This window comes from Anas platyrhynchos, chromosome 2, assembly GCF_047663525.1.
Source record: "Anas platyrhynchos isolate ZD024472 breed Pekin duck chromosome 2, IASCAAS_PekinDuck_T2T, whole genome shotgun sequence".
Classification (NCBI taxonomy): Eukaryota; Metazoa; Chordata; class Aves; order Anseriformes; family Anatidae; genus Anas; species Anas platyrhynchos.
The window spans coordinates 28,203,320-28,780,035 of record NC_092588.1 but is presented as its reverse complement, the minus strand read 5'-3'; the positions used below and the strand labels follow the sequence as shown (position 1 = coordinate 28,780,035).

The following is a 576,716-nucleotide window of genomic DNA, read 5'->3' as shown; positions in this document are numbered from 1 at the left end:
AAACAGTTTCTAATTTGTGTGAGTAAAAATTGCTTTTTTCTTCAATAACTTTACATGCTATTATGGGATATGCACTTATACATGGATAGAAATATGTACCTCCTCCTTCTCTCTTTCTTTCGACATTTGGAAACTGGAGATTGCACTAGTAGAAAATTGAACAAATTCTACAAATTAATTCAATAATGATCTTTTTTTTTTTTTTTTTTTTTTTTTTTTTACAATGGGGCAGTTAGGATTTTCAGTTTGATTTATAATGTAGGCCAGTGATTCTACTCCAGAAATCTCAAATCAAGTATGTAGCTTCTGTATGTTTCAGCACATTTTTTTTCAATAATAGAAAGTGGATGTCATTCCTAGGTAAATTCTTCTATTAATTTATTAACTCTATTTTCTATTTATGAGCTTCAGTTTTAATTAAGTTATCCTTGGATATTTTCATTAAGGATTGTCAGAAGTAAATTACTATAAAGGAATTCCTATCAATGGTCAAGTTACCATTTCTCTTTCCTTGACAACTAAACTTTCAGAACTGTGCCCTCTCCCTTCAGGATTAAAACACAGGTGCTAAAAATCTTTCCTCTTTCCACACTTGCTGAGCACAAATGGAGCACTAAGTAGTAATAATATCAATTTTATATCACAGATAATAACTGTGGATAAACATGGAAAGTCTATCTCCTTGGAATTTTACAGAGGTGGAGGCCATTATTACCCCTTCATTTTGTGATGATTCTGCTTCATCTGCTAGAATCCACCCCATCCTGCCACTCTTGCTTTGATTCTGGTACACGTCAGCAGACTAAGTATGACGACATAACTTTTTCTATGGTTATATCATGAAACAGATCCAAGCATAAATTTGGCTAAAAATATATCCTGGACACACAGTGCTGCACCATGGCTCCTGCAAAACGTCAGAAGGCTTCAGAAATGCACATTACAATGTTAATCCTAAATTCTCGTTTTATAAGGTATAGAAAGGCTATACTTATAAAGTATAAAAAATATAGAAAGGCTTCACTTCCTTAGTGTGTTACTGCAGTGTCACTTCACATAAATGTTTGTACATTGTGGCTAACTTCAGCAAATGGTGGTAATGGTAGAATCTGAGGTGGTGTTGTAGACTGTTGTGCTGTGTTTCCTGCTGTATATTGTATAGTGGATGCTGATGGTAACTGCAGAGGTGGCTGTATTTCCCACACAGCTTGGTGTGACAGAGCCTGCTGATCCATCACAGCCTGTCAGTGCTCTCACAGCATGCCTAATGAGGGGGTCTGTGATAATGTGGAAGATAAGCTATTCCCTTCCCATCAATTGATCCTTGCACTTCTAGGTGATTTGTCTTTGATGCTTCTTGCAACATTTTACAAAGCTGCAGGCTAAAAAGACAACAAATTTTTCTTCCTTAACTTATAGGATGCCTGGAGTCAAATACAAAGACAAATATAACAGATGATATGTACTCAGAAATCATATATTGGACACTAAGCAAAGGAAATAAAGCTTAATGCATTTCTGCTGACTTTTCCCTTTCTTTTGTTTTCCAATAACAAAAGATTTTAGGAGAAATATTTATGAAATGTAAATAAAGTAATTACTTTCCAGATGCCAAAATCATGAGCCAAAAAATGTCAATATTTGAAAGAGATTCACTTTCTATCAGTTTCATGCTGAAGAAGACAGCTAGATTCAGCTAAAATTCACCAGAGGACATAATTTGAACAGTGTCTCTGTCAGACTTTGCATACATCTGTGAATTCCACCTTTTACATACCTGTGCTTGGAAATGTTACTGTACATTCCAAGTAAATAATAATAATAATAATAATAATAATAATCTTGGCTTTTTGCTGCTTCTCAAAATCCATCCATTCTCAGGCATTAGCAACCTTCAGCTGAATTGTGGTGTCATCATTCATATATCTTCCTTCCTCCTTTAAAACTCTTAAATATTTAAATAATAAACTAAACTGGGAAAACCTAAAGAGTGGTAAATATGAGTAGCTAGTTTCCATTGTCTGTTTTGCTCAGAACTTATTCAAAACTCCCTCTAGCCCTTAAATTGCTTTACCAATGTAGTCAAGGGGTACTTGACTCCTCAAATGCCTGTTCAGTCTTCTACCTTATATTCTAAAGCTGATGAGCCTTTCTAAAGCCATGAAGAGATGCCATCACTGTTTCCACAGTCGTCATCTGCATCTTGGTTGCTGCCGGTCCTGGCTGACCAAAATTGTTTCTGCCAAAGATTTTCCCATCAGTCTAAATTCTACAAAACCACTGTTACAAAACCTAAGCCTGTTCCACTGATATCAGACCCCACTTCTCAGAGTCTATTTTGTGATCATAAATGCTGCTAAATTCACTTTTGGAGTAGTATACTTGGAGGTCAGATTTCTCATCATGAAAATCAGAACAGAGGAAAGAATCTTGATACAGACTTTATTGTTTCCTAACAAAAATCTTTGTTGGTTTAAGAAATGGGCAATACTCATTGGCAATTCAATAGCTGTTAGCTCTAGACGATCTGTTCTAATAAGCTATAAAAGGTTAAGATTTTAATTGCTAAATAGCAATAAACATTGATTGTTTATTTGTTTGTTTGTTTGTTTGTTTGTTTATTTATTTATTACCATGCTGCTCTCTATGAGAAGTACCACAATGGCTCTTAAGTCTGGACAGTCAAATTTTAATTTCTAGTTGTTTCAGATGTTATCTCCTTACTCTTTTGTTGTTGTTTGTATTTTTTTTTTTGGTCGTCCAACTCTTGTTACAACTTCCAGTTATAAACTAGAAAACATCAAAATATATATGTAGAGAAATATCTGCAATGGGAACAGAAAGAATGTAAAAGCAAGAAGCTGAAAGTAAAGACTGATGAAAGATGCAATCAAAACTGAATCTTGATTTTAATCATGATTTTTCAACAAAAATATGCATTTAACTTTAATATAGTATATATTCATTCAAACTTTCAGAAATATACTACAAACATTATATATAATTTCATCACATTCCTTTCTAAAAAGGAAACAAACATTGTATAAGTCTTTTCTACTATAAAATGATAATTTAGTTATAACTAGATTTATAAGATCTAGTTTTTAACCAGTACTTTTAATGAAATTAGGACTCATATTTCTTATCTTTTTTTGGACAGGCAGCCATTATTACACTATCTGAGCAACATCACATAAAACTGTGAAGTCACAAGTGTATCTTCCAGCAATTAGAGGCTATGCACTGTACTATACTATACTACATACATACTGTAAATAGCTGATTACAGACCAGTAATTGATTCTGTATAAAGGAAGATATGAGATCTAGAAAAAAATGATTAGCCAATTAAGCTAAGAAATGCATAGTGATATGACAGATGCAAAAATTCCTTTTGTCCAGCAATTACAGAGGAATTATTAGATAGAAGTAGTATGGCTGTTTGATTTAAATGGTTTCTATCAGTGCAGTTTCTGAAATTTAGGTGCCTATAGCCTCTAAATTGTCTCTAGTATGTATGTATGTGCATATATATATTCACATATATGTATATGTATGTGCAATCAAACAGGGAAAAGAAAATAGAGAGTCAAGAATGACTTTGTTATTTATTTTTGTTTTAGCTACAGTATCTTAAATATCTTAAACATGCTTGTCCCGGAACTTCACTAAATGCTGACTTTTATGACTGATAGCAATACACTGGGGACTTACAGTGAAACATTACAGTTAAAGTGCTTTATTAACTAACTAAAAAAAAAAATAATAAAAAAAATATTTCTGTAACTTTTAAAATCACATTAGTTTCAACTAAGGACAGCATGACATAAGATTTTTGGCACAAATGAAGCTCTTTTAAAATATTTCCTTCTGCAGCACTTGTCTTTTTAATTTTTTAATAAAACCAAAATAATGTAACATTTTACTACTATTACATATTACAGTGTAACTTCACAGAGTATTTTAAAGTTATAAGCACAACCTAAAGAACAGTCTGAAAATAGAAGCAGTTTTATAATAAAGGCAGACTTTAAACAAATTACAATTAAAATAATACAATTTAAACAGTAGAATTTGAAACTTGTTTAAAATTATATTTTAACAACACATGGAAGATTTAAGTCAATTCTATATTTTTTATGATGTTTTTATTCTGTTTTCAGAAACCAAATTAGGATTTAGTTCCAATCTGAAAATAAAACATGTTTCAACATTTCCTGCAAAATGAAAATATTGACTTTCAACCCACTCTAGCAGCTTCTCCTGCATTCTGTTTGAGGAGCCATCTCTCATCTCACTCCCTGATCTTGGGCAAATCACTTTGAGTCTCTCTGATTCCCCTTTTATAAAGCAAGTCAAATATTTACTTACTGTTCTGACCTCTTAAGGGGCTCCTGTGGGTTAATTAGTTAATGTTTGTATAGCACTTTGAAAATGTAAAGTGTTATATTAGTGCCAAGCATTATTATTATGAAACCTATTAAAAACACAATGCATGATCAATTAGCGCAGATCAAAGGACATGTAGCTGCAAAGGATCTAATTAAAAGTTGATAAATAGAATTATTGAAAGCAGATGAACTTTTGTACTACCTCATACTTAAAGTGCACACAGACCTATTAGTCATCACCATGCCCTATATTCCTCATGTCACAGACTGAGCAGCTAGAGGTTTGAAAAAAGCCAATATTTTCCTTATTTGTTTAAGAGCTCATTAAGGAGACTGAAAAGTCCTGTTCTACAATATCTAAAGGCCTTTATTTAAAGTGGTGTGTGAATATGGATAAACAACAAGGATATATGCCTTTGAAACACATTTACATGAGATAAAACTGATAATTTAGCTGATCAGGAGACCGGGCCATTTTCTCTAAGACTGAAGCCTACATTTCCTGAGTTGTAAACTTAGTGACAGAGATTTTAGCAACAATAGAAGCTCATGTGATAACATAGATTTTAGAACAATACAGTCAGTAAATTTTCAACATTTAAATCTGGCCTTTCTTTTGCTTCAAAGATAATAACATGGCATATTTGGCTAATGTTTTGAAGTTTAGAAGAGATTTCACTATTTTTTTAGCATTTTTTGTCACAAGTTTTTGATAGAGAAGGAAGGAAGGAAGGAAGGAAAGAAGAAAATTTATCATAAATATTCTTCGTATTTTGAACCGTATCTTCTCTTGGCAGTTTCTTCATTAGCTAGGAAAGTCATTGTGAGTCCTAGTAAAATATAGTTAAATAGTCAAAAGATATAGCAAAATATGTTACTGAGGTTCCTATTTTTCTCTTTCACTTGTCTTGTTCGTTCTTCTACTCATGCCTTTCTTTATTCTCTTTGATTGTTAATTTATCTACCTTATTTTCTTTTCTTTATGGATATACCTTTGAGTGCTGGACCTCTGAGTACTGCATAATATTGTTTTTAAAAAATAATTTCTATGAAGAAAATTTATTTTACACTTTTGAGTCTACTTTCTCACCGCCTTTTTGATAACACAATATTTAAAATGTTTCACAAGCTTCAATCAGCATGTGTCTTATAATTTACAATATTCATAATATATATATGTATATCTACACCCATTTGTATGCCTATACCTTTTTGTATACTTTGTGTTTTAGCTCTGCAGTCACCTTTAATAAATAAAAATAAATAAAGAAACAATTTAATAAAGCTTAGTGATATGGTTTAGTGGAGGACTTGTTAGTGTTAGGTCAGAGGTTGGACTCAATGATTTTGAGGTCTCTTCCAACCTAGAAATTCTGTGATTCTGTGAAATCCAACACTCTTACAAATTTGGAATTTCTCTTCCAGTTCAAAGGAATCTTAGAAAAGCTAGTTGGAAGGAAATTTGGAGGTAACCTAGTCCAACCTCTTGCATAAAGTGGCACTTTTGTCACTATCAGGACAGCAGTAATTTATCTAGGCAACAGAGAAAGCTACTTAAAAAACAGGCATATGTAATTCTTTGTTAAATACATTACAGGGAGATGCAATCTTTCAAAAATTAACCACCTCAAACTAGTGAAACAAAAGGTTTACGAAGTGATAATCTACCTGCCAATATTTACAAGATATTCAAGCAGCTTTGCTCTAACAATGACACAGCAGAGTTCCAGTATTTAAAAGGTGGCCTACAGAAAAGATGTCATAGAATATCCGAGGTTGGAAGGGACCCACGAGGACCATCGAGTCCAACTTCTGGTTACCCAAAAATTCAGACCATATGACTGAGAGCATAGTCCAAACATTTCTTAAACTCTGACAGGCTTGGTGCTGTGATTACATCCCTGAGGAGCCTATTGCAGCGTGACAACCCTCTCAGTGAAAAACCTTTTTCTGATATCCAACCTGAAACTCCCCTGTCGCAGCTTGACTCCATTTCCTTGGGTCCTATCGCTGGTCACCAGAGAGAAGAGATTGGCACCTGCCCCTCCACTCCCCCTTATGAGGAAGCTATAGAACATGATGAGGTCTCCCTTCAGCCTCATCTTTTCCAGGCTGAACAAATGAACAGACTTCAGGAGTTCCTTGTATGTCTTTACCTCTAGGCCTTTCACCATCTTTGTAGCCCTTGTGGGCTACAAATTATAGGGACTCTTTCTGAGGGACTGTAGTGATAGGACAAAGGGGAATAGCTTTATACTAAAAGAGGTGAGATTTAGAATAGCTATTAAAAATAAATTTTTAACTCTGAGGGTGGTGAGGCACTGGAACAGGTTGGCCAGAAAAGCCGTGGATGCCCCATCCCTAGAAATTTTCAAAGCCAGGTTGGATGGGGCTTTGGGCAACCTGGTCTACTGGGAGGTGTCCCTGGGGTTTGAACTAAAGGTCTTTAAGGTCCTATCCAATCCAAACCATTCTATGATCCTAAAACAAAATTAAGTCAGACCCTGTGTATGGACCCATACTAGAGCAGTTCTAGAACAGCTTCTGCCTGTGGGAAGCCCATGCAGGATTGGTTTGGGAAGGACAGCATCCCATGGGAGGGACTCCAAAGTGTTAAGGCAAAGTGTTAAGGACTGATCATAGCCCCCATTCCCTGTTCTCCTGAGCTGCTTGAAAGGAGGAGGCAGAAGAGGACAGTTGGGGGGAAGGTGTTTTTAGTGTTTTTTTTTTTTTTTTTGTATGTTTCTTTTGTTTTGTTTTGTTTTGTTTTGTTTTAATTTTCTAACTGCTCTAGCTTGTTAGTAATAGGTAACAAATTACATTAATAATCCTATGATAAGTCTGTTTTGCCCCTGATGATAACTGTTGAGTGATCTCCATATCCTTATTTCAAACCTTGAGCTCTTCATCATATTTTCTCCCCCTCTCTACCTTTGTGGAGGGGGAGAAAAAGAGTTGTGGTGGAGCTCAGCTGTGAAGCTGACTAAAACTACCACACTAGTATATATAAAGTCATTGCAAAGTCTGCACCATCATTTTTCTCAGCACTTTTCCATTTGTTACATCCTTGAAACTCAATACCCCTTAAGCTACTGCACACTGCACTTTCTTTATTTTCAGTGTAAGCACTTTGAACTATGTTTTACATGGTATTTGACATAATATATAAGCAGTGGGTTACTATCCCTTTTTTTTGATTTATACAGCATTATTTTTGCAGTAAAATTTAACATCCCATTTGCCCACTACATTGCAGCAACATATTAAGTTGAGCGCTTTATGGTTGTTTGTTAAATAATAACTCCCTAATCTCTTGCCTGGTAAGCACACTGAAGTACCTCACAACTTAACAGGCAAATTTCCTCATTGTACTTCTAGTTTTTCTATTGCATTTATATCTTACCTGAATAATGCTTATCATTCATTACTTAAGGCATTTGAGTTGTCCAATAAGCACATGTAATTTTTGTTTTTTAATTCTGATGTCTATATTGAACAAACATATTGTATTTGGTACCAAAACAAACAAATAAACAAACAAACAAAACACAAAAACACAGAATCAAAGTTTCTTTATTTTTTATGAGGAATATTACCCTAAAACGCTGTGATAATTTTGTACTAAAAATTCTATAACACCCTTGGCTGTTATTCTTATACAATATTTTGGTAGCTTTTTTTTTTTTTTTTTTTTTTTTTTTTTAATAAGCTTGCCCTTAATATTCAAAATCACAGAGCTTCTGGAAAGGCCTGGGTGATTATTGAGCTACTTCTAACTGTTCTCATTTTTTTCTTCTTTGTACCAATCTGCTTTTTCTTTGAAAACATCAGGTTACAGGATAATTGCTGTCTTAATCACTTAATAAAGCAATCTTTGAATGATTTCGGTGTTAGACCTTGAGAGATCTGAAATATATGTTGTTGGTGGACTGGTCTTTGGTTTGTTTGGAGGACTACAGTATATCACTGCTAAACAGTGAGGAAGATAGCAGAGGTCATCCTGGTGGCCTGTGCTCTTCATTTTACCTACAAGATACATGTATTTTGCTCTTAATGTCATTTATGTTGTTTAGAACAAGAAAAGGCAACCAGATGAATGAAAGCTCTTTTTTTTTTATTTTTTTTTTTTAATGTCCAGTCAGATTAAAACTTTGAGCAATAGTTATACTGCACAGAATGCAGTATACACACATAGTCTTTGTGATGCTGAAGAATTTTTAACATACTGACTTTTCACAGCTCCACAGGAAGTCATCTATTATATTAAAACTATTTAAAATTATTACCAAGAATATCCATAATTATCTAAGATTGGTGGCATGTCATGATCTATATTTCTTGTGTCATTTATCAGAATGCAGATAAGCTTATTTATTCTAAATTACTAGAATCTCAGAATCAAGAAAGCACCGTCAAAAGTCCAGCATGTGTTCAGAGAAAGACTCAATCACAGGATTACAGATTGGAATAACCCTGTTTAAACCACCTCATATGCTATGCTACCAGGTCAGATTTATTTATTTATTTATTTGTTTTTTGTTTGTTTGTTTGTTTGTTTTCTCTTTAGTCAAATTTTAAATAGCTCGGGTAAATGTTCTGCAATTAATCTATTTGTAAGTTTGTTGAGATATAATTCTTGTAAATATTTTTTTTCCTACTTCTCTACCCCAATATTTACAAATAATATTTGTTATTTTCTTCTGTAAGAAGCTTTATATTGCTCTTTGGTAGCAAATGTTTCTTAACACTGCTGAAACTTGTAGCTTTTTTTCCCTTGTTAATAAAGACGTAGATTTCTTCAGGTCAAATATGTGTTTCCATGTGTTGAATTTCTCTGTTGGGTGATTTCAAAGTTAAAAAAAATAATAATAATAAAAAAAATTTTGAGAATTCTCAAAAAGAAACAATAAAACTATATTGGCTTCCAGCAACAACAATGTACCAACCTAGGATGACTTGATTCATCACCAACTGAAAGTTCTGCAAACTTTAGTCAGACATTTAGGAAAAGGAAAAAAATTACATGAAACAAAACTTAAGGTTTCTAAGTCCGTTCCCTTTCCCTTTCCCTTTCCCTTTCCCTTTCCCTTTCCCTTTCCCTTTCCCTTTCCCTTTCCCTTTCCCTTTCCCTTTCCCTTTCCCTTTCCCTTTCCCTTTCCCTTTCCCCTTCCCTCTCCTTCTCCCTTCCCCTTCCCCCTCTCCTTCCCTTTCCCCTTCCCCTTCCCCTTTTATTCCTTTCCCTTTTCCATTTTTTTTCCACAATAACCTTTATATCTTAAGCTATCATATGTTTTCATGCTCATGTATATGCAACCAGCTGCTGACTGAAGAAGAAAATGTACAAAATTTCAGCTGGTAGATAATGTTTATTTGAAGCATTGAATATTAATTTTGTGGAAGTTTTCACAATACATTTATTGTCTGTTTTTGTTTGCATCCCCCTATTTCCAAGATTAAATCACTTTATTTTTACACAACTAAACAAAATGAGTATTGTTTGAGTGGAGAGACAAAATCTGCATAGATGCCTAGCTAATTAATCACAGTCATACAGAACTACCAAGGAAATTCATTCAAGGACATTTGCCATTCCCTTTAAACTATAACCCAAGAAAGCCAGGATATTAAAAGGTATTCAGACAGCCAGATTGTCATATGATCAGTACCGTAACTAAGATCAAAGTTCAAAAAAAGCTTCTTTCTTAATCAAATGTAAGATAAAGGGACATATTGGTAGATATTTGCTGTTTAGATTTAGATTTGTGCTAAATCATGTACATCTGCATTCTTTTAACTTTAAAAATGTCAAGCTATTGACTAACTTTCAAAATCTGGCTCTTAGCTTTAAATATTATAAAAGATAACTGAACTCTTGAATATCTATTTGTGTTAATTGTGGATGAAGGCCTCTTTCATAAAATGTGGTCTAAAGACTTACAATAATAAATTCAGATTGTTTTCAGAAACACTATAAATCACTCTTGCAACTTGAAAGCATTTTCCTTTCTTTTTATTAAAAAGTTATGACAGCTGACAAAAAAAAAAAAAAGAGCATGAAAAACAACAACAAAAACAAAAATAAATTCAGACATATGTACACTCTAACTTAGACGTGAGAATGAATAATTTGCAACAGCAGATGGAGTATTCTTTGACTATAAAGGAAAATATTAATTCTTTGATATTTGCTTTAATTATGACACCTCATTTCTTTACATCACTTTGCTATGGTTGTGTTTTTTATTTATTCCTTAAAAAAATATGGCAAAAATGCTGGAAAAATATCTTAAGCCTCTGTTTGAATTCTCTACATCTCTTCATTAATTTATGTCCAAATTTCAGGTTATGGACAATTTTTTCCAAAAATAGAGCAAAATATCAGTATGTCCAAAATGAAATAGTTCATCTGCCCAGTGTAAAAAAATATGAGTACCAAAATACAACTTAAATTGCTATACAGGGATCAGAGCAAATTTTAAGACCTGTCCAAATGAAGGACACTGAAAATCCCCACTTAGCTACTACAGAACTATGTTAGTACCCCAGTATAAGGTCTTCATCTTTGCTGAGGTCCTTCCTCATATCCCTGTCTCCTTGGTGACAAGTATGTTTCCATTCAGTTTGAGAAACTCAACATGATATATGTTTCCAGTCTCATCTAACTAATACCAATCTGTCCTGGTTTCAGTTAGGACAGAGTTAATTTTCCTCCTAGTAGCTGGTAGGGTGCTATGTTTTGGCTTAGGATGAGAAGAGTGCTGATAACACCCCGATGTTTTAATTGTTGCAGAGCAGTGCTTACACCAAGCCAAGGACGTTTCAGCTTCTCGCTCTGTCCTGCCAGCGGGCAGACTGAGGGTGCAGCAGGAGCTGGGAGAGGTCAGGACTGCTGACCCAAACTGGCCAAAGGGATATTCCATACCATCTGACATCATGCTAAACAATATATAGGGGTAGCTAGCCGGGATGGGGGGGCTGGCTGCTCGGGGTTAGGCTGGGCATCAGTCAGCAGGTGGTGAGCAATTGCATTGTGCATCACTTGTTTCGTACACATTATTACTGGTAGTACTATTCTCATCATTATTGTTATTGTTATTATTATTTTCCTGTCTTAATAAATCGTCTTGATCTCAACTCACAGGCTTCACTTTCCCGTTTCTCTCTCCCATCCCAGAGAGTGAGGGGGGAAGGTGAGCGAATGACTGTGTGGTGTTTACCTGCCAGCCCGGTTAAACCACAACATGATCGAATAGGGATTGTCACAAAAGTCCATTTTCTTTCAATTATTGCTAGAAACAAATGGAATGTGACGTGTCAGGTTGTAAATTAAACACTCATACCAGGACGGGAAAAAAAAAAAAAAGCTATTTGTTTGTACATAAGAGGCATTGAGCTCCCTACAGCCACACTTACCACAAGCGAAGTAAGCCAGGGGACTGTATGCTGGAAAGCGGGGATGAAAAAAAGAAATCACCTGCCCCTTTAGTCTCTTGTTGAAGCTATGCTCCTGAAAAGTCCATGGAGCATGACTGAAGCCTGGTGAGGGCACAGACCGTCAAGTTCTCTTGCCCAAGACAGATGTATATTTTACTCAGAAATTGATGTATAATGAATGCATCAAACTAGTATTTTTTCTTGCTGTATAACTGGCTGATTATTTTCTATCTGCTCTGCTTGTTTTTTGAATGCTTCTGGTTTTTAATCATTCACTTAACTCTTGCAGCCAGGAAAGCCCAAACCCTACATCTACTATGCCGAGGCTCATACACTGAATTAAGCAGCAAGCTAAACCCAATGATTCTGAACTGCATCTGTTACTCTAAAAGAATTCATGAAACACTAGGATTCTCAGCCAGACATATCACAAAGTATGAATGAGCTAAAAGGAAAAAAAAAAGTTAAATATGCTGGAGTTAAGTACTGTGCCTTAATTACTATTTCATATGGAAAACTGAATACTGTACACATACATTGTAACATAAAGTGTAACACAGATTTGATCAGCATTGGGAAAGATTAAAGGAGATGGGAAAATTCCCAAAGAAATTTTGAGAAATTTTGAGAAATGTTGAGATTTCTGAATATGCATTAATATTCTATAGTCAGAATCCCCACTTAGTTTTATCTTAAATAGCAGCAGTTCTAGAGGAAATACTCTTTTAAGCAGTGCTAAATTATTTCATACATACAGCTAGTCAGAAGTCTAGTGAAACCATTCAACAATACACATCATGATCTCCATTAAGTTGCAGAATCAGGGCTTTAGGCAAATTGCTATCACTTCTCTGCTGTCTCTGTTCCAGATTAATGGAATATTCTGACAGACTATGAGCAACAGATAAAAATGACTCAGATAATTTATTATTCTATAAATTTAATATCTATAAAAAATGTTTAAACTATCTATTTTTCTTAATATAGTTTGATATTCTAATTGAAAGCTAGTCTGTATTTCTGTATTTTGTCATGTTTAAAGTACAAATTATCACTTTTGGGGATATTGTAGATAAAAACGGAAAAAAAAATCTATTTTTTTACCCCACTTTATTGTAAGTTTCATCATAAATAACATAACATTAGACTTCAAGCTAATTTAGGTAACATCAGCTCTACATTTAAAATTGTTTTCTATTTTAGTATTTCCTTAGGTGTCAAATCAGAAAATTATCTGTATTGAGTTGGGTCTAAAGAAAAACTATAGTGAGTTTGATAAAGAACCATTGTCCAAAACCTTACATGCTGTTTAGTCTCACTGTAGAAAAAGTGAGGGAGCTATATTTTAGTAACATTTATTGTGCCATTTAGGTTTAAAACCAAAATGTACTTTTTTTTTTTTTTTTTCCATATTCTAGTGTACTTTATATTTATGCACCCTAATTTGGTTCTTCTCTTCTACATTCTACTGTTCAGGAAAAGTTCATCTTAGGAAAGTTTATATTTGCTATTTCTTGTGTTCTAGCCCCTTTTATAAGTGTACTGTTGATTTTTTTTCATAATACACCTCCGTCATGGTTTCTGTTCTGAAGAATTCTATGCACAGTTCTTCACAATTAAGTTATTCAATGTCTTGAAGCAATCTCTGTAAATTCATGCTCCCAAGTATATTAGCAACATGGTCCACACCTATGGAAACCTATAGTTATGGTCCCAAGTTTATAGTTTTGAAACATCCTTAGGCAGCCCTGTTGCTTTGAGCATCCAGTGGTGTTTCTTTGAATATTCATTGGCTGAAGTTATTAATAAAATCACAACATTCTACCAGAAAAACTGTTTTCCAGATTTAGACATCTAAATTTCATAGAATCACAGATCCATACAATTATTTAAGTTGTATAACAACTTCAAGATTGTAAACTCCAAACAATACTGGGTTTATATGACAAGGTTTTGGTAGTAGGTGGGCTCTTGGCTGTGGAATCCAGAGAAGAGTCCAGACGCTGCAGCATGTCAGATAAGAGCCGGCTCCAGATACCTGCAAAAGGGACCCACAGCTGTCCAGAGTTGCATTACTGACTGATGCTATTTGCACCCCTATGAAAGCATACTTAAGAAAAGGAAAAAACAATCAATCAATCAAACAAACAAACAAAAAATTGCTGCACAACAGCAGGTAGTAGAGAGGAATGAGAAAATTTAGGGAGAAACAACTTTGTAGACACCGAGGGCAGTGAAAAAGGAGGGTAGGAGGTCCTTCAGTCACACCAGAAGTTCACTAGCGGCCCATGGAGAGGCCCCTGGTGGAGCAGACTGTCCCCCTGAAGCCCATGGTGTATCAAAGCAGAACAGATCTTCACACTGAAGCCCATGGAGCAGGTAGCTGTGGCCTGCAGGAGGCTGCGGCCCATGGAGAGCCCCTGCAGGAGCAGGCCCCAAGCCGGAACTGCAGTCTATGGAGAGGAGCCCATGCAAGAGCAGGGGGTCTGGGGGGAGCTGCCACCCGTGGGAGACCCCTACTGGAGCAGTTTGCTCCTGATGGATGGACCCCATGGGACTGAGCCATGTTGGAGCAGTTCTTGAAGAGCTGCTGCCTGTGGGAAGCCCACAGAGGATCAGTTCAGGAAGGATGGTATCCCATGGGAGGGCAGGGAAAGTGCAAAGAAGGAGCAGCAAAGACAAAGAATTAAGGACTGACTTCAGCCCCCATTTCCTTTTCCCCTGCACCACCTCAGGAGAGGAGTTGAAGAACATGTGAGGAAGGTAGTTTGAGTTTGCTTTTAGCTCTTACTGCTCTAGTATGTCAGCAATAGGTAATAAAGTACATTAACCTTCCTATTCTGAGTCTATTTTACCTCTGACAGTAAGTGGTGTTAAACCACCTCTCAACTATCAATCTTGAGTCTCATCACTAAAACAAATAACTTAGTGTTACATCTTCACACATCTTAAATAACTCCAGGGATGGGAATTTAACCACTACACCCTGGGCAGCCTGCTCCAATTCTTAATCAGTTCTTCTCCATGAAGAAATTCTTCTTAATGTGCAATCTAAACCTCCCTCACAACCTGAGACTGTTCCCTCATGTCTTGTCATTTGAGAAAAGAGACCAACACCCTCCACACTGCACTTTCCTTTGAGGTAGTTATAGAGATCAATGAGGTCTTCCCTCAGCCTCCTCTTCTCCAGACTAAACAACCCCCTTTCCCTCAATCACTCCTCATAACACTTGTTTTCAAGTCCCTTCACCATTGTTCATTGCTCTTCTCTGTACACACTTGATCAGCTCTTGTAGTGAGCAGCCCCAAACTGAACACAGTATTTGAGGTGCAGTCTGACCAGTGTCACGTACAAGGAGACAATCATTTTTTTAGTCCTGCTGGCTGCACTAATGCAGGCCAGGATTCCATTGGACTTCTTAGCCACCTGAGCATACTTCTGGCTCACATTCAGCTGGCTGTCGACCAACACACCCAGGTCCTTTTCTGCCAGGCAACTCTCCAGCCTCTCTTATCATAGAATCATAGAATATCCCAAGTTGGAAGGGACCCATAAGGATCACAGAATCACAGAATTTCTAGGTTGGAAGAGACCTCAAGATCATCGAGTCCAACCTCTAACCTAACACTAACAGTCCCCACTAAACCATATCCCTAAGCACTACATCTAAATGTCTTTTGAAGACTTCCAGGGATGGTGACTCCACCACCTCCCTGGGCAGCCTGTTCCAATGCCTCACAACCCTTTCGGTAAAGAAGCTCTTCCTAACATCTAACCTAAAACTCCCCTGGTGCAACTTTAGCCCATTCCCCCTCGTCCTGTCACCAGGCACGTGGGAGAACAGGCCAACCCCCACCTCGCTACAGCCTCCTTTAAGGTATCTGTAGAGAGCAATAAGGTCGCCCCTGAGCCTCCTTTTCTCCAGGCTGAACAAGCCCAGCTCCTTCAGCCGCTCCTCATAGGACTTGTTCTCCAGGCCCCTCACCAGCTTCGTCGCCCTTCTTTGGACCCGCTCAAGCACCTCGATGTCCTTCTTGTAGCGAGGGGCCCAAAACTGAACACAGTACTCGAGGTGCGGCCTCACCAGAGCTGAGTACAGGGGGACGATCACCTCCCTAGCCCTGCTGGTCACGCTGTTTCTGATACAAGCCAGGATGCCGTTGGCCTTCTTGGCCACCTGAGCACACTGCTGGCTCACATTCAGCCGACTGTCCACCATCACTCCCAGGTCCTTCTCTGCCTGGCAGCTCTCCAACCACTCATCTCCCAGCCTGTAGCTCTGCTTGGGGTTATTGCGCCCCAGGTGCAGGACCCGGCACTTGGCCTTGTTAAACTTCATGCAGTTGACCTCAGCCCATCAGTGCAGCCTATCCAGATCCTCCTGCAGAGCCTTCATACCCTCGAGCAGATCAACACACGCACCTAACTTGGTGTCATCTGCAAACTTACTGAGGGTGCACTCAATGCCCTCGTCCAGATCATTGATGAAGATGTTAAAGAGGACCGGGCCCAACACCGAGCCCTGGGGGACGCCACTAGTGACTGGCCTCCAACTGGACTTGACTCCATTTACCACAACTCTTTGGGCCCGGCTATCCAGCCAGTTTCTAACACAACGAAGCGTGCGCCAGTCCAAGTCAAGAGCAGCCAGTTTCTTGAGGAGAATGCTGTGGGAGACGGTGTCAAAAGCCTTGCTGAAGTCAAGGTAGACCACATCCACAGCCTTTCCCTCGTCCACCCAGCGCGTCACTTTGTCATAGAAGGAGATCAGGTTCGTCAAGCAGGACCTGCCTTCCATAAACCCATGCTGACTGGGCCTGATCGCCTGCTTGCCCTTCAAGTGCCGCATGATGACTCCCAAGAGGATCTGCTCCATGAGCTTCCCTGGTACTGAGGTCAAACTGACAGGCCTGTAGTTCCCCGGGTCAGCCCTCCGGCCCTTCTTGTAGATGGGCGTCACATTCGCTAGCCGCCAGTCAGCTGGGACCTCCCCCGATAGCCAGGACTGCTGATAAATGATGGATAGGAGCTTGGCCAGCTCCTCTGCCAGTTCTCTCAGTACCCTTGGGTGGATCCCATCCGGCCCCATTGACTTGTGCATATCCAAGTGCCGTAGCAGGTCACCAACCAGTTCTTCGTGGATGGTGAGGGCCACATTCTGCTCCCCATCCCCTTCCACCAGCTCAGGGTACTGGGTATCCAGAGAACAACCGGTATTGCCGCTAAAGACTGAGGCAAAGAAGGCATTGAGCACCTCCGCCTTTTCCTCATCTCTTGTAACTAAGTTTCCCCCCGCATCCAGTAAAGGATGGAGATTCTCCTTTGTCCTCCTTTTTGTGTTGATGTATTTATAAAAGCGTTTTTTGTTATCTTTAATGGCAGTAGCCAGATTGAGCTCCAGATGAGCTTTGGCCTTCCTAATTTTGTCCCTGCACAGCCTCGCTACATCCTTATAGTCCTCCCTAATCAAGTCCATCACTCCTGGATCATCAAGTCCAACTCCTGGCACTGCACAGGTCTACCCAAAAGTTTAGACCATGTGACTAAGCGACCATGTGTCCAATTGCTTTTTAAATTCAGACAGGCTTGGTGAAGTGACTGCTTCACTGGGGAACCTGTTCCAGTGTGCAAACACCCTCTCGGTGAAGAACCTCTTCCCCAAGCCTATAGCACTGCATCAAGTTATGATCCAAAATGTAGGTGTTAGCTTCTGCTGTATATATCTACATTTCTAATGTCAGTGGAAAGTGATTCAGTGTCATTTGTAAAACATTTACCTACTAACTGGCTGGCTAGCTGGGCAAGCAAAACTGACTACCAAATTAAGAGTTTTGTTTGTTTTTTTGTTTGTTTCAGTTATAATAACAGATGGCTCACAATTAGTCTTTGGAATTCACTTCATGAGACTGAATCACTTTTAGTATATTCACCTTGGAGGTTTACAAGCATTGTTTTCCATTGGAATTGTTTTGATTATTTTTTTTTTCCTTTAAATAATAATCTTAATTCTCTAATCCTTGGCTCTAGAAGAAAGCAAATAAAACACAGTTTAATAAATGATCCTGGCTTTTTCTTGCTTGGATTCAATTTTACTCAGGTTTGTCTGTGTGGTAAAAGTTCATTCACATCTCTATTTGCTTCATGTACAGAACACTTTCCCCAGAGACAGAAGGAAAGCTCAGGATCACATCCATGATACGTGTCAGTTCTGAAATAGAAGATATAGAAAACACACACCACAAAAAGTGCTGGTAAAACCTGCCATAGATATTTGCTTTGTTGGGCAACACAAAATGAAAGTCAAAGGTCAATATTTAGCTGCCAAGGTCTGCACTAGTTTCTCCACAACAGCCACACAGGTGTTAGATTCTTGCTGAGAGAGCATTGCACTTGGGACTGGACACTTCTAGTTCTTGCAGTACTTTCATGAGCATGTGCTCAAGAGGATCTAACCTTAGAAGTGAGTGAGACTGTTTTCCAAGAAACAAGGCTAACACACAAAGCCACATCTGTGTGTCAGAAACACATCCTGCTTCCCTGCCTATTCATTTGACATTTGAAACTACAAATATTGAAGGCATTTGTTCCTACCTAGTCCCTGGCGGATATAGCTAAGATTCAGCAGACCCCTTGTATTCCTTCTTTCAGACCTCCATGTGAATCTCCATCTCAATGATGCTGTTTTTAACTAGTTCTACCAGTTATCTTTTCTGAGAAAATTAAAAAGTTTTAAAAATTACTTCTAAAATTTAGTTCCAAACCTCATCATTATAGAATCCCCTCAGCTTTCTAAAACAATGCCAGAACCTAAGACATTATTTTGCTTTGAAAAAAAAAAAAAAAAAGTAGGGTAATATTTTTTCTGGATTTCCTCTCTAATCAAAAGTTTGTACAGATTGCTTCGGACAACAGTGCTAAAATGTAGCAGCTAAAAAAAAGCTGCTATAATAGCTTTTTTTTTATTTATTTATTTTATTTATTTATTTATTTTCCTGCCAGATCTTGGTACCAGTTCCTTTTTGTTTCATGGTGTTACCTTCCTACCTGGGCCATATTTTGAACTGGACTAAAGCAATGCAATTTAGTGGTTCATACAGGCATTAGCCTACAGAAAAATGCAGTGAATAAAGAGAGTAGCAGCAACATACGCTTCTCTGAGCATATCAAGCATTTTCTTTCATTTTTTTTTCACTGATTTCGTAGGATTTTGCCAATTACCATCTTGAAAGTTGGGGTAAAATAGTATGACCCTCTGACTATAAGAACCCCGTGCTCTTTAAGGGGTCAAAGGTATTCCGGGTGCTTATCCAAGACTCACAAGAAGTATCACAATGATCATACACGGTCACAAACCTTGTCCCTTCTATGTTACTGAAAAATTCCTTTTTGAGGTTGATATCCTTAAAATACATGTACAACCACATTTGTTTAAGAGAGATTGAAATGAAGATGTAAAAAAACAATCCTTCATACACAACTCTGGGGAAAGAACGGGGAACAAACACCACATTGTACTTATTGATCATACTACTTAAAGCATTACTGGAAGATGGTCAAAGAATCAAATAACAGAGTGATGCTTATGGCTTAAGAGCTGCAATAGAACAGAACAAGATTTCAGTAAGATGTATTTACTGTGGTTGCTGGAAATCCTGAATGTGTATAGATTTAGGGATCTCAGATTGTCTTGATACACTGTAGTCACAGTATTGTTTTCTTCTGATACAGTATGTAAAAGTTAACTGTATGTGCTCTGCGTGTAAAATATATATAGAACTAAAATCAGCCTGTAGTAATTCATATTGTCAATAAAGTTTCTTATTTTAACTGTGCAACACTTGTAACTTAAGGCCAATCATGTTAAAATAAGAAAGTACCTTCCCACATAATTCTTTAATAAAAGCAGTATTTCCTGAAACTGTCAAATCCTGATATTCAAATGATCACAGTAAATTCCTTGAGGGTCCCAGAAGAGTCTAATTTACACAGAATACTTTAAGAAATATATTTCTGAGTGTTTTGCAGCACAATCTAATACATGGTTGACTTTGCAGAGACTTTTATATAATAGAATGTCATCATTGAAAAAATAGACAAAAATTACAACTACTCTGGATTTTTTTCCTTTGTTTTCTCTTCATAAGTGGTCAAGAGATAACATGTTATTAATGAAAGAGAACTTAAGGTATTTGTGTCATTTAAGAGATCTCCAAGCCCCAGGTTAGTAGTTTCATCTAAAACCTTGACTATGCGGTATTCTTCACTTTAAATGAAATCCAGATGTATTGGTAGTTTTATACTATGTAAATAAACCCTTTGTATTAGAATTATTTAACTGAGTCCCACTATATCACTCTAGCAGACTATTATTCTCTCAAATAACGAATTTTCTTTCAGATATTGAATTCTATGTCAAGAATTTTTGCATCCTTTATATGTATATAGTATATATACATACACTGGTGTGTGTGTTTTAACTCAGAAAAAAAAAAAAAAATCAAGCCTGCTATATAATAAGCAATTATTCCATCAACAAATCAATTTCCATATAATTTGTACGATGTGGTAATATAAATAGTACAAGCAAGATCAATAATTGGCAATAAAATGTCAAGTTATAATTCTCCAACCTCCCTGGCCAAAATATACATAGGTATGTAAAAATGGAACTTATTTTTTTAGTTTATTATCTGTAGAAGCTAATTTACTACATAAGAAAAGATAAAATAAAACAATAATCATAGGTCAGAATATTAGTACAATCTAAAAATAGTCAAAAAAAAAAAAAAAGTCAACAATTTGTAAGGAAACAGTTGAATCAGTTTAGTGTTCATAAGTCCACAGAGCCTGACAAGATTCACTCTAGAATGAATTGTATCTGGACCTCTTAACAATTTACCAAAGGTCATGGGAGTCTGTGGAGGGTATCCAGACAAGGATAACAAAGGCAGTACAAGGGCTGTAAGACATTTTTTATGAGGAGAGGCTGGTGAAACCTGGATTGTCTCGTCTGGAGAAGAGAAGGCTAAGTGACCACATTGCTCTCTACAACTTTGAGGATGGAAATTTCAGAGAGATGGTCTCTTCTCCCTGGTAACTGATACATAACATAAGGGAACATAAGGGAACGACACAAAGTTGCTCCAAGGGATGTTCAGAGAGACATTAGGAAAAAATTTATTAACCATGAGGGTGGTCAAACACTGGAACAGGCTTCCTAGAGAGGCAGTTGATGCCCCAAGCCTCAGTGTTCAAGAGGCATTTGGATAATACCCTCAGTAACATGCTTTAACTTTTGGTTAGCCCTAAATTGGTCAGACAGTTAGACGTGATGAACTTTGTAGGTTCCTAGGTCCCTTACAATTGAACTGAACTACTCTATTTGATTCTATTCTAAAATTAACAAACAAACAAACAAACAAACAAAAACTCTCTTCTTTGTGGGATGCAGATAAGCATTTAGTGTAATTTCAGAAACCCGAGGATAAGTATCAACCACAATGTGGCACTGAAAATGATAGTAGATATCTTTATTCCAGCAGTCATATACTGTTCCATTACACTGATTCTGCATATCTTCAAAAGTTTTCCAGTGGAGCACAGATTTTTAAGTGAGGAACAGTTAGAAAAGCATAATTACAGAGTGAGATAAACTGATCTTCATCCTGAATTCCTGTAAGGTGGAAAATCTGTTATGAATTGACATTGTATTTTCTTTTTTCTACATACTTGCATTACTTTAAATGAGTTTAATGAGCTACCTTTCTCAGTATGTGTGTAGAAGATGGAAAGAATTTCAGGGAGACAAGGGATAGTCCAGAACCACTTAGCTTACCTTTGAATGCCAGTGTTTTTGGAAAGGAAGTAGAGGGAAGAATGCTAAATGTAACATAAATGTTTGCAGTTAGAGATTATGAGTTTCAAGGTAATTCTTTAGATTTGGCAAGAGTTTTCTCTGTATGGATGAGTTGTTCCTTTAATTTCTTAAAAACAAGATATTCCTGTTAAATGTAATAAATTTTGCATTTCAAGTTCTTACTTTCTTTAAGATACATGTATTTTCTGTTGTTTTAAAAAGGGCAGTAGTTCAAGGTTAGTTGATTTGTTGACATTACTTGGTTGATTAAACGTAGTCAAATTTCATCATTCATCATTGAGTAGTGAATTTCTATAGCATGGCATTACAAGAAAAGAAAGTGTAAAAGAAAGGAAAATAAGCAGACAGAATTCCTATTCTTGTCAATATGGATAAACAGAATACCAATTTCTAATCACAGTCCAAGGTTGGTATATAGTAATAAAAATGTATATAGTAATAAAAAGAGAAATATTTTTCCCATAAATTATCCTTAAAAGTTTATAATTTTTTTTTGCTAGTATCACTTTTTGCATTTGATCAATTCCTTTAATCAATAAATACTGATAAGAAAACTCCTTTCATTCCTACAAATTGCTGTTGATCATCATGCTGTTGCTACAAAATAGCTTATTTTTCTGGCTTCCCAGAATAGACAGTAACAAATTAAGCACATAATATATCATGACTATTAAAAAAAATAATAGTAAAGAATACATGTAGATTGCAGACTCTCAAAGAAGGGAAAGTCTGCCTAAAACTGTACTGCCAAATATAAAGACTCCAAATATGTATGTATGGCTAATATGTATGAAATTTCCACAAGTATGTCTACTTTTCCATTTGTAAAATTTGTTAAAGTAAAATTTAAAGTTGTTGTTGTTGCTGTTTTTTTTGTTGTTGTTGTTTCAGCTGTCAGAGGATACCAGATGCTTGTGTCAGTAATTACTTATACTTATTAAATAAGTAATTACAATTACTTATCAAAGTAATTCTTACTAAGCTGTCATACTTTTGGAAACTGTGAAAGTACATAGTGCTGAACACCAGGGTACAAGTGCAACAATTTTGACACTTTCTGAAAACATCTGTGTTTGTTTTTTTTTTTTTGTTTTTGTTTTTGTTTTTTTTTTTTTTCTCTCTCTCCTGTGTTCATTTATGCATACAGAATAAATAGAACTTTTTTTTTTTTTTTTTTAGGAAATATCAAACTTGGCAAATTCATCACAATTACTCATATTTCTTTCTAGCAAATAATAATAATAACAACAACAGCTCTGGCATCCTATACAAGTAGGCAGGGATTATGTGAGACAGGGAACAGGCAAACAGGCTAAGATACAAATCCACACCTGTCTACATAGTAAAGAGAGTTCTGTCCTGAAAGAAGGTTACTCTGTACTTCTCAGATACAGGCAACTTTGTGGTCTGGCTTCTTTGTTCTTAGCTAGGATTGTTTTTCTTTCTTGCAGTAGCACAGCAAGGACACAAAGCATATCTACTGGTATGGGGATGCCTGAAGATTGAAGATCTCAGCATTGAACGTTCTACAACATTGACTGGCGTAAACATCTGTGGAACCTCTCTCCAGGACTGAAGCAAGCACAAAGGCTAGTGCCTTTCCCAGGTCCGGGAGGCAGGGAAATTATTGCTGTTGACAACTACCTGAGTTGAAAATAGAGAGAAGATGGAGCCAGACTCTTGAAGTAATATGGTGGTACGATGGGAGGTAATGAGCACAAGCTGGAACAAGCTGCAAGTCCACCAGTAAGTTCTTGGTGGTGTCCAAGACTACTGGACACAGCCCTGAACAACATGATCTAATCAGACCTCCTTGGAGAAGTGGGTTCTAATTAGATGACCTTCAGCAGTCCTTTTTAGCTGGAATTATTCAATTACTTTGTGACAATATTACGATATTTTTCTGAAGTCATTCTAGAGGAAAAAAATGGAGAAGAATGGGGAAAGATATGCTGCAAATGGAAAATTCTACAGAAACTATAAACTATTGAAACAAACTCCGGACAAAATTATCTTGCAGCTTGTTAAATGATAAAAATTTCCTTTATGAATAAAGAGAAAATTTAAGCTCATCCAGCTTTAGGCTGAATTGTATTAGAAATATAGAAAAAAAGAAATATTGCTTTTACTAAGAGAAATAAAGATGGCTCTGGGAAGTTCAAGTCCATTCTACCTTGACTCTTTCACCTGACGTTCTTTCAATGGCTAGAAAACTCTGAATAAAACCACTTATAGAGTGTTTAACGAAAGAAAAATAAATAAATAAAAGACAATGCAACAACTTTTTTTTGGATATCCTTTTACTTCACATTCATGTTACAACTTGATGATGGAGATACTCTACTAGAGAAAGCCAAAGGAACACTTAATGTTGGTTATGTACATATGTAGTGTATGGCCTTTACAATGAGACCATAGAAATAGTTACAGAAGAAAATAACTACAGAAAGAAGGGTAGATTTGTTCTTTGATTATCAATTCACATCTGCAATCATAGATAGAAAATGTACGTTAAAACTTCTACATTACAGTAATTCAATATCCAGTTTTAAAAACATTGTAATGAAGTTTATATGACAAATTTGCAATTGTAGAATCTTATTGGCAGTTAATAATAAACAAGTAATAAAGGTAGTAAGTGTAAAGATGTTTCCAGTAGGTATCAAATGTGCAGAGAATTGATAACAACCCAAGTATCATTTATTAGGCTGAGTTACATATGAAAGTGGACTACATGTGATGAATGGAAGTCTGATACATGCAAGAACAATATTTGCTTGAAAGATCAATGTATATATGTTAAACATTATGCATGGGGAAATATAAAACAAAACAAGGTTAGTTTGTGGTTTCACCATTATTATCCAAATAGAATAGGTGTTTTGTTGTTTGTTTTTGTTTGAAATACCATTAGCAGTAATTTAACGATATGACATCAATACCAATTACTTCAAAGAACATATTTCTAAGGTGAACATCTAACACTAATGAAGCCAATGGCACAATTTCTGCTACTTTTCAGGGGGCTCAGATTTCCTTTCCTCTGGTTATTTGGAGTCTTACCTTCCTGGTAGTTGTCAAATAGATACAAGTACTAGCTCCCGTTGTCATTCTAGACAGCAAAGCCAAAGGCATAGCACAAGAAAAAGCTCGTGTTTCAATGTGATTTTTGCAAACTATGCAATGTTTGCACAGTGACTTCCAAGTTGTAGACTAAGACTGCCCACTGGAAGATTTGAAAATAAATAAATAAATACACATGTACATAAATGAATAAGCCTTTATGTGGTCTTAATAGATCTGATGTGATAACCACTAAAGAAACAACATACACAGAGCACGAAATAAGTGTAAGTAAGTACTGGGTATAGTCCATGCAAAACCTTGTCCCAGAAGAAACACTTTTAAAATAAATAAATTTACTGGAAAACTGTGAGCAGTCCTGAGTAGATTCTCACATACTTGCCTATATTAAATATTTACAGCTGTTATAAATTGTTTAGACTATGACCTTGATAGTGAAAACACTTCCTCTGCAGTATGCCATCAGACTAACATTTTAATAATTATATTTATAGAACTTTTTGTTAAAGGTATTAAAGCTCCCAGCAGCAAAGTGTGGAGAATGTACATAAATAATAATAATAATAATAATAATAATAATAATAATAATAATAATAATGCTAGACAGGATTGCAAATATATAGTGGAAAACCATTAAAAAGGGAAACTGGGTATCTGTTTAAGCTAACCATTTCTCTTTCACTGTTGGTGGCAAAGGTTTATATCCAACACTAACAAGAACAGCTAAACTATTGGCCTCAACAGTTGCTTGAGTAAGCTGTTGTAAGATGAATTTCATGACCCCACTGGCTAGCTGTTGGCAAAACATATCTTTACAGCAATGTAATCCCTAGTCCTCATGCTATCAATACAATTATTGATTTTAACATAAACTTTGGTCTAAGCAATACAGAACTCAGTGATAACAAGCTATATGAAATAACACATGAACCCATGAAGGTGTGTTTATCATTACACCTGCAATACTAACTTATTAAAAACTGAGAACAGGTGATTTGTAAGCAGAGTTTAAGCCTGAAACTGATCCTGCAATATATTCTGGAGTACAAAATTTTATACTGCTTCAGAATTTATTTGCATGGTTAGGATTGTATGAAAATATACTGTTTTAAAGCATATATTCTGAAATATACTAGAAGATTTCCCATGGCAATAGCAAATGCCTAAAAATAAGGCACTGCACACAGAGTATTGCAACAGCTAACACTCTTTCTCTCCCTAGTTCATAAACTGTTACTAAAAGTTCTGGCTGGTTATCAATTTGTGGCCTATTTCCTACTATACCACTCTGCAAAGAACATGACACTCTTTAACATCTTTCATGTATCCCAAGCATCCATCATGCCTGTCCGTGGTATCTTCCTAGGAATAGAATGAAAACAGCGAGTGCCTGATTTCCTGAAATGTTAGCCATACACCTATGTAACTGCATTCAAAGGTAGCCACAGATGCTGTTCAGAAGATGTAGGTTCTACTTCAGTTCAAACTTATTAGCTAAAAATAAAGTACTTAATAAAGAAAGTTCTTAGTAAAGGAAAAGAAAGTTTGTAATAAAAAAATGAAAGTTTGAGTGCTTTTTTCATTCAGTTAATTAATACTAACCTGAAGGATAGTCATGATTATAGTGTTCTGAGTATCATGAGCAAATCATCTCTACTATAGTATCTTGGATAACAGCCCATAAGGATTCACCATCACAACAAACAGACATTATTGTTTTCCTTCTTGTCCTTCTCAATAAATCTGTCCACACCCCTGCAAACCTGTCTTGGCAGCAATCCAATCATGTGAGTCACTAATGAGATGGTACACCTGAGGTCAACCAAATCACTCCTTAATATAATAATTGCATCTCAGCTTGGCAGTCAATCACCTATCATTCTCCCCAAATGAACAACCAAAACTGCAGGAGAAAATACTCCTGGGCATCAGCTTGCACTAAAATGGTGGCAACAGCTGGTCCAGCAGATGCTCCTCATGTGACTCCACACCTGTGCATTTGCATTTCTGTAGTAGGCCATGTTAATAAATATTTCTTTCCTTTTTGCAAAATCCTGTAATACTCATAGCTAAAAGAAATACTCTTAGGGATTTAGCGGAACACTACTGCAGTTGCCTGAAGAAAACCATCCAGTTGTAAAAAGGAGACTGAAAGAGCCTTAAAAGTCTCTATTAGTATAACCTCTGTATTTTATAATTTATGTGTGATAAATGCAAGATACTTCAGTCCCCCTGATATCCTGTAGGACTGAAACACATATGACACAGAAATGCAATTAACCGGTCAGTTAGACTGTGATAAATACCTGTACATACATGCATTTTTTTGTTATTAAAACTGTTAAGAGCTCTTGAATTGGTAAATGTACACCTCAGTGTTCATATAAGTAAATTCTTACTTCCTCAACAGAACAGTGTTTCTGTAGTTATCTTGTACACATGTAAAAATTTAGGACAGTGACCCAGTTTTCTATTAGATGCTTATTAGACCTGTCTGTCTAGGTAAGTACAAAAAGTATGTACTATGTCAATCCTATGTACTTGCATAGTTTTGTAAATCTTAGTAGTGCATGAAAACAATCATGACTAACATATCTACGCATATGGAAAACTAATTATTTTGAAATGTACATTCCATGTACTCAAACCTGTCTAAAATATGAAAAGCAGTTAAATCATGCTCTTCTGTTCATCAGAACTACCTTCCATTTGGGGATTCTAGAAGACAAGAAGAATGTCGTATTAAGTCTAATCATCCATGCTGGGACTGCCCCTTTGCCTACTGCCATTTCCATTCCAGCACTCTTTTCCCTATTTCTAACAAACCCTTTAAAATTTATGTTTCATCACTATTCCAGAAAACACCCACTGTGGGATTTTTTAAAATGGAGATCAGCCTTGGAAGAAAAGATCAAGAAGAGACAGTCTCTGGAATTCTTAATTTCCCAGAATTAATTTCCTATGTTTCCAGTTTATTACTCTTTATTTATTTATTACTATAAAATTCTCACATCTCATGAAAATACGTAAGCTGTGTGTTAGCAAAGCATGGCAGTTATTTTCTATGCATATAAATAATGTCTGAACTCTGTTGCTCTCTAAAGTGCTTGATCAGCATTGCAGTAAGCAGTGACCTGGTAGCCAAAAGGATTTAGGACTCCCATGGCATTTTCAGTGCTTATAGTAAAACATGAGTGTTTCTGAGTGAAAATAGAAGTGTGAAACTATGCTTTGAAATCTGATTTCCTATCACTTTATCTAATTTCTGGATAAACTCCAAATTGTTTAAATTAATGAATAGAATTCAAAGAAATATATAAAAGAAGCCTGTATTATTATAGGTTTTCTTTATGTATTTATTTTATTATATTTTTTTAATAATCCTTGCACTTACCGGTAATAATAACAATACTTACTTTTCAAAAATATTATAATTTGTAAAGAACTCTGTTAACTATTTCCAGTATTACTCAGACAATAGTCTGAAAAACTATCTCAGACAGTAATAGTCTAATAAAGAAGCTATCTCAGACAGATTATATTTTTGAAAAAGAGGGAAAAGTGTATTGAAAATTAAAAGGAAACAAAATGTGATGTTTACAAGACAGAATTATCTTAATTTAAGAGTGAAATCAAATGTCTTTCTGAAGTTCTTGGTGTTAACTTCTACCTTACTATGAGGATGCAAGACATCACAGATGAAAAATAGAATTAAAGTTTCTGGAAACTTGCAGAGCACTTCTAAAAGTGATGAGCCCCTTAACCCCTTTGAAATTGTCCATTAATCATTTAAGGACTTGTGCTTTGAAAATGCATGAACTCAATTTGTGACAGAAGTTCTGTCTCAAACATTTCCTTCCTAACTGTTCATTGACAGAGACACAGTGATTGTTAGCCACTATCTAGACTTTTTGATGACCTCTCTGTTCATGAAAAAACAGTGTCTTGTTAGTTCTCACATTTCTTGCTGATATTGTTGAAATAAGTAATGAAACAATTGAAACAGCCCTGAAAAGATAAGTATGTCAAAGGAGACAAAGCTAGCTCAGTGACATTGCTAAAACATATTCTAGCATTTAAAATAAGCAAGAACAACAGAGTCAAGCAAGGAAAAACAAAACAAACAAACAAACAAACTACAAAGCATTTAGTGTGAAATACTTCTTGGTGAAAATCATACATTTATACAGGAGATTATATCTTTAAAAGCCAATCACATTCTCTCAGAAAATGTCTTTTCTTATAAATAGCAGTGTCCACTTCTTTAATAGCAGTACTATGTGTTATTCACATTGACTAAGTCAACTTAGTAGTTAACTAATTAAAGAAGTTGCAATATCAACAATTTCCAATATAACACTAGTGGAAAAATCTAAATCAAGAAATGCTTATCTTTTTACGTTTGCTCATTGAATATGCCTAAAATATAGTAAACTTATATAATGAAAACCTCTTCCCTATGTACATTTTTTTTTTTTTTTGAGAGCAGAAAGTAAAATTTTTAAAAACACTGAAAGGAACTCTGTTCCTTAACCCCAATTATAACTTTATTCAATTATCAAAAGATTCATTAGCTTTCAGGATTAATTTTAAAAGTGCTTAAGGAGGTGCCAGATGCTTAATATATTTTATTTATATCACTTCATACCTATATCTAGGTCTTTAAAAAAATACTTTTATTTAGTCTGACTAAGATTCAGAATATTGGGACACTTAAGCATCTATACAAATGGAATTTCTCTCATTAATTGTTAATACCGGAATGTCGATTTAGATAACTTGTAAAAAGACTGAATTTTAAACTTTACCAAGAATGAAAGCAAGAATTGTCTGCAAAGTCAGACAGATAGAACCACTAGGGGGTCTTAGAAAACTAGCCTTTTTTTTGTTTATTTTTTTGTTCTTTTTTTTCTTTCTTTCCAAGAATTAATATTAAAAGCAGATTATCAGAGTGTATACTAGAGTTAAAATTTTCTAGTTTTATTTCCTACACACTAAATGAAAATACGAATCTGGAACAACTTGTTCAATTCTTTGTCATATTGTGCCTATTAGTAACAAATAGCCAAAAAACTGTTTAAATTATTTGTCATGGGTATAGAATTTTTGCTTCATTTTAAGTCAACAAGGAGCAACTATTCCTTCACGTTCATATAGTAAAGTAGGAAATAATATTATTGCTTCCTCAAAATGGAGTGAAACTCATTCCAACTCGGAAAACAAGAAAAATCCCTATGAACTATATAAAATCTCAAATTAGATTACAGCTGCTGTAAGATATGCTTTGTTGACATCATCTGTAGCAGCAAACAATAGCCAATGGAGTTGTCTATGGAGGAGTAAGAGTTGAACATCTAGTTGTTATCACCTTGGGATGAAAAGTATAGATGAAAGGTAGCCAGAACCCTGGCTATCCAATGTCAGGACTCTTCTGAAGAGTTTCGCCGACACGTCTGAACTGGTCATACTGGGATAGACCATTGTGCTTCGAGAGATTGTGAGAATACATTAAGATATGCAGCCAGACTGGTAGTGTGTTTTATTTTGACAGCATTTCACGGCATTGGAAATAAAATACAACTTTCCTTATTTAATTGCTTATCTTATTGAGAGACTGCACTCTCATACTCTAAAAAATTATTCAAGTGATCCTACATGAATACAATTTATTTTTTCCTATTTGATTCCTGTTATAATTAAATTAAAACTTCTTAAGTGTATCAAGAATGAAAGTATCAAGAATTAAAATTATCCTTTTTTTTTTTTTTCCGATTTTATCATATTTTAGGTATACATGTATTATGTGATTGTAAAACAATTAAAAAAATGCTTCCAAATAGATATGCCATAATTAGAATATAGAAAATTAGAATTGATGACTATAGCATAGGATGGCATTAGTTGGAGAAGATGACTTTGGATTCACTGGTTCAGTAATAATTAGAAACATACAAACAAACAAAATACAAAAAAATAAACAAAGAAAAAAATATGGAAATAGTCTCTTTATCCAAGTATCAGCCTTGTGCCAAAGTAATTGTAGCAGAACCATATCTACCCATTAGCAGAGTGATCTAGTGCTGTATCTCACTGGTTTATGCATGTCTTTAGTGTAGATTTCAACCTGTTAAATAGCAGGTGAATAGTAGGGTGTATCTACACAACAAGCACATTTTGAAATAGTTATATGGTGCCCAAATTCTGTCTCTCACTAAGCATGACCAATTAACTCTCTGAAAATCTCTGTACTATTTTGCTCCTGAATGCAGATATCAAACATCATACTTAGATCTACAAAGGTTAATGATGCAAAAATACTTCCCAAACAGGAAAACTATCAAATATCACATGCCATTGAGGGAGAGTTTAGACAAGAGCAATGACAATGATTAGAGGTTTAGAAAACATTGCCTAAGAGGACCACATAAAAAGGGTAGAGACAGAACTGCAAGAGGAATATGATTGCAGTCTACAAACACATTGCTGGCTGTAAGAGTTCAGTTTCATTTTCCATATCCATATTGTATAGAATAAGAGAAGATCAGGTTTGACCATCTAAGGAACTTGAAGGTGCACAAGTCAACTGGACCTGATGAGATGCATCTGTGGGTCCTGAGAGAGCTAAAAGATGAACTTGCTATAAGCCACTATCTATCATATTTGAAAAGCTGTGGCAGTCCAGTGAAGTTCACACTGACTGTAAGAAGGGAAACATAACTCTCATTTCTAAAAAAGGAATAAAGTAAGACCCAAGAAACTACAAGTCAGTCAGTCTCCCCTCTGTGCCTGGTGAGATCATGAAACAGAACCTCCTGGAAACTGTACTAAGGCACATGGAAAATGAGAAGGTAACTGGTGATAGACAAAAAATGCCTGAAAAATCTGGTGGCCTTCTGTGATGGGATTACTGCACTGGTAGATAAAGGAAGAGCAACTGACACCATCTACCTGGACTTGTGCAAAGCATTTGACGCTGGCCCACATGACACCCTTGTCTCTAATTTGGAGATAGATTTGACAGAAGGACCACTCAGTAGATAAGGATTTGGCTGGATGTTGGCACTCAGAGTTGCAATCAATGGTTTGATGTCCAGGTGGAGATCAATGATGAGTGGTGTCCTCAGGGGTCAGTATTGGGACTGGCACCATTAAACATCTTTGTCGACGACATGAACAGTAGGATTGAGTACACCCTCAACAAATTTGCTGATGACACCAAGCCGTGTGGTGCAGCCAACATGCTGGGGGGATGGGATAACATCCAGAGGGACCTGGAAAGGCTTGAGAAGTGGGCTTGTGTAAACCTCATGAACTTCAATAAGGCCAAGTTCAAGGCCCTGTATCTGGGCCAGAGCAATCCCAATCACAAATACAGGCTGGGCAGAGAATGGATTGACAGCAGGCCTAATGAGAGGGACCTGGGGGTGTTGGTTGATGAAGAGCTCAACGTCAGTCAGCAATGTGAACTTGCAGCCCAGCAAGCCAACCTTGTATCCTGGGCTGCATCATAAAAAGCATGACCAGCAGTTTGAGGGAGGTCATTCTCCCCCTCTACTCTGCTCTTGTGAGACCCCACCTGGAGTACTGCTTTCATCTCTCAGGGCCCATTATAAGAAGGACATGGACCTATTACAATGATTCCAGATGAGGGCCATGAAGATTACCAGAGGGCTGGAGCACCTCTCCTATGAAGACAGGCTGAGGGAGTTGGGGTTGTTCAGCATCATGAAGAGAAGTCTCTGGGGAGACTTTATAGCAGCCTGCCAGTACCTGAATGGGGCCTACAATAAATCTGGATATGGATGTTTGACAAGGGCATGTAGTGATAAGACAAAGGATAATGGCTTTAAACTGAAAGTGTAGGTTTAGATTAGATATCTCACATGCACAGAACATGTAAATCAGAACATGTAAACACATGGGTGTTTCCACTTTCTTGTTTTTTTTTTTTTTTTGTTGTTTGTTTGTTTTTTTGTTTTTTTGTTTTTTTTTTCCCACTTAGATTTGATCTTCAGATAGCTCCACTAAAAATGCATTCACCAACATTTGGGTAAATTCATGTGACTGAGTTCTTGTAAGAATTTCCTTTTTTCCTTTTACAACCATAGGTTTGTCTGTTCATCTTTCCTATACTTTTGTTACAGGTGCCACATTTTCATTAGCCAGTTTTATTCATAGCACTATGTACCCCATTCTGTTACTCTACCTCTCCTACTGGTTTAATCTGTCATGTTCAGAGCTGAGATCAAACTGGTGAGTACCTGTACCTTGGAAAAGCTGCTAACTCTTGCATGGTTTCACAGAAAAAGACAGTAGGCAAAATTGACTAAGCTACTTCAAAACTGAAATGCTATGTACAATAACAACCAAATCTTGGAACCTGGTCAATTAATAGACCTGTGCTAAGCATCTGAATTCTTTCTAGCTGGGTGAGTGAGGCTGAGCAGCCTCAGAATGGGATGAGCAGCTGGCTGAATAGGGGGCATCAGCTCATTAACTGGAAATACTGTCCTACTTATCAGCTCATTCACAGAAAACTCAAATATTTCTAGCAAAAATCTCCATTGCATAGTATAACAATGCCTTCAGTTTACAATAGGGCAATATTCCAGATAGTTTTTCTTCAGCTTAGAGAAATTCTCATACAGCTGGCCTGTCTGACCCATCTGTAGGCCTTTACTACTTCTATTAGCTTTTACGAACACAAACATACATCAGTTTAGTGAAAAGATTATTGCACTTGATAATCATTAAATTAGAGGTGGACACTGATTTAATTTCTATTGCAGTTGTGGGAGGGATGGGGAGGGAGAGACAGAGAGAGAGACAGAGACAGACAGAGACAGAGACAGATCTTCCTGTTCACTGCTCTCTGTCATTAACCTTTCCTTCTCCTGTACCTCTGGTGTACCCTGACCTAGGTTTTGTGTAGGTACACAGTGCTCTATGAGAAAAGTCCTGTGTTTTCAAAATGTTGTATTCAAGGCATGGGTCTAAGCCAGAAGATTAACAGCAAAAAAAAACTTGCAACCCTGATCTCTCCAGTGTCTGTCTGCTAGGACTCTGGAAACTTATTTCTGTCTGTGAACTTCCACAGTACAGCCCCTCTCTGCCGTTGAGAAAGGAAGATGTATTTCCCTACTACCTTCAATTTTTAATGAAGCTACCCACTTTTCTATCATGAATCTCTTGGTGAAAATTTTTATTGAATTATTTTAAAGCAAGGGGATTATTTATTTGTTTAAACAAAACTTTCATGAAAAGGTTGCAGTAAGACCTTCAGGTCAAAGATATGATTAAGGACTTTGCAAGAGTTTCAACACTATTCATTGTTTTGTTGTGAAATTTAAACAAGAAAAAGCTGTTGTGTTTTTTTTTGTTTGTTTTCTTTTTGGTTTTGTTTTTGTTTTTTTTTGTTCACTCATAAAGTGAATAAAAATAGGCACTGAAGTGCACTGAAGACAGGCAAAAAGTATCTCTAAACAGAAAATATCTGTGCAAAATACATGTATATCATGTCTAGAATAAACTTAAATTACTGTTTTAGATTCCTCTGTTTTAGGATATTATCTCTAGAGTGGAATCTAGCTTCTGTCTCAGGTACTTTTCTGAGATAGAAAAATCATAGATTTTAAGATTTCCAGGCCAAAAAGAGAAGAGAAGTCTCAATTCCAGGCCAAAACATTTCATCTCTAAGGCTAATAGACAACTTCTTTTTATTCTCCAAGAGCAGCCTTGTGGAAGGAACCTAGGTCTATCAATGCTTGTTAGATATACTGTTAATGTGACACCTAGACCAGCAAATGAAACATCAAATCTGAGCCTTCTCATCAAATCTACAAGCCTTCTCACAGGACTATAGCCATTGTAGAGTACTGATAATACCAAACTTACAGTGCTTGGGTGCTTTCAGATCCAGTTGCATGAACACAGACCTTAGAATAACAACTTCAGATTACCTTGCCTGCTCATTACTCTTGACAAAGCCATTGCTTTTTTTATTTCCAGCACAATGATAACAAATTTATATTTATTACAACAAAATGACAATGTCTTGCCTAAATAACAATGTGATTTATTTTTGTTGTTCACAGCATGAATTGCCAGACTGATACGTAATTAAAATGTGCAGCTTTCTGTAAAGCAGAGTGCTGTCAGTCTAGATGAAAAACTATCAGTTGTTACCATTACCAGACAATGAATTTTGTATCAAATAAAAACCAAAGTAAATGCACTTAGAATTATAAAATGGCATAGGGTAAGGTTTGTTGTTTGTCTGTTTTGTTTATTTGTTTTAATCAATGAACCTACCGCCTAAAGGAAAAATATATATATATTAGACAATCAGAATATAGAGGAAAGTGCAGATTATCTTTCTTCAGTAAATTTACATTAAAATATGTACACCAATGTCAAGCAAATCAACATGGTGGTTGTCACTATACAGTAATGCTGTATACTGTAACATAGAACTTTCATGCAGAACTGCACACTTATGTCTACATACAAAGCTAATATTTGGCTGAGCCATGTGCATATTTGCACGGTTCACTTTGTGGAAATTTAGCATCGCTCAACAATTACCACTCAGTTGAATTTTGTTGAGCAAATTACAGCTTATTTCTTTTGCTTAGGGTTTCCCTTTCTGTTTCATAGCGTACCATCTTTGTGACTCCTCCATTGCTCAGGAAGTTATTTTTCTTGAATCATATAACTGTATTGGACATACAGAAATATATTTTCCATGAGGACAACTGCACATTTTTTTAAAAACAGCATTAAGACAAATAATGAAGCACTACTTCATGATATTGCTTTAAAATCTTGAGAACTGGAATTATGATCATAGCGTCATACAGGTTGGAAAAGACCCTTGAGATCATCAGGTACAACCATCAACTTCCCCTCAGCCTCCTCTGCTTCAGACTAAACAACCCCCATTCCCTCAATCACTCCTCATAACACTTGTTTTCAAGTCCCTTCACCATTGTTCATTGCTCTTCTCTGCACACACTTGATCAGCTCTTGTAGTGAGCAGCCCCAAACTGAACACAGTGTTTGAGGTGCAGTCTGATCAGTGTCACGTAGAAGGAGACAATCATTTTTTTAGTCCTGCTGGCTGCACTAATGCAGGCCAGGGTTCCATTGGACTTCTTAGCCACCTGAGCACACTGCTGGCTCACATTCAGCTGGCTGTCAACCAGGTCTCCTTCTGCCAGGCAATATTCCATCTACTCTTCCCCAGGCCTACATCAATGCATTGGGTTGTTATGACCCAAGTGCAACACCTGGCATTTAGCCGTGTTGAATGCCATAAACTGGACTCAGACCATTTAGCTAGCCTATCCAGATCCCTCTGCAAAGCCTTTCTACATGCAAACAAGTCACCAGTCCAGACTAACTTGGTGCTGTATGCAAACTTGCTGAGTGCGAACTCAACACCCAGATCATTGATAAAAATGTTAAACAAAACTTGCCCCAATATTGAGCCCTGGGTAACAGCACTGGTGACTGGCTGCCAACTCAGTTGAACTCTATTCACTATGACTCTTTGAGCCCAGCCATGATGGAATGATACAATGATACACTTCACTTCCAGAAACATATTAGAATATGAAAAGCATTGGCATTCACCCTGCTAATCATTGTTAATTTTCTCAAGGAAAAAAAAAGGCAGTTCTATGAAAAGATTCTGAAGTAAGGTAATTGACTCTAAAGACAGAACCACTCAAGTATGATGAAAGTGAAAGCCTGAGATTAAAGCCAAATGGAGGAGCTAAATACTAAAATGATTAAGAATGAAAAATCTTGCATTCTACTGGAGTATGGAGCAGTTTACATAAATTAAATGAACAAACAAGACAAATATATGAGAGTTATAAATATGTCTGTGACCACAAAGATTGGAGTATGAGCTGGAGATGGAAACCTCCCAAGAGCAGCAAAGATTTGTGGTAACATTGTAACATTGTATCCCCACAAACTTTATAGATAAGGAAGTTTATGGTAATTATGAAATGCATTGTACTTATAGCCACACTGTGCTATAAGTATTTTTAATAAGTTTACAAAAGCTAAAAACAGCATCAATGATAACAAGTGTTTGTTTCTCACATTAGATAAATGCAACCTATAACTTGTGGTATAGCTCAGCTATTTTATTTAATAAGCTCTATAATTCTTCGAGTAATTAACCTTTAAGAAGCTGCAAATGTCTTGAGTCTTGAGACTGTATTTTACTCAAGTAAACACATGAGTCTAAACCGTACTTTTCAGATGACACCAGGAAAAATGTTAGATCCTTTAATACATCATTGCACTTAAGTCCTGTGGAAATCATTTGGATTACTCTTCATTATTTGTTTTCTCCCAGGATTTACAGAAAGATGACAGCTGAATTTAGAGATTAAGCCATTAGATTGTACATGCTTCCATTTCAAAGTTTGTTAATTTTCTTTCTCCTTTGTCAGTTTTAATTTGTCACTAAAACCAAAATGAAATAATTGTACCAGTGTCTAAGTTCTGTTGCACAGTCAAGGTTTTACCATAGGTATAAAATTGGTTTTTGGATTCAGCTGACACCAGTTAAACGATTACACAGTAACAAAAGCTGAAATAGGGCTCCCGACATGTCAAATTAAATCAAAATCAAAATTAGTTCAACCAGAGTTTAGTGTTTATGCATGCTGGTAACATCTCTTGTAAAAGAGATAATAAGACTGCCATTTGCAAAATTCTACGATGGAATGTAATCACTGCCTTTGGAAACCAATGGCAAGGAATTATAAGCACTGTAATTATTTAAACTCAAAATTTGAAATACTTTTTTTCTTCTAGTAAGTCACTGCCTCTTTTTAAAAGAGACTTTCCAAAGTACCAGTCTTTCACATTAACATTCTATGCCATGATTAGGCAACAAAACTATCAAAGTCATTCTAACCTTTCACAACTCTCTTTGGCTGGATTCCCACATTAGTCATAAAAACAGTACAAAGCCTACTCTCATTCAGCCTTTTAGAGCTATTAAAACAAATTAGGACATTTAATTCACACACTGACATCCTTAGAGAAGAGACTGCAGGCAGAGACATTCTCAAGGCTTGCATAAAGGGTCATCAGATTGAATTCCAAGGCTAGTCCATACAGATAATGAAAATAACATCTTCCTTTCTGAAAATAGCTATGAAAACAAAAGGATCATATATAAATATGAGTATCTGAAAATAAATGACAGAACTCTAATACTGAATTGTTTTGCTGCAAGTCTTACTGCTGCAGACAGAGACAGGTTTTGAAACACATTTGAAATTAGAGATAATGACATGAAACCCTAATTAGACCTTCTTTTGAGATATCTAGCCTTGACAGAAAACAGTGGGAATTCATTTTTAACGTGTTTCAAACACTTTATTATGTTACCTGGAGCTCTTAGTTATGTAATGGTCACACTGGAATTAACATGTTTGCCTTCATGAGTATGAATTATTCATAAAATTAAGAGCAGTTGAAATTTGCTTTCTAACATGATTTTAAAATATACTAATTAAAGTTTGACCATAAAGATTGACCATTAAGTTTGTGATAAAATTAATGAAATCAAAGAAGCCAATGAAACCAAAGTTGAGTCTGTAAGAGAAAATTGAATGTTTGCTCTAAACCAGGCAACTGATATTTTCATGATTAAAAATGTTTGCCTTACATATAAGGTGTCCAAATCAAGTTAAACATATCGCTTCTCTTGACAGGCTCTCTGGGTCCTCTTCAATTCATGTATCTGTGTATGCTGTGTGATAATGTTGTTTAGTGAGAAAATTCTGTCACAGAGCATCACATTTCAGCATGTGATGCACTCCATAGTGGCTAAACTGTTCTTTAGCTCTTTTTCTGTTGGTGTTTAACCAACCAGGAGCCAAGAGAATTAAGATAAAATAAGTGTTTTCTTTAACTTCACCCTCAGATTTTCTCACTGCTATGGGATAATAGAGCATTTTCTATCTGAATGCAACAGAAAGAATTATTAATCTCTGTCTGTGAGGCTCTCTCACTTTATCTAATGTAACAAACCCATTCCAAAAAGTAGGGATACCATGGAACAGATGTGAAAGTTATACTTTTGTGGGCAGCTGAACTCCACCACAACCGCTCTCTCACTCTCCCTTCTCAGAAGAAGAGGGGGAGAAAATAGTATGCTGGAAAGTAAAAGCAAAACAAACAAACAAACAAAAAGCAAACAAAAAACCTCGTCGGTTGAGATAAAAATCATATAATTAAAAGGAAAAGGAAGAAGGGGAAAAAAAAAAAGAGAAAAAAAAATCGTTCTCTACTTCCTATCAACAAGCAATGTTTGGCCATGTCCTGAGAAGCAGGGGACCCATACATGTAGCGGTTGTTTGGGAAGACAGACATCTTTATAAGAAGAATCTCATCTTTATAAGAAGAATCTCTCCAATCATTCCTTTCCCACATTTCATTTCTGAGTATGATACCATATGGTATGGAATATCCCTTTGGCCAGTTTAGGTCAGCTGCCTTGGTGATGTGTCTCCTTCCCCCCCCCCCCTCTCCCCCCAACTTCTGCCCACCCCCAGCCTGCTGGATGGGTTTTGGAGGGAGTCCTGATGCTGTGCCAGTATTGTACAGCATGTACAGCAATAGTCAAAGCATTAGTGTGATACAATTCCCCATCATCCTGTCACCAGGCACATGCACATGGGAAAATAGACCAACCCTCACCTTGCTACAGCCTTCTTTAAGGTACCTGTAGAGTGTGATAAGGTCACCCCTGAACCTCCTCTTCTCCAGGCTGAACAATCCCAGCTCCCTCAGCCTCTACTCATAAGATTTGTTCTCCAGACCCCTAACCAGCTTCATTGCCCTTCTCTGGACTCACTGGAGCACCTCGATGTCCACAGGCAGAGGGCCCCTACATTCCTGGTCTGACTCCATTTCCTGGCTCCCAGTTCACTCATACCAGTCCCCCAGTATCTGGCACTCTGGGTACAAAGTCAGAGAGCTGTGTCTGACTGTGGAATAAACATTCACATATTCTCACATGCCCTCATCAATTAGCATGACTGATCAGACTTTGCTCCCATCACTGCCTCCCTTTCTTATTATCCCTTGTTGCATTGGAAAAGGTCCTTGACCTTGATCCTTAGAGGAGCAGAAACTTTCCTACATACCCTTACACATAGAATGGCTCAGGTTGGAAGGGACCTCAAAGATCATCTAGTTCCAACACCACCTGCCGTAGACAAGAACACCACCTACAAGATGCAGTTGGTCAGGGCATCATCTAACCTGGTCTTGAACACCTCCAGGGATGGGGCATCCATAACCTCTCTGCGCAACCTGTGCCTTTGCTTCACCACCCTCTGAGTGAAGAAAAATATCTCACAGATTTCTTTCAGAAATCTTTCCACATGCACATACTTAATATAATTAAGCATTATATATTATATAAATAATACTTAATATAATTAAGCATTATATTATATAAATAATATCATAATTATTTGTTAATTATACGTTCTCTTTAATGAGAACAGTTTGTTTTGAGTATTTTATTCTCTTTAGTATGTATTGTTTTCCAGTGTCTGGTAGGAGAGGATTTTTTTCCACCTATTTTAGTATATTCATTATACATAAATCAATATGTTCACAGAAATCACAGAATCTCTAGGTTGGAAGAGACCTCAAGATCATCGTGTCCAACCTCTAACCTAACACTAACAGTACCCACTAAACCATATCCCTAAGTTCTACATCTAAATGTCTTTTGAAGACTTCCAGGGATGGTGACTCCACCACCTCCCTGGGCAGCCCGTTCCAGTGCCTAACAACCCTTTCGGTAAAGAAATTCTTCCTAACGTCTAACCTAAAACTCCCCTGGCGTAACTTAACCCCTTTCCCCCTCGTCCTGTCACCAGGCACATGGGAGAACAGGCCAACCCCCACCTCGCTACAGCCTCCTTTAATGTACTTATACAGAGCAATAAGGTCACCCCTGTTACATTTCCCAGATATGGATGATAATTGCAGATAGGTTAAATGACTACAATGAACCTCAGTAAAAATCAAAATGACAATGGACCCTTAAAAAAAATGGTGATCATAGGTTCCTAGTTATGTACATTTTAAGACTCATCAAATTCACTTTTCTAATCAACAGACATTACATTAATCACATTGTATGATTTTGTGATTTGAGAGAAGTTTTATCTTCCTCCTTCACATACATGCTGCCTCTTCAGTACATCCAGATGGCGTACAATGTCCTGAACTTGGCTAGCTACATCTCAAGTCACAAGGCAAAGTGTAAAATTTAGATACATAACAAATAAAAATACATAATTAAGGGCTATTATTCTGAAATAATATCTGCTCTTCAACATACTGTACATATTTTGACAGTGATGTGATAGACCAAGAAGATTGCTCTCTACAACACCATCCTTTATAAAAAAACACTAATTTAGAAGTGAATAAGAACAGTACCAAATTAAATAAATAAATAAATAAATAAATAAATAAATAAATAAATAAAACACAGGGGAAAGAAAAGATACCATGGATATTTATGTCACAGTTCCAAATACAACAGTATTTAATTTCCAGGAATTAAACCCAAAAGTTGTAGAACTTCCATGATTCATGTTTGGAAGCAATGAGTATTTCCTGTACCAGGGTTACCACAGCATGTTGTGGTTTTTCTACTTCTTGAACCTCCACCTATCTTTGAAACTTTGTCCAAGCAGGTTAAAACTGACATGGCTTGTGTATGGCAGGTCATACCAGCATGCACCAGTTGAGAACTTGACTGTTGTAGAAGATTCTCAGCAGCTGAAGTAGGTAATTTAAATCTGCTTTATCCAACTCCATCAGTGCAACAAGGTCTTAAAAGGATCTTTTGAGAATGTTATGTTTTAGTCATTCTGATGAGCTCAATGTACTCATATAGGGATTCTTGAGAGTGAAGAGCTTTACAAAAATCACAAAACTCTTTTCTGTTGTGTGTATTTTACCAATCATAATTTAAAACTGGTAAGTCTATCAACTTTATTTCTAGTATAAAAGTAATACACCAACTTCAACATGGTGAGAAAGAAAATAAGCCAAATGCAAGTGTATGCATTCAAGGATGAAAAATCTAATTTCACATTCACTGAATTGAAATATCTTTAAATAGTAGAAGTTTAAGTGGGACAGGTGAGTCAGACTTTGAGACAGAGTATCTGGCCTTTATAGAATCATATAAGTTGCCTAGGACAAGGTAACTTCAAACATCCACTTCTCAGACAAAAGTAAAAGCCCCTCCACAAACAATCACTGTGAAAACAAAATGGCTTCATTTGTATAGGAAAAGGGTCCTTTTTTTCTAGCTTCTCTTGAAGTACGTAATTAGATGTAGATATTCATTAGAATCGAGGACCTCCACAACCCTCAAAAGAAAAAATATATATAGAAATATATATATTTCTAAAAAGAAATATATATATAGTAAAGAAAAGAAAAAAGAAAAAAAATATATATATATATGCTGAACACAGTATTGTAATACTGAGACTTTTTCTAGCCAGACTGGATTAATAATGAAGGTCTTTAGCTTTCCTCCACTATGTTTTACTTCTCTGGACAGAAGCCCAGATTTTCTGAGGTTAATCAGTGAGATATGTGCCAATGTAGCCTTAGACTATGTGTCTCAGATCTACAGACTCCATTCTCTGTGTCCTAGGAGGCCTGTCTCTTTTCTTTTGTGAGTACTGATGCTCAGGATGGAGATCTATGCATTTCAGCGTGAAATTACTTTTAATTTTTATTTACAGCAGTATTAGATTTCTTCTTTACTTATGTCTGAACATTTCACCAGGAAAAAAAAAATCAGCAGTAGCAAATTGAAGTTATTGTTTGATAATTAACCACAGACAATGCTGCCCAATACTATGAATGTGAATTCAATTATATTGCATTTTAATACTGGGTTTAATACTCTGACCAGGTGCTTGTTAAGAAGGAATACAACCCTATGAGACTGCAAAGTCAGCACTCTTAAGATGTAGCAACACACACTGCCTGACACCTGTGCAGGGTCAGAGCACAGATGCCAGTCCTCTTCCCTTGAAGAACCTTCATTTACATTCCTGAGGAGGCACTGGGTACACATGTGAGAACCCATCATTAGTATGAGGGACATTGTGACAGTCTTCTCATTTTCATCATCCTTCCACAATAATCATCAACAACATTTTAAATTAAGTTCCTGATCCACAAGTTTTATCCTAATTTGCATATATGGTGTGTTGGGCATATTAAAGGTTGTTATTTATTACAGAATTTTCTTTTGATCTTCTGTGGTGACTTGGTGAATATACAACTGAAGGAATTTATCCTATGCTGGTCAGAATTAAAACTTTTTCTGTTATCGGTCTTTATACTAATCTCCTTTAATTACATATATAACTGATATGTAGATATGGTAGATAATGATATATTTATCTACACATATAATTGTGTAATTATATATAATAGTCTATTATAGGTATAACTGGGTGAACTCAGTCTGAAAAAACAAACTGAAGAATATCTTATCTAGTATCATAATGTGTAAGAACTGTCCAGCTTCTCATATTCTGAGCAAATAGACCCTCTCTAGAAGTGTCTTTTAAAATAAGTCTGCAAGTACAGAAGTGAATATAACAGGTTCAAGAGAAGTGTTCCATTTTTATTGTGGTTTGTTTTGGTTGCTATCCAAATAAATGCTCTCAGAGTTCAGCCCAAATGAATTATTAAACTCTGACAACACTAGCTTCAACCAGGGTTTCTGGCTCTTCTTACAGCATTGGGAAGCTGATTTCCAACCAGAGATGCAATTCCTTGGGTTTTTAGCCTCTGGTTCAGCATTCCAGGGTGATAGGGGCTGATGTGCTCAGCTGATCTTCCTGTTCAGCATGCCATAAGAAAACCCTGGGGAGTCTGCTTGGGAGCCTCAGGCTCAGGGACCACAGAGCTGGAGTCTGCCTCAGAGCTAGGGGCTATGATTCCATGCCAGATCTCAGGTTTGAAGAAATCTGCCAGGACCCCTTCTGAAGCCTGAGAGAATGCGTATAAAATATTTTGCAGTCAATAAACTGTAATTTTCTCACAAAATAAAATAATATATATATTATCCAAAATACATCATATTACTTCTACTTATCAAAATAAAACAAAATTAAAGCATATTAAAACATTCTGCAACTTCCCTCATTCATAATTAGTGACCTTTCTTCTCTGTAGCTTAAGAAGGATTAAGATAAAGTGACCCAAGTCCACTCTACATCTGAATTAGAGCCTCTATACAAAGCTTTAATGCTCTTTAGCTAGTGTGAGATGGTTAATTTATTTTAAGTTCTCATGAATGCCCTGTGCCTTTTTGATGTTAATAGGCTTGTTCTCCCAATACAAGTCTTTTAATAAACTGCCGTGATTTACCAAGGTACTTAAATATGTGGTTAATTTAAAGCACGAGTCCATTCATTCCGTTGATACTTCATCACCTCTTAAGTTAAACATATGCTTTCTGAACTGTAGCCTGAAAGTGAGTCTGTTCACAAATAAAGATTTTAGGATATCATTGTTCCCAATACTGCAAGGTGTTGGGTGCAAGGTATCTGCACTCCTAATCATCACAAGAGTGATAGTGGATGCTCAATATTTCTTTAAAGTTGCCAGCACCCTGGAGGAACAAATCCACCCTCTATCAGTCAGCAAAATCAAGGCTTGATTTACATGTGTCTGCTTGCTTTCACAGTTTGAGGCAATTTAATGTTCAGAAATCGTTGACCTGAATTCATGTGCCTAAAGTGAATGTGAGCTCAAATATTAGCAGTTATCTAATCACCCAAAGAATGTTTGCACCTGTTATGAATTATGCATGCAGAAATTTAAGCTCAATTATTTGTGTATGCAAAGTTAAATACACAAAAAGACCATTTCTTAAAATCTAGGACAGGATGTTAAACTCGCTATATTTTATACAACAAGTACTGACTTGTCAGAATATTGAATATTTTATGTCTGGGTAAGAGCATGTGCTTAAAAGTGGTAAAATATGGATTAATACAAGGTTCCTCACATGAGAACAGAATAATGTTTCTTGCCTGAATTCTGAACATTTTGAACTTATTGGGTAAACTTATTCAAAGAAGACAATAGAGTCTTTGTCATTACAAAGGATAAATTCTTGTTTTTCTATATGCAAATTACTATGTTTAAGAATAATATCTTTAAAATGTCAGCCCAATCTCAGCATAAGAAAAAGAGTCAGAAATCTTTAAGGAAGTAAAATGATGAAAAGCTGCATAAAAAGTCACAGAAGTAACAAAAATTTCCGTAAGAAAGAAAATCTACTAACACAAGATGTGGTCTTCTGTCTTGCTTCCATTGGTTTACCTGCTATCACAAATGGCCAGCTGGAACAATATGAAACTAGTAAACATTTTTTTTCCCCCTTTTTATTTTTTTTTGCTAAAGATATCTGCCAAGGAGGTAGGTCAGAGTGAGACTAAGGACTTCAGAAAAGCACTCATGTTTTGACAGTTCATCAAGAGAGAAAGAATTCAGTAAGTAGGAGAGTTCCCAGAAATTCTACACAGACCCTAAGAAAGTTCTGCTAAGGATAAAAACTTTGCAAACAGGGATTCCACAACATTTCTTGAGCTGCATAGTTGAATCCCTGATGTCTTGCCTTTGCATCCTGTTTGACTCCTTGCTTACAGCAAAAGTACTATAAATGATGTGATGTTATTTTAGTAGTGAGAATGAATCTGTCCATTCATTTTCGGTTAACTAGGAAGTGAAGAAGTGAAGAACAGTCTCAAGATTTAACAACTCACTTCTTTATATACATTCTGAAAGTACAGTTTTGACTTTAGACATGTGAAAAGCATAGCTGAGCAAACACGGCACAGATTCACACTGTTCTGTGCTATGAATTTTCTTCTCCTTGATGCACAGTGAGCAATCTAAACTATGCTAAAAGAATTACTTACAGTGACTCAAAAGTTAAAAATATTTCAATATTTTTGTCTTAAAGATGACCATCAGAAAAAGCAGCCATTGTTTTAAATTTTAAACCAACAAAGATTTTAAAGCAAAAATATGAAAACAAATGTATTTTGTTGTATTCTCAGAAAATGTTTTCCATTTACTGTAAGAAATAACTAAGTACTTCAAGTTTAAATGGGAGAGGAAGAATTTAGCCTGTTCTATTTTAGGCTCAGAGAAATCTTCAGGGAAAGCAAAACACCCTAGTAATCACCACAGATGAAACAGAAGTACTTCAAAGAAGTAATTTTGCAATTTTCAGTCTATTTTTCATTTAAGAATATGTCCTGAAAGTCCTTGAATTTTGACAGTCTTGTATCAGCTAGCTGCCTGCAGCATTCCCTTGGGGCTACTTTTCAGATGCTCTCAGGTTGGGATCTATAGGAACACTACTTTATATCACAAGCACAAACAGCTTTTCTTGAATATTTATGTCATTGCTATCATGGAAACTGTATGCACAGCTCAATATCTTTTCAAATTTTGAGGGAATTTTCAACTGTTGTGTTATCTCCTTTTTAACAGTCCTTCAAAAATCAGTACAAACATTTTCAGCCTTTGCTTAATGTCATATACACTGATTTTTTACTTTTCACTGTATATATTCAAATAACAGCTGAGCTAAAAATAAGTGACCAAGATGAAAGTTTTAAAACCATCTAAAAGGTATAGGCCAAAAATTCAAAGGCAAGTGACTGTATTACTGAATATATTATTATGACCACATGCAGATTTACCAGTATGGACTCCATAGGAAATTCACTCCCTGAATCACATGGCTGGTACATTATGTCTCTTCACAATACAACAGTTGCATGATTATGCAGCATTTTCCTTCACATTCACTTGATCTAGACATACTTGATCTAGACTCTTGAGCATGGCTTATGTATGTGTAGCATAGAGTACAGTATTTGATAAAGACACCCTTTTTAGTTTCTGTGTCAATCAAGAGTTTAATTGAGATGCCCAGTCAGAGGCATCTATTGCCATTTGAGATACTAGGACAGTAGCTCCTATCAATGTTGACATTTAATGACTGCTCTTAAAGAGCATGGACATGAGCCTCAAAAAGTTTGAGGCTATCACCTCTACATTGAAGTGTATGTCACAGAATAACTTAAATGATACATGTTGCCTATGTTTGGGCAACTGAATGAAGCTCTTAATGCCTAATTTCCCCTTATAATCAATGAATATCTACTCAATATAGTAAAAAGAGTGTGCAACACAATTCATTTTGTTCTACAGTAGATGCATATTTTTGATCAGCTAAATAGCTCTATAGAATGTATCTACACAAATGCATTGATTGCACCAAATATAAATGAAGTTTAGACATTTGGCTCACATGAAGATACTGACACTGCACTAGATAATTTAAATGTTTTGTTTCATAAGGTGAAATACCACCCTCAGTTTCTATAAACAAGGAATTAGAGTCTTGCTGTGACCTGGAGTTCTAGGTTCTTCCATACAAAGTATGCAGGTATGTACAGTGGGATTCATGCCTGTTAAAGAGGATAATCTACAAATTCATTCATAGTTGATGCCAAGATTTTACCAATGCACTTTTAGCTTACATTTCTAGTTCTGTTTTTCTGTTTATTTGAAACTGCTGCAGTCTTGGACACATTTCAGGGCTAACCTTGGTTTATTAAATATTAACATACACAAAACTTTGAGAAATTGGTTTCTCTGCTACAGAATCATAGTTCTCATTATTGGGCAGCAGCCTGTGTTTTTGCAAAACACATTTTATCAAGTCAGCTAAATCACTGTCTTGGTAAGGTAAGAAGTATAAAATAGAACCTTAAAATGCCATATGCCATTAATCTCCCGTTAATCTCTCATAGTTATCTTATGTGGGGTGAATGGATAACTTAATTTTTAGTTATCTGAGGCTGGGTTAGCTGGTTTAGCCCCAGCTGGCAGCCAAACGCACCCAGATGCTTGCTCATTCCCCACCAAGTGGGACAGGGGAGAAAATAAGCAGAACAGGAACTAGAAAGTTGAAATAAGGACAGAAAAATCATGCAGAAATTACTATTGTGGGCAAAAGAGACACAATATAAGGAATTTAACTTAATTTTAAACACTTAATTGCTGATTTGGGTATCAGGAAACAGATGACAAACATTTAAACACTTAGAGAAAACACATTTCCTAATGCTTTCACAGGCTTGCTTCATTCCAAACCTCTTTTCCCATCTTATTATTGCTGCAGGTTATCCTCAGTCCCTTTGGTGATGTGATAGGTGGTGCAGGTTGGGGTTAGGGTGTACTGATTTCTCCTGATGTTCCTTGCTTAGTGCCCTGCTGCTGTTCCTTCTTCCTGTTTCCTTTACTACAGCATGGGTTCTCTATCGTCCACAGCCCCTCTAGGGATATTACCAGCTCCATCATGGAGCACCTCATATGCTCTCATCTTATTCCTTTACTCTTTACTCAGTATTTTCTTCCCTATCTTATACTGCCAGGCTCAGCTGTGTCCAGTGGAGCCGTTGGAATCTGGTAAGTCCAGCACAGCCAGCACAGCCATGGCCTCTTCACAGAGGCCATGTAGTCTCCAAGCTGCCATATCTGGCCATTTATTCATTGAGAATTATCCTATTTAATTGAAATAAATCACCCATTAGAGGGTAAAAGGGACAAAGGGACAATGGCATTTTGTTCCCTGATGACTTTGATACTCTGATCCAGCCTGTATTGTAAGGCTGCTGCTTCTCTGCTTCTTGAGAAAATAGATGATGCAAATGGTGGCACTACTAACTACTAGTTTTGCTAGTAAACTACTAGCAAAATATCTACAACTTTTTTTTTTTTTTTTTTTTTTTTTTTTTTTTTCCAGGCGTTCAACTTCTTTATGTCCTTGTTTATATGTCTGGATTCAAATTTAGCACGAATACATTGTTTAACAGAATTCTGCTGAAATGGTTTCACTGAAAAGCTGTGACAGAGATCACCTGCTGTGTCACCTTGTCCATTTTGGTGGTAATCACTACAAAGGACATCAGTAAACTAGTCAAGCATGATCCTCATCCTTGCCTGGACCACACTGACAACCCTTAATTAGACTTTTTCTCATGCATCTCTTCCTCTTTGATCTCAAATTTAAAAACTCTCTGAGTTGATGCTAAACTACGTACATCATAATTTCTTTGTCTTTCTCAGCATGTCTATGTCTACTAACCATTTTAAAAATAGGAAAATATTAATCAATATTAATCTGGAACTGTTGTGCTAAAACATATTATATCATAGGTACAGTCCACAGTCAAACATTTCCTGTTGTGTTGCTTTACCTCGAGTCCTGGGATTTTGGTCTTCCTCTGGAGGTAATCATATGGAGCTACAGAGCTGCAATGACCAGAAAAAAAGAATTTCACAATTAGAAACAACCCCAAGAGATGTTAATCACCTCTGTAAATTTGACGTAAATACAGAAAGCAAAGTTATAGGATATTATCTTTCCCAATCCTCGATGCATTCATTACAGGCAAGGATGCTCCCCACACACTCCTGCATAGCATTTACTGTTTCCTAATTAATATAGCAGTACAGAACTGTGGATGTTTGCTTCTGTTTTTCTGACAGCTTGGCAAAAATACATGAGAGACAACTGGCTACCATCAATCACCTATGAAATTTCTTCTTTTAGAAATTATATATAAGGCATAAATAAGATTTATCTACTACATCTTCTGGCAATTTGCCCTGACACCTTCTTGAATTATTATTATTATTATTTTTAAGTAGTAAATAAAAACTGGAAATTGATTGAATGTGTTGAGTTTGTTTAAAAGTCATTAACATACCGATACTGTTTTAAATTTTGTGAGGTAGAAATTTAGAGTGAACTCCAAGAGGTGGAAAGTTGGCAGAGATGAGGTTACTGGAAATGCAAATGCAAACATAATGTCAACAGTCTATGGTCTTCATTTAAAATTATTCTTTTAATAATTATTTTAATGAAATGTAATGAAATTGGAGAAAATGTCTTACTATGAGAAGAAAATATTGTGTAATATTCCAAGCTATAAACTGGTGTAAACGCAGAATAATCCAGCAGTCACTGTTTATTCATTTGATACTTTGCATTGTAAGATTTATTACATTGTTCACTTACCATGCACATGTAGCTACAGCATAAATTCATGAGGCTACTTAGCCAACCATGAATTTACTAAAGAGTATAGGTATATTCTATTCTCATGAACATATGTAATTGTGATTACTCAGCATATCAAGAATGAATTGAATCAACAGTGTTACTAGGATTGTTTCAGGCTTTCATATTCTTCTGTTGTTACTTTGAGTCCAATGGTTGCAGAGCTAAGAAGGCAAAAACATGCTGAACAGTGAAGCATTTTTTTTCTTTTTGTCATTAAAACCAAACCATACTAAAAGATAATGATTTTTTTTTCTTTTTAGTGTAATTTGTTTGTTTGATTGTTTGTTTTTTGTTTTTTACACAGTTGTTCACAGGCTACTTTTAATTTAGTAGGATTTTGCAGAAACATAATAGTTATATACAATTGTTAAAAGCATAGAGAATTTATATGTTCACTGATTCTCCACTAGAGCTTGTACAAAGAGTAGGGATTGTCAATTTTTCTTTGATAATAACTGGACTTATTATACTATTATTTTCTTTGTAGAGAAACTGCTCCATTTCTTCTGAAAACTCAAAAGTTTTGACTTGCATTATATTGTCTTCTCTCTAGGTTTAGTATTTCAGCAGAGCTGTAAATATTTTCTGAATTTGTTCAGTCAAATTATTTTCTGTTCAAAAAGTGATGTTTCAGTTCTCCCTCAGAACTGCTGAAATATTTATAAAATGAGAACAAAGCATCCATTAAATAAAAACAAAAAACAAACAAACAAAAAAAAGAACCTAGCTGCTCACTTGCTTTCAGAATGTAAAAGTTAGCCATAACTACTGACATTTGTTGTTTAAGAAACCTAGTTCAGAGCAAGATAGGAATAAAAAATAAAAAATAAATTTAAAAACAAACAAACAAAAACCCCAAACAGACAAAAAAAAAAAAAAAAAAAAAAAAAAAACTTTTTTTTAGCAAGATTTGGTATTTCTTTCTGTAGCTACAGACATGCAATTTGAGTAAATAAACAACAGCATAGAAATTACAGATGTATAATAGCTCTGTCTCATTGCCACTTCTGATCTTTATTGTATGTTTCTATGTCTAACAGCTTGTGGGTGCTCAAAAAAAGGCCAGGATAACAGCAGCCAGCAAGACAGGAATTTGCTTGTAACAGTGTGAGCGAGTGGGATGCCCAAAATGTAGGCATTTGCCCCAAACTGATTTCAGTGAAGAGCAAGGCAAACATCAACTGAAATAAACAGCAATTAGGAAATTAATGAGACTTTTGGTTAACAAACAAACAAACAAACAAAAAACAAACAAACAAAAACAATCAAATAGCAATAAAAGCAAAACACAAGGATCTGTAGTGGTCAGGAGAAGAGGGGAGAAGGGTAGCACTGGTGTGACCCTGTGAGGCTGGACCCATGGCATTGGGGACTTTGCCTGGGTCTCACCTTGCACACTACCAAGCACTTCCTCCACAGCCAGCATGGGGGCACCCTGGGACTCCACACCCTGGGGGTGTGGAGTAACATCCTGGGGGATTCTCTCACCTCTGGGACAAGGTGGGGTGGCCAGGGCACCCACATCTCCCAGAACAGTGGTGTGTAGTCAGGGGGTCCAACATGCCCTGACAAGGGAGGCCTGTATCCCCCATAGCCTAAGGAGGGTTACATGTGCACATAACACTGTGCTGGGGAGAAGAGGCAAGATTAAAATTTATTGGAACTATAGAAAGTATTTGGAAGGTGTTGTTTTGCTTATTAACATTTGCATTTGTATTGTGGTTTATCTTTTGTATTGCTAATACTGATCCTCAATGTATAATTTTTGATCCTGAATGTACAGTTAATTATACTTTGTTATTAAATAAGTAAAACCAGTTCAATCCTGATTTGGTTTAAACTAAGTGGGCTAAGCAAATTTTCCACGTGACAGATGAACTTCCTTTAATCTGTGATTAAATAGTTTGGAAACATGAATGCTTATCTAACCACATCCACCACTTGCCACTCCAGGAGCTAGTATTAGGCCAGTCTTCACTTGCACCATATTTTAAATACAGTTCTATGAAGTGGAAAGTATTTTACTGACAATGGTGTTCATTTCAATTCAGTAGTCTGGAATACGATAAAGTGCTGAAATACCATTTTTGTTTGTTTGTTTTTCAGGTGCTATTTGTTTATTTTGTTTATTAGTTTTGTTTGTTTGTTTCAGTGTCTTTTTCAGTTTTTCAGGGTTTTTTTTTCAGCTTTTTTTTTTTTTTCCCCACCACATACACAGAATGACTCTTGATAGAAGCATTCAGCTCACACTCTCTCCACCTCCTTTGTCTTCTGTTCTTCTCTCGTTAATTTTCTGGTTGCAACAGGAGAAGTTGATAGCTTATGTATGGTACCAAACAGATGGTCTTCTATGTGTTGTCTGGTAAAGATACTTTGTCTTTCATTCTGTGAGCTATAGCTGAATAAAACTACCTGTGACCGGTTTTGACATTACTTCAAGCATATTCGATCACAGGTCTTTGGCTTGAAAGTCCAACATAGTAATCATTGTTGACTGTTTTCACTGAAGACACATAAGTAACTGGAGGTAATATCTAAATCACTTCACTGTATGTTGAAGTTTACAAAAAGCAATGTGTGCCTTAACTTTACAACTCCATTCCTAGCCAGAGGCAGATCATGATCAATAATCATAATTTATAATATGATTCTCTGTGTTTGGTGAATTCTGAAAGAGATATAAGAGAAGATTTCTACTACTTCAAAGTTTCAGGTGAGTCCTTTGATAACTTCATTTTAAAAACAGAGAGTATTAAATTTCTACTAATATACTTAATAGGTTAAATAAGTTGGCAAAACCTCTTTAATTTGATTTACCTAATGTACACTAAATGTGTAGCTGGAATATTTTTTCTACCTTTTACCTTCAACACTACCAAACTGACAACTTATATCAGAAAATCTCCTTTGATATTTGAACTGGTCTCATTCTTTCTGTACAATTTGCATCCCTATTGTGTTTAGCTTTTACGAATACACATTCACTTGTAAAAATGCCAATGAATGTTTTCCTGTAGACTATTATATGTTCTCCTGCCTCTTTAGCTTTCACTTGTTATTCGTTCTTTGAAAAATACTCAACCTTTTAATGTTAAATAAATGAGTAACACAATTCTTTGTCTTCTACTTTATACCATCTTTAATATAATTCTTGTCTTGATTTTTATATCTCACAAGTTATGTCAATCCAAGTTCCATTAAATTATATGTAATCATTTTCCAGAATTTATCATTTTATAATTTTCAATGCATTGACTATTTGAGATGAAATATTACTCTTGGTGTGGTATTAAACGGAAGTTACCGAAGAAGTTACTGCCTCAGAGAAGGTTAATATTCCATACTTATTTTGAATGGCACGTTGCCCAGCAATGGTGAATTGTTATATAATTTAACTATTACCCATATTGGAGTCAGTTGTATCTATTAAGTTTTCAGTGATGACATTAAAACATAGCCAGAAGTCCCCAAACTATTCCCCATACTATTGTCAGCTTTCCAGACAAGGGGATCAGATCTTTAAGTCCTTGGTGTATGAATCTGGAGAAGTAAAGGTGGAGAACTGAGGTTGTCTGGTACAAGTGCATGATGGGAGTGACACAACTCCCTTCCTTAGGATAGTCTACATCTTTTTTTGAGCCTTGTGATTATTATGGCAAAAATGCTAGGCAAGAAAAAGAAAGGTCAATACCAGGTGTTTCAAAAACAGGAAAAAAATAAAATCACTACTTGACACTTATGACCTTCTGACTTTTTTTTCTTTTTTTTTTCTTTTTTTTTTTTTTTTTCCTGGAACCTGATTGATTTTCTTTATTAATTTTGGTGACACAAGGGACATTACACTCCACCCTACCTACTGTAGTTGTAAGTATTCATGGGTTTCATTTTTATTAACCCTATTTATCTCAGGATTAGATAAGATTTCAGCAATTAGCTAAATATGCTAATTATGTATTCTGTAAATTAGTTCTTCAGGTTCAAGATTACTTCATAATTAAATTGATTGTCCTATCTTTTCTTTTTAAAAATAAGAATAATATCTCTGTCTTTTAAAGTACTTTCTGTAAAGTGTTTGTTTGTAGATGTATATTTTCCCAGTTGTTATTTTTTTTTATCCTTGAATGTTGCTAATCCTTAGAATATGTTGAAGTTCTTCTATGGGTCAAATCCTTCAGGACCTGATTTGGATGCCACAACAGTGAACAATACTCATGAGAATTTTGCTATTCTACTGCTTTTTATCAGAAGAGTAACCATGCTAAAGAGTTTCAAGGTATACTTTCTAAGCTGAAGATCAGAATACATTTTTAACATATTCTTATCGATAACTCTCTCACATGTACTTAAATATCACAGAATCACGGAAGGGTTGAGTTTAGATGGCACCTCTAATCCAGCCCCACTCAAAGGAAGCTCAGCTATTGCAGTCAATGTCCATTTGGATTTCAAATATTTCAATGAATGGACACTCCACACATTCTGTGGGTAATCTTCAACCAGCATTCAACCACCTTCATGGGAAAAAGAAAATTCTTATATTTGAATAGATTTTCCTGTATTTGGTTTGTGCCCACTACCTGTTGCCTGGTCACTGGGTAAGAACCTGGTTCCTTACCTACTCAAGTCTTTATACACACTGGTAAGATACCCTTGAGCACAGTCTTCTCTAGGCTGAACATTCCCACATCTCTCAGCTTCTTCTCACACATTAGGCACTACAAGCCCCCAGTGACCTTCATGGCCCTTCACGGGACTCACTCCAGTATATTCATATCACTCTTCTGATGGGGAGCCCAGATATGGACACAGTGCTCCAGATGTGTCTTACCAGTGCTGAGCAGAGGGTAAGGATCTGTTGGTGGTGCCCTGCCTAAAACAGCCCAGAATACTGTTGGCCTTCTTTGCAACAAAGGCACATTGCTGGCTCATTTTCAACCTAGTATCCACCAAGAACCTGATCGTTCCACCAGAACACTAAAGGCCTTTTTTTTTTTTCTTTTCTATATTTTTTCTTTTTTTCCTAGCTAGTCGGCACCCACCATATGCTGGTGCATGGGGGCTTCCCCCCCCCAGGTACAAGGCTTTGTTGAACTTCATGAAGTTCCTGTTAGCCCTCTTTCACAGACTGTAAAGGTCCCAAACTGGAGACACCTAATGTGTAGGTCATTCCAACACATTTTTTCTTGTCTGCTGATGCACATCAGTCAAGAATAAGCTTGTCTGTCTTTGTATCTGTCCAAAGTAACCAGTTAACCCAAAACAGAATTTCATCTCTGATATTTTACTCATACAGTTTCATAGGTCTTCATCTCCTAAGCGGCTTATATTTTGTGGAAACTCAGTGTGAAGAGCAGTTTGTTATTTTCAACTAGAATCATTCTCATTTCATTTGTAATCAATGATTATATAAACCAGAAAAGATACAGAAAGGAGACAGAGAGAGAGTTGTGCTCATGTCAAAAGGTAGTGGGTTCAAATGTGTTCAGATCCTTGTTCCCCACAACCCAGGTGAGCAACATGATCTTCATTTTTTCTAGGACACTGAGTTTCTCTCTTGACTTGAAACACAGAAACCCTACAGTTGTTTCTGTACGAGGGAAATATTCTGGAAGGGAGAGTTCTGGACTGTCTTCAAAATAGTTTACCAAAGTTATGAATTCTCAAAGAAAGGCTGGAATCCAACTCTTATGCAGTTCATGGTCTTCATAGTATATGACAAAATCCTTGTCACTTTGTGTATCATCGTAGCTGCTGTTACAGTTCAACCTAGCCCTATTATTTGACATCAGTCTCAAATATGATTTCACAATTACCTTGCAGGCCATTGTTTTTAACAATACTGAAGAAATCTGTTATTGAGCATATTGAACATTGGTGATTTATGTATTAAATACACATGAAGTAATCTCTGACCTTGCCATATTCTCAGAGAATTATGTTGTAAGATTGTTATGTGCTATCTGAAGAAATATGAAAACCTTATTTTATGGTTAGTGGTGGGATCTTGAAAGTGCTCAGTATTGGCTTAGATCTGTTTCCTCTTAATTTTGTGGGAGTCTTATTATTGTTTTCCAAGACAATAAAGACTGCATGTAGACTGCTTTTGAAAATCCCACCTCGTAGCAAATACTATTTATATTTGTCCTTATTTTGTCTGTTTCATAAGCCTCTTTATTTGTTAATTCACTAATGTTCTTTAATATTCCCTGTACTGCAGGTTTACGTTTTTTTTTCCACTTTTTAAATCTGTTTATTCCTTTCATTTGAACTTAAGCTGAGTATTTAATTTATCTGTTATTTAGATTACTATTTTCTCATTTAATTTGACATATTTTGAAAGACATGCATGGACAAGAAAAATTGAATTGCAAACTTTTGCTGAATTAAGAAAACCTAAAATTTTGATCACAAGCTTATTTAATTTTCCAACGAGACTCTTCTTAGAAGTATTTTATGAATGGGTCACATATTTCTGTACTTCCATACTCATTCAGCTTTATAGACAAGTCTGGAGAATATTTAAAATAGAATTCTTTCAGTGGAATAAAGAAACTGAACTCTTTTGGGTATACCTACAAGAGCCTAAGACTGCTTCCATCACCACTAATGTTCTAAACAATTCCTATATGGAAAGCACCTTTAAATTAAATCTAGCGACTTACACTGTTTATATTTTCAGGAGCTACAGACATAATTTCAGTTTAAACAAATAGGTTGCAATATAACTGAACCTGTCATTTTTGCCCAATAACACTTGGAGTCAATGTCTTCACTGACTTTTCCTAACTTTCTACAATAATCTTTACAATTCTCTCTTGGCTTCTGTATCTACAATTAACAAAGGATTTTTCTCAAAAATAATTTTCCCTAAGTTTTCATTCATCTATCTATTTGCATTTTTAAGGTTATTTTACATTAAATAATAATAATAATAATAATTTATCTACTACCTATGACTTTTCTTTTTTTCCTGTTGTTTTTGTTGTTGTTGTTGTTTGTTTTGTTTTATGATAACACTTGTAATAATAAATTAAGTTAGAAGTGTTTATAGCTAGACAAGGAAAATGGAGAAATTAGTTTATTATGTTCAACTTGACTGTGGAGAACCAGAAAAGAGATTTTTTTTAGTGGTTTCTCAGTATGATCTATGAGAAAATGAAGGCACAAAATTAATTTGTTCTAGTATGTTTCAAGATGAAAGGAAGTCCTTGTCAAATCATAGGTGAGGAAGATGGTAGACTACATGATTAACAGTCATAAAGTTCAAATAGCTTTGTTACAAACTAAGGAAAGAAAAATGTGTTTGAACCCTGCATTGATCAAATAGCTGCATGTAACTTTAGTGACTTCATTGTATGTATTTTTATTCAAGTTTCTATTTATTCATTTATTTATTCTTTTAACTCTTTCAGATTTTCCACTCAGAAATAATCTTCACTTTTACTTACTGCTCTCCTTGTTTTATTGTTGCAAATACACAGCAGTTATCTACAAAAAATGTTTTGTTATATATCTGAAAATACAAAAGTGAAGTATGCTGATTATGCCTCTAAGTCATTCTTCTGAGGCTCCCATAAAGGTCACAGAAACTAGTGTGTGGGAAGACAGACTCTTCAGCAGAAAGGTCGCACTGCCACTACGAGAAGAGGAATGACAGGTCCAACAGAGAGGTCAGTCCTGATAAAGCAAGTTAGAACCACAAGACAATAGCACAGGCTGTCTGATTTTTGGATTGTAAAAACTCATACAAAATACAGTGCCCTTTTCCTTCTTTTCAGCTTTAGTAAGGAACATTTCACCTTACAGAAAGACTATTCTGGTCAATGGGCAGAAAGAAATTAGACTTTTCCAACAGAGTGCACAAGTACAGGAACAGTATTAATAAACATCAAAATGGCAGTTAGATATTTAAGCTGAACTTTGTTCTCAACTGACTAGCACAGTACTGTGATTTTCTTAACTGTAAAACAGTAGAATCAGCTGTCCCTTTTTTCTGTGTCCTGTCCCAAGTCAGGGAAGAGCCAATTCAAGACTCCAAGAGCCAATTCAATTCAATCCAAGCAAGACTATGGCAATTCAAATCAGGAGTTACCTCTCTCCCCCATCTGCAGCTGTAGGCATTATGCTTTTACTGATTTCTTTGTTTGCAGAACAGATGCATGAAAAAAGCAAGTAAATAGTTCAGCAAGACATGTCATACTTTAAATTGTTGGTGCAGGCAGAAAATCATATTTGCATAAGCTACTGGTTCCAAAGAGATTCTCCTAAGAAATATTAAGAGAACATCTTAGGCGATTTTAAGTCAAGTGTTCAGACCAGCTCCCTGAATTCTTCACCTCATACTTGAGGTATTGCCTGCAGTTCTGGAGGACACAAAATCATGTCACATCAGAGGGAAAAGTGGAGAGAAGGCAAAGTGGGTTCATGATATATGAATTCAAATCACTATAACTGTTGTCAAATACATTGTTGTCCTGGTTTCAGTTAGCACAGAATTAATTTTCTTCCTAGTAGCTGGTGGAATGCTGTGTTTTGGCTTAGGATGAGAAGAGTGCTGATAACACCCCGATGCTTTAATTGTTGCAGAGCAGTGCTTATACTAAGCCAAGGACATCTCAGCCTTTTGCTCTGTCCTGCCAACGGGCAGGCTGGGGGTGCAGTAAGAGCTGGGAGGGGACAGACCCCGGACAGGTGACCCAAACTAGCCAAAGGGGTATTCCATACCATCTGACGTCATGCTAAACAATATATAGGGGTGGCTAGCCGGGGGAAGGGGGCCGGACTGCTCGGGGTTAGGCTGGGCATCGGTCAGCGAGTGGTGAGCAATTGCATTGTGCATCACTTGTTTGTACATATTATTATTATTTCCCTATTATCACCATATTATTATTATTGTTATTATTGTTATTATTATTTTGTTATTATTATTTTCCTGTCTTATTAAACTGTCTTTATCTCAACTCACGGGCTTCACTTTCCATTTCTCTCCCCCGTCCCAGAGAGGGAGGGGGGAGGGTGAGCGAACGGCTGCGTGGTGTTTAGCTGCCGGCCGGGTTAAACCACGACAATTGTCCACACTTTGGTTATCTGGGAGAATAAATTGATGGGGAAACAAAACAAATATGACCTTGTTGAAAATCTTGCTTGTACAAAGAGACCTGGAAAATGTACAGCTCAGTGTTGGTAGAGAAGGGCTGGCATACTGTTCTGTGCTTTATCCAACACAGTCTCATGATCTATCAGCCAACCTTCCAACTGTCCCAATGGTGGCAGGAAAGCTCTCAAGGACTTTTTTTTTTTTTTTTGGCAGGGAGGAGGGCAGAGGTGGGGGGAAGCAGGACTGATGATGTAGACACATGAAATATATTGCATAAGAAAATTGGGAGAAGAAGTTGTTACTAGGAAAATTGAGCCTTCTTGCTCTTTTTTTTTTTTTTTTTTTTTTTTTTTTTTAACTGTTACTGCGTTTCTTAGTTTAACTGTACTTATGAGGAATTCTTGATTACGATTTTTCAAATTAAGTTGTTTTTTTACCTTTAGTTTCTTTGTTATGTATACCTGCAAAGTTTTAGGACAACCTGGATCATCGAGATTCCTTAGATAGGCAGCTATCTAAAAGTGAGTTTATTCATATGTATTTTCATTTTTATTTTACTCTCTTAGGCAACTGAAATACAATGTGTTCAGCTAATGACTTATTTGGGAAAGCATTCTAGCTACAGTGCTAATCTCCCGTTTCAGTTTAAAACTGAAAAGCACTTTATTTGTATGGGGGGAGGTGCTCTGGTTTTGTGTTTGGAAAATATAACTAAATCCTTTTACAACAGCATTCTTTAATATCTATTTCATTTTCATTAGACTCTCTTACATCATTTTGCATGACAGTCTCATTTAATATAAGGACTGAGTGTACTGCAGAGGGGCCTCTAGCTAGTGAGAACAGAAGATACTAGAATGTGATGTGACTGGTAACAAAGTCCGTCTGTCAACTGTTATGTTACTCTTGGTTTAATTTATACTGACTATTTGCTGAACATATTGGTTTCCTGTCTAGAAGATTTTAAACTAGGATTTTTGTTTTCAGAAACCAGGATTATAGCTTTCAAATACACTGAGAAGTTTAAAATCTTACTATTCTTATCTTACCTTTGGCAGAAACATTGTTTGACAATGCTGATTTAAATGCTGAACAATTCAAGACTTATGAAGTATGGTGTTTCTGTGGGACAGAGGTGATGTAACAAGAACAAAGCACCTGTGACCCATCAGAAGCAGAAGTTATTTACAGGGTCAGGCAGGTTCAGATGTAGATTCATTGTGATGCTCCATGGGCATTACTATTTTCACCAATATTACCTATTCCTGGCTGTGTATTGTGAGTACATCAGCAGTAGAATTCTGGATGCTTTTGCTAATAAAACAGGTATGAGCATTGTCTCCTTTTCAAATGCTTGCTACAATTGTCCTCATGACTATACACATGCAAAGCAGATAATGTCTTATTCCTACTCTGTCTTTAGCAGGAGTAACTGAACTGTATGCTGAGAAAGCTGAAACAACTTCCTCTTCTAAAATATAGAAATAGTCATCCTGATTCAATGAAAGGTTTCAGCTGTGTCAGTGTGGCCAGTAGCTGATTTATAAGCAGGTGATCCATAAATTAAAGAGTAGTGAATATTTTTCTGAAAGTCAGTAAAATTTGTTCTTTTTGTACATTTTATCTTTTATGCTGAAGTTATATTTTGTGTTCTAAAATAACTATTAGAAATTCTGGAAGAATTTATCAATAGTATTTTTCTATTTCTTAATTCAATTCATTAAATTATTTTTCTTTTGTCTAGAGTGTTCCTGGAGTGCATGGAAGACAGCTTCTTAAATTAGCTGGTCAGTGAGCCTACCTGTTGTGGTTTAACCTGGCCAGCAGCTAAACACCACATAGTCGTTCACTCACCTTCTCCCCTGCCTCTCTGGGATGGGGGAGAGAAATGGGAAAGTGAAGCCTGTGAGCTGAGATCGAGACAATTTATTTAGACAGGAAAATAATAACAATAATGATAATAATAGTACTGCTATTAATAATATGTACGAAACAAGTGATGCGCAATGCAACCTGCTCACCACCCGCTGACCAATGCCCAGCCTAACCTCGAGCAGCCAGCCCCCCCATCCCAGCTAGCCACTCCTATATATTCTTTAGCATGACATCAGATGGTATGGAATACCCCTCTGGCCAGTTTGGGTCAGCTGTCCTGGGTCTGTCCCCTCCCAGCTATTGCTGCACCCTCAGTCTGCCCGCTGGCAGGACAGAGTGAGAAGCTGAAATGTCCTTAGCTTGGTGTAAGCACTGCTCTGCAACAATTAAAACATTGTGGTGTTATCAGCACTCTTCTCATTCTAATCCAAAATTTAGCACCCTACCAGCTACTAGGAGGAAAATAAACCCTGTCCGAACTGAAACCAGGACACTGCCATAGACCTGAAACACCTGTTTTTCATGATCAGAGGACTAGTGGGATATGTGGTGTTAGGGGGCTGTCTTGGGCAGAGTGACCATGACATGGTAGAGTTCTCTATTCTTGGTGAAGTCAGGACGGGGGGTCAGTAAAACTGCTGCCTTGGACTTGTGGAGGGCTGACTTTGAATTGTTCAGGGCACTGATAGAGAAGGTCCCTTGGGAGAAAGTCCTGAAGGGTAGAGGGGTCCAGGAAGGCTGGATGCTCCTGAAAAAAGAAGTGTTAAAGGCACAGGAGCAGGCTGTCCCTGAGTGCTGTAAGGGGAAGAAAACAGGCATGGCGGAACAGAGAATTTGTGCTGAGTCTCCAGGAGAAAAAAGAGAGTTTATGTCCAGAGGAAGAAGGGGCAGACAACTTGGGGACATGCCAGCACATGAAGAGAATAAATCAGGAAGGCCAAAGCCCAGTACAAGCTCAACCTGGCCACTATGGTAAATGATAACAAAAATGTTTTTATAAATATATTAATGGCAAGAGAAAGGACAAGAAGAATCTCTATTATTTACTAGACACAGGTTGGAACATGACACAAATTGGAACATGAATTAGAACATAAACAGATTGGAACATGAATTAGAACATGAATTGGAACATGAACTAGACACATGTTGGAACATGGTCTCTTCCAACCTAGAAATTCTGTGATTCTGTGATTCTGTTACTACTGAGAATAAGGAAAAGGCTTAATGCCTTCTTTGCATTTGCATTTACTAGCTAGACCACTTATCCTTGTGGTACTCAGCCTCACAACCTGGAAGTCTGGGACAGGGAGAAGAAGAAACCCCCCACAGTTCACATGGAAACAGTTAGAGACCTGCTGCTCCACCTGGACTGTCATAATTTCATGGGACCAGATGGGATCTACCTGAGGGTGCTGAGGGAGTTGGCAGATGTGATTGCTGGGCCACTTTCCATCATCTATCAGCAGTCATGGTCATCCAGAGAGGTCCCGGATGACTGGAAACTTGCTAATGTGACAACAATTGACTAGAAGGGTCATAAGGAGGACCCAGGGGACTACAGGTCTGTCAGTGCCAGCAAAGGTGATGGAACAGTTCATGTTGAATGAAATCACACAGTATGTGCTGGACAACCAGGGCATCATGCCCAGTCAGCATGGGTTCATGACAGGCGAGTCCTGCCTGACCAACCTCATCTCCTTCTATGACCCGGTGACTCATCTGGTCAATGAGGGAAAGGCAGTTGATGTAGTCTACCTAGGCTACAACGACACCTTTGACAAAGTTCCCCTTAGTATTCTCCTGGAGAAGCTGACAGCCCATGGCTTGGACAGGTACATGCTTTGATGGGTTAAAAACTGGCTGGTTGCCTGGAACCAGAGAGTTGTGGTGAAGAGAGTGAAATCCAGCTTGTGTTCCCCAGGATTTGGTGTTGGGGCCCATCCTCTTTAATATCTTTATTGATGATTTGGATGAGGGAATTGGGTGTTTGTTTGCAGCAACAAACTTGCCTCAGTAAGTCTGCAAACACCAAGTGGGGGGAAATGTCAACCTGCTAGAGGGTAGGTAAAAAGTTGTGGGGAGCTGGGGGTAGGCCTCTTCTCACAGATAACCAGTGATAGAACTTGAGGGAATAGCCTCAAGCTGCACCAGAGGAGGTTTAGGTTAGAAATTAGGAGACATTTCTTAGAAAGAGTAGTCAGGCATTGTAACAGGTTGCCCAGAGAGGTGGTGGAGTCACCATACTTGGGGGTCTTTTAGGAGAGGTTGGATATGGTGCACAGGGTTTAGTTGGTGACAGGTTTAGTGGGTGATACTGGCGATAGGGGGATGATTGGACCAGATGATCTTGAATGTCTTTTCCAACCTTAATGATTCTATGATTGAGATGTATTTGTAGGATTTTTTAAATTTCAAATAATGATTGGGATGCTTGTCCACAAAACAAAAGCTATACTTTCTAGTCCATAAATGTATAACGCATAGGGAAGGGATTTAGCAGACGTTTTGTATATGGTGTGATTTCATCAATATAGCTCATCCATTTAAACTATCAGAAACACATTTTTCTGTATGTAAAAGCATTTTATGAAATATTGATTCCAGTCTGCCCAGTACTTTTCTGTAAGATTCTCTCTTTATATCTTGTCTTGATGTGTTTTGAGGTTGGCCACAGTATAGAGGAAAACTATGTCATGTAACTGTCTTGTGGAAATGTACATGAAAACAGCATTTACAAAACATTGTCCTTTCACCACACTAAGCAATGTTTTACTCATGCAAGTCAAAAACTCTCAAAACTCAGGAGATTTGACTATGTCAGTATGAATGGCAGGCAGGTAGGCCACTCAGATATTAATTTTAGCAGTATTACAGGTTTCCGTAACTTTTTTTTATTTCTTTTCTGAGACTGTTTTTTCTATTTCTTAATATGCTGTGTTTCTGTATTTCTCATATTGCCTGTCCTTTATACTGAGTTAAAGATGGCTTCCGCACCTCATACAGTCATGACTGCATATTAAAACTTTCAATTTCTGATAATTTTGTATGAAAATCATAAAGTCTAGCCCTAGATCTTCATCCTTGACTGCTTCCATAATTACAACCTCAGAACTCTTTTAGTTTACTTAAGGGTCTTTTCTGCACTTTATCAGGTCATTTTCTGTAGAATAATAATAATAATAATTAATAAATATATATAATGAAACTAGATTTTAATTAAAAATGAAAGGCAAATACAAGAGGATGGAAGGTGTGGAGATTAGTATAGTTAAAAAGAAAAAAAAAAAAAGCTTATATGAACACAGAGACTGACTCCATTAAAAAGATACCAAAATCATTGACTCTCACGGGAACATATCTAAGTCTCGCTCTTCATAGTAAGTCCAGCAGTAAGGTTAACATAAACATGAACATACATGATTACAGGAAAGGTATTTGAATTTTGAAGTAAACATGATTTGGGAACCAGAAAAAAAAAAAAAAAAAAAAAAAAAAAAGAAAGAAAAGAAACAAAAAAAAAAAAAAAGAGAAATGGAAATGAGACAAACCTAAGTATAGCAGTTATTTCCATGTTATTTGTTATGACGATTCTCTCTTTACTGAGGCACCTTCTTGCTGATAAGTACATCACACAGGCACAGTACATAGTGAAATGAGGATGACTACTGTAGAGAGCACAAAGCGCTAAACTGATGGACAAACAAATTTAAAATGTATTTGCATAAATGTCATCCTGGTTATATTGAGCTAATATTTATATTTTCTTATAAAGGAAAAAAATACATGTATCAATGTATTACAAGCTCAGAATATGATTCTGCTGTGGTCCATCTCCAAATCCCTTCTTCCGTCCTTATGTCAACACCAGCAGACACCTAACCCTTTGAGAAAGCTCAGCTCACAGAACCAGCAGGAAACTACTCACTTGTCTTGTTGCTGAATTAGTTTTCTCCTGGCTCAGATGACTCACCAGTTTCACAAAGCAGTCAAATATACCACTTAGGACCACAAAATTACAGTTGTAACTCCAAATGCAGAAAGAAAACTGATTTCTACAATAGTCTCAAACAAATGTGAAGCTCAGAGTGCACAGGCCTGGGAAATCAGACTAGATAGGGGGCACCTACACTGAGTGCTCAGAATGGTACTTACCTCCCAGTCAGTTGCATTTATGTTGATACATTGAAGGTAATTTCATGAATGAGTGCATATTCAGTGTCTTCTGAACAAAGGATCTGACCTGTAATTGATGTAAATTAGCATACCTGTTCTGTCTTTAATAAACGCATATTACTCTAGGTCAGATGCAGTCCTCTTCTATGTGATTAACACAGGAGTCTGACTCAACAGACTGAAATATGGAGTGAACCAAACAATTGAAAAAGGTAGGCTAGGACAGATTCAAAATGAAGATTAACTAAACATCTGAAAGAAAAGGTTTAATAATAATAATTAAAAAAAAAAAAAAAAAAAAGTAGAATCATAGAATATCCTGTGTTGTAAGGGACCCATAAGGATCGTCGAGTCCAACTCCTGGCTCCACATAGGTCTACCCAGAAATTCAGACCATATGACTAAGTGTACAGTCCAAACACTTCAACTCTGACAGGCTTGATGCTGTGACTATGTCCCTGGGGAGCCTGTTCCAGTGTGAAAGAACATATGTTTTCAATGTAAATTATCTGTGATTCTGTATTATAATATGAAGAACAATTGTTAATAGGTTCAACATCCCAACTTAAGTACATTTTTAATTAGAAGTATCATTTGGTCTCTTAGGACTATATCAAGAATTTAAAAACTCTGCAGACACAGGATACTGATGAAATTTCTTTGTTTTCTATAAACATCTGATATACCATATGGGAATCAAATTCATTAATGCCTAAAGTAAACATAGACCTGAGAATTTATAATATATAATTTATAATATAGACACAGTTGATTTATTTTGTGCTGTTCGGTTGCCTCTTCCTTTCACCAGTCAGCTTCAGTCTTTTCCCACTTCACAATTGATGGCTCATACAGGTGAAGTCTTCAAAATGAGCAGAACATGGTCAGTGGTCATGGGTGAAATTGTTGGCATCCAAGTAAATGTGTCCATCTGTACTCTGGAATTTTCAGATTATTAAATAACTTGTTCATTTATTTGTATTTCATACCAAATAATAAATAAATAAATGAATAAATAAATAAATAAGATGATAAAAAGTCTTACTGAGACTGTTTTCAAAGGAAAGCAGGATTAGTGAGGACGCTAACAGGACACTTCCTAACAGCATCTCCCTGATGGGTCTCTAACAGCTGGCACTTCTTCAAGACGCAATGAGCACAATGAGGGGAAATACACTTAAGGCAGATGATGACAGCTACCTGGCAAGAGATCTGTTGTGGTAGTTTGTGTGTGGTAGTCCCCTGCTAGACCACATGAACATGTGAGAGCCTACCACAGGAAAAGTTTTGCAAAACTTGAGTCTAAAAACTGACACCATGATTTGAGAATTCATAGTTTTGTGTGTGTGTGTGTATACATATAAATATATATGTATGTTTGTTTTTTTTTGTGTGTGTGTTTGTTTGTTTGTTTTTAATTCATGAACATGTATTTCACATAACAGATTGCACTACAAAATAACTCTAAAAGGAATACAGAACTGATGAGAATTCATTAGACAGCAGAGTGACAAGCCAAAAGTTATTTTTAAAATGAGTAGTATAACGGCAGGTGAATGAAGCTCATAGAAACTAATCTATATGAATCACTTAAAATTAGATTAGATTAAATGTTAAGCATCCATTGTGCTATTGACACACTGCATAGCTCATTTTTTATTCACCATTAAGTTCACAGAGTACTGTAAATTAACATTTATTTATTTATTTATTTTTATTATTATTTTTTCCCCTGGAGAGGGGTAGATCTAGTACCATGCACTGACAAACATGTTAATACCTTTTCTCTATTTAGATTTTGGATCCACTGCAAAAGGCTAACGTGTTTGAATAAAACAAATATTTGATAATAATAATAATAATAATAATGATGATGATGATGATGTACATCTCTAATAAGAGATGCAGGTACTAGTACAATCAGTAGATTCAGTTTGTAGGTTTTTGTATGAGTCTTCTTGCCTGAATAGCAGAGTGGGATTGTTTTGTCTAAAGATTTTCATGACTCTTGCACCATAGCTCTATGTTCTAATATACATTAGATGCTTCTGTGCTATAATGACACTAGTCAAAGCAGATCTGTATCTGGAAAAACATGCTATTGAAACTCTACAGGGACATGCTATTAGGAAAGCAGACAGTGAAGCAGGAATCTGGTGGCCCTGCTCAAGGAATTGGACAAGATGACCTGCAGTGGTGCTGTTAAACCTCAACTCTTCTGTGATTTTGTGACTGTGTGACAGAAAAAGCAGTGTGCGTACATAAAGATTAATGTATGCATGTGTAGGTATGTACGACTGTGTATAAGAAATGCTACATGAAGATTTTCTGACAGATGTCAATCAGATATTGTTATACCACTCTTCAACAAAACTATGCCATAGAAATATGTTACATAGATTTGGCTTCATATCCACATTTTTTCTTCATATTTGCCATGAAGAAGTTTATATTCATAAACTATTTATAATGGAAAAGTTTAGGGTTTAGTTTCTCATGACTTCTTGGAAGTAGATACTTTATGGTCAAACGTTTCAGGTCTGTGAAATCACTTGTCCAATTGGACATTGCAGCTAAAGGAAACTTAATCATTTGAGCAGTTAAGACCTGGCATTTAGTATACTTGGTTAGTTTTCAGAGTTCTCACTCTGAAGGGAGTGAGGGTAACTTACACCTCTCAGTCTTGTAATTTTACCACACACAGTACTTCTTTTACACTGTTTCTGACAATTCTTCTGTCCAAAAAAACATAATCTTAACTTTAAAAATTTGCTACTGAGACAGTAGCCTGTTGAAAGAGGTGGATCCTACAATAATTTTCACAGCAAAGGGATCCTGATTGTTCACTATGAATTATTTATTCATCAAACAGAGTGAGGTCAGATATTGTTTTCTCTTTGTTCTTTGTCTCTCCAGGTATTATTATCATTAATCAATGTTTCTGCTTCTTGCAGAATATTCTCTTATTTCTTCATTTACTTAAAGAGAAAAACAAACTGAAATAGCTATTTAGAAACTCAGTCATTAGAGATTTTTATTTTCTTCTTACCTATTGCATTTTCATAGAGTTTTTGTCTTTTCACAATACACTGAATATGTGTAGATAATATTTTCTTATTTCATTTCGTTTCATTATCTGGCATATTTTAATCCTGCTTTATTACATGTCTTACCTTATTCATGTACACTGTGATAGCTGCCTTCTATCTGTTCCTTCCAATCTCCATTTTCTTCTTCTGTTCCTTCTAATCTCCATTTTCTTCTATTTTATGAACCATTCATTCTGCAATACAAGTCTATTGCTAAAACTTCTTTTAGTGATGTCTTAGAGTTAATTGTGATTTGATTTGTTTTAATATCATGTTTTGGTGATGATGAAAAGTTTGGTTTTATGTTTAACATTTTTTTTTCTTTCTTTTCAAGCAGTCTACTTGTCTATTTGGTGCTTTGTTCCTTTCAAATAGCAAAGCTTGTGTATCCTGATATGACTAATACACTGCACAACTGTTCTTTTTACAGTTTCAACTCTCACTAAAGTCATCTAAATATTTCTTTGACAAATCTCACTAATTGTTTTTCAATAAATCTCTTAACAAGCACCCAATGGCACAGCTTCTTTATGATAAAAACCATACCCTGTCCATGTAGCTCATTACTGAGAAGATGAGTATCACAGAATCACAGAATGGTCGAAGATGGAAGGGACTTCGGGAGGTCATCTGGTTCAGCTTCCCTCTCATAGGAGAGTTGCTCCAACACCTTCACTGTCTTTGTGTCCATTCACTGGAATCTCTGCAGTATCTCTATAGCTTTCTTGTACTGGAGAACCCATAACTAGACATAGTACTATACCAGTGCCTAATAGAGGGAAAGGATTACCTCCCTAGACCTGCTGGCAATACTTTACCTAATGAAGCCCAGGATACAGTTGATCTTTGAAACAAAAGTGCACTGCTGGCTCATGTTGAACTTGGTTTCCACCAGGATCCTCAGGTCCTTTTCTTCAAAGCTGTTTTCCATCAGGTTGACCTCCAGAATATACTGGTGCATAGAGATTTTCCTCCTCAGGTGCAGGAATTTGCACTTCATGTTGAACATCATGAGGTTCGTGTCAGCTCATTTCTTCAGTTTTTCCAGGTACCTTTGAATATCAGTACAAATCTCTGGTGTATTAACGACTCCTCTCAGTTTTGTATCATTAGCAAACTTGCTGTGGATACACTCAACCGCATCTTCCAGATCTTTAATGAAGATATTCAAAGCGATTGGACCAAGTATTGATCAATTATTGACTAGTGGTGTACACCACTAGTTGCTGGCCTCCAGCTAGACTTTGTACACACTCTAGGCCCAGAAAATCAAGACAGTTTTTGATCTAGCTCACTGTCTGCCCATCCAGCCCATAGTTCCAACAGCTTCTGTAAGGGACTGTGTCAAAGGCCTTACTGAAGTCTAAGAAGACAAACACTGCTTGCCCCTCATCAACCTGGACAGTTATTTCATCATAGAAGGCTATCAGACTGGTCAAGTATGACTTCACCTTGTTGAATCCATGCTGTCTACTCCTGATGATTTTCTTATCTTTCATATGCTTGGAAATGGTTTCAAGGATTAGATGCTCCATCATCTTCCCAGTAAACTCTCTGTCCACTCCTTATTCATCCCTAGGCAGAGCTCTAGGCACTCTAGCTGGTCTTTCCCATTGAGGACAACCCCCCCTCTTCATCTTCCCAGTCTGTATTTTATTTTATTTTATTTTATTTTATTTTATTTTATTTTATTTTATTTTGTATTTTATTTTATTTTGTATTTTATTTTATTTTGTTTTGTTTTTCATAAAAAGTCTGCATTCCTCCATTGTAACACTCTAGTCATGGGAGCCACTTCAACACATCTTTGTGATCCCAACTAGCCTTACAACTGCACAATTATTTCCAGCTCATCATGTTTATTCCCAGACTGTATACATCAGTGTACAAATACTTTATAGAGGCACTGTATCATGTTGAGGTACTAGAAAATGTTAGAATGATTTGTCCATAATGGTGTCTTGTAGGCTCTTCCTTAGCACATGCAAGTGCTAGAGGTGACCCCACTTAAGTCCCATTTTGTTGTCTTTGTGATCCCTTCCTGTCTCATCACCCCTAGCACTTTGCTCAGTGGCCCTGTCTGTCAGTCTTTCACAGGATTACTCTGTGCGTCTCCCATCATTCCCACCTCTGTGAAGGTATGCATGACATCAGCAGTAATCTGTTATTACTCTCCAGGAATTTGTGTAGAGGGAAGATGAGTCAGTCTATACGTATCTGAATGTCTAAAATACATACCTCATAACTAGGATTCTTAGAAACTTCAGATTCCTCTTTGTAACCTTTGTTTGATCGGTCATGCTGGATATTTTATTCAATGAAATAGACCTCTTGGTTTTCTTAAGGAATTTAAAATTTGACTGTGAATGGAAATTAAATGTAGTAGAATGTTCTTGGAAATTAAGTTAAACCTTTCTGTACACAAGCACACCATGCTCAGAGGAAAGTAATTAAGATACAGTGGTCTTATATGACCTTATTTCTAACTTAAAGCACTTATTTGGTAGGAGTGATACATTTAACCTAACTAATTTACAGACTATATCATCGTGCCTTCCATGGCTTCACAGTAATGTTTCATATCATCTTTGGGCATTTTAGCCTTTTTTCAATTACATGAAAACACAAAGACACAAAATCAAATGTAATAAGGCCTGTTCTCTTTAATTTAACTCTTTAGCGAATTTGTCTAAAGAACAAGAAATCTGGTATAATTATTTTAGAGGTATTTTAGGGCATCAGATTCAGAATGTTTGATAAATTGAAGTTGATCTCATACAATGTCAGCACATCAGAGGGACAAAATGTCACTTAGTCAAGAAGCAGTCTTTTCTGAACACCAAAAGATTTTTTTGTGGTTTAATAATCTTTTCAGGTTATTGACAGTCAGGTCTTTGAACATACTGGCTTCAGATTCCTGTAGGCAGCTTTAACCATATATATATGTATATATATATATATTTGATATATTTATTTTTTTTAAATTTAATATAAATGGAAGGTATTTAAAGTGCCTTTTCCAAAATCTAAATGAAAGTTATGTGATTTTTTTCTTTTGTCCTCAGACAACACTGTAGCAGTTTTTGAACATTTAAAGTTAAGAAGTTTAGTATTTTATGATAAATGTGAATTTAACGAAAATAACTTCTTGAAACTCTAAAATGCATACTATTTACATTGAAAAAAATATTAGTGTTACAGAGTATTTAATTTTAAGAAACTAACATTTCTACAGAATTTCAAAGGTTTATAGAAAAATTGTAATACCCTTAAATTAAAAAGTCCAAAAATAAATTAATGTGAGTATAAAAGTAGAAACAAAATAATCGGTGGAATGAACGAGGATGACACAATGATCTGTCATTCCATATTACAATTTTTAGATATTTATTTCACATAGCAATACTGCAAGGAAAATAACAGAAGATAATTAGGCATGGAAAATTCTAATTCATATATTCATGTTTTCACACTGTTACCAAATTTATCAATATATGATATGTATTAGTTAAATCTTACTATCTATTTTTGAGCTTATTAAAAGTGTAAAAATGACCATTTTGAGTTATGTTTTACCTCACTGCACTACCCTGTATTAAATTGCAAGTAAATGAATTACAGATCTGAAACCTTTCATGCTTTTTCCAAAAAAAAAAAAAAAAAAAAAAAAAAAAAACACACAAAACAAAACAAAGCAAAGCACATCATTACTGTTGTGGTCATAACTATCCGACAAGGAAAATATTCTGAACATATTTCTCTCAAATAATGAAGGTTATTTCAACTTTTCTTGCAAGCTTATTATTTTATTGCAAGCTCATTATTTTAATCACACCTAGCCAGCTAAGCTCTCTGAAGCTTGCAAGGCTCTATGTAATGGTTAATTTAGCTACAGGATAAATTTGTCCTCACAGGGACCTGTGCTACAGTTCTACATATTCTCATATGCCTTTGAATAAAGTTCTGTTCTAGATCAAAAACTCTACTTGTACATAACAAATGTTCTGTGAGTCAAGATTTCATCCTTCATCTTCAGATGTCTCTTGAATGGTGAACATGAGTCAGCAATGTGCCCTTACCACTAAGAAGGCTAATGATATCATGGGCTGCATTAGGCTGGCAAAAAGTGCCACCATCTGCTGAGCACTGGTGAGGTGACACCTGGAGTAGTGTGTCCAGTTCTGGGCTCACCAGTACAAGAGAAATGTGGACATAATGAGGAGTCTAATGAAGGGCCACTAAGGTGATAAAGGGACCGAAACATCTTTCCTGTGAGGGTAGTGACTGTTCAGCCTGGAGAAGGGAAGAAGGGAAGGGTCGGGAGGATCTCATCAAAGTCCTGAAGGAAGCCAGGTTCTTTTCAGTTTCACAGTGACAGGACAATGGACATAAACAAGGGGTTCCTTCTAAACATCCAGAAGCACTTCTTTACTTTGAAGATGACTGGACGCTGGCACAGATTCCAAAGAAAGGCTGCGGAATCTCCCTTAGAGATCTTCAAGAGCTGCCTGGACATGGTCCTTGGCAACCTGCTCTAGGTGTCTCTGCTTGAGCAGGGGATTGGAGCAGATGACCTCCAGAGGTTACTTCCTACCTCACCCATTCTGTGATCTTGTTATTCTGTGAAATGGGGGAACACAACTATCTTGCATAGCAACCCTTTTGCTAAAAGGTCTGTCTGTGTACTTGTCCACAAGCAGGATCTATTTCTGAATAAACATAGTTTCATCTTATCCATATTCTAATCTAGGCCATCTGAATGTTCCAATTCCCAAAGATAGAAAAATATATTTCTAATTGTGAAATTATGTTCTAAATATGTCGAAGTCCTAAAGAAGGTAAAGTTTCACATACACAGTTTGCATATTTCACAAAATTTCACATATCTTGATAACATTTTTCCATTTACAATTCAGAGTTGTCTATGGTGTTGCAAGTGAAAGTATTCTATACATTTGAACCTTTATTTGACCTTTTTCTCAATTGCTTTCTCTTGTCCATAGTTTATTATTTTCAAATTTTCCATAGGCATGAGAATACCATTTACACCACCCTATACCTATAGCCATTTGAGCACCAATAATGGACAGCAACTTCTATTTTTTGAACATGTGCAAACTGTGGTGATTAAAAGCTTGGCTGTTAAAACAATTAAATCCTTTTCTCTTTTCCACATGTCAAAATTAACACAGTATATATCTAGTTCTGAAAAAAAAGCTAAAGAAATGCATTATAATCCATTTATTTTCAAATGAAACTGCAAATAGCTTTTTTTTTTTTTCTTTTAGCTTTTGGACATTTTTCTTTGAATCCCGTTTAATTATGGATACCAAAGATTTCTCCAAGCTCCTCGTAGAAAACTTTGTGAGATTTCTCTCCTCACTTTGTGATATGCTCTTCAGTGCTTTCCATGCCCCATTTCTGATTGACTGAAGTGCTTCTGGAATTTTTTTTTTTTTGGAGTGATACTTTTTCAACTGAATCTTTTTTTTTTATTATTATTATTTATTAAATCTGTATTTTTTTTCCTTAAGTTTTATTTTACTTGCAGATATCCCATAACCTTAGTTACTTTGTTTACCCTCTTAGTACTATAAGCAATATTTCTTTCCAGTTGGTGATTGTAGCTTCCAAAAATTTGTGTTTTAGTTCTTCTATCGTGTCATTATCTCACCAAAGTAGACATATATAGCTCTATTCATTGGAAATGAGGAAACCCCTTAATCATGGTTTCTTTCCTTTGACGTTCTACCAGTGTCTTCAAAATTTTCTTGTATTGAAATGCCAAGAACTGAATGCAGCATTTTTTTTTTGAGCCAAGCAAAAGAATTTATTTTCTCAATATAGAATCATAGAATGGTTTGGGTTGTAGGAGACCTTAAAGATCATTTAACTCCAATACCCCTGATACTTCCCACTAGACCAAGTTACTCAAAGCCCCATCCAACCTGGCCTTGAACACTTCCAGGGATGGGGCATTCACAGTTTCCCTGGGCAGCCTGTTCCAGTACATCACCACCCTCACTGTAAAAAAAATTCTTCCTAATACCTTATCTAAATCTACATAGACACTCTCAGATTACTAGGAAAGCAGGAATGCAATCTCAAATGCAAGCACAGACACTAAAGGTCAATGAGACTATATAGCATGAAGGATCATGGTGTTAGCCCATTTACTGTCCCAGGAAAGATCTAGAGGTTCTATTTAGATGCTTACGAAGAAAGCAGGAATGCTCAGGCATTCCTGATGAATAAAGTGAATAAAGATGGCTGTCACCACTGGACAACTTTAAGCAGATGGTGAATATTTGATTGCTGATTAGAACATACCAGCGAGGCAGTGAATGGTCTTTACAGTTAAATATCTTATATTTGGTCCTGCAATGAAAAGAGTCATTTGAAGCAAAAGAACTAGAAAAATACATCAATATGATAACCAAAACCAAAGTTTTATATGAAATTACTGAAGTTTTTAAATTAATTAGTGGTGTGGAAAGAAAAACTATATCATCTTTCATACTACTTATAATCAATTTTCTAAATCTTTTTCTAAAAAATATTTTCTATTAATGTCCATAGCTTCTTTTGAGGTTAATCAGAATCATACAAATACATTTTTTTGTCACCACTTAATGTAAAATGGACTTCTCCATTATAATAAAAATAGCTATGGAATAGGAAATACTAAAACCCAAGTTTATTAGGTCTTCAAAGCTTACAGAATTTATTACAACGGAGTTTTAGTTTCTTGTTATTACCACAAGTAAAACAACAAATAACTAAAAATAAATTACATGTTATATATTTTTTATTTACACTGCAACAATTACGTGCTATGACAAACTCCTTGAGTAGTTCATATATGCACTGTTTTTACACATAGCTTGTAGAAAAGCTATGGTTCAAGCTTGAGACACACAGGATGTTGTGTCCTCACAATACAACTCCATAATCTAGGTGGAATTCTCCCATAACATCTCTCTCTGCAGCTTTATTTACTGATCAAAAGGTCCTCCAATTCTGCAGGGTAATCATTTATCTAGATGACCTCTATTAACTTCCTTCAGAAAAATCAGGATGAAGAGGATAAAAGCAGTCATCAGATTTATAAGAGCTGAAAGCTCTTTTGTTTGCAAAGGACTGTAAATATAAGAAATGGCTTTTCATGAAAAAAAAAAAAAAAATCACAGAAATGAAAGTGAAGTTACATTTGCTAAGGAAAAGATACAGACAAAGAATTAATTTCAGTGGATGTTACCCTTGACAGAAACCGATGTTCCTTTTCCTTCAAAATTCAAAGTTTACATTTTGTACCTAGTGGGGGAAAAAAAAAAAAAAAAAAAAAGGCAGATTCATATGGGTATGTTTATTTCCTGTTCTGTCTGGTAATGAAAAACAAAATAAAAATATCATAAAACAGTATTTTATATTAACTGCCTCTTTTCATTTGCAAAGCAATATCTACTTCACCCACTCTAGTCTTGATAAAGAGAAGTTAATTCTTAAGGCTTCTTATGTTTGTGCTTCAATACCTTTTCCTGTGTTCCAGCTGGAACTTGTCAGTCATTATGAACAGCCTGTTAAGTCTCACGCCTGCAGCAAGTTTTAGCCAGCATTTCTGAATAAGAAGAGGAGAGTGACATATCACTGAATTATAACAGGAACTTAACTCCTGAAATATGAGAGCACCATATATATCAGTGTGTTTTTTATAAGCGGATTCTCTTCTTTAGAGAAACCTGAAAAAAATGTTTTGCCATAAAACATATTTTCTGTGTTTGAACTTATGTGCTTAAAATACATTTTTCTGTTTGCTGTTTCACCATGAATGCGCAATATTTCAGATACTGCATTGCGTGGTTTTTGTTTCTGCATCTATGCTTGATGTCAGCTGATTATCAGTGTATATCACCCAAAACCAAGTTTGGTAACCACCAGAAGTTATCTAGACTAGTGTAATTATAGACACTATTCTGTTTACCTCTTAATCTAAATACTTGTTTTATTAAAACACAGCAAGCTCTTATGTGTTATAAAGCAAAATTAAGTTAGAAAATAATATTATAAAATCAAACTAATCTTGGCTCACAGTTTGATCAGTTTTTGTGACAATTTTGTTTGTTTATTTTTAATAGAATTTCAAGAAAATATTCCTTGGGCTCAGATAAGAAAATACAATTGTGGCACATGAGAAAATAATAGGTGTGGTATTTTGATTTTAAATTGAAATAGAACATGCAACTTTCATAGGTTGGCCTCAGTCTTCATTGCCAGATAGACTTATCTTACTTTCCCTTGGATATGCATGACTGACTTTCTATACTACCATAGAAAAGCAAACAGACTAAAATTGGAATAGAAAGAGAAGACATTTCTCTTCTTCTCTTTGTTTCTCTTCATTTCTCTTCTGTGGAGAAGATGGGCATGCAGTTGGACATGTGTGGAAACGTAAAGGATGTCAACTACAGTTCCCTGGAGGACCCACTTATCCCCTCCTTGCCTAAATGGCATTCGCCATTGTACTGTATATTGTGCATTTTTATTTCCCTGACAAAGAAAATATCAAAAGGTGGGATTATTTTTAACTCTTAGCATGACACACTAGGCAGCTAGCTCCATCTCCATAAACATAAGAACTTGCATTGCTGTTTCTTTTTCTGTTTGTTTTTGTTTTTGTGGTGTTTTTTATTTTTTTAAACTGAATTGAAGAATTATTATATATATTATTATATATATATATATTTTTAATTTTATTTGAAGGAGTAGCTGATTTAAAATCATCATCTTGTCTATGGGGTTATAGACTTCTCATGAACCCACACGTAAACACCTTAGTAAATCTCTTCAGAAGCTGACTCACCTTCCAATTAAGTACTTCCAATATAGTACATTTCTATCCAACAAAACAAATGAATACTGGGATCAACATGAGCTTTTGTAGCTTAGATGGCTTTTTTGCCATCTTAGAGGCCTGTACTGTGGAGCTGGGTTCATTCATATCTCTAATTTATAGCTCCTTCCCTCACTTGTCTCTTAATTGACTCTGACGTGCCATGGTGACATTTGACCTAGTATCTCCAACATCTAACAGCTCTCCAAACTGCTACTTCTCCTCCACCTCTGGTACCTCTACTCCTTAATGAGAGGAATCATTTAGTCAGTTTTCTGCAGAACTATAGAGGTGAATCTTAGATTTTAATCTACACATCACCTGCATCTATAAAGTTTGCTTTGAAAAAGGCAATGAATTCAATCATCCCAGGTGAGCACATAGAACTTAGATCAGAAAATAAACATTATGACTACTCATAGCTGCGTAAAATATATTTAATAATAACAGATTGGTATAAAATTAAATGAATAAACCAAGAGTCATATAGAAATTATATTTGTCTTGTTTGTCTTTTTATTTGTAACTGTTTTGGCTGCACGGGAAAAAGCTGTCGGATGCAGAAAGAACACATCTTTCTGTGGGGCTTTCCACATCTTTCTGTGGGGGTTTCATGTGGGGCTTCCCCAGACCCACATTATGTTTGCTTAAGGGTTGCACAGGAATCAGAAGGCCGGAGTTAGCAGAGGGAGATATATACTTGATGGTGAGACATCTATGCCCATGGAAAAATACTATGGTCTTTAGAAAACCTTGGCAATTTAGAATGTAGCAAGTTAGTCTGGATCTGTCTGCCTACCCTCTCTCAGAATGAATTCTTTGTGTGAGGCTTTCAAAGCAGCACTGAAGAATATCTAGAAATGTTTTTATATTCTTTCAGAGAAGTAAGACAGGAAGGTTAGGGGAGATATTATTAATCTTGCTTGTGGGTGTCTATGTGGGCTGTTTAGTTAGTTCACTATACAGCATTCAGATAATTTTGTGCAATGAAAGCCAACGTGTGAATTCATCCAAAGGATAGAATGGTATACAGTAAATCTTGTTTTAATGATAAATGAAACATTTTAACTCTTCATCTTGATCTCATTCTCTGTATTATATCTTTCATCTGTCTAGAAAGAAATGAATAGCCAAATCAAACTTACCATTGCTATGAGGAACACTATAGTCCCATTTAGAGACACCCTAGACACAAATAAACAATAGAGCTTTCAACAATGTTTATAAAAGTGTTCAATTTGTACTGGAAAATGAAGGAAAAAGAAGTCAGTTTCATTAATTAAAAATGACTATGCTCAATGAATTTAAGACAGTTATTGTCATTTTTATGTTTTTAAGGAAAATATAAGTAAAATCTAGTGTTTTGTGTGTGTGTGTGTGCAAGTTATTTCACTTTTTTTTAATGCAAGTTATTGCATTATTTTTGTAAATTTTAGGAGAAATGGATGGGAAAACTGAAGGTAGGAAAGTCACACTCTAAAAATCTTGTCTTACATGCTGTATATATGTGCTTGCAATAGGGTGATTATTAAGAACACTATGTTGATCTTTTCGAAAACATTTTGGGTGTACTTGCTCATGTTATCCAATCAAGTGTGCAGTGGATCCTGGCAGAAAAGGTAGGTATGCCCAAATTTGCTTCAAAGAGAAGGTTAAAACAGGAGGCCTGTGCTATATTGATGCCAAGCACAAGCACAACAACATGACAGTTGTAATAATTTCTCTGTTTGGTTTTATTCCTCAAGAATAATATTCATGGCTTTTCTAAGAAATTGCTTATCTAAGCCTCTTTCCTTTTACTGTGTTAATCTGATCACAGCAGTTACAAGAAGGTGAAAAGAACAATGGACACCTTGAAAAGTATTATTTTTGCTGTTCTGTTTTTTAACAGTATGGTGATGACGTACACCATGAGCTGACCTTTGCCTAGATGAAGACAGCTGTCATATTTCTTGCCATGTTTCTGCTACATTAGAGCTACCCATGACTCACTCAACCTTTGATACATGCAAGATCTGTAAATACTTGTCATAATGATTAAGAATTGGCAAGGCTCTTATAAGCTAGATAGACCAAAATATAAAGTTATGTAAGTTATTTTCTAATTCATCAGAGAAGAGGCAGAGGATGCAAACCAACTGAAGAGGTTGTTCCAAGAGATCAGTTTCATGTCATGCCTTTTTTTTTTTTTTCTTTTTTTCTTTTTTTCTTTTTTCTTTCCCATGTGCTGGAGAGGGTGCTTTATCATAGTAAGCTTTAAACAATCCAACCTACTTACTTTATACAAAAGAGTGGCATGTAACTTGATCACCCTGAGTAAGTACTGATGGGGAAGAAAATCAGTGGGTTCTAATTAATTAGTCTAGTAAAGAAAAGGTAATTAAATAAACAGTCGGGTGTCTAGGGGCAAAGCTAAAAAATAAAAAATCCAACTAGAAATAGCACAGAATTTTATAACCATTTTTTCTATTTTTGTATTGAGTGAGAACAGCGAGAATGGTTACTGCTTGAAAAAAAAAAAAAAAAAAAAAAAGAAGAAAATAATAATAAACACAGTACTGTGAAACAGAAGATTCTCTGTACCAAGATATATTCCATTTGTACTGGGGACCATCTGAGGGTTTTTATTCAACTGAACAGTTTTTATTCAACAGAAGATATTAGACTCTCTGCAGCCACAACTGGGTGAAACTAGTTTGCCTGTTGTCTACAAGGGGTCAAGTCAAATATATTGGTTCTTCCTGAAATCCAGTTGCTTTGGAACATGTATTCGTTGGTGCTTAATTTTAAAGTATATAGCATTGAAGATCTGTTGTTCCAGTTACTCTGCCTACAAATCTATATTTAGTAGGTAAGTATATTTTCCCTCAGCTCATCAAGCTATCTTTTTTTCTGATTCATGTCACAGTGTAAGTCTATCTTTCCCATCCTGGCAAAAACATGCTCTGATTTGTGTTGCCCCCAAGACATAGTAATATGCCACTTGAGGACATAAGGCAATGGATCAACATCAGTGATTTCTACTATGTTCTAAAGTGACATTAGTTCACAAGGACATTGTTGATTTTATATATGAGATGTGAATGAACAAAAATGATGAAACTCAACAGCTTCATATTTTGGTAATAAAGTGTTTGTTTTTTTTTTTATATACAATGTGCTCTTCTGTTTATAACAAGAAGGAACAAAACTTGCAATATGAGTTTTCCAAAACTGGTGAGATGCAGGTCTAGATCTGGAAGTGAATTTTCCAACTTAAAACAATTTGTAATGTTAATTGTTGATATGATAAATGAGATATGTTGAAAACCTCATTGTTCTTTGCTAGACAGTGTTTCTCTCAGGAAACATATTGCCAAATAGTAACCCAGATGGGTCAGCTTCCCAATCTCAAATGCATATTGACCTGCATATTGACTTTTCGTGAAGTGTAATTCATTTTTAAAATAGTACCAAGTCATTTAACAATATATGTTCAACAGTATTAACTTACCTATTTTGCTAATAATTCTGAATGTTTTTCTAATAGTTCTGAATTCTGAAAATGCAGGTATAAGACATTCTTGCAACCCCAAAGTGATATTCTCTGATTACTTGTTCAGTCATACAACTTTTTTCGCTTTTGAAATGCATAAGAAAAACTAAAATACTGGGTTACAGAGAGTGTGTGCATTAATGTGCTTTTTTCCTGAGATCATAGATTATTGTCAGAAGAAAAAAGAGCAATGATTCCATTTCAAGATTATTTGCTTCAAGCAAAATTGTTTCAGTCATGGGATCAATATGTTTATAGTGTGGAGCTTCACTCAGTCAGAAATGGATCCTATGTTTGAAATTTAATCAATCAATTAATTGGAGAATTAATGAATATCTCATATACATTTGTTAAATGATGGATATTCTATAAGCAACAGAAACCCTGCCATGATATGCTGTTAAAATTTACGTTCAGTAATTTTCTATTTAAGAGGTTGTCACATCTAAGCTATTATATGTATACAATAAAAATTTAAATTACCAGGGCTTGTAATACATATAGAAGCAGTATCATGATGCTGTGTATCAGAAACTAAACAGTGTTATTAAGTCATTAAGAAAATAACATTTTTAGAAGGATTATCTTTCCTTATAACTGAGCAATCCTATTAAAGTCATTAAGAAAAAAAGACCAAATACAGGAATGTATTTATGTAAAAATTGCATTTTCGTTCTTATTTTAAATATTTCAGACTTTTGTTTTTGTTGTTGTTGTTTTCATTTGGAAATAATGGGATTTATAAGATTTTTTCTAATCTCAGAGGTGCATAACTGCCTGGCAGTTATGCACACAGTTACTCAGCAAACCCTGGAAGTAAAATAATTTTTACTCTGGACCAAGCTCCAGGTTCAGCTGTTACAGTATCCTGTTTCCACCAGACCTCAGCACCAGATGCTTACTAGGATTATGGAATAAATTCTGGAAAGAAAAAAAAAAATATATAAGAAAGCTATTTTAGTTTAGCTTATTTTATATTTTATTTAGTTAGTTAGTTATTTGGGAATACAAAACAGAGCAAGTGGGAAACTGTAGTCTTGTAAGACTATCAAATCATCTTGATTAAAACAAGTAACAAATCATTGTTCTTTATTTCATATGACTTAATAGGAAACTTTACATTTCATAGAAAGAGTGCAGAAGTTTAACAAAACATTGCATTGGACAAAATGCATTAAACAAGTCTGGAATATTGACTTCTTCAGTTTTCAATACACTGGAAAACAGATGACACATAACAGATGACCCTTGTGAGGTCCCATCTGGAGTACTGCATCCAGGTTTGGGGCCCCCAGCACAAGGAGGATATGGATCTGTTAGAGCAGTCCAGTGGAAGGCCACAAAGATGATCAAGGAGCTGGAGCACCTCTCCTACCTGGAAAGGCTGAGAGAGATGGGGCTGTTCAGCCTAAAGAAGAGAAGGCACCGGGGGACCTCATTGCAACCTTTCAGTAAGGTTTTTATAAGGGGATTTATAAAAAAGATGGGATGCAACACTTTGCTCAATCAGATAATGACAGGATGAGAGGGAATGGTTATAAACTAAAGAGAAGGGGAGATTTAAATTAGAGGTTAGGAGGAAATTCTTCACTTGGTGGTGAGGCAGGTTGAAGGAACAGGTTTCCCAGAGTGGCTGTGGATGCCCCATCCCTGGAGGTATTCAAGACCAGGTTAGATGAGGTCCTGAGCAACCTGGTCTAGCGGCTGGTGTCCCTGCATATGGTAGGGAGGTTGAAACTAGATTATCTTTGAGGCCTCTTCTAACCCAAGCCATTCTATGATTCTATACCTTGCTATATAAAGGATATAAAACAAGCCGATAAAGATGACTGCATCTGGAAAATATGCTGTCATCAATTTACATGTGCTTAATCCTGGGAGCTCAAGTAGCAGCACTGAGGATGGTGGTCTCTCCCAAATCACATGCACAAACACTTAACATCGTGTTTTGAAAATGTTATTCTATATTAAATTTACAGCTGCACTAGTTTCTTCTTATTCAGGTTCAGTGTTCAGCAGGTAACTCACAGTGGATCTAGATTTTCACCATACTTCACATTGTTCTAACGAAAGAATTTGAAACCATATTATGATGGTTATTCATTCACTGACTATTTAAACTCCAACATTCCAATAAATAAATAAATAAATTAATTAATTAATTAATTAATTAATACATAAATAAAACCCAACACTTTAATCCTTGGTGTGCTTCTACATTATCACTATTATTAACTGTGAAGAAATGTATGTTTATTTTCTTCCCCCATACAATTTCAGCCTTCAGGAACTGCTTCTATTCCTGTTTTAATTGAATTCCATTTGGGGTAACGCAGTGTTTATGTGTCCAATACAGAAATGCACTCTAACAATATCCATGCTAGTTGAACTAGGAATAGAGGTCCTTTGGTCTGAACTCCAGTATACTTTGATAGTCAAGATCCCTAGATGGCTGGGCTTCTAGCCAGATGGGTATTGTTACACTACATTGCAGCAATCACAAAATGGTCATGGATTATGATAGAAAATTGTATAGTACTTGTGTCATTTCATAATTTTCTATATGTATTGTAAAAGTAGTTAAAAAAAAACGTCAGTTAAAATCAGTTCTCATAACTGATTTTTTATTTTTTTTTCCTTTGGCCAGCTCATTCACTTTAACAAGCCTGTGGAGTCAAATGCAAAAGACTTTCCACCATTCCTTGCATGGATTTCTTAATAAAATATGAATGCTCTGTATTTCTTCATTATTTTCTCTAAATAGTTAACTGATGCAGAAAGGTATAGCAAAGCATAAAACTACTCAAAGGCTTAATTGAATTATTTCAGAAAGAAAAATATAATTATTTTTAATAATCCCCATCTAATAAAGATTTATTTTTTTATTGACAGTGGAAAAACTATAACTGGAAAAAAAATAGTCCAAAGTCTGTAATGATTCTTTATTATTATGCTGTCATAAAAGATATTTTTTTACTATTGGTTGTTCAGTTCACAGTATGAGTTCAGACAGCAGTCACGCTACACTGTACTTTGAATTATTATTATTCACCTGTGGTGTCTCTTTCATATGCCAAGTGATCACAGAAGCTTCAAAAACTTAATACAAAAATTATTTTTTCATAAAATGTTAGATTTTATTCATCAAAGTGGTACCATAGACATCCTGAATAAAGCTTATGAAAAATATACTTAAACTCTTTTTAATAATCAAAATACTCTGAAACATGGCAAAATACTTCTGCAGCAACAAAAAGTATTCACTAATTTTTTAATTACAAGGAAAAAAAAATGTCTTATGGATGTCAAATAACAATCTAAATAATAACTCCCTGTGTGTGTTAGCTGTTCAGGTACAGTCACTTTTTGTTGTTATTGTTTTTTTTTTTTTTTTTTTTTTTTTTGTTTGTTTTGTTTTGTTTTGTTTTGTTTTCTTTTTCTGCAGGACAAAACCAGTAGAATGCACCCTTCCCAGGCTTTCCTTTATGAGAAGTGTCTGTGGTAGTTTTGCCCGGCAGGGCAGCTGAACTCGACCACAACCATTCTCTCCATCTCCCTCCTTAAAGGGAGAGGGGGAGAAAATATGGTGGAAAGGGCTCAGGGACTGAGATAAAGACAAGGAGATCACTCAGCAATTATCATCATGGGCAAAACAGACTCAGCAGAGGGAGATTGTTATAATTCATTGACTTTCACTAGTGGACTAGTACAGTGAGAAACTGAAAGTAAAATAACCCCACCCCACCCCACCTCCCTACCTCCTTCTTCCACCTCCTCCCCCCAGGAAGTGCAAGGGAAACAGGAATGGGGGCTGTGGTCTGTCCCTAACGCTTTGCCTCCGCTGCTCCTTCACAGTCATTCTCTGCCCCTGCTCCACATGGGGTCCTTCCCACAGAATGCCATCCTTCTTGAACTGAGCCTGTGGGGGCTGCCCACAGGCAGCAGCTCTTCAAGAACTGCTCCATTATGGCTCCGTACCACAGGGCCCATCCATCAGGAGCAAACTGCTCCAGCAGCTCCCCCCAGCCCCCCTGATCCTGCATGGGCTCCTCTCCATGGACTACAGCTCCGGCCCAAGGCCTGCTCCTGTGGGGGCTCTCCATGGGCTGCAGCCTCCTCCAGGCCACATCCACCTGCTCCACTGGGGGCTCTTCCATGGGCTGCAGTGTAGAGATCTGCTCCATGTGGGACCCATGGGCTGCAGGGGAAATGCCTGCTCCACCAGGGGTCTATTGACAGGCTGCATGCCTGGAACACCTCCTGCCCTCTTTCTGTACTGACCTGGGGGTCTGCAGGGATGGTTCTCACTCCTCTTGCCCAGCTGCTGGCTGGGCCCCTACATCCCCCATTTCTTAAATCTGATCTCACAGAGACCTATCCAATGTCACTCACTAGCTCAGTTCTGGCGAGCAGTGGGTCCCTTTTGGAACTGGCTGGAGCTGGCTGTAATCTGCTGGGCTCTGCTCACAGAGGCCACCCCTGCAGCCCTCCTGCTACCAAGCCATTACCACATAAACCCAGTACAATGGCTAAGGCACTTTCTTCTTCAGAAAATTGAATTAAACACAGGCTTCTGTGTTCTGGGTAAATAGCCATGTCCATAGGTTTCTTTTGTTGAAATCAAACAAATGGACCAACCAACACAGGAACCAATACTGTATTCTTTTGCCTGCACTTCAGAATGAAAGTGGCTGTGACTGCTGGTCATGCTGAATACAAACTAAGTACCCCAACCAGACTGGCCCCTGTGAGAACCTAGATGTCTCTGCTAAATGTCAGTTTTTAGAGGTGCTTCCACGTATGTACAAAAGTTTAATGTCTAGGGTATGACCATGTATTAAATGAATTTCAGCTTTATTAGTATCTCTCAGGTACCACCATTTTTCATCTTGCATGACATATGAAGAATTCATCTTAATGTTTCGTTGACATGAGCTTTCTTTTATCTTCAGTCATAATAAGCTGGAGGTTGATGTAAAAGCACTTATTTTACTTTTCACATATAGTCATAGCTTGCTGTGTCATTAATGAGAACTATATGTGAAAGCATTGAAAAAGAAAAAGGTCCTGAATAATTTATAAAGGTGATCTACAAATAAGTGACTAAAATACCAGAATAATAAAATAAGCACATGGGGAGTAAATTGCTCAAGAGCTGGTAATGAAACATGAAGCCCTTTATCTATGATGTCTTCCCATCTATCTTACCTGGTTAATATATTTCTGTAATCCCTCTGAAATGTACTATCCAAATTCATTATCAGTAATTTCTGTAAAAGGCTATAAAAAAAAATAAATAAATCCCTTCTACCTGCTATAAAATAATAATAATAATAACAATAATAATAATAATAATAATAACAACAACAATAATAATAATAATAATAATAATAATAATAATAATAATAATAATAATAATAATAATCAGAAAGCATAAATTGTCAGAATACTTGTTTAACAGCCTTGTTTCATGTCTTAGTTAACTTCAGGAATGAAAGACTAAGATTCTCCTACAAACACAAAATGTCTATAATCCACCAGGGTATAATGAAGCAAATGATTATTTCTGAAACACCTACCCTGCTTGTCAGCCCCCTAAGCACTTCAACAAAGCACTCTGAGTCATTCTTATAAAGAGGTGGTGTGACAGAAGAAATGAGCCACAGGTTGGAGATCCTCAGGCAAATGCAACCCAGTGCATATGGTACATCATTACCAGTCTGATTTTAATGAAGTTTTAGAGCCTTAAATCTCACATCACAGTTGGTGCTGATATGCATTTTACTGTTATTGCCTTTCATTTGCCAAGTAAAGATAATTGATGATCTTTACTTAGAGAATTTGTAGATTTTGGAGCTGTCTATTTTTAACAGTGATTTCTATTTTTTTCTATGTATGTGTGTGCATTCTTTCATTTTTGCAGATTTTTTATTGCATCTAATGATTTTTTTTTAATGTTTTTAAAATAAAATGAGAAAGAGATGGACTTCTTTATGTAACAGAGCAAAATTTCATTTACAACTCTGCTAATATCAGTAAAAATATGTGTGAGGAAAGATTACACTAACTTCGAGTAAGAAATGAAGACTATGGTCCTTACTAAGTATTTCTTCTACAAACTAACTCTGAGTCTTACCTATCATGTTATCACTTAGTTAAAAGACTATTACAAGAAATAGAGTTTTTTGTTTGTTTGTTTGTTTGTTTGTTTGTTTTATAAAGAAAAACTTTAAAAATATGGACAGATTTTAAAAGAAGCAAGAGATAAACAGTAAAAGTTGAACAGAAAAAAAAATGAAAGGGTGAAAATATATTTTTTTCTTTAGGAGGAATAATTAGGAGAGTAAAGCTTCACCCATCCAAAATCAATCTAGAGAAAGGCATATTAAAATGACTGCTTATGTAGTGCATTTCATTGCATCCATCTTTTACTTTCCTTGTTTTTCTGAATGATCTTCTGCATAGGTCCTGGGTACTTCCCAGGTTCAAGATCACAGGCACTGCTGATCTAGAGTTCTTTGCCAAAATAAGATTTTAGATTGTTACTATCACATCTAAAATAACATAATTTCTGGGAATATAGCTAACTGCTAAATATTCAGAATTACTATGATCATTCTACCTGCTTTGAGCCTACTATGTCCAAGATCAATTGATTTTATGCTCTGTGCAACCAGAATATAGTTTATGAGAAATAAACATTTTAAAATCCTGTTTAAATAATAAAAGCCTGAACACAGAAGGTAGCCCTCACTGCTCTCACTGCTGTTCTTTGGAATATGATGGATATTCAGACATACATTTTAAAACCATCTTTTTGTACATTAATAATAGATTAAGTTTAAAGAAAATAAAAATATTTTTGATTTAAAGACCCTATTAACATTCAAGAGATTGTATTTTAAGATCAGATGTACAGGACTTCATTGTAAATGATAAGGATTTGGGGGAATATGAAGAACCTGTCAGCAAAGATAGATTAGATGGATTTAGTAATTCAAAGAGTACAATCTTATAATGTGTATAAATGACAGACTTTTAAAAATATTTTCCATATCACCTGTCTCCTTCATTACTCACCAACTACTTGTCTGTTGTATTTTTTTGTTTGTTTGTTTGTTTGTTTGTTTTTCCGCATAGTTTTGAAGCTCTTCTTCAACACCTTTCTGATATTATAGAATGAAACACTTTAGAGACTTGAGTCTTCCTTTACCTAAATCTGGCTACTAAATCTGGGTTAATATTTCCATGGTATATTTTCGTTTCCATTAATATTTTCTTGTAAAGCTTCTAACTTGAAAAAAAAAGAATACAAAAAAATGTGCCGTGACAGTTCTGCCATTTCAAAGCTGAAAAAGATGTCCAATAGTCATTGAAAATTTGTAGTGTAGTATACAGTTCCTGTACAGGGGAATCATCTTGTACTTATGTTGCTGTAAATATCACACAGATTTTCTTATACGTAATTTCATTATTGAAATTGAAAAGGTAGAAATACTTTACTTTAACATGCAGTCCCATGTCATAACCATTAACTTTATCTCAATTGTGCAACGTAGTGCAGGCTTGGGTTAACTTTTTTTTTTACTTTTTTTTTTTTTTTTCTCCACTGTTAGGTAACATTTTCTAAAAGATTAAGTTTATTTAGGCTGAATTCTATGCTGAATATGGGGTTTAATAAGGGGGTTTAAGCTCCTTTGCTTAACATCCTTCTGGAAAATATATCATTTCAACTTTTAATCAATCAAGAATGTTGGTCACCTGAAGGGTCAAAAAGAAAAAGAAAAAAGAAAAAGGTAAAAAGAAAAAAGAAAAAAGAAAAAAAGAAAAGGAAAAAAAAAATAAGAAAAAAAAAATGAGAAGAAAAAAATGTATTTTCCCTTTCAAAAGGGAAAAAGGAAGGAAATTATCCCAGTTATGGGAGCTTTTGTTGTTTTTGTTGAGGCTCGTAGATCCTAAACTGATAAAGCTGAATGCTCTGACCACCCCAAGGCTCACATATTTACATATTTTGCATTAAGATTCTGAGATGATTTATACCATATCAAAGAAATACAGTGGAAAAAAAAGATGGATCAAAACATCACAAAAATGTTGGGACAGATAAATTTTTAATCAAACCATACTATGAGAAAAGAAACCAGTTTGTACTGGGATGATGAACCACCCTTGCTAGAGAAAGATGTGATAAAGTCCTTCACAGAGAGATTACTGCAAAGTTTGTGTCTGCAAGAGATGCATAAGACATTAGAAGCTGCTGTTAAATCATCTGCAGGGGAAAAAGTATGCAGCCCAGTGAGGACTATGGTTGCTGATATGGATACCTTCAAGAGACCATAAATTAGGGGGACTAGAAGACAGGAGATGCTGAAAGAAATATCTTACAGTGGTCAGAGACACAATCTAGTTTCCTAACAAACATCAGTAATGTTAATACAAGTCTGTTCTATAAATAATAATAATAATAATAGTGGTAATATTAAACAGGCTGGAAAAGACAGTTAGCTACCTTTCATACAGTGAAGCAGCTGTTAGTGGTTTTGCTTGTAAAAATGGTACATATCTTGTTCCTTAATAACAAATTAATGCATATTTTACAGAACAAGAGTAGAAGGGAACAAAAATGACTAATGCAGCAGAGAGAGGAAAAGGATAAAAAGGGATAGACCCTAATTTCTTTCTTCAGCTACGTCATGGATGGAAGAGATGCATTTCTCCAGAGGTGCTTATTAAAAGGACAGGAGGCAGCAGATACAAATTACAGCAATGGTTATTCTAATGAGATAAAATGAATAGATTATTTGTGATAAGGATGGGCAAAGACTGAAGAGGTTATCAGGAGAAGCTTTGGAGATTCCACCCTTGGATGTTCAGAGTGCATCTAGACAGGTTCACGAGCCACCTAACCTGACTCTTAAATTAGTAACATAAATATCTCTCCTGTTTTCAACTAACTCAGCTGACCTGCAGAGGAGACTCTAACTACATATATCTTATTAAAGACTTATACTATTTTATTAATATTTTATATTATCATCCAAGGAAGACTCTCCTTCCTTGTGCATATTCAAAAGCCATCTGGACATTGTCCTGGGCAACCTGCTCTAAATGGTTCTGCTTAAGCAGTGGGGTTGGAATAAATGACCTCCAGAGGTTCCTTCGAACCTCAACCGTTCTGTGATTCTGTGATCTTATCTTAGACAAACACTGAGGCTTCCATATTAAAATGAAAACAATATCTTTAAGATTTTAATAGAATTATTATTTCAGCTTTGTTCTCGTAATTCAGTGCTATGAATCTGTCAGTTAGCTGAAGCCACTGTTCAAGCAGGCACTTATCAAAATCTGAATAATCTCTCAAGAAACTGATTTTCCTTGAAGAAGGCATTGCACCAACGGTGGTAGCAGCTCAGGAGGGCGAATAGGGGGTAACAGATTGAGCCCACTAGGCTTGTGATCCAAGTGAAGATTTTAACTCTGGTCCCCAGAGTGAAAAAGCTAGTGCACTGACCCACTTCCCAATTATCCCTGTCTCTGACTGTGACTTACTACTAGGATGACTCATGGACCTGCAGAGAAAATATTTACTGAGCAGCCTGCTAGCAGAGGATGATGTGGGTAGAAAGGAGAGAGATTGGTGTAATTGAATTTCATTTGCTTGGTGATCCTGCATCTGATCTATGCATATATATATATATATATATATATATATATATATATAATTTATATCATCTTTAAAAGATATATATATATATATCCTTTAAAGATAATATAAACTGCAGAAAACCCCAAAGAAAAAATGGCAGTGTTTAAAAGCATTAAAACATGCTTTAAATAGCATAAACATGGTAAAAATATATTTCAAAATAATTAAAAACAGTGGGCAGATAGTCACCCAACATTGTAGCCTGTAGCTATTAGTTAATGGATAGCTAGCCAGAGGCTATCTGCAAGCCTAATGGTGAAAACAGGCTGGCAACTACCAGCCATTTTGTTAGTGGTTAAATATTTGCCTCACAGACTTACTCCTCAGGTATGGTGTGGTGTCAACAAACAAGACTTGAGGTTCTTACAGATTAACTAATCTAATTGATAGAACAACTGACAAAGTAGAAAGATCACTTTTTACCTCATACTCTTGGACAATAAATTAACCCTATATTATTAGTGTGACCACAGAATTTCACAATATTTACAAGAGGAAAGTGAAGGGAAGTGGTGTCCCACATAAAATTTCCCTTATATAGTCCTTAAAGTGTGTATTTGTGCAGCAAAGTCTGGTGCTAAAAGAAAATATTTTCTTACATCCTGGAAGAGGTATTAACTTCATTAATTTGACTCTGTTTTCAGGTTAATTTACCCTTATCTCTCAGCGGAGATATCTAGGGCATGATACTAACATTGCTGTTTTGCTTCCAATTTCTGAGCTAGATGTTGCTGAGCTGTTACAGGAATTTTTCTACAGTTTTCATCTGGGACCTTAATTCTGAGAAAGCCAATACAGTATGCCATTTATCTGACATGTTCAGTCCTATGTATAGCTTAGTTTGTTAACTTCTGTTGGCCTATCTGCATTGTGGAAAATTGCCATACCACCTTATTTTGGGGTTTCAGATTTTCTTGTAACCTTTCTACATGGATAATAAAACTTGGGGGTAATACAAATGAAAAGGCAGCATCTGTCCATACAGACTTACTTACTTACAGACTGTAAGTGAGGGGTTAATGAAAGGTAAAAACTGTACATAGCTTTGCATTTTGTAATTTTCTCAGTTCTAACCATTCCATACTAGTGATTGTGAAATCTGAGTCTGATACATCAGGAATTGGCATTAAGCTGTTCTTTGCTTAAGACAATCACAGAAGTTACCAAAACATTCATTACGGAATTCTCCACAATACAGTTGTTCAGTTGGAGACTTTGGGATTTATTCTGGATCCAAGATCTGTTTGATGCCAAAGTTAAGATTAAAAATCCAGGAATTCCTGACCGGCACTCTCCTGTGTTGTCAAGCCAGTGAATCATACCTCAATTTCCATGATTAGGTGTGAAGATACAGAATTAGTTTTCCTAGCTCCCTAGGTGAATTTGAAATACTAATAAATCAGGACTAGTATAGTGAAGGGGAAAACATTTGGCATTGACACACGTGAACAGTTATTTGCTACGGTTAACAACGAACCTGTACAATGAGTCTCTAGTACAATATAGTTTCCAAACATCACAAGTGCCATTTCAAACTTATGGTTATGGTCACCAAAAAATACTTCTGCCTTTACAGTGAAATTTGGCTATGCACATAAACACGATACATTGGACAATGGGTCTTGACACTGAGTAATGACAGATAGTTCTTTAATTATGGTAACTATCTCCCTCTTGTAGTATAGGGCATTTTCTGTTGATCAGTTGAACATTCAGTTCCCTGTCAGCATCAGATCACTCTTTTCTTATGACAACTATCCAGACTACCAATAAAATGTAAATTCTTTATGTCCTTGTAAGAGTGTTGGGCCCCAAACACAGATTTCTGGAAAGTCACCTGGTGCTGGGACAAGCAACATACCAACACACCTGTATAGATCCTCAGTCCAATATTAAGAATCTGCAGCACAGGACTTTTGGAATTCATTTTTAGAAAGCTCATTAAAACTAAGGAAGATCTGAGGCACCTAGTTACCAAATTCCTGCTGCATTTAATTCAATTTCTTGCAGCACAGTATACCACAGCAAGAGAACCAGATATATAAGCAACTATCTGATGAGATTCTCTGTCACAGTATTACTAAAAGTAGAAAATGGGTCAGGAAAAAAATCTTTGAAAGTATTATTTCTTAAAAAATCATAAAGATACTGTCAAACATATTTCAGTAAGCAGTAAATGAACCCTGCTTGCACCATAAATCATTAATGTTTAATCACCAGCCAATGCCTCAATAAGCTCACTGGCATGGAAACTCTAAGATACTCAAAGGATAGTTGTAGCAAATCTGGCATGCATGGTTGGCTTGTGTGCTTAATTACTGTTTATGCATTGGCAGTATCCAAGCAGTTGTATGTAATAAATAGAACACTGTCACACTGTCCAGATGGTTTTAGATTCAAGGCCTAGGGAGTATGTTTGAAGATTACAGGCCTGATTTACTAACAATTCACACCAGCTCAATTGCTGAAAATCATGCTAATAGCATACGTTTCAGCAATTGCATCAATGAAGAAATGAATACACTATTAATGACTATTTAAAAACACATTTTGTCCTCTATTTAGGCACTCTTCAGAGGAGGTATAATAATTTTATGGTTTGAGGCATGAAGCAGTTTTATTTCTGCAGTGTCCAGTTGGTTTGAGAGAAATATGTTCTTTCACACAAAACAAAGGACTGCCACGCAGAAATAATCCAAGCTATTTAAAATGATAGTTTATTTATTAGAATCAGTATAGCTGATTTAGTGTGGTGTTATGCCTTAATTAATTTACACTATCAAGAATTAGGTTCAGAATTGCTTGTCAGCAAATTAAGAATGAAATAAATTCATTTCTTAACCCCACATATAATATGAGGCAAAATTATGCTATAATTTTTAAAGTAGGCAAAATAATGTTGGTAAATAATAAGTTTATTAAGAACTGCTGTCTTTGTCACCCCTAAACTGAATTTGTCCCCAGTATGTGAAATTACATTAAGTAGATATTTGGGGAAGAAGAGAGAAGAGAGGCAAGGACAGAAGTTGGGAGGAAACGTTTAGAGGGGAGATGCACTTTTGTTTCATAAATTAATGCTTAAATCTCCTTCAATGGACCAAAGATATGGAAAACATGAAATCAAGATTTTATCTGTTTGAAAAAATATGAAGTTCTCTCTCATTTTTCACATGAATGCCCTATCTGGAAGATTATAGGACGATCAGGATGAAAGTAAGAATGGAGATGTACTTTATTCTCCCTACAAGAACAGGAAATGAAGTATGATTTTCTTCTTTGCAGAGTATGGGTAAAAAAGAAAAACAGTATCCCAGCAGCAGGTAATTGAACACATAGATCTTGCAACAATAAGAAGGTTGAAGCCAAAAAGACTGATGAAAGGGGTACAGTCATAATTTTCCCATTTATGTTGGCAAAAAAATATTACTGCCAATCTGGTGAATTATTTTAGTAACTGGATTATTATTGGAAGTTTGTTTTTGATTGAAAAGAAAGGACTCTGAAAAACAAATCAGTGACCATACTTGGGAGCCATTGGTCATATTTCAGTTTTATGATCTGTCATGAAGATCATGTTCTGCAGCTTCTTTTTCACCATAAAACAACTACGCAAAATATTTCAGAACTGTATGCAAAATAGGACTTATGATCATAAGAACATAGGTCTTAACTGAGAAATTCAACTCATTCTGTAATGTTCACTAATCCTCAGTTATTATTAATCCTCACCTGCTTATCCACTCCAACTACTCCCAGGATACAGTTAATTTCATGTTAAAACAGATATCTGAAATAAAATGGTAACTACATCTCCACTGGCTACAAAAAGGACTCCAGAAAACTAGTTCAGCTGTTGACATCCACAAGGTAAACAAATATCTTTAAGTGAGAATTACCTGTCCATTGTCTACACCAAAATATAGCCCAAAGAAATAATTGTCCCACAAACCTAAGAGCCACTTTTAATTTTATTTAAGCTATTGCTGCACTGCTTCTGCCTATGGGGAACTGGAGTACAAAATGAAGTAGTGCCTTCACTTTTTAGAAACTTGATACAGTAATGGTGTTAAAAGACTTCCTAACTCATAAATATATATATATACATATATATATAAATAAATATCATTATATATATATAGATTTATACAGTTACTGTTAAAAAATGAAGGAAAAAAAAATACCTGTGTTTGGTGCTCCATCTTGGTTAGCTGTAGATAACTAGCTCACTGTAGGAGTTTTCCAGGTGACCACAGAAGATCGTATATCTTTTCCTAGACTGTGGAAGACACATCTACCAATCTAGAAATGTCTAGCTCTGCAGATTGAACTCTACAGCATGGTCAGACAAATTATGTTAGTGATCAAAATCTAGGTACTTTAGTCATTTCATGATTGTGTGAGTCAGCACAGGCAGGCAGCAGGAACAACCACAGACCCACAGCTGAAATTCAAAGACTAAATTTATTTTCATTACCTTGCCAACCAGGGGATCCCCAAAGGAACACGTACACAGAGGCACACAAGCAGGGATGAAGGCACCACTAAGCTCAGTCCATGCTAGAGGATCACTGACCTGCTGTTTACACCTGTTTCTCAAGGGCTCACAGAGGTGTTGTTTACTACCATGCTTTGATCTTCACTGTGCTTTTTGATCTTCTCTGTACCAAGGCCAGAAACTCAAGCTTGTCTGATAGGGCACTTCCAAGTCTACCGAACACCTACATTAACTATACACAGGTGTGCCACTTGTCAAACACAGAGGATAAACAGCAGCATGTACAATTTATGTGTTTTCCTGCATTACTACTCTCCAGACTTCATGCATTCCTAGTGGCAAGGTCACTTGAGTATATTTATAGTCTTCCTCACCAGTTTTCCATTCTCCTCCCATCTTTCTCACCAATCTTCCACTTTTATTCCTTCCTCCCAACAATGATTCTGTGTTGTACTAAACAATTAGCTTACATTATTGTAGGCCATAGCAAGATCTATAAATAAGCCCAACTGGAAGCCTTCAAAGCTTATTAGTATTAAAATCCTCTTTAAAAGGGTTTTTAAGGTACTGTCTGTAATGGGAGGATTAGCCATGGGTATTATCAAAACTATATTTTATATGGATCTGGAAATGGTCTGTAGATTTAAAATGCAGTGAACATCTTACACATTTTCAATGCAATTTAAGCACAGCATTTCTGTAATGGCAATATGGGATGTTTCCAAAATCTGAAGAGCAGAAAACAGATATCTAACTTCTAATACATTAAACATTTTTTTTTTCCAGTTCCTAATTCTTCTGGATTCTAACTCATGTATGAAATCCATCAGCCTCTCATCAAATTTGAGTAAATATTTTATAGTAGAATGGCTCTAGTGAAGTCTTAGGTTACTAAGACTGTACAAGCAAAGTTTGGGTCAGGGCAATAGTTGATACATCCTGTTGATGTATACAGGACCATGAACATCATCAGGCTTTAACTGCCCATACTATATGTGGCGTATTCTTCATTTATAACTTGAGATGTATTAATATTCAGAACTAAGTCAAACCTGTTGAATATAAAAAGTGATATCCCTCCACTTGTTTTTTATACGCCAATTGTCAGGATTTTAGCAATGATGATTTATCTATTTCAGAGACAGTAGAGATTCCCCATGTTGATCACAGATATCATTACTTATCCTAATTGTCATTACAGATTTTGCAGTTTCTTTGTCTGTTTTGATATACATATACATTTCAACTAACCATATATTGTACATTAAACTTTTGCCTTCCCTGCTCAACCAATGACTAAATGCTTTTATCTGGTAATATACTTTAAGTTCCTAGTTCTGGAATATGAAACATTCAGGTATGTTAACTTTAAAGATCTGCTCTTTTCTTATGTTTAAAATTCAAGAAATGCCTCCCTGTTCTTTCTAAGGTTTTCACTATTTAGTCATTCAATTAAGAGACAGAATTGTACTGAGTCTTTCTCTTCTGTGGAGAGTAACATTATGTACAGTAAATATGTGATCATTTGTTTATTCAAAATCTAACGACCTGAATAGAAGTAAAGTTTCCTGCAATCTGCTCGTAAAAATCTGTAAGGGACAAATTTCATGTGAAATAAGAATGATTGTCTTCCAGTATTTGAAAGCAAATATAACACAGATTGTCACAACTTACATTGGTAATAGCATGTCTATTCTTCTAGAAAATTTGCATTCTCAAGGAATATATTCATCTTACTTTTGTCAGGAATGAGAAGGCTCTGTGGTTTTCACTTACAAAATAGTGGTGCAGCAACGCCAAAATTGAAGTGGTCCATCAAGATTTACAGACAGAAAAAAGAAAACAACATTTCCCTGTTGACATATTTTAATAACAATAGACAAAATTCTCTAACAGGTTTTTCATTTTTTCCCCAGGCATAGTTTTGTTTTGTGAATGAATTACACCCCAAAGTTATTCTTGAATTATTTCTACATTTTTCTACAATTTCTACAACTATTTCTATATTATTTCTGTTATTTCTTATTTTTCACGGTTGTTCAGAAATAATTTTTATTTACCTGAATGTTTGAATAGAAGATTTTATTTGTACAAAATGATGATTTTTTTGTGATAATGAAAAGCACTTTATATTATAAATGCTTCTGCAATGTCTTAGTTGGAAATATTATTATTGACAATAATTATTATTGCTTTATTTTTGCATGATAAATATTGCTTTTACTTCTAGTTTTTCCAAATTTAAATATTTGAATAATATTTTTCATGCAAATTTTCTATATAATAATATTTGGAAAGTGTCACTTATAATGTCATTTATTTTCCTTGAAGGATTAGCTGTAGTACTTTAAAAGACAAATTTATGTGCTTGGTTATTTTCTTTATGTAACTTTATCCTTTTATTGCTATTGCCTCCTGATGATGTGAAACATTATTAAAATTTATTACAAGATAACCATGTCTCAAATTTTTGTCATTTGTTTTCTCTAGGAAAATATAATTTAATTTGATTAATTCAGTTCTGGTTGGGGGAAAATATATGTGTATATTGTATATATTGTATATATAGTGTATATTTAACATGTTGGTACATGTTAAAATCCTGAAGCTAATGCTTTTGAAGATTCTTGCTCAAGTAAGATTATTCCATTATACTATAGTTTCAGGCTCATAAGTTTCCCACCACAAATCCTACACAATTCATATCAGCCCATTCACCAGAATTAAGAATCTACCAATGCTTTCACTTCCTATCCCTAATAGAGAAAAACATTTGGTCTAAATGTTGGGAGAGCTTGTAGAGGAAAAAGAACTTAGGAGGCAGAAGAGAAGTGGGCAGGAAAATTAGGAAGAAAGTAAACAGGGTCATGAGGTACAAAGTCTAAATGAACCATGGGACTGAAAGGTGGGTGGTTGGTGACTACCTGGCAGAAAGAATTCAGAAATAGAACAAACATGGATAAATACTCGATGACATAGTTATTTAGAACCATCATGAGCTCAAATAAAGGGATTGAACTAGAGGAGTATAAGCAACATAGAGTATCAAAACACAAGTTAGGTAAGGTGATGTTGCATGTTGCATGTTGGCACTGAACTGAAAAACAATCACGTTACCATTGGCTCACAAATTACAGCCATGAAAGAAGCATAACACAGGGGCAAGACCACTCTGTGGATTTTTATTTCTGTACTGCATTTTTTATTTCTGTACTGGAGATAGCCTGTTCTCCATGGTCCATTGTAGGTCTCTGTCTTGCTTTCTTTGGAGTGTGGTTGGGTGTGCTAAAATGATATTATTTTTTTTAAATACCAACTATATTGAAAAATCATCATTAAATTTATCACATAACCAGTGAAAAAGTTAGCAGAGGGAAAGGATACAAGCCTTTAAAGTGAATTGACTGCAGCAGTTCAGCTAGCTCTCACTTTAGCTGAAAGGGCATCTCCTCCGTTGGCTGTTTTTTCAAAGGGCAGTCATGTATACAGATCTTTAAACTATGGTACCATTCATTTTCTAAGGCACGAAGTACTAAATAACAGTACTTAAAGATGGTACTGAAATGTATTTACTTAAAGGATCTGTCTAGAGGTTGTCATTTCTTTACATTCTTATCTTACATTTTGATAAGGTGTATCACAAGTCCAATGTATTCTTGTTTCCTTGTGACTCTGTGCTTTTATAGCCAAAAGAGTCTGATGAGATAGCTGTATAAATTTTGTCAAGAGGATGTAATAGAAAAATATCTTTCTAGCTCTACTTCTGAATTTACTGAATAGTTGAAAAATAAAGATTTGAAACTGTTTTGCTATAAAAAAGTATGATCTTTTTATAGTTAATCGTGGTATAGTAATATGTTCAATAATAAAAGTAGATCGTACAGCATTCTCCAACTAGTAGAGTTATTAAGTAATGACCTAGAAATATTGACATTTGTAACACAGAAAAGGACATTCTCATACCACAGACTAAAGTTGTGCATTTATCTCCTTTCACTCTTTCCTTCAGATGCAGTTATACGGTGATAGTATCCAAATGGCTATCTATTGCTAAGGCTATAAATGCTGCAATAACAAAGTTAATAGGATAATTCTAAGTTGTCATTCTGAAATACTGATTAAAGCAATTGTTAAACTGAAATGATTGTGCCTGTTTATAGGGCATAAATTTAAAGACAATTCTACATAAACACATTAAGAACTGTATTTCAGTGGCATTATAGCCATTATAGCCTTCCAAGGAACTAAAAACTGATAACTAGTAACTGATAGATAAATTTAGCATTGTTCAGACTCATAGAAACAAATTGAAATGAAATAAAAATATAAAATCTAATTTCCTATAAAACTTAAATTTTCACATATGTATTGTTTTCAAAGAACCAGAGCTGATTCATAAACCTTGTGCAGAAACATTTTTTCAACACTATGGAAAGTGAGTTTGGCACGATTCTATGATTCTATGATAAGCACATAAGATGTGAGACAGGGAAAAATGAACTGATTTATCAAACAATCAAAAGTAGTATGAATCAAAAAGAAGTTTTAGAGCTTGAATTCCTGACTCTCATAAGAAGATATGATAACCTAGACATTTTGACTTTCAGTATTTAAATATTATGCAGCTATAATCAATGAGAGAGAGACCTAGACTGAATATAGGAATAGCATTAGTGGCTGTGAAAATTAAATTTATTTTGTTCTTTAACTAGAAAGAGATTCAGGGACAGCAAGCTGTACATCCTACAGTTCACTGGAACAATGGCGTCATCTTTTTTTTTTTTTTTTTTCGTTCTAGCACATTATCTCCCCCCAAAAGACTCTATCAGACAAATGGAAATTCAGTGATACACAGATCATAATTCACAGTCTGCTTCCTTAGGTGCTGAATACTGATGTTCCAGGGCTGCTTCTCCTCTCCTGCCATTGCAGCCTGCAAACACGGGGAATAATTCCCATATCATGGGCTGCAGCTGTCACAATGGAACTATCATGGAGGCAAAAGCAATCTTCATGAGCTTTAGGACTTCCCTTCTTCCTGAAAAAAAAAAAAAAAAAAAAAAAAAAACACATCAAACTGTGATTGCCTGAGTCACAATTTGGTTACTGTTGTGCTATTTAGGTCATTTGGCCAACTACACACTGTCTTTACTTAAAGGCATAGTAAATGTAATTTACCCTTGCACAAAATCTCTACTATTCACTGTGCATGCTGTAACAATCCCCGCTTTAAAATCTGCTTATAGAAGTATATGTTAATTTCAAACTCTATCATAATATAATGGTGCAGAAAGACTATAAGCCTGACTGCTACACTGAAAACAGGTAAGCATGCTGTGCATGCTGCATAAGCTTCAAGAACAAAGATGTCATCCAGGATTACAGTTAAGTTTTGTGCCCATGAAGCTGTCCTTTGCTGATGTGAGAGGGTTACAAATAGAACAAAAGGCTCAATTCTTATTAGTCAGTATAAGTGAGAAGTTCCAAATTTATTTATGCCCACAAATATCACATTTAAATCAGATCTGAAAATACTGTAAGCAGTTGTTTCATATTTTTCCACAAATCATCATTAAACTCAAAGAATAATTCAGGCCAATACTAGGCATTTGTATCATGCTACATCTGTGCAAGGTAGTTTTCCCATCTCTAATCATTCTATGATCCATGTGTTGTTTATTATGTGTTGTTGTTTATTCATTTAATGTTAAGAACATTGCTATTTTCAATGAAGATACTATACAAACTTCCATTAAATGCACTTATCAACTAGAAAAATAATTTCATTGGAAAAAAAAAAAGGAAAAAAAAAAGAAAAAAAGTGAAAAAAAAAAAAGTATTGAGTTTGTTACTTGCCTGATGGCCATAAAAGTACATTGTTTAGTGTCAGTTTGGCTATGTTCCTTTAATTCAGCACTTACTGCATCCTATTCCAGTTTAAGCATTTTTTAGATGTTGGTAACTAGTCTGAAGTTAATTACATCATCCAGATCAATATTTTTGTTCAAATAGTGATATCATTGTTTTAATTTTTACACTAGACCTTAGAAAACTAACTAGCTTGTGACTTGATGAAGATATGTATTACTCATAGTTTCAGAGAGCTCATCAGACTCACTGACAAAGATTTCAGTTCTTTTCACTTCTAGTAATCATTGACTTGATGTTATATTTAGCAATTGCTCCTCAATGAATCCCTTGACAACAGTTGCACATATTCTTTTTTCCAAATACTAAGTGGGAATATATTTTGACTTCTCAAGACTGTTATGAATTATTTTAAATTATCAACTTTATGATAAAATTGATAACATTGTTAGAACTTTATATGTCTGTACTACATCCATGTCCTTAAAAAAAGGAAATAGGTCCTCACCATAAATTGGCTTTCAAGGACACTTCCTTATACTCCCAAATATTTTCCCTTTCTTTTATTGAGAGGCAACAGACCTGATTCTTCTCAGTGTCCAGTCGTAGGACAAGAGTCAACAAGCACAGAATACAAGGAAATTCTGTCTGAACATGAGGGAAAATTTCTTTACTGTGAGGGTGACACAAGTTTTCTGGAAAGTTGAGGAGTTTTCTTCATTGGATATATTCAAAAGCCAGCTAGATACAATTATCATAGAATTACAGAATGGCTTGGGTTGGAAGGGGCCTCAAAAATCACCTAGTTCCACCCTCCCCTCCCCCACCCCCACCATAGGCGGGCCATAGACACTACCCACTAGACCAGGTTGCTCAGGGCCTCATCTAACCTGGTCTCGAATACCTTCAGGGATGGGGCATCTACAACCTCTCTGGGCAACCTTTTCCAACGCCTCACCACCTTCTGAGTAAAGAATTCCCTCCTAACCTCTAATCTAAACCTCCCTACTTTTAGTTTAAAACCATTCCCTTTCATCCTGTCATTATTTGATTGAACAAAGAGTTTCTCCTCATCTTTTTTTTATAAGTCCCTTTCAAGTACTGAAAGGTTGCAATGAGGTCCCCCCAGCACCTCCTCTTCCTTAGGCTGAACAGCTCCATCTCTCAGCCTTTCTAGGTAGGAGAGGTGCTCCAGCCCCTTGATCATTGTTGTATCCCTCCCCCGGACCCATTCTAACAGATCAATATCCTTCTTGTGCTGGAGGCTCCATACCTGGATGCAGTACTCCAGATAGGGCCTCATGACGGCAGAGTCGAGGAGGACAGTCACCTCCCTTGACCTGCTGGTCACTTCTCTCTCAATGCAGCCCAGGATGCAGTTGGCCTTCTAGGCTGCAAGCACACTGTGCTGGCTCATGTCAAGCTCTTGATCTCTCAGAACCTCAAAGTCCTTCTAAACAGGGCTGCTCTCAATAAGTTCTTCACCCAGTCTGTACTCATGTCTGGGATTGCTCCGGCCAAGGTGCAACATCTTGCACTTGGATTTGTTGAACCTCATGCAGTTCATGTGGGCCCACTTCTCAAGCCTGTTCAAGTCTCTTTGGATGGCATCTCTTCCTTCTGTTGTATCAACTGCACTACTCAGCTTGGTGTCATCTGCCAATTTGCTGAGGGTGCACTCTATCCCACTGTCTATGTCATTGATAAAAATATTAAACAGTACCTATCCTAGGACAGACCCCTGAGGTACACCACTTGTCACCAGCTTCCACTTGGACATATAGATATTGACTGCAACTCCATGGGTGTGACCTGCAAGCCAGTTCCTTATCCATTGAATGGTCCACCTATCAAATCAATCTCTCTCCAGTTTGGAGACCAGGATGTCATGTGGGACCATGTCAAAGGCCTTCCAGAAGTCCAGGTAGATGACATCAGTCAGTCTTCCTCTACTAACAGGTGCAGTCACTGCATCATATAAAGCCACCAGATTGGTCAGGCACGATTTACCCTTGGTGAAGCCATGCTGACTGTCTCGGATCACCTCATTGTCTTGCATGTGTCTCAATATTGGTTCCAGGAGGATATTTCCATGATCTTGCCAGGCACAGAGGTGAGGATCACTATTCTGTAGTTCCTCAGGTCCTCCTTTCTACGCTTTTTAAAAAGAGGCTTGATGTTTCCTTTTTTCCAGTCACCAGGGACTGTGCCTGACCACCAGAACTTTTCAGATATGATGAAGAGAGGCTGGGCAGCTACATCAGCCAGTTCCCTCAGGACCCTGGGATGAATGTCATCAGGTCCCATAGACTTGTACCCATTTCATCAGGTGGTCTTGAGCTTCCTCTTCAATTACAGTGAGTGGCACTTTGCTTCCCCAGCCTCCATATATGGGTGCAGAGAAATGAAAGACTTTGGAAACCTGTCTGTCAGTGAAGACGGAGGCAAAGAAGTTGTTGAGTACATCAGCTTGTCTTTACCAGTTCACCCTTATCATCCTTAAAAGGAGAACATTCTCCTTGGCCTTTCTTTTCTGCACAATGTGCCTATAGAATCCCTTCCCGTTATTCTTTGCATCCCTTACCAAGTTCAGTTCCATCTGTGCCTTGGCTTTTCTTATGTCCTCCCTGCACATCTGGACAGTATCTCTGTACTCTTCCCAGGCCACATCTCTCTGCTTTCACTGCCTGTGCATTTCCTTCTTGCACCACAGTTTGACCAACAGGTCCTTGCTCAGCCATCCCAGTTGTTTGCCCTCCTTGCCTGCTTTTTTACGAAGGGGGATGGAGAGTTCTTTCACTCTAATACAAACATCCTTAAAGAATCTCCAACTCTGATCAGCTCCTTTCTCCCTAAGGACGGTAATCCGGAGGATCTCATCTACTAGGTCTATAAATAGCTTGAAGTTTGCTCTTCTGGAAGAGGGTGTGAAAGCGTGACACTTGTAGTTGAAGTAAACATTCTTCATCCACAGGCTCCTCTTGATCAAGCAGCCTGTAATAGATGCCAACCACAAGCTGTCCTTTATTGGTATGGTCTTTAACTCTCACCCACAAGCTCTCAGTCTCTCCATGGCTGTTTCTCAGAGGCAACTCTTCACAATAAATCCCTTCCCTAACGTAGAGGACAACATTCCCTCCCTTCCTTCTCTCTCTATCCCTTCTGAAGAGTTTGTAGCCCTCTATTCCAATGTTCCAGTTTGGTGATTCATCCCACCATGTTTCAGTCATAGCAATCAGGCCATATCTGTCTAATTGCACAATGGTTTCCAATTCCTCTTACTTGTTTCCTGTGCTGCATGTGTTAGTGTACAGCCACTTCAAATGGGCAATCAGTCATACCATGTTTCCAGAACCCTTCCTTATTGCATTGGGACAGTTCACAGGTATTTCCCTGCCATTACTTAGAGTGATAGCGCATAACCACACTGATTCTTCAACCTAATGTTATCTGCATTTTATGTGTGTAGAAAAAGTTTGCTACTCTAGCTACCACTCCTGTTGAGAAAGAGAGCTGAGAACTTTAAGAGGGCATCTCATCTCATTCCAAAGTACCTGCCTAGTTCAGACTAGTTGCCCAGTTTCTAGACAGCTTAAAATATGAGTTGAATACCAGAAAATGTGATTACATGGATTAAGTGAATTCCACCATTTCACGGGCAGTGCAACCAGGGCTGCCCTTGAGCTTCACTTTCCCAGCAAGCCACTCCTTGTTGATGAAAACTCAGTCCAGCATAGCACATTTCCTCATTGGTTTCTCTGGCACTTGGAGAAGGAATTTATTACCAACACACTCCAGGAACCTCTTTGATTGCTTATGCCCTGCTGTGTTGTCCATCCAAAGATACTGGGGTGGTTGAAGACACCCATGAGGACTAGGACTTGTGAAGGCTGTTGCTACCTCTAGCTGGTACTTCTGTCAGGATAAGTATGAAAAGCTGGAACAATATCAGTACCATTTGAGCTCATTTTAAAACACTGGTTTAGAGCACTTAATCTTATAAAAAATAAGAAAACAAACAAACAAACTATGAACTAATCTCTCGTGAATTGAACTGAGGACAGTGTGAAAAATAGATAGATCCCCACAGACAAATAAGTAAAACAAAAAATCCAAAACAATTCATAGTGCACATAACACTCCAGATAATATTGTCAGCCTTTTTTAAAATGAAAATATGCATCCTCTATTTTGGTAAGCAACATCAGGTTTTTTTGTTGTTGTTGTTGGTTTTTTTTTTCTTGTGTTTAATTCCACTTGCTAAAGCAATTATTTAATGTTCATTCTTCCACGTTGGTCTTAGGAGGAGCACAGCAAGGTAGCCATGGGCAGTAGACAAAACATACATAAATGATGAACTGAAAAGCCGATAACTCAAAAAAAAAGAGAAATCAAAGGCAAAACAACATTTGCTGCCATCATCTGTTTTGTTTGTTTTTTTGTTTGTTTGTTTCCAGATGTATCTGTGTTCTTTGCATTTACTCATTTATTTGTTTATTGTCTATTAGAGAATGTTTAATTTTATTGTCTGGTTTGGTCTTTTTCCTTAAAACACCAAGATTTATGGGTCATAATTTGATGTTCATGGTAACTGATTTGCATGAATGTTCAAGATTCATTGGGCATCTGCAGTTAGTCAACTTTGTCGAAACCACCTTTGCCAACTGATACAGCTGAGCTCTGGGAAAAAAATGATAGTTTGTTTTCATAAGCTCCAGATCTAGACTAGTCTTTGAGATTTCTACTTGGTGATGTAACATCTACCACCACAGACAGAAACCAAAACATTACTGGAGCCACTATTAGACAAGTACAAAAGAAAACAGCACTTACAGCACAAAGGCAACAATAGACTGCTGAGGAAATCAAAAGTAACCACAAGACAGTTTGGGGGCAGAAAAACAAGCACAGATGTCCTTACACCAGTGCTGATTAGGTTAGATCTATTGCTGCTGCATCATACATTTCATGACAAAAATTAAAAGGAGGGCTGTAACAGTATTACAACCTCCCTTCCACCAACAGTCTCTTACTTATGAACCAGTATCCAGTTATAAATAGGCTTCTGTAAATGACAGTCTTGAATTCCAACAGAGCAACCAACCGTCTTTACTGTCTTAAAAAGTGTCAGATTATAAATTGTAGTAGTGCTGTATACATTACTGTATCTACATAAAGCATAACGTCAGGATTCTGTTGCATATAGATTGTTTTAGCGTCCATATCTTTGGACATATCCATGACCATTTAGTCATAGTTAGTCATAGTTAGTTTTTGATGTTGAGAGGCTGTACGATGTTGCGAGGCTGTGCAGGAAAAAAATTAGAAAGGCCAAAGCTCATCTGGAGCTCAATCTGGCTACTGCCGTCAAAGACAACAAAAAATCTTTTTACAAATACATCAACGCAAAACGGAGGACTAAGTTGTATCTCCATCCTTTACTGGATGTGGGGGGAAACCTAGTTACAAAAGATGAGGAAAAGGAGGAGGTGCTTAGTGCCTTCTTTGTCTCAGTCTTTAGTGGCAATACCGGTTGTTCTCTGGATACCCAGTACCCTGAGCTGATGGAAGGGGATGGGGAACAGAATGTGGCCCTCACTATCCATGAAGAAATGGTTGGCAACCTGCTACGGCACTTGGATGTGCGCAAGTCGATGGGGCCAGATGGGATCCACCCGAGGATACTGAGAGAACTGGCAGAGGAGCTGGCCAAACTGCTTTCCATCATTTATCAACCATCCTGGCTATTGGGGGAGGTCCCAGTCGACTGGTGGCTAGCAAATGTGACGCCCATCTACAAGAAGGGCCAGAGGGCAGACCCAGGGAACTACAGGCCTATCAGTTTGACCTCAGTGCCAGGGATGCTCATGGAGAAGATTATCTTGAGTGTAACCACGTGGCACTTACAGGGCAACCAGGTGATCAGGCCCAGTCAGCATGGGTTTATGAAAGGCAGGTCCTGCTTGACGAACCTCATCTCCTTCTATGACAAAGTGACATGCTTGGTGGACGAGGGAAAGGCTGTGGATGTGGTCTACCTTGAAATCAGCAAGGCTTTAGACACCATTTCCCACAGCATTCTCCTCAAGAAACTGGCTGCTCGTGGCATGGACTGGCGTACGCTTTGTTGGGTTAGAAACTGGCTGGATAGCCAGGCCCAGAGAGTTCTGGTGAATGGAATCAAATCCAGTTGGAGGCCGGTCACTAGTGGCGTTCCCCAGGGCTCGGTGCTGGGGACAGTCCTCTTTAATATCTTCATCAATGATCTGGATGAGGGCATTGATTGCACCCTCAGTAAGTTTGCAGATGACACCAAGTTAGGTGCATGTGTCAATCTGCTCGAGGTTAGGAAGGCTCTGCAGGAGGATCTGGATAGCTTGGACTGATGGGCTGAGCCCAGCTGTATGAAGTTTAACAAGGCCAAGTGCCGGGTCCTGCACCTGGGGTGCAACAACCCCAAGCAGTGCTACAGGCTGGGAGATGAGTGGTTGGAAAGCTGCCTGGTGGAGAAGGACCTGGGAGTGATGGTGGATAGTCAGCTGAATGTGAGCCAGCAGTGTGCTCAGGTGGCCAAGAAGGCCAACAGCATCCTGGCTTGTATCAGAAACAGTATGACCAGCAGGTCTAGGGAAGTGATTGTCCCCTTGTACTCGGCTCTGGTGAGGCCGCACCTCGAGTACTGTGTTCAGTTTTGGGCCCCTCAATGCAAGAAGAACATCGAGGTGCTTGAGCGAGTCCAGAGAAGGGCAACCAAGCTGGTGAGGGGTCTCGAGAAAAAGTCCTATGAGGAGCGGCTGAGGGAGCTGGGCTTGTTCAGCCTGGAGAAAAGGAGGCTCAGGGGCGACCTTATCGCTCTCTACCTTAAAGGAGGCTGTAGCGAGGTGGGGGTTGGTCTATTCTCTCATGTGCCTGGTGACAGGACAAGGGGGAATGGGCTTAAGTTGTGCCAGGGGCATTTTAGGTTGGATGTTAGGAAGAACTTCTTTACCGAAAGGGTTGTTAGACATTGGAACAGGCTGCCCAGGGAAGTGGTGGAGTCACCATCCCTGGAGGTCTTTAAAAGACGTTTAGATGAGGGATATGGAATATGGTTTAGTGAAGGACTTGTTAGTGTTAGGTCAGAGGTTGGACTCGATGATCTTGAGGTCTCTTCCAACCTAGAAATTCTGTGATTCTGTGATATCTTTGGACATATCCATGACCATTTAGTCATAGTCAAGATATGGTGTACATAACCTTTGAAGTCGAAAAGTAACAAAATAAATAAAAAGAGGGTCTTATAAAAAATATGAGAGAAACTTTTTTTTTTTTTTTTACTAGGGCAATGACGGGACAAGGGGGAATGGCTTTAAACTAAAAGAGATTTAGATTATGGGTTAGGGTAAATTCTTCACTGTGAGGGTGGTAAGGCACTGGCACAGGTTGCCCAGAGAAGTTGTGGATACCCCTTACCTGGAGGTGTTCAAAACCAAGTTTGGCAAGGCCCTGGGCAAACTGATCTAGTGGGTGGCATCTCTGCCCATGGCAGGGTGATTGGAATTAAATGATCTTTAAGGTCATTTCCAACCCAAGCCATTTTGTTATTCTATGAAACATTTATTTTTAAACAGGTATAGCTTTACAGATATAAAAGTAAATCTATACAATAATGAAGAACTCATATTTAGAGAAAACTATAATGAAAAAGCATCAGGTTTTATACCATTTGCTTTTGCTAAATATTTAGGATTTCAATATATTTAATATTATTACCTTTCAGAGCCTTTTGGTGTTTAGTACAAAATTTTCTCAATCGTTAAAAGGCAAAAAATCTATGCAGTGATTTTGTACATCACAGAAATGAAGAATGTTCAAGTATAAAATTGAGTATAATTAATCAGCCCCATTTTTATTGTCCATTCATGTACTGCAGTCTATTCTACCAACATTGTTTTAAATTTCTCATTAAAACTGATAAATCCAAACGCAGAATTGTACAGTTTAAGAATGCACATCAGCACCTCTAAGAATAAAAAGGAATATGGAAAGGATGTGAGGAAAATTCATCTGAGACAAAAAAGTAAGCAAAATGAAGAGCTTGTTGCCTCATCCGGGTATATGAAATACATAATAATAAGTCTTTTCTGAAAACTAATGAATCATTCACTGCCTAATATATTTCCGTATCTCCATTAAGATAATAAATTTTAATATTGTGAAAGATATCTGAGTCTTGGAAGTGATCAGAAACAAAGTATGAGCTGAAGATATGATAATATGCATTCTAAAATGCACAGGGAGCGTGAAAACCTTAGGGTGAACACTTAAAAAAAATGAAAGAGCATTAGGAAATAGGGTCATTCAAATAACTACAGATTATGCTAAACATGTTGAACGCTATTATACTGTATCAAAAATAAAAAATCACAGCTTGTATTAAAGTAAATACTTTTTTCATATGTAGTGCTTATGAAAAATTGCAGTGACATCCAGGCACATACAAATTGCAAAGTCAAGGCCTAAAATGACTTGATTCATTCACTCTGAGTAGCTACAGGTGAATCAGAATATAACAATAAAAAGAAACAGTGGATTTGCTCTTGTCTCTACCCTCTTCTCCATGAAAACAAAAGAAAACAACAACAAAGGATTACCTGTAAGATTTCACTTCTTGTCAAAACCTTCAGTATGATTGCCTGAAACTGTCTTAGGACTTACCCCTCCTTAGCATCCCATAGCAACCCCCTTCCATAACATCCCATTGCTGCTTCACTAGAAGAGACAGGCTGCACAGCAGTGCACAGCACAGAAATGTTCAGCAGTCTCAGGAATGGCTTTGAGCAATATGATTGTGAACAGTGGTAGCACAAAGCAGTAGGGAAAGCATATTCCTTCAGACAGGCTTCCCAGAATAGTATCAACGAGACAGAAGAGGTTCAGTCCCACTGCAGCAGAGGTAGAAAACACAAGATGAAAATTATCTGCCTGCCCAATTTGAATAAAATATTGAAGTATTTTAAGACTGTGTCACATGTGGTAAATAGCATATAACATTCTAACTTGACACACATATTGGTACTGGGGGCACCAGCCACAAGGCTCACATCTCAGTCCACCTCTTTACAATTGGTAGGAGATCATGTCTAGAATACTTATTTCTGTTTCTCTGTAGTTAAAAACAGTGTAAGAATTGCAATATTTCATTCATACACAAAGTTCTAAGAACATGACACACACAGAGAAGAAGCCATCTTATTCATGTTTTTCTTTACCTTATTTATTTCTGACTGACTGTGTAGTAGCTTTGTAGCTAACCATTAAGCCAGCCAGCCAATTTTTAACAATTATGTCTTGACTAACATTCAATTTTAATAACTTTCCAACTTTAACGTAGTAGGATTTATGGGCTTCATTCCATCTAGGAAACACATCACATGCATTCAGTAGATACTCATAAAAGTACTATGGCCCTGCTTTTTGATGTTTAAAGTTTTGAAACAATCAAGTTAAAAATCACTCTTGTATACAGGGTACAAAATCTCAAGCAAAAAAAAAAAAAAAAAGGAAGATTTTTAGTATGGCTCAAGATGACAATTTTTTCAGTTGTTGCTATTTCTAATTTATTATGACATATCAGCTCCTCTTTCCCCCCCCCCCCCCCCCTTTTCCTTTTTTAATTTTATAACTATCTAAAATTTATAACCCATTTACTTATTATTTTATTAGATAAACTTTTTCATAAATTGCTCTAGTTTTGGTAAACTGATGCCCTCTGTGAAAAGAAAACAAATAAAATATATTATCTTACAATTAGCTGAAATACTTAGTTATATTTTCAAACTGTAGTTATATTTTCAAATATTTAATTTCAAGTATGGGAGTTTAAACATGGGTTCCGAAGGTTTTCTTTTCCTTTTATTGTTGTTGCTGTTGTTGTTTTTGTTTTCTCCTCCTTCTCCTTCTCCTTCTCCTTCTCCTTCTCCTTCTCCTTCTCCTTCTCCTTCTCCTTCTCCTTCTCCTTCTCCTTCTCCTTCTCCTTCTCCTTCTCCTTCTCCTTCTCCTTCTCCTTCTCCTTCTCCTTCTCCTTCTCCTTCTCCTTCTCCTTCTCCTTCTCCTTCTCCTTCTCCTTCTCCTTCTCCTTCTCCTTCTCCTTCTCCTTCTCCTTCTCCTTCTTCTCCTTCTCCTTCTCCTTCTCCTTCTCCTTCTCCTTCTCCTTCTCCTTCTCCTTCTCCTTCTCCTTCTCCTTCCCTTTTTCTTTGTTTTCTTTTTCCAATAAGAAAAAAAGATTTTCTAAAGTTGTGCTAGAGGTAATGCAATATTATTATATTCTTAGACAACAGGTAGAGGCCAGTGTACCCAAACACTAAACATGTTCATTACACAATGAACATTAAACATTCACAAGAAACTTGAGTTCTGTAAAACTTAGGATGTTTCAATTTCAACTGTCTTGTGCCATAATCTACCATAAGTAACAGGACTTGAAATCCTAGTAAAAGGCACAATGACAAATAGTCATCAAAAAGTGCTCTTTCTTTCATTAAAAAATAATAAATAAATAAATAAATAATAATAATAAAATATAGATTCCATAATAAAAAATGTGAAGCTCTTCAAATGGACCAAAATTGTTTATTTAATCTTACAAAATATGTTTTTCTTTAATATATATTTGATATAATGATAACTTTATTCAACATCTTTGAATAAAGTATTTGAACAAACCATTTGGAAAAAGATAAAAAAGATAAAAATGAATGATAAAAACAATAAGATATTTCAATGACAATGAAACACCTAACTTTCTGCAAAATATATGAATTTCAACTCTTCTCAATTTAGCAAGTTAATAAGAAAGACTACATAAAATTAAATACATAAATCATATATTTTTCCAAAACAGAAAAATTACTAGAAAGTGACTAAATAATGCATTTTTCTCTCTATTTTCAAATTTCTTTCTATAAAGTTGAGAAACGGTGAACATTTTTGCTGATACAGGTACCAGCTCTCCTTATTATCTGTCATAGGAGAAACTGTGAGGTTTTCATGGTAATTTTTTTACATAGATATCTAGACAATAGTAGAAGTGGCAATGTGTGTAAACATAATAACATTACAATGGATTTTTTTTATTTTTTTATTTTTATTTTTTAATTCAGAAGTGCTTTGGTTTTAATAGAAATGAAGTCTAAGTTTGAATTCTGTATTGTTAGTTTCAAGTCATAGATGACATGTCAATCTTTCATTTATGTGGCAATGATATATGTAAGTTATACTATAGTTGTTAATACTAAACAAATGGAAGCCAGCCATAGGCCGTTCATTCATAACATGAGGGGCAATTCATATCTGCCACAAATCCGGAGGTGACTGACCTTAATTTTATGCTTACAACTGTCTGTGAATGGCATAAACCAAAGAAATCTTAGAATAAATGTCAACTGTTTAGTTTATTCACTGGAAGTTAATACATTTTATTAAATGTTATAAAATAAATAGATAAATAAATAAGTTCTTTATCGTGTTTTCCCAAAAATCTTCTTAATAATAGCATTTGCTACCCAGATCTCAGGCATCAAAATTTTCACCAACCCTATTTAGACTTGGTACTTCCAAGAAAGAGATGGATAATACTTAAACAAAAGCAGGGTGCAACAAAGGCAGTCAGTACCTCAACTGTTGGATTTAGTTTTGGTTTAAGATTAGGGAATCAGTTTTTCAACCTGAAACTCTTCAACCCAAAACTCTCTGAAATGTACTGAATATAGTTAGACCAAAAATGTTTTTTTTCCTGATGATGTTGTCTTCATATATGTCAGACAACACTATTTTTCTTTGTAATCTTATATCGAAAGGAAGTGTCCATATATTTACATTATATTAATGTATTTGCAGTTAGAAACAGATATTCATTTTCCATTTCCTAATAGAAATTCCAGCTCTTAGGAGCGAGATAAAATGTCACACACACACACGCACACGAAAAATATAAACCTAAACATTTACTGAATTATCTGTATTTATTTATCCTTTTTTGATGGAGATCAATTCCACACTCCACAGACGTACTGTACATTGTCAATTGATTTGTAACGATTTCTCAGAGTTGCTGTTCTATTATAAACATTAAGTAATGCAATAAATGAACTTATGTCCTGAAGAAAGGTTGGAAACATTTTCTCTTGTCACATAGAAGAATATCCTAATGGTTCTAACTACACAGATAAATTTTAATGGTAAAGTGAGAAGCTTATATGAAACTGTATGAGAAAATCAAAGGAGCAGAAGTCTGTGAGTAATCACGATTCTCAAAGGAAAGTAATAGATATTTATAAGAACATTTTACTTTGTGTAAGGAATGCTTTCTTTGTTGGATAAAAGTAAATAACTGAATATATTCTAAGAATTTTTAAATTAAGCTATGAGATAAGAAGCAGTTTAACAGTTCAAAGATTCTTAATGAGTAATACATACTTCTAGAATAATGACAACTCCAAAGTTACTAAAAGCTGTTAACAACAGATATGGCAAATCTATTGCTGAGAATGTGCAGATACTGTATAAAATTCATGCTAGTGTAGGAGTTCCATCTGCATAAAACTGAACAAAATTCAAATAGGATTTCAAGATTTCCTTCTTGCAATGTTATTTCTTCAACAATTCATTTCAATCTCTGCAAGCATTATTGAGCTGACACTAATAAGTGACTAGTTAGGAACGATAACAACAAAAAAGACAATACATTTAAAATTGTTAATCAGTGGATAATTCTTTTTACTTGGGCTGCTATCTTACACTTTTACATACATTCCTGTATGGGGATCCACAAAGTCCTGTATGCTTAAAAGGACAACTCACATTCTAAAAAAGGACCTAATATTCCTAAACTTTCTGCAGCAAAAGCCTTCAGCTAAATATTAGTGAAAATTGTAGTTAAGCCCTAAGAGTCCCCTAACCTGGAATATCATAAAACAAAGGGTTTCTTTGTTGGTAAAGGGTTTCTTTTTTGGTAAAACAAAGAACCCCATAGAGACATTTTATCCCCCACTCTCCTACACTCATGCCATAAAGTCTGCCCCCTTTTCCAGTTCTGTCAGAGGAAGTAATATTAATGTTCGTTTCCTATGTAAATTACCATCCAAAATTCTCCATATTTAGAGAATGGACTACTCTGGAGAGTAATCTATTTTGGGAATAACAGCTGTTTTGTTTAATTGCTCAACCAAGAATCAAGGGAAGAGGAGGTGTGTGACCACAAACATCAAAACAAAGCACAACTAATTAAATTATGTGTGATCTGAAATCTACAATGTTATTGTAAATTTTAGTATGTGATACTCTCTTTATTTCTTGTTGGAATCAAGAATATAAATTGCTGAGTTATATTGCTTTATTTTTCATAATATAAAATATTTTTCCATGTATTTCTGAATTCTACCCAATCTTGTGAACAGTTTGAATAATCTAAATCTGCATATTTCTGTTGAGTTTAGTACTTGTTAAAACACCTTTTCCACATCTAATATCTTTAGTCCTATCTTATAGCTAGGGAAACATGAGATACCCAGAGAAGTAGCTTGCCCTGAGTGAGTCAGTATGCAGACCTCGGAAAACAAGAAAATCTCTAGAGCTTTCCTTAAGAGCCCTACCAGTGCCCTTCCTGCAGATTTCCTCTCTGTTGCAACGTGTTGCAAACAATCAGAGCAACGTGGTTTACCGACACTAAGCAGCTAAACAAATTAAATCCATTCAGGTATTCCAAGGTAATTTCCCCGGGGTCTCTGGCAGAAATCTTGAAAATATCCCAAAGTTAAAATATGAGGTTTGCTTTGGTTCCTGGCTTTTGACTCGTATTGGTAACCCTTAGGTTTCATATTTAAAAGAATGAAAAATGAATTTTTACATAAGCCAGAAGGTTTGTTGTTGTTGTTGTTGTTGTTGTTTATTTGTTTGTTTTTATTTCCAATCCTGTTCAAGGGCTTGATTTCCTTGTTTTTGTTGAATTTGAATAGTTTGTTTGCTTTTGTTTTGCACATAATCAAATGTTTTTTTATCTCAAATTCTAGGCAGCCCTTCCATATAGTTAACATGCAATCCTATATTAATTATAAAACTAGCAATTTAATTTTAACTCCAACAACAAAAGATAATCAAACCAGAAAATTAATCTTAATATCCCATTCTATGAGGGTAATTTCTTTTCACATACTTTCCAAAGATCCAGAGAAGAAAAGTTCTTTCTGGAATCAAGAATGTCTTAATGTCCAACAGATTGTTTTCATCAGTCTTTGGAGTAGGTTCAGAACAGATCAGGGGACTTCACAAAGACTGACAATCTTTATTAAATTAAGACAGATCTACTCAAAGGCATCTTATGATCACGTCATCATCTTGAAAAGTAGTCAGAAAAGTGACACTATGCCAGTCCAGAAAAGTGCTATGAATACTCACTAAAGAAATATGTTGTCACTTACATCTTCCAGGACTAATGCCAAAATGAAACAGATATAAGACATAAAACAGAAGGATAGATGAATGTCTTTCAGAGAACACGAGAAAAGACCTAGTGAATTCACCAGTGAAGTAGCCTAGTGTATCCAGCTTTTTATGAGGGAAGGAAGAAGTAACAATAAATGTACAGTTAATAATGCCAGAAAATCTGACATCTGCACACATCTACTGCTGGATTTCTTGGAATTTTCTCAGGTACTTCTTGTAATAAGAATAATGACTACCAAGCCTTTCTGTATAACAATTTATAAGACCCAAGTATTCTGTAAACTTCCATGGTGGTTACCGAAACTACAGGCAACCCCAGTTTCAACTGAAGTGTAAGTTTTTTAGACAATTCTTGATGAAAAGCCCTGGCACAATCTGACATACCAAGACTGTACTAAGAGCGATATTGGATGACTCTAGCAGGATGTTAAGCAAAATCAAAACAAACATTTTGATGCATTTCTGCATTGAAAAGGTATCTGAACTATGAAACATTTTGTGAAAGGATGTTGCATATTTTTAATATATGCAAAAAAATATATAAAAATATGTTTACAAAAGCTCAAAGTGATGTCTGACTCATTCATGGGGATCTATTGAGGGCTACTAATAGACAGAATATACATTAAGCTGGGGAAATTCTTGAAATTTCCCCAGCTTAAAAAAGTCTTTGGAGGGTGGAGTGTTATAGGAGAAGTTACCATACATTGTCCAAGTCTTATGTTCTTATACTCTTACCTTTATATGTGCTTTTGACCACTTTTAGATATACTATGAAGCTAGGCAGATCTTTGATCTGGTGCAGCATGGTCAAATTAATTTTTTGTACTTAAAGTCTAAAGTAAACATTAAAAGAAACAGAAAACTTTCAGAAAAATAAACTAACTGAGCAGGAAAAAAAAATCTGTCGAATGAATAAAATGTGAAATAATCACAACAAAGAGTGTGTTTTTGAAATTATATTCTCCATCTGAAAATATTACAATAAGCATTTAGCATTTTGATGTTCTAGATTTTCTTTTTCATCAAAGTTAATCCAGAATTATATACTTGAATTGCACACATAAAGACTGATGCAAAAGTTGTAGAATCTCACTCTAATGAGATTTATTTATTTATTTTTCAGTATCACATACAACTCATCCACAAAAAGGTAGCAAAGACTCTTACTGAAATTCATATAAAGAAATGTGTTTAACCTATGACTTTTCTGAAGTTTATACCATACTAATGAAATTAATGAAACTAGTAATTCATTTCCTAAGTCCTGAAGAGATAAGAAATGTGAATTTAAAACTATGACAACTCCTAAATGTCCAGATTTCAAAAAGAATGCACCTGCTTTGTACTTTAGCCTTCTAGCAGTACTTCTGCAAGAGAAGTGACACATTTTCCAATTTTGATTGCAGACAGTGTAACTGAACTGAAGGAAGTTTCACTGTCCTTTGCTCCAAAAGTGAATTTTCAGCATTGTGATGTTTATTCATGCTCTCTTCTAAAGACACTGAGCAAGTACTCTGAAATGTCTAGAATTGCTAATCTGAGAATTTATTTTTTATTTGTTATGAAATTTTCCATCTATTCAAAGAGAATAGAATTGGTGTCTGCCACGGGATATTCAGCAAGACAAAATGAGTTATAGAAGAAAATCCTGCCATTGGAGTCCTACTGACTTCAGGCAAGAGATTTCTTGAAAAAACTTCCTAAATTTAGAATTTTTAGTTAAACGATGCCCAAAGTGTTGTGTGTTGTTTGTTTTTGTTTTTGTTTTTTTGTTTTGTTTTGTTTTTGTTTGTTTGTTTGTTTTTTGTTTGTTTGTTTAATTTTGTTTTGCAAAACAAGACCTCTTGGTAAAATGGTAAAATTTCAAAATCTCCAAATACTCCACCCAAACACTCAAACACTACAGAAGGATACTTTTCCAGTCATATGGTCATGCTGTTAATTGCCATCCCAGAGCTCAAAAAGGGAATCACAAAAATAAATATATTAGGAAATGGCAAAAAAGGAATATAAGTGGAGACATTATTCTGGCTTTATACACAAATAAATATTTTACCAAATGCAATAAAATCTGTCAGAACTTTAGAAAAATACATTTGTTAATCTTTGATTTGTAAAACAAACAAACAAAAAATAACAAAAGGACAAAACACAACTGATGTACCTGGAAAAAAAAAAAACAATTGTTTTCTTTGTTCTTTGTGAGTGAAGGGGGGGGGAGAATTTTGTCTAAGCTTTTTCGGTTCATTAGGCATGTTGGAATTAATTTTCAGCATTTTTCCCTCTTGTATTTCCTGCTTATAAAACAACATCTGTTTAACATACACTTTTTATGTCAAATTAGCTTCAATATTTATTTTGCATTTCCAATCACCATTTGTCAAAAATGCATCCTTGCACTTAAGGTCCAACTCTGATCTTCAGTTTTTCTGCAGTTACTCTCATTGACTTGATTTTTTATCAAATGAAATTAACAGCTATGTGTCAAGTTTTCTTGGGGAAAAAAATATAAGATAGGTAAAGATAGATTCTTTAATCTCACTTAAATTCACATTACACTCTTTATCCTATATTCTGTATTTTATTTATGGATCTGAAAAAAAAAAAAAAAAAAAGAAAAAAAAAAGATATAATCTAATTTGTAGCTGAACTAAACAAGTTGCTCTTTGGAGGTCACTGAGTACCCACTTCCACAATGAGCAAGTTGAAAAGACATAGCCAGTCTCTGAGATGCTTTTGCTTTTGTGAAGCAATGCCATAAATGTTCCTGCATAGTTTGTTATCAAGGCCAAAGGAAGAACTAAAGGGATTCATAAGCATTTTTATTACTAGCAGTTCTGTTTGACTCTTTCATGACATTGATACCCAAATGTACAATATCATCTAATATCATGATATTATATCAATATTTCTCTGAACTGTGAGGGCTCAGTGAAGCTTTGGGAGCTGTGAGTGAGTATGCAGATCTTTTTATCATTCTTCAGTGCTAGCCCTGTGTCTCTAGAACTTTCAGCACCTAGTGAAAATTGCACCACATGACAGATTTGTGTCTCTCCTTCTCTCTTCTACCTTCCACTGGATATTAAAATATTTAATCTTTCCACCTCTTCCATTCATTCTCTAGAAGGGAATTAGACCATCATTGTTGGCATTGGGCAGACACAGGGCTGAGGAGATTGTGTTGAATGAGGAGTCTGAATAATGGATTGCTGAAGGGAAGGATTGTGAGATGATGTGTAGCATAGAGCAGAAGAAATGGAGATGGGTAAACCCATTTTGGGTAAACTATTTTGCCTTGTTGCCAAAATGCACAGGAAGCCTCCCAAAAGCTAGCAGACCAGAGCAGTATCTACAGCAAAACAAAAGCTACCTGATATCTGTATCTAATTCTCTGTGGTTTCAAGAACCCCCCAGGACACACAGGTGAAATTCAGAAATAGATAACATAAATTGAATAAGTGTTAAAATAATGCTATTACATGAGGGACAGTATCTTGATTTGAGACTGAGTTGAGAATCTTTGATTTGCCTAGGCCGTTCAGTTTTAATCCAATGGCTATTTCTTGGCTTCACATAACACAATGGTAGTCATTCTATAAATGCAACGTATTCATGATGAAATAAAATGAGACTCTGAAAGTAGAACAGAAGTGATAGGAGTTCCTTAGAAAACATGTTTTTGATCACTCTGATGTTCTTAATAATTCAGAAGAGTTTCACCTTCTCCCTTCAAAATGAATGTTCATCAGAAACTATTTTGCCTTGTTGCGTTACTGCTGTATGCTCTGTTATGATCAGGAATCCATATGGAATAAAATAATAATAATTACTAATATAAACCAAAAAGGCATCTAATCTTTCAGTGAAACCCATCACGGAACCATAAAAAGATGGTTTCTACTGATGGTTTCTGCTGTATCAATTAAGCATCTTAAAAACATACAAATAAACAAAACTTATTTTCTGTTCTACTCATCACCTATCAATTGAGAAGACAAAGGGAAAATATGTTAAAGTTGGGCAAAAATTTGGAAGTCAAGGCTTTTTTTAGAAAAACTTGAACACTACTGTTCCTCTCAACAGGGAGACAGACTAGTTGAATGAACAGGGACTGACAAGCTAGAAAGTAAGGAGTATGGATTTTTTTTTTCCCAACAGAATGCAGTAGTGCAAAAGACAAAAACTTTTTCAAGTGCTATTAAATAATGTGTTGTCTTTATTTTATTTTATTTTTTTTCCACAATAGGATTTCCATGTTAACTTCAGTCTTTTTTATGGTAGGTTTCTCCGTTCTAGATGTAATGCTGATGTTGTGGAAACACTGTCAAACTCAGGACAAATTAACAGCACTGTGTTCCTTCAGTTCTCTTCTTTTAAACACCAACTGTCAGTAAGTGTTCATTTACCTCATCCATAAATTTTGTTTGAAAATGTAAAAATAATAATAATCTTTTAAAAAATCTCAATTATGTTCTTTTTAGTCTCTTCTAAGTCATTGTCTAAAAAACACTTCTAAATCACTTGGTGTTAAGAAAGGTTTCACTCAGAAATTACATGTAATAAGCAATGATTTTTAATCACAATTATTCAAGGACATGTTCTAAGAAAATACTTCTTAAGAAAGCCATATATAATCCTGTCTTGCCCTCAGCAATATAACCACTTGTGTTTTAATTTCCAGCTAAAAAGAAACAAGCAAACAAACAAACAAAACTGAAAACTCCTCCCCAATGAGAATACTATAATTAATACTTTTTCTCTGCATAAACAGTATAGTTTCAATATGATAACATTTGCACTGTAACATCTTTCCACAAACAACGAAACTTTGGACAGAAATACAGAATTTTAATAGATTGAGTCCTGTTTCCACTAGAAAAAGTTAAATTGAAGCCTATTATATAAAAGATCTTATTTTAAAGGAACACAGAGTAGCTAAAAAAAAAAAGGTCCTTAAAAGTTCTTTACAATGGAAATCACCTTCTCTCCTAATATTTTCCTTTCTCAAATCCAGTAACGTCACCATGAATGCCAAGATCTAAGAATTAGTAGTGTGTTAGAAACTAATAGTCTGTGAAAGTGAACTCAGTGTAAAAGACAGTAAATACTTTACATAGGTTTAATAGATCATGTATAACACTGGAAAGCCAGACATTTTCTTTAATGAAACAACCCAGATTCTGCTTTCATTTACACCAAATCAAATATAATTTCAGTTATGGTGGAAAGCTTCTTCTGTACTGTTTATCAAAATGCAATATAGCCAAATATGCAACATCAATTTTTGCAGAAAGAGCAATAAAACTGAAGACAAAGTTTACACACATGGCTTTTCATAGATCAGCAGCTATCTCATACTGAAAGCTAAAATAAAGGGAAAAAAAAGTGGGAAAGTGGGTATAAGCAAAGAAGTTAGGTACAGAACAGAAGAAATCTTTTTTCCTTGTACATAAGAGATGACAGTGGTTGCAAAGTTTGTTTTTCAAAAACAGTTCAAATGTTTTATTTACATGGTCTAGTGTTTTTATGAAATATTATTTTACAAAACATCAAATTTCAGCTGTTTGAGTACATATGCCTACTGTCACTGATTCAGAAATTCACAACAAAATTTCATCAACAAAATTCCATCAATCCAAAACCATTACACCAGAAGCGGAGGTTTACTGATGCTTTCAAACATTTTGGCTTTATTTCCACTCTACAAGATGTTTATAAGAAAGTATCTATAAAGACCCAATAAACACATTAAAGAAATTATTATCCAATTTTAACATCACAATTTAAAAAGTATGACAACCAAGGGGCACAAGCAGTTACTTCTTTTCCAAAAAGCAAAATTAATGCAATAAATTTTAAAGAATGGAATCCCAAAAAACCCATATTTCATTAAGTCTTTCTGAAAACTTAAATGTGCATAAATAAGCCTGAACTCATTTGTTTTCCTGCACAGTGCTCAGTTTCTCGGAGACTGTTCACTACAGTCAGGAACTTCAAGCATTGATCTGTGCATATCTGAGCTGTCTTTGATCATTCCTTCTTGTCACAAGTATATCCTGCACACAGAGGCTAGTCAGTTAACTCATGAATAACAGTATTCACAAGTTTTATATACCACACTAATGCACTTAACTGATTTCTCAGTTCTTATCATTAGGAAAATATACCCATTCTTTCAGTAACTGTAAAAAATATATATGCAAATACATGCTATTATGTATTTATAGGAATAATAAACCAACATTATTAAAAGCTGCACTGAGAGGAAGTCTGAGCTTTTTGGTTTTGACCATTGAGCTTTCAAATAATTACATAGCTTGACTTTTACAAAGCCTAAATCCTGACTCCAGAGCTCTGAGTTTTGAAGCAACAATCTCAAAGATTAAATTCCAGATTTTGACAACACCTTTGGACAAATAAAGTATTGGGTGTGACACCTTTTCTGCCCTTCTGTAGAAGCTGTCATTGTGTTGGATCAGCTGACTGAGTTCACATGAAAGAGCACTCTAATGTTAGCACATACAGGGAAGGGTCCCAAAGGCAGTCAGCAACTCTCTGCCACTGATCAAAAGTAAAGAAGACATTGCTGTAGTGCTATACACAATTTATGATCTAACTACGCAAGCCTACAGAAAATACTAGCAAGATTTCTCTAAAAACTGTAGGTCTGGTTGAAGAGTCTATTCACCCCTACAAAGGTGCAATGTTTACCAGGATGAGTTTTCCACCTGATAAGACAAACTCAAAGACATCTGCCTTTAAAGGCATTGACTCACACACCTCACATGCCATTTTACCTTTGTTAGCTCCCAGTATCAAGGTGGGTTTTCTCACACAGTAAAGAACTAATCGTCTTTTATTTCCTCATCTCCTTAAGGAAAGGAAAAACATAGCAGTGTTGCATGTTTGCTACATCCCCTTTGTGGTGTGAAGATACCTTTTTTGTCCTGTCTTCTGTCAAATGCCCCTTGTTTCCAGATTACTCCAACCCAAGTTCCCATAAAAGGAAATTAATGTACTGCCACAACAGAAAGTGTTTAGTATTGTATTGATTTTCCTTGAATGTATTTAATGTCTTCAAGTTCTGTGCATAGTACAGTTATATGTACACAGTCTTAACTAAAGGCTGTGGTTCCTATAATTTTTGACAGTTTGTAGCCAATGGTCATGACAAAGCAAGGAACAGCACAGAATTACCTATTTTAGATTATCTGTTTCCAAATAAAGAGACTATGGCAGAAATACTTTCCTTATTTCAAATTTAGAAAGCACAGTTCATATCCCTGAGAAGAATCACCATATTGTCTATAGATCTCACGTGGAGATATTGAAAAGTCTGATTTAGAAACACAAAAAGTACCAGTCCTAAGATCCTTTGCTTATCCCTGAGGAAATAAACAGTCTCCTAGACTGTACGTCTACTGCTTCTTGCTGGTATGTATTACTACATCATTGTGCGTTATTCCAGTCCACTTTGTAGGAAAAAGATGAATAGCAAAATTTCCATTGTCACAAGTCTGTGCAAGCTGAGTTAGAAAACAATGAAGACTCCATTTCACTTAGGCACATTTGTTTTAATCAATAGGTATGTCTCTTACAGGAGAGATTATGGCACGTTTGAGTAAGGAAAATTGAAACAGAGAAAAACACCTGAACATCAGCTCCATGCTATATTATTCATCCTATTCTAATGATCTAATAATCTTCTGGTCCCCCTAACATTTAGCATAATACATCAGAAGGTTATCAAACTGTATTGTACAGTTTTCTGTGCAACTAAGGTATGCGCAAGACAGTAAACAGTCTTAAAGAATTATGCATTAACAAAAGGGAACTACTGAATTTGTTCACACATACAGGACATGTGCTGCAAAGACATGCACTACAAATTTCTCTTCCTCTGTCAAAAATGTATTCATTTATGCATAAACAGCTAAAATTACTTGTGAAGCCAACAGATGTGTGAGCCAGAACTCTAACCACACAGAAAAGACAGCTAAAGAGAGGTCCTTTCTCCATGCATGCTTACTTTGAATTCAGCCAACAGATGCAGAGGGAATTCTTTCAGATTGAACAAAGCTCTTTACTCACATTTATGCAGGCTCAAACTCTGGGAATTATAGATACTCCTGAGACATACTTTGTGGTTGTTCCTTGTCTTTGGAAAACAGGAGACAATAGAGAGCTTTAGTCTTTGAACAGATTACAAAAGCAAATCTAAATATTTTAAGGGATTCAGTTAAGTAAGAAGTTACTGATTCATAAATCAAATAAAATGAAATTCATTTTACTCTTCCATTTGAGAACTCAGTGGCTTACTGTTACACAAAGCAGAAGCTACATAGGCAACTTGTGTTCCTGACTCCATCCTGTTGCCAGCTGTCCTGTGTTCTGTCCAAGACTATTAGGCACCATACATTTTCTGAAGTACAATAAATCCTAACAGACACAGGTGAATACTTCACAATCTAGTGCCTTTCCCCTTTACCTTTCCAAAAGTGTCTAAAGGTAATCTCTAGGAAGTTATCTAGAAGCAGTCCTGTGGAGAGACTTGTGAGACATAAGTCATCAGTGATTACTTGCAGCCCAGAAGGCCAACTGCTTCCTGGGCTACATCAAAAGAGACGTGACCGTCAGGTCAAGGGAGGTGATTTTCCCCCTCTGCTCTGCACTCATGAGGCCCCACATGAAGTACTGCATCCAGGTTTGGGGCCCCCAGCACACAAAAGACATGAACCTGTTAGAACAAGTCCAGAGGAGGGCTACAAAGATGATCAGAGTGCTGGAGCACCTCTCCTATGAAGAAAGGTTGAAAGAGCTGGGGCTCTTCAGCCTGCAGAAGAGAAGGCTGTGGGCTGACCTCATTAAAGCCTTTCGGTACTTAAAGGGGTCTCATAAAAAGGATGGAGAAGGACTCTTTACTTGGGTAGATAATGATAGGACAAGGGAGAATGGTCTTAAAGAGGATAGATTTAGGTTAGACATTAGGAGAAAATTCTTCACTGTAACAGTGAGACAATGGCACAGGTTGCCCAGAGAAGCTGTGGATGTCCCATTCCTGGAGGTGTTCAAGGCCAGGCTGGATGCGGCCTTGGCCAACCTGATCTAGTGGGTGGCATCCCTGCCTATGGCAGTGGGACTGGAGTTAGATGCTCTTTAAGGTCCTTTCCAACCCAAGCCATTCTATGATTCTATGGTATTACCACTGCGAGGCATATTCTATCTTTATTATCAAGTCAATATCCTCCACAGCACTGCTTATTGTCTTAAAACGTTCACATAGTTTCTGTGATTATCAACTTCATATATATATATGCATATTTATATATATAACTCCTATTTTGAATTCAAAATTCCCTTTCCATACTCATTTTACTAAAACTGCCTATGGACTGACTTAAAATCTTTAACTTCTACTTTGGCAATTTCTGATCCAAAAGTTTTGTCCTTTTTTTTTTTTTTTTTTTTTTTTGACTCCTTTTCACTTTTTCATGTCTTCCATATTTGTGTTCATGACTCTTCTTGGCTTTAATTCTCTATACTTTCTCCTGCAATTTTTACAGATTTCACCTATATCCCCTGCAGCTTTTACCTAAACTCTATTACGTGGTATATTTCCTCTATCTCACAGTAAAAATGTACAAAAAGTAGTTGAAAAAATAGATTTTACTTACCTTGTAAGACATTTTGTAGGTGATTCATTGACTTATTGTCCAAATTCAAACACCTTCTTCTAGACCTCAACCTTTTTCACATATTTTTTAGCTTCTTGAGTCCATATCTTTCAATCTTTCACTGTTTCTTGGGATCTTTTTGTTTGTTTCTTTGTTTATTTTTAACAATGCAAATTTAATTAAACTGATCTGGCATAAGAAAGTTACTATCTACTAGATGATTGCTTGTCACCACTAATCTTTCCAGTTGGTGGTACTAGCAATTCAGACTTCCCAGCATGAATAGTATTTAATGATCTATATCCACGTAAGTACTTTAACAAATGATCTTTGGGAAAAAAAAAATAATAATAATAATAAAATGATGATTATTTTGATAAAATGAGATCATCAACTGCATATGTATATATGTCACTGTGTCTGAAGAAACTCCATCAGGAGAGTAGTGGGGAAAGGAGAGAGAGGAATAGCCATGAGTCAAGGCTGGCTACCCTACCTAGGTTGAAGTCAGAGTGGCAAGCATATTTATAGTCTAATTCTTTAAATTAGGGGTCTCACCCCCAAAGAAACAGAACAAAACAACAAAACTAAAAAAAAAAAAAAAAGAGGAATAAACAAAATGTAAGATGATGAAGCCTTTATTCTTTGTTCCTTTTTTGTCTCTCTCCTTCATCATTATTTCCTTCTCAAATTGTAAGTTCTTTTCAAAGCAAATAACTTTTTTATTTTTTCTACATATTTTTTTTCCAACATATTGATAAAGTTGCAAGAATATTTTCAGCTTTAAAAAGCTAATGGCAATCCATATTGTAAAAATTCCTCCCACAGTTTGAAGTGGCAGTGGGGCCAAAAGGGTTCTCTGCTGAGTTGGAAACCTTATCTGCAAATTTTTAATAATATGAGTAGTGTTTACTTACAAAAGCATTTACTTTAAATCAATACTGCTACTTGTATGAAGATCACTTAAATGACTGTTTGCAATAGAGAGACTTGTTGGATTCCTACAGGCTGAAACTATATAAATGATAAGTTTTTATTCTGTTTGTATATTTTTATATGTACATTACTTTAAATCAAAAAGAATATGTATTTGCTTCTTATGTTCAATTTTCTTTTCTATATTGATGTACAGATTTTCTGTAATTGGAAGATTTTAATATCAGATAATAATCACAGAATATGCTTCTTGCATGTAGACAATTACATGTTGACAGGGGGTGGAAATGTTATTTTGTTGTGACAAATGAACATCACATTTACAGAGCACAGATTTGTTTGTTGCTATGAATTATATGTGTGCTTATATTCTAATTACAATTGTAGAAACCATCAATAATTAGTATTTCTAGTAGAATACTTACATTATCAACACTATTATTTTTGGCAGCTTTCAGATTGTTTCATTTTTTTTCTGATATCCTCCTTTTCTCATCCCTCTATTTTTGTTATTCTCATTCAGCAAATGGTCACCAGAACTCACTGGTTTCTCCTGGTTTTATATTATTCCTTCTGAGCTGCATTGCAACTCCTTATCAGTATCACTATAAACCAAAAATATATACTTCCCTTTTGAAGAGATGAGTAAGATAGTCTGTAGAGGGGAGAGGAATATATGAATAGAAAAGCTTTTCTTCCAACTTGCAGTCATGTTGCAGAATACAGAGGGAAAACATTAGGCAAATGTGTGAAAGAAAGGGGAAAAAAAGTAAGGAAAAATAATGAACACAAAACAAAACAAACAAACATTATTATGTTACTTTCTTATTTCTACCTTTCCCTTGGTTGCCTTTGGGTGATGATATCACCCAATCAGCATTTTCTTGTTTCTGATTTAATACTTAACTGGGGTATTGCTACGGGTATTACCAATTGCATTGCAGGTGGCTACCTCTACCTCTACCTCTACCTCTACCTCTACCTCTGCCTCTACCTCTGCCTCTACCTCTGCCTCTGCCTCTGCCTCTGCCTCTGCCTCTGCCTCTGCCTCTACCTCTACCTCTACCTCCGTCTACTTCTTGATATGGTAGATATTGGCTAAATAACATTCCCTGCAAAAATCTATAGTTCTACCTTCATAGACCTATAATTGTTCCTCTTAAAGACCCTGTATAACCAGGGCTATCAACAATCTTTTTTCATCCCAAGTTGCCTTGATGTTTTAGCTGTATTTCCTACGCATATCTTCAGGAATGAGGCAAAAGTTCTGACTACTTCTAAAGCTTTCAGACAGACATTCATTTTTAACTTGTACAGATCTGCTGCTGAGAAAAATGTTGTATATAAAGAGTTGCAAAAGACATGAGAGAAAGGATTTTTCTTTAAAAGAAATTCTAGAAAAAAAATCTTTTCTAGACATAACCTCTGATGTTCTGCCAATTCACATCATGTTTTGTTTCCCAATAGAATAGAAAACTAACAAATTATTTTGTTAATTGTTACTGTAAGGCATTTCCCACTTTTATTAGGAAAATGGGGTCTTTAAACAATTTATTAGCAGTGGATACCATACAAATAACCTTGTGGCATTCTAAGGAGTTAAGGATTTCATGCAGGCTTTCCTGACTTGGTTTATATTTCATATACATAAATTTGTTCAAATACTTCCTCCTGATGGAGGTGCTATAAGTAAGAACTGAGGAACTTGAAAGGCAGAGAGCATGAACCATGTTCCCTCAGCATGTGACATTTTATTTAGTATTCTGGAGATTTGAGCTTGTTAGTGCAGACACCAGACTGCACTACTAAACAGTGCCTACTGCTGTTTGGTCTGTGTATGCAGTAAGGGAGGTACAGCCCAGTCCACTTTGTGTCCTCCCATTTTTCTGCAGGTAGGAATCACTGCCAGCACTAAACTAACATTGTCATTCCTGGCTGCAGTGTTACTATTCCACTATAACTGCCCCCAAACCATTCTGCAAACTATCTCTGGAAGTCATTCATAAGTGTTTGTGTAATGTGAGCCAAAATCATGCAAGAGATAAAGTTAAAAAATAAATTATCTGATTGTTTTAGCTGGAAATGTTCCCTACCATTGTTTCATTTCCTGGCAGAGACCTCTTGAGCTTTACTGAAAGCAGAATTGTTCCTACAGTGCACCAGCTATAGGTGTAGTGGGTATCATGCACAACCAGTTTGAGGGTGCAGACAGTGTTCAATCAGATATTTGATTCCCTCACTAATACTTTTTCAGTGTGATAAGACATTTTATTTAACAAATTTTTGGTGTTTGCTTTAAGCAAACATGCTAGTGGTCTAACATGTAGAAAAAAAAAATGAAACATGCTAAAGCTGTTTGGTTGTTAGGATAAAATGAAGCTTTAACACAAGTACTAGCTACTTGCATTGTTTTTTTTCTTTGCTTGTTTGTTTTTTTTTGTTGTTGTTTTTAACAGGTATGATATATCTTCTGCAAGAACTTTTGTTCTGTGGCATGGAAAGACTGTAAATGTCAAGGCGTGCTCAAATTAAACACAATAGCAACTAAGTGTTTGTTTATTTTGCTGTTATTACAATGGCAGAGGCACCCATTACAGGATAAGCACAAACTTGTCCTCTTTCACAGTGAGGTGCATTATAACAGAAAAGTGAAAGTTTAGTCAGTATCTACATTGGTAATGGTCTTTGGCTGCATGGGAATAATTGTCAGAAGGGTTGGGTACCCATAACTACAATTTAATGTCATTTGGAATTTCTGAAGATCAGACTACACCAGGTTCTTAGTGGTGGCTTCATGGACAATTTAGAGTTTGCAACTTTTTGAACACGAATACACATTCCAAATTTGCAGATTTCTTTCCTGGGGGAGCTGGTGTTTGGGCAATTGTAGGTAAGCAGAATAGAGACTGAACAGCATCAGTGGTCCTTGCAGCAGTTACCTATCAAAAGAAGCTGGCAGATTTGAAGAATCTCAATCCTTTCCAATATTTATTCATGCTCAAAATTTTTTCTGTATCTCATAGAAAGCAATGTGACTTGTTTGGATGGTTTTATATCTGATTGTAACATAGGAGAAGTCCATCCATATCAAGCACAATAATTGCCTTTTATTGGCAACTACAGAAAAAGAAAACAAATTTGAAAAGTTTGGAAAGGTAGACTTGAAAGAGATTTCAGTTTAGAATTGCAAATGATTTAGGGTATTTAACTTCTGTTAAGAACAATTGTATTTTTATGCTTCATGATGACTATGTATTTCAGGCTGGATCGTGCCTTTGGGCATTATCCTGTAATAGAAGTAATTTGTAATGTAAGCCAGAAGGAGGATCATTCCCAAGTACAGTTTTTCCAGGCTTCCTCTATGTTGGCTTGAGGGAAGGGAGTATGCTGCATGAGTCATTTACAAGCTGCAAGGTACTCAAAGAGCTGCAGCAGTGCAGAGATTTAGCTATATGAAAGAGAAAAATACAAAACCCCCAAAAACCTCTTCGAGCAGCTTCACCGAGAAAGGAGGAAAAAGGGAAATCTGTATCCTACATATTTGCTAGATGGTGTCACAGGCTAATGATTTACCTCAAAGGAACAACAGGAAGCAGTCCTAGACCATGGTACTTGATAAATAGGAGATGGAGAAAAGGAACTGTGATAGTGAAAAAGAGCTTGTGATATTTTGGATAAAAGTAAGAAAAAATAAATTTATAAATGCTACTCAGCATGTCAATATATGTTTTCAAAATTACTGAACTCAGCTAACCTGATGTAACTATACAGTAGGTCTTCTCCTGACTGTAGAAATTATCTGCATTATGCAGGGCAGATGATGTCAGAGCCAGACATGCCTCTATTATGAATTGCCTTTCCATTAAAAATTTTGAAATTATGTTAAATTTCGTATGATTTTATTTTGAAGGTGTCTTGTACCTGTATTTAGCCTAGAGGAGGACACTGAGTGCTTTATGCTCTTATGCGAAGTTTCCATTTCTCTCCAGGACAACACATGAATAAAACAACATATACAAAAATTTTCTAGCTTCCAGACATGCTGCTATGGACTGTGATCGTGTCTGATTTCATTAGCATGTTAAGATTAGCTCTTGTTAGTAACTAGAATGGAGGGTCAAAAAAAAGAAAATGGTAGAAGAGATTATTGATGCAGGTGTATGCATGTATGGCTATATATTTATTTCCTGCATGCAAAAAAAAAAAAAAAAAGTGCTTATGAACAGTGGAATTGGAATGTTCATATCAATTTAATTTTTCAGGAAATGCCTGGATTGGCATTGCCTATGAAACCTTATTACACCTCACAGTACACAAACATTATGATAAACATCAGCTACGTTATCACATATTTACTTCACATATCCTTGCCTCCTGTGATAATCAAGAACAATACTCAGGATGTAAAACAATACTGTGTAGTAAGCAATGGCACTGTGTGCAGCTCATGTCTCGGTCTGAAGGCAAGAAGAATAAGGACGGTCTGAAGTTTAGGAGGTGAATGTTTGGCTGGTAAACTGAGTTCTTACAGACAGACACATTATAGCTGGTGAATCACTTAAAGTAGACTTAGAAAGATGAATGTAATTTGTGTTTGTTCATATTATGGGTGTCCAACTTGAGCTTGTGGGATCTGATCCACGGAACAGAAAGCTGTTCTTTTCCTTTGTTTGCACAAAAAACAGGTTTGTCAGCTTAGAAATCATTTTTTAAATCTCTCCAACTCCATTTCTCAAATTGCCAAAAATACATAACTCCCTTCCCTTCCCTTCCCTTCCCTTCCCTTCCCTTCCCTTCCCTTCCCTTCCCTTCCCTTCCCTTCCCTTCCCTTCCCTTCCCTTCCCTTCCCTTCCCTTCCCTTCCCTTCCCTTCCCTTCCCTTCCCTTCCCTTCCCTTCCCTTCCCTTCCCTTCCCTTCCCTTCCCCCTTCCCTCTTCCCCTTTCCCCCCATTCTCCCTCTTCTTCTTCCCTTTTTTTTTTTCCTTTTTTTTTTTCTCTCTTCTTTTACTCTCCTATACCACAGATTCATATCTTCTTGAGTTACTACTTGTTTTTGCAAAAGAACACTTTCATGCATTGTAACTGATTAACCCTATAGATGCCCTCTCTCAGCTTTCAGTTTTGTTACATTCAACTATGCATGCCAGACATCAGCCATTATATACTTCTGGCTAATATACCACATATTTAAATAAATAAAACTAAAAATATGTTTTGAATTTCTCTTCTATGGAGAGATTGTCATATATAAAATTAATGCATAAGAACAGATGGTGCAGACCAGTGAATTTGATCATAAGCTGCCTTATCTCACACTGTTCCCAGACTTATTTATTGCAAAACTCACAAACCGAGACATGCTCATTATAAGTTGTACTCGTTAATTAACCCTTCCATGAATAGAACTAATTAAAAGAGCAAAAAGCAACATTTTTTTAACTAGGAGAATGTCTTGGGCATACAAAATTCTCACTAATTTTTAATTTAGATGTCACTTTTGGTTTATTTATATAAAATAGTACATGAAAATAGTAATTCTGAGAACATAAAGCATGTGTACTCTGCTTATGACTGTTTCAAAGAGCATAGCACTCAAGGGTTGAAATACAGAACTTCCCAGTGTACAAAGCATTCAATAATTGAAAACTCATCCCTCTTGAAAACCTTTTTAACCTAACAAGAGAAATCTAAAAGGGGGCCACAGAAGTATTGAAGATTTCCTTTTTTTTTTTTTATTCCATTCTCCTACATAGTGGAATGTGTTTTATTTTCAGGTGTTTTATTTTCCCTTCTTTAAACAGAGCTGCCTTGCTTTTATTTCCTCTGTCATTTATTACTGGATGACTTTTTTACTTACATTGTGATCTGCTGCTCAGAGGTTTCAACTGGAAAAGTGGTAATAGAAAAATGAGTTAGCCTTATTATACAGATAAATATAGTGGCTTAAAAGTACTGTAAGACAAGTAGAAGGGGAATAAGTGCAGAATTTTGTGGAAATTAACAATGATTCCATAGAAAAATGCAAGAAAAATAGCTTTTAAAATCATGTTTCAGGCTAAAGTGATATCCCGTGGTTTGGAGTTGATTTTAAAAATGGAAAGTAAATCAGTTTGATATTCACTAAAGCATTGTATCTCAATCATAACAAAATAAAGACTTAAATTGATTTAAATAATGATAGCTAATGATATTAGTCTAAAAGTTTGAGAAATGCAAAGTTTTCTCTTCCTTTAACATACTTTAACAATATACCCTGTCCAACACATCCAGTAGTTATTTATTTAGACAGTCAACTATTTTTCCCTTTCCTGTGGTCAGGATCAACATAATTAACATGTATGAACAAAAAAAAAAATCTGTCAACCTTACAATCTTATAGTTTCATTGGCTGGTCTCGAAGACATTACATACAATTTAGACATTATGTGGGATCAGATACTTGAATATGAAAAAACAAAAACAAAAACAAACAAACAAAAAATGCTATTTTATCATTATTGCTTTTATTGTTACTGTTACTGCTGTTTTTGCATCTGGTGATGTTTTAGCTTACTTCTGCCAGTGAAATAGGAGGATGCTTGCAACTAGAGATCATGTTTGCAGGCTGCTGAGTCATGCTGATGGATCTGTGCAAAGCCAGTATGTTAGCACTGGACTTCAACTAATTGCTTACTGCTTCCAAAGGAGAAGATGTTAAGAAAATGTAAGTACAGTGAAAGTGATGTAATATATATATATATATATATATATATATATATATATATACATAAAAAAATAAGAAATAGTGTTTCTCTAATACCAGCACCAGTAGAAAGGGAAGAAAATTGACTAAGTAGGGTGTATATAAAGCAGCAGACTTGTTCTGAAGCATAGATGCTTCAGTGCAATCAAGAAAAACAAATTACAGGCAATGAGACAATCTTAGCATGTACTTATTCCTACTCCTGAAGGGAGGGCAGGGGTAGGGTGACACTGCAAAGATGCAGCAGGATGTGAAAGAATGGGATTGTATGGCATGACTACAAGGATAGTGAGTCCAGAATTAACCACAGAGCACTGATTGTGAAGTATAATGTTTTGGGAGCCTTAGGAAGCATCTCTGTGCTGGTAGCAAGTCAGAGGCACAGAAGTGCTGGTTCATACCCTCTTCATCCAGAATTCTTGGATACTTTTAAGGGTAACTCATAATCACTCTGCAGTGGTACTCAGTTGCTGTCTTGAAGGAAAAATGGAAATCCTAAAAATAACCATGAAGCACTTTCTTTGCATACACTTAAGCAGCATGCCCTGGAGATGATCTAAGTGGCACTCTTTTTCCTTCTTTCTCAACTACATTCTTTTACTTCATTGAGCACAGTACATAACCAAACCATAACACATGCAATATGATGAATTTTCTCTCATTTTGGTCCAGCATCAAGTGTACAGCTGCTCTTGGAGGCAACTTCCAGCAGGAGTAGCCAGAAAGTACAGACACCGACAAATACAAGCTTCCTAGGATTCCATGAAAATAGCATTCTCCCAAACTCTCACTTGCTTGTAACCTATTCCAAACACATATTCTTGCCAAACTTCTTGCAGCTGTTACTCCCTGAAGCTTACTTCACCTTAATGGATTGTAAGCAGAAAACTAACATAAGCATTCTTAAGAGACTCCTTAGGTAAACCTAAGGTTAAGTCCTTAGGAACCCATTCATTTTCACAATATTTACAATGTTAACTATACTAGTGTGTAATTTTGTTACAGTTTCTGAGTCTGGATCCCTCTCAACTCTGTCTCTAGACCTGTTCTGGCACAACTCACTGCAGCTCCTCTAGGACTTAAGTCCACTCCTAAACCTCGTACCTTTTGGATTTACCCAGTGTATCATAATGAATTTTTAATTCACTTGCAATATACCAAATAACTACATACACATTCAAAATGAGAACATATATATTCAAATGTTTACCTTATTACCAGTTCTTAGAATCTGGTGAGTAAACAATACTTAAAATATATTGCCAAAAATATATGTATCCAGTTTCTTATACATGTGTTAATGTATAATTTACAAATCATAACTATTATGCAATTTTGGATTGTTAAAATACCACCTTTTAACTTTTTTTTCTTGTTGTTGCTATTTCAGGAAGATATATGTGCTCAGAATTACATAAACTGAAAAATGAAAAGCAACAACAAAACAGGGTTGTAATTCAGGCCTCTGTGCTGCAAGCATGTTTTGACTAAACAAAACCTCAGCCATTGAACTGTATTTCTTTATGCAGTATCTAAGGCTAATCAAAATGGAGCACACCAGCCAAGGAAAAATGTTTCCCACACCTGAAATCTCCAGACATGATAGTCTGTGATATCATCACAACATGATTGAATTCATTGTCACATGTATGTAAAATATAGTAAAGTTGGTTAGTTTTCATAGCAAATGCTTTTATTTCTTGTAGAGTTCTGTATTTTTAAGGACTACTTTTTTTTTTTTTTTTTTTGGGGGGGGGGGGAAGGGGGAGGTAGTGAGGGATTAAACCTTCTCAGTTGTACAGCTCTTCTTCTGAGAGCCAAGCTTAGCAGGGAGAGAACAAATAAGATTGGTATGAAATGCCAGAACAAGCCTAGCACTGAGCAAGAAAACAAGCAAAACACAACTGTTAATATATTTTATATTTTAAACTTTGCCCAGTGTTCTTTTCCAATTTCATAAAAGAAGTCGAGAGCAAAGAAGAAAGGAAACATTTCTTTTCATTCTCTGGAAACACTGGGGAAGAGATAGAGGACAGAAAAGAAAGAAAGAAATGGTTGGGGCAAGGGATAAAGCTTTGTGCGAGGATGTGAAGAAGGCAAGCTGGTGCCCTCACCAGTCTTTTATATAGCAGGGCATCCTCTTACTGGCCAAAGTAATTTTTATAGAGTAATAACCTGACTGTATCTTCTGCCTCCTGACCCAGATGAAAAGAAAGAGGCTCTAAACAAAAAGTGAGGGAGGAAGGAGGGGGGAGAAGGAAGCGGGGAAGTGTTGCCTGGTTAGCTCCCTCCAACAAAGCACCTGGCTTATGGAAGCACTTCTATCCCTCCATTAATTTATCTCATGCAGATGCCTCTCTTGTCTTGTCCTCTTAATGCTTAAGCAGTGAAGTTTGGGGGGGGGGGGGGGGGGGAAGAGGGGGTTAGCTGTGAACATTTTGGGGACCACTGAATTGAGGGTGCAATCATTTTGCAGGCCGAGGCGGTGGCTGGGGCCTCAGGTCTTGCTTCAGCTGGAGCAGAGCTGCTCTAAGCTCCAGCCGCCTGCTCTCTGCGACTGCTGTGTTTGTTAATAAGGAGACAGGCGAGGAGAGCTAAAAAGGGAAAAGCAAGCGTCTTAAGGAAACTCTCGGCAACAGCCTGCTCCAGAATATTTCTTGTCTGGTAAGGGAGAAGGGGGAGAGCTGCCATTCAGCCAACCAGAGCTGCTTTCGGGCCACTCTCACATGCTTTTGGGTCCAACCCCAAGTGCTTCCATGGTGGGACTGTGGGCAGCTGCCCCTTGTGCCGCCAGAGGCTGCCCACCACAGTGAGTGCTCCCCCCCCAAAAAAACACTTGTTTCCTTCCCATCTCATCCAGTAACTTTCTCACGGGAAGCAACAGCCCTGCCAGCGGGTCAGGAGGAGAGGCCATGACACAGGGCAGAGGCCGAGAAACAAAAGCAGGTGGCAGATGGGACTGCTTCTGGTACCTGTCCTTCCCCCAGCCGCACATGCGAATCGCTCCGGCAGGAGCCGGGAGAGCCGCCGCTGACATGACTGCGCGGCACAGCGACTGCGGCCCCAGCGCAAGGCACGGGAACGCCCCGAGACCGAACGGGAGCCGGGGAACCCCCCCACGCCGCGACCCCCCCACGAGGTGCAGGGGTACACCTCTGCACATCGCCGGGGCCGGAGCGGCAGGAAGGTGCCGGGTACCCCGCGTTGAGCCTGGAGCCGCAGGAGGGTCAGCGCTATCCCCCCCAGGGGGCGAGCCGGGCGGCAGCAGGACCCCCGTGCACGCTCTCCCTTGCACACACACACGCACACACACACAGTGCCCCCGTGCAACCCCACCCAACCCCAACGGGAGCGGCAGGAGGGGCAACCCCATCCCTCGCACGCCGCTGTCCGCCGGGGCACGGCACCCCCCTATCCGCACACCCCCCAGCCCCGGTGGTCTCGCACCGGCCGGAGGGCAACAGGCGGCCGGAGGCTGCAACTTCGCGCAGCGCCTCCGAGCAACTTGCGCCGCCGTCTCCGCGTGTGCGCGCTTGGCGGGGGGGGAGGGGAGGCGCGGGGGCGAGCGGCACTTGCCGCGGGTGCGGGGCGCGGGGCGGGTGCGGGGCGGCGGGGGCCCGGCGGCCGCGGGGGCTCGGGGCGGGCTCTCTCCGCACTCGCTCCGCGCCCGGCGCCGCCGCTGCGCCCTCCCGGCTGCGAGTCCGCCCGGCTGCGGATCACGTGGCGGTTGCCGGAGGCAGAGACTAGAGAGGAGAGGAAAAAAAAAAAAGCGCCTCATTCCTTCTTCCACCGCCATACTGTATTTTATAGTAACTCTCATTTTTATTCCTCCCTTTTACTCCCGCTCGGTGAGTACCTTTCCGCTGACATTCTTGTCCTCCTTTTTTTGTCCTGTTTTTTTTTTTTTTTTCTTCCTTTTGTTTTTTTGTTTTTTCGTTTTTTTGCTTTTTTTTTTTTTTTTTCTTCCTCTTTGATTATTGTTTAAATGGATTTGATCTTTTGCTGATGACAAGTTTTTTTTTTTTTTTTTTTCTTAGCATGCGATGGTTACTAAACTATGAGCAAAAGGTGCTGCTGGGGCCGGGAGTCACTGGGAATGAAAAATGATTATATTAATAATACAGACTTGCCAGTCCAGCAACAACTGATATACATTTAGTAGCTATATATCTATATATGCAACTGGTTTTGTTGTGGCACAGAAAAACAATGTGAAATATGATGCTTATTTTTTTTTTAAGATAAGAGAAAAGGCATGTTTCTAACTTTTTTTTTTTTTTTTTTCTGCAGAGGATTTTCTCTGGTGTTGTTTTATTGTATTTTTTTTATTTTTTTTTTCGTGTAGGGATGGGAATTGCAAATACATTTTACAGCAGTGTTTACAAAGAGTTTGTAGTCTTGCAATACTGGTGAGAGCCACAGAGCAAGATGTTAATTTTATTATTTTTGTTATTGTTTTTTGATGCTCAGTGCAATCAGCAGGGTTTTTTTCTTTTTCTTCTTTTTCAGTTTTTGGTACCTGTTTATAACATGAAACTTTTCTTGCAGCGTGTTGCAGTTACTATTTTTAAATACTTTTTTTCCTCCTTAAAGATAACTAAACAAAATATAAAGCCAAAGAAATGCTTGTTACTTTTGCACATTTTGCACCTTGACTTTTTTATTCTTTTGCCGGCATTATTTTATGATGGTTATTGTTATCATGATGATGATGCTGATAGATATATACATATATACAAATAAATACATTTTCAAATGATGGCAGTGGAAGGTTTTCCTGGAGAATGAAGTGCGGTTTGGTTTCCTTGTCAACGGAAGATGAAGTGAACAACTGAACATCTCCCCAGTGCAGGTACTTCATCTGCTTGTAGGCGTTTCCACGCTGTGTAAATTACATTGTGAGATTTTTTTATTATTATTATTTCATTTTTTTTTATTTTAAAGAAATCTCCTTCCACCCTTAGCTTAAGGTTTCTGTGCAATTCACAGGAGGTCTGAACTAAATATCTCTGCCTCGTAATTGCTAAGATGTGTGCAAAATGTTGCACTAATTGAGCCTAGGTCGGTTAAGCTGAAGAGAGGTGTTTTATGTACTGTGCTGTAAGAGGAGAAGGCAGCTGGGGAAAAAAAAAAAAATCCAGATTCTTCCCCTATCACCTGCCCCCCCCCCCCCCTTTCCCTAACCTCCCAGCCAAAAAAAAAAAAAATCCCAAACCAGAACTGTGTGAAACCTTGATATCCTTTTTATGAGAACAAATACTTACAGGACTTTAGACAAGAACAAAACCCTGGCCCTGTTTTGCGGTGACTCGTGTATTTGTGTGTGTCTGTTTAAAAATTATCCATTAGAAAATAGCTGTGAGAGAAACAGCAAAGGAGGCTCCCTCGGAGAGCTGGCTCCTTGCCACATGAGACATATTTCGTAGCCCTGAGGGCAGCAAAACCCTTATATCCAACTTCTGCTCTTCATATTAAAAAGGCGTAAACAAGGCAGCAGGTTGCCTCTTGTGAATTTAATTCATTGGGATGAAGATTAATCAGAAACAGATATTTGCTTGAAGGTGTTTCGTTTTGTTTTGATGATTATTAATGCCACTGGCTGGCAGGGAATGGGAAACTGTTACTTTCCGTGACGGTCACTGAGAGTTCAGGATTGGAGAAGAAACTGTTACTTTTCATTGATGGCACTTAAATGCTTAACAGAGACTGCCCCTGATGTAGAGACAGGATATTGGCTCTCTAAAATATGATTTGGAAAGATTTTTCCAGATGACAGGCTTGTGTTTGTTGTTGTTGTTGTTTTTGTTTGTTTGTTCTGTTGTTTTTTTTTTTTTTTTTTTTTTTTCCCCTCTTTCTCTCTCCCTCTCTCTCTGTCTCTCTCTCTCTCTCTCTCTCTTTTTTTTTTTCTTTTTTCTTTTTTTTTTTCCTTTCCAGAAGGAGGTATCATGCAATATTATGCTAAAGAAGTGTTGAACCCTTGGTCTGCAGTGTTCTCTATAGTTTACTTTACTGTGATGGGTTTGCTTAATGTATTTTGTATAAACAACCTCTAAGGATTTGTAACTGTTCATAAACATAAGCTGTGTATACAGATGTGGAAACCGAAGTAAGTTACAGGGAATATATTTATTTTTCTATCATGATATAGGCAAAAATGTGTCTTCTGTTTGTAATTCATAGAGCTATAAATTCATTTGGACGTTTTAGGCTTCTAACACTTATATGTACATTGTTCTAACTTAACAGCTACCTTTAGAGAAGAAAGTGTGTGTTAAAGTAGAAAGTGTGTCTTCAGCATTCTCTTGTACTATTAGTCATGTTGAAAAGTAAATATTTACATAGCTATGTTTCCATGAAGAAAATATATATTGTGTATTTCAGGTGTCTTTTTCCAGTTTAAATGTAATATAAATATTTAGCATACATGGTTTCTGCTCTGACATGATAGAATACTTCTGACAGTATATCGGGGTCAATCATCCATGCATCTAAAAAACACTGTCTAGATTTGACATACAATCTACGATAGATTGTGATGACTTTTCTGAAATAGTTACAATCTCTTGGGTCAATATTTTACACTTTAGAAAGACTCAGACTGCTTATTTTTTCATGATTTAACTTGAAAGAAAGCCATTAAAATACAATAGTGATTGAAACTTTATCCTCCACTTCTATTTTTGTTTCTGTCTCCCCTTATTTTTAAATTAAAGTTTTTCTTTAAATTATGTGGATTATGTGTAAGAAAAATATTTTTGACATTGCTGAAGCATTGAAATAAAGTAACTAGCTTAGCAGTTTCCAGAATAATATTACTTTTGTCCTTTCATTCAATGTTGAGTGTGTGTTGTGTGAGCAATTTTGTACAAGTAGTTGCTATGCGAAGATCTGATCTTGCTCACCTAGTCCTGTCTTGAAGTTTGAGTTAAAAGTTTTAGAAATCTCTATTTACAGCACCCAGATTTTGTCTACAAAGGGCCTGTTGTCTCAGTAGCACAGTAATCTAACATACATAAATACATTTAATTTGAAGAAATCTGTAACTGAGTTGTCATTTCATGTGTATCAAACAGTCTTGGGATTTAAAAATATGGATAAAGGTGCTAATTTTGAAAAAGGATACCCCTACCTCCTGCAGTATGTGGGTACAGTAGGATTTGGATCAGTGGAATTGATTCCAGCTTGGTGTTTCCATAGTTATGCTATGACTAACACTGCTGTGAAAGCACATTTGGAAAACCGTAGTTTGTGTAAAAGACAATTGCTATTTTTGGAAGGAAAAATAGAAACTATATCTAATGAATTGCAGTGTTGTTTCTACAAATGATAATCTAATTTCATCTTACATTTAGTGTGAGAAGCACTTGTACTGCCCCAACTCCTGAAAGTGATGTGTGTCCAGACTTAAATGGCATCTTCTATTTTATTTTAAATCTGATTTGGTATTCAGGTCCGGTTAAGAATTTAAGATACCTTTTAAAAGGTTTGTAAACTGAAAGCTTTGGAAAACTTTATTTATTTATTTATTTATTTATTTATTATTATTATTATTATTATTATTATTATTATTATTATTATTATTATTATCTTCCTCCATAACTAGCTATTATTAACAGTACTTACTAGCAAATAAATATATGTCAGGTGAATAAAAGTTAATGACTATGGTACCCACAGAGCTGGCTCATAAATGCACATTTTTAGCCACTGTAGTGGCCACAGCTGGCAGTAGGAGGATATCTTCTCACATTTTTTCCATATACTAGATAGGACTAGAGAGGCCTATGGTGTCACATCAGTTACATTCTACTGTTGTGCTAGGCTGTTCTCACTTTGTTCAGATTCAGCAAGCTCTAGTCCAGACTTAGCTGGGGAGCTGGGGCACCATTCCCACTGCAGCTCTTCAAGGGCTGGGCAGAATCTTACTCTTCTGGCTGTTGGAAACCTTGTTGCTGCCTGAAATTTATTCTCAGACAGTTTATACTCTGTTTTGTGCTAGTGCTGTCCCTAAAAAGTGAGATTCCTTCTCCACATCTCTGCTTTCCTCCGTTTATATTCCCAGTGTATTTTCAGAGAGCAAAAACAGCCTCTTTTTCACTTGAGTTTGTTGGGATAACTGGGTGGAGATTCCTGTTAGCACTGGCCAGAGACATCCACACCAGCTCTGAGCAAAGTCATGTTGCATCAGAAGCAGGGCATATGTGTTTAAGCCCTCTTTTGCTCAAGCTAATCTGTTCTGCTTTGAGCTGCAAACATGTCTGTCCAGCTTCCAACTCCCAAGTTAGCCTGGGTGTCTCCACCTGGAGCTGTGCTGTGGACATGCCATCTTCTGGTGAGATGGGCTTTATGCTGTGCTGACCTACCCTTCACTCTGCCTAGCCAAGCTGAATTTCTCTGGCTAAAGCAGAACAGCAAAGAACTCTCAGGGATTTCTCCTGCAAAACAGTTTTTTAGACTCACAAGAATCCTCCGGTTGTTATTTAGTGTTTTTCATTCCTACCATTGAGGGGAACCAGAATGAGCTTCAGCCAATGTATCAGGGACTAGCTTCTATTAGGAATATGTGTGAAAATTTGCCACAATGTTATTTAAAATACCTTTTCCTAACTAGTCTCTTCCTAGACTGCTGATATCTTAGCTTTCTTGTCTCCAAAAGCATTATTCTAAAAACAGTTTCCCTCTCTGCCAGTATTTTTTTTCCTTGTTTGCACTGAAGGTTTTCAAAGATAAAGAGATTTTAAAAACAAACAAACAAACAACAACAAAACCAGAAAAAAAATAAACTTAAGAATGTTTAAAAGTGTAGCTGATAGAACTGATAAGTCTTCCTTCAAATAAATGTTTTTTAAATTCACCTGGTCTTCTCAGAAGATTTGCTGCACTGTCAAAATCTGGAGCTGAATCCTTGTTTTAAGTACTTATGTAATTTCCAAACAGAAGGCTAAAGATTACTCTTTCCTGATGAAAAATTATGCAATCTGTGACACTGTCATCCAGAGTACTGGATTTAAAACCAGTATGTAGCTTCTTTAAACTCAGATCCTGACTGACAGAAGAAAACAAAACACTATTTTTAAATGGTGTGAAGAGTAAGGTGTAAAATCTTCACCTTTGTTAAGTTATTAGTATTGTTTTATGATCTTTATACAATTGCCAGGTTAATGTGACTTGAAGATTATTGTTTCACATATATACACTTTAAAATAATTTAAACCATTTTTTCTCATCTTTATTGTTCTATTTTGAATTGACAATAATCTCTAAAATGTACTGAATCCTTATAAAAGGTGTTTCTTGCAATTTCAGAGCTGTTTTCTGTGTAATATCTTAGCACAACAAAGTGTGATTTTCCATCTCTATGAATCATCTGCTAATAATTAAATCAAAAATATCAAGTAGACCTTCAAATTATTATGTAAATCTCAGGTTACTTAGCATGAATACAATGAACTCAATTTTATCACTGTGATATTCTGAAATAGAAAGATAGATAAGTAGGTAGATAGTCACACAGGTAGTAATTTTTACAGATGCTTTGAGTGTGACAAAGAATTAGACTAAACCTTGCATTAATTAGTTGTCTTTTTAGGGCTTAACAAACACTTTTGTTTAGGAAAAAATAGTTCAACCTTCTCTATGCAGTAAATTTATACACATGTGTTATCTACTGCCACTTGGCAAAAGCTACAGTGTTAAATTTCCTCTGTGGTCTCCTCCCTGTGACTCCCCATCTCTGGCTCCTCAGCATGCCTTCCTGGCCCAACAGGACTCAAGCAACAATGGTTCTGCAGCCGCATTTCAGTTTCAGGAACATAGATTTTTGCTGTGGTGTAATTCCTTCATGGTTACCCATAATAATTTCTTCTTGTCTTGTCTGGAAGGGGTTTGAAGCAGCAGCGGTAGATTTCGTATGAGTGGTAACCATCAGTGGGTATGACTATGGTAGTACATGAGTGGCACTCCCCAGGATTTTTATTCTGTCTTTCAACATTCATGATTGTTTCTCACGAAGTATCTGAAGCTCTGGTTACACTCGTTTTACACAGGTGTCCTTTCCCAGGTGAACTTCTCATATCACTGAGTACTGCCTGACTGCTGTGCAGTCTCTAAGCATCCAAGTCAATGTGGAGCTCTGAAAACAGCTGACATTTTTTGTGGGCAATACTGTGGTCCTCTGAGAGCTGCTCACAGCCCTTGGACAGCCATAGGTCCAGGCTAACCAAATATAGGCTGTTATTATTTATAGGACAAGAAACCGTAAAGGATCCAATAATACTTATTGTACCTTAATGATCACTAAATAACTTGGTGAAAGTTGGGCGTAAGTCTGCCAAAGATGCTACATACCAACTTCTTTTATTTTATCCTGCTCAGTCACATCGGTTGCACCTAGATCCTCCCTCTAGACAGGCATGCAGGGTCAACACTGTCTGACACAATTAATATATTCATGGGATTCTTTACCTGATTGAAGCAAGGCTAAATTTTCTCTGTAGACAAACATTATACTAGCACAGTACTTCAAGAAAAAAAAAAAAAAAAGGTGTCTGCATGTCTGCATTTTCACTATGTTTTTCATTGAAACTGAACAGCATCTATGTCAAATAGATAGAAGATGCATCTTGATCATTAACTATAATTTTAGGATCTGGAAGAGGTATTGCACTACTACTGCATACTTTGGATGTGTTAGTTTTAGGCTGACTTAGAATTAACTTGAAGTTTTTGTCTCAAAGAATTATATTTGCATGGTGTGGACAATACTGGTCCTTTCTGTTTGCTTATGTACAAACAGAAAGTGCAGTATGTTGGTTAAAAATATGAAGATGTGTGCTCTGCACTAAGCATCCTCTTTATTAGAATAATATGAATGAAAAAAATGCAAACATAAAATGTACAAACAGAACAAAGATATTTTTTGTGTATCTTTGCACTCAGTGCCTGCTCTCAAGTTTTACTGAATGCTAGCTAACAGCTCTTGTTGGTAGAGGGCGTTATTGTAACTCACTGACAGCAAAACACAGTGTATTTAGTAACTGTAGAATGTTTTTGAGCTTGGTCTGTAATACAGAGTTACTTTTTATAACAGAAAATAACTCTACCTAGCTGATGTATTTTATGGAAAGATCCTTCACCCAGTAAATGTTAAGACAGGTATTATACAACATTAAAAATGTTGTGTGCAAACTGTTATACTGCATCTCTGAAATACTGCAAGGTTGCCCTAAAGGTTTAATAAAAAAATAAACTTCCTGTTTCAGTACATGCAAAAGGGATTCGTTATACTGTGTTCTAATTAACAAAAATATCAGTTTTACTATCACACTTCTCATCTTGTATTTGCCACTGATTTCATGGGGTAAAACCTAACAGTTGTGATGCTGCACAATAGTCAGTTTTCTAATATTCTCTCTATATTTTTTCTCTATAATTTTCTCTCTCTCTCTCTGTCTCCCTATTTATATATATATATATTTCTCCTCCAAAATGCAGAAGAACAAGGACATAGTTATGTTTTCTCCTTGTATATACAACCTCTGGTTAGATGGGAGTTCAGTAAATGGGACAACTGCAAGACTGACTCGGAAAAGTTTTTCTTCTAACTGTGCATTTAGAAGTCATAGACAATTAATGTATATTATGCACAATGAAAAGAGAAAGTAGATTTAAATTTTGATGTTATGTCACTTTTGCTTTAGGGGGATAATTCATCAGCATGTTGATGCTATTTTTATTGTTTATTATTTTATGAGAGAAGCATACTGTGTTACTCTTCATCATGGTATGCCCTGCTCTGATGAGTAACATGAACAGAAACCTGGTCCTATATAAGCTGGTCAACGTTTCCTGTAAAAATATATTTCTTTCTGTTGGTTATGATAAAGTCGATTCACACAAAATGCTAGATTCATCTTATTTAAACTTGCAGTTAAAAAAAAAAAAAAAAAAAAAAAAAGTTTTTTATAGCTAAGCTAATCATCATTTTATCCATCTAAAAGTTAGTTACTGATGTCTAACAGTTGCTCAAAGTTTTGTAGTCAATGGAGGTATATAGAAGCCTCTAGAGAATTACAGATTATATCCCAAGATAGGCATCTGTGGATAGCTGAGATGAACAATCTTCCTAAAACTCTCTTTTCACTGATGAGTGAGAGAGTCTAGATTCCTAACATATTGATGCATAAAGTTGGGGGACATTAACCCCATTTCTCCCCTTTTCCCTTGTTGAAATGTCATTTTTTAATGAAATATTTTATTATTTCACCACTAATCTGGCCAGAAACTTCATGACTGTAAGTATTTATTTGAATTTCTGTCAACTTCTGCAGTAATTTTTGCAGTAATGCAAATGTTTTTTTCAAAATGGTTTGAATCAGTTCTAGACTACAACAAAAATTTCAAAGATTTCTGTTTGTTGGGGCCAAAATTTCATACCTTTTTTTTTTTTTTTTCCCATTGCTTCACATATTTTTCTGTTTATAAACTAATCCTAAAACCCAACCCTTCAATGAGTCTCTCACATAGTAGTACTCTAAAACGCAGAGATTTCAGTTATTGTGTACAAACACTAACCTGAGAAACCTTTGAAAATAATTGAAAGATAAGGATTATGTGGGTATCAATTAAATCAACTACTTACACTTTCTTCTCATATGTAAATGTATGTAGCTATGTAGTCACTGTGTCAAAATATTAGCAATAGATAACAAATAACAGATCTGGCTCTGAAAAAAGCTTTTAAAACATAAAATAACAAAAATAATACTTGATGAATGGAGGTGATCCATGCAACTTTGGTTAAATATTTAGATATTAATGTCACACCATTAATATCCTCACATACATACTTGTTATGAAAGGTTTCAGAAGAAAAAAAAATGCATTTTTTTGAATATGCAGACAGAATTTATCTTTCCCTCTCTTAGTTAACTTTAATTCTAGGCATGTTTGGAATTTTATAAGATCGAGTACCTACATTTGTAGAAATCAAGGATTTTTAGACAAAAATTTTTAGACAAACTTTATCTCAGTAAGTAGGTTCACATCCATTCCAGAACTTTGCCATTAACAGGATGCAGAACTCACCCATTTTTTGACATTTCCCCTTATTTTATATTATTATTATTATTATTATTATTATATTATAGTATAGTATATATATTATGATATATTATTATGTTGTCCTCTTTTTCTGCACTGTTAGCAAAAGCTACCATGTCATGTACTTTACTTTACCAAATCTTGATCTTCATCTCTGTTCCTTGCTACATATTGAGATTTCTACCTTAGGTTTATGTACTGTTCCACAAAAATACATTGTCTGAGCAGTATCCACAGTAAACAAACAACAATAAAAATAACAGATTTACAAATATGAACTCTTTAGCTGACTTCATGAAGCATTCAACTCTTTTCCCAGTTTCATTTATGCACCGTAACTTTTTTTTTTTTTCAGTCATGCATTTTGGATCAGTGTTGGGAGCGTTGTCAGGGCATTATAAAAGTCCCATGACCATAGATTGTCAGGACATAAAAGAGCACAAATGAATTTCTCTGTAGGAGTAGGACATACATGTATAAGCCAAACTCTGCCGTTTGATGTCACTGGGCCTAACTGTGACAGCTGCTCTGTTTGAGTAGGTAGTCCAAGCATGTTGAATGAGGGATATTTGTTCAGGGACACACTTATGAAAGGAGCAAATACAAGAAAAATAATTACAGTTCAATTTAAGGAAAGAAATAATTTCAGGGTTATCGACAGGGTTATTATTAATTATTTGATGCAAAAACTGTTATCCTATGTATTGTGACATTCCATCTCAGAAGTTTTAATATAGGTTCAGATAATCTTGACACTTGGTCACAAATATTAATATGTTTTAAATATTCATCATAATCAAAATAACCTGATTACTCTTCACTTTGGGATCTTTTAAGATCAAACTATTCTCTGCAAGAGAAACCTATGTCACAGTGATCTGCAGTTACAAATTAGGGAAAGCACTTTTTAAAATAGTGGGTAAGTTCATTTGAATTTCTGGATCCTTTTTATCTTTTATTTGTAATGTCTTTTTTATTTCAGGCTTCCTGGACCTTCCATCCTGCTCTGGACCTCTCCCCTGGCGCTGGCACAGCTCAGAAGGATGAAAGAAAAGGAAGCAGTAGGAAAGGGGTGGAAGAGGGGAAAGGACTGGAAAGAGAAGCAGGAGGGGCAGCAATAGAATTAGAGGAAAAATTTCCCAGTGGTTCAGTTAAGGTTCCAGAGAAAGAGACTGTTTGCAATCCCTGCTCCTGTTCACCTTCCATTTGGGCTCAACCCCTGTTCCCTCCACTGTCTTATCTTTCATCAGCACTACAGATATTTCACTACTTACTTCCTTTTTTTTTTTTTTTTTTTTTTTTAAGAACAAAATCAGAATAAAATCTTTACAAATACAGCACCCTTCTCACAAATTATAACACAACACTATTTATATAACTGGTCCTTGAAGCAGGATGTGTTTTTCTTCTAGTTAAGCAGACTTACATGAAAGTAGAGAATGGTTTCATACATCATGATGACAGAAAAAAAGTTTATGTTTCTCATCCTTTTTATACACAAGGTTAACCCCCTTCAAATCAGTGTGCACATGACTATTTTTTCAGTTATTTGTCAAGATCCAAAAGCAGACTTTCCATTGGCCTTTATTTACTTATCCTTCTTTTCCCCTTCTTTCAGAGCTTTACTTTCAGGGGTCCATCTTACTCCCCATTATCTTAGTGGGAGTATAAATTGAAAACTATCCTTAATTCTTTCAGTTAATTTGAAATTTACAGTGTACGGTTTTGTAGGCTAAATACCCCCACCAGAGTAAAAAATAAATAAATAAATAAAAAGCAATCTTTTTTTTTTTTTTTTTTTTTTCCTGCTGCGCACTGAGACTAACAGACAGAAAGGAAGTAGGGACCCTATTGCTCAGTGCTGGTTCAGCACATTGCTTGGTCTCATTCCTCCTGGCTGGAAGGTACCCATATGGTGAAGGTGGAGGAGTGCTCAGTTTGAAAGCACTCTTTGACCAAACATCTTTTTTAGCCCTTATGCATGTCTGCCTTCCCACAGCTATTCTCACCAGGAAGCCCTTCCACCTGACCAGGTTGCCTTACGAATGTTAACAGAATGGGTGGATCCAATAATTGGTCTTTCTAAGAAGGCATTTCTTAAATGTAGAGTTTAAACTTCTCCTGTGTCTCCCCTGTACCTACTCTACTAATACAGAAAAGCCAAAAGGTAGCAACTGAGCCAATACAAAACAAAGTCTGGTAACAAATGTAAAGATTTTGTCAAATACTAACTATTCCCAAATGCTTCTTATATACTATAGTCACTTAGGATAGTTGAGTGAAAAAAAAAAAGGTAAAAAGGTATCTAGCCTTACTGATGCTGGTGGAACAGGTCCAGAGCGGAATGATCAGGTCCAAAAGGCTGAAATATTTGATTTTATTTTATTAATCTTAAAATGACATTTAAAAGTACTGTAGACAAAATTGTTAAGTGTTATGCATATTTAGATGCAATAGGTCAAACACAAACATGCAATTAAATAAAAATATAATACATAAAACTACAAGAAAATAATGACTTCTTTGGGGAATTTTATGTTTAAGGATATGTTAAATTTTATTAATGTTTAGGAATTTATTTTTGCATTTTCTCAAGATGTGCTATAACCACTGACTGTTGCCTCATTAACTGACCAGAAACTTTAAACTTCGGTTGGTATTAAAGTCTGCCTGAGGTGTTGTTGCTGCAATTTGTTTAGATTTTGATTATTTGTGCCCAAGTTTATGTGAGTCATAAACTTGAAAAGTAGGTTTCTGATTTCAGCAATTTATTCAGAGCCCCTAAATTTGGTACTTTGGTTCCCTGGGTAGTATGTTCAAAAAGCAGACACCTCAGAAGAGCCATTTGAGACAACATAGCTTACTATGTACCTAGCTGCCTCTGGGAACTGTGGCCATCCCACAGGATGGACAGAGCTTGTGTGTGTGTGCTGGGACATGCTTTGCAGGGAGTACATCCATCCCCCTGCTTCACCTGGGGAACTGCTTTCCACATGTGAGGGATTTGTAATGGGGAGGGTTCACAGAAGACTCTGAGGAACTTACAGTCTGATGTGGAGCTTATTTTTTGTAAGACAAGTAACATTGGAGCAGGCAATCTGGTTTCCTCTTTGAGAATTAGACCAACTGTACCAACCCTGAGTCATTTTAAGTCAATTAAATGAAGCCTACATTATGTGTAAGTGACTTTATTTGACATAAAGACATGCAATGAAGCTTCCCCTCACCTGTTATTGAAATGCAATGTAGTGCGTCCCATGATACAGAATCTGGAGCAATTTCTAAAGGGGAGAAATCTGACTTTCTTGTTCTTGTAAGTAGCTATTTTGAAGCCATTGGTGCTGGTGAGACCATTAAGACTGCCTACACATGACAAGGAAGCCTTGGAAAAGGATCTGAAGCAGACAGATTTCAAATCAGTGGGTGGAGCAACAATGACTTCTTTGGACTGACTCAAATTCTTCAGGTTTCCTTGTTCCTACCATACTTTAATCTGTACCACATAATTTCATAATTTTAGCTTTGTGGTTTGCTGTGCAACTTTTCTCCTTCAGAGTGCAACAAAATAATTTCATATAGCAATTGCCATCTCACTTTTAAATGTAACTAGAGTATAATCCATAATCATCAATTTCTTTTAAGACCAGCTGTTTGCTATTATGTTTTACAGCCTTGCAGTGCATCAGTAAAGTATCTTAATAGAAGTAATAGAAGTGGAGTAATAGAGTTGGCACCTTCGAAGCTAGGAACTTCCTAATAAAAACTTTGAAATCTTTGATCCTTTTCTAAAATATTAGTTCTCTAAACGTATATTTATAATCTGCCGATTTCAAATTAAATACTTTGTGACCTATGGAATGTAATATAAAATACATCTCATGGTATTGAATGCTACATGTAACATGCAAGTTTTAACCTAAATTACATTAGTTTTCTAGTATTAGAAAATACTAGAAATTTCCATTCTATGAAATGGAAAATAAGATTTCCAAATTATGATACTTTTTTAACTACTGCTCACAGAGAGCAACAATTATAAATACTTCTGAAAATCAAGAGAATTTTGTCTCTCTCGACTAAATGCAGTTAAAAGCCTGACCTCAACATCTTTGCTGAAGTCTTGCTGTGTGCATAGCTTACTAAATATGATGGTAATCTCTATTTGGCTTAGAAAACAGCACTATAGTGGAAACAAGGCTGAATGAAGACAGTCATCATTATCAACGGGATACTTCATATATAAAATATATTTTAAGTAATTAAAGATGAGGCATACCACATACACTAAACATAAATTGATTAACTTTCAATGTAGTAAGAAAGCCTGGGTAGAAACAGGGAGTTAAGTACTGTTCTCACTTGTAGGTTTCCAACAGTTTTTTTGTAAATCCATTCAGGGTGGGCTGAGACAGTTTTGCATGAGGACACCATTTTTTGGTTTGATTTTTTATACCAAAGATGAAAATTTATGCATTCTATTTTCTCATAATGGTCTGTCTTTCCCAATCCCATGTATTTCAAATATTACAAAGAATGTGCTGAAGATGCATATATGAAACCGTATCCAAGTATATTCCCTGTTTTGTAATTCAGTCTATAACCACGTTGTTATTGATTTCATTGTGAACAGGATCAGGCTTCCAGTTTCAATCCCAATAGGCTGTGTTTCACAGCAAATCTGTTTTCACAGATTTTTGATTGTCTGTTTTCACAGAACAGACAATCTGATACCTGGTGAATCAGTACTCTTAGAGATGGAATAATAAAAATCTGATTTAATATATAAAATGCAAAGTTGTTTGTTTTTTTTTCCTAGTGATAAGATTGTATATATTTGTTCTGGTATATGAGAATTGGAAAAAAAAAAAAAAAAAAAAAAAAAAGCTGATGTATTGGGGTTAAACTCAAGGTCCAGCTAGTTCATTATTCTGTTCATGTTGGTAGTAAAGAATAAGAAAGAAAGAGAGAAAAAGAGAAAGATAGAAAGGGAGAGGAAAAAGGAAACTACTTTCTAATAAAAAATAAAAAAGTAGATTACCAGAATAATTACGCAAGAATAAATTATACAGGCCTATTGTTTATGTGTAACTTATTTTATAGTTTATCAATATTAATAAACTGATACTTTGTACAATTGGATATGTATTGGAATGGATCACACTATCATACCAAAGTAAATACAATATCTATTAATGATCATATCAATGAACAGCTGCTTTATATTCTGTGAAAAGCAAACAAAACCATAAAATGTATTATAGAAAGTATGCTTGAAGCAGAAACACTTTTTTTTAATTAAAATAAAAATCTTAATTTACAATATATTTGCAAGATGATTTGCAAAGAATACATCATTAAGTTGGTATTGCAGTTCTGATCAAACTACTGAAGTAATTTCAGAAGGCAGGAGATTGTAATTTCCTAAATCCTACCACTTTATTTTATTTTATTTTATTTTATTTTATTTTATTTTATTTTATTTTATTTTATTTTATTTTATTTTATTTTATTTTATTTTATTTTTTATTGACTTTACCAACCTATTTAACTTTTTCCAACATAGTGTTTTTTTATTGTTGTTGTTTTGTTTGTTTGTTTGTTTGTTTTAATGTATAATCTATATTTACGTTATCAACGGAGATTACATGTATGGACATAAGATTTTATTATGAAATATATAACGATAGTATAAACAGACATTTATGAAAACTGTTTTGGTGTATTGCCTTGTAGCTTCTTATTGCCCATCACGGGTTTTTGCTGAAAAGATTATAATCTCATTTGACAGAAAATAATAAAATAATGCATCTTTCTGTAAACACTGTGAATGAAATTTTGGTTACCATTGAAAATACAATGAAATTATCATTTTGCAATACCTTAAAAACAAACACACGGACAAGAGACTATTTCTTGTTTCTTGGTTGTTAGTTTTTAATATATTCTTTTGTCACAAGAATGTATATTATATTTTTTGTAATCTAGGCTGACAGACTAGGTCTACCTTTTGGATGTTCTTCTACAAATAGGAAAGTTTCCCACATTTTCTATTTGTAGCACTGTATGATGAAGTGAGACAGTAAGATTGTAAAGAGACAGGAAGATTGTAAAAACAGTAAGATTGGTTTAGTCATATCAGTATCACAGTAGAAACTTTGGAAGGAAGTCTTTGTTTCTGTGAACTTCAGCTTTTTATAGTCATTTGCCTATTTAGTATAACAGTAACATTTCTTTAACGATTTACCATATTAGCCAAATTTAATCTGAGACTTATAAAGTCTTTCAGCTTTATGAATGTTTATCATTTAAGTAATGATAACATAAGAAAACTGTTGTTGACTTGTGTTGCTGCAGTTCTTAGGAATCCAGTCATGAAGCAGGACTAACAGCTTATTTAAAAAAAAAAAAAAAAAAAAAAAAAAAAAAGTGTTTTACATGCAGCTTGCAATAAATGCAGCACCATGATGAATGCTCAGGATTCTGGATTCTGTGGTGCTATTTAGTAATAGCATTACTCCCCCACCAAAAAACAAACAAACAAACAAACAAACAAAAAAAACATATGGTATAAATATTAGATACTTTGCAATGTCAAATCATCTTTATTTACGTGTATTGGCTATATGAATTCAGTGAGTCCCAGCCTCTCACCAGCTATAAACTGAAAATGTAATCACTAAAAATATCCCTATCCATGTAAAAGTATTCTTTCTTACTTTTAGCAATTTTTATTTCATGTCATATATTTTATATAAGCCTGCTGTTATACTTTAGATATGTTATCATTGTCCTTTCTATAAGTCCCCAGGTAGTTTTTTCACTTGGAGATTTTTCTTATGTTACTATCTTTCTGAACACCTTTTACACAGCTCAGCCAAAAAAAAATAAAAAAATAAAAAATAAAAATCTTTATTAATAGAATAATAACAGTATATTTCAAAGCCGATGGAGCAGAAAGAGACATCAAAACCAAGTTAACAAAAAGTGAAATTATCCCAGTGAAATCTTCAGAAAAATTCTACAGACAGTTTGTAGGCAGAATTTTAAAAAGACATGCAGCTAATTTTGATTTTCAAATGAGCTGGCTTTCATTGAAGTAGGACATGGAAGTCCAAACAGAGGATTTATGAAAATATGCTAAGTTGTTACTTCATATAAGATAGGATCTTATATGATTTCTTATATGGTATAAAATAAGATATACATTCCTGTTTATTTATAACAGTTGTTTTGTTTTTTTTTTGTTTGTTTGTTTGTTTTTTTTGTTGTTGTTTTTTTTTTTTTTTTCCCAGCACCATGTATTTGGCCACAACTTTGTTGAAAAATTGTTGAAAAATAAGATAGTTGTTTCCAGAAGCAAGTCTAAAATAATTTTCTTTCAGTGAAACCAAATATTAGTTGATATGAGTACATGGAAGGATACTGTGTAGTCTGGCTTAAACATGGATGTTATCTTTATGCTCCATGTATCCATGCTAATCCAAAGCATGCAATTTCATCAGGCAGGGACTGATGTGGTTTTTAGTTTAGTTTACCTCTTGGTAGTGCAGGAACTCATTCCTGAGGTAGTGCAGGAACTTCATTCCTGACAACCATATTTCAAGGTTTCATATTGTATGTTTATGCCTTACACAAAATCACATATAGGTAAATGCTACTACTCACCAGTTTGTCTTCGATTGATATATAGACATTTCATGGACAAAAATTAACGTGCATAAGACAAGCGTTCAAGGGTTGTATTTTCAGGAAAATTTTATAATACTTTGTTGAAAATTGTTGTAGCACCCGATAAGATAAGGTTTGATTTAATGTAAATTGATATAGATGTTTTCTGTAGTCAGATTTTCATCCAATTACTAAAGTCAGACCTAACAAGTTAGTAAGATTTATGAAATTCTAGATTAAAGTAACTGCTATAAAGTGACATCTACAATTGCCACTTTTTGACATCCAAAATTGCATGCCACATATATCTAAATTTTAATAACATTTAGTATGTAGTTTGAAATGAAATCTTGTTGCAAAACAGATTAAATCAGAATTCTGCTTTGTTGTTGTAGATGCTGGTGGTGGTGCTGGTGTTTTTGTTTGGTTAGTTGTTTGGTTGATTTGGTTCATTTTTTATTTTTTTTTCCAAAAAAAATCTTACCATCATCTGACTTTTTATTAATGTAAAACGTTTTGCTAAAATCCAACACAAGGTATTTTCCCCATCTTACTATAAAAACTAATTATAAATTAGAGTATTTTGGATTGTGGTTATTTCTGGTGATTTCTGTAGTGATTTTCTATGCATTGCATAGAAAAAGGTTATAACTGAAAATAATTGTTTTCAAAAACAAGATACAAAAATGAACCTTTTGATTTCAATGTTTGTGGTTGTTTTTAGTTTTAGCTAGTATTCTTAATGGATTTTTTTTTTTTTTTGGCCAAGTCACATTTATTTGTAAAATGGAAAATGAGAAGGTTTTTTGTACACAGCAGGAAACAGTCAAAAAACAGAAAAATATCAAAACAGGCAAGGTGCTAGGCAGTGAAAGAAGCAGAGTATCTAAAGGAAGTATGTGCATACACAAAATAAACAACTAGTGCCTGGAATATCACTATGATTCCCCTCTTCTCATTTCCTCTCTTCAGCATTTAAGGTTAAAATTCACTAGAACTTAGATTTCTTCTGTCAATTGTACATGTCCCTCTACAGAGCAACTAGCATTTCTGAAATCTTTGAACTAATCCTGCAGAATCAAATAGAAATAATCCCATAAACATATAGTAGAAGTCAGGAAGGCTACTAAAGCTAACATTTTTGAAGGGTGTGTTTTGTTATTAAATTTAAAAGCTACTGTAACTTGAATATTTTTAAACATGGTGACCCATACCCCCAGCTCATATGAAAACTGGTAGGATGTCTCCATTAAATCAAGGGTGAATTAATTACCTGGTTTTATGCTCATAACTTGTTCATAGGAAATGTAATGGGATTTGTTTCCTTCTAGTAAAAAGTTGTGGAAAATAGGCTGATTAGTTCTGTAATCAGGAAGTAGGAAGATCATTTTAGTCTTCCTGTAGAATGACTGATGGATCTTTAAAAGTGTTGAGGTAATATATGTGTATGCTGTATGTACAGGGTGAGCAAAAAGGTCGGTGATGTGCATGAAACGTGCACAGAAACCACGAACTAAGACACCATCTTTTCAATGAAAGCTGTTTAGCTCTAGAGCTTCTCCTTTGCATTTTGAGAGGATTTAGAAGAATGCATTATTCATACTGAAGGAATAGTTAGAAAGTCAGTTGTCTCTGATGAAGGGTTGTGGGCTCAACCTTGCATTTTATTTTATTTTTTAATCCATTTTATGTTATGCGCTACTGCAGAAAAATATCTTGTGGTTTGAATAACATATTGATTATAATCAATCAGACATTTTATATAGACTAAGGTATGCTCTGCTTAGCAAAAATCACATTGACAAATTGAGCATATTAATGGATCCTAGCAATTTTGTCATGTACGTGTAGTTAGGCCCACTGAGGTCTTAAAATGTGAAGGATGCTCTAATAAACATGCTACCATTCAATAACCCAATTCTTAGATTGATTATTGGAGATATAATGGAACATGTTTTTACATTAAATCTTGAGAAGGCTTGAAACAAGGTTTCAAGCTGTACAATCGTCAGACATTCAGCTGTCAAAACACCATTTTTTCTGATTGTTCCGTTTTGGAACAATAATTGCAGTTTGGTTTGGTAAGTAAGCTTCAAAGCTGGTATGGCTGAAAGTAGCTAAAGAATCACATGATGTAGGATGCAATTTTAACTGTGTGATAAGATCTTTTAATGAAAAAAAAAAAAGGGGGGGGGTGGAATTTTTGCCTTCCGATAAAGAGAAAAATATTTATAAATTGAAAAAAATCTTTATAGAATCAGAACTTATTCCAGTGCTACTGTAACAATTCTAACAATTCTTTTTTTTTCTTTGTTTTAGAACATTTTTTTTTATTATTGGTATATGTAATGAGCCATAGTTAATATATGCTATTTAGCTTAATCTCTCTGAAACTCGGCTTTTCAGTATGAAAGAAAGGGGACAGGAAGAGAATGAATACAGACAAGGGGTAAAACCTGAAAATATATTCATGTCACCTGAGCCACAGCTGTCATTTCATGCATCAAGCATAAAATGGGACAGTAGGTGGGATTTGGTTTCACTGTTGACCTTGTGGTGTGAGCATATCACTTAGTCTTTCCAATTCTCTTTGCTCATTATCCAAATTACTTTGCTAGCTGGAACCACATACCTTCTTGTTGATGTATTGCAATGAAATTGCAATTTTATAAAAGAGCTGTGCAGTAAGAAGCAGTAGTAAGATGGATTCTTTACACTTTGTTGGGGAATCCCCTTGCTGCTGACAGCTCTGATTGATAAATATGAATCTTTGAGAAAATATTGCAACATCCTCAAAAACAAACAAAGGGAAAAAATATAATATTTATTTATTTATTGAAAGTACTGTGCAGAAACTTTGTGAATGTGTGAACAGGAAAATGTTATGACTGAGCATTTTTACACAAAACTTTATTCACCTCTATTAGAATGTGGGTTTTGGGCCTGAAGAAACTGCACTTAGTGAAGGGTTTCGAGAGTCAAAAGAGAAGTACTTCCAGGACTGATTTGCAATCATAATTTCTCAGATTATTATCTCCTTTAATTTGTATGAATGGCTCCCAAAAAGGATTTTAGGGATGCATTAGAAAAATATAGGACATTCTGGTCATAAAATTTCAGGGTCTTGGCATGTTCTGTTTGGTAGATTGGTAAAATATGGTTAGAGGCTCCAGCTGCTGTTAATTTCCTTGTACTGGGGGAATGTCTTTTTAAATGTCTTAAAAGGTGTTCCCTGACCTCTCTTTAGTACTACAGTCAGTATTCTCTGATCATTACTGAAACTTTAATATCAGCATGTATACACTGAAAGAATCCATTATTTCAAATTGATTCGGAAATAAAATAAATAGTATGCCAAGTACATTTGTTTATTGAAAGGAAACAAACAAACAAACAAACAAACAAAAACCTTTCAGTCTGATTCCTTATTGTTTCCTTTATTTTTGTTTTAATGATATAGTGAATAAAAGGTCTCTGTCATTCATGGTTCCAATGACTACCTCTTAGTTGTTTCACCAATAAATAGAGATGTGGCAGAGGAATCTGATATTTAGGTTTAATGATTGTTTTTTGTTATAAATTCTGTAGAAAGTGTCCTTAAAGCTGTTTTTCTGGAGATTTAAGTCAAACTTGAAAAGAAACACAATTCATGTATCTTAAATAGCAGTTTTCACCATGGGCAGAGCTAGGTTTGCAACTGTCTACATCTCTCACAGTCTTTCTGATGCTTTTGAACTGTGCCTTCTCTGCCTCATTTTTATTTTTTTTTTTACATCACATAGATGGGAATAAAACCCTTCATTATTAAAACTGTGACTCATATGTTGGGTTCTCTGCCACTCTGTAAGACCTAAAAAAAAATATTTTAGCAGCTGTGTTTTCAACCACTGTCACAAAGATGTCTGTAAATATGTTGGAAAGGTAGCCACACAGTCTAGTAATCCTGCAGTCTGTTCTGGATGTGCTCAACCAAAGGTCACTCAAATCAGTAGGAAGATAAATATATATGTCTGAAGTGTGTGGAATAACTTTACCACTCATTCTCTCCTTTTTAACAAAGCCTTCATAGCTTACAGTATTCTCTCCTTCAACATTGCTGGACACATGCTCTGAAACAGCATGGGAAAAGGAAATTGCAATTTTAAAAACTTACTTCTTCTGAAATAACACATTAACCAGATGAGACTTTGGTGATCTGATTACTCTAGATTAATAGATGGTGGTATATTCTCATACATATCGGTAATTGCTTTTGAAAGTAAAGCCAATGAATTATTGTTGTGTTAGAATATGACACTCTTAAGGGAGAGGCTTTGAAATGAATCAAAGGTAGGTTCTTCTCTTGTTGAACTGTTGTCGACGGAAGGAAGACACAGACGCTCAATATGAGTGAACAGTGAACTTCAACTTTAATGGATAGCTCAGTCGTCTTTTATCTAGTTCGAACATAATCAACTCATACATATTGCAGAAACTAAGCTCAGGACTGGCTGACACTTCCCGGGCTTTTCAGTCTGGTCCTCCTTCTTTTGGCTACCTGTCCCACCTTAGGGACTTTCCCGATGGCCCAAGGGCATCGTGTCCTTGAGCCTGATTGGCTCTCAGCCAGCTGCATACGTGCCAAGGCTCATGTGAGTTGAGTACGGTGCTTCACCAGCCCATTGTCTCCCAACTGCTCAACATTCACATGTCCTGCCTCACTTAACGATTCCTCCACATTGAACCTGTTTCTGAAATTGTCTCTGGTCAGCCAAAGAAGATGCTCTCCCGCTGAAAAGAGGAATGGATTTGTCTGATTAGGAAAAATACAGTGACAGGCAACCAAAATTTTCTTACATACATATTTAAAGAAAAGTGCTAAAAAATACACTTCATTTTGTCACTGGAAATATTTTGTTATGAGATGATGATTCATCATTGATCTTTGCTCTCTGCCAATGGAGCAGATCGCAGATCTCCTGGGAGGAAAATATAATCTATATCTGTCTTATTTGTTTGACAAGCTAAAAAAAAAAAAAAAAAAAAAAAAAAAAAAAAAAAAAAAACCACAGAGTTCTGCTTTTGTTTCAGTGATTTAAAGTACATTTTCTAACTTTTTATTTGAAGAAGCTGTTTGTAAATCTAGTCTAGAAAAATGCTGTTTTTATAAGCTTCAGGAGCGTGTTTCATTTGGAGGGAATGAATTATTCCTTGCCAACAGACAGCTGTAAATACATAAAACGTTCAAGCTTTTTTGAGGCTTGGCTCAAATGCTAGCACAAAATCAATGATAAAAATCAATGCCTTATATGTGCAGTACTTTACTTAATCATTTAAAAAAATTACTTCAGTGAGACATAGAGGGCCAGATCCTGAGCAAATTGCCAGAAATATTTTAGCTTCTGCAGAGTTGTATTGATTTACTCCCGCACTAAGTCTGGGCTACTGTGGAAACTAAATTTAATTTAATTGTATTTTTTAATGTATTTATTTATTAGTACTGAACATCATTGCCTTTTCCTCAGCCACAAAAGTGGATTACATTTGTGGCAAATTCTTTACATACATAGAATATGCAGTTCTGGAAAAAAATTGCAGTTGACGTTTATGAGCTCAAGACTGAGATTTCCATTTCACTTCGTGTTATTTATAAATCAAATTAATTTCTAAAGCTATACCACTGATTACAACTGTTAATTTACATGAATGATTAGGACACGCTTTGTGAATTAGGGTTTATAAAACTGAAATTGCAGGAAATATGATCTTTCAGAAATATGCTTTCTATGTTGATTTGAAATAAATTCAGATTTAATAATTTAGGATAATTAATTTAGTATCACACCAATATATAGTATAATTATCAAGTATGTCTTAGGAAAATACAGAGCTAGTAAAAGATATCACTACAGCTTTCTACTATTGAAAAATTGCTAGTAAGTATTGGAGACTAGAAATTATTTCATAAACCCTATTCGCTGGTACTTATCTGTGCAACCTCTTGGAGTGTTTGGGATTACACTTTATGGAAACTGTGGATTGCAATGCTGGGTGTGGAACTCACTGTGGAGTAATTTCTCTGTCATAAGTGAAGAGGCAGAGTGTCAGAAACAACTCTGATGCTATTGACTTTACTTGTAGTTGATCGTGCTCATTCAATATCTCAAAAAAAAAAAAAAAAAAAAAAGCAGGAAATAACCTAAGTGGAAATTAAAATATGTTGTATTTTAAAAATGATCATGTTAATATTATTGTGAATGCACTCCTTTCTCAATTACTCACATCATGCATTTGAAATTCTTTCCTTAATATTTCATCAAGATAATTCCCCTCATTTAATATCAGTCAGTCCAATACTCAGGAAAAAAAAAAAAAAAACAAACCACCAATTAACATAGTAAAAAAAAATTGGCCTGGTAAAAAAAAAGACAGGTGTCACAGCCTGCATTTTGTGTGTCTTTTTTCTTTTATTTTGAATATGTATTTCTAAGACAAGTTTATAAGGCTATTGTTCTCTTTGTTACATATATTATACATATTTCTTTGGTTAATAGTTAATACTTCCATTACTTTGCTTTCTATCTGTGACACCTCATTTATCATAAATTGCTATAACCTGCACTTAATACCCAGATCTCATATTATACATAATATATTAATTAGGTCATATAAGTTTCTCCCACTGGGTGAAAAAGATGAAGCAAGGTAATATATCCAGCATAAAAATGAGTTATGAATTATGACCAGCTGCTGTTTGTACATAAGTACTTAACGTGGTTTTCCAGAATTAAAGTTGTCTTATGATGTTTTTTTTGTCACACTTTAGAGACAGATTGTTGTTGGTAATATAAGGAATATTGTGTCTATTCTTTAATTTGAGAAGCTGATTAAATATTGAGACTAATCCACACATTAGACACCACATGTCAAGGCATAGACTGGGTGATTTTTGAGGCTCTTCTAATTTGCTTTCATGATTCTTGAATTAAATTGAAGCAATGAATAGTATAATGTGTTTTCATTTTTGAGAAAACTTATAGCAGCCCCTGGTAAAATTCAACTATATATGACTAAGATTTTGTTGTTGTTGTTGTTTGTTCTTCTGTTTATTTTTCTCTTCTGTTCTTTTTCAAATACACTCTTTTGTAAAAGATTGGGAATACAGAATGTTATCACTGTTCTTTTTTTCACTTCATAACAGCAACAATACCATCAATATTACACTCAGGAATCTAAGACAACATTAATGAAATTTTGCTATCAAGAAGATGAGTATATCTCAGCAAACAAAAAGTTATTTCATGATTAAAATAGTTGAAACCCTGTTGTCCTGAAGTTCAGTGTTCACAGCAATGTGTAATGCACTTAAGCCTTTCAGCACCATTGCAGTGTTATGAGATAAATGATATACACATCGTGAGTAGGTATTTTGTTATTAGTAATATTTAAAATTTGGAGTGTACAGTGTTCTGTACCATTTCAAATAACGGAACTTGAATCAGTAATGATATATTGAATACTTTTTATTTATTGTTATCTCATGGAGATTGTGCAGAACCAGAGAAAACTGTTGAAAATGTAGACCATACAGGGACCACTTCGAAAACTGAGGAAAATTTGTAATAAATGGTCGTGAGAAAATATTTTGCATTGTACCTCATTAATTCACAACAGCTGTGTGTGGCGCAGTTGTGTAAAAGAGCATGCCAGGTTGTCTTTGCACTCCTTAAACTGGTTCTATGTGTCTGAGGGCTACTTGGAGATTCCTTTTACTGCCAAGGAGTTATTACCACATTCAGGGACTGCTTGGAATGCTGTGTCCTGCCCTATTTCCCCTGCCCATTCTCTGTACTACTTGCAAGGAAGGGAAATTGGGTGTGCCCCACTGAACTAGTTCAACATCACTGCAGGATCACCCTGTGCTGTGTCACTGTGTCCCCCTTTCTGTCATTAGCACACTGTGAAGCAATACAGTGCCTTGAAGCCTGTCTGTCGGATGTCAGTGAATGTTTATTCGGGGCTGTAAAATAAACCTTGTAGAAACAAGCCCTCAATTTAAGAGAGAGGGAGTGAAATTCTCATTCTGAGGTAGTTAAAGGACATGTTTCCATTAATATCTGAGACCATGATTTTTATATTTCTTTTTTGGCTACACTGCAATGATTTGTGTGTGTGTGTGTGTGTGTGTGTGTGATGATCCCATGTCTCTTCTAGATAGACATATACCATGATCAGTCTATGTAGTGACAGACCCATTAGCCAAATTATTTTTACTTACACAAAATTAAAGTATGAAAGATCTACAAAAGACTACTACAAGCAGAAGTTTTGGGACTGCTATTGTGACTTAAGATTAGTTGTTACAGCTGACTCAAACACATGAGTTGTTATAGCTGACTCAAACTGTCAGAGAGGGAATGTTTTTTATGTTAAGCTCAGTGTTTGCTGAAATCCAGAACTCTTATCATGACCTTTTAATAACTAGTGTAGTAATAGAACATTGCATTTCAGTAGATGAGGAAAGCTTTTGTCACTAGTCTTACTTGAGGGAAACTTCCTTTAGCTTTAAACAAGAGATCTGACTGACAAGAGAGATAACCCATAGTTGACAGAACTACTGTACAGGTGGGTTCAGAGAAGACTGTGCAGTAGACTTTTTGGCTACAGAGTCAGTAGTGTGAAGCAAGTTAGATGGCAGATTGAGTGAAACTGCCTAATCCATTATTACTGTTGTTTTTCTACATCAGGATACAAGTCTAGTAAAAACAACAACTACTTTCATACATATGAGATTATGGTAGCCTGATTAATTAATTTCTGCTTTTATAGAGTCAAGGGGAGGTGATTTTCCTTCTCACCAGTTGGTAAGAAGGCCATCGTTACTACAGCTGGGTGTAAAAAAGCAATGGTGGTCTTCAAGAAAGCATACAGGAGTCAAGGAAATTTGTCAAATATGTTCAAATTAGAGCTGTCATGTACTGTGTGTGAACAGATGAAAGTTATGTATTAAGACCATAACTTTCAAATGTTATCTGGAAATAAAAGAACCAAACAGGCAGAAACAGAAATCCCATCCAGGAAAAGACAAAGTATGATAGCCCCTAGGTATTGTGTTTAAAATTGGAAGACTGGTCAAACAACTATTTCAGGTGGATCCTGTACATGTGTACATGACTAATGAAAACTCATTTCTTCAGTAAAAATGTTCTCTGGCTAAGAAAGATTTGCCAGTATTTGTTTGTAAGCAACTTACGCTGTGGTCTGGGAAAAGAATCCATGCTAGTAACAGAACATGTATATAATAATGTATATAAATATATATATAATATTTTTAATATGAGTTGAAGTGATTAATTAAAGTAACTAACACTATAATTCTTTTAATTCTTTTGAGTTTTCTGACACATTTTCCTTCCTATGAGATTGATAGGAGAAAGGTACTAGGTACTTCAGTTTTTGTACATCTTCATTTTGAAATATTTACAACAATTTTTCTTTTTCATTTCAATATTCTCATTGCAATCAAATCAAGATAGATATCTGGAAATACAGATTGTCCAATTTAAAGAATATTTTTAGATATTAAAATTGATATGTAAGCTAATATACATGTTGAGTACAGTGTTGACTGGAAATAAACAGAAAGGAAATTGGAGCTGAGTAAAATGAATCATAAAGAGGTTAAGGGTTTTGAAAATGAGCACATGCCAGTAGAGTTAAATTGGTTTGTATTGATTGTGCTGCAGGGAATTTGCAACTGGAACTTTTCAAGAAATGGACTTGAGATCATATTTGTTTAATAATTTCAATAATGTTATTGGTAAATATTGTGACTGTGCTGATGAAATTTGCTAATGTTGGATCAATAATAAGGACATAAATAATACAGAGAAGGACTGAGGTATATAGGAGAAGGTGAATAGTCTTGAGGATTGGAATAATAAAAATGCACTTAGATATTAAATGAGGGTCATTTATTAACATCAATTTGCAGATATCAGGTATATTTTTGTACTTTTTTGCACTATTTTGGATAGTGTTTACTTCATGCTGACAGTGGTTGATTTTTAACCATTTTGTAAATCACATCCCTTAGGTACCCCCTACCCACTTTTTGTTGTTGTTGTGGTTTTTTTTTTGACACAAATGGAAGATTCTGAAATTATCTTTTCAATAAAAACCACTTCTAAACAGAATTAGCTTAAATATCAAAAAAAAAAAAAAAAAAAAATCTTGCTGAATTGTAAACCCCCAAAAGCAAAAATTTATAATGAAAACAGAAAAATATTTCAGCTTTCATAACACCAGCAGCCAAGCTAAAAGGTGTTGAATCTTCTAAAACAGATGCTGTCTTATGATGGAAGATAGATTAGCCTGTGAGCCTGAATAAACTTAGTCTCTAATTAGTATGCAAATCTCACCGGCTCCAGGGTTCTTCCTGTTTCAAAAACTGTGATCTATTTAGTGTTTCCATGTTTCCTTGTGAATAATCTCACCCAGGAGGTTTCTTTTTCATTCTAATTTTCTTCATACCTGTAATTTTCAAAGCATGCTGTATTGTTTTAGCTCAGTATTTTCTTCAAAGAACCAAGCTAAAAAATGTTAGCACTTCTATAACTGAAAAGAAAAAAAAAATAGAAAACAAACACAGTCATTGATAATAAAAACATTTTGACTTAATCCTATAGGGTAAAATTCTACATTATGACATGTGTTTATTTTATATGTAAAATACATACAAAAATATACAGAAGACTAGATGTTGAATATAAATATAATTCATCCTGAAACTTTTGAACTGATTAGCAGGCTATTTAATGCCAGAATGTTAAATAAAATGTATAATTGCCTTTTAAGTCCAGTCATACACCATTAAAACTGTGACATTTTCAACAGAAGCAGGATCACATCATTAGTTAAAATTATTGACAGAAAGCACATCAGCAAATTGCCAGGTATGGAAGTTTTCTAAATCTCTGTAAAATTCTGGAAATAAAATTAAAAAATTGTTCTCACAAACCTGGATATTGATTCCTCCTTCCCCTCCCTCTTGTCTGATATGATTACCAGTGTGTCAGCATGAAACATAAATGAAGCATCTGAATGAAGATGGAAAAAATCAGGATGGGAATCTCTTGATCTTGAGATCAAGTTCTCTTATACTCTCTATTCACATCATCGAACTTCAGACAACAACTTTCAGGACCCTCATCCCCATTTGAAAGAATCAACCTTTTCTCAACTGTCTATATAGTAAAGTTCGTCTTCTAAGCTTAAATGGTCAAAATTGTCATAATCAGATTCTGTGCAAATAATCCCATGGGACTGAATGTATTTGCATGCATGCACACACAGACAAGTGCGCAACCTATTATGACAGCTCCTGCATGTTTAGAGGTCTCTCTAAATGCAATATATGACAAGACTGTATATTTCACCTTAGATTATACAGTGATTGTCTATACTTACTCTCAAGAGTCAACAAGCATATTTGGCGTGCCACATGAATACCATGGGACTTATGGTTGATGGGGAAATCTCTCTTCTATAAATTGCATGAACTTGTTTAGCTATATTTGCTCTATATGCATAATTCCTCTTTGGTGGCCTTAAAATAATGAAAAAGGAATTCATGACACCTGTATTTTATTTTCCAGTTGCTCACAGGGTGCATCCTTGGACAAGTCACTTAGGTGCAGATCCTGAAAGGTTTTCAAGGCTCCAATTAATTCCAAAGACATCTTTAAAGGTTTGGGCTTTAATCTTTTTAGTGTTTTATTTCCTTTAGCTCTAAGATGAAAATGTTGCTATGAGCATATCTCTGAAGCCCCTCAGAGACTCTGATGAAAGATCCTGTAAATGTGTATACCATTTTTTATTATTTTCTTACTGGCCACTGAAGGGAATTCTGCATGGAATGTAAGCATCTGGAACTACCAGGGTCTGCAATGTTTATGAGAATCGAGAAATTTGCCCTACATATTTATGTAGCTATTATGAAATGAGAACACCAAACATAATTAATACAGAAAAAAAATATTTAAAGTACATTTTACCTGCTGTTTTTTAGTATTTTATCTGACCGGATGGGCAGCGTTGTTGAAGTCCCATAGGAATTGGTAAGATGTAACTATTGAAAATTGTTTTAGCATTAGGGATTCTAGTTCAGTGTTCAGAGATGAAACCAGCAATCTTGTTTGCTAAACACAGTTCACAGAAGTGTATTACACAGGTGCCAAACTATAAAATGGTCTGAGACACAGAAGAGTAATAGGTCAAATAGAAGCTATAAGCTCGAATAGTCAAGAAAGAAAAGGCTCTGTGTTAACGTTTCCAGAATGATCACTGTGTTTTTGATTTGGAATGTAAGGATGAGCTGAAAATGGTGGGAGCTTTTCAGCACATAAATATGAAGAAGTCTGTCTCTGCTGTGCAGTGGTAGCCAGGTAGATTACACAGGTCCTGTGTAACTGTAATGCACAGGGAAATGGGAGTGAGGGAGGCAGGCATACCCAGAGAAATGTGTGCTACCCTATGGGTCCTGCTGCTGACTGGTCAAACAGATCTCTGCTTCGTAACAGATTTATTTTTTCCCATGTCACTATCTTACAAGTTAACCCTCCACAGCCTGTTTACATAACCATTTTCCTACTGTGTTCACCGGAAGACTAAGTGAAATGTAAACTGAAAAGAGCTTGTAGGCAAGCAGTTCATCAAGCCTTATTTTGACTACTCAGATCTCTGCCAAAGCCTTTCTTGGGTATGTTCGATAGCTCAGGTTTGATGACCAGACTTTTTCAGGTTGGAATTTCAGTTTAGATAAAGAATCTTGTCCAATAAATGCCAGAACTGGAATAAATCCCACTGGAATAAATGCCCAGAAACAGTGCATAATATAGAGCTGAGCATTGGGACTACAAACAGACATGCTACAAGGAATCTATATTATATTCACATAAGGAACATGTGAATTTGTGAATTACGACAGACCACAACTTCTCAGCTGTGGTCTGCCATACAAATGATACACTAGAGGAACACATACAAAAAAGGATACAGGGAAGTACATGTGTCAAAGCTGAATAGTCTTCAGATCAAACGTTCTGTTTGCATCAGTGACAGGAATTTCTTAGAGTATGGATTCAACTGATGGTGATTAAATATAGAAGATAACAAATATTATACAGAATACAGAATGTAGACATATAGTAGTGTTTTATACCTGATATGCCTCAGCTGAGATGTCTAGAAATGCTTTACATAGTGATAAGTTATCACTAGGAATGAAACTCAGACCTGTCATATGAGGCAGTGTCAGTCACACATTGCTTAGTGGACTTTGAAATTTATGTTAGACTTCTGGACTAAATATCATTTTAAAAGGGAGAAAGCCATCATTCATTAAAGTAGGATAAATGCCTCAAGTCTGCTGAAAGAGATGGAAACTCACAGAGCTTCACCAGATTCAAATCTGAGCGCTCAAAATAACTCAAGCCTTCAGATTTCCAAGATAGTCTTTTAAAATATTTATTGTAATGTAAGACTTTTAAAATTTGATTTCCAGGAAAATTAAAATCTTTTAAATAAAACAAGAGCTGAGAATTGTTTAAAAAATAAATAAATAAATAAATAAAAAGTTGAGATTTTTTTCACAGTTTAAAAATAAAGAAACCACCCCAAATCATATTTGTCAGGTTTTGGACGGTCTGGGACTTTTCATGAAGATATTTCCTGTTCTGTATTTCTGCTTGTTGAATGATTGTCATTAGGCTTCTGTATGTAAAATGCTTTTAATTCTGGACTTGAGTGGTGTAGGTGTAGGGAAATCTGTGTAGGGAAGACTACATAGTACATTACTACTGAAGGTCTAGGAATAGTTTGCAAGGATGAACTACAATTCCATCTATGTAAGTAAGGCATAAAGGAAAAGAAGATGAGGTAAATTTACTCCTGACTTTAATGCTGAGAAAGCAGTATTCAAGAGAATGCAAAGAATGACCTTACTGGCTCATTATTAGTTGTCATTGATGAAAATACATCTTTGGATCTAATGTTACTAGTTATAATTCTAACTCTAACGATTAGTGTAAATTCATTGCCTTCAAAATATGAATTGTTAACATAAGTGAGGGAAGTGAGTACTTAATTCTTTGTATTCTGCTTCCTCCACACCAGCCCTTCCTATTTCGACCCTCCAAACTGTTAAGCTCAGAAGGAATGATGAAGTAGCCACATATCCTGGGAGATTTTTCTGTTTCTTTTCCTTTCACTCTCACACAGATGGATTTAGAGGGAGAGCTACTCCTGAGGCAGGTTTCTTAGGCAGGCATGAAACCAGAGCAGATGTTAGCAGACCAGGCAATGATACATATATTTCACTTTTTTTTTTCCCCCTTTTTGTTACATACTTTTGTTATCCTGAAACAAGTCTTTGTCCTCAGTTGAAGATTAATTCATTTTAACTTGAAAGTTGAGCCATTATCAGCTTTAAAAATGCTCTATGAGTATGGCAAGTTTAAACCACACTCTATTCCTCATTAGTTTTAAACTTCATTAATTTTACATAGGAAGAAAAATAAAGGGAAAAACCCTTTTAAAATGAAAATTTCATATATTTTTTTTCAGTGATTTTTGTAGAAGAATATGATGATAATAATTTTTTAAAAGTTTGTAGAGAGTGGTTATAATAAGAAATCAAAGCTAAGGAGAACACTTGATAAAAAGAGATTATGACAAAGTAGTATATTTTGGCACTTAAAAACAACCTTTGATTTGCTTAATAAAAAAAAAAAAAAAAAAAAAAAGGTTGCTGTCAAAAGTTTATATGATGCCTTTGAAAATGACATTGAAAATTGTCACTTCAGGAAACTTTCAGAGAACAACACCTTATCTGCTGTAGCATACACCTGTATGCTACATTTGCTCCTACAAAGGGTAGAAGAAGGCCTTTATATCACATGAATCTCATTTCTGCCAGCTAGAGAGATTTGATGAAGTTGCAGAAGCTATTTCACCCAAAGGAGCAGCATGGTAGCTGCTGTGGAGAAAACATTTTCCAAATGCCTCACAAGCCATATCATTTCACAGTTTGTGTTTGGGAAATGCCGACTTGAATATAAAAACTTAAGCTTTCACAAACAAACTCTTCAAAAAAAAATTGACTCATATTTTCATTGATAATATCCTGTTCTAATATTTTTTTAAACTGTTTTCCCCAGCTACTTCTTGCTTTAGACAAACAATCAAAAGAGCTGGCACATATTTTCAGCTTCATTCCTCTTCCTTTTTCATTCTAGCCAAGTTCATGTGTATGCCACAGAGTGCATACAAAGAAGCTTCACTTTCAAATATTCACAAGAGAAGGAAATTATGTTTTTCTTGTTTGGTATTTTTTTTTTTTGATGTTCTATTTTTCTGTATAGCTATAATCTCTCTTGCTTTGTAGGGTGTGTGTAATAAATGGGGTTTGAAATTCCTTAAACACTTTAGCTTCGCTTCAGCTATTAATCTCAGCAGCCATTTATTGGTTTCTATGCTACAAAGCAATGGAGATTATCCTTTAATTAATTCCATTGAGGGGTTCAGCTGCCACCATCAAGCACACTATGGTTTCATAAATTAATCTTGTAGGGGAAATATAATGCAATTTATTATAACATTTATATTAAAATGCAAATAACAATAGTTGAAATCCTGTGTAACAAAAAGATATACATGTGTATATATATGTCTCCCAAATGCAGTAATCAAAAGAACACTTGCACATTCCATGTTCTTGTTTTTTATATTTTCTTTAATTCTGTGCTTTAAGGATATTTTAGAATCCATCAGGAAAGACAAATATGTTTTCTTGACTCCTACATATGTACCTGTCTTAAAAAATATGAAAGAATATCTGAAATCCAGACCTCTGAGAAATAGATCATTGATTTGTAGAGATCTGCTTGAGGTCTACCTTGCCATCTCATTCATTTTTACTATTGTAACTTAGTAATTATAATAATACACATGATAACCTTTTTATATTGTGAGTGTTTGAAGGACAACAAGACCTACTGCCTAAAGCATCTCCAACATATCTTGATCTCTAGAAGCTGAAAGTGCCACCTTTTTGTGTCAGACAACAGATTACATTAAAATTATGTTAACTATTTCAAAACTAATCTGGGTGTAAGTAGAACAAATTTCATTCTGTACAATATGCATATGTACTTTCTTTGAAGTCATTAAGTGTTAAGTTTTCAACTGTACCTAACATTTGATGGAAGCAGAAGAAGAAAGTAGAGAGGTTAAGATGTTTGTTTTATATTCACCCATTTTAATGTCAGCAGCTATGCAGGAATTCCAGATCAGTTCATACTGAGAAAACAAGGTGGTGTTATCAGCAGTGTTTCTTTTCTGAGTACTACTTTCATAGGATTTCTTGCAGATTGGCAATCTTATCAGTGCCAAGAAATTAAACAGACTGTATGTCTAAAAATCTACATAAAACATTATTAATTAAGTTAATTAATCAAGTAGAATCCTCAAGACAATTTACATAAATAACTTTATTAAAACCCTGAGCACAGTAAGATGTTGCAAAGCCTCTTTGTGGGTTTGATGTAAATCCTAATATTTCACTGATCTGGGTGAAAAAATTCGGCTTAATATGGAAAAAAGTTTTCTGTACTAATTATATATTTTTTGTTATCAGAAGTTATTCTTCATCTTAATAGATACAATTTTCTGTGATTAATGAATTTATAATATGAGAAATTATTCCAATATTTAAGCTGTTTTCTGTCTGGGTATGTCCACTGTATTGATCATGTTTTGCAAGGACAGAAGGGGTCTGTGTTTGCTAAAATATGCTGCTTTGAGAATTTGCAGTGTATAACAAAGGGAATTACAACTACTTTCACCTAGAAGCTGATGGAAAACACCATATGGTTTAAATCATAAGCCAGCACAGAACAGAGTTGATATAAAAACAGGATGGTGCCACCTATGCCAGCTCTGAATTGTCAGTGATGTGCAGATGTATTTGTGTTGTGAAGACTATTTAAAAATAGCAGCAAAATTGCGTTCTCAGTGAAAGCAGCCATGGGGAAGGCATGTATTTATTTAAGTAGATAACAGCAAGGACATGCTGTTTAAATGCAATCCACCTAAAAAAAGCTACCTCTCAGGATCTGCTACTACAGTCCCTGGGTTGCGGTCACCCTCCAGGCTAAATGCATTTGCTTAGTGGGAGACCCTGAGAAAATTCACTACAGAAAACCAGTGTGTAGCTACCAGTAACTGCTTAGCCTTTGTAGAAGAAAGAAAAATCTTTACACTTTAAAAAAAAAAAAAAAGTTTTTTTTAAAACCCTGTTTACAAATAAGTCTTATTTTTTGTTGCTTTGTGGATTTCTTTTAGATATGCTGTGTCAATGACTCTTGTTGGATTTCCCAATTGATACAAAGTAGCAAGATTCTGACAAATGTTTTATAGAAAATTGGTAACAGCAAGGTTATAAATGGAAAACTACTCTCTCTAAGCATCAACTTGGTGATCATATTCCATAATTTCTGTTTTAATAATAGCAGTAGCTGTTAAAATATTTTGACTCAGATTGCCTATATATATCTTCAACTAATGTAATATGGTGAACAGAAAAACAGTGGATCTACTAACAAACCTGACTTTTATCACATTTGGACTGAATATTTAGTGCTAATATGTGGAAGAGACCAGAATTTTCACAAGCTTATGCTTGTGACTAATAATAGTTACAAATTCATGCTAGCATATGTATATATTGTTTACCATCTACACTGTCTAATAGTTCATCTGAAGATTGGATGAGAAGCAAACATAGTTCATAGAATAAGAGAAATTGAAAGCATGGATGAAAGCCTACTCAGTCAAATTGTCCAGGAAGAGACATGATACACCCAATTTATTAATGCTGGTTTTGATACTGTACTTAATTACATAATAGAAAAATTATGACAGTTCAATTATAGTGTATAGGTTCTATTGAACCTGAGTCTTTTGGATGCTAGCCAATATAAATGATTTAATATTTGCTTGTCTTATTTTTATCTGTAGAATTTAGTGCCTTGAAGTTAAAGAACAAAAATCTATCCTTTTACAAACCAAAGCTCATGTCTTACAGATTCATATCTTTTCCTGTAATGGACTCTTGAGCAGCTTGTTATCATTCTCATCATATAATATTAAAAGACTAATCAAATGGAAAAACAGGTTGTACATGCAAATCCCCGTCTCAATAATTATTTAAAGCTTTAAAACAAGATATGTCATGGATAGGGCCATGCAGCAGCCCTCTGATATACTTTAAATTTTAATTTAGGAGCTTAAAAGGAACAGAAAATATTTGTTGAGAACTTTTCAGTGTCAAATTATGATAACTAAGAGTGCTAAGAATTACTGCTTCTATATTCTTTCAGGTAGGCTCTTTACATGTAGGTTATAGGTTACATTTTGCCTACAGGTCTCTGCTTTCCTTTTCCTTTTTATGTCTGTCTTGGGCCAGCTCTCTAGCAGCTGGTGGCACAGGGCTAGCAGAAAATGCTACTCATGACCATTCTCCCACGATTAGGCACAGGAACACTGGAATGGAACCGTTAGTATCACTTACCACTTGTTACCTGGCCTTTCACATTGTCTTGGTTGCACTGATTGAAAGCACTTAGAACTTCATGTAATGGCTTCTCCCTCTTGATTTAATGCATAAAGCCTGACACCTAATCAGCCACACATCCAAGCATGTTCTAGTTTACATTGCATGAGAAAAGTGTAGATGTTGCAAGCTGTAAAGTCACACATGGTTAGGTCTGTCTCCATAATCAGACAGTTGTAGCAGCACAATGCACAGCAACAGGTCATAGGATGTGTAGAAAGGCCTTTAAGCCCTTTTCTAATTACAACAGCATTGGGAATCTTCTTTAAGATGTCAGAACAATTAATCTAGCCCACCACAGTCAGAATGGGATTCTATGTCTTCCCAAAGAAGACAATAGTGTTACAATGTGTCTTTCTGAATATGATTATAAAAAAAAAAGGAAATCCAAAAATCAGGGTTGTGGAGTTAGGGCACACCAAGGTACAGTGCCTTAACCTCTATCCCTGAGGTGAGTACATCCCTGGGATGGGCAGTAGACAATCGGAATGAGTAGCTCTTACTCATTTCGGTGTGAAGGAGTGAGGATACCTGTGCCACAGGCATATGTGGCATGAGGCTCAATGAGCAGAGTTGAGGCTGATCATCAGCTCCATCATTTGGGATTTTCAGAAGTTTTGGTTTGTCTATTTTGAATGACTACAATTTTCCACTAACCAGTACCATTTACTGTACAATTCAAGGTTTACTTTTGACATAAACCTCAAACTGGGGTAAAGAATATTTTACCTTTAAGTTGTTTCCTTTCTTCAGAAGGCAATAAGTGGTAAGTTTTGATATCAGTTCTGTTAATTTGTCAAACTTCAGAGTTTAGGATATAGGATGTAGAGCTTTCTTGTAAAAGAGCATATGTAGACCTGAAGTCAAAAGGAAGGGGAAGGGTAAGCAACCTGACTAGCCTTGGAAGTATGGTATGCTTAATGTCTAGGGTGCCTTACCTTGGTAACACCATGTGAGTAGTCCCTGTGCTGGGTCAGGTGAAGAAGTCCTGGTGCAGTACAACATTCAGGGAAAGAGATATTGTCTCTCAATTTTTATATATTTTGTTTTTCTGATCTAAGAACTTAAATGCAAAATGCAATCAATAAGAAGGCTGATTAATTATGCCTGACAGGAGGACCATAAGGAAGACCTGAGTTCAACATTTTGCACAGGACTGATTACCAGCATTGTGTCTGAGGAATGAGGAAATGGGGACTAACGAAACCTCCAGAATGCCTCCTACTGCCCTCTCTCTTGCACTGCCCAGATTCAGTGGAAACTGAATTAGACAAATGAAGAGGTGTTTGGGCTCAAAAGTTTTGAAGTACTTTATCATACACACTGCGTCATACATTGAATTTCTCAGGATCAAGAGCTATGAGAGCAGGATAGACAAACAAGATAACTAGAAAGCAGGGTGTAGGATCAAAATGGACAAAAATAAATAAATAAATAAATAAATAAACGGTTTGGATTTTGTAGAGAATAGAACTAAATAGGTGTTTGTTTGTTCCCCCCCCATCCCATCCACTCTTCACCCCCCATCTGACTCCTCTCCCCCAAATATCTATACTTTCAAATGGGGTAATTATCAGAGTTCTGTGGAAATCTGTAGAGTTAGGCTGATTTAGACAAGCACAAAATGTGACCTAAATAGGAAAGTAGCAAAAGAAAAGTGTTTCCTTCTCTCTCCTCCAATACCTAATCCTCCTTGAAATGTGAAAGGCTTCTCATGTAAAATGAAACCAGATTTAGAAAGAGTAAGAACATCTGAAAAAAAAGAAAAAAAAAAGAAAGAAAAAAAAAAAAAGAAAGACTGTTCCAGGGGGTTGTAATAATGACTATCACACTCTCTTAGATAAAATAGGAGAAAATTTCTGACTGCAAACAGCAGATTCAGTAGCTCTCTGGCGGTTTAATCTTTCACAGATAGCAAGAAATCTGAGCTGGATAAAGGCCTGGAGCTTTGCAAAATATAAGTTTCTGATGGAATGATGTTGTTCTGTTTTGTGAACTACACCATTTATCTTTATTTCTTTGTAGGTGATGCTTTCTGTGAATTCTTCTGAACTGGCCCATGATAAAAGTAAAAACAGATGCAGGAAGTCTGTATGATAATAAATAATGACTATGCTTGACAAAGTACTTCTGACATTTTAAGAGGGATACCATTGAACAAATTTATCTGGTTTGTTGCTCGACCATGAGAGGAATAATATAGTCCAGTTGAAAGGCAGCTTTCTCATTGGACTTGGGAAAAATAACAAAAAAAAAAAAAAAAAAAATCACTTGCAGTCCAAATCCACATCTTCTCTGGGAGTTGGCTTTATTAACGAAACACAAGCCTTCCCTGGCATAGCAAAGTCCTGATGGATTTTATTTTTTATTTTTTTATTTTGTCTACAAAAAATCTACATCTCCTACACAATCCAGATCTGCTTGTGTAGTTAGCCAGAGCTATAAAAATCTACACGTAAAAGAAAGACAGTAAGTGTTGATTGTCTTTTTTCTTGCACATCTGCCACATTTTAACAGGTTACTACAGGAAAAACAAACAAACAAACAAAAAACACGCCACCCATTCTAAGGAAGAAAACTTAGGAAATTGAGGTATCAACTTTTTCAGCTAAGATGTTAAAGAGAAACTTGTCAAGAGAGACATTAGAGAGTGATCTGTCAGTGTGAGCTGAACTCCAGTGTCCCTGGGATGGTTACAAACAACTTCATTGAGATTTGCATGCCTGCAAATTCATTTTGGAACGTTCTAAGAACAGAGCAGGTCTGCAAGTAGATCTTCTAGCTAATATAAATCATAACTATAAATAACTGTTTATTAACCAAATTTTTGTTTTGTCTTGTGACAAATTTTGAAATTCTGAAATTCTTCTCATTTTGAAATAACTATTTTCTTTTTCATTTAACAGTTGGTCTATATTTCTTGTTTTGGTTTGAGTGGTATGTTTCTTTTGATTTTCTTCCAAAAACAGAAATTCTGTCATCTCCCAATATATCTATGAAATTTAGTCTACTTGCCATTCTTCACTATTATACTCTGATTATCAGTTTTCATTGATGATTTATTAACAAACTGCATTCATGCTATCTGAGCATTCAGTCTTGCTACCTAATAAGATCACAGATAACACATACAACACCACCTTTATTTGAGGTGTTTATTTTGAGAAACGTTGCCTCACTGACTTTGCAGTTAAGTTCAAAGCCTAAAATCTATCCATTAAAATGTATATTTTCACTCCATTATTAATGAAACTCAGTTCCATATCTTTAATATTGTGTGGATAAGAAAATTAAATGAGTTGTGATATTTACATTCTTCTTAGCTATTTTGTGTATGCTATGAGAAAAACATATCTTTGTGGGTACTGTAAAAAAAAAAAAAAAAAAAAAAAAAAAAAAGACTGTTAAAATGAATGAAGATGAATTAATTTGGGTTTTTTTGCTTGCATTTTTATAAATCTCATTTCCCTAGGCTGGGTTGCATCTATGGCTGATATTGGGTGTTCTATTGTCATTTATGAATCTGATTTACAGAAATGAAAATTGTTTCAGTTTTGAAACCTTCTTTTTGCAATAAATATATGTATTTGAATTGAACTTTGTTTAATATTCTTCAACCAGGAAATTTGCTTTAGAATTACATTTCACAAGCTTATCTGATTTTATTTTCCTTTGAAGGTTTTTAATTAATGTGTAATTTAAGAAATTAACTCTTGCGTACACTAAAAATATTGAAGTTTCCAATTTATTTACAAAAGAAGTGTATGGGTTACAGGTATCTCTCAAACCATCTGCTGTCTGGGAGACAGCACAGATACAATAGTTTTTGCCTAATCAGTGTGCAGCTCTTGACCTTTTGCTGAGTATCCCACAAGAGTTATCTATCATTTAACGTAAACTACATTAGGCATGCCTGTGATACAGATATGTATTTAGTGTCTGAAATAGCTAACAATTTAAATATCTTTCAGTTATCAATATTTCAGGGAAGAGATGTGAGATTTTAATCAAGGGGCTGATTGTATTTTAAGGAATTTAGTTTAGATTTTACTGTGAGGAATCATTATTATTATTTTTTTTTCTCAATGTATTTGATAAACATATTAGAAAAATTTCAAGGTCTTCATAAGACTGTATTTGGTAATATTTGTAGAGATAGGGAAACACTGTAAATCACATTTTTAAGTGGACTAAAAGGGAGACTTAACTAAAAATGCACAGGGAAAATGATGGGTAAGGAAAAGTGTGTATAACAGCTCATTTGCCTTCACTCAAGAATTTTCAGTACATTTTTTTTTTATTTTTTTTTTCAGTCAAATGGTGTTGTTTTATTTTAATTAGCTTGATGTCTTTGGAAGGGAACTGCTTTTGGGGAAAAAAATAAATAAAAGTTGGGAAAAAAAATATATATAAGGAAACAACATCTCATCATTGTATACCCATCAGTAGAAACAGCTGCTGATGTTAGGTATGCCTGATGGAGAGCATGCAGCAGCACTGATACATTACCTATCAGCCTAGATCTATGTTCTTTTCAATCTTTAACATGACAAATAATTATGTCAGAAAAAAAAAAAAAAAATGGAAGAATGGAAAAAAAAAGTCTGGATTCTTTTTTTTTTAAATCTCTTATAAGCAAACGAAGTATCAAGCAGGATAATTGCAAGAAAGATTTAAAAATAACATTAAATGATGTGAGAAGACGTTATCACATTATTGGTAATGCTTTACTTAAAAAATGGAGGATGATTTTATTCTTTGTAATTTGCTTACATTCAAGAACTTTTTCTCAAATATATTAGCCATATTACCTCTAATTATTAGCCTCATCTAGATACAGATTCTCTTCTGTGTTGGTCTTCCTGAGAAACTCATGGAGATCTGTTTTACATCTCAAATAATATTAGCCTTTCCTATGGTGCAGTGGTCAAGGGTTTATCAAGTGATGGAGCAGACTGTTTACATTTCCCCCCTGTGTGTTGACCAGAGCAATGCCTCTTCACGGGGCTATAGTCAGACTTACAAAACAGACACTATAATTACTTCTGGAACAGTAAGCAGAGCCCACAGTGGGGCAGAGAGTCGAATATGTTTCCTTTAGGACTAGTGGCTGGTACTGGGCTGTAGATGCTCGCACCCCAGAACTCTCTGCTTGCATGCAGATGGGAGCAGATGACAGATGTGGTCTTTTGTAAGGTTTGCATTGGTCTATGGGAAAGGAATTTGCAGGTGGCTTCACGCTGTTTCACATGTCCCTGAATTAGAGATAATGAGGAAACAAGCGGTAGAAACAAAAACTTGAGCAAGATTGAGATCAAGTAAATTGGCTATAGTGCTAAAGATGAACTTTAGGCAGTGGCCAATTGCTGGTTGGCTTGAGGCGTGTGTCTGAGGGTCTCTAACCAATTGTATGATAGATTCGGGTGCATGGACAGTGTGTGGGGCTATGGGGAAAGTAGTGAAAAAGGGCAATAAAGACCTTCTGTTCAAGAGCCATCAGGAGTCCGTGTCTTGCATCCCTTCATTAGTCTTCATGATAGGAAGGAGCATTGAAAATAGCAAATATGTCATGCTGTTAAGAAATAATTTTAAATTATTTCTTCTGATATTTTTTCACCTGCACTATATAATTCAATTCTAGGCACCACAGCTTTTTGGATAAATACACTAAAAACATGTTTTCTGAAATGATTACTCTCACTTATCCTCCTTTTCTGTTTCAAGCATTTAATTTGATTTATAATCTTTATTTAAAGAACAATAAAGATGAGAGTCCTTTTATATTGGAAAAGTAATAAATTTGGGGTGAAAATCATCTCAGGCAGAAAGAAACTATACAGCAGAGCTATTAAAATTTTTGTCAGTAGGATTCAGCCTGTAAGACCTTCACATTCACATGAACGAAACTGGTAAGAGAGTGAAGAAAAAGCATATTATATGGTGTCATGTTAAATGTAACAAAAAGCTACAAGTGTTGGAGTACAAGTTTATTGCAAGATCTTGTATTTAGACTTTTTGCTTCTAGTCTCCCTTCATACTGCTTGTGTTTCCATGAATCACTGATATTTCATGGTGACAATGGAATGGTTAGACACAATGCATTTGAAATCCAAATTTTATTTATTTGTTTAATATAACATAACATTTTCTATACATGTGGTTCTTAATACTGTCCTTGACAAAAGTAACTTTTTTTTTTCTTCAGTAGAATCTTGCATAAGATACTAAAGTTTTGTTCTATATAAAGAAAGACCATTTTTTTTCGAGTGGAAGTTACAGGAAGAAAATAATCTTGATTATTATGTTTGGTACTTTACCCTTCTAATCATTTTTAAATCCTTAAATTTACCCTTCTAATAATTTTTAAATCCTTAAACATTAACTTTTCATGTTGGGAACTTTCCTACAATAAGTACCTCATCACAGTCCAAAAGATCATTGTTCTTTTTTCATGTTATTTATTTATTTACATTTGTGAGGTCTGATTCTAGTTTTATTTCTTTTTGTCTCCACTGATTTTGTTGATTTCATTACTCATTCTGCAGGTAGAGAAAACAAGATTTACTAGGATAAATGTGAGCAGAAACAGATTCATGAAGCCAAACACTTTATTTTAATATTTGTATAAATGAAAACACTGTTCTTTTCCATGTCATTTTCATCCTCCTTACACTGTGTACTTCCTCAATGTTTTCTAAACCTTAATATATTAAATGTGACTGAATTTCTGATTATGCCAATTCCTCTCTTTTTTTTTTTTTTTCCTTTTTTTTTCTTCCTTGATATATTCAACTTGGGCCAAACCATAAGTGGTTTATTATACTCATGAAAATGCAGAAGCATTACCTCATTACACCAGAATTTATGTGCAAGAATTAAAAGAGACATTTGGAGAGCTATTTAAAATAGATATAAATATATCTGCCATGATTAAAGATAAGTAATTTAATTTAACAGAAACTGTTAAATAAACAACATGTTTTAATAGTGTCAGAGTTCTCATGCCAACAAGTGATGTTGCCAGAGGCTTTCAATCATAAGCCTCTGTTTTCAGTTGCTGATAGCTCTGCCAAATTTAAACCATTGTGGCTGAATATATCCTTCAGATAAATTTGTTAATATTTTTATTAAAGTAAGATCTTCCTTAAGAAGTGGTTAAGGAAAATAGCATTGACTAGTTAATGTTTTATTAACATTTTGTTGTAAAGCGTCCATCTGGTGGCATGTGGGAAATGGAATTTAAAATCTTGCAGGAGACAACCCTGTACTGATGAAAACATTTCTACCGCCCTTAAGGAAATCTGGCCTTAGAGGTCACTGAGTAAAATGTCTCTGCACATGGCAAAACTTCTGAAATAAGTGTTTTCCAAAGACCCTTTCTATGCTGAACATGCATTATTCCACCAAAGAGCATGCAGAAATAACCCAGTGCATGCACTGTCCAGACAGGAGACCTGAGTGCCTTTCCTCTTGGCCCTGACATCACTTTCCCTGTGAACTGGGGCTGCCAGGAGGAGAGGAAGGAACTCATGGTTGAGTGGACAGGACAGGAGCAAGACTACTGTGGTAAGGAAAGACATTAAGGGGAAGAGACAAAATAAACATCCACAGGGAAGATTCAAGAAATTGAGGGGAATAATGGAAGCGATGCTAAGAGGAAGAATGTGGGCCTGTGTATGATAAGAGAGAAAAGTAAAGGTGTGGGAGAAATATTGGCGCAGGAGGAGGCAGACAGGAGTTGGCTGAGGAACATAGATTTGGGGAACTGTAGCAATAAGGGAAGGTAGAAGGCCAGGGCAAAGGAGAGGCTCATGGAAAACTTGGTGTAAAAGTTTAAAATCCCTAGAATATGCTTTCCCTTATTTAGAAAATAGTTATGAAATTTAACAATGCTTTCATTCCCTGAAGGACCAGATGAGCTGGAGGCTAACTGTGTTGCCAGTGTCATTACTGGTTCAAGTAGCTGAAAAAGCGTCCGATACTATCCTTCCTTGCTGAGTACCCAATGGGACCAGCTTGTTTCAGCAGCATGATATGGCTAATTTTCTGTAAAGCCTTACTGTTACATTGCCTCTGAACAGTGCCAAAGAAGCACTAAGGCTGCAACTGAAGAACACAGAAATTACAAAATACCTGAATTAAGGCTCAATCAACCTGAATTATCACCACGGGTTTGTGCTCATTTTGATTCACCCTTTCACTTGCCCATCACCACATTTTTTACATCCTACATCTCCATTGTCTCCTGCCCTTGTCAAATCCTTCCTCAACAAGCATTCCCACTTGCTGGTGCAGGACTGAAGAATTAAAACTGGTTTTCAGTAAGAGGATTTCGAGAGTGAGCCTTTTGATTGTTCATGTCTTGAAGATCTGTGTGTGAAAATACAATTATATGCATACCTTGTCGCTTAATGAGTTTTGATATATGCCATTGATCAAGTACAGTATAATGCCTTGTTTTCTGCCACAGAACTTTAAAAATATATATTACTTTACTCCTTGAGGTAGTAGCAAGCAAATTTAGTGAAAAGTGATTTTGCATCTTGTTTTCTATATTACTAAGGTACCACAAGGATAAGTGAAGAAAGAAGTATTGTATGCAACTCTATGTCATAATCTAAACGTAACGCTACACAGATTATGAACATTTCTCTGGGTTACTAAAAGACATTAAAATTACCAAAGCATTGAAACCACAACTGAAAACACGTTATATTAACATGTTTAAAACTCTGTTCTCCTCCAAATGTGTTTTATTTTTTATTATTTTTTCTTTTTTTTTCTTTCCCCCCCCCCCCCAGTATTGTTAGAAAACAAGGTCATCCATGGTTATGTTAGAGGTTTATTGTTTGTTATTTAACTGTACCATTGTATATTATTAAAAGCAGGATAAATAACTGTATAGTGGGAAGTGTGAGACTTGTGATGGTACTGGAAACAGTCCCCCAGAAAGCCTCTTTTTTTATTTGAAGAATTATCTTCTTCACCAAATATCAAAGAAATCATCATTTTAGATAAAATCAGTATACTTATTGCTGTCATCCACATTAACCAAATTAAGGTTATATTACTTATTGTTAAATAACCTTTCTAATATCTTGTTACAGAGTAGAATTGTTGTGGCTATGACAGTAGAAGAATAGAAAAGTGACAACAGTTCTTACTTCAAGTATATTTAAATAGTTATATTCTGTCTTCTTGACATAGAGTCATATTAATACTTTTAATATCCATACAAAAATAGCTTAATTTTCCTAGCTAATTAGTGCTGGAAAGGAAAGGAAAGGAAAGGAAAGGAAAGGAAAGGAAAGGAAAGGAAAGGAAAGGAAAGGAAAGGAAAGGAAAGGAAAGGAAAGGAAAGGAAAGGAAAGGAAAGGAAAGGAAAGGAAAGGAAAGGAAAGGAAAGGAAAGGAAAGGAAAGGAAAGGAAAGGAAAGGAAAGGAAAGGAAAGGAAAGGAGAAGAGAAGAGAAGAGAAGAGAAGAGAAGAGAAGAGAAGAGAAGAGAAGAGAAGAGAAGAGAAGAGAAGAGAAGAGAAGAGAAGAGAAGAGAAGAGAAGAGAAGAGAAGAGAAGAGAAGAGAAGAGAAGAGAAGAGAAGAGAAGAGAAGAGAAGAGAAGAGAAGAGAAGAGAAGAGAAGAGAAGAGAAGAGAAGAGAAGAGAAGAGAAGAGAAGAGAAGAGAAGAGAAGAGAAGAGAGAAGAAAAGTGATACTGACATTACTTTTTAAGAGTTAGATTCGCATGAAGGAATTATATTTATAAATCTAACACATCTCTGCCTATGGCATATGCTGAAGTAACATGATCTCACATTAATAACTTCCAAATCAGAGCCAGATCAGAATTCATTCCCACTTATCACATAAGTAACAGAAATATTTTAACTTTTTATGGAAGGATGGATTTTTTTATTTATTTTTTTTAATAGTAGTTCCAAAGTTCTTTCTGATGCAACATTTAACTCATTTGATTTCACTCATTTAGTTTCACTAAAATGGTAAAGCAAGATGCTTATTTTGCAAAGACTAAAAGAGTATAGATTGTTTGCAGAAATACTTGGAAAGAGACAGAGTTCATAGAATTCTTTAATAACTCAGAGAGACGATAAAATCATTTACATTTGCTTTGTTGTTGTTTTTCTAATCTTTGGTATCTATGTTATTGCAAGTTATTGCAAACACGTTAAAGAAAAAAGCCTTTCCTCCTTAATGTTAACCAACACAAGTGTCAGGTTATAACTTTGCTCAAAAATAGAGCTTCAGATCTCTCCACAAACAAGTCTGTAGTTACAACCCTCCAAACAGCAGCTTCTTTTGTATTCTTCTGGCACCCATGGATCAGTAAGACAGTTTCATTTCTTCATGAGAGGATGAAACAAACACAAGAAGTCCCTTATCAAACAGATGAATTTAAGCTAGTTTGGCTACAAAGACACATCCCAGGGCAATAATGCTGGAATCAGACACATCCCCGAAGGCATAGAAAAAGGGAAAACCCTGAAGACTATTTTTATTGGGCAAGACTGATCCGTTTTTTACAGAGTACACAGGTTTCTGTCCCCCAAACCTGCCTTTTTCTTATGAGCCAAAAGAGCTGTATTATTCCTGTTCACAAGAGAGAAACCATTTCACACGTAGCAAGAGAAAGGAAAACCTATTTTACTGAGGTGAGGTCCATTTAACAAAACACTAGGTAAAGAGGTAAAGCTGTTGTGGAGGTGAAGAGTGACTTTTGAAATTGATAAAGAAATGTCAAAATGAACAGAAAAACTAGTTAAATGTTACATGTTAATTAAGGTTTCCCACCTTATTTATCTGGGAGAACTGTCACTTCCAAAAGTTTCATGAATCATAGAACTTAATAAATATTCTACAAAATATTTTTATAAGGAATGAACATGCCAGTTTTCATGGAGTCATCTTGAATTCATGAAGACCTTTCACAATGATGTCAGATGTTGTATTCCTGTTGTTCTCCGATAGGCACACAAGCAGAAATACTGAAAAAATATTATCTAGATCAACAGAGTTTTCTGTACAAACTTAGGATTCCTTTCCTGCTGTCTGCTCAGGGCTAAGAGGGAAAATCGTAATGGATAAGGTAAGAGGGGAATAAAGGTGAGCTGTGAAATGGACAAGAATACTCAGAAGGAACAAAAGGATAATTAACATTATTATTTGTCATAATCCAGACAATTATGTTTCTTGAAAATATATTTCTTGAAGTAATTGGACAATTTATATCCAAGAGTTTACATTCAGTTAGTATGAATTGCACTTAAAGTGAGAAAATTATTTTGGATGACCGAATTGTTTTGAAATAAATATTCTAGAAATATACTTATTATTCCAAGAAAAATCAGTGCAGGATTTTCTAAAGATTTAGCTAGGAAGTCGATCATAAAGATATATTATCTCTTTGATTTCACTAAATGCTTTTTGAAAAATAGCATGAAATACTGTACATAGAGAATGTTTTGTGTTTCTTACAAGCCGCCATTCTTTTTTATTTGTTTGTTTTGTTTTGTTTTGTTTTTCAGAGAAACCAGTACCAGAAACACAAATAAGATGTAAGTGTCTTAGGAAAAAGACAGTCAAGGCTGTAGTACTAATATCATCTCTTTTACAGAGTGAATAGTGAGTTAAGTGTCCATTTTATCAAGACAGGAATAAACAAGTGCATATCAAACTCATCAGTGTCACATATAAATACTGGCAGAAGAATCTAGAGGAATCAAAACCCATAGGGTATTCATAATAGAATAACTCACTTTGTTCTCTAATTTTGGAAGCAAATCTCAATACTATTCTATTATCTGTAGATGACACTTAAGACCAATATAATAAATTTTAACATTTTACAAATTAATTGATTAAAATTGGAAGGAAATATGGAAAAGGACATAGTAATGAAGGTTTTTGTTTGTTTGTTTGTTTGTTTGTTTTGTTTGTTTGTTTTTTCTATATAAGTCTGACATTATGAAAGACTGATTTGATTATAGAGGGTTTCCCTGACTTTGAAATTTGCTGAATTCTGCCTCATCTCATGTAATCTGTACAATCTTAAACTGATAACAACATAAAGCAAACTTCCTTCTGTAGGTAGTATTAGAAATAGACATGCATAGTCATCCAGACACTCAGAGCTCATACAATCAAATCAAGTTTTCTGAAGCCAGAATTGCAGTAACAAAGTGGTGGTAGGTATCTCTGAAACTTGCCAGCATTCCTGAACATAGAGTAGTACTCTGACAGCCAACTGAGAATGAATGGTACTGAGTACTCTAAGATTAGTTTTCGACCTGTTTCAGCCTCAGTTTAAAATCATACTCAAAGGCTCTAACATCTTTATGAAGCCACTTGTTTACAGTGAATTCTGACATGACTTCTTTCTGGCATTAATGCATGATTTCATCTCAGAATTATGCATTTGATATAGAATTCCCAGGAAATGTCAGAGCTACTTGAAAGGACTCTCTTTATAGCAGAGATTTTTTGCAATGGAATTTTCATAAGCAGACAAAGTCAGTTAAATGCCTGGGATAAAAATAATAATAATTTAAAAATCCTGAGAAACAGTGCAAAGGTGCTGGAACCCACCTGCTACAGGTATCAGATAATGCCAATTAGTGGCAATCAGTTCCTGTGAGCTTCTGGGAGAAAGTGACAGTATTAAGATGAATCTTATCTATCTATTTGCACATTTTGAGCTTCCTGTCAGCAGTTTGGATTTTTAATTTGAAAGATTTAACAAATACTGAACATTTTTTAAATTATCTTAGGATGAGTCTTAATCTATGAGAAGAGCATTTAGCTTCTTGCTATAGTTATTTCAGATGTCTCTTTTTTTTTTTTTGTCTATTGTCTCTTTTATGTTCTAGCATCTCATTTTTTCTGCACATAAACAAGAATGCAGATAGATGCAAAATTGACTGTTTCATTAAAACAATTAATTGAAACTAAATTACGAAGATAGTAATTCCATTGTTGTTACAGGGAAATATAGATCACTTTGGCCAGCAGATTCAATTTTAATTTCTGACCCAATTCAAAAATACTTTACTGAGAATGACTGTTATTTGTTGATTTGTAATCAAAGATCAGATGTCTTTCAATTAATTAATTATGAAGGATATTTCCATTCTAGGTCCTGCAATGTATAAATAAATATAATCTTCAGTGATGTATTAATAATCAATTGCAGAACATGACTTTTCATTTAATGACTTGGAAATATTTGAAACATATTAGTGATATCCCATCAATAATGTGTGTATGGTATCACCACCATACTCGAATTTCTAATGCTTTTTAAGGAAAGGAACTTGAATCTTGCAATAAATATTTATATCGAAACTTGGGAAAAAATATTTTTACAAGGTTTAGTAAGAAGCCAGGTGTGTTTTCAAGGTCAAATAACTGACAATTAGACAATGGAAGGATCTTTTTAATTGTATATCTATTTTACAACAGATTACTTAAACTGTACATGTTATCTCAAAGACAAAATACGATTATTAAATTTTCAGGTATGAAGGAGCACTGTCATTCAAATAATTTTGCATTTCATGCATGTCTTGAAGGAATTTGTTCTAACTGATTAAGTTAAAATGCTGACATGAGAAATAAAGTTATGTGAAGTTTACAAAGACATCATTATTCATTTCCACTTTCTGTACAGTGAGGGTGTTTAGTTATGATCACATTAACAATAATTTACCTGTGTATCCATGTATACACATTGCTTCCTCTTAAAAAAAAATAAATTAAAAATTCTATCATTTATATTTTATTGACATAAAACACCATTACTTAATAGTGCTGAATACATTTCATCACTTAATAGTGTTAAATACATTTGTCTATAGATGAGTAGAAGTAGTCAGAACAATCATCAATGACAGAACTGTTATTAGAAACATTAAGAAAAGTTTTAGAATTAGTTATTGCTGTTATTGTTGTCTTTCTTTTTTAATTGTTTTAATTTCACTGTTAAAACTAATGGAAAAGATCTTGTCTTAAAAAAAGTGGATGGTTGGATCAAAGTTTCAGATCATTATTTCCTAGAAGACTAAATAAATAGTAAGGAAAACATTAAATATTGAAATACCTCTGTAACATTTTGTTTTTGTTTTGTTTTGTTTTCTTGGACAATAAATGTTAACTAATGTTAAAAAGAAAAAAAAAAAAAAGTGTTTTTTTTTTTTTTTCCTTTGCTCCTTAAAAGATATATATGCCTATATAAATATTAACCAGGCATATAAACTAATATGCCTGGTTAGATCTTTGTTCTATTCATTATTAGTTCTTGTTTCTTTTCATATGAAAATTTGTTTCTTGTGTATAATTTTCCAAGTTTAGTTTTCCCTTTACTAGAACTACTTACTTTCATGGTTTTATGCCTTCTGTTGGACCTGAGACCTTGTATGTGATCTCATCAGATTTTATTTCTCCTTTATCAAACTAAACGATGTCTCAGACCCATCTTTTAATCTGCTTTTTTGAAGCCTAGAAGATAGAGTAGAAGGTGAGGAAATAAGTCAAGAGCCAACTACAATTGCCTATCCCTGACAGCTAGTTTCACCCTCAAGAGTGATGTTGTGAACAGGATTCCAGTCCTAAAATAGTACTTGATATTGTCACATTTCTTTTCCTAAAAATATTTCAAAAAATAAAAATATTTTCATAAAAATATTTCAAAAGCTGCATTCACCAGCAGTAGCTGGTGAAAGATTTCACTAGCCACTTATAGTTGCTTATAAGCAACTCTAGTTGCTTATAAGTAGCATCTCTAAAGTTTGCATTAACAAAAAGCCTGTGATGAGAAGAAAGGGTTCCGTCTCCAGCTGAAGCTTCAACAACAGTCACTGTAGGCCAAGAACAACACCTGGATTATCATTTGCACAAGAAACCATGGTTTAAAAACCGAAATTTTGTGGGCAGCTAAACTGTACTTAATTCAATACCACTGACAGTATCACTTCTACCAACAACATCTTGTAATATTTAGTAAGTCTGATGACAATATTTTGAAAGGGGGTTGGTTTTGTTCCTTTTTCTTTCGCATGTTCATGATTATATACAATTTAAAAAGTATTTAAAACAAAATTTGATCCTGATAGTCACATTTATGTCTAGAACACTGTTCACTCACTTTTTATTTAAATAAAAATTAGGTATTACTAAAATAATAACAAACAGAAATACAATTATATTAGCATGTGTTCTGTACCTATATTTTCATAGCATACAACTGCAAAACTCAGATTTTTTATACAAAATTGCAGCTTATCTGCAATGCAGTGAAACTTTTCTATTCATCATTAGTTTGGATTTATCTAAGCATAAGGATTGGCAAGAATTTATCTATAAGGAAAGAAAATGTTTTCCGCTGGACTTACTCACATGAGGTTGAAGAAAAAAAAAAAATAGAAATGAAGGCAAGGGTCATACAAACATATATATAATATATATATATTATATATATACATATATAAAATATATTATAAATATATAAAAATATAAATATTATATATATAATAATATATATATTTAAATTATACATTAAATTATATTATGTGTATATATATATACACACACACACATATATAATTTTAATTGTTTAGTCCAAGCTTTCCACAGCTGTGAGCTCAGGCCAGGACTGTGCCCCATCAGGGCCTGGAAACCTCTGAGACTGGAGCCACACAGACTCATCTGCTCACCTGCCTGGTTGTTGCCCCTGAAGAGAGTGTTACCTTTGGTCCTTCTGTCTTTGATGTGAGGTAGCATATGGAGGAGTGGATTAATAGCACTGTAATTTGCAAGAACAAGATGTATTGAAGGTAGGAGCCCTGTGCTCCTTTTCAGTTTTGCTCCTAACAAATCATAGGAGCAGGCCCCAATAGCTTTACACAGTGAAAGTACAGGATCCAATGGAAACAATTTTGCCTCATTCAGCATAGAACTAGATCAAAGTCTTGACCTAAATTTTATACTGTCAGCTAGAGTAGTGGCCAACAGCTGTCTTCAAGGATGGTATCTCCTGTCTTTCAATAATAAAAACAATATAATTAAAAGGTAAAAGAATTATGTTATTACACATTATGAACAGATGTGAAAGACTTAATATGTTAGACTTAAAAAGCTAATTGAATTGAAATTCATGAACAAGTGGCCACTTTCACAACAACTCGTAAAACACTTTCCATTGTATTTGCAAGGTATAGATAAAAATTCCACAGAATATTTATACTGGATCAATTAACAAAAGTATATAATGTGATCAACATTATCAAGCAAAAGGAAAATGTATGAAGTTTATTATTCATGAAAAAGATAAATTTAGTTATGAAATCTTTTGTAATTCTGCAAGTAAGCAGACTGCTGAATTTTTGACCTTTTAACATTACTTTATCCATGCTATTTAAATTTGTGTTTAATTGCAAACCACATTTTGTCAATATCAGAAAGTTTCAGGTCATTAAGTTTTAATTAATAGCATAGACTGATTAACAGTGGTTGAATACCATCAGTGACTTCTTCAGTCTACTTACCATGTATCAGACACAGCATCATTCCACCAGCAGAAGGAATAATACCATATATAATACACACACACATATATATATAAATTTATATGAATTTATATAAATTTTTATATATATATATATATATAAACCTTATATATAAGCTTTAGTATACTTAGGGTTCTGTTCTTATATTTTATTACCAGCAGTCATGTGTCACTTTTTATTATTGGCAGTTTATGGTTCCACTTCTTCCATCACCATACCTTGCAGAAGCATTGTAATAAGAGACAGCGTAAGATATGAGACATTATTGAGAATATCTTGTGAGACAGAGCTTATTCTTGGGTATAACAAAGGAAATAACAAGGTAGTAAAAGAAAGGGAAGAATATGAAATGGTTCCTGGTGGTCAATATTTTCAAAATCCCCAAGGCTATACCTAAATATGAGGTGTATGAACACTGATCTCTTTGCTCAGTGTCCCTCTGAGGCTCGTCTGTGTAAGGTCAGTTTCATGCTGTATGCATAGTGTATCATGAGAAAACGAGCAATTCTGGGTGAACAGGACACTTGCAATGCAGCCAGCTGCTGAAGGTTAATGGCACATAATGAAGACATGGATGGACTAAGTGGCTAAGGATAGATCCACTGAGCAAAAACAGTATGCGCTGACTAAACATTCCCTTAGCAGCATCTGTGAAGAGTTAAACACCGGGCTGAATGCAACCAAAGAACAGCACAATCTCTCCCAGTGCAGGATACTGAATGTTGATTGGTGGTGGAGAGCTATGGGTATCACAGCTGCCTGTGGTTAAATGGCTTAGAGAAGGACCCATGAAAACCACCCAAGTGAAATCCTCCCTGCTCTGCTAGGTTCCCACTGGGAAGTTGCAAGGAAAAGAGTTTGTCTTGCATTGGATTTCTTTGCTGGGGCTCATCCAGAAGTGTAGGTATGCTCTCTCTTAATCCAGGAATTGCATCTTCGAACAAATACTGATCATGCATTTTTTTCACTAACATTTGACACAAAATGCTGAACTAATATTTTATGGGAATTCATATTTACTTCATCCTGTTTAAGGATAGTAACCATATGTACATTGAAATATTAATAAAAGCTATTATTAAGCACATTTTACTGCTGTTGTTTTTGCTGTTTCTAATTTGATTCCTCCTTCCCCCAAAACATGATCTACTTTTGACAGAAATTCTGGGAGCAAAGGGAAGAGTGTATCTAGGCTGAATGTGTGGGGGGTATGTGAGAGTCATGTGTAGGCATTTATGGTGATTTTCGTGTTGAAACAAGATCTAGTTTCAGGAGTAATTTTCTAACAGAGAAGCAGCCAACTCTGAGTAACAACTTTGAGTATACGTACCAATATTCTGTCATGTTTACATTGTGAACCCTCTTATGGATCTGTCTGTCACATCATCTTTCAGATACAACTTAGATTATAAATATTCAAGGACTTCATGTTTGTGGGTACTTAGAGAAAACAAGACAACAGAATGCTCAAAATATCTGATTACACTACATATCTAGTCCTCATCCTTTTTAATCCATAGCAGATTATTTTTATGTGCTATTATGTATCTGACTTCAGTGGCAGGTACTTGAATAAGTGCAATCTGACTATACATTTCCATTGCTGATCTTTAAAATTTTACCTTAGTTTATTAAATCTTGTTGATGTGATGGTCAAGAAACATTGAAGAACAAGACTGCACATAAAAAGGTTTGCTTTCAAAGCATACCACAGTTGGTGGTTCAATTTCATTTTGGATTCATGAAGATCTAATTTTCTTTTTAATGATGCTAACCTTTTGATGTCAATATTGTCTTGTGGTAGTGTTCTGCACATGAATGATATCATGGGCTGGTATGCTTCTTTGACATGAAAACCTGTATGCTGTAATAGATCTCTGCCTAAGCATGGGAGAGTCAATTCTGCAGCTATTGCTCTTCAAAACCAAAAACAAACAAAACCATAAACAAATATATATCTATAAAAAAAAAAAAAAAAGGGGGGGGGGGGGGAAGAGGGCTGCTGATTCTTCAAGCAATATGATAATATGTTCCAGATAAAGAGAGAAAGATTAACACATAAAAAGGCATTCAACAATATATTAAATTAACAGAAATACAACTGTCAGGCTTTAATGCATAACAACTTCAATGCTGGTGATCATTATCACATCAGCAGTGATAATTAACTGCAATAACAAATATATGATTTTTTCCCCTTAGTGATAAACCTTTACAAGATAGATTGTAATCTCTCCCTCTTACGCATTTTCTCTTTTGCAGCATGACATGTAGAATGCATAAACTCTATTTAGAGAGATAATTTGCTGCAAAAATTTTTGCAACATGAAAGGTTACTTACTCATAGAAAGTCAATCAGTAAAGCAGAAAATATCTGCTTGAATGAGGTAGTGGGTTTTTTGTTTGCTTATTTTTGCTGTTGGGTGGTTGTTTTTAATGTGTAATTTCATATTCTCTGCAGTACAGGAGGAAGTAAATAGTGTAAGAAGCAGTAAAACTTATTACTGATTATTACTGCAATGTTGACCTTGGTGTTTAAGTAAAAAATAATAATAAAAATAATAATAAAAAAAATAATAAATCAACTGTTCAGATTAGGAAACAAAAGCTTAAGAAATACTTAGAGACCAGCATCAGACCCAGCCACTGGCAATTTCACATTCATAGCCCTTTAGCTTGTTTCAGTCAGTAGAAGTAGAAGTTGAGAGTATTACAGCAAAGATGTTAACAAACCAAAACTTCCTACTGAAAACCCAAACTATTACAAATCATATCAATATCTAAGAAAAGAAGGAACATTACAAATCATTAAAATTAAATAATTTAAAAATATTTAACTATAATATTGCATAACAAAAAATCCCTAGACTTGAAAAAAGTTCTCACAAGAAAGCAGTTTGTTTTCCTGCTGCTTATAACCATTTGAATGGGTAAATGATTGGATGTATTCTCACATGGTGAGTTATGCTTATGTTATGTTGTGTCTTGGACTGGCATATGCTTCGTAGGGTTAAAAACTGGCTGGATAGCAGGCCCAAAGAGTCACGGTGAATGGAGTCAAATCCAGTTGGAGGCCGGCCACTAGTGGCGTTCCCCAGGGCTCAGTACTGGGGACAGTCCTCTTTAATATCTTCATCGATGATCTGGACGAGGGCATTGAGTGCACCCTCAGTAAGTTTGCAGATGACACCAAGTTAGGTGCATGTGTCAATCTGCTCAAGGGTAGGAAGGCTCTGCAGGAGAATATGGATAGCCTGGACTTATGGGCTGAGGCCAGCTGTATGAAGTTCAACAAGGCCAAGTACTGGGTCCTGTACCTGGGGAGCAACAACCCCAAGCAATGCTACAGGCTGGGAGATGAGTGGTTGAAAAGCTGCCTGGCAGAGAAGGACCTGGGAGTATTGGTTGATAGTGGGCTGAATATGAGCCAGCAATGTGCTCAGGTGGCCAAGAAGGCCAACAGCATCCTGGCTTGTATAAGAAGCAGTGTGGCCAGCAGGTCTAGGGAAGTGATTGTCCGTCCCCCTGTACTCAGCTCTGGTGAGGCCGCACCTCGAGTACTGTGTTCAGTTTTGGGCCCCTCACTACAAGAAGGACATGCTCGAGCGAGTCCAGAGAAGAGCAACGAAGCTCGTGAGGTCTCTGGAGAACAAGTCTTATGAGGAGTGGCTGAGGGAGCTGGGTTTGTTCAGCCTGGAGAAAAGGAGGCTCAGGGGCAACCTTATCGCTCTTTATAAGTACGTTAAAGGAGGTTGTAGTGAGGTGGGGATTGGTCTTACGTGCCTTGTGACAGGACGAGGGTTAATGGGCTAAAGCTGCGTCAGGGGTGTTTTAGGTTGGATATTAGGAAGAACTTCTTCACTGGGAGGGTTGTTAGGCATTGGAATGGGCTGCCCACGGAGGTGGTGGAGTCCCTGGAGGTCTTTAAAAGACGTTTAGATGCTGAACTTGGAAATATGGTTTAGTGGAGGACCTAGTTAGGTCAGAGGTTGGACTCGATGATCTTGAAGTCTCTTCCAACCTAGACAATTCTGTTATTCTATGATTCTATATGCTTGTGTAAAATGACTTGGAGGGCTTATGTCAACCAGGAAAAAAAAGCAAACGAACAAACAAAAACTAGTGTCAGGGTGGAGAAGGTTACAGTATTTCCCCTGTCCTCAGGCAGCAGTTAAAAAAAAAAAAAAGAAAAAAAAAAAAAAAGAAAAGAAAAGAAAAAGAAAAGAAAAGAAAAAGGCAAAACAAATGTGATATGACTTTTAGGGAAAATCTAATGGGAAGCTTTGTATTTTATTTTATTTTTATTTAATTGGAAACTCCCACATTTCAAAAGTGAGTAGAAGGACCTTATTCAGCAATTGGTCTATCTTGGTAAATTCGTAGCAACTATATATCTCATGTGCCTTATGTGCCTTCAACGCTTCACCATCATATGAAACGAAATAAGTTTTTCAGTGAAGAAAGTCTGCAGGAAAACTGCAGACTCCAATCTGTCTCCTATGTCACTATATACCTATCTTTAATTGTCTTTCACTAGATGTCTGCATAAAAAGTGTTTGTCTAAGACATCATTATATCTAATAGTGATGCAGTTGTTGACAAAATGTAGATCTGCTCTAAGGTGCTGTGTACAGATCTCTAAGCTCAATTGGTCTGACCAGAGGGACACTGCTTATAATAGGTACTTAAATATGCGGTACATGCACAAGCACCTGTATGTAGACATTTAAGATTCCTAATTTGTGACTTGAATCCTACCTGATATCTTATGCAAAACTACATAAAGTATTGTTTATATTAGATCATGAAAATTAAGATTTCAATAAGTCAGGAATAAAGGAATGAATGTATAAGCAAATCACCATACCTAAAAGGCATAGCCATCAACTTATTAGAAGCAGAGTGACTTGATTTAATTTTATTATTTGAACTATTTGAATGCAAAATTCAGATAACATTTGTGGACTTGATTTGTATTTAAAAAAAAAATAAATAAATAGAAAAGATTTACATCAACATTATATTGAGTCAACATATCAATTTTATATAAGTATGAGCTCCAATCCAATACTAGATGATATCTGATTTTTATATGAAAGGTGTAACAGTTCTTATTTACAATGATAGATTTTTCTGAATGATCTGTTTTCTCAACGGCTTGTCAAAACTAAACAAAAACAGAAGAATATAAAGGTGCTTGTGAAAAATGATGCTTAAATTTCTGGGGCTTGGGAAATACACAGTGAGAGACCCCAGTGAACTCGGTGAAAAGTTCACATAAAATACAGGATTTTATACAGGATTTTTTAATACAGAAATTAAGTGAATGTTTTGGAGCTACTCAATACAGACTCCCCATCTGAGATATCTTGAAACAGGCAAAGTTTTGAGGCATCTCCTGTCACAGTCAGATTACAGAGTAAAGGACTGATTCTTACTTAGGTCTCATCTATAACCCAGATGTCTGCTCCAGTCAGAAGATAATCGAATCATAATATAACAGAATCATTAAGGTTGGAAAAGACCTTCAAGATCATCCGGTCCAACCATCACCCCACCGATGTCACCCACAAAACCATGTCTCTAAACACCATGTCCAACCTTTCCTTGAACATCCCCAGGGACGTTGACTCCACCCATTCCAATGCCTGACTGCTGTTTCTCAGAAGAAATGTCTCCTAATTTCTAACCTAAACTAGTGTTAAACCCCAGAGGATGATAAACCATGGATCAGAATGAATATATCTGTGCAAGAAAAAAAAATATATATGTATATTTAAATTGCATCAAAATCTTTTATTTTTATGTTATAGATAGGCAAAGTGAAATTACATTTTATCAATTTACCGATTTTTCATTAATAATGTATCTTTCTTGTGGGTACTTTCTCTCTCCTTTTGTTTGTTGTTTTACTCCATAAAACCAATGTTAACTTAATGAAAGGAAGAGGGGTCAATATTTGTCACAAGGCTGAAGGAAATAGAATCATATCATAGAATCATATAAATAAAAATAGACTTGTATATCACAGATGAAAAAATGTGTTTGTGGCTACCTTAGATTTCTGGGGTGAAAACAGCTGAATTTCAGTTTCCCACTGAGCACCAAGACAGTGACTGTTGAAATAGGCATTGGAACTACAGTGGACTGTCAAAGTGGAAAAGTGGCAAAAATGGTCTGGACTCTGCCTGCTTCCACCTGGTCTGTCAGACACCTACAAATCATATTCAAAAGACATGCAACAGCAGAAGTCCTTTGCTTCCCTGATCGACTCATTGCTCATTAGCTTTATCTTTAGTTATAATTTTCTTTTATACTGTGCAGGCCCAGAGAATCCACGTTAATGTGGCTTCAGGCTTCATACAGTACTTACATACATTCTGTGGTAGATTTATTAAGATACAAGAAGATGGGTCTCAAGGGCAACATGTACAAGCCTGGGCAAGTCTCTTTTACAGATTTGCTTTTAATGTTATCATTTTAAAGGATGGTTTTCAGTATCCAGTCATAAATTTCCAGAAGACTATTTCATTAGAAAATAAGAATTAGGGCAAAAATGGAATTTTGGCAACCAGTTATACTATATATAATAGTGGCATTGTCTTATGTCAGTTTTAAAGACCATAAATTTACAGGACAGAATGTATATGGAATACGCAAGTCAGGGAGTTTCATGTGTGGATATAGTAGTATTACCAGCTGTTTTACAGCTGCTTTTGCTTTCAATATTACAGTGTCCTGATATTGCTATAAAAATGACATGGATTTTCTTTTAGCCTTCTTTTGCTGTTCAGAATATCTTTTCTTGTTGAATAACTGACTGTTTTATTGCTACCATTTCATTCTTTTCCTGCTCTTGTTCTTAAAAGCAAACAATCAAAATTCCATGTGCCAGTGAAAGATTTTTAAAACCACACAATTTAAAGTGTTTAAATTTAGAAACATAAAATAGAAAACAGAAATATAAACATACTATATCAATAGAAACATAAAATCTCCTTAAAAAAAAAAAAAAAAAAAAAAACATTGTTTAAAAGTTCAGCTACTGTTTTCTGAGAACTTCTTTAACTGAAATACTCATACTGTTCTAACTATTCTTTTTAGGTTTATGCAGTACCTTTTTTTTTTTTCAAAATATTACAGGGACTCAGGTGGAGTTCAGTGTTCAGTTCCTGTGCAAGAACATTATTGAATTATTATAAGCCACAGATATCCATATTGAAAAGTAAAAAATAAAAATCATAATTTGGATGAATTTATGAAGTGATACTAAATTTGTAACAATTTATATGTATTCTAGTCTAGTGTATAATTTTTATTTTGTCTAGAGAACAATAGAAGTACTAAAAACCTGTGTTGCAAATCATTCTTGCAGTTGCATGTTGAGAATGAAATGCAGTTTTACATGTGTTCTTTCAAATATAATAGATATGTGAACTTGTGATAGACAATATATACAAATTACTTTGTAGTAAAAATGGATTGATACAAAAGATTAATGAGAAGTTATGAATTTTAATTGTATTTTTAGTATAATGTTGTCATATTTTTAGGACAGTCAGTCCTGAATATAATTATATGAAGAAAAAGATATAGTCTGCCTTTTTGAATAAGGATTTTTTTTTTTTCTGACCTTGTCTGGCACTTGTTGGAAGTTTTATTCCTGAAGTGTTTTCTTCTACAGAGAACAGTATTTTACCACAGAGACTCAAGGTTATTTGAAGTACTTGGAACTGTTTGTGTTTGTGTCATAAAATGAAAATGGTTCTGAAACTAGAATATCACCTTGAAATGGTGAATACGCTAACTTGTTAATACCCATCTTCAAGAGCTGGTCAAAGTGCACAAGAAGAGCGTGACAGATTAAGAGAAATCCCCAAGAAAAATTTTATCCAACTCAGATTTCTAAACCCTAAAATCTCCTTGGGTCAATAATAACACTGTGCCTATTGCAAACAGCCCACTCCCCACTGACCCACAGGATCAACAACGTGCAGAAACAGGCAAGATGGCTAATTCAGTTCCACATCTTGCCATTAATACTAGAAGAGCAAAGCAAAATACATAGTTTTTCTAATATAGCAACGACTAGAGAAAATTGTATAGTACTTCTTTAAGAACTCAGATATGCAGCTGAAAAATTAACCCTAAATATGTCAGTGACTCATGTCTATAGAAATCAGCAATAATAACATTTCTCTGCCTCGGTTTCCCTATGTTTACGGTGAGGAATATGGTCTGTATTTATTTATCCCTATAATTGTTACAATGACAACTAGAAATCATAGACCACAAAGTTCTACAGGACTGTGAAAATGCAAAGTTTTTTTCTCATATTATGTTATTTTTTGTATTGTTCTCTTATCCTCCCTTCTCTTAAATATCAAACACAATTTATACAATAAACATATTATTGCCATGATCCATTTTGTTATAACTTTAAAAGTCATAACAGAGTTCTTTACTTGCTTCATAAATACGTATGGTTAAATAAATTTAAACTTTTAAAAATTTGTTATTATTATTATTAAAGTGGGTGGGATGTATTTTCCCATCTGCTTTCTGGTTGTAAGCTAGCACAGAAGTGTCCTGGGGCTTACTCCTGGAGTTAAAATATTCTTAACTATTAGCTTGAAAGCAGCACTAACTCTAAACTAAGACTGTCTTCTCCATTAAGCCCCAGAGCTCCCTTTATTCTCAAGATTAAACAGAATATCCTTTCTACTGGGACTAACAATTCCTTTTTATTTAAAGACCAATGAAATTCAAACACTATAAATATACCAGGCAAAACCAAGTAATGCAGGCTTATTTGTGTGTTTATAGCCTCATATAAATTTATAGTTCTGCACAATTTTTAATTACTTCTGTTGTTAAACCTCTTTATAAAAGAAACAATTTAGTGAAGAGAACAATATTTACCATTTAATAACAATTATAATCTTTAGCAATGATAGCAACTATCTGACATTCTTCAGCTTGCCTTCAGTTTACTTCAAAGGAAAAAGTCAGTAGGCAAATTTTGGAAATATCAGATGTCACACAACTTTACCCCAACTTTAGACTAGGTAGCTAGAAAGGTTTTTGACTTTAGCTGACTATTTTCTGTACAAGCAAAGTGAAAACAGAGAAAAGTGAAGAAAAGTAACATTATAAGTCTGAAAGATGGCCTCTTTTCTTTTTAGTTTTCTCTTATATGTGGTACCAGAGGGGTGCAGAAGGCTATATGCCTTCAGTCTGTGGAAAGTAATAACTGCATTTGACAGCAGCCTTTCAAGTCCCAAAAGGTTTTGCCAAACCATGCTCTTTTACTATATTTGCTGAAATGCTTCCTCTGATTCAGAAAAGTTCCTTACGTCACACTTTCCAGATCATAAAATGGTAGGGAAGAGAAATCACTAAATCTGTTAAGTGCAGATAGATATCTTATTGACACGATATGTCAAGAGAATCAGACATTCACACTAATATGACTTTGTCTATGAACTGTATATGACTACATTAAAGAATACCAACAATCTGTCTCATAGACCTCATTCCAGGCAAATCTTTGGGTAGTTTGTTGTGTACATATCAGTCAGCAGGGGCCACAAGTCTCAGATTATTAATTTCACCAAATTAGTCTAGGATCTTCTATATTTACAGTAATAATAATAATAAATTAAACACACAAACAAACAAAAACAAACAGTGATTTCTATTCTTTATAAATGCATTAGATTTTCTTTCTTACTCACTGATTTCCAAATAAGACTGATCATGGTAACTTTTTCTACACATATTTGTGTGATACAAGTTTGTGTGTTTTATTTTGTGGGGTTTTGCTTGTTTATTTGGTTGGTTGGTTTTTGGTATGCAACATATCACTGCTACTTAAATTTTCTGTCTTTTGAAATTAAAATAATAAGTAACCAGCAGCTAATAACTGAACAGCATCTTCAAGATATTTGTTAGGAAGTAGTAGCCCTCCTTTCTTTGACCTAAAGGCATCGTCTCAAAAAGTGCTCTTGCTTAAAATGACCATAACGGGGAAAAAAACACTAGAGTTGACCATAGTTAATTGTACATTTAGTGGCAAAGAGTTCTTGCATATGACAGTTAGACAGGAGAATCCACAACAGAGATCCCTGCAGATTTATTCCCCAAACTGCCGAAACAATGAAAAGTCTCTTGTTACCACATAGAGATTTGGGCTCAACTCCAAATGAGAAAATTCCTTTCAATAAGTGCATATGGCATCCATATCAAGCTGATTACATGTCATTGAATTTAGGTGCTTGCTTTAAGTTGCTAGCTCAAAATTTCTAGTGTCACTTAAAAAAAAAAAAAAAAAAAAAAAAAACAGTGAGAAGAAGGGGACTATGGGCTCTAAATAATCGGGATAGTGGCAAGACTGTGCAGGAAACTGCTGTGCCAGTAAGCATCTCACGGGGACTTCTCCAGTACCAGCTGTGATTAATGCTGCAGTCTACAACCCTTGGATAAAAGCTGAGTCCTGATAGAGATTGCTAATAGCACAATGCCATCCTTTTTTGTTTTGACTTAAAGGAATACATCATAAATGAAATGAATGACATCAAAGACTGGAGTAAGAGAAATAGGCTGAAGTGTAATAGTTTAAAAGTCAAGACCAGAAATATGGGGTTATTTAATGAAACCTCTAATTATAAATTAGGAGTTTATCAGAGTAAGCTCCAGTAAATCAGAGCTGGACCTCAGGGTAATCCCAGAAATACTATCAGGCACAATTTTTGCAGCCATGGGAAAGACAAATATTTAACTATAATTTATCAGAGAGACAACAACAGAGCAAGGGTCTATCTGTACCTACTAATCAGGCACAGGAAAGCCTCACCTGAAATACAATACCCTTGCTTAGGAAGCACTATTTCAGATGGGAATAAGTGCAGAGAAGGGCTGCAAAATTGATGACTGGGAGACAGAAGCTTTGATACGAGGTGTCTTTGAAAAGGATTGTTTCATTTATCCCAATCAACTGAAGGCTGAGAAGAGATTGCTTTGTGTAGGTAGAACAATGCATGTAAACTCAAGGGAAAAAAAATATCAAAATGTATTCTGGGCAATTGCATAAAGCGGTGAGGTTCTAGGGAAAAAAAAAAAAAAAAAGAAAAAAAAAAAAAACTATTCTCTCAGCACTGGAACTAGCACGTGCTGGGATGATACTTGTTTGTCTCCTGTGACCACCAGGAAACTGAGTGCTTTGGGAAAGTTTGGGCTCAACCATTTTCTTCTAAGTGTGGGAACAAGGAGGTGGTGAATTCACCCACAGATGACAAAGTCAGTATGGTATATATCTCTTGAGATGATTTCTCTTATGTTTTAACAGTGATCAAGAAGAAAGGTTGGTAAAGATCAGGCATATTAAGGCTGAAATTTATTTTAGAATTCTTTCAAATATCAAATATATATCAATTGCACAGTATTTTGCAAGCTGGTAATACTGCACTGCTCCACTGTGTTCAGAAATCTTCCAGTTAACATCCGCTACCATAATGGTAACATACTGATTTCCCAAATCCCAGAGATTCAAAACAGCAGATGGAGACTTCATCTCAGCAGATGAGATCTCTCTACCTATCACTGCCCTTTTCATCTATCAAGACTTATAACTACACTGAAAATATGCTAGTTTTATTATTATTATTATTATTATTATTATTATTATTATTATTATTATTATTATTATTATTATTATTATGCCCTAAACATTTCAGTACTAAATTTAGTTTCCAGTTGAAAAGCTAGATACTTCTATAAATAAAAACTGTGAGTTGTTAAGTAATATTTAATTCCATTACTTCAGTGGTCATTTCATCCTTTTATCTATGACAAAATCAAAGACATAAATTTGCAGAAATACACAGTTGCTTATATTAATATATATATTATGAAATAACTGTCTTTAAATAATAAAAAAGAGGAAAAAATCACTCTATTTTTTATGAAAATTTACTTTGTTAGTATCAAGGTTGCTTCTTCCAGCAAAATGTTTGACAAGAAGAGAATGTGCAATACTGAAAGATGATCACAGGCCTGTTGATAGCCTGAGTTACCTGTCTGGAAAAGTAAATAGTCTCCACAAATTGAAAATTTGAGGGATTTTGGAGGGGGAGGGGAAAGGAATTACTGAAGGTTCAGTATTATCATTATGGTAAATAAGTCACTATCATGGTTCCCTTTTATATTTTATTTTTAGCTAGTGATTTGACTTATCAATGAGAGGTTAATTCCTGAAACTTAAAAGTCAATGTCCAAAAATATCATTTGAAATTTTTGAGTCTCCATTATAACTATCTTGTAAGTTTTCTTGTCTAGCACAGAAAATATGGAACAGCTATTAAACTGCTGTTCTCTTAATAAACATTAATTATAAGACAGCAGGTGATTAATCATTGGTAATGAGCTATAGATGACTTTTAATGGTCAGCTAATAGTGTCATGGGCCTTTAATACTGAAAATAATTAAAACTAATAACAGATTGTATGGTGAATATGCATGATAAAAATGTGCTTATATTAGAAAAAGCAGCACCCAAATACAGAAGGAATATTTTACCCTGTTACCATGGCACTTTAGCACAGTGGTTAGGGCATTCACAAGTGGTGAAGATCTGCATTGTCCCAGTTTTAAGGACCATTTGAAACAGGGGTTGGATTGGGGTTACAATTTACCACTGTTGGTTTTCCTATCAAGGTTAAAATCCTAACAGGCATACTGCAATTATTCTCCCTTGTTGCTTTTTCTGGCAGAAGAAATTTTTAATTATAGCAGAGAGAGTGAATCCCTAATGGAAAAGAAACTTTCTCTGACATCTTTCTGTTTTTGGAACAACCTATAGATGATTACTAGGGAACTCTTTTGAAAACAGAGATGTGATTTGAAATCTCTCTCTGGGTGCAAAGAAAATGTAACCCTGGCCTTTTCCTTCCTAGATGGCACTAAGATGGCTTTGATAGGTTTTGAATTTTCTGGTGGAAAAGGGCAACAAATCATTAACAGAAACAGAGTTATGGTCCCCAAAAAGGTTTCAAGGCTATTCATATTGAGAAATATTTTGGATCTTTGTATTGCTCAGAATGAAAGGTTTTCTCTACACTCATATCCTGTTGCCTCACTTCAACACCTTAGTTGCTGACTGCTTTGAGCCACTCTCCCCACATGTTCTGTGGTAGCCTGAAGATTTGCCAATACTGGTCAGTTCTTCCTAGTCTGACAGGCACATAGAACAGCATGGTTTACGTCTATAGGGCTAAACTTTCTCCTGAAACAGGTCTAAGCTTTCCCCTCAAACAAGCCTTATCCATAGTGACTTGTTCCTTGAAAACGTTATCTTCCAGACGCTGTTTGGTATTGTTCTGAAAATACTAGCTGGTCCAAGCCAAAACCATGGCATGTATGCTAGTATTGGAATAGTAGTTATACGACAGGGCTTGAACCCATGTCCTTTCACTCTCTGAGTGAACAAAATTGCTGTTATAGTCTTTGGTGTCTGTTTTATGGATTAACATTACAGAGCCTCGAACCAGGGCCTGCAGGTTAGGCCTTGTTATGCTGTTGTTAAAACAGTTTTTTTTTCAAGGAGCATCTTGAGCATCTTCACCACTAGTTGCCAAATTAATAATTAACGATTCTACCATATAGAAAAACAATTTGCTGAAGGTAAGAAAATAAGGACAATTTGGAGAATAAATTGCTGGGATTTATTTATTTATTTTTAACACAGCAGCCATTCATGAGTTTTTATATGTCAAAAGTAAAAGAATATGTAGAATATGTTTATCAAAGTGGGAACAGATGTGAATTCAATCTTTATGTGGTCTTGATTTTGAGATAATTTGCTTACTTTACACCATCTTATTCTATGTTTTCAGCACCTATTAACATGTTATGTCACCATGCCAAGTATAAAGTCCTGATCAGTCAAATGTTTACACAGATGAGCAGCTTTAAAAATGCTAGGAACCACAATTAAGACAATGTGAATGCCCATGTGAATAGCTGCTTGAATTTGTAAGCTTTTCTGAGAACTCACACTAGACTACAAGGTCTTTGCAGGTGATACAGTAACAGTGAAACTTGTAGGTTTTATTCTAGAACCAGAACTGTTCTATTCACATCACTGGAGCTATTTCCACATTGCAGTAATGTGAACAGAAAGGGCATAGTGTTGGGCATTTTTCCGGCTGCTATACAAACAGATAATGTAATGGCTTTTTAATAAAAACTCAGCCATCTAGTCTAATTAAGCAATCACACAGAACACTGCAGAATTAATAATATTGATTTTTACTACTTCTTCATTTGCTTTTTAGATTAGCAAAAGATTCTTAGTAATTGTAAATGAGCAAGATTCAAAGGTCATAGAAAACAGGCAAAGTAGGGAAAGAGAACAAAGCAGAAATGCAGGGAAGAAGAAGGAGAAGTTGATATTAAGAAAGATATGAAAGAAGATCAGGTAAGGAAACTGAGAAGTAAAGGAAGAACATAAGATCAGGAAAGGTAAGAAGTAGAAAATATAGATCTCTAAGAATTATCTTCAAGTTGTCTTAGATTGCATTTTGTATTATAAAAGAAAAAAACAAATCAGTGGATTATTTATACATCGCTAGAATGAAACTAAAAATAAAAGGCAAATGTGAAATATACTTTTTTTTATATCACCACTATTTAAGTGACAGAATACGTATAGCTGATTGCCTTAACATAAAATAATGAAATAATAATATTATGAAATAATATTATTTCATTATGAAAATAATGGAATAATAATATGCCTTGACAATGACCTTAGCCCTTTCAATAGCAAAAAATATATTTTTTGTTTTAAACTAAAAATGTACATAAAAGATAAAAATCACTCTTAATATTGCCTTGGCAAAAGTGCTTTAGTGCTTTTTTCAGGCTCATGATCTAGCATTATGACATGTTTTTTATTATTATTATTTTTCCCCTTGGGCAGGGGGTAGAGGGGCTGGTTAAAAATGATTCCTTACAAGGACAGCTGGGTCATTTGAAACTTTCTAAAAATGATGGTGTTTTGGATGAGAGCTCACATGAGCTTGCTGCCAGATTTCAGATGAGACATTAAACCAACCTTCTGACTGCTTGTAGTCATTAAAGAGCAGAAGATATTTTTTGGAAGAGCAACACTGTAGAGTACCTATTGTGCTGGCCAAATTCCAATGTGGAAAATTAGATTCTGCCTACTGATGATTGCCTCTTCTATTTCAAAAGACAAGTCCTGCTTTCCACATACTGTCCTAGATATTACTTATGAGTATGACCTGGAACATAGTGCTTAATCCATCAATGCTTATCTACCTTGCTGAATTGTCACCCTGATCCATTTATTAACTTTGTTAAAGAAGCAAGTGTCCCATTTTTAATCAGTGGGATAGCAATTTAACTTCTGTATAAAACACAGGTAACATTAAATGTAACATTCAGATCACAACTTCAGAAGCTAATAATTCAGGAAACTGACATGTTAGGTTTCTTTTATTAATAATATCTCTGTGTCAATATGCTTGTATATTGTGAAGCTCATGTAAGCACACAGGTATGATTCCCTTCCTTGAAACATTTGAGTTCTAGTACAGTTTTTGACACCCACAAAAAAAAACTTCTGATCTGAACTTCAGGTATACAATTAACATTATTTTTATTAACATAATAATAATTTATAAAGAGAAAGGAAGAAAATTTTAAAAGCTTAAAATACTTAATTGGGTTTGGGCCAACACTAAAGCTGAAACAGATTTAGATTAATGTTGAACCTTTCCTCAAATACTTCAGTTGCAAAGGCAAGTGATTACAACTTGTTTAAGTCTTTTTAAAGACAGACATATTGAAATAAAACCTAAGTCCTTTCAAGTGAAACAAGGTGAATGTTGGTAGAAAGGATCGTGCATATGTGTAAGACAATCTTGCAACATAGGGCTCCAGAAATCCCAGAATTTGAAAGGCAGCAGCTACAGTGGTTGAGATCCTGCAAACTGAGATCCTGCAGAAAGAAAGGCAATGTACAGCAAGATCATTTTCATTGTTTTAGTGATAGGACTCCAATTAGGACAGCATTTTTTTTCTGGTGGTGGTGGTGGTGGTTTTTGTTCCTTGCTTCTTTTTTTTTGTTGTTTTGTTTTTGTTTTGTCTTGTAATTACATGTAACATCATTAAAAAGATTAAGCGCTGTGATAAATTCTGCATTTTTGCTTATCTTAAAATAATAACTGTAAATGTTTTCAGATAAACAGATAATTTTAAATCCTGTCATCCACTTCATGTGTTAGGATTTCTTTAAGGGTTCAAATCAGTCAGATCCTGTTTCATGTTCAGGCATGTAATTTTTCCAATAGAAAAAGATATAATGCTTCCATAGCAACACATGAAATACATCAGGTTCAAGCTAAAACTTGCCCTAAGAGCTACTGGTATAACTTAACAGGAAATTCATTTATTATTAAGACAAAATGGTTTTATTTATTCTATATATAAAAAAAAAAAAAAAGTATGTCTGGCATTTCTTATTAATGGTTAAGTAAAATTACTCTTTACATCAGTAAAGCTGGAACACCTCCCTTCCCCCCCCCCCCCCATGTATTGTACAAAATCTATTAGTAGATTTAATAGCTGTACAAGTGTATCTTAATGAATCTTAGGATGGTATAGCATTCCTTGTAATTGCTGACAACTATGTTGCTTTAGGTTTAAGATCATGCACGCTTATCAGAGATGCCATTGACTTGTACTTGTTCTGTTTATTGATTGCTTAATTAGTTTCCAAGATAGCTAATCAGGGACAGATGCAAGTATTTAAGCATCTCTTGCTGTGTCTTACTCTGAGCACAAAATTGTGGAGCAGATGTGTGATTTCAACAAATAAATTAGCCCCAGTGCAGTGAGATAGTTTGAATTGTGGTATAGGATACAATGTTGATACAGCAATGCTCTTTATACTATGAAATGAATTTGGGGGAAGCTGGTATGCTGAATCATGTACTGAAATGTAAGGATAGATTTCTTGGTTTTCCAAATGATCGTGTAAAGATGACCTTTCTTCTTTTTCCTTCTATGTTATTGGTTGTTAAATGTAGCTTTTAACAGTCAGAGTAGAAAGGTTTTTGATAACAATGACAACATCCAGGTCTTTCTGTCATAGAAATAAAATAAACTGAAAGTTTTTTAGTAGAGAATCACATCACATTTACACATCATTGGTAAATAATTAATGGTAAATAATTACTGGTAAATAAATAAAATCTGGGTAAATATTGGACTGTGGTGGGTGGTATCTGTCTCAGAAAGTTAAAAACTCAGTTTAAGCTAACAGTGTCTTGTTTAGACAAAAGCAAGATGCAGTGTTTAAATTCATCTCTTTTAAAGTGGCATTGAGTGTTTATCTTGAACAAAATTAAAGAAAACATTGATAAGGAAAACAATTTGAAATAGAAAAATCCAAACGTTTTGGACTGAAAAATGTTATGCTCCATTTGTAGATTTTCTGAAAGACTGTACTCCTTAATGAATAGTTCAGCAAAACTGATGCAAATTCACATCTTTTGGCTTATTGTATCTACATGATTAAAACAAAGCATTTAGTGTGAAAAGCAGCATATAAATCTACTATACATGGTGCTGATACCGTATATAAGAATTATCTGACTGTCTAAGTATGGAGCTAAAGGTAGGCATTCTATATTTATAATTAGGTATTACTAACTCTTATTTCTCATGACTTTAAAATAACAGCAAAACCCACCTAAATATATATATATATATATACACAGTTTAATCCTTATAATAGAAATAAAGGAGACCTATTCATAAAACAGTTTTTCTCAGGTTTTAATGAAGTATCATTAATGAAGATGCTAATACCCGAGAGAACATCCACAAGCATTCACAAAGAATTTGTGCTTTCCAGTGACCTCTGAAACTTTTGACAGTGGTTCAATGTACTTCTAACAGTTATTTTTTGAACAGCACTGCGTGTTTTTCAGGTCAGCATTGAGCTGACAGGTTTCAATACACATTTTCTAGCCCCTTGACCATATAGGCTGAATAGTTCAGTACTCAGAAGTATGCCTTTATTATCTGAGAAACCTCTCTACAGGAAGGAGAGATTCACAGAGCAAGCAATCTCACAGGTAAACTCAAAGGATATTGAACCAAGAGTGAGCTTTAATAAAAGTAAGTAGGGAAGAAAAGTGAAAAAATTAAAGAAGCAACAAATATTAATTTCTAAAAAAAACTTTCTTAAATGATTTGTCATTTGTGAAGCTTTGGAAGAAAGAATGTCATAACTATTTTCAAAAAATCAATACATTAATTTTATTATCAACAGATGTATCAATTGATTAACTTAAACAGATATGTAAACATCTAATTCTGCTCTAACGCAATGTTTGCAAGGTTAACTATGTACTGCTAAGTAATAGTTCATTACTACTGAAACATCAATTCACATATCACCTTTTCAGAAATACCTCAACTTAGTGTGTGAAAGATACTCTGCCCACTGTTTCTCAATCAACAGTATTTTACCTGGAATTCTGAAATCATTAATAAGATAATATCAGGACAATTCATGATTTTAAACTCTTTAAATAAGGTAGCAACACTTTATTGTCTTGAGTCTTACTTGGACTTGAAGTGTTTTCTGTTCCTGAAACCACTAAGGATTCATGTTGTATAATGAAGGTTCGTGAGTATGATAAAAAATTAACCACCCAAATATTTATGTTAAAGAACTTAAAAAAAAAAAAAAAAAAAAGGCTAAATACTGTATATGGACTTCTTTTTTTTTTTGTCACAAAACTTGGGGTTATTTTATTATTTCAAACCAGATTTCAGATGAAAGTTCTATTAGACTGAATTTAGCATCTCTTAGAATAGAAACGTTTGGCCATTTCAATTTGTCCAATGAAACACCAATCCAATGTCCAATGAAGACAAGATTCAGACAAGATTCTTCCAAGATAATATCCGCATCTGTTTCTACTTTAATATTTCTACTTTAGTATAAGCAGGTATAATAATTCCATAAATATTGTGCAAATACATTCAAATAAAGATAACTGAATGTGACGTATGTAGCAAAACCAACCTCAGGAAATGTTTCTATTACACTGTTGTGTTTTTTTTTTAGATATTTATTTTTTTCTCTTTCCTTTTTTTTTTTTTTTGGTATATTTTAATGTAAAAATATAATGCAATAATATAAAACAATAACAACAACAAAACAGAATAACAGAATAGCTGGGATCAGAAAACTGGAAGACTGTAAGATTTACTTGACGTTATTGGAGTCACTTGCACAGCAAGATCTTGTAGTAGTTTGGAGACATGTAATATAACAGTCAGTGCAGTATCATATAATCCTCTTGCAAACCCTAACTACACATCAAAGGAGTAAAAATGACTTGTGATAGTCATTTGTTCTCTTCAGTACACATTGCATTCGAATTATCATTTACTGTCAGCACCAAGAGATTTCACAACACAGTAAGAGATTACATATTAACATCAGACTCTTCAGAAAACATTGGAACTAAAGGATGAGTTTTATAAGTCTTCTTGTAGTCAGCACCAGGTTCTGACTCTTAATAAAACAAGCCTAGAGAAAAGGGGAGTTTAGATAAATTCAAAACAATTCCTGGGATGTGGGTGAACATTTGATCATATTATTGCTACAGTTCAATAACTATTTTCTAGAAAGACATCTAACCAACACATTGATTTTCAAAAATAACCTGCTATACACTTCATTTCTTGATGCAATGAGATCATGCACTAAGCCATGTTCTGAAAAGTTGAAAAATAGAATATTTACCAACATTATTAAAATTCTCATCTAAGGTGCTCAATGTTATCTGAAGGTGTGTGTGATTAGTTCCCTTAACTTAACTGAAAGTCTTCAAAACACCAGCTTAAAATAAGCAAAAAAAGGCTACTTCTTAAACCTCCAACATTTAATTCTAGACAGCCTAAACCTCACATAATCTTAAACTAATAACAAAACCTTTTTTTCTATTTTTTTCTCTCTCTCTTTTTTTTTTTTTTTCTTTCAACCTTGAAACAATTACACTTCTAAAATGAGGACAGATATTTGAGAAGTCAATGACTTTCTGCTGTCACTACTGTCAGTTGAGAAGCACACAGAGGCAACAGTAGCATGAGTACTTCAGCATTAGGTGGGAACAGCCAAGAACAAACAGTTCCTGGAGACTCCAGTGCACAAGCAGCAGCAGAGTAACATTATCTCCCTCCATTTGGCAAGGGCATTTCAAAGATGATATTCAGAATCCTTGGAAATGTCAGGATTATCAATTTCCAACACTGTGAGCCCACACTTTAACAAAAATCTTGTGTTGCACAATTTAATTTCAAATATACTCATTTTTTTCTTTTTCAAATCTACCCCATGTAGTAGATACATGCATAAGTTAGATAGCTTTGCAAGAAGGATTAATAGTAATTCCACAGACCCTGGTAAATCACACAATCTTTTATTTAAGGTGAAAATAACACACTGAAAGCAGATGACATACAGATTTATTAAACTCAGGCAAAATTATTTACTTTATGACTAAACAACTGAATAATACTCTTCTAACTCCTAAACTGATAATTATGGTTTTTAAATCTTCAATTTTTATTTCTTTATTTATTTTTGCAATGAGATTTGTATTTGCAATTTGAGCCTGTTTACAAAGATTTGAGACAGGAAGAGTAGAATGAAAAAGGAGGGAAAATAGAATTATAAGAACTACTTTGTAATAAGGTTTCCATAAAACATATTTTATTTTTCTACAGTGGTGTGGATAACTAGATATCTACTTTGGGTCTGATGAAGCAGAAATTGAATTGAAGCAGGCCAAATCCACGTTTTCTGTCTAAATGTAAAATCCTGCTCACTTACTGAAGTATTGTTTGTTTGTTTTTTTCTCCTTTGTGCACACATATCACATATACATGTAGCTGAACACATTTCCAGAGTCATGACTGTAATTGTTCAAGCTTCAGTAATGACATAGTCTTTACCTTCAGAAAGAGAAAAAATTACAACTTGCTCACGTAGTCAAATGTCTCTTAATGATCTAATATGATTTCAGGTGTTGCTTGCCAGGTGAGAGAAGAACACTGAAGTGTAAAATGATCTCATTCACCTCTCCAATCTGATCAAGAAATACAGAGAAAGCAGAAGCAGCACTTGGTGTACAGGTAGTCCTAAGTCTGTTCCAGTCTGAATTCAGGTCTGCTCAGCAGCGTTTGTTCAGAGGACTCTGCAACACTTAGGTAATGCTGCTTAAGCAGCATTAATTTTGGCCCATTTGCCATGCACTGAACTGCCCTAAATATGATGCTGCAGAGAGAAACTGATTTTTGGCTGTTAAAATGCTGTCTTCCATTGTGCTGAGAATGCTCAACTGAATACCCATGGAGATGCTTCTAAGGTCGATTAAGAGGAAGCAGCATGGAGTCTGCAGTTGTATCAAAGACACTGTATCAGATCAGTGCTACATAGCAAATTATCACAGTCTTAAATGGTGAGGAAAGAACAGCGTGAATATGGGAAACTGATATAATTAATGTTTCCACTTTAATAGATATCATTTTGAGAATTTTAGTTTCACAGTATGTAAGCAGCTTAAAGATATATTTCTGCTGCATTCTTAGTCTTGACTTTTAGACAAGTATTTGCTGAGTCAAACCTATAGTGTAGACCAGTAGACTGGTAGTGTCACATAAACTATAAACTTGCCAAACTAATTCATGCATTTGATACTTTTTACCTATCAGAGAACTATTTTTCCCTCTGGATTATACTTACTAATTTTTGAAAACAAGTCTTGTTTGTTTCCACATAGTCCATTTAACAACTAAGTTTCTTTAAAACGTCTTTTATTTTTAAGAAAAACAACATAAAGATATCTTATCTCAGATAGCATAAGACTATCTCAGGGGACAGGAGGCTGGAGAACAGCCCTGCAGAAAGGTATCCTGGTATTTTGGTTGACAGCGAGTTAAATATGAGTCAGCAACATGCCCTGGAAACCAGAAGGGCCAACCATATCATGGGGTGCCTCAGGCCCAGCACTGCCAAACACTTGAAGGAAGGGATTGTCCTGCTCTGTTCTGCGCTGGTGCAGCCTCACCTCAATCACTGTGTGCAGTGTTGGCTGCAATGATAACAAGGACATAAAACTATTAGAGAATGCCCAAAAGAGGTCTACAAATATGTCAAAGGGTCTAGAGGGGAAAACATATGCAGAATGGCTGAGGTCCCTTATTTTTTCAGCTCAGAGCAGAGGAGGCTGAGGGAAGGCCTCATCGCAGCCTGCAGCTTCCTCATGAGAGAAGTGGAGAGGGCAGCACTGAGCTCTGCTTTCTGGAGACAGTTACAGGAGCCAAGGGAATGCATGGAACTGCGACAGGGCGATTGAGGCTGGATATTAGGAAAATGTTCTTCACTGAGAAGGTGGTCAAGCAGTGGAACAGGCTCCTCAAGGAAGCAGTCACAGTACCACACCTGCTGGAGTTCAAGAAACATTTAGACAATGCTCTAAGACACATGGCCTGATTATGGGCTGGTCCTGTGCAGACCCAGGAGTTGGACTCGATGGTCCTTGATGATCTGAGGTTTAACAAAAGCAACTGGGAAGGAACAACCACATGTATCAGTACAGGCTGGGAGATGACCTGCTGGAGAGGAGCTTTGCAGAGAAGGACCTGGGGGTGCTGGTGGACAACAGGTCGATCATGAGCCAGCAGTGTGTCCTGGTGGCCCAGAGGGCCAATGGCATCCTGGCATGCATTAAAAGGAGAGCAGCCAGCAGGTCAAGGGAGGTGACCCTCACCCTCTACTCTGCCCTGGTCAGACCTCACCTGGAGTACTGTGTCCAGTTCTGGGCTCCCCGGTACAAAAAAAGACAGGAATCTCCTGGAAAGGGTCCAGCAGAGGGCAACAAAGATGATAAGGGGCCTGATGCATCTTCTCTATGAGGAAAGACTGAAAGACCTGGGTCTGTTCAGCCTTGAGAAGAGAAGACTGAGAGGGGATCTTATCAATGTTTATAAATACCTGAAGTGTGAGAGTCAAAGGGATATGGCCAACCTCTTTTCAGTGGTTTGTGGGGACAGGACAAGGGGCAAAGGCCATAAAATGGATCACAGGAAGTTCTGCACCAACATGTGAAAGAACTTCTTCACATTGAGGGTGACGGAGCCCTGGAACAGGCTGCCCAGGGAGGCTGTGGAGTCTCCTCTGGAAATATTCAAGACCTATCTGGATGCCTACCTGGGCAACCTGCTCTAAGGAACCTGGTTTGGCAGGGAGGTTGGACCCAATCATCTCTGGAGGTCCCTTCTAACCCCTACAATTCTGTGATCCTTGTGGGTCCCTTCCAATTCAGGATACTCTATAATTCTATGATTCTTTAAAGTTCATAAAGAAATTCCTTTCCTATTGTCTGATTATGGAAGCAATTACCCATCATGTTTCAGGCAGTTCTGCCTGAACTCCTTTCAAGGGAGGAATTTTAATTCTACGCTATGATGAGACATCTGTGAGTTGTGTTGCTTCTAGAATCTGAAAAAGTTTCATGAGTGTTTGCATGGGACCACGGCAACACCATGATAACACAGCAGCTATTGTTTGGTATTTACTTTCTAGTCACATCCAAAAACTTGCATGCTTTTGAAGCCACATCTCTCCCCTGGGCTTTACAAGTAGCTGAGGTACACAGCAGTATTTGGGTTGACACTTCATTGATACAAATGACTACGAAGTGATGGAAAACAATCCTAACTTGAGGTTTGCAGTATTTAAAAATGTATCCCCATTTTATGTCTATGCCAGGGAGCATCAAGAGACCAGATGGTCCATTGAAGAGGACTGCCCTGGAGCTTCAGGGCATTACCCTCCCTGATGAAGGCACAGCCCCACAGCATCACGGCAGAGTGGTGAAGGACAGGGTCCATCAGCAGCCCCAGGCATGGCAAGGTCATGAGTCAAGTCCAGCGTGAGACCACGGAGTCCCTTTGGGGGCAGTACAAATAAGGAGTGGAGACAGACCTACCTACAGCTTGGGTGCAAAGTCTGTGCAGGAAGCCCACAAGTTAGCAGTATACAGGTCTCATGGACACCTATAGTATAACTCAGGACAGGTCTTCAGGACAGGTCTGAGTGGCCAGGAATGAGCCTAAATTAAACCCCTATGTTCACAAGAAGAGGTGGTGGGTATAGAAGTATATGCTACATTTGTGTAACATTCAGATTTATCAATGATCTGAAAGAATTTTCATTAAACTAATCCTTCTTGTAATAGTGCCTGCTGTTTATGGTCAGAAATATTTACTGAACACTAACACAATACATATATCTTTTTCTCTATTTTTTTCCTCCTATCCCATTTTAAAAAATCTACTGACTTTCACTTTTCCTCTTGCTAGCTGACAGTTGTATTGCAGGTATATAATTTTAAAGAAAATTTCCAGTATTTTGAAATATATTTGTTGATGTTATAAAGACCAGAAGAGGGGAGACATGAATCAATGGCTAAATATTTGCTTGTCTTTTTAAAGCATCTTTTTCAAGCCTATCAGAATCTTAGCCAAAAGAAAAACCCTGGCAATAAGAGGTATGATATACATAATAAATAAATAAAATAAAAACAAAAACCAGATAGTTAAGTACACCATCATTGTTTGTTTATGCAGACAGCAAGAGCCTACTAGAAGTGTAAGCCTAAATCCTATTCAGTAAAAGCAAGTTCCACCTTCCACTGACTTTAGTAGATACTGTTCATGGCAGCATAATCTAAACAAATAGAGAAAAGCCTGTTTGCAAAGAGATGTTTTGATATAGAGGGTCCAATTAATCCTTAGATGAGAACTAAAAATTAACTTATGTGTTGCAGCCATTTCAGTTGGATTTTTTTATTAGATATAAATAATCTTATTTTTTTCCCCTGAACCATGTTTTCAAGGGCTCTTCTTATGCTGTCATGCAGTTTTAATACACAATGAGCAATCATTACAGCAACATTAATCTGGCAGACATTATACTTCAAATAATTGCTGCCTGCCTTAATTCCTGGTTTGTCCTTTTGTAAGCATTAATTATATATGTCAACAACAATCAGTTTAGAGTAAGATAATTGCAGGTTAAAGATTGCAGGTTTAGAACCTTAAAAAAGGTTATTCTTAGCAAATATGTACTTGAAAGATAACGTCTTCATAGTATTAGTATTTTATTTACTTCAAGAGCTTCATGAATTTGTTGGAGGCCCCTTAGCTTAGACACATCAATAAAATGGGTAATCCATTATAATAATGTGGGGATTTTTGGTTGGTTGGTTGGTTGGTTGATTTTTTTTTTATATATATATATTTTTAATGTATTTATCACACCAGCTAACATGCATTTATTTGTTGATGGTTTTGGACAAATGTATAGGTATTTACAGATATTTATTTCATTCCAGCATGTTTAAAGAACTGCTCAATAATATAGCTTTTTGAAGATAGTCCTTAAAATTTTTGCCAATTGCAATAGTTTTGATAAAATTTATAGTGTCAATATAATTGTTCATCTATTTAATTATCTCAGCCTTCTGTTTCCTTGTGGATCCAGTGTATTTGTCATGATCAGAGAATCACAAAATAACAGAAGGGATGGGATTGGAAGGGACCAAGCCCCTGCCAAGCAGGATCACCTAGAGCACATTGTGCAGGATGGCATCCAGGAGGGTTCTGAGTATCTCCGCAGAAGGAGACTCCACAACCTCCCTGGGCAACCTGTTCTTTCATCCTCCAAGTGTCCCCTCATATGGAGCTGGAACTTCCTGTGCTGAATTTAGTTTGTGCCTATTGCCTCTCAGCACAATTGAAGAGACTTGCTCCATCCTCTTGACATCCTCCCTTCAGGTATTTATACACATTAATTAGGTCTCCCCTCAGTCTTTTTTCCAAGCTAAACAGGCCCGGTTCTCTCAGCCTGTCCTCATATGACAGGTGCTCCAGTCCTCTAATCATCTTAGTAGCCCTCTGAACTTGCTCCAGTAGTGCTATGTCCCTCTTGTACTGGGGAGCCCAGAACTCGATCTGCTAGCATTCCCTTGATCACAAATTTGATTTGACTTACTCTTTTTAGATCCTTTTTGTTTTCATTTACTGTATTTATATCATATGACGTCTATTTTCATCATCCATAACTCATACAAACATTGTTAAAAACCTGAAATGGAGGTGAATGTTTTGGTACAGCATTTTTTGCAGGTAGAAAGCTACTCCTAATATCCAATACCTTTGCAAATTAAAAATCTTATTTTGTGGGCATGAAGAAGAACTGATCTGGTGTAAGAATAAATTTTTACATGCTGGAAGACTTCTTTCATGTCACCCCTTCATGTTCTTTATAGCAGACATTTCCAGTACCTTTCCAGTTTTTTTTTCCAGACATTTCCAGTGCCTTCAGTTTTTCCTCACAGGTCATGTTTTATAAATATATGTTTTTATCTATACTTATAATTCCACATACCTCTGGTTAGTATTAATCTCTCAGATCTCTTCAAATTGTCTTTAGGCATAATGGTACCCATGCTTTGGCTGAGGCTTTATCAACATCTATCAGAATAACTTAACATCTCTGTGATCCTCATAAAGCATTTCCCTTTAAACTTGTCAAAGTGAATTGGTTTCTCTTGAAACAATAGCATGTTGTTATTGTTTGACCAATATGAAGTTTTGGAGACAATACTACTCCTAGGTCATTTTATGCTGAATATTTTTCCCCAGATATTTTAACCTCTACTGCAGTTCTCTACAGCTGATCTTCTGTTCTTATTCAGTTATTTTTCAGTTCAGTCATTTGTACCACCTAGTACGACCTACAATCTTTATCAATAGATATATAACTAATATGCCAAAATAGAGGAAAACATGTAACTATTATTTCTCGGTATATTAAAAAAAAAAAAAAAAAAAAAAAAGAGAGAGACAAACTTTGCTTTAGACTCTGTTGAACAGAAGCTATAAACATCAAACTAACTAAATAATGACTTTGAAAAATGTGATTTTATTTCCAAGAATTCATTTTTTTTTTTCCATATACTGGATTCAAGCTAAAATTCCAAAGAGAAAACTTAATTTTCAGCCATAGTACCTTCAGAATTACAACTGGTGAGATTATGAGATACTGCTTTCAGCTTCTGGCTAAATATGTTGTACTTTACTGGTAGAGGTTTTATTTTTTATCATTTAGAGTGTACATAGATTTATTATTATTAATTAGACAGTTTTATTAAAATATTAACAACACATACTACACACAGAGGAATATAAATTGTTCATTGGTTCATCTGTACCCAGCCTTTCAGTTGTGGCAGCTGAAAAAGGCTGTTTGAACAACTTCTCATATGGTAGCTTAAAGCAAAATGTCTCATTCCGACAAAGCACTGAAGAACAGAATATTGATTAAGCTGAAATGGATAGCAGTCTTCTTATATGGGTAATGAATTTCTGCTTACAGTATATAAATATATAGAATATCATTGTTAAAACTTTAACAGTTTTAAAGTTTTGAAGATATTCTTAAAAAAGAGAAGAATTACTTTTTACCTATTCATATCATCTACTGATGCACTGCATTAATAAAACATCTAGCACTTTCAGAAAAGGTTGGTAATTAGTTGTCAGCACTTACCTACTAATGACAGCTGCAGAGGATATATTCTTAACTTATATTTTATTCAGGTACTAATGGTTGGAGTTAGAAGAATAATTAGCATATCAGGACATGATGATTCACACCGTTATTGATTTTGTTGCAACCAACTTCATGCTTCCATACAAAAACTGTCATAGTGATTATTTGTGGCTACTGGTATGCAACCCTTATATCAGATTTCTGTCTAGACAGTAACAACTTTTATAAAATATTTAGTAAGGGTGTCCATGACCCAGGAATTTTCTTGAAGCTTAGTTTTACTTGCTTATTTTCATTTTAAAATCTTTTAGCAATTAAAAATACAGTGAAATTTCCTGGTTTAGAGAACCTCTTTATGTATGTATGTATGTATGTATGTATGTATGTATTTATTTATTTATTTATTTTTCTGGAAGTTATGTTTTGTTTTGTTTTGTTTTTTTGTTTTTCTGAATGCTGTTTTAAATGTATAGAGCATATTATAGAACTGAAAAATTGTAATATATTGCTGTAATCAATCATAAGGAGGGTGCAGGATCTGGAGGGTGTTAAGTACGTTTCACATCAGCAGAAATTTATCTGGAACAAAAACACCTAAGTAAGACACTTTGGATACAAAAAAATATATATATTTTTTTTTTCTGATATATCTCATCCTTCAATTAGCTCTGGGGATTTCAGGGCCAGCCAGATTGACTTTCATATAAGAAATACTCATACAGAGGACATTGAAACCTGTCAAATTCTAAACAGACTGTGCTTTCAGAAAAGAAAAAAAAAAAAAAAAGTTATTCATATAGTTTACAAAATCCAGCAGAATAATCTTGCTGGAACTGGGAACTCAGGAATGTGATCACACTCACTCCAGGCTTCTGAGACTAACTAGCTCAACATAGCCTACCTCATGTAGAGCTCCAGCTAGGACCCAGTGGGAAAAAGGAAAAAGGAAGGTACATCTTGAGTTCTGAGGCAGCTGACTTGGCATCTAATATGGATGTTTTTCTACAAATCATTCCTTGGTATCATACCTACAACCATCTGTGTGTTGATATGTGGAACAGTTACACAGGAAGGTTATTATGTGCTCTTATCATGTAGGTATATTAGAAAATGTTTGTAAGCACTTGTTAAAATTCAAAGTACCATCTGAATCAATACCAGTGCCAGTGTGTTAGCATTTATGAGCATCTATATGTATGTGACTTACTTTGCATGTTTTCGGGGATATTTCAAATCAGTATTTACTATTTCAATTAGTAACCTTATGTGCATAGAAAAACATGCATTAGAGGGAACAAATATATTTGTTATTCATTGTTGATTATTTATCATTTGTCACTCTCATTTAGAAAAACAAAAACAAAAAAAAAACTTTTAATCAATCAATGAAGGCACAAACTGTGCTATGTGCCTAAAGCAACCAACTGCATAAGTTAATGACTAACAAAAAGCTGAAGTACACGACCCCATAGATTGAAATTTTTAATGTATTTATATTTTTATAATATTTTACTATAATAATATAAAGACCTCAAAGATTGTAAAATTTCATTTGGTTGCTAGGACCACAAAGAATGTGCAGTAACTAGGCCATGTTTTGTAATGCTTTATTGACAAAAGAAAGAGTATCAGTGCCAGATTTTTTTATTTATTTTTCCCAAGGTTGTTTGGTTTGGTTTGGTTCTATGTGGTTTGGTTTTATGTGTTTTAGTTTGATATGATGAATAATTAAATCAGCTTTACAATTTAGACTACAATCTTTCTAGGTAAAAAGTCAATTTCAAATCTGTAACAATCCATCTTTTTACAAGATTGTCTCTAGGTAAAGAAAGGTCCTCATAGTGAAGCATGAACGTGGAACCGTAGAAGATGAAGTTTCAGTTCAAATATTTTTTTTCTTTAATTCTCATAAATTTTGATTTCTAAAACATGTTACTTAAAAATATTGCATGCATACATTTTCATGCTTCCAATGAAGCATACATTTCCAAAATCAAGTTGGCTTACCTCACTCTTTAAGGCTGCAGTGACAGTGACACCTCATCTAAACTACCGTTGTACAGGCATGTTTAGGTGCATAGCTGCAGTGAATCTGAGGACCCCTGGCAGATGGAATCACGTGGGCAGTTCCAGATCCACAGATTACAGACATCTCTTTTCCAGGTTGAAAAAGTCCAGCTCCCACAGCATTTTCTATGGCCCTGAACCATGCCCTGTGCATGGGCTTGTTCCAGTTTGCTTGTAAGCCCCAAACAAGACACAGTACTCCAGATGCAACTTCACAAGCACAGAATAAAGGACAATAATCACAACCATTTACTTCCTCCGAACATCAGCATAAAGCAGGACCTTACTGACCTGATATACCTTCTGCAGCTTGGCCTCTGATGTCCTATTTAAGTCATTCCCAGCCCCCTGAAGACGTTAAAAACACAACAAAGATATTCTCTACCACATATCAAACATACTTTTATAAATACTAATCTTTCTCTTCAGAGCACTTGAGGCTCTCTCTTCCTCTGTGATCTACTAAAGACTAAAAGTCAATTTCTCTCCCTCAGCATCACTGAAGGTATAAATAAGTGCTCACAATGCTGTCCCACATACTCAAATGTGTGCATTTTATTTTTTCTGTTCTTTGCAATACATGTTTATTTATTTATTTATTTATTTATCAGCAAAGATAGCAAATAATAGTATTTGAGACACTATTAATTCCTTTTTTTGACTATTGCCACTGTATCTACAATGAACAAAATAAAACTGATACATTTTTAACTTACTTTCTTCAAAAAAGACATGAACTTGAAGATAAATAGTTCATAAAGCATTTAAAGTGAAGAAACTTTCCAAAGATTATCCATCTATGTAACTATTATACCTGGGTGTAGAATAAATCTTTGCCATTCTTTTTTCTGATATGATACTTGTCCAGAAGAAGAGTGAGGCTGTTTTATAACTTCTCAGTACATTGGATGAAAAGAAAGTATGACAGCAGAAAACATTTGATAAATTAAATTTGACATGTTTTTTATCTATATAAAATGGATGCTGAACAGCTGGTAATTGTGAATATTTTAGCAGTCATTTCTGATGTGGGATATTGCTTCTATGCTCAACATTAATGAGATGTGAGTTGTACTTCATCAAACTGACAGTTCTTTGGTTTTTTGTTTTTTGTTTTTTTTGATGAGCACATGATATGTTTCTCAGAACAGTGTATAATGGATACATTTACCTGGGAAGATGAGAAAAAAAATATAGTTTTATTACTTGTTAATGGCCTACTTTAGCCATACACTGAAAAGCTATGAAAACAAATATATGGGTGCGTATATGTTAAATAAATAGAAATAGAAAAAATATATATATGGGTAAAATAAAAATAAACATCTATTCAAAATAACAAACACCTTTTTTAAAAGAAAAATAAATATATTTTTAAAAAGAATAACTAGACTCAGAATTTGGAAAAAACTTTACTGAATGAGAAGGATCTGCTTTTCTGTAAAGCATGTTGCCACATTTGTTTTATCGTCTGTATTTTTATTATTGAAAAATCAAGTCCTGATGCTACATGAAAGCATCTGCTGACTCATTAGAGATTTCAGAGAGAAGTCAGAGGTATTAATCAAACATTTAATGTTGTTCACCCACATAAGCAGGATTAGGGCCTTTGATTGCACTGTGAAAGGAACATAAAGAAACTACAGCTGTTCATTCTCATGTCTAGGGAGATTATTATAAAATCACTCACAATTGCCTTAGTCAGCCACTTACATGATTTTGACTAGATCTGCATAAGTTCAGTGGGTGACCTGTCATGTCTCACTACAGTTCCTGGTTGTTTTTGTTGTTGTTGTTGTTGTTATTATAATTTTATTGTGAGTTGTGGTGACATGCACACACATTAGCATGTAAAATCTCTCCATTCTTATTGCTATCAGAGCCAGAATATTGCATTTCTGTTTCTGATGGTGGGTGAGCCTGCAAAACAGTCTAGAAAATCCTATTAGAAACAATAGGAGAGAAGACTAAATATCTGCAAAAATGGTAAAAATATCGGGTATACTATCATGTTCCTTACTTCCAAATACACACACACACACACACCAAAAAACCAAAAAGATAAAAAATGTAGATCACAAATGTTGGGAGGTAATATGAAAATGCAGGGCATTTAAGAAAAACTGCATGTCCACTGGATATCCTTGAATATTGGAGTAAAAGGTCTAGGATAAAAATCAGGTAAAATTCATTCAATAAGTCAAGGACACGTGGTTTTTTTTGTTTGTTTGTTTTTGTTTTGTTTTATATATTTTTTCTATTTACTTTCTTTTATTTTCTGTGAACAGTTATTGTTCACAGATCAAGCATTCTTTGTTTTTCAGTTCCTTTCATTGTAAGGTGACCCCAAATATTTTCTCCCTCCTTCTTTGTTCCAAATGCAGCCACATATGAGGGTAGCCTGTCCCCAAGGTGTGCCACAATGCAGTCCAGAAATTAATCCAATTTTACTAGATATCCAATTATGAAAAAAAAAAAAAAAAAAAAAAAAAAAGCATTAAATCATTAAATTAACATATATCAAGAAAGTATTTATAGTATAAATAAGGAACTGAAGGAGCTGCTACTACTATAGTGTTCATGATTCCAGAAACCCAAATTTAAAGTGTAGACATTCAAAACAGTGCAAGTATACAGAAGAAACTGTCTCAAGAAATTTTAGCCTAAATAAAATCTGACTCTATTGTCTGTTTATGGATCAAGGGGACAAAAGATAAGAGAATATGCTTATTAATGCCAGTGTTGGTATGTATAACAATCAATTAATTCTAAAGAGATATTGGGAGAAGCTTCCTGACAGTTATTACAGTCAGAGTTTGAATTAGCTTCCCCAGAGGAGTTATGAGGCATCTGAAATGTTACAAAAGAAACTGTCTGCTGGTGACAGCAGAACATACTGTATTCTGTCATCTGGAAAATGCCTTCTATTTTAGTGTTCATCACAGGGATGTTTGCACAGAAAAAAACAAACAAACAAACAAACAAAAAACAGAAACAATGTGTTACAGAATATGTAGAAAGAAAATATATTTATTATTGAATTAGTATTGAAGCACCTATACTACTGGTTGATATGAGCTCTTGGTATAGACATTTCAACTGTCTTCTAAATTTTCATAGATTGATATAGAAACATGGAACGGTTTGCGTTGGAAGAGACCTTGAAGACCATCTAGTTCCAACCTCCCTGCCATGGGCAGCGTCACCTTCCACTAGAGCAGGTTGATCAAATCCCTATCCAATCTGGCCTTAAACAATTCTAGGAATGGGGCATCCACAACTTCTCTGGGCAACCTGTTTCCATGCCTCATCACCCTCTGAATAAATAAATTCTTCATAATACTTAATCAAAATCTACCATTCTTTTTCACTTTAAAGCCATTGCTCCTTGTCCCATCACTACATGCCCTTGTTAACTTCCCTTTTCATTTTCCTTGTAGGCATGTTTTAGGTACTGGAAGGCTGCTATAAGGTCTCCCCAGAGCCTTTTCTTCACTGGACTGAACAACCCCAACTCTCTCAGCCTGTCTTCATAGGAGAGCCATCTGATCATCTTTTTGGCCCTCCTTTAGACTCACTCCAACAGGTCTATGTCCTTGGGGGCTCCAGAGCTCAACACAGTACTTTAGATGGGGACTAATGAGAGAATAATAGAGGGGGATAATCAGTTCCCTCAACCTGCTAGTCATTCTTTTGATACAGCCCAAGATATGGTTGGCTTTTTGGGCTACAAGCACATGTTGCTGACTCATGTTGAGCTTCTCATTGACCAACAGCCCCAAGTCCTCCTGAAGGCTGCTTTCAATCCATTCTTCAATCAGCCTGTATTTGTACTTGGGCTTGCTCCAGTACAGACGCAGGACTTTGCACTTGGTCTTGCTGAACTTCATGAGGTTCTCACAGGTAAACTCAAGCCTGTCAAGGTCTGTCTGGATGGTGTCCCACCCCTCCAGCATGTTGACCACACCACAGTTTGGTGTCATCGTGAAACTTGCTGAGGTTGCACTCAGTCAAACTGTTGCCAATAAAGATATTAAACAGGAATACCTGAGGAATGCCACTCATCAGTAGTCTCCACAATGAACCACTGACTGCAACTCTTCAAGAGTGCAAGTCTTTGAGTGTGACCAACCAGCTGATTTCTTCTTACTCACCAAGTGGTCCATCTGTCAAATCCGTTTCTCTCAACTTTGAAGACAAGGACATCATATCAAGGCAATACCGGTTGTTCTCTGGATACCCAGTACCCTGAGCTGGCGGAAGGGGAGAGGGAACAGAATGTGGCCCTCACTATCCACGAAGAAATGGTTGGCAACCTGCTACGGCACTTGGATGTGTGCAAGTCGATGGGGCCGGATAGGATCCACTCAAGGGTACTGAGAGAACTGGCATAAGAGCTGACCAAGCTGCTTACCATCATTTATCAGCAGTCCTGGCTATCAGGGGAGGTCCCAGTTTACTGGTGGGTAGCAAACGTGACACCCATCAACAAGAAGGGCCGGAGGGCAGACCCGGGGAACTATAGGCCTGTCAGTTTGACCTCAGTGTCAGGGAAGCTCATGGAGCAGATTATCTTGAGAGTCATCATGCGGCACTTGCAGGGTAAGCAGGCGATCAGGCCCAGTCAGCATGGGTTTATGAAAGGCAGGTCCTGCTTGATGAACCTCATCTCCTTCTATGACAAAGTGACATGCTTGGTGGATGAGGGGAAAGGCTGTGGATGTGGTCTACCTTGACTTCAGCAGGGCTTTTGACACCATTTCCCACAGCATTCTCCTTGAGAAACTGGCTGCTCTTGGCTTGGACTGGCGTACGCTTCGTTGGGTGAGAAACTGGCTGGATAGCCAGGCCCAAAGAATCATGGTGAATGGAGTCAAATCCAGTTGGAGGCCAGTCACTAGTGGTGTTCCCCAGGGCTCGGTGCTGGGGACAGTCCTCTTTAATATCTTCATCGATGATCTGGATGAGGGCATTGAGTGCACCCTCAGTAAGTTCACAGATGACACCAAGTTAGGTGCATGTGTCAATCTGCTCAAGGGTAGGAAGGCTCTGCAGGAGAATACGGATAGCCTGGACCTATGCCCAGTTGTATGAAGTTCAACAAGGCCAAGTGTCGGGTCCTGTACCTGGGGCACAATAACCCCAAGCAATGCTACAGGCTGGGAGATGAGTGGTTGGAAAGCTGCCTGGCAGAGAAGGACCTGGGAGTATTGGTTGATAGTCAGCTGAATATGAGCCAGCAGTGTGCTCAGGTGGCCAAGAAGGCCAACAGCATCCTGGCTTGTATAAGAAGCAGTGTGGCCAGCAGTTCTAGGGAAGTGATCGTCCCCCTGTACTCAGCTCTGGTGAGGCCGCACCTCGAGTACTGTGTTCAGTTTTGGGCCCCTCGCTACAAGAAGGACATCGAGGTGCTTGAGTGAGTCCAAAGAAGGGTGACCAAGCTGGTGAGGTCTCTGGAGAAAAAGTCCTATGAGGAGCGGCTGAGGGAGCTGGGCTTGTTCAGCCTGGAGAAGAGGAGGCTCAGGGGTGACCTTATTGCTTTCTACAGATACCTTAAAGGAGGTTGTAGCGAGGTGGGGGTTGGTCTATTCTCTCATATGCCTGGTGACAGGACGAGGGGGAATGGGCTAATGTTGCGCCAAGGGAGTTTTAGGTTGGATCTTAAGAAGAACTTCTTTACTGAAGGGGTTGTTAGACATTGGAACAGGCTGCCCAGGGAAGTGATGGAGTCACCATCCCTGGAGGTCTTTAAAAGATGTTTAGATGTAGAGCTTAGGGACATGGTTTAGTGGGGACTGTTAGTGTTAGTGTAAGGTCAGAGGTTGGACTCGATGATCTTGAGGTCTCTTCCAACCTAGACAATTCTGTGATTCTATGATTCTGTGATTCTGTGATCATGAAGGAATGCATCAAATGCTTTGTACAAGTCCAGGTAGATGATGTCAGTTGCTCTTCCCTTATCCAGCAGAACTGTAAACTTGTTGTAGAAGACTCCCAGACCTGTGAGGCACAATTTGCCCTTAATTAAGCCATGTTGGCTGTCAACAATGTCCTTGTTATTTTACATGTGCCTTTCCAAGACAATATGCTCCATGATCTTGCCAGAGGTGAGACTTACTAGCCTGTAATTCCCTGGGTCTTCCTTTTTTCCTTTTTAAAAATGGGGGTTATGTTTCCCCTTTTCCAGTCAGTGGAAACTGTGACTGCTTCTCAAATATGAGGGATCGTGGCTTAGCAACTTCATCTGCCAGTTTCCTCAGAACCTATAGATGCATCTCATCAGGTCCCATGGACTTGTGTACTTTCACTTTCCTTAGATGGTCTCAAACCTGATCTTTTCCTACAGTGTGTAGTTCATCATTCTCCCAGTTCCTACCTATGCCTTCTGCAACTTGGGCTCTGTGACTTGAATGCTTGCCAGTGACAACCAGGGTAAAAAAGTCATTGAGTACCTCAGCCTTTTCCATATTCTGGATAGTTGGGTCTCCCATTTCCTTCAGAAGAGGGCCCACACTTTCCCTGGTCTTTCTTTTATCACTGACATTCCTATAGAAACTTTTCTTGTTGCCCTTGATGTCCCTGGTAAAATTTAATTCCAATAGGGTTTTAGCTTTCCTAACCTGATCCTGGCTGCTCACACAGTTTCTCTGGATTCCTCCCAGGCCATCTATCCTTGCTTCTAGTGTCTGTAGCCTTGCTTTCATTTGAATTTCACCTGGCATTCTTTTTTTATCCATGCAGGACTCCTGGTGGTTTTACTTGACTTCCTCTTTGATGTGATGTATCACTCCTGAGCTTGGAGGAGGTGATCCTTGAATTAACCAGGTTTCTTGGGTTGCTCTTCCCTCCAAGGCTTTTATAAGGTACACTCGAGGTATTTTACCTCTTTACTCTGAAGAGGCCAAAGTCTACTCTCCTGAAGTCCAAGGTCGTGAATTTACTGTGAACCCTCCTTGCTTCTCTAAGGATCCACCTTCTCTAAACTAAACAGGCTTCTCCACCGTCTCATGGTCACTGCAGCTAAGGCTGACATTGAACTTAAGGTTTCCTACAAGTCCCTCTATATTAATGAGAACGATGTCTAACATAACATCTAACATGACGTAGAGCTTAGGGATATGGTTTAGTGGGGACTGTTAGTGTTAGGTTAGAGGTTGGACTCGATGATCTTGAGGTCTCTTCCAACCTAGAAATTCTGTGATTCTGTGATAACACCTCTCCTTGTCTCCTTTATCAGTTGGAGAAGGAAGTTATCATCCAGGAACTTCCTGAATTACTTATGCCTTGCTCTGTTGTCCTTCCAAAACATTTAGGGGTTTAGGGGTGTTTGAAGTTCCCAACTAGGACCAGGACTTGTGAATATGAGGCTGCTTCTATCTGTCTATAGAGAGACTCATTTTGTAATGCTGGTCAGCAAGCACCATCTGGTCATTTTGTAGTATCTTCTTTTTTTCTTTTTTTTATCAACAGTGTGTGAGGAAAATACATTTGCTCCTGTAACAAAAATATCTCTGTATAAAAAAAAAAAAATTCTTGCTCACTCATAAGTTTGTTCATTTTTAATTATTACATTTTCTGGAAAAAAAAAATCAGTAAATCCTATATAATAAAATAAGCCTGGAAGTTCTTGTTATTGCAGACAATTACCTTATTTACAGTAAAACGACCATACAAATCTCCAAGATATTGGATAGGAAAACTTTTGTCATGGGACAGAAATGAAAACTACTTCAAGCAGAACAGTTTCTTAGTAGTGATCTGTTCCATGAGTGAAACCATAACAACATTAAGACCAGGCTAGCTGGGTGAATATAAGCTCTCAGTATTTCAAGTCCAGTTTATGACCTAACATGAAAGGAAAATGTACATGCTTTAAACATCTCAGTTCTTAGTCCATGTTTTCAAAAAGCTGAAATTTTGATATGTCCCAATACATTCCCTTCCAGCTGAAATTTAAAAAAAAAAAAAAAAAAAAAAAAAAAGGAAAAAAAAGATTGCTTGATTGCTTTAATTGTACTAGCACTTGGTCTGTTTGGTTTTCTTTGTTTTGTTTTGTTTTGTTTTGTTTTGTTTTCTTGGTCTTTCATTTTCTTTAGGTGAAATTTTCTCCACATTGTACAAATTTATAAAGATGTTAAGGAAAATAAAAGATATGGGAGGCCCTTATCTTTGATGAGGATAACGACGAACTTGATATCTTAACAGCACAATACTAAATCTCCTGACTGAGAGATTCCTTGCAAGGCAGAGACACCATCTAAAAGTTTATTGCATTTTTAAAATATATTCTGATTAATGGACATAGTTTCATGTCAGGAAGACTTGACTTAAATCTACCTATGGAGACAAAGTTTAGGAAACTCCTACAGGACTTATTTTTTAGTAATTATTTTTCAAGTCTAATATTTCTTCAAGCAGTAAAGTCCTTGAAGCCAGTCTCTCTCTCTCCCTCTCTCCCTCTCTCTCTCTCTCTTTTTTTTTTTTAGACAAAGGTAAAGGAATGGAAATTTTACATGTTTCTGTTATAAACATAGGAAAAATTACAAATGCAATTTTAATTAGTTTCAGTAGCTCCTTTTTTAGCAAGAGTAAGGAGCATAAATATTTGATTTTGCTCTGCAGATGAATGCAGCTAAATAAGTAGAAGCAACAATTATTTCATTTCTCTGAACACTGATTTGAAGGACCTCATCAGGTTACATTGGTAGCAAATTGAAAGATGAAATATGTATATCTTAATGAGCTCCAAGAATCTGCTGCAGCAATGCTTAGATTATAACCAATTTTCTAGATCTGTATTTTTGAAAACAAAATCACAAACCAGACCTTTAAATTCATGATTTTTTTTCTAATGGATAAACTTTGAATGTTTCAATTTGTCAATTTGTCTGTTGACAGGACTGGGTAGAGTAAATTTTGGTTATAGTTCAACCACAAACTGTAATCATGAACTCCAGACATATAATCTATGCAAAGTGAAAACAAAGTATTCCAGTAATTTGCAGATCTTTTTGGTGCAAGTTTTAAGAAAAACACCATATATTGTGAGACACATCATGAAATTGTCATATGGCATTGCTGCACAGTTTGGGAACATTTTAACTTCAGCAGGCTGGCAGACTTCAGAATGAGGCATGGTTTGTAGTACCTCTTTGGCTTCATCACAACATTAACTTTAGAATTACTCTGTAGAAAAATACTTTGTGGTTGTAAAAGCAAATAAATAACTACTGATTTCAGTACAACTTGCATTTATTATTCTATGGAGAGAAGATCTAACCTAGTAAAGCAGAAATATTTTCAGAAAATATATTGAAAACTATAATGATAAAAAAATCAGACTATTACTAAAAATGACTGGAAGGTCACTTTTAAAATCTTATGAGATCAAAAAAATCTTAAGTACATATTAGGTATTTAGAAATTATTTATTTTGATTACTTACACTCAAAATATTTTGTAATTAATTGTTTATCAGAACATAGGTTTCTATTTCAGAATTGTTCTCTTTTTAAATACTATTTCACTAGGAAGTCCGGTCACAAATTCATACTATTTAAAATTTGTTGAGTGAATTTTGAATCTCTGAAAATTTCACACCTTCTGCACTCTTAGAAATTTGAATTGTCTGTAAATCTTATGCTTTTATGCTTCAAAGCACGATCTTTATGCTTTTTATCTTATATTTTCAGAATAACTGTGTAATTCCAGCCCTACATAGCATTGTTTTCCTCATATTTTGGCTGGAGTCAGTAAAAGCTATAATACTCCACATTTTCTCTTATACAGATACTACATAATGTACCTCAGGGAGGAGAGGGGGAGAGAAGAGAGAGAGAAAGAAAGAGTTAAATAGTCACTGTATCCTTCTCCTATATTTCTTATATTATTTAATGGAGGTGTCTCAAAAGTTACACTAACACTCAAAGAGAAAGGACATGTCCATCCATCCTGTAACCTGCAATTCTGTAAATCTTTTCATGAAGACATATATGTAGCATCAAATATATAAAACACATATATAGTATCAAATTTTGGAAGTGTATTGATAAAAGATGCTTTCCAGAATTTTTAGAAATAATTTGATATGTTTACATTGTACACCCACTTATTTTTTAATCTGATATATTAGTCAGTGATGGCATTCAACATAACACCAAAACCTTGTAAATTAACACCTAATTGATCAATAAGTATGCCTGACCAAACAGATACAAGAAAATAATATGATATCATATATATGATTATGATATCTATGATTCTGAATACAGTAACTAATCTTTCCACAGGGAAAGTATAGTCTGTATCTACTGATTACTGGTGTTTGGGTTACTTTTTAAGGTCAAATTGACATTTCACAGATATACTCTCTTGCAATATTATGGTAGTTGTTTCTAATTTATTTACAGGTTGAAATAGGCATTCTCAAATGGAGTTTAAATCCAGTCTTTTATTTATTTTGTCCTCTGTGTGTTCTAGTTTCCACACCTTTATGTCATAGCCAATTATTTAAAAATGAAAGTTCACTATGTCATTTTGCCTGAGTCCATTAACTTGAGTGCAATCCTGCCTATTTTATCTGCAGAAACGTAGATCCTCCTTAGGGCTTCAACCAGATGGGCTGCTGCTAGTACATTGAACTGCCAGCCAAGAGAGCAGATTTCTGACAGGCATTAGTATGGGTTAGAAAAGGATTCTTCCAATACAGAAAATAAACAAGTATTTTTAGCAGTGTTGTTTTCACCACTCTGCTTTCAAACCTAGGGTTCCATTCTTTATTTTGTTTGGTTGCTTCAGAAATAAAATGCCATGAGCAAGAATTTTATATTTTAAGTGCTTTCTGTTTAAAATATAGGTACTTCTCTGTCTCTTTCCGAACTTTTTTTCTTTTCTTTTCCTTTAAGAAAAACTCTGCAAGATGTGAAAGGTTTTCTTTGCTGTTGCAGTCATGTTGATTTTGCATCATATTCTGCTCATCACCCTCTTTTATGCCTCATGATTTCTCATTTGTGAGGCTAGATAGTCTAATTTTGAATGCATGACAGAAATTATTATTCTAGTATGATCTTTTTTTTTATTTTTATTTTTATTTTTTAACTTCCTCCAGAAATAAACATTATGAAATGTTTCAGACATAAGTTTCTGTAAGGACAAATAAACCTCTCTTAAACTCTCTGTTTCAGAATCCTGACAATTCTGGTGAAGTGTAGTGCTTATGCTTTTTATTCTTTTATATAGTCATGTTTAAGAAGATCTTGCCCTGTTCTTAAGTAGCTTAAATGCTGATAGTAATATTATAGAAGAGATATGGAGAATAGTATTATTATTATTTATTTATTTTTAGCACATAGTAACTTCTTTCCTCTTCTGAATACAATCACGGGAAAATATACATATTTCAAGGCTTAGTAGTGTAACACTCAGATCAGCAATGTTGTTGTTTCTCTAAGTACCCCGCTCTTTTTGTGCTTAGATAGCTGAACAGAGGCAAAAAACATCTCAAAGTGACATAACATAGTACATTCTCTTCAATGCATGGTCTTGGTGGTAAAATGTACTTACTGCTGTTGGTTGCCCAGATATTCTGGTTTTGTTTGTGTAAAAAGTGCCACTGTATGCTAGTGTTCTAAGAAATAAAAATAATTAAAGAGTAAAATTACTATCAGATTTGATATGCTTCATGTTAAGTCACAGAATTCCTAATGTAGCCGGTTACATGGAAACAAAGTTTGCTAAGAACGAGGTGAATTACAAGATCATTTGCCTTGAAGCTCTGTCATCATGAGTCCAAAGAGATCCATACAGGAGGCCAGGACAATAATAACATAACTTTATAGATAGGCAGCACTGATGGCACAAAATATCTAATAAATGAAAACACACTGAAAATAGACGTGTTTTGTAGAGTGGAGATAAATCCCTGTAGCAATAGAGACTTTCATGAAGATTGTGAGAAGTATACTAAAGATTTGAGAGATAAGGTTATAGTCAAGATAATGCCAGGTCTGTACTAAAAATATAAATAAGTCTGAGTTAAGACAGCAAATAGAAATGATTACATATTTAATTGTACTTAAAACAAGCAAACCAATTAAAAAAAATAAAAAAAAAAAAAAGTGGTTTGACTGAAGAGGCAAAGCTTTTACTCTATTGGATCAGATCACCTCCCCAGTGATGTACTGTACTGGGTCTGGCTGGAATGTGAACTTTCCTGGCAGCAGCCCATACAGTGCCGTACAGGCACGGTAAAACCACCACATGTACGGGGTTCACTGAACTTTATAATGAATTTATTTATCTGTGTATTTATTAATACATATACTTAATTGTGAAGATTGTCACAAGTAGCTAACACGAAAATTAGAGCTAAATGACTGAAAAAGATGTATCAATTAAGAACTGGATCAAGGGTTCAGTTTCTGATACAGGTGAAGTCACTGTTGTCACAGAGTCACTGTTACTGGCAAACTTTTCTGAAACAGGAGATGGTGCCTATGAATACATTGTGTCTGTTGTTCTCCTTGTGAAATTTGAAAGAGTCTAAGAAATGAAGTAGGGAATGAAAGCAAGAAAAGGAGGAGAGGTGAGCTGGGCTGTAACAAGTGACCTGAAGAAAGAGTTGACCATAGGAAGAGAGCAAGCACATAGGAAATGAACAGATGAAAGTTAACTAAATAAAGAGAGAAATTGCTGCAGGAGCAGAAAACTCCAAGGAGTTTACAATGTCTGTCAGACAGCTATTTTCTTTATGGCATTGCTTTCATTTTTTATCTGAATATTTCCATATTAAATAGTAAATATTTAAGTAATAATAACAGTTCATAAAGATCTAAAATTTAAAAATGAGATGATCCACAGGTAGATGGAGAAAAAAATAAAAAATGGGAAATTACCACTGCAAATAGTAGAAAGTAAAAAAAGCATAAAATGAAAAATATATACATATATCTTAAAATCACAAGAACTATGAAACTTTTCTGCAACAGGTTAAAAAAGTAGTGAAGAAAATATATCAGATTGCTGCTAAAACTATTCTGGATGTTTTAATTCCAGTGTGTCCAAATGGATATACAACAAAGATCTCTTAATTATAGTAGGAACGAGATATATATCTCAGATCCTTTTAACACCTCTCTAGTTTGTTAGTTATTTAAAATTGGAGTCACTGTAATTTCCAAATACACTTTGAAAACCTTAGTTGATATGTCTTAGCAAGCACATTACCACTGGAAACTGAGGAGTGGAGATAGTTGAAATTAATGTTGCAATCTGAACCTTATTTTTAGACAGATAGTTTAAGATTAGAGGAAAACAATTATTTCAGATCATATATTTTAGCTGTTGAACTAGTACAGTTATTTCAGAGTACAAGGTCCTTGGTTCCAGATCAATCAAGAGAGGTTCTTTTCCTTACTTGAAGAAGTTCTTAATGAAAGCTTCAGCTACATCATCTCTTGAATGCAATCTGTTTCTATCCCTCATTTCTTGTTGCTGATAGTGGAGACAAAATCAAAACAGAAGAAAAAAAAAACAAAACACTTCCATCTCTTCCCAGGGCTGAGAGAGACAGTTCTGCACAGACTGAAACCTGATCCTGGTTGAAACCACTCGTGTTCACAGAGCACAGAGCACAGTTAGGCAGGGTGCTAACCAACACTTTTGTCTCTGAAGCACAAATTCTTTTCAAATTAATCAGATAAATGTGCTACACTTTGAAATAGCTAGAGTACCACCAAACCAATTCCATGTCCAACATTTTCTGAGTGAGAACGCTCCCAGTGATGCCCCAAGGAACAGTAATGTGCTCAGAGAGCAGCTGAGGCACACAGGTTGTATACAGCAGATGGTAAGAAGCATGTGTTTAGGCAGAGCTGCCTGACATTTACTCTTAAAGTGTTGCTTTTTCTTAATATCTTTTCTTGTTGCTTTTTGATATGATGTCAAACCTCATTCAAGAGCTGGGGAGAATCCACCCTAGACAGGAGGGTTGGGAAAGAGTTTTTTGGCAGTAGCCACTTGTTCCTTTTCCAGGTGGGAATTAACACTCCAGAGGTCTTTCCCTGAAAAGCAGTTTGAAAGTTGTTATTTCTTATTTTTCACTAATGAAAAATCAGTAGAAAATAAGAAAGCTGTTGGAAAAGTTACGGGAAAAATAGCCCGCCAAATTCTGTGCACATAATTACTTCGTTATTTGCTGATTAGAAACACTCTTAAGTGAGCTGATATGAGCTGGTGGTGAGCTGGCCCAGGACCCTATGTAAGGCTTCCAACTGCATAGAATAAGAAAGCTATTACTTACTGAAATCATCATTGCATTTATTAGATTTATCAGGGGATAAGTGCAAAGTACAGTCAACATCTCCACCATTCTTTTGCTACTTGCAAGCATCAGGTACCTCTGCAGAGGTAGGTATAATTGAGTTATTTAGGAAACACATCATACGTTCGTTTAGAGCAGATATGCTAATGTGAACATAATCTTTCCTGCTTTATTTTGATACACAATCTGCTTTGGACACATGTTCAAGGAGGTTTTAGATTTGCTTTGTCAGGAAGATTTCCATTTAAGGATGGAAACTGTGACAAATATTAGGAAATTTTCAGAACAACTTCAGTGAGCAGAGCATGGCCATATCAATGCTTGACCTTCCAAAAAGTCATCTTGCAGTGCATTTCCATTGTTGCATGAGGGTTTCTTGCCAATATTTCAAACACACTAAATAAATAAATAAATACATCTGTCCGAAACAGCTCCTCAGTGTGGAGATATATCAAGCTCCATTAAATAGTAAGCCAGCTGTACTGTTTATAGGTGTATTAGATTATATATTTTTTTTATTATGAGTAACGTTTTATATGGTAGATGGGAGAACATGGTCTTTCATCAAAAAAAAAAAAATCATCAAAATTCCTAAGAGTTGTCATCATGAGAGACTTTTAAGCAACTTGTAGAGTTTTTTTTCTTCAAGGTTTGGGTAAATCTTCCTAGTTACAAAGTTTCCTGTGCCCTCTCTAGAGAATTGAAAATTAAACTTAAATCCAGTGGGGAGAAATCAAAACAAACAAACAAACAAACAAACAAAACAGAAACACCTCTCTGAAGTTTAAATACCTTACAAGCAAGCACATAGTCACTGAACACTGATCAACATGCTGTGAGCAGAGACATAAGCTCTGCCTCTGTGCCATTCAGGAATTCAGAGAACAATCCAAGCTCTTCTCTCCCAATCTCTCCTCAAACCTTGATCTATGCCAGAGCCTGGAGTAGCCCAAGAGGGACAGAGATGCTGAAGGTGCAAGACTGTGCAGGAGCTGACACATATCCAAGCCAATCTCCGCAGTGTTCACAGGCTACTGCTTACCTTTTCCAAGCCAGGAAGGAAAGGCACCTCACTAAGGTCTTTGCAAGTTTTTTCTTCAGAATAAAGTTTTCTTTTTCAGACAAAACTCTCAGTCAAAATGTTCTGTAGGAACCCAGAAATTCTGTGTATCTTCTTCCTCCGGTGCAAAACTTCCTTCCCAACTAAGTTCATTCAGGATTAAACGAAGCAGCTGAGACTGTCTTAGATGAATTTGATAAGCAATGAGAACTAGACAAAACAATAAACACCTTATTACAATCTAATACTGCTTTTCTTCCCTTTTTTTCTTCCTTTTTTCTTTCCCTTTCCCAGAAGCAAATAATTGTCACCAAAGCCTGGTCTGAAAACAAACAAGCAAAAAAAATCTTTAACCTTCCCTATCAAAGTAGAAAGACAGTAGAGAAATTAGTTTTTTCACTACGAAAAAGATGATACTGTGGATTAACTTTTTGTTGGACCACAATGTAAGTAATAGGCACTACAGTTCAAGTGCTGAGGACTGTGTCAATTGGAGATTATTTTTTTTCTGTACAAGCCCTCTTAGCTGAGGTCAGTCCATTATTCCTGTTTGTTGGCTTATTTTTTCCTGTCTCATCTATAGAGATTGTGTTTTTTGTTGTTGTTTGGTTGGGTTTTGTTTGTTTGGGTTTTGTTTTTCCTTTGGGGTCTTTTTTTTTTTTTTTTTTTGGTGTTGGGTGTTGTTTGCTTGTTTTTGTTTGTTTTGCTTTTTTCACTGATTAATGGAGTTGTAGCAAGAATGTTCTGTTCTTTGATAGTGTGAAAACTTGATTTAGTAAGCTGTGTTGGGTCTGTCTGAGCTGGAGTCACCTCTTCCCAGCAGCAGCCCACATAGTGCTGTGTTCTGCACTCGTAGCTGGAACAGCACTGATATCACTCCAGTGTTGTGTCTATTGCTGCATAGTGCTGGCACAGCATGAGGACTCCTTCCAAGCCCCCACGAGCCAGCAGGCTGGGGATGGGCAAATGATGGGGAGGGGACATTGCCAGGGCAGCTGACCTAAACTAACCAAAAGGATATTCCATAACACCTGATACTTTATTGCTGACACTAAGCAATAAAAAGGGGGGCTCTCATGGAGGAGGGGTCTGTTCCTCCTGAACAACCACTACACGTTTTGAGACCCTGCTTCCCAGGACGTGGCTGAACATTGTTCTTTGATGGGAAGTAGAGAATATTTTTTTTCCCTCTCTCTGTGCTTCCGCGCAGACTTATTGTTTGTTTTTTTTTTTTCTCCCCATTCCCTTTCCCTTTAATTAAACCTTTCTCATCTCAAACCTTGAGTTCTCTGTATTGTATTGTCTCCCCCTTCTTCTTTGAGGAGAGGGGGAGTGAGAGAGTGGTTGTGGTGGAGCTCAGCTGCCCACCTGAGTAAAACCACCACATAAGCATTTCCTATTTTTCCTTGGTCTAAACAAAAATGAGAGTCTCTGAATTCCTAATGACTAAATTAGTAGGACAAACAGGAGAATGTCTTCTTTGTCATTTACCTCCAAGCTTTCCCTTTCCTTTCCTTTCCTTTCCTTTCCTTTCCTTTCCTTTCCTTTCCTTTCCTTTCCTTTCCTTTCCTTTCCTTTCCTTTCCTTTCCTTTCCTTTCCTTTCCTTTCCTTTCCTTTCCTTTCCTTTCCTTTCCTTTCCTTTCCTTTCCTTTCCTTTCCTTTCCTTTCCTTTCCTTTCCTTTCCTTTCCTTTCCTTTCCTTTCCTTTCCTTTCCTTTCCTTTCCTCTTTTTTATCTTTTTTTTTTTTTTTTTTTTTTAATCTCAGGTTGTTTAACCTTGCTTAAATCATGACAGCAAATGAGGTTAATTTAAATGAACTGCATACTCCTATAAATTAGTAAATAAGACAGTCAATTAACCAAATTAGATCGTATTGGAAATTGGCTGCTGCCATCTGGAAATGTGTTATTAGACTTTATAGTTGGCATGACCTTTAGAGCCGGATCTAGCAGGATTTTTTATTTCTCCAAGAATTGCTTGACTTGGAAGAAGAAGTATTTGCAAAGCCTTTTTAATATTTCTGTACATACTGAATAACTAGATTGGGATATATTATATTCCTGTAGATGAAGAGGCAGTTGAATAGGTATGGAATTTCTTATTGAAAAATATGAATTAGATGTCTATGTATTGGCGTTTGATACTATGATTTTATTTTTTCTTTATTATCTAGTCTTCTGATACCCTGTGGAATCAATCATAGTGAGACTGGCCTTTATTTGTCAAACTTTAAGCTGCTTATCTCCTTTTTAAACTGTCAGCTTTGTTTCCCATTTAGAATTTCTAGTGAAAATAAGGGAATGCTTATATTTAATAGTGAAGTTTTGAGGTATTGTTTCAGTGGTATCCAGGTTTATCCTCTCTGTGGACAGCTCAGATGAGTGCTACCTGGACAGAAAGTTGCATGTATGTGCATACTTTCTATTGCCCTAGGAAAAATACATGGCAATGCTGTTCTGGGGACAGTTTGTTCAGTGCTGTCTTGGGAGTGGCTGTATTGCATAGCCAAGTATCTATGTTATTGAATGTATTTGCCAATACCTTCAGTATGTGAAAGCTGTTGTAGCCTGCTAACCTCATTCAGGATGCTTAACCTGCAGCCTCTATACGTTTGAAGACAACTTATATTGTCTCATCCTTCTTCTGGCCCTGTTTCCTCAAGGATTTTGTCAGCAAGTGGTGGACTGCCAAGGTAGGGTCCCTTTCAACCTCAAGCATTCTGTAATTGTGACTGGATAATTGATGCTTGTGGCCTCTGAGGCTTCTTATTAATGTTTCTTATAATGTCTTCTCTTTCATAACACAGGGACATGGTCTCCAACATGATCAGGTAACAGACCCTTGCAGAGAAAGAAAGGGTAGAAAAAAGTTTTTTTCAACAAACTCCTGGGTTGTTGACCTAAGCCCCTGGGGTAAAATGATTTGCTTCAAGTGATAAACTGCTTTTTCCTCTGTCATGAAATGTGTTACATGATGCATGACTAATATGCAGTAAAGCTGTCACTGTACTACACCCATATGCACAAACAGACTGGCTGTGGTTCCCAGATGCCACAGAACTGGTCATATGGTTGGGAAGTTCCCCTAACTGTGGGAAGAACTGATTTCTCAAAGTAGAGAGAGCATTTCAGTTAAAGAAGCAGAAAAAGATATAGATTTCCAGATATCAGAAAGAATCAGTTTGGGAAGAGGAGGGATTAAGACAAAAAGAGCACTAGTGTGACATGATCAACAAAAGATTCATAAGCATACATATATTTTATACATAGGTGCCATTAAAACTCAGAACAGATATGCCTTACCTAAGCATCTACTCCTATGTGTTCAATGAATATGTTTTCTTTTTAATGTCTCTCCAGTGGTATCTTATGAATAAGTGTTGCTCTAAAATGGACTTTAGATTTTGTGCTGTGTTGATTTCCATAAAATAATTACTACAGATTCGTTGCTTAGCATGGGATCTGCAACTTTTCATATTTAGAAAAGCTATATGAACAAATAATGGAGTTCAATAATTATTTTGAATGCTTCAGATTATGGGAGAAGTAAAAGACCTTACTGATCAAAATCTGGACTGAGGCCTGGAGTGTTGGAGACCCTAAAATGTCTTCTTTGACTGGCTCTTGACAACTTAGCAGCTGCTGACAAAAGGCAGAATTCATGATACAGTTCCTAGAAACTTATCTACTACCACTGTTGTGTCCTGGGAGATTTTTATGTGATACTTACCAAACTGAAGTGTTCCATTGTAGAAAAAAATTACGCTTTCTGGAGGGGCAGGAACTGGTTGAATGAAAAGGGAGAAAATATTTGTTGCAAGATTTTCATATGATCTTTTCTATAAGGTAACGAGGGGTTGTTGGGACAGCTCAGATCCTTCAGTGTCTCTGTTTTTCTTCAGTTTCACAGAGCTGTGGATATATTGCAAAAGAGACTGAGGTCTGGAGGCACCTATCGTACTGAAGTGTCTTATACTTCTTGAAGAAGACAGACAGACTTCTGCAACTACTTTACAGGCCAATTTTATCTTAGTCCTATTTAATTTAGAAGCTGAGTATCTAGGGAGCCATGAAGAATGAAATAACAAACAAAGTTGGATGTGGTAGTGAAAATGTTTGTTTATGGTGAAGTAGGGATCCACTTCATTGCAAGCATTAGGTGACAGGAAAGCATAAATACTATGTAGATGTTACACTCATTCAGGTAGACCCTTAAGACTCCTGGATTTTATTTTATTTTTTTCCTAGGGCAGTGGGAGTGAGGAAAGGAGATGATCAAAAACTAGTTTGCTTGCTTTCATTAGGAGGCAGTGAGGTTAATATGCATTGTGCTGTTCCAAAACTTCTGATATTACTTTGTAAATGACTTTTCCGCAACATATTTTTTGTCTATTATTTTTAAAATATAGTTTATTTCTAGATGTATTCACAACAGAACTTTCATTTTACTACCTTTCTTCAGAGTGATTACAAGGTAAGAATTTCTATTCGTAATAGTTGTAGAGAGAGATTTTTTAAAAATTCTGTTATAGCACTGAAAATAATGATTGGAAATGTCAATAATTTAATACCATTTTCTTGCAAGTGTCTCCTGTATAAACATAAAAATTAGGTATTAATCTTGTACTCTTGAACACTCTATACTGGACAAAATTTATAGAAAGACATTTAAATACATAAACCACACTTTAATAAAAATAGTGTTAATGTACTTTTCTTGTGATTTTACTGAAATATAGTGCTTATCAGGAATGTACAAGAAATTATAAATTTTTAATGCCACTATCTCTGCCCAGAAATTCTCATTTCTCTTGGTCTCAAACTGTAGCATTTGTTTGCTTATAACTGTGACAGTATTTCTGCCTGCTTCAGAATTTTGCCTAATTAGCTGATTTGATAGATCTGTGGAACTGAATATATTTGTATATCTGCCTGGGAGCATGATAAAGTAGTAAATAGATAAGCTGTCTCTTCAGCTCCACTGGTGCTTTGCATCCACTGGTGATGCTGTATCAGAGCTCTGGAATATTAAATCACCTGACAGTCATTATATCATTAAGACTGAATATACTACTAGGATGTATTAACTATTAGCCCTGAATACAAGTCATATTAGCTTTCTTTGTCCTTGTCTTTGTTGCTAGATTTAACTAATATGAATTTAAGGTATTTCTCTAAAAATATATGCAAAATAAAAGATTTCGTAGCAAGAGTTGAAGTTTTGTGATAAATAAAACCTTACCATGCACAGAGCACAAGTAGTTTGTTTACTCCTAATCTAAACTGCCACTTGCAATTGGAATTGGTCTTCTCAGTTATATCAGTGCTGTTCAGCATACATAAAGTAATATCAGGTTATTCTTCAAGGGAAAAAATGCATGAAGTGACATAGATTTTTAAACTGTTATATTATAAAATGCAAAACCTGTGATTATTTCTTTGTTCAAAACTATTCAGGGAGTGTTAGTGTAATGGGCAATTTTTTATTTTGTTGGCTTCCTCTCTTCTGCAAATATACAGCATCATGTTGTAGTTCCTCTGTTGAAAACAGTTTAATGTGAGGATGACAATAAAAAATAAACTTTTTTTTTCTTATTACCACTGGGAGAAACAAAGCCAATACATTGGAACAGAGATAGAAGGAGTCTTAACTTGAGACGTGACTTTTTTAGCTTTTTTTTAAGGAAACCTTAATTTCTATAGATGGTAGATTTTGACCCTTCTTTTTTTATAGAGTTGGCCTTTCTTTGGCCAAGAAGGAACATATAAACAATTTTGTATCCTAAGTTAGCTATCTTTTGTGGTATGATAGGGAAAATGAATAGGAGACTCTTCCAAATTCTCTTTCCAATAGTCAGTTAAGTAATTACTCAGTGACTCTTTCTGCTCTCTAAATTTAATCTTCCTTTTGCTATGACTTCTGAAAAATCAGAGGAGCAAAAAAGTGTCAGTGTTAGGGAAAGATTTGAAAATGAGGAATTGAGGACTTCCATGGAAGTAACTGGAAAGCAAGACAGTTTTACTAGTACTTTTACTCAGAGATCTATAGAAGACCAAGTGACAATGGGGAAAATAATGTGGGGAAATATTATTTACAAATTTATTATTTCTGTGTTCCTGTGGAACTTCTATTCTAGCAAATGCAGTTAGTTTACTTAGCTTCTCTGTTTTTTTTTTTGTTTTTGTTGTTGTTGTTTGTTTGTTTGTTTTGTTTTGCTTTGTTTTGTTCTTAGAACAGTGTATTTACTATATAGAATTCTTTCTCAATATCTAAATGAAATAGAATAAAAGTTATTGATAATAGATAGAAAAAGTCTTAAATCCATTTCAGATGCTAAAAAAGATGCATAATTTTTAAAAGCTATAAAATTATCACAATTTTTTTCTAACTTTTGCAATAATATGAATTGCAAATGTCTGCTTTGAAATAATTTACTCTTAAAAAAATATGAGTGGCATTTTAAATTTAGGGTGAAAAAAATCTGTTATTTAGAAAGGAGCGTTCACTACATTCTGCCTTCTCATAAACTTTGTATTCTATGCATGCATTATCTCAGTATAGTTTTGCTGAGGTTTTATCTGATTGAAGTTGCATAGAGTGGAACATATATGTTTAGATAAGTAACCCTTGTACCATATTTATATCTCAATGTGGTACAGAAAAAATTTTGCTTTCTCCATGTATCATAATTTGTTTGTCATAAACTTCATGAAACATCAAGGGAGACTATAGCAGCTGACAGAAACGGGTGCTGCACCACTGATTTAAATGGATTTGAGCCTGCCTACATCTATCATAGACTTGGTTGTCTTCCAAAATATTTTTTTTCTGTTGGAAATGACAATTTCAGATTGTTCCACTTGTAATATTGCTAGAATTAATGATGGTATTATACAGTGAAATGTAACTGGCCAGATTCTGCCAATTGGATTTCTTATTAAGCAACCATGTTCTATGTTTTTTCTTGTATTGCAAAATTGTATTGCAAAAACCAAAAAAAAAAAAAAAAAAAAAAAAAAACCACAAACATTTCCAAAATGAATTGGGGGGGGGGAAGGAGGAGGAGAAGAGGAGGAGGAGGACAATGACACCTTTCTTTTAGTAGTCTTACTCAACCTTCATTACCATGTTGATATGCATACAGACTACTGCTGCAAACAGCACTTGGCTAGCCAGTCATTCTGACAATGTTGCTCTCCCTTTGTTGCATCAGATGTTAAATTGCCTCTGCTTTTGAGGCCGGTCATACAGTCACAATATCGCTTCTCCCAGCTTGTTTCCAGCTGGTGACAAGCACTTCATTCCTGCTCCCAGGCGGCTCCTAATGTCAGCATCTTCCCCACTTCCTGCTATATTTAAGCAACCTCCCTATCTCTTACACTATTCCTCATGCTTGAGAAGAGATTTTTGTAAATGTCTGTTGGGTTACTTCATTATACCCTTCAAATCCCTCCGTAATTCCCCTTTGCTCTGATGCCTGCAGGGACCTTGCCAACAGTTAGCCTAGTGATGTGTTATGACTACTGCCAATATGGTCTCATGGTTTCCGTGTGCTCCCCTGTCTATATCCATCTGTTCTCCCTCCTCTTGTGCTCAGAATATGCTTATGCTCTTGTCACTGTAGCTAGACAGGAGAACTGAAGTTTAAATTGGCTACTGAGAACACAGACAGCCAGGAGCTCAGCATACAGTCTGACCTGGCCTGGTCCTGAGATGTGGCCCACCTGTAGCCCTACTCCTCAGGAGCAAGTGACCTTTGTCCCCTGTCCTTCCTCGAGGAATGTGCAGGTATTGTGTGCCACAGTCAGGATCCCTGTAATGAGTGTTGCCCTTCTCCAGGTAGCTCTCATCCAGCTTTAAAAACCTAACTTGCCTGAGGCAATCATTTGAAATTTAGTAAGTGGCAGGGAAAACACAAGGGGATATACTTTCCTTATGTTGTAAAATTGGTACTGAATTTCAGATAAATCACATACTAGCAAAGTGAAAAGAATATGCAACTTTAATATAATCAAATGGAAATCTAAAGTTTTCAAGTCTCAACTAGCAATGTAGACCAAATACTGCAAAGAAAAAACGTCAAGTATTTATTGGTGTTAACAAGTCATAGCTCAGTAAAGGAGGGAAGATAATATCACAAGTTCTTGATATTTTTAAAAGTTATGCATGAATGCAAATAGAAAAAGTAATAAACATACTATATAAAGACAAAGCAGTAGATTACCAAAGATGCTTTAATACCTACTGTACTGGGCAGCCAGTCTTGGTTGTGATCTGGGCATGATCAAGCCACCTTTGAGAGCCTCTGCTGCAATCTTGCTTATCATCTAGAGTTTTAAGGCAATAAAGTAATCTTGTACATTCTTGGAATCTAAGCATTTAGGTATCTGTATCTGTGCTTAGGAGTTATATGCATTTCTTTAACATCAGTACAATGTGGATTTATTTTGAAAACTTGAGGATACCATAAAGCCACAGGGCTTACATGAGTCTCCCTAATCACATAAACAGTCTCTATCCAAAAGTTCTCTGATTAGAAAATTTCAGTTTAGAAGGGTTGGGTTCAAAGCTTTCTACAGCTTTAGATGGATTACATTTTGTTCAAAAAGGTATATTTATGTTTATGTTTATTTTACTGATCTTCTAGAAAATAAAGTTTCTTATTTGAAAAATGCATTTGATCTTCAGGGTCATTTCACTTAGTATCACTCAATTTGTTTTTATCCCTAGAAATATAGGGGATGAGAAAATAAATAAATAAATAAATAAATTACTTTTTGTTTTTCAGCCAGATAGCTTTGGAGTTTTCCGAAGAAAGGAAATTACTATCCATGCCTAGTTTAAAAACAAAACAAAACAAAAACATCGCTTTAATATTTAGGTACAATCAAATATCCTTGACCTTCTCTTGGGGGAATGTTGGGGAGAGAATACTTTTTCCTCTTGGATTATTCTGCAGTTTTGTGGTGCTTGTATGATTATCTCTGTCAGGAGACTAAAGAAATTGCAATTAAGTATTGCTCCAAATGAGAGCTAGATAAGACAATAGAGAAATTACTCTAAAAGATTATGAAAGATCTAGACAATGAAAGTGTTAAATAAATTCAATATGCAACACTTATTCTTAAAAAGAATTATAAGAGGAATCTATGTTAAGTTCATTAGATAATTCTGAAGTCTGTGTGTAACTGATACTGGTGTTGTTACCAATTAGTAGCTCCTGACATATGGTGGTAATATCATTAGAGATAATGATAGGTAAGACTCTTAAACAATACTTGTCATCCTGCAATGCTAATTTCTGACTCAAGTCGACCAAGAAATTGTTGCTAACAAAATCAAGTGTTCTGCCTAGCAGATTAAAAAAAAAAAAAAAAAAAAAAAAAAAATGAAATGTAGAGATGGGCCTTTGCTATAATCTGACAGCAGTATTTTCATAATGCATAGGCTTCCACATTTATGTATTTAAATGGAGTTTTAGAAAAGTGACTAGAGTTGGTACTGCAAGACTTCAATATTTTCAGATGAAAACAGGTTCTGAATTCCTTTTTTTTTTTTTTTTTTTTTTTTTTTTGATATGGGTATTTATAGCATTACTTGCAGAGCTTTTGGGGACAAATAATACAATACAATGAGAGCTTGTAAGGAAGACTGTGACTGGCAGCACTGTGCATCTCCTTGAATCATTATCTTTGCCTATATTAAATGCACTACCCCCTGTTTTATAGAGGTTAACAAATTTAACATTTATGGTCAAAGCAGCTATTATAATTGTCTTAATTTAAAAGGCGTGAACCTAATCTGGAGTTCCTGATTTTAAAACAAAATAAATAAATAAAAATCTAAGGAAAGTTAGAGTTAACGATTATTAGTTTGTTTTTTTTTTTTTAAGCTTAGTTTGGGGAAAGTGTGATTAGGAATAATTAAAAAAAAAAAAAAAACACAGAGCTGGTTTACAGAAGTACTCTGTGTAGAACTGGAAAAACATGCATGAAGAATCCCTCTAAAATGTGGGAAAAATATGCTTTGATATTGCTTGTCAAAAATACATGTTTATTCTTAGGAGCTTTTTAGTTTTTTCTGCAGCAAAAACTGTTTGTGTGTTGTAAAAATAAAATAAATAAAAATAAATAAAATAAATCCTACAGCTTTTCATATTGGATAGTTACTGCACAGGCATGATTATCATTGATTTAAAAAAATATATTAATTATAACAACCATTTAATCTATTTATTGCAACTTTAAGAAGTCTTGATGTCAACTGGCAGGTTACAAATTTGAACTGACATTTTCTTTGACACTTTCAGCATGACTGTGAATAAGATGAAGGTTCTGCTCCCATTAGGTATTTCCACAGAAGCACCTGTGTCACTCATTGGGGAGGAACTGAATTCTGCACTGTCATTGATAAAAATGAAATTTGTTTTAATAAAACCTTATCTTAAATATTAACAGGTAAGGGCTTTTATGTTTCTATCATGTTATGTTGTTATATAAAGTAAATCTTCTCTTCCTCCTCCTATTCTTATGATCACTTTCCTAAATCATACACAATCAATAAATTATAATAAAGTTCTTAAAGCAGAACTTCAAACAGAAGGATTAGGGAGATTCGTTTCCATCCTAACAATTTATCCATAAGTAACTGGAGGTCTAGCTTCTTGTCACTCTGATTCATAAATTGCTTAAGAACCAAAAACTTAGCATTAATACAAGCTGAACCTCGTGGTAAATGAGTTTGGCAACTGGAATATTATGTCACGTCCTATTTTATCTTAAAATGTGTTTATTTCTCCAAATTCAAGGAAATATAGATATCTCAATTTCTTCTTCCCACTCATCTGGCTTATTGTAACTTTAGATCTCTTCAGATCAGAAACCTATAAGATTTTCACATTAAGCTTTGAGGTGGACATGTAAGAGAGGCACTACCCAGTGAGTGGTATGACACTACTGCAATGGGTGTGAAGCAGGCTTTTTCAATGGGCCCCTTCCCTTGTTGCTCCTGCTTCACGGAAAAAAATGCACTAAAAAAAAAGCACTAAATCTCTTTAATCTCCTGCTATATTTATGGTAGGTTTGCATGAATGGCACAAGTGGATGAGCAACGGTCACCCTGCTCTGTGAATTGGCCAAATGGGAGTCACTGCCAACTCTGTAAGCTTAAGTACATGGCTGTACCCTCCTGCATCATCATAATTCATATAGGGCATTAAGATTGGAGTTGTCTTTGGATATCAGGTCCTTTATTTCTGACCACCCTCAAAAGTGGGACACAGGGCCTTTAAGTGTTCAAGGGTTACTTTTTTATGTCTTCACCATCTTCTGGGTTATGTTTTAGATAGTAAATTTAAATTACTGGTGTTAAGCACTAATTTAAATCTGCAAGTAAAAACAAAAAAATCATATTAAATAATTGATTTAAAAAGTAATTTTTAATAGTAGTTTCTTATCATGGTCATTTTTTTTTCTTAAGCAACTGGGTGGGGGGAAAAAAAACACGTATTTTAAAACTGTACAGCACTAAAACTGAATACACTACTACTTTCAACTAACCAGGAAATGATAATTAATTTTAGTAGGAATAAGCACTTTCACCTGAAGAAATTATTCCTTCATTACAGGCCATCTAAAATTAAGCTAAATGTATATAAAGTAAAGCACATACTGCGTGTGCATATGCACACATCTTCCCTGACTACTACAAGTTTCACATAGGACTGTATTTGCATCCTCAAGTAGAAACTGCCCAGATATGCAGCAGAGTATCTAGATTCTATGATGATGCCAGAACTTGCTATACGGGGATAGCTTGAAGGATAAAGTATACAAATATATATGTGTATATATATACATGTGTGCACAAATATAGTTTTCATGAGTAAAATATCAGCACTAACTGCACTGGAAATACAAACTTAAGTGTTGCTGATTTTTGTTTTTGTTTTTTGTTTTCCCAGAACACCAGTTTCCCTTCTATATCAGTGGTATAGATGCATATTATATACATGTATATATATTGCCATTTCAATTTTTTCACTTAAATAATATTTTTCCTCTGTGGAACTAAGGCAGAAATAGCTGACTTTTAGTATTTTGGGTAGAATCTCCAAAGGACTTTTAAACATTATATAACTTCAGCATCACACACAATCTATTTGAAAAGTATTTATTTAAATCAGTCAAATGTTAATATATATTTTAATTAATTCCACCTATTCATATTCTTGCCAAATATTAACATGTATTGTTCTACTGTTGAATCAGAGTCATTCTTAGAAAAAGCTTTTCTTTTTTTTTGTGGTCCAAAATGTTCACAAATCATTATGTAAAGTGCATACAGATTAAACCTGTTGCTGAATATACTGCTATGTACAAGAAGACACTAACTGTCACCAAAAAAAAAAAAAAAGAGCTATATATTTCAGTTTTTGATAACTATAAGCTTTCATATTTCCTTTTCATTTGTGTTTTCCTTTGATGCACATACTGGAGATACTGAGATCAATGAAAAGAGGTCAGACATTCAGAAAATATGAAATAGCAGTGACAGAGATGCCTGTTTTCACTTTGGTGAATAATAAAGTGTATGTGGCACTTAGAGCAAATAATTTAGCTCAGAATGAATTTGAATCAGAAATATGTTGAATAAATGCAATGGAGTTATACTCAGATGGCTTCATACCATAGATATTTCTCGAAAAGCTTGCACAGAATAAATAGTAGCCAATGCAGTGTGCATTTTCTTATCTGAAGAAAAAGTCAACAGAACCAAAGCAACACAAACATTTTTGAATGCATTTGTGTATTTGGAGTATTTGTGACATTACAAAGAGGCTACCAAGCTAGGTTAAGCCAGAGGACTACCACCCATTCCTGCTCGTTCATGTAGGGACAACTGAGGCTGCAACAAGGAGACTTGGAAACATCAAAAGGGACTTTATGTCCCTTGGAAAGATGCTGAAGGGGTCAGTAGTACAAACAGTGTAGAAGCCAGCATGGCTTCGCCAAGGCTAAATCGTGTCTGACCAATCTGATGGCTTTTTACAATGGAGTGACTGCATCAGTTGACAAAGGAAGACCGATGTCATCTACCTGGACTTCTGCAAGGCCTTTGACAAGGTACCACATGGCATCCTGGTCTCTGAATTAGAGAGAGATGGATTTGATTTGTGGACTATTCCATGGATAAGGAATTGGCTTGAAGGTCACACACAGAGAGTGGTGATCAATGTTTCTATGTCCGACTGGAGGCCAGTGACAAGTACCTCAAGGGTCTGTCCTAGGACTGGAACTGTTTAATATCTTTATCAACGACATAGTGGGATCGAGCGCATCCTCAGCAAGTTTGCAGAAGACACCAAGCTGAGTGATGCAGTTGATATGATAGAAGGAAGGGATGCCATCCAAAGGGACCTGGACAGGCTTGAGAAGTGGGCCCACGTGAACCTAATGAGGTTCAACACATGTAAATGCAGGGTGCTGCACCTGGGCTGGAGCTATCCTGGACAAGAGTACAGACTAGAAGAACTCATTGAAACCTGTGGTATAATGACCACACAGACACCAGGGTTCTTTTAGGATCAGTAACTGATGCCACTTTATTGATGACATAACTTCATTAATTCCCCTTATCGAGAGCAGGCTCCCTTCTTATACCATTCACCCCACAGCAGTCCTTTTCAACTAACTATTCATTGGTCAACAACTTTGCCTGGCAACCGCAAACACCCAGCAATTTCCGTGCCTTAACCCCTGGAGAACAAGCAACCCTAGATGGCAAGAAGTCTCCTGAATCACCCTTCTTTGTTCCCTCAAAACTCTTTACATTCCTGATGGCCTTATCATTAAGAGTCTGATGTTATCATCAACCATGGGGCTTGTCAACCCCCATAGCCACACTCCCACAGAGACCAGCTCTGGGGAGAAGGACTTGGGTGTTCTGATGGATGAAAATCTTGACGTGAGTTGGCAGTGCACACTTGCAGCCCAAAAGGCCAAGTGCATCCTGGGCTGCATTAAAAGAGGAGTGGCCAGATGGTCAGGGAAGGTGACTGTACCCCTCTACATTGTGAGGTCCCACTTGGAGTACTGTGTCCAGGTCTGGAGCCTCCAGCACAAGAAAGATGTGGATCTGAGTGGGTCCAGAGGAGAGCCACAAAGCTGATCAAGGGGCTGGAGCACCTCTCCTACAAAGATAGGGTGAGAGAGCTGGGGCTGTTTAGTCTACAGAAGAGAAAGCTCTGAGGTGACCTCATTTCAGCCTATCAGTACTTAAAGGAGTCTTATAAAAAGGATGGAGAAGGACTCTTTACTCGGGTAGATGATAGGACAAGGGGGAATGGTTTTAAACTAAAAGAAGGGAGATTTAGATTAGAGGTTAGAAGAAAATTTTTCACTCAGAGGGTGGTGAGGCACTGGAACAGGTTGCCCAGAGAGGCTGAGGATGCCCCATCCCTGGAGATGTTCAAGACCAGGTTATATGAGGCCCTGAGCAATCTGATCTACTGGGTGCCTATGGCAGGGGGGTTGCAACTAGATGATCTTTGAGGTCCCTTCCAACCCAAGCCAAGATTCTATGAATCTATGATTCTATGATTCCATGATTCTAGTGGGTGGCATCCCTGCCTATAGTAATAGGGCCAAAGTTAGATGATCTTTAAGGTGCTTTACAACCAAAGCCATTCTATGATTCTATGATTATTTGATTATCCCAAGTTTTCCAAAACCAATGAATTTGGATAGGAAACTTCTAAACTTCCGTGTCACTAAGTTTCTTTGAAAAGACTATCAAAGACCAAGGAGCACCCCTTAAGAAATAAGGATTTACTTGAAACTCAAAAAGTGAAAAATCACTACATTTGAATTAAAAAAATCCACATATATACATGTATATAGGTTTACTGTCATTGGACTAACAAACAGATGGGGTTTTTGGTGTTGTGGTCCGAAATATAATTAAGCAGCAGAATCAGTCAAATGTAAGACTTTTCAAACACTTGGCTTCTTCATTCTTTTAATGCTTAGATGGTTTGATCCTACTTTGTAATAATATCAAATAATGCATAAAATAACAATTAATTATTTTTTTTTCCTACTCAAATAAGCTATAAAGTTGTTGTAGCACACATGTATTAAGTAAACATAAGAATATGTTAGGGATGTTCACAGACATAACGCATCTTCAGAAAGGACTATTTTCATGATTAGAATGGGTTTCTATTTCACAATTTGTTATATCAGAAGTTTTCAATTTGCAAAACCCACTACATCATACATAAAGATGAACAGAGAAAATGCATTAATGAGGCAAATCACCCTGAAATAGATAGAATTGACAACACCTGTGCACTCAGATTTTCAGTGATACTGAATTTAAGAGTTAGTACATGAATCATGCACAATTTATTTGGGTCTTTAGTGAATAATAACATTGAAGAAGGTAAAATGTTCATACAGCATTACATTAGAAGAATTACCACTTCATTCTAATGAATCTCAAAATCAGTTGTCTCCTAGTGAATCCTAGATTTTCCAATACATAGAATTGGAACAACAGTTGTTAAGCATCTTCTGAAATTACAGTTGATGTAAGAAAACATTTATATATATATATGGGTCTAAATCTTCTAAAGCATAAAGTATGCAGGGACTATAATACATAAGTAGCACATTGTACTGTGCCATATATGCCTAAGTACATTTTTTTTAGCCTAGAAGAAAGTTTGGTGACACAATTATTAAAGTTGAATGCAGAGGCAGAATATCTCACTGGAATTAGTTTCGTGATGGCAGCCCTGAGAGTTCAGATTCTTGATCTTTTTTAAATCCACACAGATTTTCAGGAAATTAGAACAAATAAATTATCATCTTTTGCTTTGAATTACTCACCTTTATGTGTAGATGGAAAATTTCAGTCCTCAAGAGTATTATGGCACATGAGCCATTCATTTAAAGTGTTGGGGGAGGGAGAAGGAGGAGTGTTTCAGAAGAGGAAAATTATTTACTTTGATGTTGCAGTGGTTTTACTCAGGTGGGCAGCCAACCTCCACCACAGCTGCTCTCTCACTCCCCTTCCTCAAAAGGAAAAGGGGAGAAAATGTAATGAGGAGGGCTCAAGGGTTGAGATAAGGACAGGGAGATTACTCAACAATTACTTTCATGGGCAAAACAGAGTAGGGAGATTAGAGAAATTTATTAACCATTACTAACAAGAGAGAAACAATGGAAAGAAACTAACACCTTCTCCCCCATCCTTCCTCTTCTGCCTCCTCCCCATGAGTGGTGCAGGGGAGCAGGAGAATGGGGGTTGCAGTCAGTCTATAACACTTCGTCTCCACCGCTCCTTCACGGTCATTTTCTGCTCCTGCTCCACATGGGGTCCCTTCCACGGGATGCCATCCTTCCCAAACTGATCATGTGGAAGCTTCCCACAGGCTTCAGCTCCTCAAGAAGTGCTCCAAACATGGGTCTGTACCATGCGGTCCATCCGTAAGAAGCAAACTGCTCCAAGCTGGGTCCCCCACGGGCAGCAGCTCCCTCCAGACCCCCTGCTCCTGCGTGGGCTCCTCTCCATGGGCTGCAGCTCTGGCCCGGGGCCTGCTCCTCTGGGAACTCTCCATAGGCCGCAGCCTCCTCCAGATCAGCACTGCTCCAGGGGACTCCTCCATGGGCTGCAGCGTGGAGATCTGCACCATGTGGAACCCATGGGCTGCAGAGGGACAGCCTGCTCTACCAGGGGCCTCTCCACAGGCCACAGGGGAACTTCTGCTGAGTGACAGAAGCACCTCCTGCACACCTTCCGCACTGAGCTTGGGGTCTGCAGGGCTGGTTCTCACTCTTCACTCTCCCAGCTTTTGTTGCACAGTGATTTGTTTCCCTTTCTTAAATCTTCTCTTGCAGATGAGCAAACATCACTTACTGACTTGTCTCTGGCCAGCAGCAGGGTCCTTTGGAGCCAGCTGAAACTGGCTCTTATCTAACACAGAGCAGTTTCTAGATTATTCTCACAGAGGCCACCCCTGTAGTTCCCCACTACCAAATCCTTGCCACACAAACCCAATACATAAATGGATTGTACTGTTATCTGCTTGAAAGTCCTCTCAAGATTTTTTTTATTTTTTTTTTTTCCTAAGATAATGTTATTTGGTAGTGAACTTTCAGGCGGTGATATCTGTTTCACCCTGCTGACTCTGGAATAGGATTTTTGCATATTGTCTTGATTTTTCTAGCCATTCAAGCAGTCTATGCCTGTGAACTGGAAAAAACTAGCATTACCTTTGTATGCTATTCCTTGTGCATTCTTGTGAAGCTCAACACACAATTTCTGTAGTTTGCTTAAAGTGTGTCTGCAACTGTGAAAGTGTTTCCATGTGAGACAACAGTCTGAAAAACAATTTCCAGAAACAAGGGTTGGAAAGGTAGAAAGACAGGGTCCTTCCTTTATTCATGCTGATTGCAGGCAAAGCAGGCATAGACTGTGTGCCCACAAAAGGGCAATTGGGGAAACTGGGGAGAAAATTACGCTTATTGCATAGACTATTAGAAAACTGTGGTCATTCATATTAGTGACTTAAATGATTTAACCTTTTTTTTTTTTTTCTCCTTTGTTTAATAACATGACCTGAAGATGCAGTTTGTAATGATGTAAGCTAGCCAAATCTTGAAATACATTTCAGTGATCAATTAGAGCATTTACAGAAGTGAGTTGTGACCACCAAGCAATCTTTAATGATGCATTACAGCAAAAGAAGTATGATTCTAAAAGAGTAAACAGGGAATGCTAACAGTCAACAAAATTATTCTATCAGTGTTTTTTGGATAACTCAGCTGTCATAGAGAAAGACTCTTACTTTGTTTATAGCAGTCTAATGAAAGGTTGGAAATTTTCTTTAACATGAATTACTTTGAAGGCAAAAGTTCACAATAAATATATGACTGATAAAAGGAAAGACTTGTAACTTTTTAAAATATGGTGTACTTTCCAGAAGGAGTTATGAATAGAGGGTGTATGGCACTGTTTTTCCACTTCTGTTTACATTTTTTTTCCATGTTATTCTCTAAATACATTTTATGTTTGTGCACAAGTTTTGTGCACAAGAGTGCTTTCTGGTAACTTTCTGTCCTTGGCTCTTACAGCATAGCTACTTGGTAGCACTCTGCCCAGAAAGTGGCAGGAGCCTCCCTTTGCAATATTTTGCTCAGTATGTGAGACTTCCCATATTACACACTGGATGGGAAGGAATGAAGTACTCAGAGCGTTTTCTGAATTGGTTTATAAAAGTTACATTAATGAAAATGTTCTCGTAGAATTCAAGCTAGATTCACAAATGCATCAATTTGTTACTCAACCATAGAAGATAGCATTTGGTAGCAAAGGCTGTGTAATTTTAGTGACTGTTTTCTTACTTTAAAGGAGAAATTTGGTGTGTGTTAGAGGAGTGCCAGTCAGTGTGTCAAATTAGAAGTTGTAATTCTGAGAATTTAGTCAGAATTTCTTCCTCCTCTTTCTCTGTAGAAATGTCCAAGAAAGTTATCTTTTATCCTCTTCCTAGAGCTCTTTACACTTTGTGGTCTGACCACCACAAGTGGTGGTATTTTGACTCCTTCAGAATAGTAGAATAAGCAAAAATAAGAGGTGCAGTCCTTCCTCATCTGTCTATTATTTCTGTATCATAGAATTGTATTTCCATTTGATGGGCCTCAAAGTATAGACCAGTCTTTTTGGTGTCACTGATTTTTGTTGTTGTTTTGTTTTGATTTTTTTTGTTTGTTTGTTTTGTTTTTGTCCTTTACCAACATTGATGAAACCATTGCTGTGATAATTGCTCTTGTTTTGTCATTCTTTAAAGAGGTGGTTTGCCTACATTAGCATATAAACCATAAGACTTGCAGAGTCGGACAGACTCCTTTTTGGTGCATCCCTATCTCATAGCTGTCTCTTAGACAAGGTGAATTCAACTTCCTCTTGCCACACTGGAATCCTTGAGACATAGTGAATGTTCCTCTCTCATTTTGACCCTTGTGTTGCCATCAACCTTGTACTGTCTCAGCAGATGGAGCAGAGAGCTATTTCAGTTTTGTGTGTGTGATGTTATCCCAGAGAAATGTTTCAGAATTAGGGAGTCAGTGTTCCTAAAATTCACTTAAAATTCACTTAAAGCAAACATGCTAATCAATAGATAGCTATAAGATGATGTATTATAATATAGTTCCTTGATAGAAGGGAATGTTCTGCCATTCAAATGATTGTTACTTGTATCCAGTACTGAACAATTTCATAGTCTTTCTGTGCTTACAACGCCTGTTTCTGAAGAGTGTTATTTAGTATGGAATCTGTGATTTTTTCTCACATGTAGAATTGACAAGACAAGCAGACTTTGATACTGTGTCTTTGATTTTCACCTTAGTTACACTGGCGATGAGGTATCTGTAGTCCCTATTATAGCCATAAATATATAGAAAGACTTCTTTCTTACCTGTCAGAATTCTAAGAAATACAGATAAGATACAGATAAGAGTGGGAAAATGAGATGTGAAAAAAAAAAAAAAAAAAAAAAAAAAAAAAGTCTTATTAAAACCTTACATCTGGAAGCTGAATTTAGATGTCCCAAGAGATTTGCTATCCAGGGGGCCTCCAGGGTAAAGTAAACTCCTTCAAGCAACAACATTAATCAATGAACAACTTTAATGCATTAACACTTTAAATGTATACCAAAGTGTTAACTATTTTGTTGTACTACAGTCAATTCAAATGCAAATAACATGATCTTTAAAACTAAAAAAATATTCTTCACTAGTACTAATTTGTACTAGTGCTATATATCTATGCCTTCGTTAGTGGTGTCTAGGAGAATATCTGTTTCTACCTTTTATCATGGATACGTTAGTCTGCAAAGGTATGATTTAGGCTCTTTTTATTGAGGTAAAAATGTAATTTTACTCAACAGTCCAATTCATGTAAGAATGTTGTTATTTCACTATGTTAACGGGGGGGGAGGGGTATGTCAGGGGGAAGAAAAATGGGTGCATGGACTATCAATATGCAGTCTTATACAACAAAATTTGAATGATTTATTTCTGTTGGTTTAAAGTAATCACATTGCTCTTGGACCAATGTTGTTAATCAGGAACAGGAAGGAATGAACTTACTGTTTACCAGATACACAGAAGAACTTTGACTGAAGACACTGATATCCCTATATTTCAGAAAGTGAGTGCTACTGCTCAATTTTTAATTCACGGTCTTTCTCTCTCTCCCTTTTTCGTTGTTGTTGGTTGGTTGGGTTTTGTTTGTTTATTTGTTTTTGTGGATAAATGGTTAAAATTAACTTTAAAATTAATTAATAAATTAATAATAATATTAATTAAAAATATTAAAATTAAATATACTCAGAATAAGTCTTGCTTAGAAGGCAGATGCTATTTGATGACAATGCTGGCTTGCTGCCACTGATATCCCAGACAAATCAACCAAGCATTTTGTTAGTATCTGTTTCGCAGAGAGGATTTGCTGAAACAGGAAAATACAATACCTTGATTCCCACAGTGAAATAGCCAGCTACAATACATAATCAGTGATTTTTTTATTTATTTATTTTTTTGCCTGGCCTTTAAGAGTTGAAAAAGTCATGTTAAGTAAGTAATTTTCTTGACATTCATACTTTATTCTAATTGAATTGAAGCTTATTATAACTACTTTAAAGATCAATAGTCCTTCATGGGAGCAGGAAGAATGAGAATCAATCTGAATACTTCATACACTTCATCGGGAATTGCTTCAAATATCAGCCCTTTCTCAGCAGTAATCTGTGTGATTCTGTTAGCAGCATCAGTCACTGACAACAAGACACCTGAACTGTTTCTTTCTTGTTCATTGGGATCTTTCGTTGTTACAGAGACTGATATTCTTTCTTATAAGGTTAGAAAAGATCCATAATAGCTTTTACACCATTATATTTGAACCTCTAGACTTCATTAAAACACTGTTCAGCTCCTTTACTTCCAACTTCCTTGCTGCATATGAATTATTCAGGAAAGATTTCACTTGAGGTAAATAGTTTGATTTGAAGGTTTTTGTATCTGGATTTAGATGCAACGAGCAATGTTAAATGCTCAGAATTTTAAGTGAGGAGAATTGCAGAGGCTCAGCTATTAAGATGGAAGACATTTGCTGTTAGTGCTCTGGGGCTGCCATTGAGATCTCAGCGCGGTGCTATTTGTCATTCTGAAGTAGGTAGGCATTATGATGCCTGGAGTATAAATCAGCCTTTACATGGTGTCGAGTCCTGAAGCGCTTTGAACGCTCTAATCCACTTCTGAGTTAACAGAACATTTTTGGCTTTACAAGCTTTAAAGTTTCCCTTTTTATTTAACCCTGTCATTGTGTTATTAATCATCATTATTTTCTAGAATTTTATACACCTCACCAAATACACTTAATATTTTGCTTCAATGTTATGGTGATATCACGGAGATGATCTTTAACTCCAATCATCTGTAAGAGATGCAGTTTCAGCAAAAAATTATGTTATTAATTCTCCTCACATAAGAAGGAAATCTATCTTTTTCTACTAGCATGCTGGGCAGGCCAGCATTGCTCAGCTGCTTTACCAAAGGATTCTGTCAGTTCTTTGTCCTTTTTGCCCACTACTGTATAGTACCATGTCAGTGATAATTCCTGGACAAAGCTGAAATGGAACAACAGCAGTTTCCATGTGTCTGTTTTTACCATATGTCTGCAGTCCAGTAGCCACTATTAGCTCAGGACAATAAAGCAAAGTCTTTGAAATTGTGATTACCTTCTAACATCTGGGCAGCTAGCCTATATACAAAGTGTCAGTTCAGAAACTGTGTATACTGTAGGATATTGGTGCATTGATTCTCAGTTTCTGTTCTTGAAGCAGCTCGCTAAATATTTTAACCATCACAGAGCATTTTTGTTTATTTGTGTAGTGCTACACAGAATTTAATCAGACACTACAATTGTGCATTCAGTTGAATTTACAGTGTTTTTACATGTGGAATTGTTAACGTTAATGAAATCCATTTAAATCACTTTCTTTTCCTGCTCAGCAGCACAGTCTGCATGAACTGGCTGCATGCCTTTAACTGCAAATGTTCAGCAATGGACTCAGTGTGAGGAAACAGCCAGTTATTCCCAGTGAACTGGCAGTAACCTCAGTTCAGCTGGATATTTTAATACAAACCTACTTCTGTGCTGTGTACTAAAACCCCACACTGGTGCAGTGGGTCAGGAGCTCTCTGCCACACTAGTCAGATGGGGTGGGAGAAGAGATGGATATGGTAACATTCCAAATGACAATGTCTGGATTCATTCAGTTCAAATTATTACCACTCGTGGAGGAGTACAAGTCCCATTTTGCATTTCTTAGTCCGTGGAATGGAGACAGAAACTCCTGAAAATGCAAGAAATCCTTGAAAACAGGATTGTAAAGTTTGTATATTTATTTATTTATTATCACTGCTTCTTAACTGTCATACAGTGGAATATTAGTGTTCCAGAACTAATTAATCTAAGCGATTGTAGCTAAATGTTAAGTCCCCTCTATCTCTGCTAAAAGGCTTTTTCCTATACAGCCACTTAAAGTTGTTGTTTTCATTAAAGTGCTCACTCCTCACTGAGAAAGTATAATAGTTAAGAAGCAGAGTGATTGCTTGTGTTAGCAGTAGCACATTGAAGTTATATGACCCCTCATTAATCTGCACTTTGATAAGGTCCTGGAGTAGCAGGATTAATGACATTCAACTGTAAATTATTCAAATCCCTGCCTGTGAACTGACTAGCTCTTTTGAGAAACATGCAAGTGATGCTGAATCTTTTACTGCCATAGAGAATAGATACAGTGGTCCAGAGATAGCAATTTGTACATCTGTATTGTGGGTTGTGTGTGAGTCAGTCTTACACTAAATGTTTTTCTTTTTCTTTTTTTTCTTCTTTTTTTTTTTTTCCTTGCATGTGATTCTACTTCAACAAAATATTCTACTCATATTCTACTCATATTCATACTCATGTTTTTCTATTCCCCCACCCTTTGCATTTCAGATTTTGGGACCCACGCAGCATGCTGAAGGCTATATGCCTAGGCTAGCATGGTGACATTAACTGTATTTGGTCCACCAGGCTTTCCTGGCCTCTTATGTTTCCCTTGTACCACACCAGCGACATAAAATCCTATTTTTCCTTTTGGCTTCTTTGTCAGCTTGCATTCTTTTAAGCATTGTCTCTTCAGCCATATCTCATTCCATGCAATGCCTTCAATTCTTGTTACCAGCACTTCCTCCCCTGCGAGGATAATAAACCTTGCTTCTGGTGCAGGAAAACTATGTGGATTTAATGGCCAGGAATACCTTTCTGTATAGAAAAGAAAAATGAGTGTGTTCCTCTTTCATATTTTAAGATTTCTTCTAGAAACTCGTGGACTTGAATGTAAGAGGGGATATTAGTATTTCTGGTAGAATTCTATATAGCAGCTCACAGAATTACTTTCTAAGTGATCCCTCTGTATAGCTGAATAAGCTGTGATTAAAAGCTGTCCTAAGGTCAATTTACCAGAAACAATACATATAACAATGGAGAGTTTTCTACATACTTTAACTTTCATTGATTAAATGTTTACCAAGTATTCTGCTGGGTGTCTAGCTCCTACTCATGACATTCATAGTTGTTTCTTAGAAACATGAAAAAAAATCTGTTCCATTTTCTTGTAGCACTCTTCTATGTACTACGGTGACATAAACATGTCACCTGAAAATTGTTGGATGATAAACAAATCCTTAAATGTTTCAACTCTAATCTCATTCAATTTTTCCATTCTTAAGTTTAGAAACTGAATAGAGTACAGACAGTTTTCTCAGAGTTGTACACAGAAACATCCTGCCTGGATATATGTGGTTTTGGTATTAAAAAATTGTTAGCCATTGTTGCAGTAGCTTTCTGCTGAGAGTTAATGTTCATTGGACAAAAGCTCAAGTAAAGCCAATTAAAAATATTGTCAGAAAGTGAACTTCCTACACTGGAGTGAAGGGCTGAGCAATAAATAGATAGACAGATAGATAGATAGATGATAGATAGCTTTACTGATGAAACAGTATTTTCCCCTCAGCATAATATCTTGCCCAGTTTATATTAATAATTTCTACTGATAGAAGGAGTGCTTTTATTTTGTCTTGTACATACTTAATGTGAGTCATCATCACTGTAAAAAGGGATCACTCCCTGCAACTGTTCACTCTGCCATCTGTTGACTCTGTCAATTTTTCCATCAAGTTGGGCATCTCTGCACCATACTTTAGTAAAAAGTTATTATGGAGTCAACCTGTGATTAATTGAACTTTGGCATACAGCGTGTGTTCTGTCTGAGCTACATCTCAGCAGTTTGCAAAGGACCACTGCTCCTTTTCCCAGTCCATAAAAGAGTGACGCTGGAAACTGTGACTAAAAATTTTCATTCTCCTGTCACAAAACAATCCTCAGAATTAACCATTTATGTATCTAGAAGTTGTTGGTAAATGTACTATGCCAATACCTTTGGAGAGCTGTGTTCTGAAGCCCATTGATCTTTTTTTGTTTACTGTTGTTTGCTGAGCTGATACTTCTCAAATTACATCAGCCTGTTTTAACAACACAAAAAAAAAAATTTTGAGGGACTTTGTGTAAAATCTTTTACAGCAGTTTGCTTTTGAAACTGCTGCAAATTTGTAATGGCTTTTCATTTTGATTTGCTGGCAAGAAACAAGTTGACTGCCCTTCCTTTGGAAAACTTAAGGCTGAACAAAAAATAATTTTGCTGACACACCAAATGCTCTTTGCAACTGAACTGAATTTGTTCAGTAATAAAAGTTGATTGGTATAATTGAAAGAACATTTTATGTAAGCTTCACACACCACTGCAGGCCCTCAGCCTTCGCTGAGACACTCAGGTCAGACTCTCAGCCCCTTTGGGTCAGCAGGCTTAGCCACATGTTTGTAGTGCATAATAGAATGCTCAGAACAGAAAATTTCTGTTTACAGTTGTTTACCTTCTGATTTTTTATGTGCACATTAGGTGAAATTCTGTTCCCATTCCTTCATCTCACAAATGTATGTTTAGAATATATGAATATATACACAGATATATGTGTGTACATATGTATTATTTGTATACTTGCAATTTTCATTCAACACACTCATTTCTATTTAGCTGGGGACCTATGGTTGCTATCTCACTGTTAGCTTAGTGATGTCCAGAAGAAATCATTGTCCAAACTTAAATCTACTTTCTTCCCTCTATCCCCCCCCGAAAGATGATGAAATAATGTAGGAAAGAAGGCTTGAGGAGTGCTAAGCATGTTACTGTCTGGTAGTTTCTAAGCATGTTTTCTGAGAAAAGGAAAAAACAAAACAAAACAAATAAACAACAACAACAAAAAACACAAAGTTAAATTTTCCAGAGTATGATAAGAGAGAAGAGCCATTACACAAGCTATTGCTGTTTTTTACTGATACACAAGAAAACACTAGTGTTTTTTATATTGCCAACTCTGTACTGACTAACAAAGTTTAAGCTAAAGATAGATGCTTTGATGCCTTGATAGGTGCCTGTTCACTAATGGTATCTACTTTTGCAGTTTATAAGTGTCATTCATTCATTTATTTAGACACTCCTGTTTTGTGGTTTTTGTTTTTTTTCTAAAGTCTTCTTTGTTTTCTGTTACTGAAGAATTTAAATCTTAGAACTTTTACTCCCATATGCCACAATTGAGTTAAAAGTTGATTTCCTAGTTTCCTGAAATGTAAGGTAGAAAGTAGTTTCATATCTTAAGCAGTAATAAGCTTGCTTGCTTTTCCTTCCTTCCTTCCTTCCTTCCTTCCTTCCTTCCTTCCTTCCTTCCTTCCTTCCTTCCTTCCTTCCTTCCTTCCTTCCTTCCTTCCTTCCTTCCTTCCTTTCTTCTCTACGGGAACAACAGAAAATGTTGATCTAGTTTCTCTTTCAAGTAATGGTAGCCTAACTTCTAAAACACCCCTTATTTTCTCTAACAACATGAAATTCCTCTGGAATCTTTCCACAGTTTTTCTGAAGGTTCCCATTGCCTGATACTGTTGACCACAGAGGAATCTGACACTTCTCTTACCTATTGCACTCTCTCAATTTCCTTTTTTTTTCTTCTTTTTTTCTTTTTAAATTTATCTTAGATTACTAGAGCCTTTTTTTTTCCCCTGAGATTATTATTAGAAATCATTATTCTGTCAGCCTAGAAACACAGAAACGGAAGGAACTCTGGGTTAACCAAGTCCAGTCCTTTGCTGCTGCTGTAAACTAGTTTTTATAACACTCCTTAGTTACCCAATCAAGCTGCTAAAAGTCTTTTTTGTTCAAGATGTTTTGATTAATTCTGGATTCCAGTCATGCAAGTGACTGCATTTCCCTTTTTCATGTGCATGTTCTCTTTTGGAGAACATTCCACATTGCAGTTTGTTTCTTGCTTTACAAAGGAAGGAAAAATGACTTTAATGATGCTTCTTGATGCAGAACTCTTAGTCCCATGAATTTATTCCAAGAATCATAAGTTTTACTTGGAGGAGCTAGTATATAAGCCAGTTTATTTACTCCTTCTGTCTGATGTGACTGGCCAGATGTGCCACTGCTATTTTGCCCTTTCTAGGAGACAGAATACTTCTGACAATCTCTGTAAGTGCAAAGCAGATTTGTTTGGTTTTCATGCTGGTCACATACAGTAGAAGGCTCCTTCAAATAGATCTGGCAGAACTCCATGTTGTCCTTCACTGTGGGAGCAATTAAGTCTATTATATAGATAACCAAGCTCATAGAAGTGAGGTATGGGTATCATTACATGCCCCTGCAACATTTGTTTAATTGCTAAAGCACTTGTTTATGCACTGCTTTGCTGGAAGAAAATGTATTAAACTATAAAATAATGATCTGCCAGGTGTAAAGTCTTCAGCCTTGGGGGGATCATTACAGGGCTCAGATCAGAATTTAAGGATTTAAGAAACTTTGTCGTTTATCAAATGTCTGAGACTTAAGCTTCATCTTACAGTTAGCTACAAGTCAGTTTTATGGACTGTCAATATGAAGAGAGTTATTTACATATTTTTATCAGCCAGTAATTGGGTTTTTTATCATTTGTGTTTTCTGTCTTTTCAAATTACACTGTATCATGTCGTTCATAAGAAACTGCAGCATTGTCATGTTAACAGGCATTGCTGTTACCTCAGAGCATCTGATTTCCTTCCTTCTAGTCATTCCATAAGAACAATGAAATTAACAAATTGTGTTCAAGTCAGTGGCAGCTTTGATGCCTTTTAGCTGGCAGAAATATCAACAGAAAATTTTATCATAGATGTGTGTACGCAAAAGTATGCAATGTAATGGTGGTTTAACAGATCAATATTGTACAAGAAAATGGAATAGTGCTTGTTATTCATCACTAGTCTAAAAACTAATTACAGAAAATATTTATGTTCTATACACACAAAAACATGAAAAATGGTCCCTACTTTGGAGCTTTCTCCTATATGTCCTTTCCTTTGCTAAACTCGTTTTCCCAATTCCTGTTTCTGTAAGCTTTCAGCCAGATGGTGAAATCATCACTTAAGCTCAGGTTCATATGAAGATTGAAACATAATTTCTGGAAATGCATATGAGAAAGTTGAAAAGTCATTTCAAGATAATGGCCCCTCTTCATCATTCTGCAGAACAAATTTTAACAGGTTTGAAATCCCTGTACCTAAGATAGGAGACATTTCTGGTTGAAGTACTTTAAATTTCAAGATATTAATTCTTGCAAATGTGTGCCAAACTTGCGTCTTAATTTTTTTGTTTGTAAAATGTGATATTCTATGTACATATTCATAGTGAGATACACAGGTTTGCCTTACTAGGTTAGCCACATCATTTAAATTGGTACAAGGTAAACAATAACTTTACCACTTTATGATTTCTGTTAGAAACATTGAGGAGCATAAGCTGTTGTACTCAAGAGATCTGTCCCCCTTTATGAGGCATTTGTATCTGTTTTAGCATAAGCTGTTGTTTAAAGCTGAAAGTTCTTTCTAATACTGTCTGTTGTGTTGCCTTTATTATACTATATTTATACACTAAATTCTCTTAGAAATAGTATGTCTTATGGGCTTCTTAGAGTTATGATTGGAACAAGTTTCTGAAACATGATCCTAAGTATATGAAAAAAAAAAAAAGTCTAAACTATGATTTGTTATTTAGGAATATTTTATTATGCTGTGTTGTTGTTGTTGTTGTTGTTGTTGTTAATATTGCTTTTTCTTGATAAAATAGATGCAGAAGATTCTTCTACAGGGAATCTATATCTTTCCATAGCAATTGTATTAATTTCTTCCAATCCTCGTATGGTATCAGATCTGAAATCTGTCTCTCTTTGAAGATTCAGTACCTACTTTATATTATTGTACATTCAGGTTTAGAATCTGTTATTTTAAATTTTATCTGAAGACTAGAATTTTGTGTTGAAACTCCATCACACTTCATATTTGAATCATTTCCCATGCTGGTCTGTCACTTGTGTATTGATCCTGGCTGCCTCTGACACTCTGAAATCTAATGAGCTCACAGCCCAAGGTCTTAGCTGCAGGCCATTTCTTCCAATATGTCATAATTTTCCTGCTTGTTTTTTAAACTACAAATATCTGTTTCTCATTTTAGGTCAGACACTTTGGACCAATAAATTGTAAGCTGTTAAAATGAAAAGTCCTTTGACTTTCACGAGAATTTCAGCATAGATGGTATGCCCCTTTGCTCAATCTTACTAATTTTCTCTGACTATTTTTGAATTCTGCAGGTACAAATTTTCAAAATTCATCATGTACTTTCTTCAATCCAGAAATAAAAATTCATCACACACAATCGTGGTTCTTAAATTTTTACTATCTTTATCCTTCTCTACTCACACTACTTTTTTGGAGAAGATAAAGCTCTCCAGAAATAGCAATGGTCAGTATTTTTATTAATTATCAATTTTGGTCTGATAAATGATCCCAGATATTCCTTACAATTGAGTATCCGAGAATATTTCATTAGGATACCTTTGGGGTATAAAATTGTAACTGTATGTAGCTTTAAGTAATAAAGTCTGAGAAAATGAATAATAGACGGATATTTATTTATTTATAGATAATTTAATAATAATAATAATAATAATAATAGATTTTTATTAATAAATATCAATAATAATTTATTTTATTTTTATTTATTAATAGACAAACTATTATTATTATTATTAATTATTATTATTATTATATTAGTGGGTTTTTTAATTATTCTGGAAAAACTCATGCAATATCTGTCTATAGGCTATTCTGAGTTAATTGATCAAGTATAAGTGCTGTTCTGTAAACTCTGCATGATATGGTGACCGCAAAAGATAGATAAAATTAGATATCATACTTAAGCATTTGGACAAGATGCTTCCAGTTAATTTTTAATCAAAGAGATCCTGGTGCCCATTATTTTGGATGACCCCTCCCAGGTTGTCCTGCCCTGATCAATCAAGGCATAACTTGAACACACAATCATAAAATACTTGCTTAAATATCCTTGTGAAGGTCACAATCTATGCTTTGTATATGTCCAGCTTTAAAACTGAGTCAGGGTCTAGGAAACAAATTGAGCCTAATCTATTGTTGTGTATTGATTGGTAGCTTTTACTGATCTCTACATCTGTTCTTATGGCATTTCATATTGTGCATTTTTAGATTATGTGAATCTATGCAATTATAAATTATTTTTATTGATATTTGTTGTGGTTGTTGTTGTTTGTTGTTGTTTTCCTCCTCTAAACTTTAGTACCTTAATAACCAACCTACATTCTATTATGTAAATAGATATCTCAAGAAAAACAAACTTTTTAGAAAGTTCATATCTCTGTAATCAGTTTTCAAAGTATTCTCTTAAAATCATAATATTGTGCAAACCCAGTAATGATTATCATTATAAAATACAGTAAGATGAAGAAGTCCATCTATATAAGCTGACAAACTAGCAGCTGTGGTTGCTATTCTGCATGTTGCCTTGATAGTCTTGCACATGTGGTACAGTTTGCAGAGAGGTCAATGCAAACTTTTATTTTTCCAAGTTAATAGAGAGTGGTGGGCCTTTGATTTAAGGATTTACTTCCCCAATGTGCTGAGAAAGCAGTTCTACATATCTGTTCTCACTATTACATTTTGACCTCTTTAGACAGATATTAAAAATCAATACCTCTTCCGTTAAATATTCTGTGAACATACAAGTGTCCTTGCATACCTCACTTGGGTCTTTGACCTGGTCTTGCTGAATTCATGGTCATTAATGGGAGAAAATAAAAACTGAAAACATTAAGGTTTATTAAACTGGATCAGCGAGGAGGGATGGAAGGTTTCAGTCCAGTAGTGTGTGGATAATGAAAGATTGAAAGCCACAACTAGTGAGAAGTTACAATCTCTGTCAGAGCAACATGTGCCTTTGGTAAATTTTCAAATAAAAATCTACTCTTTTTTATTGTTATAACCTGTACTAAGAAAAGATGGAAAGATTTTTCATAGCTTACAGGAAAATTCTGTGCACTGCAGACACTTCACAGAAAAGTAGCAAAATTTTAATATGGCATATAAAAATAATACAATATAACATAACATAACATAACATAACATAACATAACATAACATAACATAACATAACATAACATAACATAACATAAGTTGTCATGACAAGTAAATGATTAATTTCCTGAAAATATATATTACTTTTTATTTAAAAACAATATTTACACTCTCTAAGCTAAAATACACATCTTAATAGTAGTGTAAATCTGTTTACTGTAAAAGGATTCCAGGGAATTTTTTGCTTCTTTTGGGAGCCAAATACCCTTGCACAAAGGAGAAAACAAACAAACAAACAAACAAGAAAGCCAGTCAGATATCTGACTGAAATGAGTGCTAAGGAGAAAATATTTTTCTGGTTAAAGTTGTCTGCATGCTTTCTGTCCAATGCATGGACCACAGATGTAAAGAATAATTTCATTATTTATTTTTTTTCCAAGACCAAGTTGTGGTCTTATTTGTGCTACAAGATTAGTTGCATAAATATATATATATATTTTTTTTCTATATTTAATTAAACTCTAGGAATTAAAAAAAAATAAATCATGACTTGTTTCAGCCTTCCTATTCAGTACACAGTAGAAAGAAACCAATGCCATAAAACAGTATCAACAAATTACTTGATTTCCACTGACTGTATATAACTAAGGCCTTAGGCATTTTATTTTCTTTTTCTAGACAGTTCTAGGGCAGGAAGAGAGAAAATAATCAAAACCATTTTCATGTTTTCATTTTCATGTTTTCATTTTCATTTTTTTTTCATCTTAAATAAGCTCAGTATATTTTGGAGGATGAATTCCATTAAACAGGAAAAGACGGGGGATTTAAGAAAGCATTGTTGGAAAATTCTTACATTTTGACTAATAATTTATAGTCAGCATGGAGGTTCCTGTGACAATCATAAGAAATATTCATTGCACAGGAGGAGAGGGTCTTGAGCTTAAATTACGATGAAGTCACAATATTTATTAAAGGAACGTTTTCACTCTATCTAGGACAGGATGAAAAGATGTTACTATGTTTTGGGGTTTTTGACACTTCACAGAAGAGAAGAGAGATAAGGGAGAAAAGAGATAGAAAAAGAAGAAAGAGAAGTCATATAGGAAAATATATATATATCCTTCTTTTCACTGTTTAATGATCTGACATTGTGAAGTTGGAAGAAATGACCTCAAGATGTCCCTTCCAGCCTTAACCATTCTGTGACTTTCCATTTAAAAGTTTGAGATTGAAAGTTTAAAAATATGAGATTCATAGTTTCAACCTTACATAATAATTTAAGCTGGATATTTCCTTACAATATATTGGTCTGATCAGAAATAATTCTACGTTCAAGATTTTGCACACATTTAGGGATACTGAAAATATTTCTGACTTGAGGGAATTTTATGGAATGACTCAATTCAATAGAAATATGATTAGCCTAGTCTAATCCTGAATTTTAATTTGTTTCAGAAATATCTGCTATTAGCTAGTCTTGGCTACTGGAATAGGCAAGCCAACAATCTAAATCAATATGGCAACTTTATTAGGAACCTACAGTATAGAAGGAATGTGAGAACTGATGTCCTTGAGATTAGGTTATTTTTGCATGTGTTTAACTTCTTTCTTGTCTTCTGTGATAAATTAAGGCACAGAAACACTATTTTAAACGTTTTAAAGCTGACAAGAAAATAAAGTACATATACTTTTGTAATATATGAAGGGGAAAAAGCTCATAAAGGTGAATTCAGCTTAAATTCCCAACTTTTGTCATGTGTTAAAAAAAGGAGCAAGAAGATAAAGGATCAAGCAAGTTGTGGAGGTGCTTGGGGGGACAATTTTGAAGCCTATATACATAGGATTTTACTTTTTCCTCAGAGAATGGTGCAAGCTAGCTATAGAAAGGAGTTTATGCACAGAGAAGAAGCCAGCAGCTGTCCTTTTTTCCCCTTCTATCTATAAATATGCCACATCACTGCATCTGACAAAGTGAAACTCTGCAGCTTTCAGTTTGTGCATAACACTGTTGCCAAACTTCATAAAGATATTTTATGGCCTGTTGAAGTGCTAAGACTCCAGACTTCATGAAAAATGAAGTCTCTAAATGGATTAGAGCTATATCACTTGAGGAGTCTGAAAAATATCACTCAGCATCATAGCTATTAATGACAGAACTTTGGAGAAATCACACCCTGCTGATGACATAGCCCTGTCATAAAATATTCCTGTGCTTGGTGCCACTAATGATGAGTACCTAGACACTGGATTATGGTATCTAGGTCCAGGCTGCTCGTGTCTTTTAAGCCTCCTTGGTATGGCAAAAAGTAGTGGCAAGGGCTTTCTCACTGTCTTCATCTTTGTGAAAAGCAGAGATAGTTATCCACCAGCACAAATTCACCAAAATAGGAGCTTCTGTAGTCTGAACTTGTTCAGGTATTTCCTCTCCTTTTCTTGTACAGATATTGAATCTGTACCACCAGGCAATGAGCTGTTTCAGAGCAATATGATGAAAAAGTAAAATCACTTTTTTCTTGAATAAGTTTCTGGAATTTCATTGTATGTAATCACATGATTATCAGAACTTTCACAAGGGCAGGGGTGAGAATGTACATTTGGGGAGGGTCATGGCAGTCCCAATTTACTTTATCTTAATCACTGCCCTTGTGAAAGTTCTAACCATATTTGTTTCTTCCTAATCTGAAGAGAAATACAATTGCTCTTTGAATTTAAACTTTTAGACAATTTTGTATGAAGCTACATGCAGTACTTTTGACTTGCAACTTTTTTCAATGCAAGAGAAGTTCGTTGTTAGGCATTGGAAGAGGCTAACCAGGGAAGTGGTTGAGTCATCATCCCTGGATGTCTTTACAAGACGTTTGGATATAGAGCTTAGTGATATGGTTTAGTGGAGGACTTGTTAGTGATAGACCAGAGGTTGGACTTGATCATCTTGGAGGTCTCTTCCAACCTAGATGACTCTGTTATTCCGTGATTCAGTGTTCTTTGGGTGCTGCTAATTGCTGTTCTTCTCCTGGCATTTCAAACCTACTTTTCTCTTATACATTAGTCTTTCCTTCTTTTCACACTTGTTTTTTTTTGTTTGGTTGGTTGTTTTTTTTTTTGTGTGGAATTCCACCCCTCCGCCTCACCCCCTTTTTTAACATTTAATCATTATTTTAACAGGATGTTTATGCTGAAATCTAAGATAATTATTCTGCTGTTTTCTATTAACTCATTTCTTAAGCTGATTTCAGCTGTTCTAAACTAGATTAAAAAAATGAAAGAAATATCAGCTGTCATGCTTCCAGGCGTTTGGTGACTGCAGGGTTAGGAAAATACGTATCTAATAAGTTTTTGTTGTTGTTGTCATTGTTTTGTTTGTTTGTAATAATGTCTGGTACAGCAGTTCAAAACTTGCCTGGAAACACCTAATTTTAAAAATTAATATACTTCATATACCATTTATATAATCAGCATGAAAAATCTTCTCTTCTATGAATCTGTTTCTTGTGCATGTATGTTTTTGTGCACCCTAGATGTATCAGTCTACACTTACACTTGTGCTGAAAGAATATATGAGAAATCACTTGAATTTGTCTTTTGGTTTCTTAAATTTACCAGCTTCGGCTTCTAATATGGCTCTGAAATGGAGAAGCAAATCAAGAAACATTAACACAGACAGTAAATGAGTATTTAATCATTTGTTATAATGATGAGGCATACTGTAGTTATCAGTATCAGTCCATTATTTGATATAGGCAGTGATTTGTATTATTTAATATATTTACAGATTCATATTCCAACATCTCCATGAACTGGGAAACTTAATGTATACATGAAACAATTAAAATATATTTAGAAAAAAAAAAAAATCCTTTTACAGAATAGGTGAGAAATAAAAACTATCTGAGGGAAGGTAATATGATTTTTAAAAATTCATTTTAACTGCTTGAATATAAGCTATTGTGTTACATATGTTAAATCATAGTCACTTTTTATTGAATTGAGAAATTGGGGAGAGTTATTAATGATAATTATCTGCAGCAATAGTAATCACTATCAATTTTATTATCAATAAGTTCTCACAATGAGGTTAAGAAACTAGTTATCATAGAGGGAGAGATGGAATTGCCTTTAAAAAAATAAAAAATAAATAAATAAGAAAGTACTGGAACAAGCAGAGTGACTGATTTTGCATTTAGCTACTAGCATGGACTCAACGCTACGAAGAAACTAGAACACCATGGCAAGCAGTTTTTTCTTTTTCTCCCTCCTCCTGTCTTTATCCACCACTTCCCAGCTCCTTTTATGTCGCAGAGCAAAGAAGAGACTTCGATGACCTTGATATATTTCCATGTCTGTTCTTTGGAGATGAGAACAGACCTTATAAAGTTCGCATGTGCATATTAAGCCCATAACCATCTGCTTCAATTATGAACAGTGTGGTGGCTAAGTTTAGCATTTGGAGAGGAGGTCTGAAGGTCAGCTGTGCTACAACTGTAGCAAAGTATCCCAGGCTTGCTTTAATATTTGAAAAACCATAGCAATAAATGAGCAGAATTTTTCATTATTATTATTATTTTTATTTTAAAGTGAGTTAGCTTGTGGGCGATTTAAGATCAGGAATAGGGTGGTATACTCATATCTCATTTATAACAAGAATTAGAACATTCTACACATTCTCAAAGTGCTAAACTAGCTTCTTGGCTTTTTTTTTTTTTTTTCTTTTTAAATTGTGATGCTTTAAAAAGTGTAGATATACCTTAGCATGCATTTTCTGTGTTTTGAGCAGAGCTCTGTTATTTAGTTGGCTTTTGGAACCTGTCATTTCCTTTCCTGTGCAATGAGATGGAGTACATTAAGTAGCAGCACTCCTGGTGGGTTGTGGGAACAACTGTCTTTCCAGACTATGAGCACATGTTGTGTAAACTCTGGGTTTTTATGACTCATGTTTTAGTATTCTGTGAAAACATCTATCCATGTAACACTGGGCTTCAGATGTTTACTTTCTTTTTTATTTAGTTGTTCATTACCTAGATTTTAAAAAGTTTTTGTCAAGCTTCAGTTGTGAGAGGTATCACATTTGTTTTTTGTTTGTTTTGTTTTGTTTTGTTTTTCCTAGGAGCCATAGTTACAATAATGAAGTACATTATTTCTGAGAATGTTTCAATTATTTAGATTGAAAGGATAAAGAAAATTAGGAAGAACTCTCCTTCTGGAAATTCCCTGAGTGGCCAGAGTTACTGTGTTCAGTGTGAATGTTTATTGTATCCACTCAGTTTTGGCAAATGAGGGAAAAATAAGTCTAGCTTCATCATGACCTGATAAACACCTGATAAGATCACTCATCTAGTTAAGATCACCCATCCAGTTGATCAAGGGAATCCAGCTGATATAATCTTTTTGGATTTCAGTAAAGCTTTCGATACAGTTTCCCATAGGATCCTACTGGACAAAATGTCCAGTATACAGCTAGACAAAAATATATGAATATGAGCCAGCAGTGTGCCCTGGCAGCCAGGAGGGCCAACTGTATCCTGGGGTGCATCAGGCATGGCATTGCTAGTCGTTTGAGGGAAGGGACTGTCTCGCTCTACTCTGTGCTGGTGCGGCCTCACCTCGAGTACTGTGTGCAGTTCTGGGCACCACAGTACAAAAAAAGGATGTGAAATTTTGGAGAGTATCCAGAGAAGGGGTACTGAGATGGTGAAGGGCCTAGAATGGAAGATGTATGAGGAGTGGCTGAGGTCACTTGGCCTGTTCAGCCTGAAAAAGAGGAGGCTGAGGGAAGCCTCACGGTCTACAGCTTCCTCATGAGGGGGAGTGGAGGGTCAGGCACCAATCTCTTCTCTTTAGTGACCCAGGACCCAAGGGAATGGAGTCAAACTGCAACAGGGAAGGTTCAGGCTGGATATTACGAAAGGGTTCTTCATGAAGAGGGTGGTCATGCACTGGAATAGATTCCTCAGGGATGTAGTCACGGCACCAAGCCTGTCAGAGTTTAAGAAGTGTTTGGACTATTCTCTTAGTTGTGTGATCTGAATTTTTGGGTAGACCTGTGTGGTGCCAGGTGTTGGACTCAATGATCCTTATGGGTCCCTTCCAGCTCAGGATATTCTACAATTTAGTTATTCTGTAACACATAGGCCTGGAGGGGAAGGCCTGGAGGGGAAGACGTACGAGGAACGGCTGAGGTCACTGGGCCTGTTCAGCCTGGAGAAGAGGAGGCTGAGGGGAGACCTCATCACAGTCTACAACTTCCTCGTAAGGGGGTGTCGAGAGTCAGGAGACCTTTTCTCCATTAACACCAGTGACAGGACCCGCGGGAACGGGGTTAAGCTGAGGCAGGGGAAATTTAGGCTTGACATCAGGAGGGGGTTCTTCACAGAGAGGGTGGTTGCACACTGGAACAGGCTCCCCAGGGAAGTGGTCACTGCACCGAGCCTGTCTGAATTTAAGAGATTGGACTGTGCACTTAGTCACATGGTCTGAACTTTTGGGTAGACCTGTGCGGTGTCAAGAGTTGGACTTGATGATCCTTAAGGGTCCCTTCCAACTCAGGATATTCTATGATTCTACATCTTTTAAAGTGTTCTGTGTTCTTGTGAACAGGTGATGAAAATCTAGGACTCTGTGGGATGACAAAAAGCATTATAAGCCCAAATAAGTGAACGAACAATTACAGAGGGCTCACTTGGTATGGTGTTTAGACTTGTTCTGATGCATGCCCCATACAAGAAAGAGAAGTATGCACGTGCAAGGGGCATTGTATAGCAGGTCATTATTCTGAACACTTTTGGAGTATCTATAGTTGGAACATTAATACCATAACAATAGCTTTTCAGACATGATAATATTGTTCACTGGCATGGGTGAAAGGCATACAGAAAGATGGAAGGAACAGCCGTTTCATTTATGAAAGCGAGTACTTGGAAATTAACAATGACTTTACCAAAGCAATGAAGTTCAATATAAAATATTTTGACTGTAAATGCCTTTGGGTTTGTGTGTGTTTTTGTTGTTTTTGTTGTTGTTTGTTTGCTTGTTTTTCTGGGAGGAGAAGAAATGGGGAAGGTGTGAGGAGGACAAGGTTGTTTGAATCATTACCCCTGCCCACCTGTTTCATGTAGAACTTGGACTCAGCTTCTGGTTTCTCCAGAAATTTGGATAATTATGGATTATTAGTAAGTCCAAGGTATTGTTTACATACAGATTGTCACTTGATTGTTCTATGAGCATCATTCTGTAGATGTTGTTTCTTGTTTTGCTTTTATCACCTTGTGGAGTTGCATAAATATGACTCACTGTTTCACATTTGTCTAGGATTTAAAGAATGTCTATTTTGTAATTAATGGATTTCCAAGGCAGCTCTAAATTGTTTCATGTGTCTTCATATCCCCCAAACTATAAGTCCATTTCATTTCTGATTCTTAAAAAACAAAACAAAACAAAACAAAACAAAAAAAAAAGCACTTGAAGTAAATGTTTAATATAAAATGAGCCACTGCACCCAGAAATCCTATTCCATTTTGTTTGTTCAGCACTGAAAGATACTTATGATCATATTATTGTATGATATTCAGGAATTATTCCATATGTTAATAAGAAAAATTCTTTTAAAGAGAAAGAAAAAAAAATTGAATTTCTTGACATTTTCAGTAGTCCTTTTCAAAGCATAACTTAAAGAGAGAACAAGCATTCATTTTGTGTTTACAAAATTATTTTTATTCTCAATGGGTTCTATTCTGTTCCTTTATAAGGTTTTAGAAGGTCTTAGTTGGATATGAAGTACAAATAAAATAATCAGACTAAGTTCTGAGAGGATATCTTGGAAAACATTGCTTAGTTTATTAATATTGTTTTTATAGTGCTTCTATAATGGATTCTATCATAATCCACAGCCAAAACATTCTAATAATTAGTATCAACTGTTACAATTCCAGTTCTTACTTCTTTATTGGATATTAATTTCCATCTTAGCTGAGGTCTTTGTGGTGATCTCGAGCGAACAAAGTTTTCATACCATCACTTCATAGTTTTTATTTATTTCAGTATAAAGATTTAGGGCCTAATGCCAAAATAATGCTCTGTGAATGCATTAGAATGCATTACTCAGCTGGCTCTTCCCACAGTCATGCTATTATATGCTGTGTGCATTTAAACTGAACAATTACTTTTAGTAAAGTCATATATTAGTTTTTGAGGATACTATGGACTGCTCCATCCAGTCCTAGAAATGAATCAGTGCTGTGTATGGTGGCTCTGCCATGTTCTGCCTCAACACCAAGACACCAACTTAATCAATGCTTTAGGAAATAATGCTGAGAATAAATAAATAAACTCCATCCATTTGATGATCAAAAAAGAGGCTAAATTAAGAATTAAATGTTAATGTATATGTGTAATAAATATTACTGTAACATTCCATGTCTAATGTTAAGTAAAGTTGTTAATGTTGTCTGGAGTTGGGAAGCAGAGAAAAAAGAAAGGTTGCTGTTTGTGAGCAGGCTTTCAGGATATGCAATTGTACAGTTGGTTTCAGTCCCATAGAAATTATAATAGCCTTTTGGCTGTCCTCACAAGTATGCAGCTGCCTGCTGTGAGTAGCTTACTAGATATCGTGAGTAGGTACACAACTCTCCTAGGAAAGCAGTAATAAAGCAAGTTACTGTATTATTACAAAAATAAATAAATAAATAAATTTACAAATGAGCTATTACTCTCTAAATGATACTTTAATCATGTAAATCAATGTGCATATGGGATTTGGTGTTTCTTCTGCTGGGGATAGGGGTGAGAGGTGGAGTCTTCATATTTAGGAGATTCAGCTGAAAGAACAATAGTTCTAATGTGCAGTACTGTACCTTCTCGGTCTATTATTTAAAGGTAAATTTAACTCACTAGATTGTTTCTGAAAGACTGCAACTATTTCAACTTCTTGAGCAACCTGAAAGTAATGATCATAGTTGGAACAGCTGTAAAAAGATAGCAGATTATCCTGTAATATTTATGCCTTCCTGCTTACTTTGTAATTCTGTATTTGTTAAATGAGTAACATCTTGTCTTTCTCAAAGTGCCCATTTTGCAGTTCTCAAAGTACAGCATATATTCTGAGTGGAGAAATCCACACGTGCATTTTAGTTGTGATTTCAGTGATGTCTGCAAGGCATGATTTCAAGATTCTCCCCATTTTGAACCATGCCAGCTTCTTCTAAGCATTTTTTCAAAAACATTTATTATTAATATTTAATTTAATATAAAATGTTCTTCACAAACTTCAAAACTATGCTTTATAGTTGGTGTGTGCTTTCTTAACTGATCTATTTCTTAATTAGCCTATTCAGTGCTTAAAAACATGGGTATACTTTTTATTCTGCTATAACCTGTCCATTGGGCTTCACATTGTTCCTTATGCAACATCTGTTGCCATTGTCCCAGTGTTGTCTTGCATGAAAAACTGTAAGTAATTCAAATGTTACATGAAACTTGAATCAGAAATATAACCTGGTGGGTTTTCCTTGTTCAATATAACAGATAAACCCTCAAGTAGTTTGAAATAGCAACAGATTTCAAACAATATTATCTAGTCTTTCTACATCTTTCAGCATATGACTTGGGAAGTCATATGGTCCCCTATATGCATATATGCATGTATTTCATATATGGTAAGTAATAAAATAAAGAGAAAAAAAAAAAAAAAAAAAAAGTCCTATAGATTACCCCAAACAGGTGTCAGACCCTTAATGTTCACCACCTTCATGAAAGACTTATGCCTCCTGTTTGATGAGAGCCTAAACAATGAATTAGTATGAGAAAAACCTGCCTGTTTTTAGCAAAGTATTACCTGTTCTCAAATCATGAAACTTTAAGCTGCTGCTTTTTCAGAAATTTCCACTTGCAGATATTTCCTTTCAACTACTAAAAAAGTCAGTAAGATTTTGGGTTAATAGAAATGTGATTGTCAATGGCTCATGAAGGATGGAAAAATTTATGAATATTATACATTTTTCTATCTTTCCATCCCTTTCAAAGAAACTAAGGAAAAGGAAATCAGTTAATATGGTTTGGAGGATACTACTTCAGTTGATATTCAGCCTTAGTCATATTATCTGTTCCTTTGAACTTTCCCTATGTATTATCATAGTGCTAATTATAAAATATATATGCATATCTATATTTATAAACTTAAATGCAGTGTTATAGAGTGCATGCACACATAGATCTGATACACACATATACTGTATGTTTGTATAAGTGTGGATGGGATATGAAGATATTTTCTTCCAAAAGAACTTCTGCAAATATGTCTGTCTTTCATGCATATTGATTCCCAGTGCTGTAACTAAAATTCATTAACATGTAAAATTTTCACTAATTCCTCACTTCTTATAAAACAAATTCAAGTATCAGCTGATTTTTCATGCATATTTTTCATTCCAGAATTACCAGTTTACCAGATCTGGAACTTGTAATGTAGCATCTTTTTCTGCTTGTTGAATCTAATACTTCAGCTTCCTGCAAAATTAAACTTAAGCTCTAATAACACCTACTGTTTAGTTTTTCACTTTTAAATCTACTATAGGAGCTAATATTATGACTACTGAAGGTTCCACTGGAGACAATATTCTGAGGTTATAGTCAAGGACAAGTGGAAAATCAATTATTTTCAAAACTTCTAGTAGGTCAAGTTGTATTGAAACTTTTTTTTTTTCCTTTGAGGAAAATAACCGAACCTTTTTCCCCTTATCAGAAATTAATTTGCAATGTATCTTTCCAAGAGAGGAGTTGTCTGGTGTTTCTAGGATAATTTAGTTCTATTAATAAAAACATAATTACCCACTGTTCATTTTTGACTATGATTACTGTGAGCAACTGGAAAATATTTGGATTTTTCTTCCTTTTGTTTGTTTGTGGTGTGGTGTTTTGTTTGTTTAAGCAGTCAGTGCTGATATAACACTTGTCTCCAGAGCTTTAACACCATGATGCTTGCTGATGCTAGACATGTCATACCAGTTATGAGACTACAATCTCTGCCAGCAAGCCTTACTGTCTTAGAGACTGCATCCTTGATTTATGCCAAACTGGCTTCTGCAAAAATAGCTTGTTTCTGCAAGCTTTGATGCTGCTTGGAGCACTATTAGTATAAAAAGGAGGCAGAGACAAGGGAAAATTTTGTATAGTGGTAATGATGTTGTGAACTTCTGATAAAGGTGTGCTAAACCTTAACAGAGAATCCATAGATAAGTAGGTGGCCACTGAAAGATACATGTACAGCTACAGCAGTCTTCTGCACTGCTAAGGTCATGTAAGTGTCAGTAGTTCAAAGCTATTTTCTTTCTAAGAATATTGTGCTGATTTTATCTAACCCTATGAAATAAGACTTTAACAAAACCTTCACATGGGGAAGTTGATAGTTCTGGTCCTATTCAGAACTGGAAACTTCAGAAACTAGTAAAATTAACTCAAAACTGTTCCTCCTTTAGGGAGATGTGCTCTTTTAGCTGTTAATTTTCATTCATTAGTGGAAAATTTAACTGGAAATTTAGTCTTCTTGTACAGAACATAAAAAATCAAATGAAAAAAATTACTTCTGTCTAGTTCTTACCATGCCATTTTGCCTATAATATTTTCCCTAGCACAACTGGAATCTGAGGTTCTAGTGAAGAAGGGGTGGTGGTGTGGCTCTCTGTATTATAGAGTGTTTTGATCTTGTGGAACTTGAGGCTGAGTCTGGGAATGATAAGGTTGAGTCCCTATGGGTTAGGATTGGTGGGAAGGCCAACAAGGCAGGGGTCTGTTACAAACTGCCAAACCAGGATGAGGAAGTGGATGAGGAGTTCTACAGGCAGCTGGCAAAAGTTGTGAAATCATCAACTCTGAAGTCCCCCCCTCGTGGGGGACTTCAACTTCCCAGACATATCCTGGACATGCAATACAGCTCAGAGGAAGCAGTCTAGGAGGTTTCTGGAGAATGTGGAAGATAGTTTCTTGACGTAGATGGTTAGTGAGCCTACCAGGGGAGGTGACCCGCTAGACCTTCTGTTCACAAACAGAGAAGGACTGGTGGGAGATGTGGTGGTTGGGAGCTGTCTTGGGCAGAGTGACCATGAAATGGTAGAGTTCTCTATTCCTGGCGAAGTCAGGACTTCCGGAGGGCAGATGCAGCACTTACAGGGCAAGCAGGCGATCAGGCCCAGTCAGCATGGGTTTATGAAAGGCAGGTCCTGCTTGACGAACCTCATCTCCTTCTATGACAAAGTGACATGCTTGGTGGATGAGGGAAAGGCTGTGGATGTGGTCTACCTTGACTTCAGCAAGGCTTTTGACACCATTTCCCACAGCATTCTCCTTGAGAAACTGGCTGCTCTTGACTTGGACTGGCGTACACTTCGTTGGGTTAGAAACTGGCTGGATAGCTGGGCTTAAGAGTTGTGGTGAATGGAGTTTAATCCAGTTGGAGGCCAGTCACTAGTGGAGTCCCCCAGGGCTCAGTACTGGGGCCAGTCTTTAATATCTTTATCAGTGATCTAGATGAGGGGATCAAGTGCATCCTCAGTAAGTTTGCAGACGACACCAAGTTAGGTGTATGTGTCAATCTGCTCAAGGGTAGGAAGGCTCTGCAGGAGGATCTGGATAGGCTGAACCAATGGGCTGAGATCAACTCTATGAAGTTCAACAAGGCCAAGTGCCGGGTCCTGTACCTGGGGCACAACAACCCCAAGCAGAGCTACAGGCTGGGAGAGGAGTGGTTCGAAAGCTGCCTGGCAGAGAAGGACCTAGGAGTATTGGTTGATAGTGGGCTGAATACGAGCCAGCAGTGTGCTCAGGTGGCCAAGAATGCCAACAGCATCCTGGCTTGTATAAGAAGCAGAGTGGCCAGCAGGTCTAGAGAAGTGATTGTCCCCCTGTACTCGGCTCTGGTGAGGCCGAACCTCGAGTACTGTGTTCAGTTTTGGGCCCCTCGCTACAAGAAGGACATCGAGGTACTCAAGCGAGTCCAGAGAAGGGCAAGAAAGCTCGTGAGGTCTCTGGAGAACAAGTCTTATGAGGAGCAGCTGGGGGAGCTGGGTTGTTCAGTCTGGAGAAGAGGAGGTTCAGGGATGACCTTATCGCTTTATACAGGTATGATAAAGGAGGCTTTAGCGAGGTGGGTTTTGGTCTATTCTCCCACATGCCTGGTGACAGGACAAGGGAGAATGGGCTAAAGTTGTACCAGGGGAGGTCTAGGTCAGATATTAGGATGAACTTCTTAACTGGGAGGGTTGTTAGGCATTGGAATAGGCTGCTCAGGGAGGTTGTTCAGTCACCATCCCTGAAGGTCTTAAAAAGACATTTAGAAGTATAGCTTAGTAATATGGTTTAGTGGAGAACTGGTTAGTGTTAGGTCAGAGGTTGGACTCGGTGATCTTGGAGGTCTCTTTCAACCTAGATGATTCTGTGAATCTGTGATTATATTTAGAAGCCTTACTTGTTTTGTGTCTGTGCTCTGTATTTTGTACTAATACATATGAAATGAATTTTTATTTCCCAAAACATGAAAGAGAATGCTGTTAAATCAGACTTTAATCCATTCAGATTAAAAAACTTCTGTCATTTTTTTTAATTTATTTTGATTGTCCATTTTGAAATAGAGAAGGTACATAAAGTAACATATTATTTGAAGTATTTTAAACTTGGAAATGCTGTTGAAGGAAAATATGTCAAAGCAGTAGTCTGAGATGTCCTGAAGCCTGAAACTTCCTATTAGAAAATGGATGTAATACAAATTTTGAAGGATAGTTGTTCAACCAAATGAATGCATAGTCAAAAGATGAATTTTTAAAAGGTAGCTGTCAATCTTTCATGCATCACTGCCACTGTAATATTTAGAATAATATTTTAGTTTAGAGTTCAGTTTAGATGTGTTCTAAAACAAACATGGTGTCTACCATAAAATGACAATAACTAAAATCTTTATGACTGATTTTCTGTTCCTTTATTTCTGCAAAATAATATATATATAGCAGATAAATTAATGTGTCTTGTTTAAATACCATTTGAAATCAAATGAAATGAGGAATATGGAAAAATATGGAACTTGTGTGAATCATCTAAGTACAGTAATTTTTAATATCCTAAGAATTTTAACCTATCCTAGACAAAGGTACATGTATAGTACTGGAACGCATGCTTAGTTGGAAACTTCAGAATTTTGCATAACAAATACTGTATGTTGATGCTGAGAACTAGAAAGAACCTGAAAGACCTGAGACTAGAGCTTAAAATGTCATTCATAATCTCTCTTTACTACTTTAAAAAAATACTAATAGTGCAGTAAGATAAAAATAAGTGCCATTTATCTCCAACATAGGAAAGGGAAATTATCAGATTTATCTAAAGAACTGGAGAAAATATTTTGTTGAATTTTTGTATATGCTATGGATATGTATTTATATAAACATATATATATATATATGTTATATATATGTTATATATATATATATAAATTTAACAAGCTGAATCCTAATCTACTAGATGCAGCTGCTTCTCCCTCGTCTTTGGTACTCTATCCCCTTGGCATCACGTTTAAGTGTGACCCCTTTGAAGGTTATTAGACTGTCCTTTATTTTACTTCTTTAGGGCAAACTCTGTCTTCAAAACATGTACTGGAATCCAGCTGTTGAAGTGTATCTGAGGGCATAATTTCTCCCATAAGTGTTTGTCATTGGAGCTACATGTTTAAAATCTGGGAAGAATTCTGCTTTCATTTGCATCCATCTAAATTTATTCCAGGAGGGGACATAAGGAATACAGCTGCTTTTTAGAAGTGTGTTTCTAAAAGTTCTTTTTGTTGCTTCTTTCATTATTTTGTTATTCTGGGAGATAAAGTACATGTGACATGTACCAGTTTCAGACAAAGAGCAAAACCTGATGACATTTAGAAAATACTTCTAGTCTGAAAGTATGTCATAAAATCTGCCATCAAATTAGTCAAATTAACTTTTTCAAGCTAACATTTTTTGACAGTTATTTTAACCTCAAGGCATTAATAGGTGCTCTGTCAGCTCTTTAGGAATCTTTTCTGTGTAACTCTGAATGATGTATAATTTCAAAACTCAGTATATCATAACACAAGATCTCTGTTTACAAAAACATTACCACCTCTTCTGAAGATAGAATATGTTTGCTTGTTTGTTTTTCCTTTTCCCTTTCTGAAAAAGCAAAAACAAAACAAAACAAACAAAAAAAAAAAAAAAACACTAGCAGACAGAACAAACTACATCTAAAAAGTCACGCTAAAATGACCTTTTTTTTTTTTTATCCAAAGACTTAAAGACCAGGAACTTAACTTAGTAGAAACTTCACTTCCAGGATTGCTTCTATAAATTATGGTATGTCACTCTCAGAGCTATATAGTCAGTAGTTTCCTGTACCCTTGCACTTGGGTACTCAAAGCACCCCAAAGTCTCAGGTTTGCTGTCAACGAGTACCTTGTCACCTGAGAGTTGCATGTCTATGTGTTTGACAAATAAAAATAAATTGTAAGAAAAGGTTAAATGTGTGGAAGGACATAAGAAAATAGTTACAAAATGATCTGTGTGGTCAGTGATTAGAATAAGATTTAAAGACTGGTTAGGTAATAACTCTGGGAATTGGGACAGCTGTTTTATCACAGTGATATTTGGTTGCAGCTATGGTGGGATAAGGAAGTAAATAAGAAAACCTGTAGTTTTGACATAAATTTAGCCCAATTCTGTCAGTCTTGTACCAACAATTGCTGGCAGAGTGTGGAAATGGAAAGCAAGAAACATTTATCTTGTTCAGCTTTACTGAATCCCAAAGTTGAATTTGATATTTGAATAAAGGTTACAGCTGAACTTTAAACAACGGTGTATAAAATTAAGTTCACATTTAGGAACAAAATATAAGAAACATTTATGTCTTCTCTGGCTGGTTTATACAAAGATTTATCTAGGGTTCTATAAACCATAGTAATTTGACACTTTCCAGGATTAGGAGAGGCCAGAGGAAACAGAACAATTAACAATCTTTCAGGCAGGACCAGATTTAATGCAGAGGCACTGGTCAAGCCTCACAAAGTTATGTTGATATCAAAGGATGAGAACCAGAACTAGAGCTCATGCATGTTAATATTGTAGATTATTTATATATTAACATGCTTCTGCCAAATGGATGAAACAACAACAACAAAATCTGATCTTGTTTAGTGGATTTCTGGTTTTGTGTATGTGTTTCGTAAATAAGCATGCATATAATGCTGTTAATTTTTTTTTCTTTTTCTTTTTTTCTTTCTCTTTTTCTTTCTCCTTCTCCTTCTCCTTCTCTTTCTCTCTTTCTTTCTTTTTTCCAGGATGACATTTATCTCAATTTAAATTGCAAGACAGTGTTTCTTGTGAGACTTATTGAAACCAGGACTGACCTTTTTAGATAAATGACTTTAAGTGAGGAAAACTAGTTCTTCATTAGAAGCATGTTGTGACATATTTGTCAAGTACGAAATCTACTATCATTTATTTGAGAAGGAAAGAATTTAAGAGAAAATGTGTAGAACAAATAAAGATGCAGACTGATTAAAGCTTCATATTCACAGAATGTGTAAATATGTAGATTTTACATAGCCAAAATAGATCAATTGCCAGAGATACAGAAGGGCTGATAATGAGGAAGCAACTGCAAAGAAGAAAACCTGATTTCAGTTAGTGAATGTTAGCACCCTACCTCCATTTTTTCAAGGCCAGACTTGCAGGATGTACTCCTGGAAACAGTTCTGTTTCAGTGAAACAGCCAATGGCCACAGGACTCAGATCTCAGGAAGGAATTCTTTGATCAAGACATTTGAGAGGTTTTTAGGAGATCAAAGTGGAAAAGTTGTAACCCATCTGTGTGTCGTGCATTTTGAACCAAAATGCCCTAAATCTCCTTTTTGATAACAAAAAGAGAATACAGGATTAAGTGAGGAGATGAAGGAAAAAGAAAACAGGAAAAAAAACAGACTTTCTGAAAGAATATGAGTTTTCATAGTAACCCCTTGACATCCAAAAATTAAAAATAAATAAATAAATAAAATCTATAAATCATTCCATTGAAATATTACATAAAAATGAATTTGCAGTCAGGAAAAAAAAATAAAATAAAATAATAAAAAAAGACAATATTCATGGCTACACTAATCAACAAGCATAATCATCAATTATATTTGAGACTACTCTGCAAATATTTAGATGCTAAAACCGTATCAATGTATGATGTGGTTAAATACACACGGGTTACAGATAAACACAGACATTTGAAACTTTTTTATAGACATCCACTTTAACTTAATCATTTACTAATTCTACATTGTTTATACATATATATATTTAAACATAGAGCAAAATGTGGATGCTTGGGGTATTGAATAAGCAAAAATATACATGAGACACAATTTGTAATGTTCCCTAAAGATGTAAATGGCACTGCAAAAGTCATAATTATTCCAAATAAAAGTGCTATAGTAATTTAATTAGGCAATAATAAAGTTGGTTTATTATTGGCAGCCTGTCACTGAAGAGGGATTTCAGTAACCTGAAAAATATATACATACCTTTTTCTTTAAATTAGACTGAGTAAAACTAATAACAACCAAGTTTAAACTATGTGCTTTCTGAAGTGTAATGTATTTGTTTCAAAAGGAAAGCTAATAACCAGGCTTATTTTTAACTCTGTCTATTCATCTGCTTAGCTTCAATTAATATGTTCAGCTCTGGGGCAATAGCATCTTAGATCTAAAGACCAGTAGAATCCCTACACGTAAAACTACAACCCAAAGTCATGAAGAACTTAATTTAAATGCAGTACACCTACAAAAAAAATAAAAATAAAAAATAAAAAAAAAAAAGAGAGAGAGAGAGAGAAAAAAAAAAAGAAAAAGGAAAAAAAAAAAAAAACTTAAAAACCACCACCAACAACAAAAATGCAATAAATTATTTTCAGCCCACCATACCATGTGTATTAGATGTTTGGGGGTGGGTGTTTTCCTGAATGAGATGTTTTGTGATATTTTCCTTTTTTCTGAATAAAGGTAACAGATTCTAGAAATAAGTAGAGCAGTCTATTAAGAGAGGGGCTACTACTGACAGGTGGCTATTGAATAAAAGTAGATGCAACTCATAAACACCTTGTTCTGATTTTTTTTAGGCAAAGAAGCCTTGACATTACAATCAGTGCTTGCTCATCTACAAATGCTAATTTACCACTAAATTATGTTAATCTGGTTTGGGAATGTGGGCCAAACTGTTAAGTGCCAAACCCTGGCCTTTGCAAACACACAGGAGCAAGCAAGCAAATGACATGCTGAAGAGCCTGTCCATGGGTAAGATGGTAAATAACCCCACACTGCAATTCCCTCTTTGCTTCCAACACAGCACATATGACTGCAAGTTTCAAAGGAAAAAAAATGGATAAGTGTGGAAGTGGGCCCTACTCATGCTGATCTCTAATTCACACTGTATTTGGTTAGGAGTTACTTTCTTGAAAACAGTTCCAAACATCTACTATATTCTATATTGTTCCATATTGTTGCTGTATTATGTCACTTGGAACACTGTGCTCAGCTCTGGGGCCCTCAGCACAAGAAAATCGAAGTATTATAACAAGTATTATAACAAGTCAAGAGGAGGGCCATGAGGATGATCAAGGGACTGGAGCACCTCTCCTACAAGTTGGAATGGTGGAAGAATTCGAGTTGTCCAGTCTGAAGAAGAGGAGGCTCCAGGGACACCTTACATCAGCCTTCTAGTACCTAAAGGTGGCCTACAGGAAAGCTGGGGAGGGACTCTTTGTCAGTGAGTGTAGTAATAGGACAAGGAGTAATGGTTTTAAACTAAAAGAGGGTAGATTTAGATTAGGTATAAGGAGAAAATTGTTTAATCAGATGGTGGAGAGGCAACAGCACAGGTTGCCAAAGAAGTTGTGGATGCTCCATGCCTGGAATTGTTCAAGGCCATGTTGGATGGGGCTTTGAGCATTCTGGTCTAGTGGGAGGTGTCCCTGCTCCTGGCAAGGGGGTTGGAACTAGGTAACCTTTAAGGTCCCTTCCAACCCAAACCATTATGTGGTTCTATTATTCTAAGTCATTGGAAGAATGCGTTCAATCTCAGTAACTTGGTATTAGCCTAGATTCTTACAATTAAGGACTTGGTCACACCATAAACCCTCAATAAAAGTCAGAGATCTTGAGAGTTAATATGAGAGTTAATATGAGGGCAGAGGAAAATTGCCTGAACCTACAAGTGCTGAAAGAAAATTTGATCGTTGGCACCTAATTATTTATTCATTAATGTTTTATTGATATATATTAACATAACATATTTATAATATTTATTTACAATACTCTGGACGTCTTTCTTTGTTTGGTTGTGTTTTTTTGTGTTTTGTTTTTTTTTTTTTATTTTTATTTTTGGTTGGTTGATTGGTTTTGTTTTTAATTGGAGAGTAGTATTCCTTCTTTCACTACAGCATTCTGCTTCCACCATTTTTTATAGGTGATCAACTTCTTTAATAAAGAATATTTCAAGGCCCTTGAACTGTGTTCCAAAAATGCAGTGATATTGGTGTAATCTGACTTTCATAAAGAAACGTTCCTGAGAATGTGTGTGTACAAAAAAAAAAAAAAAAAGGCAGGGGGGCAAAATAATAGGTTATCAGTAATTTGAAGTCTCTGACAAAAGGAGACTGGGTGAAAATAAACTTTTCTACCTCTATTCTATAACACAGTTAAAACAGCAACCAAGCAGAATTCATTATGAATTAAAATTTGAATTCTCTGTGAACTCTTTTTTTTCCAAATACAAGGAACATCTACTTTTTTGGGGGGTGGGTGTTTTGTTTTGTTCTGTTTTGTTTTTTTATTTTCTTTTTGGGGAAGTATGGGTATTGAACTGTCTGGAAAAAAAAAAAAAAAAGCTGAGCTTGTGTTCTCTCTAGACTGGCTTTGATCAACAGTGTACCTGGTTTTATACTTTTTCAGTTGAACAGTCAACATTAACTGTCTTAACTCCCTTCTGTAGTTTCTAGATATAATTTATTATTATTTTTTTTTAGATCATCCATTTTATGCTGTATATGACATCTAGGTTCTACAGAAACCGTGAACAGTCTATAAGATGCAGCATATGTTTGTGGTTGGACTCGATGATCTTGAGGTCTCTTCCAACCTAGAAATTCTGTGATTCTGTGAACAGAATACAATAAAAATTTAAAAAGAGTCAAGTAATTTGATTTTGTTGTAGTTTACATTGATCTAAGGAGGAAACTGTGAAGATGATACCTTCTTAAGAGGACCCAGGAGATCATGCAAAACTTTGACAGGAAAAATCAGAATTGTGCAGTCCAGTGAAGAATTAAACTACTGGGAGTAATAATATGCGCTGATGCACTCAATATAGCAGTAATGCCCTCTGAGAAGGGTAGGAAATAATTCAGTTCCTCTAGGCTGCACAGAAGCTAAATACAGTATGACAAGAAATAGTAGCAGTACTCATTATGTCTGATTGCTAATTACCCCTTTGAATGATTCAGTTATGCCTGCTACTAGATAATTAGTTTAGTAATTTATGGCTGCAGCACAAACTAGTATTTTAATTTTCACTGCACAGTTTTCACAACACCTACAGTTCAGATAATATCTCCCTTTTTATTCAATTTTAAATTGTTTTTTGATAGCCAGTGGAGGGGGAAAGAACAACAAGCAGTTCTTTGAATGTTCTAATGTAGATTTAATGGTAAATTATGTATTTTTATGTTTGTTTTTTTTTGTTTTGTTTTGTTTTTAATATGTAAACTATATAAATGTAGAACTCAGTAGCTCTTTACCTGAGCTCTAAACATGATTTCTCTATAGATTTGGGAATTGATCTTGGAAACATTTACACAGTTATTTATTGTCTCTGCTCAAACTCCTGTGTATGACTGCTGCCAAGATTAGACCCTCAGGATATAGTAAGTTTATTTTTTGTATTGTTTATGTACAACAATAGATACACAGCATTCTGTATTCCTCATTATTTTGCTTCTTCTACGTACAGAATGTACAGACTGCAATCAGTGGCATTTAGAGTGCTCCTTGTAGTGTATAGGTTGGTGGGATATAAAAGGTTCAGCACTTTGCAGGAAAAGCTCTATATTTCTTATAAAATCAACCACTTCTTAGCTCATTCAAGCATGGAAGCTAATTCTAAAACATATTCAGGGATATATGTTTGGTAATTCAAGAGCTGTGTTGTTTTTCTAATAAAGCTACATCATGTTAATTTGGATTATCAGTGGAAGATGGATATGTGAATATCACTGAGGACTAAGGTCATATTTTAATTATTTGTAAAATGCTTTAAATCTCAATGATGATTTGCTGCATTAACCAAAATACTTTTCTTTTTGTCATTATATGACTTATATGTGTGAACCACGGGACTCTTCCCTTCTTATAATTAGAATTTTGTTTTATTGTGGTGGTTTTACCTTGCTAGGCAGCTGAACACCACAACTGCTCTCTCACTGCCCCTCCTCAGAAGAGAAGGGGAAGAAGAAAAGGAAAAAAAACCCTCATGGGTTAAGATAAGGGTAATTTAATTAAAGGAAAAATAATTATTAAGGGAAAAATATTATTAATTAAATAATTTAACTAAAGGGAAAAGGCAAGGGGAAAAGAGAAAAAAAAAAAAAAGGCAAAGACCATGTGGAAGTGTAGAGGATAGAAATTACTCTCTGCTCCCCACCACCAATGACTGATGCTTGATCACGTCCTTGAAGCAGGGCCTCCACACACGTAGCCATTGTTCAGGAGGACAGACGTTTTCATGAGAGCCCACCCCTCCCCTCTTCATCCTTTTTCCACATTTTATTGCTGAGTGTGACACCATATGGTATGGAATACCCCTTTGGTTGGTTTAGGACAGCTGCTTTGGTGATGTTCTTTCCTCACCTCTTGCCCACCCCCAGCCTGCTGGCTCTTGCAGGGGTTAGAGGGAGTCCTGATGCTGTGCCAGTATTGATCAGCAGCAGACACAACACTGGTGTGATACCAATGCTGTTCTAGCTACAAGCGCAGAGCACAGCACTGTATGGGCTGCAGAAGGGAAAGTTAACTTCATCCCAGCCAGAGCCAGTACCTTGATTCATACCATCCCTTATTATTTATATGTTTATTTTGTTCATATTTCAAAACTTCAATACAACTTTTGATATAGGCAGGATGTAGCCTAGAAGAAAAAACAAACAAAGAAACAAAAGCAGATTGAAACAAACAAGTTTACTTTTAAATCTTCTATTAATCTCCATGTTACCTAAAGAATGGTTACACAGAGAAATGAAGGATAGCTCCTTAGGATGCACCTCTTCTCAAAGGGTACAATGATTTGTGTGTGCCCTGGCCACAGGGGAAAATGGCAGTTTTTCCTGGACCCAGTGCCCTTCTATTTCAATGGCTTTCTGATGTCCTTTGGAGGCAAGTTTCAGGGACAACTCTCTTCTTTTGATGCTTGTACCCTGACGTGTGTTGGCCTCTCATCCCTGGGTACAATCTGGGAAGCAACTCAAAGCTAGGAAAAGTTCAGGAATACCCACCCTGTTTTAGGAGAAGGAGTTTAGCCAGATGAATAACTACGCTGTGACTCTCACCTTGAAGACCACAGGGCAGGCCTTGGCAACCTGTAATTTTAATATAGCCAGAAGTTCTTCTAGCATGAGGTAAAGCTGTCAGAAATGTTCCATCATGCGATTTGTCAGTGAATTTGTCATTTTTTGTGCACTGTGTGTTCTTGTTATGTTAGGATACTTGTTTCCTTAGGTCTTTACTTTAGTCTCTGGCTCTATCTGATTGAATGGGGTCAAAAGGAGTGTCAGAACCACACGTGGTTCAAAAGAAGAAAAAGCAAAGAGGAATGGGAAAACACTGCTATTCAACAATTTAGCTTCTCACCTCTGCTTTACCACTGCCCACATGTCACATGAAGTCATGCTATTCTATGTCTTGTTTTTTCTTATTGCTAACTGGTGAATCATGAGCAAAAATTATAGTGATAAACTAATGAATTCCACCTCAAATGGTGTTTTTTTTTTTAATTTTATTTTTTATTTATTTATTGTCTGGCCTTATATATGTTGTGTGAATCCCTTCCTTCATCTTTACTATGTATCAGAAAGTTCACTTGCTTTATCACATTTTGGTGTCACTGTCTTTCAAGAAGAGCTTGAAAAGAGAAAGCAGTGAAACAATGGGAAATTGTTGCTGAGAAATTGAGTGGTTTGTGTTTGTTGATTTCATACAAGAGACCAAATAATTTGAATGGAGGCCTTGAGGTAACCTATGCAAATGAAAACCGTGATAGGAAAGTCACATTGTTCAGCTTTCACATTCACATTTATCAATCTACAAGGTGCATTAGCAGGCTGTGATTTTTGTCAGCACAACACCATTTTCACTGAAAAATGTGTACGTTTGTTGGCTGTTCCTATTGAGTTTAACATTTCAGAGTTCACATTCTAAAGAAAAAAGAGGTCTGTACTAAACATCAGATTATGACAAGCCTCTTTGCAGAAGTAATTATGTGATTTTCTTGTTCAGGAACAGCAACTGAGATGCTTGGAATATCAAAGGATGCAAAAAAAAAGAGCTTTCAAAATTATTGCATTACCATTCCTAGCACATTAACACTGCTACTGACAAATCAGTTGGGACTAGCAGGCAAATATTTAGATTATCAAAATGAGTTTTTCCTTATGGGCAGCAGTGCAGAATGTTTGCAGGTACTGTATTACTCAGAAAAATATTTGGCATTATGAGTTTATCAACCTTACTTTATTTATATTATTTTGTTTTCACTGTGATTCAATGACACTATGTCCATGGCTTGTACTTGCAGCAAAATTTCTGTTCTCTTCCTGATGCGTACCAGCACTGGATCGATGCTCTAAAGGGCAACACTGACAGAGTTGCTTCTGTGAACATCAAGCGTGTGTTTATTATATAATGAAACTACACCCTTTATAGTCAACAGTCTAACTTTTGAAATATTTATTCTCTGAACCATTTAATAAGTGGTTCCCTACAGATTGAACATAGTGACTCTTCTCCATCACCAGCTGCACAAATAAGAGACAGGTCCCTGTAAGGCAAGCTGCCTCAGCATCAGCTTGACCTTTCCAGCTTTGACTGGAGTGATGGTTTCTACCTAGCAAAGTTTTCCATTTCCGGGGTCATAACAGCCTAACTGTCTGCTCTTTCTGTTAGCTGAATTTAGCTGCAAGCCATGAATAACATAAGAGAATAAATGTATACACTAGTCATCCAATTAGTTTTTTCCTTCTGGGTGCCAAGTTGCAGAATGAAAACACCCAAATAGGTTGTTGCAAAAATACATCCACTGCAGATTTTTTGCAAGGGGGAAAGAAAAGATAAAATACCAAAGACCAGTTCTGCATCCCAAGTAGCCTGTGGGAAGGAACAGCTTGGCAAATGGGATATGAATGGTCCTTCACTACAACTCCATGTCTGTAGTAACACCTTAGAAACCTTTGACAGGCAATGGAATTGAGAGCAGCCATAAAAGTAAAGTCAAACTGTTGCACAGCAAACTTGAGGTAGCAAAATGTCAAAACATTTAAAATTTCTTCCATTCTCCTGACTCATTTAAAGACATTGTCAATTCATTCCTGCAAAAACATAATAAAAATATATATTATTCCACAGAAGAAAACCACAGAAAGTCATAAACTGTGATTTCTAGAACTACACTCATTTTGGGTTGTGCCAATACATTTGGTAACCTTCTTCACTCTGATGAGAAAATGTTCAGTTTGTTGGTATCTTATTTAAAGACAATGTTCTTGATGTTTCACATTTGGAGAACAATCATTAAAATGACTCTTGAATTCATAGCTGCAGCCTGAACTCTACTTCCACTGGAAAAGTGGCTGTACTTATCTTGTCTTCAGAGGTGCTGTAGTGGTTTTACTCAGGTGGGCAGCCAAGCTCCACCACACTGCTCTCTCACTCCCTCTCCTCAAAGGGGAAGGGGGAGAAAATACAACGCAAAGGGCTCAAGGGTTGAAATAAGGACAGGGAGATCACTCAACAATTATAATGACAGACAAAACAGACTAGGAGATAAACAAAAACACCTTCCCTGCATCTACACTCTTCCACCTCCTCCCCCTGAGCAGTGTGGGGAAACAGGGAATGGGGGCTGCAGTCAGTCCCTAATGCTTCATCTCTGCTGCTTTTTTATGGTCACTCTCCATCCCTTCTCCAATATGGGCTCCCTCCCATCAGATGCTGTCCTTCCCAAACTGTTCCTGCACGGGTTTCCCACACACAGCAGCTCTTCAAGAACTGCTCCAAACATGGGTCTGTACCACAGGGTCCGTCCTCCAGGAGCAAACTGCTCCAACCTGGGTCCCCCATGAGCAGCAGCAGCTCCTGCCAGGTCACCTGCTCCTGCATGGGCTCCTCTCCATAGGCTAGAGGTCCAGCCCAGGGCCTACTCCTGCAGGCCCTCCATGGGGTGGGGGGTCTCCATGGGCTGCAGCCTCCTTCAGTGCAGGTCCACCTGCTCCACTGGGGGCTCCTCTACAGGCTGCATCGTGGTGATCTGCTCCACCGTGGGACCCATGGACTGCAGGGGGACAGCCTGCTCCACCAGGGGCTTCTCCACAGGCCACAGGGGATCTTCAGCTCTGGCACCTGGAGCACCTCCTCTCCTTCTTCACCGACCTTGATGTCTGCAGGGCTGTTTCTCACTCCTCTCTCTCTCCCACCTGCTGTTCCCCAGCAGTTTTTTTCTCTTTCTTTATGCTCTCACACTGCTTATTGGCCCAGCTCTCGCCAGCAGCAGGGCCTTTATCTAACATGGGGCAGCTTCTGGATTGTTCTCACAGAAGCCATCCCTATGGCCCCCCGCTCCCAAAACCTTGCTACATATACCCACTCCAGGTTCATTAACATAATGAATGGAGTTTAAGAAGCATTTGGACTGTGCACTTAGCAACAAGGCCTGAATTTTTGGGTAGACCTGTGTGGTGCCAGGAGTTGGACTTGTTGATCCTTGTGGGTCCCTTCCAACTCAGGATATTCTATGATTCTATGATAATTTCAATTAAAAGCAGTGTTTAGCTCCAAATTGAACTGCAGGCAGCTAGTATGTGATTATTGGATCTCTTGGCCCTACTGATCTATGTTCACTGCACTTGAATTCCCTGGAGGTGAGTTACCTAAACTGGTGGGCTTTAGACTTGCTCCAAAAGCAAAGCTTCATAGATATCCTCCATACTGGCACTTGTAAAGCCATTTAGGCAGTGGTGACTCACCATAAAAGCACATAGGAAGGCAGAACATAAAACCAGAAAAACAGATAACTGTGCATTTCAGATTTAATTTCATCATTTTGGGGAATAAACTGTAAAAAATAGAAGCCATTGTAACAGGACTAATAAGAACACTTTGATTTGCCTGTACTTGTATGGATGAAAGAACATTATTACTCTGAAAGTTATTTCTGTAGCTTACAAGTTGTGTGATCCCATGGTTTGGTTTGCTGCCCTTGAGGCTCAGTTATGATTTAGATTCATGACTGACTGTGTGTATACTGTTATACTTGCCTTTCATACACCTCCAAGCATGGGCTTGCTTCATGGCACCATTATTATAAGAACTCTGAAACATATCTAGGTTCGTGTAGAAATAATCACCACCTACCCCTTCACTTAAGCTAAGCATACTGTTTACTGCATCTTCTCATTGCCTTCTGGCAAGGTACCATAGGAATACTGCAGCACAAAGGAATTGGTTGTTTTGTTATTTGGCTGCTTATGTTATTCTAGGGTAGACAGAAGTACAAAGCTATCTCAAAACTGGGTTGATGAGACCATGTAGACATAGCCTTTCAAGCAAAAGATGGGACTTTTTTAGAATGCAAGATAGGATTTTTCAGCTACAATTTTATGCTGAAACTCACGTATCATTTGTAAATTCTGTTTTCTGAGTTGTGTTGTTGTGGACAAGATCCAAAGGGTGCTCTTAAACTGCTGACTGTTTCTAAGGAAAAATGGAAATTAGAGGATAAAAATGTATTGCAATATAGACAGGCTTCAAAATTCTGTTGTTTTTCTTTTGCCATGCTTATAGTATGAGGCTGCATACCAAAGAAGGTGGTTCTGAGTAACCTGTGCTGAATTCCAAATTGTTTTGTTATTTGGCAGTGGTCCAATCAGATGAATGTTGAAAGGGATTGAGTAAAGTATCCTAATAAATCAGCCAGCATACAGAATACCTGGATTGGATGTTTTCAGTTATTGTGTTGAGAACAAAATTTTTATTGATATTCTGTTTTCTTTTAGGTGTGGGAACAAGAGCCATAATTTTGTGGTCATGAAAATGTTTGCCATCAACATTTATTGCTGAGAAATTCTTTTCAAAAACAGAATATCTACAGAGTTTCTTTTTTTTTTCCTGTTGAATTTAGATGCAAATGTCGTAGTAAAAGGCAAATACAGTCAGTAAGGCATTAAAGTGATTCTGTCTGGTCATCCGGCTTCTGTAGCAAGAGGGAAAAACAAGACTGTGATCAGAGAGGAAAGTGTGACCCTCTGTCCTGCTTGACTGTGGCTCAGAAAACCTCCAGGGACATTTGCCATGTGTTTTGCAGTTGACTTGCTGTTGTTTTGTGGATAATAAACAAACCCTGAAGAGATGGCTTTAAACAGATTACAGCTTGGAGCTCTGTGCTGCTTCCCTTGGTGCTGTGAGTGTCTACCAGCATGCAGTGGTCACACCAGAGCTGCTTTTGTGGCCCTGCTCAGAACCTGTAGAGCTTCTCAACCTAACAGCTAATCAGGGAGTAGGGAAGACCAATTAGTCTGACGGATCAGGGCCTGAGGAGGAATCAGGCTGGAAATAAAGATAAAATGTAGGTGTAAGAAAAAACGACGGTGTTCTGTGTATTTCTGCAGCACAGTTATGCTTCAGCCTCAGAGGCCTGTGTAAGGCCTCTCATTTACATCTCTTCAAAACTGAATTAATGTACTTGGCCCACTTTGTTCAGCTAAATTGTTCTCTTCATGTTCTCAAAAAACTGCAAAGGTACTGCAGTACCTTTGTTCCAAAAGACGCTGAATATGGTTGGAAAGTGCATAACAGGGAAGGCTTCTGAGATCAGGCATTTTAGCATTCACCAGTGAGTAAGGGAGCCAGCCAGCCTTTCATGTTGTCTCAGCTCTTGTTGGAAATCAGACAGGTGTCTGTTGCAGGATAGCATAAAAAGCTATCATGAGTATTGCAGGATAGCATAAAAAGCAATAAAAAGAAAAACATTAAATTAATTGTTGCTGTTGTTACATCCATAACAAAATACACTTTCTATGTGTAACATCTGAGTGATAACAGAAATGGTTTTAACATTGATTCAAAGATTTGATTTTCTGAGCACAATTCTTTAGGGCATTTGTTTTTCAATGTCAATTACTATAAGAATGTAAAATTGAATGTTAATTTCTTTACATGATGAATATTTCAAACTTGCTTTTGTTCAACTGTCATTATTCTTCATTATATTTTTACTTGTAGCACTATCTCTACAATATCCATTTAATTTAGATCAGTGAATACAAGTTATTTATGATTTCAAATAAAATCTCTTAGTAAGACAGTCTGTCAGCAGACTAGTCTTTTGGAAAAATGAAAGATCTAGTGGAAACAGAATCTACATTTATCTTTATTACATCTTTATTGCATACAGTTTATAGACAGTGGTATTTATGTCTATTTGTGTGTGAGTGTACATGTGTGAGAGAGAGAGGAGAGAGGGGAAAAAAAAACTACTGTGCAGTGACCTTTTCTTATAAACATTTAAAAATACACACACACACAAAGATATGGTTTGGAATTTAATTAAACTGGAATTATTTTAATTTACTAAGAATTATAACAGTCAATTCAGCTGGAAGCATATTTTGATCTGATATTTGGTTTTGGGAATTAGAACTGCTTGTTCTCTCTTTATCTGCACAATGGAAAGGAGCAAAAGGGGAGAGCTGGCACAAAAATAAAATAAAATAATAATGTAAAAATAGATAAGGAAAAAAGGCAGTAAATTCATCGTTTTTCATTTCACGGTAAATGTTCTGTAAGCAAACACTAGAATAAAAGAAAACAGATGTTAAAGATCACCTAGTTTGTAGAAAGAATGTCAGTTGTGTAGCAAAACTGAAAAAAAAAAAAAAAAAAAAAAAAAAAACCACCTAGGAAGTTCACAATAAATTTAAGATTCTTGCCCTCTGAAGCCCACATTGAGAGTACGCTCCCAGCTGCATAGTCCTTGGAGACTCCATAGACTGGGAGCATCCATGGTATGTTCTTTATATCGTATACTATGGATATGTCTGTGCTTGGTGTGATCCAACATCTTGGCGCTCACCTTTACTCTGCCAATGGCTGGAATCGTAAATGTGTAACACCAGTGCAAGTTTCTTCTCTGTCCATTCGGTCTTTTGGAGGAGAATTTAAAGACCCAAATTGGAACCAGTTGTATGTATATTGTATGCAGCAAATGGTTCTCTCGCTGTGATTTTCTAATACAGACGGAAGAGACCAACCTGCTGAATTATGTATATCATATGATTCCCTTCACCTAAGCACGTTATATTAAGCCAAGCTGGGCAAAGCTGGACCTTTTCAGTTGCCAACTTCAAGTCCAGTGGATTTCTGTTCTGAAATATTGTTAGAGAATTTCTATTTAAGTATCAGCAAATTAATTTGATATCTGAAGACAGGCTGATGGAGGATTTGGATTTTTTTTTTTGTTTCATCTGACCTGATAGATGGTCAGTTTCTCTGTCATACAGTTTTCATTGGCATAATGTTCTGATACAGGAATGAGGATTGCTCTGAGACCACAATTGTATTTGAAATGGTAATATTTCTCGACATGCTTCAGGCAATGGACTTGAGGGGCTACTTCTTTCTACTAGTTTCAAATTAGTGGTGCAGAGGATAATAGTGGAATGTATCTTCAGGAAAGTTTTTAGATGCTTTATTCTTTCATTTGCATGTTAGAAAAAAATACTCTCCCCTTCAGAACTGACATACAGAACGTGGATTCACTTATCAAAAGTCTCTTCACAAGAAAGCATGACTTTGCCTGTGTAGGTGCATTTAGTCTCACACATTTTTATGTATGAAGCTCCCAAAAGAGTAGAGTTTAATTTTTGCAAATATGTTCCAAAAGCAAAGATACAAAGAAAGCTTTCTTATTAGAAAAACCTTCATCCTTGTATCATCTCAAAATGTTGATATAAATGTTTCTGAAAAAGGCAACCGTGACATTATTTGTAGAAAGGCTATATTTTGGATATTGATTACTATAAATTAACTGTGAGATTATAAACCAATAAAGATAGATCATTTTTAAATGTAAACTTAAACAAACATGTATGGAATTTAACTAACAGTTTTAAGACCAATACTTTGTAAAATTGGTACACAGAAAATATTAATTATTTTCTAGTAGAGTTACAGCTGGTATTTGAGATGTATTCATCTACATCACCTCTGCACATAGGGAAGATTTAAGTTATAGGTCTTTTGTGTTTTTGTCTTAATTTAATGTGGAATTTCAGGCTGAATTTGCCATGTTTATTGTTTTTAGATACGATTTTGGATATAATTATTTGAAAATTAAGCAAAATTATTTTGAACTTTGTCAGAGTCGAAGAATTCTTTTAGATAACAGTTTTAACATTGCAAGATTTTCTAGTTTGCTAATATACCTTCTGATTGCTTTTGTGTGTGTATATATGAGTTGTGTGTATGTGTATATATGTATGTGTGTACATGGATGTGACCAAACTTACTACACTAGAGATTCATTAAATTTTAATCTTCTATTTAAAACTTCATTAGAGATTGTTACTGGAGATAAGCATTGTTAAGTAGGTATTCTAATAAAAGGAATGCAGGTGATGATATGATGTATCTATTTCAGTTGATTCTGGAATGTTCTTCCCCTTGATGTGTGTGTGTATGTGGTGCTGGAAAACTCTATAATTTCAGGGTTAGTATTTTTGAAACAAAACAAAAGAAAAAAGGCAATTCAGACACACTGTTGTGATTTAACCCCACAGGCAACTATGCACCAGAAAATTGTTCATTCACTTCCCCACATACATGCACCATGAGATAGGGAGAGAATTAGGGAGAAAAAAAAAAATATATATATATATATATATATATATATATATATATAAAAGTATAAACTCATGAGTTAAGATAAAAACAGTTTAATAGGACAGAAAAAAGAAGGGGAAATAATAATAACCAATAATAATAATAATAATAGAATAAACAAAGTAAGTGGTGCACAATGCAATTGCTCACCACTACCCGCTGACTGATGCACAGCTTCCCCCCTCCCCTTCCAAGTTATATTATTCTGCATGATGCCATATGATATGGGATATCCCTTTGGCCAGCTTGGGCCAGCTGTCCTTGGCTGTGTCCCTTCCCAGCTCCTTGTGCAACCCCAGCCTCCTTACTGGCATGGCAGTGTGAGAAGCTGAAAAGTCCTCGACTTAATGTAAGCACTTCTCAGGAACGATTAAAACATCAGGGTGTTATCAGCATTGGTTTCATCCTAAATCCAAAATACTGCATCATCTATCAGGAAGAAAATTATCCCAGCCAAAACCAAGACACTCACTTCCCAAAGTTGATAAATATTCTAAATAAGAATGTATACATTTGAGTGAGAAGTATGAATAGGGTGGGAGTTGAGCTAGTAAGAGAGTTTATAGGGGAAAAAATAAAAAGGGAAAGAAATAAAGAAAGAAAAGGAAAAGTGCTTTTTTCTCCACAAGCTGTTAGAGAAGCAGAGAGTGATGGAGTGGGTGTTCAAGAAAAGCATCAAATTGACAGAATAACAGCTAATCAGTCAGGAAGGAGAAGATTATGGATGATTAGGGACCTAGGCAAAAGCTGCTAATGTTGCTGAAGAAGGGGACTAGAGAACAGATGTGGCCTATAAATGGCCACTTCTTTAACCCTCATATCTGACATGAAGCAGCAAGGCTGTAGGTGTGCTGGGTAGGAGAGCACTTCATGATGACATGAATGTTACATGCTACAGGACTGAATGTATCAAAGAGCTGCTGGAAGGTCTGAAGCAGTATGTTCAGGCAGCCAAGACCTTGTACCAGAAGTACCTTGTACCTTGTGGCTATCAGGACTAGGGGAGTGATTATTCCCCTGTACTTGGCGATGGTGAAGCCGTGCCTCGAATACTGTGTTCAGTTTTGAGACATTCGCTACAAAAAATACACTGAGGTTCTGGAGCATCTCCAAAGAAGGGCAATGAAGCTGGTGAAGGGTCTAGAGAATAAGTCCTATGAGGAGCAGCTAATGGAACTTGGATTGTTCAGCCTGGAGTAAAGGAGTCTCAGGGAGGCTCTATTACTCTCTATAAATACTTCAAAGGAGACTCAGTGGCGGGGGGGGGAGGGGGGGGGGCAGGGGAAAGTGGGGAAGGAATGAGTATCAGTCTCTTCTCCCAAGTAATAAGTGATAGGACAAGAGGGAATGGCTTCAGGTTGTGCCAGGGTTCAGGCTAGATATTAGGAAAAATTACTTCACTGAAAGTGTTGTGAGGCATTGGAACAGGCTGCCCAGGGAAGGAGTTGAGTCATCATCCCTGAAGATATTTAAAAGACATGTAGATATGGTGCTTAGAGACACGGTTTAGTAGTAGACTGGGCAGTACTGAGTTGACATTTGAACTTGTTGATCTGAGAGGTCTTTTACAACCTAAATGATTCTATGAGATGGGGGATGCTCCGGGCCTGCATGAAGTAAGAAGCTGCTTCAAGTTGCCCTCTGCAAAAAGCAGTAGCTATGGTTGAGACGCCTGTCTTGTCTGTGGCAGAGCCATGCAAAGGCAGCCTGGTGTCAACGTCTCTCTCTGACACAGGAAATGTGGAGAAGGCTGAAAACCCAGGAGAGAGATTCCTCACTGTACTACCTACTCTACTAGCAGTAGGTGTATCAAACCTGACTCCATGTCTCACACCATAGTTTTCTGGTTTGCTGCGTCTTCAGCTTCTTTCTCAGGACAACAGCAGCAAAAACAGTCCTTCAGGCAGCAAAATTCAATGCTGCCTTCATCTAGGTCTCACATCATGAAAAGGTGTGAGGAAAAATGGTTTTGCATGACATATAGAAATTGAAAGTGTTTAAAAGTGTTTAGTTGTGGTAAATGAAGCCAAGTCCAGTTGGAGGCCAGTCACTAGTGGCGTCCCCCAGGGCTCGGTACTGGGGCCGGTCCTCTTTAACATCTTCATCAATGATCTGGATGAGGGCATTGAGTGCACCCTCAGTAAGTTTGCAGATGACACCAAGCTAGGTGCGTGTGTCGATCTGCTTGAGGGTAGGAAGGCTCTGCAGGAGGATCTGGATAGGCTGCACCGATGGGCTGAGGTCAACTGTATGAAGTTTAACAAGGCCAAGTGCCGGGTCCTGCACCTGGGGCGCAATAACCCCAAGAAGAGCTACAGGCTGGGAGAGGAATGGCTGGAGAGCTGCCAGGCAGAGAAGGACCTGGGAGTGATGGTGGACAGTCGGCTGAATATGAGCCAGCAGTGTGCTCAGGTGGCCAAGAAGGCCAACGGCATCCTGGCTTGTATCAGAAACACTGTGACCAGCAGGGCTAGGGAGGTGATCGTCCCCCTGTACTCGGCTCTGGTGAGGCCGCACCTCGAGTACTGTGTTCAGTTCTGGGCCCCTCGCTACAAGAAGGACATCGAGGTGCTTGAGCGGGTCCAGAGAAGGGCGACGAAGCTGGTGAGGGGCCTGGAGAGCAAGTCCTATGAGGAGCGGCTGAAGGAGCTGGGCTTGTTCAGCCTAGAGAAAAGGAGGCTCAGGGGTGACCTTATCACTCTGTATAAGTATATTAAAGGAGGCTCTAGCGAGATGGGGGTTGGCCTGTTCTCCCATGTGCCTGGTGACAGGACGAGGGGGAATGGGCTAAAGTTGCGCCAGGGGAGTTTTAGGTTAGATGTTAGGAAGAATTTCTTTACTGAAAGGGTTGTTAGACATTGGAACAGGCTGCCCAGGGAGGTGGTTGAGTCACCATCCCTGGAAGTCTTCAAAAGACGTTTAGATGTAGAACTTAGGGATATGGTTTAGTGGGGACTGTTAGTGTTAGGTCAGAGGTTGGACTCGATGATCTTGAGGTCTCTTCCAACCTAGAGATTCTGTGATTCTGTGAAAAGGGGTCCTGTAAGGCTGGAGACAGTCACTCTAAAATGAGCAATAGACCTACTCTGGGATTGAGAAAAAGCATATGCTTCAGGAGGAATATTTTCACTGTGCTAGACTAAGTATTTGATTTATTTCCTTGAATTTTTCAAACACAAGTTTTGCTACACAGCTTGCTTTGAAAGCTCAGACAGAAACACATTTTATTAGCCCTTTTATGATTCCAGGTCTCCCCCAGGAGTTACATGTGTGGTTTCTAGCTTGTGTGTGATGTGACCTCAGTTATAGTTAGCTTTTCACAAAGGAATACAAATTATTAACAACCATGAGATGCTACTTCCTGTTTCTTAAACATTCTTTAAACAGATGTATTATGTGTTAATTTAATAATTAATCTTCTGCTGTCTTTTAGTTTTTAAAATCCATTCCCAAATGTCTTTATTGTAAGCAGGATTACTTTTTTGCTAAAAAAGCTGCTTTATGTCCATTGGTATTCTTCTTCCTCCTTTATCAACAAAATTAGCCAGGATTTAGAGATTTCAATGGAATTTTATATAGTTTTTAAACCTTACTTATTTCAGCTTTAGATCAAGTTGAAAGTGAAGGCAAAAACACATCTGTTGAGGCTGGGTATAAGTGAAATTAGTCATATAACAAAGCTACAAGAAAGAGAAATGAGGAATGAAGTAAAATATGTTGTGTTTTTTTTTTTTTTTTTTTTTCCATAGTTCACAAATCTGTTGTAAAATTAAATGTTTATGTTTTTCTGAGCTTATAGTCTGCCCACTTAATCTAAGTTATGTTCCTGATGCATGTTCTTCATTTTCCTTCCACAGTGACTCTTCAAATTATCATTTCCTTTGATTTTTTTTATGGTATATCAGCAATATTACGATGAGTCACAGTTCTCATCAATCATCTCACCTTTGGCTTGAATTCAATAGCCTGCTTTTCCAAGTCTGAAAGTTATTTCATGTTCTTTTCCTTTGCTTCTAATTCAACACACATTGTGTATAATTGCAGGGTAGAGTGATGATTACACTCCAAAGAATTACAATCAAACTTGGCTTGTTAGTGTATAAAGCTCTGGCTGTTAATCACAATCATTTAAGCAGTAGCTAACCCTCACTAAAACACAGATGGCATGTTGTTAGCATTTCAAGCTACCCAACTCAGACATTGTTGATGTATCCCAAAGAGGACTTTGTTATGCTTTTCAATACTGCTTCTCTTCTGAAACGCTGAACAGTATCTGCTTGGTTTGATACCCTCTCAGAAATTTAGGATGAACACATGAATACTGTACAGCTGTAACAGCTCATGCAAATAAGAATGCATACTTTTTTCCACTGAAAATGAAGAATTTAATCATACAATTAGTATAAATACCAAAAGGAAATCTAAGAAGGAAGGAAGGAAGGAAGGAAGGAAGGAAGGAAGGAAGGAAGGAAGGAAGGAAGGAAGGAAGGAAGGAAGGAAGGAAGGAAGGAAGGAAGGAAGGAAGGAAGGAAGGAAGGAAGGAAGGAAGGAAGGAAGGAAGGAAGGAAGGAAGGAAGGAAGGAAAGGAAGAAAGAAAATTACAACAAAAAATGTAAGTGGGAAGTTGTCTTGATTAAAACTAGTAAGGTGTAAGTTAAAAGATTTCCATATTTGTTGTGAGAAAGTCTTCGCAAACTTGGTCAGTAATGTTAATTTGAGAAGGTCCCGTTTTAACTGGCTATGAGTCATAAGGTCTGATAATTTTCAGCACAGCATAAATTAAATAGAAATCTATTTTTTCAAGCACTACTGACCTAAATAAAATCTTAAATACTGTATACAAATCATAATACCAGTGCTTAGATAGGGAATAGATAGTGAAAATCCACTCAAAAAAATCTTGTACTTCTTCAAAAACATCTGTTTTCCAAAGGTTTAAAATTGCTGAATGCAGTAAAGTTGAATTCTTACACTCTAGAAAAGGATACTGTGAAAGGCCAGGTTACAGTGATGTGAACAGAAGACAGAAGACAAGATAAGATTTAAAAAAAAAAAAAAAAAGACATTCAGAAGATGAGAATTTAGTTGCTGCTTATAAATACATAAATGAATGAATGAATGAATGAATGAATGAATGAATGAATCCAGGTTTCCAGGTTGCTGTTCTAGATAAAGTCTGTTTTTAAAAAGAAAAAAAAAAGTTTTCAAATTAAGAATTTATTTAATTTATTTTACTGGAAGAAGCCATGACTTTCCATAAGTATACACCTGTCTAGAAGTGCGGAGTTTTGGTAAGTGTGTGCCAGTGCTACCAGAGTACATGAGCATTTGCACTTCCTAGGGTGCTGTGAAAAGGGAAGGCTCCAACAGGCAACACAAGCAAAGCATGGGGACATCCCTACATGAAAACTCAGACAAGTATATGATCATGGTAAGGGACACTTTGTTTCTGAAATGAACAAGGCTCTTCTCCTTGCCTTGTACTTGTGTTTTGCTTACATAGATGTCAGTCCATTGTAAAATATGTGCAATTGAAATGAGAATTTCAGAAAATGTTTATGACTGTTACATTCATTCTGATATGTAGTCATAATCTTTCCTTAGAAACTACTGTTTAGTTTGAGTGGGCAGAGATGAGGTTTGGATTGGCATCTTGACTCAGATGGGTCTGTTTGTCATTGATCAGAAGTGTTTTTCAGTAGATGGCATTTCTGCTGCAAGAATGGGAGAAATTAAAATTCTAGTTAGCTCCTTTATCACATACAATTTCAAAGGCATCATTCATATGAGATAAATGTAATGAAGCCTAAGGGCCTAAGGTAGAGTGTGATGTCATTCTCTCTTCTTTCTAATCCTTCTCCAAAATATTGTTCATGTCAATGAAAAAAAAAAATGTAGAAAATGTATTTTATAAAGACCCAGCTAAATTATTTCTTTGCAAAGATTTAAAGATCAGACGCAATATGATCTCTTTCAACTACAAATTTTGGATAAACATGAATCATTCATAGTGAATTTTGTATGGACAAGCACTGAAAGAAATGCTTAGCTACTCTGCAGTTGTTCAGCTACTTGGGTTTGCTACATGGATATGATTTGTTCTCTTTTTGTTATGGAGTGGTATCTGCATGACAAAGAACCACATTTGCTGAGAAGCTATGGCTCCCGGACCTAAATCATATGACTCTTCCAAGGCAGTGGAGTAGGATAAAAAGTTGTCACAGGGGCTGTGACAACTGTTGAAATCCCCATTGCAGGCACATTATATATATTTGGTTCAGGGACTTTTGTCTCAATACAGTGGCACAGTACTATACACACAAACATCCTTCTGTTGCTTGTCAGAGCTGATATGCTCTCAGGTTATTTTTGAGCATTGAGCATCACAGGCGCACTTTAATTTCAAATAAGGTGTTGTGCTCACATAGGTGGCTAACAGGAGTATATTCCATGTGATGCATATCTTGTTTTCTACTCGCAGTAGGCATGTTCTTTCTCTGAGGTGCTCAATGTTTGTCTCTTTCTTTGATCTAAAATGAGGGATGATTTGAATACGGTATGATATCAGTCTGTCATCCTCCAACCACTCAGGTCAAAGGTATGTCTTGTCTAACCTTAGCAATCAGAGAATAGAAGTTTTGAGACAAATTCTGACCTTCTTGCAACATGGGTTGCTACATCAAACAGCTTGAAATTGAGTTTATTCATACAGCAGCAAGTTTAATGTCAAGTGCTTGAATGAAAATTGAATTAATTTGTTGCTTTCATTAATTGACCTCTTTTAATTTTCAAACTTTACATGTTTGTTTAATCTTAATACCTTTTGATTTATTCATGAAATGTTGCTCTTCTGCACTTTGTAATAATCTCTGTCTATTCAAGCATTTTTAATGTGATATTCTCCATCCCAAGTTTTTAATGAGGTTTCTTATGTATGTTTTTTTTTTTAAATAAAAATCATGGAGGTTTTTTGATATTCATTAACTGAATGTCAGAAACCATGCCTAGTTAGGAAAATCTCATCAATGTAAGGTTCCAGAATAGGTCACCAAGTGTCATTCCAATGAAATTTGCATGCAATGCTCCATTTGCAAGAAGTGCTTGTTTATCTTCTCTGGCATTTATTACAGTGATCAAACAACTGAAATAGTCTACATATTATTCAAACCAGTTCTTTTCCCAGGAAAGTGTTGTTCAGGCTTTTTATATTAAAAAAACAAAAACAAAAAAAAAAAGCCTTTTTGTAAGATAGCATAAGTGTTGGATCTTTTCATATGAAATTGTTGTTGCTGTTACTGCAGGTGACTAGGCTATTTGGGACAATTAAAAGTTATCACAGAATTATTTTATAGTGAGTGCATTAGTAGCACAAAGAACTGCTTTATTTGCTTCCTGGCTAATTGGTGCCAATTCTACCATCTACCACTATAACCATAAAGATAAAAATAAAAAAATAAATAAATAAATAAATAAATAAATGGAGATTTGAGAATGAAGTGAGTTCTGAGTTGAGTAGCTGAACTGAATTTCAGTGTGATAGGTTAGGACATCTGGGAAAAGGAAGTTAACTGTACCTGTATCTTTATAGACATGAACATGAAGATATTGAAGGAGAAAACAACTGTTTCTAGAAAATTGTTGAAAATCACAGTCTATAAACATATAAAAAGCTCCATTTAGTTTTGATTTGATCTTCTGAGAAAAACATTTCATATCAGGAAAAATATTAGCTTTAGCTTTATAAAAACAAAAACCACCAGCCTATCAGAAGTTAACAGTTCCCAAATTACATGTTTTGTTGTGGATGTTAAGGTGGTGGAAAGTGGTTTAGGCAAGCTTTACAGATTCAGACTCCTTTTTCTACTGTGCTTGATGCAAAATTCTTTCTACATGAGAACTGTGTATCATGGAGAAAAGTCTTATATTAACAGAAGGAAACTTTGCAAAAGGAATAATCTCTTACTAAGCAAAAATATACTTTTTAACAAAATGTACAGTTCATATGGCTTTAATTATAGCCTAGGAAAAAAAACAATATTTTTGAAACAGAACTTTAATAATACTGAAAATTGTCATTGTTGGTCTCTTAATTTACCCATGTAGTCTCTCTAACTTCTCTATTGAGTCACCTCCAGGGAGCAATTCAGAGTATTAGAATTGAGATTCTGTCCCAGGTTGTCCTCAGGGACTACAGAGCTTGGGGAGACCAGCTAGATATGTAAGGTGCAGATGTGGGGGAAGGGAGAACAGACACATTTCTGCCTGCCTATTGTGATATTACAGCAGAGACTAAATGGAAATTATTCCCTTCTGGTGCTCAACACTCCTCCTCAAGTTAACAGGACTATTTGTCAGAATACAAGCTACTTGCATGAATTTTGCAGAGTAACCCATCATTCAGAGGTGCACAACTGGCAGATCAATGACTATTTCATGAAACCATCTTTATAAAGAGCTTTTACATGATCGAAGGCAAAAATTGCACTTTGAAAATAACAAAGTATAAAGTTAGTGTCCTGTCATTGCTCTGCCATCCACCATTCCCTCAACTGTTATAACCATTTCTTGTGTCTTATCTGAAATTATGTCGTAAATTCTCCATGGAAGGATTTGTCTGTTAAAATAACACTTGTACAGAGATTAGCATTTTGAGGTGCTGAACTTAATGGAGTTTTCTGATCTTGACATAACATAAAAACTAATCACCAAAGTCTGGAAAATAGATCCAGAAAACATTTTGAAACCATGCAATTTGTTCTCCCACTCTGAAATAAAGTTAAAATATATGTCAAGAATGATGCTGATATATGTCTAACTTTAAAGATCTCCAGTGATGGAGATTCCACAGCTTCACAAGACAAGTACAGTCAGGTGCTTTGGTGTACACTTAACATTATCTTTACTGTATATATTTGCTGATATTTTAGCCTGTATTCCTTGCTGTAATTTAACTTAACATTTCTTGCTCTTCTCACCAGGGATATGGAGAGTATATTATTTCCTTTTATAGCAGAAAAGTCTTAAGTGTTTGCAGTTGGACCATCTTCACACTTGGTTGTAAATTAACTCCAAAATATCACAGAGAGGTAAAGAAGTTTAGGCAGGCAGGATAAAGTCAGCAGATGAGACGCTGACATTTTCCTTCCAACCCAGTAAAATCCAGAATCATAAATTGTGTGGATAATTGCTTCAGTTGCATAGTTAAAATAGGAGGTGCCTGACAGTGCTTCATGGACCACAGAGGATATCATGGGCATGGTCTCAAGGGCTTTAGAACTAATGTGGATGTTTCCACTTCATTTCTTTCAATGGACCAAAGTCTTATCTGTCTGCGTTAATGAATGGATACCCCTCTGGAAGACATGCTACTGGTTATATTCTAATGATGACATAATTAGAGTGCAGAAACAGATATGAGTGAGAGGACTGCCAGTGGCCATGACTCTAGGGCTCCTTGGTTTGACTGTGCACAAATACAGGTTTACTGAAGCATGGAAAGATAAACTGTATGGTGTTTGAGAAAGTGTCAAAGTGGTAAAAATGACTACTTCTTATTTAATTATGTATTTATTTGTTGGAATGCACTCAAGCTGAGGTTTTGGAAGGAATATAAATGTTGGATGCTTATTTTTCAACAATATTTTCATTTTAGATGATGTCCATAATGTAAGATGGAGATCAGTTCACTAAGGTACCTGAGTAACTAAGCATCTACTGTGATAAAATGTGTTAAAATACATTATCCAGAATAATTAGAACTGCTAGTTGTATAAGATTAAATGTGGTTTAAATGGCTCTTTAAATATAAACAACAGAATCTGCCTACCAGAGGTAGGCTCTTAATAAAAGTAGACCAGACCAGAATGTTATATCAAATTGCCAGTTCTTTTCAAACCGTATGTAAACTAGATGTCCTGACTTGTTATCCCATTTGCTACAAATAATATATTTCTTTTGGATTTGAAGTTTTTCTTTTGCATTTGTAGATCCAATACTGTTAGTTGAAAAATGTCAGTAGAATAAATGTATAAATTATTTCATCTCTGCTTTTATCATTGGAAGTTATCAAGGTCAAAAATACATTTTCCATTCTGCTGTGATCTCTGTGTTCATGTATGATACATATCTGTCCAAATTACTTATTGAGTATACATTAGCAGAGTAATATTTGTGAATTACTGTGGAAGTGTTCCCTCTGCAGCTTGAAGTTTGCTGTGTGTAACTGATTGTTTGCTTTGTGAATTGGCCACTGTGGTCACATCACGTTGTGTTGGCTGCCAACTACCTCCCAGATCCCTGAGCAATTTCCAAGCGGGGTGCAGTAAACTGCCAGCACAGATCGTCAGACCAGTGCACATTCATAAATGTATTTATGCAGTTATTTTGGTGAACAATGATTGCAAAAAGAAAATAGTTCTTCATCCAGTTCTAAGAAAGAAAAAATGGTATTAATTCATTTGTACGAAGGAACAATTTGATTTTATTAAATTTCTTTAAGTTCTAGGATATCATTAAATTTTGGCTGGTCTGTATATTCTGTTTCTAAATCATAGTGCCTTAGGGTCTTGTACATTTTAATGAAAAGAAATATTCTTTCACCTCCTTTTAATCCCCCCACTATCCAGACACAGTTCTTAGACTTACATAATTTAGCTAGATCTTGTAGCTTGTATCCAGTTTATCATGCTCTGAGGTTCCATAGAAATAACAGGGATTATTTCTACAGTAACCTGTGAGTCAGCTTGACTGAAGGTAGCAGAACTGATCTCAAGTTCTTATAGGAAAGGTAAATTCATCTACAGATACACTGAATTTACTGATAGGCTATGTAAATTAGTGTAATTATTATCCCTTGCTACTTGCACATAGAACAAAGCCTGAGACTGAGATAGTGCTTAATGAAGGGAGGCGGTACTGCTGTCACCCAGGATGAGAGATTAGAGCAACTATTCTCGTGTTAAATATCCCACACACTGAACAAAGTCTCAAAGGTCTGGTGGCACCGCCAATATCATGTCAGCTGATTTCAGTCATCCCATTATATCTGTCCTGTGGCCATGACATGAGCTAGGCACCCATCTATCCAGAGCAGGCACTTCTAGCAGGTCTAAGAGATTATTAGTTTGTGATTTCCTAGTTGTGCCTTTGTAACTTCTCTCTTTCTCTCTCCCTCTCTTTTAAAACAAGCATCATAATAGCTTTTCTACAGATTTCCAGGTACCATTCTGTTTACTACACATGTAAGTGCATCAGTTACTTCACTCTTTGTTACTTTCTCAAGGTAGACAGAAATCTAGAATCTAGAGAGAGAGAAATGTAGAATCGCTTGAAATCTAGAATCTCATTTCTTATCTTTTAATATGTAGTGATCACAAACGTTATCAAATCAATGTTATTATGAAAAATCAAAAAGAGTAATTATGAAAATGATTTGTATGTAACTGATAGTATGGATGTGACTGTTTGTGTCCTAAAGTCCAATTGTGGAATGTTTCCAACTTGCCATAAGATGTCCTTTTAAAGTGCAAACTAAAATAGAATTTCAGCTATGTAATTAATCTGATCTAGAATAAGAAAGTGCATTTTTCAAAATAGGAACTCCCTGTCCTAAAGTGTGTGATTTAGTTTAGGAGCTGCCCACCATGCAGACATACCTTTCTGTTCTCTAACCAACTTGGGTTGGCAGGGTACTCTGCACAACTCCTGGTAGCCAGGCTGACTCCTTTCATAAAGGTGCAAGTCTGCAAGGGATATTTCATTGTGCCTTACACATTTCAACATAATCAGTCATTATAGACTTGATTGTCCTTCTCTAGGTGCAACTTTATTCAGTATTTCAGATTTTTACATGTAATAAGCTTTAGAAAGTAAGAGATGTAAAATGTATATTGCAAATTATTTTCTGATTGTATTTTGCTTTTGTTGGCCATTCTGATATGAATAAGCTCTAGAGGTGGACACAACTGTTGTACAGTTTTAACAATTAATTCTGTAGTTTGCTGCCCTTTCAATGGCACAATTCACAGAAGCTGGACTCTAGAACACAAATAAAATATGCTTTTTCCAAGTCAGATGAATTTTGAGCATTATCAAGATTTGAAGGAACTTATGTAGTATCCATATTAAAACAAACAAACAAACAAACAAACAAACACATCTGGAGGTTGTGAAACATCTATTTCTGTGGTGAAAATGCAGTGTTTTGAAGACATTTTTCTTCCCTACACACCAATACACAAGGTTTTAGGAGTGTCTTTCCAACTCAGTCTCATTTTCCAGTGAATAAAAGTATTTAAGTGGCACTACTTTGCATGTGCTGGCCAGATATCTAGTAAATGTTTTGCTTTATTTCTCCATGGAACAAAAAAAAAAAAAAAGGGGGGGGGGGGGGGTAGCAGAGGTATGAGCATAACTGAGCTTCTAAAAGGAACATCAGGAATATTTAGCTGGGTAACTGGAGGTTAAAGGTAATTCAGTAACGTGATTCCCCCATCTTCACTTTGCTGCAATGCAGCTCTTCAGTCCACTGTGAAAGTATAATAAAGTTTGAAGATTACGTATTTAATATCTATCATGAATACTAAATTTGTTTAGATTTTATTACAAGAGAAGATCAAAGTCCACTGCATAGCTTTTTTTTTTTTTTTTAAACTAACAAATTTTATTTTGTTAGTTTATTTTGTTACATCAACACATGTAAACCATGGATGGTTTAATTAATTAAACCTGGACGGTTTAATTACCATGGATCCTTCTGTGTTTGGATTTTATTTCTGACCAAAAAAAAAAAATATATATATATATATATATGTTTCATTATATGCTCATAAAATATTTTTTCTTTGCATCTCAGTTTATAGTATGATAAATTGTTTTGAAAATATTTTTTTTGACAGTTCTTTTTTCATAATCTGTTTTCTATGCCTCCGTATATGAAAACATATATATTTTAAATCAAAAACTGTAAAGTTTCAAATTCTAGGAGACACATACAAGGGATTCTAAGAGTGTCACTTTAAAATTTAAATCATTTCCTATAAACAAGCAGCTCAAAACATTTGGAATCTTGCAGTTGGCATATAGTTGCATTAAAGGAAGCTTGGCAAGACCTAACCCATCTTGCATTCCAGCTTGTCCTCAGATATTAGAGGGGCTTAGATTCTGAGTGATGCAGTATTTGGTGCTAGGTCTGGTTGCATTCAATATACGAAATTATCCCAATCATGGATGCACAAATAGCATAATACACTTTCAGTTTAGTAAATGACTGGTGTAGTTTATTACGGGTTCTTTTGGACTGATGATGATAAATACACTGTCTGCAAAGCATGTGCATATGCCAAGAACATGACAAACAAAACCAATAACACATGTGCTAACTTATGAAACAACTCAGTAGAGACTTAGGTTTCCCAGGGAAGCACTTATAACTGAGAGTTCAGATCTTACCCAATAGGTAAGATCTTCCCCCCTATGGGAGGAAGAGAAGTTCAGGATATTGACTGATCCCAGAAGGCAGCAATGTCCTTCTAACATTGTGATGGTCACTTCCCTTACATTTTCCTTCTCTTGAGATATTTTTACACTGTTTTCTTACTTTAAAGTGGAACTTGAGTGATTCTGGTCATATGTGTCTTTGTTGTGATTGGTATAATTTTTTCTCACTTTTGTTTAAAGGTATAGGCTTGGAGAAATTCAGAGTGCATGCTCAGTGAGGGGTGGTTGCACCTTGGAGGCAGATAGCCTTTGGGATGGAGGTGTGTTTTGGCATTATGATATTATAATGAGCAAGGTTCACCCAAAGGACATGATTTGGTTATCAGTTAGACTCAGGTCTGGCCATGAAGTCCATCAGTTCCACAGTACTGTCCAGTTCCTCATCCCTGCAGTGATAGTACAGAGCCCAGCAGCAGTATCTTCACTCCACTCCACCCTCAGTGCTCTATCTCTTAGACTCAGCACACCAAGCTTCCCTGGTGTTACCAATACCTAAGGTTGCATTCTATGTTGCCAAGGGTACTATCATGGAATAGGTTTCTTGCATATCTGCCGCATCTCACCCTGGAAGTTTCCTCCACACTGAACCTTCTCTTAAGATGTAGAAAAATATTTACTTTCAATAAGTCACCTCCAGCAATTACTCCACATAATTCACCCCATTACTATAGTCATTCAAGCTTCACAATATTTAGAAGGAAGTGGAGATGGAAGTGGAGTTATCACATGTTTTGTTGTAGCAAGGATTATCAATTACATGGGAAGCACATAGATGAGTTTGGTGTTTTACTATAATCCAAAGTTTAACATAGATGGAAATTATCGATACAAAACACAATACAGTGAGTATTAATAAAACAACAACAGAGTGAAGCAAGTTGTTAAAGGTTCCTGTGGCAGTTGACAACCATCAAAAAAAGTGTCTCACCATTTTCTTTACTCTTTCCAGTACCAGATGTATTTCTATTACATCATGATGGACAGTAATCAGAGGGTTTTGTCCATTTTCTCAAACTCACTTCAACAGACACTTCAGGTCTTCATTTTCTGTAGCAGTCTTCCCAACATGGTGAGATTCATTCCAATAGGAGTAGGCAGCAGGTTGTAAATTAGCATGTAGTTGGGTTGTAACTATTGGTAAGAGGTGATAGGAGATGAGTAACTAAAATAACATCCTAGAGGTTTGTCAAAGTTACAAATACAAACATTGAGTGATTACTTGTATCTACAACTATAGAATCACAACAGGTTATCATACAAACATATCCTTTCTCCATATATACAAGTACAGTTGCTGGAGTTCTGTTAGGAAGTATTTCAAAATGCCAAATGTTTTTTTATGTATACAGACAGATGTCTTGGGCCCCAAGCATGTTATTTTCACAAATTAAGCCTTTTTGTTCATGCACAGTACATGCATTTGCATCAATCTTCTGCCACTTTCCTTCCTTTTGATGGGTCCATAATTTATGTTCCTTATGATAAAGTATAGATCCATTATGTTTGAGTCCTAATGCAATGATTGGATATATACTGCATATTGTGGCATTGTTTATGCATTAGCATATGTTTATGTATAAGCATAAAGGTAATAATCTTATTGCTTTCTGCATAATAGGTAAAGATGACTAATTGTTACCATGCTTGAAACTCCTTGTCAAATTCTGAAGCATTATCCCAAATCAATTTTGGTTCCTCCCTCTCCCTCTCTAATAATAGCTGCTTCTACAGACTGTATCCATAACTGCTCTTGGATGAAACTCAAGGCAAGGGAGGTATCACCTTGGGTTTTTCTGAGGGTCTTTACAATTAATTGATGATCATTTTATTTAATTTGTTAACAATGGGGTAAAATGTCTGATAGAAGCCTTTAACTTACTCTTAAGGCTGATAAGAGTGATTTTATTGTTCATTCAGATGGTCTGAACTTTTGGGTAGACCTGTGCGGTGTCAAGAGTTGGACTTGATGATCCTTAAGGGTCCCTTCCAACTCAGGATATTCTATGATTCTATGATTCTATGATTCTATGATTTCAATATTCTTAGGTTATCTGTAATAGCAGTTATTCTACTCATTAGGACCTTGGCATCTATGTTATTTAATATCCCTAATCCTGTTCCTGATAACCCAGTGGCATCTTGTAGCATGCATAGAGATTGTTTCAGAGAATGTCCATGTAACCATGCCAACCAGTCAGTGTGAGCAGTTCTCAAAAATGTGGTACATTTTGAGTTGATTTCTGAGATATCAATGTGCAGCACTAGTTCTACCCTTTTTAGAGACCAGCTAGGGTTAAAGTGGACTTGTTGTTGTCCCATGTTCTTAATTATGTAAGGACCCATATGGAAGATGTGAGGAATTAGCTCAACATGAGGCTGAGTTGGTAAAATAGCTGTTTAACTTCAGTATTGAACTGGAGTGCCATGCTGAAATGGCTCTCAAAATTAGTCCAGGAACACATTACAAGCACTGAGCAAGACATAGTAAAAGTGTACCAATATTCGCATCCATGGGGACAGACATGTACGTGATCAAAGTCTTATTTGAGCTTACTCCCAGCAAATTTTGTAGTAATTTGGGAAGCTGTTGTGTGTGTATTCTGTGCTGTTTTCAAGTTGGTACCCTATTGAAATGGTATCTCTGCTTTTCTCTATTAGAAATAGAATCTGCTGATCTTTGTCCTCATTTTTTATAACCCCCATTTAGAAAAGTTAAAACTGTTTCATAATGCTACCACAGACAAACTTACAAATTTGTGGGGGGGAGTTCCAAATGTGTATCCATTATAGCTGGTGTAAGCATGGATTCATGACCACCCTGTTGTACATGCATTCCATATATTTTATGAATTAATCAGCCCACTCATGTTTGGAATACACTTCAGCCCCATGCATAACCGTAGTGGCCAAGTTTAAATTTTCTTTGATGCAGCATAGTCCCATACTCCCAGTATATTTAACATAAGCTTGGGACCATGGTCATTCTGGGCCCTTCCGGCTACAAACCAAAAGGAAGTACATTAAGGTGAGGGTAAAACATAGTATTATCAATTCAACCTGCTGTTTTATCATTCTCCAGCTGTCCATATGCAGATCACTTGGGATTCCTGTGAACACAAAATCAAAGAAAATATGTTTGATTGTATTCAACCAGCAGTGTCAAAAAGAAGGTGAGATCCATTCAGTGCACTTTTCCTGAGCAACCTCTGGCTTCCCATGCATAGGGATTTTGGGGTGTAGTTAGTACCATTGGTACTGTTCTAATCTAAGGCATTTTCACCAGCCTACGTAAGACCCAATAGGGTGTTTCCCTGGTTTTGTACCTGCTTTTGTTACCACAGTTATGGCAGAAGTGCAAAAAGCTTTCATCTTCAGACAACCATCTCCGCTACATCTATTATTTAATTGATAGATGACATTAGACAGACATTAGACATTTTTTTAAATAGATGCCATCCAGGTTTGTAAGTTTTAGCAAAATGCTTGACCAACCCATTTGTTCTCTTACCATTTGCTTGTGGGTAGTGTGGGGTGTGAAATACCCACTGGATTCCTTCCTCCTTTGCTCAGTCTTGCACTACCCTGGCTGTAATGTGTGATCTGTTATCACTCTGAATCTCCTCTGGAAGGGGAAGTGTACTAAACCATCCCTTCAGACTATGGACTGTATTTTCCCCTGTGGCATCTGTAGCATCTCTGGCCATGGTTGTTCCTGAGATTACTTCCACCCCAACCAATATGTATTTTTTGCCCCTGAGGGCCATAGCGGGCCAATATAATCAAACTGCCAGGATATGTGGGGGAGGCACTTGTTAAATTGCAAACAACATTGTGAACAGGCAGTCATGTCTCATTCACACATCTTAACTGATACAGACCATCCTTGACTATGTCTTCCCAGTATAAATTGTCTTGTCCAGTGTGGTTGCATTTAATGTTTAACTATTCAAGTAAGCGTTCCCATTCTTGATCATCATTTATGACATTAATTTGTTGCAGTTACATAAGGCTGTCTACCTGTTGGTTAAACTGGACAGCAGTCAAGTTTGAATGATCATGTCCCTTCTCCCACTCATGTTGTGCACTTTGTTCTCCTACCTCCAGCAATTGCTTGCAACTATCAGTTTCCCAAACTGGGATTCTGTTTACCTGTCAGTCATTGACTGTACAGTGCCCTATCCATTTGGTGGCTCCCTTAAAAACATCATATGAATCAGTGTAAATATGGTTAGCACCTTGTTGTGTGGCTAGTAAGACTGCTCTAAGTTCCTCCACCTCTGTACACCCTTTATCTATTCCATTTAATCTTTGTCCTATGGCTGATTCTAGTGCTACAGCTTTATATTTCCATTCATTGTTCCCCCTTAATGAGATGATGCACCAGTGAACCATACCCCAGTGACATCACTGTCTTCCTTCAGAAGGTGCACTTCCCCAATCAGAGATGGCTTGTTGTTGTAGAACAGCAGAGTACCATCTATGTTCTTTTGAAATTTAGACATTTTAATATTACCCTCGGTAAAATCAGCATGATTTCATTAATTCCTTCCAGATAAGCATACCACTCATGAATTGTGGGTTTCTGGGCAATACTTGCCATTGCCTACTCTGGACTTTGGACTTATGGACTTATGTCCATATGTAGTCCCTTATTGACTACATCTAGGAGGTGGAAAGGTTCCCAAATGATAATGTCTTGCTCTTTTATCTGTTCTGCCTGCTTTACCTTTCTGACTAGAGACAGCAAATCCTTCTCAAGATCGAAATATCTCCTTTTGGTATTGTTGAAAGAGTGGGAGCTAAATTCTAGTGGTCTTTCCAGTCCTTCTGGTTTCTTTTGCCATAAGCTGCAATGAGAACCATATTCACTAAGCATTTATCTACATGGGTAGGATTGGTTGGGTGAATAGGACCAAGCTATTGGAATAGCCTCAGTCCTTTTATTAACAATTCTAATGCATTCATATGCTGTTCAGTCCATTCCCATTATTTTATTATTATTATTATTATTTTTTAACAAATTTTATAAGGGATGAGCAATAATGGAAATGTCAGGAATGTGTTGGTGCCAGTAACCCAAAGCTCCCCAAAACTTGCAGTAACTCCTTTGTGCTACAGGGGCTCTGTCCCTGTTCTATTTTTTTCTAGGGTATCTGGAGGAATAGAAGTGGATCCTTTAATCCATCAGGCTACCAGGAATTTAATTTCTTTCCCTGGTCTCTCACACTTTGAGTCTGGAATTTCCAATCCTAATTCAATTAGTGTTTCCCGAATGCATTCTATTGTGTTTCTTACATTTTCTTGGCTCTTTCTCCCTATCAGGATGTCATCTATATATTGGTATATTGTAATGTCAAGTGGAAAAGGAATTTCCTTAGCCAAAGTATTGTGAGCAACTGCAGGGAGGGACTCTCATGAAACAGATTAACAGATTCAGAATATGCAAGATTCCTTGCATACTGCCACATCTCACCCTGGAATTTTCCTCAACATTGAACCTTCTCTTAACATGTAGAAAAATATTTATTCTCAATAAGTCACCTCCAGCAATTATTCCATACATATGTTTCAAAACCTGTTGGAATCAGGAGTTTCATCCAAAACCATTAATATAAAAAAATAAACAAAAAAAAAAATCTTCAATTTATTTTCAGAAGTACACAATGCTTCTCGTAGGGGTGTTACTGTAAATATTGGTCAGGATAACAAAACATGTTTATATTTGGTTACCAGAGATGTTGGTATTCATACAAAGGTTTAAATAGTATACATTTAATGAAATTCTCGACAACTTCTCTCTTATGAAATGTTTTTTTTAAATAACTTACATATGTTTAAAAATAATATATATAGCTATAGAAAGAATCTAAAATAAATAACTTTGGTTTTAAGTGCAGCTGCCAGTGAGAAGATCTGAGAATTTATCTGCTTTGTAAAGAATTAGTATCGGTGCTATTGCTTGAAGTAATTGTGTCTTTAGAGGTTTGTTTGTTGACTTGCTTGTTTCTAGTTAGGATGCAAAGTTGATCTCAGAAGTTGGGCAATGCCAGATTTTTCACTGCATTTTTTCAATTCTAATTTGCACTGCTTTGGGCTATATGTCATTAAGCAGTCTTTTGATTAAATTATTCCATGTAGCTTATTTCCACTTGATCACTACTTTATTCAGTACCCAGGATAGAGAGCATGCAGTTAAGTATCAATAGTCACTGTTTTTTCTGATTTCTTCAAAAATGGCTCTTTGACATACAAAACATATTTTGCATATAGAATTTTTCATTTCTTCTTAAGTTTTGCTGTTGCACTGGTCACTACACTAGATGAGTTCTCTACCCAAAAAAAATGTGTTTTTTTTGCTGTATTACTAGCAGAAGACATTATTATATTTTCCTATGGTCACAGAAATATTAAAGATTAGAAGTGTCTACTGATTTTGAGTCAAAATTTGAGACACTTTGGTCTAGATTCTTCAAGGTACATAACATTATCCAGAGCTTTGCATTTTCTAAGAGATGTTGATAAAGAGTGAACTTTCCCAGACCGATGTATATGACCTAGAAAATTAGGAAAACCACTTCACCAAAAATGCCCATCAGTACACCAGCAAATTAGAAGAGTAAAATTCACCATGTATGAAATGAGAAGCTGAAAACTGGTGATTATGTGGCAAAAGAAAGTTGATTTAAGTACCACATACTGTGTAACAATAACATAAGAAGAGAAAGAATAAATAGATTTTCTGGAATCCTATTGCTTTCACTACACTCACACTGGAGACTTATTTATTTTGCTGGTTCCAACTAAGGAGAAAAGAATAACAAATGCAATAATTTTTATTGCAAAACCTGATTCACTCCTCCACAGATAAATACAATGCACTCCATGTGAAAGAAGCAGTGTTTCTAGTATCTCTACTGTTTTTCTAACTTGGGATTTTTTTGTGTGTGTGTGCATAATGAATGAGTAATATTTCTCACCACAGATTTAAACAGAAGCTTTTGAAATTTTTTAAGTAAAATTTTTCTTGGGCAGGAAGAGACCACCTGTGAATCTTCTTGTAAGAGTTTCTTGTTTTCTTGTTTTCACACTCCTGAGAGAAAAATTACTCCATCTATAAATGTTTTTTCCTGAATTCAACTTTTCTGCTGTGTTTTTTAACCATTTTGATACTGTCTTTGTTGAGCTTTCTATTTCCTTTCAAAGTTAGACCCCTAGTGTATCAAAGTTTGATTTCAGTATATTGTATTTTTGCAGTTACTTGTTTGAAGTCTAGAGTTTTTGCTGGTGACATTACAAAATATAACCCAGGGAAGTTTCTGATTATGTCTGCTGAGTCTAAGGTTGCTTTCATAGTTAATGTATGACACTGACATGTTTCTGTTATTCAGTAAGAACAGTTGCTCAGCTGCAGCAAATTCCCTTGCTTGTTAACTACCTCATTTCAATGGGTCCCAGAGTGGCAGTCAGCTGAAGGGGAAAACATCTTTAAATAAAGAGGTTCTGTGCGTTTCCAATGAGAGAACAGAGATCATGAAGGAAAATTAGAGAAAGAAGCAGCTACATTTGTTAAAAAACACAAGGAGGGAAGGTAGGAAACAACAATGAAAGATGAAAAGCTGAAGCTAATTTCATTTCCAGAAATCATGTTAAACCAAATCATTCTATCAAGCACTGTTATGTTTCTGTTTTAATTCTTTTATAATTACCAGGTGGTATCCTAAACGTTTAAATAATTCAATGGGAGCTTTGGGTATGAAGAGACTGCCTTACTATGACATTGAAGAACAACTGTTTCCTTCTGGTTGCCTGTGGCTGACACTGTGCTCTTGGGGGTTGTGGAGAGCTCCTGCTCTATTCTTCTAGGTCAGGATAAAAAGAGGGAATCCCAGACTGTAGTAGCTCCTAGAGCAACTATGCTAGTGCTTCCTTTTGCACTGTAGATACAAGCTCCAGCAGACATGTTTTTAATTTTCTTTATCCAGGTTGACGTGTTTGGCAATATCAGCCTTGTGCAATCACAAGCATTCACTGAAAACATTAGTAGAAATACTGATGAGAAGATAATTTGGTTAGAACTTTGGAGAGGCTGAACAATTAGGAATGTCATATGGGTATATTTTCTACTTTTTTTTTTTTCCCCAGTGGTGTGTCATGAGGGGTTGTGATGGGGAACAGGAAGGTCGTTTGCTGTTCTGACTGCTCTTAGAAGGAAAGAAAAAAATCCAAAATGACGTAAGAAGTGGGTATAATTCATCACACTATTTCACTCAGAAATTGCTGCTACTTGGACTCAGACTATCTAATGGCAATCAGACATCTGTAAGTTTACAATTGACATGGTACCTGTAGTACTTATGTTTATTTTGAAATACTGTATAATGTCACAGTGCTTGTAAATGCCTACAGTGCATACTGTGCAATCTGTATACTGTGCAACTGTATAAATATTGGTGAGGATTGAACTGATTGAATTTTCTTTAAAAATAAAATAAATAATATATATATATATTTTTTAATTGTTGAACCTTGTTGAAGAGGCAAAACCAGAATGGAATAAGGTTCATCCAAGTGTAGGTAACCTTGTGTGCATCCTTTTAAAGTTGCCCTCACACTGTGAACATCCTTGGTTTTGAAAAATTATAACAAACAGTCTTGGTGACAACTTTAGTTAACAGATATCAAAAAGGAATGAAGCAAAATAATAATAAGAGAGATTTCATGAGAAATAGTCCTTAGCTAATGGACACATTCTCTTAAAAGGATCTTCATTCTCCTTTAAACTTTTCTTTTAACCACTTCAGCTATATTTCTTATGTATTGCATTTGTGTGTAAGCACTAGATCAGGACTTAAGACGGAGTCTATATTTATATAAAGATATTCTGAGAAAATAATTTCAATTATATAAGTTTGCTAGTTCATTGTTATACTGGAATAGAAAACCTCTTTCACAGAAGATGTTCTGAAAGCAAATCCATTAATGTTTATGAGGTGATGCAACTTTGCAAATGTGGAACATTTTTTGAAAAATTTTTAAACAGCTTCACTTAACCTTATGTCAAATTTATCATATGATTTCAGCTTGAAAAATAGAGAGAGGATAATATAGATATATATAATATATGTGTATAGAGAGACCCTTCCTAAAATACTTTTTTTTTTTTCCTAGATTTTATACAAAACATTACATTGCCCCTACTTTTTCATTTTGGCCTAAGAGGGAAAAAATATTTTTGTTTTAAATTGACCTGAACTATCTATTTTTATGTTTTGTTGTGTTTTTGTTTGTTTGTTTTCCTCACTTTAATCAGCAACAAATTGCAAAGTCTTCAAAGTTTTTTCCTAGAACAGATTTTGATATGAGAATATGGAACAGGTATTCCTTAGCACCTTTTATGTCATTTAGTTGATTATATAATTATAGAATAACTAAAACTGTACCTCTGTTTGAAAGTTGTTACTTTTTAACAGTTCTTTAGGTCTCACCAGCTAGAAAAAAGTACATTGTACATGACTTCAATACATATACAATTTAAAGAGAGTTTACTATATGTTTGACTCCATAAAATATATGTTGAGAGAAGGCAAAAGTATATTTGAATTTAAAGGATCATTAACCAAGCTCATATCAGTTGTTTTATAATCCTTACAGCTGAGTTGCTTGAGAAAGAGCTAATATTTTTACATTTGCCATCACTGTGCTTTATGCAATTCTGCTACATTTCACTCTTCCCAAACCTCCTATATTTCAAGATTCTGCATCAAGGACAATGGAATACTAATTGTTTCTGAATATTTTAAGCTGTCCTTCTGCCAGGTGGTGCCCTTGATTTAGGAACAGTTTCTAGTGTTTTGAAGGTGTTTTTCTTTAGTCCTCAGTCTAAGTGTAGTTGAGGAAAGAAGTTACAGAGACATAGAAACCAGAGAGAGATGTGATACATTTTCATAGAGTTCTAATGGTCAGGGAATAAATTTCCTTATCAGAGGTTCAGGAAATTACATGTTTAAGTCGCTTTTGCATGAAATTTAAAATTAAACTGCGATTAGCAAGCTAATATTGGAGAAAAAGTTGTCCTCTCACTCTGTTTGGGGAGGTTTGGCAAGTTTTGCCTCCTGTAGAGAACAGGCATTGCCTAGAGTTTTTCTATTGTGATTCTCTTTCCAAGACCAGATCTGGAGGTGGGAGATAATTTTACATATCCAACATATGACCAAATTGAAAATGTTACATTATATATTTTCCCTTTTTTCTAGTTAACTTATTGGGAGCAATTGTTTCAGTAGCCAGATATTAAGCTGTGCAGAAACACTTCTAAATGTGTATGCTTTGCAAAGCAATTGTTTTTCTGGACAAGATTATTTCAAATCTGTGAATTAGCAACTAACTAATTCTGTACTGTATTAATCATATCTTTATGTAGATTAATGTTAACTTTCACACTCACATCAAACAGCCTAAGTACGTAAGTTAAAAACCTCAGGATTTAATGGTCAGACAGGAGAAAAAAAAAAAAAGAAAAGAGAGAGAGAGAACAATATTTTTGACTGTTTCAGTCATCTTTACTCTCCTTTAGAGTGTAGACTGAAGGATCTACCTTAGGTGTTAGTAACAGTATTTCACAGGTCTCTGGTCTACCACTGCAGTAAGGAAAGCAAGAAATGCTGCAGAACTACAACATCTGTTGAAATTGTGAAGATGCATATACACAAAACTCCTAGTTCATGATGGATTAAAGACCTTAATATCCAAAAGAACATCACCATTTCAAAATGGATAGCTTGTTCAGAGTATTGTCAACATATTGAGAAAAGAGGAAAATGAATCAAATAGTAAGTTGTCATTTTTAGATTACCAATATGTATTTAAAAAAAAAAAAAAAAAAAATGCCAGAAATTTTCCACTCTTCCTTAAATATGTTTCTTTACACTTATTTTTTATTATATCCTTTGGAAAGGTTGACAGACAGAAGAAGAAATAGCTCAATAAAAACTATCAGAAACATCTGAGGAGATTACTTTTGAGAAATACCCATGTTGTGAAATTTCATCCAGATCCTTCTCCAACTGTGACAATCAACAATTTTGTCGTGAAGACACTTTTCATTTTATAAAAGCTGATAGCACTTAACTTCATTTATGGAAAGATTAAAGATAGGCTTGAAAGTCACTTGATTAAAATGAAAGAAGGGACTAGTAATAATTTTATCAAATCCTCTTTCTTCTTAATGGTCCTACCTCTTTCTACAATTAAAAATATAAAAATGTAACAACAAAAAGCATTAAATCACAACATTTTTTGCTGTAAGTATATAGATTCCTACATAAATTCAAATTCCTACATAAATTCAACATGTTCTAGCTTAAGAGAGCAGAGATTATTCCAATTTCTCTTTAAAATGTTACTTATACTTCTTGATATTCCCTTCAATTTTCCACTCTACATCTGGTAAAATTTCCCAGTTATCAGGAGTTGAATAGCTTGTAAGAACATCTGTAATAACTACATAATCAATTTCAGAGAAAACATTTAGATGTTCTTCTTGTTTTGCAGGTATGGATAAAAATGATAAAAGATTATTTTAAATTTTACCAGTTATTGATGAAGGTAATGATGTTTCTCAGCTACAGCTCACTCTCAGAATTTAAAATTATTCCAGTGATCATTTTCTTCAAAAGGACTGATTTAACATATGCAAGAATTGACATGCAGTTTTTTCCTTACTTGACAGTTATCATCACTTACACAAATGTACTGCTGGTATTGTACTACTAATAAAACAGCTGTGAACATTTGGAAAGGAATAAGATGCTTTTTAAAGGAATATTTATTTATATATTTATTTTCCCAAATGAGTATTAAAACACATTATTATATTAGGAGAATAACTAGCAATACTAATGGAAATCAAACAGTCGATGTTGAATGCACTGCAGCTGGAGAACTGAGACTTGCATATTGAAAGACCAGTGATTGTCCCTGCTGAGCATACTTTAGTTTCAAAATGATTAGCTCTGTCAAATAATTAATATTTGTCGATATGTCCAGTTGTAATTAGGATGACAGGATAACATGGACTGAAAATAATCAATCTGAGCTGCTAAAGCTGATCAGTTAAAGTAAGGAAAATAACAAAAGCAACTTTCTTCCATGGAAGAACTGACTTCCATGCACGTTTATATTTAGCTTCGGTTGCTTCTGTAGTCTTTTTGTGTTTCAACTTTCATACACAAATTTCATTGTTATGAAAGATTTCAAACACTTATTCGAGTTTCCCAAGCAAATTTCATGGAAGAAACACACTAAAAGTCAACTGGAAGGAAACAATAACATTGGTAATACTAGAACAAATTAAATCTAGATGAACTAGATAAAGTTAATATATATATATATATATGTATATATATATATATATATATGTTTAATATCGAAAGTCAAATGCTTTCAAAAATCTGCTTTTAACTGTTGTCAGATACCAAATCTTAAAGTGAATCTGTTTGTATTCACTTGGGGGGGAAACACAGAAACATCAAAAAAATCTCTCCCTTCAGTTTATATTCTTTCCTGCCCTAGATAAGTCAATGAAAGATTCACTGTCATTTAAAGCAGAGTTATGTTAGTAATGAATTCTTCTAATTATCCCATCCTTTAGACTAGAGGTTAGATATTACGACAGGAAGAGCTTTAGAAAAATCTTTAAAGGGTAGAAAATTTGAAGGATAAATTATTCATTTGTAAATTATTTACTTCAACTAGTTTTCACTGCACTCCTACTAGATACTTTACAGCTCTACAATGTGATGTAGGAGATTGAATGTAATCAATAGAAAAAATATATAAGATTCATAGGGATGTCTCTTTACACTCAATTTTTTTCCTACCTCCTGTGATACAAAGGAGATATATTTAAAGTATATAAAGTATATACTTCATATACATACTCTATATATGTGTATATATATACTTTATACTGTAATAAAGTATATTTTATATAGCATATTTATCTAAAATATTCTGGATTTTAGTGATTTATTTTCCACTGGTGTTTCTAAAAATAATCTTTGAAGGTCTGTATCTTTTGGCTTCAAATTAAATGATAATCCACTCTGAGTTTTGAAAAATAAGTGGAAATATTTTCCTTTTTTTTTTCCCTGTTCCAGTTCATCTAATGTGGGAAGAAAAAGTCAAGTATTGCATGCTCAATTTTACCACAATCATATTTTTCTAGTCTTTAAAAATGTTGTACAGCTTAAAGATCCAGTGCTGTTCCTTTTGAAGTATGTAGACAGGTAAATATTCAGTTTTATTACAGTTCATGTTTTTTTGTTTTGTTTTCTTTTCCACTGACTTTGGCAGGGCCACCGTGTCACTCAGAATAGCAATAAAGTTAGTTCCTGATAGAATGACAGAGTACGTTCACCTCAGGTGCTACTGTACTCAGTGCTTACAAGACCGCACTCTTTGAAAAAATATATATATTTACACACACACACAGTATAAATAAATCAGCCAGCATCTAGATAGGCCCTTATGAAGAGAAGACAAAAGCACTGGAAAATTTGATTTTAGTGCTGAGGAAAAAAAAAAAAAAAAAAAGGTTGAGGAGGAGGAAAGGTTGTAGGAAGGACTCAGCCAAATAGAAGAAACAGAATGGAATCAAGTGAAAAATGAGGTAAAAAGGCTCTGGCAGAGTAAAATAGATGTGAGACAGATGGTGAAAATATTAGAGTTTTGTTTCCAGTCAGTACAAGGAAAGAATGATATCTTACACTTGTGTCTTTACAAGGGGGTTAACCAAGAACAAGAAGAAAAAGCCAGCACCAAATTATAGCATTCAAGTGTACATAGATTTGGGTCTCAGAGGCTGAGTTACATGATGACATGAAACTATTAGGCATTGTCCTGGAAAATCACCATTTGCTTAAATAACATACTGCTACAAAAGATATGTTGACAAAGGTTTTTGTATGGTTTGCATCAAAAACAAACAAACAAACCTATATTAATATGTATGATTAATGTTCAGATAATGCTTTTAGCAAAATATCTTTGTCATATTGTTATTTCATTGTGCTAGTTTAATTGATTCTCTAAAATAGCCTGAAGTAAATAAAATACTTACTTAAGCAAGGACTATTATCACTGTGTTTGGGCATCAAATATCTACTACATTAAAAACATAGATTCACCAAGAATTACTAATATCCTAGACTAAATAAAAACTTCACTTGTATCTACCTGCTCCAGTGAAGAACTTACTGCTGATAATACAAAGATCAAGAAATATTGGAGAAAAATTCCTCATCCAATTGTTGTTTGGTTTTCCACAAAATGAAATGGTGAAGAGGAAAAGAAGACATTTTATGTATAAATATAATGCACTTGAAAGACAAAAATGAAAATATAGTATGATTTTTGGAGTTCTCAGTGATATGCAGTATTTGAACACATTACTTTTAATACATTGTTTAACTTGCCGAGCATTTATTTCATTTTATTTATTTATTTATTTATTGTATGGGGCACAGTGAAGGCTTTCTGATCTCTCAGTAACAATGACAATGTTACAATGCTAAGTTTCATTTATTTCCAATCTCAACACAGAACTGAAAAAAATAAACAGATGTTAAAATTGCTTAATTTCAAGATAGCTTGTTGCATACTATCAGTGGTGAGAGAATCACTTGTTTCAGGAATACCTTTGTAATCCTAAACTTTGGTATATGCACATGAGATTTAGTGTGAAAAGGTAGAGTAGACTTTCTAAATAGACTAGAAAGACATTCAGGTGTTTTGTGGTGAATGGCATCACCAGCTGGGTAGATGAGGGCAGAGTGGATTACTTGGTTGTCAGTACTAGCTTTTCTTCCTGTGAGTCAGATGCCCAATATGGTCCTCAGGTGTAAATATCCAAGACAGACATCTGAAAGGGACAATGTGGAGTAAATGAAATCAAAAATGATGGTTCTAATTTGCCTTTGGATTTACATGTAAATAAATAATTTACAAAATCCAAATATTCTTACATATTTCAGATAGGATCCACCCAAGGCTACTGAGAGAACTGGCAAAGGAACTGGTCAAGCCACTTACCATTATTTATCAACAGTCCTGGCTATCGGGGGAGGTCCCAGTTGGCTGGCAGCTAGCAAACGTGACACCCATCTACAAGAAGGGCTGGACGGCAGACCCGGGGAACTACAGGCCTGTCAGTTTGACCTCAGTGCCAGGGAAACTCATGGAGCAGATTATCTTGATTGTCATCACGTGGCACTTACAAGGCAACCAGGTGATAAGGCCCAGTCAGCATGGGTTTATGAAAGGCAGGTCCTGCTTGACAAACCTCATCTCCTTCTATGACAAAGTGATGCACTTGGTAGATGAGGGAAAGGCTGTGGATGTGGTCCACCTTGACTTCAGCAAGGCTTTTGACACTGTTTCCCACAGCGTTCTCCTCAAGAAACTGGCTGCTTGTGACTTGGACTGGCGTACGCTTCATTGGGTTAGAAACTGGCTGGGTAGCTGGGCCCAAAGAGTTGTGGTGAATGGAGTCAAATCCAGTTGGAGGCGGGTCTCTGGTGGCATTCCCCAGGGCTCCGTGCTGGGGCCAGTCCTCTTTAATATCTTCATCGATGATCTGGACCAGGGCATTGAGTGCACCCTCAGTAAGTTCGCAGATGACACCAAGTGAGGTGCGTGTGTCGATCTGCTCGAGGGTAGGAAGGCTCTGCAGGAGGATCTGGATAGGCTGAACCAATGGATTGAGGTCAACTCTATGAAGTTCAATACGGCCAAGTGCTGGATCCTGCACCTGGGCGCAATAACCCCAAGCAAAGCTACAGGCTGGGAGAGGAGTGGTTGGAAAGCTGCCTGGCGGAGAAGGACCTGCGAGTATTGGTTGATAGTGGGCTGAATATGAGCCAGCAGTGTGCTCAGGTGGCCAAGAAGGCCAAAGCATCCTGGTTTGTATAAGAAGCAGTGTGGCCAGCAGGTCTAGGGAAGTGATTGTCCCCCTGTACTCGGCTCTGGTGAGGCCGCACCTCGAGTACTGTGTTCAGTTTTGGGCCCCTCACTACAAGAAGGACATCGAGATGCTCGAGCGAGTCCAGAGAAGGGCAACGAAGCTGGTCGTGGGTCTGGAGAACAAGTCTTATGAGGAGCAGCTGAGGGAGCTGGGTTTGTTCAGCTTGGAGAAAAGGAGGCTCAGGGGCGACCTTATCGCTCTTTGTAAGTACATTAAAGGAGGCTATAGCAAGGTGAGGGTTGGTCTATTCTCTCATGTGCCTGGTGACAGGATGAGGGGGAATGGGCTTAAGTTGCGCCAGGGGTGTTTTAGGTTGGATCTTAGGAAGAACTTCTTTACTGAGAGGGTTATGAGGCATTGGAATGGGCTGCCCAGGGAAGTGGTGGAGTCACCGTCCCTGGAGGTCTTTAAATATGTTTAGATATAGAACTTAGCGATATGGTTTAGTGGAGGATTTGTTAGTGTTAGGTCAGAGGTTGGACTCGATGATCTTGAGGTCTCTTCCAACCTAGAAATTCTGTGATTCTGTTATTCTGTGATCTCTCCATTATGAAAGACCAAATATCAATTTTGATCAACTAGTATGGAGACAAATTGTTGTTAAAATAACCATACACATAAAAGACAGGAAAGGTTTTTTTAAATAGAGGTAGAAATATTATGGACTGGGAAAGCAAAGATATCACTAATCCTCAAACAAAGTCCTGGCTGTATACTTCCTACTAAACTTTCTAGTGTTGCAGCATTTTTGTGGTGTTTTTCATGCTTTCATTTTATTCATGTAACAACCCACTGAGCTGGAATATCATCAGTATTATTGCCAGTTGCTGAAGAAATAGAAGAAGGTGAAGACATTAAGTTACTTGCATAAGGCCTCTTATCAAGTCTGTACCAGAGCTGGGATTACAATTCTGAAGCTCTTTACTTCTTGTTTGGTGTTTGGCAGCCTGGACCGTGACATTCCCCAAATCCAATTTTAAACTCTTATAAAATAATAGAAGAAACAGAAAGGAGCAAAATAATACTTGCCTACATAATGCTACCAGTAGTTTTCTTGGAAGCTTCAGTGGAGTAAAACTGGCCATCTATGAACCTCTCATAACAATTCCACAATTAATAAAGATGGTACACTACATTAAAAGAGCAAGATATGTTTGCCCAAATAATCTTCTTTCCATAAGAATTATATGAAATATTATCCTAACCATGTAACATGTCCTTAAAAAAAAAAAAATAGCAAAGAAGATTTAGAAAGAAAATTTTATTGTAGAGGAAACATCTAACCATACAACAGTTATCCTTATTAGGCTTAATTTTACATAATAGTTTCAAATTCTGAAGTGCCAAAATGTTTTGCTGATTAAAATTTCAGAAGATATTGTACTTTGAAACTGTAAACACCCCTGAGAGCAGAGAGAACTGCTGAAGTCTATTAGGAAATTTAGAATTATAAAAATGATAGTAGGAGACTGTCTTACTTGCCAAGGTTCATTTAATCCTCACAGTAATATGAAGCTGGAGGAAGCAAAAACACACAGGAAGCAACACTGCTGAGTGAGACCAAGATATCCTGGTGAACATGAGATTAGCCTGAAATGTCATATGACTGTAAAAATAGCTAAGATTGTTTTTAGGCAATTCACTGTATCATGAAGCTGCCAAGTGAAGAAAAAGACAGCAGTCCTCCTGTACCTTTTACTGTCACTATACCTACAACTGAATTCTGAAGTCAGATTCAGGCCACAGAAACTGTAGAAAAACAGAAATACATTAAAAATTATTAAGAAGTCAGCAGAAATGACTGATGAGGGAAGATTAAAATAGCTAGCTGTATAAATGATAAATGATGACTCAGAGGAGATGAGGAGATGAGATAGCTGGCTACAAATAGACCTGGACAAAAGAAAAACAAAAGGAAAAGTCACCAACTTCTGTTCTTCTGTTTGCCTTTTTCTTTAAAAAAAAAAAAAAAAAAAAAAAAAAAAAAAAAAGAGCCTGACTGACAGCACATACAAGCTGTCAGTTCCATGATGAAATGTTTCCTTCTGCCTAGGGAGGTGGTGGAGTCCCTGGAGGTCTTTAAAAGACACTTAGATGTTGAACTTAGCAATATGGTTTAGTGGAGGACTTGTTAGGTCAGAGGTTGGACTCGATGATCTTGAGGTCTCTTCCAACCTGGACAATTCTGTGATTCTGTGTGTGATAACAAGAATTGATGAATTTTATCATTTAAATGGCTCCAGAAGTGTCAACTTGTAGGGAGAATTGTCTCTGCTATAGGCATGATGTGTCAACCCATTCTTAAAATTATTAAATGGAAAACTTTACCCTAACTTTAAGGTTAACATAAAATAAATAAATAAATACCTAAATAAAAATTATTTTAAAAGGCAGGATATCTTTGGGAGGAAGACAGAAGCTTTTTTTTTTCTTTAATGAGGACAGGAAAAGCCCAAAATATTTTTATGTGGATTTAACTAACCATCTTAAAAATAACTTTTTTCTTTATTTGTGTGACCTAGATATAGTAATCCATTAAAATTGATTTAAAATACAAAGAAAGGACTTTCCATGATAAAACATATTTTATCTGGTAGCTTTCTGTTCTCTCACTTCCTTCCCTCCTTCTCTCCCCCATGACATATCCAATATTCTTACTTTCAACAGGTATGTAAAATTTTATAAGTTTTAAATTTTATTATTATATTTTTTAAAATTTTATGTTTAAAATTTTATAAGTTTGATTAGTTTGATATGTTTGATAAGTTTGTTCATCTAAGATAAAACAGTTTTTAATGACAGCTTATTAAGGCAGTTAACATGAATATTGAATTATCTTCATAAAATATTAGTACCAATACAAGATAAATAAGTGCTGTAGGACATTTTAGCCACATATACATAATACATCTAATGTTTAAACATCTTATTTTTTTCTGTAACACTGCAAAAGTATTAATGTTGTCACTGTTGCTAAAAAACAATTTAAAAGGAGAGAAAATATTTTCCTTGAGCTTTTATTCTTGATGAAAATTGTAACATGTATTAATTTTTAAATCTCAAAGACTCTAAGTCACAAAATAATTCAACTATTAAAGTAAGGATCGAATCTTGATATTTACAAAAGTTCAGCTATTAACTGAGTCTGGATAACAGAAGGGCAGAGTTAAATTCCTTGGAGTTGCCTGAGAGCTCTGTATGTTTTAGGTCAGAGACGGAGCACTCTTATAGTGCTGCATTTTATCCATATAAGGGCTGATATCATGATATTCAATATCTACTAGAATGTCCTTGTTCAGCTCAAACCCAAACATCCTAGCAGTTGATCAGGCTGCATTTTTTACTCTGTATATTTTTTACAATTTTTAATTGTCAAGACAGACATCACTGGCCAACAAGTTGACTTTTCAGGTTGTTATCTTTCTTGGAAGGATTTTTATTTATCAAATGCATCTGCATGTTACTCAGCAAACTTTCTTACTGCAAATGGTGAAAATTAAGGTTTGGCATTTAAATGGTGCTTTGAATAAATTACCAGTGCTTAGAATTTTTATAGTTAAGAAACATTTCTACAGAATTAGTTTTCACTTCAAGTTTCTATGTTTTATAAGCAAAAATTGGTCATCACAGAAACCTAACACTGAGTGTTGATTATTTCCTGACTCAGCTGTAGACATGATCTCAGGCTAATTTGTGTTTGGGGGAAAATGAAAGTGTTTAATTTTTCCTAACATTTTCTTTGTAAATATAGTAAGTACACAGAAGTGTGGTATTTTAAAATCTCTTTCACAGAATCACAGAATTGAAGGGGTTGGAAGGGACCTCGAAAGATCATCAATTCCAACCTCCCTGCAAAGCAGGTACCTTAGAGCAGGCTGCTCAGGTAGGCATCCAGACAGGCCCTAAATATCTCCAGAGAAGGAGACTCCACAACCTCCCTGGGCAGCCTGTTCCAGCGCTCCATCACCCTCACCATGAAGAAGTTCTTTCGGAGGTTGTTGCAGGATTTTCTGTGCTCTATCTTGTGACCATTACTCCTTGTCCAGTCCACACAAACCACTGAAAAGAGGTTGGCCAAATCCCTCTGTCTCCCACACCTTAGGTATTTAAACACATCGATGAGATCCCCTCTCAGTCTTCTTTTCTCCAGGTTGAATCAACCCACGTCTCTCAGCCTTTCTTCATAGGGAAGATTCTCCAGGCCCTGTATCATCTCTATGGCCCTCCGCTGGACTCTTTCCAGGAGATCCCTATCTTTTTTACACAGGGAGCCCAGAACTGGACACAGTACTCCAGGTGAGGCCTGACCAGGGCAGAGTAGAGGAGGAGCATCACCTCCCTTGACTTGCTGGCCACACTCCTTGTAATGCATGCCAGGATCCCATTAGCCCTCTTGGACAAAAAGGCATACTGCTGGCTCATGGTCAACCTGTTGTCCACCAGGACCCCCAGGTCCTTCTCCTCAGAGCTCCTCTCCAGTAAGTTGTCCCCCAGCCTGATACATGTGGTTGTTCCTTCCCAGGTGCAGGACTCTACACTTGCTCTTATTAAATCTCATTTGGTTTCTTCATGCCCATCTCTCTAGCCTGTCCAGGTCTCTCTGAATGGCAGCACAGCCTTCTGGCATGTCAGCCACTCCTCCCAGCTTTGTGTCATTGGTGTACTTGCTGAGGGCAGACATCAAGGCCATTGATGAAGAAGTTGAATAAGATTGGACCTGTCACCGACCCTCGGGGAACACCAGTAGTCACAGGTCTCCAGACAGACTCTGTGCCACCGATCACCACCCCCTAGTACTAGGCCAGTCAGCTAGTACTCGACCCACCTTACTGTCCACTCCTCTATCCCACACTTGCTCAACTTTGCCATCAGGATGTCATGGGAGACAGTATTGAAAGCCTTGCTAAAGTCAAGGTAGATGACATCCACTGCTCTCCCTTCATCTACCCAGCTGGTGATGCCATCATAGAAGGCAACGAGGTTGGTCGAGCATGACTTCCCCTTGGTGAATCCATGCTGACTACTCCTCATAACCTTCTTCTCTTCCAATTGCTTGGAGATGGCATCCAGAACAAGCTGCTCCAGTACCTTTCCAGGGACAGAGGTGAGACTGACTGGCCTGTAGTTTCCTGGATCCTCCTTGAAGACCGGAGTGACATTGGCTATCCTCCAATCTTCAAGCACCTCTCCTGTTCTCCAGGACCTTTCAAAGATAATAGAGAGTGGTTCAGCAATCACCTCTGCCAACTCCCTTGGCACACCTTTGTGTGCAAAGTAATATAGTTCTAATCTATTTTCAGAAAACATTTCAGTTTTTGTGAAAGATTTTCCTTTTTTTTTTTTGCTTCAGTTTTTCCTTAGTAAATCCTAATTATTCCTAGAGTCACTGTAAGCAAAAATTTTAGTTCATTCAAATTATATAGACTTAACTATTTGTTTAAAAGAAGCAAATGTTTTGTTTAGAAATGAAATAAAATAACTTCAGGATAAATTCACATTAATAAGAAGTTCCTGAAAATATTTCTAACCTTGCTGAAGGCAAATTTTTAGAAAGTGAAACTAAGTATGGACCTTACTAAAAAAAAAAAATCTTCAATTTAAATTTTTCCTACCCTCTTGTAATAAGATTTAAGTGAGCTTCTAACTCCAACAGAATTTTTAGAATTTGGCCTTACTAGTCTATTTAGCATGCAAAAATGTATAAGGATAATTTTTTTGTATTCCTTGGAAAATAACAACTGAGCTGATGAGTTCCAGTCTTTTAAGATGATGAACGACCATTTATATAACATGGAAGATGCTGAAGTGAATAGTTCTCATAATCCTTTTTAACAGATCAGGTCCTCAGGTGTCTGTCTCTCCCAAATTATTTTGCATATTAACCAAAATGCTGTTTCTTCAAAAATAGGCTTTGCATTGTCCTGTCATTGGTAAACTGCATAAGCAGCACTGTGAGCCAAAGGACCAATAATAATCTGGCTATAATGGTCCCTTCTCACCCCTACTCCCCAGGGAAATTCCTGGGAATTATTGGGATGTAGAATTGAACAACTCCTGTTTGCCTCAGTTCTTATACTGTTCCATGCATCAGAACACAACACAACTGTAAAAGGTACCATTGTCTTCATTATTCTGGTGTGCCCATAGGGCAACATCTCCTATTAAATGGGAGATGTGAGTTCAGATGTTCATTTTATGGACTGAAGCTGAGTTTCAGAGCCACAAAGGAATGCTTTGTCATTCTGATGTTTAACCAAACTTCATAGGAAATGTGAAGAAAGCAAGGATTTTAAACCTGCCCTCTTCTTTAGCAGCTCATATTGACTGACAGACATATCCCATGTATGTGTTGGGTAATATGAAACTCATTTTAGTCATTTACATTTACATTCCTGTTTAACATCTAGAAAATTTAAAGTTTAAAACAGGTTTGGGGACTTTACTCTTTGAATCTGAGATTTAAATTGTAATGAAAATGGTGCAGTTTATAACTTTGATGTTCAATTGTACGAAGACTTACATTAGTTAGTTCTAGGTAGAATAATTAAATTAGCTGTATCATGAAACAGTACAATGAAGTGTATTAACAAGTATCTTCTCTCTGTAAGGTATTCCTTAAAAGATATGTTTTGCATTATAGCAATTATATATTTTATAAAATTTATATATATTATATAATATATATATAAAATATATATATTATATTATATTATATTATATTATATTATATATAATATTATATATATATTATAAAATTTATAAAATATATAATTATAAAATTATATATTTTGCATTTATTACCAGAAAGGTAATATCACTGCAATGATAAGAAATTAACAAGATACCTTATTAAAGGCTACAATGAAATGAGATGTTTTCAGATATGTTTCTCTCACAATTTCATTTATTTCTGTGGTTGTATGAGTTACAATATTTGTGCTTTTACTGATAGCACAGAAGTGATAAGCATAATTCAGTATTCACAGATGTATATAGTAACTGAAGTGTACAACTTATTGTTCTTTCTCATTGTAATGAAGTTCCCGTGTATCTTTGATTCTTATGAAATATTCACAATAGTATTGTATGTAGACCACCAAGGCAATCGGATCTCAATTATTCATATGTTAATATTATTCTCATCTTTTGAATATCTGCAGCATATTTTCCTGGCTGTTCATTTGAATATGAGAACCCACCAGACAACTATTTTTTTTTTGTGTTACAAAAATGTTGTACATCTGCATTGCAAAGGAAAACTACAAGAGGGAAACTTTCAATGTCCTATTCAAACTCTATTTAAATTAGTACACAGTAAATCTGGGCAAAAATAAAATGAGTATTTTCAGGTCATAAAAAGGAATAGTTCACTAAATCCCATTTTAAATGACTAAACAATAGAGGAAATACAGAGTGTAGTACTTTGGTGTTTGGAAAACAGTTGTGATAGTAATAATTAAAGAGGGGTTTTGTTTATAATTTTCATGCAAATTTTGTCTGGCAGAAGATTTTCTTTAGATTTTTTTCCCTTGTCATTTTTATTATTGTGTCTGTTATACCCAGGAATCCCAGCTGAGATCATGACATTGTGTGACAGAGCTTAGCCAAAAAAAAAGGCAAGTCTAAGGTCTAAAAAGTGAAATAAAAAAGTGACTTAGTGAGAATCATACAGAAAATTAGTGGAAGAGACAGGTCTACAAGACAAGTCTACTGTTATCTAGACCAGAGACCAACACTGACCCAATGAAATGATAAGCAAGCACAGAGAACATTAACAAGATGCTAGGACCAGATTTTCACAAACATGAACTATCACTACTCATGTGAATTTTTCCCAACATAGGTACACCAAAATGATGTGTCTTTTGAGAGTATCACAGAATACCAGCATTTTTTCTGTTCACCAGCTATTTGAGTGCTGAAATTTTTATTTTTATGCCTAGCTACTCTGCCATGTAACCTCTTCAGATTAGTGCTCTTCAAGCAAACACTATGTGAAGTGCACCTTGACTCCTGTGTAAATATAGTTATATCTTAGATGGGTTTAAACTTGCAAGTTCTCAGATAATAGCTACTTTCTGCCAACATGGAGCTCAATGTGCAACACATTTTTGTTTCTTAAGTGGATTGTCTTCAAACTGTATTAAGTACAGTTATGAATGTACAGTTACGAGTGTACTTAGTACTGTATGGTACTAAGTGTTCCAAATATTCAGGTTAGCTATATACAGGCATGACTTCAACATGCATGATCCGCACAGGAACCTAGAAATACAGATATTAACTGTGTCATATAATAAAGTTCAAAGGATTTTGATCAGGTTAGTTTTCCTGGTTTTCCATGTTGCAATCTCTAAATACATACAGTATCTTGTGTTTATAGAATGTATTTCAATTTGATAAACTTACAAGAAAATTTATTTGCTTCTACAGTGTTTTCTTTAAATGTTGTAATATAGAGTAAACTGTTATTTTAAGTGTTTAAGGAAGTAAAAACAAGTTGACTGATAGCCTCCACTCTATGTATGTGTGCTTGAAAATAAGCAGAACATTTTCTAAGACTCTGGAGGATTGCCCATGTCTCCATTGTGTGTTTTATCCTAAGGGTGGGGTTTGGATTATGTGTGATGGAGATAGCCAAAGTACTGATGGCTACTGTTCACTAGGAACAGTGTAGAGTTCAGTAACAATGGTTTCTTTTTTTATTCAGTATAGCTTAATATATGGTAGCTATTGATTTCAAATATGAAACTTCTGCTGTTAATGTCAAGCTTTAGGTGTCCAGAATATAGAACATTATTCCTTTTCATCTTGAGAAAAATGTGAGCAGTATTTAACTGGATTCTCTTCTTGCCTGAGCTGCTACTGTGATATGATCAAAAGGAAGAACAGGTTAAAAAATAGTAACATAAATCTTAACTGTAAGAGATGACCTATATTTGACTGCTGTTTAAATGACCTCCTTCATACAAAATAAGTTTTCATTTTAAAAAGATATACATATGTATTTGTTCGTTATCAAATACAACTAAAGAAAACCCAGCAGCTACATGTGATAATTTATTTCTTTTCAACTCCATCTAAATAAAGTGACGTAAATAGAATGACCTGGTGGCAGGTGGAATTTGCATAAATAGTAACAAAATCAAGTGCACTTTAAAAGGTTGAAACGAGATGAACACAAAAATTATTTTTCTTATTTTGGCAAATCTTTCCCAAGAATAATGTGTCCATTTCTATTTAAAGTATTTTTAAGGGTCTTGTGATCTCAGAGGAAAAACTAAATAAATGCAAGTAAAACTGCATTTATACAATTAAGGAAGTTTGTTTTCATACTTTTTAATTTTAGGAGTGTAAGCCATTTGTGTTTCCCCTGCCTTTTCTAATTTCTTTCTTTTTTTTTTTTTCTTTTTCCTTCTTTTTTTTTTTTTCTATTTATTTTTTTTACACAGAATTGATAAGGAAAAATGTTCTGATAGAAACATATTGATTGAGTAAAGAACTATATGTTACTGGTCCTGCAATCCTTATGGTGGTCAATGATATTTAACTGGTGATAAATGTGCTCTATCTGACACCAAACAAAAGCAAAGTTGTCTTTCATTTTTAGAATTTGCTCTCCACAGGGCCTTGAATGTTCATTTCTTTGACATAAAATAATGATTCATTCTCTTGCTTTGCAGTTTCTATATAGCTAGGTACTTAAAAAGTCAATACTGAATTTCCAAGCATAAATCCACATATGATTACAGCAGAGCTCCAATAACAGAGTATTGTGTTAAGAGATGTATCGGTATATTTTATATCTATAAAGATGAGAGGTTTTAATTTGGCTTATTAACAAAATTTTAAAATATGTTATGTTTGTTTTATTGATAATCATTTTTAGAAAGTTTAACTCTTCCAAGTCCAGATTCACCTTATGGGAAAAATTAAAAAGTGAATTATTGGTGGAAAAATCATCAAAGCCAAGGGTAACTGTATGCTATGAAACATAATTCTCTTTGTTCTTTATTTAAGGGTTAAAGCCAAGTAATCCAACCATGACCGGCAAAACACAGACCAGCAATGTCACCAATAAGAATGACCCAAAATCCATCAACTCTAGAGTCTTCATTGGTAATCTGAACACAGCCATTGTCAAAAAAGGTGACATCGAAGCGATCTTTGCAAAGTATGGAAAAATAGTTGGCTGCTCAGTGCACAAAGGTTACGCATTTGTACAGTACATGAGCGAGAGGCATGCAAGGGCTGCGGTGGCAGGAGAGAATGCCAGGATCATTGCAGGGCAGCCACTAGGTAAGTGCTTGTTCATATCATTCAAATATATTTTTCTCTTCTTTTTCTATATTATCTGTTGTTGCTACCCTGGGGACCAGTAAGTTGGTTTTTCCATTGTTTGAGTGTATTTCCAGGATGTTGGATCTAGCAGAATTTTGGAAATATTACATGTTACTTAGTTATTATGAAATTTTTAGTGCTATAAACTACCTATTTATTAAGCACATTACTTCTGAGTGCTTAGATTTCTCTGTGTAACCCCATTGCAGTGAATATGATTATTCATGTGAAGAAAATATAAGCATTTTCTCTTAAGGTCTATTAGTAAATTTAATGTGATATAATGAGTCCTGTCTAATAGATGTGGTTATCTTGACTTTAATGAGTCTAAAATAATATCCAGCTCAGTGGTGTGCCAGATTTCAGACAGAAGCAAAAGAATGAGTTTTGTTAGTCCTTGAACTTGTACCAAATCAAATTGCAATGCAGTTATTCATTTCGAAAACTATTTGTTTTTCATTTTGTTATTCGATTTTTGCTTACAAAAATTTTAGGTTGAAGTTTCTCCCCATATAATGTTGTAGACACTGTTCCTCTGAACTCCAAACTAAAAAAGCATAGTTTATTATTATTAATAATAATAAAATTAATAATAAAATTATTAATAATTTTCTAGTACTTTGTTATGAATGTTTGTGTAATTTGTTTTTTTTTTTAATTTGCTTTTCCTTACTGACAAAATTATCTGCAATACAGTACTAAACCCATATGCTACATGTATAGTAATTATGGACAGTACAGCAAAATATTTAGGAGAGATCTCTTGCTAGACCTCTGAGCTAAATTACTCAGACCAAATCCACTTGTGTGCCTTGGCAATGCCAGGAAGAGGTGAAGTGCATTTAGTGTTTTGGCTGTACCAAGTCATAAAGAATGGACATGGCTTATTCATTTTCAATTTCTTAGGCTGTGGAAATCTTTTTTTCTGATTATTTGTAGAAATTGAGTATTTGTGTTAGATATGTTGTTGTTTTGTCACAGTTGTTAAACAGTAATTTTAACTTTTATAAACCCTGTATTTTGGGTTCAAAAGAAAAACAGATTAAAGAAATCCAATTATATTTTAGGGGAGACTACTTTACAACTTCTTTTAGGACAAGTTATATATATGAGTGAAATAAAAGTATTCAAGTGAGAAAAGCAAGGCTGCAAAGTCAGTCTGTGAGATGGCATTATTAGAAGATGTTTCCTGGAGCAGTGGTCTCTGAGCAATAGGCCATGTAATGCCATCAGTGCATTATTTACAGCTCTTTGCACACTGGTCTGACCAGATTTTTTAAACTGTGTTTTCCTAAGGCAACAGATCTGTTATTACTATGACTACTGTTGTTAGTCTCTTTTAGTTTTTCTTGTGGAGTCTGTAATATACCAAGTGCTTTGTGCAAGAAGATGCCCTTGCTGTATTCAAAGTACTTTTGTGCTTTGTACAAAAGATAGGTGGAGCTGTTATAAAGCCAATTAAAGGGCTAATAATCACTTGAATTGTTCAAATTATTTAATAACAATGGAAAGTTTGTCCACAACTAAGTTTCAGCTGTATAATCTTAAAATACTTTGCTTACTCTGCCAAGTCATGTGGAAGATTTTATGCTGATATTCCTGATATATTCCTGATATATCAAGGAATATGAAGAATAAGAAAGGTGAAATTTACTTTTAAGTGTCCCAGACCTCATTTACAGTTTCTGTATGAGAAATACGGTTGTCATTAGTATTTTCTGACAAATAAAATGATTTCTTAGAAGTGGTACTCCTTGTTAGACAAACTGCTTCTATGAATTCTTTTTATTAGCAGTAGACATTAATAGTTGCCTCAAAATAATGAGGAACCAATAGATAAAACTTTCTTGGCATTATGACACAGAAGAATAACTTATGTGTAAATGTGCTTTTGAATGGGAGGAAATAGCAGGCAGGACCATTACAGTGTAACTACTTGATAATTTACAGATGAAAGAAGACAGCTCTATATCCTGAGAGCTGTGTATTCTGGGGGAAAAAAAAATAATAATAACAATAAAAATTATATATATATATATATATATATATATATATATCAACAGTTAAAGTGTGGAAAGGGGACAAGAAAAGAAAAGCTATCTATCAATGTACAAATAAACTTTGATAACACAGCTAGATTTTCTTTTAAAGGGAATTAGAATATATTAATAATGTAATGAGGGCTGGATGGTAGTCAGCTGTTGCAAGATGTTTGAAGAAAGGAATGTTTGAAAAAGATTATCACATATGGTATATATGTCTGATACTACCATAGACACTAGTACTCAGTATTCAAAATAAGGAATAAGACTCACAAAAGAAGGAATAATTTAGACTATATTGTTAATCTACATCAGTCCTTTCATACTTTTGGTAAATTGACCGTTAATGTTTGTTCTTGCCTTCTGTGTGATCCTGCCATTCAAAATTGTGATCGTCATTCACAACAGCTTTAGCAGCATTAAAAATAGTTTGCATGTATAAAAATGAAATTTAAAATTGAACCTTTAAATTCCTATAGCTCTATACAGCATTATACAATTTACTGATGATAATGCTAAAATTCCCATCTAGTTTTAGGTAAGGGAACTGCATGAATGTGCATTAAGTTCCTGCCTAAATATTTTTTCTGGTTGGGTTTCCAGGGTGTTAGGCTTCATAAGTACATAGCAAGGCATTTTTTAATGAATTTCTTAGAAGCATAAATCTTAAGCCTTCTTAATGCTTGCCAGCTTTCTTGGGGATAAGTGTCCTACTGGTCTCCTTGTACAACTCCCAGGCTCCTGCTGACATGCTTGTTGGCCTGGTGGCCAGTTTTGTACAATGGCAATGCCATGGATATTGTAACTTCAGGGAAGCAGATTTCATGGGATATGTGGTTCTTTCCAAAATTTCCGATCTATGATGTACATCATGCACTGAAAATCTGTGGAGAGACCTTAAAGGAACATAAAATAAAATTTAAAAAACAAATAAATAAAAGGAAATTTATTGGTCTTATGAAGTTCAGTGAACTTTCTTGAATTATACCTTCAAGGGAATAGCACATTTTCCCGACATACAGCAGGACAGGGACAGGTCAGTATTGGTCCCAGGAGTGTGTTTCTCAGTGATTACTTTGTGAACTCCTTCAAGCTGGAGCCAAGAAATTGTTCAACTTGTTTTAGAATAAAAACTGCAAATGATATTCCCAGTTGTGAGAACACATCCACTCTACTGTATAACCTCAAAAGTTTTTCATCTATTTAAATATATCTACGAGTTAGAAAATATTTGTCCATATCCACCTCTTTGCCACAATGGGTAGAGAGATAACAGGAATAATCCTGAGGAAATACCATGTTTCTCCCCTGACCTCTACCAAGGGTAATGTTACATAATTAATTATTTAATTAAAAGACCTTCATGTGGATTCAGACTCTGAGTGCTTACTGGCGCAGTGCACTGGGCATGAACCTATGGACAGAAATGTCACACATCTGCGGTGAGAAGATGACTAGAGATCTGCTTGCTTCAAAGCAAATGGAGCAAGTCCCTTGTGGGAATTGTGGTTTGAGGAGCAATCTGCACTAAGATTGTAAATTTTGGATATATGATAGAGAACACAGTTTCTATATTTCTATATTTTGGATATATGATAGAGAACACAGTTCTCTATCATATCCCTGATGTTTTCTCCTGCCACTAAATTACTTCACAAGGGTCACGGCAACATTATTTAATTTTTGTGTGCATTCCTGCACACGTGTATTCTGTAAAAGCCAATTCCCCATACAGTGTATTTAATGTTCCATAACTTTATATTCCTGATTACATTATGCATTAGGAAAAGATTTGTAAGAGCATTCATCTGAAGTGCTGGTATACTTATTGTAGCATCCTGCACATCACAATGTCTCTGATTTGATTGGTTTATAGTTCATATCCTTACCTTTTGAAATTGTATGACCTATCTGTTTCCTCTTTCAAACACATTTTTTCACACTTTAAACCCACAACAAGTGTTTGATTTGGACCAGAATAAGAGCCAAGCCACCTTCATAGGCACCTTGAAAACACAAGTTAAATACTGCTTGACTAATAGTTTTGGTCTCTGCTGTTGCTTTTGTAAGACACCATAGAGTTGCATACTTGGATGCTGAGAAAAAGGAAAAAGCTTACAGTACCAAGACTGTGAAAGACACTGTAGTTCTTGATTTGATGCCCTTTTTAACTAATAAATTAGTTCCATTGTAGTTTCAATCCTGTTTCATTGCTTTAAGTATTATTCACGTATGTCCGCCTTCAGGTCTAAATTAGATGCAGTCTCTGAGTACCTGTGAGCACATACTGACATATAGCCTAGGGTAAAATGGTGGTTTTAGGTAATTATTTTGGGTGACATACTCTATTGCACATTCTTTTGAGAAGCACAGAAGCCCTGCAGGGGCTTTCTAAATGATGACTACCCAGTAGAAAATATCCAAGGAGGAGAGCAGGTAATAAAGAGGGCCTTTAGAGAGATTCGACATATAGCTTTGTTGTAAATTGAATTGATGTGACAATAGGGCTGGTTTTCCTTTTGTTTCCACTGCTTCTACTCAAAACAGATCTCTATTTTGTATTTGTAATGTCTAGAAATACCAAGGGATTTATCTATATATTTCCAGAACCAGAACTTTCCAGAGTGAATAAATTCTTCATCTCAATCTGAAGTTCCAGACAACATTAATTACATCATGGATATTTGTATGCAAATATATATATTATATAAAAAAATAAATATTCATGTTGTTTTAGCAAGCTTGTTTGTTAAAAAATGTACTTTGGCTTAAAAATTGATGCAAGAATTCAAATTTCCTTAGTGACAAAACTTTCTTTAAATCAATAGTACACTATTTGTAAGAAAGAAAATTCAAAATTGAATTAGTGATTGTTTGCTTTTAACTTTGCCATTAATTTTCAGTCGGTAGCACACAAGTACAACAATCCTAGAAGACATTCATTTGTACAACCATAAGCCATTATTTATTGAAAAAATCCTGTTACACACCTATATTTATCTACCATAGTAGCAGGATATATCTGTGTAGAACAAAAAGTAATACTTCCCTGTTTTAACGTGTGTAGTGTATTAGAAACTGGAAAGATTCCTAATCTTCCTTCTGACAAGTCTGTGAAGATGTGAATTTTTATGAGTCAAAACATTTTAGGCAAGCACAACGACTGTCTTAGAGAAACCCCAGAGACTGTATGAATATAATAAAAAAATGTTTTGGTATTTTAACATATACGTTAATAAGACTTATTAAAAATAAAATAATTTAATACTGTATCTGTACAGTAATTAATTATATATCAATGTTAGATTTTAAGCCTTATACTTTAAGAAATTGGACGATGCACGTTCACATTACTGAATCAGAAAGAGCAATGTACTTTACACAAAATTCGTTGGTCCATCATAATTTTTGCAATGTAGATTCTAATGTTTGTACTTATCAGCACTGCACCATGAATGAATAATCCGAGAACTGAAACTTAAAAATACACAAGTAATTGCCTACCCAAGTGAGCCTTAAACAAAGCATTTAAGACTTACTAAGTATAATGTGATAAGAATATATTGTATAGTTTTCATCACTTAAATGTTGTACCTCAAAGAATACTGTATTCTTCTGCTGTAATAACACAGCTCTTTCTGATTAGTTCTGAAACAAAAGTGAATGCACATGTGAAATTCTTTAACATTATTATTTTTTAAACAAACAAAAAATTTCAAATAAACACAAACACATGCCAGCATATATTATGCATACCTAGACTGTACAAGACACAAACCTATAAAGGCTGTGAGATATCATATGATATTGGCTTATTGTGGGAATGGTTTTTAAATTTGCTGAACTTATATAAGTACTTTGGTGGACTCTTCTTGAATCAAGATCAATTTCTATTGAAAAATAGCTGCCAACGTCAGGATGAGGTTTACAGAAGATTTTTATTTAAAAATCTTGTGTTTCTTATATTGAACAAAACATAAAGTAATGATAAAGAAAAAAGGTAAATAACAAGTGGTTTTCTAAAACAAAATAAATTAATAAACATAAAGTGAATATAAATATAAATGAAAAAATACATAAATAGTCATGATGAATATAATTCCATCTCAGGAACCTAGAGTGAAACTGAGGATATCAGCTTGGTCCTGTGCAATTGGACCTTGGTCTTTATTAAAATTTTTTAATAAAGATTTAAAATCTTTTCCTACTAAATCACATCTTAGATGATTTCTTCATCTCTCAGTCCTCAGGCATGAATAGAATATTGTAAAACTTCTGAGAAAAATATATGAATTAATATTCCACTGCTTAGTTCAAAGTTTATATTTTACCACTAGAATTGACTCTTTAACCTTATTTTCAATCTGTTACTATATTTGGGAACAAGTATAATCCTTTATCAGTCTATTCCTGTATGCAGGAACAGGGACTCTGTCTAAATCTATCCCATAAGTCTCCACCTTCTTGATGCCTACCCATGTCCTTCTTTCTATTCTTGGTTCCACCTATGTAACAGATGATATTAGTGTGAAATCTCACTGTAGGGGACCTTGGAAACAAACACTGATCATTGTTCATGGGGATCTTCCAGTAATAGGTAATTTCCAGATTCCCGTCCCCATTGCACACTTTGGTCTTACCCAAACCCTTATTATAAGGGTTATTTTTAACACTCAGTCAGCTGTTCAGGGCAGGACAATTTTACAACGAATGTGTGCTTTTTTACAGAAGGGCAAACTGAATGTTTCATTGTGTAATTAAAATCTGTATTCTAATGGCATAAGCCACTTCACTAGACTGAGAATAAAATAAGAATGAGTGAATTTTACTCCCTCTATCTTACAAAATATTCTATTTCACTCTTACTGGGACTTGGTCATTCTAATTCATTATGAAAACTGAAACTCAATTTAGATCTGACTTTCTGGTAGAACTAAAACTTCTGCATGCTCAGAAAAATCTTAAGTACATATTAAGGAAATAGTTGTAGTTATGGGATGAACCCATGACAACATATCTTAATTTTTCATTACTAGAGGTCTGCTCCTGTGAAAATCTTCATACATTGCTAAACTAAAATAAATTAAAGTATGTAGAATTGTACCTGGCACAACGTTTTGTGCTCTGAATAGTCTGATATCAACTCAGACAAATGTTAACTACTTCCTCCATCATAAAAGCAAGAATAATGATTGCTTGCCATCAACAAAGGTTCGTGTAAAAAAAAAAAAAAAAAAAAAAAAAGGCAACATATGTATATAATACACATATACATATATACATATTAATATAGGACTCGCTTAGTCTTCTGCAATATCAGTTCACAGTTAAAATCATGAACAAAATGCTATTACAGGATCTTTGTCCTGCTTTGCTGCTTGACATGTCTGGGTCTAGAATAGGGTCTTGCCTATATTACATACTACTTTTTTAGTATTACCATTGTGTTTCATAAAAAGATACACTTTAAATCCCTTAAATGTACTTGCAAAAAATATTTCCATGTTCATGGGTCTATCCGATATATCCATCATAATGTCATAAGTGCTTTTTCAAAATCTTTAAACATTACTTTGAAGTTTCCGGCACTTCAGCATTTACTCCTCACAGGTCTTGATGAAATTTGTTGGTTATAGCAAATAATATGCAGTAGTTCCATCTTGATTTTAACATAATTTTGTGTTAATTCTGTTGCATTTATGAGAATTTATTAAAAATGTATTTTTTATTTTGTGGCAAACGAAATCCCATACCTTTTCTTAAAAGCCTTGCTTTCAGTAGCACCTGCAGGATTCATTAAAATTTGCACAGTTGTTCTATAATATTTAATTCTGAACATACAGAGATAAAACTACTGTCATTATAAGTTCTCTCATAACATATGTCTCAGTGTCTCATGCAAGATATACATGCAAGACATAAAGACAAGAATTATCTCTAGAATGCTCTGCAAGTTTTGTTTTTGTTGTCCTAGGAGGTCTCATATTGTTTACCACTTCACCTTTTTGTTGAATCAGCTTGATTCAACCTAAATTCAGTTTCATTCCTTCAATTAAAAGAGAATCTTTTCCAGATTGAGCTTGGTATTTTCTTCTTTATCATTTGAAGACACTTTGTTCAGTATCTGATCAAGTACCACATGTGTTAGTACTTGAAATATCATGTCATCTGCCACATTTACTGCTGTATATCTGCTGTGTTATTGCATTCTTTTGTTAAAACATTTCACTTACTGACCTTGTTCAAAAAGCATGTGGAAAGATTTGTATCTACTCAAGGGTGCATGGGAAATACACAGGTCAGATGATTTCTCACCGAAATCTGACTTGTTAATATTTATCTTTCTAATCTACAACTGGAAGTATGTTTGTTCTTTATCAAGTATTCAGAACTGAATGGGTGACAGAACAGAGTAATGTTATTTTAGTGTATTGGGGAATCCAGGCATATCCCGGTACTGCTATTTGTGAACTATGGCTGTTAAACTTATGAAATATGTTCCCTTTCTGACATCACTGAGCGATTTGTTGAAGCAAGTGTAGCTAATATTTCTCTCAGAAGGCTACTGGTGTAGCAAACAAAAATGCTTAACTTGATCATAGTCTCAGTTTATGGAGGTAGCTACTTTAGGATCAGTCTTCCTCTCTTTCTTCCCCCTCTTAGCAAGATTAGCTAAAACACAAGTGTTCTTAACTTACATGAGAAATGCTTGTGGAGATATATTTGCTGCCTCAGATTTGATTTCATGTCTACTTTCCTTTCACACCCAAGGAAAACACAATACAATTTTTCTCCTCAAGGATCTACCTCAGCTTTTGTGCTTAATCCTATGATCCTTCAAGGGACAGATAGCTTCATCAGCAATATGAATATGGGGAAAAAGAAGTTAATACTAAGTAAGTAAAAATCCAATTACTTTTCAGCACTTCATACAGACAAAGTGAAATTCACTATCAAAAAATGAAATTCACTATCAAAAAAGGGAGATTTTAGTGCTCAAATTCTATACTACTGTTCCTACCTTCCCCAAAATAAGCTCTAGTATTGGTAAACTCTGCTGCAGGATGAGTAAAATTCATTTTCTAAATATTTTCTTGATTCAGAACTGATCGATCACTTTTTGTGTTCTTAATCATTATCATTACAACTGTTTAACTGGCCAACTTTAGACTCTCCTTTAAAATTTATGGCAGCAGAATCAAATCTGCTTTGTTGTTTTTTGTTTTGTTTTTTTTTGTTCATGTTTTCATGTCAGCACTTGTCATTTCATTCACGATACTTAAAAGTCCCTTCCAACCCAAAAACTAAAAAAGAATTAGTTTCATTTTGAATATAAATCTTGATATTTTCAAATCTGTTCTAAGTTGTAAAAGTCCCTCTGTCCCCTTCAAAATACCTTGCAGAATACCTTGCATTACTTACAAAATGTTAATACACCTATAAGGTACTACTCATGTTCAAACTCAGCCAGGAATTTCTAATTTGATATACACATAAATTTAGGCATATGAGTCCTGAGCTATGTCTGATCAGAAGGTAGCAACCAGATGGCAGAAATCTGAGAACATACACTATCTCTCTGGAAAGAAATACAATCATTTTCACAACTAATCCACAGAGAAATTAGCTAAAACTTGTCTCCCAGCTGCCAATGAGGATGACCTGTGACACATTTAACAAGCTTGATGTCTGTTAACTTAGCTATCTTTACGCCCCACATTGTAGCACAACACAGACATGTCTTTTAAAAAAAATAAAAATAAAAACTCCGTTACAATGAGGAAGATATCTCGTTTTCTTTTTTTTTTTTTTTTTTTTTTTTTTTTGGGGGGGGGGGAGGGAACAGTCTCTCTAAAGACTTCTTAAACTTTTTTTTCTTTTACTTTGTTAAAGAAAAATAAATCTCAGCTTTATGACGTCTCTTTCAGCCTAGTTTGGTTACTTGTTTCTCTTAGTCTTCTTCCTCCATGTAATGTTCTCTGATTTGTTGTTATCCAAACACTTTTAATATGATCACAGTCATTCCTAAGCACTGTTAAAATCTCACTGAAAAAAAAAGTAATTTCCAATTGGCTGCTGTTGTAATTTGCTGTAGACATCTGTGCTACTTCTCCTACTGTTTGCAGTTAGATGGAAAATTCTAAGTTTCTTGTGCTTTCTTTCATTCTGCTTCATACAAACATGGAAGAGAAAGGAACAGAATATTAAAGAATTTGAAATATAGTGTTAACTTTCACATATTCTTGTTTGGGAAGTATATAATGTTTTCTAGTTCTACTTCTACCTTATTTTTTCTGGACTCAAGTTCACATCTTACTTAATGAAATCTATGTTTAATTTGTCTTTCATGTGAGAAACACAAAATATGACTAAAAATAGAAAGTTTGAACTGATTTAAAGTAGCTGCTAAATGACAGCAAAACCCCTTGCATGACAAAATCTGAAACAGTTTCAGGGTGTGATTGACTTCTTATCCTATAAATCAATATCTTAATAGTTCTTCTGTTTTGTTCAGGTAGACTTTATCTCTTGATTTGATACTGGAATTTAGGCTGGAAGGGACAACATTTGGTCCAACTTTTTGCTCAAAATAAGGCTAAATCAAAGCAACGATAGTCCAGGCTGTTTTTCAGCCACTTTGTCATCCACTATATATACAGTCTATATCTCCCTGTCTTTGTGAGGGTAATATGGCAGATCTTGTCAAAGACTTTGCTGAAGTTAAGGTGAAGAGCACTTATGCTACCTCTTCCTCAATCTGGTGAGGATTTCTACCTCATGATACAAAACTCATCGTTTTGTTAAAGCATTATTCACCCCAGTAAATCTGCTGACTGCTCCTAGTCATCTTCTTCTTCATGTAGCTGGAAATGGGTCCCAGAATGATTTACACAAAATTGACTGATCTGTTTTATCTGGCTGGTCCCTCTCCAATATTAGGAAAAACATACCAGAGTCCATCCTGAACACAGAAGTTGACACATATATATTCAGAACAACAACTGATTTATTGCCCTGCTTCAAAGTATATAGATCAGGCACAGGACTATTGTATAGGGACATCCAGAGACCTTTGAATACTTGAAATTCTTCTCTATATATTCCCTTTTTACCCCTCAACATTTCACAAGTTCTTCCCCTTTGCTACACATTGTCACCTCCCCAACAAAAAATAAATAAATAAATAAATAAATAAATAAATAAATAAATAAAAGTCTGTCCTTGCCTATATCTAACCCATTGATCCTGATTTTAACTTTATAATTGTATATGGTATTTATAATAGATTGGCCTGGAAATGACTCCTTCTGCCAAGCTTGTACTAAGCCCTCCCCCAAAACTTGCTTTTTAAATCTACAGTATTTTGCCTTGTTGATAATACTATCTTTCAGTGATACCAGAGGTTGGGATTATTAAAATAAAATAAATGAAATGTCACTGAAACAAGAATCATTGGCTATAGAATTAAATTTGCAGGAAAATAAATACTTAGCATAGGTAAAACATTATTGACAGAGAACCCCTTTAAAAATCATTTTAAAGTTACAATTAAAGTTTTGATTAGAACAACCAAAAGGATATTCTAAACAGATACAGTTTCAGAAATTCAGTAAAGAAATCTAATAAAAGGTTGTTTGTTTATCTTGAATGTTTATCTTGAATGTTTGAATATCTTGAATGTTTTGTTGTGTGTTACAAATGGAGAAATTATTTTAGAGTGACAATGAATCACTTCTAACAGATATATCTAACATTAAAACTACTATTCACCTTTGCCCAGCTTTGAAAATCAAGAATAATATTAAATGATCTTACTGCAGTTCTAGCAACTAATAATAATAAAAATAATAATAAATAAAAAATAAAGCAGATCTATGCCTTAGGCAGATTACTAAAGTTATAAGAGCACAGCAAATTATTTTGGTTTGGTTTTGTGTATTCTTAACTATAAATATATATATTTATTATTTTTAATTTCTTTGAAAGTTAAATGGCTATTATTTGAGTGTAATTTTTAAATAATAAAAAAAAAATATATTAGCAAAGCCTTAGCAGTGGAACTGAATGCAGTTTTTCTGTGTACTTAATAACAATATGCACCAACCTTTACTCATAAAGCAACTACTTATGAAGACCAAAAAAGTGAACTGAACTGAAGCTTTAGACAACCTAAACTTAACTGAAACTTGGTTCTAATAACTTTTGCAAAAGAATTTGAAAACCAAATTGATGGAAATACTTCCTTGCTGCCACTTCTGTAAAAAACAGGTTAGTTTTGTAGGTAAGGGAATGGTCACTGCTCTAGTTTTTCACTTTCTGAAGATTCATTTTGTCTCTTGTCCAGGTTTTGTTCAAAGGTAGTAGAGGAAAGTTGAGTGTAAACAATCACCTTACAGAGGATAAAATGAACACTCACACCACTGTTGCTGCAGCTGGAAAAGCAGTCATGAATTTTTACAGGCTGGCTTTAGAGGTCCTTGTATTCTCTTAATTGGCACTTACTGCTGATTTATTCATTTTCTACTCTTAAATTTTGGGTTTTATTTAAATCCACATTAATATTTTTATTTTTTTAATGCAAATAAACAGGTTATGATTTTTTTTCTTTTCTTTTGTGTTGTGCAAGATGAAGTAGAAAGTTCAGTCTAATCCACTGGCATTTTTATACCACGTTGATCAGAAGTAAAGTTCTTGTGTGTAAGAATATCTAAAATTAAGGAGAGAGGAAGAGACACAAAAGGAGTAAAGAAGGGAGGGAAGAAGGAGGAAAGAGAGGGACAGGAAGAGAAAAAAAAAAGAGAGAGAGAGAGAGAATGAGAGAGATACTGAGTGAAAGAAAAACAAACAAACAAACAAAAAAGTGAAAGAAAATTATTTCATTCATTCATGTAGGAACAATATGACAATATGACCAAAACACATAAGCTACCATGAAAGAATGTTAAAATAAATAAATAAATAAGTAAATAATCTAGCTGCAGGAGTTCATCTCACCATGATTCATATTCAGCTAACTGGAATTGTGCACAGAGCAGAATTGTGAAGCTTCTTAATTTATCATATCTTCATGTCTTTTCTCTCTGAAATTATACACTGTCTTGGAGGGAATGCCCCAAATGGTGGTGGGTTCAGGGTTTGGCCTGACATTACAGGTATCAGTAGATTTCTCCCCCAGTCTTGGGAGCAAGGCAGCAACTTTAGCTACTTCAAAGTTTAAGTATTCTGGTCCATTTGCTCCATTAATTCTGTGAAAGGGCAGTACAGCAATGGTAATTCATAGGGAACATCATTATTTTTTGTAGTGACTATGTAAACTTACCAACAGTAATCTAAGCCATCTGCTTCAAATTTTGATGGTGCATCTATAGTGAGATACTTCAACAGCTAACTGCATCATTGCTGTACACAATATTTCAGTAAAAGTTCATTAGTATTCACTGTAATCCTCTGGCTCTGTGATACGAGCAGAAAATGTCAAATTGTTCTTAGAATTTATAAGAAGGTATAAAATTCATGAGCTGAGACAATGAAAATCCCCAAGAAATTATGGCTACCATATTTTGTACTCATTTTGGCACATGATTTCTTTATGCCTACAGAAATGAAGGCAAGTCATCTAACCATTCACCAAGTCAGCATTTTCTGAAATAAGAGGATATGAAAAGTGCTAACTAATGACTTCTTGGCACCTATCCTAATACATCTAGAATGAGAGCAGCAAGGAAAAAATTACAAGTTCCATAGTATGGCATTCAGATCCCAATATATACACTTCAATAAAGATTCCCTCAGACTACAATGCTATTATGCTCTTGGCATCTTGGTCAGAAGAGAATGTTTAATGTCCTTCAAGAACTTAGAAATATAACTTTTTTAACTTTTTTTTTTTTTTTTTTTTTTTAATAAATAAATAAGATAAAGCCATGGGAAAAAGGAAAGGGTACAAAATCTGTGTACTAAAGCAAAATCTAGGACTCCACTGAATCTTCTCGTGCTTAATTTGAATTCTATCCAAATTTCTATTACAAAAGACAATTTCCTAATTCTAAGGCCTAGTGCAGAAGAAATTAGTATTGATAGATAGAAAGGAACCAATTATGGAACAAAAATGCAGTGATTGCTTAGGTACAAATGGTCACAAGCTGACCATATTTATTATATTTGCTGTTCATAAAGGCCAGTTTCATAAACCTTGAAAGCAGATATGAGCCAGTTCAATTTGGAGAAAGAGCTCAAATGGGAAAATATGATCAGGAATGATTAAAATATTTTAATAGTTGCCAAAAGAGAAATAATCATAAAAAGAAGCTGGTATGCTTAAAAACACCATAAAAATTCAATCCGAGAAAGCTGTAGGTAATTGAAACAATAGAAGATGAAGGAATATTACATTAGATGAGATTTATGAGTAGCTTAAGCATAAAGAACAAAGAAAATTTGGAAGAAAGCTATCAGTCATTGCTGGGAAGAAATGTGGGGGATTTTTTTTTCTTTTAAATATAACTGTATATGTAAGGGACTGTTTTTTTGTTGTTGTTGTTTTTGTTTGGTTGGTTGCTTGGTTGGTTTGGTTTGTTTGTTTGTTTGCTTTTCTCCTGTATTTGGAAATTTCTAGATACATTCAGATCTCAGAATAAAGATGACATGGTTTCCAATTCAATGTTCATTAGAGAGCTGTAAAATAAGTTATCTTTAAATCCTTTTCATCTTGAGTTTACTAAAGAGAAGACAGAAAAGTTCTCTAAAGAAGTTCTCATCTCCTAATGTCTGCAGGATTATTTTCAGCAACTCCTGAACTGGAGTAAAAGTTTCAGAAAGGCAGAAGTTTCACATGGTGTGAATTGCTCACCTCACACCATAGTTCAAAACAAATCAGGATTTAAGTGGCTTATTGATTTGTTAATAGAATCATAGAATAGAATCATAGAATATCCTGAGTTGGAAGGGACCCTTAAGGATCATCAAGTCCAACTCTCGACACCGCACAGGTCTACCCAAAAGTTCAGACCATGTGACTAAGTGCACAGTCCAATCTCTTCTTAAATTCAGACAGGCTCGGTGCAGAGACCACTTCCCTGGGGAGCCTGTTCCAGTGTGCAACCACCCTCTCTGTGAAGAACCCCCTCCTGATGTCAAGCCTAAATTTCCCCTGCCTCAGCTTAACCCCGTTCCCGCGGGTCCTGTCACTGGTGTTAATGGAGAAAAGGTCTCCTGCCTCTCGACACCCCCTTACGAGGAAGTTGTAGACTGTGATAATAATAAATATCAATATTAATATCAAATATTAATATCAAATTGGAATTCATGACCAATGCCAGCATCAGTACTGGGATGCTAGACATTCACAAAATATTAACAAATGCTTTAAGACTTCTCTAGTGGTTACCAACCCTGCCCAGAGCAGGGGGGTTGAAACTAGATGATTTTTAAAGTCCTTTTCAACCCAGGCCATTCTATGATTCTATGAAATCCCCTTCTAAAGCTAATGCCAGCAAAACACTCCCCTCCTACTCTGGAAGATGTGGGTGCCCCAGCCACCCACTCACCATTCCAGAGGCAGAAGAAGCCCCGATGAGGTGCCCCACATGCCCAGAGTATAGGTCTCAGGGTGCCCACAATCTGGCTGTTGGCAAGCTGGAGGCAGTGGCTGAGGAGGCACCCACCTGTGGGGGGATCCACACTGCCAGGCCCAGGCAGAACTCCTAGTGCCATGAGGCTACATCTGCCAGGGTCGCACCAACCCCTCTGCTGCCTTTCTCCCCTCTTCTGCCCACTATAAATTCTTATGTTTTACATGTATTGCTGTGTAGCTGACTCTTTTTAACCAAAAGTCTTCTGGTAATTCCTTGACTGATGTTTAATTCAGATGATGGTTCCTCTTTACCAAGCTTGGTTTTGGGTAAACAATTCCTCAAGCAGTTTGGTGTCCCACTTCCCCACCCCTTACATCCACTTCTTTTTTTTCTGTTTTTTGGTGGTTTTTTTTTGGCTGCTGCTATCCTAGCCTCTTTGCAAAGGTCTGGCCCTGTGATCATGCCCATGAGAAGAAATTGAACTTTGTGTAAGTAATTTAAAATGGTGAAGAGGCCAAGCTGTGTAATAATAGTTCTGTCATAATTGTTTTAAATTTCAAGGAGAGAGTAATGAAATTGCTGGACTTTGATCAAGAATGAGCATAGGGATAATCTTACTAGTATCAACATGACTTTACTGAAAATAGATCTTTAAGAAATGAAAGATGTATCCATTTTATGCATATTTCAATACAAAATAGCAAGGTTGCATTGATGTAATGTGTTTCTGCAAGGTACTTGATTCATTCCAAGTGGCAGTTTGATTAAGAAAGTGCCTTATGACATTGGTATGGCACATGACAAATGGATTAAAAACTACTCTCAAAATACTTGTAAATGAAAAATAATCATACAACGGGTGCATGTTTTTCATGGCAGAATCAGTTTTTAATCATTCCTTCTCATAGTCTGAAAGAGAACAGAAATCACTGAGAAAGTGGAAGAAAATAGGACAAAGATATCAAAACAGAAAATAAATATCAAAATGGTAAGTTGGAACAACAGTGTGACTTCTTTAAGTATAACATCTAACACTTTGCTGATGAGTTCTTCAGCATGGAAGACAAAAGTGTAACAAAATCTGAAGGTTGCTACCTGAAGTGAGAACACGGAAACCTCAAAATAGAGCACAAATGTGAACATTAGGAACATTTTACCAAAAGTTTTAGTTACAATTTCTAATGTAAGTATGAGATGTTATTGTAAAGGAGATGTCCTATTTCATCCCTATATTTAATTCGAGGAAGTTTTGTGGTGTGTTGTACCAAACCAGACTGGATCTGTCCAAGTGTTTTAGGTCATAGCTAGTAAGTCATGCAAACATCCTGGAAGAGTAAATAAGAAATGGAGTAATTCAGTTTTGCTGATGTAGCCAAGATTTTATCACAGACATGTGAATAAACAGTGATGTTCCTATAATCTGAATTTACCAGGACCCAGATTCAACCAGTGCAATTTGAGGTAAAGTAGCTGAGGGATCCACTCTTAGATATTTTATACTTGTGTTGGGGTACTGACTTCCACACAGAAACTTGTCAATTGAAGGATATTAATCTCTTAAGAGCCTTGCAGCTTCGGCATATACATATTCATTAATTTTTGACAGTTTTACATGCCACTCAGACAATTCAATTTCACATTAGCTTATTCTAGTCTTCTCTTTATGGATAATTTAGTGGTGACTTGACAACTGGCAGATAAGTTGTTAAACAGGGGCTTGCTTAGACTTGTATCAGAAAAAAAAAAAAAAAAAAAGAAAGAAAAAAAAATCATCCCATGACTAATTTAGGTATATTAAAATATATAAGCAAGAATATAAGTTATATATAATTTAACTTGTTTTAATAAACAATCACAGAATTAACAGGAAATACTGAAGTGGGAAACATCCAAATCAGAATTTCTGTTAAATGCTGAATACTTTGTTACCACTGAAATGGTTTGGAAGCAACACAGAGACTTAAAGAGTACTTCATGTTGAGAAAGAGATCAAAAGGTCACCAAGCCCAAGCTCCTGCTCCAAGCAAGGGCAATACTGAATTCAGATCAGATTGCTAAGGTCTCTGTCCAGACCAGTGGTGGAAAATTCCAGACAAAGCTTCTACAATCTCTCTGGATAAAAAAAAAAAATCAATCAAGGAGAAAAAAAAAAAAAAAAAAAAAAAAGTTTCTTAATTTTATTAAGGCCTTTAAGGCCTGTAGTGATTTGTGTCTGATATTAATAACAAATCTACAGATATTACACAATACACAATCTTGTTATGTCAGCACCTTTGGAAATTAGATTAGCAATATCCACCTAACAACAAGCTTGGCTTAATTTAGCCAGCAGAAATAAGTAGTTGTTTGTGGTTTTTTGTTTGTTTGTTTGTTTGTTTTCCAGTAGCATTTACATTAAAAGAAATAAGTGGTCAGGTGGGATTCAGAAAACAGATCTGTCTACACCATTTTTATTTACTTCTTTTCAGCTCTTTTTCTATATTAAAGTAGATATTCACATGACTGGTAACAAAATCTATAAGAAAATGGAAAAAATTGTGAATAAGATCAGTCTTGTTTTATTTTTCTGTGCTACAGAAGTAATGGTTTTACCCATCAAGCCCCTAATGTCTATTTTATTGCAACATGCTTTTTTATTCCAGACAAGCAGAGGCATACTTGCACCCAACTTTCTGACCATTATAGCCATAAAATTATTTGTCCTTAGGAAAAAAAGAGACAAACATAATAACTCCATTAGCTTAATACCATCTTAATGTCTTAAGTGTTTTTTCTTAAGATGAAATTAACCCTGGTGCAAAGGGCTACAATCCAATTCATTTGGAGAAAGTGCACTGTTCTTGCTAGAATCACTACTTCTTGAAACTTCCATTAGAGATCTCATTCTTCTTCTGTAGCTCTGTTCTACTTTAATTTACCACAGTACATCAGATGATGATTACACATCTACCACATCCCTGAATGTTTTCTCTTTAGAGAAGCCTTGCAAAATTTAGCAGAAAATACGATAGCTCTTTCAGAATTCCTTCCTCAAATGATTAATCCCTGATGGTTCTTTATTGTATGTCTGGGCCGACAGCAGGTCAGAAAAGATTAGGATTTTACTGCCCTCATATTTCAGAACCTTATTTTAGTAGTTGTAGCCAGGATTCTTTCTCTTCCCCTTATATCAGAGTGTAGCAATTACAGTCCTCTCACATTACCCTGAAATGCTGTTCCCCTCGTGGGCATCCTGTAATTTCTCTTCTCAAGCAGCAGATCTTGCAGGATGAGAGCTTAGCCACACAGTGGTCTTCAAATAATTTGAAATGTTTCATTATTGCATTTTTTCAGTTAGCTATTTAGCACATTGCACATTTGTAAAAGTATATTTGGAAAGCAATATGCTTTTGTTTGCATCTGGGTAAAAAGTACTTTTAATACAGAATTTTGCAAACTAATATTTGAAAATATATTTTTCCCTTCTTCATCCAGTTTTAGTCAGACTGTAACTGCAAAGGGAATTTGTTTTACAATGCAGGCTCATCTCTACCAACATCTTATGACACAAAAGCCCCAGTAGAATTTTAATTTGCATAACATTACGCATATTTGCATGAAATATTGCCCAATGGTACTAAGAGCACCAGTTTCTCCCTAAGCCCCAATTAATTAATCTGTGTCCCTCCAGACCTACATCAATTTATTATGCATTCTTAGTATACTAACATCAATTAATTATGTACTTCCCAGCCCCACATCAATCATTTTCTGCCCTTCAGCCAGCTTTGCACCCCTCACAGCCCCATATCTGGATGAAAATATACCCCCTTGCTTTTCTCATAGTTGTGGATGCCTCTCAGTGATTTTGCCAGCCAGCAGAGAGCTTTAGGAGCTCCGTGCTCTTGCTATAGCCCATCATGGCCTGATACTTTAGGGTAGGGTAAAATCTCAGCAGACAAATTGTTGTCTGATGGAAGATTGTGAAAAACATTTTTTGTTGTTGTTGTTCCCTTTCCCTTTGTCCTGTCCCTCTTTCTGAACTGAATTAGAAACTTATTTATACATTAGTGATATTGTATATTATTGATTTGGTTTTGGAGTTATTTTTCTTCTGTTCCCAGTACATTTTGTCAAAAAGTTTTGGCTGTGACTGTGCTGTGTACTGAAGGTGAGAGTAGCCATTGACTTCATACTCAGAAAAAGTGGGAGAATCTTAACTTTTTAATTCAACAGGCAGTGTGCCCTTCCTTCCAACCCATAGACCCACCAAGAGTCAAACTTGGGAGCAACAATTTCTATCAGCTGCAAATAATCCAGACATTCAAACCATGATCAAGATATTGGTTCAGGTTGACTGGCACTTGTTTAAGTATAGGGAATGAAAACATGACAAGGGTGTGAAAGGACATATGTAAAACACATACTATAAGTAGTGACTGGAAAAAGATAGTGAATTAGGAATTGCTGACTATTTCACATCAACCTCTTTACAGAGTTGTCTTATTTTTTGTTTTCACATTTTATTTAGTTAGTTGTTTTGTTTTATACACTGTGTGCTTAGGGGAAAACAGAAACTCATGTCACATATTCATCACTTTCCATATTTTATCTGGCAATCAGTCTTATTCAACAAGGCTTGCAAAAAAAGGTGAAGCTTTCCAAAGAATTTTCTTTTTCCTTTACTGTCAGTACAAAGGTCAAGCTCATGACTGCAAGAAAGGAGTGGGAAGGAACTGAAACTATGGTTTCATTCCCAGGGCACCCCTTAGCTGAGTAAGGTCAATACACCAAGGAGCAGCAAGCTGACCTGAATGAAATATTTAACATTTCTCTTCTATCCTTCCTCTTTTCTTAGCTTCCAGAACAACTTTAAATCCTACTAGTATGGCATTTTTAGGCCCCTTTAGGTGCACTATACATCATGCCTCAGTTCTGTTCATTAAATTTTAAATGTGCCTGTCATAAAATAGTTATGGATTTTAAGTTTGCAGGGGGAATATACCTGCTTTTTCCTTGCGACACTCTTTATATGTTGAATATTTATATCCATTTGTGTTTGTTCTGACATAAGAGTAGGCCTGCCAAGGGTCCCCTTGTGACTCTAAACTAAAGCTTTTAAAAAATAGCTTAGCTAAGTTTTTTTATTAACTGCTACCTATCACTATTGTATTGTCCTTATGCCCCCAGGGCTGAATCAGCACCTTCAATGTATCCTTCACTGACAGGCATATTTCTTCCAAAGATCCTGATGCAGCACAGCAGGAACAGGGCACTGTTTTACCACAGCTTGCACAGGCAGGACATATGATTGAAGAAATTATTCTCAAAGAGCTGTGAAACGATGTGTTGAAAACTACAGGCAAGACAATTTGATAAGTATGGGAGAGAACAGACATTTCTATGCCTTAGCCTGATACTCTGCCTTTTATTCATCCCTCTTAATTCCTTATTTAGTGTCACAAAAAAGGAGCTAAAATGTACATGTGAACATTCAGATGTTCGGCTCCATTAATATTGTGCGGCTCAGTAACCGATTTTGTAAAATCTACTCCTTTCACAGGTTGGTTGTTTATTTTCATTTTAAGGAAAATACCCTTTCTTCTGATCCATGAAGTACTGTTTTATGGTTTTCCTACTAGACAGCATTCATTAAGAGCTGTATGAAGAATCTGTTTCCTCTGTTCCTCTCTGTGTGGTCTGCTCCAGCATCAGTGATGGTCCTTATTTTAAGATGAAAAAATAACTTATGTCATAGATATCCCTGAGACTCAGTAATGTAAACTGATCTTTTATTTCTCTCAAATTCCCCTTCAGGAAACTTATTTCACTTAAGTGTAGTAGATTTCTACAGAGTACATTCTTTCCCTACAAACAGTACTTTTGGTTTGTTCAGTATGTGGCTTCTGGATCACATCTAGTCCATGAGGCTGGAATAAATGATCCACATCTATTCCACTATACTGTGGGCTGAGCCACAGTAGAAAAATACGAAAGTGTTTCCAACTGAAGAGGTCAGTCTGTTGCTTGCTTTGTAAATTAGATGAAGACAAAACCTTGCTGGCAGCTGGAGGCTACAGTGGAACTAGTGCTTTGTGTGGGGTGAGTCATAACATGGGGAGCCACTGGGTGATCACACCTGAAAATCGATCATTTCCCTCTTGTGGTGGGCAGCTGTGCATGGAGAATAATAGATGAAAAAGGGGAAATTGAGAGCCTAGGACATTGAGAGAGATGTGTGAATGAGGGAGAAGGGACAGTGGCAAAAACACAGGATTGCACATCTTGGTTTCTTTCTGGAATGGGGAATGTTGAAAAACAAAGCAAGGAAGCTTGGGCTTTACATGGGTTGTAGCTGTGAATGATACCAGAGAATATTAATGAAAAGAGGCTATGAAACAGCAAATGATGAAAATGAGGGGGAAATAACTTGGAAACAGTATGCTTTAGAAAACCTAATTGAACAGCTGGTAGACACTAACTGCCTCCCAATAGTGTTTTTATCCATCCTTCTAGCTGAGTTTCAGGCAAATGTGGGGATCCAAGACAACAGTGATAACCCTGTAAAACAATAGGCAACAATTAAACCCTTTCATTCTAGGAATACTTTTCTATCAGAGAGGTTAAGGATTCGTAAGGTAGTGAAGAAGACCCATTCAAACAATTCCTGTCATATTCAAACAAGATAACTTTTTTCAAACCCTCACTTCTTGGACCTGTTTTCTTTTGTTATTCTACAAAAACTCTAGTGATATTACTGAAGGAGATTTTGAGAGAATACCACAAACAATATATGGCAAATGTCTAGTGCTATAGTACTGTTATAAATGAAGTCTCAACTCACTCTGAATTTAGTAACATAAAAGAATATTCATAAAAGGCAAGTAAACGGCACTGGGTGCGCATGGAGTCTATGCTCTACCAACACGCACACCCAACCATCGAACTTTCCAAATATATATAGGACATTGCTGTTATGTATTTACAAGAAACCCGAGTACACCCATACATATGTATATCCTATCCCCGCTTCATATTATAATTCTCTTTGTGGTGGTCATTGTGGGTGAAAGGCTCATGGTTTCCCCATCACCATTAGCAAACTTTTGTTCCAGACTGCAGGAGTGGCTTAGACTGTCTCCCTCTACTTCTGCACATGCTCTACCCACTACAAGGTTCCCAAAAGCAACAAAACGTGATTGCTTTTCCCGCGTTTCGTTAACCCTTGAAACCACACTAATAATATTATTTTCATACAATATTAAACAATAAATGTTAACAGTTCTAACCAGAACCCCCCCCCAACTTCCATGCCTTAACAGAGGGGAAAACAAGCAACCCCAGACGGCAGGGCATTGTCTCAATCACCCTTCTTTATTTTCTCTAAACTCTTTACATTCCTGATGACCTCATCCTTAAGACTCTGATGTTATCACCAACCACCAGGCTTTCCGACCCCCATTGCCACATTCCCAAATCTCCCCCTTCTTTATTAATATCAACCATTTTTCTGACATGAATTACCACTCCATATATAACAAAAGAAATTTTTATAAAAGGTATAAAAGGCAAGTAAACAGCGCTGGGCTTGTGGGTAGTCTATGCTCCACCAACATACACACATGAACATCAAACATTCTAAACATATAGAATATCGCTTTTACATACTAAACCCGAGTATGCCTATACATATGTACAATCAGAAAAGGTAACAAACAATCCTTTAAGTTCCATGACTTAACAGTCTCCATTTTCCATTCCTTTTCTTGATTACAGACAAGTCTCTATTTCCCATTCCTTTTGAACAATATGTCTTGCTTTAAGTTGTCAAGCAGCTCGGTCTTGGGGCCTTATGTATCCTGTTCTTCCCAGATTGAAGAAAAGCATATCCATCTCCTTTTCAAGGCCAATAGGGCCTGAGTCAAAAGGCACGTCCAGGTCAGCAGGGGGCATAACAGCAAAGGCCTTCGATGGCTGTAGCAGCAGAGGAGCTGATGGCGTAGCAGTCAGATCAGTAAAGGAGCCTGCAGCTCCCTCACTGTCTGGCAAACCACACATGTCTGACTGTGGTCCCACATGTCTCTTTAAGGCCTCAGAGATTGCTCGCCAGGTGCCGAGCAATCCCACTGCAATCTTTTCGTTTTTAGTTGCAGAGTCCCACACCTTGACCTCAGTTTGGTCCCATGTTTCAGGCTCATACACTGTCCGATTGTTAATAAGGAGAATAAGCTGTAAGGTTACCAGGACAGTCTTTGTTCCTAAGGACGTATGATTCCCCATAATGCGCAACTGCTTACCAGCAAGAGGCAGTTGTGTGCACAGGTCCGCTTCTCTCAGCTCGAGCTTCTCTCCAGCTCCAGTGCACCTATTTTCAGTGACTTTCTGTACGAGCTTTTCTGAGCAGTTTGCTGAGTTTGGCTGAACCTATGTTCATGAGGCAATCAATGTGCCTGTTCCCGTCCTGGTCTCCATTCTGCTAGCCTGTTCCTCTTCACTTCTTTTTCCTGCTTCTTTATTGATGTAACTTCATCGTGTTGCCTTCCTTTTTTTATTTTGAGGGCAGTCTCCCCTCTTATACCCTTCTCTCCACAGCAGTTCTTTTCAAAACAACTTTTCATTGGTCAGACAACTTTGAATGCAACAACAACAGCAAACACCCAGAAACTTCCATGCCTTAATGGCTGGAGAACAAGAAACCATCTGGATAACAAGAAACCTGAGACTGCATGGAGTCTCCTGAATCACCCTTCTTTGTTCCCTCTAAACTCTTTTATATTCCTGATGGCCTCGTCGTTATGAATCTAATGTTGTCTCAGCCACAGGGCTTTCCAACCCCCATGGCCACATTCCCAAATCTCCGCCTTCGTTATTAATATCAACCATTTTCTCGACACGAATTACCACTCCATATATAACACTTCAGATAATTGCTTTTTGGGAGGGAACGTCAGAACTTGAATAAAAAAAAATAAAAAAAATAAATAATAAAAAAAAAAAAAAATAAACAGAAACCTGTTTAAGACAGAAGCTTTCTTGACAAAGAAAAAAAATTCGACAAACAAATAAAATAATAAAGGTAAGGCAATTCTGTTTAGTTGGGTTGGGAAATCTGAACAGCTGCACAGTACACTGCCATCACATGAGTACCTGAGTACCCTAATCTTCTCATCTTTTTTTGCTCATTTCTATTCTGACAATAAACATTGCTTGCTTGCTTTGCCTCTGCAATGTCAGTGGCACTTGTGTTCAAGGTTGCTGTTGCATTAGATTCCTCACCTGCTTAAAGTTCAAAGCATTGGAGTGACAGAAGGTGATTTGACAGCACACATGCACAAAGGCCACCACAACTGTGGACTTTGAGATTTATGCATACACCCTGCAACACATTAGACTCAGTACCCATGCTCTATCCTAGAAATAAATACATCATACCTAAACTTATATACATTTGACAGAATGTAAGTCTTGATCTGGCATAACTTGATTTCGCTGAAAGGATTTACCAATTAATGAGCACAGGACTGGACAGATTTGACAAATACTCCTTTATTGTGACTACTGATGTCAGGAAATATATTTTTATATTGTGTTCTATATTTTTTTATTCTAAAGTCTTCTATATCAAAAATATATATTTTTTATTTTTTTTCTTGCTTTTGCACCAGGTGCTGTCATTCTGGTTTATTACTGATATTTATTATTTACATGCAATTAACTTTATAAATTTACTGTTTTTTATATATATATACACACATATATATACATATATATATACATACACATATATATGTGTGTGTATGTATGTGTATATATATATATATATATATATATATATATATATTCCTTAATGTGGTAGATGTGTTTTAAGAACAATAGATAGAAATTATTTCACTTATATCAGCAAGCAAATCTTTTTTTTCTTTTCCTGAGTAATAAAAACCTGTCTTGGGTGAGTTGGTAAATGATTTTTCTGATGCTTGATTTTTTTTCAGTAGCCTGTTTAAAAGGGTTGCCTGAGATTAAACCAGTCCTATCAGTTATCTGTTTACACCATAACAGAGGCAATGCAATCACTTTGGCTATTATTTTTATGGTGGTAAATAATATAGGAAAGTCTTCTGGATATTTTGAATGTTTCAGCCACTGCCTCTGAATAAAGCATATTTCAAAGTTTATCTCAATATTAATCAACTCCAGTTCTTATTTGAAACACCAGCTATAGAAATCAAAGCAAAGGGATTTGTAGCATTATTTAATTAATGTATCATTTCAACTAGAAAAAAAAAAAATCTGCTACTTTTCCTAAATAATGAATTTATTCTTTTTATATAGAGCTATAATTGGTGATTACTAATGTTCATTTTTTACATTTTAGTATATGTGCTTACTTAACAAAGATTTTACATTAAAAAACATCTCCGGTTCAAAAAACTAATTCACATAAGGGTCAATCTTCCTTTCATGTCTGCAAAATCTGTGAATATGTTATGAAGTCAATCTCCATAGCAAAACCATGTTTGATTTCACTGAGTTCAAAATTAAACCTGATTGCATGTTTAAACTCTCAGGAATTACATCATTTTACCCCACAAAACAAAATAATAAGAAGGGTTTGAAATCATGTAGGAACTATAATCCCTATCACGTCTTTGTGCTTTTTCTGTTTCGAAATAGTTATAGTCTACGTCTTTAAGCAAGTGGTAAGGATAGCCACGCAAAAGAATGGAGTCCCTGCAGGCTCACTCGCACAATGTGTGGAGCCAGGAGATCCACTCATCTCTGCACACATTCAAAATGATGCCATCATTGGGCTGAGGTAATCTTTCAGGATGCAACTGCAATTAAATAAAGGAATGTAACTTTTAAGAGGCTTTCTGATGTGATTAGGCTAAAATCAAAGTAATTAGGCCATCCATAAGAGCTACAAATATTTGCCAGAATAATTATTGGTGAAATATCTTAATGCACCTATAATGCCAAACTGTGGCATTTGACTGTACTCGATTCAGACCTTTATTTAGATAAAAGAAGCTTTAGATATTTTTTTTCTTTCTTCATGACCTTTATATATCATTTGGTCTGAAAATTGACTACCACTCAGCATATTTCTTCTGTACTAAAAGCTATGACTCTGCAGGACTCATATTTAAATAATGCCAAAGCACTGTTTCCTAGGAAGCAGGAAAAAAAGATTGCCAATCAAGCTACTTATCTATAGCAGTTGACCACAAAATTGTCAAATATTTTAGTAGACCACCTGTTTTCAAGTTTGTGGGGTAAAATGTATAGAACTTTACATGTAAAACTGCATGTCTTGAGACCTACTTTCTCCTCTAGATATTTAAAAGTTCTCTTGTTCCTTAGTCTTTGAATCAATTAAACATTTTTAATTTAACAATGTTTAATTGATTCAAAGACTAAGGAACAAGAGATCTACTTTATGTACTTTTGCATTTATACATGTTTATACATGTATAACCATGCAAGAACCACACTTAAACAAGAAAACGGTATGCATCTACTCAGTGTTCTTTAGTTCAAAAACTGTAGTCTAATATCACATCATATTTTTTAGGTTATTCCTCCACATAATCATTAACCTAGAAGACATGGCAGGAAGCTTACTCTGAGAGGAGAAGTTACTACAAGAAATGGTTTCTGTGGGTTTTTAAATTGTAAAACACTGTCATTAAAGCTTAGGTTTTTCTGCAGAACAGTGTCAGTTGCTGTGAAACCTTCCCCATAAAGGTTATCTTGGATCTAGATTAGGTTGTATGTCTCCCCTCTGTTCCTTCTGAAATAGGAGAGATAACCATTCTTGTGAAGAAAGAGAGATTCATACTGTAAAGCAATGGAGTCTTGCTATTGAGGGCACTGACCTGAGCTGAAGTCCCCAATCAGGCTGATACAATAGAGACTTGAATCTGGCTTTCTCAATTTTCAAGTGAGTGTCCTAATTACAAGGCTGTTAGCAGCTCTACAGACAGAACCACTCCTTTTCAACAGAGAAAATTTCTGATTGGACTTCAAATGGACTTTGAAATGAAGACACTTTCCACAATACTGGAATAGAATGAGGTGGAAAAAAGTTAGAAGCACAGGAAGTGCTTCTTTCCATCATTTATGTATAGCTGTGTATAAGTCCAAATTTTACTTAGCTTTACATGTATAAAAGAAACTGTGGTTCAAAGGGGAAAAATAAAAATAATAATAAAAAAAAAAAATCTGCTGGGTCACTAATAGCAGTAGCTGTCACCAGGAAGTTAAGCAATGTAGGTCTCACTGGCTATCTTATTCATTTCATCAATGAACATTGCTCCAGGTTTCCTTTGTTCTTAGTTACATCTATATGACCACAGCATCACATATTAAATATGTTTGCTTTTTGTTTGTTTGCTTCTTTTTTTGTTTTTGTTTTTGTTTTTCCTTGAAAGAGCTTGTTTTTGAAATTGGTTTTGCTAAATTTCCTTCTTGTTATTTTACTGTGTTCCTTAAGATTTCTTAAATCTAAATATTGAGATAACCAAATTGCATAGATATAAAATGCATGAGAATTAGTATGTACATTATCTGTGTGCTTATATATTACTCGTATAATATATTGAAATCCCTATTTCTTCTCTGTTATAGGTGGTTAAAGTTAAGGTTCGTGAAATATAAAATGTCCCCAGACAGACCCTGGTAGTATGTACAATATTCATTTAAATCATGTTTTAGGTGGTTTTACTTATTTATTTTAGATTTTTTTCATCATTCATTAAGATGAAAATAATGACTTTACACAGAACTTCAGCAGCTACTGAGGTTAATCAGAAGTTTCATATTTAACTTCATCTTTGTTGAAATATTTGTCAATAAATGTTTTGCTATTTCTTAATTCTCTCTTCTTCCTGTGCCCCAGAACTGGAGACTACATGCAGGAAAACCTACAGTAATAGTCACTGGATGACCATTAGTGGTGTGAAATAGTTTCCTAAACACTTTTTGTGCTTACTTGACTATCAAATTGCCTTTGCGGAAGTATTTCCCTGAGTGCTGCTCCTAGAACTTGATTAGCATTCTTTAGCACAAATGCTTGTGCTTACATTGCATTTGTAATTGAGAATTTTGCTGATCTCTTTATATTTATGGGGAAAAAAAAAAAAACTATTTTTTTTTTCAAAAAAAATATAGAGATTAAATACTAAGTAACATTTTAAGATAATGGTGTTTTAATTGCAAAATTGCTGAGCAACTCTTGTAATTATGTTACATATCACACAACTGTAAAGTGAATTAATTTATTATGATTAATGTTACAGTGAAAACCACATGTATTAATGATGACTGGCCACTTACTTTAGAATGTTTCCAAACTAAGGTAATATGATTGTGCCTATTAACTAATTCTGAACTATGATGGAACTTCTAAAGGAGAGTAGGCTCATTAGCAAGTAACTGCAAGCCAAATGAATTAGATATTATATGTCTGGCCAAATGAACAGCAAATCAATTTATTGAGAAAGGTCACTTTAAAAATTCAGTTACTGCTTTCAGGCCTCATCAACAATGTATGTATCATAGCTGTCCTGTTACAATATTGAGTTAAATACTTTACATGCATGATGTTCCTGCATTAGAGCTGAATGAGTGGTTTCCTTTCCTGATGGGAGAATGTTCAGGTCTTCTCACTGCTCCTATTTTGGCCAGGGAACTTCATGACTGTAATATCACTGAGTCTTCAAGATCTTGTAATGGTGTTCTGCTGTCTTCATGGTAACAGAGATATACAGCAAGTAGTATAAAACCTAGTGTGTATTAGCACTGTGAACATCAAGTTCAAGTATGTTATAAGTTAGACCACACAATTTTCTGGTCTATTGAAATTATTTTATTAATCAAGTAAGCAGACACAAGCAAAACAGCGCTGGGCGGCTGGGGAGTCTCCGCTCCACCACAGCACGCAACTTCCCCTTTCCAGTGTCGCTGTTTTATAGCATTCAAGTTCTGGCTTGTCGAGGCTTGACCTGTCGACTTGTCGACTTGTCGAGACTTGTTCTGAGGCTGCGCAGTCTGTTGTTGGGGGTCGTTATTCTTCCTCCGGTGATCATGCGTTGTGCTTGTGTTCAGGTGGGGGCAAAATAGGATGTCTTGCAGTGGGTGGGTGGTATCTTACAAAATCCTTGTTTTAACAAGGATGTTTACCCAACCCCCCTTCCCCATTTGTCCCCATGTTACAATGCCGTGAGTTGTGAAACCTTATCTCCTCAGTAGATTCTTTAAATTCTCAAGGACATTGAACAAACCCCTACTAATTTATCACAAAGTATGTCCAACAGAGCAAAGGACTTTTTGCCTCAAACTTATACCTGGTAGCACAGGCTTCTACACAAGTTGATATGACCCATACTTTGGACCAAGGGCCATGTTAGCAAGCAAAGCTGTCTTGGATTCATCCAACTCCTCTGTTGAAACTGAAACTCTTCCCTAAACACATTCAAATACAGAATTGAGTGTAGTAGTCTTCTGCATTTTGAGTTAAAAAAAAAAAAAAAAAAGGAAAAAAAAAGGAAAAAAAAAAAAACATATATGGAAAGTACCATTCTCCATGCTAGGGATATTTCATGAATCATTGGCCCACTTGTGAAGAGCAGAATTTGAACTACCAATAAACTGAACTACGGTCATGCTTACCTCATGTAAACTCTTCCAGATTCCAAAACGAGGTTACCTTACAACAATCACACACTAACAAGTTTGGACATGGGTTCAGAACACACAGCTCACCTATTAAATTCCTTGGCTACTGTTCTGTGGCAGTCCAGTTTCCTTTGCCACATGATAAATTCAGACTTGACTGCATATTGACCACATGGACAAGAGAATGCAGCTGACAATGAATAAGGCAAATCAGTACCTCAAGCCTATCTTCTTTCTGCATAAACTTATTTTCTCCTATAATCCTGGCAGTAGTTGTTAGAGGCTGAGGTTTGTAAGAGCCCTTGCTTCTTATATCACCAGAGCAGCTGAAGACTATTGAAAATGAGACTTATTCTGTGGTCTAGTTGAATGGATTTTAGTGCCATTAAAGTTTTCAGCATGACATTTTTGCTGAAAAATTGTAAGAGTTGGGAAGGGTTAGAGAAATTTTATAGATATATGTTGTAATATAGGAAAGAAGCATAACTTTGAGAAGGATTCATACACTTAGAAGAATGTTTTCTTAAGACAACAGATTCACCTGTAGTGGGTCCTAATTAAGAAATTATTTCATTAATGAACTTTCAAGTGTTTTTTTTTGTTTGTTTGTTCCAAATGTTGCATTGTTTATTTTTAAGTCACATCTTCACCATTGGATGGTGCAAATGGTTTTTAGCAAAACAGAATCTGAAGACTTTGTGTTTAGTAACCTAAGGATATCTTAAGGTGGGAAAGCATCTCAAGAACTTGTCTCATTACCCTTTCAGTCTCAAGGCAAGAGCTGTAATACTGGATTATTCCTGAGACTTACTTGTAGGTGATTCTAACCTAACCTTAAACATCTTTAATGATTTGACAGAGTTAATGGTTGGCATCAGAGGGACTCAATGATCAGTTGCAGGATTTTGTTGTGTTTCCTATTAAAAAGCAATTTCTAATGACTCCTCTGAGTCTTGTCTGTGATTTAAACCCATGATTTCTCTTCCTGTCTACCATGGACACAAAAAAAACAGATTCCTCCCTTTCTCTTCAAAAGCCTTTTCCTATTTGATGCATATTTATACTGATTTATTATTTTTTGCTTTGGAGTGAACATTTTTTTGTTTGTTTGTTTTTGTTTTTGTTTTCTGATATAGTCATGTTTTCTCAGCATCTGTTGATTTAAATATGTTACCTTTCCTTTGCATGATCACTATCCCAAAGCATAGCTTATGTTCTCGATCTGTAAAGTGCCTTAAATAGTCAGTTATTGGTTATAATTCAGAGTCTATTTAATTAATTCTAAAACAAACAAACAAACAAACAAACAAGCAAAAAAACATGTAGTAAGGCAATATTGAGCTTATGGCTGAATGAGGTATTCTGAGATAAACTGCTACATCTCAGCTGTTGTAGGACAACAGCTTTGGTAAGCTTTGCCCCTTGAAAATGGCCATTCTTTCACTTTTAATGTATGAACGTGTTTTGTTTTACTGTTCTAATGAAATTCTCCCTATTAGGAGAGTGGAGATACTCTATTAATGATGCTCCCTACCATTTTACTTCCTTGGGGGCTAGATCTGTCCTAGCCTTTTAGAAGAAAACTGTACATAGTCAACCTGTTTGTTTTCACGCATGGACCCTAACTGTGAAAAGTTCACAAATTTAGCAGTTTGCAAACTACGGTCATGCAGGTTATGCTGCTGTAGCCAGAAAATCTTTATCAGACTCCTTGTGAGTTTAACCAGTCATCTTCAACCTGAGTCCAACAATAAGCATATCATATCCATCATTCAGGGTCAGCAGTCCTCTGCTTATAACTCAGGAGGCTTAAATGTCCTTACTCTATTTCAAAACATCACTACCATTCACTTGTCAAAATTAAATATGTTTTCAGAAACCTAGCTTTAAACATCACTTACAATAGCTTTAAAATGAGCCTCAGACTAGAATTCACCAGAAGACAATTACAATTCTCATGACCAGTTTTAAAAGGATGCTTTTGTTCAGTACAAAAGGTTTATAAAAACATTTGTTGTAAAACATACTGTCAGATCATGGTTCAAATCTCTGGAACTGCTAGGTCAAAGAGTAGGCTTTTACGTATTGATGTCTAAATGAAGCACAGAGTAAACTGTAGACCAGTTCTATAAATATTTGGCTTCACAGATGCACTTTCTCTGAGACTATGTGACTAAAAACTCCCTTTGAATAAATCTCAAAAAAAAAAAAAAAATCAATCAAAAACCTATTTGAATGAAATAGGACTTTTTTCAGGAGTGGTTATTTTATTTGATTGCAGCAGTTATGTAGGTCACTTGTTTTTATAATAGTAGGAGTTCCCTTATTTGTTTAATAAAATAAAATCTTAAAAACAAACTCTCCAAATGCTTTTGTTAAAATTAAACTAAAATATTTTTTAGATGTTGTTCAACAAGAGGAGTTATTTCAGTTAGAACTAGATGAATACCTCTTCTTCATCTTGTCCTGAGCTCTGTTAACTCTGAGTAGCTAGAAAACAAAGGGGTAAAAACTGATTAGAGCTTATGGAAGTATAATACAACATAGCTGTTTGCACCACATTTTTTTCTTGTTGCTTCCCAAGCTGTAAATGGTTGCCAGTGCCAATTTGTTTCCATAAATTTTATATACCATCATTGACTTATAGTAGATTTTCTGATTTAGAATATTTAAATGTTTGTGGGAACTGTGCAAGTACAAGGGACTTTGTGCTGAATTCAGATTGAGACACTTAAATATCTTCATAAGAGATATTCTACTTCTAAAAAGAAAGGGAAACCTGGATTTCTTTCTACAAAATTATTCAAAGAATATTTATTATGGTGGCAGTATTTCTGTGCTCTTTCAGGTACTACTGCCAGTCTATAATTAGTTACTTTCTTGCAGCTGCAGCTACAGATGTGTACTTTCAGCATGAAGATGTAGGTGGACAGCTCAGTCAATACCAGTTTCTCCCTTTAAGTGCTGAGCTCTCCAGCATGAGGAAGGGCCATGCTTGTCATGCAGGTAAATAGCAGAGAGAGCTGTCTGGCATGATAGATACAGACTTGGACATCTGCTCCTTCCAATCCATCAGTTGAGGTGACCGACAGGGAAATTTGTGACAGGCCAATGTAAGTTTATGGTTGAGGGAAGGTGAAAGTCAGTTCTGCAACCTGAAATATGCTGACTCTGTTTCAGATAGAGAAAGAGAGAAATGCAGCAAATTCTTTGATAGATGACAAAAAATATACTGGGATATTTCCCTTTTATGGCCACACTCCTACCAGGGGTGCAAGAAAACTTGTTTTTTAACTCAGCTACAGGTGCACACAGTCTGAAATGCTACTTCTGCAGCATTTACACTGATACTTCTGAGGTATTGGGAAGCCCAAGACCTGCAGATAGTTATGGTACCCATTGTGCAACTGTTACTCAAATCTTGTTTATGGGCAAAAAAAGGCATACATCTTGCTTATGAAGACAAGAAGTTATTGTTAGTACAACTGAAATCTCAGCAGTCTAATCATAGAATTGTTTTTCATCTGGATTTAACTGTTAAAGAAAAAAAGAATAAAAAATGAAATGAATATTACTATACAAGTAGTCTCAATAATACAGTTAAAATTGGTATACATGTACATACACACACTTCCTGGTTTCTACCTCTTTTTCATCATATTATGCTACTTCCTTTGTCTCTAAGATTGATGGTTTTAGCTGGGGAGAGAAGGGGCTGGGGGTTGTTAGAGCAAATTGTTGTCTGGATTCCTTCACTGCAAAGAATATGATGTTGTTTTTCTCCAACTATATGATCACTGAGGGTTATTTTTATATGTTTACTAACACACTTTTGCACCTTTCCTCTTCATTAGTCTATAATTCCATGCTACATCCAAACATACTACACTTGGAGCCTTCTTTGTGTTCTGTTACCCCTAAAATCAGATTTATCCAGCTCCAGATCTGCATTTCCTTATCTGACCATTGGTGATCCTGTGCCCCATCTCTTATTATCCCAGGCTTATAGTCCTTTAAATGGCTTCCTGTGCCCCCATTTCCCAAAGTCTCTGCTATCCTACCAGAATTACATCTACCTTTGTTGCATCATTACATTAGTCATATGTACCTCTTTCTACACAGAGTAACTACTTTTTTCTTAAAACAGTATAAAACTGCAGGTAAGGCATACAAAAAATAAGCAAAAGTAAAATTAAATTAAAAAATAGTAGTCATAGCCAGGTGGCAGGAATAAGAACTGTTACAAGTAAGATGAGTAAAAACAAAGTGTAGACAGTTCAAGACACCTGCAGACAGAGCAAGCCTGACAGCATCCGTTCTGAGGCCTTTCCAACTCAGTACCTTCAGCTTTAAGCTTCTATTACAAATCATCTGGAATTTGGGAATATACAGAAATACTATTTTGCTTGTCTTCCTCCATCAAGGAGCTTATAATTCAGTCTATTCTTCCATGTTGCTCCTTAGAGTGGAGACCTACTAGACAAACACTAGAAATGAAGTCTCAGGAGATATGGTTTCATTTGATCTTTTATAAAATTTGAATTTGGAAAGTGAGGGAGGGACACTGTCCATGCCCAAAACAAAATCTTCCAAAGTGTTACTGTGCACAAGCCATAACATAAATATGTGCAATGACAACAAATATCAAAGAAACATTGCTTACAGGTAAATAACTTTCCTGTATGGTGGTGTTCTAAAGGGGTCTACTAAGAATTTAATCATTTACTCAATGGACTCTGTTGTTTTCATCATAATAAGCTTCCTCTTGGCAGAGGCAGGAAGCTATTCTGACCAATATAAATGCAGGTAGGAAAGTTGCATTCTTTTTGCCTAGTGGAGCAAGCTGTTTTGTGTATATCACTGCTGGGCAAGCATTAAAATGAATCTAAGCCATTCACAGAAAGCTTCTCACAGGCATGGCCTATTAATGTATGCATTTTAAGTGCCAAACATAACATATATTTTTGAATATTTAATCTAATAGGAAAAGCCAAATGACATCATTTTACAAATGGCATTCATAAGGAGGTCTTATTTTGGTGGTCAGGAGGAAAAATACTTCCTAAATTTCAGACGTTTTTTCCAAAGAATGCTGTACCTCAGTGCCTCTCACCTTTAGCTCCAAATTAACATATATATATATATTTATTATAATTATTATTATTAATTTATTATTTGATTGTATTAGGAAGCATTTGAGATTGACTTTGACATCAACAACACATGATTTAAAGCTGTCAAACTACCTCTCTTTGGTTCAAACTCTGTCCTCATTAGGCACCGGAGAAAGTGTGGCACATGCTTGGAGCTTCCAGTTTAGCTTCCTCCCAAAGTTATCTGGTTAGCGTGGACAAAAACCAGTATGTGAACTGAGGCAGCACACAGTAAGTGGGGACTATCAGGGGCTTCACTCCGAAAAGCTGTGCCAAATGCATCTGCAGTCAGAAATGCTATGCATTGTAATGGCAAGGACTGAATAAGATGATAAGAAGATAAGATGGCCTAAAAAGTAAATCAGAAACAAGAGGTTGTTTTCACTGTCCTAACATTTTGTCACTTAAATTTCTATTTATTTATTTAGTTACTTAATTATTTTGGCAGAGGGGATAGTGAAGAGGGGGCTTGATGTTGTCTGAAGCATTCCAGGCTGCATTCAGTACAAGTAATTGTGCAGACCTCTCTGGCTACCACAATAGTCAGTTCAAAAAAGCTTCACTGCTGAAAGCTTGCTGCATCCTAACAGCTCATTTGTCAGAAAAGCTCATGCTCAGCTTATTAGCAGCCCATTTTTACGGTCATTATCCTTCCTTCCACAACATCTGGCTAAGTGTTGTACTCCAGATTGTGGCTGTTCTGGGAAGTAGTTTTAGCGACTTGAAAAGGGTGCCTTAAACATGACTTATCATGTTTACAATCTTCATTCTGACTCTTATCAGAGGGGTCGTTCTGGGGAAGAGGCTGTCTCTCCTCTACCTTTTCTATGCCCTTAATAGGTGCTGAACTACTCTGAGTAAGGACCATCACTTTATTTGTTCCTGCATCTAGTTAAGTGGGTAGTCAACCTTAGATGAAAATTAGTTTTTGTGAGAATTACTTAGCAATACAGTTGTCCCTTTTCTAAACTATGGTCTCTGCGTAAGTGGTTTTGCAGTGCCTTAGATGATCTTGTAATGAACTGGAAAGGTTTTACTCATCAGTGTGTGTTCTTCATGCATACCGTGGCTAGCAAATAACTTTCTTTTGTAGAAAACTTTCTGCAGAATTAGGACTAATTTTATAGTTTAATTCCCGTTTTTTTTTTTGTTTGTTTGGTTTTTTGTTTGTTTTTCCAGAACTTCAAGATATATTTTCTATATTACTCATTCACGTCTATGTTTTTAATGTAAAAGAGATAAAAACATTGTTTACATTTTGAACATTATTTTAATCCCCAAAAACAATATCCTGAATTCTGTGAATATGTTGCCTCTTATTTCCATTTACTATAATTTAATCTGTCTTTTGTTCTAGTTTAAATACTTTTCTCAATTTTTTTTCCACTAAAGCAGATAGCATACTCAGTTTGCAGGTAATGAAATACCCATCCGCTCACTCAGATTTCCAAACTGTCCTTTAATGCTTTGTCATTTCTCACCTGTTCATTCTTGGAAACTGTCCCTACAAATGACAGTACAGCAGACAAAATGCGATTGAAGTCACTTGACTTGCAGAACATATCCCACTCTACCAGGGATGCATTGGAACCATTCAAACACTAAACAACTGCCAGTTGAGACACTGATTGGCACAGATAGCAATGATTTCTAGCCAACCTGCTTTCTGACAGCAACAAACTAGTTTTCTTCTCATGATTCTGTTGTCTATCTTGTCATCTTACTCACTGAACTTTGGGTTGTACATAACAGCTGACAGGTGTTTTCCTGGGGGTGATAAAAATGCCTTGGTTCAGTCATTATCTGACTGTGTTCAGGCTGTCCCATACCAGGGAAGTGATAGATAGGCTGTAAGATAAGTAGGCAAACAGTTACACTTGGCACAATTACAGGCTTCCTGGAGGAAAAGGAACAGTCAATCTCACCATTGTAGTCTGCCTGACACTACCCAACCATTTGCAAAGTGCATTCAGGAAGTTCAGACAGGGAATAGTGTTGACTGACAAAAGCTAAGCAGAAAAGGCTAAATGTCAGACTTGTTGTGGCAGCTTTGTAAGAGCCTGGCAGATGAAGTGGCGTCTAGAATGAAGAATGACAGGAGAATGATGAGTGGCAGAAAGCAGGATGGCAGTAGTGTTACAAAAAGTTGTTTTTAAAAACTTTTATATCAGCTTTACTGCTTTTAAAAGGAGCTGCCAAATTAACTGTTTTTATTAACACTGTTGATTTTTAAAATGCATGTGAGAACATGCTGAATTGCTATAGAATGGGATCTGTGCAGTTGGATCTTTCCCAGTCACGTTTCTTCAGCTTTTTTTAACTAAAAAATGGTGATTTGCACAGCAGTTCAGTGTCAGAAGGAAACATACTTCATGAGAAAGCCCCATTTTGCAGTAATATGTATGAAAATACACAGAGTGGTGATATACTCACAAGTCTTTTAATACAATCTCTTACAGCATACTTATACATACAACTTGGTGAGGTGGTGAAGAATTGGTGAGGTGGATGAAAAAATACCTGAACTGACAAGCTCAAAATATTATGAGCAGTGGTACAAAATCCAAATGATGCTTTGGTACTAATGAAGTACCACGGGAGTTGATACTTTTCACACTTTTTATTTGTGGTGGGATAGAGCGCCCGCTCAGAAAGGTTGTGGATGACATCAAATTGGTGACCTGGGGTGATTGACACTTTAGAGTCCAGGGCTGCTTTTCTCATAAACATGAACAGCATGGAGAAAAGGACTTACAGAAATTTCATGAAATTCAATAGAAGTGACCATGAAATCCCATGTCTGGAACAATCCCACACGATTCCACAAAGGCCAACTGGTTAGAGAGAAACTTCCTGAGAAAGGAACTGGAACTGTTACCAGGGCAACTATTATTAGGTCCAGTCACTATTCCATAACCTGGATTGTAAGAATGTAGAATTAGCATTATCTATTGTGTAGGATATCCTGGAATATAAGGAACTTGGATGTAGTAATCAACATGTCAAGGAGAATTAGGCCAAGTTGGCAAAAGAGGAACATTAATGTCCAAAGGTAAACTTTACTCAATATAATGAGATTATAACTCTAAATAATACATACACAGGTTGAGAAAACCCCAACCCAGATGAAGACCCTTCCCCTGAGCTTGCGTAGATTTTCTAGATAAGGTTGTTCAACTATATGTAAATTACTAACCAATTAGAATTTAGTGGGATGAACTGATATGATAATGACTGTGTAGAACTGTATAAAAATCAATAGGGAAAGTCTGGAGTCAGGCCAGCTTTGTGGAAAACCACCTGGTACCCAGATTTGCACAACTCTGAAATAAACAATATCTCAATCTAGTGTGTGTATTTTTACTTCTTGCACACTGGGCAATGAATATGAACATTTTATCAGAAAACAGAACTCTCATGAGTAATTTTAGCCTCTTTAGAAAAGACAGCTGGTGGCATACTGATATACTGGGCCACATTAGGGAAAATGTGGTTGTCAAGAAGAAATGATTTTTCCCTTCTATCTGGCATTCATGAGATGGCATCTGGAATACTGTTTGGGTGCAGTTTGGGACTCCCCGGTACAAGAGAGTAATGTAATTAAGAGACTCTCAATGTACCAATTGAAGGTCCTTCAGTGCCAATGAAGGACCACCGATATAGTCATAGGCAAGAACACATAGCATACGAAGACAGACGCAGAAAGCTGGGTTTGTTCAAGTTTAATAGAAAGCTCAGGGAAATCTTACTCAAATTCTTAATAGGTATAGAGGGTATAGAGAAGACAAAGAGAGCCTCTTCCCAGAGGTGCACACAGGAGAGAGGCAATGGACACAAGTTGCTACATCAGAAATCTATAAGGAGATATACATGTACAAGCTATAAGGAAAAAAACTTTGCCATGAGAGTGGTCAAACCATAAATATGTTGCCTAGAAAGCTCTGTATTCTCCCTCTTTGGAGCTATTCAAAACTTGACTGAAAAAGGCCCCAAGCAACTTAAACTGTTTGGCATTTTTGGACTGTAAGATAGAACTAGATAACCTCAAGAAGTTTCTTCTAGCCTAAACAATTTTTTGAGTCTATATAACAGAAAGTGGTGACGAATATATATATATTAATAATAATAATTAAGGTAAAGGAAAAGGTTCTTTAAAAAATAAAGGAAAATTTCTTTGTTTCAGTAGTCTCTAAAGCAAATAAAATGTCCAGCTCTCAGAACTTTGCATTATTTCCAGTATAGAAAAGGACAGCTTCTATTTCCACAAGTATTTCTGCAGTTAAAATACAAACACAGGACTTCACCCTGGTGCTGTACATCAGCATATGTATTTTGGTAATAAAAGTATATATAGATTTGTAAAATCTATAAAAAAAAAGTATATATAAAACTATATATACTTTTATTACCAAATGAGAGATCTCAGTGTTTAACAGAGATGTAAGGTAAGTCATTTGGCTGGTTCTTGGAACATTTAAGCAGAAGTGTCAGAACCAATAGAAACAGCTCTAGCAATGAGCTAGATGATAGTATCAAATCTTGAAAAAATGGTATAATACTACAATTTGAGATGAGACACAACCTGAAGTATTTCAAATTGATAATGTAGTTTATAGGATGAAGAACTCATATATATGTGACCTAATACAATGCGGACTCAACTCACAACTGAATTTTTAGACAAGAGTGAGGAATTCAGATGAATATCATTCCTTCCCAAAAAAAAAGCTACATTTGCATTTGGAATTTAAAATTAATTTTCTGAGGAGACACAAGTTTACCTGTTAAAGAGATTCTGTAAGATGAGCTTTTTAGAAATTTAACTTTGTTTTTACCTCTTTCATTATCTCATTATGGATTAACTAAAGCTCTTTAAGCTCCCATGGAGTTGAAATTCTATATACAGAAAGTGAATGTTTATAATTATGCTAACTACTAATCATGGCTGCTTCTAATTTAAGATAGAAATTATTTGAATTACTGGCTTGTCCCTAAATTGTACTTTGTAAAGTACAGCCTAATCCAATTTAAACAAAGCCCAGCAGGCCAGTTTTCATATTGTTGTACTGTTTTCTCAGCACTGGTGGACAGTGAAGGACTAATATAAGATGCATATACACATATATCTGATAGAATAATCTATGTTTAGAAGTAGAGATAAGAATTTTACATGGAGGTTTGGTGAGCTACAAACATCACCATGCTCAATGTGCTTTCTGAAAGTGTTTGTCTGTTCTACATGCAGATTAGATTCACTAATTCATTACATTGGGACACTTGGTGCTGAAAGTAAATTTATTCACTTTGGGAATCTGCTCAAAATATAAGCATTATATATCTCAATTTTTAGTTATACCAAAATCTTAAGTATTTTTTCTGAATCTGGCCCCAGTTAAAACTTTTTAACATCCAGCATTTTTCATCACAAGCTGATGGAAAAAGGAAGTCCCAGCACTCTACGCTACCCATGTTAACAAATGTTGAGAAGATAGCAGGAGTGTTTAAGAAACTTCATCAAATATTAACTTAAAAACTCTAAGTAGAAATAATACTGAATTATAAAACTGTGTATTCTGAGACTTAAGCAAGAAATAAAAATCTTGTGTTGGTAGCTGTTTCAACCTGGAGAAGAGAAGGCTGTGGGGTGACCATATAACAACCTTTCTGTACCTAAAGGGGGACTACAGGAAATCTGGGGAGGGACTCTTTGTCAGGGAGTGCAGTGATAGGACAAGAAGTAATGGCGTTAAACTAAATGAGGGTAGATTTATCTTAGATGTAAAGAAGAAATTCTTTATTATGAGGATGGTAAGGCACTGGAACAGGTTGCCCAAAGAAGTTGTGGATGTTCCATCCCTGGAAATGTTTAAGGCCAGGTTGGATGGAGCTTTGAGCAACCTGGTGTAGGAGGAGGCGACCCTGTCCATGGCAGGGAGTTGGAATTAGATGATCTTTAAGGTCCTTTCCGACACAAACTACTTGGGGATTCTATGATTAGACAACAGATTTCTGAAATAAATGTTATATATCTATTAGAACAATTTTTTAAAAAATAGGAAAAAAAAGTCTTCATTGTGAGGGTGGTCAAGCCCTGGAATGGGCTTCCTAGAGAAATGGCTGTTGTGGCTGTTGTTTATCAGTGTTCAAGAGGCATTTAGATGATGCCCTCATTAATGTGCTCTACAGGCTGTTGGCTGTTGTCAGGCTGTTGAACTAGGTGATCTTTGAAGGTCCCTTCAAACTGAACTATTCTATTCTGTTCTAATCATGGAATTTAAAATATAATCTCAGTTGGGAACGATCACTGTGTATAGATTAATGGATGATCTCAAACGTTGCTCAGAAGTGAAATGCACTTATTGTGATTGTTGCTTACCTAAGTTCAAGTAAGAAAGACTTTTACCACACAAATATTAATAAAGAAAATATTTGTATGAGCCATAAAATTTAAATATTTTCCAGTTTCATGAACAAAGTTCACAGGCTAAAACCAGCTTTATAAAAATATGATTTTACCTACATTTCTGTATATTTCACCTTCACTTTTTAATTTGATCAGATTACTAGCTCCTTATATTTTATGATTAAAATCAAGAAGATGGATAATGTGGGAAACACATGGGAGGGGGATGACAGCTTTCTGCAATATTAATGGCTTAACAGAGCAAACTTGCTATTCTCTGAGAATCAGATTTTTAGCAGACTTTGCATGATTATGGTAATACAAGTATATTGTTAGTATATCATTAATTACTGATATATTTAATTTGGACTAGAAAGAAGGTAAATTGTACATTCAACAATATTTGAATTCACAATATTTTAATTTTATTTGTTATTATTCAATAACAAAGTAAACAAAGTATTCAACAGTACTTTTTTATTTTTTGTTGTTCTTGTTCTTATTGTGTTTTGTTGGTTGGTTGGTTTGTTTATCAACATTTGTAACAAAAATTTTAGACATCTTACTAAGTATATAATATTTAATACTGCCAGAAATACGTCCAGAAATACTTCCAGATATATTATGGCACTTGCAGAACATGAGCTAATGCTGTCCTCTGCCCAGTTTTAGTTCCCTTAAAATTTGTTCCCTCTTTTACCTTGTGGCCTTGCTTTCGGAACTTTGGTACTTCTGCCATCTTCCACCTTCTGTGTGCAGGGACTTAAGAAGTCACCTGCAGGTCTATGACCTTGGAGCTGAGCCTTTCCTCACCTACATTCCACAGGATGTATCTGTTTTCTACATGAGTTTCAGTAACTCATAGCAATTATTCATGCCTCACATTGTGCTCTCAACACCTACTGTAACTATTTTTGTAACTTTAAGACAAAAATAATAATAATAATAATTGAAAAAGGTATGCCAGTTAATTAAATAAAATTACTTAATTGGGCTTACAGGGCAAGGGTTTGAACTGCAAGGGTGGCCTCTCTGAGTAGAGCTCAAGAACTGCCCAGCCAGATCCAAAGGGACCTGCCACTGTCCAGTGAGTGACACTGGTTGGGCTTCTGTGAAAGCAGATTTAAGAAAGTAGAAAAAAAAAAAATGCAGCACAACAGCATGTGGGACAGAGGAGTGAGAACTAACCCTGCAGATACCAAGGTCAGTACAGAAGGAGGACAGGATGTGTTCCACGCATGGAGCAGAAGTCCTCTGCAGCCTGTGGAGAGGCCCCTGGTGGAGCAGGCTGTCCCGCTGCAGCCCATGGGTCCCACATGGAGCAGATCTCCACACTGCAGCCCGTGGAGACCCTGGTGGAGCAGGTGGATGTGGCCTGGAGGAGGCTGTGGCCCATGGAAAGCCCCTGCAGGGGCAGGCCCTGGACAGGAGCTGCAGCCAATGGAGAGGAGCCTATGAAGGAACAGGTGAGATGCTGCCCATGGGGCACCCATGTTGGAGCAGTTCTTGAAGAGCTGTTGCCTGTGGGAAACCCCTGCAGGATCAGTTTGGGAAGGACAGGATCCCATCGGAGGGACACCACACTGGAGCAAGGGCAGAGAGTGGCTGTGAAGAGGGTCAGAGGTGAAATGTTAGGCACTAACTGCAGCACCCATTCCCCATTCCCCTGCACCACCTGGGGAGGAGGAGGTGGAAGAGGAAGGAATTTTTAGTTTGCTTTTAGTTTCTCACTGCTCTAGTCTGCCACTGATAGCAAATAAATTATTGATCTCCCTATGCTGAGTCTGTTTTGCCCATGACAATAATTGGTGAGTGACCTCCCTGTTGTTGCTTCAACCCTTGAGCCCTTTCCATCATATTTTCTCCTCCTTTTCCTTTGAGAAGTGGAAGTGAGAGAGTGGTTGTGGTGTAGTTCAGCTTCCCAGCAGGGTAAAACCACCACAATTATATTCTAGGAAAACGCCATCAGATATATATTATAACGAATATTTCTTGCAGAATGATGTCCTACCTTCCATTACCTCTTCCAGTGAGTAGAAAACTGATGCAATGAGAGAAAATGCTGTTTGTGATTTAGTATCATACATAAGTGAAATGACTTTACAAAGAAAGCAACAGCCTCAGTTCAGACTAATGTGATACCTTTATAAGAAAATAGTGAGGTCATTTTGCTTTGGTTTTATGTTTTTCCTTATGAATTGCTTTTATATGGAGAAAGAGAGAAAAGACATGACCATTGGTCAGTTATTGTCCAATATGTTGGTCTGCTTAGTAGGGTAAGGTCTCATCAACACTGTTTCAGGGTACCATTCTTTAGCCAGCACTTGCTGAAATGGGTATTTCACCTTGCGAGCCTTGATTTGAAGGATGAAGGACCTGTGCTGTGTCATATTTCAGAAAGCACATTAGCATTCACTCACAAATGTTTAATCCTGAGGCTTCCCCCACTTCCCTCCCCCCCCCCTTTTTTTTAAAATAAGCATATACCTAGAAATATGTTTTAATAAAGAAAAAGGAGAATGAAAAATAATTCTCATGAAATATTAGAACTATAGTTGGTTGTGATGAGTAAAATACTAAATTTAGCAAAGTAATATAAACTGACCAACATCACAAGGTCAGTGAGAAGAAAGAGAAATGTATAAAGTCACATTGTTTTCCTTTTTTTTCAGGGCTAGCTGATCATTTTACAGATACACTAACCATCCACTATGGCCATCACAAAGTACATAGGGCCAACAAGTTGTCCCTTGATTTTAAAGCTACTTGTCCATTACTCACATGCCGGTACTAAGAATTTCTCCAAACATCTCCATGAGTGGCAAAAGCATCTCAATCTAACCTCTAGAGATGGGCATCTCCCTTCTTAGTCTTTTTCTTAGAGAAGTCTCCATCCAGACTCCATCTGGAAGATGCTGGGCAATAACTTTTTAAATCTTTCATTGAGTTTAGCTGTATTGCCTTCAGATAGAACAGGGTGTTTCAGTCACTTCCTAGGGGATAAAATGGTCTTGAGCATACAATTATCCTGTATCCCCAGTGTGTTCTCTGACAGGAGCAACAGAAGACGTGAATCAGATGTTTTTTTTAGGGCATAACTGACAGTTTTCAAAGTCATATTTATGCTGAGTTGAAGAACTTTGAAGGTGTTCTTGTAAAATGTATACATTTGGGGATATATTTGTGTCAAAATATCATTTCAAGTAGATCTTGCTACATGAGGGTATGGGCCACTGAGAGTGCTCTGTCACATAGGAACTTCACTGATCCCTGGCTCCCTTGTAACTGTTAGTCCATATCCATTGTGTGAAATCAATGCACTAGGAAATGTCACAGTGAAGAGTCAATATCAAAATGTCCAACTGCTTAAAAAAGCATGGTTCTCCATCTTGAAAGAGAGACTAGTCTTTCCCTTTTAGACAGAATGCTAGAAGACATGAATTAGTCCTTAGAGAAAAGAAAAGTCTAAAAAAAATTAAAAATATATAGAGAATCTTGAAAGCACAGAGGGAGATCTACAGTAAACCTCAGTAAAATCAACGAAACATCTTATTTCCATAAAAGCTTCAGTGAGACCTTATAGGAACCTTCCAGTACCTAAAGGGGGACTACAAGAAAGCTGGAGAGGAACTCTTTATCAGGGAATGTTGTGATAAGTGGTTTTGTTAATGGCTTTAAAGTAAAAGATGGTAGGTTTAGATTAGATATTTGGAATAAATTCTTTATTATGACAGTGGTGAGGCACTGGCACAAGTTGCCCAGAGAAGCTGTGAATGCCCCATACCTGGAAGTGTTCAAGGCCAGGCTGGATGGGGCTTTGAGCAACCTGGTGTAGTGGGAGGTTTCCCTGCACATGGCAGGTGTGTTGGAACTAGGTGGGCTTAAGGTCCCTTCACTGCTTCACTGCTTCACTGGTTCATACAGCTCTTGTATCTGTTCATCACTTAGCTATAGGTGATAAAAGTCAGCAGTAAAAATAAGGTGGGAAAGAAATACAAAGTCTTCCCTAGCTGGTATGAGCATATTCTGTTGTTCAGAAAATATGCAGTCCTTATAACATGTAACATTTTAATGAACCTACTTATAGTAAAGATGATGGTTTGCATCTGTGCTGGAGATGAAATAATTATATTTACAGAACTGCTACCAAAGTACATGATGAAAATGCCAACAGAAAATAAATAAATATATAAAATCTGTATGCTGGATTACTACTGAAATCATGTCTGCTTTGATACGAGAGGGTCTAGTGGCCCTACTGTGATAATGTTACATGGCACACTTATCATGTGAGAGTTAAAGAGATTAAAACAACCATGAATGCATGCTGTGTTTCATAAAAATATTAAAAAGTCATATATTTGCATATTATACAGCTGGCTGCAAAGCCATCAATCATCATATTATCTGTACATTGAGGATGATAAATGGTTTTCATTCTAATGAGAGAATCTAATCACATGGAGAAATGAAGAGGGCAAGCAGCATAAAAGCTTTGGCTCCAAAAGCTATAGATTATTATTAATAATATACATTTCTCTCTAGTTTGGAAACTTCTCATTTGTACACATGCCTTTCTACAATCATGGCCTGGGAAAAGGTCATGTCATTAATTTTTTTTTATTCTTAATAAAATAACACTGGAAAAGCAGAGAAAGGTTAAAAGTATTAACCTAGTTGGAATCAGCTAATATGAATTTCTCTAAATTACTTTGGACAGACCATTTATTTTTCATCTTTAATAAAAGTGACAGCATAAAAACTGATAAAGGTTAAAAATTGGAAGGTAGAAGCCTCTTACCTAGATATTTTTGTAAACTATGTAACACAGCTCTATAGCAAATAACAATGCACTATTTCTTGCCTGCTAAATGAGAAATTGAGCTACTTCTGAAAGTATTATAATATATATAAACTATTCCATATGTGGCAGTTATAACAGAAGATACCTGCTGTAATTAGAACTATTCCAATAACAATGTTTAGAATTGTGACTCTTACAGTCCACCTGGGAAGTAAAGCCACACAGTATCATGTGAAAGGACAAAGTCCTAATTTTCTAACGAGGTGTAATAGATAGAGACCTTTGTATATGGAGAGCAAAACGCAGAACAGAGAGGTGGCTGTTAGCTCATTGGCCAGCAGCATGAGCAAGCAATCAAGAAAAATATCCAAAGAGAGTACTTCACAAAATATGTGCATTTCTAAATGTATTTTTCAGAATTATTTTGTGATTTTACATCATACCTCTGTGTATTTAATGCTCTACTGAATTCAGAAATTTAGAAAAATGCAAGTAAACAGTTTTAATAATAAATCCATACTATACAAATTGTTAGGGGACTTTTCTCTAAGATGTAAGAAGTGTACTGAACTGACTCCAGTGTATTTCAATTGCAGATAAATGAAGTTTTGTAGTTTCGACTCTGTAAGTACAAACAAACATTTATGTTCCAGGAAGACCTTTGAAAACCTTTGCTGCCAGTAAGAAGTGATACTGTAGCAGTGATCTTTATTGCTTGCTGCTCATCAGCTTTGTGCCAAACAGTATCTCAGACTGGCATGGTTTAAATGATAGAAATTTGGAATGTTCAGATGCAAACAGAAAAATTCACTTCTAGGAAATGTGTCTATCTTACAATAGGTGATAGTCTCATGTTTGATAACCGATTCCTTAACTGTTTAAGGAACATGCTTAATGCAACTCAGGGAATATTCCTTTTCTAGGAATGAGAATGAGCGTGGGATAAGGGGAAGGAAAAAAGGAAAGAGTTAGCCTCTGGAAAAACTGCTTGTGAGGAGCAAATACTGGTTTCCATCAGCCTGTAGTAATTATATGTAGCTTGCCATAAAAATTCCTCCAGTACCTTTCCTGAGGAACCTGATGCTGCTACGTCAAGTGAGGGATGTAAATGCACACTGGGTCAGAGGATGTCATTCTCATCCCAAAGTGGGCAAACCAGCTGCTAAGCATAGGCCAGTCTACACTGCTTCATCTGGGGCAAACAGTAGCACTCCAAAAGGATTTTTGTAGGACAGGACTTCCAGTGACAAATGACAGACTGGATATGTTATTTTCATGTTTACTGAAGTCCTCAGGTTACCTGAAATCTTCACTCCATCATGATATCAAGGCGATAAACCAGTGGGATTTTCTTTAAAATGGATTCCAGTGATTTTTCCTCTCTGAACACATCATTTTTTCAGAAACAGAAGAAGACAGGATGAAAGGAAAAGCTTTAAAGTATATATACCTTGGTCTAATTTTTGATCTAGAGTAAGAATGCAGGTGAGCCAGAACCTGGCCCTAAGCACTTGGGCCAAATGTAAACTGGGTCTTGGAGAACCTGGTAAATCTCAAATATTCACATTTTCAGCTGGGGGCTTGTTTATTGGTCATAGCTCGTTAGAACTGTCATAACATTTAATATGCTACATCATAACAGTACGATCATGGTCCTTTTTACTTTCTTCTCCCAGCCACAGTTCCTCATTGACATTCAATACAGTTTCAGTGTTTTAGACCCTGAATTGCAATAAAGAGGTGACTTTCAGGAGAGAGGAAATTAAAAGATTCTTATATCAAACAAGAAGCTGTTATTACAGCTTTGCTTTAAAATCTGATTAATTTTTTTTTAGACATTTATCCATGTATGCAAGTTTAAAAAGCTATTTAGACTGTAAGTAATAAATAGAATTCAAATATCCCCTAGTTTCTGTCACAACTGCCATAACTCCCTCAAAAACTGTATATATTTGGTATAGAACTGGATGCTCATACAGCTAAGTGTCTTCTGATAGAGATATCTTTATTCAGCCATGTGTCTTTCTGATGTATTTCTTGCCTTTTTGGTTATAAAATTGCAGCTGTGAAGCATTCATTATTATATTGACGCTTTGCTGATGTGTTACTTTCAAAATATAATATGTTGCAATGTATCTACAGTATTTCTTTTTTCAGCTGCAAAGCTCAGCAATATTCGGTTCAGATTATGTACAGAAACATTCACTTCTGATTTTTTTTATTCCCAAATATGATTTTACCTGATGTATGTTAGAAGTCTTTGTGATTCAGAGTCTTCACTAAAAATGTGGTTATTGTTCAAATATTACATGAGAGTAAAAACCCATAGAGGATTATTTTTAGTGAATAACTGCAATTTAATGTTTACTTTAATACAGCATATATTTTCCAATATTAAAGTTTGTGCAGGATAAATCAGGAGAGAAGAGCAGCCATTCCATGAGAGAGAAAAAAAAAAAATACACCATTCATTTTTTTTTAATATATATATATTAAATATATAATATATATTAAATATATTAAATTTAATATATATATATTTTTAAAAAAAGGCATTTATGAGGAATACTACTGATTAAATAAAAGATGTCAAAAAAGATCTGTAGTGCTAAGTGGATTTGCATGACTGCTCTCCAGATTTAAAAGCAGAACACATTTTTGGTTGACTTGAAACTAATGGGGAGGCCAAGTACATAATACTATATTATATCTGCAAAGAAATAGAACAAATCTGACCTGGCCTTAAAGCAGTTTTTGCTTACAGGTGATCCATATAAGATTTCTTACGCAGCTTATCCAGGCAGGAGAAACTGAAATTTAAACTGAAACAAAGTGAAATAAAAATATTAAAATAAATAAAATAAAATAAAATAAAATAAAATAAAATAAAATAAAATAAAATAAAATAAAATAAAATAAAATAAAATAAAATAAAATAAAATAATAAAATAAAATAAAATAAAATAAAATAAAATAAAATAAAATAAAATAAAATAAAATAAAATAAAATAAAATAATAAAATAATAAAAAAGACAAACAACCTAAGTTGTCAATGAATTCCATTTTGTCTTTCTCTTATTCTTGATTCACACAGAAGGTTCAGCATTGGTGTTTCTTTATCCAGGATTCCTACTGTGCAAGACATTTAGGCCACACCTGGAGTACTGTGTCCACGTTTGGGGCCCCCCAGCACAAGAAAGATGTAGACCTTTTAAAGCAAGTCCAGAGGAGGGCGACGGAGATGATCAGAGAGATGGAGCTCCTCTCCTGTAAATGAGAGAGCTGGGGATGTTCAGCCTGAAGAGAGGGCTCTGGGGAGACCTCATTGCAACCTTTCAATACTTAAAAGGGTCTTATAAAAATGATGGAGAAGGTCTCTTTACTCGGGTAGATAGTAGATAATGATATGACAAGGGTGAATAGTCTTAAACTAAAAGAAGATAGATTTACACCAGACATTAGGAGGAAATTCTTCACTGTGAGGGTAGTGAGGCACTTGCACAGGTTGCCCAGAGAAGCTGTGGATGCCCCATCCCTGGAGGTGTTCAAAACAAGGTCTGATTGGGCCTTTAGAAACCTGATCTAGTTGGTGGCATCCCTGCCTGTGACAGGGAGATTGGAGTTAAATAATCTGTAAGGTCTCTTCCAACCCAAGCCATTCTATGACTGCATGATTCTATGATTAGTTACACTCTCCCTAAGTGAGGAGAGGAGAGGAGAGGAGAGGAGAGGAGAGGAGAGGAGAGGAGAGGAGAGGAGAGGAGAGGAGAGGAGAGGAGAGGAGAGGAGAGGAGAGGAGAGGAGAGGAGAGGAGAGGAGAGGAGAGGAGAGGAGAGGAGAGGAGAGGAGAGGAGAGGAGAGGAGAGGAGAGGAGAGGAGAGGAGAGGAGAGGAGAGGAGAGGAGAGGAGAGGAGAGGAGAGGAGAGGAGTGGTTTGTAAAATAGGAAATTCTTTTCCTTCTTAAAGAATAACAAATAGCTCAGTTATAGCAATGTAATATTACAATGTAATGAATACTAAAGCCTGCTTGCATTGTCATTAGGGGAAAACGTGTAACCTTAAAGAATCTTTCTTTCTCTAATGCACTCTTTAAATCTGTAATTGCATTATCTTCAGTATACATCTCTACAAGGTTATGCAAAACAAATGCATCGTATAATACTGCATTATGTAATTCATAAATACAGGCTTGCATATGTATTTTCAGGTAGTCAACAGATTGATAGACTTTTTAGCCATAAAATATCCAAATTGCTGAAGCTTTGCACTGAACTTAATCTGTATATGAAACCTTGACTTTTCAGAATACTAATTTTTATTTAATAGTGAATAGCTTACTGCTTCCAAGAATTATTTTTATTGCTTGTCTATGTACATTAACAGCAGAAATCAATCAGCTAAATGGGGTAGAGTTTGAAAGTGAAGACAATAATAACACTGTGACCAAAACCACACATCTGCAGGCCTGTCACAGATACCAAATTAATAAAAAAAATGTGGTACCAAGAGGACTTCCAGGTCACACTGAAGAATTAGCCTCCTGACTTATTAGTTGCTCCTATAACCCTTTTTATGCAAGTTTCCAGTCTATTTGAATCCAGATCCCAATCTACAGACCGTAACCAATATACTTAATTGAAGTAGAAGTAAATCATTAAAACTAGCCTTCCAAATAGGATTAAATATCTCTGTTTGGTAAGTGACCTTACATGCACAGTCTTTTATTAATGGAGGTGTTTACAAGTAGCAGACACTTGGAGCTAGAAGACTGAGAAATTGTGTGATACCTGGTTTCTGAATGTGGAAGTGTTCAAGGCCAGGCTGGATGGGGTTGTGAGCATCCTGGTCTAGTGGGGGGTGTCCCTGGCCATGGCAGGGGGGGTTGAACCAGATGATCTTTAAGGTCCCCTCCAACCCAAACCATTCTATGATTCTATGATTCTGTGTTAACATACATAGCAGTGGAAGAGATGGTGAAAATTGTACTGGTCTCCCTGTGTTTGAAAAAGCTCTAAATGATTTCAGAGAAAAACCAAACAAACAAACATGTTTCTGAAGAACAAAATAATTGAAATAATGTTCAGGTACAACTCTACATTGAGTTGAAGGATGCAGGAATAACAAGATCACTACATTTACTTTCAGGGTCAAATCCATGAAAATGTAGTTCTTGTATACTCAAGGCAATAATATATTGATGATGAGTTTGTGTTAATGAGCATGTGAAACAGACCCCCAGAACCTTTCATTATATCTTTCCCTAAGTTCTTGTACATTTCAGTGTATAATGTGCCAAGGATATAATTATTTCCTCATTGATTTGGCTATGATGGTACTGTTCTTAATTTTTTTTGTTGTTGTTCAAAACAAGGATATTTTTTTCAGTCTTACTTTCCTGCTTCCTGAAAGTCAAGCTTTTCAAGTAGATGGTTAGTCCAACAATTCCAGCTGAAATTAGTAACAATTAAATCATCCGTACCTGTCATTTTGAAGTTTGGAATTGGGAATAATTAAGTTTTAGGTTAGAACTTGTGCACTTCTCTGTACGGTTAAAGCACATTCCACTACTGCAGTAAGTACTCTGGGCTATTTCTGTTTCATGTGGTCCCCTCTTTCATCTTCCCACGTTCCTAAAGGAAAATGAATATGAAAGCAATGTACCATGATCTGAGAGCTGTTACTCTTTTTTATAAACATACAGACATATTTGTTCTTACTGAAAGTAAGATTAGGATTATTATTATTTAATTTGGAATAGAAAAATATGAAATTTCTGATTATTCCAAGTTCTTTTCACAGCCAATGGGTGATCTGGGAGAAATCTGTCTTTTATAAAAATGAATCTCCCATTTATAATGGAGAGTTTCACAGTACACACACACATACACACATACATACACACACAAACACACACGCAAAGTCTAGAACTCCAAATGGTACCCTATGCTGGTACCACAGATCTTTCTGCTTCAGTTCCAAACCATTTTATATTTTGAATGTGATATGATCATCCCTGTCTCCAGAAGGAAGACCCTATCCTGTTTTCTTCTTTGGTTTCTAGTGCTTCAACATAACCTATATCATATCACTTTATGTTTGAAGTTTATCACATCACGCCTGGTATCTTCATTAATGCCAAACAAGATTCAAAGATAGGCAGAATGCAAATGCTACATGAGTAATTTCGTCAAAAAGTGATACATTGCCTAATTACTGTGATTTCACATTTTCATATGGCATGCCTTACTTACTTGTAAGTAAGTAAGATGTTTACTTACAAGGACCTCATAGCAATCTGATCCCACTGTGTTTCTGTCCAGTTTCTCTAGCAGGTGGGAAACTGATGGAAGTGAGACAGGCAAGGCACCCTTCCTTTTTCTATTAATGCCTAAAGAAGATTTCCCTTTCAGCAAGACAAAGGCTGAAACAGACCAAACCTGTACTGTGGTACAGATGGGTAGGTCCCGTGACCAGTGGTCCCAGACCGCAGGAAATGAATGAAAAGAAATAGCCCATTTTAAATAGACTTTTCTAACTGCTATGATCAAAAATCTGTTCCTGGAAAAGTTTCTCAGGAGGTCCATTTTCCTATTGTGAGTTTGAATCACCAATTGTGGTTGCATCAGCACTTAGCAGCCATTTTGCTCATGTCTTCCTTGCACTTGCAATAAAGATAATTTTATAATCTCCCTGGGAAATACATTTAACATTAAATGTCTAAATAAGTACTATAAATCTACTTATGAATATAAAACTTATTTTTAGATTATATGTAGACATAAATAACATTTGATCTTTTTGATTTTTAAAATTTGGAGTCTCTCTTCCCTGAACACTTTTCTTACACTACCTCAAAAGTGAAGGCTATCCGACTGGATGCCAAACTTTTTTACTACAAAGGAATAACATGTAAAAATTTACTTAAAAGTAAGTATGAAATTTTAAGGCACAATATTGAATGTTAGATTTTTTTTTTAATGTTTTGTCAATCCCTAGAGGTTATTATTACCTAGAATTGATATTCTCTTAGGTAAATCCCATATGATCAACGTTATCCAATATGTGTAGCTCCTTACAGCACCTGATCTTTTCCAGGGTTATTCTTAACTAATAATTTTCAAGAAACCATTTATTCTTCAGGTTGCAACTCAACCAATTTTATGGAATAAAACATTAGAATATTAAAATATTAAAAATTAGTTTAATACTGACAAATGCCACAACAACAAGGGAAAGTATGATCAGAAATGCTTTATACATCAAGATAGCTATGGATTAGTACTTGAAATTCCCTCAGAAATCTTGGGAAGGGTCAAATATGGTTGGATTCACCAAGAGCATTATAGTGATATTTTAGATTTGGCAAGCTCAGACACATTGTCACTGCTTGTACTTTTTCTATAAGGATGATGGCTCCAAGATGACCTTTACTGCCTTTATTAGAGAAGTGGTTACACTTAACCTAAACCAGAAGGGCAGAAATAAAACACAGCCTGTTAAATGTGCAGTAATGTATGTCAGCTCTCTACTAGGTTGTCAATCTGACCTCATTTCTTATGAGGGTGTTTTTTGTGACTCATAAAGAGCTTTCAGAACATTTCAAAGAGTCAACTCAGCAGGAGTTCAGCTAAATGCTTCTGAAGCATCTCTGTGAGGCACATGGATGCAACTGGAGAAATCATAGATGTCTTCAGAAGACCCTACAAACTAGGCTACCACTGAACTAGACACCTTCCCCTCCAAAAAATCTCTGAGACCTTTCCCAGTTGTTCATAACCTTAGTATCAAATAATCTGTGTTGTTCAACATTTTGTGAGTGTAGTTGTATTTCCAAGGATGTTTTTTTCCTCACATTACTATTCTGAGAAGCATCATAGAGCAGCTATACACAAAGCCTCACATACAGGGGGAAGGTCACTCCATGTCCCTACTAAATATAGGTTCAAATACTTTTAATGGATAAGTATAATTCCTAGTGGAAATTGTGTTTTGATAGCACTGCAATGTATTCATGGGGAGAATGAAGTGCAGGGTGGGAAAGCTCAGAGGCAGTTAATGTAGTTCACATCATTTAGTACATGACCCTCTAATGTATGGTTTCATAGTTTTCTATCAATGTAAGGTATCACACACGATTTTTACAGGAAAAAAAAAATAAAATGATATTTTTCATATCATAGCTCTTAGCTGTATCATCCACTTTCTAAACTTGGCAGAGAAACAGGAACCTGCTAGGAATGTTTGGGTTCTGGAAGGAAAGAAACTTGCAAGAATAACACCTATGTGTATATTGGTATGATGGTGTTAGAAATCTGTGGATTAATTGGCTGAGATAATATGTTTTCAGTATGTTTGCATGAGTCCATTTGTTACATTTGACTTGTTAGTAAGTATATGTTTCCAAATATTCTTTTTGTTCAAAGACCCCCAAACTTGTGGGTGTATTTCCTAGACCCTGTTTTCTATCCAGCTCTATGAACAGTCATCCCTCCCCACAACTTCTGTTTCTTTCTGAAAGAACAGGCAGGCACAGCAGGTTAGATTCCTACTAATACTGATGGCTATTTCCTTCCTGGGGAAACAAACAAACAAACAAACAAAAACCTTCCAATCTTATCACTTCCCATTAAAACTGAAATTTTGACTCAAGGGATGGACCCCTTCATGATGCAAGGCAGACCTTGGGTGTCCAGAGATCCTTCTTTACAGCTGCCTATTGAGAGAATACTGACAGTTCCTTTGATGGCTTCAGACTGGAGGAAGTCTCTGTGTTGCCTAGACGTAGAGTTGGTGAATTAATACTAGGAAAGCAGGAAAGTAATTAAGCATTTGAGCACCAAGGTTGATACCTACCTATTGCAATTATAAGACTCTATTATTTCCTATTTTTCTAGGATTCCTACTGAGACAAGTACATTGTTCTCAGTGGGAACAGATTACACTCTGAGTTAATTACTCACTAATTAGTAGACTATCCCCATGATTTCTTGCCCCACACTTTCTCCTGCTGTAATGTTTAGCATAAAACACTACATGCCTTATAAAGCATTTTATGGGTAACATTTGCATCAGGAACTGGTTGTTTTCTCCCGCCCTTTCTTGCTTTCTGGCCAAAGCATTTTTACATGCCTCCATTATTCTGGTATCCAAACATTCTGCCATCTTTAGTGCATTTAGGTTCTTATTTGGGGCAAGAGAAATGAAGCTACCTTCCAAAATTGATGATTCAGGAATAGAAGGCATAGGGACCTGATTTGCACATGCTGGGGGGGGGGGAACAACAGGGAAAGTTTGCAGTACCTGTGCTTTAGCTGACTGTCATGGGAACTTCACAGTGCTGGCTTGGACACCTAAAGTTCTTCTACGACTTAGAGATAAAGTCAAGTGCATTGCAAGGGGATTTATAGCAGCTGGCATCCTATGCTGGGAAATGCCTAAATTAATACACTGTTAATATTAAGGACAGGCACAAATCTTAAATCTGCCTTTCCCAAGAGATTTGGTACTCCATTCAGAATTATGAAAGGAGCTTCATTCAGAAAGACTTCTGTCCTTCCACACTGTGGTTATTCCTGTCTAACACAGATAAGGTCAGTCTCTATTTTAGAACATAGTAGGAAGAGGGAATGCCCTTTCTTCACACCTTATCTACAAGATCAACATTTCAGCACCCATGCTATGTATGGAAGACTCATTTTCAGTGTCATCCTGGCCTATTTTTCATGCTGAGGAGGACAGAGAGTGCTCATTATTTCCCTGCACAGAACAGAAATGAATTTACAGTCATGAACACCTTCAGAAACCTTTCCAGATTTATAAAGAAAGGTATGCTATACTTAAAACTATATCTTGTAGACAACAAAAATGACTGTAAAAACATGGAAGTGTTATATATGGAGTGGTAATTCGTGTCGAGAAAATGGTTGATATTAATAACGAAGGCGGAGATTTGGGAATGTGGCCATGGGGGTTGGAAAGCCCCATGGTTGAGATAACATTAGACTCTTAACGATGAGACCATCAGGAATATAAAAGAGTTTAGAGGGAACAAAGAAGGGTGATTCAGGAGACTCCATGCAGTCTCAGGTTTCTTGTTATCCAGATGGTTTCTTGTTCTCCAGCCATTAAGGCATGGAAGTTTCTGGGTGTTTGCTGTTGTTGTTGCATTCAAAGTTGTCTGACCAATGAAAAGTTGTTTTGAAAAGAACTGCTGTGGAGAGAAGGGTATAAGAGGGGAGACTGCCCTCAAAATAAAAAAGGAAGGCAACACGATGAGATGAAGTTATGATCAATAAAGAAGCAGGAAAAAGGAGTGAAGAGGAACAGGCTAGCAGAATGGAGACCAGGACGGGAACAGGCACTTTGATTGCCTCATGAACATAGGTTCAGCCAAACTCAGCAAACCGCTCAGAGAAGCTCGTACAGAAAGTCACTGAAAATAGGTGCACTGGAGCTGGAGAAAAGCTTGAGCTGAGAGAAGCGGACCTGTGCACACAACTGCCTCTTGCTGGTAAGCAGTTGCGCATTATGGGGAATCATACGTCCTTAGGAACAAAGACTGTCCTGGTAACCTTACAGCTTATTCTCCTTATTAACAATCGGACAGTGTATGAGCCTGAAACATGGGACCAAACTGAGGTCAAGGTGTGGGACTCTGCAACTAAAAATGAAAAGATTGCAGTGGGATTGCACGGCACCTGGCGAGCAATCTCTGAGGCCTTAAAGAGCCATGTGGGACCACAGTCAGACACGTGTGGCTTGCCAGACAGTGAGGGAGCTGCAGGCTCCTTTACTGATCTGACTGCTACGCCATCAGCTCCTCTGCTGCTACAGCCATCGAAGGCCTTTGCTGTTATGCCCCCTGCTGACCTGGACGTGCCTTTTGACCCAGGCCCTATTGGCCTTGAAAAGGAGATGGATATGCTTTTCTTAGATCCAGGAAGAACAGGATACATAAGGCCCAAAGACCAAGTTGCTTGACAACTTAAAGCAAGACATATTGTTCAAAAGGAATGGGAAATAGAGACTTGTCTGTAATCAAGAAAAGGAATGGAAAATGGAGACTGTTAAGTCATGGAACTTAAAGGATTGTTTGTTACCTTTTCTGATTGTACATATGTATAGGCATACTCGGGTTTAGTATGTAAAAGCGATGTTCTGTATATTTAGAATGTTTGATGTTCGTGTGTGTGTGTTGGTGGAGCGTAGACTCCCCACACGCCCAGCTCTGTTTACTTGCCTTTTATACCTTTTATGAATATTCCTTTTATGAATACTGAATTCAGAGTGAGTTGAGACTTCATTTATAACATTTAATAATTCCTCCATTAACAGTTTTTAAAAGTATTGATGAAAATTTTTGATAAGAGCTCATCACTGTGGTAATGCAACTTGGACATGCCTCCCACTATACATGTATGTATGTATATGTATGTATATGTACATATACATATGCATATGCATAAGTATTATATCGAAGAACACAGAAAAGTCTCATTCAAAATATATTATCTTAAAATCACAAACAAGATTTAGTCTGTAATACTTCAGATTTATGCGTATTTTTCTCACTGCAGTTTTTGGAAGTTTGTCTCACTTTTATTGTAGATTCTGCTCCTTAAATAGAAAAAAATCTGAAATTTCCTTTAAATCTTCAAAAATGGAATGCTTATGATTATGTGACACCTCTGAGTGGTCTGCTCACAGCAAATAAATCTTTATTTTGTAGAAAACATTTTCAATCCCTATATTGCCTCTGAAGTGATGCTACCTTTGCAAAAGATGGAACACTCAACACCACTTTTTTCCTTACTCTTTCTCATGTTGAGAGCAGCTTGAAATCATCCTTGATTCTTGCAAAGATTTTTCATCCCTATTAGTCATTGCCTGCAAAAGTTCTCAGCAGTGTCTATTGCTGCAGAGAGCTTAATGACTTCAGGTCATTCTCAGGTTGGAATTTAATTATTACCTTGCAAATCTTTGCCAATTTCTATTGATAATTCTTGGTGACATGCAGACTTGTATGTTTTCTATGGTGGTTTATGACACATTTATCGTAATTATTTCTAAAGCCAAATGGCCCAGTTTAAGGACTCTAGACTAGCTCTTATTTTTAGGTTTCCACCACATTCATAGCTTCTCTTTACTGCCTCCATGTTACATAAAACTGCCAATACAGTGTAAAGGATTACCCTGCGTCATCCATGTGCCAGATTTCAGAGATCCCCTAATGTGACATTTTTTGAACCATATAAAATTGCATCATTGGGCTCCATTAGTTGTGGCTGTGTTCTGGGATTTCTCCTGGGTATATGAAATGTTTAACTCTAGCTATATGAAACACTGATTCGTTTCTGTCTGAGTTGTTCCAGGTACTGACTGAGTGTGCTACAAACTTCTATTTGTCATTTCTCTTTACTATACTTTAGTGTTATTTTCTGTCCATAAAATTAAAAATTGCATGTATATTTTATTTTCAGTGCCATTATCATTTCCTCCTAGTTCCTTTACAATGTATTGCAAGCTTGTTTTTCTCATGGTATGAACTACACATGTATGATTGCTTGCACAGACCAATCTAATAGCATTTGCAAAATGAAATAATCTTTTGGAATGAGAAACTTTTTTTTTTTTTTAAATCAATTAAGATACAAAATACATTGGCCTTTTTTATTGATTTATTGATTAATGATGCATTATGGTGTTAGATAACACTGTTTGTATATATTTTGTTAATAAAATCCTGTGGAATGTCCTGTGCCATTAAATTTTTTGGAAGATTTCTTTAGTCTTGCTGAGATAAATCAGGTAAATCAGTAGAATAGAAGATAATATTTTTGCTTGATTTTCAGATGTTTTTCTGTTAGGTTTACTGATAATGAAAGATTGTCACATTTCATTTATGTGGATTTAAGCTTGCTGCTTGTGTTCAGAGTAGCTTGTTTCCTCACCAGTTTATTTTCAGCAGAGCTGCGTTATACCAAGTTTTAGTGGAAGCTACCTTGAGTGCCAAAACTTAACAAAGTTGACTGTGCAGGGATCACAGCTGTTCCCTATGCAGACAGTGGGGAAATGGAAATGTAGGATGGGAACGTTTTCTTTCATCATATTGACTATTTGAAGTCATAGTATGAAGGTTATTGAAGCTGTAGCAACTTAAGGGGAAGAGAAAAGTTTTGGATAGGCTGCTTGGGGCTTAATGGCAGAATGTTTGAATCAGAACTTAAGGTACCACTTTTCATGGAGGGGACCTGATGGTAAAAGTTTGACATTGCCTACCTATATTTTACAGAGAGATAATATTAATCTCTATTCAACTGAATGGATCCATGCAAACTAATGTAGCAGACTTTCGGACATAGCACAGCTGAATGATGAGACAAAGTAGGCAGTCAATGTAATTTGAATACATTGCTCAGTTTGGATGCCATTTAGGAATATTTGCATGCTTCACCAACTCCAAGGTGTATGGGAGTGACCTGAGCAACAGTGGGAAGGACCTTGCTGATCTGGAAAAAATTTGTAATACAGAAAAGAATACCTTAGGAAATTATTATTTGTTTTCGATTGGCTTACCAGACCCAGCTACTGTAATTAGCTGTTTTGGTGTCGTTGCCCATAGATCAAGGAACCAACTGTTGGCAGTTGTGCATGTCCAAGAAAAAGATAATTAATTCTTTCTTTCATCTCTGTGCTCTCAGAACAACTGTCTGTGCTGATATTTGGCATTTTCCACTAAAACAAAAGGGAATTGCAGAAACCCACTAAACTCCTGCCACAGACAGTATGATGGAGGAGATAGGGACAATATTATGGAAAGTCTGGAGCAGCAGAAGTACGCATGAGGCAAAGAAAGGAAAGTGAGACAAATGGTCATTCTAGCACGAGGTACTAGTAGTACTAGAGCAGCAAAGATCTGAGGAATGAGGCATCACAGAGCCTTCATTATGAACAAGTGAGGAGACTATCAATGAATCCCTAAAACATAGAGAATGAGAGGCAGATAGAAAAAAGTGTGTGTGTGTATAAGGTGGAAAACTATAATGTAGAGGGATGCAGGATCCTCTGATTGATCCAATGAGTTCAATCTACAGAGGCAACAATGTCATTTGACCCCCTATCAATAATTTGGAATTTGCTGAGTTCAGGCAAACCAACAGTCTCAATGTGAGAGGATATACACAGTTGGCTTGATTCAGATATACAGTCTCAATCATGCAGCTTCTTCTGTTTGGCCGGTTTGTGGCGCCCAAGCACTCTCCCTGAAATTATTAAAGCTCTGTGAGAGCACGTAGGTCCAGATACAGAAAAGTCCTTTCCAGCATCATGGTCCTTTTCTGAATATTAAATCTAAATTATAAGCTTACCCCAATAGCAATTCAACTAAACTCAATGAATGTAGGGCAGTGATAGGGATACTAACTGGAAAGGATTATCTTGGTGCGAGTTAGTGTGTTTTGATATGAGCTGTATTCAGCTGTCATGAAAGTCAGTATCTTTCTGTGCTGTTTTTCTCCTTCTCCTTCTCCTTCTCCTTCTCCTTCTCCTTCTCCTTCTCCTTCTCCTTCTCCTTCTCCTTCTCCTTCTCCTTCTCCTCTTCTCCTTATTTCTCCTTCTCCTTCTTCTATTATTTTTTCTTCTCTAGTTTAATACTACTTTTCTTTTGTCTTTCTCTTCTTCTGCAACTATTTTCAAGTCTCTCCTAAGTAACATCTGACCTTGCTGTTAATTATTTGCTCACAGCTGTGCTAATGGAGCTGTAGTATAATGCAAAGCAATAGTTCTGAACAGAGCAATCCATCTTCAGCTTCTTAAATTATGAAATCTCATCTGCAAATAATGAAAATCTCCTATGCCCTAAAGGTTCTAGATCAGGTTTGATACCTTTCTTGCAACTGAGACATAGGAAGTGCACTAAAAGGGACCTGCCTGTTTTGTCTGTGTTGATCCCTGTTATGTCAATGATAATTACTGATAACAATTTTAATTTTGATAATAATACAGTCAATGTTAGAATTTCTTTTAACACCAAAATAAAATAATTCAAGGAAGTTATCATTTTCCATTTTACTGAGTTATTTCATCATTCTTTTATATATTTGTGTGTTTAGTGTCCTTTTACTTACCCATTTGTCTTTTTCTTCTATTTTATTTGACCGTGCTGAGATTTAAAACCAATTTAAAGAGTTTTGTTTTGTTTTGTTTTGTTCCCCCCCCCAAAAAAAAAAACAACAACACTTTCTCACTATTTTTTCTCTTTCTGAAACACATGCAGTAAAATGCTTACTCCTAATCATATGTGGTACTTAGACATAAAACAGGATGAGCAGTAAGTATGCTGGATAAACTGGAAGGCCAAACATTGGAAGGTCCTTTGCTGCCACCATGTGATACAATCTTCAATTACAACATTTGGTCTTACATTACTTACTTTTAAGAACTTCATGAATTAGGAAAGACCAGATACATGATGAAATCTACAGATGATCTATTATTACAAATATACCTGGAAATTAGATTTTAAAATTCAATTTGTAACATTAGAATTCCCAAATATGATCCCTTTACAATGAATGCGGACAGCCTAGTTTCTCACAAAGGGAATCACACATTCCCAATAGCCAAAAGGGGAATGTGGATGCTAACCAGCAAAAGACACCAGAAGGAGGATCCTACTTTCTGTTTTAGATGCTACTGAGACTGTGATTCTGATCCTACAAGAGAACTGAGGAGTGTCTTTGTTTACATTTGTGGTGATTTTACTCAGGTGCGCAGCCACACTCCACCACAACTGCTCTCTTACTCCCCCTCCTCAAAGGGAAAGTGGGAGAAAATAGGATGAAAAGGGCTCAGGGGTTGAGATAAGGACAGGGAGATCACTCAACAAATGGGAAGAACAGACTCAGAGTAGGGAGATTATAAAAAAGTATTGCCTATTACTAACAAGCTAGAGAAGTGAGAAACAAAGAAAAAAAACTGAAAACACCTTCCCCCCATCCACCACCTTCTACCTTCTCCCACCGAACAGTGCAGTGGAATGGGAGGATGGGGGTTGCAGTCAGACTATAGCACTTTGTCTCTGCTGCTTCTCCACAGTCACGCTCTGCCTCTGCTCCACGTGCGGTCCCTCCTACGGGATGCCGTCCTTCCCGAACTGAGCCTGTGGGGGCTGCCCACAGGCAGCAGCTCTTCAAGAACTGCCCCATTATGGGTCCATACCACGGGGTCCATCCTCCAGGTTCAAAATGCTCCAGCACAGGTCCTCCATGGGCGGCATCTCCCCCCAGGCTCCCTCCTCTTGCGTGGGCTCCTCTCCACGGGCTGCAGCTCCAGCCCAGGGCCTGCTCCTGCAGGGGCTCTCCATGGACCGCAGCCTCCTCCAGGTCACATCCACCTGCTCCACCGGGGGCTCCTCCACGGGCTGCAGTGTGGAGATCTGCACCATGTGGAACCCGTGGGCTGCAGGGGAACAGCCTGCTACACCAGGGGCCTCTCCACAGGCCACAGGGGAACCTCTGCTGCATGCCTGGAGCACCTCCTGACCTCCTTCTGCACTGACCTATGTCTGCAGGGCTGGTTCTCACTCTTCACTCTCCCAGATGTTGTTCTGCAGCAGTTGTTTGTATGTTTGTTCATTTGTTTTTTCCCCCTTTCTTAAATATGTTCTCACAGAGGCACAAACAACACTGTTTATTGTCTCAGCTGTGGACAACAACTGGTCCCCTTGGAGTCAGTTGAAACTCATCTAACACGGGGCAGCTTCTTGAGTCTTCTCACGGAAGCCACCCCTGCAGCCCTCCACTACCAAGACCTTGCCATGTAAACTAATTTCAATAATTGCCTCAATTTCAATAATTTGCCTCTGACACAAATGGTTGGAGTAAGTTAGATATTGCCCATAATGCAGGATCAGTTCCCTCCACAGGTGAGAGGCTTTAAAAAATAAGCCTTCTCTTTTCAAGGATAACCCAATGTCATGCAAGCTTGGGATAGTCTACAGACAGGACTCCTCCCGTTGAAGCTGCTGGGGAAAAAATAAGGCATTCATGGTACAAATGGCATCAGTGATTTCACTCCAATGATTGAAACTATTTACACAGTTTCATAGAATTATAGAATCATTAAGGTCGGAAAAGACCTCCAAGAACATCTGGTCTAACCATCCCCCTACCATCAATATCACTTACTAGACCATGTCTGTAAGCACCACGTCCAACATTTCCTTAAACATCTCCAGGGATGGTGACGCCACCACTTCCCTGGGCAGCCTGTTCCAATGCCTGACTATTCTCTCTGAAAAGAAATGCCTCCTAATTTCCAACCTAATCATTCCGTGGTGCAACTTGAAACCATTCCTTCTAGTCCTATTGCTAGTTATATGTGAGAAGAGGCCAACCCCCAGTTCTCCACAACTTCCTTCCTGAATGTCCTTGTACTCAAGGGCCCAGAACTGAACACAGTGTTAAACTGAACACAGTGAACATCTGTGTTAAAGTTTTTGGTACTCCACCACCTCTTCAAGTCACATCTTTCAACACAGTCTGTGATTTCTGAAAGTCAGTCTTGCATTTTTGTCTAGTTATGCAAAGAGTTGGTCTGGTTGTTTGTGTTTGTTTGTGTTTGTGTGTTTGTGTGTGTGTGTGTTTTGTTTGTTTGTTTTTCAGGTATATTGATCATCTGAGTTGTTCCACTGTAGGAAACAGTTATCCTCTGAGCTATCTGTGTCATCCAAGTGTTACACCTAAGGAAAGGTCATTCATTCCACAGATGTTAATTTTTCATTTCCAAGTGTGAATGTGTATGTATACATATACTTATTTGTAACTTTATAACATCAACACAGTCTTACAATTATAAGCCAGACTTCTTTCCCCCTAAAGTGATATGTCTTTTCCTTAAGCTGTGTGTGACGTGGAAGCAGAACGGGCCACAGTAAAATGAACTCTCTCCACACTGAATTCTGTATATTTCTAACATTGAAAAATAATTAACTTGTAGAACAGCAGGATCAGAGTGCTCTGAGTGTGGTGATTGAGGCAATTAGCCCCTATCAGAGCCATTGTTAAAAGCTCTTTGAAAAGTCAACTCAGAGTGTTATTAGCTAGCCCTTTGCAGTTAGATGAGCCAGACAACTTCTTTTTAGAAATAAAGTTGGCATTCTGGAGCACTTTCCTGTGACAGGGTGAATTCAGTAACAAACGTCACCATCATACCATGTATGTGGTCCTAATTGTGGTATTTACAAAGCCAAGAGAAGACAGCGGCTTTTTTTTTTTTTTCCCCCTGATTGGTGTCTTTTTATGTGCCGCTGACAAACATGTCCTGTCATCAGTGTTTCAGGATCTTATTGTATTATCATCCTTTCCCCCATTGCTTTAAGGGTGACAGGCACAATGACATCCAGTATCTATGATCTGTACTAAGGCTCCTTTGCATTCTTTTATTTTCTCAGGTTCTTTAACAATATATGTACAATGCATGTAAGGTTTCTCCTACATGGAAGAACAGATGACAATTTCCATCAGCTCAGCAAAATTTATAACTTTGACGTTGTCTGCCCACATATAATTTCTTGACACCATCCTTCAAAACACAATAAAACAAGAAGGCCTTTCCCTTTGTTCTGAAGTTTACCTCCATCAGAGGAGAAAAGGCTTCCCAGTGAATGATGCTTCATTGGAAAGTACCTCACAATCATAGATGAACTGCCATAATTCCCACAAGGATAGAACTTTTTTCAACATCCTTAGTTTTGAAACATTTCAGATAGCTTTTTTTTTTTTTTTTTTTGGTAATATGATAATTCTTTTTCAGTCAGAGCTATTAGCTTACCAAGAATGGAATGAATGAAAATATTAAGATTTCAAAGCATTCCCATTTTCAAAGCATTCAAAATAATCCAATTTTTTGGATGCCCACAGCTGAATCTATTTCAGTCACACAACTTGACTTTCCTGCCAGACACAAATGCAGCTATTTTGTACAGAATTATGCAGTAGTGTGTACTTTCTATACTTTTGTGCACTACCATACAAAAGTATTAATTGCTATGAGAGACATTCACTCTGCAGAGTTGAAAGGCAGGGAAAGCTGAAGAGAGACACTTTATTAGGGTTTGTATTAACAGGCTAAGGAGTAATGGTTTAAAACTAAAAGAGTGTGTATATTTACATTAGGTATAAGGAGGAAATTCTTTGTTGAGGGTGGCACAGGTTGCCCAGAGAAGCTGTGGATGCCCCATCCCTAGAAGTATTCAAGGCCACGTTGGGTGGGGCTTTTAGCAACCAGGTCTAGAGGAGGTGTCCCGTGGCAGTGGGTTTGGAACTAGATGATCTTTAAGGCCCCCTCCAACCCAAACCATTCTATGATTCTATGACTCTATGACTTGTACACCTTCAGGCTCCTTAGCTGGTCTGAAACGTGATCTTCTCCTACAGTGCACAGGTCTTTATTCTCCCAGTCCTTACCTTTGCCTTCTTCAACTTGGGCTGTGTGGCTAGAACACTTGCTGGTGAAAACTGAGGCCAAAAAAGTCACTGAGTACCTCAGCTTTCTCCATATTTGGGGTAACCAGGTCTCCCATTATATTACGGACAAGGTCCACAGTTTCCCTATTCCTTTTGTCATTGCTGTACCAATAAAAGCCTTTCTTGTTGACCTTGATGTCTCTGGTCAAACTTAATTCTAACAGGGCTTTAGCTTCTGGTAACCCAATCCCTGGCTGCTCAAATGATTTCTCTCTATTCCTCCCAGGATACCATCTCCTTGTTTCCACCCACTGTAGGCCTCCCTTTTCTGCTCAAGTTTGGCCATGATCTCCTTGTTCATCCATGGCCTCCTGGCATTTTTGACTGACTTCCTCTTCATTGGGATGCATCATTCCTGAGCTTGTAGGAGGTGATTCTTGAATATTAACCAGATTATTTTTGGGCCCTTCTTCCCTTCTGAGCTTTCTCTCATGGTACTCTACCAAGCAGATTCCTGAAAAGGCTAAAGTCTGCTCTCCTGAATTCCAGGGTAGTGAGCTTGATGTACAACCTCCTTATTGTCCTCAGAATCCTAAACTCTATCATTTTATGATCACTTTTCCTTGCAGTTCAGTTTGTCTCCCCCATATCTAAACAATTAGACATTCTGATTCCAGAGCTGTACCCTGCCATTTTTCACTCCACCTGCCCACTCCCTGATCATTGGTGGCCTGGCAAAATTTTCTGTCTTATTGTTTAGTAATTTCCATGATTGTTTGTAAACTAGACCACAGGGGCATTGCTTCTAGTGATTGTATATACCCTTAAGGTTGTTCTTAATGTGTAACAAGCAATTGTTAAAATTAATTATAACCAAATATCGTTCTGTCTATATTTTGGTATATCTTGTTTTTTTTTTTTTTTTTTTTTTTTTTTTTTTTTCCCTATTGAATGAACCTTCACAACTTTCAAATGAATTCTTCATATATGTCATTAGTAGGGTTCAGCTGAAACAGGTTTTAAGGATCAAACATCAATGCTTATATTCAGAATACCAAATTATTCTAAATATTCATGCAAAGAAGCTAATCTCTAGGATAGAAATCAAATTAAATCCACGATTCAAGAATAACCCACAGGGTCCTTACATGTGACTTGATTCATTGTAATGATTTTTGGCTATGATTGCAAATGAACTGCCTCTACTTTAGTTTCAACATTGTTCTAAGGGAACCTGCTTAATTTTGTAATATAATGTTCATAAATCATGCAAATTTCCTAGAAATAAATCTGTTGACTTGTCTTACCTACTGTTGCCTCCAGGTAGGGTATAATGTGTCTAGTTTTCACTGCAAAGGATTTGAGAATTTTATTGGCAACATGTCTTTTCTTTTGTTAAAAATTTGCGAGTTCACTGTTGCCAACAATTTTTTCCACTTCACTTGAGCAGAGCTCAATCACCATGCTAACTGCAGATTTTCACGTCCTAACCTTTTGTTGTGGTTTAACCCGGCCGGCAGCTAAACACCACGCAGCCGTTCGCTCACCCTCCCCCCTCCCTCTCCGGGACGGGGGAGAGAAATGGAAAGTGAAGCCCGTGAGTTGAGATAAAGACAGTTTAATAAGACAGGAAAATAATAATAACAAAATAATAATAAAAATAATAACAATAATAATACAATGATGATAATAGGAAAGTAATAATAGTATGTACAAACAAGTGATGCACAATGCAATTGCTCACCACTCGCTGACCGATGCCCAGCCTAACCCCGAGCAGTCCGGCCCCTTCCCCCCCAGCTAGCCACCCCTATATATTGTTTAGCATGACGTCAGATGGTATGGAATACCCCTTTGGCTAGTTTGGGTCACCTGTCCTGGGTCTGTCCCCTCCCAGCTCTTACTGCACCCCCAGCCTGCCCGTTGGCAGGACAGAGCAAAAGGCTGAGATGTCCTTGGCTTAGTATAAGCACTGCTCTGCAACAATTAAAGCATCGGGGTGTTATCAGCACTCTTCTCATCCTAAGCCAAAACACAGCATTCCACCAGCTACTAGGAAGAAAATTAATTCTGTGCTAACTGAAACCAGGACATCTATCCACCCCTTATTCCATACCATTTATGTCATGCTCAGGTTACACTCTTTTCCATACATTCTAATTAGTCACCTATAGTAATCATGGTAGTGATAACATACAGTATAATATACTATTTAACATGGTACAATTCAGTTCATGGGCTATTCTCACCCAGTATTAAATCTCCTTGAGGTACACACCGGACCTCTCCGTTCTTTTGCATCACCCACCAAGTGTATCCAGGTCCCTGAGCGAAAACAATTCCACGAATAGGTTTGCCTTTTCCTGAGGCAGGAGTAGCCCAGACTGTTTTACCCAGCATATTTTTTACATGCACTACAGGAACTTTATCCCCATCTACAGTACGTAACAGGTTTGATTGGGCAGGTCCAGCTCGGTTGGTAGATCCCCTAGTATTGACTAACCAAGTGGCCTTTGCTAAATGCGTATCCCAGTTTTTGAACGTCCCAGCGCCCATTGCTTTCAAGGTAGTCTTTTAACAGGCCATTGTATCGTTCAACTTTCCCGGAGGCTGGTGCATGATAGGGGATGTGATACACCCATTCAATACCATGTTCTTTGGCCCAAGTGTCTATAAGGTTGTTTCGGAAGTGAGTCCCATTGTCTGATTCTATTCTTTCTGGGGTGCCATGTCGCCATAGGACTTGCTTTTCAAGGCCCAGGATGGTGTTCCGGGCGGTGGCATGAGGCACAGGATATGTTTCCAGCCATCCGGTGGTTGCTTCCACCATTGTAAGTACGTGGCGCTTGCCATTGCGAGTTTGAGGGAGTGTGATGTAATCAATCTGCCAGGCCTCTCCATATTTATATTTCAGCCATCGTCCTCCATACCAAAGAGGCTTTGACCGTTTGGCTTGCTTGATTGCAGCACATGTTTCACAGTCATGAATAACCTGTGCTATAGCATCCATGGTCAAGTCCACCCCTCGATCACGAGCCCATCTGTATGTTGCATCTCTACCTTGATGGCCTGAGGTGTCATGGGCCCATCGGGCTATAAATAATTCACCTTTATGCTGCCAATCCAAGTCCACCTGAGCTACTTCAATCTTAGCAGCCTGATCCACCTGCTGGTTGTTTTGATGTTCTTCAGTAGCCCGATTTTTGGGCACATGAGCATCTACGTGGCGTACTTTCACAGCCAGGTTCTCTACCCGAGCAGCAATATCTTGCCACAATGCAGCAGCCCAGATGGGTTTGCCCCTACGCTGCCAGTTGTTTTGCTTCCATTGCTGTAACCATCCCCACAGGGCATTTGCTACCATCCATGAATCGGTGTAGAGATAGAGAACTGGCCATTTTTCTCGTTCAGCAATGTCTAAAGCCAGCTGAATGGCTTTCACTTCTGCAAACTGACTCGATTCACCTTCTCCCTCAGCAGCTTCTGCAACTCGTCGCGTAGGACTCCATACAGCAGCCTTCCATCTCCGATGCTTCCCCACAATACGACAGGACCCATCAGTGAACAGGGCATATTTCTTTTCATTCTCTGGCAACTGGTTGTACAGTGGGGCTTCTTCAGCACGACCCACCTCCTCCTCTGATGATATCCCAAAGTATTTGCCTTCTGGCCAGTCCATGATCACTTCCAATATTCCTGGGCGACTGGGGTTTCCTATTCGAGCCCGCTGAGTAATCAATGCAACCCACTTGCTCCATGTAGCATCAGTTGCATGATGCGTAGAGGGGACCCTTCCCTTGAACATCCAGCCTAGTACTGGCAATCGGGGTGCTAGGAGGAGTTGCGCTTCAGTACCGACCACCTCCGAAGCAGATCGAACTCCTTCATATGCTGCCAATATCTCCTTTTCAGTTGGAGTATAGCGGGCCTCAGATCCTCTGTATCCCCGACTCCAAAACCCCAGGGGCCGACCTCGAGTTTCCCCAGGTTCTTTCTGCCAGAGGCTCCAGGTGGGGCCGTTCTCCCCGGCTGCAGTGTAGAGCACATTCTTTACATCTGGTCCTGTTCGAACTGGCCCAAGGGCTACTGCATGGACTATTTCCTGCTTGATTTGTGTTACTTTAGAACTGCCAGAATCATGACACCTTTTTTTCAAGCATTCTGCCAGTTTTTGAGGATTTTGCCATTGTTCAGGGGTGAATTTCCAACACACTGGGGGTGCCAACTGCTCTAGATGCCTGCCCATATCCGCCCATACTCCCTGCCACCCACAACTATCCTGCCCCCGGGCAGATCTCCAGAAGAGCTTCCCAAGTAGTTGTTTAACTTTAAGCAGAACCTGAAGTGCATTCATGAGGCAGAACAACAAGACTATGGTACTCTGAGTATTCCAGAAATATTCAATATCTTGGAGAGCTATTGTGACAAGCTCAGGGGATAAGAGGGTGGTGAAGGAGGAAGGCAGAGTGACCCAGGAGGATACAGGGGTGGTGAAGGAGAAAGGGAGAGTAAGCAAGTAAGGAAAAATATCCTCCCCTTTCCCCTCCACAGATTGACTCCTTAATGGAAAAAAACAATAGGTATAATTGCTAATAGTTTCCAAGATACAGTTTCCAAAGTACAGAGTCGACGATGTTACTGAATACAAATAACAAGTTAGAGTCATGACCACATATTTCATCGTCTCATAAGCCATTGCTACAACACACAGCACCATAATGATCTGAAACCAGGGCCCGGAGAGGATAAACAACACGACAGAGAGTAAATACGGAAAATAATGTACTATAATACTCAATTTGGAAAACAGGCGCAGCAAAGTTGAGATTAAAGCAATCAGCATCATGACAAGTGACTATTAAGCAGGTCTAATCCTTACACCAATTTTAGTTTAACACACTCTGGTCAGATCTGCCGTTATCTCAACCTTTCGGGCCCCACGTTGGGCGCCAAAAAGGCTGTTGTGGTTTAACCCGGCCGGCAGCTAAACACCACGCAGCCGTTCGCTCACCCTCCCCCCTCCCTCTCCGGGACGGGGGAGAGAAATGGAAAGTGAAGCCCGTGAGTTGAGATAAAGACAGTTTAATAAGACAGGAAAATAATAATAACAAAATAATAATAAAAATAATAACAATAATAATACAATGATGATAATAGGAAAGTAATAATAGTATGTACAAACAAGTGATGCACAATGCAATTGCTCACCACTCGCTGACCGATGCCCAGCCTAACCCCGAGCAGTCCGGCCCCTTCCCCCCCAGCTAGCCACCCCTATATATTGTTTAGCATGACGTCAGATGGTATGGAATACCCCTTTGGCTAGTTTGGGTCACCTGTCCTGGGTCTGTCCCCTCCCAGCTCTTACTGCACCCCCAGCCTGCCCGTTGGCAGGACAGAGCAAAAGGCTGAGATGTCCTTGGCTTAGTATAAGCACTGCTCTGCAACAATTAAAGCATCGGGGTGTTATCAGCACTCTTCTCATCCTAAGCCAAAACACAGCATTCCACCAGCTACTAGGAAGAAAATTAATTCTGTGCTAACTGAAACCAGGACACCTTTAAATGTTGTTCTATGAGAGATGTTAAAGTAATGTTAGAAAAAAATCTTCTTTAGCTCTGTAACAGAAAAAAAAATAAAAAAAAAAAAAATAAGTTACCTTTGATTTGTGCAACATACGTTTATTTTCCTCTTTTAACACCCCCAGGTCCTGTTCACCAGGGCTGTTCTCAATCCATTCTCACCCAGCCTGTGTTTGTGCTTAGGATTGCCCTGACCCAGGTGTAGGACCTTGCATTTCGTCTTGTTGAACTTCATGAGGTTTTCACAGGCCCACCTCTCAAGCCTTACAGATACCTCTGGAGGACATCCCTTCCTTCCCATATGTCAACTGCATGAAAGAGCTTGTAAAGTTCAACATCATGTATCTGCGTTGAGACACTTTCAAGCACAAATGCAGGCTGGGTGGAGAATGGATTGAGAGCAGCCCTGAGGAGAAGGACCTGGGGGTGATTGTTGATGAAAAACAGCAGCTCGGAAAGCCAACCATATTCTGGGCTGCATCAAAAGAATTGTGGCCAATAGGTTGAGGAAGGTGATTCTCCACCTCTCATCTGCTCTTGTGAGACACTACTTGGAGACCAGTGTTTGGCTCTGGAACCCCCAACATAAGAAGAACATGGACCTATTAGAATGAGTCCAGAGGACAGCCACAAGGATGACAAGAGGTCTGGAGCACCTCTCCTATGAAGATAGGCTGAGGGAGTTCAGCCTGGAGAAGAGAAGGTTCCAGGGAGACCTTATAGGGGCCTTCCAGTACCTACAGGAAAGGTAGGTACCTCTAGGGGCCTACAGGAAAGCTGGGGAGGGACTCTTTTGGGGAGTGTAGTGACAAGGGTGAATGGTTTTAAACTATAAGAGTGTATATTTAAATTAGATATAAGGAATCTTTAAATCCTTATTAAATCTTTGAGTCTGGTGAGGTACTGGCATAGGTTGCCCAGAGAAGTTGTGGATACCCCATCCCTGGAAGTGTTCAAAGACAAGCTGGAAGGGACAACCTGGTATAGTGGAAGGTGTCCCTGCCCCGACAGGTGGTTGGAATTAGATGGTCTGTAAGGTTCCTTCCAAGACAAACTATTCTATGATTTTATGAAAAGAAGAATTAACTTGTCATTTACATTTCACTGACAGGTTTATTTTTATAAGCCGCTGAACCTGATTCTGATTTTCTCTCCTACATTGTTGGAGGTCAGGTCAGAAAGCTACTGGAGAATAAGACATTGCTTGCATAAATTAGAAAAGTCATGACTGTGCACTGGTCAGGCAGCCACAAATCACCAGAGGATTGATATAACTTTTTTTATATATCCATCATGTCACGTGATAAGGCTGAGAGAGGAGTTCTGTGGTCAGCTTGACTATGAGGAGCATTTATTTCCTTGGGGAGTCTCCCTACAGGAAGAGAAGTACACATTACAGCTTGCCAATATCCTTGTGACAAGCACCTGGCAGCAAAATCTGCCACCTTGCTTTTACTCATCGTGAGAATTTTAACTCAAACATTTCAAAAGGTTGGGAATCACAGACAATTTGAAAAACATCTACTTTGCTGATTCATAGCAGCATTAAGAGGTTTTCCTACCTCACCTAAGCGTAGATTTTTATGACAGTTTGTTTGCATGTATACAAGGACTGAATATCTTGGTAAATTTCAGCTATTTTTTCAAAGGAAAATATTCTCTGAGTCTTCACGGCTTAACAGAGCTGAATCCAAAAATTTGCAGCCCACCCTAATTCATTCCTTCTTGCACCGAGCTGTTTCTATCCTTGTATCCTTGTTTTTGTTTGTTTGTTTGTTTGTTTGTTTTGTTGTTGTTGTTGTTGTTGTTGTTGTTGTTGTTGTTTCCCTGAAGCACTGGTAGAACTTTTTAGCATGATACTTTCTTTACACTTATATTTTTTCCGTTTTTTTTTTTTGTTTTGTTTTGTTTTGTTTTGTTTTTGTTTTTTTTTGTTTTTTTTTGTTTGTTTGTTTGTTTGTTTTTTGTTGTTTTTGTTTTTTTAAAATTTCCTGATGTTACAACTTCTCACACATTGACCACTATAGAATTTGCAGCCTGTTTAGTGTTTGTTTGACTGCATATCTACAGATGACCACAAGATGGCAAGATTTCTTCATTTTTCTGTGACAAGAAACCTGTTTGAGGAAAAGGAAAGGGGTACAACAAAATGGAAACAGTATCAAAGGAGGAAATACAAATAACGACTACAATTCATCTTGATACAGTTAGATGCATGAGCAAATAAATTGACTTTAATTGACTTTTCTCAGTTTATTGAGAGTGGCATTTATTTTACAGACAGGAATTTCTGAATGCACAAAAAACTATATGTATTTTTGCTAGCTTTAACCTATAAGTTTCTAACCTTTCATACAAATTCAATTAATTTTTAGAAAATGACAATATTTAATTGTCAATATTTACAGACACTTCAGACACTTCAGAATTACATGAATGTAAGATTCTCTCTGAAATGTATTGTATTTCAGACACAAGTTTTCCTTTGAATCACATAGAAACAGGAAATCGACTGAAAGGTAGGAAGGAGGGAGGCAAAGTTCCAGGATTTTTCAAAATGTTTAGATTTGTATTTTTATCTTGAAATGACAGGAAAGGGGTGACAAGTCCCGTATATTACTTTCTTTCTATTACATATCTATTTTTTTTCATGGATATTAAGGAATATCACTATTGAGCCTAGGATATTTTTGTCTATAAAAGAAAATCATGAAGAATGCTATAATTGATAAAAAAAATAAAAATAATAAAAAAAGCTTTTAAAGTGTTTTGGGATCCATTTATGATTAAACCACTGACAAACACTTGAATCATTTCAAAAATGTATTTTTGTATGATAAGATTTTTGATTTGACTAGTTAGTGACACGTTGTTTCTCAAATTCTGTGTAAGTAGCATTACCAAAGAGTTTGTCTTAAATTCATCTTTGTTCTGTCACAGTTACAAGGACTTATTACTTATTTTTCATTCACTTATTTTAATACTTCATTTTAAAAATTTATTCTCATATGTTATCTATACTACCCATTGAGTAGCTACTTTTGTTTCCAAAAATCAATAGCCGTAGGAAGGAGACTGTTTTTTTCTTTATTTTTAATGCATTTGTTTTGTTTTTGGAACAAAATTACTATATTCCATTAAGACCACTTGTACAGCTGATGTAATGAAATACCTCCCTGTTCTCCCCCATATGTACACACTACTTTTCACTTAAATATAGAGAGAAAGATTTTAATTTACAAAATATCATTTAATAACTCCCAGCCTATTCACTAATTAAGCCTACAAGCAGAAAGTTCTGTTCACTGCATTTGTCTTCCAAGGCCCAAATCCAACTCTTGCAGCATGTGTTAGGTATCCGTTGTCCCTCAGATCTATTACCTTGTGTAATAATGTGAATTAGAAATTGTTGAGTTATAAAATGGTGTTTAGAACTGATGCTAACAAAAAAATGGCAAAGGTTCAGATACAATCCCTGTAAAATGAGATTTAAAGAATAACTAATCTTCTCAGGCTTATTAAGATAAACGTGTCTTATTCCTTCAGTATTTTAAAGAAATTTTAGTAAACAAGCTCTCATCTAGAAGATAGTTAACTTGAACTCCTTGATAAATAGCTTGATCTAAGGCTGATTGAAGTTCATCCAAAAATTCCCACTTCTTTCAGTAAGATATACACCTGGAGCTTAGTACATAAAGCTGTTCTGCTCCTACAGGATTTAAATTTAATACTGTGTTTTCTTATTACTAACAATCCTGTATCCTTGCGAGAGAACTCTTGTCCAAATGAGGCTTTTTTTTTTTTTTTTTTTTCCTTCTGTTGAGATTACTCTTCCAATCTCTTTATTTTCTATCTAATTCTGCATGGTGCTTTTTAAATAGTTTTAAGAAGGCCAACTTTGCCTTGCCTATTGCCTATCTTCTCAAAAACCTACTTTTGAGGAAAGTAAAACTTTTTCCTCTTATACTTATTACTTTGATGAAAGTAGATATAAGGTAATGAATTCTTAAATTCATTTAGGCCATTAAATGTGATAATGTGATAGATTTTTATAAACAATTAGCTTGTCTAGTCCTATTTAGAGCTGACACCCCACACACTGTACTTGTGTGCTGACTGCTGTGATCTGTGCCTCCTGTAGCTGCTTGTGACTCTGGAGCAAGGATATTATTAAGTGAGACTGATAGGATCTGGATGAGACTTTTGCTGCAGTTCTAAGTGCCTTGCATTCTTGAATTTATAAAATTAGTTTTCTAATATTTTCCTGTGTTGCTTGTTCTTTAAGCGTGCTTTGAATATTTCTCTACCAAATGGTGCTGTTTCGTCATTTCTGGTAGCATTACAGAGGCCTAGAGACTTGATCTTGACTTGTCAACCTTGATTACTCCACTAGAGGGTGCCTCCTTGTTATTAAGGCTCTGCAGCTTATCTACTTGAGTTCACTCTTAACAGTCGAGATGAGAAAAACGGTTATTGAATAAGAGGCAAATGGGTTTTTAAACATCAGGGATCTGTCTGTTGCAAATACCTGGTCAGAAATCAACACACGAGGGAAATCAAAACAGAGTGTGCTTCTCAGCATCCTCCTCAACCATGCAACAGATGTTCATGGTTTTAATGATCAAATTTTAATGATTTGGGGAAGAAATTATGGTTTCAGAGAAAAAGGAAGGATATCCTTCTTTTTCATAAATAATTCTCAAAAGAGTTCTCAAAAAGAGAATTAATTCTTCTCAAAATAATGTACAGACTAAAGATGTCACTGCAGTGACATCAAGGTATGCAGCTGTTAGAAGGGTCCAGAACTGGTTGCACTGATGTCTACATCCTACTGTTAATAAGACTGAATTCAGGCTAATGGGCTTTGATTTCAGTCATTCATGTACAGTTGCCTTTGAAAACATGTGACACTGTGGGACATAAATAAGTTTTGAAGGTAGAGTCTAAAATATGGTCTTCAGACCTGACTGATCTGTTTGTCTGCCTCCTTAAGAAGTGAACTCTGTACTGATCTCTCTCCTTCTTAATGCTTCAGTTTGTGAATACTTTTTGACTTTTCCCCACTTCTTCCATAATACTTCTTTAAAAATGCTTAGAATACTCCATTGAAAAGAGGTATCCAGTATTTCTTGCTCACAACAAGATAGCTGTAGTTCAAGAACATATCTTACTGTCTTGAGATGCAGAACTGCTCTGTAAAGGAAACAAGGATCTCAGTTTGTAGTAAAACCATGCTTTAAAAGACCTGCTTTTGTAGTCACCAGCTGTATTTGTCTTTTCCATTTGTTTCATGATAGACATCTTCCGTTTCAGGAAAGTGCACTCGTCAGTGTAGTTGCTGTGATATTTCAGTCTCATTCAAGCCTCTCTGTGGAACTGCTTATGCTTTCAGTTCAAAGTATAACATAATAGTCTTGGTTAAGGCAAAGCCTATACCATTTATGATCAAAAGAATCACTTTCAGAACTCCCCAAATGTTTTTTGTCCCCCAAAGCAGGGAGTGCTTTTGATACCAGTATAGTTGTTCTTCCCAACGTTAGCGTTGGAAGTTATCATTATCATCAGAGTCAATATATTTGCTATATGCATCATATTAAGTCTCTTAGAAAAACTGCAAATCTGAGCAAACTTAAGTATCTCCCAATCTTATTACTGGGTTCACAGTAGTCTTGAAGTCTTTAATATTTAATTTGTCTTTACATTTAATAGTTTCTAACACAAATTCTTATAACACTGCTTCTGACAACTTTTTCAACCAAGAATTCTAAAGAAAAGAGAGATGGAAAATGGGATTTTGAATGTAAATTTTGTTTATACTCTGTTTCTTAGGATCATCTAAAATGATTACACAGAAATGCTGTCTTGTTAGAACTCCTCATAAGTTCTGGTGAGCTGCCTCAGAGTTTGATCTAAAGAAACTTCTTCTGTTTTTGTCCAAATGCTTGCTTGTCAGGGAACTTCTGTTCGCATCGATCTCTCTCTCTCTCTCTTTTTTTTTTTTTTACATCAGCTACCACAGGAACAAAGCTCAGGCGAACTTGCCCCTGGAGGAACTTTTCTTTTGGGAGTTGCAATTGAAGACCGAGTCAGCAGGTGGCAGTAGAGACCCAGCTGTGAAACCGAAGCCTTAGAGAAACAGCCTGGATACTATTTATTTATTTATTTATTTATTTATTTATTTTTCTTTTGGGCAAGGTTTCATAGCTGAAGGTCACTCCCTGTGGCTCCTATTATAAAACCTTGTGATGTTGGATCTGTCCAATCCGTGTGTCATGATGTTTATGTTTCATAATCTCCATAAGAGAAATTCATAAATTCATGCAGGTTAAAAAAAAAAAAAAAAAAAAAAAAAAAAAAAAAAAAAAAAACACTTCATTTTGTGATATTTTAATCTTTTGAAGTCTGCTGTTTGGGACACAAAAATATTTTCTTTAAAAAATTTACAATAAAAAAGAGAAAGAAAAGTGTCAGATGGGGAGGAAAGAATGGAAATAAAGCAGAAGCATTGCTTGTGAGACAGACCATCATTATTTAATAAAGGCACACAAGTATCAGAGGGACATTTAGAGAGTCTGGATGTGAAAACTGCATAAGCAGGTGAAAAACAGTTTTGATTTCCTTGGAGATATTTCCTTGAGATGCTGAGTGTCTTTTTAAAGACACCACCCATATTTGGCAGTATGGCAGTATTTGGCAGTTAGGCAGTATGGAATTTTGATCAGTACAAAGCAATACTGTTGATCTGAACTGATGAAGGCAAAATGCCTTGTGTCAGATTATTTTGGCAATATTTAACTTAAAAATTTGATAGAAGAATTAGATGTAGTGCCTCATTCCATCTTTTCCATATTGTTATCCTGTTTCTCCCTTTCTCTGTGGCTCATCAAGTTCAGCAGTTCTCCCTTACACTTGCATCATTTCTCTGTTTCTCTATAGGGTCTCATTCTTAAATTTTAACATCTGTTACTTAAGACTTGTGTTAGTTATATACAGTTTTCTCCAGCATTGTTTCTTTGCATATATTTAACATGAAACCCCATTTCATAAATACTGGAGCAAACTTATGATTATTTTTGTTTGTTTGTTTGTTTGTTTGGCTTTGTTTTTGTTTTTTTTGTTTTTTCAAGTGGGCTATAGAAAATTAAGGAAAAATGTTAAGTTTTGCATATTTGTCTACAAATATCTCCCAGTCAAAATTCTTACATTAAAAGAAAGCAAGAGGCATCCAGTGAACAGTAATAGGATAAAGAGTAAATGGAAGAATTCTTATGAAGAATTTCTTATGTCAACTTTAATGGTTAAAATATGATATATAAAAGAAAAGTGAAAGAAAAAAAGGAAAAGCAAATAAAGGCCAAATTTGTTTGTGCCTGTGCAACTGCCAGACAAATACTGAACACTGCATTAGAAGAAATATCTGTGTTAAACTGACAAATAGTATTTTGTATCAATTTTGCTTTTGATAACAAAAATAAATGTAATAAAAGGAGAATTTTGTAACTGATATGGGAAACAAGTGAAATCTAATCACTGCAAGAATATGCATGAATATGAATGACAGCCTAGTGTCAAAACTCGGAAAAAAATAATCTCCCAGATTGATTGCAAAAGGTCCCATCTATCTCACATATTCTGACAAAATGTTGAAACAGGTAGGAATGCCAATAAAGAAGCAAGAAATTCCTTTGGTGCCATGGTCAAAGAGTTCCTCAGCTTGCACAAGAAATAACAAAATATATTATCGCTATGGAGGCCATATATAATGAAAAATAATATGCTGCAGAGCACTGTCGATAATGCCTTACAAGCCATAAACTGCAGCTTTAAAAAGACATCACAAATCAAAACCAAGCAAAAGAGGTAATGGTCATTTATGGAAATTGGAAGAAAATCCCCTTTCACTCTTACATTTTTTTTGTTTGATTTGATTTATGAACTTATTACCGTGTTTAGAGTATAAATGTCTCATGTTCCAAATTTGAGACTCACTGGAGTGCAATTATTTGTAATCTGGATAGGAAATAATGAATACTTTAATGATAAGTCTCTATAATTGTCTGCAATCTGCTATGTAATGAACTTAAAAATTAAGGAAAGAACATTATCATCTTGGTCATGACTGGGTTTTTATTTAGAGTATCTCAGATTTGCAGTTCATATTCTTAGTGAAGCCAGGAAGGGGACCAGTAAAACCGCTGTATTGGACTTCCAGAGGGCTGACTTTGAGCTGGGACACTGGTTGTCAGAGTCCCTTGGGAGGTGGTTCTGAAGGTCAATCCAGGAAGGCTGTGCACTCTTCAAGAAGAAAATCTTAATGGTGCAGGAGCAGTCTGTCCCCACATGCCCAAAGAGGAGCCAGCATGGAAGAAGACCGGCCTGGCTGAACAGAGAATTGTGGTTTGAGCTTAGGAGAAAAAAAAAGAGGGTTTATAATCTTTGGAAAAGAGGGCGGGCCACTCAGGAGGAATATAAGGGTGTTGCGAGGCAGTGCAGGGACAAAATTAGAAAGGACAAAGCTCATCTGGAGCTCAATCTGGCTACTGCCATTAAAGATAACAGAAAATGTTTTTACAAATATATCAATGCAAAACGGAGGACTAAGGAGAATCTCCATCCTTTACTGGATGCGGCGAGGAACTTAGTTACAAAAGATAAGGAAAAGGCTGAGGTGCTTAATGCCTTCTTTGCCTCAATCTTTAGCAGCAAAACCAGTTATTCTCTGGCTACCCAGTACGCTGAGCATGTGCAAGGGAATGGGGAGCAGAATGTGGCCCTCACTATCCATGAGGAAATGGTTGGCAACCTGCTACAGCACTTGGATGTACGCAAGTCGATGGGGCCAGATGGGATCCACCCAAGGATACTGAGAGAACTGGCAGAGGAGCTGGCCAAACCACTTTCCATCATTTATCAACAGTCCTGCCTATCGGGGGACATCCCATTCAACTGGCAGCTAGCAAACGTGATGCCCATCTACAAGAAGGGCCGGAGGGTAGACCTGAGGAACCATAGGCCTGCCAGTTTGACCTCAGTGCCAGGGAAGAACATGGAGCAGATTATCTTAAGTGTCATCACGCGGCACTTGCAGGGCAACCAGGTGATCAGGCACAGTCAGCATGGGTTTATGAAAGGCAGGTCCTGCTTGACGAACCTCATCTCCTTCTATGACAAAGTGATGTACTTGGTAGATGAGGGAAAGGCTGTGGATGTGGTCCACCTTGACTTCAGTAAGGCTTTTGACACTATTTCCCACAACATTCTCCTCAAGAAACTGGCTGCTTGTGACTTGGACAGGCATACACTTCATTGGGTTAAAAACTGACTGGATAGCCAGGCCCAAAGAGTTGTGGTGAATGGAGTCAAATCCATTTGGAGGCCAGTCACTAGTGGCATCCCCCAGTACTCGGTACTGGGGCCAGTTCTCTTTAATATCTTTATTGATGATCAGGATGAGGGGATCGAGTGCACCCTCAGTAAGTTTGCAGACGACACCAAGTGAGGTGCGTGTGTCAAGCTGCTCGAGGGTAGGAAGGCTCTGCAGGAGGATCTGGATGGGCTGAGGTCAACTGTATGAAGTTCAACAAGGCCAAGTGCCAGGTCCTGCACCTGGGGTACAATAACCCCAAGCAAAGCTACAGGCTGGGAGAGGAGTGGTTGGAAAGCTGCCTGTCGGAGAAGGACCCGGGGGTGTTGGTTGATAGTGGGCTGAATATGTGCCAGCAGTGTGCTCAGGAGGCCAAGAAGGCCAATGGCATCCTGGCTTGTATAAGAAGCAGTGTGACCAGAAGGTCTAGGGAAGTGATTGTCCCCCTGTACTCGGCTCTGGTGAGGCCGCACCTCAAGTACCATGTTCAGTTTTGGGCCCCTCGCTACAAGGACATCGAGGTGCTTGAGCGAGTCCAGAGAAGGGCGACAAAGCTGGTGAGGGGAGAACAAGTCTGGAGAACAAGTCTTATGAGGAGCAGCTGAGGGAGCTGGGATTATTCAGCCTGGAGAAAAGGAGGCTCAGGAGCAACCTTATCGCTCTTTTTAAGTACATTAAAGGAGGCTGTAGAGAGGTGGGGGTTGGTCTGTTCTCCCACATGCCTGGTGACAGGATGAGGGGGAATGGGCTAAAGTTGTGCCAGGGGAGTTTTAGGTTGGATATTAGGAAGAACTTCTTTACCAAGAGGGTTGTTAGGCATTGGAATGGGCTGCCCAGGGAGGTGGTGGAGTCACCATCCCTGGAGGTCTTTAAAGATGTTTAGATGTAGAGCTTAGCAATATGGTTTAGTGGAAGACTTGTTAGTGTTTGGTCAGAGGTTGGACTCGATGATCTTGAGGTCTCTTCCAACCTAGACAGTTCTGTGATTCTATGATTCTATATCTCTGTTTCAAATATGTTCCCATTTTTCATATAAGTGGAGAATAATACTATGAATCTTATATGCACTTGAACAGAGGAGTTTTCTCATTTAGCTATGTTGATCACTTTAAAATAAAAGGTTACATAGGCCTATTCCATCCATGTTCTCTGAGTTTTTTATGTAGTAACAGGATGGGCCAAATTTACCATAGATTACCTCCCTGTGCCTTTCAGTAATTTTACAAATTAGGTCCAACTGACCCGTAAAATTTATTTTAGAAGGGAACTCAAAGCTTGGAAGATGTGTATTTTTTGTTATATGGTACCCATTTCTGATATTTCTCTGGTACATTAACATTGTACACACACGCACACAGACCAACAACAACAACAAAAAAACTTCATTAGTTATGTATCCACTTATTTAAAGTACTTACCATTTGCTGACAGAGTGAATAGTTGTGGTTTTTTTCAGGGATGTTTTTGTTTTGTTTTAATGGTGCCTTTGTAGAATAAATCATATATTTCATTTTAATCACTATATTTTAAAATTAGATTGTTATGAAATGCTGCTGGAATGTTAAAATGCAGTCATATTTTTTGTTTAGGTAGAATGGAGCAATCTGAATGTATAATAACCCATGATGATAATATTTCAATAGACGTTGTTTCTTCTAAAATGCTAAAGATAAAATAAAAGTCTTTTTTTTTTTTTTTCAAATAGCTACAAAAACAAGGAAGTATTATCAAAGGAACCTTAAAAAATGAATTTGTCATTATGACAATATAATTTTACTTTCCTTTGCACTATTTTATTTTGCTTAACATGAGATTGTCCATATCTTCCAGTGTCTCAAGATAGATCTTAGATAGTGTTTTAAAGATACATTGTTTTATAGCTGCAATTACTAAGGGAACTCCTAAAAGTATCCTTGTTTAAATTTTAGACACCTACTTTTCAGCAGTTTTCTGAAAAGCTGAATGTTATTATTGTCTAGCACAGTCATCCTTAGAAATATTGACTCAGTTGAAAATTTCAAGACTACTTTCAATAACATTCATTTACCAAAAGAGAAAGACTGGACAATGAAATGGCATGATTATTCACATGTTTAGCCAGAGACACCATTTACCGATCAAATTTATCTCTCTGTTTGAAAGATTAGGCTATTAAGTTCACTGAATTGGAAAATTAAGAAATGTGAGCTGAATGTTCAGTTAATTTAAATTAAAATAATTTTGATGATTTTCCTGAATTTATACTGTATAATGAAGAACCTCCCACATCATGGAACTCAGTCATCCATGAATTCAGGCAACTGAGTCATATAATAACCTCTAATTTACAGCAGCTGAAAATGTGACTATTTTCTTTATCCTGAACACATTAATAAAACCCACTGCATTCTTGAACCTCAATCTATGTTTTCAGCATGATAAATCATAAGAAACATTTCTCCTTCCCTGAAGTCAGGTAGTTTAAGGTTATTTATTTGATGTTATTAAGAAGCTATTAATGTGTGAAAATAATTTTAAAAACATTTAGTAGTCTGAATGAGGGCTGTTCAATAGACTTGTGTCTTGCTAGCCTCTTTAAAAATAAACTTTTTTAAAAATAAGTATCACATATTCTGCTGCTCTTAGAACTTTGTGGAGTTTGCAGCAGTGCTCTGCAGGGAGAGCTGTAATTATGAGAAAAAATTTTCAAAATTCCACTTGACAGGATTGTATTTTTTCTACACTGGATTCTTCCATCCATTGTATTGATTTCTAACACCTCTCCTTTCCTTTGGTCACATGTGCTACATTTTGACTGCTGTTAAAATAACTCATCTGTAAAGTGTTGACAGAAGTCATACAGAACTCTGGAAAAAAAAACAAAAAAAAACCAAAAAAACGTTGTATTTTGTTTTCTGGTCCACAGCACAACATAGGGAAAGTGTAGTGTTTTCTGCAATAATTTTTATGTCAATTAACCTTAAGTCATTTTTTTCACATGGATTTATTTTTGCATTTACTGGAAGTTCCTGAAAATGTCAGTCATGGTTTTCATTGTGTATGCTTTGGCTTAAAGTTGAACCAATTTGTTTTCTTCACATGTTTGACATGATCCTGCATTTCTTCTGCCCTGTCTTTTCCAAGCACCCAGGAATGTTTGACAGATAAAAGCAGTCTACTCACTCCATGGGAAATTCTGACAGTGCAATTGTTTTGTTTGTTTGTTTGATTGATTGATTGTTTGTTTTGGCTTTGTTTTCACAGAATCACAGAATTGTCTAGGTTGGAAGAGACCTCAAGATCATCAAGTCCAACCTCTGACCTAACACTAACAACTCCTCGACTAAACCATATCTCTAAGCTCTACATCTAAACATCTTTTAAAGACCTCTAGGGATGGTGATTCCACCACTTCCCTGGGCAGCCCATTCCAATGCCTAACAACCCTCTTGGTAAAGAAGTTCTTCCTAATATCCAACCTAAAACTCCCCTGGCACAACTTTAGCCCATTCCCCCTCATCCTGTCACCAGGCATGTGGGAGAATAGACCAACCCCCATCCCCCAGTTTTGTTTTGTTTTGTTTTTCATTTAGTTCTTGTTCATCTCAGATGAAGCCCTTAAAATCACAGTGAAAGTGTAAAACCACCAGCAACAGTGACTGAGGCTACAGTCAATACCAATTAGAAAAGCAAAACAAAATCTTCTCATGCTCATTCTTTTCTAGTATTTGATTCTAAATTAAGCTGGATTTTGATTCTCCAAACTCCATTTTCTTAAATATATGTGTCATAAGTATTGTATTCCTACAAAGTAAATACTGGCTCATTTCTTCCTTTTCTGAATGGTATAGTCCAGGTTTAGGATCTTTAAGATTGCAAAATTTCACAGCTTTAGTTTTCATTTTGCAAAAAAGTAAACTGAATCCAGACTGGTTTGGATCTCCATTCAGAACAGTACTGTGCAGTTCACTTTAAATGAGAGAATTTGACTTAGTGTAAAATGTGGACCATTCTGAGCAATTTTTATTGTTGTATAAAGAATGTACAGATTAAGGCTTTGTCTGATTTTAATTAGCCTCCCACAAGTTTAATATTCATATCATACTTTAGAGCTAAGGCACTCATTTTAGTGTATTCTAATTATTCTCCTTTCTGTATATTACTGCTCAGAGGGAAGGGGAAAAAAAACAAAAAGAAAAAAAAAAGGAAACCTTTTACCTTTTCCTACCTTTTTCTTATATTTAGAGGTCAATGAAGTAAACACTTAAGACTGGTCTTGTGCAATCTTATGAAACTACCTTACTCATTTGGCAGGTGAACCAAATATTTTTAGTGGATCCCAAATTAGTTGAAGTGGATCCTGTGAGTATCAGTTTAAAAGTAATTTGCTACACCTTTTATATTCTGAGATATGAGAAGGTATTTCACTGTAGAGTTAAGTGGTGAGTTGTAATACTGGCTTTCTTAAATCCTCTCTCTTTTATTCCTAGGGCATCATGGAGGATTTCTCTTATCTGTGAAGCCAAACTTTGTTAAAAAATAGAGACATGCTTTGTTCAGTCTAGTTGAGCTTTTGACCATGAGTAGAAATTTTTAAAACTGCAAATGATGTAGGGACAGATTTTTCAAAAATTACATTGGATATCCCCATGCTTTTGATATCTTTGAATAGATTATCTCCAGAAGCTGCTGTCGCCATGCTGTCTGAGAGTGTTTTACCCTTCCAAAGTGCTACAGATCAGAGAATAGAAAATTTGGCACATAAATTCTTCAGTGACTTTGATTTTAGGCTGGATTTTAATAAAGCATTTTGTATACCTTCATGTCATATTTACACACAGTCACTTACCTTGATGAGAAAATATTTCTTCTTCTTGGCTCACACAAGAATAAAAATATTCTTTATCTCTTCAGTTGTACTGACATTACTGTTCAGTTTGTCTTTCAGTCATCAAAAACACACTGTTTTTTGGGGTTTCATGATCCCGTTGAAAAGAGTCACTTTGTGCATTTTCAGCAGTTAATTTGAGCATGATCTGATACACAGTAGTAAAATCACAAGGCGCGAAATGCTAATCTTTCTGAGTTGCTCTTAGTTACTGTGTTCTCTGACACATCCCTAAAAAGAGCATGTGTTTGATTTGGAAATTCTTTATCATGCAAAAGGGTATTCTAATGCCCTTCATGACTAACAAAGATTTTGTTTTGTTTTGTTTTGTTTTTGTTGTTTTGTTTTGTTTTGATATTGGATATCTATTAGCAAGAATTTTTTGAATACAAATTGCGTTTCATGTGTTTGATATCCTTTTCCCAAAAGGTTAACAAATATATTTAAAACTTTTTCATTAAAAAGAAAAAATGTTGATGTTAAATGCCGTATAGCCCTAGTGTGCTGTAATACCTGTCTTGATTAAAAACTTATTTGAGCTTAACATAAAAACAAAGTATTTGGCTTAGTATTATATATCCCATTTCTACATAGCGTAGTGATGGCTTAGACATTGTCTTTGATGTAGTTGTAATGTTTTGAGAATTTGCTGTATGGCTGGCATACTCTAAAAGATGAACCTATGAATTCAGCTGAGGCAGAATGTATGTAATCCTATGCAGCCTTGTTTATTCTAGGGAAAAGATGCTTCCTCCTCACCCACCCTCCAGTCTAAAGAAGACTTTAAATCAGAATTTTGATCTAATAAGTTGTTGTCAGAACTTTCCCCATTCTGCCACTCCATATAGACCCCTAAAAATAAATAAATATATAAATAAGTAAATAAAAGGATAAAGAAAAAAAGAATGAAGTAGGAGCAGTTGTAAAGTTGGAACCCCATGGGTATTTTGTATGGAGCAAGCAGACTCTTATAATTAAAAGGATGTTGTTCTGTGTGTGCCAATAGTGTTACATCTTTTGGTGTGGACTGGAGGTGAATTGATATAATACAGCTTTTTCCATCTCTCTGAAAATCAATCTTCTTCTTCTACTTTTCATCTCTGTTAAAGGCCTTATTCTTTCTCTCAAGCCAGCCATTATACTGATTGATTATGACTGAAATTGTCTTGAATCCTACACAGTGAGAAAGAAAGATCCCATACACTGAGAAAAGAAAGTGGAACATTTTCAGCTTTCTCATGATTGTTTTTATAAAAGCATTAGTCTGCAATGAGAGGTTGAAGCAGCAGCTGTTCATTAGCTGTACCATAAAACATCATCAGTTTGTATTGCTGTGAGCCCCATATTGATGTTTTAAGTGCCTAATTTGTTCACAAGAGGTTCTTTCTCAAGCTCTCCCTGTTGCTTTGTAGAGAAGGTGAGATACAATGTTCACTAGAGTGAAGAAAGAAAAATTAATTTTGAATGTGATAGAGCTTTTTAAATAAACATATAAAAACTTTAAAAGAGAATCTAATAGTGCAAGAGTAGACAGGAAATGGTTTCTTCAGGTGGTTATGTCCAAAAAAACTATGGGGTATTCAAACACCTTAAGCAGAATGAAGATACATGAATTTAAGGTGTATTTTTGCAATGTTCTGGGGTTATGCAAGAATGGATTCTCTTCTGAGGGTTTGTCTCATTAAATTTAGCACATTGAAGTGTTTCATCAGTGTGATAATTTAAAGGAATATGAAAAGGAAAACAAGAAAGCATAACATTACATGTCACTAATAAAATTGAAACAGATATCATCTATTTGGAGTATATGACAGCCAGTGTAATTCACAGTAAAAACAACTCTCTCTATTGAAATGGAATGATTTTGTAACTTAAATTGTACCAAGATAGATTAATAGAAAAAGCTGTCCTAATTCTCTCATGAAAACTCACTATTATTCAGTATGTTCTAGAAACATGTATGAACATTCTGATTAAATCCACAATTGATCATGTGCTGTGAGACTATTAAAAGCCAAAATATTTTATTTTTTTCAGCAGAGCTATTTTTGCTTTAAATTTGGTTATTTCTCCACCCTTTTGTATTGGCAATATCCTCCTGCAAGATCTACCATCTCTGAGACTATGGAAACTGGTGTCCTCTACAGCCACCACAACTTATTTTATACTTAAGAACAAGCAATAAAAATACATATATATATTAAGAACAAGCAATATATATATATGAATATATATATTTATATATATATGTGAATATGAATTCATATGAACATATATATATGTGAATATATATATATATTCTGCCAGTTTACCACTAGGAATAAAAACTTACAAACTGGGTACAACTGTTACATTTTGAAATGCTAATTCTAAACTGATTAGGATTGTTTGAAGGTCCTAGGCTAATAGAATTCTTAATATATTACTAACTAGCACAGGTAAAGATTGTTACCATAAAGATGACCACCATTCTTCTATGGTTTTATATTAAATTAATACATTTTGAAGGACAGAATTGTGTTTGTGCTGTATTTAGGAAAATCTGTGAGTTGTAACTTTAGCATGTATACAGTGTTTAAGTGGCAAGGTTTTGGTAGCAGGGGGCTGCAGGGGTGACTTCTGTGAGAAGAATCAAGAAGCTGCCCCATATTAGAAAAGGGCCAGTTTCAGCTGGCTCCAAAAGGACCTCCCACTGCTCAGGAACAAGCCAATAAGCAATGTTGTTTGCACTTCCCTGAGAGCAGATTTAAGAAATGGGAAAAAAACAAACAAACAAACAAAAAAAACCTGCTGGGCAACAGCAGCTGGGAGAGTGAGGAGTGAGGACCAGCCCTGGTCAGTGCAGAAGGACCACAGGAGGTTCTTCAGGCATACAGCAGAAGTTCCACTGTGGTCTGTGGAGAGGCTTCCAGTGGAGCAGGCTGTCCCCCTGCAGCCCATGGAGCAGATCTCCACGCTGCAGCCCATGGAGGAGCCCCCGGTGGAGCAGGTGGATGTGGCCTGGAGGAGGCTGCAGCCCATGGAGAGCCCCCACAGGAGCAGGTCCCAGGCCGGAGATGCAGTCCATTGAGAGGAGCCCACACAGGAGCAGAGGGTCTGTGGGGAGCTGCCACCTATGGGGCACCTGTGCTGGAGCAGTTTGCTCCTAGGAGATGGACCCCGTGGTACGGAGCTGTGTGGGAGCAGTTGTGGAAGAGCTGCTGCCTGTGGAAAACCCCCACAGGCTCAGTTTGGGAAGGACAGCATCCCGTGGGAGGAACCCCACATGGTACAGAGGCAGAGAGACCGTGAAGGAGCAGTGGAGATTAAGTTTTGGGGACTGACCACAGCTCCCATTCCTCTGCACTGCTCAGGGAGGATGTGGAAGATGTTGTATGGGGGAAAGATGATTTTAGGATGTGTTTTTTTGTTGTTGTTTGTTGGTTGGTTGGTTGGTTGGTTGTTTTTTTTAGTTTCTCACTACTCTAGCTTGTTAGTAATAGGCAATAACTTTCTCTAATTTCTCTACACTGAGTCTGTTTTGCCCATGAAGATAATTGATAAGTGATCTCCCTGTCCTTATCTCAACCCCTGAGCCCTTCTCATCATATTTTCTTCCTCTTTCTCTTTGAGGATGGGGAGTGAGAGATCGGTTGTGGTGGAGCTCAGCTGTCCACCTGAGTAAAGCTGCTACAGCATGTTGTGCAAAACATTAAACATTATGATCATCGGAAGGACTACAGTAAATGGGAAGCTTATGTGTAAAAGATTTTCTACTAATGTGGCTCCGAAGTGGAATTACTAGAACATAGTTTAATGATCAGAAAAATACAGATCACCTCTCTATACCACATTTGCATACCTTGAATTTAATGTGTATTCTGAAGAAAAATGCTTTGGGATGGAATCTTGGTTTATATTTGGAAACTATTGAGGGACACACCTTCTATCTCCTTTCAGTGGAGGGAAATGTTTTAGTATCTGAGAATTTTAGAGTAGACTGTCTTAAGACTGTGCCAACTGTTAAGCAGGTGTGTAAGAATACTGCAAAAGTAACTAAGTATTGTTACCAAGTGGTAACAACCTGATCAAGATGAAATAAAAGATCATGAGAAGTCCCATCCAAACTAGCAGGCAAGGCTTGTAACAGAACAAAAAAAAAAAACAACCAACCAACCAACCAAACAAACAAACAAACAAAAAAAAAACAAAAAAAAACTTGTCAGGGCTATATATAAACCAGTTAAAAATGAATTAAAGATGAGATGAAAAGAAGCCTTGATTTGAAATAAATAAATAAACAAACACATTAAAAGTACTCAAGAACAATAAGAAACTAGCCAAGAACAAAGTTGTCAAGAACTGAGATGGATTAGAGAAGCAACTGATCTATGATGAGGAAAAGCAAACTTGAATCTTACTGTGTCAGAAGCAAAGGAAATAGAACGAAATTCATTTGATGTTTTCCACAATTTTCCCACTTGCAAAAGCAGAAGAGGTGTTTTTCCATTGTAGAATCTATCATACAAAATATCTAACTCTAAGAGCCTGAGGTTTGATTTTTTGTTTGTTTGTTTTTGTTTTTGTTTTTTCTTCAGATATTTCAATGAGGAATTGCTTTTTGTGCCTAGTTTAAAATAACAGCTAAATGTTCCTCAGATTGAGGAACAGAAAGCTTTATGTTATCACTACTAGTCTAAAGGGACCTGTACTTACTGTGCACAGCACTTTTTTTTTGAAAAAAAAAAAAAATACAAATGAAGAACTATCAAGCATTCATGGCTGCATGATTCATTTTTGGAACTCAAAACAGAATACAATAGGTCAATTTTCACTCAAGAATTATATAAGACAGCATGAATAACGTGGAGGGAGCTAAGGATTGGAGGGTACCAAAACTCTCTAGAGCTTCTGTCAGTCTTTGGGACTGTGGAGAAAGCTGTGGAGCTGCTTTTCATCAAAAACCATCATTCTGAATTGCAAAGTGGAAAGTACAGGCTTCCAGTGTTACATCTACTGTAGCTCCTCTGAGTCTTGTGAAAGTTACCCAAATGCAATTGAGAACATATGCAATTATTAAAGTTCCAAAGAGTATTTGTGATGTGTATCCATAGATGCCCAAGATACTAGACCAGTTTCTCTAGCTTCTCAGCAGTCAGTGAAGATAATATTCAGATCAGGGTTTAATCACAGGTGGACTCACCCATTCCCATCTGGACAAGCCCATCCAGTGTCACTAGTAGAGGCTGGTCTTCCTGGATTTCCCTGAAATAAGTAATGAGCATTAGATTCTTCGCATTGTTTGGTGTAAATTCTCCCAATGCCATGGTAGTCTCCCCCATCCAAAATGCTCCATTAATATTAGGTAGGCTCAAAAGCTAGCAGACCAAACCACGTCTAGTGCTGGACTTGTGGATACAGCATAAGATGGTTATTAATATTTTATATCACATGTGGGATTGCAAGTAAGGCTGGCTAGTAAGGCTGGCAAGTAAAAATATTATTTGATCTATCCCCTATGCAGGCTCCTCTGAAATAGATAACGTGTTCTAAAATCCTCCACTGTTTTTCACAGTTCTTAGGTAAAATATTGCTGCCCTTACCAATAACAAAGTTAGTTTCCAGCTGACTAATTTAAATCTACATTGCTGTTGCTTATGCCATGACTGTTCTGCTTATTCACTAATTCCTCCTATTTTTATTTTTTTCTTGTGTCAACCTTTAATGCACTTAAGGCCTGATATGAAGTTCCTCCACTTGTTTTTGTTTGTTTGTTTGTTTGTTTTAGTCATTTTTATTTTTTTCCCTAATCTTTTGGGATTCTTTGAAATTTCTGTCCTTACTAACAGATAAAGTATTCACTTTCAGACATGTGGATGCCAGTTCTGACCTTACATTTTCAAGAAATGACACTGTAAACTTCAAAAACTGTTAATTAGAAAAAAAAATAATCAAATGAAGTTTAATGCCCTTGGAAATATCAGAACATGCTGTGAGCAGGGCAAGGGATGGGAGAAAGAGCCAGAATGGGCTTCTACGTGAGCATGAAGGTGGCAGACTTTGTTTCATACCTTTGTGAACAGATTTCTAAATGGTAATAGCAACATCTGATAAAACATCTCAGTCTAATGAGGGAGGCTTGACAGTGAATTCCTTAAAGATTAAAGATAAATGGTAGTACAACAATGAGACAAATGATATTCCAGTGAATATGCTTCATTGAAAAGGAGAAAATTGCCTATGGTGAAAGTAGGACCAGTACCTTGGGGGCTTTCCCCTGCTATCTAAAAAAGAATCTTTTGTAGTGAAGTGTCATTACTGTCTGATAGTGCTAAAGTAAAGTAAAACAGGTCAGCAGAAATGTAAAAGATAATAGAGACAAGGAACAGCCAAATTGTTTTATAAAAATCAAACAGCTCTAGCAAAAATTCATTTCTTCTGATGTCTTTTCTAAATTAGCAGATGATGGAAATACTGTGAATATAACAAATTTAATTCTAATACAGCTTTTGATGAATACTTGAAATTTTCATGAAATCTTGCAAACTGTGTATTCTTGAACACTTTGGTAGAGTAAAATCCGGTTGAAGTAAAGGAAGGTTGTAAAAATACACTGTCTTTATGGCATTAGTAAAAGGAAGTACTCCTGATTTAAAGCATTACACTAAATTGTTTCCCTCTTTTATCCACACAATCTTTTTACCCACACAATCAGCTCTGGATTGTCTAGTAACAAATAGTGGCCTCTTGAGGATAAGGATATTTAAAAATTCTCAGTCATATGTCAAATCAAAAGAGGATTTGCAAAGCAAAATTTCTTCTCTCCCACCTGGATTTCGGTGGATCTCTGTAGCAGTCTCCATACATGCAGATCATCTTTTGTGGGGTCAAGACTTGAGAGTTCATGTTGGTTTTCCTTGGAAAAAATGACTCTAAGAACAAAAAAGATAGAGAATAATGACAGTTATGAGAGAGGGTGGGATATAAACATTTTGAACTGGCTTCAGCTGCCTAAATATTTGCCTAGAGCCATGTAAGATGACCTTGGTTTTTGCTGAGTGCCCTAGAAGGCAGTTGGTTTTTCCATAGGTCCTATGCCATATTTTTTAGCACTGTGTGGATATATCAAATGCCAAAATACTGTAGAACATCAAAGGATAGACATCAATATTTAGGCTGCTAAATTGAGCCTATTAGTCTACAAGCAATTAAAAAAAAATAATTCTCTGACAATCTCACCAGTCTTCATTCTTCCCCATTTCTGGTTTGCTTCAGGAATGCAAGCCAACTTTTTTCTCTTTTGAAGAGCATTTATGAAACTCCTAGATTCTTACTAATAGTTGTACATTTGTGATATATAAACTTTCTTCTTATTCTCTTTGCCATAGCCAGTTCAGTATTGCAGCAGTTTTAGTTAGGAGTATGATTTAGCCAATATTTCAAGCTTTGTCCACATTATATCATATAGGGAATATGTTGTCATAAACTTGTCTTAATAGCTAAATAGCAGTTAACAAGCAGTTAAATCTTGTTAAAGAGAATTTTTATCTAATATAAAACCACATCAAAAAACACTACTGTCAGATAATAGACCTGACTTTCACCAATAAAAATGCACATTAAATGTATTATTTTAATGTACCAATAATTGCATCAAGTAGTGCTTGTTACTTGGGAAAGGTTAAATGTTGACACCTATGTATAAAATTTATTTCAAGAAAAAATAATTTGTACTCTTATATGTGTTTTTTTTTTTTTTTTATTATTATTTTTAGTTAACATAATAAAAATAACCATACTGAAAGTCTTAGAAGGGCATTAGATAAGGACAGTCTTTGGGTGCATAGAATTAAACTCTGAGAGACAGAACATATTTTAAGCCTCCCCCATCTTCCTTTCTTGTCTAAGATCTCATTAAAAATAAAAGTGAGGATACAGCCCAGACTAAGAGTTTACTGATGAGTAATATGTGACATTCAAGTCAGCAGCTATATTTGTAAAATATCTGATTTTTTCTTTTCCTCTGCTTCTGGAACAGCTTGAGAAATATGTTTCAGTATTCAAAGAAAAGCTCCTTATTGTAGGTACATGTAGGTAGTAAGGAGAGAAAAGTGAAAGGTGATGTGGGATGCACAGATGTGAACATTGTTAATTGTTTTACCACCAACAACAATGAACTGATAAAATTCATTGCAGAAGTTCCAAAAGATAGTTTTAAAATTATTTTAATTTTCCTCCTACCTCACAAAGCTTGCTGCAGTTAACTAGCCATATGCAAAGTTCAGATTTACCTAAAGACATAATAGCATGAAACTGAATTTTAAGCTCTTCTAATAGAACAGTAGCATAGACAAGCAGGAAGCTGTTGTGTCCACTCAAAGCTGGCCAGCACGTTCAAGTGCTCTTTAAATTTGTTTTTTTTAATGAACACACCTAGAGTGACTCACCAAACACAGTGTATTTACATTATTATTAGCAAACATATTTAACAGTACTGAAAAAGTAATCAGAGTTGTAATTAGAACAAAATAAAACCAATAAAGACTGTTTTCAGGCATCATTTATTTAAATAAATATAAATATAATTCTTGTCTCATGAAATTTCAATTTTGTCTATTATTATTCTTTTTTATCATACCATTGCCAAGATATGTGCATACAAGTACATGGTTGTAATAGAATATTGCACTAAAGAACAATGGAAAGGCATAAGCGTTATTGCATATGTTATGTAAAATATAATATGGAGAACTAGTAAAATACAAGTAGGCTAAAAACAATATTAAAAAAAAAAAAAAAAAAAAAGCTATTAATGATAAGGAAAAGGACTGAGTTCTATAGTCTAATTGTAATGCAGGCTGAGGAAAAAGATTGAGGACATCTTGCCAAAACAATGAAAGATGGAAAATTTGAACTGAATAATAAAGATGAGAGCCTTCATATAGAAGTAGGGAAGAAAGGGAACAACGATGGCCACATGAAGCAGCAGTCCTAAAAGGAGACCATAGGTCTCTGTGGTCTGAGTCAGATCACAGACCTGATTCAACTGGAAATTAACTCAGAGGAAAAAATAAAGCAGAAAAATGGGGAATTATCTTCAGCACATATAGATTACAGCAGAAAAATGGACTTCGATATATATAAATTGGTCAATGCTGTTTAAGTATATGGCATGCAGAGTCTTTCTATTTGGTACATTTTGTCTGCTGCTATGTTTCGTAATGACTTGGCCATTTTTGGACTTTTTTTTTCCTTCAGTTTGATGTGCTTTGCAATTTCCCACTTTTTTGCTGACCTCCACAATAGAGATGGTGTCACTTCAACTGTGGCATTTTGAGACAATTGTAGTTGAAATACTAAATAAGTCTAAAAATGCATCCATGGCTTTCGCTTTCTTTAGACTACACTTTATCCTTAGCTATGCTGATACAAACCCAAGGCAAATGGAAAGATATGTGGTCAGGTTTTGACAGAGGGTGGAAATGTAGATGAATAGAGCCAATATAATGATCTGACTTCTGTAGCTAGAGGTATGCCAATGTGAGGCTAAGTGAAATACCGAACAGCTGAAAGCAAAAAGAAATGATACTGTACAAAGCTAAATATGGTTATACTGCAGATATATACAAAAATATGAGAGAAAAAAAAAAAAAAAAAAGTAAAGTTTAATTTTAGGGTAGGGCGTTTTTGTTGTTGTTTTAAGTAAATAACTGCAGGTCAATGTTTTTAGACAATAGGTGCTGCAAACTGTAAACTGTTTTTGAAAATGATTGCTTTTTGCCTTCTGGAACATGAATGATCCATAGACACCAGATTTTTTTATTATTTTTTTTTTAATCTTAGCCAAAAATATTGGTTTTAGGTTTCTTTGAGTAGTTTAGAGAGCTGTTGTCAATCTATGCATTTCAAATATCAGTAAGACTGTTATTGTGTTATTTCACAGAATCACAGAATGGCTGTTTCAAGACATGTCAGTCACTATCATTATAGTCACTATCATTATTTTTTCATTACAGCACCCTTTATTTTTAATCCTGGGACATTTCTGTGTTTGTGATATCTATCTCAAAACATGAAAGGCCCAATTAACAAATACTTTCACACAATTTTATTGAGGGCAGATTTACTGCAGAATGAACTGGAATTCCTCCTCTTTCTAGCTCCAGAGATACCATTGGCATCTTCTTTCTTGGATGTCATCATTACTGTCATCTCTTTACCCAGGCAAGAATTTCTCCCCCTTTTCTCTGCTCCCCTTAGGGAGATGTCTGAATTCACTGAAATGGTGACATACATGTATATGGAAGATCATACAGTCATACTATGCTGCTACTTTTTTTTTCTTCTTATAATTCAACAGACTACAGCAAGCAGTAGTTATAAAAATGAGCAATCAGCAGCGTGTTATTAAATAAGCTTCCCCAGATATAAAAAAAATTGAAAGATAATGCAGAAATAAATATAGGCAGGGAAAAACAAAACAAAACAAAACAAAACAAACAAACAAACAAACAAAAAAGAATAGGTATGTCATCTGTTATTTCCTGAGTAATCTAGTCATGAATGCAGGCCAGAAGTCAGGATTTCATTGATTAACATGTTGATTTTCTTTCCAATAGTAATTTTGGTTGAAGATTTAGCTCAGAATATATTAATGTCCTCATGTGCATGATTCTAAGACTTCTATATGAAAAGTTACTTTTTATTAGTTTAAAAGGTCGTTTATGCAATTTTGGTGTGTATCAGCCCTGAAGAATCTTTTGAGGAATCTTGGTATCAGACTATTGAACAGCACATCACCCCACTTTGTTTATATAATTCTTTCTTCTCTGGATTTTATTAGTTGCTATCAAACACATTGGATAAAAATATGAAAATAAGTATGTTTGTTCTCTGAGCTTTGTAGCAGAGAAAATAGTTAGAGCCAGAAGCATCTCCCCTGGATTTTAGGAGAATGGTATTACCCTGCCTTTCTCAGAGATTGCTGGTTACCTTCTGTCAGTGAGCAACTGTCTCACTGCAAAGCAGAAGCACGATCTCTTCTCTTTTGTCTGTGTTCAAGGCAATTACTTCTTAGAAAGTGGAATTTCTTCAGAATGACTATGTACAAGAGCAAACGCAGAAACCAAAGATGTAAGTAAATTGTAAACTTTTTAAAAACGTTTGTAGATAGGAGGGGGAATAAATCTTCAGTTTCATTGAAAGCCATGCCTTGCTTTACCGTACTGGGGTTAAATAACACCAGAAAAGCAGGAACAGTATTCCCTGCCAATTATCGCACTGTCTCTGTATCTTAAGTGCATGAAAGAGCTTTAAAACAAACCAAAAAAAAAATCTCACTTGTTACTATGGAAACCCACAGAAGTGATTGCTTTTTAATATCGACAAAGAAACAGAGATCAAATATAAGTTTATTTCAGACCAACATGCTTTATTAGGGATAAAGACTAGCTAGTTATATCTTTTGCCTTGATAGGGTTGGCACACTTCCACTTGATGGACTTCTTTGTGTGATGTAGGGAGCTAGTATTACCAGAACTTTAAGGGTAATTGATTTTCCTTCACCACAACTTTCAGAGGAATTGACTAGCTTTGCTTAAACCACAGAAATAGAAACTGGGGAGGGTAGCATGCATGTCTCTATTGTGTGTTTATGATGCTCCAACCCTGAAAATACACTGTCATCTAAATGCATGAATTTCCAGGCAAGCACCTGTTTGACTCTAAATTGCTATGGCATCAGCTGGGGGAATTTTAGTAACAATACTGACTGTCTCCTCCAGAACATTATGGCAGGGTGACTCTTGCAGGTCAGCTCATGAAGTATGAGTTACTGTAAGGAAATCTAGCAGGAGGCCAAGTTATAAGTGGAGAACATGTCTGTGGATGAGAAAAAAAAAAAAAAAAAGATATTCCACTAAGAAAAATGACATGTAGGGACTGTGTGCTTTAAGGAAGAGAGCAGGAGGGGAAGGAATATCAATACAAAAGAAGATAAGTTTGGACTTTATTTGGACAGGGGCATTGCTGCTGTTCAGAGTAGAAGGGATTTATACAGCTTTATCACTGACCTCGGTCTCTGGTCCTTAGAACTTAATCTGTACAGCTCTCTTTCAGTCTTTCTTTCCCAGAACAAATGGATGTGTTGCATGTAGAAAGTTTGCACAACAGATCCCTGTTAAAATTTCTGCAACAGAAATCAATCTGCTTCACATTAAAATAAAAGGAATTATCATAAAGTTTGTTCCCATAGCAGCAGTGAAAGACAATTATTTATATACAGTCAGATAATAGATAATCAAATTCACTTTAACATACTAATTACTATCAGTGTTATTATGTAAACCAAGACATCTTTATATTGCTGGCTTCTTGCCTTTTCTCCTATGCAAGCCTTTTTGTGGTGTACAATAATGAAATTTGTAACTAAGTAACTAAGTTAGATTTTTTATTTGTTGTAGGGATATAGCCATTCATGAAAACTTTGCACAAGATGCTTTTGAAAATGTTTTTATGAAGAGAACCTGCCTTCTTCCCCTTTCCTTTCCACTCCTGCTGACCCCAAGGAGAATCTGTGATTTGCCAAGGGGGAAAAATAAGAAAGAAATATAAACAGAATCAAGTTTGCAACTATGGTTGTGGCTCTTGCACTGTTTTTTGTTTTAAACTGTCTTTAATTTTTAATTGTCTCTGTAATATTAGATACCAGTACACATGAATGCTTCATTAGTACCTCTTAGTTAATTATCAACTCTAAAAATCAATTTCAACAAACAAATCAATTTGGGAAATTTTGATATTGCTCCTATTCATATGATTCAAAGGCCTTTTGAAGGACAGATTTCATTTTAGCAGTTAGTCCGAAATACCAAGCATAATGGTAGCTGTGTTGAGCAGTAGACTAGTACTACATTTTCTGTTCACTTAACTCATGGTTAAGTGAACACTTGCATCCATTTTTGGTGGCCCTTAATGAACAATAATGAAACATACTTAGTTCATAATTTCCACTATGCATAGGGTAAACTGTTTTTTGTTTGTTTGTTTGTTTTTATCTCCTCACTACATCTCAATAAAACTCTTGAACATCTAGCATAAAATAAAAATGAGCTCTGTGAGTTTTTTTATTCATTGAAGTGCTGCTTCTGGGTTAGGTACATGCTGAACAATATAGTCATTGCCTTCCAAAATATTTTTTTTCTCCAATGTTTGAAGAAGGGTGTAAAGGCATTTTGTATTTCAAAGAATTTGAAAATACATCAGAAGAGGAAGGAGATTAGAAAAAATAGAGACATTATGTATGACCTTTTGTAACATCAAATATGAGGAATCCCTATTTCCATTTTCTGTCAGAGGTGCAAAATTTTTGCTGGAGATGCCAAAAAAACAAAACAAAAAAACACCACCACCAAAAACTATTTACTCTATATGTCTAAGCTAAATAGACTTTGTCTATTCAATTTGTCTATATGAATGGCATAAGAGTTCCCTATATGTTTATTTCTGCTGCAGCAGCACATATAACACTTCTAAATTTGAAAACAGATTTACTTGCACTGTACCTTTTGGTTTTAATTCTAGCCAAAGTAGCACCCACTCTAAGTAGTTGTGGGAGATTTTATTCATTTCACACAAGGTTGTAACTGATGAGAACTAAAAATAAATATCACAGTAAACTGTGAAACTTCTACATCACTAAATAAGAAAATTCAAATAAGGCTATTTCTGAGTGTTTGTGTGTACCTACATACAAGCACACATACTGAGTGTCTGGACATACATACATGTGTCTGGACACCCAGATTTCTAGCATGCTTTATTCATAAATCAGAATGTTATCAGATATCTGATAAGTGGGATTCTCATTTCATTACATAGATATAATGACTGAATGAGAGGAAACCATTGTAAAAATACAGTCTCTTTAAACACTGAAAAAAAATGTTAAACACACCTGCTAAAGCTTTTCTGAAATAAAAGTTCTGAGTCAGACTGACCTGCCTTAGGGCACCAGCTACTGAGGAGCTGAGGCCAGGCTGCAGTGCGTATGTGGGACTTCTCCATGAACAGGCAGTCATTCACATACTCCAAATCCATTTTTCACTGGAAAAAAAATGGACTTCTCTATAAACTAAAGTTTATTAGTTGTTAGTGTAAAGCTTCACACTTTAAATTAGGATCACATCCTGAAGGATTGTGTATAAACAGCATAAAATATGATAATGACGTTTCAATCTAACACCATAAATTTGACTAAAAAAAAAAAAAAAATAAATTATAACATTAACACTATAAATTTGACAAAAAAAAAAAAAAGGCAAAAAAAAAATAATCAAGAGGAGGGAGACAGTAATGGCCAAGATGGTGTTTTAAGGATTTGTAGCAGCTTCAATGTAGAATGCGTGTGACTGTTGCAGAAGGTTATAATATATTTGTCACTATTTAGAGGTGTGCTGCCCACAGGGATAACTTGATATGTTTTTTTTTCAGGTATCCATGTCTTGTTGGAGAAAGAACTTCTTGTATGCCAATAACAAAAGTTGAGAAATTCTGTGAAATTCCAGACAGAAATAATATTTTTTCCTATCATCTATTTTTGATCTATTGCATTGCCTTCTATATTTTCTTTTATCAATAAGGTCCTATTTGCAGTCTTTTCATCACAGGTTTGCTGTTCTCATCTTCTTTGTCCACCTCTGCAGATAGCATAATTACTTTTAACCATTTAAATACATTTGGCATCTGTTGAACCTTGTTAAATCAAAGTTAGATCAGCCCATGATAACTTCCATCTTTTTCTTGTCTATTAAGGCAACAAAGACTCCCCACTACTGAGACTGCTGCCGCTCAAAGAAAATAGCAGCCTTTAATAAAGTGTGTTTTAGGAGTTAGTGACTGGAAAACCATCTCTCATTGGGGAAAACAAGTATAGTTACTGACCCAGATACATATAAGAAAACTGCCTCTTTCTCTAAAACATCAGAGACCCAGACAACAAGGGAATATCTCTTCAGCATGGTATAGAGACAGCTTTCTTCATATAAAGCTATCCTAGAATAGCCCCAGGACATTCCTATTGCTTCATACCTTTTGAGGAAGTAGAGTTCAGCACAATTAAGAGTATCATTAATAAGGCTGAGTAAAAAGACACTCATGACCTGCAGGAGTACAAATGTCATTGAATATTCACATCACATGGATAACATCTTTATAGAAAAAAAAATAAAATATATATATATATATATATATATATATATATATAATTTCTACTCAACAACTTAGGGGCTTCAGGGATAGAAGCACACTTTTCATAACTTTGAAGGGAATTCATTGTGACCTGAGAAGGTTGGCTTATTTGAAATTATTCATTTCCCAATGTCACTAATAGTAAAATTTAAAACTTATGTCCCTCAGTGAAGCATGCAGGATAAAAAAGCTGGATTTTTTTCTTTGACACATTTTCATGTCTGCTGTAGACTTCTAATTGCTTGTCTGCTTCTGGACTGTGTAAGTTACTCAAAAGCATTGAAAGGTATTTGTTTCAAAAAACACCTTTTGAGATGTTTTTGAGATTAATAACCTAACCAAATTCTGTGTGATATACTTGATTCCCCCTTCTGCTCTGTTGGAGTCTACCTCAGCAAGAAAAGTAGAGGTTTTGTCTCTGTAGAGTCAAGGCTGTGAAGAAGTACTAAAAATGAGGAGGAAAACTTATGGAATCAAGAATTGATTTGCAATCTCTCTTGAAAGTAAGACAAGGAATAAACAGTGTCAGAACATATTCATTAGTGACTTATAAAAACCTATTTGAGAGTCAAAGTCAGCTCACCTGAAATGTAGCTGGAGCTTGTAACAAAGAAATCCAACAAATCATTTCAGCTTTATGGAGAAAAAATCTAGGGCAACAAAAAAGCCCGTAATAGTAGCTTAGTCTATGTTAAAAAGGTTATAGTAATAATGTTAGGATGGGTTCCTTACTTTGCATAAATAAAACAGTAGAATAATCGACAATAACTAAGCTTCAAAAAATATAATCATTGGAAATTTAGACAGACCTCATAAAAATACATCAGCTATAGTTTATGATGATAAAAATGGAATTATTAAAAAAGATGAACATATGCAAATCATATAATTTGGATTATGTGATTTGAAGAGTATTAGGGGAATTAGCAAATGAATGTACTGCATCATTGACAACTTATATTTGAAAGGTCACTGAAAACTAAGAAGGTATCAGAAATATAAATGTAATACTTGTTTGCACACACAGTAGTATTATAGTCCCCAGCTTTACTCAGACTGGGAGAAAACTTTGCTGTGTTCATCAGCGGGATAATTTATCATTAGTGAAACACCACTATGTGTGCTGGTTATTCTCCTACAAGGAAACAAAACTTACATGTTCTAGTACTGAAGCATTACAGTAAAAAATTTTAAATAAAATCTATTAAAATAACAACCAACAGATTATAGATAATCATAATCTAAAGCAATCTATGTAGGAAGACAATTCTGGCTTTTAAATTGAGCAAACATAAGTCCAGTGAACAGATGGAATAAAGTTAGACTAAAGATGACTACAAGCTAAGATATACATTCTCTGAGAGTAGTCAGTCATGGAGACAAATACATGCAATTTCTTCCCTCCATCACTTGGTTTTTGAATCCAGATTACTCATCTATTTTTAAAATCTCTATTCATCACATACTATGGACCTGATGACAAAAAAATATCCATTCAAACATTATAGTACATGCTATTGTGCAAGTCATAAAGAGTATTATTATATAGTCATAAATCCTCCAAAGTCTCTAAAAGTACGGAAATCTTAAAGATACTCCAGACTTTCTCACTACATGATACTCTGTTAGAATTCCTGTACTCTGCTGTAGAAGAGATGTCTACCTGTCTGCTCAGTAAAAGAAGAAAAATCCCTCTGGGATTCAGACCATACAGTCTACACTCTTCAGGCAAAATCCATTACTGCTTACTTTCAAAGTGCAACCTTTTTCTAAATAAAATAATAATAATAATAAATAAATAAATAAATAAAAGCTTAAAGGGCTTGTATGACTGCATATGTAGGCAGAGCAAGTCCTGATTTGTAAGCACATTAAACGACCTGATTTTCTTCTATTCCCTTTCATGTACTTTCTCTGTAGAAACAGAGCAGTAAAGAACACCTATATTCTACCTCCAGAGCCGTTCTTAATTTCAGACACAGCTTGTAACTCTATCCCTTTCCATAATCAGAAATGTTGACAAACTGAAATATTGATTTTTCTAACATGTGCAATCTCTTCTCAAGCCATATACAAAATTAAAAACAAACAAACAAAAAAACACCTTCTACTAAATGTTATAGTGCTATACTTCCAGCTGTAACCAGCAGTAAGACCAAACAGAATGTGCATATTAACAACTTCATAAGAATATATATATATATACAGTTTTTAAAAATAAGTTTCATGTCTCTCAAATCATTACTTCAGATCAGATAAAACCATTAAAAGGATGCCTACAAGTTGTGAAGCATCAGCCAAGACCTAACTGCTACAGAAAGTGTAATATCTTTACATTGTAAAAGCATAATTCTTTCATATTCTTAGAGGGAATAATCCAGCAACATTTCTAGATGTTCCTCAGGAAATATTCCCCCTCCTTCCTTCACACATAGCCCAGAAGGAATACAGATCTCAGGTGTATTAAAGGGGCATACAGTGGACACTATGAGCACATATGATCAATATTTTGATTCAAATTTTATCTATGGATCATTCAGTTTCACATTTACAGTTTTGAAGAGTTCAAATATTTAGGCCTTAATTTTCTGTTTTTCCCTGTTCCACTTTTTTTTTTTTTTTTCCCAGTTATTACTGTGTTAAACATTCTGAAAAATAGGCTGTAATGTTAGCTTATATTATAGCTTACAGTTATAGATTTATTTTCTGGCCCTTCTCAAAAAAGAGGAGGTATCTTTTCCTTATTATCCTTTGCAGAAAGCTGAAGCAACCTCTACTGACTGTTCATTCATTTCTTTTTCAAACTCCCCACAAAATAAAGTCTGCCTAGAGCAGCTTTTCAAAAAATAAAAATAATTTATGAATACATATTGTGTTTTAAGACTTCTTTTGACCCTGGTGAGTTAGAAAATACCTTAGAAAATCATCCAACTGTAATGCTTTAAATAGTATATCCATTGTTCTTCAAATTGCTGGTATCTGTCTTATTAATAGTCTCCAGACAATTGTATTGCTGATTTTTGTTCAGCAAGTCTGTCATAAAGCTGGGTCTAGGTGGTGTCTGGGTCTAGAAGGTGTGACCTTCTAGCCTGGTTTTACTGCATGTATTTAAATATTATTTCCTTAGAACCTACTGAAGATTTGACACTGCTATTTGCAACACTTTGGGTTTTGCTTTATTTTTATTCTGTTACTGCAGGGAAACGTGGTATCAGGACAGAACTGAAACCTACTACCAAAGATTCTCAACACTCAGCAGTCTTGGTTATTATTCTGAAAAAGACTTTTTCCATTTTATTTGCTATCATTTTTTAGGTCAAGATTTTTTTAAAAATGGCCTATCATTTAAAAACATACAAACAAACAAAAAACAAAAAACACTTTCAGTGTGAGATCTCTGGGGGCTAGAGGGAAGACCCTTCCTGCTTGCCTTCTGTGGATAAACTAAAATACAAAGAAAAGGTCAAGTATTTACTACTCGTGGCTTATAAAATTCCATTCCTGTCCTGAGGGGGGGAAAAAAAAAAAAAAAAAGCTTATGTTACAATTCCATTTTTGAAGCACTACACACTGATTTGATTGCCTTTCCCACTGGATTTCATTTTACATTTATTTTTAATGTTTTTGACCAGGACCAAATATTATAAAGATGGATTCAAGCCAGCATGTATTTAGATGTAGCACTTTTTTCCTTATTATACATTTCTTAAAATTAAAATGCTTTTCAAATATTGAGATACAAATTCTACAAATGTCTACAAATTCCTTTCATGAGAGCAGGAAACCTATCAAGCTTTTTGTCATTGTCTCTACATTTTCGTTGGTACTTACTGATCAACTTTCAAGGACATTCTTCAGTGTTACAGTCCCCAGTAACATATATTTGGATGTATAAATAACTTGTGATATATCACAGATATTGTGTTGTACTTGACGATGCAAATGTTGCAACTAGAAAAGTAAGTTTCTATTAAAGCAGGTTCACTAATGAGTAGGTAATGGTGTGCAATGTGGGAATAGCTTAAGACCACCAGTACCTTTTGTAATAGTTTGAGAGTAATCATGAACATACAATGATTTTTACTATTGATAAAATATGGCTTAAAAAAAAAGTCTGCATGTTTGCAGAAATCATTGTATGTGTTGCAGATATTTAATGTGAATTTGTAGTAAATCTTGGTCATCACAGACAAGCTCTCATATGTTCAAAATGAGTCTACTTTCATTCTTTTTGATTTCTGTCAAATACAAAAATAGTTTCCTGCTACATGGCACAATACATATTTTCCTTATACTTGACTGAGAATAAATTATTTCTAGTCTATAGAGGTATGAATATTAATATCTATGCTTTTATGAAGTATCTCCTGTATGTAAAAAATTTCTTCAGTGATCAATTGAAAAATATTTTGTTTTTCTCAAACATTGTTATAAGAAGCCTAGGTAGATTTTGAATGTAAACACGTTCTTTTTTAAAAATAAATATTCTATGTTGGAATTTATGTAACATGTTGGATTTATGTTTTTTCCATGGTCTTTTTAAAAAATGAGGAAGGAGCACATCTCATGAAATGCAGATTCTATTGGTTGGACCTGCCCATGAATTTTGCATGAATTGTAAATATTTGTATGGCTAACACAAAATCTGATTTCTTCCTCCTTCTTCATAAAAAATAAATTTACATGTATACTTACTTTTTTTTTTTTTTTAATCAGAATGGCTACTATAATTCTATTTTCAACATAACTGATTAGCCAAAGATGCTATTAATGTTAGAGAACATGTTTACATTTGAAATTAAAAGTTACTTCTACAAAATGTACTGTTTGTATTCAAAAAATAGAGATGTGCCAAAAAATTATCTGCCTTTTACTCCATGATCAGCTACTGTCTATAGATCCTGGCAGCTCAAACAGGCAATTTGAAGCCTTTAAGTAATCTACAAAAATTTTTACTTTCAAAAGAAGCTGTAGCTATATAAACAGGAAAAAAAAAAAAAAAAAAAAAAAAAAAGGAAAAAAAAAATCATGCATATAATCATCATAACAGGAAGCTTAGAATTTTTGCAGAAGTTTAAATTTCCCTTATACAATTTTCTTCCTGCCAGGAATTTATAACCAGGGAACATGAAGAACAAGTGCTGTTTGTTGAGAATTTAAAATTAAAGGGAAATGGTTGATATATATATAATTTCCCATTATAACTTATTTATGACTTACATAATGTAGTTTAGAATCAAAGATATTCTGTGCATAGTTAGGTTATGTGTAAATAATATACATTGCCAATGGCTGAATGTAGAATTTACAACATATACCAGAGAGTGGAAACATTTGGACATTTTTCCAAATATCCAGTGACAATTTGCCACCTAATGTCTGATGAAAGTCAGTTCTAGCAAGTGCTTTTAACAGCTGTTTGTGCTTCTCCAAATATTTTGTTTTGTTTTGTTTTATTGATTGCTTTTATATGAATCTAAGGTTTTGGTCATGCAATACTAAAATCAATGGCAGAATTCACATTGATTGAAATAGTGTTGAATCAAAGCTTTATTGCTAGGGAAAAAGTTGCAATTATGTTGTCCTACACACAGTGTTCACAGAAAACAGCCATATAACATATCCTGGGAGACCTTCCTTTGGGATTTAACTCACACTTGAAGGGAATGTCTTGCAAGTCAATGCTCGTTTATTCTGTTTCTTCAGCCGCCTGCTTCAAGTCTCTGTTGAAATGTCCAATTTACCACCATTTCCTGTAGTGCTTTGTTGAGATGTAATGTAAACTGCTGCAATTGTTATATACAAATATTAATGTTTTGGAAATATTACAGACTTACATGTTACAACATCAAAAAATCTTTTAATCTCCCAAATAATCTAATTTTCCTACCTGCAACTTTTTAAAATCCCAGGATCTACCTTGCATGTAAACAATCTTAAAGTTACTACCATTTATATACATGTACGTAGATACACGTACACGCTAAACCAGCATTTAAACTGACCTCTAAAGTCATTTCTCCCCAACATCTATGTTAGGTGAGCATCTAGGTTGGTCCCATCTAACCCCATTCTCAGGTTTTCCTCTGTTGAAGGCAGAGTCAGGAAGTGACATGAGTGACTAGTTCTCCCCAGCATGGACATGGGATGTAGGCAGGAAGAAAATTAGGTCTTCTGATTGAAAGCATACCTGGATCCTTTAATTTGGGCCATGTAACTGTCTTATTGTGGACATCAGCAGAAGCCAAATTGGGTCTAAACAGTTGGCAGACAACTTGTTTCTTCGCAAAAAAAAAAAAAAAAAAAAAGCGAATTAATGAAACAGTATGATAATATTAAATGCAAGCTTTTGGAATATCTTCCTTGGGAAGTTGTAGTATGTAAGTTATGTCTTAAGAATTTATTGTACAAAAGAATTTTGCTTTCTAAGAGGCATGGTTTTTGGGGCATTAAGTGATTCTTCAAAAATTATTTCTAGCTCCATCTAAGGTAAAAGAAAGTCAGTTTTGTATGTCTTCTGCTAGAAGGGTATTGAAAAACAGCAGATGTGTGTACGTATTTTCATTCTCTCAGTTCTGAAAAGCTACCAGTCAAATCAGTTTAAAACATTAGTAAAGGAAAGAGATATTTTGTTGTTGTTGTTTTGACTAACCAAAAGCTACCTTCAAGCTTCAAGCAAATGCAAATAAATTAAATAACCTATAGTAAGAGATTTTTTTAAGGGAAACTGTAACCCATCTTGCATATGCTCATACTGATTGCACTGATGCTATAAATTTTCTGAACATAAATTATTCAGAAACATTAAGACATTAATGCAATTTAACACTTCATGTAGATGGGCATGGTCCTTTGTGCTTTAGAAAATACAAGATGAAAACAAAAGGGTTTTTGAGAGTGGTCTTGTCTGTATTGCAGTTCAAAAGGTTTGACACTATCATATGAAGGTGAAGATTTCTAAAAGAGTAATTAATAGTCTTTTGATGGAGACTCTGGAGTCAAATGATCTTTCTTTCCATTCAGTGTTGTCATGGCAGAGCTAGTGTGATACACTGAAGGATTTGTCCAACAAAAAATGGAAGTTCTTGATATCTGAAAAACTCTTGTTAAACTAACTTGTTAAAAGTAACACCAGCATAAATCTTGTAAAAATGTTCTCTAGAGAGGTTCACAGTTACAGCCTATATCAACAGAATATTGTCCAAGTCTGTGATCTCAAGTCTTGAATCTCAACCCTTAATTATCAAAGGTAGTGACAGAACAAGCTGGTTAAAAAACAACTTCAGAGCCAGACCCCTCCCATACAGGGCACTTACCTCAGATGTGCTTTTATTTTTCTCCATTAGCAACTATTTGTTTCTGTTTATACTACTTTAACAAAGTAACTATTTGTCACTTATTTCTTCAAAAATATTCGGCAAATAAAATGCTGTTTGATCATTTGTGCATTAATTTGCATTTCTTGCTATACATCTTACAATACGTCAGGTGTAGGGAAGAAGAGAGAATGGTAGAGAAGAGAAAAAGAGCTCAGGTCAGTCTGTTCTGTACTGACAGAGATATGTTGTTCTGGTCAGTAACTTGCATTTGGACAAGTATCCATTCTTCTCTTTACTTTGAAGAAATAATGTTGAATCCAGTCTTGAAAAGAGTTAATAGCATCCCTGGTTTCTCCTTGGAAGGATATCACATGCTTGTAGCCATACTGTAGCCATCTTCACTGAGATAATTTTGGAATAATTCCTTGTTTATTCTTTAAAATTTGTACATGGTCCAATTTTCTTTGTTTGTTTGTTTGTTTGTTTGTTTTTAAAAAAAGTTCCCATAATTCATAACACAAAATGACAATGAAAGATTATAAATCTACATTATTTCTGTTATGGTCTTCTTCAGCTCATAGCTTTACCTAAAAGGACCAGAGATTCTTTACTTAAAATATGGCTCAAGCACATGGAAATTCAGAAGATTTGCATAAATACTAAAGATAGCTGTAGCACCTATATGTCTTTCATCAATTTTAATTAGTTTCCCTAGTGGAATGTTTTCAAAGCTTCTCCCGTTTCAGGTGATATTTCTAAGGCCTAAAAAAGTTGTATTCTGAAGGGATTCATTAATTATGGAGCATAACTTCATCACTATTTTTTTTTTTTCCTGATGTGCAATCAAACCAGTATTTATCATGCCCTTAATTTTATGGCATGTTAGGCTGCTCCATACTCTTAAATAATGTGTGTCTAGTTAATGCTCCTCGATTTCATCAACACATGAGATACTTATGGCACCTTTCTATCACTATCAGTGCCCCAATATTGTTCAGATGTGGTACATAGCAAGCATTATTTTTTTCCTTGACACACAAATCGTAACCTTATCCTGTGATGTATAGCTACTGGCAAGGTCCTTAAATAAAAAATGAGACTGCAGTCCCATGACAAAAGACCAACCAAAAATACATGCAGGTCACACCTGTTTCATTTCCACAGTAGAATAAATTTGTTCTGTCACAAAGCCGGTTAATTATTTTGATCATCGAATCAGTGTAGTCAGGAAAGTAGAGAGTATTAAACAAGGGTGTTGATAAGCTTGGTATGTGTCTGTGTGAAAGAGTAATTAGCTTGATGCATGTTTTAATCAAAACTGTATGCATGTGGCCTTTGCCAGATATTACTTCTGCTCACGCACAGAAGAAATATATTTCTTCAACAATTTTAATTTTAAACTCCTTTAAGAAATGTAATTTTGGTGCTTACCATGATCCTGATAAGTGTTGCCATTAAGTTTCTCACTGAAATATAATTGTGAGTCCCCTGGATTTAGGAACACAAGTCTTTGTGACAGACCTTAAAAGTGCCAGGCCCTGGATACATATAGCAAAGTTCATAACTAGTGTCACTGAAGCTTGCATGCTAAACCTGTCAGCATTAGCCAAAAAAGCAAAAAGCTAATCTGGATGATAAACAACCCACATAAGCACAGTTTAATCCCTCTCTGCATGTAAAAATACCCATAGGTAATATTCTTAACCTTTAAAATTCTTCAGTGTGTAATCGCTGCAGCTTACTGGGAGAGGGGGTTACTCCAAAATCTGTATATAATGCTTAGTGCTAGACTTGTTAGCGCCAAACAGGACTGTTCAACAAACAGACATCTCAGAGGCTACGTACAAATTAAATTGGAGAATGAACACTCCAATCAGAGTGGTGATCTCTAGAAAAATTTCCATATTTCAAAAACTTTGTGTGAATTTTGAGAAACAAAAGTATATATATTTTTTAAAACAATGGATATATTTATGTTAATACAAAATAAGATCACAATTGTTCTTTCTGTTGAATAATTCTTAACATGAATAAAGCTATATAAATATAGATATATCCATGTTTAGTGGCTGATTTATTATCCAGTTTGTGCATTTTCTAGTTCTACTGCCTAGTACAAAATCCTGTGAATATATTAATCCCTCTGTATCAGAACTAAGCCATTGCCAGCTGGGGTTTAAGAAGATATTCCCTTTACAGCAGATATGTGCTGACAGCATTTATCATCTGAATCCTCATACAAGGTGTTTATCATGGACTATGTGCTTCCAGGGTAATGGATTTTTCTTATTTGAACATAGCCACCTATCATAAACACACCCCATATAGAAGATATAATCCTCTGTCAAATCTCCAAGTGGAAATGCTCAGATGCTCTTTGTGAACAAGCATCCAGTAAAGCTCTGAAGAAGGAATTTTGCTGGGGCATGCTGACGATTTCCATGGGGAGTCCTCTTGTAGTAAGAGAATCTCTGTTTCAGGAGTAAAGTAAATCACCATTATTTACATCTAGGTCAGCTATGAATTTAATCAGAGATAGTGTACTTCAGCAGGGGCAAGGAATTTGCTATGCATCTGTGCTCGGGTTTGTAAGATCATTCAGTCTTCCTTTTGAGAATCTCATTCCACCATTGGGAAAGTATTAGAGATGTGGAGGAAGAAGGAGGAGGAGAAAATAAGACCTACCCATCTCTATATCTATCATTTCATTACTCTGGTGGGAGAGGAGTAAAGTGCTATTCTCATTTTGCGGGTGGGAGTTGGCAGTGGCTTCCTGGTATCCCACAGATCACAGCTCTGAATTTCCTCTGGGCTCTGCACTTTGGTAATGTTGGGTTGATGGTCTCAGTAGCTCCTTCTAGCTTGCTTAATCCTACCAGCAGAGATCCAAATTGTTCAGAAAAAACATAGTCATCACATTAGTCATACAATTTGACACCAGTGTCAAAGTCAAATTACTCATAAGATTTTTTCCTGTCTATACTATGCAGTTGTTATTTGTGTGTTCAGAAGGCAGACATCTCTTTCACTATAGCTACTTATCTTGAGAGATAAAAGTACAATGTTTTTAATTAACTATATTAGAAATTTGAAATTAGAGATAACCATTTTTTACTAAGAAATTAGCTATGATGTGGCTTTCTTAAGGTTATTTGCATTAGAAGGATAGATTTCTGGTATACAGCAAATTGTTTGCTGTCATTGTCAGTTACAGCAAATTTACAGAATCAGTTTCCTTGAGGGCAGAATGTATCAATAACATATTTTCACATGGCTTCCATTTTCTCCTAGCCAACACTTCATACAGTTGCTTGGCTTTGGCTTTTCCTTCTAATAATGATTTTATAGCTACTAAGAATTTTTACTATCTCTTTATTATTTTTTTCCTGTTTTAAAATTATCTTAGAAAAAGTTCAAGAAAAAAAATTACATATATTTGCTTTTATGATGTTCTTTGAAAACAGCAGTACAGAAAGCTACTAGAGCAGTAATACTTACACAGTCTGAAAATGTTGTATTTTTTTAATATGTAAGTATAAGTTAACCTTGTATTATTCACACCAAATTTCTTTCAATATCTGCTTGTTTTAAACTAAAGCAACTCAACTAGCAACTCAACTGCAAGGGTTTTGTGTAATACAATGTTTAAAAGGATGAGTTCTGCCTATGTTACAAATCCTGCAACACTACGGTTAATTTTTGAGTAGCCTGAGTAGCTAGCCATTTTGTGTTTTAAAGCTATAGCAATAAATAACAGTTTGTGTCCTTTAAACTTGATATTTGCATTCTGTCATTAATGGGGAGGACTTGAGTATGCAAATGATAATTACAGAAGATAACTCAGTCAAAGCTTTTATGTGGAGATTATTGAGTCCAAGTTTGTTGTCTCTTCTTCCTGAGAGGCTGGTGTTATGCACACAATTTCCTAATGCCATAGCTATGGGCAGGAACCCAGAAATGCAGAGATTAAAAAACATATTAAAAAAAAATGTGATATAAAGAAGATACCTGTTTTTAAATTGTCATTACTATCAGCATATTCCATCTGTTTTTTGTTTGTTTTTGAAAAGTAGGCAATCCTTTTAACCAACAGAATCATATCCTGTTTTCCCTTTTTATAGAATGTTTGCCAAGGCCACAGCCCATGAGTCTGTGTGTGCTACGTCTTCTTTCTTGTTTCTTTTTTTTTTTTCTTCAGATTTCCTTCTCACTCAGCATCATTTTGTATAGTAAACAGACTACAGAATTAAATATTATTAAATATCCACATGAAGACTGATTAACTCAGACCTTCCCTTGTTTCTTGCTTAAAACCTCCTATTTTAGGCTCTGCGATCTTCCCTGTACTTTAAATTTTTTGAAAATCATTATTTCCTGCAAAAAAAGTCAGACCACTTATTTATTCTAAATTTTCATAATTCGCTAGTAGTTTTATCAGAGATAGCTGAAGATAAGTGTTAACCCCAATGAACAAATTTTTAGAGAGACAAGAGACATGATTTTTTCTTATATCATCTTCACTTTTTTTTTTCTTTAAATTGAATATGAATCAGGATGAATATAAATCTGCTGCATTTGTATTTATTGAAATATGCACAAGGGCAGGTACTAAACCTGAGAAAATTAATTAATGTGGAAATATCTTTCAAGAAAAAGTGAAGAAAATAAATTAATACAAACCGGATTTTTTGGTAACAATTTTTATGTGCAAGTCTTGAATGTTGTGTTTTTTATGTACAAAGTGAAATATACCATGTTGAAATCTTACTATCTTAAGTAGTAATATGTTTGAGATTTCAGTAAATAATAAATAAAAGTATTTATTGAGTAAAAAATTATCTATTTACTGACAGAAGATTACAGGGCAATATATTAAACTATGACATTGTTCTTAGGAGAATATAAGTCACTTTAGTTTTGTGCATGTCAGTGACTTTATCTTGAAGGCTACTAAAAGGAGATCAGCTGGTAAATGTGCTAAGTCATAGCACAAGGAGCATCAGTTCAGTCAGAAGGAACATGCACAGAACTCAGCATGAGCATGATGTAAGTGGGACTGACAGGGCTGGGTGCAATACCGGAGTGTGAAAAGGTGACATTTAGAAAAGGTGATACCAGCCAAATATATTGTATCACTATGCTCTGAGCTGAAAAATCCCTACTTAAACACTTGTTGACAAATTACAACATGTTTGTAATATCTGTGTTGTTGAGATTTTCTTTCTAGGGAATGATTAGGAAATACCAGTTTCTTAGTTCTTGTGGTATTTCTCACTTCCTGTTACAGCAAGCTCCTCCACTGCTGAGATTGTAGAAAGAAGTGATCAGTGCAGTGTATAGGTGTAATTAGTCTTTGTGATTTAGCATAGCACTTACATATTGACAAGACAACAGGTATACCAAGTACAGAAAAGCCATTCATTTATAAACATGAACTTTTAATGTTCATGAAAGATGGTATTTTACATCATGCAAAACTGTAGCTAAACTTGGACTTTTAATCAGAGTTTATAGGATATTTTTTTTGTGGTATTTATTATCTTGTGCATTTTGTAGTCTGGATGAGTTTACACTTAAATTTCCACTCTTGACTGTTTCTGTTTCTTCCCATCAGCTCTATACAGCTTCTAGACCTTGCTACTATTTTTTCCCTCTTTCTTGGTACTTTGAGTAAAAATATTCTTAATCCTGTGTCAGTTTTACAATTCTACACACAGTCCTTTTTCTTTAAGTGGAAGTCTTAACACATGAATAAATGCCTAAGCTTGATAAAATCAAGCAACAGCAATAGTCTCTGAGCTATATTTCTGTTTCATAAATATGAGCATTTTAGATGTCAAGAATAAAACAAGAGTTTTTTTTCTCTTTTGAAATAATTCTGCTCCTAGTATGACTAAATGATATGCTCCAGTATTTACACTTCCTATGCCAAATGGATTTTCCCTTTGGCTTTTACAGTATTAATATATGTGATTTTTCAAATGCAAATGTCTATAATTTGGGACTTCTGTGTACAATTTGGGAAGATTCTGGCTTTTCCTTCAGCCACCATGCTAACAATTATTATCTATGGTTGCAACTAAATAAAAGGTATGTTTAGGATGGAATTTAGAGACTACTTCTGTTAAAAATGGGGAAAATAATTACTGTCAGTGAAAGGCTGTTCATGATTAGAAGGGAAACAATAAGCAGGAAGTTCCCTGCTTTTCACTCTTAATTTCCTGTTTACAAGGCTTCTTTATGATCTTGTTTCTAATTTATTTCAAAATGGCAGGAAGGCTCGCATAGGTCATACATTAAGAGTTTTGATATCCAAATAAAGACCAGCATTTGACTGGAGATCTCACTGCAGTGAGCTTTTCTTCAGTGCATTCCCTGAAGAAAGATAACAAAGCCCTTACTTTGGGTCCTAAATAAAATGGCAGAGAAAGCAAAACACTTTTTCAGGAAATCATATATACATGAGAAATTTAAATTGCATATAAAATAAATTCCTCATTGTTATTCATTAAACTCCAAATCCCAGTTGCCATTTTCTTCCCAAAGTGTTTACAGATTTAACTTTTTTTCTGAAATCCATTCTTGGTTCAGTCATAATCTAAAAAAGAATTCAAGTTGCAGTAATAATTTCCTTTCAGTGGAGTTCAAGCTGAATAAAGAAAATCTGGTTCCTATCCAGATTTGATTTGGGTTGGAACCTAAATCCAAATAATAATAATAATAATAATAATAATAATAATAATAATAACAACAACAATAATAATAATAATAGAGTCATGTGCCTGGATACATTTGCAGGAATAAGGCCACATGACACCGTTCACTTATGCCAGAGAATTGAAAGGAAGTGGCCACAAGATTTGGAAATGGATAGTAGGAGCATCTCCATGAACATCCTTCCCACTCCCAGTGTGGACTGGAAGTTGAGTTAAAACAATTGGGCTTCAGCCATCCATTGCAGTATCCCTTGTTAGTTGGCTTTGTACTGTAACCTGTTTGGATTACCCAGCTTCCGTCCGGCAGTAATGGACTCACTGCAGATACTCTGCAGAGACAAAAGCCTCCTTGAATTTTTTACAAACCTCTGTTGACCATATATGTGCTATCATATAGCAGCGTGCTTGTTCATCAATTTCCTTTGTAATATTCAAGTTTGGGGCAAGTACTTTTCCAATTCCATGTGGAACCACAAAGGAGATGGTAGAATGTAGAATATGATTTAATATATTTTAAACAATTGTTTTTTAGTGGTTTGGAAATGTGCCTTTTGGCAGTAATTGGTTTAAAGATGAACAAACAAATCAAATTGTGGGTTTTACTTTTTGGATGCTCAGTGTGTGAAACCGTTAGAACCAACAGAAATTCTCACACTGCCAACATTATTTTTAATTTTGGAAAAGTTACACACCAGTTTTAGAGAAATAACACCATTTCTGTTCTTACTTTAAACAGTTTACTATTTCATATCTTGTTTTTGGATTGTAACTCATGTATGGCTATTTCAGTAAAATGAAGCTGTTGCTGTTGTTGATCTGTGAGAAAAAATACTGCCTTTATTACTGAGCCATATCATGCAGTGATAAAGTCAATACTTCCTTTAACATTGGAGAAACCTGTATGAAATGTTCCTGGTTGTGTGAACACACTACACCTCCTTAGTGTGTTTCCTCATGTGACATGACATAATACAGCTGGATGTGGTGTGTGTGAGCCCAGAGGTCCATGTGGCTTGAATGCTTTCATGACAAATGGATGTGGGGTATGAAAGATGGAATCCCATTCATACCGAACTAGCATCATTCATTTCCAGTTGGCACAATAAATGTGAAAGCTCATCGTGTAGTACAGGTCCTTACAGGGTAAAGTGTGTTCAGTCTTCATTACACAGCCTGTAAGAAATTCTTGGTCTATTCTACCACGTGCCTGATGATAGGATGAGGAGGAATGGGCTGAAGTTGTACCAGGGGAGGTTTAGGTTGGATATTAGGAAAAACTTCTTTACCGAGAGGGTTGTTAGGCATTGGAATGTGCTGCCCCGGGAAGTGGTGGAGTCAACATCCCTGGAGGTCTTAAAAAGACGTTTAGAAGTATAGCTTAGTGATATGGTTTAGTGGAGGACTTGTTAGTGTTAGGTTAGAGGTTAGACTAGGTGATCTTGGAGGTCTCTTCCAACCAAGATGATTCTGTAATTCTGTGAAATCTCTGTTTTTTTGTAGCTACTGAGAGAAAAGAACAAATTCTCAGAAGTGATTAGAATACAGCTAGTCCTGTTCTTGGGAATGAAAAAGGAAATGAATAAAGGGTGCTGACTTTTGTAGATGTGTAAAAGAAAGAAGGGGATAAAGATCTGTATTTTAAAAGTAAATAAATTTGAGCTCTTCAGAAAATACAGCTAATTCTCTGGTTCTATTGTTTATGTTAGCTTGTTCATTTAATATTGCTCATAAATTGGAAATCAGTGTAATGACTGAAATAATTCCTTCCAAAATGCATAATTTGGGGTATTTTACTCACTATTTGTCAGTGTTGTGTTTTCCCTTTTGCTTGTTTTACAAAAGCATGGACCCATCCACACAGCTTCATGTCTCCATCCACACTATACAGATTTAACACTGCAAGTTTCTTGTGCAGCCTCTGTTACTGGATAAAGTGGAAGCTATTGAAATAATTTATTAGTTAAGTAAACATAAATATACCTCACAAAAAGTAGAATAAAAAGAGTATTTTCTATTGTTAAAAACAATGTATATTTAACAGATTGAACTTGAAAAATTGGTGCTAAAGTGTAATATAATATTTATTTGATATTTTTGGTAGATTCCTTTTATTGCTGGGATGCCAATGACGTAACTATCTGAACAAAAAGCCTGTGATTTACTTCTCCCCGATGTCATCCTATATCAAAATATATGTTCACATTTAACTTTTAGTGGAACTAGTGAAAGCAAAAACTAGTGAAAGCCCTCATACTATTCTGCATAAAAGGCAGAAGTATACTTTATACTGTAGAAGTATAAACAATTCCTGTTTTTAATTTAAAATATTAATATTTCAAATATATTTACACATTATGTTAATTTATATTTACATTTAAAAATTTACAATTGTTATTGTTATTTAAATTTAGCACATATTTTGAATTTTTCTCATGTTATAAATAAATAAAAATTGCTATTATTAAATTAGAATGACTCGTAAACAAATGACATAGAAATATTCCTCTAGCATGGAAGATTTTCCAGTGTTGTATGGGTTTTGTACATGGAATGCTATCTTTTACATTTTCTCTCAAATCAAAAATAATTAAATAAAATTGAATTCATCTAAGGATGTGATAGCTAAAACCTTTCCTAGATTAGAAAAACTTGGAAACTGGCAATCTGTGGAGGGGTAAGGTTTTTCATATGGAAATGCTCCAGCACTTCTTTCTGTTGGTAATACAAGAAAAATACATTTGAGTAAATGTAAGATTATGTGCATGTCCCATAAAACTTCATCATACTCTTGTATGAAAATCAAGACCTTGGTTTTGCCCTTAGAGTCCAAGTGGTTGTCTGTGCCGCACTGCTGTAATGTACTCTCACACATACCAGAAATTTTTTCACAGGCAACCCACAGACTCATATGTGAGCTGCCTGTGAAGCAGTCTGAGGTACAGAGAAAGGCAGAAGTAAAGCAGGATGCACTCATCTCATTAACATTAGGAGACCTGAGTGGAATATTTATATGGTTAATGGGCTGGTGTTGTGGCTCACGTGCCCTCCTGTTCCCTGTTTCCTACACAACTGGCTGTATCCCTCTGTGTCAATGACGCAACTAATCTCTACTGTGCTTGCTCTCACTCATTGTTCTGCCATGGTAGGACAACTATTTCAGTTTTGGCTGGCATCCTAACAGAAAAAAATATGCTGTACACAATCAATCATGATCATCCCAATCAACATGTGTCACAAGTGGTAGATGAACCCAAAGAACCCATTGAATCCAAAACCAAGTCACTGTTATTTCCAAGTGAATTTCATTCTCCCTTGAGCATTGTTCTTCATATTCAGCTGTACTACCCACCTTCACAAAGCTGCAATGCCATCAGAAATACCAAACACACAAGTTTTAATTTAGAGAGCATAGCCAGACACTAATTATTCAATGTAATAACTTGTCAACATGTTTATTTTGTACATTTTGGAGAGAAGGATTTATACACTTTAAATATTTGAACAGCGCTTGTGGAACTGTGATCCCATGAGTGCTGTAGGTCTGAACACTGTTTTTATTGGGAAGTATTAAAGTAGTATTAAAGTAATTATTGCACTCTGGGTTACTTGCAGCAAACAGAGGAAAACAAAACAAACAAACAAAAAAAACACAAACAAACCAAACCAAACCAAAACAAAAAACAAACAAACAAACAAACAAACAAAACACACTAGCCTTTATTTCCAGACAAACCTAAATAACTGTGCTGAAGGAAAACATTAATCCACTCCAAATAGTGATGTATTCCTTCTACATCAGAACTTGGAAATACCTTGAAAAGAGCTCTGGTTTTCTGGTAGGTTACTGATGCTTGATTATGGCAGGCGTATGTGAGCTCAAGCTGAAAAAAAGCATTTCCATGTTCTGGTTCATGATTTTCTATTAATCTCAGTCTTCAGAACTGTTTAAAGTGTGAAACAAAAGCATTTGGGAAACAACACAAAAATAAAGGGAAAAATGTGCACACAAAAAAGAGTTAATTGCCATTATTGATCCTGGAGCCATTATGATGGTGGCTCAGTATCCTAGAGAGTGGCATAAAAATGAAGTAATGAACACATTTACTACAATTTATTGTTTCACAATATTTTAATTTATTTGTGAATCACTCTATAAGAAGAAAATATTCTGGGACTGGAGGACAGCTGCTGCTAAAACTGCACTGAAGTCTTGTGTGTAGCATGTTGACTGGACAGTACAGATCACACAATGCCATGTACTTAAGTAGACAGCCATTCTTGATACAACATTTTTTCCCCTCATTTTCCACCCAGATGCAATCATTATGGAAACAGCTAGATTTTCCTGTTATATCTTCTGGAACCCCTTTATTACAGGCAGTTACATCTGAAGTCCCTGGGAACTTTCATTGCTGGATGTATTTTTCTCCAAAATAAGGCAGATCAAGATGACAATGATGATGTGAGTAAACAAGAGTCAAAGATAAAAAGGCCAGGGTGTTCTTCCTGCTTATGGGAGTTTACTAGATTCCACCCTAGTAAGTTTAATATGTATGCATACACATATATATACTTTGATTATCATATTATCATATGATTCAGCTGTGAAGAATAACAGTACTGATCTAAATCTGATGTTACCACATACTTAAATGGAAACTTATACTAACAAAGAGCTTTCAAAAGCCTCTTCCAAAGTTCTCTCCTTTCTTACATGAGCAGTACTTTTCCAATCTGGCCTAATTTATTGGAAAAATAAGTACAAATTGGAAAAATAAGTACAAATATTTTTAAATACAGAATTGAAAATAATAAGATTGATAAATAGCATCAAGTATTATTGGAAAGGATTGTAGTGCTGAGGTTAAGCAGGGTACGGGTATGTACAGGTAGCTTTAGGCTGTTGGGCCAATGTCTATCAGGCCAGTATAAATATTTTTAGGGTTTAGCTGTTGTGTTTCTGGCTATGCTTTCAAGCAAAAAGTATGTCATGGTGTTAACAGCAGTGACTGATAAGAAGATGAACATTAACAAGTGAAAGATTAGGAAACATTGTGCTGAGGCAATGTTGTGTTGAATCACATTCATTTTTATTCAGGGGGATCATTCAGCCTAGTACTTTTCTCTGGCCATTTTTGTTGCAATGCAAGGTTTAGGGATCACTTTTAGACTTTTAAAATAAGGATGGTAAAGCTTTAAAAAGTCTGCCCACAACTTTGCTTATATTCCCTTCCTCATTTTAAATGACAGGCTTGAGATTGGTGGTTTATGCAGTATGTCCAGAAGATTAATAGTTCTAGGTGAGCTTAGAGAGTTGTTTCATTTGATCAGCCATTGAAATTTCTTATTGTATTGGGGGATTAATATATATATATATATATATATATATAATGTTCTAAAAGCTTCAGTTACTGGGTACTGAGGTTTCAGATAGGTCTATGCCACCAGTCTTCTTTTAACAATAACGATAGATAACAATTTCAGACATGACATTTCTGAGAATAAAGAATGTTTTGTTTGCTATATCAAAGCAACTGATTCCAGCATCCACTTAACAGCAATAATTTAAATCTGGCTTCAGAAATTCAATATCCTCAGTGTTCCTTTCTGACCTTCTATTTTCAGAAACTGTGATAAAGATGAATTACAGAACTTAACAAAAAAAATCCAGTTGAAAATGTATGCTTATATAGTGAATATGTTCATATGCAAACATACATGCATAATCATAGGAAGGGAAAGGTAAACACAGGAAGCTTCAACAGAGGTTAAGAACCTGGGTGAAAATTTTAATCTTTAAATTAATCTATTTTAACTTCACGACCAAGCCACCAAACAAACAGTCTTGCTTCCAATGAGACCCTTTGTAAAAGTAAGTATTCTGAACTCCTGGAATTAGCCGAAAAACCTTCAAGGTTTTGGAAGGAATGCCCATTGGGTGTTTATCGCCTTGTCTAGCTCTCTCTCTCTCTCTCTCTCTCTCTATATATATATATATATATATATTATTTTTTTTTTCCAAGCTGAAGTAGAGATTATTTTCTGAAGTCTTTTTTACAAATATTTGTGCTGTGTGTGTACGTGTGTGGTTTAATCAAATCATGTGTTCTGAAGAAATGAATTGGAAATCTCATGGGCCCAAAAATTTCTCGTGAAAAGAAGTAAGTCAGAGTGACAGAGTTCTTCATTCCTACATTCCCTGAGCCAAAATCATGTATTTTCCTCATGAGTAATAGAGACCAATTGGTAGTACAGAATAACTAAGGTAGGCAGAAAATGAAACTGGAAAGCATAGAAGAACATGTGTTCACTTCATGTAAGAGCTTTGTGAATGACCCATTTGAGAACTTTCCTAGCACTGTGTATTAATATTCATGATAATTTCATCTTTTTTTTTTTTAATTAAAATTATATTGTCTTGTGTAGTCTTTTTTTGTAGTATTTTTGATATTTGGACTAGGTTTGATGAGTTTAATAATAATTATTTTTTTGCTAAAGTTATTTTTAGTAACCTACTACAATGCCTCCTGTTAGTGATTTGAAATATACGTAAATCGACATCATTAATAATATGAAGCACACCTTAATAATTACTTGCCAAAGAATTTCTGAAGCAGCATATGAGGTGTATCTGCATGCAAGACCAAACATAAGTTTATAGAAGCAGACAGCAGAAGTTAAATAAATTGAAGAGAGAAATATGATGTTTTATGTTTAGAGAAAAGATTTCTGACAAGATTTTGGTTATTACAGTAGTTAAAAAGAATAGTAGTTGAAGAAAGGGTTAAGAGGATGAAAGATGGGGAGGGTTGCAAAGCTCACTTGTTGATGAGAAACACATTTTTGATAATAATAATAATAATAATAATAATAATAATAATAATAATAATAATAATAATAATAATAATATATTAAGAATAACAGTGATTGGACATGTATGTGGTTAGCAAGGCTACTTAGAGTATTACTGATTTCCAGTTCTACTTAGCACAATCAGTATAGGAGGAAAGACAAAACATCATGTTCTAGGATCTAGGCTAATCCTTAACTATTTAACATTTTAGGAGAAGAATCATGCTGGGATGCTAAGAGAATGGAGGGAAAATAATATTGTATCTAACTAGTTTGAGGTTCTTATGTCTCCTTCTAAAACATCTAGGACAGCTGGAGGCAGAAAACTAGAGTATATGAACCATTAATCTGACAAGATATTACATTTTCTCTATTCCTATAAACTATTTTTATATTTTGTTTGCAGAAATGCTAAAGAAAGCTCAATAAAAGAACACTGTATATTGTTCATTTTAAAGCTTGTCAGTATTTCCAATTGTTATATGTCCTGCTTTTGCAGTAAGCTTCTATGCTGCTGCAGTTTGGTTGTTAATATAAATTAGATCCACTGGGGAAATGCATTATTGGCAATGAAAGTGTTAAAACATTGCTAGAACCAGAGCATTGCTTATACAGAAATATTAGATTTGGCATATTGTTTATTTTTTTAAATTACCTCCACAATATTGCTTCCTCCCATGTGCCAAATTTCACTGGAATTATCTCCACTTCTGCTGTCATTTTATCCAATGTTGTTAATAAAAATTTATCCAAGTTGTTAATAAAAATGGTAGACTTCAGAATAGTGAGTGTCACAGTATATTCCTTTGTAGCACTGCTATATTAGTCTGCAATACTAATACAGTTTTATTGTGCAAGGAAAAAAAAAATAAAGTTATTACATGAAAACATATGAGCTAATTCTGTGGCTATCCATCATCACTTTTATAACGGTTTTGTTACAAAGATGAAGCTTGTCAGAACTCTAATAGATATTCAGGACACACATTTCCTTAAGTTTGGCACAGAAGAAAATACTACATCTCAAGGAAAGCGATGTAAGACATGCTATGTTACTCCAAAGTGTATTTGGAATTTGAAAAGAACCTCTTTCAGAGACCCCTGAATCTAGATAAGATACATGTATGTAAGTAGCAGCAGAGTTCAGCTGAGCTCACTTGGTTTGCTCAGCCCAGAGAAGATGAGGCTTGAGAGGCCTCATGACAGCCTCTCGAGGTGAGCAGAAGGACAGGCACTGAGCTCTGCTCTCTGGGAACAGAAACAGAACCCAAGGAAATAGGGGCTGGGACAGGGGAGGGTCAGGCTGGGTTAGGGAAAGGTTCTTCACCAAGAGGGTGGTCGGGCACTGGAACAGGCTCCCCAGGGAGGTAGTCATGGCACCAAGCCTACTGCAGTTCAAGAAACATTTTGATAGTGCTCTCAGACATATGGTTTGATTTTGGGGTGGTTCAGAACTGCCCTTGAAGGCTTTGACAACAAAGTTCAGGGTATGAAAAACACACTGATCTGTCAATAACACCTGTTATGCCAGCAGAACCTAGAGGCAGAAGCAGTTACACCAGACAGACTTTCAGATAAGCACGCTTTGTCCTCCCACTTCTTAGCACCTCGAAAGTGCCCCTGAGTTGAGCTTTGAAAAGCACTGCCCTGGAAACAATACTGTTTGCACCACCCAGAAAGTGTTGGGAAAGTACACTGTTCAAAATTATGGAGAAATACACTTTAAAATTAGGCAAAATTTGTTGGAAAGTCCAAGAAATATCAACTGCAAATACAAATAAAATAATGTCAGTAATTTGTGGGAAAATATTGTTATTGCTATGGTTATGGTTATTTTAGGAAAAAATAACCATTGTTTACATTTGCATTAATAAAGTTAGCAATATGCAAGATAAATAGTGAGAAAGACAAAGGGATTGGGGCAATGGGGACTGAATTCTTCTGTATTCAACAGATTTCAATTGTCATGAAAAAATATTGCTTGGAGCATGAAGCTAACATTAGTAAGAGTGAGACAAAAAATAAAAAATAAAATTAAAAAAAAAAAAAAGCATTTTGAGGAAGATTTTAAAATTACTGAGGTTCAGGGCATGTTCCTTGGGGGGAGGAGGGGAATCATATTGAAATATGAAAGAGTTAGACAAGTGACTTTCATACTGTATCCCCACTATGCTGTTTAATGTTGCTGCTTGAGGCTAATTGCAATGCTGAGAAACTCAGACATCTAGTCAACATTAAACTTCGTCTAAGTCTCATGGTAATAACTATCTTTTGTTAAAAAAGAAAAGTAGCAGACAGTTTGTTGGCTGCTGCCCTGTAATGACTGTGCTTGATCTGAAAGAAGACAGGTGCTCTATTTTCTTTTTGTAAACAGTATCTTTATTATGATAAAGAGAAACCAAAGAGAGAAAGGTGCTCCTTGCATACCTCACGGTCTGGAAAAATCTGTAACTCAAGGACCAGTTGTTTCCCATTAATGGCAACGACAGTGAAAAAGCTGCAGGTGAAGCTGCAAGTGAAAAATGAAGACCATTTTTTGTCCCTTCAATGTCAATAATAAGATGCTACAGTGTGAGCAGGTACTAGTGTCATATAAAACCCTGCCTGAAGTTTTCTTTTGGCTAGCTAAACTCATATTAAAACATTTTGTTGTTGTTTTTTTATTTCGTTGTTGTTGTTGTTTTCCTGCAGGTAGCAGAAAGTTCCTGATGTGCTTTTCTATTGTTTTCCTATATCCTTATGTCAATGTCAATCTTCTGTGTGTGCAGAATTAACTAGTCCATGTATTAAACAAGCACAGGCAGGTAGAAATCTTGTTCTTTGGGTAGGTAACAGGGTGTCTGAAAACTTAACTTAACTTAACTTAACTTAAAAGAGCCCTTTTGCATAACGAAGACTACACTTGCCTACTTCTAGATTTTGGCTCAGTTGGGGTGAAGTGCTCATATGACTGCCAGCTTCATGGTCGCCATAGCACAAACCAAAATTAGGGGTTTCCACAGTTAACACTTAAATTCTTGTAGCCCTTAGAGCTGATCTGAAGATAAGTGGCTATGTCCAAGTAGTCCCCAGCAGACCAGTCTGAATCTCTTGCAACCTGTAAAACATCAGTGTGGATTGTCCTGTAGAGAAGCCTGCTGATCTAGTGCTAAAGAGGAGGAATAGTGGGGAGGATTGTTACCAACACGGCTTCCTTTCCAAAGGAATCACTTCACAAGACACACCCCTTTCTTGTGGTGTCCCATCTGCCACTTCCAGTACTCAGGAGTGACTCCTGACCTGTCACAGGAATTTATCTGCTGGAATTCAAACAGTGGCAGAAAAGCAGTTTGAGAAGTCTCAGCCACAGCCTCTGCAATCTCAGCAGAGTCCATGGGGAGTCTTCAAGAGGCCACAAAATTAGTGTTCTCCCCTTCCTCAGGCTGCAATGTCTCTCCCTAGACATGCTATAGACTGCTGCTGGTTGCACACTCTACAGGAAGTGCTGCCCAGTGGCTGTAGTAGGGCTGGGAGGACAGAGGAGGCAGCAGGCAGACAAAAATCAAGACAGACCAACGCTCTGCATCATCTGTGAAGCACATCAACATCTGTTCTGCAGCTAAGGGAGAGGTTGCTGCCCTAGAACCCTTAAGGAACTGTTTTCAATGGGTGAATAGATAGGACAGGATGTCCCATTTTAGCGATCGCCTGTCCTCACACCAACCTGGTTCTCTGGGAAACAGAAAACGACTTTCTGGCATAGCAATGCTTGACACTTCTGTTACTGAATGGTGTTAAGAATGATAGCTTATATAATCCTATAGCCTCATTTCATTCTACCAGAATTTACTGAAAGAAGAGATGACTGAACAAAGCAATTTCATATACTATTCAACCAGAGGCTCTTTCTGTATGAAGCATTAATAGCTGTCATCTTTGTAAATTAAAAAAAAAAAAAAAAAAAAAAAAAAAAAAAAAAAAAAAAAAAAACCTTCCAATTACTACAGGGCTAAGAGAAAATCCAAATGCAGCTGAAAGCCCCAGAAGCAAATTATTTTTAATACTATTAAAAAAAAAATAATAAAAGGGAAATGTGTAACCCAGACCTTCCTTTAATATTTTACTAACCATGAAATTTAATTTGAGTTTGTGTTCAATTTTCAGGGAAGTTTCTTCTTTACAGCTGCACAATTTTGGCGCAGAATTGAACAGAACTGAGAACTGTCTTCTCTCTTCATTTTTCACATTTTATTGCTAGAGATGGGGGAAAGAGAGGAGATAACATGCAATTAATGTAACATATATAAAAAAAAAGTCTGTGATGTAAAAGATGTCATATGGCTTCATTAAAATTCCTTCAGTATGCAGCAGGGAGGATATTTATAGGACTGGCAAAGGAAAGAACATAAAAGAAAGACAGTTCAGCTTTGGTTTTGCTGATGTTCGTTTATGCTATAAATCACATGACTAGAGGCTTCTTTAAATTGCATCTACCTCTTGGTCGTTCTCTTTTGTCCCATATACTTTGGGCCATGTGGAAAAAAAAGAAAAAAAGAAAAAAAAAAGGGGGGGGGGGAGGGGGGGAGAAAGAGCATTTAATTTTCACTTTACCCATATCTATCTGGATATAGATTTTACATTCATCGTGTGAATGCTTTCTCTTACCTTAACTTTAATTACTGTTTTGAAAAGTGTCCAGTTTTGTGCAAAGTTGTGTCTTCTAGCACTTCAGTTAAAGATTAGTCTAACACAGAGCTAGTCTGGAAGTACACAATGATATCCTTTTCTAACCAATATATTAAGTCAAGAAACTGTGGGAGTTTTCAAGGAATGTCTCCTCAGTCATTCACAGGAATGGGTGGAAGAGCATCTGACGAAATAAGTTTTAGGAAATTAGCTGTTGGGCTACAAGGCTTTCCTTAGTTCCAGGTTTGGGCTCTTGGTCTCTCTGACATGCAGCCCACACTCAGAACAGCATATGTAATATTCAATTATGGATATCTGTGACCATTCTTTGTCACTTGGCCTTACCTTGAAAAGCAAAGTGGTCACATCTAAAGTGCCAATCAGCAATGGTCCCTAGTTCATTTCAAGTCTCTACCTATGTCTAGAAATTGCACAAGAGAGTACTTTGTTGCCTCAGGCTAAAAGTCATACCAGCAACCGCTCTAACAAGTCAATACAATAGATACTAAGTTCTAGTGCCTGGGAATGGGAATATTTAATTTTATAGCAAACACGCCTGAGAAATGAGTCCTGGATTTATAGGAGTAGAAGTCCCAGTTTCCATGTGTTGAGCCTGTGTCTGTTGAATCTGCTAGTTCACAATATTTGTTTTTGTGAGCCAAAAAGATAGATGGGCTTTGGCTACTTTTTTTTTTCCCCTACAAATAAAAATTTTTAAAGAACCTGAAGGACATTTATACTGAGGACTGAAATACTTGTGGTGTGTGAATACACCATTTTTGGTATCATTGTTTACATTTACAAAGCCTGTTTAAAGGTAACTACGTATTTGCCCTCAGGACTGAATTGTCAAATGGCTTAAGCAGCAAATCTGTGAGCAAAGTCCCAAGGCTGGCTGATACAGCCTCTCCAAAAATGGAGGGTTTGTGCACCATAGCCTTTTTGGTCATTACTATATAGCCTAGAGGAGGTAGGCAGTCAGTAGTAGGAAGGAGTGATAAGAGAAAGATAATCATGCTGTGCTGAGTTGCTCTTTCAGAACAGTTTATGTAGCTCTGAATACAAGTACGCTTCTCTCTAAATTGCATTTTCTTGCATTTTCTTTTTCTTAAGTATTTTTTTTCTCATTAATTTCTAGGCATTTTTCAGTATAACTATAAATAAAAACACTATGTTTTAAATTAGATAATTCTGCTGATGACACACAAAATTTTATGAAATGTAGTTCTAATGCCTTCACCTTTCCTATACTAACAGGAACAGATAGATGCATTTCATTTAATATGGAAAGTAACCATATTTGATTTTGAAAGTACATAAGGAGCAGACTGCTGTATCACAACTGTTTGCTCAGTCACTTTCCTATTCATATCGATCCCTTAATATTTTGAATTTCAATGTTGGATTTATCATAATGTTGATCTGTAAGAGAACATTTATAGCATATATGTTCAAATGATGTGAGCAAATAATATGAGTTCCCACACTCCTTTACCCTGTGTGTGCTTCATCAAGTTGCCTAGTTCATATTCCTGAACAAACACAGTTGCTAATTTTACACCGTAAGGAGTGATACCTCTCTGCATTCCTCAGAGTGGGATCATTAGTGCAGGTAAATCTCCATGCTGCAGCCAACAAATTTATCTGACACATGGTTTATGACCTACTGGATGTAAATGTCTGCTGCAAAACTAATGATGGATGAAGCAAGAGAACAAGTTATCTCACAAGATTTCCAGTAGGGCTAGAAATAATCTATCCTGTAAAATGTTGACAGATTCACTTCTAATCTTAGTTAGAAAATTGAGGTTGGAATAGATAGTGTTGAAAAATAATGGGATGAAAATCTGTTCTAACTTTTCAAACCATTTCTTACGTACATTCTTAACTTACTACAAGGTGCTTAGAGAGTTGCAGAGCTATTCAATCAGTTTCATATTAAGACAAAAATCCCATGTGTATGGCTTTACTATGAAATATTTCCTGTGTTAAAGAGAAATTCGGGCTATTACTGTCTGTGCTACATAGTTCACTGTTTTCTGCCAATACGTTTAGAGATTTATTTATGTGCCAGGGAATCTTAACTGATTCTGTGTTTTCTTATAACGATACCTTTTGACAGTATTTGATTAAAATAAAGTGAACACACAGCAAACAGACCAAGGTCTTCTATACAACACATCTTTGTTAAAAGTAGGTACAAGACCTGCAAATGTAGGTCTACGATAGTAATCATCTAGAAAGTATTGATTTGTTCTGGAAGGATGTGAACATGTTTTGAAAGCCCCTTACTGTTCATATACCTAAGAATGGAGACCTGGGCTGTGGCTCTGAAAAAGAAGACATGATAGAATTGAAAAATATGTGAACGTGAATCCCACAGCCTCAGGATTTTCACAAGAACAAATTATAATTATACTTTTATTTATTTATTTATTATTTTTCTTCTAAAATCTGACCTTATTTTAGCAGGAGATGGTGAAAGTCAATAAAGACAGTGACCTTAAAGCTGGCGTATTAAAAGAGTGAGGAAAGGTCCAATTATCGTAAGGGTCACAGGATAAAAAATCATTCCAATTTTGTTATTTGCAAGAGCCAATGGAAATGCAAAACACCTATCAAAATTCCACAATCATTTTCAAGAAATGCTTGATGTTTACTTTGTTAGGTCAACATTAGTAGAATTTATATTCTTTTAAATAAAGCAATCATAGCTGAGTGATTAACAACCATGGAAGAGTAAGATTAATATATATTTAATAAAGCACATGCTTTAAGTTAAGGGCAGAGGAGCATTTCAACAAAGCATGAAAACTGTATCCAATATTCATCCAAATTCAGAGAGATAAGTAAAACGATAAATTTAATATTTTATGAAAAACTATGGTTTAAAAGTACATTCTTAAAGAATACGTTCTACAGTACAGTAGAATGAAGGACAATCAGAATTAATTCCAAACTGCTTCTTATAGAGAAGATTTTACAAAATAAAAAAATTATCAAAATTACAGAAAATAGGCGTATGTAAAGCAAAATTCATTTAATTTTCAACATTAAATGTGTTGTTTTATCTCAAAATATTGAATTTAAATGGAAAATATGTTTACAATTATTTTAATGTTTGAAGCATGAAATTTCCAATGGAAAAATCTCTCCTTTCAAAAAATATCATGAACACATTTCGGTGTTTCTGCTTACTAAAAAAGATGGAGGAATCTTTTTCCTACTTTGTTCAAAATAATATTCATCAGTCTCAGGCTTTTACTGCAGCTTTTGACATAGAAAATAATGTAAATAAAAATGTCTAGTCTTTTAGTATCACTACACTGTGTAGTGATAGTTCTTCATTCAACTCAGCTTTCTACTTCACTTTTTCATCTACTATTTTCAATTTCAGATTAAACACAGGCTTTACTAAGAACATGTACTTCCTCAAAAGTCTTGATCACTAGGTAAATGGGATATATTGTTCTCTTACAGAAATTTAACACTGAAATATCTACTGATTTCCTGATTTTGTTGAATGTTATCCTTTTGTCTGTTAGTGAAACCAAGCAGAGATGTAGCTTCAGCATCACTCAAATGGCATGGAATTTGCTTTACTTTATCCATGAGATATGTTGTAAAGTACAACACCTAGTTTGGGTGCTTTTAATATAAGTTTATGTTTAGACTAACAATTTTCCAGTCTCGGGCAAGGAGAGAAAGGGAGAAAGAGAGAGAGAAAGAGAAAGGGAGAGAGAAAGAGAGAGAAAGAAAGAGAGAGAGGGGAAGGAAGGGATAAAGCGAGGGGGGAAGAAAGAGAACAAGAGAGCAAAAAGGGAGGGAGGGGAGGGGGGAAGAGAAAGCGGAGGGAAAAAGAGGAAGAGAGAGACAGAAAGGGGGAGAGGGGAGAGAGAGGGAGAGAGGGAGAGAGGGAGAGAGGAAGGAAGGAAGGAAGGAAGGAAAGAAGGAAGGAAGGAAGGAAGGAAGGAAGGAAGGAAGGAAGGAAGGAAGGAAGGAAGGAAGGAAGGAAGGAAGGAAGGAAGGAAGGAAGGAAGGAAGGAAGGAAGGAAGGAGGGAAGGAAGGAAGGAAGGAAGGAAGGAAGGAAGGAAGGAAGGAAGGAAGGAAGGAAGGAAGGAAGGAAGGAAGGAAGGAAGGAAGGAAGGAAGGAAGGAAGGAAGGAAGGAAGGAAGGAAGGAAGGAAGGAAGGAAGGAAGGAAGGAAGGAAGGAATTTCACAAGATTTCTGATGTTGTTGAGAATTATGAGTACTTACCTAAGATAAGGTATATGCAAGAACAGATTTTCTGTTGCCCAATAAAAATTTTAAAGATAATTTGTTTCAACACTGAGAATAATAAAAAGGATGCATTTGGGTTAGGAAATCGATACCCTTTTCTTTGCTCTTGAAAACTCTCGTTTCGAGTAAATAGCGAAATCTCAGTTAAAGATCCATCTACTGTTTGCAAGATCTTAAAGAGTACTAAAGAGTACTTTAAAAGTACTGCAGCCCTCCACAATAGTATATGACCTGAGTTCATCATTCGTCTCTACATCTAAATTGCAATTCAAGTTTGTGCAGTAGAAATATATTATTGTTTTCAGCTTCATGAGTGAAAATTCCTGTGCTTTTTTAAAAAACATATAAGGGTCATTTTTTCTCTCTCTCATTTTGCCTAAAATCCTTATGTAAATAAGAACAGTAAAAGTTCTTAAGTAAATATGTGAAGTTCTTATGTAAATATGTACATATGTTCTTATGTAAATTATGTGAAAGTTCTTAAGTAAATAAGAACTTTTAGGAAAACTTTATAGCATCAATTTAAAAGTGGTTAAAAACTAGATCAGTGTTTTATATATGCTGTCCATTTTCACTGCCTATTGCTCATTTTCAGTGTCGTGAAGGTGCCTTTGCAAAGATTCTCTAAGGTCCAAACCTTTAGCTTATGAGTTTCAATGTTTGCTTTCAGATATCAACATGGCAGGGGAACCAAAACCATACAGACCAAAACCTGGCAACAAGCGGCCACTTTCAGCACTTTACAGGTAAGTTAGATTTCATGTTAACTTAATGCAAAACAAACTTATTCAAAAAACTATGGTAACCTGCAATGTTTCGTTTTGTTTTCCAAATATGTCCAGCAATGTCACTATGTAGCACATGAGCTAGCCAAAAGATTTTTCCCCATTTATGGTTTGACTTTCATAAGAAATATAATCAAGCTCTTGTACACACCAAAAGTTTCTGAATGTGAGTAAAAGAGCCAGGACAGAAGTGTCTGATGCTATGTTTATTTACATAATGCATCCAGAGCCAAGGTCTAACTTCCAGAGATAAAGACTGTATGATGTTCATAACAGAAAAAAAATATATAAAAATGACACCAGCTAGGAATAAGCCCTGCAGACAAAATCCTTGATCAATTCTTATATGAAATGATAACTATATGCAAATAATGCCACTCTTTTGGTTGGGGAAAAGCAACAACAAAAACAGAACTTCTACTTGCTGGGGAAAAAAAAAAAAAAAAAAAAAAGAAAAAAAAAAGGACAACAACTTGGGTGTCTAAATTTTAATGCACACATTCAGAAGAATAGATAAAATAATCAGTCATATCAGGACTTTATTTCTTAGTGAAAATACCTTCCATTTCATGGAGGCCAAAAACCTGGTCTCTTCATCCTCCATACATGTAGATGTTTGTCAATGCAAGAACTATCCAGAAGAAGGAGCTGCAACTTTAAACTCTAAGTATTATACATAGAGTATTAATATATTAAAATGCTATTTGAAAAGATATTTGAAAGTGACAGTCCTTTAGGATGAAGCAGCAGAATGCAGTCACACAGGTTTTGTTCTAGGGACAGTGATGTCATCAGCATTGTGCACAGTTAACATTCAGTGCTGTAGGACCACACTCAAGTGTTCAGTCTAAAATTCAAGCTTTGAATTTTAAAATGTGATGTATCATAAATATATGTATACATTGTATTTATTTCTGTATGCACTGGTAATATAATTTTTCTTTCCTCGTCTCTCTTTATTTTTTTCTGAAGGGAAAATGACAGCAATGGAGAACATAAGACTTTAGCCCCATATAAAAATGCAGCAGTTCACAAAATTGTAACGATGTACACAATAAAATTATAAATCTGTCATTTGCAAAACCTACTGACACAAAAAGACAGTGTGATGATTTGTGAACTGTTTATTAATGTCTCCACTTCTGCAGCTACAATCAATAATTTATTTTGCTCTTTTAAATATATATATACACATATATGTATCAGAGCAATTTCAATTTTGAATACTTTACGCTTTATTGCCTGACTATGGCCTAGTTCTTGTGACTTTGTATTTGTATGATTCGGTGAAATGGCTCATAATTTCAGAGCAAAAGAACTGATTTCTCATTGATCTGTGTGTAAAGGGTGCAAATCAATATCTAACAAGACTGGAGTTCATCCTTAGGTGTTCGGGACAACATTGATAAATATTTGAAACCCCTGAGTGTGTTTCTTCTATTCCCAAATGCCTTTTTTTCATACATCTACAAACCTGAAAAAACACCTACTTTTTTTTTCATTTTAAATAAAAATCAAATAGTTAAATATTTTTAGGGTGATTGACAGATACACATGCATACATGCACTGATGCTCACTAAACCCCATTTCCCTTAAAAGTACTATAGAGTCCACACTCCAGATCCATGAGAGGAGTTAGGGCTGATTTCTACTGTGGTTGAAATGCTAACACACAGGCTCTGAGAATGGCAATTCAGCAGTGAAATCAGAGGCAGGCCTGGTCTGAAAGCATCAGATGAAAATTCAAGAGTGAGATCTCAGAATGAGACAGGAATGAGCATTTTAGATCTGAGTTGCTGTGAAGTTTTAGCACATAGCTGCCCTTCGCAGAAGTGTTAGGAATATTACTTTGGGAGAAGAGAGCTTCTGCTTTATCATTACTCTCAACTGCAACCTGTTAATCTCTGTAGGTGTTACTAGTAGCCATGGGATTACTGTGTTGCTGTGTGAATATTTCAAAAGATTTTTAAAAATTTCTGTCATTTATATCCACTTCCACATCTGAGCTTCTGAATAGCTTCTCATAAATACTTGTTCTACAGACAAGACAGAGGTATATTACCCGTGGAAAATTCTGAGGGAACTTTAAAGGGAAAAAGATTTTAGGTTGTGTTCTTTCATGGATCTATCACAGACCAATTCTCTAGAAGATTACAAAAGGCTTTTTTTGAGCAACTGACAGAAGCCTTCATCTGAAGGTAACAGAGAAATTTCATTATCCCTGTATCTGTTAGCAGAATAATAATAACTGAGGAAATCAATGGCTTACAAAGTTATTGACAAAGTTAACGTTTTCTTATATAAAAACAGTATACTAGACTTGGCTGGTATGGATTTAACTTTCTTCAAGGGATTCCCTATGCTGTGTTTTCAATTAATGACTAAAACACATCAATGTTTTGGCTATTGCTGCACAGTACATGCACAGCATCAAGGTTTTCTCTTTTTTCCACTCTGCCCATCCAGTGAGCAGGCTGGGGGTGGGAAATATGTTGGGAGGGAACACAGTTAGGACAACAGGCCTGAACTAGCCAAAGAGATATTCTATAGCGTCATGTCATACCACAAAATAAAAACTGGGGAGGTATGTCTTCCAATGTAGCCATTGCTTGGATGATTAGCCAGCTGGATGCTTGGGCATCATTATGCTTGTGGAAGGTGAAAAGTCATTGCCTTTGCATTACTTGTTTTTACCTCTTCTTCCTTATCATATTACACTGCATTTATCTCAGCCCATGAGATTTCTTTGCTTTTACTCTTCCTATTTTTCCCCATCCCCTGGGGAGGTAGGGTGGGAGGGTGATTAAGCAATGGAAGGGGAGTCAGATACTGACTGTGGTTGCTTAGATGCTGGCCAGGGTCAACCCACAACAAACGGAGAAATTTAGGAGGGAGAAATGTTACTTTAGATTTGATTTTGACTACAACAGTCATTGGTTAAAAATTCACAAGATATTCATTGTAAGAATGTGAGGACTGTAAGAAGTAGGATGGATTTCAAAAAGGACAGACTTCAATGAACTCAAAGGAGCTGATAAATAAGATATCTTGGAAAGAAATTCTAGAATCACAGAATTGTAGGGGTTGGAAGGGACCTCAAGAGATCATCGGGTCCAATCCCCCTGCCAAAGCAGGTTCCCTAGAGCAAGTTGCCCAGGTAGGCATCCAGACGGGTCTTGAATATATCCAGAGGAGACACCACGACCTCCCTGGACAGCCTGTTCCAGTGCTCCATCACCCTCACCATTAAGAAGTTCTTTTGCGTATTGGTTCAGAACTTCCTGTGATCCAGTTTTTGGCCATTGTCCCTTGTCTTGCCCCCACAAACCACTGAAAAGAAGTTGGCCAAATCCCTCTGTCTCCCACACTTAAGTCAATTATAAACATCAATAAGATCCCCTCTCAGTCTTCTCTTCCAAAGGCTAAACAGACTCAGGTCTCTCAGCCTTTCCTCACAGGGAAGATGCTCCAGGCCCTGTACCATCTTTGTGGTCTTCTGCTGGACTCCTTCCAGGAGATCCCTGTCTTTTTTTTACTGGGAACAAATGGAGTGCATAAAATTTGCACATACTGTGCTTAAGATAGAACAACAACAACAACAAATCTCCTGAGTCAGAAGGAGTAGAATAAAGAACAATATGGCAGCATTAAGATTTTTTAACATCCTGAAAAGTGAAAAGGAATTGTACAAAATGTGGAAACAAAACCATATGACTAAATGTGGGTAGAAAAGAACAGCAAAATCATCCATCGGGAAACCAGAAAGGCTAAGGCACATAGCAGTATAAGTGGCCACAAAAAGATTGTTAGTGTAACTACCTTTTTATAATTCTGTTACTTTTTACCATGCTTCAAAAAAGGATAGCAAATGATATAGAAAATTAGATGATGTAGAAAAAGTTTCTTCTGCATTAGCAAAAAAATGTTAGTTGACCAGATATTTAAGAAAATCAATTTTATCCAGAGGGATGGAATAAAAGAAGTGGTTAAACAGTATGTGAGTGTAAATTCAATGGAAACGTTATGATCAAATTCACCCTAGAGCATTTAAAGAACTGGTTGAATCTGTGTGTGAACAATTACTAATTGTACTAAGGTTGAAAGGAGCAGCCCATCTTTGATTCCCAGAAATGTACTAGGAAAATAAATAAATAAATAAATTCATCAACATCTAGAGGATAGTAAGTTGGTAAGAAAATCATCATAGAGTTATGAGGAGTAAATGATGTTGAACCAATATAATTTCCTTTTTTAACAAGACATCTGATTTAGTGGGAAAAAAAGGAAACAGTAGATGTGCTATACTGTTATTTGAACAAGCTTTGGCACTGACCTTATGTGCTGTTTTCATAAGCATGTTCAAGAAACATGGACAGAAGAAGCTTCTTACACTAGACATCCAACAGATTAGAAAAAGAGTGACTGTGTACAACAGAGTATTAAGGGTAACAACTGTTGTTTGTTCAGTCTCCTTTGTTACAGATTTTTAAAGAGTATTTTAGGATGTTGAAGACATTGAAGAACAATTTTAAGGTAAGCAAGCATCAGTACTGCACAGGGTTTCATGATTTTATTTATTAAGTGTTTCAGGGTTCAAACACATTCAAAGAATTCTGTGCCTCTGAAGAGAAATCTGCGTTACATTTATAGCAGAATATGTTACATGAATTAATACAGAGCAACCAATCTTAGAATTATAGAATATCCCTAGTTAGAAGAGATCCATGAGGATCATCAAGTCCAGCTCCCAGGTCTGCACAGAATCACCCAAAAACCAATTCATATGTCTGGGAGAGTTGTCCAAATACTTTTTGAACTTTGGAAGGTTTGGTGCTGTGACCACTTCCTTAGAGAGCCTCTTCCAATGACCAACCACCCCCTTGGTGAAGAACCTTTTCCTAACATCCAGTCTAAAGCAGCTTCGTGCTGTTCCCTAAGGTCCTATCACTGGTCACCAGAGAGAAGATATCAGCATCTGCCCTTCTGCTCCCTTCATGAGGAAGCTACAGGCCACCATGAGGTCTCCCCTCAGTCTCTTCTTCTCTGGGCTGAACAAACCAAGTGAACTCAGCTGCTGCTTATCTATCTTCCCCTCCAGACCCTTCATGATCTCTTTAGCCCTTCTCTGGACACTCTAATATTTTTATGTCCTTCTTATGTTGTGGTGCCTCAAACTGCACACAGTGCAGTGCAAGGTAAGGCCACACCTGTGCAGAGCAGAGTGGGACAATCGCTTCCTTCAACCTGCTAGCAATGCCATGCTTGATGTTGGCCCTTCAGTCTGTCAGGGCACACTGTTGACTCATATTCAACTTGCTGTCAAACATTGCTTTTGAAGTTTTTTTTTCAATAACTCCCAGAATAAATTTCTCCATAATTTTACTAGGCACTGAAGTGAGACCAACAGGCCTGTAATTACCAGGGTCTTCTTTGCTTCCCTACCCAGAAATAGTAAAAACATTTGCCAGCATCCAGTTGACAGAGACCTCTCCAGATTCCCAATACTGTTGAAAAACAATTGATAGAGGTCTCACAAAGACATCAGCCAGCTCTTTGAGTACCTTGGGATGAATCCCATCAGGCTGTATAGACTTAGATGCATCCAGCTGGAGCAGCACATACCTCACAAGTCTGGAGTTGGCTGGAAGTTTATTATTTCCCTGATCACAGTCCTCCAGCTCATGGTTCTGGGGTCCCAGGGCCCATCATCAGTGTTAAAGACAGAAGCAAAGAAGGCATTAAACATCTTTTCTTTGTCTACATCCATATTTGTGAGGTAATTGTCTACATCAAGTAATGAACCAATGTTATCTCTGGTCCTTCTTTTGCAGTTGACATATTTTTTAAGCCCTTTTTACTGTATCCCACAATATTGGCTAGTTTCAACTATAATCTGAGCTTTGGCTGCATGAATTATGTCCCTACAATGGCAAACAGCATCTCCGTAGTCATCCCATGTCACCTGACCTTGCTTCCACTGTCCATACACTTTTCTTTTCCACTTAGGATCCAGAATAAAATCCCTTCTCAGCCAAGTCAGCCTTTTGCTCCATTTGCTTGACTTCTGACACTTTGGAGCTGCCTACTCTTGTGCTCTTAAGAGGTGGTACTTAAAAGTGAACAGCATTGATGGATCCCAATGTTTTCAAAAGCAGAATCTCGGGGGACCTTAGTTCCCTGAGCAACCCAAAGATTTGTCTCCCCTTATTCAGGGTCAAACTTTTTCTGGCAGTTTTCCTGCTGTCACCAAAGATTCTAAACTCAACTACTTCATGGTCACTGTGGCCAAGATGTCTGCCTATCACTACTTCACCCACAATATCCTCTCTATTCACAAGCAACAAACCTAGAAGGGAACCCTTCCTAGACATCTGTCTACCAACAGCCTTTCACCTGTACCAAGAAGTTATCATCAATGTGTTTTAGGAATTTCCTAGATGTGTTTGTATCAGCTGTGTGGTATTCCCAGTTGCGTGATGCCCTATAATATGTTATACAATACAACTTGTTTATGTATCTGGGTCATTAGATCTACTTCTGTTAGGAATGGTATCAGAAAACTTCATTGTGCCTCAGTTCAGGAACTAAATTCTCATTTTATCCTTTCTAGTTTTATAATTTGTGTGGGAATAATTTAATTCAGTCTCACCTATGTAAACTTCAACATGAGCCTAAATGTCAGATACATTTTTTTGGGGGTTTGGGATAATTAGATTCAAGATAGATAAGTGTATATCGTTTCTTCTTTGACTTATACATAAGCTCATTCATATCCTCAAACTATTTGTTCTTTCTTATTTCACTTATACTTCTTTTTACATCTATTTGATGCTAGCATTCCTTACATACACACACACACAGGGGACAAAATTAAGGGTGATGCTTAGAATGTAAAAGACATAATGGACCTAATAAAGTCAGCAGAAAGTTTTGCAATTCTCTTCAGTTGGACTAGAATTTACTTCCACATCTCTGTTAAATGTAATTTTAAAACCTAGATCCTATCAGCTGAAGATCCCGTTGATCACAGCCTTTGACTTCTAGAAAGCAGACTTGGCTTGCTTGGAACAATCCTGTGAGAGACAGTCCCAACATGAGAAAGGGTCCAGGAGAGCTGCCTGAGTTCTGAGGATTACCTCCTTCAAATTGGTTCATCCTGACAAACTGGAAATCAATAAAAGTTTCAGGTGGTCTGCATGGACAAGCAATAAACTGATGAATTAAAACATATAAAAAGAGGCATACAATAGGTGGAAGTAGCAACAGGTGATGTGGGAGTACAGAGATGCTGTCCAGGCCTGCAGGAATGTGATCAGAGCACTGTGGGGGTAGGCCAACATTATTGTTCACCGATACTTGGAAAAGAGAAAAATGTAGGTTTTGCTTCAGAATGTGGTTAAACACATTATTAGTGTTAAGCATACTCTCTGAAAAACTACAGATATGCTTACGATAGCGCTCAGGGATCTGATTAAATCTAATATAATTGTTTGCATCATTCCTCCTGATTTGCAATGCTGTTCAGTACTTGAGGGGGAACCTAAACCCCAGAAGGTTTAAAATTGTTGTGAGCTTCCTTTTTTTAGCACAACACTTCTGCAGAAATGCAGAAGCTTGACAAATCTGCATCTTAAAATTATTTTACAGTATGTTATTTGGGTTTACCCTAAAGCAGAAGTTAATTTTACTAGCTAATCTTCATGTCTTTGAAACACAAAGTGAAGATTAAAGGTTGTGACATATATATCAGTGTTTGGAAACTTTTTTTTTTTTCATGATAAAATAAAGGACCAGACTACGTCTTCTTAATTTACTGGTGTTTTGGTCAGTAGTTCACTAAAGCAGTTCTGTGTAAGCATATGAAAGTACATATACTGTTTGTTTGTTTGTTTATATATATATATATGCCCCAATATACCAATATTGAATTAAACACGAATAATCTAATAGACTAGTACTCCATTTCTCTACATCATAAAATAATTTTTAAGCTATTTATTTTTCATTTCAACCTACTACCATGTTTTACAAGGTGTTAAATATATGGTCTGAAAGCTTTAGCAGCATGAAAATATGTATGGCTGCTGCAGGCCCCGGTGTGTGAGGTGAGAGGTGGGACTTGCTGGAGACTGTGCAAGGCACGAGGAGCCATATCTACTGTGATGTTACCAATACTGTTGGGAAAGAATTAGGAGCAAACTATCCCAAATATCATCCAAGTCTGCTTGTTGAGAAAACTAATTTGTGTGCCCCAAACAACCCCCGCAAGGAGTGAATTAATGTTAGTATAATGTAAGGAACCGGGGGACTAGGATTTGAAACTTAATTGGGAAAGCAAGTTACTCAGCACTGCAGAGGTGTCTGTTCACTCACCTGGCTCAACACCATTCTAGGTAATCAACAAAGATTTTAAAGAATTATTTGTGAACATATAAAGAGTTATTCTACATTACATGTTCCTCCTCCTCATGTGAGTTATTTTCACCTGTGACACAGTTCAAGCTTCCTTATAAAGCCACATAAGCAAAACTAGTTTTGCTTCAGAACCACATCTTGAAGGCTCAGTGAGGAATTATTACAGCCCCACTCCTTCCAGTATTCCCATTGCTGGCTGGGCATGAAGCCTTCGAGCCTGGGATCTATCAAGTTCAGGCATGCCCTGAAGTGAGACAAATAGTAGTTGATGGATTAACAAACCATGAAATACCAAGTAAGATTGTCTCATGTTGCCTCAGCTGGCTTGACCTGCACCCTGTTCTGGTTGGATTCCCATGGCACTACCCATCTGTTGTAGCAATGGGGAAGGTGTCCCCAGAGGGCAAGTACTTTCTATGCTGTTCTCTGAAGTTTTAGGCTTATAGTTCAGCTCTCTTTCAGTGGTATTAAATTGCATAGTTATTTCACATTACCAATCACTTCTTTATGTAATGCAATTAAATTGTATATTCAGCAAGTTTAATTTCACATGCCACTACTTAGTCACATAAAGCAACCTTTACAATGTCATAAGTCTTGTGGCCTCTGGTGGATATTATTTTATTCAGAAGTCTAATATTACTATGCTGAAAAGAGTTAGCTTTTTATTTACAGGATATGATTATGTTTGTGTATTGAAGTTTGTGTGTGTTTTTTGTTGTTGTTGTTGTTGTTGTTGTTTGTTTGTTTGTTGACAAAAATACTTTGTCATTTTACTGAGCACATTTTACTTTCATGATGTCCATCACAAAACTGATTGAATTATACTACACATCTTTCATTTTCTTTCATTTTGTATCTTTATTTCATAGTGAAGTCTTAAAAAATTGGTTGCAGTCATTCCCTACTTGTGCTACACTTCTCAGACTTGCATTAAGATATTGTTTATAGATTTTGGTGTGACATGGTATGCCTCTCAATCCACACAGTCATTATTTTGAGTTGTTGTCCTGAGGACTCCCAGGCATTCTTTGTTTCAGGAAAAAGTGTGAAGGACGCAGTGATGGGCAACCTAACAATTTCTTCCAGGGTAGGAGGCTTCTTGAGATCATTCCTTCTCTTTGAAAACATAACATAAACTCAAACAAGCACTGCTATTCAATTTGAATACTGCAGTATTTTTCATAATCCATTCTGTAGTATTGTCAGTATATTAGCAATATGCTGTAACCTACTGGCATTTAACAAAAATAATTGAGCATAAGGACTTTCTTGACTGAATATTGTTCTAGTTTTCTTATAACATTCTTATTTATTCCTTCCTTCTCTTATTACATTTGTGCATTCACTTTTATTGTTGGCCTACAAGAACCTAAAGCCATAGCCCAACCAACAGAATGAATAAATAAATAAATAAATAAATAAATAATTTTCTAATACTTTACACTTAAATTATAATGCTCACTTAAATTACAATGTGAAAACACCTTTCTCTCTTTTTTTTTTATACTTAATAAAATATATATGTGCTTATGGAACATAATCTTATGATGAATGCATCATATTCAGATTGCATAATTTGATTTTTCTTTTGAATAAAAGCAAAATATTTAATTTTTACAGAAATGTATATTATTGGTGCCTTTATTTGTCTTCTTTCATGAAATAAACTATTTATTTCAGTGCAATAAATCTAGATTTATCTAAATTCTAGATAAATCTAAGATGATTGTTGCTCTACAGTTCTTCCAAAAAAAAAAAAACCCTATCTTTCATAAAGCAACAGCTATAGTCATGTTTAAACCAAGATAATATTAAGTCCTATAAAAGCATAATTCAATATAAAAGCATTCACTGCTTTAGAGAAAAAAAAAAAAAAAAAAAGAGAGAGAGATCATGTAGTCTGAAATTTTCACTTAAAATTCATGACAAAATTTAGTGCAATTTTTGCCTGTGTCACGAACTTAAGTAGTATTGTCAATTATATTAAAATCATTAGAGAATGCATGTACAAAGCTACAGAAGTTCCAGTGATTTCATTTGGTATGAATTTTTGATTATTTTCAAAGAAAAAGCCCTGTGTCAAATAGCTGCTATAAAAATTAAGAGAAAAAATCTCTACTAATGGAAGGCAACACATGTATTTGTCAATGATGTCAATGTAACTACAGTCAGTTCACTCCCACAGTTGTTGAAAGAACAAATCCATATGCTCAGAGGTGTTGGGAGAACTGGCCAGGAACAAAAATTTTCCCTTTTACATGATCCAGAGCATGAACATGAAACACCCAATAACATTACTGAGGTGAAAACAGGAGTATCCTTAGTAACACCCAGGAAAACCTTCATTTCTGAAGACAAATAGAGAGATAGAGAGAAAGATCAAGAGATCCAAATATATCAAATGCACTTGTCATCTTGATTTCAGCCATACTATTTCTAATCTGTGTGATAGCTTCAGTAACAAAAAGGACAAGACTTTTTTTTTCTTCCCCTTCACTATTTTAAATATTACTTACTCTATTTTAGAAGCTATCCTTACTGACTGGGGATAGATATCAGCATATATCTCCACTTATCAGTATATCCTAAATCTTAAATTGTTCTCACTTTTCTTTGTATTCATTTTCACCAGAATTTGTAAATATGGTCTTGACTTCAAGGATGGTTTTCTTTCCATCTCCCCTCTAGTTCTTCTTCAGCCTTCAACTTTTTTTTCTTCAATTTATTTTTTCTTTTTCTTAAAATGGAACAATGATGCCAATTTACACATATCTGCAGAGGATGTGCCTCCTGTTTTCCTATTTTGGTACTTGTCCTCTTGCAGAAAATGATATATGGTATCACACGGCTGGTGTTGTTTTCTTTCACAAAAGCCCAGACACCATAATCACACTCATGCTCAGAGTTTAGCAAGTTTGGAGAAGAATACCCAGTTCTCTTATTATTGCTTTTTTTCTGGTCTTTAATCTTTCATGGTTTCTTTTCTTCTTTTTTTCTTTTTTTTTTTTTTTTTAATCTCCTATGAAACCTGAAGCAGTATATCTTAGCAAAAGTAACTAACTGTAAAACCATCTTATTTTTTAAATGTTTTTCTCACTGTTTACACCTAAGTGGAACAGAAAATATATTCACTACTTTTTGATGGCATTGAGAATTACTAAGACTCTTTTCTTATCCAAGAATTTGTGTTACAAATAAAAATGAAAAAAATTTTGGCTTATAACTCAAAAAGTAAATGCCTGAAAGATCCAGACCACTGATGGTTTTGCCTGCAGGCAAACAGAATCAGTACATTTAGTCATCTATTCTGTTTAAATCTTGTCAGTTTGAGCCTAGTTCCTATCACTTATTATATGTGAGATATCCACCCTTTAATACTTCGTGGCTTCTTACATTCAATTTAAGAAATAATCAGAATTTGGATTCATTGCATACTAGCATGAAAAAAAATAAGGTACCTACATCAGGAAAAGAAAAATCAGAAACAGACACCATGACCATTTTTCCATATTCACGTTTTGGTAAGGCAGATATCATAAAAATAGTATCTGTTTCTGCAACCATTGTTGTTTGGTAACTGTCTTAATAAGATTATAGAGGACTTAAAAAAAAGAGACAGGGCTTATGTTATGAAACAGAACAGAGGAGGACCTTTGCTAACATGGCATAACATGAACAGCAGGATTCTTCATTTTAAGGAATTTAGTAAATTGGTGCAGTATTGGTGCAGTAATCAGAGATGCAGGGGAAGGCTGTACTTCTGAGCACCATTTTGTAGACTCTTGATTAGGCATTGGTTCTCATGTAATATAACAGCTCTAATTGTATAGAATTGTATATGCAATTCAGTCTTGGAGATTCTAATGTACTGAAAGAGCATAGTTTAGGTGGCTTGCAAACCACAATAGAAATATGATGCTGGATTATAGATTCAGCTTTCTGTGAATATATAAGTAAGGTTGGAAAATGAGAGGCTGAATTTTAGTCTTATGAATGATATTAGAAAAAGAAAAGAGAAGTTTGCTTATTTTAAGAGAATAAGATTGCAAATAGCATAAAAGGCTGTGCTGTGTGCAGTATGGAGGGACAATAGCAACATATATTAATATTCAGTGTGTTATTAGCAGTGAAATTATCCCACAAGTTTATTTTTTGATGAATGTGCTAGTCATGGAGTAGTCTGTTTGAAAGCATGTTATCTAGCTTGCCAGGACTGATATTTAGATACATCAGATGGTACATAATTCCAAATAGAATTTAAGGAGTATGTTACAAATTGCATGCTTTATTGGTAGATTATGGTTGCTGTTTTTCCCAGGAGTTCTGAAAAAAGCACTGGCTACTTTACTGAGAACTAACAAGTGTATTCATAAATGTGAGTGAATTCATTATGAGTCGTAATCAGTGAGCAATTTATAATACCTACTGACAGAAAAATGTATGTTGCATTTTTCAGCCTTGCAAGAGTGATATTAGTCTAGGATGACAAGCATGAATCATACACTGTCAGAGCAGTCCCCTTCCAGTAACTACTTTCAAGTGTTAGTAGTGTCATTGAGGGAAAAGGAGATTAAACCTCTACCCTTGGGATCCTCAAAGGCAATGCCTACATTAACCTTCATCTATTTGTGACTACAAATAGCCGTGCAGTAAAGTAGTATTGATTGCATGCATTAGATCAGTCAACACTGTTTTGTTCAGCCCACCCTGATGAACTCATTCCAGATGTTTTTAGACTTGAACTTATTGACTTGAATGTTCTTACTCTGATTCAGAGCAGAAGAGGGTTAGGTGACATCAGCTTCATGCAAAGACTGATTAAAGCTGTCAGAAAGAGGACTCTAAGGTAGAAAGTTAAGTATACCACTACATCTTTTTTTTTTCCAAAAAAATCTTTCTTTTGTTGGAAGCATAGATTTTTGCAAAATGTAGCAACTATTAATATCAAGAAAAAGTAAATTAAAATTGACAGCAGTGGTATGGAGTTACTTTCATTCTCCAGAGTTTGTTTCCTTTGCTGACTTGAACAAAGGTACCAAACTGAGCTTGTTTTCAGCTGGGGAAGGCAATCAGAGTCATGAGGGTTCTTACCTGAACAGAAACTAATCTAAAACATCCCTGGAACAGATATTGAAAAGCACCTGTGTTTTTGCTTGGCAGGCAGACATTAGATCATAAGTTCTAGAGACTTCTTTCAAAATGGCAATTATATGCAAGGGATTACCTGGCAAAACAAACAAACAAACAAACAAAAAAAAAAATATATATATATTATATATATATATGTATATTTCTTGATAGAAGAGTGAAGCATCAATAGTTTATGGGCACGCAGATTTAGACTATCAGCCTCTGATCAATTCCTCTTGTGTTATCTGCTGTTTTCCAGACTTTCATTTTCCAGGTCTCCAGTTAGTTGTTGCAGGCAGGTAGCCTCTAAGGTTTGTATATGCAGAAATTTTAGGCCTCTTGTCATGGAGCAGAAAGAAAGTAAATGATAGAAACTCTAGCTCCTGTATCACCATCAGGAATCCTCAGACTTGAAAACACCAGTGTCAGCCAATATTTTCAAGGTAGAAGTTCCTTTATCACAGAGGACACCTGAAGGACCTAACAGCTTCTGCTCAATACAACAGTTCCATCACTCTAAAGCTCCTTCTCATCTTTTAAACACTTTATTGTTCTCCTTCTGATTCTCTCCACCTGCCCACCTCCTGCTATGTAATGCTGTGTCCAGAGCTCAAACGATGCTGCAACTGAGGGATTCATCAGCTCTGAAGAGAGAAAGATAGTATGTCCTCAGATAAGATTTTTGGATTTTGAAACAGTATAATGTTCCTTAGTTTTTCCCACCCTCCTCCCTCCTCCCCCCCCCCCCCCCCCGCCTTTTTTTTTTCTTTCCCCTGACACCTAGCCATTTTATATACCATAAAGTGGTTCTAGTTCTCAAATTGTCACTGGACTTGTCTTTTCTTTTTTGAACATTACACTGATTTCAGACCATTTATCACATAGACTTCAGATTTTAACTCCATTTGCTAGACTGCTTAAGAGTTCTTCCAGCTTTTTTTCATCTGTGTATCCTACAATTATAATCTGCATTTGTTGTTAGAATCACTAACGCAAACCAAGACTGAACAAAACATAGACTTGTGTGTTCCAAGCATTTAAGGTGTGCACCTTTCCCATTTGGCATAATTCTCCATGCATGGATGTGGTTTTTGGTTGGTTGGTTGGTTGGCTTTACGCTAAGATAAACTAATTTCCAGTTTGTCTGAGACTGTCATATATGGTGATACAAAAGGCTTTAAAAATCAGGCTTAGTCTTACCAATTATCTGTCTCCTTTTACCCACTAAGTCAGTGGAAAGTAGAGAGTTTGCACTGAAAAAAAAAAAGCATTTTGAGTTTGCAGTATTTTAGTTTTAGTCCATGGTTTGAGAGATGTATTTTATTTTGCACTAGAAGTTTTATATTTCAATAATTATAGAAACACTTAACTCTGTGGAAAAGAGCTTCTCAGGGCACTCTTACACTTTCATAATAATACAGTATTTGATATTAAACAATAGTCAGGAAAACAATATAGTATGTGTTGTTTTTCCAACCATTGCCAACACTTGAAATGTCAGCCACCTGTTGAAAGTGGAATTTACTAAATTTATTAAGAACACCGGGACATAAAGCTGTGAATTACTCTTCCACATGCTTTGCTTTTGAAACACTTGTGACAGATCAGATTTTCTATACAGCAGGTCTAATATTTATTTAACCCAGAATATGACAGTTCTCCTTTAGCAAAACTTGCCAACATTTATAAAGCTATTTATGGAAATTTCAGAAGATATAAGAATCTTCTTCCCTAATTCTATCTGACAACAGTTACTGATGTCTGGAAAAAATTATCTTGGATTAAAATTGTTTAAAGTTACAGAACCTACAGGGAAGAAGGAAGAAAGGAAGGAAGGAAGGAAGGAAGGAAGGAAGGAAGGAAGGAAGGAAGGAAGGAAGGAAGGAAGGAAGGAAGGAAGGAAGGAGGGAGGGAGGGAGGGAGGGAGGGAGGGAGGGAATCACAGAATCACAGAATCACAGAATTTCTAGGTTGGAAGAGACCTCAAGATCATCGAGTCCAACCTCTAACCTAACACTAACAGTCCCCACTAAACCATATCCCTAAGCTCTACATCTAAACGTCTTTTGAAGACTTCCAGGGATGGTGACTCCACCACCTCCCTGGGCAGCCTGTTCCAGTGCCTAACAACCCTTTCAGTAAAGAAATTCTTCCTAACATCTAACCTAAAACTCCCCTGGCGCAACTTTAGCCCATTCCCCCTCGTCCTGTCACCAGGCACATGGGAGAACAGGCCAACCCCCACCTCTCTACAGCCTCCTTTAAGGTATCTGTAGAGAGCGATAAGGTCGCCCCTGAGCCTCCTCTTCTCCAGGCTGAACAAGCCCAGCTCCTTCAGCCACTCCTCGTAGGACTTGTTCTCCAGGCCCCTCACCAGCTTCGTCGCCCTTCTTTGGACCTGCTCAAGCACCTCGATGTCCTTCTTGTAGCGAGGGGCCCAAAACTGAACACAGTACTCGAGGTGCGGCCTCACCAGAGCCGAGTACAGGGGGACGATCACCTCCCTAGCCCTGCTGGTCACAGTGTTTCTGATACAAGCCAGGATGCCGTTGGCCTTCTTGGCCACCTGAGCACACTGCTGGCTCATATTCAGCCGACTGTCCACCATCACTCCCAGGTCCTTCTCTGCCTGGCAGCTCTCCAACCACTCATCTCCCAGCCTGTAGCTCTGCTTGGGGTTATTGCGCCCCGGGTGCAGGACCCGGCACTTGGCCTTGTTAAACTTCATGCAGTTGACCTCAGCCCATCGGTGCAGCCTATCCAGATCCTCCTGCAGATCGACACACGCACCTCGAGCAGATCGACACACGCACCTAACTTGGTGTCATCTGCAAACTTACTGAGGGTGCACTCAATGCCCTCGTCCAGATCATTGATGAAGATGTTAAAGAGGACCGGGAAGGAGGGAAGGAGGGAAGGAGGGAAGGAGGGAAGGAGGGAAGGAGGGAAGGAGGGAAGGAAGGAAGGAAGGAAGGAAGGAAGGAAGGAAGGAAGGAAGGAAGGAAGGAAGGAAGGAAGGAAGGAAGGAAGGAAGGAAGGAAGGAAGGAAGGAAGGAAGGAAGGAAGGAAGGAAGGAAGGAAGGAAAGAAGGAAGGAAGGAAAATGCGGTTTTCACTTTTGATACCCAGTTGATCACTGTGAATGACAGATGATCACCCAGCCTGACTCTCCCCTCTCTCAGCTCCATGCCATTCCCTCGGGTCCTGTCACTGTCCCCAGAGAGCAGAGCTCAGCGCTTGTCCATCCGCTCCTCTTGTGAGGGAGCTGCAGGCCACCATGAGACCTCCCCTCAGTCTCCGCTTCTCTGGGTTAAACAAACCAAGGGATCTCAACATCTCCTCATATGTCTTGCATCTAGACCCTTCACCATCTTTGTAACTCTCTTTTGGACACTCTAATAGTTTTATGTGCTCATATTTTGGTGCACTGAACTGAACACAGTGCTCAAGGGGAGGCTGCATCAGTGTGGAGCAGAGTAGGACAATTGCTGTCTTTGGCTGACTAGCCATGCTAATTAGCCACCCCAGGATGCAATGCCCCTCACCACATGCTCTGAAGCACAGGGCAAGAAAATCCTCTCCAAGGTTTGGAAAAAAAAAACAAACAAAAAAAACACAATGGAGGAAAAAAGGCTGGGAGGTGAGAATAGAGCCCACCAGCACTAAGGATCACCCTTTAACTCAGGGGGAAACCAGTTACGGAAACACTAGCTCCAAATACCCTAGCTCTGTGTAGAAAGACACATTACAAATCAGCCCATTATAACACTGTGAAGTTAAGGATTAAGGAGAGAGTTGCAGTAGTGGGTAGATTGTGACCTTAGCCCCACGGCTGGCTCCCAGTCACATAACTTGTCCTTTATGGACTATACAGTCCCAGCTTCGAACCTTCCAAGGTGCCCCAGCTTGGCCTGTACGGCAGGTCCCCAGGAAGAAAAAGCACGGCTACCACCACCCTTCCCTAAGGAATTCACCAGTGACCCCCAGAGCTCTGTGTCCCCTGAAGTAAAACCAGGGGCAAAAGCCCCTGGGTCGCCCTGCCATGCTGCACCAGGTCTGCCACACTCGGACCCGTGGCTCACCTGGGCTTGGATGGCTTCAATGGACAGAGCCGAATCCAGCTGAGCCAATAGTGCCTCAGCCTTACAGGTCCCTTGAATTGTCCTTGGTTATGATTTTAAAATTGAATTGATGGGCAAACAGGGTGAGCTGTAAGTCTGAATATTGTTTGACTTCAAATATTTTTTGCTTCATTTCCTAAAGCTCTACAGGGCAAAGAGGTAGACATGATTGACAGGTAAACAAGTCAACCACAGCAATTGCTCAAAATATACATTAACACTATTCACCCAATCCATCTAGTGACTAAATCCAAAATGCCTTTTAGCTTGCCTGGCTTTCCTACACTGCTTGAATGAAAAGCTCAAATCCTCTGGATTCCTATTAGAAGTATTAACTCTTCCTGTATCCCTAAGAACTGTAGTCACTGTCAAACAAGAAAGTGTATGATATCAGGGTATGCTCATGAAATCCAGTTTGAAGATTTCAACCCAAAATGATTTTTCTATGAAAGTTTTAGTTCCCAACCATCGCTTTTCCTGATTCAAGATAGACAGTTTTATTACACTAAAAAATCAGAATATGATTTAAAAATGACTTATATTTCACGTATTTTTCTTACTTGCTCATTAGAGATAGTTTTATATGAACATCGCTTGGAAGAAAATATTGATTTATAATAAGTTATCTTGGAAAATGCTTGGCTAAAATACCTTTGCTTGTGTACAGTACTTATATTGTTAGTAATGTTATTCACTTTTTCCTGTAAATAGGTTTTGGAAAGGAGAAGCAAGAATTCTTTAACAAGAAATGATATTGATATATGTATCTTTGGTCAGGCCTGAAATAAAACAAACAAACAAACAAACAAAAAAAAATCTTGCCTGTAATCTTAATAGGACAATTATGCAAGTAAAGTGGAGTTTATTGTGATCTTCCTGTCCTTAAATTATTCATTTACAGTCTGTAGAGGGGTTCATATGCCCTTAGTCTAGTCACATTTCATTGTATGTTTGCCTGAAATACCTGAAAAATGTCTTAATCTGTCCATGTCAAAAATGGGATTTAGATAATTGTTATTAATATATCAAAGTTAGCAGAAAAGAAAATAATGAAATACACATTTTTTTTTAATCACATCCTGTAAAATATCTCAAGACAAGGGCAGGCCGCATGGGATAAAATGCTAAATGGGAAATTTCTTGTGTCCTTATCTTAAACTCATAGTGTGACAGTACTGTAGCATATTAATGGTAGTAAACTGATTTCTATGCATGTTTGATTTACAGTGGTTCATATTTACTTGAACAACTTACATTGTTTAAAAATCCTTTTGTCTCCTGCAAACATTTATCCATTATACATAGATACATGTAAGGAAGCTACCCTTTTGAGAAAATCTTAGCTCAGAATCATAAGGAACAACAGCCTCCCAGTCCTGCTATATATATATATTGCCTTGATATTTGGACAAGCTCAAGTTTTCTGATGGGAAAACCATATAAGGAAGTCCTGATCACTCCAGCTTCATTACCAGTCCTACATAAGTAAAACATTATTCCATTTATTTACTGCCCAATCTAGTATTTCGTGCAGGCTCAATATGTTTTTGAAAAAAAAAAATATGTTTTAACACATATTCCTGAAGGAATGTAACAGCATTTCTATCACTACTTATCAGGATTATTCTTTTTGAGATACTGCATTTAATTAAGTGAAATTTCTTCAGAACTCAAGAGAATTTGGTATAGTGCAGGCTAGAAAATAAAGGTAAAAAATCTATAATATATATTTATAAATGTCACCAGAAAAGATGATAAAGTATGTTATTTTATATGGTGCTGCAGTTTTAAAACCTTTATATTAATTTTTCATATACTGAATTACCAATTTAAATAAAAGGCCAGCAGATAATTGTATTCCTTTACTATGGGAACACTTGAACTAATTTAAAGTAATGCAGCAAATTATGTAAAACCATTTAGTCAAATATATTAGAGAGGGGTCAAACCTAGGGCAGCGCTATTTAAATCAAATTGAATTCCATCTTGCGAATGGATTTCAAATAGATTTTTAATTGCAGTATTTTGTCTGCAGGGCATTATATCACATGCCTGTTGTACACAAGTAAAATCCACAAGAATCTCCTCCATCAGGACAGTGCCAGGTCTCTCTTCATTACAAATTTCTTTGTTATGATGCACAAAAATATGTTCTTGGCTTTTCATTTTTGCTCATTCTACTTATAGTTAATCCCTTAAGACAAACCCTGGATAAGTGACCCCTCTTCTATTCTCTTACTTCCATGTGGACTGCAATACCAGAAAGAAATGGAAAAGCCAGGTATAACCATGAAGAAAACAGAAAATTTACTATTTTTTGGATACATTTTGCTCTCTCACCCAGCCTTAAGTGAGTCACCCTTACCATCATTGGAGATCTAACCCCAGGAAAATACATTTTAAAGTACACTGTAAATGAAGAGATACTTTTATTTCCAGTAGTGATTCTGGAAAATGCCTTTTTAAAAAGCAAATGCTTCACAAAAAACTGACCTGCAATATTTTTGAATTAAAGACAAAATCATATAATTCTTTTAAAAGCACAATGACAAATTCATCCTTGGAAATACCCTTCTGGACAGATAGCAATAAGTATCTAAATTAGTTTGTGAGCTTTCTGGACAAAACCTTTGCTGTTTGAATAATAATAGCAAATGTAACTGTTGGTTTCTCAATAAAAGAAGACTTGCAGAAAAGGTTTACTCTTAAAACATTGACAAATACATTATTTACTGTCCTCTTGTTTATGATTAGTCTCGTGGCTTACAGTTCTGTTTCAGAGAACACTTGTTGCTTACAGTTGCTTACAGTTCTGTTTCAAAGAAACACTTTTTTCTTAAAGGCTATGAAGATCCATTGTGTATCTTGTATGATTTATTTGCTGTTCTTCCTAACACAGTACTCTCAGCGAAGCTTAGTATCATACAGAACTTTTGCATTGCTTGTGTGTCATAACTTCTCAAAACTATTTAGTCAGAAATTTGCTTTTAATATCTTTATAAAGGAATTTAAACTCATGTTAATGATCCTAACAAGTAGAATCATAGAATTATAGAGTATCCCAAGTTGGAAGGGACTCATAAGGATCATCAAGTCCAACTCCTGGCACCACACAGGTCTACCCAAAAATTCAGACTATATGACTGAGCACAGTCCAAATGCTTCTTAAACTCCAGGAGGCTTGGTACCATGACTATGTCCCTGGGGAACCTGTTCCAGTGCGCAACAACCCTCACAGTGATGAACCTCTTCTTGATATCCAGCCTGAACCTCCCCTGTCACAGCTTGACACCAGTCCCTCAGGTCCTATCACTGGTCACTAAAGAGAATAGATTGGCAGCTGCCCCTCCATTCCCCCTCATGAGGAAGCTGTAGACCATGATGAGGTTTCCCCTCAGCCTTCTCTTTTTCAGGCTGAACAGGCCAGGTGACCTCAGCCACTTCTCGTACATCTTCCCCTCTAGGCCCTTCATCATCTCAGTAGCCATTTTCTGGACATTCTCCAATAGTTTCACATCATTTTTGTACTGTGGTGCCCAGAACTGCAAACAGTACTCGAGGTGAGGCCACACCAGCGCAGAGTAGAGCAGGATAATCACTTTCCTCGACCAACTAGCAGTGCTATGCTTGATGCATCTCAGGATACGGTTGGCCCTCCTGGCTGCCACGGCACACTTCTGGCTCATATTCAACTTGCTATCAACCAAAACCCCCAGATCCCTCTCTGCAGGACTGCTCTCCAGAGTCTCATTGCCCAGTCTGTACATAGAGGCAGGGTTGCCCCTTCCCAGGTGCAGGAAAAATTTGTTCTTGTTAAACTTCATGCGGTTGGTGATTACCCAGTTCTCCAATAAAAACATAAAGGACGCTCACAAAGCCTCCCAGAGCTGGGCTCAAACCTGCAACCTTGGCCCTTAGCTGGGTGGGAGGTGAGTGTCACAACTGCTGTGCTTTGTAAACCTGATTTTTAAATTCATTCTGGTTGGGTGGAAACTACTAGTAGAAGATGCAAGTGCTGCAGCTTCTCCCAGAGACAGCAGCAACAGCAGGGCTTTCAAAAATGGCACCTTCGAGCACAGATTTCAGAACTGGGCATAGTTCTGGGTATACCAAACTGGTGGCATCCAGTTCCAGTGCAAGGCTGGTGATGGCAGATCTGCCACAAGTTTTTACAGTGAAGAAGTGACCATATTATACAAACAGAGGATAACAAAAACACCAAAGAATGTGGGTGTGAAAGACAACAAATCAGGAAAATGCCTAAATCCATACTAAATTTTATATGAAAAAACAAAACAAAGAAAGCAAACAAAACAAAACAAAACAAAACAAAACAGTATCTTCCTTGAATTGTTGTCATCAAGAAAAAATAAATAAATATATATATGAAAAATCCAGAAAGAAGACAAATAATTAATCTTTCATTCTTGTCTTTCCATGTGAATGGATACACAAATCATCTGAATCAGTGAGATTTAAATGGCTCAAGTATACTGCATTGTAAATATTTGATTCCTAAACCAAAGTTCAGTTAGCTACATGGGACTTCTTTAAAGTCAAGCTCCTAGCATAACAGATCAGGCCCTTCCTTTGTCTCCAGATTGTGCATTGGTCACCAAATAAATTTGATACTGAAAGTGGCTGTTTGAAATTCATCATATAAATGTTCTGATATACAATAAACATTTATATATTAAATTTATGTTGTTTGCTTGACAGACTTGAATCAAAGGAGCCTTTTCTGTCCGTTGGGTAAGTAGTAAACTGTATATTTCAATGGTTATTTATATAATCATACCATATAATTTATGGAATAACATTGATCATAAACATCCTTTTTCAACATTTTGTTTATTTACTATACCAATTTACTATACCTAATCTTAGAAAATGTATATATCAACATTAATATATATTAAAATGTAGACAGCAGTTGTGGATATCTTCTTTATGAAGACATTACTAAAAAAAAACATGTTTTCACTAATCAAAATTGATACAAAATACAAAAATGTAAGAGATAAATGTTGCACCAAAAACTATTTGTTGTTTTTTTGTTTGTTTGTTTGTTTGTTTTTTCACTCATCTTTCAGTCAGAAAGCATTTCAAATATACCACTTATCTAATCCAATGACTGAGGAATTGATAGTTTATTTTAAAATAAAAATTCATTGGTTCTTTAGTAACGGGAAAAAATGTAAAATAGAAAATATATTTTAGCTTAATTATAGATCACATTTACAATGATTTACCTATTACAGCTATTAACTCCATAGTTGCATAGCCATGTAAACTGTTATATAGTGTTCATAGTAAAGTAATTAACTTATCTTTCTAAAAACATAGAATCATAGAATCATAGAATATCTTGAGTTGGAAGGGACCCTTAAGGATCATCAAGTCCAACTCTTGACACCGCACAGGTCTACCCAAAAGTTCAGACCATGTGACTAAGCGCACAGTCCAATCTCTTCTTAAATTCAGACAGGCTCGGTGCAGTGACCACTTCCCTGGGGAACCTGTTCCAGTGTGCAACCACCCTCTCTGTGAAGAACCCCCTCCTGATGTCAAGCCTAAATTTCCCCTGCCTCAGCTTAACCCCATTCCCGCGGGTCCTGTCACTGGTGTTAATGGAGACAAAAAAACAATTTAACATGTTTGTTAAATTGGGATATTCTAAAAACATATCATTCTTTTAAAAAATGTAGTTCATTATGTATATATATGAAAGGTAAATATCCATATTTTACTTCTGAGTTTGAAGTTCACTTTTTATTTACTATTTTCTGTTTAGCTTCTTTAAAACTTTCTTGTTTCCTAATATTTCATTACCATTTCATTGTTCTTCAGAACTGTATCACTTCTCTTCATTCTCCTTTTTCTTGGTTCACAACACCATATATTTCATGCTACCGAGAACATAAACTGCAGATAAAAGATGCCAGTGCAAAATAGCCATTTTAATTAATGGCTTGTTGATGGTAGTTAATACTACCAAGTAATCATCAGTAGCTTCTATATTGCTGTATTGCAGATCAAAATATAATTGCAGATCAAAAAACTGCTACAGGTTCTGAAGTCTGAATTAAAATTAGTGAACAAAGTGTATTCATTATCAACACAGAAACAACATACCACCAGCATATGCAATATTGGGATATGTCCCAGTTTTTGCAGCATAAAGTAACTTTGGCTTGCCTAAGCACATTTTAAATTAATTGTTTGTCATTTCCATTTTCTATCAGGACAAAATCATTGAAGTGTAAAAAAAAAACAAAACTAAGTGTAGTGAAATTCTGATCAAATCTGGGGGGAATGTGGAGAATGATGAGATGTTCCTGATGTTTTGCATGCTTTGAAATGGCCAAATTCATTACCAAATTCACCCACTTCAGTTATTACCTCTCACTATTCCACTATGCATCTCCTATTATGTAGCCATTATTTTGATGTCTCCACTCCTGTAAGGAAGTGATTAACTTAAACTCTCAACTATTATGATTAAAAAAACAAACAAACAAACAAACAAACAAAAAAAAACCAAAAAAAAAAAACAGGAAGCATATAAAAGGAAATGGTTGTGTTAGTAGTAATAACTAGTAATAGTAATTATCACAAAATAAATAATAAAATAATTTTGTATTTTGTAGCTTGTTCCATGATTTTAAGAATTTTTTTCAACTTTAAGACACTTGCGGATGAGGACCAAGGAGGAAATACTATGTTTTAGATTTGGGTTTGTCTCCAGATGAGACAGGTGGTGGCCATGTTGCAAATGCATGTTACCTTCACATAGTCGTTGTATGTGACTTTACTGGTAAACTGGGTTCCTCTTAGGAATTGTAATTTGAGTAGACTTAATCTCTTCACAGAACTTCCCAGAAGTTTTCCTGGAATGTACATGAATTATTCTTCTAAAATCATAATGATTGAACATGTAAAAATTAGTCCCCACCTCTGTGCTACTTTTGCCTTTCACAACTCCATTTTCTCAACCCCAAAGGAAGATTTTACCAGAGGCAAGAGCAATGTGCCCTGAAGAAAGGCCTAAGCAAACACACCTTCTCGGTACCGTCAGAGAGATGCTCCTTCTAATCCCACAGTAATCTGGGGATTCATTTTTTCTGGGTATGAGCTATAGTGTTGAGACCTGTATCTAAGGCTTTAACCCACACTAACAACTGCAACAATTGGGCCTTTAAAACAGAGCATTTGTGGAAGAAATAAAATTTAAAATAAAATAAAATAAATAAATAAAATAAAATAAAATAAAATAAAATAAAATAAAATAAAATAAAATAAAATAAAATAAAATAAATAAAATAAAATAAAATAAAACAGCAGCTGGGAGAGAAGAGTGAGAAAATGTGAGAGAACCAGGCCTGCAGAGACCAAGGTCAGTGTAGAATGAGTGTAGGAGGTGCTCCAGGAACCAGAGCCAAAGTTCCCCTGAGGTCTGTGGAGAGGCTCATGGTGGAGCATGCTGTCCTCCTGCAGCCCATGGGGTACAATGGTGGAGCAGATCTCCACAATAAATTGCGTGTGATCCCTGTGATGAGTTTGTTTTACCCATGACAGTAATTGGTGAGTGATCTCCCTGACCTTATTCCAAAACTTTTTTTCATGCTATTTTCTCCCCAACCCCCCCAACCTCCTCCCCATCCTTATGAGGAGGGAAATTGAGAGAGCAGCAAGGTGGAGCTGAGCTAGTTCCTGGTGTGAAACCACCACCCCCACGTTCCTTCACTACCTGCACAAAAGGAGGGAATAATTTTGCACTGAAATAGCAGTAACTTCTTTAATGTAGATCTCTAATGGTAGTAATGGTATTTGGTATATATATATATGTATTATATATATATATAATGGTAGTAATCAGGAGCAATTCAATGAGTATGTGATCTATTTATATACAAGTATCTGAATTCAGTGATTTGATTTCGGGCTAGAATACAAAGTTGGATTTAAGATACATAATGTCTTTCTTTGTCTCTTAGAGGTTAAAACAAAATCCTTAGGAAATGCTGAAACCTCTCTTAATAGTTCTGAAGGCTGAGTGTTAATCTGTAGAAGAGCATAATTCTCCCCATCTGTATTATTTCAACACTTCTATGGTTTTGTGTCCTTATTCCACCTTAATGAACAAGATACCAAATTGTCTGGAGTTTTTTCCTCTTATGCTCATGTAGGGTTAGAGTAAAAAAGAATTTGTGCAGATAACCAGAAGAATTCTTGCCTGAAAGAATTTGCCATCAGAGACAACTGTTCTGTTAAAACGTGAATTTGTTTTTAGGTTAGAAAATGGTTTCATCAAAGTGAAGAGTGCTAACAATGCATCAAATTAACCTCATGCTGAAGTCTTTGAAAGAGTCAGACCTAGATGACCTAGATAGACCAAGCAGGTCAAGAAGTAGGGAAAAAAAAAAAAAAAAAAAAAAAGGTACTGCAAAAATGACAGCCCACTTGTACTAAGTTCATCCCACTTTATGATCGGGTGAACAAAGGATGTACAATATGCAAAAAAAAAAAAAAAAGAAAAACATTTCAAATCACAGAATGGTTGAGGTTGGAAGAGGTGTCTGGAGGTTATCTGGTCCAATCCATGGACTCAAGCATGGATACTTAGACCAGGTTGCCCAGGACCATGTCCAGACAACTTCTGAAGATTTCCAATGAGACCCTCTCTAGGCAACCTGTGCCATTGCTCAGTCACCTGCACAGTAAGAGCCACCTGACAACAATTTTAAAATGATACACATTTGTTCTCCATATTTAGGGGTTGTTTTTAATAATAATGAAGTACAATTATCCCTTCAACAAGGGATAATTTCTAGATGATTAGATTGATAATCCAGTTCCTAACTATTCAAGTAGTTATTTCATGGAAGCTGATTCCTGGTAACTATCTCCATGTGTAAGATAGTTACACATAGTTACACTCCCTGATAAATTCCAGATAATATTGCGTGCAGATTTGTAATTGATCATCAGTCTGAGCCATAATATTCAAAACTCATTTTGTAGGATAAAGCCATTGCAGTGTCTTATAAAACCTGTAATAGTATTATATTGTCAAGAGAGATCATAATTATTTTGTAACCTTCTTACACAGTAGAAATTTTTTGAATTACTTCTTGTTTGTAGCTAACTGCAATCCTATGTAGAAATAACATCTAGACTTTAATTTAAAAAGGTAGTTAAAATTAAATTCCTTTTGTTAGGAATTAATCAGTCTACTTCCAAAATATTCAGGTTCTTTCAATTCATGGCTACAGCTTTTTTTCAGACACTAGGTTATAAGCCACAAAGGAGAATGTAGACACATCATCTCTTGTACAACAAATACCATAACACTTCTCCCCATTGTGATTATCAGATAACACCAGCAGAAGGAGCAGACATTTTTCCTTCTGTTCCCATCTGACTTTTGAAGACAGATAACTCAGAAAATTTTCTTTCAGTGGAATGAAAAATAGAAAAAGAAGATATAGTGAAAGCATTTTGCACTGTTAACATTAACCCAACGACACTACCAAGATTAAAGTAATTTTGTAACTGTCATTCTTATGCAGGTATTCAGGAGTTGCACTTACATGAAAAGTGTGGGAGGACTGCACACACTTGATAATTATTTAAACTTTGGTCACAAGCAGTAGTCAGGAGACTACCTGTGATGAGGCTGTCCAAGTAGTCCCCAGAGAGACAGCAGGGATCTGAGGGCCATTAGCTCATATGGAAAGCTGTGAATTTTTATGTGGAAGATGCTGAAAATCTATATGCTTTAATTTCAAGCCATATTATTAATACACTTCTCTTCCAGTAATTTACTCAGAACCATAAGAATTAAGCTATACATAATTACTTCCTTTCAGTTTTTACAATACTCTGAAACAGTGGGTGAATGATCAGTTTTATAAATTTATAAAAGTTTGTTGTTTGTTTTTTCTTTAAGATACTTCTGAAGAAGAGATTATGAAGTCACAGTAATACATGCTGGCCTGTTACAGCTAGTCCATTTCTTAGTGTTTTTGTGTCATTGCTCAGTGTTTAAAGATTCCAGATGAGTTTTTCTGCTCATCTGTAATCCAAAAAATTTCTCTTTGGTCTCTCTATTTTCCTGATCTTTTTCCTTCTACTCCCTTTATACTTTCACACACACAAATATATATATATATCACTTAGAAATATACTAATATATTTGGAAAAAAAAAGTATTTTCTTAATTCTATTAACTTTTATTAGAAACAAATGCAAAAAATATGAACCTTAATAAATTCCTTTTCCCCTCTCTGATCTTAATTACATCAGCAATAATGTGATTCATCATCAAGAAAGGCAACAGAGCATGAGATCACTTTTTTCTCTTCTGGTTATTCTGTTTGCCTTTCCCTTTTATTTACTGTCTGTAATTTCTGTCATCCAAAAATATCATTACTATTTCTAAGAAAACAATATATATTGAGGTCATTTATGTTCTGCGTTAATGTTCGACTGTTCCTCAGTACTAAGTATCTGCAGTCTTACATGTACCTATGTACAAAGTGGGATGCTCTCTAGAAGAGGGAAAATTATCTTTAGGAGAATGTTTCCAAAATAAGGTGAGGAAGAACAAATATTTTAGAAGAAAAGGGGAAGGGAAGGGAAGGGAAGGGAAGGGAAGGGAAGGGAAGGGAAGGGAAGGGAAGGGAAGGGAAGGGAAGGGAAGGGAAGGGACGGGACGGGACGGGACGGGACGGGACGGGACGGGACGGGACGGGAAGGGAAGGGAAGGGAAGGGAAGGGAAGGGAAGGGAAGGGAAGGGAAGGGAAGGGAAGGGAAGGGAAGGGAAGGGAAGGGAAGGGAAGGGAAGGGAAGGGAAGGGAAGGGAAGGGAAGGGAAGGGAAGGGAAGGGAAGGGAAGGGAAGGGAAGGGAAGGGAAGGGAAGGGAAGGGAAGGGAAGGGAAGGGAAGGGAAGGGAAGGGAAGGGAAGGGAAGGGAAGGGAAGAAATATTGCAGGAACATAAGAATATAATAGAAAGTCCAGAGGAAAAAAAAATACAAAAAAAGCAAAAAGGGAGATATTTTCTTACAATGGGAGGGAAGGAGAGAAGAAGGTTAGGAGAGGAAGGAAGGAAGGAAGGAAGGAAGGAAGGAAGGAAGGAAGGAAGGAAGGAAGGAAGGAAGGAAGGAAGGAAGGAAGGAAGGAAGGAAGGAAGGAAGGAAGGACAATTTTTTCAGAGTATGAAGTCTTACTGTGCAACAGCACTATTTACTTCAAACACATTATTGTTTTTTTTTGTTTGTTTGTTTTTCTGTTTTGGTTGGTTGGTTGGTTTGGTTTGGTTTTTGGTTTTGTTTTATTTTAAACAATCAATAGTCACTGCTCTAGGAGTTGCTAAATCAGTGCGGAGAGTTGTGGGTTAGCACAGTACTATCCCTTCCTATTTCTTCAGCATTGCTCCTTAGCCCACCAGTCTCTATGGGCTGCTGCAAATACACACAGCTGACCCTGGCAGGCTAGCAGGCACATGAAATGATTTCATAAAGACCTAACTCCATACTCACAAGAACACTTCTGAAACTTGCTAGGAGAGTTTTTCAACTTTAGTACAGCTATTGCAGGCTTTCTTTATTTTCACAGCTTTCCTGATCATTTTGAAGAAGTTCTAATTCAATATCTTTCCTTTGATAAATGTAATGAAAAATGCAATAACTTTAAAGTTTGATGTTTTGAGTCTATGATGCTGTTCAAATCAGTTGACCTATAGTTGCTCATTGCTGTTCACACTGCATTGTTTTTACTATTTTTGTATAACAATTGAAACCCTTCTTAAAATTAAATTCCCAGTGTGTTAGGCTTTGTACAAATATTCAGAGAATTTCTGATGGCCGATCCCTGTGATTCAATGTTTGAAATCAGCTTAATTTTTTAATAGCAAGTGAGATCTGAGATTTGTCTATCTACCTAACATGCTATTAACTTTTTTGCCTTTTCTATCAGAATCAGCCCCACGGCTTTTTCCAAAGAGATGTTTTTCTTTGGAAGTTGACAACCCATGATCATAATAGCAAAGAGCAAGTTGTCTTGCTTCAGAAGTTATTGCTCTAGACCAGTCTCTATCTATGCTGGCTTTCAAAAATGACTTGGTGCTTTAAACTTTGACATTCTCTTAAGAAGCCCTATTAAGATCACTTCTAAATATCCTAATTTAGGTTTTATCTCTTCTTACCCTTCTGTTTAAAAGCAAATATAACAAAAGCAAATATAACATACCAAAAAACAAGACACACGTCAAACAGTGCTAACTCTTCTGGCCAATTGGCTAGTAAGAAAGAAGAAAATTAGGGAGACAGATGAAAGAAGATAGTATTACCTAGAGGTTTTTCTAACACAATTTTTCTTTGCAATATAAAATTCTGAAACATATAAAATTCTGAAACATTTTAAAAAGGTCATGTTTTCCCTTCTTGTGTTCTCACTACAGTATGTAACCATGCTTTCTGAGTATAAAGAGGATTGTCTTTTCTCTTCCCTGTTGCAGAGGTTGTGTTGAGGGAGATGAAGGTTACTGATGTGAACAGTGATAGGGAGAGGAAGATTTTTTTTTCTTAATTCTATACTGGTTTTACCTTTGATAATTTCACTACAGTGTTGTGTAAAGATAACTGCATTGCAAGAGTTGATGGTGGAAGAAATGGAAGATATCTTCCAGAGAGGTTCTTGTGTCCCCATCCACTGAGGTTTTCAAGTGCAGCTAGGAAAAGCCACAGCTCACCTGGTCTAGCCCTGGATATAATTCCACTTCGGGCAGGAGGCTGGACCAGAAATCATCTAGAAGTGCCTTCCAGCTCTATGAATAGGCAGGGAAGGCATGTGACATTGCTATTGGACACATGGCAGCACGCAGTGATACTTTCAGCCTCAGACTCTCTTCTGTAAGATCAGAAGAATAGCCAATCATTCCAACGCATTAAGTTTATTTATAGGAGAGGCACATCAGAGAGGAGCATTGTTGACAGAGCAAATTGGAGCTCATACTTCCCTCTCATATTTGTTACATGTTCTTAAAAGTTATTAAGCTTCAAGCTAGAAGACATTGTCTGTAGTATTGTTCCATCAATGGCCTTGTGTATGATACTAAAGAATGATAAAACACGGCTTGCCTTATTGCATTGCCCAGATATACATTAGCATGCTCGTTTGAAATAAATCAAGATCAGAACATGTTTTGATACAAGGCAAAATTTCAGTTGACAAGATAAGTCATTTCATAGTTTTCTACAAATTTAGTTTAACCTGAGAGTCCAGAGAAATCAGAACCCATCTACAGACCACTTTGCACCTACGTCATTATCATGCCTTTACACACCTTAATTTGAAAAGAAATAGGGTTGTATTTATAGCATTTAGGTTCATATTCAATATGTTCTGCTTATCCAAACTGCTGTAGAATTTGAGAATGAGGGTGTTGGTTTGGGCTTTTTTTTTTTTTTTTCCCTTAGTTCCAACTATAAACTATGGTTCAAAAGCAATTAGCAGTTATTCATTGAGTTTGGGTTTGCTTGTTTCTTTTTTATCTCATAGTCAGGCTGAGTTCTTTGAATTTTTATCATTCTTCAGGCTAAAATGCAGATCTGCTGACATCAGCCACGCACTTTCCCATTGGTGCACACATATAGCTGTAACAGGTTGTAACAATTTTGCTGAAAAAATGAATTAGGTAATAGACTGTCTTGCCACTACTGTGCCAAGAGATTTATTGCTAACACGTTTAATTAATTACTTTTATTTGTAAAGTCTTCAATTTTAGTTCTGAATTCATGTGAGGATTAGTCTTTTTCAATAAAAATAATTTCTTCACAATCACATGTTAGAGTAGAATTAAAAGCTGGAGTATGTGCCTTAAATGTGAAGTAGGAAAGTCAGAGTAGAACTGTCATGCATGAACAGCAACTTGTAGTTTGTACTGCCATGGTAGTGATTCTGTAGCTAAAGCTAAAGCATCTTTTTAATTTAAAAAGTATACAGCCATTTCCAACAAATAGTTACTGATTTTTTTTCCTTTTCACTTGATTGTGATGTCTTATACCAAAAACAAACAAACGAACAAAAAACAAACTTTTCTGAACTCTCTCACCCTTGGACCTTGCTGACCTAGTAAGGTTGGGAGGCTGAATTAGCTGTTGTCCCATAGTACTAGTATCAAATATTTTCATAGTCAGACAGATAGACCCTAGAAAGTACTTGTAAGTCACAGCAAATTAGAATTTTTATCAAAAGCAATCATTTACCAAAAACGTACCTACTAGTGTTGTCCTCATTTATTCTCTTTCCACTTAAATCAAGGGATAGAAAATAAATATGGGTTTTCAGCAACACTATGAACAACAAGTAGTCAAAATGAAAAATTACCAGTTTTCAGATGGCATTTTTTCTATGAACTATTTGTTGACTATCCGAAAATAATGAACGCCTTTCACAGAAATTAGGATCAATACATACAGGAGGAAAAACGAAGCATTTCTCAAGTAATGTAATTCTTACTGCAGAGCTATGCCTTTCAGTCATACATGATGTACAGGAGGATATGCAAATTATATCTTCTAAGGCAGTGGAATTAGTGAAACAAAACTGTAGGTTTTTATTGCAGCTTATGTAGCAGTATTGTGCCAAAGTGTTCACATTTCTTTAGTAGAGATGGAAGTACCAGAGAGGTGTTGAATAAGGTTTTGTTTCCTTGCAAAACTAATCTTTTTATACACATGCACGCATGCACACATATTAATCATGATTACATTTTAAATCTAGAATCAAATACCATTTGGTTTCAAGCAGACCTTGTCTAGATGTCAGTAGTTAGGTATATTTCATGTTCTGGCTGATATTTTATAGACTATAAAACTGTCTTTCTGTGTAGAGCATTCATAGAAAAATAACATTCTAGTCATGTAAGTCATATAAGGGTGAGTAATGGTAATGTGGTTTTGCAGAAAGAAAGGAAAAATTGTGTGAGAGGAGTTTAGCAAGATACAAGAAGGAGGAGAGAGAGAGAAACATTAACAGTTTCAATTCCTTCACAGCATTGTGGTTTGGGAAGAGATGCTGGAGGCAATTCTGAGAACCAAATTGTTATGGTAGGTTAATTCAATAGACTATAAAAAAACAAAATTAGTCTAAGATGTGTCTGTACTGTTAACTTCTAATGTACATTTCCCAAAGTGATAAAACACTTGAAATGAAACTTTCTATAAATGTTTACTAGCGCTGATGCATACCAGTGCAAGAACAGCCCTAGTCTGACAAGAAGAACCACTCAGCTCAGAGTGGTTCTTCCACTCTAAAAATAGAGTCCTATTTTTAATTTTTATATACATACAATCATCATTCCCAAGTTTGGTAAGACTAAACAAGAATTCATAAATGTTCTACTCGAACAGGAATAGAATGTATTTTAAATTCTCATTTTGTGGCCATTGAATATGATGTCTTATGCACAAACATTGGTATTATGTTCTTAACAGACAATAACAAATAGTTAATGAAACTGGTCTACTATTGGAGGGAAGTTGCCAAAATGTGAATCTGTGCAACTGTTTCTTTGGAGCTTAAGACTCATATGAATGTCTTGCAATATCCAGGGAGTGGAAGAGAGAAGGTGGAGGGAAGTTCATATAAAATAAATACTGAACTCCCCATTATTTTTTTAATATAACTGTCAAACTGTAAATCATTAATTTGACTTCAGTTACACTACCAAATTGTGTGAGAGTAACATGATTTCAAAAGGTGATGACTGTATTTTAAGGAACTTAGGGAAAAACAGGTTAAATCTGAAGCCAGATACATAACCTGATTAAACTCGTCACCAGATATGTGAATCCAAAATTACTGAATGAGGAAGAAATTAAAAATATAATATCATGTATTGTCAGATGCCCTCGAGGTAAATCCTAGAGCAGAACAAGCCCTTACAGAGTGGAAGTAACTAGAAAGAAATGGACCACTTAAAGCAGTACACAGCTTGCACTGTCTTCCCCATACAACCAGAAAGCAGAAGTACAACTGTATTAGGAAACTTGAGAAAGATCCCTCCCTAAGCTGGAAAGACATTCCAGTTCATATGTATTTTCTTAAAAAAGACAGGTGTGGAACTTCAGTTATTTTCCATCATACACAGCCAGCTCAACACTAGAGGGTTGATAAGCCAAGTGGCGAGCCTTGAAAGTCTGTTGACGCTAGAACATGCTAAAAAAAAAAAAAAAAAAAATCGTTATGGAGCTTCTGTAAGGAGAATAAGGTATTTTGGCTACCCTTGCCATATACATAACCTGTCTCTGCAAATTAGAAAAAAATATGTAGAAAGTTTTCAACTAGATGAATCATACTCTAGTCATGTCAGTGTGACAAGAAATCAGAAGCTCTAAGTCATGTCCAGAGTTGTATAAGGAAACAACAATACCAATACCATGAGAATTCGCCAGGCTGTTTTGCCACACATTAGACCTGAATGAATCATCTGGGACACAAAAAACTCTTTCCCTTATGCAAACAAATATAATGGAAAAAATCCATAAGTGTATTTAAAATTAATAGTTATATCTGATCCCTTGATTTCCACAACCTTATTATGGATTTACTGTGAGGTAGTTTAGAGTGGTGCCATTTGAATTCTCTTCTGTAACTCAAAAGGTCTTACACTGTTATTCCAGAAATTCCTTAGCTTGCGATCTTTTTATTCCTTTATAGAAAAGAAATCTTGCCTTCTTCACTGTGTATATAGAAAGTGAACAGACATGCCTTTCCAGAACACCGAAGTATTAAGAGGCACAGATTTGTCAGGAAGCAAGGGAAGTGTAGGCAAGTGTTAGCAGTGGTCTAGAGGATACACAACTAGTTGTGTGATGCACAGCCACACTTCCACTCATCTCTGTTGAGGCTGGAATTGAGTCTGGTCCTGTGCCGAGGTAGAGATCCATATGCCCTTTCCTTGTCCATCTATCATGGAAATTATGGCACAACTGGTCAGGAGTACAAGAATGCTTTCACAGATTCACGGTATCTGTTATTTCCATTTACCTTGTAACTTCACTTGCAAAATGTACTCTTGGAATGGACAGTAAAAATAGCCAGTACATCTTGTTTTTACAAGCCATACTCATGACACTGACAGTTCTTTTTATTTTGCTGTTTAAAACTTTGAGTTATTCAATCAAAAAATAATAATAATAATAAAATAAAATATGTGTGTAAATTTATTGTAAATAAGAACAGAATTAAATTTAATTTAAACCATCTTTACAGTTTTAGAAGAGAAGGAGAGAAAAGTATGTAACAATTTTCTAGATATATTATTTTTCTTTATATAAACTCTGACATTGTCACAATGTAATTGATTAATCTTTCGTGAACTGTGCCTTTCTTTTTCATTCAGTGCTTCTAAGACTGCTTCTCTGGAAAGTACATAAAGTTTCCAGAGATCTGTTTTTGTAATCTTAAGTGGTTAGTCTTTCAGCTCCAGTGCTACCAGTGTGATTTTAATTTATCAATCTGCTGTTCAGTAGAATGTCGTAGAAACACTTCAAAGCCTAAACCCATCACTTATTCCTACACCTGTCAATGAGAGCCTTCTGTACTTGTCAAACCAAGTTAAATGACACTCCTGCAATGTATACAATATTGCTAATAAATTGGATAATCAATCACATGTGCATGGTTTGACAGTAGTACCTTGAATACACTGAATTTAAAATGCATTTTTAAGAAGCAAGACTCATTATTCTTGTGCTAGGAAAAAGAAAAAAAGAGGAAAAAAAAAAAAAAAAAAAAAACAACACATATGGGCATCAAGAATTTCCTAGTCAATCTATACAATTAAAGGACACCTTGGGAAATGGTTCAGCCACTTGACACTGGAAAGCTTTTTCATTACCTTAGTATAATGTTCCCATGAGAAACATAAGTAATTCGAGATTACTTTAGATGACAGTAAATACTTTAACAGCCAGAGGAGAAAGGACAGGGAAACATTAAGTAGATTTATTCAGGTTTCTTTCTGTAGAAAAGCTACATTGCAGTATTTTGTTTTTAAAAAGCATCAGGCTAACAATGTTAAGTATGGACTGTCCCTGCAGGCACAAGAAGTAGTTTTTGCTAGGAGTAATACTGAGCATTTAGTAGTACAGAAAATTGTTTGGGCTAAATTTCACCTTGAACTTCCGTTATCACTCATGCTATTTGGCTGCCATAAATCACTCCCAGATGATCTCCAGAGTCTGAATATTAATCTTGATGTCTTCACTATCATGTGCTTTCCTTAATCCTCTACAGGGAAAGGTCTAAATGACTAAATTACTTGATTGTGCATGGGCTGTTTTGAACATTTGCCCAGGTTTTGCATCAAATTCAGGTTGGAGAGTAAGTTCAGAAATTTCCCCAAAATACATTTCATTGGGAAAATAGTTTGTGGGAGAGAGGACAAGCATAAAGAAGGGAAGTACTGAAGATGAAAAAAAAATACAGCCTAATCATATTGCAGATAAATTCTGCCTAGTGCCTCCAGAATGATACTTTGATGAGTACAGGAAATGACGTACTGTGTGTAAGTCAAACTACTTTATGTACACAAGTTTGGCTTGGGAAAAATGTACCACTTTGGACTAAGATTTCCCAACAGCTTTTCAGTTTTACAGAAAATAAAATAATCATAATCATAATCTCCATTTACAGTACTATATTCCTTTCTGTACTTTTTAATATCTGATTCAACACCTTCCCACCTCAGAAAAGTAAATAAATAAACAAAAAATCCAAAGCAACAACAAAAGAAAACAGATACTATCTTGCACTTATTAATTGAGTGGACACACAGGATAAGAATAATATTTCATTAACTTCACAAAATTATTATGAAGATTGATCTGTAATTGAAATATGCAAATAGTAGGTTATATCTAATTATTTGGCATTTTGGGACAAGTATTTAGGTGTTAAGCTGTTTTTGTTGTTGTTGTTTTTAACCTTACCTATTTGCCATCATAACTGCAGTATGGAAATGAATGTAAAATACTTTTCTGTAATGACTTGTCCTCATCTGGCTTCCTCTTTTTTTTTTCTTTTTTTTTTTTTTTTTTTTCCTGTAAACCTAAAAGAATTTGTTAGCTGAAGGAATCACTGACAAAATTTTGTTAGCAACAAGCAGACTCTGGAGACTATTGTCTTTCTCTGCAGAATATATGGCCTAAACTGCAAAACAAAATGCCCTTTCAATTCTACCAGCATTTTCACCCTTAACTAAAATTAAGATTGGATTATTTATAAATTAAAGGTGGGATTCAGCCCACACATTCCCCTAGCTTTGGAAATGTAGTGAGTTAATCAATTAACAGGTTAATTAGCATCATTTAAATTATTTGGGGAATATAGGTAACCATCCACTGAAAAGTGGCCTGAAGTCTCTGCTATTTTTTTTTCAATAGCTCACTGAAGTCATTGCAGTCTGACTGATTTTCTAACAGGAAAACTTTCTATCTCCCATTGCTTATTCCCCAAATCATCTACTTATGCTCTCTTCAACTTTTTTTTTTTTTTTTTTTTTTTTTTTATATCATGCCAGCTTAGACTGATTCTCTTTTGCACTCAACAGGAGCAATTTCTAGCACTCTTTTTACATGACAAGAGAAATGATTTTACAAGTGACTGGAATACTAGATTCAACCATTACATTGATATATGTCTCCTAAAAGAATTTGATTGAAGGAATATTGCTTTTGTATTTAATATTTTTATCTAGCCCTGACAACACAGAAGCAATTGGCAGTATAAATGGTGATAGTACTGTCAATTGAATTAAGATACATTATGCCTGGTTTGTCAACATTTATGATTTAGAAATACATCTCTGTACCTATGGAAAGAAAAAGTGATATTAGCTAAGGGTGACTCACATGCAAGACAAAATACCTTGTTGCCATGAAAATAGCATAAGCTCTTTCTGCTGTTCTGCATTAACTCTTCTAAAATCAGAATAACTTCACTGCAGTTAGTTACACTAACTAGTGCTGGGAGCAAAGTAAATTAAAACAGGGTGTGGCTGTTAGTTTGTAAACATCTACCAATGGGCATACAACAAAGAATGCAAGAAAAGCTACATTGTGACAATATATTTTCAATATACGATATCATCAAATAAAGACATAACATCTAGAAGTTTCAGAGATGCAAAAGTGTAATTTTGCATTTGCCTAACTGACATATGCAACTGCAGATGTGAATAGGACAGTTGAATGTATACAGCATTATAGCTCTGAAAATCTGGTCTTTGGGGAATGCTTTATTCTTCAGGCACACTGAATTTAAAGCAGGCTAATAGTTAAGTGAGATGAAGCTAAAAGGGACAATTTGTACAAGATTGTCTTGTTGATACTGGGTTAGAAAAAGCAACTATGACTTTTGCTTAACAGAAACACATTTTATTGATGAGTTTTCCTAGCCTCAGTGTGAGCATTAGGATGTCTTACTGTCTTCTGCCTTAATAGTAGCAGCATGCACACAGGTCTGCTGCTAAAGCTGCAGAGGTGGCATATGTTTGTGGGTAGGTAATCTGCCTGTTTACAGCGTCATTATGAAACTGCTGACTCCACCAGTTCACAGGCTCGTTTAAACCTTTCTCTGCTTCTGACTTGCTGAGTGTTTGGTATTCCACACTGCACGAGTGATTTCTTGCAGCCTCCATAACACAGGTTGGTGGGTTGCTAAGGAATAACTCTCAAGAGGTTAAAAGCCCTGCAGTCACCTTGATCTCAGTGCCAATGATTATCTGTGCTAATTTTCTGCTTCATTTTTTATACCACAGCACTGAGCAAAGCTTATGTCTGTCCCTTTGCATAAGTGCAAATAATTACATCTGTACATAGAGAGATGTACTAGTTGCTTTCACAGTGTAATTTCTTCATCATATCATTACAAGTGAAACATTGTCATTCAACTTAAAAATAAAAAAATAAAAAAGTTAAAAGGACATTGATATTGATTTGAAAATCAGGAGATTTATTTCTCCTAGGTCATCCATTTGGGGTTCTTTGCCTGTGGCTCGCAGCCTTTACAGTACACATGCAAGACAACTGCTTCAGAATGAAGAGCACTAGGAGTTGCCTTCATAAAACCCCAGACCTCTAACAGTTTCACATGATGTCTTGTATCCATGGGCTGTTAACCCAGCAGTCAAAGCAAAGGGCACTTAATCCCAGTTAACACTGCTACTGCATTGCCTGTGCAGTAAAGTTTTACTCTACTTCTGCAGGTAAAGTTTTAGAGAGGGAAAAACAGATCCAGACCATGGGTATAATCAAGGATCCACAAGATTTTCCAAAGCTTTAGACCTACACTCCTTTATCATTCTTATTCCATAAGGACCGGCACTTACAGATAAAGGTTCTACAATGCTATTCTCCTTCCATTATTTTAATAGATAGCATAGAAGAATAAATGTCTTATCTCCATGAGCAATTCAGCCACCTTTCTTTAAGAGAACTAATGAGAAAATGAAAGAAAGAAGTGAACCCTTTCCTCTCTTGAGAGCTCACAGTAGTCCATTCACATCTTCTATCCTGACCTTGAGGGTGAAGAAGCTGGTGCCACAACTTTGCCAGTGGTCCCAGATAAGGAGTCACTTTGTGTGCATAACTGGATCTTTCCTGGTCCATATGAACAACATTTCCACACAGAAATGCTTTTTGCCAATGCAAAGAGATCCTGAGTGACCTGTGGAGAAAACAGAAAATCCCTCCCCACCTCCTTCTAGAGTCCCCACACCCATGTTGTGGGACATGGAATTTAATCAACAAGGACTCCTTGAATTGTGAAAAAGATTTCTCTTACAATAAGCTTAGACTAGAAAAGGAATGAAACCAACACCTGTTAGCCTGTTAAGTGGGTTAGCAAGTCACACTATTATAAGTCACTGTATGTTTGAATTTCATATTCCAGTAACAGGGTCACTAATTTTTTGGCAGAAAGATGAATAGGATAAACAAATTGGATAATATTTGCTGCAGCTGAAGACATGGGTATGCTCATTTCAGAGATTTATTGCCATGTAACATTCAGAAAACCTACAGCTACTTCTTATCTTAGTGGCAATGGATGCTACTGAAATAAACCATGCAAAAATGCAAAACAGCTTAACTTTAAAGTTAGAGGCAACATCTCTATTACAGTCATTTAGATAGCTTCTCCTGTAAAACAGTTAATGAAAACTGCTGGGGTTTCTCCATATGAAAAATAAAAACATAATCGTAATCCTCCTCTTCCACATTTGTTGCAGCCTTTAAAAGTTTTTATCACACAATGAATGTTAATAAGCAACATGTCTCTTGGCAAATATAATAACAGTATCAGATGCTTGTGAAGCAGTGAAATATTTTTAGAAGGCAATGGATATAGGCAACCCATGAGAGTTTACAAAAAATCATGGATTACTTTGCCATGTGATAATCAGATTCCAAAAAGTGCTACTTTTTTTTCTGTTCCCACAGATAACATTAGACCATTTGGAGAATGATGAGTTGAAATTGTCACTGGTAAAGATGAAAGAACATAAAGGGGATGATTTTCAAGGCAGTAGTTACCTGAACAGGGAACAGGACAAAGGAACAAAATTCTTAGGGGCTGATTGATGTGCAAAACTTCTTCTCTCAAAAGAGAAGTATTATTTCAGATTTTACACTAAATTAAAAAATAAAATGTGCTAAGCTACATTTTTCAATGTAAAAATACTGTACATAAGGAATACTGAGTGACAGGATCTCCTCAAGGGAAGAGTACGAGGAGGAGGTAAGAAAGGAGAGAAACATTTGGTTACCATACCAGAAACTCCTTCCTGCATCTTCCCTAATGAAAATACCCAGACAACAGCATCCAAAACTTCCACTATCTATCTACTTCTTAAGTTCATCTGTGAACTTTCCCCAATCACTCAACCCTCTCTCAAGCTTATTCACGTTTCCTAGCCCACTTAGATCTCTGCCTGAGACCTCCCACCCTGCCATGTCCCTCGAATGCCACAGTTTCCAGGCATGGGAGACTTTGAAACATCTCTGTCATGGCATTTTGCATATGAAAAATGTAATACTATGAAAACCAAGTGAAAAGCCAGCCTTATTCTGTCTTACAGCCCAGGGCTGAGTTTCCACAGAAAAGTATAGCTGCCCTTCAGCCTTACATCAGTTGGTAAGAGTGAATTATTGTTCATTGGCTTCATGGTCTTTAACCTTGAAAATTTGAATTTATTTCATCTTTATGCAAATAAAATTAATGTCACTCCAGGTGAAAGGTTTCATGTGACATGCCTTTTAAAATTAATCTTTTTCCTTCAAAATGTCTGTCCTCTTCTACTTAAAAATACAAACTGAATATTAAGTACAAGAATTGCAGCTAAAGAAAAACATTAGAAAACTGAATAGACATAAATAAAATCATAGCTTTACTACCTCTTAGTTCCATGTGCACAGGCTGTGGAGTGAAAGACAAAATAAGAACTGTTGCATAGTTTAGGGAAAATTTTGCTACAGTTGTTTTAAGATAAAATACAGAAATGTGATTTTTATACAAAATCTAAAAACTATTACTTAATGTTATTTTGGTTTCTTCACCACATTCAGCTTACCTTCTTCTATGTTCTAGTTTCCCAAGACTGTTTTATTTAGTGACTATTTCATGTAAAATGCATGTAAGGTTTTTCTTTCTCAAATAATTTACTGACAGGACTACGGTCAGTTTCTCATCTGATGAGTATGATGACCTTCAGTGCTGGCTGAGCATTATGTGGGTAGACAGCACAACTTAGAGGCATGAAGTTAGAGGCTTGGGCACATGCATCCAAGGCAGAGGTGGAAATTGCCCCTCACATCTTGCTCCTTTTGTGGGTTTTTTTTTGAGTTTCAGACAAGTCAACCCCAAGGTGAAATAGTAACTGAGGTAATTTAAGCCTGAAAACTGTTTTTTTTTTTTTTTCCCTTGTTAAGCAATCAGCCTCTGAGACATAGCAGAGGGAATAAAAGGGGAAAGAAACTTTATGTTTTGAGGGAAAATAAACCCAAAGAACTTCAGAATTCTTGACCTATACTTTAAATTGTGCACTAAAGAAAAAAAAAAAAAGTTGAAGAAATTTTCTTCAATATTGAAGAGCAGAAATAAACCAGAAGTCCATTCAGTTTGAAGACATATTTTTTAATATGTAGCTACCACCATTCATCTCCCTTTATTTATTTTTTTTTAATTTTATTTTTTTTATTTTATTTTGGGGACTGTTAGCGTTAGGTCAGAGGTTGGACTCGATGATCTTGAGGTCTCTTCCAACCTAGAAATTCTGTGTGATTTTCAGTGAATGTTTTCCTCTCTGCTTTGTCCTTCCTTCCTCTCTCTTTTTTACCATTCTGTTTTCTTATTTAAATTTTGTCCTTTTTTGTGATATTTTCTTTCTTCATGCCTCTCATGCCTTAATATTCATAATTGTCTTAAGCAAGTGAAAAACATGGTTTCTGTTCCTACTCCTTAATCAGGCAAAGTACAAATCCCTTGTGATTTTTCATTGCAGACCATTTATTATTTTTAATTCTCTTTTTGGTTTTGTGAGATAGGCTTCATTGCTATTTCTTTACCATAAAGGGAGAAAGTGGATAATGAAACATAGGAACAATGCAGGATTGACTTTGCAATTGACAATGAAAAAAAGAAAAAAAAAAAAGTTTTCCTCTGGACCTTTCCAATATCCTACCTATACCTGTTTACCTTGAAGGTGCCTTTTTTACCCAGAGTGGTATGTGTATTCCCTTCTGAACATGAGGAAAGGTGTCACTAATATTTTTTGCTTGTGTTTTCCTAACTTTTTTCCTTTTTTTTTTTTTATAATTGTTGAAATATTCACAGATAAAGATTTGGTGCACTCAAGGATTGGTAGTCCAACCATTTTAATGGTTTTAATGAATCAAATTCATTGTTTAATCTCTGTCCTCACCTACTCACTCTTACCAATCATTCACATATTTAACAATCTTCCTAGACCACTGACTGTGTTAGCCCGGCAAAAAAAGAGGGCTTCAGTATTAGAATGCTCACTTCATTTGATCACCCAGAAAATTACACTATAACGATCCTCTAATTACAGAGCTTTGTACCGTGTTAAATCCTTTCTATGTGTTCTGTCAAATGTTTTCGCTGTTCTGCTTGCCCCAGACTTCACATTTCCAAATCTACTACATAGACCACACCACTGGCAAACATAATGCAGTGTTTGGTTGAGGAAAAGTGAAAGGACTTTGAAAAATAACTTGGAACATGAGATTAGGCCAACATTACAACAATTGTTTTAACCAATGCATATTTTTCTATAAGTCAGTCCATTCTTGTTTTTCTGTGTTTTTCCACAGGGGTTATGTCTTTGATTATGATTACTACAGAGATGATTTCTACAATCGGTATGTGTGGTTGTATTTTTGTATATTTTGCATATTTTTATAATGTCATTTAGTTAGGTAGGTCTGTTTTGATTTTACAGATTATTCATTTCATCATTTCTATTGTGTATCAGAGGAGGATTATCTGAATATGTCACAGACAGAGAAGATTACCACCCAAAGTCTGCTCATTAAACAGTTATTTTGGTATTAGCTTTCTCTGAGAGATTCTGGGGCACTTTCTGTGCTGAAAAAAATTTAATGGTAGCTTGATTGCTTAGTGTTTCTTCCTACAGAATTCTTCCAGGCTTATTTTCTCTGGAGCATATAACAGCTGTAAAATTTGTCAGTATTGATGCTCGTGTCTTTTTCTTTCATCCATGTGTATGAAAAGATGTAGACTGTGTCCTGAAATATGTGTTTTTTCAAGCTTCATCCAAGAGTGTTTACAAGTCTAGAAGGACCTTGAAGGTAGTCAAACCACAAGTTGAACAATATGTATATTTCCATAGGAGGAAAAGGAGTGTGGATACCTGAGCATTTGGAGACTTGTGCTTTGAGTGTGTTCATACAGCCTAGCTCAGCGTTGTGAAAATATTAAGGTATTCATTCAGATATAGCAGAATCACCAAAACAAAGGTTTAACATGCATGGCCACAGATAACCAACTCCTGATCCAGCAATCTTGTATCTCTGCATTACAGTAGCCTGGATTAGCATAGGCCGAATGAGTCGGAGGACAACACAACATTGCTCCACCAACCTGAAATCTGAGATTTCTTTTGCATGTAGTAGCAGACAACAGCAGAGTAGAAGTTTACATCCTTTACACCAAATTAAGTTGTCATGTGATATGTACCTTTCTCCTTAGAAACATGTTAGAAAAAGTACAGAAACAACATTTTTGTTTGTTTTCCTGGGATTTATTTTAATTCAAGCCACTTGATTCATTTTCTTGTATAAATAGCTATGTTCACCTTGGACAGAGCTAAATGGAGCGAGCTGTTATTTTTTTTACACACGGGGTAAAAGCAATCATGGAGTAAAAGCGATTTAATCCTGCTGAGTCCAGCATTGACTGTAGGAGTAGCTCCTCTCCCAAAAGTTAACTTCAACAGGCTCGTTTTTACTTTCCCCAAGGTTGCTTCTCTGAATTTTGGCAGTGGATTTCCAGGTATTTCAGGTCAGAAAAGGGTGGAAAACCTGGTTACTGTTGTGAAAACCTGGTTACTGTTGTGAAATAAAATCTGTATGAAGACAGACAAGATCAGGACTGCACAATTTAGAAGGTGGGGGGAGAACAGGCATTTTGTATGCATATCAGTGATTATTGGGACAAAGTATAATTTTTGAACTGAATCACAGAATCACAGAATGAGTGGTTTGGGTCAGAAGGGCCATTAAAAAGCCTGTAGTTCCAACCCCCTGGCCATTGGCAGAAACATTTCCTGGTTACTCAAAGCCCTGTCCAACTTGGCATTTAACAATTCCAGGGAGGGGGCATCCACAACGAATCTAAACCTACACTTTTAAAGTTTAAAACTGTTACACCCTGTCCTGTCACTACACTCTCTGATAAAAAGTCCCTCTCCATGTTTCCTGTAGGCATGCTCCCCATCCAGAAATGAGCATTTCTGTTAATCTTTTCTCATATTACAAGCACAAGAGCAGGCAGTGTACTTCAAAACTGATAAAAGGATCTTTTTAAAGAAAGCATATAATAGAAATATGTAGAACTTCACACAACAAAATACCAAGACCAAAAGCTTTGCATAATTTCAAAATAAAAATTAAAATAGTAATATTAGATAACAATCCTTTTTCACATTTCAAAAAGGAAACATTTTTTAATTTCATTGCATTATCTAAACATGAACTATTGAAAGATAGAAAGAAAATCATATTTGGACAAATAATTGCACAATGATTTATTGCATGATAACTTACATTTCTTCCAAAATATTTTGTTCCGTTCATGTCAAACAGGAGACTGTGACCAACCTGCAGTTGATCCAATATAATAAACAATACGAGTGACAACAAACCATAATAGTTCTGCAAAATTTTTTTTAAAAAACGTGTTCATATTCAAACACAATTATTTAGTTATGTTCACAATAGCTAGAAACTGCTTATTTAGTCAGAATATTCAAGGTCATGAAATTCAAGCTCAATGGGAGAGACATGACCTTCATGACATGTTGTAAGTAGCTATGTGAAAGAAGAGATTTTATACTGCCTGCAGGATTATGATACAGACTACTGAAAGGTTCCCAGGATTTAAGCAGTAGGTGTTTACTTGACCAAAAAAGGGCTAGAAGACTTGATTTTACTTCCTGGTCCATATGCTATTAGACAGTTTACAGAATTACTGTTTCTTATGTGTCTGTTTTCAAATATGTTTCTATTGTATCTATCCACCCGGCAGGGGGACAGTGTTTAGAAATGTGAATATTAAACATGCAGTTATAAATCTGTGAATAGAAAACAAGATTATTTCCTGAGAATATTGCTTGTCCCTCTACTGTAGTTTCAGAACTGTAAACCTTCATGTTCTGACTTTCTTCTCCTGATTTGTGTTCATCTTTCATGTTCTAAACAAATCTGTAGATTTAATTGCTTTTTCTCTTGCCTTTGTTTTCTTCTGTGCAGATTAATCAACAGTTTACAGGATTGGGTTCCTGTTCTGCTTGGGAGCACTAGTTGATGTTGGTTATAGAGCATCTTCTAGTGACTGTAGTGGCAATTCTCTGAATACATACTTACTACAGTGGTTTTGGTTTGAACAAAACTAACTTTTTTTATTATTATTAGCTGTGCTTTAGTATTTCAGTGATTCTAGATCAATTCATTATTCAATAAAGAGAAGATGATGGGCCTTCATTTCTGTCAATTCTAATGGATATACTAGCAATCTCAGGATAGCAACCTCACTAGCAACCGCAGGATATTTCTCTATGATTATGGTCAACTTCCAAAAAGTTCATTTATTTTGCAATCTGTAAGGACAGCAGATAGATAGAAAAGTAAAATCCAAGCCATGCATATGATAAAGGAGCTGAAATGTCGCTACAACAAAATGTGCAGCTGTTAGTTGTGTGTGATTAAATGTTTTGGACCTGTGGAAAGCAGCTTATGGATTTTCTATAGGGTAAATAACAGAGTCCCATACAGCACCCTTCATTTAAATGATGCAAAATCAGAGCTATGCACTGGGCTGTGGCTAAAATATGAATATGGCACTTAATGTTCATAAGTCCTTGAAATCTAGTTTGACTGTGATATAAAGTGATTATGATCTTAAAGGGTAATTTTCTCAAAGATAATAAGAAAATTTAATTGACAAGGCTTCCATGACATGAAACCACAGAAGGTTTTATGGAGTCCAGATGACTTCATCTTTTCTAGGTTGTTTGACTATCATGGCCGTGTCCCTCCCCCACCCCGTGCAGTGATACCACTGAAGCGTCCTCGTGTGGCTGTGACAACAACTCGCAGAGGCAAAGGGGTTTTCTCCATGAAAGGAACATCACGATCCACCTCAAGTGGGGCTTCTTCCTCAGGATCCAAATGTGAGTTGTTCATCAGTTGGGTTTTATTGACACAGTGATCATATTAATTTCTGCAAGCAGACACCTTCCAATATATAGCACTTTAGTAGTTATTTATTAGCCTCAGCATTTAGCTTGAAAAAGTTGTTTAGTTACCAAAGGTGTTCCACCTTTCCTGCAAGTCAAAGAAAACATTGGTGTAACTTTTGAAGGAAATCCTGTCAAAAACATGACCTTTGGACTTGTTTACTTAGCCTCAGAAGAAGCCTGTTTAAAATCTCCTATAATCTTGACTGTTTATGCACCATGAGCTCTTGTGAACAGATGATCATAAAGCAAAGCTAATAATCTTGTTATAGACAAACCGAGGCACTCTGCTTTCTGTTGAGATGTGAGGGTTGTTTCCACTCATATGAGAAGTGTGGAGGGTGGCCTTGGGCAGGGGAGGAAGGGAGGTTGGGTTGTACTTTTTTTGCCAGTGTTTCTTTTGAAGGTAGAAAAGGCAAAATGTATTTGCCTGTTCTACAAGGGAGTGCAAACGAAGATTGGCAATTTGGGGTTATTCAACCCCTTCTTAGTGAGTTGGCCTTAGAAGAGCTGTTGAACAGCAGGTATTCCCTCCTACATACTCACCTACTTCCCCACCCTGTAGTATCTCCCAGGAACTTCATTTTCCTCTCCGTGCATCTTTCAGCACCCACCTGTCTTCCCCTGCCCCTTATGTGGAGTGATACTGCCCTTGGAAGCGTCACTGGAAGAGGAAGAGAAAGATCAGGTAGGGATCAGATATTAGAAAGAATGAAGGGACTTCAATAAGACACTTGCAGTACCAAACTGGCCAAACAGTACCAAAGTATCATACTGTTTTACACACAAGCATACAGTGAATCCACCAACAGTCCACCTTTACGGAAAAGGGGATGATTATGGCATCAAGATGAGCTAATTATATACTCTGCATGAATAACCTATCCAAATCTCACACACTAGCATCTAACAAAGAAAATAGAACTCTAGTGAGTCTGCTAGGATCTATTCTTGATTCTGTTGTATGAACTGATGATATTGAAGACCTTGAAAGAAAATGTATAACAAATATGCATGTGGCTGAAGGAATAGAAGGAATGGATAAGCAGAGAAAGAATAAGAGAAAAAGATAATTCTGTACACTGGGAACAGGGAGCTCAGGCCACTTCTTGGAAGCGATGACATTCTGGAAAAGAGGATCTGTTGTCTTGACAGTTGAATCACACACAAGTCTCTAGGGAATGAACTAGCTAGATGTCTGTTACCAACAGTGGGAGCTTTGATACCTAGCATGCAGGAACACATAAATCTAGGTGTTGTATTATGAAGCTCACTCACACCGTAAGGGGTTGTCTGTGAGTAGTAACACTTCCTTTGTTCTCTGGAGAACAAACATATGTCTAGATCATTTTCATTCACATTTTGAACAAATCCACTTGTTCACTTACACTCTTTTTCATTCTTCAAATACTGAAATATGACACCTAATTTCAATTTAAATGAAAGCATATACAACTCAAGATCTTTGCTTTTGTAGATCTAAAATTTAAATTATTTTCCTAGTCTTTTCCATGCCTTGAGTCTTTGGGTTTCTCCAGAGTGAATCAAAGCTTTAGTAAGTATATACAGTTACAGATTCACTCATTACAACTCCTTTTTTCATTTTTTACCAATGTTTTATCCACATGAAAAGTTAGTCATATTACTTGTACTAAAGGGTGGTCTAATAAGAACGGGCCTTTTGAACAAACTTTCTCTCAAAGAAGATGAATTATTTTCAGATAATTTTATATATTTTTCCCCTTGCTGTCTAGAAGAAGAACAATTACAGGATAATTCTAGAGAGCCAAAGACCTTAGTGTATCTCAAGGGATACCACAGAAATATCTCACCTGGAAATCCGGATTTTCATTGTAATGAATGTGACACAGCATCTTACAATAACACATAGATATCTGCTCCTGAGAATAATCATCAAATTTGCTTTATTACTCATCCTGTATTTCAGAAAATATTTCATAGGCCTATGTCAAGTAGTGCTTACTGCAGACTGCAGGATTCAACCTTAGTGCAAGTATGAGTACCCAAAGCTACTTCCTGTGAAAACTCACAGACATTGCCTGTGCAACATGACATATGTTGATTGCAATCAAGTTTGGAGATCTCAGCAGGCAGTGTTGTGCCTCAGTGAAAGTAACCTTTAGTGTATGCAGGTGTTATGTGAATTTTGTCAGTCTTACAGCTCCAAGTGACAAGATCATCTTTGTATCCGGCTCTGAAAGGCCAAAAAGGAGAGCTGCAAGTTGCATCACTAAAAACATGGGCCTTCATTTTGACCCCTAATGAGTTCACCCTCAGTTCTTTAAAATGCCAGTTGGAACACAACTGCTGAAAACATTTATTTTTCTGGACAAAATGAAAGAAAATACTATTTTTGCATGCACTACACCTGAAAGCATTTTTTTTTTTCATTTTGTTTTGTTGTGTTCTTGTTTTGGTTTGGTTTGGTTTGGTTTTTAAGAAAAGTAAGGCTCACAGCATACTGACTTTCATGCTTGATTTCCCCATAGAATTATATCACTGTTTGTCAAGTCCAACCAAACCATCTTAAAGGTAGAACGACGATTTTGTTGACTTGGGCAAGAATGTAATCAGCTTATTGTAAGACGTTTATCAGAGAAATAACCAAGCTGTTCCCTAAGGGGCTTCAAACTAGAAAGCAGAGAATGTATGCTATCTATAGGAAAAGTTTGTTATACTGAACTGTGGAATGAAGCAGGTTTTATTTTTTCCCCTCTTACTCTACAGTGCTAATATAAACCCCTTGAACTAATGTTGATTTTAATTGTAATTTATTGCTAAATAAATAAAGGATCTCTTTGGTAAGAATAAATGTAGTTGGTGGGAAGGAAGCTTTTTTTCAGCTTTAATGACATTCAAGGACAAATCCAACTTAATGACACATTCCTATTTCAAAATGGTGTTGCATATGCTTGAAAGATTTCACCCCCAAATAACAAAATTCTCATGAGATCACATGCCTTAATAGAGTTTTCAGGTTTGAGTAGCAATCTCATAGGCATAGCTGTTTTCCACACTCAAGCTGGATCCAGAAAATGAAGCCATTTATGTAGTAGTAAAGGTCACAACACAGTGGAACTCTGTGAAATTAGCAGAATTAGAATTACTTATTTCTGAAAACCAGCAATCCAAAGACAGAAGTTTGTTGCCATACACAGCAAAGACCTTACAAAAGTATAATACCAAAAAAGCCTTTTTCACTGATAAGAACATCTGCAAAAATAATGTCTGCCAGTGCAGTAACTTATTTTTCTACCAAGAAGGGATAATATGTGTGCTGAGTTTGCTTCCAAAACACAAAATAAGTTAGGAGGATTTGATTTCATTTTTGAATCTATGCTTGTTCTAGGATTAGTTGACAACATTTTCTTTTATTTTTAACTCCAAAAATAGAAAAAAAAAATAAATCAACCTTTTCACATTATCAGAAGAAACTCATAAAGTAAAACACACTGGTGTGCAAACTACACATGGTAGTTTTTCACATAAATGGTATGAAGCAACAGATGAGTTATTTTTTCTATTTTTGAGTTAGCACTCAAAAAAATGCTCACTTTTTCTGACAACATAGAAACTGATGCTCTTGGAGTATGCACTTTCTTTTTATGCACCTGAAAACAAAAGGAAAACAATAATCAATTTTTTTATCACCTTTGTGCATGAGATTAAGGAGTAGATACAGAAGAGGTTACAATATGTGCTGAATTACTCCTTAAAATTAATTCATTTTGACTTTTATAGTTTATGCTTAACTTCATCAACTAACCCATTTTTCAATGAAATCTGAAGGCATATGGTAAAGCATTTTATATTAAACTTGAAGAGCTCAGATAAAAATATGACATTTCTTTCCAAAGAAAACTGAATCATGCTTTGAGGGTGAATCAATTTTTGTTATGTCAAAAAAAAAAAAAGAAAAAAGTTTCACAAATATTGCTGTAATTCAACAGGGATACTTTAATTTATAAAAATATAACTGACCTCAATTTTAAATCTCTTTGAGCTGGGTGCAGCTTGTTTCTTTTAGTGCAAGATGTTTAAATGAAAGATGCATTCTAGAAAACTCATATTTATAGCAGAGGACTGGAAAGGGTTACTGAAGTAACTTCCTTGTTTTTTTTAAGAAAACACACAATCTAATCCTTTCCAAACAAAATAAGCTTCACCTTAAAGACAGATGGGGTTGGGTTTTTCTATTTCTGTTTCTTCTCACTTCCAGCTTAAATTTGTTTCTCATTTGTTCATATCCATGTGCTGTGCCAATACTGTCTTAGCTTAAAGTTTTATTTTTCTTTCATGTTTCATGTCTTGGGCAAACACACAAAGTTCTGTCACATTACAGGTTTTCCATTCCTATGGTCATCTTCATGGGCCTTCTCCCCAAATATCTGCTAGAACTCAGTGTTTCAGGCTGTATGTGATATTCCAAATAAGCTCTCACAATTGCATTGATATTTTCCAATCTTTAGAAACACATTGTTTTACACATTCTAGTATTGCATTTTCTTTTTCATGGGTGCCTTATGATAGCCTACTGTCAACCTGAGATTACAACTATACCCAAGGTTAATTCTGTCACTCTCTTTTTCAGCTGATTATTTTTCATGTTAAGAGCAAAAGTTCCACTGTTAGTCAATCAAGTGCAGATTTTTTTTTTTTCAGTGCAGTTGAATTTCATCTTTTTTCTACTGTAGCATTCCTCAAACTCACCTGATTCCTTCTTCCATTCCAGTTTACTCTGAATAGAAATCTTACAATTTCACGTCATCAGCAAATTTTGTTTACTTTACTTCAGCCGTTTGAAGATTTTTAGCTATTCTGATGTCAGTGCTTGAGGAATTGCATCGATATATTTTTCCCTTTCAATACATGCATTTTTTTCATCTGCTGACCACTGCTTAAATGCTCATATAGAAACAAATGTAAGCTCCTTTAGTTTCCTGTACTTTAACTAAAAAGCAGATGAGCAAACATTTTAAATATGTGCATCTCTGTTCTTATGTTTATGACCTACTTCTTGCATGAGATCAGTCTGAAAAAAATGAAAATCAGTTAAAGCTTAATGGATAATGTCCATACTAAAAGCAAGACACCTGAGGTACAGTATTTACAGTCTTTAGATTTTGGCTGTGTTGTAACACTGTGCTTAAAGGCTCTACAATTATTCTCAAGCTCTATATCACAGAATCACAGAGACACAGAAACACAGAATCACAGAATGGCTGAGGTTGGAAGGGACCTCTGAAGGTCATCTGGTCCAAATCCCTTGCTTAAGCAGGGCCACTTAGAGCAGGTTGCTCAGGACCATGTCTAGATTATTTCTGATGATCTCCAAGAATGGAGACTCCACAACCTCTGCTGGTGTCTGACCATTCCCACAGCAAAACTAACAAACTACATATATTAAATAATAAATAAATAAATAAACAAACAAACATTAAAAGAAAGATGAGGAAAGGGTTTTTTGTGTAGAGGGAATGTCACGTGTTTTAATTTGTGCCAATGGTCTTTGTCAGTACAGCAGTACTGTGAAAAGTCTGGCTCCTTCTTCTTTATTTTCTCTTGTACTGGGGAGCCCAGAACTGGTCACAGGACTCCAAATGTGGCCTTATCAGTGCTGAGTAGAGGGGAAGGATCACCTCCCTCAACCTGCTGGCACCATTCCTGCTAGTGCATCCAAGGATATTTATGGCTTTCTTTGGCACAAAGGTGCATTGCTGGCTAATGATAACTTGGTGTCCACCCAGACCTTAAAGTTCTTCAGAATTTGTCTTTAGTAATCTCTGCTTACTACAGAAACTGAGAGTGGAATTTCTCTTGGAGAATGATTTTGATGATTTGCACAGTTCCCAGAAAATTAAGAGGATAAGTGACTCAGATAACTACAACCACATTGTAAGGTTGAAACTGGGGTGGACATTTGGAAGTTGGTATGGATTCGTAGAGAATCTGTCCCCTTTTTTCTTTCAGTCCTTTTTTAACACTAACTTGAAGTGATTCATTGTATAATGGCATCTCCTATTTAATAACCTTATTTAATGTAAACAATAAGTTGCAGATTCAGTGTCCAGAGTTAATTCAAATAGTTTTGATAGTTTTGGCATTAGGGGAATCTCACAGGAAAAAAAAAAAAAAAAAAAAAAAAAAAAAGTGGTAGCAATAATGCTCCTCTGCAGTTTTTAACATCTTCATTTATTGTTGAATACCCACTACTGTATCTGTGTTCCCTCTAGCATCTAGCATAGTTCTTCTCAAACTGATTTATATCTGAAACACCTCAGGGAAGTCCCTGTGAAGCAGAAGGTTTGGCCAGAATTGCACAGTAATCCTACCTATAAGCCTGTTTCCTCACCAGACTCAGAAATACAAAAGTTTTCTGTTTTTGTATACTGGGAACAAATATAATTAGGTCCTTGTGGTGTCTCTTCTGACTTCTGATATTTTAGCCTACTGATCAAGGTAAAGGAAACAACTCTTAATCCAACAGCTTGGCTACATGGGATCTGTTGCCAGCTGTCTTCTTAGTGGGCTGCTGTGTATACTTAGCATTCCCTGCTGGACAGATGCACATCATTTCACCTTGTAGTCTGTATAGCTTTGCTACTCCAGCATGGAAAAATATCAGCCCCCCAATGGAAGCAGTAACCTTCTAAATAAACATATGTCAAAATCTTAGTGGTTTGTTACAGATCTGGGAGGATTGGACAGTGATGCATTATTTCTCTGAGAACATTTTTAAGGCCTTGCTTTATAAGTATACCGAACTATTCTTTCAAATACTATATAACGTATAGGAATCCATCACAAAGGTTACTTCTAATCTTTGTTCTCTAAGGCCTGATACTCATTCAATGTGAGATCAGAGGTTTCAGCCTATGATATTGTGAGGTACACAAATCCTCAACATAAGCACATGATTAAGCAAGTTTACTACTGCATATAGCAACATAGTCATTTTAGTTGACTTGTAACTATAAAGACCCAAAACCCATAAAGACCCAAAACCCATAAAGACCCAAACCATAATACAAAATACATTGGTACCTCAGTGAATGTGCTCCAAACTTGCATTAAGGTTGGTTTAGAAGCAGGCTTTTAGTACCACTGAAGTACACAGTAACTTGTCTGCACACTTCATCAGCAGATTTTAACTGTCCAATAAAAAATAACCATGAGACACTACAATGAGATACATGCCCAAGAGTCAATGAACGGGACTAATCAGACAAGATGTAGCCAGGCGACCCTTTATGCAAAAAAAGAAGAAGTTCTTATCCATGGCAGAACATCCCCTTTCCCAGGCTAGCTAAGGATCCTCCAGTTGCTCCAAATACAAACCCCAAAAGTACTACACATCCTCCTTCAGCAAAGATAATCACTACTCTTCCATTGCTAGTTCCTCACAGTGTAAGATGGTGGTCAGTTTCTTCCTACAGGAGCTGTGAGACTGACAGTTGTGTTAGCTGCTCTTGAACTTTATAATGGCTTTATTCTCCCTTGCTAGTGCATGGTTTTTGTCTTCTCCACTTGGCCTTTTCAACATGATATGCAAGCACCAATGGGAAAAAGTGATCTGTTAGGATTTATTTTCTGAGCATAAGCTCATTCGTGAGTGCTGTAATGCTGTTTCTTCTGAAACCAAAACACCTTCAAAACACCCCTTCTTAAGTTAGACAACAGGAGTGCAATAATGCCCAGAAATGAGGAATAATGCATTGCAAAATGCATTTGGAAACTTCAGCTCTTAATCTACTTGAGTTGCCTCCATGTCCCTACCTGGGATCATAAAATGAAATATTTCCATGTGCTACCTACAGCTGGAAAAAGTACAAGAAATTATCCAGAACTGATTATTTTAAAGCAATGATACTTAATACCTTCTAAGGCAATGAAGTTGACTGGAACATAACAATGCATTCCTGGCTGCCATGACATTTATGTTACCATTCAATCTCATTGAAAAATACCTACCGCTTCAGTGAGGGATCTTTTTATTATTATTGCTATTATTGTTGTTACTACTACAAAACAGTCCAGCAAAATATCATTGCAAGGCTGTTAATGGTCAGTCTTATTTGAATCATTCTTTCACTGTAGGCTGCTTTTCAGTAAAAGTTATTTCAATTTACTAAAGCTGCCATTGAAATGTTTTGCTTGAAATGCTTATTACAGCGAATACCCCTCACATAACCTCTTGTCACAAGTATCCTGTGATTTCCTAGGATTCAGCATTATTAACTAACAATGATAGATTTAAAAGTTAAATCTCTAAAAATAGTCAGAGAAATGAAGTAGTCTTCATACTAAAACAAATGAAAAAGAAGAACATATTTTGTTCATGGGGTGTGCAGATATAGTTTATTTCATGTGTTGCATCTTTGTTCTTTTTCCACAGTGAAATCAGATGAGTTGCAAACAATCAAGAAGGAATTAACCCAAATCAAAACAAAAATTGACTCCTTGCTAGGGAGACTGGAAAAGATTGAAAAGCAGCAAAAAGCTGAAGCAGGTAGGTGAAAACAATATTTAGTTACATTAATTAAAACAGAGCCTATTTATCAGACAAGGAAATGGTTAAGAGAGAGAATGGAAGACTTCCAGAAATTTTTGTATATAATGGAGGGCCTGAAGCAAGGTAAATTAACTATCAGGTAGAACAGTTGGGAGGGAAAATTAACATTCTTCACAACATCATGCAACATCATTTCTATAATTTTTTCCTATAGTCTAGGGGAGAGAGAGAGAGAAGGTAAGGAAAGAAGAAAGAGAGAGAGAGAGAGAGAGAGAGAGAGAGAGAGAGAGAGAGAGAGAAAGAAAGAAAGAAAGAAAGAAAGAAAGAAAGAAAGAAAGAAAGAAAGAAAGAAAGAAAGAAAGAAAGAAAGAAAGAAAGAAAAAAAAGAAAAAAGAAAAAAAAAAAGGAGAAGGATTCTGATAGATGTCCTGGAAATAAAATATCACTAAGCAATTGACTTAGAGAGAGAGAATTAATTTAAGAGGTTGTTGACTGTGGGGATACCTGTGTTATCCCCAAAAAGAATTTTTAGATTGCTTGGTCAAGAGGCAATAGTTACAAGTTGCAGCAAGTAAATATACAGTTTGGTATAAGGAAAAAAAAATCACCTATATTGCTACTAAACACTATAACAAGTTTCCCAAAGAGTCTGTAGTATGTTCATCCTTGGAACCATTCAGAACTCATCTGTCCAAGGCCCTATGAACCTGTACTGAACTTTGAGGTCAGTCCTGCTTTGAACAGGGGGTTGACTTGGAGAGCCCAGAGATCTCTTCCAGCCTAAACTACTGTGTGAAGTAGTTGTGTCTGTGTAAAACTGGCCACATCTCCAGTTCAGTTTGTCTCTGGCTTGAAAAGTTTTGTTTTGAGGCAAACCTCAGGAATGACAAAATCCAACACTGGTTTCTAATGTAATGAAGATTTTTATTCCTGTCAATACAGTGATCATTTTGTTAGTTGAATGATCTCACCTAGCAGCACTTTAAAGACATGCTGAGCACTTATAAGGGTTTTATAAGGCTGTATTTTCACCATGATATATATGAAAATATACCTCAGTTCTTGTTACTGTCTATGGTATTTCCTTGGCTACTCTCTTATAAATCACTTGGTATATCACTGTACAGAAGCTGTGTACTAGAGAGTTGATTTGAATAAGAGACGGTAGGGAAATGGAAGCCTTACCTCATTAAAACTCTCAATGTTTCTTTTTTTCCCTCTCCATCCTCTGATGAAAACTTTTAATGTATTCTGTGGGAAAAGTATGAAAGAGAGAGTCTGCATCAGAATTCACAGCTGCTCAAGGGTCTGGGTACCCACATGTATGTCCCTCACCTAACTCCAATCAGTTACAGGAGCCAAAAAGCCCCAACAGGACACATCAAGGCTGTGAAAAAGAATTAGTAGCTGAGGTTCATGGACCTCTCAGAAGCAAAACAGGTATTTAGATCAGGATCTCTCATGATCCTAAGTGCCTTCACTATTTGTTGATCTGTTGTAGGGATGTCTTTCTGAGCCCAAAATTTACTGCTGGTATTGAGAAATGAATGATTGGATTGCTGAGGGTGGGATATTACAGAGAAATATTTTGTGGTTAACAATTCGTGGAAAGAAAAGAAGAAGAAGAAGAAGAAGAAGAAGAAGAAGAAGAAGAAGAAGAAGAAGAAGAAGAAGAAGAAGAAGAAGAAAGGAAAAGGAAAAGGAAAAGGAAAAGGAAAAGGAAAAGGAAAAGGAAAAGGAAAAGGAAAAGGAAAAGGAAAAGGAAAAGGAAAAGGAAAAGGAAAAGGAAAAAAGGAAGAGAAAAAAGAGAAAGAGAGAAGAGAAGAGAAGAGAAGAGAAGAGAAGAGAAGAGAAGAGAAGAGAAGAGAAGAGAAGAGAAGAGAAGAGAAGAGAAGAGAAGAGAAGAGAAGAGAAGAGAAGAGAAGAGAAGAGAAGAGAAGAGAAGAGAAGAGAAAAGAAAAGAAAAGAAAAGAAAAGAAAAGAAAAGAAAAGAAAAGAAAAGAAAAGAAAAGAAAAGAAAAGAAAAGAAAAGAAAAGAAAAGAAAAGAAAAAAAGAAAAGAAAAGAAAAGAAAAGAAAAGAAAAGAAAAGAAAAGAAAAGAAAAGAAAAGAAAAGAAAAAAAGAAAAGAAAAGAAAAGAAAAGAAAAGAAAAGAAAAGAAAAGAAAAGAAAAGAAAAGAAAAGAAAAGAAAAGAAAAGAAAAGAAAAGAAAAGAAAAGAAAAGAAAAGAAAAGAAAAGAAAAGAAAAGAAAAGAAAAGAAAAGAAAAAAGAAAACCTACAACAACAAAAACAGGTCTGAAAAACCTTGCCTTTTATTAATGATCATTTTCTAAGTTGACAGACAAGGACCAATGTCTCAGCTGTTATAGTTTACCCCACAAAATAAGTTGAGTGCTTTTTTCGAAGTCTAAGGTAAACCATCAGTATAGAACCTGATTACCTCTTTTAGGAGAACTGTACATAATATGTATTCATTAGATTCTATTTTGTATTTTATGCAAGTTATATAAAAGTTGATGTAATCAGTGAAGTTGTGATTGCAAGGCAATACATTGAATCACTTATGCACTGAAATGCTCTGAGATAGCAGATCGTTACTTCAGAAAGCTTTTTTATAAAACCCATTACTATGCAAAATAACCTGCATGTCATTGTACTTTGATATCCAATTTTCACTTTTGCTAAAGCACTATAGTGAACTCATTTAAATAGAAATCATCTCAAAGAGGAAAATGTTGATTTGTATTGAATCATACTCTTATGCCTTTTGAAGACAAGCAATGAATAATCTCCTCAGAAATTAAAATCTGTTTTCAAATTGTTGATGTTTTAAAACATCAGGTGCAAAAGCTGTCCCTCATGTTCCTTGTGTCTCAGGAGGGAGATGGAGGGGAATGAGGAGGAAAAACACATCAGATATACCACAATCCCCATTTAAGTCTCCTGAGCTGACAAAGAGAGCTATGTAGCCTGTGGGATGAGTCCACAGATGAATGTTTCTTCAGCTAAAAGCTTTGCGTAAGATAAAGCTGCATCAGTAGCTGAACAATTTCATTTACAGCATCAGATGTGAGATTATTTTTTCCTTCTCTATGGTTTGGCAATTTTATTTCTTACTTTTCTGTGCCAGAAGGTATGGCCTCACTAAGCCTGGGATCAGAGAGGACCTATGTCTATTTAAGAGAAACACACAAAAGAAAAAAATCAAGCCATCATCTTATACTGTTTTTTGATTTGTTTGTTTGTTTTAAGTTTGTAACACTTGCAAGGAGAGTAATTGTTAATCTTAGAAGTTAGACATCCGAAGGAATGTGACAGGTTAAATAGGTGCACTGAACAACCTCATTGCATACTTCAATCACCGTTCTACGTCTGCATCTCTATATAATAATGGTTGATATTCTGTCTTTTGTTACTATCAATCACTGAAAATTTCAGCATCATGAATATAGCAAAGAGAAATTAAAAGTAAAATATTGTTCATTTGACACTTATGAGAAAAAAAAAAAAACAACACTATGTTAATACTTTAAACAAGAAAATCTGTGTACTCAAAGTTTATTGACAATAAATATGTAAGGAATATGAAAATCAGTCCTTTACATAGGGAATCTGTAGGAATAGCTTCTTTGTTTGTAAAATTCTCAGTCAGAAAGCCGGGGATAAGAAACTGTTCTGACATGATAAAATTGTTAGATATCTGTAAAATCAATGATTAAGATTTTTAAAAGTGGTTGCTGAAAAGTAAAATATTAAGTTTACTTTCTCAGAAGAGCACAAAAGAGTTAGCTGGTATTTTAGTCTCCTCTGAAGACCCCGGTCTATATTCTTATTCAGATGATTAGAGTGACCAAATTTTTTACCAGTTGTCACCTAAAAGTTTTTTTCCATTAAAATGTATAAAGTCCACAATTTCAGTAACCCTTTTTGAAGCCCTTGACTAAAATTGATTCAGTTGTCACTACCACAACCAGATTAATTTCAGAACATGATGGGGAAAGACATAGTAGATGTAGCTGACTTAACTCACATTTCCTTCTGCAATAAGGCAGCTAGTGTACCTATATCACCATAGAAGGTAAGACTCTGGGCTGAATCGGCTACTGATATGTATGACCACTCTGTTCTCAAAACAGGTATCTAAGATGACTTCTTATTCCTTATGTACAACAATCTTTCTGTAGAAAGTATGTGATGAAGGGCTAAATTCTTCATTATTCTGTATCTTCAGTAAATGAATTTGAAAATGAAGGATTAGAGACTAACAAAGACTGAGGAGATGAAAGTAAATTGTAAAATAAATGTGCAGAGGTAGAAGAAAAACAAATTAAGGTTTAAGACTATGATCCAGAAAAGTGTGAGGAGATTTGAATATTGTATGTTGCAGGTAATAAAATATTGTATGTTGAATTATTAAAATAAAATAATAATATATTAATGGAGCTGAAAGATATAGAGCTTCATAAGCAATCCGCAGATTCATTGGTTGTCCCACAAGATAGATGATACACTAGCTAGAGTTCTAGAACAGTCAAATCTCATAAAGAATAAGATAGTGCTGTTTTTTAGAAATTTTATCATTGATGGGTATTGTCACCTTCAGACTGAAAAGACATTGGAAATCCAGCTACATGCAATTAATTCTCTGGCCCATGTTCAGTCTGGGCATATTAACCTTTTCATCTAAACTCCTGATGTGCATAGGAATAAGACTGTGATCCTTCCCACCATTCTAGCAACCAGTCTGTCTCTGAAAATCCCTGTTTACTTATCAGCAATTAACAGCCATTCATTTCTCAGGGCACAGAGATCTGTGTACTTCTCATTGGCTGCAGATAAATAAATATATTGTGATTATGCCAAGTGGATTCCCAAGAAAAAGCAGAGTCCAAAAAATCAAAAAGCTGTTTCTATTGGTAAAGCAAACCTTCATCCACTGAATGGGATGAATGAGCATGTTGGTACTTTGGCTGATGTATGTATCATTTTTTTAAAACAAGGGTTTTTATCATTTTGCCTGGTAGATACTGACACATTGATTTTAACAAACCTAGCTCATCTGGAGATGGGAAACTTAGGTTTCTTCCTCAGAGCACTTTTCTTTGCCACCAATAGGGAAGGTTACTGAATCTCTATAGAGTATGTTTTCCTTACAGAAGCTCAAAAGAAACAAATGGAAGATAATGCTGATTTGATTCAAGAGGAATGCATATCAGAGAATGCAGATAACTCTACAGAAGAGCCTATTGAAGGAGGGCCAGATGCAGATGGGGATGGAGAAGAGATGACTGATGGGATAGAGGAGGATTTTGATGAGGATGGCAGCAATGAGCTGGTAAGGAATAACCATGCCATGTCTGTCTATACAGTTGCTACACATAACCACAGAGAACCAAGAATCTTGGTTAACAAAAAAGGTCACAGCAGCACTGTGATATTCTGTAACAAGTACCAAGCCCTACATTCTTCATACACTGCAGTATCTGTTAAGCAAGGGAACCTCTGAGGATAAACAAGAAAACTATATTTTACTACACTTGGTGACTTAAGAAAAGAAATTAAATGTACTTTTTAAAAATTTTATTTTAATTTATGATTGCACATTTAATGAAATGTAGATAAGAAAGGAAAGCATGGGTATTGTTCTGTTTTGAATTGGTTAGCTTTTAACTGGAGCATTTCAAAATAAGATTCTAGAACGGATAACTTTCTCATTAATAACCATGTGGTCTTCAGTAATCCCCAGTCTCTGTCTTCTATGTGTATCTACTGTAGTCTGCACTGACAAATACAGATTTTTTTTATTTTATTTATTTATATTTTTTTTTTACGGAAGGATTTTGACCTAATAAATGTCTGGCTGAAGAGTTTCCAGCATAAACCTACTTTTGAGTAACATCATGAAATGCCCATCATGATGTTAAACTTCAAAGTTCTAAAGAAACATTAACGAGTACTTTGAAAGTCAGATTTATATTTTTTTTTTCATTACAAACAAGAACAGATTGGTCACATTGTTTTAGACACCAGGATTCCATAACACTGCATTTTCTATCTTAGTCTCTTCTACACTTTCATATTCTTCTGATTTGAGCAGAAATCACTTCTGTTACTCAATGTCACTTTCGCTGATTGCTTTTTAACACACATTTTATCATGTCTACAAATAATAATAATAATAACAATAAACCTGATCTCCTTCTACGGTGGACAGTCGGCTGAATATGAGCCAGCAGTGTGCTCAGGTGGCCAAGAAGGCCAACGGCATCCTGGCTTGTATCAGAAACACTGTGACCAGCAGGGCTAGGGAGGTGATCGTCCCCCTGTACTCGGCTCTGGTGAGGCCGCACCTCGAGTACTGTGTTCAGTTTTGGGCCCCTCGCTACAACAAGGACATCGAGGTGCTTGAGCGGGTCCAAAGAAGGGCGACGAAGCTGGTGAGGGGCCTGGAGAGCAAGTCCTATGAGGAGCGGCTGAAGGAGCTGGGCTTGTTCAGCCTAGAGAAGAGGAGGCTCAGGGGTGACCTTATTGCTCTGTATAAGTACATTAAAGGAGGCTGTAGAGAGGTGGGGGTTGGCCTGTTCTCCCATGTGCCTGGTGACAGGACGAGGGGGAATGGGCTAAAGTTATGCCAGGGGAGTTTTAGGTTAGATGTTAGGAAGAATTTCTTTACTGAAAGGGTTGTGAGGCACTGGAACGGGCTGCCCAGGGAGGTGGTGGAGTCACCATCCCTGGAAGTCTTCAAAAGACGTTTAGATGTAGAGCTTAGGGATATGGTTTAGTGGGGACTGTTAGTGTTAGGTTAGAGGTTGGACTCGATGATCTTGAGGTCTCTTCCAACCTAGAAATTCTGTGATTCTGTAATTCAGCTATGCTAAAAGGAGCCAGTCAGCAAGGGACCCAGCTGAACCAACACCAAGTCTGGAGTAAGAGTGCAAGTAAATAACCAGCATTTTTGTACTACTTACTACAAACACAATTTAAACCTACCACTAATTTGAGCCAATACAGGACCCTCTTGATTGTATGACTCATTATTCCAATGAGAAACTAACCAATATGAATCTCCTCATCTTTTAATGTGTAATGGAGAATAGATGATATTATCACATCTTCTCAAAAGAACAGGTTGTAGTCTACAAGTATTGGGGGCCTCTGTAAGCAGTTGCAATTCTGAATTTGTAGGAAGTAGGAATTTTATAATGAATAAATAGTTGTTAATATAACATCCCACCATGGCTAATATCTGATCAGCAAAAGTGACATTAACAGTTGGGTGACCACAGCTAAGGAAGACTGGTATATTTTTCATTAAGTGTCAGACTCCCTGCTGCAGACAAATAAACAGGGAAGATAATGTACAGTATATTAGCCTCTGATGGTTCTGCGCTGTCATTTCACTCTGTGAGTATAGCATATTTAGCATATATTTACACTATATAATGAAGCATGGTGCAGAAATTATGCATCTAGCAAAGGCTTAGGCAGAAAAGTTTCTAAAAAGCAAGAAGCACAGGAAGACTTTAGCAGTGAAGTCTGGAATTGGCATAGCCATGCTTGCAAACTGCTACTTCCAAGGTAAAAAGCTTTTCCCTGCTTTAAATTCTGGCATTAGTTGAAATGCTATGTGTTGCCCAAAAACCATCTCAGAGGTCTGAACCACATATCTAAGGCCGGGAGGGAACCAGCTCTACTTTCTCTGTATGCTGTTACTTAGTCCTTTAATGGCACTGAGCCTGATTGAGTTGGCTGGCTGTATATGGAGAGTAGCATCCTCCATCTTGTGCCCTAGCATTCATGAATGTTGTCCCCCCCAACCTTGGTACAGTGGTAGAAAGGAAAGACCAGGGAAGAGGGTTTATGTGCATTACCTCAGTCAGGTGCAGCCCATTCCAATGCCAGGGCAGCAGCAGCCAAACAGCCTCATCTTCCACCATCCTAACACCAGGACATATAGCTGAGAAAAGTCAACATTGCACACTTCAAAACTTAGAATCCAGATTGCCATTGATATGAAGTCCTTGTGCTTTTCATGCTCCTTTCCCATTTTCCTTAATCTTTGGAAGAGACCACTTCACCTTAGTTTTTCTTCCTGCTATGATGGGGTAATAACATTTTTTTTTTTTTTGAAAGTCTAGGAAGATCAGTGAATGAATAAATGTTATGGATGAGATAAAAAATTACTCTATGGAGAATTACTTCAAAGAAATCTCAGGAAACGGGTGTTTCGTATGGAGGCATAATTATAAACTGAACTGTGCATTTCCCCTATAGATTTTACCCAGATACTAGGCAGTATTTACCAGTATTGTTATAATATGAAGCTGGTTTACGTTTTAATTTAATCTGTCTTCCAGTGGACTCAGTAGTTTACATATACTTATGTAAATATAATGGCCAATTCCTATAACTTTTACTTTCCACTTCAATCAATGATAGATGAATAACCAGAATAACCAGAAATTCAGTAACAAAGTGATCAAATATATAGTGAATACCCAGTAAGAAAATGTGAGACTTCACTCTGCTTGAAAATTTTCTGGGCCTTTTTATCTGGCAATATTCTCTGTTTTGTAAGAAGTAAAGCAGATAGATAGGCTTGTTATAAAACATGAAGTCCTAACAGATGTTTTTCTCCTGTTTCATGAAAACTAAGTTGTTTAGGAATATAGAAGAGCTGACTAATAGAAAATGTGTCTTTTTGGAATGGAGCCAGTTGCAATTTAGTTGAGAAGAAAGAAGTTTTTTATAGCATGAAAAATGTTAAATGTGAAACAAATAGGACAAACTTTCCATGTGTGAAAACACAACCTTAGACTCAGAATAAGAAATACTCTTCCAAAGGGCATTTTTAATGAAATATATAATCTTTCCCAAATATAAAGCTAAAGGGATTTAGGATGATGATGAAAAAAAAAAATAAATCTCTTCTTTCTGCATTAAGACCAGCAAAGCAAATAGAAAAACATTTGTAATGGGCATAGCTAGTGTTCTGAATTCCGTTCAGCATCAAAAATCAGTTATAAGTCCACTAGTCTTAGAAATATTATTAGAGGAAGAGAGCAACTTGACTTAAATTTGATTTTTTTTTTCAATGGTGCAAATTTATTTAGCTGAGAATCTTCTATGAAACCATTTGTCAATATCCTATAGCAGGACTCCTTTTGCCAAACACATTATTCCCTTGCATATTTCCCTGCGAACAGCCCTAAGGCTGTCAGCAATGGCAAGTTCAAGAAGGACAGTTCCACCACCAGAGTCCAGATGCTGCCAGACTGGAATCTCTGAATCTGTGTGTGTAGGTCAACATCTTTGGACCAGAGGACTCAAAAGTATATTTCTTTCCCAATTTCTAATTTTTACTTGCAAAGAAAGTGACTAGCACTCTGACAGGATGTATGCTGTGAGTTTAGGTGGTAGGATCCATTCTCTAAATTCACACTAAGTCTATTTGGAGGAACAGGTTACCGCATATTAACTGAGTGATGGCAGCTGTCTTCATACCTGCTTTCAGCCTAGACCAACTGTAAAGAAACGTGAAGTAGTTGAGCCTGCAGTCTGAGTTAAGTCAGGCATGGATTTAAGGAGGCTTTAGCCTCTTAATTTGCCTGCCTCACTACACGCATAAAACACAACATGTTCAACAACTGTACACCTTTCTCATCCAGCATTCAGATCAGAATGTTGTTCATCCCTGAATTATCATTTTCTGTGGACTAAAAACACACACAGTTGTTATGGCTCATCTGAAGTGTGAAAATTTGTTATGCCACGATAACTTGATTGCCCATCTGAACTCTAACTCAAGACATGCCTTGTTTGAGTACCTTCTATAGCCATCAAACATCACTTCTTGGGAAAGTTCCTATCGTATCAACTCTTTGCCCACAAATATGTCTCAGTAAGTGTCCCCAAAGCCGCAGACACTCCAGCTTGAGGATCTTTTAAAAATAATCCCCATTACTTTTGCTACATTAACATACTGGAGAGTTTTTTAAATGGTGATTTCAGATACATGACCCAGCTATGCATAGGTAGGCTGCCAGAAACTGACAGAGTCAAAGAGTGTACCTCAAAATGCTCAGTGAAAGACCATAATATGCTTTTCTGCAACATGCTCTGGCATGTTGACGTTCCACTGCCTCTTGCACAAGGGCATGCAATAATACGTTGAGGCTTCAAATATAATAATCACTAACTTGGAATGTAGATCCTGAGGTTACTTTACTATTCGTGTCACTTAACTAGCCATCAGAGATAGCTGGAGTCAATGGAAATTTCATATCTGTTTCCTTTGCTCCTTTTAGACAAAAAACAAGTAATTGTTTATCCAAGACTTTACTAGACCTGTGTATCAAGCTGTATACTCCTCTCCCTAAGTCAAACAGCTTCTAGTTGCTGTGAATTAAAAATCTTTGTTTAACTTTCCAGTCAGAACACATCCTTTCTTAGTGCTTTTAAGCTAAACCTTTCCACAACAGCCCTGTGAAGAAAGCAAGACATTTTTGTAGTTTCCAGTCTTGCCTTAAAGAAATAGGATCTTCACATTTCCAAAATCCCCTCATACATAGATCACAAATAGGTAACAAATCATGGGAATACAAATCATCAATGATATCAAGTAGTTTTTAGGTGCCTAGTGAAGCTTTAAATTGTAAGGGGTAAGAAGGAAAACCTTTTCTTATTCCTGTGGCTGGACAGAATAGAGCAGAAATGTCATGACTGCAGCACAGTCCAACACCCATTTTGATATTTGAGGAACAGCTGGACTTGGCATCCTGAAAACAAGTTCCTTTTACTCACTACAGTTAACATTAGTAGTATATGGCATGATGAACAGCATGAGGGAAAAGCATGAATTAGCTTGCATGGTGGTTTCCTTAGTCTGCCGATTTAGCAGCTGGCCCAGAGCATTTCATAAAACTGCTCTGAACTTGTTTCAAATGGCACTAATACATCATCAGGGAATCACTGGCTTAAAGTAAACTGTAACTTATCACCCCAGTACACTTGTAAATAATAAAGGTGGCATCTGATTAATTAGCTGAAAGCCTGAAGTATTGTAGATTTGGGGAGAAAAAAAAATCACTTCCAGCTAATGCTGAATAAAATATCAACAAACCAATTAATTGGAATGAATAATGCACAAGCACTCATATCTATATTACATTTCAAAAGAAGAATAGTTTCTATCAAACTGTCAGCCTTTCATAATAAATAACTATAATAATAATTGTACAGTGGTGGTTCAGTAGTTACGCATTCAGTAGAGCAAACTGCATTTTCTGGTGGACCCACGATTCCACTAATTTCAAATACAGTAGATTTATGGTGTCATAATTCAGAGCAGACTCTGGTTAGTGCTTGACTGGAATTTAAAGGATATATTCATATTTGCAGCATCATGATTTTATGCTGGTGTGGTTATGTTAAAGATTATGAAGCTACACAAGCATTAGATTGGAGTTCCACATTAATGAGTCATCTCTAATACAAAGTCTCGAGAGGCATTTATATTAAATTATATCAGAAACAAAAAGTATAGAGCCCACTTCTGGTTACAATGCAGATTTACTGCCATTATTTCAACATCAATTATAGTTCCCTTTCTAGTAACTATACTTCAGCTACAATTGCTTCTCAAAGACATTCCATTTCTTATTCCTGTCCTTTTTCCCACCTCTGCACTTCGTGTTTTCAATCTATATCAAATTTGTTTCAATAGTCTGATACAGTCAATCGTGTTTCAAACATAAATATTAGAAATAGCCATAGGAAAGAAAAAAAAAAATCAGGATAATCCTCTTGCTGTACTGAGTTTCATTATGTAAAAATGAAAATGTAGTGATATAATAATAGCCACATTTCTTATGGGAATTTATGCAAAATCCATTTAAATCTATGGAAGCAACTAGTACTTTGGCTAAACCTCTTCAAAAACATTTTCCCTCCTAAAAGTAATTAAAGGAAATTAAAGTAATTTAGTAGCAAATCTGTTTGAAACAGTGAAGCTTGAAACAGTGAATTCTTTCCTTAACATGAGAATTCTTGAAAATATTCAGCAGAGTCAAATAAGATCTACAGAAAAGGAATAAAACTTTGACTGATAATGTAGTTTAGATCCTAATTTGCATATCTCAAATAACAAGATTGACCAAATACATTACTATTTGAAAAGGTTGATAGTATTTAATTTATTATTGTAATCAAATTGGATTTTTCATTTCCTGTTTTTTTGTTTGTTTTTTATTTTTGTCAATAGCATTGGAGCAGGCCAGATTTAGTCTTCTATTGTCAATAGAATTAGGCTGATTAAGCATGTCAGAAAGATCAATGGCTTTTCTAGCAATATGCAACATGATGAATGCAATTATATAAAATACTACTTAAGAAAAAAAAAAAAAGATTAAAATTCTAAATAATGTTAATGGCTGAAGCAAGATCATGCAAAAAATCTTATTTAGATTACTTTAAATATTATTGACACCAAGAAAATTTATTTTTTTCTGGTGCACTGAACATATTGGACTTCATTGAAAGCTTGCTTTCAGTATCAGGGGAAACAAAATTCTTAATTCCTGAGACAAATGAATAGGTAAAAGATTGTATTCATTTGATAAATATCAATGTAAGATGTTTGTACTTGAGCAAGCTAAGAGAGTCATTAGGGGTAGCATACCTGTCAGATACTAATGTGTTGTACCTTCCAAAGCTGCAGTAAATCTAATAACCTGTGACTGAAAAAATGGAGAAAGTAATAAAAGCATGTCATGAAATCAAAAATTGTAAGAAACTTCCTGACATGCCCTTTTGTTACATTTAATGTATGCAATATCACAGTAGACTTGTTTGTTGTTCATGCACTGTTGTATGAGTGAGTCATTGGAAAGGCCTTGCCACCAGCTCCCCCTTCCCATTTTTCCTGGCAGTAGATTTCTCAGAGGAAGACTATCTAAGTGGTGTTCAGGGTTTTAACCAGGTAGCTTCTGAAATGATATATTTTTTTTAATTATTATTTACATCTTATCCCCTAGATGGATGGGAAGCCACAGAGAATGCAAACACTGTTATAACACACTTTGTGTCTCTTTCTACTGGAATTTCCAGCCTGTAATTGCATATTTGTAAAATGAATGAGCAAAATAATTTCCTCATCTTCATACCTATTCCTCTGTATTTCCTCTATATTATTTAGTTCTCAATTATAATAATATTTTTTTTTAAAAAAAAAAAAGCTTTTAAAACATTTCTAATGCAAATAATATAATTTAATTACAACCATTAGAATCTTACAGTGCTGATGCAAAACAGCTTGAAAGCAAAGTTGTTTCTTCTGTTTATCTCTTTTTAAACAAAAAGATGCGGAATCAAGAAGTTTGGGTCCCATTCTCAGCATTACCACTGTGCCAGTAGGTTCAGCAGACAGAATGTACATGTAGACTCAGACCCTCTTTCTGAGGTCAGAAAAATGGCCTTCAGCCATACAGTGAAAAAGTGGGAAAGAAACATTCCCCAAAGATATACTATAAACTAATAAAGACTATATGCTTTCCAGTCAATAAAATTACAGATTTTATTTCTCAATTTCAATTTCCTCAATGAATTTGCTTTACTTTTCCATTGCACCCTGGTATTAGTCCTGATGTGAGTGAAGTTTCAATCATTTATCTTCCAGCATTTTCTGCTAAAAAATATTAGCACAACCTCTCTTTTTGAGGTATGCAAGGTAATTGCAGACAGGTCCCTTCAGGTCCATCAGAGTGAACATTAATAAACCCTGCCAGCAGTTTTCAGGGAACGTACAGCAAGAGCAGGAAATCTTACATGTGGTGTTCTACATACTATCCAAACCACTGAAGTGCATTTATGTGCAGCAGTTTTGTTTAAATGGGGTGCAACAATTCTGAGACAATAAATGTGTATAAATATTAAATCAAGTTTTGTTTGTTTGTTTGTTTTACTCCCTCAAAACCATTGTAAGAACTGGTCACAGAATTGTGGTATTTAGCCTACCCTAGGCAAACAGAAGCAATGGCTGGTTAAAGCTCAGTGTTGTACAAGACTAGTCCTAAGTAAATTCAAAAGCTCAGAAAACTCAAAAGTCCTAAGTAAACTCAAAACTCAAAGTAAGCTGAAAAGCCTCTCAATACAGAGCACTGTCTGGTAGGTGGTATTTACAGCCTCCCAGAACTTGGGCAATATGTCTATTTGGCAACATAAGCATGTGTTACATCTTGACAATACATTTGATATGTAAAAGAATTTTGTTAATGCTGCACTACTAAGCTCATGTGCCAGCTTCCTGTGGACTGATGTTTTGAAAGGGTAGCTCGTGTGCTTTCTACATTTTGGGTGAAATGAATTCTGCTGCTCACTGACCCAAGTGCATTGACTGACAATAGATTTAGCCATTATTGTTCATATTTTGTGTTCATTTTACTTTAGTTTAGTTTATTTGTTTGTTTCTGTTTGTTTGTTTTAGGTTTGGGCTGTAGGGATTTTTTTGTGTGTTTTTGTTTGTTTTTCTGTTTTTTTTTTTTTCTTTTTTTTTTTCTTTTGGTTTTGGCAGGGCTTTGTCTTAAGCTTTTAGATAAAAATAAGTTAGTTACAGTACTTGATGGTTTTAAGACATCAAAATATTTAATTTTAATGAGTGAGCTTCAACTGTCAAAACCAAGTGTTTTACCTCCACTTATTTCCAGATAGTAATGATAATAATAATCTCTGAATCTATTCAGAGACAAATAATGCTGTCAGCCCAGGACAAAAATTATCTCAGACATGTAAACAAAATACTTGTCTAAATGAGCTGAATTCTTCTCTGATATAAATTAATTGACCTTCATACTTAGTACTAGTGGTCTGATTATGGTTATTCTATTTAAGTAAATCAGAATTATCTCCACAGATATTGCCTAGATAACCTAAAACTCACAATGGCATAGGGTCAATATTTAAGTGCAGTATGTAAACAAGGACAGCCTCCCAGAAGATACCCTTTCAGGAGAGGGTGGGATGGCTTATTAAAAAAGGTCACTTGGGGCTTGTACAGAAACACCGTTTTTAATTTAAGTAACTCACTTTAAATATGAACACTATTTCAGTTTCCATCCCTGACTACTTTTACCAATGTAATGCTGGCAACTTGTGAGAGGTGTTGGATAGGTTTTGGGTCACTCTTGACTAACATTACCCAGGCAGAACAGGCATCCAAATAGTCTATTCATCTAGCATGAATACCGCAACAGCAGTACAAGGTACAGTGGGAAAATCATGAGAGATGGGGAAAGGAACACTGGTGTTTTCCAGGTTCTCATTAGCACATTGAAATCCTCCACAAGGACTCAAGCCAGCCACTGGGTCTGTGTTTGACTATGGATTTGAGTCTATCAGCATAAACCTCAGATTCTAAGACATAACTGAAACTGAGCAATTGCCATGCATCACACATTTTTTTTCCTGGTGTGTCAGTCTTTGAAAGTAAATAGCTTTAGTTCCCCTAGAAAACACTCATTTCACAGGCTTTATCAGTATGCTTGAGCCTCAGGAATGCTGAATGAAAAACCCTCAGAGGAAACATCTTTCTATCGAACCTCATCTGCAAGCCAAAGTGAGATTTCATGCACGTAAACAGGGGTAAGCACAGAAAAGCCAAAAGATTTTTATTTTTCCACATAAAAATACACAAATTTTAAATGTTTTTTTTTTTTTTTTCAATAAAAATTGCAGAGCCTCTGCAGTTAGTGACCCAATTATTCCAAAAGGTCTCTGTTGTGTTTTTTTTTTTTTTTTTGAGAAAATATAAATGTTACTAAAAAGATTTTCTGCATGATTAATATCAAAAACATGAAAGGCAGATTGAATTTATCTGTACGTAGGCATTTATGGACTTCAGAAAAGGGAAGCTATTTGGAAGGTGATAGGACTGTAATTGCCATTTCAACAAAAAAGTAACCAGTGAGGAACAAAACAAGCTCAGTCTGGCAAAATGAAGATTTGGAAGTTAATCAAATGCCATCTTAGCCAGCCTGTTATGCTGATATGTGTATCTGAATTTGTTGTTGCTGTTCATTACTAAAAGTATAATACAATTTTATAATCTCTTTCAGAATGAGTAAGTCGTGTTCTGGCCCAATAGACAGAGAATCAAAAGGCTAAATTCTCTTCTGCTTCTTCTTTGCAAGGGTTATGCTGATCCTTTCTCAGCTATTAGAAGATTACGCACCATTTGCAGACTATAAAATAATCATAGTCCACTATTTTGTTTTGTAATGTTTACTTTTAAAGGCACTTCTCTTGGAATCCTCACAAAACAAAACAAAAAAAAAGTTAGGCACTCCTACACACTTCACATTTAAATCACTTTCTCAGGAAAATATCAAGCAAAAGCTGTTTAAAATATGACCATGTTTTATTGTCATTTCCTTGTAGACCACTGCAAGTAATAGTGTTTTGCAGGTAACTCTACATCTTACGTGTTTATTTGATTGTCTTAATTCAGTACGCTGTTGCCACTATTTAAGCATCTGTTGGGTGTCATTGTTAACCTCATTCATCTCCTCCTTCCTACATTTTTCTCCGAGGTTTTGTGGTACCTCTGGCATGTCATGCTAAATGGTTTCAGCTCCTTCCTCCAGTGAGCTCTAGTCCTCGTTCCTTCTCTATTAATTTGTTTTTTACCTCTCTCCAGTTGCTCTCTATGTTGACTAAAATCTCTGCCTCAAATAACTGAAAAATCTGCTGTTGATTGAACAGGGCATTCTTGAACTCATTACCATCATTCCTTACAATTTTTTTTTTCCCACATGGGTGCACTTTGTTCTTTGACACCTGTCTAAAATCTAATTTGGCTATACTGGGAAAGTTTAGAAGTTATTTCTGTGTAGTTGGCTTAAAGTAGTTCTAGTACTTCATAAGCTCTTACATGTACATATTAAAAAGAAATACTACATAAAGTGTAGATATAGTGAGTGTCCTCAGGGTACAAGTTTTAATAGTTCTTTTATACACTAAACTGTGTATTTAAACCTGCACCTTGGCATTGGTAAAATGGGAACTACTGCCTTCGGCATTAATGTTAATTGAATCACCATACCACACTGGGAAATCCCTGCTCCTCACATTAATCAGAAGTCAATTCAGTAGGAATTTTATTCTGTAACTTCTTGACAGCACTCCACATCCTAAAACCATGTTTCTGTAGTATTCAGCAAGACCAAGACGAAAGCTTACCATGCATACTAGGACTCATTTAGACTTGTTTCTCATGGAACTGACCCACTCTCAAGAAGCAGAAAACACATAGCAGTTTGAGTCATATCTCTGGGAATTTGGTATGAATATTCCCTCATATTCAAAGGAAAGTGGAACATTTCCCCTTTGCTATATTTGTCACCAAAGCACATGAATATATTGAATTGCTCTCAGAGCATACTGATGCAAGCTGAGGAAATTCTGTGGATGCCATAAATGAGAATGTACTGCATTTGGTCTGGTTTTCATGCTTTTCTCACTCTTGCTTTATACCAACCAAGAGAGAACGTGAAAGGGAGTATGCATCTGTGGGAGCATGGTTTCTCCAGGAAGGACTCAAGGCTGGGGAAGCCTTGTGTGTTCTGAGTAAAGACTTCTGGGCAGCAAGGCCTGCAAATGCACCACATCCCACCTTTCCATCTTTTCTATCTTCCCCTCTTTGGTAACTCTGCAGCCTACCCCAGACTCTGCAGAAGGTCCAGTTCCCCCAGCTTCAGACCCTTCCTACTGTCACCAGACACTATACTGCTGGTCCCTGTGTCTTCTCCTAAAAGGGACCCTGTAGAGGAAAATGGCTGCAAATAAATAAATAAATAAATAAATAAATAAATAAACAGTGGAATGGAAGGTAAACACAGCGTAAACTAAGGTGGACAGTTTTTTTCCTCCTTCTTGCTGCCCACGTCTCTCAAGAAATCCCAAAAGGGACCATGGGAACTCTAACCCATAGTCTTCCTTCAGCCTCACATCTGGCCATCATCAAAACTGCAGCATGTTCTCATTGGCACTCTCAAAATACTAGATCTTGTCTCCACCACTAAACTCAACCATATTTATCACAAATCTGCCCACACAGATTTCTGAGAAGTAAAAGATATATTGGTCCAGGGGAAAATGAGTATTTGATAGGGCTTCTCATTCTTCCTGATGACTTTTATAGGGCAAGCAAGTGAAATAGAGCATTTCAATACAAAGGATGGGAGTTTGTTTTCATTGCTGAGTAAAACAGCCGTTCTCACATGTACTCACATAAGTACTAACACTTCAAAGCAATTAAACTGTTCACTGAGCAGAAAAATGATTCTGTAGTATTTTCAGCAATTAAAGTATGATTGACAGAGTACAAAAGATAATGATTAGTTTTCATCATTTGAAGGAAGATTTAAAGAAGGTGCAACTGTTTCATTTAATTATTCTTTATTAATATTAACCGAATTATAATTCCATCCATTTTTATATGCAGTAACTATTCTATCACTACCTCATTATAAAAAGTTTTGGTTTAGTGCCATAATTTTGTCTATCTGGTTTTGCATAGTCTTACAAACGACACTAGTAAACCCATGATCCATATTCATATGCCCCTACTAACTAAACTGAACATTTCTGTTTCATACAGAGTCATTATACTAAATCATCTATATAACTAAGGATATTCTATGATTCTGTTTTTGGTCAATGGCAAGTTGAATATCAGTCAGCAACGTGCCCTGGCAGCCCAAAGGGCCAACCATACCATACTTGGGGTGCCTCAGACACAGCACTGCCAACCAGTCGGGGGAAGAGATTGTCCTGCTCTGTTCTGCATAATACTGCATGCAAGTTTTGGTGCTGCAGTATAAGTACATAAAACCATTAGACCATGTCCAAAGGAGGGCTACAAAGATGGTGAGGGGTCTAGAGGGAAAAGCACATGAAGAGCAGCTGAGGTCCCTTGCTTTGCTCAGCCCAGAGCAGAGCAGGCTGAGGGGAGGCCTCATGGCGGCCTGCAGCTCCCTCACAAGGGAAGCGGAGGGGCAGGCCCTGAGCTCTGCTCTCTGGGGACAGCGACAGGACCTGAGGGAACTGCATGGAGATGGGAGGGTCAGGCTGGGTGTTAGGGAAAGGTTATTCACCGAGAGGGTGGTCAGGCACTGGGACAGCCTCCCCGAGGCAGTGGGCACGGCACAAAGCCTCATGGAGTTAAAGAAGCATTTGAACAATGCTCTCAGATGCAATACATTATTTTTGTGTGCTTCTGTGTGGACCCAGGAGTTGGATCCTCGTGGGTCCCTTCCAACTCAGGATATTCTATGAATTCTCTTACTTAATCAGAGATTTTATGCTTTAAAACAGGGAGCAAAGTGCACAGGTTATTTCAAATGAACAGAGCTATGCATGCTCTATTTCAAATTAACTCAGCTGTGGAGTCAATGTGATAGGTAACGCAAATTCAGGTTTCTTTGGTAAGCCCTGTTTGCTGCTTGTGAATTTCCAATCATGATGATGAATGCTATGTAAACCACAATAGCAGGATACCCTAAAAACATAAATTACAGTTTATTGCACTCAGTGTGAGTTGCCTGCTTAACAGAAAGGAAGGATATTGTCTTGAGTTAGATCCTGCAAATAAAATGGCAATGTGCACTACTGCATTTTTTAATGCATCCTGATTTTTCTCATTTGGGGGAAATATCTGGAACAATAATGGTTATTCAAGATTTGAGCTTGTTTGTTTGTTATAAATCTGTTCTACAAATAGATTCAGTTTTTCACTTCTTTGGTTGTCCAGATGGTTATATTTCATAATTAGAAATATATGTATATATTAGAGATGAAACACTATGCCATCCTAAATAAAATAATAGTGGAATTTTTGGCTCTGGATTCAGTATTCTTATTTGTACAGATAACAGGATAGAAGTGAGCAACAGATGCAACCAAAGCAATTAATCCATGGTTGCAATGTGAGATCGTGGTAGAACGAGGGCAGGTCTTGTAAGTGAAAGGACAGTGTAGAAGCTGCATCTCAACAGGGCTTGCAGATGTTTTGCAAAAAGCAATGTATAGCAGTCATGTAACCCACAGTCAAAGCCTAGTCAGATACCAGCAGCAACATGGGAAGGTGTCAGGCATTGAGTTAGCTGCCTGCAGAAGTGCGACTTTGCCTGAAACCAAGCAGGAGTCAGAATTAGCTGCAGCTGTCTCCCTTCTAGCTACTAACTCAAAAGTCTAGTCTTGAGAACTGGATTGTCTGGCAAGGAAAATAGTAGGATAGCAAGGGGAAGGATATTTGAGGCTTTGAGTTTCAAACCCATGTGTATACGTGCATAGTCATCCACTGTTCAGCTGCATTTTTCTGGGAATTTCTAAGATTAATGGTATAGTGAAAGCTGTTCAGAGCAGTCGATTGCTTAAAAACAGATGCATTTTGTCAGATGAACATCTTGCATATACTTGTTGGGTGCTCTTATTGCATATAATTATTGGGGGGTAAACCATACAATAAATTCTGTAATGTCCCTATTCTGTGGGACATTTCTCCAAACATTTTTTTAATGTATTTCAAGGGAAGATGTTAATCATTTACATCTTTTGGGTTATTTAGTCAAGGTGCATTCTTTATACACCCTTCCAAGGACATATGCAGAATTTATACTCTCATTAAGTTTTATACTTATACATTTAGGTATGGAAGATGAACATGGGAAAGAAAGTCCAGAACACTTTTCCAATGAACTCTATTAGAAGTAAACTAGAGACTTACAGGAAACAAAGAACATGTCCTTGTTGTTTATCCTTTTATTTTCAGAACTGTAAGGAAGAACAAATAAACCAGAGCAACAAAAAGTCTGAGCTCTGTTTGGGTCCAGCTAGCAGAGATCAAAAGTCACACCTCCCACAGAGAAATAAAGTCCACCTAACTGAATTTAGAAGAGTCAACAGCACCCACTTGGCCACAGAACAGTGGTCAGCATTACAGCTTCCAACCGTTTGGGGAGGCTGGGGAGACAGGGGTGGGTCACCCAATTCTAAACAAAATAAAAATTAAAAAAAAAAATAGTGTCTTGTTGTCTTTAACACATATTGAGTTTACTTTCTTGTAAAATGCTCTTAGGAGAAATACTGAGTGCAAACTATTCTATTGCATTGTGCTTGATTACTATGAAGCACATATCTTAGAGAGGGTGGGCCCCTGGCAGGTTGTCTGATGGCTAGGCTCTCCCCCAGGAAACATCATTAACTTGCAGGGCATTCCTAAAGATCTACAGATGTAGAAAGTGGAACTATCTTTGAGGGGAGACAAGTGATAAAAATGGTAAAACTTACAAAAAAAAAAAATAATAATAATAATAGAAAACTCTATAGATTTCTACTGAATTTTACTTGATTTTATCTGAATTTTTACTCCATTATTTTTATTGATCATAGTTTGGGTCCCTTCAAGTAGAAGAGCACTTACATTTAATCAGGTTTTAATATATAATGTTGGCTTTCCAGTGTTATATATATTGTGACAGTGCAAAATTAAAATTAATTGAATATGGTATAGTTGGTGTCTGGTAAAATGCTAGAAGGATAATACTGGAACTATAATAACAGTAACAGTAGCATTTGTGAAAGTCTGAAATAGTGTTATGCCTAAGAAGAGTGCTTTCAATAACTCATGCTCACAAAGACAGCCATACAGGGGAAGCAAACAGCAGAAATAATTTCAGGTGGAAAATGAACCAATAAATATTCCATAACCTATCTCCAGCTTTTTTCAGAGATTATGATGGCAATTAGGACAGTATATACTGTTTCTTTGATATTGTCTATTGCTGCCAGGACTCCATGTTCTGTTGGGATATTCAGTTCATTATATGCAGTACGTTCAAATCATGCTTTTTAAAGTATTTTTTCTGTTAGAACTACATCAAATGAAAGCCATATTGCTAGCTTAAATGTAATTCAGTTCATCCTTGTCTCAGGATGTTTTATATATGTGTAAAGGGAAGGAAATGAAAAGATTAAAAAATATATTGGTCATCATGTGTGTTTTTTAATGTCATCAGCACTACCATAAAGCCAGCTGATAAATTGCATGCTACTCAGAAAAAAGAAATAGAATAAAAGTAGTGTTATATTGCACTAGATTAATCATAGCACTGGGTTACCATCATTCTAAGGAAAATAAAAGCTTGACTGTTTCAGATTGTAAAGTTTCTTCTTCTCAGCTTTTAAGATTATTTGCCTTAAGAGGCAAATAACCTTAAGAGGCAAATAACCAGCCCATGTATTGAAACAAGAACATGGGATTTTGGGCCAGCGGGGTTGGTAAATTTTTATCAATGTTTCTAAATGACAGCAAAGCAGCATTGGTGGCTTGGATCCAGATGGTTAGCAGTAACGCTTCATAACAGTAATCTAATGAAGCTTTTTAGTGCTGGTGACAGGTAAATGCTTGAAAGGTTTATGGCAGGGAAAAAGCTCTGATAAATAACTTGAAACTCCGTCTCTCTTCTTACTTGCATAATTATTGCTTTTTAATAACATAATGGTACAACAAAGCATAGGTGACGAAACAGTGAGAAAACAGGAACTCTCTAGAGCTAATAGGATATACAACAGAACCGCAGGCCTCTTCTTACTTCTTGTAAGCTTACTTCTTGGCTACTTAACAACCATTGAAGACTTAGGGAGAGGATTTAAAAATCCTTTTCATGTAGTTAGTCTGTCCAGGGATCAGCAGCTAAAAATAGAGGAAGACCAAGATTTTTCTCTATACAAGTAGAGAATAATAGTTTCAGAATATTTTAACTGAAAGAAAAAAGTTCTGGGATCTCTCACATGAGCTTTCACTCTAATTCTGTTTACCTGGAAAAGGTACAACCAGAAATCTGGCACTGCCTTTAAAACAAGGGGGAAATCTGATGGCTGTCTGCTTCAAAGAGAAGGAGACCAGTCCTGAAGGGACCTTGATATTTCTGATGAAACATTTTTCTTTGGAAAACTAGGTTGTCAGTAAATTGAATTTTTAACATAAATCTTCCCTCCCCTCCCCCCCCTTTTTTTTTCTGGGGAAGAAAAAGGTAGATTTAAAATACAGTGGAGGAAGAGGAAATTGGTTGAAAAGAATATCTAGAAATTTTTCAGATTTTTATCAGAGGTCTGCCAGGTTGTGTCAGCAGTTTTTCTTCAGTTATAGAAAATTATATGTGTTACAGAAAAGAAAAAAAAAAAAAAAAAAAAAAAGGAAAAAGAAATTGGCAACAAGATTTTTTTCATGACAAAATTAAAATAATAATAATAATTTAAAATTAATAATAAAACCTTATGTTGGATATTTCACTTAAAAAAGAAACTCTCAGTTCCTATTAACATTTTCTACTGTTAGTTTTCCAAACAGATGTGACTGGGAAAGCATTGTCAGTTTTCCTGTGGGTAGGTGGAGCTGGTATGTCTGGTGCTTCCCTGTAGAATCACTGAATGACCAGCTGAAGCTAGTAGCGTTCATGGAACCCATAACAGGATAGAGATTTTTAGATGTGATCTGCCTCAGGCCTCTGAGTGACCCTCAGAAGCATTGCTGACACTGTATTTTTGCTGTTTCACACTGTGGCTGGAAAAACAATAACAGAAATCAAGGAATATGCAATTAAAGCCTAGAATATGTACACAGAAATTATAATAAAGTAGATAATGTTAAAACCACTGAGGAAAGACTCATCAACCTGGTAACAATAAGCATTGCTGAAAGCACACACTCAATGTAAATGGTGCAGAATGAGATGCATAAATAGTGCAATGGGACTGAGCAAAGAATCTTACATGCAATTTATTTAGATTGAAGGTTATTATGCAAATAAAGCATTTCATTGAAAAGTGTCTAAGAAGCATTCTTGAATTTTCTACAGCAAAAAGAGAAAGTATCAAACAGTTGTTCAAATAACATTACTGAGGGGAAGCTTACTTCAACCTCAACAGCTCTTGCTTGATTCACTGTGGTTATTTTGGGCCTTGTGGCCTAACTCAGGACTGCTGCACAGTCCTGGTTGTCTACTGCTGCGGGTCCACAATCAGCCCATTAGCCCTCAAAGTTTTAAGGTGTGAATATCTGATGGATATTGATATTTGACTGATTTGTGAAAAAAAAAAAAAAAAAAAAAAAACACAGCTCATTTACCCTGTAGTCTTGGCTTCTTTTTGAGGATCTGCTGAAATAAATACTCTGTCTTCATACTAAAGCAAACATTTCTTGTTTCTCAGTTTCTACAGATAAAGTGATGAGATGCCATGTGTGAATCCCCTGAAGGCTGAGAAGAGAAACTCTGACTTCCCAACAGAAAATTGTGAACCGTGGTTTCTTACTGGCTAGCAAGACCTTTGATTCAATTTGTACAAAAATGCAATTTACTTATTAAAAAGGACATTACTGTTAAAATATTAGAAATTCCATTTCTTATATGTTCTAAGCTGTACAATTGTCAGATTTTTATGGTTTAGATTGTAAATGTGTTTTTCTCTGGCTAATTATTGGTATTATTTTTTTAATTTTGATGTCTTAAAGGCCAATGTACTGTATCATAATAATATGAAGGACATATTTAACAGGTGTGAGAAACACTGTATACAAATGTATATTTCTAAAAGCTATTTTTATGATTAGCATGTTTTACCATATTTAGAGTCAGGTGATATTGCACTTCTTTGTTTACAGCTTAATTCAAACAAGATCATTATAATTAGTGTCACACTTAAATACATTGTATGGTATTTTCCATTATTTTTTATTATATTTTCCATTTAAAATAATCATGTTTACTAATAGAGATAGCTGATAAAAAGTAAAAATGACAAAATATGAGAGCAATCCTTGATAAACTGTAAATTGGATCCACTTGTTAATCCCTTTAATCAGATAAGTGCTTTCTGTGATGCCACTCACTAGGCAGTTGTTACAGCCGTATCTGCAAATCTCTAAAGGCAGTTTTTTGTTACCATATGAGAAGTTTACATGGGAGCAAATTTCCTGTCTAGCCAGGTGCATTACTTATAGGCTGTCAATACCTGACAGACTAAGTTGTCTTACTGATTGTTTTATTGGTTGTTTTATTTTTTGGCAGTAGTCTTTCCACTCTCAAACTCCTAACACCTTTCTAGAAGCCTGAAGTTGGAATAATTAATTATTACAGATGTTGTAGGGGTAATCTCAGCATAGAGCTTCTCAATAAATATTTCCTTTCAAACAGAATAGATGGATTATTTCTCTTGCATTACTGAGATATTAAGGGTATCATAGCATGTATGATATGGGTACAAGTATGGGTACTTCGCTGAGTAGCAACTTGTTCATCATCCCAAAGCTAGGCCTCCTCAATGCTGCAGATGACATGAAATGATGAAGAGATATTTATTTACGTGAGATATACTCCTATAGAAAGAGACATGTCTTTAAAGTAATTGAAGGAGGAAAAAATAATTTAATAGCAACAGCCTTCCAAGAGTGAGAGACATCTTGGAAGATGAGAGATGAGACATCATTTACATATTTATGCTATGTAAATACCCTTCCCAGTCAAATGAAGCTCAGACCTCAGTTGTGTGGCAATCTGAAGCTTATCAGCCTTGACTGATGTCTTTGTCAGGGTATCTGGTGTTTGGTTTCATCCAACACCACACAGATGAACCCTATATGCTAAAGAAGAGAAAGAGAAAGAGAAAGAGAAAGAGAAAGAGAAAGAGAAAGAGAAAGAGAAAGAGAAAGAGAAAGAGAAAGAGAAAGAGAAAGAGAAAGAGAAAGAGAAAGAGAAAGAGAAAGAGAAAGAGAAAGGGAAAGTTATCAGAGAAATACTATAATAGATCGAATTTTCAATTTCTATAAAAACAGCTGTTTGTGAGATGCTAGGTTCACTGCCAAAAAGTGGGGTTATGAGGAGGTGGGAGCTCAAGGACTCTGGTCAGGTTTCCAGCATGGAAACCATCATCACAAGAGTGATACTCTTCAAATATTTGGAAGAAGAGCATATATTTGAATTAAATTATCTATAGATGAGTGGGAATTTACTTCACTAGATTATGTAACATACTACTCTCACTTATGTTTGTGTATCTTATCTTCAGCTTGTATATTGTCTGTAGAGTTACATGAGTTTACCAGAGAGCTGAGTAGTATCTAGCTACTTAATTAAGGAAAGAATAATATAAGTAGTTACACATGAACATTAGCAATTGCAAACTCAGAATATGCCAAAGGTGACAGACCCAGAGAAGTAAAAAGAAAAGATACTACTTCTGTGTAAGTGGAATGTTAGGTCAAATCAAAAAGTGAAATATTTCTGCACTTTCTCCACTATTTCTCTGCATAGTATAGGTTATGATCATTGTTAACAGCAAAAATGCAACAAAAATTGTCACTTCGGGATCTTCATCTTTGGCTGACAGTTAAAATAAGTCCAAATCTTAGCATCTGAATGGGCATTTTGCCCATTTGAGTTATGTAAACTGCTGGCTGATTCTGAAAGATGCAGAATGTCATCCAAGAAACAGATCAGTTTTCATACTGGTGTTGATAGTTACATATGGGAAACAGTTAGGTGTGTTTACCACCTCCATTCTAAGTGATCTAATAATCTATAAAAAACACCCTTAGATTTTTACAAACATCTTTCTAAACATTATCTTTAGAGTATATATTCACAGAAATGATTTCACAGTCTTAATATCAACCCTTTTTCACACCACAGCTTAAGTTCAGAATATATTTCAAACACAAAAAGAAACCTTTGATAAGGTGCCATCATAAGGCACTGTTTCATTTGCAACACAGAAGCTTGTTGTGCCAGGCAGTCTATTCCTAGCAAAGTCTCTTAATGGCATGTTTGCTTCAAATCACCACAAGGGATGCTGGTAGCTTCAACAAAGCTTGATAGTTCTATTCTTGTCATGTATGCAGTATGCTCAGTGTTGTTTGCCATTAATACACGTATGGTACATCTTTACATTGGTTTTGTTAGTTTTGTTTTTTGTTGCTTGGGTTTTTTGTTTGTTTAATATTGCTCATCACTTGCAATATGGAAGAATAGAAACATAAAGAATCTTCTCAAGAAGCTTGGCTAGTCAACAGTCATATAAAATGCTTTATGGGCAGTCCTGAATTATATAAATTTATTTTTTACAGAGACCTACATGCTCTGTGTATTTCAGATATTTGTTTCAAGACTGTGCAGCTACGTGAATGGAAAATATTTACTAAAAAAGCTTTAAAGTTTGGATCAATCGATAAAAAATATTTTTACTTTTGTAAACTCTTATATATTGCTGCTGTTCTTATTGTTTTTCTCTGTAGATCCACTTTTTGTTCTGAAAAAAAATATGTAATTAAACTATGTAGATAACTACAATATTGTAAGCCGTCATGTTTTTAATCAATACCACTGCAAGTCAAAACTGAAGTATTCAGGGTTTGCCCATGTAGAGCAGATTAATGAGTCATTACAGTTTTCTTTAAAATGCTGTAACATAATTTTTACATGTCTGTAAATAAATATTTTCTCTGATTTATGCACTAATTCAATTTTGTAATTTCTTCTGCTGAACTGTGACTCTAAGGAACTTTCCAGTAAAAATATGTTTCTCTCATGGAAAAATACCATTTAAAGTTCTGAGATAATACGGTGCTTCACAGACTTTTGAAGAAGTAATAACGAAAATAGAAATCCATAGTAGCAAGCACTTATTCTTAAATAAATAGAAGGATAAAAATGTGGTAAATGCTGTTACTATTTTAACTGTTTAAAAAACTTAAAGACCATTCCTGTCTTTAAAAAATTTCTGAGAAGAAATGTAACAACCTTCTTGAAAAGAGGATTTGATGGGAGGCTGGAGGGAGGGGGAAAGCAAGGTCCAGTAAGTTTCACAGGAATTGCACAGAATTTACACAAATGAAGAATACATTTTATTCATCTTGGAATCATGTATTATCAAAACAGCATGAATATAATTTATGAAAAACATGTAAAGAATCATTGTTATTTTTCTGTTCAGTATTCAAACTTTTTTTAATTTATTGTTTATAATTTCATTCACAAGGTGCCACTATTCACAAACTAAGAAAAATTGATCTGTGAAGTCTATGAGAAAGGTTTTAAAATGATACTGGAATTGTTGAGAACCAAGACTGTCATGAAATACATATGATTTATTAAAATGTGTCATCTTTATTGTCACAACTATGCCAGATTTTCCACAAATTTCATAAAATTTATAAACATTTTAATCTTATTATATTGGATACAGGACCATTTTCTAATTCAGAAAAAGACACTGCTATAGATTAAATAGTAGCTGATTAAAATAATTCCAAATTCCTTTATAGTGGAAAAGGAAGTCTGAATGCTTTAGTTACCAGAAATTTCCAATGTCCCTTTTCAAAAAAAAATCCTTAGTGGTCTAGAAAATTTAAATCAGTAATGTATCTGTTTTGAGAGGAAAATGGATAATATCTTTTTTTTTTTTTTTTTTTTTGCACTTGTATGTCAAGAGCTTATGCGATTAACATCATCAAGAAAATTAACTCTGTTAATCTTAAATTATGTATTGGATGGTACTGAGCATGAAGGCACTTCTTGCTGAAGTTAAGACATCAATCCACATGTTAGATGGATAAGAAGTCAAAGAAATTTACCACTTTATAGACACAGAACCATTCTGAGACTCAGTGACTGCAGGAACAAAGAAAAATATTTCTGAGTTTTGAAATTGTTGGGAAAACCACTGTAAAAATAATGCAAAATTATTAGAGGAATGGTTAGAGGATTTTTCCATTAAGGTAGCGGAATCCTGTCTCTGCTGTAAGAGACTTACAGGATGGCTCTAAAGCAAAGAGTTGAAAAGATTTTCTCACTAAATTGTTCCTTTTGAGACAGTAACCTTATGTCTGCATAACTTCAGGCTTTTAAATAAACATGTAGTACTTCTCCATAGTAAGATCTCCTTAAAGTCACCCACTCAGATCCAGCAGCTTCAGATCAGGAAAAAATAAATATATAAAATAAAATCTCTATACAGCTAGGCTTCCACACAAAAGGAAAGATGATATATGTATTGAAGCTAAAGACATTTGGACAACCTAAACTACACAAAAAAATGTCTGATTTGGTCAGTGTGTGCCGATCTTGAAACAGCTAAGGACAGACCTGACTAAGGTCTGTCAAGACTAAGGTTTATGTCAAGAGAAAAGAATTTCTAGCCAAGGATATGACTAAAGTGGCAGGAAAGATTTTGTACACTAAGTAAACCCAGCACAATTTGACAAGTTAGTGCCCTAGCTCTGAGCATTCTCACCAGTGAAATGTTTGGACATGAGGAAGAGAGAGAGAGAAAGTAAAGACATCTGCATATATCATTTACAGCCATTACAAGCAACATCACTGGAAAACTGATAAGAAAAGTGCTTAAAAAAATCACAGAGTGCTATAGGAAATAATCAGTTATTGTTTTTTTGGATGGTGGGGTTATTAACTTATTAGAGATAAAACGGACTGATGTTTTACATCGATACATATTTTGGGGTTGCTATAGTGAGTATTCATTTGGTTAACCTCTCAAAGAAGGGTTGCTGTTCCATACTTCTGTGAACAGAATTAATCCACAAGTATCACATCATGTTTCTCAGAAAAACTAGTTCCCATATCATCCCATATAAATCCAGCTTACCAAGAAAAAGTATTTCTAATGGTTACATTTAAAACTTCTGAATACTATCCAGCTAGGTATACTTAACAGCTAAGGTAATGAGAAGCTTTGTGTGACCGCTCAGTGGTGTATTACTATATGTGAATGTCTATAATGCATAGCTATGTATATAGGTGGAAAAAATCTATTCCTCCATTGCTTTGTGCTTTGGATAATTAGAAATTTTTCTCCTCAACTAGAGACAGCTAATGTTGTGGAAAATAAGAATTGAACTCATCCCGAGGGTAACTGCTGATATCAGTCATTAAGTGAGTACCTTCAGTGCTTACTCTCACTGGATACTTAAGCAGAAAATGTAATTGGTGTTCACCCTATAAGGAGTTACAGCAACAGTTAGCATATTATTTAAAGAAATATATATATATATATATGATAATGTAGATTGCAGTTGCTGATATTGCTCCTGCTGCAGTACTATGTATCAAGAAGTCCAGAAGCACAGCTTTCTTCCCCATCTTCCACAGACCACAGCAGAGGAAGGAAGGATACACAGCATGGTAGGGCTGCAACCTGAATGAAGTGATTTACCTGTGGATGACAGGAAATCAGTGAAAGAGGATGTGCCACTCACTTTGACTTTGAAGAAATACCCCTCACATTGCTTTCTCAGCATGTTTAGTGGCTATTAATTTTCATGTCTCTACCTGTGATGCTGATATTATATTTTCAGGGGCTAAGCCTCCAAAGTTTGGGGTGATTATGATTGAACTTCATAAGAACTCATTTCTCCAGAAAGCAAAATACACGGAAAGTTAACTCCTTTCAGTATTATGGCAGTGTTTAATCACTTGATGGAATAGTGATTTAACGTTGGACTTGATGATCCTTATGGGTCCCTTCCAACTTGGGATATTCTGTGATTCTGTGATTAACAAAGGTTTGTTTACCTGAGAGGTTACATTAGCAGTATGCTTCCATTGACGAGGAAACTGTGGGTGGGATACCAAAGTTTCTGACACAATCTTCTGACCAAACTCCAATAAAACATTCCGTGGTCCTGTGAGGGAACGGGCCATGTAATCTAGCAAATATGGTAACTGGACACTACCAGGAGAAAAATTATATAGACAGCAACCCAGGCTCTAACCACATCCGTTAAATGGCTGATTTTGTGCCAGAGGCAGCTGGATGCTTTACATTGTATTAGCCTTTCTCCACAGGTAAGTGATTTTATAGATTTTCAAAATAGCTTTCATTGTGAAAAATAGGTAAAACAGTTCAGGTAAATGAGGTAGCACTAACTTGAATCAGTATAGAATCTGGCTTAATTTTTTGGAAAGTTATTTCAGTTTTAGTTATTTAATTCATTCATTTCCAGGATAAGTAATTTTTACAACCTCTAATGCGTACAGGAAGACCACAAATATTTATTTTCAAAATATTTGCTTTTAAGCTTTTAAAGCATATTTTCTTAATCTAATTTTTCTGACTTTCTACTATACTAAACTAAAACTCCCACAGAATTATCAAAAAATAAACTTTTAGCAAATATGACATTCAGAAATTATTTGTAAAAAGTTTTTTTAATTCATAAACACAAAAAAAAATAATGAAAACAGTAGAGAGGTATTTTTTTATCTTGAAAAGTAGAATTTATAAAAATAGGAGAGCTTTCAGGTAAGTCTATTTGATTTTTTTCTGATTTGCCCTTAGACTAAACTTATATGGTTTGACCATCCCACCTTCAATAACAATGCTGTTATTGCAGCAAATCAAAATTGATATGTTCTTATGGATGGAGCTTAACCACTACTCATATATCTAGTCATTCCAAATTCTGATTTATCTATTTGATATACAAGCCTGTTTGCACAACATATACATATACATATATATAAATCAGGGTATGAAACAATGAATTGGGGGTTGTTTTGGTTTTAGTTTTGCCAACAGACATAACAAGTTATCTCTCATATTCTGTCCTCTACCAGTACTGTACTTAACACGGGAGTTTTATGCAATGTGTAGTAACAGGCAAATAAATGCCTAGACATTTCTTTCCTTATTTTTTTACAGTACAACTTTCATTGGTATATGCCATAAAATTTACTGGGTTTGTGGCGACACATTGCATTATTTGTGATTAATGTATCAGTGTGTGAAATGGTGTTTTACAAATCTATTCACTGAGTGCTATTATTTAAGGAAGCAGGCCTCAGAGAGCAAGTGTCATGCCATGTCTCAGGAACACAAAAGTGGTTTTTTGACAGCAAGCTATATAAAATCAATTGTGATGATTTCAAGGATGAGTGACCTTTCAGATTTTGATATTTCTCCATTTACGTGAGGACCATTCATAAGTGAATTTCATGTTCTGAATGTTTTTTGCAGTAAGACAATAAGGTAGAACTGTAATCACAGGAGGACCTCACAGTATCACAGGAACTGTAATAACATGAGAGCTAAATGAACAATTTGTTCCAAGAAGGTTTGAGAAGATCCAAGGCATGTCACAATATAGCGTGATAGCAAGAGACAATAAGAATAATGGCAAAAATCACTGCCCATGGAATTGCATGCAGGTAGCCAAGTAGGCAGCTGACTGCTCTATCAGATATTGACTTCAAGTAAAAGAGAAGCTCTGTGTAACTCCATGCAATGCAGAGCTACAAAGAGAGCACTTCTGCTGCTTACTGAAGTGAACAAAGGACCTGAGAAGATGTTAGATTTCCAGTCGTTTCCTCAGACAGCACTTTTCAAAGGTGTCTTTCTACAGTGGACAAGTTCAAACTTTTTTTCTACCACCTTCATCTCCTCTTTGGGTGCATTTTTTCCCATTTCTTAAAGTAAAAACTTTTTCAGAGAAGAAAAATGCAGTGAAGTGGTCTCCTAGGAATAAAGAGCATGAATGGGTAGGTATGTGTGCACATACAATATGCACAGCCAATGGACCTGCAGATGAAAGAGGTGCTTTTCCAGTCCCAATGCTTAGCAAAAACTCCTTGAGGAGTGAAGCCTCACTATCTTCAGTGAGGTAGCAACAGGCTGAGTTTGGAGGATTAAAACTCACACAGAGCTTACAAGCTCTTCTTTAAAACCATTTTTATATGCAGATTTCAAGCAGTCTCAGAAGTTTAAATCCTTTGCTGGCTATAGACAGGGACTCAAGGGCACAGGAAGGCCATTTAGCTGGCTCACATTTTTTTTTTTTCTATTGGTAATAGCAAGAATTGCAGAGGACTAAACAGGATCTAGACCTGCTAAAACCATTACAGATTAAAAAAAAAACTCTTTGGTAGTACAGTAGATCAGATCTTTCTGTCTCTTTATGGACAGAGATCTAAAACTAAATAGTCCACATCATGCTGGCTATAATTTTTTACAGATGTGAATGATCAACATTATAATGGAGACTAAGTCATAAATCATATCTCACTTTCCAGCAAAATGTTCCAGTCATGGCGGTTCTAAGCTGACAAAATGTTAACTATGTTTTGGAGCAAAATAGTATGTGAAAGCAAACTTATGTAATCTTTCCAAGCTAAAATGACATTGAGTATTTCCTTCACCAATGATAATCAAATTTTAGATAATCAAATCTCCATAGAAATGCAGATGAAAAATTAGAAAGCCATGAATGTATCCAACAGCAAATATAGAAATGCATAAGTATGTGTCCCCATAAGGCTTGGTTTTCAGGACTGCTGAGAAAACTAAACACTTGCCATTGAAAAGAATAAGGTTTAGTTACCATGACTCATCATGACTGAGAAAGGATCATGCTACTGTAGTATGTTGCCTCTCTGAAAAAATATCTAATCTTTTATATTCTTCAATGACATTTTTTGATTCAAACAAACGTGAAACTTGCTAAACTAATATTTTTTCTATGTTTGTTCTTGTATGTTAGTCGACACTGTACACGTTAATAAATAATGAACTTCAAATCACTTGAGGCTGGAAATTTTCCAGACAGGTTTTGGCCTAAAGACTTATAGAATCATAGAATGGTTTGGATTGGAAGGGACCCATAAGGGACCCTTATGTACTTCCACCCACCCTGCCATAGGGATACTTGAGGGATACTTGCAGGGATACTTGACCAGATTTCCTAAAGCCCAATGCAACATGACCTTGAGCACTTCCAGGGATGGGGCATCCACAACTTCTCTGGACAACCTGTGCCAGTGCCTCACTCTTATACTGAAGGATATCTAATATTTAATACTTCCTAACACCTAATCCAAATCTATCCTTTTTTAATTTAAAAACATTACCCCTTATCTTATCACTAAACTCCCTGAGAAAGAGTCCCTCCCCAGCTTTCCTGTAGGTCCCCTTTTGGTACTGTAAGGTTATTTTAAGGTCTCCTTGGGGCCATCTCTTCTCCAGACTGAACAACCTCAACTGCCTCAGGTTGTCTTCATAGGAGAAGTGCTCCAGTCCCCTGATCATGGTCCCCCTCTGGACTTGTTCTAATTGGTCCATGTCCTTGCCCTGATACAGGTGCAGGACCTTGCACTTGGCCTTGTTGAACCTCATAAGGTTCACACAGGCCCACCTCTCCATCTCAAGCCTGTCAAGGTCCCTCTATATGGCATCCCCTCCCTCCAGTGTGATGATCTCTCCATGCAGCTTGGTGTCATCAGCAAACTTGCTGATGGTGTATTCAATCCCACTGTCCATGTCACCAAGATGTTAAACAGTACCAGTCTCAATACTGGCCCATGAAGAACACCACTCATTACGGATATCCAACAAGACATTGAGCCATTGACTGCAACGCTTAGAGTGCAACCTAAGCCAGTTCCATTCCCCACCAAGTGGTCCATCCATCAAGTCCATGTCTCTTCAATTTATAGACAAGGATGTTGTGCAGGTCAGTGTCAAATGCTTTGCACCAGGTAGATGATGTCAGTTGCTCTTCCACTATCTACCTACCAGTGCCATAACCCTGTCATAGGAGGCCACAAGATTTTTCAGGTATGATCTACTGTTAGTGAAGCCATGATGGCTGTCACCAATCACCCCGTTATTTTGCATGTGCCTTAGCATACTTTCCAGGAGTATCTGCTCAATGATCTCACTAGGCATAGAGTTAAGACTGACTGGCTTGTAATTTCCCAGGTCTTCCTTTTTTCCCTTTTTAAAATGGAGGTTATATTTCCCCTCTTCCAGTCATCAGGAACTTCACCACACTGCCACAACTTCTCAAATATAGTGGCTTAGCAACTTCATCCACCTGTTCCCTCAGAACCCATAGATGTATTTCATCAGGCCCCATGGAATTCTATACCTTTAGGTTCCTTAGATGATCTCAAACCTGATCTTCTCCTACAGTGCACGGTTCATCATTCTCCTAGTCCCTGCCTTTGCCTTTGGGGACTTGGGTTATGTGGCTAGAACACTTGCCAGTGAAGACTGAGGCAAAAAAGTCATTGAGTACCTCTGCTTTTTCCATATCCTTGGTAACAAGGTCTCCCATTAACTTATGGAGAGGATCCACAATTTCCCTGGTCTTTCTTTTATCACTGACATACCTATAGAAGCTTTTCTTGTTGCGCTTGATATCCCTCACCAAATTTAATCCTAACAGGACTTTAGCTTTCCTAACCCGGTCCCTGGCTGTTCAGATGATTTCTCAGTATTCCTCCCATGCTACCTGTCCTTGTTTCCACCTCCTGTAGACCTCATTTTCCTGCCTGAGTTTGGTCAGGAACACCTTGTTCATCCATGCAGACCTCCTGACATTTTTGCCTGACATCCTCTTTGTTGGGATGCATAGCTCCTGAGCTTGAAGGAGGTGATCTCTGAACATTAAGCAGCTTTCTTGGGCCCCTCTTCCCTTCAGGACTTTGTCCCATGGTGCTCTACCAAGCAGATCTCTGAAAAGGCCCAAGTCTTCTCTCTCAAAGTCCAGAGTAGTGAGCTTGCTGTACAACTGCCTTGCTGCCATCAGGATCCTAAACTGCATGATTTAATGGTCACTGCAGCCAAGACTGCCCTCGAGCTTCACATTCTCCAATGGCATCCTGGAGTGTATCAGAAAGTGTGTGGTTAGTAGGTAGTGAGAGGTTCTCCTCCCTCTCTGCTCTGTCCTGGTGAGACCGCAAGTGGAATATTGCATCCAGTTCTGGGCCAGTTCTTGCCTTTGCTTTGAAGGTATAGGCTCAGAGGAATTCAGAGTGCATGCTCAGTGAGGGGTGGTTGCACACTGGAGATGGGTAGCCTTTGGGACAGAGGTGTGTTTTGGCATCATAATGACATTATAATGAACAAAGTTCACCCAGAGAACATGATTTTGTTATCAGTTCATCTCAGAGCTGACCTTGCAGTCTATCAGTTCCAAACTACTATCAAGTTCCCCATCCCTGCAGTGGTACCACACAGTCTGGCCACGGTGTCTTCACTCCATGCTATTTCTCTTGGAGTCAGCAAACCAAGCTCCCCAGATGTTACCAATACCTAAGGTTGCATGTTATTGTAGTGGGTTTACGTGGCAAGGCTTTGGTAGCAGGGGGCCATAGGGGTGGTTTCTGTGAGAAAGATCTAGAAGCCGCCCCATGTTTGGGAAGGGCCCCATTGTTTTCCAGATCTGAGCCAATAAGCGATGTTGTTTTGCACCTCTGTGAGAGCATATTTAAGACAGGGAAAAAACGCTGCACCACACAGCAGCCGGGAGAGTCAAGGGAGTGAGAAACAGCCTTGCAGGTGCCAAGGTCAGTGTAGAAGGAGGGGGAGAGGTGCTCCAGGCGCCGGAGCAGAAGTCCCCTGCGGCCTGTGGTGAGGACCATGGTGAAGCAGGATGTCCCCCTGCAGCCCATGGAGTACCACGGTGGAGCAGAGTTCCACGCTGCAGCCTGTGGAGGAGACCACGGTGGAGCAGGTGGCCCTGCACCGATGGAGGCTGCCGCCTGTGGAAGACCCCTGCCGGAGCAGATTCCTGGCTGGACCTGTAGCCCGTGGAGAGGAGACCACGCAGGAGCAGGTGATCTGGCAGGAGCTGCTGCCCGTAGGGGAGCCAGGTTGGAGTAGTTTTCTCCTGAGGGATGGACCCCGTGGTACGGACCCATATCTGGAGCAGTTCTGGAAGAGCTGCTGCCTGTGGGAAGCCCACGCCGGATCAGTTCATCAAGGACTGTATCCCGTGGGTGGGACCCCACAGCACAGGGGACGAGAGTGACCGAGAAGGAGCGGCAGAGAAGAAGTGCTGTAGACTGACCATAACCCCCATTCCCCCGTTCCCCTGCGCCGCTCGGGGGGAGGAGGTGGAAGAGGGTGGATGGGGGGGGAGGTGCTTTTGGTTTCTTTCCTTTGTTTCTCACTTCTCTAGCTTGTTAGTAATGAGCAATAAATCTTACTATCTGTCTTCTTATGCTGAGTCTGGTTTGCCCGTTACACTAATTATTGCGTGATTTTCTCGTCCTTATCTCAATCCTTGAGCCCCTTTCACATATTTTCTCCCCATTCCTCTTTGAGGAGGGGAGTGAGAGAGCGGCTGTGGTGGAGCTCGGCTGCCCACTCGAGCGGAACCACGACAGTTATGTTGCCAAGAACACTATCATGGAACATATTTCTTGCATATCTGCTGCATCTCACCCTGGAATTTTCCTCAACACTGAACCTTCTCTTAAGATGTAGAAAAACATTTACTTTCAATCAGTCACCTCCAGCAATTATTCCACATTCAAATGAGACCTAGAAGCAGTATAATTATGCAAGTACCATGCAGTACTTATACATCTACATTGCTTTCCAGGAGCGGGTATGCTTGTCCTGGTTTGCAATTTGCACTGTGCCTTATAGCACTCCTGGTGTTAGGGTTAGCAAATATGCTGCCAGTTCAGGTGTTTCAGCCCACCCATGGTGCAGAGGAGGACTGGTGTAGGTGTGCCTCAGTGGCACATAATGTGACTGAACTAGACAATCTCTAGAGGTCCCTTGCTACTTCAATTATTCTGCAATTTTTTCATTCTGTTACAGTAAAATGACACACATAAAGTGTACATTAAAAAAATACTGAAGCTGCACAGGAAGCATGCCAGAATTAGCATCATATATATTACTTACCATAAGCATCTCTCACAAATACCGAAAATAAAATATATTCTCCACAGTAAGGGGTGACAAAGACAGAAACAGTATCAGGAGGATGCCACTGACACTAACAGCACGGGTAATAGGAGTAGTATCAGTGACACAGGTGATGGCAAGGGTGGAATGATAGGGCAGCATTTTCGAGTTCTGGAATGGATTTTCCTACACATTCAGACAAAAACAAGTGTTCCATATTCTCCCATGGGCCAAGTGATGGTTGAACGATCACATCGGGTTTTAAAGGAACAATTAGTGAGATTAAAAGAGATCAAGAACATCGATGAGAGATTGTCCAAGGCATTGGTTGTCTTGAATCACTTATGTTTGACTAGTGATCGAGAAGACCCTCCTGCAAGTATTCATTTTCAAACAGTAAATATAGCAGCACCAAATGTGTTACCACAAATAAGAATGAATTACCGAGATCCTGCTACAGGAACTTGGAAAGGGCTATACGAGTACAGAAATACGATTAACACATGTGATTACAATGACACTGCTAGGCAGGGTTTAGGGGCTTATGGCACGGAGACAAAGGGTAACAACTATAGCATTTGGAACAATCATACAGTTATAGCCTTACCTCCTGATGTTTTTCTGATTTGCGGGGATAGGGCCTGGCAAGGTATCCCTTCAAATGCTATCAGAGGTCCATGTTACTTAGATAAACTCACTATATTTGCTCCTAGCTTGTCACAGTTGTGTGAGATCACCAGACATAAATGGGCATTGCTCCCACTGGATTGCAATGATAATGTTGAATTGCTTGGTGTTGCAGCTAGAGTAGCATTGGCAAGTTTAATGCCAGGAGTGGCATCTGCGACCGCACTTAACAACTTAGAAAAATTGGTATCACAGAATCACAGAATTTCTAGGTTGGAAGAGACCTCAAGATCATCGAGTCCAACCTCTAACCTAACACTAACAGTCCCCACTAAACCATATCCCTAAGCTCTACATCGAAACGTCTTTTAAAGACTTCCAGGGATGGTGACTCCACCACCTCCCTGGGCAACCTGTTCCAGTGCCTAACAACCCTTTCAGCAAAGAAGTTCTTCCTAACATCTAACCTAAAACTCCCCTGGCACAACTTAAGCCCATTCCCCCTCGTCCTGTCACCAGGCACGTGGGAGAACAGGCCAACCCCCACCTCACTACAGCCTCCTTTAAGGTATCTGTAGAGAGCGATAAGGTCGCCCCTGAGCCTCCTCTTCTCCAGGCTGAACAAGCCCAGCTCCCTCAGCCGCTCCTCGTAGGACTTGTTCTCCAGGCCCCTCACCAGCTTCATTGCCCTTCTCTGGACCCGCTCAAGCACCTCGATGTCCTTCTTGTAGCGAGGGGCCCAAAACTGAACAAAGTACTTAAGGTGTGGCCTCACCAGAGCCGAGTACAGGGGGAAGTATGCTGGGCCAAGAAGCAAGCCCATGCCATGACAGAGATACTTGAGGAGATGTTACCAGATCAAAATAGTCTGCAACATGCACTCTTACAGGATCAAGCTGCTATTGACTTCTTGCTCTTGGCTCAAGGGCATGGGTGTGAGGACTTTGAGGGAATGTGCTGTTTAAACCTTTCTGATCATAATGAGTCAATTCACAAATCCATTACTTTCCTGAAAGAGCACATGAGAAAGATTCAATATAATATCAATCCTTTCAATCAATGGCTCACTCATTTGTTTGAAACGATGCATAGATGGTTACTGGGATTAATCAAAGAGGGATTAAGGATTCTGTTTAATCATCATTGCGTGTTGTATTGTAATAAATGTCATTAAAGGGTTACTTGCAAAACTGTTACCTCGGGCTTGGTTTGCTCAAAAAAAAAAGGGGGAATTGTTGAGGGATTTTTGAAACAGCAAGGATCCCATGGCTTGCTGCAGCTGAGCAAACCAAGCTACCAGGACGACTATGAAAAGTTCCCATGACAGTGTTCCCACATAGCCCAACTGAGGAATTTAGAGAAATATTGTTGCCAGCAGCTAGCTTCAAGGACAAGGTCTATGTGACTGCTAATCACAAGGGGGTTGTTTTCTTGCAGGTGGGGTTGTTTTCGCGCAGTTTTTTGTCTGAATGCTTTTGACCACTAATCTTGTGTGAGACACTATCAGCCCCTGTCAAGTTCACTATAAAAGTCAGGCTATTCGGGTAATAAAGAGGCAGCATGATCTGACCATACTAGTGTCTGTTGTGTGTTTGGCTGTTCTTCCTGCAACACTCCACGTGATCGCTTACTGAATCAAAAAACTTCCCAGTTGAGTCTTGCAGCTGCTAAAGTCATGCTCAGCTTGCTTTCTCTCATATCCTGTTCAAAATGAATATTCTTTCATAGTCAAATAATATTTAGTTCTTGCAACAGTTTCAGCTGGAAAGAATCAAAAAGTCCCATCTAAGGAAATTCCGTTTGATACACACCTGCATCAAATAAGGTAGGATGTGGAGACTCAAAGTCTATGATGCAGTGAAGTGAGATAGTCCCATCTAGTCCATATCTGGGATTTATGCCTGGTAATGAGGTAATGCATAAAGCAGAGCTACAAGATTGTTATAAGATAAACACTCGTCCCAGGTAACCCTAAAGAAGAAGAGAAATGTGCCTGAGTTCTACTAGCAGATTCAGCACTTCCTTGCTTCCTGAAACAAAACAGCATGAGCAGGACTACAATTCAGGGCTGGCATTGACACATCTACACACCACATGTTTTTTTGTGGTTGTAGTCCTCATGACTTGACTTGGAGAAGTACTGGGAGTCCACAAGCCCCATGAGAGTCAATGACAATTCCGTACACTTAACTCCTTATGCACCTTTCATTAGAGGCACCGAGGAAGAAATTTAGAAGGTTAAACACAGGTGTCTAGTGTTATTTCAGAACCCACTGCATATTCTTTGTGGTTTCCACTTATTTATTCACAAAGGAATATTACTTACACAGTCCTGTTCATACCTACCAGTCCCACAAGGATGGCTCAGAAACTCAGGATATTTGAAATGGTATAGATTCCTGAATGGGCTCTTCAGTTTCAACTCTAGGGTTTTGATAAGATAACTGGGGGAATATGCCAGTAAGATTGGCCAAGGAACACAAAGAAAAAAGCTGACTGAAGGAATCAAAGTGTAACCTGAAGCTGTATAATTCACATTCATGACAGCAACAGTTTCCAAAAATCTGCTCAAAGAACTTATAACTATCTCACAGAAAGCCATAGAAATTTTGGAAAAAAAAAAAAAAAAAAAAAAAAAAAAAGTGTGGGTGAAGTTTATAAGAAAGTACATTAGCAGCAATAACATTCAGAACTATGGATGAGTCTAACATTTAACTAAAGTAGGAACTGAAACCTCAATTAAAAAAAATAAAAGTATATAGCATGTGTTAAATTATCCTTTAGTACCAATGAAAGAACACCAGACTGTCACCTATTATTCAGTCACACCTAGACTCAATTATTGTCACATCTTTATATTGCTGGGCTCCCAATTAAAAGAAAATGACCGAAGACCCATTTTCTTGGCTTAGCACTCTAGGAACTTGAAAAGTAAGAATGATCGCTCACCATGAACTGTTAAATGAACATGAAAGTCACGTAGACTTCCTTTTTTCCTTTGAATTACAGGTTTCTCTCTGCTTTAGAATTAGAGCCACTTTGCTCAGTAAAGTTACACCACAGCAGACCTGAAACCTGGCTCTAAAACTGGCTGAAGAGTAGTCAGCACGAGCCAACAGAGACATTTGTGGAGAAGGGCTGACTCACATCTTTTGCTGAGACTTGCATCAGCTAAAACAGTATTAGAGACACCAGTTTTGAGAAGGATGGGACAGTTTTTGAATCATGGCCACCTTTCTAATCTGAGTAAAAAGTAAAAATATTTAATAAGAAATAAATAATAAATAAATAAAAAATAAATAACCCTTTGCATTTCTTTAAATTTATTGCTAAGCTCTCAGTTTTCCTGGTGTCCTTGGCTAAAACTGAGAATCTTGATAGAACTGTAGTAACTGAGACAGCTTTCCTCAATAGTAATTCTGACATTGTTTATTTCCCTCTGAGTGAGATGATAAAAGCCAAGAGCTTGAATATCACTCAGAAAGGGATTAGCCATTCTGTGGGTAATGAAAACTTCCACAAGAGTATTTAAACAGAAATAGATTTTATTCTTTTAAGAAGGACATCTTTTTTTTCTTCCAATGCATAAACTAAACACTAACTGACAGCACAAAGGAAAGGTGGAAACAGGTTATTCCGTGACTGTTTATCTGGGGATTTCTTGCACCTCTGTCTGCACCCTCAAAGTACAACATGATCAGAGCCTGTGTAATAGGACTTGATGGAAGCATGGTGAGGCTTAAAAGATGTAAAGCAGAGAGATGCACGTTACAGCTGTACATTTTTTTTTAAAGTAAACTGTAGTATAATGACTCCTTCACAGCAGAGTGGAGAGTATTTCATCTTACACTTCTCATGCTTTAGACAAGTTCTAATATACTGCTAGTAACCTCCTACTGCTAGTAGGAAGTGAAGCTACACAATAATCAAGGTCCTATATCCAGTATTCCCTTCTTTAGAAAACAAAAAGGTACAAGGGTAGCGCATGTATTCAGGCTTAGCTAAAAGACCACATTACCCATACCACAGCACTCTACTGTCTGGTTTGTTATACATACAGTTAATCTAGTAATAATTCCTACCTGTTCTGTATATTGCTATTTAATTGTGCACCAAGGAGTCTTCTGGCCTGCTGTGATTAGGCGTAATGTGATACAGCTTTTATTATCAGTATGAAAATGAGAGTTTTCTGGTTGAAAACTGCATAGTTTCACACTCAGTTTTGCAATGATTCATCCTATTTATTATGTATAAGGAGTGTACTAAATCATACCCAAATTTACTGCACTTTCTCTTTGAGTAAAAAGCTAATTTTCTGAGAATTTTCAAGAGAAACTGTTAATTACTTTATGAGTTAAATTTATTTAGCGATGAAACTTTTAACACAGCAATCAGTATCAGACCTTTTCTCTGTCCCTAGTGATCTGCACGTTTCAAGTCTGCGTACACAAGCCCTGGCAAAGGAAGAATCTTTGAGAAGCTGGATAGGTATCTTCTTTCTATAGTTTCTTGTGGGGTTAGAGGATTGCATATCAACAGTTCAATATAAAAGAAAGTTTTTCCTCAAATGAAGTCTTTACCATTATATATTCCTTAAGAGAAGCTTGCAACACTTTTAAAAGACTACAATCTCTTATTATGAACAACAAAACTGAGGCTACATCATATCCTTATTTTAGTTACTGACTCAGATACTGACTCAGGTCACCATCACGTAGTAGGGAGCACAGGAAGGGAGAAGACAGGCAGACCTGGTGTGGGGGCTTCCAGGACAGACCTTGTATCCAGGCTGTAGGTAGCTTTGTCTCCAGTCCTCCTTGCTGCAGTCCCTGAGGGGACTACTTAGGTTCACCCTGGACTTGACTCATGACTTTGTCATGCCCAGGGCTACTGATGGACCCTGTCCTTCTCAACACCTTGCCCTGATGCTGTAGGGCTGTGCCTTCACTGGGGAGGGCAATGCCTTGCTGTACTCACAGCTCATCCTCTTCAACGGATCCATAGGCTCTTGCTGCTCCCTGACATGCACAAATCAAATCACTGCAACATGCATGGAACCTGGTTTACTGTGAAGGAGCTGCTGAAGTGAGCATACTAATGAATGGTAGCACCAGGGTTATTTATTTTAATTTATTATTAAATAGAGATTAACAAAAATAATTTTTTTAATTGCATGGATAAAATTCATTTTTCAGCATTTCTGAAATGTTTCTGTTAATGTTTCAGAGATTTCTATAAATATCTTTAGTACTTGTAGGTCTTAAAAGCCAAAGTAGTAATATCCTTACTTGTCATGGAATGGGACATGCTGGGAAATTTAGAAAATAGTGGGCATCTCAATTGAGTGTTTGCTTTTTAATGAAAAATGACATGCCCACATATCCATAATTTATTTCAGTTTATTGAGCTAAAATATGTTGTTCTAAATCAGTTCAATATAAAATGGTATTTTTAAAGTAATTCACTAGATTGTGAAAGTTATGGTTCATATCACAGAATCTTTGTTGTTTTCCTATAGATTATGTTTTGTGTTATTTCTCATACTGCATGAGAAGTATGACACAACCTATGATCCATTACAGAGGTCAATCAGTGAAGAGATGCATGCATCATGACAGATTTCAATTAGAGGTGATTCATATGCATAACGGTTATGTGCATCTGTAATGCACTGCAAGACCAGGGTCACAACTCAGATCTTGGCAAAATGCATTTTATGCTGGAGATATACTTGGTTTACACCAGAAACTACATAACATGTAGTTTATTTGTGAGCTAGAATGGTTGGAAGTATTTTTAATTAATTATTCACAAATTTAATCAAGAAGAGAAACTGCACACAGACCTAAAGAAGTAGATTGCAACTAATTATATAAAGCTGAGAAACAGAAAGTAAACAACTGCTTATGCATTCTTTGACATTTGAATTTCACTCTTCCTGCTGGATTATAAAAAGAGCTAACAAAGCAGGCCAGACACCTTCTGGGAGTCTTTGCAGTGTCCTTGAGATTCCTGAAGGTTTTTGGGGTAGGACATTGTCAGCCACCTACAATAGCAGAAGAGCAGAAGAGTTGGAACTGGGTTGCAGCTAGGACTGTTGGTTGCAAGTTTTACACTTTTTTTCAGAAGTGGTTGGTTTTTGTTTTTTTTTTTTTTTTTTTTCAGGTACAAACCAAACGTAATGTTTAAAAACAGATGAATGACAGCTGGACGTGATGGAAGGTCTGAAGCTGAGGACTGTTCCAGGCAGTGGTAGTGCTGCCCGCTAGCTTGCCTCCACCACAATGACTTTGTGAAGCCTGCAACACTTTTAAAAGACTACAATCTCTTATTATGAACAACAAAACTGAGGCAGTTTATTCATGATATTGAATAAACTTGGCAGAGCTAAAGGAGAGATATTCTCAATTTGCTGGGGATGAGATGTTGTCTTGGATGTTTGCAACGTCAGATATCCAGGCTGCTGTCATGGTCACCTGCATGGTCACAACCAATGACACAAAGTAGGTGGTGGGATTGTGAAGCCACGAAAGAGATAGAATGCAAGAAAACCCCTTTGGAAGTCATCTGATCTTGCATCAGGTGAAGATGATTTGTCAGAGCTTTGAATTTACTTCCAAGGTTAATTTCAACGAATAACCTTAGTTATCCAAACAACTCCACAGTAATCAGGGGTACAGCACAGCATCGAGCAGACCTCAAACCACTGGGTTCTCCTAGGCTTGCTACCAAGGAGATGCCACCAGAGAAGTATTACTACAGCAGACGAGCAATTTTTTTTAAAGCAGTGTTCATACTCATTATTTTCAATTTCAGTTACTGGATATGTATATGCACCCCTTCTGCTTAGTATCAGACCAAAAATGTAAGTAGGTCTGTATTTTAATATTCAAATGTAGAAGTAGTTTTGCCATGATATTGACTATTTACAGAATATGGGGGAATATTAAATATAGAAACATAGAATCATAGACTATCCCGAGTTGGAAGGGACCCATAAGGATCATCGAGTCCAACTCCAGGCACCACACAGGTCTACCCAAAAATTCAGACCATGTGACTATGTGCACAGTCTAAATGCTTCTTAAACTCCAACAGGCTTGGTGCAGTGACTACTGCCCTGGGGAGCCTGTTCCGGTGTGTGACCATCCTCTTGGTGAAGAACCTCTTCCTGTTATCCAGCCTGAACCTCTCCTGCCTTAGCTTGACACCATTCCCGCAGGTCCTGTCACACTGGTCACTAAAGAGAATAGATTTTTGCTTTCCCCTCCACTCCCCCTCGTGACAAAGCTGTAGACCACAATGAGGTCTCCCCTCAGCCTCCTCTTTTCCAGGCTGAGCGTAGTCACCCATATATGAGGCAATTGGCTGAAAATGGTCACCAAGCCACTCTGCATCATATTTGAAAAATCATGGCAGTCAGGCGAAGTCTCTGGTGACAGGAAAAAAGGAAATATCACTCCCATTTTTAAAAAGAGTAGAAAGGAAGATCTGGGAAACAACAGACTGGTGAGTCTCACCTTAGTGCCTGGAAAGATCATGGAAAGCATCCTCCTGGAGGCAATGCTAAAGCACATGCAGGACAAGGAGATGATCTGGGACAGAAAGCATGGCTTCACCATGGGCAAATCATGTAGGACCAATCTGGTGGTCTTCAGTGATGGAGTGACTGCATCAACCAACAAGGGAAAACCAACTGATGTCATCTACTTGGACTTCTGTAAGGCTTTTGACATGGTTCTACACAATATCCTAATCTCCAAACTGGGGAGAGATGGATTTGAAGGGTGGATCATCCAGTGGAAAAAGAATTGACTCAATGGCCCCACCCAGAGAGCAGTGGCCAATGGCTCTATGTCCAGTTGGAGACCCTTAGGGATCCCTCAGGGGTCTGTCTGGACTGGTGCTTTTCAATATCTTCATCAATGACGATGGGATTCAGTGCACCCTCAGAAAGTTTTTGGATGACACCAAGCTGAGGGGTGCAATCGATACCAAAGAAGGAAGAGATGTCATTCAAAGGGACCTGGACAGGCTGGAGAAGAGGGCCCGTGTCGATGGCATGAGGTTCAAATCCAAGTACAAGGTGCAGCACCTGGGTCGGGGTAATCCCAGACAGGAGTACAGACTGGGAGAAGATCTTGTTGAAAGAAGACCTGCAGAGAGATACTTGGTGGTTCTGGTGGATAAAAGGCTAGACCTGAGCTAACAGTGCGTGCTTGCAGCCCAAGCCAACTGCACCCTGGGCTGCATCAAAAGAGGTGTGACCAGCAGGTCAACAGAGGTCTGCCCTCATGATGCCCCATCTGGAGTGCTGCGTCCAGGTTTGGGGCTCCTAGCACAAGGAAGATGTGGACAGGTCAGGGTGAGTCCAGAGTAGGACTAAAAGATGATCAGACAGCTGGAGCACCTCTCCTATGAAGAAAGGCTGAGAGAGCTGGGAATGTTCAGCCTGGAGTAGAGAATGCTCCGGGGAGACCTCATTGTGGGCTTTTAATACTTAAAGGGTATTTTTAATACTTTTAATATTTAAAACTATAAAAAGGATGGAGAAGGACTCTTTACTCAGGTAGATGATAGGACAAGGGGGAATGATCTTAAACTAAAAGAGGATAGATAGATTTAGATTAGAAATTAGGAGGAAATTCTTCACTGTAAGAGTGGTGAGACACTGGTACAGGTTGCCCAGAGAAGCTGAGGATCCCTGTCTCTGGAGGTGTAGACATCTATTTAAGACATTTAGATTACCACTTATTACAAGACTCTGTAAGCCCTCCTGTTAGAGAGATTTTCCTAGTTTTTAATCATCAGTCTTCCCAGGTTTGTTTCTTTCCTGTAATCTGTAATTTAATATATTAAAATCTAATATTTTCGTAAAGAAAAAGAAAATACATCAAAGAAATAAATGAAACACATCTTCCATCTCCTACTATAACTCTCCAAGATGGGATTTTCAAAGAAACCTAGGGAAGCTTGATCCCTCCTGACATATCAGAGCTTCTGAGCATCTGATACTTGTAGTTCCTTTAAACAAAAATCTCAGGTCTGAGGCAGTTTGGGGCTACTCTTTTTTTTTTTTTTTTTAAATCAAACTTTCCTCTCAGGCACCCATTTACTTGCTAAAAGCAGTTAAATTTCCTTCTCCGTTTAATAAACAACAACAAAAAAAAATTATCTGATGCAATCATCATGATTGCCTTAATATTGGTTCTGGTACCTGTAAGGCATTTCTGAGGACTGAATGTTGTTTATGAACAGCTTGATTTTTCAATATACAATTTCATTTTCTCTCACTCTACTTAACTCTACTTGAAGTTTATATATTTTCCATTACTGTAAAATTGACAGCCTTTGAATACACCAAATATAAAGACACTACTAAATGGCATTTATGAGCATCACTTTATGTGGAAAGAAATCACTAAAAGATCTGCTGAGTTTATAACTAGGAAAGCAGAACAATTCTTTCTTTCCAACATAAAAAACTTTTTTTATCTAAGCAAGGAATTATAGCAAGTGGAAGTTCAATATCCTGCCTTTGAGAATTACAATCTACTTAGACCAAAGTAAAACTATTTGAAAGGAACTATTAAATAGTGGGAAGTAGTTATGTGTGGTAATTTTCTAAAATATTTGGATTTCTCATTTCAGTCGCAGTCACTTTCCTATCTGCAGTATGCTTTTCACTTCATACCCAGTTCACAATTTAAAATCTGAAACAGTCTATGAAGTAGCTCATTTATAGCAAAGAAAACACAGGGACAATACTATTTTTTTTTATTTATTTTTTGCCCTCCTGCACTGAGGGAAAAGACCATTGAGACCCTTGATCGTGCACTTAGACCTATATGGAAAAAGTATTATCTGGATTCCTGTATCAAAGTAGTGCTAAACATATTTATTCAGTCACAGGTATAATTACATTTACAGCTATTGCTGATATAGAGTCCTCGAGATATGATTAACTATCTTAATCATATGCCGTTAAAATAAGATGGCTGTTTTGCCAGGAAGAATGTCAACTTCACTTGGAAAAAACAGACAGCAAAGTCATGTTCCCAAGGGTGCTATAAAGGAAAACATATCCCTTCTCCTTCTGTCCTCCACACAGCACTCGAAATGCATATAAACTCAGTGGTCATGTTTTACCTCTAGAACTATTTTCTGCACCACCAGCTTCTGCTGCTTTCAAGAGTCTAATGACTTGCCAAAAACAAACCAGATAAGCCTAGTAGAATTTCCACATTATTAAAATGTTATATTTGCAAGAAGCACAGATTTTTTTTTTTTTTTGGGGGGGGGGGGGGGGAGGGAATATATGTATACATATAGATATATGTATAGATTAACTACCTGCTTTGCTTTGATCCAAGGTGTTGGTGGTATGTGGTGTTCTCAGATCTTGTGACTGCTGTACCTGAGGGACTCATGAAGCACCTTTTCACATCTGTTTTGGGACTAGTGTTACCTGATTGTCTATTTCAGAAGGGCCTTGGTAGTTACTGTGATCTGTCTACTATGTACCTCAGTAACACATCTTTTGTGCGTGAAAGGGTGTGCCAGCATTACCATCATGCTCTGCCCAGGCTGAGGAATTTTCTGTCTCAGTAGAATTTGCTGCTTTGGTTAAAATGCTCAGGAAATGCAACCACTCTGCTTGATCCCAAAACAGGTATGGTCAGTAGTGTTTCAGCCATGGTACAGCTTTGTGCCAGTGAGATATCCACATGAGATCAGACAAAGAGTCACTGGAGTTGTGAATGTGTAACTATTTTTGTGCCTGGACCTGACTGCAGATTAAAACTTTGGAAGTGTCCTGACCTGCCTGGTACACACACGTATGAGTTGGTGGAACCTGAAGAAAAAAAATTCTCTACAGCTCCTAGTAATAGCACAAGGAAACAAGGACAATGTTAATCAGTTTTCCCCTCTTCCCTTGATATGCATTTCTTCTTGTTGTTATTGGAATAAATAAATCACTACTCTTTCCAGGGCTTTAAATCTGTAACCTTTTAAATACTTATTCCACAAAGAAGTGTGAAATGAGTTTCTCAAGGAGTAAGCTGCATAAAGTCAAGGATATGGTTCCAGGCAAAATATTACACTGCAGTGCTTCTTTCTGCACTGTTATCTTCTCTTTCAGAGTGTATATCTAAATTCAACCTAGCATTATTTTAACATTCTCTGAAGTCAGTGTGATGGCATTTCCATTTGCTTGCATATTTTTGCAGAACTTTCTGTAAACATACACTACTTAGTACTAACAATGTGTTGTTATACTGCTTTCTGCAATGAGAGAAGAAAATTTTATTATTACACCATTATAACCATATTAGCCTCTTTAGAACAATGCTATTTTGAAGCATTATTTGTGAAATAATATATAATTAGCTGATATATTGAAAAGTCTGAATGTCCATACACAACTAACTCTCTTCTACAGCAAAGATACTTTGTTTTGCCCATCATTTGTATTAGTGAGAATAAATTCAGTTGAAAAATACATAACTGTTGCAGATTAGACAACAAAGTCTGCCTATTTCTCCTTTTAATGGAGAAATTCCATATATTTTGCTACTCATGTATTGGTGAATTCAACAGTGACATCTGCAGATTGATAGTAACCTTATGACCAATATGCCTGTCTCTACATGTCAGATCTATCATCTGGAATATGTCCTCCCTCCCATTTACTCTGACATACATTTCCCACAGAAATCTTCTTCCGTAACTGCAGTTCCAGGTCTGCACAAGGACAGGTATCCAGTCAAATATTACTAACTACTGGGGTCTACCCCAGGGAAACCTCAGGAAAAGGGCACATCTCTGCATCCAGTTTATATGCAGCAGATTCATATCAAAGCATCCCTGAGACATTAAGGGAAATTGTGTAAGGATTACTGCAGTTCTGGAAGCCAGAAACATTCTCTAGGCTAGAAAGCTGGAATAGAAGGAGCTACTTATTTTTCAAGAATCACTTTGCAGCCCATTTTTTTCCCCTCAGGTTATTTCATCCATACTTGGTAGATCTGACGGATCCCTTTTTAAAGTTACCATGTGATAGCTAAGTGTTTCACAGTCTAAGAATACAGTGATAACATTAAACAGAGAGTAGCGAGCTTGTTTTCCAGAAAAGGTGGGTGGTTTCAGTCCCTTCCTTTGACACCAGGTCTCTTTTTGTTTCTATTCCTATACAGCACCTCCATGGACCTGCTCTGCTCTTCCACTTGGGCTCAGGTGATAACAGTACCTAAACAAGGCTGCCTACAGGTAAATTTGGGATGATATGGAGGTCTGGAAAAGCACGCAGAAGCCCTAACAGGCTGTTTTTTCTCCCACAACTGACTATGTTGAGTAAAGTGCAGCACCAGAATGATAATACAAAAATATGGTGTTGATCTTACAGTCATTCTCACTGCAAAATGTATTTTGATGAAGCAGAGTAATTTTTGCACTTCCATGGTACTTCACTGCTGTTTCTTCTTTCCTTGTAGTACTTAGTGGTAAATTGAAATGCTACAAATGATATCTAGGGTGATTTCTTCCTGCTATTTTCCTCTGTGAGTATCAATATATGTTCTAGACCTTCAGAACAGGAAAAACTGAAAAACTACAAAGTGACCTTCCTCAATTCAACAAAGCACACAGAAGAAGAAGGAAAAAAAAAAAAAAAAGAGAGAGAGAGAGAGAGAGAGAAAGGAGAAGAAAAGGTAAAAAAAATGGGAAAGGAAAAGAGGAAAACTAAGAGACAGACATAAACAACACCACAGTAAAAGAAGGGGAAAAAATGCCGGTAGTAGTATTTAAAAAGTATGAAATTTCTAGCTTTAGTGAAATAGGGAAATAGGTGAATTAGGAAAAAGATTTGTTAGACCAGAAAGTTGAATCAGTCTATCCATCAGTAACACCAAGTGGTGAGAGATTTTGTTGGTTGTTTTTGTGTTTTTGTTCCCCCCCCCCCCTCAGGATCCTGATCATATTTCTGCAACTTCATAACTATATTGAATACAGTTGAAAATACAGAATGGTCATTATTTCTTAAAGGCTGCCTTGGCAGGTGATGCAAACTTGGATTATTTCTTTTCCAATCTGTGCATGAGAACATCTATAAAGTAGAGACACTTCTCTCTGGGCAAAGATATCTGCAGCTCCTTTCTTCTTCATAGTTTGAGATTGTTAATTTGAGGAATTCAATGCAGTTTCACAGTGAAATTTTGGCCAATGAATATGCAGGAAAGTGTGGCTATTACCCAAAATGAGCATAGCAACTGCAGTCCTTAAGATATCATAGGGCTGCTTTTAAGTATGTTGTAGAGTTCATTTGTAAGCCTGTCTCCAAACATGCAGATCAATTTATCATACCTGTATAAAGTCCTTTGCTCCTGTACATTACTACAGGTCCATAAAGTTCAGTGTCCTTGTGTTGTGCTTTAATCCATCAGGTAGCTCAGCACCACACAGCTCACTCCCTGCCCCTAATGGGGTGGGGGAGAGAATCAGAAGAAAATAACAAAAAAAAAAAAAAAAAAAGTAAAAACTTGTGAGTTGAGATAGAGTTTAATAAGATAGAAAAGGGAAAATAATATGCAATATATGTATATAATTAATATATAGAACAAGGGATGCACAGTGCAGTTGCTCACCACTCACCAAACAATGCCCAGCCAGACCATGGGGAGCAGTTCCCCCCCAGCCATCCCGCCCAGTTTTATCATCCTTCGTAATGCTATATGGTATAGGATAGACCTTTGGCTAGTTTGGGTCAGCTGTCCTGGTTCTGTCCCCTCACAGCTCCTTGCGCACCCCAAGCTTCACTGGCAGGGGAGCATGAGAAGCTGAAAAATGTTGCAGAGCAGGTAAGCCCTGCTCTGAAACATCTAGAATATCAACATGTTGTCAGCATCATATTTCCATTAAATCCAAAACACAGAACATACCAGCCACTATAAAGAAAATTAACTCTATCCCAGCTAAACCCAGGACACTTTTCTTCAATTATCAGGATATCAAGAACAATTTTTTATTATTATTTTCTATTAGGCATCCCCTATGTATTCATGAGAGGTGCTTAAATTAAAAAAAAATAAAGGAGGTTCTCAGTCTGGTGGCTGAGTGAACTAACTAATCTTGAGTTGCCAGTCAGGCAGATACTCCAGGGTTTGTTTTCTACTACAGTGTTATTACTTCACAGAGTACATTACCTGTAGAAATTGAACTTCAACTACGCAAATCAAAAGACTGTGAGCACTGAATCATTCTGTATTTATACCTGAGCATTGTGTTCATTACTAGTAATTTGACGAGCCTTGAAAAGACAGAAAAGTACTCCTAGAGCTTGACTGTATGAAATAAATGTGTGAAGCTGTTTCACTTTTTTTTTTTTCAGAGAAAGTGAACATTTTCTTTCATTACTGATCAGTACATTTTAAGAAAATATCAAGTGTGTTATATCTCTTCCTGTGTTGTATGCAAGGTGGAGAAAATGGTTCAAAATAAAGATAATGCTGAATCCTCATTGGTTATAGCAAAGTTGGATCTGCAAAGTCACTATTCTGGGGCAGATCAGCAGCCTGTTCATTTAGAATCATATAATCATTAAGGTTGGAAAAGACCTCCAAGATCTTCTGGTCCAACCATCCCCCTACCACCAATGTCTCCCACTAAACCACGTTCCTAAGCACCAGGTCCAACCTTTTATTGAACACTCCCAGGGATGGTAACTCCACCACTTCCCTGGGCAACCCTTTCCAATGCCTGACTGCTATTTCTGAGAAGAAATGTCTCCTCATTTCCAACCTAAATCTCCCCTGGTGCAGCTTAAAACCATTAACCAGTCCTGGATGGTTCAGGAAAAGCTTTCTGCAGTTTCAGCTTCTCCTGTTGCTCAGGTAGAGGTATCATTGCTGTGAATGGGCAAGCTACCTGTTCAGATATGATGAGATCTTTGAAAAGACATTGAGAAAACAATTCATAAGCTGGGGGGTAAGGGGAGGAGAGGTGGAGAAGTTCATAAACTAATTAGAAATGAGGATAAGTTGCTAGACTTTGCAAAAGTTTTATAGTGACACTGGATCACTACAATGAGTGGACAGTAAATGATGTCTGGTACCTGAAACCAGCACAGCTATCAATTTCTAACAATTGCACATGCTATTGAGAAATAGTTCTAGGAATATTTTCATGTCACTTTCAGAAGCTGCAAATAATGAAGCATTTTAAACTCTGAACAGAATAGTAAGACTAACTTTGTGTAGCAAAAGCATACAATATCACAATGTACTATGATCTTTTCAATATAATTAATAGTCCTCTATAACATTTGTTTAGGATTTTGAAAAAACTCATAATGAAGAAGACAAAAATGAAAGTGTGATTATTTTAAAAGATAGGTATTTAGTTATATTTTAAAATTAATTGTCTTGTTGAACAATTACTACCTTATTATTAATATCACAACTCTTGACCTTGAGAAGACACTCACTTTCATTTAAATCCACTGCCCTACTTGTACTGCTTTTTGTTTCTCTCAAAACAGTGAAGATTTCTTATTAAAATCTTTGGCTCAATGGGAATGCATTCTCCTCTGACAGAGGTATTTATAGCATACACTGAAGAACAGATTAATTTACTCGTTTTGCATTATCTGGTCAAAGTACTTGCTTTTCAGCGGTACCAGATAACAATACATCATGAAAACAATATTCTCTTCAGACACATCAGCCCCAGATTTCTCTGTATTAGGATAAAAAAAAAAAAAAAAAAAAAAAAAAAAAAAAAAAAA

At 36.1% G+C, this 576,716-nt stretch overlaps 1 protein-coding gene across 13 annotated transcripts; it reads left to right on the top strand.

The window, feature by feature from the left end:
• The first annotated feature begins 136,180 nt into the window (after positions 1 to 136,180).
• RALYL (RALY RNA binding protein like) lies at positions 136,181 to 550,110 on the top strand. 13 transcript variants are annotated; one of them, XM_038174141.2, is made up of 12 exons: positions 136,319 to 136,459; positions 137,377 to 137,463; positions 165,017 to 165,108; positions 335,194 to 335,472; positions 467,158 to 467,233; positions 489,661 to 489,693; positions 510,347 to 510,394; positions 513,782 to 513,945; positions 514,619 to 514,699; positions 522,428 to 522,541; positions 527,701 to 527,879; positions 546,809 to 550,110. In XM_038174141.2, exons 4-12 carry the CDS (start codon positions 335,217 to 335,219, stop codon positions 546,824 to 546,826), a joined length of 969 nt encoding a protein of 322 aa, XP_038030069.1. In that variant the 5' UTR covers positions 136,319 to 136,459; positions 137,377 to 137,463; positions 165,017 to 165,108; positions 335,194 to 335,216; the 3' UTR covers positions 546,827 to 550,110. The 13 variants fall into 13 exon arrangements, with proteins under 13 accessions (XP_071890590.1, XP_038030074.1, XP_038030075.1 ...); XM_038174140.2 differs by lacking the exon at positions 165,017 to 165,108; XM_072034485.1 differs by lacking the exons at positions 136,319 to 136,459; positions 137,377 to 137,463; positions 165,017 to 165,108 and adding exons at positions 316,627 to 316,740; positions 317,295 to 317,471.
• Positions 550,111 to 576,716: the final 26,606 nt, after the last annotated feature.

Bases quoted from the DNA above. Each gene is read 5' to 3' on its own strand.
- RALYL (XM_038174138.2), top strand. From the start codon at position 335,217: ATGACCGGCAAAACACAGACCAGCAATGTCACCAATAAGAATGACCCA. The intron at 467,234-489,660 runs GTAAGTTAGATT...TTTGCTTGACAG, and splicing joins CCACTTTCAGCACTTTACAG to ACTTGAATCAAAGGAGCCTT. The intron at 489,694-510,346 runs GTAAGTAGTAAA...GTTTTTCCACAG, and splicing joins GAGCCTTTTCTGTCCGTTGG to GGGTTATGTCTTTGATTATG.